The 569121-nt window shown below is 40.0% G+C and overlaps 8 protein-coding genes, 2 non-coding genes and 1 pseudogene across 30 annotated transcripts; 5 read left to right on the top strand and 6 right to left on the bottom strand.

Annotated features, from left to right (window-relative positions):
- Window positions 1-21451: 21451 nt before the first annotated feature.
- On the bottom strand, window positions 21452-21563 carry LOC136156470 (small nucleolar RNA SNORA26; annotated as a pseudogene).
- Window positions 21564-24839: 3276 nt separating this feature from the next.
- On the top strand, window positions 24840-37405 carry AKR1A1 (aldo-keto reductase family 1 member A1). Of its 3 annotated transcripts, none has more exons than XM_065914093.1 (9): window positions 24840-24990; window positions 31211-31299; window positions 34312-34431; window positions 34601-34752; window positions 35354-35549; window positions 35880-36079; window positions 36329-36401; window positions 36541-36627; window positions 37241-37405. In XM_065914093.1, exons 1-9 carry the CDS (start codon window positions 24900-24902, stop codon window positions 37304-37306), a joined length of 1074 nt encoding a protein of 357 aa, XP_065770165.1. In that variant the 5' UTR covers window positions 24840-24899; the 3' UTR covers window positions 37307-37405. The 3 variants fall into 3 exon arrangements, with proteins under 3 accessions (XP_065770165.1, XP_065770176.1, XP_065770185.1); XM_065914104.1 differs by lacking the exon at window positions 24840-24990 and adding an exon at window positions 25055-25212; XM_065914113.1 differs by lacking the exon at window positions 24840-24990 and adding an exon at window positions 25075-25212 and having other exon boundaries at window positions 31144-31299.
- A 7157-nt stretch (window positions 37406-44562) lies between these two features.
- On the bottom strand, window positions 44563-44669 carry LOC136156632 (U6 spliceosomal RNA). The gene has a single exon (XR_010661124.1). It is a non-coding gene; the product is annotated as a U6 spliceosomal RNA (small nuclear RNA).
- A 3477-nt stretch (window positions 44670-48146) lies between these two features.
- On the top strand, window positions 48147-48219 carry TRNAS-GCU (transfer RNA serine (anticodon GCU)). The gene has a single exon. It is a non-coding gene; the product is annotated as a tRNA-Ser (tRNA).
- A 1511-nt stretch (window positions 48220-49730) lies between these two features.
- NASP (nuclear autoantigenic sperm protein) lies at window positions 49731-78972 on the top strand. Of its 2 annotated transcripts, XM_065914072.1 has the most exons (15): window positions 49731-49912; window positions 64003-64053; window positions 66357-66467; window positions 68676-68756; window positions 69810-69916; window positions 70636-71616; window positions 74841-74920; window positions 75559-75644; window positions 75756-75829; window positions 76317-76505; window positions 76663-76829; window positions 77172-77228; window positions 77326-77403; window positions 78211-78339; window positions 78784-78972. In XM_065914072.1, exons 1-15 carry the CDS (start codon window positions 49854-49856, stop codon window positions 78862-78864), a joined length of 2331 nt encoding a protein of 776 aa, XP_065770144.1. In that variant the 5' UTR covers window positions 49731-49853; the 3' UTR covers window positions 78865-78972. The 2 variants fall into 2 exon arrangements, with proteins under 2 accessions (XP_065770144.1, XP_065770153.1); XM_065914081.1 differs by lacking the exon at window positions 70636-71616 and having other exon boundaries at window positions 49736-49912.
- Window positions 78973-80567: 1595 nt separating this feature from the next.
- CCDC17 (coiled-coil domain containing 17) lies at window positions 80568-84862 on the bottom strand. Its single transcript, XM_065911231.1, is given in 13 exon segments — window positions 80568-80747; window positions 81045-81155; window positions 81225-81435; window positions 81605-81808; window positions 81963-82060; window positions 82177-82307; window positions 82538-82654; window positions 82846-83015; window positions 83112-83195; window positions 83368-83530; window positions 83625-83847; window positions 83959-84033; window positions 84096-84862. Coding segments are annotated over 13 exon segments (1956 nt in total). The 5' UTR covers window positions 84285-84862.
- Window positions 84863-86237: 1375 nt separating this feature from the next.
- On the bottom strand, window positions 86238-147702 carry GPBP1L1 (GC-rich promoter binding protein 1 like 1). Of its 8 annotated transcripts, none has more exons than XM_065914012.1 (14): window positions 146952-147082; window positions 124625-124842; window positions 118983-119042; window positions 117243-118265; window positions 116295-116409; window positions 113702-113831; window positions 113027-113313; window positions 99440-99512; window positions 98142-98335; window positions 91155-91295; window positions 90552-90710; window positions 89500-89624; window positions 88022-88124; window positions 86238-87144 (listed from the first exon to the last, which is right to left on the bottom strand). In XM_065914012.1, exons 5-14 carry the CDS (start codon window positions 116352-116354, stop codon window positions 86992-86994), a joined length of 1425 nt encoding a protein of 474 aa, XP_065770084.1. In that variant the 5' UTR covers window positions 116355-116409; window positions 117243-118265; window positions 118983-119042; window positions 124625-124842; window positions 146952-147082; the 3' UTR covers window positions 86238-86991. The 8 variants fall into 8 exon arrangements, with proteins under 8 accessions (XP_065770084.1, XP_065770093.1, XP_065770103.1 ...); XM_065914021.1 differs by lacking the exon at window positions 146952-147082 and adding an exon at window positions 144213-144407; XM_065914031.1 differs by lacking the exon at window positions 118983-119042.
- A 1183-nt stretch (window positions 147703-148885) lies between these two features.
- TMEM69 (transmembrane protein 69) lies at window positions 148886-153277 on the top strand. 2 transcript variants are annotated; one of them, XM_065929354.1, is made up of 3 exons: window positions 148886-148978; window positions 150944-151080; window positions 152268-153277. In XM_065929354.1, exons 2-3 carry the CDS (start codon window positions 151027-151029, stop codon window positions 152979-152981), a joined length of 768 nt encoding a protein of 255 aa, XP_065785426.1. In that variant the 5' UTR covers window positions 148886-148978; window positions 150944-151026; the 3' UTR covers window positions 152982-153277. The 2 variants fall into 2 exon arrangements, with proteins under 2 accessions (XP_065785426.1, XP_065785418.1); XM_065929346.1 differs by having other exon boundaries at window positions 148900-148978; window positions 150941-151080.
- Window positions 153278-159429: 6152 nt separating this feature from the next.
- IPP (intracisternal A particle-promoted polypeptide) lies at window positions 159430-194298 on the bottom strand. Its single transcript, XM_065913978.1, has 9 exons — window positions 194238-194298; window positions 190743-191084; window positions 188420-188851; window positions 182128-182283; window positions 180494-180661; window positions 173442-173579; window positions 172741-172863; window positions 170643-170863; window positions 159430-161357 (listed from the first exon to the last, which is right to left on the bottom strand). Exons 2-9 carry the CDS (start codon window positions 191032-191034, stop codon window positions 161133-161135), a joined length of 1755 nt encoding a protein of 584 aa, XP_065770050.1. The 5' UTR covers window positions 191035-191084; window positions 194238-194298; the 3' UTR covers window positions 159430-161132.
- A 58521-nt stretch (window positions 194299-252819) lies between these two features.
- On the top strand, window positions 252820-458014 carry MAST2 (microtubule associated serine/threonine kinase 2). Of its 6 annotated transcripts, none has more exons than XM_065913930.1 (30): window positions 252820-253339; window positions 275049-275196; window positions 286793-286935; window positions 344570-344601; window positions 396650-396741; window positions 427396-427471; window positions 429912-429932; window positions 431732-431810; window positions 434056-434210; window positions 436112-436187; window positions 438576-438785; window positions 442981-443082; window positions 445359-445491; window positions 446286-446347; window positions 446602-446687; window positions 447126-447334; window positions 448323-448461; window positions 450381-450513; window positions 451260-451425; window positions 452008-452109; window positions 452352-452474; window positions 452646-452755; window positions 453104-453258; window positions 453460-453743; window positions 453857-454054; window positions 454677-454903; window positions 455116-455238; window positions 455659-455795; window positions 455931-456121; window positions 456424-458014. In XM_065913930.1, exons 1-30 carry the CDS (start codon window positions 253130-253132, stop codon window positions 457941-457943), a joined length of 5442 nt encoding a protein of 1813 aa, XP_065770002.1. In that variant the 5' UTR covers window positions 252820-253129; the 3' UTR covers window positions 457944-458014. The 6 variants fall into 6 exon arrangements, with proteins under 6 accessions (XP_065770002.1, XP_065769992.1, XP_065770021.1 ...); XM_065913920.1 differs by having other exon boundaries at window positions 455928-456121; XM_065913949.1 differs by lacking the exon at window positions 429912-429932.
- A 3987-nt stretch (window positions 458015-462001) lies between these two features.
- Window positions 462002-559979, bottom strand: PIK3R3 (phosphoinositide-3-kinase regulatory subunit 3). 5 transcript variants are annotated; one of them, XM_065913865.1, is made up of 11 exons: window positions 559181-559979; window positions 536732-536800; window positions 502094-502202; window positions 500090-500188; window positions 492235-492415; window positions 491548-491673; window positions 483508-483650; window positions 479177-479353; window positions 473320-473394; window positions 472677-472847; window positions 462002-465632 (listed from the first exon to the last, which is right to left on the bottom strand). In XM_065913865.1, the coding sequence occupies exons 1-11, from the start codon at window positions 559284-559286 to the stop codon at window positions 465434-465436; spliced, it is 1455 nt and encodes a 484-aa protein (XP_065769937.1). In that variant the 5' UTR covers window positions 559287-559979; the 3' UTR covers window positions 462002-465433. The 5 variants fall into 5 exon arrangements, with proteins under 5 accessions (XP_065769937.1, XP_065769940.1, XP_065769950.1 ...); XM_065913868.1 differs by lacking the exon at window positions 536732-536800 and adding an exon at window positions 502959-503021; XM_065913878.1 differs by lacking the exon at window positions 536732-536800 and having other exon boundaries at window positions 462003-465632.
- Window positions 559980-569121: the final 9142 nt, after the last annotated feature.

Below are 569121 nucleotides of genomic sequence, written 5' to 3'. Positions count from 1 at the left end.
GCTAAGAGTCAGACACAACTGAGCGACTTCACTTTCACGCATTGGAGAAGGAAATAGCAACTCCTTCCAGTGTTCTTGCCTGGAGAATCCCAGGGACGGGGGAACCTGATGGGCTGCCATCTATGGGGTCACACAGAGTCGGACTCGACTGAAGTGACTTAGCAGCAGCAGCATAAAGCAGATGTCCCAGAGCAATGATTATCTTAACCTTAGGACTTGCTAACCTATTAGCAACCTGTCATAAACTTATAAACCATTAAAGTTAAACCTGTAAACCATTAAAGTTAAACCTATAAACCATTAAGGTTAAACCTATAAACTATTAAAGTTAAATCAGTTCAATTCAGTTCAGTTGCTCAGTCCTGACTCTGTGACCCCATGAACTGCAGCACGCCAGGCCTCCCTGTCCATCACCAACTTCCAGAGTTTACTCAACTCATGTTCATTGAGTCGGTGATGCCATCCAACCGTCTCATCCTCTGTTGTCCCCTTCTCCTCTGGCCTTCAATCTTTCCCAGCATCAGGGTATTTTCAAATGAGTCAGCTCTTCGCGTCATGTGGCCAAAGTATTGGAGTTTCAGCTTCAACATTAGTCCTTCCTGCCGGGAGCCAACACATGAGACCCTACCCATGACAAAGCCATAAGGGAGAAAACCTGAAGGGCAAGGCGGATCAGGTTTTCAGGGGTTTCAAAAAGGTCAGCTCACGAGACCCTACCCCTAACAAGGCCATAAGGGAGAAAACCTGACGGGCAAGGCGGATCAGGTTTTCAGGGGTTTCGAAAAGGCCAGCTCACGAGATCCCACCCGTGACAAGGTCACGAGGAGAAAGCCTGACAGGCAAGGCAGATCAGGTTTTCAGGGATTTCGAAAAGCTGTCCCCGGCGCTCACCTTAAAGATGATATCTGTCTTTCTGATGCCTGCCTCAATGGACTACTCCCTAATTTCTGTGACACAGGCAGGAAGGCCTTCCCCGATCCCTTCCTAAATAAGAATCAATTTAGAACTTTAATCAGTAAGTTTCCCAGGTGGTGGTATTTTATGAGATTATCCTGGGTGAAAGGAGTGTTTTAATTTAAACCCCTTTGCTGGTAGTTTGTTAGCCAAATATATTTATGCCCTTGGTGCTAATATGCATGATTGCTTATAATAGCATATTATAAAATAGCAGATCATAAAATAGCATAAAGAACCTGATTATATAAAAGCCGTAATAGACAAAGAGCCTTTTTAAGAGGTAAAGGAGTCCTATTAGAAAACATAAGAAAAATTATTCTATAGGTGGTTATTGGGTTGAGATTTGCTTGTTGTGTTTTGCTTGCTGTGTTTTGCTTTTAATGTGCTAAGGTAGTGTTATAGAAACCATTGTTAATATAGTTTAAGATCTAGAAAAATAAGGACTTAGCCCTAGTGTGGTAACAATGAGATGGTTGTTAATTGTCAGCCAGGAGTGCTAGGCAGAGGCTGCCTCACTGAAGTCGCAGAGTCTGTATGGGGTAAACTTCTTAGATAAACGCAACTGACAACTTTTGCAGAAGGATTAATTTTGTATTAACAAGGATATAATTCTACTCTGTACTATTTCCCTATGAGACTGCTACCATTCAGTTAAGGTCACCATACCTGGATCCTGCTGAGGCAGTCCAAGGGACTCTCAGGAGTCGTCTTCAACACCACAGTTCAAAAGCATCAATTCTTCGGCGCTCAGCTTTCTTTATAGTCCAACTCTCACCTCCATACATGACCACTGGAAAAACCATAGCTTTGACTAGACTTTGTTAGCAAAGTAATGTCTCTGCTTTTTAATATGCTGTCTAGGTTGGTCATAACTTTCCTTCCAAGGAGTAAGCGTCTTTTAATTTCATAGCTGCAGTCACCAGCTGCACTGATTTTGGAGCCCCCAAAAGTAAATCTCTCACTGTTTCCACTGTTTCCCCATCTGTTTGCCATGAAGTGATGGGACCAGATGCCATGATCTTAGCTTTCTGAATGTTGAGCTTTAAGCCAACTTTTTCACCCTCCTCTTTCACTTTCATCAAGAGGCTCTTTAGTTCTTCTTCACTTTCTGCCATAAGGGTGGTGTCATCTGCATATCTGAGGTTATTGATATTTCTCCCAGCAATCTTGATTCTAGCTTGTGCTTCATCCAGCCCAGCGTTTCTCATGGTCTACTCTGCATATAAGTTAAATAAGTTAAACTAAAGTTAAATGCTTTAATGTAATTGTAACAACAATTGCAGTCATAGAAATAAAAACCCCAGGGTAGTGCTTAGTTATGAGTGCATCCAGATAATTTAAAATAGATTTATGTTAACTTTTTAAATTGTCATTGAAAGAAAAACATTACATTTAACAGCCCTCAAAGGACACTTGAATCCTTTAATTTACAAAATTATATTAGGGACACACGAAGGCCTACAAATCCCAACAGAAATACTGTTTTCAAGGATATGTTTGTTAGAATTGAATATAGTTGCAAGTAACAGACAACTCAAATAACAAGCTCAACCAAACAGAGGATTAATTTTTCCCATTTAATGAGTCATCAGTCCAAGGCTGCTCTCAGGAACCCTGAGTTTTCACTTTCTCTTCCCAAATCTCTAGCATGCAGCTTTTACTCTTACAATTACCTTATAGTCACAAAATGTCTGCTCTACCTCCAATCTTATACCTATACTCCAGGCAGGGAGAAGGGAAAAGGCAGCCAAAAGTAGATGTGAACTCTAAATGGGGAGGCAAAGCATTCCCAGAAAGCCTCAGTTTACACAGTATTTGCCTGAGTATGTGCATGACTGCTCCTAGCTATAAGGGAGTCTGGAAATTATGTCTATTAATTGGGCATACTGCCAATCCAAACACAATTGAGATTCTGTTAGGAAGGAAGGAAGGGAGGGAGGGAGGGAGGAAGCGTATTAGATAGGCAACTGACCTTGATGAATTGGACAATAGAAACAGGATTCTGACTGTAGCCATGTAACAATGTTGAAATGCTAGAAAAAGAGACTAAGGTTTATCTTTTTCCTACTCTTGCTACAGATGGCAATTTGTTTTATTAAATTGCCAAATTTCTACATTTTCAATCAGATTCCAAACCTTAAATTCATGTATGATTTGATATCTGTTATTCTTCCATGACTATCCTGTTTTATGTTAAGTTGTTGGTCATAATTAAATGAGGCATATGTTTAGAGTATCAAATTCTTGATTTTAGGCTCAAGTTTTCACCCCTCCATACCTAACTAAAAATCAGCATCAAAGTTGTTTCTTCTCTCTCTCTTTTAAATGTTTATTTTTTTGGCTGAAACAAATCTTAGCTTCCGCATGCAGGATCTTTAATTGTGGCATGTGAACTCTTAGTTGTGGTATATGGGCTCCAGTTCTCTGACTAGGAATTGAACCCAGGCCCCCTGCACTGGGAGAGCAGTCTTAGCCACTGGACCACCAGGAAAGTCCCTGATTTTCTTTCTCTTCCTCCATCATCCTTCTCTTCCAATTTTAGGAGAGCTGAATAAGCACACAGATACATCCAGACCAGAATGTAAAGCAGAAGGTAGTGCCTAAACTGAACCAACCATGGTGCAACTGTAAGTTAGACTTGTAGAGGACTTGCAACCTGTGTTCATAGAATTCAAATTGGTTTTCACCTCTAACTACCTCGTGCATCAGGAACTAATGCTCAAATCCTCATCCACTCCTGCTCCCAACCAAATCTTTATAAACATAAGTGCTTATCAGTTATTTCTCAACCTCAGTGCCATCAACATCCTGAGTCTGATAATTTTTTGTTGGAGGGAGGGGCTGTCCTACACATAATTAGATGTTTAGCAATATCCTATCCTCCAGATGCCAGTAGCACCCCTTCCAACACATTGCCAAATGTCTCCTCGGGACAGAACTGCCACAGGTTGAGACCCTCTCAGCTAGAGAAAGTCAATAAACAACTTGAAGACTCCTGGCCTATTTAAACTTCTGGTTCATTTGTCCTGGCTGGTCGGGTCTTCTGTGCCTGGAAGCAGGGAAAAATGCATTTTATTTCTTTTGTGTATTCATACTTTACCTCTAGGTATCTTGGCCAAAGCTTCCAGGAAAGAGTGCCTTGCTCATCAGAAGAACGGCAATTAGGAGGACGATGATGTTAAGACCAGAAAGACTCACACCCATTGAAATGACTCTTCGGGCTTTTTCTTCTGAGCACTTCTGTCAGTGACAGCTACGAAAGGGAAACAAAGGATTAAAGCATCTGAAAAAGCAGAGATGGAAAAGGAGAGCTCTACCTCTGGGCAAGGCTTCACTGATTCATTCCTAGCCTCAACCACACCTCTAACCACAAGCTGGGGTCACGCCTTTCCTAGAGTCCTTAGTCATGTTCCCCTGACCCTCTGCAAGCTATAATTCTGCAACTAAAGGCATGTCCACATTCTTTCCTACCACCTTCCCCCGAGGAACAGCAGGGCTGACAAGCAGACCCCAGTTGGAGAACTCATAAGACCAGAGCTGGATAGGAGGTAGGGCCATCTCAAATGGTTGAACAATTTGGGCCACTGACCTAAGAGTCTATCTAACCTGCCTATAGTGTGTAGTTTACCAAACCAGAATAAAAGTTGATCCTTTCTGGATTTCCCTGGTATTACAGTGGATAAGAATCTGCCTGCTAATGCAGGGGACATGAGTTCAATCCCTGGTCAGGGAAGATTCCACATACTGTGGAGCAACCAAGCCCATGCACAAGTAATGCCACAACTACCAAGCCAGTGTGCTGCAAATACTGAAGCCAATGCACCTACAGTCTCTGCTTTGCAACAAGAGAAGCCACTGCAATGAGAAGCCCGTGCACCACAATAAAGAATAGCCCCCACTCTCTATAACTAGAGAAAGCCCTCACACAGCAACGAAGATGTAGCTAAACCAAAAATTAAACTAATTAATTATTTTATAGCTCACCCTTTCTGATTCTGAAGTAACATAATGAACAGCTCTTAAAACATTTCTCTCTCCTGAGTCTTCTCGTCTTCAGTATAAGTAGCCCTATTTTCCTAACAACTCCTATGTGACTTGATTTCCAATCCCTTTGCTGATATCTCCTCACAGCTAAATGCTGTGAGCATAATGTTTCTTATCTTGACACACAGGCCCTCTACCATCTAATGTCTTGTCTCTCCTTCCTCACATACAGCACAAGCTGCTCTAACCATAAAGCACTGTGTGCAATCCTGGAGTATATCATGATGTTACACATCTCCCATATCCTGTTTGATGACTCTTCATTGCCTGCCTCCTGCTTATCTCTCAGAATTGGGTTAAAGTATCACCATTCAGGGATACCTTTCCTGACAAGCTCTTCATTCTCAAACTGATTCTCTGTGCTCCTCCCTCTTTATTTCCAGTATTCCTTGTGCTTATTTCTATCACAGCTAGCATTTATCACATCATTCTGTAATTATTGACTTTTTTTTCTCTACCCGCAGTGACCATGATCTTAGTGAGTTAAGGTTATGGGGTAGTAAGTACTTTATAACACTGAAGTGAAAACAGATTGAGAAGCATTGCATTGGATTGTTATTCCTTGAGGGCTGGGCCACATCTTCACCTTGCCCTCTGCAGCATCCAGCACATGACCTGGAAGTAACTGGTGCTCAGTGAATCTGGAGTATGCATGAATGCCTCAGACAGAGGGAACTGATCTCAGGTGGCTAACCACACATTTAGTGATCCTATCTTTGAGTGTCATGAGGATACTCATGACAGGTTTCTTATTCCTGTCAGGAGCAGAGAAAGTGCTCAGTGGGTGCTTGTTGAATTGATGTCTCAATTTCCCCATTTTCAAGAACTAAGGTTCCTGCTCCATTCTACCTTAGGCTAGCAAGATCAAATGCAAAATAAAAAACAGCCTTCCCAAGTACTTTCTGAATTCCCTGGGGTCAGAGTATTATGAGTCAGCTCCATTAAAACTGAGTCAACCATATCCACTCTGGTTTGAATGGTGCCCTGGAAAACTGACAGGATAGAGCTTCACTTTAAAAAAAAAATTGAAATAAACTTGATATACAATATTTTGTTAGTTTCAGGTGTGATATATAGTGATTTGACATTTGCACATATTATAAAATGGTCACCATGATATCTTATTACCATCTGTCCCTATACAAAATTATCACAAAATTATTATTGACCATATCACTTATGCTTCATATTACATCCCCATGGCTTATTTATTTTCCAACTGGAGCTTTGTATCTTTTAATCCTCCCCACCTATTTCATCCCCCACCTCCCTTCTGGAAGGCAATTATTTTCTCTACCTATGAGTCTGTTTTTATTTTGTTTATCTGTTTGCTTTATATTTTATTTTTTGGCAGGATCTTAGTTCCTTGACCAGGGATTGACTCCGAGCCCCCTGCAGTGGAAGCACAGAGTCCCAACCACTGGACCACCAGAGAAGTCCCTCTTTTTGTTTTTAGATTTCACATATAGGTGATGTCATACAGTATTTGTCTTTGTCTGATTTATTTCACTTTAGCATAATACCCTCTAGACCCATCTATGTTGTTGTAAATTGCAAAATTTCATTTTTATGACTGAGTAATATTTATATATATATATAATATATATCACTATATATATACCACATCTTCTTTATGCACTTATCTATCAATGGACACTTAGGTTACTTCTATATCTTGGCTATTTTAAATAATGTTGCAATGAATGTCGGTGTGCAGGTATCTTTTCAAATTAGTGTTTTTGTTTCCTTTGGGTAGATGGGAGCTTTACTTATATGGATTAACCTGGGCCTGAGAATTGGATTGTGACTTCTGTCTTCCTTTCCAGAAAAAAAAAAATGCAGGCATTTTTTTAAGTGTATAAGAATTGGGCCCCTAGTACCTTAGCTGGGAAAGGCCAATGTGGGGATTTTTGAGGGGGAGGGTGGCGGATTTTCACTGGAGACTTTTGTTGTTGTTGATGTTTTAATATTTATTTATATTTATTTGGCTTCATTGGATCTTAGTTGCCACATGTGGGATCTAGTTCTCTGACCAGGGATCAAACCTGGGTCACCTGTATGGGGAGCACAGAGTTTTAGCCACTAGACCACCAGGGAAGTCTCTCACTGGAGAATGTTTCGATCAGTGTTATAAACTGGATTTATTACCTCAGTGCCAAGAGGGTTTCCAGATGGGGCCTGGCCTGGGAGTTCCAGAGCTCTAATTAGCTACTAATTGGCCATTTAAGTATCAATAATAACAGCTTGGTTTGTCCAGTATTTAGATCCTAAAATATTTCATCTGATGAAGAAACTGTTTTCCTTCCTAGTATCTTATAGGAAGTCCAGGCTTATGTTGAAGCTTAATTAGTGTTTATTTACTCTTATTTCTGGAGACTTTGAAATCTTACGACCCTATCACCCCTCAGAAATGGACTTGAGTATCTCTCCTCTAATAGAACACAACCAAGCAGCTTAGGTACAGTCGGTCTATGACTAAAAGGACAGCCTTATCGCAAAGGCTTATCTGCTCAAATCCCTTAGAAAAAGGAAATCAGATTCCCGAAGTCCAGCACTAGCAGAGCCCAGGCAAGTAACCTTCATACCCTAATGAAGTGGGAAAGGCACCAGAATATACCCAAGGCTTTAATCCTCATCCTCTTTCTGCTGGTGAAGGAAATCCAGGCTCCAATGCAGGTATCTGTCATAGCTGTGGCAGAGCTGAAGGAGAAATGCCCATCCCATTCTGGACTCTGGGCTCAGGGCCAGCCTCCTCCTTCATCATACACAATCTTGATCCAGAAGCAGGAACTGGAACCTGGGCCTTCTGAGGCCCTAGGAGTTTGATCTTTGAATCCGAATGAACTGAACACAGCTAGTGCCAACCCTGCTTTTGGTGACCTCCTTTCTGTTCTTTGTTTTTTTCTCCACTTAATGACACATCCTGGACACTTTCCTACAACAACAGTTACAGATCTACTTTATCCTGTGGCTGTATTGCCTTTATTGTGTGGATGTACAGTAATTTATTTTACCAGTCCCCTTCTTATGAACACTTGGGTAAATTTTCTTTTCTCTAAACAATATATTAAACCACCTTGTCACTTTTATTATTATTATTTCCTTTGACTAAATTCCTTAAATTCCTGGATCAAAGGGTAAATCAGAAGGGATGCACATTAAAATCTTAATATAATTACCAAATTATAGGATTGTACTATTTTGCACTCCCATCGACAACAGTGTGTGAGTAGGTCCCTTTTTTCACACTGTCTCCAACACTGGGGCTGGCTTGATCTTTTTATTTATTTCTTTCACTTTTATTTTTTTTACTGGTTGCCCTGGGTCTTTGATGCTGCACAAGGGTTTTCTTTAGTTGTGGTGAGCAGAGGCTACTCTTTGTTGTGATGCACAAGCTTCTCGCTATGGCTTCTCTTGTTTGGAGCATAGGCTCTAGGCACATGGCCGTCAGTAGTTGTAGCACACAGGTGTTGCCCCGAGGCAGGTAGAATCTTCCCAGACCAGGGATCAAATCTGTGTTCCCCGCAATGGCAGGAGGATTCTTATCCACTGTGCCACCAGGGAAGTGCCAATCTTTTTAATTTTTTCAAACTGACAGGGAAAGTAATCTGTATTTCTTTCATTGTGAGTGTATTTGAATAACCTTTTTATAGCCATTTTTCTTTCTTCTATTGGGAACCACCCTGTTAAGAATATTGTCTATTTTTTATCAAAATATTCTTAATTTATTTTCCATCAGTTCTTTACAAAGTAATACTGAACCCTTCAACCATTAAATGGTGCAGATTCTTTTCTTACTGTCATTTGTCTTTTTGTTTATGCTGTCTTTCGCTGCAGTTTTCACTTTTATCTGTGAAAACTGTCAACATTTTTCTTTATACTTTCTAACTTTGGTTTTAAAGTTAAGGAAAGCCTTTCCCACCCCCAAGATAGTGCAAATATTCTATTTCTTTTTTTAGTATTTTAAAGATGTATTTATTTTATATTCAAGCCTTTTTTTGTTATTTATTTCTTTTTGGGTGTGCTGTGCGGCTTGAGGGATCTTAGTTCCCTGACCAGGGATCAAACCCTGGCCCCTGCATTGAAAGCCTGAAGATACCAAGTCCTAACCACTGGACCACCAGGGAATTCCCATATTCAAACTTTTAAACTTTCTGAAATTTAGTTTTGTGTCTAGTACAAGGTAAGAGTCTAAACTTTATCTTTTTTTCCAAATGGTTAGTCAGTTATCCCAGACATTTTAGTGTGATAATTAAGGCTCTTTATGAACTGGTCTCATCCTACCTCTCCAGTTTCATCTCCCACTTTTCTCCCTGGAACTCTGTGCTCTCTTTTTATCAAATCACATGTAGTTTGTGGAATTAACATTCTACTTCACCCCACCACAACTTAACACATGTTAGTTTCTCTGCCCAGACTGCCCTTCTCCAGCTCCCTTTAGCTCCCTAACAACTATTTCTTTAAAAATACTTTATTTATTTATATATCCATTTGGCTGCTCTGGATTTTTTAGTTGTGGCACATAGGATCTTTGATCTTCATTGCAGTATGCCTGCTCTTTAGTTGCAGCATGTGAACTCTCAGTTGCAGCATGTGGGATCTAGTTCCCTGACTAGGGATAGAACCCAGGCCCCCTACATTGGGAGCACAGAGTCTTAGCCACTGAATCACCAGGGAAGTCTCCCCAACCAACAAATATTCAATCTTCCAGAAAATTCCTGGCATATGGTAGGTATCATTAAGTGCTTGTCAATGAATAAATCAATCACTTCTACCCACTTGTAGCACGGAGTGGACTTTGTGGTAGACATGTGCAATGGAAGGATGTAAAATTGGGAAGTGAAATCGACAGGGGAAATCCAAACTGCCATATGACTTAGACCGTCTGCTTCCTGCCGTGGTTCTGCTCTTGCCTTGCCAGGCCTGCCCACAGGACTTACTCCTCTTCCCCACCCTTTTCCAGTCCCAGACCAATAGTTTCAGTTGGCCGCAGTCTCATTTCTGCAGCATTGATCTTTGTGCCTGTGTATCTCTGCCCTGATATAAGTACAGCTGGAACTCTACATAAACATGTGTGCACACAGGTGCGTGAGTGTGAGAGAGAGAGAAAGAGAGCGAGTGCAACCCTTTTTCAGAGTCTTTTTCCATTCAGGAGTCCTGCTGTCTTTCTCAGATCTGGGGAGGAGTTTCAGCATCTTCACTGTTGCAAACCACACCTGCCTAGCCTGCAAACAGTCTATTGTGAATACAAACAATAATCACAGCCGTTCACCAAATCCCTACTATGTACTATCAGACATTTTACAACCATTGTTTCATTTAATCCCAAAACATATCAGCAAGGTAGATAGTAAAATCTTTATTTCAGGACTTCTCTGGTAGTCCAGTGGCTAAGACTCAATGCAGGGGCCTGGGTTGGATTCATGGTCAGTGAAGTTCCACATGATGTGCAGCATGGCAAAAAAAAACAGTAACTCTATTTCATAAATAAGGAAATATGCCCAAGGTCACAGAGCTACTAAGGGGTACAGGAAGGATTTAAACACAACTGCATTTAAACAACACTTGTTCTGGTTAATTCACATCTCATCAAGTTGGGCAGCCTCAAGGTTGGAGCTTCAGGGCTGTCAGATTCCCAGTTCCCCAGCTGGACATTCCAGACACTCCACAGCTACTATCCAGCTTCTTCTGCTTTTTTTTTTTTTAACCATTTTAACTTTTTATATTGGAGTATAGCCGATTGACAATGTTGTGATAGTTTCATGTGAACAACAAAGGCATTCAGTCATACCTATGCAAACTCCCCTCCCATCCAGGCTGCCACATAACATTGAGCAGAGTTCCCTGTGCTATACTGTAGGTCCTTGTTGGTTATCCATTTTAAATATAGCAGTGTTTACACATCAGTCTCAAACTCCCTCACTATCTCTTCCTCCCATTCTTCCCCTTACTATCCAACTTCTTGAGTAGTACTTTCTGTGCACACTCTCATTCACTGATCAAACAACCTTTCTTGATCTTGGTGAAACAGGCACTCTCTTTGAAATTAGCTGCATTTTTTTTGGCCTCTCCACATGGCTCAAGGGATTTTAGTTCCCTGACCAGGCAAACCCAGGGCAATGGAAGCACAAAGTCCTAACCACGAAAATTCCCTGAAAGTGAAAATCACTCAGTAGTGTCCAATTCCTTGGAACCCCATACTATACAGTCCATGGAGTTCTCCAGGCCAGAATACTGGAGTGGGTAGCCTTTCCCTTCTCCAGGGGATCTTCCCAAACCAGGGATAGAACCGAGGTCTCCTGTATTGCAGGCGGATTCTTTACCAACTGAGCTATCAGGGAAGCCTGAGCCAACATCTTTAATCCTATCTTCACTATTTTGTTATTTTAAGCAAGTCACTAAGCCTCTCTAACACTCAACTTACCCCACTTTAAGAATAATAATACCAACATATTGGACTACCAAGAGGATTAAATGAGATACAGGGGATCAGGAGGCATCAATTACTTTAAAAGTATTTGTCAGGGAAATCCCCTGAGAGTCCAGTGGTTTGGACTCTGCTTTCACTTTTGAGGCCCTGGGTTCAATCCCTGGCCAGGGAATTAAGATCCCTCAAGCCATGTGGTGTAACCAAAAGAAAAAGTATTTATCAGTGTGCCCTCCAATCTGAGGCAGATGACCTATGCTCTCTTGCCTACTCAAAAATGTTGCTATTGCAATTATTTTCTCTTTCTCCTGAACTGTCAGTGTTTCTCACTCTGATGGATTAGCACATAACCTGCCATACTAGTGTGCCTGCCAATTCAGGCAGAAAAATATCTCACATTTGACTTCATTACACATCCAACTACCATCCCATTTTGCTATAGCAAAATTCCTAAAAGAGTTACTTATATACACTTTGTCCACTTCTTCACCTCCAGTTCTTTTCTTAAATTGCTGTAGATGAGCTTTGTCTATATTACTTCACTGAAACATCTATTGTTGAGACCACCAATGGCTGCCATTATGCCAAACCAGTAGTCAAGCCTCATTCCTCATCTTAAATGACATCTTGGCAGCATTTGTCCTGGTTGGTCATTCTCTCCCTGAAAAGCTTTCTTTACATGACTTCTGGGATTTTTCGTTCTCCTGATTTTTCTTTCATTTATTGGTTGCTTTCCTGGGTCCTTTTCCTGACTTCTAAATATTGCAGGACCATCCAGAAGAGTCTTTGGTTTTCACTTCTCTTATGTCTCATTCATTCCCTAGGTGAGTTCCTCCAGGTTCATGACCTCAGACATCATTTATACAGTCCAAACTTCATCCCTGGGCTCTGCACTCATATACCCGAGACCTCCTTGGTGCCCATCTTTTATGATATATAGACATTTTAAACTCAATTGTCCAGAAAGAACTCTTTTCTTCCTACCACTCGCATACTGCTTTTCCAGTTTTCCCCATTTAGGAAAAGACATCAACATTTGCCCAGTTGCTCAGGTCAAAACCCCAGGGTAATCCTTAATACCTCTCTCCCTCCTTATCTATCAATAATAATACATCCTAGGACTTCCCTGGTTGTCCAGTGGTTAAGACTTCAAGCTCCCAATGCAGGGGACCCGGGTTTGATCCCTGGTCAGGGAACTAGATCCTTCATGCTGAAACTAAAAGATGCATGCCACAACAAAGATCAAAGATCTTGCGTGCCACAACTAAAATCAGGCACGGCCAAATAAATCTAAAATAATAATAATAAAAACACACCCGGTCAGCTCTCTCTTCAAAATGTATGCCAAATCTGACCACTTCTCACCACCTTATTACCTCCACCCTTTTCTAAGTCATGATCATCTTGAGTATGATTTACTTTTAGAGCGTCCTAACTATTCCTCAAACAACAGTCAAGGATGCCAGCCTGATGCCTAGGCAAGACTTACTTGGCCACTGCAGCCCAGGGAATTTTTGTTAGGGAATCCTAGCTCAGGAGATCTTACCAGCATTTACAAACTCAGAAAGGAATGATATATAAATTAGAAAATCAATGTATTAATTCATCATGGAAATATTTCTTTTCAAGGATGCATATATGTTCCTCCTGGCTCCCCAGAACACTCTCTTCTTAGCATTAAGAAATATAGAGGGCTTTCCTGGTGGCACAGTGGATGGGAATCTGCCTGCCAATGCAGGGGACATGAGTTCAATCCCTGGCCCAGGAGGATTCCACATGCCCCAGAGCAACTAAGCCCATGCACCACAACCACTGAAGTCCAAGCATCTAGACCCTGTGCTCAGCAACAAGAAAAGCCACTGCAACAAGAAGTCGCAGCACTGCAATGAAGAGTAGCCCCCTCATGCCACAACTAGATAAAGCCCTAGTGCAGCAAAAAAAAAACCCACAAAATAAAAAGTTGTTTAAAATATATAAAGCAGAACATTACTAAGAACTTTGCTTTGATGTATGTGGAATTAGGGAAAAGGCCATGAAATGGTTCCAAGGACTAATCCCCTCCGAGTTAAGGAAAACCATATGGGCTCTCAAGTCCACCAAACCCCCAACAGAAGTGCCTTGCCCAATGACTCCCTCCCTTCCATAGTAATTTATAACATCTTGACTCCATTGTCGTTGTTGTTGAGTCACTAAGTCATGTCTGACTCTCTGTGATCCATGGACTATAGCCCGCCAGGCTCCTGTGTCCATGGGAATTCCCAGGCAAGAATACTGGCATGGGTTGCCCTTTCCTTCTCCACAACCCAGGGTTGGAACCTGACCCAGGGTTGGAACCTGCGTCTCCTGCTTGGCAGGCAGATTCTTCCCCAGTGAACCACCTGGGAAGTCCAGTTACTGACATTAGAATGGTGTTAATTAAGTTGGTCCTTAGGTACGCTATGACAGATTATAGTCTGTTAGAGTTTTAGCAGAAGTTTGCAATCCTGGTACTTTTTCCCTTTGACTTTGGAGGCAGACAAGGATTGTTCACTTTATTCTAGTAATGAAGTACCTCCCTAACTCAGACTCTTAACAACAAAGGCTTGGGCCTTGTGCTGTTTCTGATTTCTAACCAAAACTGCATCTACTTTTTGTTTTATCCAATTAATCCTCCCAACGTATTCCTCTAATTGGTTTTTGGGTTTTTTTTTCTCACTTAGAACCTTTACTATCTCTGCAAAGTCCAAACTTCTTGGCTAAGCAGTCAATGTTCTACATGAACCTACTCCCCAGCTGAAGTGGCCCTCTGGCTAAGCATATTTTGGTTCTTCTTGTCAACCTGACTTTGCTAATTAGTGTTCGAGAATATTCCCTTCCTCCATTTCTGCCTATTAAACTGATACAAACATCATGGGAAAATACAGTCTCTAAAGTTATAGCTTTCAATCCTTTTTCTAACATGTCCTATGACTCACTTTCCAGACACCCTTGATCCCACTATTACAGAATTTTTTTTAAAATTTATTTTCCCCAGGAACTTCACCAGAGGTCCAATGGTTAAGACTCCAAACTTTCAATGCAGGGGGCATGGGTTCCATGGCCAACAAACAAACAAAATCTATTTTTCTCACATTCACAAGCATCATGAGAATAAACAGAATTTCTATGATTAAATCACAAACAAATAAATAGAATAATTATTTTAGTAGTTTAGATTACAATACAATTCAAACCACAAACACACATAGAGGAAAACCTATAAACACAAAAGTAGGAAATAATTTCTCATATGCTATAATAGTGACTGTCATAAAGTAGTTGGATTGTTGTTTTTGTATTTTATGAAGTTGCAATAAGGGGCTTCACTGGTAGCTCAGTAATAAAGAATCCACCTGCTAATGCAAGAGACACAGGTTCAATCCCTGATCTGGGAAGATCCCACACGCTGCAGAGTAACTTAAGCTGTGTGCCACAACTATTGAGCCTGTGCTCCAGAGCCTGGAAGCCACAGCTACTGAAGCCTTCACACCCTGGAGCCAGTGCTCCACAACAAGAGAAGCCACCGCAATGAGAAACCGGCGCACCAGCTAGAGAGTAGTCCCCACTCCCTGCAACTAGAGAAAACCTGTGAAGCAAGGAAGACACAGTACAGCTAAAAATAAATAAATAAATAAAATTACTTAAAAAAAAAAGTTGCAATAAACATTGTAAATAAACGATACTCCAATACAAATTATTGGTTTTATAAAGGAAGCACACTATTTTTTTAAAGAAAAGAAATACCTAAGTATGATACCTTTTGTTTGTTTTTGTTTTTTTTTTCTTCAAGTATTATGTCTTAGTTGAGACCACTCGAAAGTCAGACACTGAGACTAGGACTTAAGTACAGGTCATTTATTTGGGAGACGACCCTAAGAATTAGAAGGAAGGGAGTGGGCACGTAAGACACAAAAGGGGAAAGGGTTAATACATCAACTACTTAAGACTATGGGCAGCTGGAATCAATCCATGTAGGATTCTTCTGAAAAACTCTGGAAAAAAGCATCTCAAAATTATCCCATTGAAGGCTGCTGGGAGGCTGAAGTATTACCCCCAGGTCCCTTTCTTTCCACTTTCTGAGGGTTTCCTCTGGAAACCATAACTCCCTCACACTTTCAGGTTGCAGCTGCACACAGCTGAGCTGCCTTCCACAGCATGGAGAAAGCCCCAGGGCAGCAAAGCCAAGAGACACCACGGTACACGGTTGACACTGTAAGTTACTGACCTCAGTCATGTTAGATCAGGCAGGTTGAGGCATCACACAAATCTCCTACAACAAGAAAGACAGAATAATCGTTTGAAAGTTCTGCGCCCAAGAACTCACTTCTATTTCCAGCTGATGGTAACCATACTAGTGCCTAGAAGTGTGTGCCTTCTGTCGGTGGTACTCTCGAGAACCACTGACCTACGCAGGCCTGACTCTAGTCACTGCTAATCCCTACTAGTTTGTTACTCCTTTGAGTGTGTGTTGGACCATATATCCAAACAATTTTCAGAAGTTTATTCACTGAGCCCTTAGTATGAACCAAACATCATGCTTAGCAGCAGGGTCACAGAGATCAACAACCCACTACGAGAGGCAAAGGAGTGTCCTGGAAAAAGTATCCTTGCCTTTGTGACTTTGGAGTCACAGATGAAGGTTGCAAGAGTTCCATTTATTGTGTGAGTTTCATAAATCATTTAGCCTCTTCTCAACTGCAAAAGGGGGATAATGGTCCCGACTTTCAGGGTTGTTGTGAAGATTAAGCAAGGTGATTTCTATGAAATATTCAGTATAGTGCCTGATACATATAGAAAGAGCCCAATAAATATTAGCTACTGTTTTGCTATTTAAAATAGTAGCTAGGAATTCCCTGGTGGTCCAGTGGTTAAGACTTCGTGCTTTCACTGCCAGGGCCCAATTTCAGTCCTTGCTCAAGAAATCAAAATCCTATATGCCTCACAGTTCAGCCAAGAAAATAAAAAATTAAAAAAAAAAAAATTTAATTAAAAAATAAAAAGATAGCTAAGGCAAGCTTCCTAAATCGATCTCTGGCCTCAAAGAGATGGCCCCAGTCCTGTGGGTAACATAGGATAGAGCACAGTCTTAGTTCACAGTGAAATATGGTACAGTGGAGTCATGCACAGGTGCAATGTCATGCTGGGGAAATGAGGGGATTAGAGCTTGAACCTAGATTAATGAGGAAAGAGTCTGCCTGGTATAGCTCTGAGGGCCTGATGCCAGCCTTGCTCCCTCAGCAGGCTCTTAAATTGGGTCACAGGCTCCAAGGAGCTGAGGAAGACAATGATCCCTCCAAATAGAAACCCAAGGACACACCCAGTAGTTACTGAGGCAGGGAGTCTCATTCTTAAGGAAAATTAGTCAAGTCTTGTCAAGCTGTATCATTCATTTGCTGGAAGTTTCTGCATCAAGGGCAGGTTTCTGAGCTGTCCACCATTTAGAAATGATCCTGCCCTTTAGGGACATTCATGGTTTGGAAAGAATTCAGATGTTCCCTAAATATACCCTGCCCTGTATTATTATATCACTAGAGGGTCAGCTCGAGAAGACAAGTTCTTATTTATGGTATCCCCAGCAACCTAGCAGAATATCTAGCACATGGTAGGGGCTCAATAAGTGTTAGTCGAATGACTGCTGAATGAAAAAGCAGTCAGCCATGAGCACCTGAAAGTGAGCCTAGATTTAAGGTCTCCCTCTCCTTCCAGGAATTCCGACATATAAGGGGTTCAGATCCAAGAGTTTGAGAGGCCCAGCTGAGGGGCAAGCCAGAGAGTATAAACCCCTTTCATGGTCTTGTCTCAGGTTCCTTTCATCTAGATAAAGTACTTAGGGCCCTGCTTCTCCTGGCTATGTTTCTGGAGTGGTCTTTTTATTGCCTTGATTTGCATAAGGCTCCTCAGTGAACTTGGACTTTGTTCTTGAATTCTCAGATAATCCATTCCAAAGTAAGCAGGAACTGCCAGCAAATAAACCACTGGTATAGACTCAGAAACCTGGAAAGAGGCCATTTCCTCATCCCTCTGACCTGACCACATTCCTCTCAGATTCTATTATAGACATTTCTGCCAAATGCTGAAATGCTCGGTGAAGCAGGGCTGAGAAATTGTCACTCCCACCTAGTAGTCCAGATTGGGGCACACTCTCCTCATTCCTAGGAAACCCCTTTTACTTTCCAACTCTTCATCTGTTTGAGCCTTATCTCCCCTGCATCCCATGACGCTGCCTCTGTGCACCCGTCTTGGGGTCTGCTTTCCACCTCTTTTACTTTAGCCCCTCTGAACTGTGAACCTTAAAGTCAGAGGACAAGTCTGATCCATTTTTGTGTCCCTCTTTGCACCTAGAAAAAGACTAGGTGCTATAGTCTGAATGTTTGGCTCTCTACCTCTCCACTCCCATTAATATGTTGAAATTCTAGTACCCAAGGTGACATGGTAATTCCCATAGGGTATCTGGGAAGTGTGTAAGTCATGTGAGTGGAATTCCTTATAAAAGAGGCTCTGGAGAGATCCCTTGCCTGTCTGCCATGTGAGACATACAATAAGTCTATGATCTAGAAGAGGGCCCTTACCTGATCCTGCTGGCCCCTGACCTTGGACTTCCATCCTCCATAATGGTTGGCAATAAATTTCTGCTGTTTGTAAATCACCCAGTCTGCAGTATCTGAAGCAGTCGGAAAACAAACTAAGATAGTAGTGCTTAGTAAATTCTCAGTAAATGTTAGCTAAAAGCATGATTCCTCCCATTATTCTCTCTCTTTTCATAGCTCCACTTTCTTCCACTGGACCCTTCCCTTAGCACATGTTCATATTCAAATTCCCCATATAGAGCAAAACTCTCCCTCTATCTGCTTTTCTCGCAAGTCACTAGTCCATCACTTTCCTTCCCTTCTTTATTTTCTTGAGAAGTCTGCCCTCTGATTTTCCGCATCTTAATCTCCTCTTCACCCCTAAACCCAAGCCATCTGGTTCAGGATTAACCAACCATTCCACTGAGTCAGCTCTCCACAAAGTCATCAGTGATCTTCATGCCAATTGAATTCAAAGTTTCTGCTGTGAAGATTAGAGAGCATAAACATAAAGAGTATGGCAGATAGTAGATGCTTAGTAAAATGGTAATTGTTCTTACCTGTCTTAGTTTCCCTAACATTACTCACTTCTGGTATCTCTTTTTAATCATTTTCCCCTCCTTCTCTCCACTCATTATAAAGGTATATAGTTTTATCCTAGCCTGTTGCCCTGGAAAACCAAAGCTCAGGGCAAAATTTACATGCTAAGGCTTTATTCTGATGTTCAATAAACAATATTCAGGGCAAGAATGAGAGGAAATCAGGAAGTAAGAGAAAGAAAAGTAAAGGTGGTGTGCTACAGAGCTACAGATTTATAAGATACAGCTAATTGCTTGGTTATATAGGACTGAGAGATTGTGTAAAATGACTATATGGTGTCTAGGAATCATTTCTCGGCAAGAGGAAGAGAAAACTGCTGACTCTTCCCTTCTATCTCGCATGAATCAACTTCCTTATACCATGTGTGGGTGCTAAGTCCCTTCAGTTATGTCCGACTCCACGTGACCCTGTGGACTGTAGCTGGCCAAGCTCTTCTTCTCTAGGCAAGAATACAGGAGTGGGTTATCATGCCCTCCTCCAGGGGATCTTCCCGACCCAGGATCAAAACCACGTCTCTCGCGTCTCCTGCGTTGGCCGTCAGCTTCTTTACCACTAACACCACCTGGGAAGCCCTGAATGAAACATCAACTCCCTTGTACTTCCAGATTATATCCTGGATCCTCGAGGGTGTCTTGGGAGATTGATCTCAATCCACAGCAAGTCATTCAGTTTATTTTGGAAGTGGTGTTGAGTGAGATTTTCTATGGATCTGGCTAAGTCAGACTTGATGTCATAGATGCTGCAGCTCCTGCTACAGCAGGTGCAATAAAGAAAGTACAGAAGTCTGGCCCACACACTTGGGGAAGCTGAAGCAGACTACTGCATCAGGAGATAGGCTCACTGTAATGACTAGCTCTTCACTGAGTGGAGAGGCAGGAAGCAGGTGGGTTCAAGTGAGTCTGGAGAGGTATTCAGCTGGACTCAATACAAGAGATATGTTTCAAAAACTTGATAAACACAGAAGAAAGACAAAATAACCTATTCATCCAGAAGTCAAAAGCAATGCTGCAGTTATTTTGGTATTGCAAAAGACTGGTATTTTCCAGTCTTTTTCCTTACACATATAGTTTTTTTTCTCCCCCCCGCCCCCAACCTTTTTTCTTTTTTTAATTTGAAAGGATTTTCTTACTTTCTGATTGGAGTGTAACATACGGAAAGTGTACAGATTAAGTGTATAACTTGATAAATTTTCACAAATTTAATGTTTCTTTTTAAATTAAATCAAGAAATAGATAATTACTATCACCCCACAAGTTTCCCTTCTTGCCCATTTCCAGTCACTACATCTCTAAGGGTAATCACTATCCTGACTTCTAACAAAATAGATTAGTTTTTACTGGTTTTATACTTTATAAAAATAAAATTATATAGTATATATACTCTTTCATGTCTGTTTTATTTCACTCAAAAGTAAGTTTGGCAAATTTATTCTTGTTGAGTGTAGAAGTAGTTAATTCCTTTCCAATGTTGTATAATATTCTACTTTCAGCATTTCTATTTAGCACTTTTTGGCTCTTTTTCTTTCATGCCATTGCATTCTTCTTTTTTACTTGTAATATTTTTATTAAATTCATATTAAATGAAAAAAGGTTGCTAACACCATTCATATAATATGCATTTTGAGAGTAAACTCACATAAAGGATTTTCTTTTTTAAATTAACTTATTTTTAATTGAAGGATAATTGCTTTACAGAATTTTGTTGTTTTCTGTCAAACCTCAACATGAATCAGCCATAGGTATACATATATCCTCTCCCTCTTGAACCTCCCTCCCGCCTCTCTCACCATCCCACCCCTCTAGGTTGATATAGAACCCCTGTTTGAGTCTCCTGAGATATACAGCAAATTTCCATTGGCTATCTAGTTTACATATGGTGATGTAAGTTTCCATGTTACTCTCTCCTTACATCTCACCCTCTCCTCCCCTCTCCCCATGTCCATAAGTCTGTTCTCTATTTCTGTTTCTCCATTGCTGCCCTGCAAATAAATTCTTCAATACCATCTTTCTAGATTCCATATATATGTATTCATATACAATATTTATCTTTCTCTTTCTGACTTACTTCACTCTGTAAAATAGGCTCTAGGTTCATCCACCTCTTCTGAGTCAGTTTGCGTTTATGGGAAGCTAAAGACTGTTTCTGATGGTCTTAGGGAAGGATTGTCCCTCACTCATTTGAGAGCTCTCAGAAGTTAGTTCTCCGAAAAAAAAAAAAAAAAAAAAAAGAAGTTAGTTCTCTAAAGAATGTGGTAGCTGAAATGAGGCTAGAAGTGTCATAATCATTTGTCACCATGAGGGGGTCAACTTCAGGATGAAGATGTGAGACTGAAAAGCAGAGAGAAGAAATGGAGAGAAAATGGGATCCTGATGACATTGTGGAGCTGCCAAATCAAACCAGGCTTGAAACCTGTCTATGTGAGTCCATAAATTTCCTTTTTGTTGAAGCCAATTTAAATTAGGTTTTCTGCTAAGGGCAACATAAAGTCTTAACTTATCTATGGGTCAGTGGAGGAAGCTTTGGAAACACAGAAGTGGGGCACATAACTCAGTCTGAGTCAATCAGGGTGAGAGAACTAATTCTTAGGTAGATTGATAAGGAGTCTGGGGCCCTCAAGGAGAAAGGGGTCCGGGGCCCTCAAAGAGGAGAAAGGGGTACAGGGTTCTTGAGGAAGAGAAAAAGGACAAACACTTTTTTCCTACATTCTTTTGTCTTTTTTTTTTTTTTTTAATTATCGCAGTAAGTTTATTTATTTATTGAAGGTCAAGTTTAAATTTAATGACTTTGGTATTAACTACAGACATACTAGTAAGTTCTAAGACTTAAAATCTTCTGGTTCAGTTGTGACTCCAGACAGGATCCAGAGAGGAGTTCTAAAAGTCTCTTCTCTGGGTTTTATGGAGACTTTCTTTACCCTCCTGTGTTAGCCTCTTAAAGCACTGGTCACATTCTTTTGTCTTAATCACAGAAAATGTTTTTTCTTTATGCCTAGAGCTAATGGCTCAATGGTATTTTTCCCTCAAGCTCTGTACTAATGATTATATAATAAAAATGTGTCTCGCTCAAGGACATGTTTCTCCTTCTTAACAAGAACCTTCTGACTAATCTTGTTATCTTCAGAATTATGTTGTGGGAGTGGGTCTGATAAGACCTTTCTATTGTTCTAATCTTGTTAATTTAAGATGTATGTTGTTGGAGTAGGTCTGGTAAAAGTATATAAGGCCTTGATAAGACTAGCAAGTGGGGCATTCTCCATCCCCCTTCTGATATCTATGTCGAAAACTTTTTCTGAAGAAAAAAGAAAACTTTTCTGTCCTTTTTCACTGTAATAAAACAAAAGCTCTGAGTAATCAAGCCTTGTCCCTGATCCTGAAGCTGAATCTTCTTCCGAGATCATGAATCCGAACCGTTTGCTGTAAGCTATCAAGGGGAGGCTTCCTCAGTAAAGATGTTTTGGAAGTAGGGGATATTTAAAAGAAAGTGTGTTGTCGGTAGGAAGAGCATATGCAAAGACCCAAAGGGAGAGAAAACATGGTGTGTTTGGGAAACCATTCACCATCCTCACCAGCCTCATATGTATTCAAGCTGGAAACCCAGGTGTCATTCCAGGGTTTTTGTTTTTATTAAAGTATGTTAATTTACAATGTTGTGCCAATCTATGCTGTATAGCAAAGTGATTCAGTTATACACATATGTACATTCTTTTTTATATTCTTTTCCATTATAGCTTATCATAGAATATTGAATATAGTTCCCTGTGTTATAATAGAAACTTGTTTTTGAATCCATTCTAAATGTAACAGTTTGCATCTACCAACCCCAAACTCCCAGTCCATCTCTCTCCCTTCCCCTCTTCTCCTTGGCAACTACAAGTCTGTTCTCTATGTTTTTTTTTAATCTCCTTCATCTAGTGGATCACATTACATCTAGTGCTGCCAATTCTACTCCTAAATATTTCTAAAATGTGTCTCTATTCCATGATGAGAGTGTGAGCTGCTGTCTTAAGACAGACTTTGGAAGAACACCCTCCACAGACAGAATTGTAGGCTATCTCAGAAGGTGAGGATGGTCCTGAAACATGGGAGTGATTAGTTTTTGTGGCTGGGTAATTTCATAGGCTAACAAGTGGGAGGGTTATTCCAACTATTTTGGGGGAGAGGGTGGAAATTTCCAGGAATTGGGCCATCGCCCACTTTCTGGCCTTTTATGGTCAGCCTTGAAACTGTCATGGTACCTGTGGGTGTGCTTTTAGCATATGTTAATGTATTATAATGAGTGTATAAAGAGGCTCAAGGTCTACAGGAAGTCGAATCTTCCACAGTCTTGGGGCTAATAGTTTCTAACCAGTTTTTGTTGCATCCTCAATGGCTATATCATTCTCCTAAAGGATATGCCTTGATCTCTTCCCTCTTATCTCAGTTCCTCTTACATTTTATGCAATACCTGAATCATCTCAAAAAGATATGAAAAAACATATTCACAGTTTAGTATACAATCCTAATTTGACATTTTCTCTTTCAGTTACCTATGATTTTTTTTGAGTTACCTATGATTTACTTCTTCTCCTTGTAGCCTCTGATACTATTTTTACTCTCTTGTGTCTGTTAGAGTTCTCTAGTTGTAAGCAGCAAACACTGACTTTATTTAACCAAAGAAAAAGAATTTTTTTGGAAGGCCATAGGAAAATTGCAGGATCAAAGGGAAGGCAGGGCATAGGATTGGCAGAAACCAGGTAACTTCAGGGAGGCTTCCCAGATGGCACTAGTGGTAAAGAACCTGCCTACCAATGCAGGAGACTTAAGAGATTGCTGGTTAGATCCTTGGGTGGGGAAGATCCCCTGGAGGAGGGCACAGTAACCTATTCCAGTATTCTTGCCTGGGAAATCCCACTGGCAGCAAAGCCTGGTGGGCTACAGTCCATAATGTCTTAAAGAGTCAGACATGACTGAAGCAACTTAGCACACACACAGGTGACTTAGAGTTCAGTTCAGTCTCTCAGTTGTGTCCAACTCTGCGGCCCCATGAACCGCAGCTCACCAGGCCTCCCTGGCCATCACCAACTCCCAGAGTTTACCCAAACTCATGTCCGTTGAATTGGTGATGCCATCCAACCATCTCATCCTCTGTCGTCCCCTTCTCCTGCCCTCAATCTTTCCCGGCATCAGGGTCTTTTCAAATGAGTCAGCTCTTTGCATCTGGTGGCCAAAATATTGGAGTTTCAGCTTCAACATCAGTCCTTCCAATGAACACCCAGGACTGATCTCCTTTAGGATGGACTGGTTGGATCTCCTTGCAGTCCAAGGGATTTTCAAGTCTTCTCCAACACCACAGTTCAAAAGCATCAGTTCTTTGGTGCTCAGCTTTCTTTATAGTCCAACTCTCACATCCATATATGACTACTGGAAAAACCATAGCTTTGACTAGACGGACCTTTGTTGGCAAAGTAATGTCTCCGTTTTTTATTTGTTTATTTATTTATTTTTTGTCTCTGCTTTTTAATATGCTGTCTAGGTTGGTCACAACTTTTCTTCCAAGGAGTAAGCGTCTTTTAATTTCATGGCTGTAGTCACCATCTGCAGTGATTTTGGAGCCCAAAAAGTGAAATGTTGGAGACTTAGTTCGTCAGGACACCACTTCTTTTTTTTTTTTTTTTTTGGACACCACTTCTACTGGAGAGACAATGGGGAGTAATCCGGGCTATAAACAAACGATGGGGAAGGGACTTCCCCTGCGGTCAGGTGGTTACGAATCTACCTTCCAATGCTGGGAGCCAAAATTGGATCCCTGGTTTGTTAACTAAGCTCACACATGCCTCACAGTGTGGCCTAGAAATAAATAAGCTTAAAAAATGGGAAGAGTCGCGCTGGCAGAGTACAGACTGCAAGTGCACTGGATGGTGATTACAACGAAAAAGAAAAAATCACAGTTGTATGTTTAAGATTTGTGCATTGTTCTGTATGTTTTAATGAATAAAAAACATATTGACAGTCTAAAAGTTGAATTATGTTTTATTCGGTGGAGCGACGGAAGAGCCCACTGCAGAAGAAGCCGCCATGAGGCCGCCGGATTCTCCCTCCCGCAGGGGAAAGAGCAGGGACCGCCCAGAGCCGCCTTACAGGCGGCGCGCGGTGCAGTGTGGGCCAGGCAGAGGCGCGGCCTGGTCCCGCCCTCGGGGCCGCCTACGTGACCCTAGGCGCGTGCCTTTCACGCGGGAGTTCGCCAAACCAGTGGTGTGCAGTGTCCAAGCTCCACAGTAGGACACGCTGTGTGGACCCACATTCCGCAGGATGCTCGTGGGCAATCCACTCATCACCATCCTGCGGAATGGATGGTGCAGCCTCCGAGCTCAGGCTTCCACTCCTCGGCTTCTTTCTGGAGGTAGGGGCGGGGCCCACCACGCGCGTGATGCTGAACGCCCGGCCCCGGCCACTCCTCTGGGAGGAGCTTCCGCATCGCCGCCAGCCTTAAGTACCTGCCTCCAAGCTCAGGCGGGTCTCTCCTGCTGCCCACCAGCCCCGGAAGCTGAGGCTTGCTTGGTGGCTAGCAGGGCACAGGACTGAGCTGAGAAGCCACACTACCCTGTTAACGCTCTGTGCCGAGGTGAGTATCTCCTCTGCTGCCCTGTTTCTTTGGCGCAGTGGAGATGGCCTCGAACCTTTACTCCAGATGTGTCCGCCCCCATGTTTCGAGCGAAGAGCAAATGCTCTGGAGGCGGCCAGACTTTGTTTCGGATTTGCACTTCCTCTTATTCTCTAAATGATGTTGGATAAGTCCTCAGTTTCTCTGGCCCTCAGTTTTCTCCGCGGTAAAATCAGTTTCTACATCAGAACTGTAGCAAGAGTTAAGTGAGATAAAGCTCTTAAAAGCTACACGCACCGATTGTCAGTTAGTTTTGGTTGCCATCTTCTTTTTTTGTTTGCCCACCAACATGGTTTTTCCAGGAAATCTGGCATTTATTAGTTATGAAGTTAATAAAGCCTGACGTGGCAAGAGTGGCGTGGGTTCGCTAGCTTTGGGACCTGCCTTGGGTTTGGGAAAGCCAGGGCATGTTTCTGTTTTGCCCGAGTGCTCTTTCAAACTGAAATCTGAACCTTCACCGGATGGGGTTATTATTAATTTAACTCTTTCCTTCTGCCTGTCCATACTCAGGGCTGCACGACCTCCCTTAGAAGAGTCTTGAGGGTTCTGATCAGTCTTGTTACTGTCCCCAAAGTCTCAGTTTTCTTACTTGTAATACAAGAGCAATACCTAATGGAATCACTGGGATTTTTTTTTTTTTTCTTAATCGGAGATGGTAAAGTGCTTTGTTATTTTCCAGAGATCGTTGTTTCCAGGTTGTCTAAGAAGTAAAGGAAGAAGGTGATGGAGGCAGTGACTTTCTCAGATGCACCTCCAGCTGTCAAGATCTCCCCTGTTTGCCTGTGTGTGGGGTAGGGGAAATGGGAAGCAGGTATTGTAGCAGCTACCAGATTAGACAAATGACAGGCCCTAACCTTGAGGAGTACTTAAATTTCTGAGGGAAAATGAGCACACAAATGCAGTGTTATGCACAGCTATCAGTACATGGGAGGAGCCAGAAATTTAAAGCTAGCTGAAGGGTGAGCTGCAGTTAGCCAGGCAAGGGTGGGACTTATGCAGAAGGGAAGTGTGCAGAGGCCTGGAATCAAGTATGGTGGCTGCTTCTGCAGAGTCTGGAATATGTTGTCTGAAGTGAAGAGGTGGAGAGATGGGGGAGGTGGGAGCCAGGTTATAAAGGGTATTACTAAGGAGTCTGGACTTTACCCGGGTGTTAGGAGAGAACTACTGGAAGAGAGCCTGGGAGTCACATGGTCAGATTTGGGGAATGCTTGGTCAGGGAGAGGGGCCTCACTGGATCAGAGCAATCCCTGGTTCTGGGAAGGGTGGTCACAGCTGGAGCAGTGGCCCTGGAGGTGGATATGGATGGGTTGGGTAAAGATTTAAAGAGTATATATTTTAAAATTCTTTTCACATACATCAAGAAGTCCAGAGAGTGGTATTGCAGTCTTTGGTGTTACATTACAGTTTAGAGCAAATATTATCTTTTAAAAAATATTTACAAGTATTTACAGGATTTTTAACCCAGCCAGATAGACCAAATCTTGGCCATTGTTTCATATTTAAGGTGGCTTTCCGTGTTGGCGTCTTCAAAGTTCAGGAGAAGCTATATTCCCCTTCCCACTACCTGTCAAAACCCTAATCTTATAATACTCAGAAATGCCTCAAACAAACTGAAATACTTTAGACGGCTTTCGTAAGATCCCTCTGGATTATACTGTGAACGTGCTGTCTGGTTTGCTTTCACACTTGTCATCCAGGGCCTTGAGTCCTGGGGAGACAGAGTATATAGAACAAAGAACATGGTCAGGCGCTGTGCAGAGGGCTTTAGGCATAATAGCTCTTCAAAATGGAGGAGCTGAGATTTAAGCCCAGGTCTGTGCAACTCCAGAACTTGAACTATTTCCTCTGTGCTCTGTTGTTGGGTTTGGTAAGTTTAGTTCTGGACATGTTGAGTCTCATACTTGTAGGATATACTGGTGGAAATGTCCAAAGGGAGGTGAATATATAGAACTGGGGTGGGAAGAATTAGTGATTAATGTCATCACTGAAGCTTGACTAGGGAGCGAGAAGGGATTGAGGACAGAACCGTGAGGGACACCAATATTTTTTGTGGGGGAAGGTGGCAGAGAGGGAAGGCCTATGCAGCCAGGGAACACTTATGTGAAGACTGCTTCTTCTTCCTGTGTTTTCAAGTTTCTTGTGTCCTGGCAGCAACTACAGAGCCCTTCTCTGAGAAGGGAAGACTAAGCCCCAGAGAGGAGGAACCTAGCCACTGATCTGGGATTAATAAAACCTGAATCCTGATACTGCCCTCACCCGGCCCCCTACACACTCAGCTTCTCTTTCTTTTCCACCTTGAACCTCTCCCAAGATAACATGGGGGTGTCTGAATGCTGCTAGAGGTCCAGCTAGGCAGATGCTGACAAGCTCAGAGCCTTTTAACACAGGGCTAGGCCGAAAGGCTGATGCACAGGCAGAAGATAAGGAAGTCAGGAGCTGGCAGAGGATGACTTCCTGTCCTCTGATAGAGAAAAACATCTGTCTTCTGCCTTCCATCTGTCCTTTGGAGCATTTGTTCTTTGAAGATCTGTGTTTAGTGTTTCTACCTCTGATCCCTGCCCCCCAAGCCTTAGCCTTTTTGGTTTTCAGTTTCACCAGCAAAAGAAAGGGGAGAGGCAAGCTTCAGGTTTCTTCTTCCTTTTCCCCCCAGGCCAGGTTTTTGTTCACACTCTTAGCCCAGGTGTAATTTCAGAGCCAACCCTTGTGTTCTGAGAAATCTGGCAGAGGCCAAGAGGTCATAGGTTGAAGATCAAACCCAGGAAACCAGCCGTAGTCCCTGGTAGCAGCCGGCAGGCTAGTTCCTCCTGTGAAGCACAGACATGTTTGCCTGATCCTGGACAGTTTGTGTCCCTGAGAAGTTTGGTAACAGAGTATTGCCCTCAGTGGTCCATGGTTTGCTGCCAATATTGAACTGTTTTCATTTTAGCACAAAGGGTGGTCTCCAAAAGGTTGTGTGTATGTGGGTGTGTACGTGCGTGCTCGGTCAGGTCCGACTCTTTGCCACTCCGTGGACTGTAGCCCACCAGGCTCCTCTTTCCATGGAATTTTCCAGGCAGGAATACTGGAATGGTTTGCCATTTCCTACTCCAGGGGATTTTCCCGACCCAGGGATCAAACCCGCAGTTGTGTTTCCTGCATTGGTAGGTGGCAGTTCTTTACCACTGAGCCTCCTGGGAAGCCCACTAGACTATAATAGTCTTTCTGGTGGTCCAGTGGTTAAGACTCTGCACTTCCACTGCAGAGGGTGCAGGGGGTGTGGGTTTGATCCCTTGTCAGAGAACAAAGATCCCACTTGCCACAAGGCAAAAATAAATAAATAAATAGTAAAGTAATAACCTTAAAAAAATTCTTCCTGAGTCAGAAATGTTAAGAAGGACAGTGTTGGTGTGTCAGTTATACTTGTAACTTCTCCAGTTACCTACTCTACCATAATATTCTTGATATCCTTTCTGAACTTGGAAACAAAGGTTATGATAATAAAGGTATTGACCAGCAATGAACTCAACCCTAAGAGAATGATATTTACAGTATTGATGAGAGCAAGGGAAAAGGTTGTTTCTATATTGATTCTTGGGGTGAGCCCTCTTTCTCCTTCCCCTTCTCTTGGATAAATCCTGTTCATCAAAGCTCGACTCACATGTCACCTCCAAGAAGCCATCCCAGCCAGGTCATTTTTTTCTTGTAGCCCTTGTGCAGATTTTGTCCCGTCTTAGTGTTGTGACATCCTCTGTCCTCTCCTGACCAGACCATGAACTCCAAGAGAGCAAGAACTATTTGAATATGTGTGTCTCTTGTGTCTAGCATAAGACCATTCATCATCTGCTGACTGAATGAGTATTCTTGGGCCACTGGAGACTTCTGATTTCCATAGCTCTCCAAATGGGGTTGTTGCAGTTACCCACGTGCTTTGTTCACTTGGAAATTTTTAGATACATGTGATTTACTGCTTTCCACTGCACTGAAGTTCTGTGTCTGGTTCCTCTTCCTGGAAAGACTCCTCTTTTACTCTTTTTTTAAAAAATTTGTTTATTTTTGGCTGCACTGGGTCTTTGATGCTTTGCGCAGGCTTTCTTTAGTTTAGGCTAGTGGAATCTACTCTTGGTTGCGGTACTCGGGCTTCCCATTGCGGTGGCTTCCCTTGTTGCAGGGCACAGGTTCTAGGCAGCAGAGCTTCAGTTGTTGAAGTATTTGGGCTCTGGATTTCAGGGTCAGTAGTTACTCTGGGGCATGTGAAATCTTCCCGGATCAGGGATTGAACCAGTGTCCCCTGCATTGGCAGGCGGATTCTCATCCATTGTGCCACCAGGGAAGTCCTTCCCTTTACTCTTGGGACAATCCAGCTCATCTTAAAAGCCAGTGTTGGGACTTCCCTAGTGCTCCAGTGGCTAAGACTCTGCACTCCCAATGCAGAGGGCCTGGGTTCAATCCCTGGTCAGGAAACTCGATCCCACATGCTACAAATAAGAGTTATGCTGGGGGGAGAAAAAAAAAGAGTTATGCTGCTACTAAAAGATCCTGCATGCCACAGCTAAAGATCTCGCATGCTGCAGTGAAGATTGAAGATCCTGTGTACTGCAACTAAGATCCGGTGCAGCTGAAGCTGAATAAATAAATATTAAAAAAAAAAAAGACGCTTTCGCATCTGCGGCGCTCTCTGTTCTTCGTCTTCTGCTCTCTGCTCCTCATCCGATGTCGTCTCAACCCTGGAATCAGAATTTACTACTGTATGTGATTTGCGTGATCAGACGCTACAGAATGAATCTTGGTGGAGGGGTCCCTGCTGGGGCTCCAAGAGAACCACGTGTCGACAGGCAAAATCTTCAGCTTCCTGACCTCTGGAGCTCACTGTTGGCAGCAAACAGGCATTGAATGGGCCATGATGGATCCAGGATTGGGAGAGAATTTGGCCAGAGCCCTGTGTTCATCAGGACCCTACGTAGGTTGATGGCGGCCTGATTTCAGTTTGTTTCAGTTTTGCAACAGGAATTTCAGCTGTGGAGTCATGCAAGGCCTCTTCAGAAAGATGTACGTTTACTTCTGAGAGCATAAAGAAAGGTTTGGGTTGTTGTGTAACCTGAGTGTCCAGAGGTGAAAAGCTTGTGGCTCTTTTGAAGAATGAAGTATTATATTAAATTTTGGTTATTAAGTTTAACTGTAGCCTTCCTGTCTGGAGAAATAAAATCCTTTAAATGAAAAAAAAAAAGACAATGTCATTATTCTCTTGTCCTTGCCCTACAGAAGTCACTTGTTTTTCTGTAATACAGTGTACACGAGTCTGCTGTGAGGCATAGCACATGTATTTTATTGGCTTGTGTTCACTTGCCTTTTCCTGCCTTTTCTATCAGCTCCATCTTGAATTGTTGGCTCTCTCTGTCACTTACCTGTTGATTTGGGGCAAATAACTTTATCTGTCTGGGCCTGTTTTTTTTTTTTTTTTAATTTAAAAAATAGGATACTTCCCTTGTAAGAGCCCACTCAGGCCTCGTAGCATGGCTGATCAGATCTCTGTGAGAGGGACTCAGTCTCTGTAATGCTAACAATCTCCTGGAACGTTCATCTCATCCTTTGATCCTGAGCCTGTCTGTCACCTGGTCTCCCTTTGTCTCATAAAGGCCTTTGCTTATCTTATACTGGCTTGAGACCTCATGTAGTCAAGGTTGAGTACTTCTGGGGAGCCACCTCACCTTTGTTTTTAGGTTTAAGAGCTCTTTAGCCAGACCCTTAGCCTGGTGAAAGGAAGGGCAGCCAGACTGGTGGTCCTGTTAGTGTTTGTCTGGGCCATGGTTGGTTCTGGGCACCCTCTCTCAGCCACCTTTGCTCCCAGGCATATACGCATGACCCAGTGTCTGTTTTCCTGTTACCTCTGTGCCCCTTTCCTCCCATGTTTTACAGGAGCCTTGACCAGTCGCCCCAAGAGCAGCACTGACCCTCGCACCACTCTCTTCCATCTGTGTTTCAGGGGCAATGGCGGCTTCCTGTATCATCCTACACACTGGGCAGAAGATGCCCCTGATTGGACTGGGCACCTGGAAGAGCGACCCTGGCCAGGTGAGGGGTTGGGGCAGAAGAACGGGGTTCTTGCCCCTCTTCTAGGGAAAAGGCACTATTTGGGAGAGGGTCCTTGTGTCTTCTCTATCACCCCCACCCCTATACTTCATGTCTGGTAGGGATAAACCTGGAGGGCGGTGGGAAGAAACAAGGGAAGAAGGGACCCATAGTGAGCTCTTGGCATCCCCAACTGATCCAGAGCAGTGGTTAAGGGGCCTCAAGCATAGGAAGGAGCCCATTCCCTGATGATCTGCACTGAGTGCTGTGGAGATGGGGGACTCCTTTGTGCCTGACCCTGGGCTGACCCCTAAGGTGCCATTTATCACCCTGCACTGTGATCGTGTTTTCTGTTCCACATTTGGTTCCTTATACACAGCAGGTTGTTGTTCAGTTGCTCAGTCCTGTCCGACTCTTTGCAACACCTTGGACTACAGCATACCAGGCTTTCCTGTCCTTCACCATCTCCTTGAGCTTGCTCAGACTCATGTCCATTGAATTGGTGATGTCATCCAACCATTTCATCCTCTGTCGTCACCTTCTCCTCCTGCCATTCCAGTATCAGGGTCTTTTCCAATGAGTTGGCTCTTTGTATCAGGTGGCCAAATTATTTGAACTTCAGCCTCAGCATCAGTCCGTCCAATGAATATTCAGGATTGATTTCCTTTAGAATTGACTAATTTGGTCTCCTTGCAGGCCAAGAGACTCTCAAGAGTCTTTTCCAACACCACAGTTCAAAAGCATCAATTCTTCAGTGTTCAGCCTTCTTTATGGTCCAACTCTCACATCCATATATGACTGCTGGAAAAGCCATAACTTTGACTAGATGGACCTTTGTTGGCAAAGTAATGTCTCTGCTTTTTAGTACACTATCTAGGTTGGTCATAGGTGTTCTTCCAAGGAGCAAGTGTCTTTTAATTTCATGGCTGCAGTCACCATCTGCAGTGATTTTAGAGCTCAAGAAAATAAAGTCTGTCACTGTTTCCATTGTTTCCCATCTATTTGCCATGAAGTGGTAAAACTGGATGCCATGATTCTTAGTCTTCTGAATGTTGAGTTTTAAGCCAACTTTTTCATTCTCCTCTTTCACCTTCATCAAGAGGCTCTTTAGTTCCTCTTCGCTTTCTGCCTTAAGGGTGGTGTCATCTGCATTATTGATATTTCTCCTGGCAATCTTGATTCCAGCTTGTGCTTCATCCAGCTGGGCATTTTGCGTGATGTACTCTATATATAAGTTAAATAAGCAGGGTGACAATATATAGCCTGATACCAGTGACAATATGCAGCCTGATACGGGGTGACAATATGTAGCCAGATACACACAGCATAAAGAATAGCTAAAGAATAACTCAGTCAACTGTTTTTACCAAAGGTCAGCAAACTGTTTCTTAAAGGACAAGGTGGTTAATAATTTAGATTTTGTCAGACAACTTGCAAAATGCAGGTGGTTATGTACTTATATAACTATTTAAAAATACAAAACTTGTTCTTAGCTCAAGGGCTGAAAAAAAACAAAAGGCATCTGCTAGCTGGAGTTTAGTAACCCCTGCTATAGACCTTCCAGCCCAGGGGAGCCTGGGAATGAAAACTTGCTTTCGTGGATGGACACAGGTAGAGACTCAGCTCCCACCTGGGGTGGAGCAGCTCCCACCTGGGTGTTCCTTGTTCTTGGAATCTGAGTCAGAGTTGATAGAAGTTTGGGAGGAACTCTGGCAGGGAGAACAGCCTCTTCTCTCTGGGATTTAGACTGGGATTGGTGGCGTGGTTGAACGAACTCTGTCTGCCTTTTCTCCTTTTGCTTTCCTTCCTACAGGTGCCCAGGGTCTGCTGCTGTAGGCAGGCACTGACACCGCCTGGGACAAGTCCAGGAGCTAGACGAAGGCCGGGGGTGGAGGCCAGAGCCAGGGCCAAGATGGGGTCAGGGATGGAGGGGTGGGAAATGGGATGGAGCAGGGTCGGTGAGAGGGGCACATGTCTGGATAGTAACAGCTGCACCTAAATGGGGATCTTGAGTGACAGGGGCCTTAACACCCTTGGATCTGCTCCTGATGCCATGTTTCTAGTCTGGTTTTTAACAAATTGACTGACCCATCATTCTCCTTGGTGCCTGCTTTATTCTCTTCTGGTGGGAGACTCTGGGCCCAGCTTCTACTTCACTTTTCCACCTTCCTTAGTTTTCCCTTCTCCCCCCTTCACCTCTTCTACTTGTCTGAGCCATAGTCTACATGGCTTCCCCATTGAATATATATATACATATATTTAAAATGGAATTTCAATTTATATGTATGTGTGATTTTTTATTTACATTTTTGGGCTGCACTGGGTCTTTGCTGTGCACAGACTGTCTCTAGTTGCAGTGCAGTGATCGGGGACTACTTTCTAGCTATGGTGCATGGGCTTCTCATTGCAGTGGCTTCTCTTATTGTGCAGCATGGGCTCTAGTCTCTGCAGCTCAATAGCTGCAATGCACAGGCTTAGTTGCTTCATGGCATGTAGAACCTTCCTGGACCAGGGGTGGAACCCATGTCCCCTGCTTTGGCAGGTGGATTCTTAACCACTGGACCACCAAGGAAGTCCCCACATGGCTTCCTAAGGATCTCTCTCCATGTGGCCTTGCTCTAGGAACTACTTACCTGTGTATCATGTTTCCCTAACCAGCTCCTCAGGGTTGGAACCTATCTCCATGACTATACTTCTGCTTTCTGTCCTATCGATGTATCCATCCATCTTCTGAGCATCTAGCAGGGAATGTATTGTTAGTTTTTGCTGGGCCCTGCTGAGATCACTTGGATAGGAAGGAACCTTGGAAGTTAGTGGCGGGGAGGAAAAAGGGTTTGGGGTCTCCACAGAGACTTCTGGTCCCCAAGACTGGAGCCATCTTCTATCTTCTCACTTCCACAGTGTGGATGACTACAGCGGTAAATTCCTGCCCCCTCCCCACATCAGTGACCCTCAGGAGGGCAGTTGCTGGTCCAGGCCAACAGAGTTAAAACTTTTGCTTTTCTTGCCTGGCAGGTTAAAGCTGCTATTAAGTATGCCCTGAGTGTAGGCTACCGCCACATTGACTGTGCTGCTATCTATGGCAATGAGACTGAAATCGGGGAAGCCCTGAAGGAGAATGTGGGACCTGGCAAGGTGAGGACGGGCTACAGAGGGGTGGGGTGAGAAGACTCAGAGGCTGGGGCTAAGGGCTGACTAGAGGGATCTGGCATCAGCTTCCTTCTGATTCTTCTCCCAAAGGTGAGGGTGGGCAAGACTGGGTGCCCTTGGCTCTTCTCACTGTGGACTCTGCCCCCTGTCCCAGTTGGTGCCTCGGGAGGAGCTCTTTGTGACCTCCAAGCTGTGGAACACAAAGCACCACCCCGAGGATGTGGAGCCTGCCCTCCGGAAGACACTTGCTGACCTGCAGCTGGAGTATCTGGACCTGTACCTGATGCACTGGCCTTACGCCTTTGAGTGAGCCTTGCCAGGGTCTTCATCTAGGGATCAGGGACTGGGGGAGTCATGTTAGTAACTTTTTGTAAGTTATAGGAGCCGAGCAAGAGAGGAGTACTCAGTCTTTTCTGCTACAGTCTAGCTACAGAAAAATGGAGTGCCGCTTCACATGGCATGTATCCTAGGGTGTATACGGATGAGTCCTCCTGCTGCCTTTATACACTGGGGAAATGTTCTAGCTTTTGCTGGGCTTGGCACTGGGGTTGCAGTAGAGTAAGCTCCCACAGAGGGCATGGGAGGAGACGACCATAGCTCCGTGCTCTGTACTTGAAGAAGGCTGTAGGAGCCTACAATGCAGTTTCCTGAGGCGGGGCAGAAGGAGTTAAGGATGACTTCCCAGAGGGGAGGGGATATAATCTGTGTCTAGGAAGAAGAGAAGGGGGGATGGTCATTCCATGTGGAGTTAACACTTGGATCATGACCTGGAAAGGTGAAAAACCATGCTTGTTTCTCATTCTTGGCCCTTTCTGGGCTTTGATTATGGGATGTAGAATGGCTGGACAGGCAGGTAGACAGGAGCCTGGCATGTGTGCCCACACCTGGGGGGCTGTCTTTCACTCAGGCGGGGAGACAGCCCCTTTCCTAAGAATGCTGATGGGACTATACGCTATGACTCCACCCACTACAAGGAGACCTGGAAGGCTCTGGAGGCACTGGTGGCTAAGGGGCTGGTGCGGGCTCTGGGTCTGTCCAACTTCAACAGTCGGCAGATTGACGATGTGCTCAGCATGGCCTCTGTGCGCCCAGCTGTCCTGCAGGTGAGCACAGCAAAGCAGATCAGTTGGTTTGGGGATGGTGTGCATGTATGTGTGTGTGTGCGTGCGTGTGTGTAAATGAACATGAGTGAGCAGATGATAAGTTTACTTCAGGAAATAGCTAGAAAGTTGTCAGAAGTGTTGGTGCAAAAATCCTCCGAAGTGTGGGAAAAGAATGAAATAGACATTGGAAAACTGTCTAGAGAGTGAGAAAAGCAGAGTGAGGGGAAGTGGGGGGTCAGCAATTCAGGGTTGGTCAGAACGTGCATGTCCAGGTGGGGCCAACAAGCCAGCTGTGGCCACCCCGTGCTGATAGGTTGTTTCTTGGCTTAGGTGGAATGCCACCCATACCTGGCTCAGAATGAGCTGATTGCCCACTGCCAAGCACGAGGCCTGGAGGTGACTGCTTATAGCCCTCTGGGCTCCTCTGATCGTGCATGGCGTGATCCTGAGGAGCCTGTCCTGCTTAAGGAGCCAGTGGTCCTGGCACTGGCTGAAAAGCATGGTCGGTCTCCAGCTCAGATCTTGCTCCGGTAAGAGCAGTCTTAGGGAAAGACAGTCAAGTTAGGAAGAGGGCTCCTGGACTGGGAGGCAAGGGTTGAGGGGTTCCCAGTGCCTGAATGAGCCTGAGAATCTTGCCGTGTTATCTCGGGAGAGGCCATTCTGAGGCTCGTTCCCTCTTCCAGTGGGGGTCGGAGGCTCTAAGAGCTCAGAGAAGCCTGCATGGAGGACAAAATGCTCATGAGTACTGACTGCTTCATTTACTTCCATCCCCTACTTAGGTGGCAGGTCCAGCGGAAAGTGATCTGCATCCCCAAGAGTGTCACGCCTTCCCGTATCCTTGAGAACATCCAGGTACTTGATGTGTCTGTCCTTTCTTCTTTAGCCCACTGGGACACAGTCTGACCCTGACTCTGGCTAAGAAGGCAGTGGTCTGGAACCCCAACTTCCACTCACAAAACTGATTTTCCTGACCCCCACCTTCCATTCCCAGGTGTTTGACTTCACCTTTAGCCCAGAGGAGATGAAGCAGCTGGATGCCCTGAATAAAAATTTGAGATTCATTGTGCCCATGCTTACGGTGAGTGTGTATCACCCCCCAGAATCAGGGAATGTGAGATTCGGGGCAGCATTCTGGCCTTCATATTGCTGATTAGAGGCTTGGGAGGATGGTATTCTTGGTAGGATTGCTGTCCTGGACACAGTGGGCTGTTTTTCTTTATTGAGCTCCCAGAAGTAATCTGGTTCAGGGATAAGGCATTTAGCCTGTGAGTTCCAGTCCTGACTCTCAATACCTTGTAACCTAGAGCAAGCGATTTAACTTGTCTAAGCTTTAGCTTCCTATGTGTAAAATGATCCCAGTTCCTGACACGAAATAATTTCTCAGTATAAATGGGGCATTCTCAACCTTGTTAGAAAGGGAAATAAATAGTTCCTTATCCCAGCTGAGACTGTAAACTCTTAGGGATAGAGTCAGCCATGTACCAGGCTGTGGGTTTGGTGTTGGAATGCTGTTGGTACCGTGGCATTCTCTGAGGCTAGGTCCCTGTCACTGACATCTGTCATAGTGCTGTACACAGGTGAGGCTGTTCAGGAAGATTCTTGGGGAAAGATGTCCTGGAATGTCTAACTAGGGGGACGGGCAGGGTGCGGGAATGACTCCTGCTAATGGCGTCATCTGTCTGTCTCTCCAGGTGGATGGGAAGAGGGTCCCAAGAGATGCAGGGCACCCTCTGTACCCCTTCAATGAACCATACTGAGATCACAGCTTCCTGGCTTCCTTTTCATCTCTCCGGCTGTAAGGTCCTGCTGTCCCCAGAAAGGAGTTAATAAAGCCCTTGGAGTATCCATCCATGCTACTTGCTTGTCTTATTTGTCTGGTCAGACTTGGTATGGAAATTGTTTCTCTTTGGGATGCTGAGTGTGACCTGTCTTGAGCCCAAACCCCCTTGTTTTCTTGGTTCTGGAGAAACAAGCATGTAGCTGAATTCCATTTCCTCTTTCATAAGTTAGATACATTAGTGGAGTATCGCCATCTAGTGGCATCTATTAGCACTGCATGCTGCCCCAGAGTAGTCTTTGTGAGAATAACAAAAATTGGTCACTTATGGACTGATATCAGAGTCCTGTGGTTTCTTGGCCCTGCTGGGCATGGGTCTTGAGTTCCCACACCCTGCCCCTCCTCCTAGTTAGTGCCTTGATTTAGGAATATGAAGAGCCAAAAAAACTTACATTCTGAAGTTTGGGAGTCCCAGCTTGGAGAATCAGGACAGAGGCTTTTTCTCTCAGACACTATAGTCAATGTGCATAGGCTACCTGAAGGAGGCAGAGTCAGCACCAAAACTTGTCACTGTACCTAAGGTCCTATCTTATATAATTTATGGTCCCACCAGAGACAACTGAGATTTTAGGAGGGTTTTTGGAAAAACCCTCTAAACTCCAGTCATACAAAACTCATTTTAGTTTCCTAGTTGAACAATTGCTCTTCATTCAGAAGATATTAATGGAGTCCTTATATGGGTTAGACACAAATGTTAGGCCCTGGGGATATAGCTATAACTAAGACACAGGTCCCTGCAGTTTACTTGAAACGGACTGAGTAATTGTATAATTAGTTTAATTACAGTTGGGAGAAGTGCTGTGAAAAAGCACAGAGCAAGAAGCCTACTGATTTAATTGGCTAAGATCTGAAGGATGAGTAGGAAATAATTTGTTAAAAGAGGTGAGAGTGGTAATAGTGTTCCATGCAAATTGGATAGCTTTGGGGGAAAACTTTGTAACTGGAAGAAGCTGTTGGAAAAACCTAAAGAACTCTTCTGTGACAAACTGGAAACGAGGTGGGGATAGTGGGGGTATGGAATGGCATGAAACAATGCTGGAATAAGATAGGGACCTGATGCTGGGAACCCTAGGAGACTGGGTTAAGATCTTAGGTTCTTTAATCCTGAATGCAGCAGGAAGCTATGGAAGAGTTTTGAGCAGGAATAACATGGCATGATTTGTATCTTAGAAATACAGCACAGCTGCTCTTGCCTTCTGAGATGGCCCATGCTCTGTGGAGTGTGTTTCTCTCTAAATATATCCACTTTTTAATCTATAAAAAAAAAAAAAAGAAGAAATAGCAGCACTAGAGCAGTGGGGAAAATGGATTAGTAGGATAGAAAGTGGTTGGAGGGAGGCATGTTGCAAGTTAGTCTTTTTTTATTTTATTAATAGTGTAGTCAAAGCTATGGTTTTTCCAGTAGTCATGTATGGATATGAGAGTTGGACCATAAAGAAGGCTGAGCACTGAAGAATTGATGCTTTCAAATGTGGTGCTAGAGACTTGAGAGTCCCTTGGACTGGAAGGAGATCCAAACCAGTCAATCCTAAAGGAAATCAACCCTGAATATTCATTGGAAGGACGGGTGCTGAGACTGAAGCTCCAAAATTTTGACCACCTGATGTGAAGAGCTGACTCATTGGAAAAGACCCTGATGCTGGGAAAGATTGAGGGCAAGAGGAGAAGGGGGCAATAGAGGATGCAGTGGTTGAATGGCATCACTGACTCAGTGGATATGAGTTTGAGCAAACTTCAGGGTATAGTGAAGGACAGGGAAGCCTGACATACTGCAATCTGTGGGGTCGCAGAGTTGGACATGGCTCAGCGACTGAACAATAGTTGATTTACAATGTTGTGTCAATCTCTGCAGTACTGCAAAGTGACTGTTAAATACATATGTACATTCTTAGGGCTTCCCAGGTGACACCAGTTGTAAAGAACCTGCCTGCCAATGCAGGAGACAAAAAAGAGACTTGGGTTCAGTCCCTGGGTTGGGAAGATTCCCCTGGAAGAGGGCATAGCAACCCACTTCAGTATTCTTGCCTGGAAAATCCCACAGACAGAGGGGCTTGGCAGGCTATAGTCCACAGAGTCACAAAGTCGGACACGACTGAAGTGACTTAGCATGCACATGTACATTCTTACTTTTTATGTTCTTTTCTGTCATGGTTTATAACAGAATATTGAATATAGTTTCCCATGCTATACATTGGGGCTTCCCTGGTGGCTTATACAGTAAAGAATCTGCCTGCAATGTGGGAGACCTGGATTTGATCCCTGGGTCAGAAAGAGCCCCTGGAGAAGGCAATGGCTACCCACTCCAGGATTCTTGCCTGGAGAATTCCATGGACAGAGGAGCCTGGTGAGTTACAGTCCATGGATACATTAAGACAGTCAATGGATACATCCATTCTAAATGTAATAGTTTACATCTAGCAACCTGAGAAGTTGGTCTTTCATCTCCAGTCCTTTCTACCTGGAACCTGTTACCCCACTGTTGGGTGAACATCTATTACTAAACATTCCATTTAGCTGTCACTTCTCTGGAACATTTTCCTGATCTCACTTTCCCTGGGTGGCTTGCTGTATGATTCCATAGCCTCCTTATACCCTTTCATGATCCAAGTTTCCACAGTTAGGAGATAGTGTGAGTTTGAAGTGTATTGGTTTGCTGGGACTGCCATGACAGTACCACATAATGGGTGATTTAAACAACAGAAATTTGTTTTCTTACAGTTTTGGAAATTTAGAAGTCTGAGATCAAAGCAGGATAGGTTCCCTCCGGTGTAAGAGAAGGGTTGTTCTAGGCCTCTCTCCCTGGCTTGTAGATGGACATCTCCCTGTGACTTTATATTGTCTGTCTTCTGTACACATCTGTGTCCAAATATCTTTTTTTGTTTAATTTTTTGGCCATGCTGCATGCTTTGTGAAATCTCTCTTCCCCTACCAGGGATTGAACCCAGGCCCCGCAGTGAAGACGTAGGGTCCTAACCACTGGACTGCCAGAAATTCCCTGTGCCCAAATTCCTTATAAGGCAGTCTACTGAATTAGGGCCCATCATAATGATCTCATTATAACTGAAGACCCTGTCTCCGTGTACAGTCACATTCTGAGGTATTAAGTGTTAGTACTTAAGCATAGGGGCTTCTCAGGTGGCTCAGAGGTAAAGAATCCACCTGCAATGTAGGAGGTGGCCTGCAGCGCAGGAGATGGGGGTTCGATCCCTGGGTAGGGAAGGTGCCCTGGGGGAGGAAATGGCAACCCACTCCAGTATCCCTGCCAGGATAATCCCATGATTATCCTGATGGACTGCAGTCTATGGGGTCGCAAGAGTCGACCCTACTTTGTGACTAAACCACCACCACCGTAAGAATTTGAGGGAGGAGGACACAATTCAGCTCATATCAGGAAGTGAAAGTTGTCATAACATCAAATTATTCATGAGTAAACTGACTATTTAGGAATCATTCTTGACTCAGACATCTCACCCTGCTGAATGTTAGCATTTCTCTATTGACATCTTTGTCTAAATCACTGAGCAGTACAGTTTATATCCACTGAAAAGTGAAATTGCACAGCTTGCAAAAGATAAGTCTTTATGAAGCAATGAAGTGATATTGGGAACTTAACACATCATACCCAAAGCAATAGAAAAGTGAGGATCTGACAGGTAATTGGGAAAGAAAATCAAAGATTAAAACACTAGACTTCAAAAGAAGATACGTGGCTTATCAAGGTATTAGGGACGGACTTTGAGAAAACCATGGCATCCTTGGGACTTCCCTGGTAGTCCAGTGGTTAAGACTCTGAACTTCCAATGTAGGGGATGTGGGTTTGACGCCTTGTCAGGGAACTAAGGTTCTGTGTACCCTTCAGTACAGCTCAAAATAACAACAAACTGTCAACAACAACAAACTATGAGGTCCTTAAGTAGTTTTGCAAAGAAGAATTCTTTATATGACTGTTTTGAGTAAAAGACCAGAGACTCATTTTAAAATGAGACTTGCCTTTATAAGACTACATTCTAGAAGGAAGGGGTTGCTCACCAGCCAGAGGCTAGCACCACCATATTCCAGTTCCTTATATCAGAATTCCTTATACACAAGTACAGTCTTAAACCCCTCTCAGAAACCGCTCTGTGGTCTGCAAGGGAGGAGGGCTGGGCTATCTCACACTCAAGTAGGAAAAATGAAACTTTGTGATGTTCTGTAGGAGAAGAAATGTGAACCTTGTAGTCAAAGTCAGGCAAACTGAAAGAGAATACTTGGAAAAATGGGACTAATAACATACATTTGAAAGAGATCACAATATTTGTCCAGGAAAATGTGATCTATGGAGTCCTTGCATTTGTCCAAAGCAGTAAAACGCTGAAAATCTCTTTATTTGTTTGAACTGTTTACTTCTAGAATGTTCATGACAAGTTCTGTTGATTTTCCTCTTTGAGGATCATCTGTACTCTGACATCTGTTTATTCATGAGGCTATAAATATGCCTGTACAGATGTATCTTTGTTTTATTTCACTGCCCCTTGGGCCTTTGGCTAATCAAGGTTTTAATAGGTTGTTTTATACAACATGACAAGTGAGCCTGAGCTAGTATAATGAGTACAGGAGAGCATTTTTTTTTTTTTCAGGATAATTAATACACTTTTGTTATTATTATTGTTTAGTTGCTAAGTTGTGTCTGACTCTTTTGCAGCCCCATGGACTGTAGCCTGCCAGGCTTCTCTCTCCATGGGATTTCCCAGACAAGAATACTGGAGTGGGTTGCCATTTCCTTCTCCAGGGGCTCTTCTCTACCCAGGGATCAAATCCACTTCTCAATTACATTTAAATCTCATTCTGTTTCATTTCCCTACATCCAGGATCTATCTGAATTAATTAAACAGCTCTCAATAGAGTGAAATACCAAGACTGTTTAATTTTAAAGATGTTTCTTTTGTTTTTCTTCTTTTTTTTTTCCTTTCTTGTGTGGGATCTTCCTGGACCAGGGATTGAACCCATGTCTCTTGCATTGGCAGGTGGATTCTTTACCACTGAGCCACCAGGGAAACCCTAGGGATGTTTCTTTCTAATTGACTATACACTTTAATAATTTGTGTTGACAACAGTGTAAACATCACCATGAGCTATGAACATGAGGTCAAGAGCCATTCAATTCTGCCACAACAGAGGTAGATGATACTTCTGTGTGTGGGGATCTGGGGTGTCACTTTTTGCATTAAAGCTTTGCTCTAGTATTCCAAAGATATTAAAATGACTTGTGCTGACCAATAAAAAGAAAAATTATGTGTTGGTTCCAAGTGAAGGCTTTAAGAGCAAGTATATGTTCCAACATATTCTCTCTTTCCATCTGAAATGGTGACAAGCAATACTCTACATTATAATTTATGGTCGCTGTTTCATCCGCTTGAGACCTAGAGTGAGGATGACACAAACAAAGGCTCCAGCTCACGTGAGATGAAAACATAGTGTGAGTGAAGACTGAACCTTATTGAATGAAGACATTGAAGTTTTGGGGTTACTTGCTACTACAGCAAAATTTACCCTGTCTTGATTAGTGCAGTTAGCTAATACTTTATTTAGGATATATGCAATGACATTCATAAGTGAAAGGGGCTTGCAACTCTGTTTTGTATATTTTTCTACTTTTAGAATCAAGAATACATTACCTTTTGGACTTCCCTGGCAAAAAGTGATTAAGTCTGTGATTCCCTGGTTTAAGGGAATTAAGACTGTGTTTCCACTGCAGGAGGCACAGGTTTGATTCCTGGTCCAGGAACTAAGATCCCATGTGGCCAGTGGAGTGCCCCCCCCGCTGCTATGTATGAATGCATGTGCTCAACCCACCATTTTAACTGGAAGTCTTCCCTAAATCTATTAATAAAAATCAGGGTTCTGAACTTCCCTGGTGGCACAGTGGATAAGAATCTGACTGCTAATGCAGGGGACCTGGGCTTGATCCCTGCTCTGGGAAGATCTCACATGCCTTGATGCAACTAAGCTCAAGCTCCACAAATACTGAGCCCCTGCTCTAGAGCCTGTGAGCCACAACTACTAAGCCTGAATACTGCAATCACTAAAGCCTCAGCGCCTAGAGCCTGTGCTCCACAATGAAGAGTAGCCCCCACTAGCCTGTGCAAAAAAACAAAGACCCAGCACTGCCAAAAAAAAAAAAAATCCTAGAAAACCTTTTTCCCCCCTACATATGGAAATGTTTCTTGAAAATATGCTGTGAGAGTGTCAGTCACTCAGTTGTGTCCGACTCTTTGCAATCCCATGGACTGTAGCTCACCACGCTCCTCTGTCCATGGAATGTGTTAACCTCACCTATAAAGCCATCCGGGCATTTGAGGGAAATGGTAATTCAACTACCATTTTCAAACGTGTATTATTTATTGATCTACTTAAAGTTACTGTTTCTTCTTGTGCCAGTTTTGGCACTTTTTTCTTAGGATTACTCCATTAGGTTTTCAAATTTATTAGCAAATAGTTATTATTAACATAATTATCTTTCCATTGTACTTATTTCTTCTGCACTTCCTTTTTTTTTTGTATTTGCCATCTTTATTTTTCTATTTTTTTATAATTTTTTTTCAAAGAACGAGTTTCTAGTTATGTTAATCTTTTATTTCTGTTGATTCCTGCCCTGTCTTTCTTATGTCCTTTCCTTCTTTTTTAAAATAATTAATTTTTGGTTGCACTAGGTCTTCATTGCTGCACCAGGGCTTTCCCTAGTTGGAGTGAATGGGGGCTGCCCTTCATTGCAGTGCTTCTCATTGTGGTGGCTTCTCTTGTGGTGGTGCACAGGCTTCAGTAGTTGTGGCACACGACTTAGTTGCTCAGAGGCATGTGGAATCTTCCCAGACCAGGGATTGAACCTGTGTCCCCTGCAGTGGTAGGCAGATCCTTATCCATTGTACAACCAGGGAAGTCTCCTTTGTGTTTTACAAGGGCTATTTATATTATTTGTACAGTATATAAATGTTAATTTGCAATGCAATAAAATTTTGTGGATAGAGAAGATTGTCTACATGATAATGATTCTTTAGAATGTCTGGGGCTTTCTTTGTGGCCTAATACACGGTCCATTTTTGTAAGTGACCTATGATTTTTTTGTTTGTTTGTTTTTTTAAATTTTTATTATTTATTTATTTTTTTCAGTGGGTTTTGTCATACATTGATATGAATCAGAAAATTATGGAACGCTTCACGAATTTGCGTATCATCCTTGCGCAGGGGCCATGCTAATCTTCTCTGTATCGTTCCAATTTTAGTATATGTGCTGCCGAAGCGAGCACTATGATGTTTGAATATAATGTGCATTTGCTGTTTTTAATATTTAGTTTTTGGCTGTGCTGGATCTTAGTTGCGGCATGCAGTATCGTTTTTTCTTTAGTTGTAGCATGCAGAGTCTTCAGTTGTAGCATGAGGGATCTAGTTCTCTGACCAAGGTTCCAGCCTAGGCCCCCTGCTTCAGGAGCATGGTGTCTTAGGTACTGGACCACCGGAAAGTCCCTGTATTTGCTGTTTTTTGAGTATAGATTTCTATATATGTTTAGTGACTGAGCACACACACAAACACACTAGAGCATATCAATAGTATTGGTCGTGTCTTCTCTATCTCTGTTTATTTTTTCGTCTACTTGTTTCTGAGTGACATGAGTTAAAAATTTTCAACTACAATTGATGATTTATCTCTATTTCTTTGGCAGTTCTTATAGTCTTGGCTTGATATATGATGGATATATCTAGGAAGTTTATTTTACTCTTATATAACACTTTTGGAGTAAGTAGTCTAGAGCTTGTACAGTGGTTCTGCGATGCTAGGAAATAGTCCCTGGTGTCGCAAAGAGTTGGCCACAGCTGAGCGACTTTCACTTTCACTTTCAAGCATCTTACTGATTTGTCATTCCTGGTGCATCACACTGATTGACTTTGTCCCAGTTGGTTCACCACCATGTTTTCTGGAAAGACAGGCCCCTTTCCTTTGATGTTGCTACATGGAAGTTGCACACATTACTTCTGTTCACTTTCCTTTCACCAAAATGTCATCATGTGAGCACTTCTAGTTCCAAGGGACATTGACAATTTTGGTTTTTGTTCTGGTGGCTATGCACTAAAATGAATGTATAAATAAATTAATAAAAATCAGGGTTCTATTTACTACTATAGGAGAGAAAAATAGATAGTGGAAGACAACTAGGAGTCTATGACAAGGTCTCAGTATTTTGTATGTGGTCATTCATTTAATCCCTTTCTTTTCTATATACTTCTTCTACCCTCAACTTTCACTTAGTTCAACCTCCTTGTTGTTTTACCCTCTCCATAAAATAAACTTCCAGTTTTCCATTGCCTTGGGGAAGACGATTTGTCAGCCTAAGCTGCTTTTTAAAGCCCTGGGAGACACAGGTTTGATCCCTGGGTCAGGAAGATCCCCTAAAGGATCTTCACAGCATCCTTGCCTGGAAAATCCTATGGACAGAAGAGCCTGGTCTGCTATAGTCCATGGGGTCACAGAGTTGGATACAATGAGTAACTGAGCACGATGCATGTACTTCTTCCCATACTCTTAAAAGAACCTGCTGCAACAAATTCATGAGCCTTTTGTGACTTCTCTGTTGTCAACCTAATTGCTTCTTGGCTTTCCCATTTGGATTCTCTCTCTCTCTCTCTCTTTAATGATTTTATTTATTTATCTATGGCTGTGCTGGGTCTTCATTGCTATGCAGGGGCTTTCCCTAATTGTGGTGAGCAGGGATTACTTTCTAGTGGAGGTGCACAGACTTCTCATTGTGGTAGTTTCTGTTGTGGCCCAGCATGAACTCAAGGGCATTCAGGTTTCAGTAGTTGTGGCTTGAGGGTTCTAGAACACAGGCTCAATAGCAGTGCCTACTTGGCTGCAGCAAGTGGGATCTTCTTGAACCAGGGATTGAACCCATGTCTCTCACATTGGCAGGCGGATTCTTTATCATTGAGCCACCAGGGAAGCCCGAATTCTCCTTTCTTGGGTGCTAGGTCAGTTACTACTTGTCCATCTCTTTTCCAGCTTTAAAAGTTTTGTTGCTATTGCTTCCTTTCCCATTCTCTGTGATCTTGCCAGTCTATCTTTAAAAAACAAATTAAAAGTTTCTTTATTGCTATGTAGACAGGTTTCAAAGGAATGGGTATAAATGTGTTCAACACACCATCTTTAACTGGAAGTCCTCCCTAAATCATGTTAAATATAATTTTAAAATTACTATGAAATCTTGTGGCTTCTTTTGTTTTTGGCCGCTGCTCTTGGGATCATATTTCCCCAACCTTGGTCCTTAACAGTGAAGCATGGAGTCAACCACTGGATTGCCAGGAAATTCTCCAAATCTTGGTTTCTATTTTAAGTAGATATATTTTAAGTGAAACTCTTTCCAGTTCTAATTATGATTATATTATGATTATTTTATTCATTCATTTGATAAGTTCATTTTGGACATCTAGTATGCATCAACCACTTGTAAATGCATTGGGCATTTAGCTGTAAATAAGACAGAAAAGGGCACATGAAGCATATATATTTAGAAGTGGTAAGAATAAAATAAAAATGAATAACTTTAGATTTTGATAAGTACAAAGGAAGAGATAAACACTAGGAAGCTAACTTTGATTGAGTGGCTAGGGAAGGTTTCTTTGGGGAAGTAATACTTGAGATGAGGCCTAAAGGAAGAAAAGCTGCTGCTAAGTCACGTCAGTCATGTCCGACTCTTTGTGACCCCATAGACGGACCCTGTCCCTGGGATAAAAGTGAAAGTGAAGTCGCTCAGTAGTGTCCTACCCTTCGCAACCCCATGGACTGCAGCCTACCAGTCTCCTCTGTCCATGGGATTTCCTAGGTGAGAGTACTGGAGTGGGGTGCCATTGCCTTCTCCAAAGGAAGAACAGGAGCTAGTTATTCAAAGTATTGGTAGAAGAGCTTTTTAGGTAGTAAGACAGCAAGTGCAAAGCCCCCTGCATATGAGAAAGGGCTTGTGCATTCAAAGGAACGGGGAGAAAGTGTGGTAGGAAAACCAGGTGAAGGAAGAGGAGTAGTATGAGATGAATTTTGGAAAGGTGAATTGAAGCCAGATCATGTAGGACTTGTAGATAATGATAAACAGCTCAAAATTTCTTCTAACAGCAATGGGAAGCTATTTCAGGAGAGTGACATGATCTGATTTACACTTTAAAAAGATTTTTTCTGGAGAGGGTTAAGTAGAGATCAGAAGGTATGCAGTAGTACAGGCAAGAGATGAGTGGTGGTAGTAAAAACTGAAGGTAGTGGATGGATTTAAAATCCATTTTTTATAAGACTGAGTTCCTCAGAGACCATGTATTTTGTCCTTAGGACTTAGAATAAAGCCTTGAGAAATTATAGCTGTTCAGTGAATATTAGTATAATGAGGGACTTCCGTAGTGATCCAGTGGTTGAGAATCCATCTGCCAATGCAGGGGACATGGATTCGATTCCTAGTCCAGGAAGAACCCACATGGCATGGGGCAATTAAGCCTGGATGTTGAAACTACTGAAGCCCACACACCCTAGATCCCGTGCTCAGCAACAAAAGAAGCCACCTCATTGAGAAGCCCAAACACCTCAACGAGAAATTAGCCCCTGCTGGCCACAACTAGGAAAAGCCCCTGCACAGCAATGAAGACCCTGCACAGCTAAAAACAAAATAAAAATATTTAAAAAATTTGTATAACAAATGAGTGGATCACACAAGTTTCTGGACTGGACTTGTCAGGCCCTACTCCTGGCTGCTTCCCTGATGGCTCAGATGGTAAAGCGTTTGCCTGCTATGCAGGAGACCCGGGTTCGATCCCTGGGTCAGGAAGATCCCCGGAGGAGGAAATGGCAACCCACTCTAGTACTCTTGCCTGGAAAATTCCAGGGATAAAGGAGCCTGGTAGGCTACAGTCCATGGGGTGCAAAGAGTCGGACACAACTGAGCAACTTTACTTCACTCACTCCTGGCTGCTAGGACTCTGAAGAGATCTCCCTGGAGCTCAATCCTCCAGTCACTGTGTTATCAGACTGTTGTAGCCATTTAGTAAATGGTTAGCATGACCCAGGCATAGTGCTGATTTTTGAAGCATCATCTCGAATTCTCACAATATTCTTAAAGGGTGGATACTGATATTGTCCTCATTTTACATTTAATCTTATATGGTTACTTGACTTGGCTCAGGTCACCCAGCTATAAAGGGAGAACCCACATCTGTTTGCTACAGGAATTGGCATTTACAGGAATTGGCTCTTTTCCCCTGAAAATTCCCAACTGCCTGAGTCTTGACAGGCTGGAATAAGAACACTCCCCAGGAATCTTTCGCAGTATGTCTGAACCTGGACGAAAATAAAATTACTGTTCTGATCACGGTAGGCAAGGCCATGGTGGAAGGCAATGGATGGTGCTCCAGGTGTGAGGAAGTGCAATCATTTCAGCCTGCCAGTTGCACTCAGCCAGCTGCAGGAAACGAGGCACACTACTTCCCATAAACGATTTGTCTTGCAACTTTCTGCGCTAGTCAAACCTTCTCTGAATTTTGGTTTCCATTTCTACCAAATGGGGCTGAGAACACCGTTGTCACTAGTAAGCTTTGGTGTAAAGTTAAGTAAGACAGTTAATAGCCTTAGATGTTTAATCACAGTGCCCCCGCATGTAGTGGAGAAACGATAAGATAAATCGAAGCTCGATAAATCGTAATCAGCTAGTCAGATTTGGAGTCTGGGGTCGGGTCTAAGAGGATGGCGTCAGCGGATTGGGCCAGTCGAAGCGGGGCGGGTCCAGAGGGAGGAGCCAGCTGCGTCCCGCCACAGCCCCGAGCTCTGAATCAAGCGCGGTAGTTTCAAGCGGTGACCAATCCTAGGACAGCACTGTTTTGCGTCAGTTGTTGCGGAGGTTCAGAGCCACGCGTCTCTCACCGATAACAGTTCTAGCCGTTGCAGGTATACCCGTGCTCGGCTCCTGCGTGTCCATCCGTTACGACTCAGAGGACAGAGAGAAAGTCACAGTTCCCCTCCTAAGTATCGGGCCTAGAAAGAGACTCCAGGCTACTCGCTCCAAACATGTAGAGCAGCACTAGCTTCTTTTCTGGAAGCCGCTGGCCAACGTCCAGTTAGGAGCTGTAGTGCCAAAATCCTAGTTCTTACGCGACTTGCTAGAGAAGCAAAAAATTGCTTTCTTCGAGGAAGGCAGACTAGGGAGGAAAGGTACCCGGCAGAACCAGATGGTGCGGGTGGGGGATATCCTTGGGTTGGTTTGGGGCTGGGTCCTGGCCCTTTAAACTCGAGGGGGAGGATCCGGAAGTGGATAGGCGGGGCGAAGGGCCCTGGTATATAAGAGGACCCAGCCGCGCGGGGTCTCCAATCTGCCATTTTCTGTCCCTGAACAAGTCTCTGGTGTCCCGAATTCCGTCTGTTTTTCTCACAGGCTGTGTCCCGTCCGTTGGCCCACCACCTCAGGGGAACGATGGCCGCAGAGTCCACAGCCACTGCCGCCATCACCGCAGAGCTGGTTTCCGCCGACAAGTAAGCCGGACTGTGGAGAGCTTGAGGCACTGGCCAGTCCTCAGGGAGGGGGTGGTGGACGGAGGCTCCCTGGGAGGGGCAGACCGGAGGGTTGGAGGACGTGCCTTCCAATGAACAACCGTCGCTATTCGGGAACGCTCGGACACTGGAGAAGCTCACCTCTGGTAGAGTCTCTCTCAATATCAGTAACGCCGTTCGGCTGGCGCCCCCTGCCCCGCTTTTCGCGGCCGCCATCTTGCCGGGGGCAGCGGTGGCTGTCTCCATTGCCTGCCCCTCTCTTTCCTCCCCCGGCCTGGGGCTATCGGTGGGGGGGCGGGGCCCAGGCGCCCCGGTGTGCCTTCATGCCCCTGCTATCCCCACACAACTGGTGTGCGCCTGCGGTCGTATTCTCAAACACCTCGGGAAAATAACCAACAGAGATTTGGCGCCAAAAAAAAAAAAAAAAAAAAAAACCTGCACGAGGAAGGAGGCTGGACTGGTGGCTCGGGGTGGGCGGGACCTCTAGGGGGCGGGGTCGTGCGCTGATGCGTTCGCTTCCCTCCGCGGGCTCTGGAGAAGGGGGCGGGGCCCCGAGGAGGCGGGAAAACTCCATTGTTTGGGGCTGTGCGGCTCGCGGTCCGCCTCGGACTTCCGTGGTGGGACACCGGGAAGCTTGTTCCCCGCGGTCTCCTTGCTCACCTGGTACCCTCCTACCCACAGCTAGGCCCATTTCTTTTTGTGGTGGAGAGCATCGTGGTTCTTTTTGATTTTAGCAATGTTGGCAGGGGACTTGATTGCTTGTAGGGGACTTGATCGGGTCGTGAAGCATCTTCAGCGCTGCGTTGAGGTCTCACTTCTAGCAGCGTTTGGTTGCTAGGAGAATGGGCAGTATTATGCGTGAAGTGCAGTAGAAGGGAAGACATGATTGCTGTAAAAGCGGCACAGTGCCACTCAGGTATTTTTTGAACAGTGAAGGGAAACGGGACGTTTAATCGAAGAAACATAATTTAAATTATTAAGTGTTAGATTCTGGTTAAGCCCTAGTATTTCACGTTTTTATTCCCTCATTTCTCATCCTTCCTCCATCCCCAAAGCTTACTTGAGAGGAAATTGCATGAAAATTTAATTAGCTAGTTGGAGAGAACAATAAAGGCAGCATTCCTCAGTTAAATTCTTGGAACAGTTCAGGGGTAAGGCGTTTATGGGGGAGGGTGAAGAAAATTAACATGAATTTAGACTCTATTAAGAATGCACATTATAATTCCAGTATAACCATTGAAAAAAATAAAAAACACATAACTTTCAAACCAGTAGAGAGAAAAAAATGGAATGAGAAATAAACCTTAATTCAGAGTTGACTTTGATACCACTTTCATTACTTAAGTAGTGAACGTAGGGCCACAGTTTTGTCATCTCTAAAAAGCTGCAGTTTGGCTTCTGTTCCCTTATGCCATTTAAACAGCATTGGTAAAGTTTATCAATGACTGTCTAAATGTTAAATCAGTCCTTGTCCTCACTAGCTTTCTGAATAGTTCTAACTAATTTTTAATGTTTTTATGTTACAATAGATACAGAATATAACAGTTTGTAATGTAGTGGTAAGGAGGAATGAGAAAACATAGGAAGTCTTATGTGGTGCACTGAATTTTAGTTTAGCTGTCTTATTGTTTCTGAGCTACATAATTGTACCTTTAGATGAGAGATGCCAAAGTAAAAATGAGTGGTTTAGCTCAATCCTTAAAGTTGTGGAGTTTGTTGTTTCTGTAAGTGTAAGTTTCATCTGTGTTGCTATGAGGCTTATTTTGGTGCTTAGTATTCAGCTGTTTAAAGTGAGATCAATAACTTCTTGTATTGGGTTGGCCAGAAAGTTTGTTTGGGTTTTTTCCATAAGCTCAATAACTAGGCTTTACCATGAGATGCATTCATGTCACGGTAATTAGAATATAAGATTTAGCCAAGGTAGCTGTGTTACTAATTTTTGGTGGATTGGAGATGTTAGGCCAGTATATTAGCTCAAATGTGTAAATGAGAAGAGTCTCGGTGGACCTGCAAAAAAAAATTCCTGTTCTTACAAGATTGTTTTATTTACTCATTAATTTTTTGTGGTGTGGCATGTGGGATCTTAGTTTCCCGACCAGGACCTTGAACCCAAGCCCCTTGCATTGAAAGCTCTCGGTCTTAACCATTGGACCATCAGGGAAGCCTCTTTAGAAGATTGTTTTAAATGAAATCTGATATTTGATAATCTCAGGATGGTTTTGAGGTGAAGGACAAGAACAGATCAGAAAAATAAATGGAATATTGAGATTATTTCTGAACAAGATGAATATGACTTGTACTCTTAGGACAAGCTTTTTCATCATGACATCCATTAACTTTGATAATCTATGTGTGTCCAAAAGAATTCTTCACTTACCACTTTAAAAGCTGGGGTTCAGAGAATTTCCTGGTGGTCCATTGGTTAGGACTCAGTGATGACACTGCAGAGGGCAAGATGTGCGGCCCATCCAAAAAAAAATAAATTGTTTTAAAAAAAGCCCTGAGGTTCACCCTTAAGATTCCACACACAAAAAAAAATGTCCTTTGTTCATGGACTGGAATGCTTGATACTGTCAAGATGTTCATACTACCCAAAGAGATCTGTAGATTCAACAGTCTGTCAAAACACCAGTTTTGTAGAAATAGGAAAATGCATCCTAAAACGCATAAGAAACCTCAAGGGATCCCAAATAGCCCAAACATTTTTTTTGTTGTTGTTTTTGGCTTTTCCTTGGCCTGGGTCCTTAAGCAGTGAGAATGTGGATCCACTGGGCCACCAAGGAATTCCCTGCCAAAGCAGTTTTGAAAAAGAACAGTGTGTAAGTCTCACTTCCTGATTTCAAAACATTGCAAAGCTATAATAATTAAAACAGGGTAGTACTGGCATGATGGAGCAATGGAATGTAATAGTCCAGAAATAAATCCTTGCATGTCGTCAAATGATTTTTGTTAAGGATGCCAAGATCACTTAGTGAGGATAGGACATTCTTTTCAACAAATCGTGTTGGGACAACAGGATGTACACATGCAGAAGAATGAAGTTAGACCCTTGTATACAAAAATGAGCTGAAAATGGATTAAAGTCCTAGATATAAGGCCTTAAACTATACATCTCCTAGGAGAAAGCATAAGTTGAAAGTTCCATGGGACTTCCCTGGTTGTCCAGTGGCTAAGACTCTGTGTTTCCAGTGCAAGGTGGATTCGATCCTTGGTCAGGGAACTAGATCTCCATATGCCTCAACTAAGAGTTCACCAAAAAATAAATAAAAACAAACATTAAAAGCCCGTTGGAAATTCCTTGGTGGTCCAGTGGTTAGGATTCAGTGGTTTGACTGCAGTGGCATGGGTTCAGTCCCTGCTTGGGGAACTGGGATCCCTCAAGCCATACTCCCACCAAGGGTAGTTCTTCTGACTTACAACATTACAGATTAGTTTTGTCTGTTTTTGAATGTTATATCTATGGTATGTTATTATATGACCTCTTATACACAAATTTATGTGAACCATCCACATTACATAGTTTAGTGATTCTTTTTGCTGTGTGGGGGCCTGCTTTTGAATAGCTTTATCTGTTCTATCGTAGGTGGGTGCTGAACATGTATTTATTTGTAAGGGTATCTTAAAACTTCATGGAGGGACTTCCCTGGTGGTCCAGTGGTTAAAACTGCAGGGGGCACAGATTTGATCCCTGGTCAGGGAACTAAGATCTTATATGCCAAGTGGTGCAGCCAGAAAAAAACAAAACAAAACTAGACAGGTGATGTCTTTGATGACTAGGAGTCAAGAAAACTGGATTCTATTTCTGGCTACCATGGTGGATAGTTTTCCCATTTGTAAAATAGTAGCAGTAATGGGGAAGATTCTTTTAGGAAATTTTCTTTTAGGAAAATTTTGTGAAGCAGTTTTTTTTTGTCCTACTTAAGGCATAGTGAAAGTGTTAGTCCCTTAGTCATGTCCGATTCTTTGTGACCCCATGGACTGCAGCCTGCCAAGCTCCTCTGCCAATGGAATTCTCCAGGCAAGAATACTGGAGTGGGTAACCATTCCCTTCTCCAGGGCATCTTCCTGACCCAGATAATCTAACCTAGGTCTTCTACACTGTAGGCAGATTCTTTACCATCGGAGCCACCAAGGATTCCCTGTATTTATTGAGCATTTGTTTTATATAATGAGACAGAAAAGATCTCTGCTCTTAAATGGAGACTACTTGGGATAGAGACCATAAATATGATGTAGATTAGAGAATATCAGTGATAAAGTGCTATGCAAATAATTGCTTTACCTTCCCCTAGTTTAAAGAGATGTGAGGTAACTGGGTGGTTATTTTAGATTGGGCAATCTGGGATGGCCACAAGGAGATGAATGACCAGGAGCCAGGTATCTGAAGTTTCCATTCATGAATAGGAGAGAGTGGATACAGATACAGGCAAGTCGATGGTTTTAGTGGTTGAGGGAGACTTTCTGTCTAATGGTGTCTATTTGCTCAATGAGGGGTGAAGCAAGACCTGCTTAGAAGTAAGGGAGAATGGAATACAGTGTAGGAGATTTGAGGAGAGAAATTGTTACTTTGGAGACTTGGAAGACATATTTTAGGGAATGTAGTAGGATTGCCAATTTTGTCCTTGTTTCAGATTTGGGGCCAAGAATTAAAAAAAAAAAAAAAAAGTGCTGTTTTTTTAAGTGCATTCAGCTGCTTTTTTGGAGCAGACACAGAATAGACAGCTAGAGGGTTGAAACCACCTCTTGTGGAACTTAAAAGTTCTCTAGAAGAAAGGCCTTCTTCACAGAGTGAGGGTTTACGTTAAGGAAAAAAATTTGAAGATAAGACAATTGGAGATTCTCCCCTCCCCTCCCCCCCCAGTCTAGCAACTACCTGTTTGGTCTCTTGGTGCTTGTATTCCTTAGATAGAGCACCATCTTCTCTGCATTCAAACTTCCCAAGGTGAAGTGAAGTGAAGTCGCTCAGTCGTGTCCGACTCTTTGCGACCCCATGGACTATAGCCTACCACGATCCTCTCTGTCCATGGGATTTTCCAGGCAAGAGTACTGGAGTGGGTTGCCATTTCCTTTTCCAGGGGATCTTCCTGACCCAGGGATCAAACCTGCGTCTCCTGCATTGTATGCAGATGCTTTACTCTCTGAGCCACCAGTTGCTTTCTTTGCTTCTTCCCTTTCATAGCCAGCTTCTTTAGATAAGATTCTGCATTTCTAGTCTCCCATTTTTTCCCCTTCTATTTGCTTATACATTTAACAGATATAGTCAATATATATTTTAATATGTTGGGTTTTAGAGATACAAATATGAAGAAGATACTAGTTTCTGGTCATCAGATCACAATCTAACTGGACAGCTGTGTTCTGAGAATATACACATGTGTCCATTCTGTCTCAATTGGGCTTCTTTCCTTCATGTCATTTAAACAACATTGCTAAAAATAATCATTGTCCAAATGCTGAAGTAGTCCTTATCATTTTTAGCTTCCTAATTAGTTCTTTTTAGTACCCTTTTGCTGCCTCTGATACCAGACACTCCCTCCTTAATTTTGTTTTCCTTTGATGCGGCCTCTAATTCTTCCTATCTTTTGGTTCTTTCATTGTTAATGATTGCTAGCATCTTTTGATTCCTTATGTGCGAAGCATTGAGCTAAGCACTGTGAACATTCTCATTTAATTTTCAAAACAAGTCTTGTGAGATGGTACTATTAATAGTTGAGGAAATTTAGGTACTTCACATGGTAAGTGGCAAAGTCACTTGTCCTTAATCCTACCCTTAGTGATTCAGAATTGTTCACTTACTTTAACAAATATTGATTAGATGCCAGGCTTTGTGGTTGATTGTAGAATACAGTTTAGGATAAGATAGACATCGTTTCTCAGATCATAATCTGGATGGGAAATACAGAAAGTCAGTAGGCAGTTAGAATATAGCATGAGTTATGATTGGTGTTATGTATAGATTAGTAAATCATTTGTGTAATTGGGTAAGTTACTACTCTGGAAAATAGGATATTGACCACAAGGGTTTTTTTTTTTTTTTGGTGAGAGGATTAAATGATAATGTAATAGGTACTGCTCTATGACATGTTTGCTCTGAATTGCCTATTGAATCTTACCCATTTAGGTGTTTTATAAGCACCTCAAAACCAACTCCGAGGGACTTCCCTCGTGTTCCAGTGGGTACGACTCCACTCTCCCAATGCAGGAGGCCTGGGTTCTATCTCTGGTCAGGGAACTAGATTCCACATGATGCAATTAAGAGTTTGCATGCTGCAACTAAAGATCCCTCTTGCTGCAATTAAGACAATTCAGCCAAATAAATACATACATATTTTTTTTAAAAAACCAACCAACCAACTCTTAATATGTACCCACAGTTTTCACTAATGAATCCTGTTCTTGTACCTTACTTTGCTCAGATAGTGCTCAGTTTCCCTATCCCAGAAATAAAAATTCCAGATTCACCCTCCCTCCTTTCCCAGTTTCTAAACAGTCACCAATATTTAGTAGTTTGGTGTTTTGTAGCAGGGCTTAGAAATGTAAAGCTTAGAGGGCCAGATAGGAAAAAGTGATGTGGTGGGGATTGAAGTGAATTCTCCCTTATTAGTGTTAGGTCACTGTTCAGCTTTGCTTGACTGGGGAGAATGTATGCCACAGTGGCAGATATTTTTGATATTTAAAATATTAATTCTTTGAATAGGACATACATTCCTAGTTCAAAATCCAGAAGAGGGAGTATACAGTGAAATGTTAATTAACCCTTATTAGCATTTTCTCCTTACAGTCCACCAGTGTTCATAATTTACCAGTGTTTGTAATTTATTATGTATCCCTCAGTGGTATCTTTTGGGCTTCCCTGGTGGCCCAGTGGTCATGAATCCGCCTGCCAATGCAGGAGATGCACGTTCAATCCCTGGGTGGAGAAGATCCCTGGAAATGGAAATGGCAACCCACGCCAGTGTTCTTGCCTGGGAAATACATGGACAGAGGAGCCTGGCAGGCTACAGTTCAGGGGGTTGCAAAGAGTTGGACACGACTTAGTGACTAAACAACAACAGCAATGATATCCAATCATATAAGAGCAGATTGTAGTTATTAATTCTACATTACCGTACAAATGGAAGCACACTTGATACATCTCTGACCACTTTATTAGCAATGTATCTTGAAGATGATTCCTCATCAGGATGTAATTTCCTCATTAAGGCATAGTTTTCCTTTTTTTTTTTTTTAATTTTTTTTTTTTCTTTTTTTACACGTTCTCTCACTGTTTCCTCACTGTTATAGGGGCAACCTCTCGATTCCACCCCCTCTTGTATTCAGTCTTCACTTCTACAGCTATCCTTTTCCCCTTCTGCATTTTCCCTCCCTACTAAATCATTCACATAGTTACACAAGTTGTAATTGGGCAAGGAGGCAGAATTTTCCCTTCCAGGAAGATTTAGGGAACGAATGAGAATACATTTTGACTGTCACAGTCACGGGGGAGCCCTAGTGGTACTTGGTAGGGGCTGGGGAAGCTAATTATGTTCTATCTTATTTAAACAGGAAAACGTCCTTAAAACTCCCAATTTCCATCAATTGTTACCAACCAAATCTCAAACCCTCCACAGAGAAACTTCTTGGTAGAGTTATCTATATACACTTCCTTTTTTTTTTTAAATGGCTGCATTTTATTCTATTCTGTGGCTGTCTCATAACAGTTTTCCTTTTGGTGGACATTTGAATTCTGTCCAGAATTTAATTACTACAAATAATGCTCTAGTGAATAATCTTGTAAACCATGGACTCATCTATAGGATAAATTTCTACAAGTGGAACTGCTGGATCAAAGAGTGTTCACTTGTTATTTTTGATAGATATTGCCAATTAGACCTGTGTAGAAGTTTTATAAATTTAAATTTCTATTAGCAATATATATTTAAACTTCTGTTAGCAGTTGGTTAGCGTGCAGTACTTACACAGCAGTCCATGCAGAGCATTGCTGAGGTTGTGAGTTGAAGCCTGACATGGAGCATGACTCTCTTGGATACGCTCATGTCCCTCCTTTTGATTCCCTGGTGGCTGAGACGGTAAAGTGTCTGCCTGCAATGCTGGATACCTGGGTTTGATCCCTGGGTCAGGAAGATTCCCTGGAGAAGGCAACCCACTCCAGTACTCTTGCCTGGAAAATCCCATGGACTGAGGAGCCTGGTAGGCTGTATGGTCCATGGGGTCGGAAAGAGTTGAACACGACTGAGTGACTTCACTTTTAGCAATATATGGGAACAGTTGTTTTTCTTACATTCTTGTCTTTGAATATTTGATGGGTAAAAAATGTTTTCTCATGGTAGTTTTGTGTTTCTCTGAAGAGTATGAGCACGTATTCAGACATTTGAGCTCTTTGTGTTTCCTTTTCTGTGAGTATGCTTATACCCTTTAATCTTTTCTTGTTGGACCTTCTTTCCTGTTGATTATAATACTCTATATTTGGTAAGTTAACCTTTTGTGAAATGAATTAGATGGAGTAGAATTTATCAATCTTCTATAATTTCTGAGTTTAAAAAGGCCTTCTCCAGACGAGTTACAAAGTAATTCTCCCATGGTTTTCTTTAATAATTTTTGGTTTTACAGTTTACATAACAATTTTTCAAGAGAAGCAGAAATACAGATTTTTTTATGTGATATCTTCATAGTTTTAAATGTAGTAGCTACTGTAATTAACATTAAAAAAACAGTTGTGGATAAACATGTCTGTGTCTCAGATAAGACATGAACATTAGTGTATAATTTTTTTCCTAATCTGGTGTTTGTTACATTGTGGTCCCCAAACCAGTAGTAGCATCACCAAAAAGTTGTTAGAAATGCAAATTCCTGGACCTCATAGTAGATCCACTGAACCAGAACTCTAGGGTTGGGACTCAGCAGTTTGTTTAATTCATGTAGACTGAAATTTGAAGAATCACTGCTTTAATTATGTCTTTTCTTATGACTGTACTAGTATGGCCTTGATTGGTTCATGCCCTTTTTGTCTAGGCTACTAAGTAATAGTAGAAGTAAGTTTATCACTGCTGAGTGCTTTACAGTGCTATTTAATAATATACTGAGCTATTTCAAATCCTGAAAGATGATGCTCTGAAACTACTGCACTCAATATGCCAGCAAGTTTGGAAAACTCAGCAGTGGCCACAGGACTGGAAAAGGTCAGTTTTCATTCCAATCCCTAAGAAAGGCAATCCGAAACAGTGCTCAAACTACCGCACAATTGCATTAATCTCACACGCTAGTAAAGTAATGCTCAAAAATTCTCCAAGCCAGGCCTCAGCAATACGTGAACCGTGAACTTCCAGATGTTCAAGCTGGTTTTAGGAAAGGCAGAGGAATCAGAGATCGAATTGCCAATATCCGCTGGATCATTGAAAAAGCAAGAGAGTCCCAGAAAAACATCTATTTCTGCTTTATTGGCTATGCCAAAGCCTTTGACTGTGTGGATCACAATAAACTGTGGAAAATTCTTCAAGAGATGGGAATACCAGACCACCTGACCTGCCTCTTGAGAAACCTGTATGCAGGTCAGGAAGCAACAGTTAGAACTGGATATGAAACAACAGACTGGTTCCAAATAGGGAAAGGGGTATATCAAGGCTGTATATTGTCACCCTGCTTATTTAACTTCTATGCAGAGTACATCATGAGAAATGCTGGGCTGGAGGAAAGCACGAGCTGGAATCAAGATTGCTGGGAGAAATATCAATAACCTCAGATATGCAGATGACACCACCCTTATGGCAGAAAGTGAAGAACTGCTAAAGGGCCTCTTGATGAAAGTGAAAGAGGAGAGTGAAAAAGTTGGCTTAAAGCTCAACATTCAGAAAACATTCAGAAAAAGATCATGGCATCCAGTCCCATCACTCCATGGCAAATAGATGGAGAAACAGTGGCTGACTTTATTTTTCTGGGCTCCAAAATCACTGCAGATGGTGACCGTAGCCGTGAAATTAAAAGACACTTACTCCTTGGAATGAAAGTTATGACCAACCTAGACAGCATGTTAAAAAACAGAGACACTACTTTGTCAACAAAGGTCTGTCTAGTCAACGCTATGGTTTTTCCAGTGGTCATGTATGGGTGTGAGAGCTGGACTATAAAGAAAGGTGAGCGCTGAAGAATTGATGCTTTTGAACTGTGGTGTTGGAGAAGACTCTTGAGAGTCCCTTGGGCTACAAGGAGATCAGTCCTGAATGTTCATTGGAAGGACTGATGTTGAAGCTGAAACTGCAGTACTTTGACCTCCTGATGCAAAGAGCTGACTCGTTTGAAAAGACCCTGATGCTGGGAAAGATTGAAGGCGGGAGGAGAAGGGGACGACAGGATGAGATGGTTGGATGGCATCACCGACTCAGTGGACATGGGTTTGGGTGGACTCTAGGAGTTGATGATGGACAGGGAGGCCTGGCGTGCTGCAGTTCATGGGGTCACAAAGAGTCGGACACGACTGAACAACTGAATTGATACCCATTTTTCCTAATTTTATCCACTTCATACTTTTGTACCACAGGGTATATAAGAAGTAAATTTGATGATATTACACGTTCAGTGCCTCAGCTTGATAAAAATGTAATGATTTAGGTTGGCATCAAAACTAAATGATCTGTTTCTAGCCTTGTTCCTAGGAAGTGGGGACATGGAAAGTAGGGTGAAGGACAGTTACAGAGGTGTAAAGTTCAGGTAATTCCCTGGCGGTTCAGTGCTTAGGACTCCACACTTTCACTGCCATGGTCCCTGGTTCAGTCTCTGGTCCAGGAACTAAAGTCCTGCAAGCTATGCTGTGCAGCCCGGTCGCCGCTCCCACCGCCCCCCCTCACCAAAAAAAAAAAAAAAAGATTTAAGTATAAAAACTGAGAGTAAACATTTGGAAATGAAGAAATTTGACATTACTCTGACATTTCTGTTTTATATTACAAAAACCCATCTCTTGCACATTGAAATTGAAAGTCCGGTCCTTCGGTCACAGGTAATTTGAGAAACTACTAGAATTAGTGAAAGAAGGTATTTGAAGGTAACTAGCTATGACAGGGGCTTCCCCTGGTGGCTCAGTGGTAAAGAATCCACCTGTCAATGCAGATTCAATTCCTGGATCTTGAAGATCCCCTGGAGAAGGAAATGGCAACCCACTCCAGTATTCTTGCTTGGGAAACTCCATTGACAGGGGAACCTGGCAGGCTATAGTCCATGAGGTCACAAAAGAGTCTGATACATCTTGGCAACTAAACAACAGCAAGCTATGACATGAAGTATTTGTAGATAAGGGTCCTGGGCCATCCAGGGTTCTGGTCAGATCATTTGCCGCTTACCGTGCAGCTGAACGCATTAGCTTTTAAATTGTGCTTTTTTTCTGTCACTGTGAAGTCTGCTTATTTTCAACCCCATTTCCCTGCCCACCTCCCCTCCCCAGGACTTTTCATCAGACTTGTAAACCAATGTAATATTTATAAAAGGTTTAGGAGTTTCTAGCAAGGATACTGGAGAAGGCAATGGCAACCCACTCCAATACTCTTGCCTGGAAAATCCCATGGACGGAGGAGCCTGGTGGGCTGCAATCCATGGGGTCACAGAGAGTAGGACATGACTGAGCGACTTCACTTTCACTTTTCACTTCCATGCTTTGGAGAAGGAAATGGCAACGCACTCCAGTGTTCTTGCCTGGAGAATTCCAAGGATGGGGGAGCCTGGTGGGCTGCCGTCTATGCATAGGGTCACACAGAGTCGGACACGACTGAAGCAACTTAGCAGCAGCAGCAGCAAAGATACTGGATCCTGTTGAAAGTAATTGACAACTTTTCATCTCTAAAGCATTTTCTAAGACTCAGATTCCAATATAGTTAGCCCCTGCTTGTCATTTAATCTCTTCTGCTTTCCCCAAATGTCCTCTCTGCTTTTTTTTCTGGGGTGGGGGAGCGTTGGCACCTGTGGCTTGTGGGATTTTAGTTCCCCCACTTGGGCCATTGGCAGTGATGGGGCGAATCCTAACCATTGAACAGCAGGGAATTACCCTGTGTCCTCTGCTTTAACTTTTGTTGGAGGCTGATTCCGATCCTTAGCATACAGTAGATAATAATAAAATGTCTATTGAATTTGATTTTTGAATTAATATATTTTTTGAATTGAGTAAGCTATTTTTTAATCATTCATTTATTTTGTCCATATTGTGTATATTACTCCGCTGTTTTCATAAATTTGGTATGCTAAATAAGAAAGTCCAAGTGTGAAAAATCAATTGACTCAGTTCTGTTTGTATGTATGTTTTAACCTTTGATGTTTTCAGTAGTTTATCTTCTGCAACTTTCTGTGTTCTCTCATACTCCTAGCTTTCTTGCTGCATGTACTTCAGTTCTAATGTATAGCTTCTGAGGTGTTTAGTAGTAAAGTTTTCTGTTTTCCCACTGTCCTTTTTCTCCATTTCATCACAGCTAACAGCATTCTCTGCTCTCATTTGAGATGTAACCGTCCTTGGTTTAAACTCTGGTGTGCTTTGGGGCCACAGTTAAAGATGATACATATCTTTAACTGAATATTTCCTTTGGGATATAGGTGAAAACTGGTGATTGAGTAGGTAACAAAGGCAAGGATTTAAGTTAATGCCAAGTGAATGGTGTCAGTGTATAGCATTCCTAAGTAATAACTCAGGTCAACCCTTTTCTTGAAACCTACCTAAAGTTTAACTGTATGGTAAAGAAAAGGTAAATTCTTTTCCTTTATTTATCAATTTTCAAAATAATGCAGTGGTCTCCCATCATTTTCCAGATGACTAATGAGTTTTTTTGGTTTTGTTTATATTATTGAGAACTCACTAATTTAAACATATTCGGAGTTTTCCTGTCAATTGCAGCTATAATCTTTTTAAAAATGTTTAAAATTTTATATTGCAATATAATTGATCAACAATGTGTTAGTTTCAGGTGTACAGCAAAGTGATTCAATTATACGTATATATGTATCTATTCTTTTTCAAGTCTTTTTCCCACTTAGGTTATTACAACATATTGAGCACATTTCCCTGTACTACACAGTAGGTCCTTTGTGATTATTCAGTTATTATCTGTGTGTGTGTGTTTTATATTTATTTATTTGGCTGCTTTGGATCTTAGTTGCAGCTCATGGGCTCTTATATCATCATTGCGGCGTGAGGGATCTTTCAGTTGTGACTTGTGAACTCCTAGTTGGAACATTCGGGATCTAGTTCCCTGACCAGGGATTGAACCCTGGCCCCTTATTGAAGCTTGGAGTCTTACCCACTGGGCCACCGGAGCAGTCCCTGTTATCTTTGTTGATGCTCACTCACATTGTCCCTCCTTTCGGTCAGTGAGATTTTGTTGAGGTTGGCTCCTAAGTGTGCTTTTGTAATATTTTTGTAAATATGAAACATCGAATTTATAGAGAAGTTGAAAAAGCACAAAGAACTCTTCTTGCTTTACCCTGGATTCCCCACCTTTCCTTTTAGCATGACTATTAGTAGATATGATCCTCAATAATGCCAGATATAGTTTTGTTGCCTTCTGGCATGATATTGCCCCAGATTCACTTATGTACTTCTCCAACCCTGTCTTAGGTCAGTTATTTCTCAATGGAGCCTTGGTTCCTTTTAGTGGGAAATGGATTTTTAGGAGCATAGTCTAGGTTCTAGGGGATACTCATTGCTGCTGAGTTGGTCATTATTTCTAGACTTTTTCAGTAAACACGACTATGAAATATTTTAAAGATATTTATTAGTACTTTCCCCCCCAAAAATGGAATGTTCTGGGAAACTTTGCTTTTTCCTTTTTTTAAAAAACAAACTTATTTTTAGTGAGCAATAAACTGAAATCTAGGATGTAACTGTCTTGTTCATTATATCAGTAGTATCATGTAGCAATAAGCATTCAACAGTTACTTGAATGAATAAGTGTTAAGTTTGATAATGTAAGTAAATGTTCTGTAAGATCTGAATATATTGGACATTTAATAAATAGCTCTTTTTATGGCTTTATATTTTTAAGTTTCTAGTCTTAAAATAGCCTTTCATTTTTACTTTTTTTCCCCTTAATTTTTCTTTACAGAATTGAAGAAGATGCCCCTGCTCCTTCTACTTCAGCAGATAAAGTGGAGAGGTATGATTATTTACAGTGGTGTGATTTGTGTCTATCTAGAACATAGACATAAGAGCTATGTAACTTGAGGGCAGTTTGTTTTATCATCTTTAATAGGTAACAAGTGAGAGTGAATATTAAAGTACTTGTTCATTAAAGTATGGAGTCCTGACAGTGACGTCATCAGGGTTTTTTGTATTTGATTAGAATATTTGAATTTTAAAAGTTGTTTAATTTTGCTCCTTACTTGGTACACAGCATGCCTGGCAAATGCTAGCTTATTCTTTGTTTGAATACGTCTACTGATTTAGATCTCAGTTTTGTAAGGTTGCTATTTTCAATTTTGTTAATTCTCGTTGAAAGTTGTAAATTTTATATTGTGCCCACATGTATTTCCATGTAACTTCTGCATCTTGATGTGACCATAGTTCTTAACCAGAGGAAACATAATAATTGGAAAGCTTATCCAAAAGGTAAATGCCTGGGTTGCGTTCGTGGAGATTTCATTTGTTAAGCTTTGAGTGTATGAGTGTTTTAGAAAAACTTCCTGGTAAATCTTAAACTCACTTGGGTTGAAAACTACTGTTCTAAATTCCGTCTAATCCTTCTGCAAAATATATGCACATCTTTTGGGGGTTTTTTGAGTCTCAGTTTTTCTTTTTTTTGGTTTTCATTATTTTATGTTTTTTTACATTGTGATCTTAAATTCCTTTGTTATCTTGGTTACTTAAACTATGTCTTCTACAAATACCATCTAATGATTTGTGAGTTAGTCTCGTTTTTGAGTGGAAGGAGTACTGCTCAGGATTGATCCTAAACACATTCACATAACTTTTAGAGGGTTAATCTTGGTATATACCATGATATTAAATTTCTGGACTGAGCATAAGGTATAAATATAGCTAGGCTATTTAATTAACCCCTGGGACACTGCTGATAGGTAATTATAAAATATAAAGTCTCATAAATTGGTAACAACTGACCTGAAATGGTTACTTAGTATTGCCCAGCAACTATAGCATGTTTCCCTGGCCAAGTTCTGTTCTGCTGAGCAACTTTTTCTTAACATCACCTGTCTTCTTGCTCTTGAAGATTTTACTTTTAAAAAAATTTTTTTGATTGTTCAGTGAATCAGCAATAGGCAGGGAATTTTTTTTTTAATTATTTTTTAGTTGAAGGGTAATTGCTTTACAGAATTTTGTTGGTTTCTGCCAAACATCAACATGAATCAGCCATACGTATACATGTGTCCCCTCCCTCTAGAACCTCCCTCCTATCTCCCTCCCCATCCCACCCTTCTAGGTTGTTACAGAGCCCCTGTTTGAGTTCAGTCACTTTATCTTAAATCTGTATCCATACATTCTTTTCTTTTGGATGTGGGTCCATGCTCTTATTCAGAGGTTCTCAAAGTATAGTATAGCTTGTATGCCCTTGGTGTCCCTAAGACCCTTTGAGAGATTCTTCAAGATCAAAACTTTTTGTAATTGGAAGAATATTTGCCTTTTTGACTGTGTTGACATTGATACTGATGGTAAAAAAGCAATGGTGGATAAACTTGCTGGCCCTTTATTTAACATAAGTCAAGGCAGTACAAGTAGTGCACTACCAGTTTCACTTAGGAATGTCCATTAGAAAACAATACCAGCTAATTTATTCTCAGTCCTTCACTAAATGATTTTATAATCTTGTGTGACAAAATGTGAAGTATGAATGCTACTTCTGCATACTAAAAGTAGGTAAGATGATTGTCTTTGGGAAAAGCACTGTGTGACCATTTGAATTAAGAATTAAATTTTTCTTTGTGGACATGGGGACAGAGGAGGAGAGAATGAGATGTATGGAAAGGGTAACATGGAAACTTAACATTACCATATGTGAAATAGATAGCCAACAGGAATTTGTTGTGTGGCTGAGGAAACTCAAACAGGGGCTCTGTATCAACCTAGAGGGGTGGGGAGGGACATGGGAGTGAGGTTCAAAAGAGAGGGGATATATATATATACCTGATTCATGTTGATTCATGATGAGGTTTGATAGAAAAACAATAAAATTCTGTAAAGCAATTATCCTTCAATGAAAAATAAATGCATTAAAAATAATTAAAATTTTCATGGAATTCTGGATTTGAAAGGATGACCAACAGACAAACTGATTACGCAGACTTTGTAGTGAGCTTTTGTAGTGATAGATAATGGGTTAGCTCAGCCTTGCCAGAGCAGTTGAGAGGTTTAAGGAAATAAAATACTATGGTTTAAATGTAGCAGGTATTCAAAAAATGTTGATTTTAAAAGTATATGACACCTGAAAAATCTTTTTTCTTGCAGTCTGGATGTGGATAGTGAAGCTAAGAAACTATTGGGATTAGGACAGAAACATCTGGTAATGGGTGATATTCCCGCAGCTGTCAATGCCTTCCAGGAAGCAGCTAGTCTTTTGTAAGTACTGTATTTTGGTATATTTTGTATTTTGATATAAGATTCCTAATAAACTTGAGTCATAAAAAGTTGTTTAATGGGAAGAAGAATGAAAAGCAAGAGTTTAAAAAGATTTTTCATGTATGAGTTTATTCCTATAAAACTTACATATAACTGAGCAGTTTCAGCCTTTGATTTTCTTGAGTTAATGAAATTTGTTTTCTGTTGATCACTAACTAATTTGTCCCAGTTCTGAGATTTGTTCCATTTTTAACAGTGGAAGTGTTTTTTTTTTTTTTTAACTTATTTTTTAATTGAAGTGGAATTGATTTACAATGTTATATTAATTTCTGCTATATATCAGAGTGACTCAGTTATACTCATATATACATTTTTTAAAATATTCTTTTCCCTTTAAGTATATATCCCAGGGTACTGAATATACCTGTATAGTAGGACTGTGTTTATTCTAACGCTTGAAGTTCTGTATCCAGGGAAGGTCCGTAATCCCAAGCAAGGCATGGTTAGTCACCCTCTCATTAATGCTGTTATTTGCACAGCATTTTTCATAGATTCTTAGCACCTTTGTTATCTGTACAATTTCTTAGGTATTGGTAGTTGATCACCAGGTGGCCGTGTATATCTGTATCTTGGGGGAACAGGTTAGTCTTAGTGCCTCAAGAGTGATTTAGTTTAGCCAAAGACTTTAATGTACTTTGTACACTGAGAGAAAATGTCTTTTAAGTGGTAGCCTTTCAGCCTGTGACTTGTTTTCTCAAAAATACCATTACCAATAGCAACTGAAGTCAGTCATGCATGCTCATTAGTTGATAACATTATATTCAGTGGAATTGAAGAAATCTTCCTTATGAAAGAGATGCTTAATAAACCTGGGTTTCAGGTTTGAAGCTTACTGATTAAGTCTTTGGCTTCTTCATTCCTTTTATTCAGTCAGTCAGAGTTATATTAGTGCATTTTTTTTCCTAACGCTTACTCCCTCTAGAACAGAATCTTATTCTTGGATGCCTGCAATAATCTCTTGTTGATTTATTGGCCTTTGGCCTCTCTGTCATCATCGGGGCCTGAAGAGCTGAGGTTCTGGTATTCAGTGTTGTGCTAAGGGTAGGGCCCAAGTTTCATCTGATGCTGAGTAATTAGGTGTTTTTATGTAAAAATCTTACATTGTAAAATGCTAAAATCTAAATTTTTAAGATCGAGCCCATAGACAAACTTCTTAGCTTATTCCTTCCAGATTCCTGAAAAGTTTAGTTTTCTCACTGTCCTGCCATTAAGGGTATTTGAGGAGAATTTGAGGTGCATTCTTCTAATCTAAGAGACTTCCCTTAAACATGACTTTCATCACTATAGCTTTTATGCTTAGTTGCTCTGGTTACTCTCACTAGACTCTTAGGCTATTAGTTGACCTGACTTAGCATGATTTCTGCAGATGCTTTACTACCATAAAAGCTAGTCTTTTTACTCCACATAAAGTATTTCCTCCTTCCTATTTATTATACTTGTGATTTTCCCTCTGCTTCATCCTAGGTATTAATAGCTAAACTTGGTATATATATTGCTATCTGTATTTCTAAGCATTATTTTGAATGATTTTATATACATGAACTTAATTAATTAGTTCTTGCAGTAGACCTAAGTGGTTCTTAACATTTCCATTTTATAAATGTGAAAACTAAGGCATTGTGAGATTAAGTTAACTACTAAAGTTTAAAGTTAGAGGCAGGATTTGAATCTAGGCAGTCAGGCTCTGAAGAACATTAACTCTTTATCATGATGCCTTTCTATGGACGTGATTCACGCCTTAGTCCCAGCCAAAGGCTGTCTTAACTCCTAACAATAATCTGGCTTATATCAACCCCTATCTTTTTTTAGGAGAAATACCTATTAATAGCTTGGATCTTAGATTATATATTGTAGTAAATAGATGCCTTTTTAGAATATATATTCTAATTATATAATGTATATTATATATCTAAGTACATAATTATGATATATACTATATAGATGAAGAACTGGCAACATTAACTTAATCATTGTTTCTTAAAGTCCCTTGAACCTTGAGTTCAAGAGGAGGGGAGAGTATTGGTTTCCTAGAAGGATGTATTACAGAAGAAATGTCATTTTATGGCTAAAGAACTAGGAAAAATAGAAGTTTAATTCAGATCCTAGCTGTTTATTCTCTTTTTTTTTTGTTTTGTTTATTCTCTTTAGAGGTAAGAAGTATGGAGAGACAGCTAATGAATGTGGAGAAGCCTTCTTTTTTTATGGGAAATCACTTTTGGAGTTGGCAAGGTATGTCTTTCAAGCTAAGTTTAAAGTAAGATGTTTGTATCATAATGATTTATTTAAAAACTTTTAAGTTTCTTTGTTAAGATTATTTACTAGCCTTGAGATTTCACAGGAACTGAGTGAGACTGGTTTTACTCAGATGGTTTTAGAAACGAGGATGAAAAATTGGTGGGTTGTTTTTGCTTCTCTTTTTCTTTTTTTGGTTGTGCTGCACAGTTTGTGGGATCTTAGTTCCCTGACCAGGGATTGAACCTTTGCCCCCAGCAGTGGAAGTGTGGCGTTTTAACCACTGAACCTCCAGGGAATTCCCTTGATGGGAGTTTTGAAAGTCACTTAAAAGAGTAAAGTTATACTTAAGTTTTGACTTTTGCAGTTATTAGAAGCAGAGATCTTTCCATTAGTGAATAATCAATAACTTACCAAAGTCTAGTTTAGAGAGGGAACCTTTAAAAACACTCTCAGCTAGCCCATAGTGATCATCCATAACAAGGATGGACTGAAGGACAATTTGAAAACACTTGGCATGTGAAAATGTCTTAAAATAAAAAAACAGAAGAAGAATCTCTGGATGAGGAGTCTTAACTGTTGGAAAGTTGTTGTGATATTCCACCAGAATTTATTAACCAGAATAAAATATATTGAGGGTACACAGAGTAGCAAATAATCTGTAATCTATTAAATCTCTCACTTTTGCTAAGTTTTCTAATTTTGTAGAGCAGTCTAAGGATTTGTCATGAAAATCTTGCCGGAATGTTTTTTGCTATCTAGTGACATAGGTGGATGAGAAGTTTGGGAAACATGGCCCTTTTGATAAGGGTCATCAGTGGTTTTTCTGATGGCTGGATAAAAGGGTATGTTTATTTTCTTCAGCTCCTAAAAACCTTAGTTTATATTCACTTTGATCATTGCTTTTCTTTCATGAGTGCTTATAGTTTATATTCCCTGTACTTACTTAACTTTTCTGTTGCTTTTGTAATACAGGACTAAGTTTCTTTCTTAAAAAGACTTAGGTTCTAGCCATCATACCTTTAGTGCTTTCTCCTTTTGTTTTGCTAGAATGGAGAATGGTGTTTTGGGAAATGCCCTGGAAGGTGTGCATGTGGAAGAGGAGGAAGGAGAAAAAACAGAAGAATCTCTGGTAGAAAATAATGATAACATAGATGGTATGTGGAGTTGCATGTGACATTCAAGAGATGCGACGTATATTTCTTGTGTATAAGCGATGGAAATAGGGCTTTCCTTATCTTGAATAGTCTCTCTTGGGGCTACACCTGCATCTGGTGGAGACTGCCGGGGAGGTCTCAGTAAAACTGATGATAGGCTTTTTTTTTTTTTTTTTTTATGATAGGCTTTTTTAAGGGGATAACTTAATTTCCTAAATAAATCTAGTTATTTTAATTGATACTCTGAGTATTAAAATAACCTAAAATACTTTTCTGATGTAAATTTTTAAAAGTTTGCAGCTCAGTTATTTTAATGGCTGGACTTTTGGGGCCCTTTTACATTTTTTGTGTCTAAGAAAATTAAATGTTAATTTCTAATCTGGGTTTTGCTGTTAGAGTTTTACATATCAGATCTACTATATATACATAGTGTTGAGAGGAGAATGTAAAGCTTGGCATCTCTTACCTAACTGATAATTAGAATGCTCAAGTAAAATAATACCTAATTTAAGGAGCTTGGGTTTCTTTTGCAGTAAGTTGCTCTGCTAGTTAGGATTTTCCCTTTGCTTTTCTGAAGGGGGCAGGTAATTTGTAGGCCATCTTAAAACATAAGCCAGGCTGTTTGAGGGTTTAAAGGGAATGTATTTTTAGTTTTCCATTTATGCCTTTATCATTAAACTCGAAGACATGTTTATGCTTCATGTTCTTTAACCATGTAGAGGAAGCAAGGGAAGAGTTGAGAGAACAGGTTTATGACGCCATGGGAGAAAAAGAAGCCCAAAAAACAGAAGACAAGTCTCTGGTAAAGCCTGAAACGAATAAAGAACAGGAAACTGAAATGGAGAAGGGTGGAAGAGAAGATATGGATATCGGTGAGCCTGCAGAGGAACTACAGGAAAAAGTTAAATCAACTCCAGATCAGTTAACTGAAACCACTGAAGAGGGAAAGGGAGCAGCAGCACCAGAAGGATTGAGTGAAGCTGAAGTCACTTCTAAGAAGCCAGATCAGGAAATACTGGGTGCTGAGGAAGGAAAATCAGTTTCTGGAACTGATGTCCAAGAAGAGTGCAGAGAAAAAGGGGGTCAGGGAGAAGTAATTGTGAGCATAGAGGAGAAACCAAAAGAAGCTTCAAAAGAACAACCTGTTGTGACTCTAGAAAAGCAGGGCACTCCAGTGGAGATAGAAGTAGTCAAGCCAGTGGATATGGGTGGGGATGAGCCAAAGGAGCAGATAGCTGCCTCTGAAAGTGAGCCAGGAAAGGCTATTCTTGAGCAGTTGGTAGGGCAAGAATTACCTTCTGCCGAAGAGTCACCAGAGGTGACAGCACAGGCTGCAGATGCTTCAGCTGCAGAAGCCGGATCAGAAGTCTCTGAGACGCCTGGAGGGCAGGACACAGTTCTCCCTCAGGATGGTGCAGTCAATGGACTGTCAGCTGCAGGGGATCATGCCTCCACTCAACCACAAACTAAGGCAGAAAGACTGATAGGAACAAAAGATGGCTCAGGACTAGAGAAGGTCAGGGAAGAGTTGGTTCCTAGTCAGGAGACTAAGCTGTCTGTAGAAGAGTCTGAGGCAGCTGGAGATGGGGTGGAGACTGAGGTGGCCCAGAGGGCTACTGAGAAATCTCCTGAAGACAAAGTTAAGATAGCTGCTAATGAAGAAGCACAAGACAAAGAAGAACAGATGAAAGAGGGTGAAGGTAACCGGGACATACAAGAGCTGCAGTGGGTGGAGTACATTCTGGATTTGACTCACTAATCATGGGTAAAAGTCAGCCTTCCATTCAGAATTTTCCGTCTGCCTTTGGATTAGGAAAGGGCTAAATGAAAATGGGAGTATTTTAAGAAGGTGGTGATAAGTTGAGCAAGTTAAAAGCAAGTCGTCTTTAGCTGGCTTGTAGACTAACGCTTTTACTAACTGCAAAATAGGCCTTTTTGAGATTTGGCTAGCTATCAGTAACTTGTTGCACTCTACTAGCCAACAAAAGTGGGTGGTGGGGTGGAGTAGGTAGGGAAATAGTGTGCTAGGCTGGCAGAGAATGCTGAATGGATGTTCACTTGCATGCCTCTGGATTTTTAAATTTACTGTTCACACGGTTCCTTTTTTTCTGCTTTAGGAAGCAGGATTAAAGCAGTAGAATCCACTGAATTGATGCACTTAAGCAGGCATGCCATTTAAGTGAAGGCAGTTTACCCTTGAATGTTTTATCACCAGAGTGAAAGAATTCTGGTAATCTTTACTTTCAGTCTTCAGGAAGTGTTTAGAGGCTTATTCACATTAGTTAAATTAGCCCCCTGCAAAAGATAATTGAAAACTGTGAAGCACTACAGCTTTCCCTCCTCATTTCATGCTTGCTTTGGCTGCTAAACTGACTGTTTTGTTACTTAGAATGTTACGAAGTGTGAATGCTTTGTATCATATCATTGGTCTAATTATGATTCCATTTCATCAAGATGTATAAGCCTCTAATTAGCAACTACATAATTGGCATGTCTGACTTGAGTTGTACTATCATTTGAGGATTCTGCTGTGTCTGTAAGATTCATCTAACGTTGGTATTAATAACCACAGGTATAGTCCAATTAATCGTTATTACTTATATATAGACTATACATAGACACACACATAATTACTTATATAATTGACTACTTTGAGTTTTCTTACGTTTGAGATGTTCAAAGGCCCATTATCAATATCTGTAGCTAGTTTTGGTTAACTTCCTTCTACCTATGTGCAGGTCCTTGTACTCCAGCCAGCACAAGCATGATAACGAGAAATGAATTGGCTAAAACGGTAGCACCATTGGGCTGCTCATTGGGCTTTAGGAGAATGTATGGAAAAAGCACAGAACTGAATTCCTCAGTTTTATAAAAAACCTCTCATGTCTTAATCTTTAGAGTTTTTCACATACATTACTTTACTTTTGATTCCAAAATACAGTACTGTGTAGTAGTTAGTATTACTCCAGTTATAGTGATGAGGAAATGGACGGTTAGGAGTCAATGGATTTGTTTGGAGTCAAACAGTAAATCATAGGACCAGAATATGACCCTAGATCTGATGTGAATGTGTTCTTCCCAGAATGCCTCACGCTGAGGAAGGCAACTTTCATCCCTTCCTTTAACCCACTTCTTGTCAGAAATTTATGTGGTAGCACTAGCCTGCAAAAATCTTGAAAGGTTTTCTCTTAAAACCCCTTGAAGAGGTATTTGTCATTCTTCTGCTTTGCACAGCTCTCTTGCCACATTGTTTAGAAGAGGCTGAAAGATTAGAGAAATGGTATCTATAAAACGTTTCTCTTTCTCTGAAGGATGACATACTACAAAAATGATTCTGCTTTCAAAGAACCTTAGAAAATAAACAGATCTCTTAACTGAGGCCTTCAGTGCATTTCTATTAATACCTGGGTACAGATTACCAGGTGGAAAAATAATGGCTTTCTCATTAACCTAGCTCCTCTCCACCACTCCATGAAGGTAATGCAGATTCCTCAAGAGAAACAAGTATTTTTCTCAGACCATTATAAGAATTTTAATTTAAAAATTTGATGTAAAACTCCAAATATCTAGACATTTTATGCCAAAATAGATGTCACTTTCTAGCATGCTGGTATGAGTTGAACAGATACCAGATAAATAAGAATATAGAACAGCAACATTTTGTCAAATTTTCCTGCAAGTTGGGAAGATAAAGTGTTTGGTTTTTTTAATATTGTGAGAAGTACACTCAATCTGTTTCACCTGTCATGTGTTCTAGTGGAGGATGGGCTTCATCATCACAGTCAATAAGACCGCCCATCTAGCCTAACATTAGGGAGCTAAGTACACAAACCACTTCGAAATTTGGACACGGAAAGGTACTGATATGTGGTGGTGAGTACTTATATTTCAGAAGCACCAAATTACATGGTCAACAGGAGAAAAGGGAGGTACCTGATAAAACAGTGTTTGCTGTAGAGGTTAACTTGTAACTTTAACTGGTTCTTAGGACTTTAGTTTGTCCTAATTTATATGACTTTTCTTTGCCTATTTCCATCCTAAAGAAATATTGGTAGACAGATAAAAGTTTTCTAACCTGACTTCATGACTCTAATGCCTAATTTTTAGTCAGGAGACAGTATTTGAGCTCTTCTGATGGTGTTAAATGCTTAATGAAAGATGGCAGAAATAGGCACATTATACCCATTTCATGAATTGTTTGAACCCAAATGTGTAGAGCTATTTATCAGCAGCCTGTCCTCGCAGGCAGTTAACTTATATTTGTCAGTATGGTGAAATATGGTGTTGGTATGGCTGCAGATTTTAACATGGTCCTGGAGAGTGAAATAACGTGGTACTGCTCACGCAGATTCCGTACATGCTGGAGCTGGCTGGAGTGTGGCATGCTCATTGGTGAGAGGTGGTGAGGGCCGTGCTTTTCTCTCCACAGCTGTGTTGTGGGAAAGCTAGTCTCTGGAGCATCTTTGCTTCAAATGGACTGGAGTAATTTAACTCTTGGTATTTTCTTGGCCTTATTAGTATTAACTGACAGTTGGCTTAAAGAACCCAGGAATACTGGCTGAGGCCTCCAACTGACTCTGGTTGAGCAGATGGGAGTTTCTAGCCAGTGAATCAAAGTCAGTAGTTAATTTCTTTTGATCTGAACTGTGCAGGTTGACTTTTAGAAGAGAAACACAGCCTGTTGGTCATTGAAGGTCTGAATTATTTAACATTATGCTAAGTCTGGAGTAGAGTCGAATTAGACTATTAACCACTGACTTTATTATTTATATCCAGTTCAAATGTTACCCAATTTGGCTTGGATCTAGCCTGTCCTACCCCAGAATATATGTCATTTGACATGTTTATTGGCATCTCTGACTTGTCTTGTCATCTTTGTCCATTACGCCTAGTATTCTCAATACTGAAGAATTTTTGCTTGCAGAAACCGAGGGCTCAGAAGAGGAGGATAAAGAAAATGACAAGGCTGAAGAAACACTAAATGATTCAGCTCTTGAAAACAAGGTGAATTATTATTTGCTGAGTATTATCTGCTTTCTGATTCTAGGACTATGGTTTACTAGTGTAGGCATGATTATTATAGTCATTTCTTCGTTAGAGATTGAGGACCCTTTTTTCATGCTGGAAATAGACAGATCCATTTGGTCCTAGGGGTCCTGTCAGTTAGGACAGGACCCAACATACCATTGTTAACTATCACTGATGGTGAAACTCCAGTACTTTGGCCACCTGATATAAAGAACCTACTCGTTGGGAAAGACCCCAATGCTGGGAAATATTGAGTATAGGAGGAAAAGGGGGCAACAGAGGATGAGATGGTTGAATAGCATCACGATCTCAGTGGACATGAGTTTGAGCAAGCTCTGGGAGATGGTGCAGGCTGGAGAAGCCTGGTGTGAAGTCCATGGGGTCGCATAGAGTCAGACATGACTTAAGTGACTGAACAATAACTGACATAAGGTGATACAGGGTAGACTTTGTAGGGGTCCACTGTGTAGGTTTAGAGAGAAAATTCTGAATTTTGAATCCTATACCAGTTCTGCTCCTTCACCTCAGCTGTACTAAATTACACATTTTGATTTGTAATCAAAGATGCCTGTCTTGTACTTCTGCCTAACACCAATGATTTGGATATACTTTAGTCCCTTCAAGAAAATGAAGAGGAGGAGATTGGGAACCTAGAGCTTGCCTGGGATATGCTGGATTTAGCAAAGATCATTTTTAAAAGGTAAAACTCTTGGTGCCTTTAGGCTTAGGTTGGGAGTTTGGCGGTTGAAAACAAAGCAGTTAGGCTTGGTCAGATGTTATTAAGGTTTCTAACTGTCTTTCCTTCTTTTAGGCAAGACACGAAGGAGGCTCAGCTTTATGCTGCACAGGCACATCTTAAACTTGGAGAAGTTAGTGTTGAATCTGGTAATACATTTTCTGTTTTACTCTCTAACATACTGTTTCCCCGCCTGCTTTACCCTTCCTCTAATTCCTTAAAATCCAGCTTACTTGAATTGTGGGCAGTTAGTTTTGAATGGACAGTAGATGTTTTAGATTCCTTATGGTTCCTAGAACAATGAATGGTCTTTTAAATGATACTCTAAATGAAAGTCTCTCGGTAGGTTTTTTTCTTTTGGCTGCACTGTGCAGCATACGGGATTTTAGTTCCCTGACTAGGGGTGAACCCATGGCCCCCTTGCATTGGGAGTGTAGAGTCCTAATCACTGGCTCGCCAAGGAACTCCCTCCCAATAGGTTTTTTAAGTTGTTTTGATGGATTTTAGTCAAGGGTCCTGGAGATACTACAAAAAAAGTGAAATATAACATGGGAAAACGTTTCTGCAGGATGGTCTGGAATTTTAGAAGTTCTGTATATTAAATGTATATTTGCTTGCTATTTTTCTCTTTAATAGAGAATTACCTCCAAGCTGTGGAGGAGTTCCAGGCTTGCCTAAACCTCCAGGAACAGTATCTGGAAGCCCATGATCGACTCCTTGCAGAGACTCACTACCAGCTGGGCTTGGCCTACGGGTACAACTCTCAGTATGATGAAGCAGTAGCACAGTTCAGCAAATCTATTGAGGTCATTGAGAAGAGAATGGGTGAGTGTGCATTAGCTGTTTCCACAATAATTATGATGGATCCAGTATTGACAGTTCTTTTTTTTTTTTTTTAAAGAAACTCATGTTTCTTTAAACTCAAACTCATGTCCATTGTGTCATCTATTACTTACTGATCACTTCAGCCTTTTCTTTCTAGCTGTACTAAATGAGCAGATGAAGGAGGCTGAAGGATCACCTACTGAATATGAGAAAGAAATTGAGGAGCTGAAGGAGCTGCTCCCTGAAATTAGAGAGAAGATAGAAGATGCAAAGGAGTCCCAGCGTAGTGGGAATGTAGCTGAACTGGCTCTGAAAGCAACTCTGGTTTGTTTGGTTTCCTTGTGGAGTTTTGGTAGTCACACATTGGATATTTTTGAAGGCCCTTTATCATGGTACTAGTGTTCCATTTGCTAGGAATCTTCCTCATGACTTGGTTTCCAGGGAGTCAGATGTCAGAATGTGAGAAGTCTATACAATTTCCTCTCAAATAGTAAATACAGTGCTTAAGACAGTATGCTCTGGAGCCAGACGGTGGGTTTGAATTCTTTTTCAGCTATTTAATGTGTGACCGTGGGTCTGAGTAGAGAGGGTGGGTGATGTTGCTTGTAGGTAGGTGACCTGCTGGGTTCTATCCTGGGACCCACTTGGGTTTGTCATTTCTCACAGGTGGAGAGCTCTACTTCAGGTTTCACCCCTAGTGGAGGAAGCTCTTCGGTTTCCATGGTGGGTATTCAGGTGATTTTTGTCAATTAATATTAGGCCTCAGTGTATATTTCATATATAGCAGTACATTGCTAACAAAGGTTTCTTTTTTGCCCAGATTGCCAGTAGAAAGCCAACAGATGGTGCTTCCTCATCAAATTGTGTTACTGATATTTCCCACCTTGTCAGAAAGAAGGTAAATCTACATGTGATCATTTCTTTTCTATATTCTTCCTACTCTGCATTTCCCTCCCTCCAAATGATACATGAGAATTACCTTTCACATAAACATCCCTAATACTTGGTACAATAAGACATCTGTTTTGGGACTTCCCTGGTGGTTCAGTGGGTAAGACTCCAAGCTCACATGGTAGGGGGCCTGAGTTCGATCCCTGGTCAGGGAACTGGATCCCATATGCCACAGCTAAAGCTCACAGATCCTGAGTGCCACAACTAGGACCTAGTGCAGCCAAAAGAAATATATAGAGTCATTTTTCAAAAGTGAGTGAGAATTGAAGCTAGTTCTCCATTAAATATGTCTTCTAGCAACACTCTTCTGTTCTATTTTAGTCCAGGGGAAAGCTGCTATTAGGGAAAGCTATTAGGAAAGCTGCTGAGGAGGACTGGTCAGATCAGCCCATCTTGGGAAACTGGCAGGTTTACAGTAGTCATTCAGCAGCAGACCTCCCTAAACTTGTGAGAGAGCCTCCACTCTTACTTTGCTTCCTGACTTACCAGTAGAAATTCAGATTTGTGGGTTGGTTACTGTTGTCTATTCCTCATCCCTGTCCTCACTCTTCATCCTTAGAGAGGCTGAACTGGTATGTTGGGGCATACCAGAGGACAGGCTGTGACTCGGGAGACCCCTAGAGCTGTGAATCCTGGTGTTCATGATCTTTGCACCATAGGGAAGAGGCATGTGTTACAAAATTGTTTTATAATTGTCCTTTTAAAGACAGTAAGCACATTTGTGAAGCTTTCACAATTAATTATATCTTTATAGAGGAAACCAGAGGAAGAGAGCCCCCGGAAAGATGATGCAAAGAAAGCCAAACAAGAGCCGGAGGTGAATGGAGGCAGTGGGGACACTGTTTCCAGTGGAACTGAAGTTTCCGAAAACATGGAGGAGGAGGTGGGCAGTTAAGCAGGGTTTGGACTCTTGCCTTATTTCCCTTGTTCTCAGGGCCTGGGGAAACCAATGCATGTTCCCCAACTTGATCTTTGGATTATTTGGTTACTTTTCATAAAAACAATATTGTACAGGAAACAGTTTGGTTATGAAATGTAAGATGTCTCATTGTCAAATACATAGCACAGGTCCCCCTCTAATGAATGTGTGAGAAGACACTTGATTGCCAAGACCATTCGGTCACTTTTGCTTGCTCCTCTTTAATACATGAACACTGACTCTATCAGCCCGATTAGAGAGGTTAGGAAGTGGCTGTATACTTGTGATCCCTTTTAGTGTAGAGAGCAAAGCAGAATTTAAGGGGCCTGTGTTGTTCCTCAGTCAAGCCTAAGAAAGAACGGCTTAAAGTAGGGTCACTTATGCCCAGGCTCCTTGTTTATCTTCCAGGCTGAGAATAAAGCTGAAAGCCGGGCAGCAGTGGAGGGGACAGTGGAGGCCGGAGCTACAGTTGAAAGCACTGCATGTTAAGAGAGGGAGCAGAGCCTTCCTCCCAATGGAAAGTGTTTTTGTATATAATGTATTTTTTCACTTTTCGGGGATTCTTTTTGTATAACTTCAATAAAGATTGTAAGCAAAGGTTGAGGCTTTGATGATTTTTTTTTCTTGGCTTAATCTGTGCCTCTTGGAGCACTCCGGGTTTTATACAGTGGCCAAAAGTTTTTGTGTTTTTTTCCTGTCTATTGTGGAGGTGATTAAATCAAGCATGGCTGCAGGCCCTTATCTTCCAATGGTGCTATATCTTTTCCATTATAAATACTCTGAACCCGGGCTGTCTTGCAAATTGAGTGGTGCTCTCCCTGGACAGGGGCTACAAAACAAGACTTAGTGAAGGTCTTGTTCTTTGGTGCTGATACTGTTTGATGGACTTTGTGAGCTAATAACAGCTATTCCAGACCTTGGGTGGCACCTTGGTATCCACCTGGTCTCCAAGTAGGGCCATAGTCCTGTCCTGGAAAAAGAACTGAAGAAAACTTGGGGCAGGGGAGCGGGCAGAGGGGAGTGATCTTTGAGGAAAACTGTTGTGCTAACTGTATAAAATTGAGCTTGCAAGTGGCTGAGTGACTGACTGGTCACTTTGGATGTGGCTGGAAGAATCTGTGGGGCGAACTGGCTGGTTGAGTTACATTGTTATATTTGAACCTTTCTGTACAGAAAATATCAACAATTGGAATTGTTACCTGTCCACAGTTTTGACTTCTTAAATAAAGATGCTAAAATGCTTCTGGCCTCTGGACTTGTGTTTAAAGATATTAAAGTGGGATCCTGGGCCGCCTGGAGCATTTCAGTGGGATGAGGGGCTGAAAGGTGGAAACTGGCTCAGCAATTCTGGCTGCCCAGGCCAAGGGTGCTGGTGCTTAGGCCACTGGTACTAACGCCATCCCATTGGGCACTTGCTCATGTCCAGGGTGCAGAGCCAGTGTAAGATCTGTGACTTGGCTGCCTCTGAGCTGACCTTTAAGAAAAGGCTTTATACCAGGCAGGATCTGAATTCCAAACAGTGCCAGCCCTCTACTACCTAATGGGGTTTGATAATTCCAACACTCACAGGGCTACTTTGCTGCACTGGGCAAGATAGCAGGTTAGAACCTGGAATTCGAACCATCAGTGTTGGAGGCAAAGGCAGCTCTTAATTATCAAGTCTTTGATTTTGCTGACACTGGGGTCTGGGGCCAGGCCCAATGTAATACCAGCTGGATTTCACCTCTGATGAGCCCCCCCTGCCAACTTGGGGGGAACATGACTGGGTTGTTTTAAGTAGATAGGCTACAGAAGCTCCCTGTTTTATGGAGACCTTGAGAATCTGGAAGGCTTCCTGGAGGATGTGAAGAAGCTGGGATAAATAAGTGGGCAGTAAGACTGGCTTTATTAAAAAAAAAAAAAAACATGGGGAGGAGCTCATAGAGTTCCTTTAGGTGAATGAAAGACTGTCTCCAAGTCATCTTTCAAAGAATTTATATGCTAGACAATACTGTAATACTGACAATACTGTTTAATCCTCACATCAGTCTTTTTTAACAAAAGGATAATAAGAAAGGCCAAGTGCTTGTTGAAGTTAGAGACGGGATTGGAGCACATGTTATGTGCTCACATCTATGTTTCCAGACTTCTCAGAACATGGAGTTGGTAAAGCTGCAGATCCCAGAAGAGGCCTCAGTCTTGTGCACATTAAGCTACTCATACCCCCATTCTTCTGGACTCAGAGCTAGTGGGGGTGGGTCAAAGTTGTGGGGAGGGCCCAAACCCTCTTTATGCCTGAGTCTGCTGGTTCAGGCATCTTTGGGAGGAGGGGGGTCAACAAAGACAGTTGCTGGGGCGAGGGGGCTGGCTTCCGGTGAAGATGAGTTGGGTACCTGTGGAACAAGAAGGAGATCTGTAGCAATCGGTTTGTATGGAGGTTAACAGCACGGCGTCTGGTGTCACACCACCTTATGGTTAACTGCTTACTGTGAACCAGGTTAACCTCATTGTGCTCTCATTTCCTTATCTGTTGACACAGTAGTATGGACCTAATAGGATATGTGAGTCATGTGAGTTCATTCACAGAAAACACTTAGTAATGGCTTGGTAAGTACATAGTAGTCAACAAAGGCTGGTTATTAACCACATCAGCCACACCTGTGGTGTCCCCACTCTAGTTGGGCCCTCACCAGAGGTGGGTGCTGGTACTCATGGGCATTTGCTGGATTGACCTCTGCCAGGGCCTGGACACCTGCATCTCTTGCATTCACCAGTCTCACAAAGAGCTCGGCCTGATTAACCTGGGGAAAGATGAAATGGTCTTGCATCTGTAACGTGGAGCAGACCCAGCCCCTATCCTCCACACTCACCTGGGGAATCCCGTTCAGCTGCCCAGGGCTAAGGCTGGGGTCCAGAGGGAGGGCCCGAAGTGGGAGACGCCAACAACCACTTAGCAACCTCTGATTCTGGTCAAATAGCACTAGTGAGGTCCAGGCCTTTGGCTGTGGTGCCTCAGCCCATGCTAGCCCCTGCCAGGCCTGGAGCTCACAGATCAAGGCTACTGATGGTGAGGGTGGTAGTCTAGAGCAAAACCAAAAACGTGTCAGGAGTCAGAAGTGGTTATGTTCCCTTCCTAGGACTTGGCCCTCAGAGCCAGAGTCCTTGTATACAGATGAGAAAATAGAGCAGAATGAGAGACAAGCCTCAACTGTGGCAAAAAGCACCAAGGAAATAATCCCCGTGGACTGACCTGGGTACAGGCTGCTTGCTGGCAAGGATGGCACAGTTGCCGGTGGGCCCAGGAGCTGGAGGTGGGGGCAAGCAAAGGGCTGGGGGCAGGGCAGTGGACCCTCCTGACTCCTGTCCATCTCGGGCCAAGCCAGTCATTAGTTGCACCCAAACCCAAGAAGCCTCAAGGCCCCGCAGGAAGTCATAGAAAATGACAAGGCCAGCCCTAGGAAACACAGGTCTCAAAAATGCACACCCCAGTCCTTCACCCTCCCACCCCCCCAGTGCAGTTCCCCCATCCTAGCTGGCCTGAGTGGGTCTCCTTAACTAGCAGCAGTGACCAAGTCACAGAGGATGTCGAAGGAGGGAGCAGGCCTCACCCGGGGTCGTAGGGTGCAGGGCCCAGGACGTCAGTAGAGGGCAGGAGGTAGTACGGATCCCTGGCCAGGTTTCTGGTCATGGCTCCAGGAAGCTGCGACTGCGCCGGGAGGAGAGTTAATTCCTCCAGAAAGCCTCCCAGGCAGACACTATGCTCCTTGGGCTCCCCCAGCTGCACAGGGCAGAACTGCCCCCATCCCAACCCCCGGTCCTCACAGCCTTCTCAGCGCCACCCAAGAACAGGACTCCGGTGGAGGGCGGCAGCCGGGGAGCCAGTGGAGGCGGGAGGCGATCTTCCCTCCTCAGGCGTGGGCTCGGATTGGCCGCAAGTCTCGGCTCCCCGCACCCTAGGTACAGGGAAGAGCCGGGGCCCTTGAGCAGGACGCAGCAAGTAGTTGCGCTGAGATACCTCATCCCCAAGAGCCAAACCCATGCGGACACCTGGAGATGCGCGTGGACACGGACTGATGGGGCGCAGACACGGGTCGCATTCCCTGTGCATGGTCCCTCTAACCCCTTTCTCTGAGCCTGGTCTGCTGGGGAGAGCTAGGCAGGGTGGAACTGGGTGCTCACTGACCCCAGGGCATCTGGCCTGCGCCCCTCTGCATTTGCAAAGCCAGGATTTCTGCCTCCAGTCGCCGGTTTTCAGCCTCCACTGCTAGAAGCTCCTTAAATGCAGCACCTGCCCGTCCTCCTGAGATTGAACAAATGTGACCTGTCACCTCTTATCTCTGGTGACCAGCTGCTCTGAGCAGCTCTCCAGCCTTGGTACTCTCTGAACACGGTCGACTTGTCGGCTAACAGTCTTACCACCACCACAAAGACAAGTGTTCTACTTCGGACTTTTACTTCAGTGGTTCTCAAGCTAAAGGCGTCCTCTCTTACCGCCCTTTCCTCTTTCCAGAGAGGTCTTCTGGCTGGCCCGCTCCTGTTCACCCCTGCCGGTCCGCGACCGCCGAAGCTCCAGAGCCGATGCCTCCGCTTGCAGTTGCCACATCCAGCCCAGAACGCCGGGGTCCCGGCCCCCGCCTCGAATATAGGCCTCACGCAGGGCCCTAGGGAGTACGGGACAAGAAGGCAGCAGCGTTTTACCAGAATTGATCACCCGTCCCGGGGCCCGGACCTCACCCGTCCCCAGGCCCGGACCTCACCCGATCTCCGCAGGCAGAGTCCCTGGGGTGGCCTGTAGCACCGGACCACAGAGTTCTGCTTCTCTCAAGGTGTTCAGCCGGGTGCTGAGGTGGGGGCCGGCGGCGCTGGGACCGCTTCAGAGATCAAGACGCGGGTCTCCGGTAGCCCCGCCCCTTCCCGACGGCTCCCGCGCGGCCTCCAGGCAGAGCCCCCTCCCCGCCCAAGCCCCGCCCCGCGCAGGCGCGGCTCTCCCGGGTTCCCACGCGCCCTGCTTACACCGGGTTGGCCAGGAGCTGCTGAACGTGCGCCCCTAGCTCCTCCACAGCTCCCCGCGTTCGCCCTGTCTCTGCCCGGAGTTCTCGAAGCTCCCGCTCCAGACTGAATATGCGTGATTTCCCGTCCCCGGTCCGGGCCAAACCTTGGAGGCGCCGGCTCAGTTCTGAGGGGGTAAGAGATCGAGTCAGGCGAGCTCCCGTCGGGCGACCTCAGGCCAAGGGGGAAAGGTGGACCCTAGCCCCCCTCTGTCCCCTCACCCTCGCCGCGTTGCTCTAGGGCCCAGCTCCGTGCCGCGGTCTCTGCCACGCGCCTTGCGTGAGTCCAGTGCAGCACCAGCAGCCGCTCGCCCAGGCTGCCAGCAGCCTTGGAGTAGGCGCTCCGAGTCGTCGCCTCTGAACACCTCCAGGGCCCCTGTGGCCCCCTGGGGACTTCTGTTATCCAGGGTCTCATTTCCTGCAGATACAGCCGCAGCCGCTGCACCTGGAGGTAACAGTTACCGGCAGCCTCTGTTGGAGTAATCTGACCCACGCGTGATCTCTAAGTTTGGGGGGGGGAATGCTGTTTTGAGCCCGTGGGGAAAGCCAGGTGTACCTCCTCTGTTAGCCTCTTCAGAGCCGACTTGCTGGCCTCCTGGTCCGGGAGGCACTGGTGTTCTTGTGGCACAACCTGTGGACGGGGTGTGGGGTGAGCAATGCTGAGAGTTAGCCACTTCAATACCCACTCATGACCATGGAGGCCCTTTCCCTGGGTACCCGTGGTTCAGTGGCTACTGGGGGCTGTGCTCCAACTGTCACCTCCCGGGTCTGACCGCCAATGCAGAAGCGCCGAGTGTGGGTGGCCAGCAGGGGCCAGGAGCGGAAAACCATGTCACAGGACCCGCAGGGCAGGAGCCCTGGCTCCCTGGAGTGGGAGGCCATGGGAGGGGACCCCTTTCCTGACACCAGCCAAGACCTGGAGAAAACAGGACAGAGGGGTAGAGGGAAAGGGAGAGGAGGATGAAATAGCCAAAGGCAGAGAGGAAAGACCACGTTTACCAGGTCAAGTTTGTTTGGGGAGAAGCTTTAGCTCTCTGGGCAACCACCTCAGGTGTGGGCAGGTCTGGACAATGAGTGGGAAGGCTTAGTCACCTTAGGGAGGAGTCCCTGGCTTGAGAAACACTGTTAAAACATTGTTGCACCTCATTGTATGCGTATAGGCAAGTCTCTTAACCACCACACCTTGGTTTTTCTGCCTACATTAATAAAGGGGAGCAAACAGCTGCCTCCTAGAATAGCTGAGTCCATATCATGTAACTCCATCTTGGTCGTTTAATAGCCTCTGGCAGAAAAGTGTCGTTTTCTTCTAGTTTTGCCCAAGTGGATGTATCCCAAGTTACATGTCATTGTCCATCCAGGGAATACTTGAGAAGGGATTGTGCCTGGAAACCATGATTTGATGGTTGAGTAACATGCATTTCCATCTACCATGCCTCTCTGGAGGTAACATCTTTTGTATAACCAAGTCACACCAAGGCTCCCCAACTCCCAGTTCCCGCCACCCACCCGCACCCCGGCCCCCATCAAGATAATCCGCACAGCCCAGAAAAGAAGGTTCTGGGAGAACATAATCCATCAGAAGAGGAAATCAAATATAGAAAGGTACCCCTTCACTCGAGACTGGGGCCCACACAGGCCCCATTCTTGCTGACCAGATCTCCCTGCCAGCTCCCCAAGTAGATAAATCCAACAGAAACAGGAGCTGTGACCTAGCTCCATGTTTCTAAACAAGCAGGTAGTGGTTACCCTGCCCCCAGGTGCTTAAGGCCAAGGTATGAGGAGCAGCAGGTTACAAAGTGTTTCAAAGTATGTAATTAAAGTCCAACTCAATTTCAAGTGAGAAAAGGGCTACATTTTAGAAATTTGTTCTGAGAGCGCTAGTTAAGTGGTAAAGCCCAAGACCAAATATACAGGATATGTCTAACGTACTTCTCATTTCCAATTTATAGTTCATTTAATAGTATTTCATTGATCCTAAGATGCACACTTTTTCATATTTTAATACTGAAATCAAGGTTCGCAATTAATATAGTGTCATAACTGTCAAGTTTTTTCTTTTCCTTCCTTCCTCTATTAATTTCTCTCTCTCAAACCCCCACATGGCACATGGGATCCTAGTTTCCCGATAAGGAGTTGAACCCTTGCCTTCTACACTGGAACCGTGGTGTCTTATCCACTAGATCATCAAGTAAGTCCCAAGTTTTCTTATCAGTACTCTGCCTTCCTCTCCTTTAGAATCTACCAAGCACCATGGTGGTTTCTCTTTCTCTAGTCTCTACCCCTTCTGAAATCTACACTGTAAGACAGTGATCCTAACTGGTGGTTGGGCCTGTTACCCCTTGGCTTGTTGTCTCCCATTAAGAGTATAATCTTGGGCTGCTATATCCACTAGGGACCACGTGATAGACAGCTAGTCAAAGAATGCCACTATCAGTGATCTGTTCACTTCTAATTGTCCATCAGATCTTGGCCTAAGATTCCATTTTTAATGTAACTGTTTCTTCTCTTCCCTATTGAGTTGGGTGCTCCTTGCATTCCCAGGGCCTTGCACAATGCCTGGGACACTCTCCCTATATTCTTAATATTTAGCAGGAATATTGAGGCACAGAGTTCCTTAAAATAGGCACACTGGCAAATACATGGGCAGTGAAAAACAGCGTCAGAAAGGAAATTTGGGTTTCTGGTTTTATTACTGGTAGTTTATTGCACAGGTTTTTCTGCATCAAAAATGTATCTGCTAAAAGGAGAAACAGGTGTGTCTGAATTTGGATTTTCCTCAGACCTCTAAATCCACTCATTTAATTTTAAAGAAAATATACTTCTTACACAAGACAATCCAAACTGATGCAAAATATTTATTCCAAGTTAGTTATTTTATGCAGTAGTTTTCCCCCTCAACAGACTTGTGATAACCACATCTTTTAAATCTGTAAATAATGTTATCAAAATAATCTTAATCTTTGAAATCTCACAAAAATTTATATTTTACAATCCACCCTGAATATCAAGGCTGCAAGAATAACACAACATTTCCTATATCCAAATATTTTACAGCTGTACCCAGAAAGAAAAAAAAAAAAAAGGGAAAAAACCACATATTGCTTGGTTAAGGGCTAATGTTACCCGAGCAGCCAGAAATAAAATAAAATATCCAAATTATTAGCATTAATTTAATACAATTATAACTTCAATAGTCACTTTGTCATTGACAATGATTGCTTGAGCACAGGGGTGAGTGCCCCAAGGGCTGGTAGTAGAAGCTGTTGCTGCAGACCAGTGTCTCCTCCTCTCTGCACTGCCAGCTCCCACCTGTGCATTGCCCCATATATACTGTGTGTATGTGTGTTTTAAAAATCTTTCCCACCACACAAAGTTCTCTCTATTAAGCAGATAACAGGGAAGAACAACAACAAAAGCTAAACAAGCCAATCGCTCGCTCTCTCTTTGGGATATGATTATTTCCCTTGTGCATGAAGTATTCAACAATAACATAAGAAAAGGAAAAGGAAAAGAACGATTTCTTCTGTATAACCCCTAAACACACAAGCTGAGTTTACTGGGTCAGATTTAACTGTTAGCATTTATACGCCTACTTCCAGGCATCGTCATCAGATGTCTCACTGCTACTTGTCTCCGTGTCTGAGTCCTCAAACTCTGCTCTGCAAGTGCTTCTCCAAGGGGAGAATAGGCTGGAACTTCGACTCTGCAAGAAGCCATTCTTTCCAAAGCCATTTCTTCTCAGCTGTGGTTGGCATGGGAAAAAAAGAAAAAGACAATCATCAGTCACTACACTGGCCCATGGGGCCTGGTAAAGGCCAGAAAGCCAAAGTGTTAGTTGCTCAGTCAACTCTGCAACCCCGTGGACTGTAGCCCAACTGGCTCCTCTGTTCATGGAATTTCCCAGGCAACAATACTGGAGTGGGTTGCCATTCCCTTCTCCAGGGGATCTTCCTGACCCAGGAATCAAAACCAGGTTTTCTGTATTCCCTGAGCCATCAGGGAAGTTGGGAAAGACCAGGCTTCAGCTCCATTTTAGCCAGAAAGTTCTAAGAATGTTCTTTCTTCTAAGAAACTGAAGATTTCTTATAGCAGTGCTTTTTGAACTGTAATGTGCAAATGAATCATCTATGCTTTAAATACATACCACCAGAACTTAAGTTCCATGAGGTTTGTAGGGATCTGGCAGTGTTTTATTCAGGGAAAGAATCTAGGCATTTGTTGAAGAAATTCAGAGAGACTATTTGGTTTCTTGGCTCTGGTTGCGGTACCAGAGGGAATCCACAGGGCTGCAAGCATAGCCTGCTTCCCCAGGGACCAAGGGCTCAGCCCATAACCTTGGAACATAGCCTTGTGATTCTGATGAGGAGTTAGAGCTGTCAGGATGAAATAACATATTGCTTTCTGTAATCTGCTAACCACTGACCTGGTTTCTATGTCCACCACTGGAGATCGTTATGGCCTGGTATGCTCCTCTGTATTTCTACAATGGCGACTTATTTACTGTTTTCTTTCTCAAGATTCTTCTCACACCCAAAACTGGGACTTCCCAAGGGCAGTGACTGTCCTAGCACTTTTTTCTCTTACTCATTAACTGGTCTCCAGCAAAGTTTACCACATACCTGCTCTGTCTTCATATGGAACTCTCTGAGCTCATCCTCTGTGAGGGGAAGACAATTCTCATCATTTTCAGGATACTCCTGCCATCCCATTGCTTTCAGTAACCTAGTAGAAGCAGGTCAGGCAAAGAAAATACAGCTTTAAGTGGGAGGGAAGCCCTTAACTTTCCACAGAAACTTTCCTGTCCAGGGACAATGGTATCTGCTTAGAGAAGAAACGTGGGTTTTATTCTTTATACCCAGTAAGATAATCTTTAATTATGACTACTTAGTTGCTTGGAATTGGATGGTGGATCTCCACAATTGCTCTTTCCAATCTCAATAGATGCAGAAGAGGCCTTTGACAAATTCAGCACCTATTTATGATTAAAACTCTTCAAAAAATGGGCATAGAAGGAACCTACCTCAATACAGTAAAGGCCATATAAGTTAAGCCTACAGCAAACATTCTCAATGGTGAAAAACTGAAAGCATTCCCCCTAAGCTCAGGAACAAGACAAGGATGTCCACTTTCACCACTATTATTCAACATAGTTTTGGAAGTCCTAGCTACAGCAATCAGAGAAGAAAAAGAAATAAAAGAAATTCAGATGGGAAAAGAAGAAGTAAAGCTTTCACTGTCTGCAGATGACATGATACTGTGTAATATCAGAAAATTACTAGAGATAATCTATGAATTTAGCAAAGCTGCAGGATACAAAATCAATACACAGTTGCTCTTTCCAGAGTCTAAGAGTTATAGAGAACTCTTATGTAGAAGCAGCAGAATAAAGAAAAGAGTCAAACTGTCCCATAGACAAAACCAAAGAAATCTCACTGTCTCCTGTGAGCAAATCAGCACATAGCCACATATACCTAAGTTTTTATTTATTTTTCTTGACTGCACAACACGGCATGTTGGATCTTACTTCCCTGACTAGGAATGGAAGCCATGCCCCTGCAGTGGAAGCATGGAGAATTAACCACTGGACCACCAGGCAAGACGCTCTGAGTGCTCTTAATTTCATGGCATTGTGAACCCTATAACCATGTGGTCTTGTTTACCCCTTTTTAAGTTCCTCTGGACAGCAGCTTAAAAGGACAGGAGCTCCTTTTCAGGAAGGTACCTGGCAGGTCCCATCTGCCATCCAGTTGGCCAGACACCTTGGCTCTGTGTTCAAGGCCCTCATTTAAAGAAGAGGCCTCATAAATCGAGAGAGAGGCCAAAGGGGCCACCATAACAGCTCTAGGAAACAGGTCTCACCCACTCCACCCCATCTGAAACTGAACTACAAGAAAGCCTTGGAGAGAAGCATGTGGAAAGCTGGTTGAATCTATAAAGGAATACACCCAGTGGGCAACAGGCCAACCTGTGGGCAGGTTGTGCTGAACAAGCTGTGCTGCTGTGGGCACTTCTCTCTATACTGGAAATGGAGCTGTCTTAAGTATGTTCAAACTCCTTGTAGGTCATACACAGCCTTGTGTATCTGATCTTCACTTACCTGTGCTCTGCTTCCAAAGAGTGAGAGAGGGCCTCCCCTTCCTCTTCTACAGGGAGAGCAAGACCATTCTGATGACAGCCTTCCTCTCCATTTTCCTTTGGTTCAGGTGTGCTGTTGTCCTCTGACTGGAGGACAGGAAGGAAAGGAAGGACATGTTTAGTTTAATAATCTATTGGAGCAAGATAAGTAATCTTAAGAGATTAAGGAGATGCTTTCTACATTGGCCCACAGGTTTTCCCCACTTAAAAATGAGAACTTGCTCATCTTGCCAAGATTTTCAAAGGATACCAACTGGCTACCATCTTACCTTCAGGCTAGGTCAACTGTGGCAGAAGTTACAAGCTGCCTATGCAGTATTGATTTTCTATTCTTCCTTACTGATTTGGACTAAGGAACCAATGTGCTAAGTTTTTAAAAAGCTCCCTTTTCTAAACTTCTTCGCAGCTAGGAGTGGCAATTTGACAGCTGCCCACTTAAAATTTGAGTGGAAATTGCAGGGGTGACTTTTAAGAAAGCATTTTAAAAAGGACATCCCTCTTCTGGTTTTTGGCTCTGCCCTTTCCATAACTAGAAAGTGGATGGGAACACAAGTACCCTAGTCCAAAGTAACCAAAAGTTAGAAGTTTCCTGATACTACAGATGCCATTACCTCTTGGACTAGGAACCTGCTGCAAGATACAAAAACAAAAACCCTTGTTTTATGGTTCTGTTTGTCAGATTTTCTTCCATTACAGTTAAATATAATCCTTAAAAAAAAAAAAAAAGCCTCTATAGTTTAACGAACTTCTTACAGCAATGACCAATTCAAGACTCAAGCAGTGCTGCCCTGTTTAAGAGCACCAAGTCCCAAGGCCACTATCATTGAAATGAGCCGTAATCTGAAATATGCTGAACAAAGAACTGAGCTCACTTTTATCACAAGCTGTTACTCCTATAAACAAATCTCTGTACTTAAAAAGAAAATGTGCCATATCTTTCTCTCTTAAAAACAAAAAGTACATATATAATGCAGAAAAACACTTATGTTGCCCTAGAAGAACCCACAGTCTTACATCTTCCAACTTCTCACACTCTCTGCTCTCTGAGAAGTCTCCATTCCGGTCATCCTTCAGAGTCTTCAGGAACTCGCTCTTCCTGTCAGTAGTTCGGCGGGTCAACTTGGTCAGACGAGAGGAGCTGATCTCAATTGGAGGAGTGGTGCTGGCGGGGCTCTGGGCAAATACCACAAACAGGTTGTTCCTGGCAGTAAACCTAAGTACTGGGATTCTCTAGGCCACTTCTACATGGCAATGCTTTCCTGACTCTGGCAGTCTGTTTATTACTGTCTTTTACCAAAAATAAACTATCCTTTTCATTTAAACAGAGTTCAGTTCTGCAGAGTTTTTACAGTTAAAACCAGATGGTTTAAATAGCACCTCTCTGATCTTTCTCCAGAGGCAAGCATAATGCCAGTCTGACACAGGCCAAAGACTCCACCCAGTTACCGCCTATCTTTGGATGCTAATGGGAATCACTAGTAAAGAAATGACTCTGAGCTAAGAATAGCTACAAAGGAAATGAAGTTAGAGCTATACATACCACAACAAGTCTCAGTTTAAGTAAATGGGGAACGGCAACTTCACAAAAAAAGGCTGCTTTCCTTTATCCTCACTCACCTCTTTGGGAGAGCTTAAAACTACACCACCAGCCAGTACTACTGGTTTGGTAACAGAGATTGGACTGGTAAAAGCAGACTCTCGGCTAGAGGAAAGGGGTCCTGATTTGTGTTCCATTCTGTTAGCTTTCCACGCACTGGCCTACATAGGAAGAAAGAACAATCAGTCAGAACAGCACACAGACAGAAGCTCAGCTTGTAAGATCACAAAGCAAAGAGTGAAATGCTGTGGGAACAGTATGTGGAATGTTATGTTGGGAATGTGAAAGCTTAACACATTTAGAAGGTATACAACCTTGAAGGGAAAAGGTAGATAGGAATCAGAAAAGCCATGGGATATTAAAAGGTATAGAGAGCTGAATATAGTTCCACAACAGGTTTCTTTTACTGTGCTATTTCACAAAGCATTTTCATGTATGTGAATTGAGAGGCAGATATAATCTACAGCATTTTCTAAACTCATTTGACCCCCCAGTTTTTTGTTTTTGTTTTTTAATGGTGTGTTGTATGTTAACCTTTGAAGTAATCCTGACAAACCCCCACCCTCAGAAAGCACATCAGAAAAAACGTTGTTTTCTAAGAACTCTGATGGCAGGAGGCTAAGTTACAGGGCAGAGTGTGCAATATAAATGGCTGGATGATCCTGGTTTAGTCCAGAAGCTCTTCCGTTGCTCTTCCTTGTGGGGTCTGGGCCCATTCTGTCACTCTGATCCTGGCCCCAACTCAAATGGCAACATAGTGTAGCTAGAATACTCATTTTCCCCTGAGTCACACAGCCCATGTGAGGCATATCACTGACGTCAGGCTGAAGAAAGTAAAAAAGCCTGTTTTTCCAAAATGAAACAATTAGGACCAAAAGACCTCTAGGACAAAAGAAGTGTCTGAGTGAAAAGAGCTTCATTCTTGTTATTAAAGAAGATACTGTAGGAAACTTAACAGAGTTCCATATACCAGATACTCGTTATAGTTTATTTAATCCTTAACCCAATCAGATATAATTATGATGTGGAATTTTTACTGAGAATTACACTGACATTGTGTGTCAGTTGCTCAGTCATGTTTGACTCTCTGAGACCCCATGGACTGTATCCCACCAGACTCCTCTGTCCACGGGATTCTCCAGGCAAGAATACTGGAGTGGGCTGCCATTCCCTTATCCAGGGATCTTCCTGACCCAGGGATCGAATCTGGGTCTCCTACGTTGAGGACGGATTCCCTGGAGCCACCAGGGAAGCCCATACTGACATTAAGGAAGTTACATAATTTGTCCAAGGTTACTCAACTGGTATGTAATACTGTTTTCCAAAGTACCTCCAAAAACAACATGCAAGTCAATAAAAGAAAGAGGCAATGACCCAACTAGAATGGAGATTATTTTTTTTTCTTTCACTGAAGAAAGTCTAAAGATGGCTGCTTATTCAGGCCAAATATCAAAGACACAGTTTCCCAGAGTTGTACAAGGTCACCAGATACCTTGACTCTGTTAATATTGTACATTATCCACACTTCAATCAACCAGTAAAATAAAGGGGAGGGGAAAAAAAACCCATTAAAATGAACCACGTATCAACCGTTTTCTTTTTAAAGTATCTTCTCCTTCCCTCCAAACCAATCTCAACTCTCCACCTCAAACGGTCATGCCTTTTCCTACTGGACAGAAGTCAGAAGTTACTAGAGCCAAACTCTCCCCAATTCCCTTCTTTGGACCTCAAGTTCCTTTAATAGCTCCACCCTACCTTTCTATCATTCTACATGTTTGTTCTCATTCCTTTGTGAATTTATCAATTATTTCTCCTTTGTATCTTTAACCTCCTTTCTATTAAGTTGAAGCTAGGGGGAAAAAGATTTTCCTTTTTACTACCATCCTTTTATTGCCAAACTTTTCTGCACAGGTCAGTATCTGCTTTCACTTGCTCATTATTACTATTTAATTCCCTGTAAGACACACTTCTATCCCCATTTTAATAAAACAGCTCTTTCAATGAGTAAGCAAAAATTTTGTCTTTATATTACATTCAAAAGTCAGCTTTAAAAAGTCTGTTTTTGTAGAAATGAGAGATTGCACTTTACCCATCTTTTCTGAACTCTTTTCCCTTTTTTGGGCTTCCCTGGTGGCTCAGATGGTAAAGAGTCTACCTGCAGTGTGGGAGACCCCAGTTCGATCCCTGGGTCGGGAAGATCCCCTGGAGAAGGAAATGGCTACCCACTCCAGTATTTCCTTTCTCAGTTCCCTGATCCTTCATTCTCTTCTCACTTCATAATTCCTTTCAGTCTTTTCAGTGGGTGTAGGCATACTCAGTACTCGCCAACTGGAATCTGTTCCCAGGTGAACTTAATTAGAAAACCTAGTTACTTGTAATTGTCTAATCATTTAAGTTGTTAAAATCATGTAGCTGATAATATGACCTCTAAACTCTCACTTGAGTTTTTATAAAGACCTCCATCACTTGGCTTTAGTGTCTTCAAGTCCCACCACTTCCTAACTACCTGCCATTCATACTTAACCACTTGTCTTTTTCCAAACATGGCATGTTTTGCTCCCCACCCACTTTTTTTGGGTAACACACAGTTCCTCTGCCTGCAGTGCCTCACCTACTTGCTCCCTGACAAACTCCTACTGTTTTAAAACTATAGTTTGTTGACTACTTAAGTCAACTACTGACTACTGCCTACAACTATTGACTACTGCCAATACTGTATCTCAAGTACTTAGAATGGCATGAAGTCTGACTCCAAAACCAGAATTCTCATCTTCCTCTTTCTTTTTTATCCTTCATCAAGATAGGAAGTATTCTGGGGCACTGTAAATAGCCCTAGCTGAAGCTAGACAAACCTAGTTGAAGAATCCTGACTCCATAATTTTTTTTAGGATTTGAAATAGCTCAACTGAAATTCCATCACCTCCACTAGCTTTGTTCATAGCGATGCTTCCTAAGGTCCACTTGACTTCACATTCCAGGATGTTTGGCTCTAGGTGAGTGATCACACCATCGTGGTTATCTGGGTCATGAAGATCTTTTTTGTATAGTTCTTCTGTGTATTCTTGCCACTCTTCTTAATATTTTCTGCTTCTGTTAGGTCCATACCATTTCTGTCCTTTATCATGCCCATCTTTGCATGAAGTGTTCCCTTGGCATTTCTAATTTTCTTGAAGAGATCCCTACTCTTTCTCATTCTATTGATTTCCTCTGTTTCTTTGTATTGATCGATGAGGAAGGCTTTCTTGTCTTTCCTTGCTATTCTTTGAAACTCTGCATTCAACCTCACATTACATAATTTTCTACATCCTAGGATTAAAGTAAATATTTTATGTAAAAGGCCTAGTGAATGTCCTGGAACATAGTAAGATGTCAACAAATGGTAGTTCTTCCTTTGTCACTTCAAAACCCATTTCAAATACGACCTCATCTGTAAAGACTCATGAGGACCCTCTCCAAGAAGGCAGTACAATTATTTTTCATATCTGTCTCTTCACTATATCTCAGAATAAACCCTTTGAGATTATTTTTGTGCCTCTAGTGCTTTTAAACTTAGCTTTTAAACATACAGATACTTAATGTTTAATAACTGTTAAACACAGAGAGAAAATGAATGAATGGATACATCCACATCTGCCTATTAACCATCTCCTCTCCCCATAGTATCCTACATTCAAGAGTCCCAGAACCACTCACATCAACTTTTTCCTGAAAACTCTGCGTTCTTTCTTCTCTAACTTCAGTGAAATGGTTCCACAATTATCCCAGTTTCTGGGGGAAGAATGCTGTGTCCTGTTTTCTTGCTTTTATTTGCTTCCCACTGTGTGCCATCACCACCCCTCTTCTCTGTTCACTTGCATCACATCCCTGTTCAGGCTTTACTACCTTTTGCAAAGGCAGTTAATAGCAGACTTTACACTGGTTTTCCCATCTTCATCTTTTCTCAACTCAATTCTCCACAACAGGGCGAAACTAATCTTAAGCTCTGTGTTATGACTTTTCTCCTTGTCACGTCTTCACCCACAGATTTGAGACCCTGAGGCTATGACTTTGTCTCACTTATTTTCTTTTCTTCTACAGTTTAACATAATGTTTGCAGATATTCCCAATGAAGTAACACTTATGAAAACTTTTTAAACTCTCAAAAACCCTTAAGAGACAGGCATTACTACCTTCATTTTATATGATGAAGTTGAGGTTCAGGACATTAGAAACTTGTTCAAGGTTGTAATATAAAGGACTTAAGTGTCATCTGCCTACTCACAAGTCCTGCTGTTAATTTCCATGCTAGGTTCGTTCTTTATAGGAGTTGCTCTCTTGACTGAATTCACATTCTTTCCCTTCTGTATCAAAGGAAATAAATATTCTAAACCCCTTTTAAAAATAACTCCACTTGTCAATCAGTGTATTCTTCTTGGGTCATGTTCCTTTAATGACCTTTCAAGTAAATTTAAAGTCCCCACAGGCTTCTTCCTACAGATTTTCTTCATCCTTTCACTTTGCTAGCACCTATACTGTTTCCTTTTACTGTCAAGTTTCAAACGTTCCACTGCCTTCACTTCCACTCACAAAACTATAGAATCCTCTGAAATCTTGTTTTTCAGCCTTACACTACTCTCCGAAAACCTCGACTCAGAGTCACCAAAAACTTTCTAACTGCTGAGGTCCAAACCCCCTCTTTTCAGTTATTGCTCTTCTCAGCAGCAACTGACAAATGCTGACAACCCTGGCTGCTATCTTAAACTCACCCTCGCAGATTTGTGATAGCTTCCCATTTTTTCTATGTCTGAGTACAATCTCTTAATCCTATGAACTATGTTGTTATTTTCCTAATATTTATTTATTTTTTCCACTAATATCTATTAAATAATAAGTATTTTCCCAAGTCTTATTTTCCTATTCTTTACTCTTGTATCCTCTTTCCCTTGGTGATCTTCTCTACCCTGAAAAGCTTCATTATCACTAGGATAATGACCATCAGTTTTGATATTTTTCCAGTACTACCAGGCAATTAGAATGGTTCATTCATTATCCCTCAAATGTGCCCACTGTTTTCTATTTTCAAAACATTTTACTTAACCACCTCTTCTAATCTGTAGTACTTTCCAGGCTTTTTCCTATCTAAATCTTGACTAGCCTCTAAAAATCTGTTCAAATTACATTTTTTTCAGTAAAACTTCCCTTGATGGTTGTAGTCTAAGCTGATCGTGCTCCTCTGAACAATGTAAAGAGTGTTTTAATTTAGTTGTTCCAAATATGTTTAAGATTTGTTTCTAGGATTTGTTATTTTATTTCATATACAATCATATGACCTTATACTGTTGTATCTTGTCATCCCAATTAAACTTTCAGCTCATGGAGGCTCAGGACCAATGATGTACTTCTTTGTGTTGCTCTTAAGCACAAAACAAGTGTTTTGAGTCTCAGTCGTGTCTGAGTTTGTGACACCCCATGGACTGTATCCCACCAGGCTCCTCTGTCCATGTAATTTCCCAGGCAAGAATACTGGAGGGGATTGCCATCTCCTCCTCCAGGGGATCTTCCGGACCCAGGGACTGAACCCACGTCTCTTGCACTGGCAGACAGATTTTTTTACCACCGAGCCACCAGGGAAGCCTAAACAAGTGTTGGTGCACAGAGAAAAGTGAATTAATGCTCACTAGTATTTTCTCTCAGTAACACAGTAAAAACTGTTTCCTTAACAGTGGCTAGAATTTATTCAAGCAATTATTGTGTGCTTTTGTGAGAATGCTAAGGATACAAACATGGAAAAGACCTGAAGCCTTTAATGAGATTACACCAAGTGAAGAAATAGATGCAATAAATATCATGATTAGAGATAAAATGCTATTCAATCAGCTACAACACTTAATTAGAGTTTTAGACATATGTGACAGAAAAGGATTCACAGAAAAGATGACATAAATGTGAAGGAAAATCTCCTACGTAAGAGAAAGAAAGGGCAGTAAAATATAAAAGACATGTTGGGCTTAGACTATATAGAATTATACATGCCAGTGCTAAGGAGTCTGGACATTGTATTATAACATCAGTGGTTGCTAAGCTATGACCCATGGGCCAAAACTGGCTTGAGGACTACTTTTATATGACCCATAAGCTAATAATGTTTTGTTTTGTTTTCTTCCCCCAATTTTTAAAGGGTTGGGGAAAAAAAAAAAAAGTATGTTACCAAAAGAATACTGGAGGGGATAGACATTTCCTCCTCCATATGTCATTATGTGACCAACAAAGCCTAAAGTATGAATTATCTGGCCCTTTACAGATAACCTTTAGCCTGCCAGGCTTCTCTGTCCATGGAATTCTCCAGGCAAAAATACTAGAGTGGGTTGCTATTCTCTTCTCCAGGGTATCTTCCCAACCAAGGAATCAAACCAGGGTCTCCTGCACAGCAGACAGATTCTTTACTGTCTGCCACCAGGGGAGCGCTAAGTTATCCAACAACCCCTGGTATACTGATGGTATGGATCACTAAAGGGACTTAATGGGAAAGGATGTAATATATTCAGACTGCTTAAGGATAACTATTCTGACAGTTCAGTGGAAGATAAACAGAGAGATGAGGCAGTAGAGGGGTACACTGAAATTGTGAGATGATGAAGACATAGGATATCATAGAGGGGAAAACTGACAGAGACTCTGTAACTGCTTGGTATAGGGGAATGAGTGAGGAGGAGGAATGAAGCAGCAGCCATGGTATTCAGCTCACTGATAGATAAATGTTGATATCATTAATGAAAACAGCAAATCAAGAGAAGCAGGTTTATAAGATGAAGCTAGAGTATGAGAGGCCTACTAAACATGTAGTTGGCAGCAGTAGAGAATTTGGAGACAGAGTAAAATACTATACATATAAAATACTATACATGTAAGTTAATGGTACCAAATGAATATCTGGTGAGTGACTCAACAGGAAAAAACAAATTTACTAAATTCTTTTTTATTCTCCCACCTCTGCTGTATAAGGTTCTGAAACTGATTCCAAATCATACCTTGGATGGAGGTGGTACAGGCTTAGGAACCAGGTTCTTATAGACACTTGGAACCATGGTTGACGATTTGTTTCCATTTGCATGGTGAGATCCTGGTGAGGTGAATGCAGCAGAGAAGGCAGCAGCAGGATCTTCTTTGGAAACTTTTTTGATGACTAGCATTTTGGAGGGTTGCTTGGCACTAGGTGGGTTTTCTGTGAAACACAACAGTGGAGAGCAAAAGAATGTCAAACCTTCTGGTTAACACACAGCATAGTTCAAATGAAGGCCTCACTTTCAACGAAGAGCTAAGAGTTGTGACTAAGTGACAAACATTTCCTGGTGTGCACTTCACAGATATTCTCAAAAGTGACACTACTCAGGAACCATAAGAAAAAAGGCAGTATGTCAAACACTTGATTCTGAATTCATACTCAACCAAAAAGCCCGAAGATGTCATCAATCTTTCAGGCGTGTAACATGTCTCACATGTGGTGTGATCACTCAGGCATATACCAAACAAGAATATATCCAAGGGTAGCAACTCCTGTCAGCATGAGAATAGAGAGAGTAGAGAAAACTGGAAAAAGGAGTCTGCTATGGGACCTTCTGATGAGGCGAACTGAAGCAAAGCTATTCATTAACAAAAGGGAAGTGGTACAACTGCCCTTAATCCTGCAACTCGGAATGCAAACCCAGTATTTAGATACACTAAAGCCTTCCTAATAAGATGCCTGGCTACTGAATAATATAGAAACCAGGAGAGTAAAATTTGTAAATGCCAAACATCCCAATGCCACAGGATCAGGTTTGGTTTGAAATACACTGATTTGTCTAATAACTTTTTATTAAGCTAGTTATTCCCAACATATACATATAAATGTGTGTATTTATAGGTTTTCCCCTACCTACACAACAATCATCATTTATAACTGCCAAAAACAAAGACATCACCACCACAGTCAGCAAACAGAACCTGGCTGAACAAAATGTTCTATAGGATGTGGTATTATATAGCCTATCAAAGAATACTTTAGAATCCATTTGCTTAAAATCTGCTTTCAAATTCAGGGTTCTACAAGCTCTCAATTGTCTTTACTCTGACTCCACTACCTTTACATCCCAAAGGAATTTTCGGGGGTGGGGGTGGGGGTGGGGGTGGGGGCAGAGTAACAGTTAATAGGTGTTAGTTACCATGTGCAAATGGATGAGATGAGAAACCAGAGATAAAGAAACAAAAAAAGAGATAAAGAAATTTTTCTCCTCTCCCTGCTAAGGTAAATTTAAAGTTTTGCCTTTAAAATGGCAAATCTACCTACCCCACACTCCAGAAGGGGTCCCAATAGGTCTGCATGGCTGATTCTGTTTGCCAGCTTCTGGATTCAAAGAAGGCTAGGAAAAAAGGGTATATTAATGGTTGATACAGAAAACTAATCATTTCAGCACTTTTTGCAAAGTAGCCTTCATCATGGAACCTATTAAATAACTATTTATCAGCAGCACTTATTTAACACTATATTCAGAATTAACAAACAAACAGATGATGTTGAAATGCCAATCAATAGGTCTTACATTGATCTCAGGCTCTTGTGGCTTTCATTTCCTTTAACATAAGAGGATCAAAAATTAAAAACAAAAAACAAAAACACACTGTGCAAATTCTCATCTTCCTATAGGATATATATGCCAACTAAGGAGAAAGCTGAATGAAAAAGAAAGTAGATCACTTTCCTCAGATTTAAAGAGCACAATCTGGTCAGTGAAATGTGTAATATCCATAGCATTTTTAATAAGACTGCTTTAGGGCAGAGGCACATCATGTGCTAGGGACTGTGTTAGGAATTTACAAAGGCAAATAAGAAGAATCCTAATCCCCACAAGGGACACAATCTTCCTACAAAGATAAACTTGCAGCCAAAAGTACAATAAAAGGTTATAGGTGCTATGATAAACGTTCACATTAGGGAAGGAGTACTAAGGAAGGAATACTCAATTCTTCTAGAAAGAGAAGTTCTATCGGAAAAAGTTTCATTACAGGAGTCCTTAATGATGAACTCCAAGGCTGGAAAATGGGTGATTCCAGGAACAGAATGCTCAATGAACACCAAGTCAGGAAAAACATAAAAAAGAATCATTCAGAGATCTGCACACAGCTCAACATCAGTGCTGGGAATGAGAGGCCCTTTCTTTGGGGAAAAAGATGTCTGGCAAAATAGGAAAATGCCAGATTGTGAAGCAGTTTTAAGGGAGGTTGAATCTTATTCTTTAGGAATGGGGATCCATCTCTCATGAAGAGTTAACGTGATCCGATCATTAGTTTACAAGTCTGGGAGTAGCTTGAAGGATGTATTTCATGGCTTTTAAGTATCAACTAGGAGAGTATTAGGAGACCAATTTCATTGTTCAGAAAACTATGAAGGTGACATGAGTACAGGAAGAGATGACAGGATCAAGAAGTGTTAAGAGCAACAGACTCAATAATGAACTGTATAGGGAGGATGACATTGGTGTCCAAACTTCAACTTTACAAACTGGTACAGAGTAGTAAATGGCCTTTGGGCACAAATGACCATGAGACATTAAACAAACAAACAAGAGAAACAGATGCTCAGACTTGACTACAGAGTCTGAATCAAAATCTCCAGGAGTGGGGCCCCAGCAGGTATGTTATTTTCAACCTGTCAAGAGGAGATGGACTAGCATAAAACAAGCACAGACACAATCTGAACTATTAACTCAGTATACAAATAGATCTGTGACAGAAAAAGGACAGGTAAATACACTCTGGATGGAACAGTATGGGCAGGAGGAATCTACATAGAAAAAGGATGTATATTCTTATTTGTTTTAAATAGGCCTGTATTCTTCATATTCTATCTAGGGGTATTGGAAACACTGACCTATTTAGTTGGTTATCTTTGATCCATTTCTACTAATTTTTTGAAATAGTAAAATATAACAGACCCAGAAGACTGCATAAAACAAGCGGGCAAAGAGTTCTTGTAATCACCACTCAGTTTAACAGAACATCACCAGCCAAACTAGAAACATTTTATAAGCCTCGTTAAATTGAAAACAAAACCAAAAAACACTTCTTCCCTTAGTTTCGTCTCCAAAAAACATCTCTTATATATATATTTCTCTAAGTTACTGAAAAATGTCTTACATCTCTGCTTTTCCAATAAATTGGTAGTCAGTTCTAGAGACTATAGGATCCCCTCGCCCTTTTTTATTTTGACAACTACTTGCTGGTTTTATGTTTCCTCCTTCAGTTCAGTTGCTCAGTCGTATCCGACTCCTGCAACCCCATGAATTGCAGCAGGTCAGGCCTCCCTGTCCATCACCAACTCCTGGAGTTTACTCAAACTCATGTCCATCGAGTTGGTGATGCCATCCAGCCATCTCATCCTCTCTATCGTCCCCTTCTCCTCCTGCCCCCAATCCCTCCCAGCATCAGGGTCTTCTCCAATGAGTCAACTCTTCACATGAGGTGGCCAAAGTATTGGAGTTTCTTTCAGCTTCAGCGTCAGTCCTTCCAATGAACACCCAGGACTGATCTCCTTCAGGATGAACTGGTTGGATCTCTTTGCACTCCAAGGGACTCTCAAGAGTCTTCTCCAACACCACAGTTCAAAAGCATCAATTTTTCGGCGCTCAGCTTTCTTCACAGTCCAGCTCTCACATCCATACATGACCACTGGAAAAACCATAGCCTTGACCAGACGGACCTCTGTTGGCAAAGTAATGTCTCTGCTTTTTAATATGCTATCTAGGTTAATCATAACTTTCCTTCCAAGGAGTAAGCGTCTTTTAATTTCATGGCTGCAATCACCATCTGCAGTGATTTTGGAGCCCCCAAAAATAAAGTCTGACACTGTTTCCACTGTTTCCCCATCTATTTGCCATGAAGTGATGGGACCAGATGCCATGATCTTAGTTTTCTGAATGTTGAGCTTTAAGCCAACTTTTTCGCTCTCCTCTTTCACTTTCATCAAGAGGCTTTTCAGTTCCTCTTCACTTTCTGCCATAAAGGGTAGTGTCATCTGCATATCTGAGGTTATTGATATTTCTCCCGGCAATCTTGATTCCAGCTTGTGCTTCCTCCAGCCCAGTGTTTCTCATGATGTACTCTGCATACAAGTTAACTAAGCAGGGTGACAATATACAGCCTTGACGTACTCCTTTTCCTATTTGGAACCAGTCTGTTGTTTCATGTCCAGTTCTAACTGCTGCTTCCTGACCTGCATATAGGTTTCTCAAGAGGCAGGTCAGGTGGTCTGGTATGCCCATCTCTTTCAGAATTTTCCACAGTTTATTGTGACCCACACAGTCAAAGGCTTTGGCATAGTCAATAAAGCAGAAATAGATGTTTTTCTGGAACTCTCTTACTTTTTCGATGATCCAGCGGATGTTGGCACTTTGATCTCTGGTTCCTCTGCCTTTTCTAAATCCAGTTTGAACATCTGGAAGTTCACGGTTCACGTATCACTGAAGCCTGGCTTGTAGAATTTTGAGCATTACTTTGCTAGTGTATGAGATGAGTGCAACTGTGTGGTAATTTGAGCATTCTTTGGGACTGCCTTTCTTAGGGGACACCTAATGTCTGGCTGTGCTTCTGTTTTTGTGATGTTGGCAGACACTGATGCGCATAACCTGAAACTATTAATTCACTACAAGCTGCAATACAATGATCTAATTTATCATCCTTTCCTTATAAGATATTATATGTACTTCCACAATTCAGTGGTAGAATTCATATGGAAAAGATCGAATACATGCTTATTTCTAGGGTGAGGTATCATTGTAAACTCACAGCTTTAATCATATTTAATGTTATTTAAGGGCTTCCCTGGTGGCTCAGTGGTAAAGAATCTGCCTGCCAATGCAGGAATTGTGGGTTTGATCCCTGGGTCCGGAAGATCCCCTGGAGAAGGAAATGGCAACCCATTCCAGTATTCTTGCCTGTGAAATCCCATGGACAGGGAAGTCTGGCAGGCTACAGTACATGGGGTTGCAAAAAAGAGCTGGATATGACTTAGTGACTAAACAACAATGTAAATCAAATACTTGAAACTACCCTTAATTGATGCATGAAACATCCCATGTTTGGCCAGTGGGAACCTCTTCAAGTTGGCCTCCGAAACCTTTTGATACAAGCCTAGTTGTCTTTCTTTCTTTGCTATATAGTATAACAAAACATTCTAAGCTTATCTGATAAATATCCTGTCCAGAAATGGCATTTTAAGACCATGATCTGGGCACTAGGGACATTGTTATGGGACTGGTAATTGTGTTCAGTAGCTTTTAGTGGACAGAGCCTGGTAATGCTCAAACATGTGCATATACACACATTTTGAAAGATTAAATACCTCATGGCTTAGTGATATTTCCAATTCAAATTGAGGGCCTTGGGCTTTTTACTAAACATCTTCTATTTTCTATCTGTATTTCCTTTCTTATACCTCTGATTTTCAAGAACACAAAATATAGAATATGCATTTACTTTATCCCATATTACAATAATCTCAGATAATAATATCAACATTACATCAACAATATGATTAATAAAACATTCTTACACACTGTTTATTTGTGACCTTTATAAATGAAGATAAGCGTGACAAGAGTATAAAATGCTTGGCTCACATTTTCTTTGATTGAGTATCCAGTTAATTCACTGACTTGGGTTATAAAGCTTTGTTGTCAAAGTGTATCTGATTTTTTTTTTCTTTTATAAGTCACTTGTTCTTTATGTCTTGATATACAAAGGATGACTGGTCTGGCTGTCCTTTCAATTTGTAGCTTCAAGTCTTACTGTATTTCATGAAATTATTTTTGAATTACAGTTTTTAGCACTTACGTTTTTGTTACTCTTTTTTTTGAAGGGAGAGCTTTTGGATTTTTTTGGTCAAATTACTGCATCTCTTTTTTTCAATTCTAAATTTCAATCTATTTGTTTCAACTTCATTTAAAGTTTCCTTTAATTTTTGAAAAACACTACTGGATTATTGTCTTGTGCTCCTTGTTTAGTCTTCATTTTTCTGAACTTTTACTGTTTCTTCCCGAAGTTCCAGCACTGTGAATTTTTCTGGTTACGTTTTTCTTGTACCATTTATTCAAGTTTTAAAATAGCAGGTTATGGTTCCTGTCTGTATTGTGTACATCTTGCAGGTGTACTTTGCATGATCTACAGAAATGATATTCTGTTCCTTATTATCTTCATCCTTTCATGTTGTTCCATTTTTATGTGATGAATTTTTGTGAATGTGGATCAAGATAGCTTTCTAATATCACTCTTTATAGCTCTCTCTTCTGTTGTTTTCATGGAGTGCTCAAAAGGACTATGGCATACTTTCTTTGATATCCTAGCTCACCACCCCCTCCCCAAGCCTTTTATATGAACCTTTTCTTCCCTTTGTCTCTATTGTCTGTCTCTGCAGCTCAGTCTGGATTCTATTTCCAATGGTTTTGTTCTCAGTGAGGGGCTTTGTTTTGGAAGGGAGCACTGGCTAGTTATGATTAAAAGGGATAGAACTTTGTACTGGTTATCATTTTACTGCCTCTTGGTTCCAGTCATCCTTTCTGCTGGCTCTATGTAAATTTATCTGGGCACTTAAAAAAAAAAAATTCCCTTTGTTAATTTGCTGGCATGGTAATTCTGTCAGTAGACAGCAAGGAGAGACTTTTGCTTCTTGTTCCTGTGTGCTTACTCAGCAGACTCCTGCAGTACCCTGCTCCTGCTCTAAGCCAGGTTCTAAAGTGCAAGTGAGTGCTGACTTGGGTGGTTTTATAGTATTGACATCTCCCACAAACAGCTTTATGAGGTACTCTAAAGGGGATATTTCCAGTATGTTCCCTAAAGCAGCACCTTACCAATTGCTTTGCCATTCAGTGAACCACAGCTAAGCCCTTCCACCAAGGTCTCAATCTCAATTTTGGGCGTGGTGATGGGGCAACAGAGCACTCTTGGGCACTCTGTCTTAGCCCTAGGGTGAGTGGCAGCTCCTTGGATCTGTTAACTCATTACAGAATTCCTTAGAATTCTATATATTTAAAAAAAATATTTATTTATTTGGCTGTATCAGGTCTTAGTTGTGGCATGCAGGATCTTCATTGTGTCATGCCAGATTTTTTGTTGCCTGCTATGCATGGACTTTAGTTGCAAGAGTATGGGCTGTCTAGTTGTGGCACACAGGCTTAGCTGCTCCACAGCATGCGGGATCTTAGTTCCCCAATCAGGGATCAAATTTGCATCCCCTGCACTGCAAAGCAAGACTCTTGACCACTGGACCACTAGGGAAATCCCAGAACTCTGTATTCTTTATATTATTTAAGAGTTCTCTTTACTTCTTGCTAGCCAATGACTCATTACCCCATCTTGTTACAGTTCTTTATATTAACTTTCCTTGTTCAAATTACTCAAAGATTTCTCTCTCCTAATTGATCCACCGAGACACTTCAAACCACATCCCAGAACAACTCTGTATTTACTAGTTTTGGGGATATGGAAAACCAACCTTAATTTCTAGCTGCTGTTCTCAAATGTTCTCTAAGCTTTCCAGAATAATTCCTGGCTCTTATGAAAATCCTGGGGTTGCTCGATGCCCTATTGTTTCCTTCAGTTTCTTCTGCACAAATGTTAATACCTAATTATCATTCAAGTTTTATAGCTTTTAGTGATTTGCCCCTATGCTGCAATACCTCACTTTATTTTGCTGTAGATGATGTCCATGTCATTTCTGGCTCTTCAATCCTATAATTTCAGACTTAGAAGTAATAAAAAAAAAAAAAAAAGAAGTAATACAAAGAATTCCTATATATCATGCCATACATTTAGAGTCTCATGTCTCCTGCTTGGCAGGCAGATTTTTTACTATTGACACACCTGGGAAGGCTGTTCTAGAATGTCATATAGATGGGATCATGCAGTATGTACTCTATTGTGTAAAGCTTCACTGAGACTCATCATGTTTTATCCAGTTATTCTTTATTACTGAATAAGTAGTCTATTAAGAATCCATCTGCTAGTGCAGAAGATGCAAAAGATTGGGTTGGGAAGATCCCTTGCAGTAGGAAATGGCAACCCACTGCAGTATTCTTGCCTGAAAAATTCCATGGACACAGGACCCTGGCAGGCTACAGTCCGTGGGGTTGCAAAGAGCACAGCATAGTATTAAGTATTTGCTGGGAATTCTCTGGGAGTCCAGTGGTTAGGACTCCATGCTTTCACTGCAGAGGGCCTGGGTTCAATCCCTGGTTGGGGAGTTAAGATCCTACGGGCCACATGGCATGGCCACCAAAAAAAAAAGAAGTTTCCAGTTTTGTGTTATTATGAAAAAAATTACAATAAATGTACATAGATTTCCATTTCTCTTTAGTAAATACATAGAAGTATAAGTACTGGGTCACCAGATTTATGTTTAGTTTTATAAGAAACTGCCAGATTTTCCTTTTCTCAAAATGGCAGCACTACTACACACACCTACATGAGAGCTCCAAGTACTCAAAAATATCACCAAATTTAGTGTCCTCAGACTTTTAAATATTAGCCAGTCTGTAGAGCAATATCTCATAGTGGTCTTAATTTAAATTTCCACACTTCCTTTATGACTAATGACACTGACCATTTTTCATGAGCCTATTGGCCATTCATATATCTTCCTTGTGAAACATTTGTTCAAATTTTGTTTATAATTTTAAAACACTGATTTGTAGGAGTTACTCATATTATGGGCACAGGTCCCTTTTCAAATCTATGTTCTGCAATCTGTGAGATAAGAGCAGAAGTCCCAAGTTTTGATAAAGCCCAATTTATCAATGTTTTCCTTTATGGTTACTGCTTCCTAGGTCCAAAGAAATCTTTTTAAAAAATCCCCTATGTGAGAAAGATATTCTCCTAAGTTCTCTTCACTTCAGGCCTTACCATAGGTCTATAATCCATCTCAAATTCATTTTGTGTATGCTAGGTGATAGGAGCAGAGAAGATATATACCCATACCTATGTGTGTGTGTGTGTTAGTCGCTAAGTTGTGTCCAACTCTTTGCGACCCCATGAACTGTAGCTCTCCAGGCTCCTCTGTTCATGGAATTCTCCAGGCAAGAATAGTGGAGTGGGTTGCCATTCCCTTTCTCCAGGGGATCTTCCCTACCCAGGGATCAAACCTGAGTCTCCTGCATGCAGGCAGATTCTTTACCACCTGAATCACCAGGGAAGCCCCATCTATATCTAAGAGAAAGTATAGGTGTAGATGGGGAAGCCATCAGGGAAGCTACCCTGGTAGCTCAGTTGGTAAAGAATCTGCCTACAATGCAGGAGACCTCAGTTTGAATCCTGCATGAGGAAGGTCCCCTGGAGAAGGGATAAGCTACCCACTCCAGTATTCCTGGATTTCCCTGGTGGCTCAGACGGTAGAGACTCCACCTACAACGTGGGAGACCTGGGTTTGATCCCTGGGTAAGGAAGATCCACTGGAGAAGGGCATGGCAACCCGATCCAGTATTCTTGCCTGGAGAATCCTATGGACGGAGGAGCCTGGCAGGCTACAGTCCACAGGATCTCAAAGAGTCGGATATGACTAAGTGAATAAGCACACACACTTGCAGCATCTATACCTATATATAGATAGATACACAGTTCCAGCACAATTTGTTAAAAACATTTCTTTCTCCACTGATTGGCTTACTCTGGTACCTCTGTTGAAAATCAGAGGAACATATTAATGAAGGTTTATTTCTGGGCTCTCTATTCTGCCCTACTATCAATCTATATATACAATAACGTCACATTATTTTGATTACTGTTGCGTTATACAAAGTCTTCACGTTAGCAAGTATAAATCCTCCGACTGTTCTTTTTCAAGATTGCTTTAGATATTCTAGGTCTTTTTATTTCAATATAAGAAAGCATGCTTGCTGGGGTTGTACAGTCCATAGAACTGATGTCCTAACCATTTTGAATCTTCTAATTCAAAGCCTTCCATTCAAAATGTATTGCTTATTTAGATCTTTACTTTCCCTTGGCAATATTCTGTGGTTCAATATTAACGTCTCTCACATCTTCTCTTAAATTTATTCCTAAGCAGTTTTCAAAGGTTTTTTAAAATTTTGTAACAAGCCCTCTGTATACATATAAGCTGTTGAGTTCTGATCTGTGGATTCAATCAATTGCATATCATATACTGCAACTGTAGTATATACTACTGAAAAAAATCTCCACACAAGTGGACATGCAAGGTCGAACTCTTGAACATCATGTTGTTCAAGAGTCAACTGTATATAAAAATACAACTGACTTAAAAAAAAAAAATTAATGCTGTAGCCTAAAACCTTGTTAATTCTCTATAGAGTCCTTAGGATTTATGTAAGCAATCATGTCACTTGTGAATAGAAACTTTTGTTTCTTTGTTAATTTATATGCATTTTATTTCTCTTTCTTGCCTTACTGCACTTGCTAGGATCTCCAGTACAATGCTAAATATAAGTAGTGAGAGTACACCTGCTAATACTGCTCCTGATATTAAAGGGAGCTCTGCTGTTTGGTAAGACTCAAAGCTATGGCTACACTGTTGTACCTTCTTAGAATCCCTTCTCTTGTCCACAAATTTCTTACTCTCCACGAATTTCTTATTTCCACACACATTAAAGCCCAAATCCTATAAGACTACCCTTACACCTGGCTCCTTCTGCTTCAAGGAACAGTGTACCATGCATCATCGATTCATTCTCTTATCCTTGGAAGGTAATATCAAACTGCCAGGAACAAAGTTCTCACTCACATTTACTAACAGCTATCATTTAAAAATATATGTGCTACACTTTTCTGGCAGTCCAGTGGTTAAGAGACATTTCTACTACAGGGGGCACAGGTTAGATCCCTGGTTTGGGAACTAGGATCCTGCATGCTGTACAGCATGGCCTTTTTAAAAAAAAAAGAAATTTTATTCTTTGATATATCCCATTCTTTTTCAACAAATCACTTCTTAATCCCCCTTACTGCTATTCCACACACCTCCTCTCTGAATATACTACTTTCCTTGGATGATTCTGTCTATTCATAAACCTCAACTACCACCTCTGTTTCCAAAAGCGTACCTCTAATTTACCTCACCCATCTCTTTGGTACTAAGACCTCTTTATCGTCTACCCTTCAATTCTGCTCCTCCTGTTTTTTCTTTTCAAACGAATGACTTATTATTCACTAATTCTCTCTGAATAGAAATCTTATTATTTTTTTTTTTTGTAGAAATCTTATTTTTCACTCTTTCTTCTCTAGTTACAATGCCATGGTTTCCATTCTTTAGATTTATCCTCCAAAACAAGATTTTTAACTAACTTAATGTCTGTTAACAGGAAAATGGAGAAACAAACCTAGTATATTCATACAATAGAATATTTCCTATACAGCAGTGAAAAAGATACACAGCAGAGTTTCTCAACCATGCCACTACTGACATTTGGGATTGGTCAATTCTTTGTTATAGGACTGTCCTGTGCATTGCAGGAAGTTCAGCAACATCTCTGATCTCTACATACTAGATGTCAGTAGGACTATCTCCAGTTGTGACAATCAACATTTCTCTGGATATTGTCAAATGTGCTCTGAAGGAGGCAGATCTGTTCCTGGGTTGAGAACCACTGATCTAGAGCCCTATGTATCAATATAGATAAATCTCAAACAATTTTAAGAAAATAAATATGTCAGACACAACTGAAGCAACTTAGCAGTAGCAGACGATGTGACAGTATTCAAATAAAATCAGAATCAGGCAAAATTGTATTACAGATTGTTTATGGATACATTCATATATGGCATTGGTGCAAAAGTACTTGTGATTTTGCACTACTGAACTTTGCTGTTTGATAATGGAATATTCTTAAATAAATGTGGTAATGTTATATACATCATTTTAATGTGCATATCTCACTTTATGGTTTTTTGCTAATGAGTTATTACCTGCTGTTTATATTTATTTTAGACTGGAAATGTGAAATGATGTTACCCAAAAAGCAAATGTGAGTGATTTTCTTATTCAAGTTCAAAATGGAGAGCAGTAAAACAGTGGAGACAACTCACAACACTAACAACACATCTGGCCCAGGAACTGCTAACAAACATATAGTGCAGTGGTTGTTCAAGAAGTTTTGTAAAGGAAATGAGAGCCTTGAAGATATATAGTATATATATATAGATAGATAGTGTATGTAGATATATAGAAGTATAGTGGGCAGCTGTAGTGGAAGTTGACAATGACCAATTCAGAGTAGTCATCGAAGCTGCTGCTCTTATGCGAGAAGTTGCTGAAGAACTCAACATTGACCATTCTACTGTCATTTGGCATTTGAAGCAAATTGGAAAGATGAAAAAGCTCAATAAGTGTGTGTCTCATGAGCTGACTGTAAGTTAAAAAACCTGTTTTGAAGTGTCATCTTTTATTCTAAATAAGGACAATGAATAATTTCTTGATCAGACTGTGATGTGTGACAAAAAGTGGATTTTATATTATAACTGGTAATGACCAGCTCTGTGGTTGGCCTGAGAAGCAGCTCCAAAGCACTTCCCAAAGCCAAGGTTACACACACACACAAAAAACGTCATGGTCACTGTTTGGTGGTCTGCTGCTGGTTGGATCCATTACAGCTTTCTGAATCCCAGCGAAACCACTGCATGTGAAAAGTATGCCCAGCAAATCACTGTGATGCACCGAAAACTGCAATACCTGCAGCAAGCACTGGTCAACAAAAAAGGCCCAATTCTGCATGACGATGCCCAACCACACATCGCACAACCAATGCTTCAAAAACTGAACGAATTGGTCTCTGAAATTTAACCTCATCCACCATATTCACCTGCTCTCTTGCCAACCACCTACCACTTCCTTCAAACATCTTGACAACTTTTTGCAAGGAAAATGCTTTCCACAACTAGTGGGAGGCAGAAAATACTTTCCAAGAGTCCGTCAAATCCCGAAGCCTGGATTTTTACGCTACAGGAATAAACAAACTTATTTCTCATTGGTAAAAATGTGTTCAATGTAATGGTTCCTATTTGGTTAACAAAATTGTAACAATTTAAAATTCAGTGTGAAACCACAATTACTTTTGCACCAACCTAACAGTAAAAAATCATATATGATGAGAAACACTGAAGTAAAAATGGTAATTACCTTTAGTGGAAAGAGGAGAATATGGTTAGGGAAGCTTTAACTGCACCTATGATATCTTGCCTCATTTGCAAAAGAATGGTCTGAAGCATAATGGGCAAAATGGCAATATTCACAAAGCTAGGTTATGAGTGTACTTGACCATTTTCTCCATACTTTAATGTACACTTAGAATATGCCATAAAAATGTAAACACAAAATAAACCTGCCCTTAATGACCTTGTTCAGCTATGATGTGACTTAGCAGGTGAAGATAACGCTGCCTTAAACATTTTCCGTTCTCAACTCATTTCTCACTGGAAAAGCCACAGAACTGATAACAGACCTTATCAAACTATGCCAATCAGTAGTACAGTACCAGTTTAAAAGGTACTCTAAGTAACTTCTACCTTACCCCACACCAATTCTCATTTCTCATTATCTTTTTTTTTAAAGTAACGCACACAAGAAACTTAAACTACTAAAAGAGATCTTGTTTTCCATGTGCTCAGCTGCCTGTGGTCATAATATGTATTTTAGATAAATGTTCAGGTAAGATAGAAATGACAACTACAGTAGGTTCATTTAATTGTGTGAAAATTACAACATGAAATTCATTTTATAATAGGAATACCATTCAACTTTTTTTGTTGTTGCTGCTGGTTTGATGAGGATTTCATCAAGTTCTCAAAGTGTGATGAGCAAGAGAGATTTTGTTTCCTAGTCACTACCACTGGTCTTATTTGAATTTGTTTATTGAATAAATAAAATTATAATTTACTGTAGTCATTTTGGACTATTGAGTACTTAAGACATTCTGGTCAAATACTTAATGTATTGGTATATTATAGACTTTTCCATGAATAAAGTATTAAAGGATGGGCACCTTGAAATAGGAATATCAATAAGTAACATTTAAATAAAGAGCCCCCAGATCATTTGCTGGACTTGGGAGAGTAGGGGCTGAATGCCTAAATTTTACTCTTTAGTTGGCTCTGATAACATGAAATGGGTGTCATAAAAGTGACTAGCTTATCTAATGTGCTACTTAAAATTACAACTGCACTAACAGGATTTTGCTACTAGTCATATATGGCTTCTGGGCACTTGGAATGTGTTATCTATATTAAGATATAGTACAATTATAAAACACATCAAGAATTTTGCAGACCTAGTATAAGAAAGAATGTAAATTATCTTGGTAATTTGAAAATAATGACTACAGGTTAAAATAATAATAATTTGGATATATCTGGTTAAATAAAAGATATTATTAAACTTTTTAAGGTGCACAAAAACTACTTTTGGCTTACAGGTCAAAAGGCATATAATTCAACACACAGTAGCATATATAGGCAACAGTTAAAATATTCCTAACTGCGTGTTTCTAAATTTATCACAACTTGGGAGCAGAATATAAGCAAGCAGAATCAGAGGAAAAAAAACCCCTCATGATAGTTGGAGAAAGACAATTTAGCAGTTTTCCATAAATATATTTGAATATTCAATCTTATAAAACTTAAAGAAAACTCAGAATTTCTTTCAAGTTCCAAAGGTGTAAAGATGAAAAAATATTAAAATTTGCTAAAAATTATACAGGAATTTTGGTCCTCATCTTCATATTAATCAACTCCTTCCTAAAAACAATAAAAGTCTAAATGTAGGACTCCCTTTTATGTATTTCCTCAAATGTTCTCATTATTAACAGGGTTTTATGTATAAGAATCATTTTAGATTTTAACTGCAGAACTAAACCTTTATACTTACAAAGTCTTCCTCTTCAAACTGCAACTTTTCCACCTTATCTTCTTTCTTCTCTTCCCTAATATCTGTAGTTGGCTTTTCCTGAAAGGCACAGCCTTTCCGGGAGTGGAAGCTGCCATTCCAATGGCGATGGATTCCTGTGCCACCCCCACTACGCTGGTTCATGCCATCATGACCTCGTGAAGAGCCATGCCAACCAGATAAGTTCCCTGTGATTCCAGCATATGCTCCCTTAGAGACACCAGAGTCCACAGAATCATGGCGGAACAGGGAGGGCTGGTGCCAAGAATCTGAAAGAGTAAGGAAAAGTAACACATTAGTGTGTTTGCTTTCTGGAAATTCAGAAACAAGTGGGTCATATGCTTCCTGATCTAATTTACGGTATTGCCAAAGCCTGTCAGGGGACCTTCTAAATAAAAAATTAAGTCCACACACACAAAAAATCACAAGATACATCCTTTTGTTTTAATGTAATTTCTGTAAGAGTTCTTTAACTGAATAAATGACTTAAGAGAACCTGAGAATGTTAGAAAGCCAATATAGCTGAGTAATGACTACTGGAGGATCTAATTGAGTATTATGTTTACAAAAGATCATTATTCCAAGGTTATGGACATGTACCCTCAGCCTGGGCTTCCTGAGTAGCTTAAATAGTCATGGAAGTTGGGCATGTCTTACCTCCTGTCGTTCTAAGAGGTCCATTGTTGAAAAAGCCATCAGAGGAATTATGTCTACGACGGCTTACTCCAAATCTACCATCTCCTCGGGGTAGGTGCTCTCCGTGTTTTTCGAAAGTCGCTGTAGGTGACTAAGATGATAATAAAGTATAGAGAAGCAAACTAAGTACGTATGAATCTCTTTCATTATCTTTGGTTTTGCATCAGGCTTCTAGAAAACAAGTAATATTGGTGGCAGAAATCTCCATTGTGAGCACATGGGACGTAGTTAAGGGCTATAGTTCTCTGAGTTAGAGAAGCCCTACATTGCCTATTTAATCACTGATTGAATTAATTAACAGGCTACTTCAATTACTTGCATTGCGGGGGGGGGCGCGCGGGGCGGCAGGCAGGGAATCAGTCAATATCCAGAACAAGAAGCTCCAAAACTTACATTTAAAAATGTTGTTAATCTTGAAAGGAAAAGAAAGATGCTTGCTTTCAAAATAATTCTAAATAGCTTATTTGTATAAATTACTCTCGAATTGGAGAGAAAGGAACAGTTTAAATACCACCTTGGCATGCCATTAACGACAACACAAAAGTTTTTATAGTTTTATAAAACATTTATTTCCATTGTTTAATACCCATAACAAGATTACAATTTGACATCATCCCCATTTTATTTACACATGAGGAAGGAGGTCAGAGAGAATAAGTCTCTGAGGTTACACAATTGAAATAAAGCATTTTGAGAAACACTGTATGTCCTTTCCTATCCCTAATAGCTGTATTCTGTGACAGTTTTTTTCTCAAATAATAGAAAACCAAAGTTTAAAAATCCATGAAATGTATGGTTTACAGGCCCACCACTCCCAACATTTGATAAGCGCTTAGAGAACTACAGGTTGTGTCAGAGACATCTTTACATCTATTTCCTTATTATTAATATCTTCACTTAACTTGGTACTGTCAGATTTTATTTTAGCCATTCTAGTGGGTTACAAGGGCTTCCCTAGTAGGTCAGCTGATAAAGAACCCGCCTGCAGTGCTGGAGACCCCAGTTCGATTCCTGGGTCAGGAAGACCTCCTAAAGAGGGAATAGGTTACCCACTCCAGTATTCTTGGGCTTCCCTGATGAATCAGCTGGTAAAGAATCCACCTGTAATGTGGGAGATCTGGGTTTGATCCCTGGGTTGGAAAGATGCCCTGGAGAAGGGAACAGCGATCCATTCCAGTATTCTGGCCTGGAGAATTCCATGGACTGTATAGTCCGTAGGGTTGCAAAGAGTCAGACATGACTGAGAGACTGTCACTTTCTTTCAGTGAGTTACAAAGATTTCTCCTTTCCTCCGAAAGTTTAAGGTTTTAATTCTTCAACTTAGGTTAGAATCCACTTGAAGTTAATTTTTATGTATGATATAAAGTCAAGGTTGAGGCTCTCCCTCCTACTCCCCCATAAATATCCAGTCCTAAAGCCATTTGTTAAAAAGGATTATCACTTCTGCATTGAATTACCTTGGTACTTTAGTCAAAAATCAACTGACTAAATATATAGGACTATTTTTGAATTTTCTATTCTATTTCATCACTTCACATGGCTATCTTTATGCTAATACCACAAATGTGCTTACTGTAGCCTTAATGGAAATATTTATTAATAAATTGTATTTTCTAATTTTTTTTTACCAAGTTCATGGTGCTAAATCAATTGTTTTTTGCAGGTATAAGATCTGCCTACTTTAAACACTTCCCTAGATACCATATCTAATCCCTTATCCCACCACCTCCAACCCTTGAGGTGGATTATGTCAATTATGAGATGGCTGGGAATTTCACAAGCACAATTCAAACTGAAGTTTAGAGCAAAGGGTTGTGGGTCTAGACAGACCAGGAACATCTTCCCCAAAATTCATGTTTAAAAAAATGTTTTTTTCCTGAGACCAGCTATTAACTTTGTCCCTCCTCTATTAGGTGGCAAAATGGGAAGTATTTTTATTAGCTTCCTGGAAGGTTTCCTTTACCAAGAATATATTCCATTTGTCTTTATCCTTAATGCAAACATTTTATCCAAAATCAGTAATCAGACCATTGTCTCTGAAATAGAATTTCAGATTTAATTAAATTAATTAAGATAAATTAATTAAATTTATTTTACTAATGAAATAAATTTAATTAATTAAAATTAATCAATTAATTTAATAGGATTTAATCTGAGAGTCATGTAGTAGTCAATCAATTACTGTCTATCCTTTTTCCTCATCAACTACTACTTTAGGCTATGTACATTCATTCTTAAGATCCAGTTCCCCCCAAACCAAAGTGTTCTGCAGCTAACATAGGAAGTCTTAAGTGTGCCACATGATGAGAAAAGCTTAACATGTAATGAAATAAACAGGACACTTGGGTACACATTGACTTGACCTGCCTAAGTATTTATACTCTATTTATATCCTAAAAGTAAGATAAAAGAAAGGTAAGTTTATGAAAATATATCTAAAATTCTAAGACTGAATATACACACAAAAAAACTAGATTATAAAACAGAGGCTATAAGACAAGACAAGGATGCAAAGAATTGGTATTGAGACAGTTACTAGAAGGGAGAATAGTACCTTAGCTGACTGTGGTGTTGAGAAATTTAGCCAAGCAGGAACAAAGTCATGCTGCGCCATTTAGGTCCAGTGTCTCTTTTCAACAAGGTGAGGCATCCAACCTCATGGCCAGGATCTAAAAATGAGAAAATTAAAATCATTTATTCTTGGAAGAACCTGGTATCAAATAAAGGAGTCTGCGATTACTTTAAGGTCCCCCTTTTATAGAAAGACTTGCTCTCTGAGCCTTTCTAGAGTACTCATCCGGCCTCAATACATCAGAGAAGTTCTAAACAAAAACAATAGTCTGTGAACATATAACCATGAATATGCAACACAAACAGAGAAAGTGGGACATAGTCCTGAAGGTTATATGACAGAAGCTAACGAATTCTTGGGTTATAGCAGAAGAACCTTAAGAATAAATAACTACTCATAACTACAGATATATGCTATGCCAGGTATATGCTAAGTTGCTTCAAACACTGCTGACACTTTGCGACCCCATGAACTACATACAGCCCACCAGGTTCATATAGGATTCTCCAGGCAAGAATACTGGAGTGGGTTGCCATTTCCTTTCCCAGGGGATCTTCCTGACCCAGGGATCAAACCCATGGTCTCTTATGTCTCCTGCATTGGCAGGCGGGTTCTTTACCACTAGCACCACCTGGGAAGCCCCAAACTATAGATATTTATTAAAAAAGATTAATCTGCTTCAGGTAACTTCAGGCAAAAGCAGTAGAAAAAAATCTTCCTAGAGAAGGAAGTTATAACTTCTCAAGTTTTTTTTTTTTCCTATTTAGTTCACATTAAATTCTCCTAATCAGAATCAATTTTCCTGAGAGATCCGTTGGTGTCTCCAAATCATTGATAGCCCCCAGAATACATCAGAAAAGAGTAGGTATTTTCCACGATACATACACATACACAGTCTTCTTCCAAAGTTAGACATAGGAGGATACTTACCCCAGAGTATAACCTCTGTGGTCCTGCTTCCTGAACTTCTTGAGTTGCCAGCTGGATTTCCACGAGGTTCTCTTGTTAAAAGGGTACTTAATTAGGCTGGCCAGCACAACGCCTTACGATGAAGCAAAAAGAATCCAGGCTCTGTGTGGATGAATCTATCAGTCCCCTCAATTGCTCATCTTAACTATCTAGTTCCTGACACGTTTCCCAAAGGGGAAGGGGAAAGGGGAAGGGGGAGGGGAACATAAAAAGTATTTGTTACATTTAAAAAATGGGGGGAAGGGGAAAGAGCTATACCAATGTTCACCTCATTCAACTTCCTTGAGTGATGGCACTATGATGTTGCTTAAATAGATAATACATGGACATTTGCACAGTGAATGCAAATACTGTTCATAACAAGGTCATAGCTTAGAAAGACAGAATGACTTTTGTTTGGTCAAATAATGTCATTGAAGTGATAGATCAAAAATAAAACACTGACGAGCTATAAAAGATCTTTTGAGTACTCAGTCAACTTTAGGAGCAAAACATCTACATTACAAAGCCCTTAATTTATAAATCTTATCATTCTTACACAGCTGGTAAAAATAGTCTGCAGGTATGAGTTTATATTTGTCTTATCCTTCAAAATCTAAGGACATAAGAAAGCTTGTTAAAAGAAAAAACAAAAAACAGACAGGAACTTGATATGCTTTTCCCTCCAAGAATAGCAGCTTTCAAGGCAAGTTTTCTTGGTATAAAGCTCTCAAATGTTTCTTCTATTTCTTTGGTCTTCACTATTTATAAATTCACAGCAAAATTAAAACAAGTAGAAAGGCAGGGCTTAAGAACAGTCACGGAGAAAGTTCCAAAGTGAGGTTTTCTTCTCTTCAGTTTTCTGTATTTCACTCGTTCTGCCCGTTCCCAAAGACTAAACTGAGTTAATGGAAGGTAATAAGAATCTTCTGCTTCAGTAGAGAAGTCACTTTGGATCCATTTTCATTGTTAGTCAATCATTTAAAAGGCCACAGGAATCTATCACTATAAATGAAAAAACAAAATAATGTATCACAAGAGGCAAAATTACTATATATAATTGCTAAAATGAGACATGGTGAAATGATGGACCTAGGAGACAAAGGTCTAGGAGACAAAATTCAAGTCCAATTTAAACATTAATTTAATGTAACACCACCTACAGCAACAACTGGCTAAAATTTTTTTAAGGATTTTAAAAGGATTTTAGAAAAGTGAGGTGAAAAAAAATCTACCTTTAAAATTACCATTTCTCCAATTAGCTATCAAATGCAATTCAGAAATGCAAATTAGAGTCCATTAGATTTAGACTTTCCCTCATACTTGGAACAGCTTGCCATAAGTGGTCAAAGAGGCATAACTAACTGGTTTATTAGACAGTCATCAACTATTTAATTATTTAGTACTAACCATGGTTAGATGCTTAAAAACAAGACAACTGTCACAGCATTCCTTATGTATTTACGTACTTTTAGATACCTACGTATCAATTAAGAGACTTAAGTGCTTATTCTCTGACGTAAGATATGCAGTAAGAGATGACATAAATATTTCTTTGGCATATTCCTAACATACTTCAAAGGGCTAGAGCATTTTCTGATATAAGAGAAGGCTTGCATCGGTGGACAATTCTGGTCTACACTGGCAAATACTAGTTTATAGAATATTTCTCATATAATCAATTCCTGTTTAAAGAAATACTAAATTCAGAACAGTAAATACCTCTGTGGGGAAACAATGGGAAAGGAATAAAAAAAAGGTTCCGGGGTGCTTCATCTGTATCTGTAATACATTATTAAATAGAATGATGGGTATTCACTTGTTCTCTACATTTTTTATAATACATATATGTGTAACATCAAACATGCACAGTACACACACGTAATAATTTTTAAAAGTGACCTTATTAATACGTAAAAGAGGTCTCAATAAGTTCCAAAGAATAAAAGTCTATGTTTTCTCACAATGTTAAAATCAGGAAACAATATTCTCTTCAGTTCCCACTCTCCTTCCCCTTCCTGAAGAAACACTGTACAAACCCATTAGGAGCGGTCAGGTGAAGTAAAAGCAGCAAAGGAGGAGCTCCAGAGGCCAGAGCAAGGTACTGGGGCATAATCAGGATGTGAGGGTGTCCACCGAGGGTGGAAGCATACTGAAATGTATGTACGGCAGCAGTCCTGCACAGGTTGTTGGACCTCATTAGGTGAGTGTCCCAGTACAGTCCAATGCAGAGTATGGGAACCCCGAGAGGAATAAGGAGGATTTCCTCGTTATTCAAGCGGGTTGCAGGCTTCCATACAGCAATGTGCCTTCCACAGTTATTACAACTCTGACGTGATTAGGGAGAAATACATATAAGGGAAGAGATGATAAATGCAGGTTGGTTACATACCAGGATTTGAACAAAAAGGAAAAAATATTAGGAAAAATGGGAGTCAGATTTCTTACTGTGAGAGAAGTGATACAAAGATAAACTTTCAAAATCTTTAAGTAGAAGAAAAACTACTATGAATAAATTTGCACTATAACAGCTAGAGCAGTACTTAATAAAAAATAAGCTTTAAAAACTTATTTTCTAAGAAGATTAAATCAAACTGAACTTTATTGCTCTTTTTTTTCATGACAGGTAATGAGCAATTAAAAAAACCCTAAAGAAACACAGAAAGATAAGGTCAGAAAAAATCAGAATGATTTTTTAAAACAATAATTCTTTTGAAACAGATTAATAATTTTTTAAGACAGCATGAAAAAGAGGAAATAAACACAACAGATAAATAAAGATCATGCATAGGGACTTCCCTGGTGGTCCAGTGGTTAAGAATCCACTTTGCACTGCAGGGGATGTGAATTCGATCCCTGGTTGGGGAACTAAAATTCCAGGAGCCGAGGAGCACTAAGCCCACACCACAAATACACTCCAGTATTCCTGCTTGGAAAATTCCACGGACAGAGGACAGAAATAGTTAGTTCAAGGATAATCTCTTGATATTGGTTCTGTAGTCCAGCCTAGAGATTTTGAAAATCAGAACTGACTGCAATTCACAACCTGGAGAAACTTGATTTTTTTTTGAAAACCAGTTTTTAATATAAACAAATTAAAAGCCAAGTCACAAAATACTTAGGAAAAAGTAAAATAAAATGAACTACATAATTGATGGGATACGGGAGTAAAAGAGAAATAAAAGTTCACACTCTGATTTCTAGTTTGGGTAACTTGGTAAATAACTACCACATCACTGACTGATACAGGGAGTAAAAGCTAACTGGCTACTGTTCCTCCAGTATAATTCAGGTGTTTTTAAAAAAATTAAATTTATTTATTTTTGACTGCACTGGGTCTTTGTTGCTGTGCACAGGCTTTCTCTATTTGTGGTTAACTGAGGCTATTGTCTCATGTGCACAGGTTTCTCTTGTTGTGGAGTACAGGATCTAGGTGCGTGGACTTAGCTGCCACTTAGTTGCCCCGCAGCATGTGGGATCTTCTTGGACCAGGAATTGAACTCGTGTCTCCTGTACTGACAGGCAGATTCTTCAGGATAGGACCACCAGGAAAGCCTCAGGATTGTTTTTACTTAGGTCTATCTATACCTGCAATGAAACAATCCTATGACAAACCTAGACAGTGTTTTAAAAAAACAGAGATATCACTTCGCTGACAAAGATCCATATAATCAGAGCTATGGTTTTCCAGTAGTCATGTATGGATGTGAGAGCTGGACCATTCAGAAGGCTGAGTGCCAAAGAATTGATGCTTTTGAACTGCTGGAGAAGACTCTTGACAGTTCCTTGAACAGCAAGGAGATCAAACCAGTCCATCCTAAAGGAAATCAGTCCTGAATATTCATTGGAAGGACTGATGCTGAAGCTGAAGCTCCAATACTTTGGCCACCTGATGCGAAAAAACCCTGATCTGAGAAAGACTGAGGGCAAGAGCAGAAGAGGGTGACAGAGGATGAGATAGCTGAACGGCATCACTAACTGAATGGATATGAGTCTGAGCAAACTCCTGGAGACAGTGATGGACAGGGAAGCCTGGTGTGCTGCAGGTCATGGGGTTGCAAAGACATGACTTAGTGACTGAACAACAACAATATCTATAATATCTAATACATGATGACAATGTCCCTGTAACAGTTTCTTATGCAAAAATATCAAATCAAGTTTCTATCTAAAATAACATAATTAACTATTTGTTGCACCCTTTCTGTTTTAAGAATTTTGTTTTAAACCACAGAGAACCAGAAATTCAAGGCAGGAAGATGGATCATCTATTAGGTTATAAAACTGATAGACATGAAGGAAAATACCTCAGTTTTATACACAAACATTTCCCTTTAACAAAGCACACTAGGCATATTCCAATTGACATATATTATCTTTTCAGTCAGTAGTTTAGTTTTAGTTTAAGTCGCTCAGTCGTGTCCGACTCTGCGACCCACGGACTGTAGCCTACCAGGCTCCTCAGTCCACGGGGTTTTCCAGGCAAGAACACTGGAGTGGGTTGCCATTTTCTTCTCCAGAGGATCTTCCCAAACCACGGATCAAACCCAGGTCTCCCACTTTGTAGGCAGACGCTTTACCGTCTGAGCTACCAGGGAAGCCCAGTCAGTATTCAATCCCAAATTACTCTAGTAGTTTGAGCTGAGGCAGTGACTGTAGAGGGAATATTAACTGGTGATGCTTTGCTGCTGGAGTGAAAGTTCCAAACTTGTTATATATCCCATAACTACTTACTGACCATCTTCAACATACTAGGCTGTCAAGCTTTTAAAGTGTGGTCTGTGCATGTACATGTACAGCATGTGGTGGTGAGGAGATGAATGACAAATGGGAAATGAATAAAGAGGACAGATAAAGGAAAAAGAAATTCCTGTTTTAGAAGCAAAAGACTAAAATGTCAATAATGGTTTTACTAGGATGGTGTAACTACAAGCATTCTGTTTCACCTTTGTAGTAAAATGTTTTTGTAATGAAATGTCTTTACTCTGGTTATGCCTTCTGCAGCTGTGGCTATTTTTACAGAACTAATTGAAGCAACTTTAGCCTAACTACTGAGAAATTCTGAGAAGGAAAAATACTTCACTCAAAACTCTTTCGCGGTGGTTATCAAGACTTAAAAAATTTAAATATGAAATGTCAAGTATGTAGTCTGGATCTCAGAGAGGTTTGTTCTGGAGAGAGAATTCCGGGAATTGTCAGCGTTTGGTGAAAGTGAAAGTTGCTCAGTCGTGTCCGACTCTTTGTGATCCCATGGATGATACAGTCCATGGAATTCTCCAGGCCAGAACACTGGAGTGGGTATCCTTTCCCTTCTCCGGGGGATTGTCCTAATCCAGGGATTGAACCCAGGTCTCCTGCATTGCAGGCAGATTCTTTACCAGCTGAGTCACAAGGGAAGCCCAGTGTTTGGCAGATGATGTTTAAAATCAGAAGAGATGAAATCTAAGGAGACTACAAGGATTTATATAAGAGTCTCCAAGTCCTATCTATTCCACTCCTTAGCTTCCATCTCTGTGTTACTCTTCAATTAAAAATCCAACTCCAAGGACTTCCTTTGGCAGTCACGTGGTTAAGACCCCACATTCCAATGCAGGGGACACGGGACTGATTCCTGGCTGTATGTCCCAGAGCACAGCCAAAACAAACAGACAAAACTGGGTTCACAGGCGCTACTAGACTCTTTCACCCTCTACCTCAGCCTCTACTCTTGGCTGCTAGATTTCTCTTCCAAAGTCCAGGTTCATTATATTACTACCCTGCTCAGAAGTTTTCTGGCTTCCTATCAACTACACAACAGGGTTGTGTATGTATGTACACATACATAACAGGGTTTAAGTTCCCCTGTCTGACAGTCGACAAATAAGCCTTTCAGGACTTACCTGGTGGCACAGTGGTTAAGAATCTGCCCGCCAACGCAGGGGACACGGGTTCCATCCCTGGTCTGGTAAGATTCCACATGCTGTGGAGCAACTAAGCCCCCTAGCCACAACCACTGAAGCCTGTACACTGCAATTACTAAAGCCCGCAAACTTATAAGCCTGTGCTCCTCAACAAAAGAAGCCACTGCAATGAGAAAAAGCCTATGTACTGGAAAGAAGAGTAGCCCCAGCTCACTGCAACTAGAGAAAATCTGGGCAAAGCAACAAAAGACCCAGGGTAGCCAAAAATAAATAAATATTTTTATGAGAAGAAGAAAAGAACTAAGCCTTTCCCCATTAGTAAACTCTCCGTCTAAAATCTTCAAGGTAAGTTAATTGTGCCTTCTAGGGCACTTAACACTTGCTCCTTCCAGGATAGTTATAAATGTTGACTCTAACTCCCAGAAGGCCAAAAAACTGTTGCTTCTACAAAGTCTTGTCCTGCCCTTCTTTGAAACTCACACAGCATCTAGCATGGTACCCTGCATGCATAAGGATTCAAAGGTTTAATAAACTAATTTTTACAGATTATGACAAAGCAAAATGCAGAGAAATTGGAACCCTCATACATTGCTGGTAGAAATATAAAATGGTGCAGGTGCTGTGGGAAACGGTGGTTCCTCAAAAGTTAAACACAGAGTTAGCATACAATCTATCATTTCTATTCCTAGGTACACAGCCAAGAGAAATGAAAACACGTGTCCAAACAAAAACTTGTAAGTGAATGTTCACCGCAGTTTTATTCACAAAAGCTACAAGAAGAAACTCAAATGCCCATCAGTAGACGGAGGAGAAAAATGTGGTATATTCATACAATAGACTATTCTTCAGCTATGAAAAGGAATGAATACATGCTCCAAGGATGAACTCTGAAAGCATTATGCTAAATGAAAGATACCAAATATGCAAAACAATACATTACATGACTCCATTTATATGAAATATCCAATCCAGAGAGACAGAGAACAATTAGTGGTTACCAGGGGTTGGAGGAGGGGATGTAACTGCTTAATGCATTTGAGGTTTATGTTTGGGATAATGAAAAAGCTCTGGAACCTGACAGTGATGACAGTTGGAAAACACTGTGAGTGTACTTGCTGCCATCAAACTGTACACTTTAAAATGGTTATAACAGTAAATCTTATATGTATTTTGCCACAGTTTAAAAAAATAGTATTATAGTGCAGTTAAGTCAATAGAAACCATAATATTAAATATAAACCATGTACTACATCATTCTTTTTAGGTTTTATCTAAATAATTTTTAGATAAAATGCTCTCTTCCTGCGCACGCATATCAGAACTGCCTATTTGAATACTTGATCCAACCATTCATTCACAAACATCTGTCAAATATTTTAGCTTTACAAATCCTCTGACTTTCTGGCTACTTCCCATATGCCCAGCAATCTACAAGATACTTCATAACACGATCTAATTTTATACCTTGTAATGAGTTGCTAGAGAGTTGCTAGAGTTGCAGCTGGACGACTGGCCCGCCCTCCACCAGTGGGCCCACTAGCCTCAGACAGAAGTCCAGCCGGATGGAGACACCCTTTAGGGGGGGTGCAGTACACCTCGGCTGACCAGGCCCTGAACAGCAAGTTTCCAGCAGAGTAAAGGTTTATAAACAACTGGACAAGCCTCTGCACGTTGCAGAACACCTGTGGAGAGAGGACATGTAGTCTAGAATAACACAAACAGAGTTATAATTTGAAGGGCTGGGATTCAGGGCCCTCCGTGGTTCACTGTGGGATCTCAAGCATGAGATTGATCATGGAAAGTCTCCCTTTCTTATTTCCATAGTCTCTTTCTTAGGAAGCAATATGTTGTGAAGATAAAGGATATCATTTATAAAGTGCAAATGAACTTTACAGAGTAAAAACTCATAATCAAAAGGAGAGACTGTTACATAAACCAATATGCCTTTACCATTGTGGTTACTGTGGATTTTGATGAACAATGTCCAACTACATCTTTAAGTATTTGGGGATGCTTGCTGATTTACGGAGCAAATGGACATCTCTTTGGGTCATGAATTCGGAATACATGCACTCTGCAAGACCCACTGGCTCTACTCTCCACAGTAGAGGGACCTTATCTCAATCTCCTTTAAGTTAAGTTCCCATTACCATTCCACATGTGTTCATGGCCTCACTAACTCTTATTTTCTCCACAGTCCGATATCCCTCTAGGTATTTAGGTTCATTTCCCTTCAGTCTTAACAAAACTTCCATAAAGAGCAGTGTACTGTCAGTATCTCCATTTTCTCACTCCCCATTTATTTTTCAATCCATTGCAAATTTAATTTCTTCCCACAACTCCAATGAACACTCATCTGTCCTCTTAATTCCAAAATTTGAAGAGTATCTCCTAGTTTCTTTACCACTAAAATGGAAGCTGTGCTTCTTACATGTTGAAGGCTAATAAGCCAACAAATATATAAAAACAGCACATTACTTTTTTATTGACTCTTAAAGGGCTTCCCAGGTGGCACTAGTGGTAAAGAACCTGCCTGCCAACACAGGAGACCTAAGAGACTTGGGTTTGATCCCTGGGTCAGGAAGATCCCCTGGAGGAGGGCATGGCAACCCAATCCAGTATTCTTGCCTGGAGAATCCCATGGACAGAGGAGCCTGGTGGGCTACAATCCAAGGGATGGCAAAGAGTCTGACATGACTGAGCACACAATCAAAGAGTGGATGAAAGGAAATATAAAGTCAGATGGTTTATTTAGTCATATTCTGGGAGAGTTTTTAACTAAAACACAAATCTGTGCAACTCCTAACATATACTTTATTCTTCCTTCCTTCCTAACACCAGGTTAGTCATCTACTCAGAGATTAACAAGAAAAAGCCAAAGTAAGCTCTAAAATGTTAAGGGACTTAACCAAGGTAACACATCTAATAAGTGACTGGGTTAGGTCTAGAACACTAATTTTCTAATTTCACTGCTTTCTGAATTATATACATTGTATTTGTTTCCAGTTATGAAATAATTCTAATACTTAGAAAAACAGAACAAATTCCTTAAAATCCTATGGAGCAAGAATCTAAAGAGGGATGTTAATTTATACACTTTTTTTTTTGCCTTCTTTATTTCTCTTATTATTTATCTCGGTTAGTCAAGAGTGGCTGGCTTCCAGGTAAAGTTGAATGATGAAAAATTAAACCTTTTGGTGCTAAGAAAAAAGCAGCACATAAAAAATGTGGCTTTAAAGTACATGGTTCCTGATCCTTTAAAAAAATAAACTTTATTTATTTATTATGGCTGCATGGGGTCTTCACTGCTGCGCGCAGGCTTTCTTTAGTTGCATCAAGCAGGGGCCACTCTCTAGTTGTGGTGTGTGGGCTTCTCTTGCTGTGGGGCATGGGCTCGAGGGCCTTTAGTTGCAGTGTGCAGGCTCAGTAGTCAAGGCCCATGAGGGCCTTGGGGCAAATAATGCCCCAAGGCACATGGAATCTTCCCAGACCAGGGATTGAACCACATTTCCTGCAATGGCAGGCAAGTTCTTAACCACTGAACCACCAGGGAAGTCCCATGGTCCTGATCTGAATAAAACTGCAATCTCATGTATTTAGCCATGCCAATACCTTAAAAGAACATGACCCATATATCCAACTCCATCACAGGCAGAAATGATTCAGAACATGTACTGCTGAGCCATGAAGTTCCAAAGACCTATCATATCCACAGCTAGCTAAGAGAAAGAGTGCAAAGAAGCCACAGGGGTTCTTTCTACAAAATGTAATCAGGCTTATACCAACTGATCTTGGCTAAAAGGGATAATTGGACATAGAGTTTGAAAGGAACTTCTCTACCTTCTACTTCTATATGTTCACTTCTCTGAAACTGCATATGAAGTTTCCGTATGAGGAAGCACCTGTGTGGGGCTTCCCTGGTGGCTCAGTGGTGAAGAATCTGCCACGGCAGGAGTCACAGGTTCAACCCCTGTGTTCAGGAATATCTCACATGCTGAAGAACAACTAAGCCCATGGGCCACAACTACTGAGCCTGTCCTCTAGAGCCTGGGAACTGCAACTACTGAAGCCCACACACACTAGAGTCTGTGCTCCAGAACAAGAGAAGTCAATGCAATGAGAAGCCCCGTGCACAACTGCAGAGTAGCCCTGGCTCTCCACAACTAGAGAAAAGCCCACACAGTAGTGAAGGCCTGACACAGACAGAAATAAACAAATAAAATTAAAAGAAAAGAAAAAAAAAAAAAGGCATCTGTGGTCAAGACCTCACGTTAATTCTTCTTTCCCAGGAATGTTTCACAAGTGCCCTTCTCCTCACCCATCTTACTATGGTGTGCTATTCCAACTGGATTAAGAAGAAAGTCTTTTGATTCAGGCTGGAGAGTTCTCATTGTAGAATGTGGTGACAGGAGTGATAACAATTTTTGTTTAATGATGTCACTTTTTGGTCCCCTTACTAGTATCAAAGAATGCTATTGTAAGCAAGTATGATGAGAGCACAGAGTTAGATAAGGGTAAGGCATAAAGCATTATTTCACCTAGGTGAAAGAATCCTAGCAATGCTCCTGAATTCTGGGAAGTATCAATCTACTGGGAAGCTCAGCAAGGACTCATTTACTTGTGTCTAAGACTGTGTCCTAGATGCATTAAAATGTGTTCCAATACATGCTTTGCATGATTCCAAGTTGTCGAGGTTGAAAAGATCCTAAAAATTTACTTTTACGAGACCAACATTACATATCTGAATAAAAGGAACTTACAAAGTTTGAAAACATGAAAAGGGAACATACTAGACATATGTTGGGGATTTGCATTACATTTTGTTGAATAGCTATTCAAGACATGAAGAAACATTTTAACTGACTTTTGCTGAAAGATTTGATACTATAAATCCATATTCATTTATGCACTATCATTTATCAGTATTTCACTGCACCTTTACTCATTCCTACCACATATTTGGGCTTTCCTGTTGGCTCAACAGTAAAGAATCCATCTGCCAATGCAGAAGACATGAGTTTGATCCCTGGGTTGGGAAGACCCCCTGGGGAAGGAAATGGCAACCCATTCCAGTATTCTTGCCTGGGAAATCCCAAGGACAGAGGAGCCTGGTGAGTTATGACATGCAGTCACAAAGAGTCAGACACAACTCAGTGACTACACAACCACCACCACAGACTAACAATTTACAAAGACTCTTAAAAGAGTTTTACTGCTTAAAAAAAGTTCCTAGCAAAATAAATTGATTAAAAACTACATCTGCATATTAGGTAATACAAATATTCCCAAAATGCAATCTAGGACATAATGGCCTGAACTTATAAAGAGCAAACAAAAAACCACAAAGCAAAAACAAAAAAACTTCTTTCAACTTAATCATTTCTTCCTCTCAGATGCTGACTTGTCATTTAAATTCATTTAATGAAAACATAACCTTTAACCATGAAATGAAATTTCTATTCTATCTATACTATATACGACAACTCCAAAGTTACTTCTACAATACCGCTGAGGTTTGGTTTTAATTTTTTTTTAATAATCTGTGAGAAAATTCCAAAATATGCAGTGTCTAATTTTTAGCCAATCTTGTTTTAATTTTGGCTCCATAAAAACTGCTTTTAAGTAAAAAAGTAATAGGTATACTTTATCTTTTAAATTTTTATTTATTTTTATTTTTGGCTCTGCTGAGTCTTCACTGCTACACAAGGGCTTTCTCTAGTTGTGATGAGTGGGGGCTACACTTTACTTGCAGTGTGTGGGCTTCTTATTGAGGTGTTATGGAACATGGGCTCTAGGGCACGCAGACTCCAGTAGTTGTGGCTCATGGGCTTAGCTGCCTTGCAGCAGGTGAGATCTTCCCAGACCAGAGACCAAACCTGTATCTCCCCTGCACTGGCAGGCAGATTCTTAACTGCTGCACCATATTAGGGAAGTTAAATAGTCTTATTTAGGCTTCAGAGACAAGGAAGAGCAGGCCTCTGACCTTGCTTCTAATCAGCCTGGACACTGCTCTGACTGTGGTCTGAGTGCAAGCCTTGCAGCAACACAGATAAGATACCAGATGAATCTTAAGACTGTTGAGTCCCTGGAGAGGGGCTGGTCAACGAACCCCTGGGCTTAACATCATTCCAAGTTTTGTCAGAGTTTTGACAAAACATGGTCCACTGGAGACGGGAATGGCAAACCACTTTAGTATTCTTGCCATGAGAACCACATGAACAGTATGAAAAGGCAAAAAGATACCACACTGAAAGATGAACTCCCCAGGCTGGTAGGTACCCAAAATGCTACTGGACAAGAGTGGAGAAATAACTCCAAAAAGAACAAAGAGACAGAGCCAAAGCGAAAACAACACCCAGTTGTGGATGTGACTGGTGATGGAAGTCAAGTCTGATGCCATAAAGAACAATATTCCATAGGAACCTGGAATGTTAGGTCCATGAATCAAGGTAAATTGGATGTGGTCAAATAGGAGATGGCAAAAGTGGACACTGTAGGAATCAATGAACTAAAACGGACCGTAATGGCTGAATTTAATTCAGATGACCATTATATCTACTACTGTGGGCAAGAATCCCTTAGAAGAAATGTAGTAGCCCTCATAGTCAACAAAAGAGTCTGAAATGCAGTACTTGGATGCAATATCAAATGACAGAATGATCTCTGTTCACTTCCAAAGCAGATCATTCAATATCACAGTAATCCAAGTCTATGCCCCAACCACTAATGTTGAAGAAGCTGAAGCTGAATGGCTCTATGAAGACCTACAAGACCTTCTAGAACTAACACCAAAAAAAGATACCCTTTTCATCACAGGGGACTGCAATGCAAAGGTAGGAAGCCAAGAGATCCCTGGAATAAGAGACAAATTTGGCCTTGGAGTACAAAATGAAGCAGGGCAAAGATTAACAGAATTTTGCCAAGAGAGTGCACTGATCATAGCAAACACCCTCTTCCAACAACACAAGAGACGACGCTACACAGGGACATCACCAGATGGTCAATACCGAAAGCAGATCGATTATATTTTTTGTAGCCAAAGATGGAGAAGCTCTATACAGTAAGCAAAAACAGGACTGGGAGCTGACTGTGGCTCAGATCACAAACTCCTTATTGCCAAATTCAGATTTAAACTGAAGAAAGTAGGAAAAGCCACTAGTCCATTCAGGTACGACCTAAATCAAATCCGTTACGTTTATACAGTGGAAGTGACAAATAGATTCAAGGGATTAGATCTGACAGACAGAGTGCCTGAAGAACTATGGACAGAGGTTCGTGACATTGTATAGGAGGCAGTGATCAAGAGCATCCCAAAGAAAGAGAACTGCAAAAAGGCAAAATGGTTGTCTGAGGAGGCCTTACAATTACCTGAGAAAAGAGAATCGAAAGGCAAAGGAGAAAAGGAAAGATACACCCATCTGAATGCAGAGTTCAGAAGAATAGTAAGGAAAGATAAGAAAGTCCTCCTCAGTTTTCAATACAAAGAAATAGGAAAACAATAGAATGGGAAAGACTAGAGATCTCTTCAAGAAAATTAGAGATACCAAAGGAACATTTCATGCAAAGATAGGCACAACAAAGGACAGAAATGGTATGGACCTAACAGAAGCAGACGATATATTAAGAAGAGGTGGCAAGAATACACAAAAGAACTGTACAAAAAAGATCTTCATGACCCAGATAACCACGATGGTGTTATCTGTCACCTAGAACCAGACATCCTGGAATGTCAAGTCAAGTGAACCTTAGGAAGCATCACTAACAAAGCCAGTGGAGGTAATGGAATTCCAGTTGAGCTATTTCAAATCCTAAAAGATGATGCTGTGAAAGTGCTGCACTCAATATGCCAGCAAATTTGGAGACATTACCAGTGGCCACAGGACTGGAAAAGGTCAGTTTTCATTCTAATCCTAAAGAAAGGCAATGCCAAAGAATGTTCAAACTACCACACAACTGCACCCATCTCACAAGCTAGCAAAGTTACGCTCAAAATCCTCTAAGCCAGGCTTCAACCAACAGTGAACTTCCAGATGTTCAAGCTGAATTTAGAAAAGGCAGAGGAACCAGAGATCAAATTGCCAACATATGCTGGATCATCGAAAAAGCAAGAGTTCCAGAAAAACACTTCTGCTTTATTGACTACTCCAAAGTCTTTGACTGTGTGGATCAAAACAAACTGTGGAAAATTCTTAAAGAGATGGGAATACCAGACCACTTTACTTGCCTCCTAAGAAATCTGTATGCAGGTCAAGAAGCAACAGTTAGAACTGGACATGGAACAACAGACTAGTTCCAAATTGGGAAAGGAGCACGTCAAGGCTGTATATTGTCACCCTGCTTATTTGACTTCTATGCAGAGTACATCATGCGAAATGCCAGGCTGAAAGACACACAAGCTGGAATCAAGATTGCCAGGAGAAATATCAATAACCTCAGAAACACAGATGATAACACCCTTATGACATAAAGTGAAGAAGAACTAAAGAGCCTCTTGATAAAAGTGAAAGAGGAGAGTGAAAAAGTTGGCTTAAAGTTCAAGATTCAGAAAAGTAAGATCATGGCATCCGGTCCCATCACTTCATGGCAAATAAATGGGGAAACAGTGGAACAGTGACAGACTATTTTCTCGGGCTCCAAAATCACTGCAGAGGGTGACTGCAGCCATGAAATTAAAAGACGCCTGCTCCTTGGAAGAAAAGTTATGAGCAACCGAGACAGCATATTAAAAAGCAGAGACATTACTCTGTCAACAACGGTCCATCTAGTCAAAGCTATGGTTTTTCCAGTAGTCATGCATGGATGTGAGTTGAACTATAAAGAAAGCTAAGTGCCAAAGAATTGATGCTTTTGAACTGCAGTGTTGTAGAAGACTCTTGAGAATCCCTTGGATTGCAAGGAGATCCAACCAGTCCATCCTGAAGGAAATCAGTCCTAAATATTCATTGGAAGGACTGATACTGAAGCTGAAATGTGAATACTTTGGCCATGTGATGCAAAGAACTGACTCACTGGAAAAGACCCTGATGCTGTGAAAGACTGAAGGCAGGAGGAAAAGACGACAGCTGATGAGATGGCTGGATGGTATCACCGACTCAATGGACTTGAGTTTGAGCAAGCTCCGGGAGTTGGTGATGGACAGGGAAGCCTGGCGTGCTGCAGTCCATAGCGTCGCAAAGAGTCAGACACAACTGTTCGACTGAATTGAAGTTTTACGCGTGAACATAAATCAGAGCTTCAGTTTGCTCACAGATTGATGATGCTATCAGTTTGCGTCCTAGGATTACCCTTGGGAATCATGAACTGCAATTTTGCAGTCACCCTCAGAACTGACTGGCTGCCTGGGACCTTTTCCCAGTTGGGTCTCCAGATGTGCTGTGACAAGGGACTTCTCAGCACTCTTTGAGTGTAGATGTTTGTCAAAACCCAATTTGAAATAAAAAGACCAATTTGGTGATGTATCTTCTGCTGTTTCTAGTTCTCTTTTCTTTTAATGTTAGTATATTGAAAGTAAGCTAGATAATGCTCTAATAAATATTGGTATCATGTATTTGTATATAATGACTGGCTTATTCTGTTAACAAATCCTTTGAACCTGAGGTGAAAGTTTTGGCAAAACAGACCACCGGGAAACTCAATAGATACAATTTAGTAATTGGACAAGCTTTTGGCATATTTCCTAGAATGCAACATCATCTCATAGACAGGATAGTTTACAATCTGCTTATACCACAGAACTGGAAACGGATGTAACCTATTTCTCAGCTAACATCATAAAAATTACTTCTGATGATGGACTGATGAATGATTTTTTTTATATCATTTAGGTAAATCTAGAAGAACTCAAAGAATGCAGTGGCACTGCTTAACAGACTATACATAATACTTTTAGAACTTTATCCAAAAAAGTGAAAAACAAGAAGTGACCTGATAGCAATTCTGTTTTTATTCTGTTAAGTAACATTTTTCTATAGGACTTATCACCTGTACATTTTTAACATCTTCCACTGAACCAAAGCACAAAGAACATTATCTTACATAGTAAGTACTCATTGCTGAATGCATACATAAATAAATGAAATTGCTGACTAACAGGTAGTACATCCTCAACTTCACAAGGTAATGCCATATTGCTTTTCAATCAGGTCACCAATTTACACCAGCAGAAGTGGTTATTTTTAGAGTTCCATCTGCTCCACACTCTCACAAAGCTAGGTATGGCTAGACTGACAGTTAATTTTCTGCTCTGCTGGTGGGTATAAAATGATGACCTACCACAGTCTTTGCATCATTTAATCTATTTATCATCTCTTTGTGTTTCATTTTTTGGTAAAATTATCTATTCTTATCATTTTACCATTCTTTCAGTAGCTGGTCTTTTTATCTGAAGTAAGAGACTACAATTAGACCCATCTTTTCCAACTTCATGTTTTTGTTTTTTTTTTGATGAATAAGTTCTTATTTTAAATGTAATCAACACACCCGAAAGTAACACAACATTGTGAATCAACTATATTCCAATAAAATTTTTAAATAAAAAGCTGAGAAAAAAATGTAGTCAAAATTGCTGATCAAGACATGATTATTTGGCAGGGCTGGGGGGGGGGGGGGGACCGCCATGCAGCATGTGGGATCTTAGTTTCCCAACCAGGGACTGAACTGGTGCCCTCTGTGCAGCAGTAGCACAGAGTCTTAACCACTGGACTGCTAGGGAAGTTCCTAAGATACATATTTTTAAAGTATAAAAGCCTTTCTTCCCTAAAGTTCAAAGAATTTACCTACATTATCTTCTTAGTTTTATAGTTCTGCCTTTCACATTTAAGATATCAATCAGTTGGAACTGATTTGTATCCAGTATGAGTCCAGGTTCAGTTTCTTTTTTTTTTTTTTTTTTAACTGCATGAGTAACTAGTCCCAAACCATTCTTTCTCCACTGATTTATAAAGCCAGCTCAGAGTTCTCTGGTGGCCTAGTGGTTAGGATTCCAGGCTTTCACTACCATGGCCCACGTTCAATCCCTGGTCAAGCAACTGAGATCCTATAAGCCGTGGGCTATTACCCCTAATTGAGGCCAGCTCAATTTTAAATTGTTTCTACATATGCATGGATCTGTTTCTAGACTTCTGTTCCACTTGTTCATTTGTCTATTCCTATACTACAACTCATTCATGTTAGGAAAGAAGGAAAGGAGACAGGAAAGTTGACACATCCACACTGAAAATATTCACAAAGGACTGGTGTAACTAACCTTTGTCAGGGAGCAGCATGAGTGGCAACCATCCATCGCATCAAGATATCCTGCTCTTCTCCCTACTCCGTGATTACTATTTTTCTTATTCTTTTTCTTTTGCTCTGTAAATATAACCACTACCTAAAAGCTCTGATGCAGCACATTTTGTTTCTTTGGAATCTCTTCACCATCTCATTCATTTTTAAGTCTTCAGTTCTCACCTCTAAGTGGGTGACTTAAATAAATCTCTACTTCATGAAGCATTAGATCATGCACATACCTATACTCAGGTATCCATCACCATGTATTATTTACCTGTTTATATACTTATTTCCCTATGCTTGATAGGGATTAAGAGCAAATGGGGTAATCTCTTAATACAGACAGGATGACCATTAAATAATCATTTCTTTAAGAAATCTTGATAACTTTATCCATTAGCATCTCCTTTAACCTTTCTTAAGACCTCTCTTTAAACATTCCTTATTCCTTAAACTGCAGAGTCCAAGACTATTGACTTTGCATATCTTCAGATATTCACTGGCCCTAAAATTTCCTTTCCAAATCTCATGATTTGAAAAAAATATTACTTAGATTTAAATGTCTACCACTTTCAATTCCTCTAAAGGACTGAGAAATCGTACAACAGTCTATACGCATTTGTTAACTGCAGATTAGTTTCCTTCCCAAGTCCTTAATAAGGAGAACTCCAGGGTTACTGGTGCCTTGCTTAATTTTTAACCTTCACATTATTATTTCATCAGAGGAAAGAGTCCAGGGTCATATTCTACTTTATTTTTTTTAATTTCAGGAGATTAACTCATACCTACAACTTCTAAGCCATGAAATTTGAGCACATCTTTCAATGAACCAAAAAGAGATATGATACACCTTTCTTTCAAATTAAGATTTCTTTCACTGCATTTCTGTCTGTTAAGATAACACTTACTAGCATGATTATTAATACTGATAAATAAGGTCTGCTATTACATGATAGGAGTCCAACAAACAAAAAAATTCTAGTACTAACTCAATGATGACCAAGCTATCTGTCAAAAAATATAAATGCATATTCAACATATTATCCTGCCCATAAGAGACATGCATGCGATAATTGAATGTTCTGAAATACAATAAAGCACTACATAATGTATTACTCAGAATTAGTCATAAACTCATACTTTCAAAACCTGAGTAAAATTATGAGGTACTATCTCACACTCTCCAAACTGGCAAAAACAAATCCCGAAACTATCAAGTGCTGATAAAAATATAAAGCAACAAGAAATTTTCACATATTGCTGGTTTGAGTGCAAACTCATACAACTACTTTCGAAAACAGTTTGACAAATACAAAATTGAAGCTGTGAAACATCTATGACCCACCCAATCTTAACCATACGTGAAAGTAAGACAAAATGCTTAAGAATATTTGCTACAGGATTGTATACAGTAGACAAAAAACTAAATTACCTAAATGTCCACCAGTAGACTGATTTAGAATTTCTCTGGTGCCTCAATGGTAAAGAATCTGCCTGCCAATGAGGAGATATAGGTTTGATCCCTGCATCGGGAAGATCCCCTGGAGAAGGAAACTGCAACCCACTCAAGTATTCTTGCCTGGGAAATCCCAGGTACAGAAGAGCCTGGCAGGCTACAGTCCATGGGGTTGCAAAAAAGTCTGGACACGACTTAGCAACTAAACAACAACACAAGACTGATTAAATTGTGGGCTTGTACAGTGCTGTACAGCAGGAAGTGATCACATTAGAGATGTGCACAAACAAAATGGATGACTCTCACAAAAGAGAATAAAAAAGTTGTTAAAAATAAAAAATTATGATACCATACAAAGTGTTAAAAAATGAGTACAAAAAATAAAAACAAAAAAGGAGTAACAGTATCAGATAGTTTTGGGAAATGCTTAGTTACTCAGTCGAGTCTGACTCTTTGTGACCCCATCGACTGTAGCCCACCAGACTCCTTTGTCCATGGGAATTTTCCAGGCCAGAATACTGGAGTGGGTTGCCATGCCCTCCTCCAGGATATCTTCACAACCCAGGGATTCAACTCAGGTCTCCCACATTGCAGGCAGATTCTTTACCATCTGAGCAATCAGGGAAGTCCGAGAATGCTGGAGTGGGTAGCCTATCCCTTCTCTAAAGGAACTTCCCAGAAATCAAACCGGGGTCTCTTGCATTGCAGGCAAATTCTTTATCAGCTAGGCTACTAGGGAAGCCTTAGTTTTGGGATATAGTCAAAGAAAGCAAAATTACTTAAAATTACAAGAGAATGACCAACACCAAATTCAGGATGAAAGACACAAAGATATATAATCAAAAAGGAACATATATAAGGGCTTCAATTCTGCCTATTGGCCTAAGGATAAACAGAGGTCAATGGAGCAGAACCAAGAAACCAGAAGTAAACCTAGTAAGTATGGCCAAATGATTTTTTAACAAAGAAGCCAAGATATATCAACGGGGGGAAATGGTCTTTCTTTTCAACAAATGGTGCAATGATCATTGGATGTCCACTACAACAACACAAAAATTAACTATAAGTGGGTCAAAAGCCTTAGTATAAGAGCTAAAAGTAAACAGAGGAGTGATTTTAAGTTAGGGAAAGATAAATTGAACTTTCTTAACAAAATTAAAAACATTTGTGCTTCAAAGGACACAGTCAAGAAAGTCAAAGGACAATGTAGAGAGAAAACATCTGCAAATCATGTATCATGTAAGGGACTTGTATTCCAAATAATATCATAATAAAATATCACCTTAAACCTATGAGAATAGTTATTGATGTTATAAAAAGGACAAGATACTGGCGAGGATGTAGAGAAAAGGGAACCCTTATGCACTGTTCATTGGAATGTAAACTAGTGCAGTCACTATGGAAAACAGTATGGAGGTTCTTCAAAAATTTAAAACAGAATTATCAAATGATCCACAATTCCGCTTCTGAGTGTTTTCCAAAGGAAAGGAAAGCACTAACTTGAAAAGCTATGCACCCCCATTCATGTTCACACACACACATCCTGAAACATTATTCAGCCATAAGAAAAAACGAATTCTTGCCATTTTCAACAATATGGATGAACTGTGAGGGTACAAGGCTAAGTGAAATAAGATAGAGACAAATACTTTATGATCGCATTCATATGTAGAATCTAAAAAAGCAGCACCAAGCTCATATACAGAGAACAGATTGGTAATTGCCAGAGGTGGGGTGGGGTGGGCCAAATGGTTAAAGGGGTCAAAGGGTACAAACTTCCAGTTACAAAATAAATAAAAGCTATGAGGATAAAAGGTATAGCATGGTGACTGTAGTTAATTATGCTGTTTAGCCACCAAGTCATGTCTGACTCTTTTGCTACCCCATGGACTATATTCTGCCAGGCTCCTCTGGTCATAGGACTTTCCAGGCAAGGATACTGGAGTGGTTTGCCATTTCCTTCTCCAGGGGATCTTCCCTATCCAGGGATAAAACCTGCATCTCCTGCACTGGCAGGTGGATTCTTTACTGCTGAGCCACCAGGGAAGTCCCACAGTTAATTATGTCGTTCAGTTGCCCAGTTGTAGCCAACTCTTTGTGACCCCATGGACCGCAGTATGCCAGGCTTCTCTGTTGATTATACTGCAGTGAATATTTAAAAGTTGCAAGTTCTCATTACAAGAAAAAAATTCTATATGGTGACAAATGTTAACTAGACTTACTGTGTAGCTTATCTTGTGATATCTGCTGTAATTATAAAATTATCATATACACCTGAAATAAAATGTCAAACTTCAATTAAAAAAGAATCCTACAACAGTAAAAAGACAACCCAATTATAAAGCGAGCAGAGGATATGAAGAGATATTTCTCTCAAGATGCCCAAGAGACCAAGGGGTCACTTCAGAAAAGAGTTTCTTAAAAAGTCAGTTACCATATGACCCAGCAATTTCAATTCTAGAAAGAGCCAAGAAAGATGTAAACATATACCCACACAAAAACTCAAGACATGAATGTTCATAACAGCATTACTAACAACTGCTAAGAGGTAAAAATGCAAATGCCCATCAACTGATGAGTAAAAAAACAAAATGTGGAATATTCATACAATAGATTATATGGCAAAAAAAAAAAAAAAAAGAAAAATACTGAAACATACTACAACATGTATGAAAATTAAAAACATTATGCTTAGTGAAGGAAGCCAGACACCAAAGACCACATACTGTATAATTCTATTTATATGTAATGTCCAAAATAGGCAATTCCACAGAGACAGAAAGGAGTCCTAGGGTTGAAGAGGTGAATGCTAATGGTCATGAGACTTCTTTCTGGGGTGATGAAAATGTTCTAAAATTAGATAGTAGCGATGGTTATACAATTGTGAATATAGTTAAAAAAACAAACAAAAGAAAACCCCCATTAAATTGTACATGTAAAGTGGGTAGTTTGTTATGTAAATTCTATCTCAATAAAGCTGTCTTTAAAAAATTAGGCCAATGACTAACAACAAACAATGAACTTGTATAAAGTAGCAACACTCAAATTAGTTTCTTGTTGCAAGCGGCAAGACGTACTATTTAATATATGGACACAACTATTTAATATATGGACAGAACTATTATCACCTTAATCCAAGAACCAACCTTAGCACTACTAAAAGTAGGTCAACCAGGTATTATGTGATTTATGACATGATGCAAAATGAGATAGAACTATGATGTATTCTCACCAAAATGTTTAGATATAAATCTGTCAAGCTTTTACCTGTAAACTTTAGAGAAAAATACAGGAACAAAAGGAACAAACTAAGTGATAGCATAAGAATGCAACTGTACAAAAGCACTCTCAGGACAACCAGTCCAGTCTCAAAGTCAGCATCACTGAAAAATAAGGATTAAGCTAGGTTAAGGGCTTCCTAGGTGGTGCAAGTGGTAAAGAATCCAACTGCCAATGCAGGAGACACAGATTCAATCCCTGGATTGGGAAGACCCCCGGCAAAGAAAATAGCAACCCATTCCAGTACGCTTGCCTGGGAAATCCCATGGACAGAGAAGGCTGGTGGGTTATAGCCCATGGGGTCACAAAAGAGTCAGACACAACTTAGCAACTCAACAACAAAGCTAGATTAAAGACAAAATAAACAAAGTGCATTTTAAATTACTTTTATTTTTACTTCATTTATTTATTTTTGGTCACGCTGCACAGCTTGTGGGATTTTAGTTCCCCAATCAGGGACTGAGTCCAGGCCATGGAAAGAAAGTGCTAAGCCCTAACCACTGGACTGTTAAGAAATTCCCTAAACAAAGGGTTACAATGGACAAGGTCCTGGTTCAGATATTAGTTTGAATAGACAGCAGTAGCAAACATTTTTTTTTTTTTTGGATCAGCTGGGGAAATTTGAATAGCACCTGCATACCAAAGGAAAGGAATATGGAGTGTGGGTATCACCCAGTTTAAAAAAAGGCCAAGCTGTAAACTGATCTCATTTTAGTAAAATAAAAGTAAAAACTTACATATATGTGCTTAGAGAAAGATCTGGAGGGGAAATGCACCAAAAGAAAACAGTAGTGATTTCTGAATGACAGGAATGTCAAGTTTTTATTTTCACATATCTGTATGCTCTAATATTCTATACAACACATTCACTGTTTTTTAAAAAAATAAAAGAACTAAACACAGAATCACATGGGGGGCTTTAATAAACTAATAGTGTCCAGGCCTTATCCCATATATATTTATAAACATTGAGAACGACTGCTCTTAAGAATTGGGAGAGGATAAAAGGGAAAATTCCTGCCTAGATTTATCTTTAAAAAAGACATTCATGGACTTTTTATTTATTGAGTTAGGACACCACTCTAAATAGAGGCAGTAACTGTATCTTTTAGAAGGGGCAAATTTTATTAGTCAAGTTTACAAATTAGGATCCTTGGTTGAAAAACAGAAATCCGGTTTTGGCATATTAGCAGAATAGGAAATTTATCAACAGGATATTAAGAGTTCCAAAAAAAAAGATGATTTGGCAAACCTGTAAAAATCAAGTCAAGTTAAGCAGTCAAAACCACCAACCAAAGTCACATCACAGGAAGAAGTCTCTCAGAAAACTGCCCACAAGCTAGTATGCCACTGCCACAAGTCAACAGAATTAATTCTAAACTGTCCTTGCTGTTTTGTATCTCTCTCACTGCAGATTCAAGTACCCAGTCAAGTGTACTTGATTGGCACAGCTGGGTCACAGCTACCAGAGGCCTGGGAAAGAAAGTACATGTGTATATGCCAACAAGTTACATGTCCTTCTCCAGCTTCCACTCCCACCAAGTTTCACAAAAAGGCAATATTGGAACAGGGTTAAATGGTAAACAGACAAAAGAAACAAAGAAAAACTTTAAAGTCCAATTACTAGAATGTCCAACATATAAATATTCCCAGTCTTCCCATTAGTAACAAATTTTAATCATTGTGCCTTCTGATTCATTTTCCAAAAAAACATTACCTGAAAGTAATTTCACAAAGTATAAAATTTTTAGACTAAAATTTGCAACCTTCCTCAGGTAGTTATCTCCTTTCCAACATTTTGCTATTAAAAGGTCACAAGCACCTGCTGCAAACATACCTATATACTATCCCACTAATAGAAATGTAATTTACTTAAATCACAACAGTTCCAAATAAACAAACATATTATGAAACATACTATGTTACAAATGTATATTTATCACCTGATGCAATCTGACACATTAAATTCCAGCTATAAGAGTCAGATAACTAAGTGGATTAGTTTTATGTACAAGCATATTTAAAAATCTCTTCTCAAGAATAAATTTTATGCTCAAAATCCAAACATTACTTTTAAGTTAGAAGAGCAGACTCTGGATCTGCTCTTCTAGACTCTGGATCTGCCATATACTAGCTGCATGACTTTGGACAAGTCACTTCACCTCCTTTTGCTTCAAATGCTTATCTGTAATTGGAGATTGTTGGAAAGTCAATGATTAAGTGAGTGAATATATGTAAAGTGTTAAGAACAGTGCCTGAATGCTTTTCTCAGGGAAATAAAAAAAGGGTTTTGTTTACAGTGAGTACTCCATAGGTGTAATGGTTAATAGTTAAGGACTAGGAGGGAAATGGGCTTCCCAGGTGGCACTAGTGGTAAAGAACCTGACTGCTAATGCAGGAGACATAAGAGACAGGATCCCTGGGTGGGGAAGATCCCCTGGAGGGCATGGCAACCCACTCCAGTATTCTTACCCTAAGAATTCCATGGACGGAGGAGCTTGGCAGGCTGGCTACAGTCCATTGGGTTACAGAGTCGGATGCGACTGAAGAGGCCTGGATCGCACACGCACACACAGGGCAGGGTGTAAACAATAGGAAAAAAATGCTGTTTTGAGAACAGAAATTTTAAGACCAAACAGGCTGAGGAAACTACTCACTAGTAGCCAAAAAAGAAGACAAAACCACTACAAACCCAGCATAATTAGCTCAATTTTATAATACAACAAATAAACACTAGGTAGGGAAAAAAAGGACAAGAAACAAACTACCTGGAAAAGTTAACACTGAATTGGGCACTGGACCAAAACAAACACTCCATTTTACAACCATGTTGAAGGAGGATTAATATCTCATACAATTACTCTATGCTGCTCAACAGAGAAATTGTGACAATGATATGAGAAACACCGAACAAACCAGGGGGAAAAAAAAAAGGCTACCAATTTACAGGAAAATCTAGAAAGGGGGAAACTGCAAGAGAAATAACCTGGTTTCTTCAACAAAGTACAAGGGAAAAAACCCAGAAGAAACATACAAACTAAGAGAGGCTTAAAAGAATATCAGTCAACTACAGTGTGTGGGACCTGGATACTGATTCAAATAAAGAGAAGTCAACAGAAAAGTAATAACTAGAAAAGGAAAAAAGGAATACCAAAAAGCCCATGTACTGTTCAGATTCCATACAATTTAATTCAATGAGATAAAGACAATTTTGAAAGATTTACTTCACAATCATGAAGTACTTACAATGGTCAGGCATTGTATTAGGAACTATACAAATGTTATTTCATTTATTTCCCACAAAAACTCTATGAGAAGGTATTATTACCCCCATTTAACAAAGAAGCAGGCAGAAATCATACCTAAAACTTTACCAAAATTTCAAAGTTTTAAGTGGTAATACAGAGATTCAAACCAAGGGCACTATGCCCATCATACCACCACACCATCTCTCTACATGATGTGGTGAAAATCCAGCTTCAGAATCAGACAGCTGTCTGAGTCCCCACCTTTCACTATGTTATGCAAACCACTAAACTGCTTGGATCCTCTGTACACTCACGTATAGAAGCATTAACATCACCTATTTAAACAAGTGTTTTAAGGAGTAACAATATATATATATATATAATGGACTCTGTTACACCCTCTAGCTTATGAAGCCTTCAATAAATGGTTCTCACTATCCTTCCACCATACCTGGTAAGACTAATTAGAAAGCAGAGCTAATAATTCATAAGCACATAGCTGGAACACTGGACAGTTCTACCTTTTAATTAACTAACTAAAGAACCCCCAAACCAACTTTTCAACATACTTGTAAACTTCAAGGACAGCAGTAATTCAGAAGAGAACTTTTTTATATAATGACATTTAAATATATAATCTTTGGTGGCTCAGACAGTAAAGAATCTGCCTGAAATGCAGGAGACCCACGTTCGATCCCTAGGTTGGGAAGATCCCCTAGAGAAGGGCATAACAACCCACTCCAGTGTTCTTTCCTGGAGAATTCCATGGACAGAGGAGCCTGGTGGGCTACAGTCCACGGGGTCGCAAAGAGTTGGGCATGACTGAGGGACTAACACTTTCAAACTTATAATCAGCAGAAATCAGAGTTTGCAATATAAAGTATAATCAAACTTAATTCTTATAAGACAAAAAACCAAAACCACAACCAACTTATTCCAACATACAGACCTGCTACTCAGATAAGTGCACTAAAACTTTGTTCATACTGATGATCCTCTTGTCTGACATCTGAATAGATGGCAAAGTAGTTTTATTATAGAAAAGGAAGGTAAGCTTAATGACTATGTTAAAAATTAACTCCTTTAAGAAAGGCAGCTTTCTGTGTTGTTATCCTGTGAATATTTTTGTGCTTATCTGCTAAACTACTAAGTTCCTGGGTGGCAGGAATGTTTTATAGTCACCTAGGCATTTCTAGACCTTAACAGGCTGAAACTGGAACCACAAAATAGCCTCCAGCATTTCTTAGTGTTTCTTAAAAGAATGATTGAACCATTTTGTTTGAAAAATAACATGTCCAACAGATTAGTTAAAGGTCGATTTTTTAAAAAATAATAAATAACTTTTATTATTAGTATTATTTTTTGTCATGCCATGCTGCACGCAGGATCTTACTTCTCCAGACACGTATCAAACCCAGGTTTCCTTGCAATGAAAGCGAAAGTCTTAATCACTGGATTGCCAGGGAAGTCTGACCAAAAGGCTGTTTATTTGCTTCAGGAAATAAAAATAACTATTCAGTTCAGTTCAGTTCAGTCGCTCAGTCGTGTCCAACTCTTTGCGACCCCACGAATCGCAGCACACCAGGCCTCCCTGTCCATCACCAACTCCCGGAGTTTACTCAAACTCATGTCCATCGAGTCAGTGATGCCATCCAGCCATCTCATCCTCTGTCATTCCCTTCTCCTCCTGCCCCCAATCCCTCCCAGCATCAGAAGCCTTTAAATATTTGTGGAGTATATTTGAAATCACCTGTAAAATTCATAACATGAGCAATATTTTACCTTATTAGTTAAGATATACCTGTGGACAAAAGAAGTTCTGCTCATCTCACTGAATTATTTTTCAAGGTTGATTGTAGCCAGTTTTGTTTTGAGCAGAAATCCAGTGGGTTTAAAAATCAGTCTGATTTTGAAGTGACTTGGGCAGCTACCTCTCAGCACAATCACATATCAAACTGCAGACAATGGCAACTATAGTCAGTTATGAAGTAGTATGTTTTCTATGTATGAAAGAAAAGAAAGAAACTGAAGTCGCTCAGTTGTGTCCGACTCTTTGCGACCCCTTTTTCTGCAGCCCACCAGGCCCCTCTGTCCATGGGATTTTCCAAGCAGGAATACTGGAGTGGGTTGCTATTTCCTCCTCCAGGGGATCTTCCCGACCCAGGGATCGAACCCAGGCCTCCCGCATTGTAGGCAGACGCTTTATGCCTGAGCCACCAGGGCAGTCCCTTTCTATGAATAGGGAAAGCCAAAAATTTCATTCAAGTTTTTCATCTTAGTATCACCTAGATTCCCTCCCCATTACAATTAGTTGAAAAATCATAAATACATAGCATAATTTGCCTTTTCCACAGACTACTTTTTCAGTTGGGATATTTTAAAAATTGCTTAGGTTTAAATACATACTAGTTGTATGAATATCTGAACTTATTTTCCTCAACTAAAACAATGGGAATAAAACAATATCTACCTCACAGGAATAAACTAATAAAAATATAAAGCAATTCAGGCAACTGTAAGCCAATGGCACATTAGTTACTCCTGTAACTAAGTGCATACACTTTATGTTCTAATCATAAAACAAAGATACGCAATTTGTTGGAAGTGTGATTCAAAATTGTTATGTTTTATCTAAGTATTTAAATATTAATTACAAACAGAAATATGTCCCAGATTTCTTGTCATTCCAAACTTATTAAAATGGCTGAAGGTGCTGTCCTCAACCAAGCTGAATTTACTCAAAATAATGGCTTCCTAACACCCACCACCACCAAATTTCAAGAGCTTTGATAAGATACTATTCAGAATCAATTGAAAGAATATTTGTATCAGTATGCACAAACTGAACCTTTAAAAAATTGAGTTCTTATCCAAGTTTATGGGTTCAGTAGTCAACAAAAGCAAAACACAAAGCAACTGACTTGCAATTTCTATAAAGCACTTTAAACGTTTTTTCTGTAAAACCACCAAAATAATTTAAGAACAACAACAACAAATCCTAGGGGAGTGGACAAAAGTAAACTTTTGTATTGAACCAATGTGAAAAGGTAAATTGAAATTGACTCCCTAGGGAAGGAAGATGAAGTAAAATAGTTTATTTTCCTATTAATTCCAAACTTCTCATTCAAAATTAGCACTTTATTATTTTATCTTTTAGACAGATTTCAACTTGAAACTGGAGCATCTTCCCAAATACTGAAGTTAACTGTTTTTTATTTCCATTCTATGCCCTTTTGTTTTCAGTTAAACCTCTGGATCTAATCGTTTTTTTTTAAGCAGCAAACAAAAAAACAGCCTTTTGTTTGAAAGGGCACAACAATCAGGCACTGCACTTAAAGTTTGTTTTCATTTGTCTTACATTCTTGAGACATGTCCCAACATAAAAGACCTTAGAAAAGGCCAGTAATCGACCAAACTGCAAATCTAAGTCTACTGAAGACCAATCACTATACTTTTTGGAAAGAATTACACAGAATGTGACTTATGTTACTAACCTAAAACATGAGCCATCATAAACTATTTTTCCCAGATAAGCAATAAACATTAAGAGCAAGTATTTTAACAAATATGACAAACCAACTTTAACAGCACAAAGTTGGCTGATAAAATTAACACCACAGCACAATTTCAAAACTATAAGCAACTACCAAAAAAACCGCACCCACTCTTATGTAAACTTTTGGAGTAAGCAAACTACTTTAGCCTCACCTTTGTTTTCACCTAGCAAAGACTCTTCAATATAAGACAACAGTAAGATCAAAAGACCCAGTTGTTGAAGAACAACTAAGGAAAAATAACTAAGAATTCGAGATTTGTTAACATATTTAAGTTAATAAGCTCGGGGCACTTCCCCAAGCTACAGCCATTTTAGATTCAGTCTTTCTTTTGAGTTTCACGGGGAGTAGGGAGAGGTAGATACAAAACAGAAAAAGTCCTCACTAAAACGCTTAAAGATCGACCAGCTTTTTTCTCCAGGTAAGGAGGAGTCGGTAGGGGCTGGACAGACAATCTAAATCAACAAAAACACCTCGCTACCAAGGGGAACCGGAACACTGGGGGCAGGGGTGCGGGGTTAAAGCTCTTCTTTTCCTCGTAGATACCCCACATTTGACTCACACGTTTTTTCCCCTTAGATTTTTCCATCACTGGAAAACAAAAGCCCTTGGCTCTAATTTAAGAAAGAGAAAGAAAAAGTAACCCGTAAACCAAGCTACTCAATCACCAACAAGCCGGAACGCCTGGAGAGGAGCCAGAGAGCCGCAGGTGAGTGTTCCGACCCGAAGAGCAAAGTTGAAGTAGGAGCGCTCTGGCAGTCTCGACGAAGGTCGTGTGCAAAGCTCCACGCGTGGGGGAAGGTGCCCCGTTCGAACCACACGGCCCGTGGGCTCTGCTCCCGGTCCCCGGACCGACCTACACCCAACCACCTGTGTGAGAGCCGCCTTCAACTTGTTTCAACAGCCGGTCAGTCAGGCACCGGGTGGAGCCCTGCGCCGGGTCACTCACGATCCCCTACTGCCCGTTGTCGGGAACTCTCACTCACCGGGCAGTGGAGGGGCTACAGTTAGGGACCAGTCGCGGCGTCTGAGGGTGCGTCCCCAGCTTCCTGATCCGGCAGAGGTGGAGAGCCCACAACCATAACAAAGGTCTTCCCAAAATGGCTGCCCGGCCCACACGGCCCAGGAGGGGCAGACCGGGTGGAGGGGGAGGAGCGACGACCAGCCTGGCCCTCCCCCAATCTGATCCCGCCTCACACACGCCCACCCGTTCGCACCGCCCACAAGGGCGCACGCGCATGCGCATGAGCCCAGTTCGGGTGACCCCCGCCGGCGCCCCAAGCAGCCAACGTTTAGCCGAGAGGACGGCGGTTATTCCTCGCCCCGCCCCCAGCTCCCTCCGCTGCGGCTCCTGGCGGCGCCTCCGCCCCTCTACAGAGTTGAACACTGTCTTTCCTAGCGCCGCCTCAGAGGCGGAGACCAGCTGGGTTTGGTACTCCCCTTCATATCTCCTCTCCAGGCACTAGGGCCTGGGCGCCGGTGAATGAGTGGGTGGGGGGTGTATATGTGCACCTATTTTTCCCCGCCCCTTCATTCTGCACCTTCCCACACCCCACCTCTCGGCAAGCGCACTTCTCCAAACTACCTTACAAGTACTAACAAACCGGTTTTGTAGGCGCGTGTGCTTTCCGACCCTTTCCCACCTTCGGCTCCTTCCTTCCTCCTTTCACGTGCGCGCGCCGTTAAGACTCCAGCCCCCAGCAGGCCACACGGCCGGGCTTTGGCGACCTGAGTGGCTGGTCCCGACGCACTACCCGCTGGGAGTGGTAGTTCCGCCCGACCGCTGGCGTCACGCCCCTGTCCCAGTATTGGGCGGTTTTCTGGCCAGAGCCTGCTCCAGTGCCAGGGCGGAGTAGCTGATTCTTCGGCTCTAAGCCTCATTGGGTATCGCATAACGGGAAGGGGCGGCGCAGTCATGGCCGAGAAGGAAATAAAAGTGAAAGCTTATGGCAACTGAAAAGTGTTACTATTACGAAGAATTCGCTGTGAACCTGTTCTGTACGACAGGCTAAACCAAGTGATAGCCGGCAACCAGGAAGCTAGACTACCAAGAATCGGGAGGAATGGAGGAACTGGCTAGCGTGGACTCCTGCAGCTCTCCTTTTGTTTTCAGATAAACAAAATTGCCTGATGGTGTTTCCTTTGATAGACTGTGAAATGGAGGCCCAGAGAAGGGAAGGGACTTGCTCAAGGTCACAAAGCCCACAAATAAAAGTTAGAGAGTGACAGGAGGAATAATCTAACTTACGGGTCACCCTAAAGGCTCTTATCACAGTTTTCATGAAAATAAGTCTTGCCCCTTGTTTTCTTTATTTCTTAACAAAATTTACAGGTACCAGCAAAGAGAATGAAGTGGAACTTTCCCCCCTTAAGTAGTATTAGTTCAGTACCTTAATGAGCTGTGAGATATGCCCAGGCTATCCTAGAAACCCCTTTAAATGCAAAGTAAAAAATGAGTTCCAGGGACTTCGCTGGTGAGCCAATGGTTAAGACTCCGCACTCTCAGTGCAGGGGGGTTCCAGTTCTATCCCTGGTCGGGGAACTAGATCCCACATGCTGCAACTAAGACCCCGGTGCAGCCAAATAAACAAATATTTTTTAAAAAGAAAAAACGAGATCCAGAGATGGCAAGCAATTTGGCCAAGTCATACTTGGCCTAGACTCCAAATCTCCTACCTTCCTTTACCACCATCACTCAGTAACTGCACTCTATCTTCCCGAACTCTGTGGGGCAGATTTTCTTGGCTGGGAAACCTGGACTAGAAAGGAAAGGACCGTTTATATACCCTACAGACTTCAAAAGCCAGTTTCTACTAGAACTAAGATTTTACAGAAAACCCAGGGTGGGAACTAGCTAGCGCTGGTCAAGTTTCCACCCGGACTCACTTTTTTTGCTCTCAGGAAGTGGGGGCGGGGGGGTGGCACTATTTATTCTCACTGGCCGGAAGACTTTTTTCCAAGAGTCCGAGCTCTTCTTGCAGTTCGGATTTCTACCTGTGTGCGACGCTGGCAAGTGAGTAGCAGGGCTGTAGCCACAGGTGCAGGTTGGGAAAAGTGGTGGGGCTCCAAGGCTTTGGTGTAAATTGAAGATGCGGGCACTGTTGAACAAAATTTCCCGGGGATTTCTGCGTCCAGAATTCATCCCTTTTCTACTGATGTCGGCTCTAAGAGTTGCATCAGTTTCTACTGATGTCGGCTCTAAGAGTTGCAGTTGCAGTTTGGCGCAGTGAAAGTATTGAGCATTTTCACCCAGATTGAGTGGATTAACTCTTGGGTCTTTGTCCTTAATCTCCTCACCCGTTGTCATCCCGGGCTTTAGGCTACCACATTTTTGCTTTAATACCCTTGAGTTGGAAAGCACTTGTCACAGAGCCTAGGGAGTTCGGAAGGTTGAGGGAGCATGTAGATTTTTGAAATCCCGTAAAAAGGTGATTTTGAACAAACGTGAGTAGGTCGGTCCTGCAAGTTATGTGTGTTTGGGAGTCAGGAAGTGTGTGTGTGTGTTTGTGCAGTCACTCAGTTGTGTCCGACTCTTTGTAATCCTATGCACTGTAGACATGGAATTCTCCAGGCAAGAATACTGGAGTGGGTTGCCATTCCCTTCCCCAGGGGATCTTCCTGACCTAGGAATCAAACCTGGGTCTCCTGCATTGCAGGCAGATTCTTTACCCTCTGAGCCACCAGGGAAGCCCATATTATCTAACTGACCCGGGATAACTTAACTCCCTACTTGCTTCCATATATGGAGAGAGAGCCATTGACAGTCTGGTATACAGAATTTCTTGACCCAGCCCTAATATCTGTGATCAAGAAATTAGTTCACTGTTTTTTTTTCCCCAATAGGCGAGAAATAGATTTATTAATAAAGGAATCTTCTGAGAGATGCAAGGGGGCTCTCCCAAGTTTTTTTTTTTTTTTAATCTGTGTTAGATCTTAGATGTGACTCCTTGTGGCTGGAGAGCCTAGTTGCTTTTGCATGTGGGATCTTAGTTCCTCCACAGGTCTCAAACCACATCCTCTGCATTGGGAGACTGCAGACTCTCAGCCACTGGACCACCAGATAAGTCCCCAAGTTTTTAAATTAAGCAGCAACTGTGGGTTTTGGATTTTAGACACTTCTGTTTTTCTTGTTAATACTGGGACTCATGTAAACATAACAGATCTGGGTTAATAGTATTCTCATTCAGCCACTTACTGGTTGCTTACATTTTGTAAGGTGGGAATAATAGCTAGTTTGGTTTTCTTTTTTTTTTTAGTGCCTGCTTTGTGTTAGGGACAGTGCTCAGTTTTTTACATCTATTAGCTTATTTAATTTTTACAGCGACCCTATGTAGTTATTAAAAGCCTTAGGTGAGTGAATTGCACTATAATCAGGTTAAATAATTTGTCCAAAATCACATAACTAATACATGGTAGAGCCAGAATTCCAGCCCAGGTCATTTGACTCCAAAATCTGCACTCTTAACAGGTTATTAATATCACTCAGCACCAAGTTGATGAGGTGATTGTATTAAATAAGTTAGTGCATATGAAACACATAGTTATAATGCCTGGTTCACAGCTGGTTGTATTGATTGCTACTGTCATTACTTTTAAGCTATAAACTCCTAAGCCCCCAAATAAATAACTAAAGGGAAAAAAGAAAGCAGACAAGCTATGACTTTCAGTGCTAAAGATAAGAAAGCTGGCACTTCAAGGAAGCAATTTATCCAAGGTCACACAATTGGGAAATGATAAAGGTATTTGTAAAAATCTAGATACATTGTCTCTGCATTACTCTTCTTTACACCCAGCAGCAAAAGCTAAAGTAAGGTTCAAAGAAAAGGATCTATTTACTACATGTTACAGACTTTTTAAAACATTAATGACTGTTTCCAAAGGAAACTATTATATGGAAGAAATTCCCCCAAATTCCTATTTTTAAAAATTATGTATGAAGTGAAGAACATTAAATGACATCTTATTTTGTACACAGCAGCATGCTTCTGATTCAGATCCTCCACTTAGCTGTAAAAATACATTAATCAGAACTGTGTGGCATCTTCCTAAGCAAGACTTTCAATGGGACCCAGTATGCTTCACTTCATCCAGAAGTTTTCCCAAGCATCTTCAAAGGTTGGTTTATTCAGCAAATATGTGAGCACTACTTTGCAAGCACTGCTTCGCTGGACAATAGTAGTAAAATAAAGAAGACAAAAATCCTTATGTTCATACTTTAGGTGATCTGGGTAAGAGTAAAATACAAATAAGTGAAATATTTAATATGTCAAAGTGAAATATTTAGTATGTCAAATGGTAAGTGCTGTGGAGAACTACAGAGCAGGGAAGGGGAATAGGGACAGTAGACTTTTAAGTACTGCATTTATAAATAGGGTGGTCAGAGTGAGGCAATGAGTATTGCAGATACCTCAGGGAAGAACATTCTAGACAAAAAAAAAAAAAAAACAGTTCTCAAGATGGAATCATTTCTAGCAATTTTGAGTAACTACCAAGATTCTTTAAATAGCTCTTTTGTTTTCTTTAATCCAGTAATTTCTGAGTTACAATTGATCTGTGTAACTACTGAAGTATGGCATCTACTCACTAAAGAACAGAATCAGCAGAAGAGGTTATTGCTTTGGCCATATGCCGTGAATAGCACTGGGGATTTTTTTTTTTAAGGCAAAGAAAAAAAAAATATGGCTCAAGCCCTCAGGTCTACTGAGACAGACAAGTGAACATGTGATCTTAATTCACTGTGAGAGTTATGATAGGAGTGTGCATAGGGTACTTACTTATAGCAGAATTAAATCAGATTGGAGAAAGTTTTCAGCTGAATTTTGAAAGGTAAGTTCCCTAGAGAGAAAAATGGTAATCTAAAATTCTAGGCAGAGACTTGTAGAAAGGCATGAAGCTATGAAAACTATGCGGTGTCTAAAGCTTAATTTTCTTTACATAAAACAGAATTGCCATAATAATTAGTGCAGCTTCTTTTTCAATTTATAAATAGAAGAAGCAGTTTAGAATGCCAAAAGCTAAAGGCCTAGTCTTTACCTGTTCCTCCAGATATTTCTTTCATGGAATAATATTGTGGTAGGCCAAAACATTATCACGGTTTCTATTCAGTAGTAGCTTCTTTTGCATGTTGTATAGCTATTTAATAGTCTTTGCAGCAATAACATCACCCTATACGCCAAACTTTAAGTTTGACATGCTAACAGAAAGCACATGGTTTTTATATTGTTTCATATTGTGACTAAAACATTTGGTGATTTTCTTTTTTAAGTCTGTTTTGTTGTCTTCTGGTTCTGTTTTCCCTGTAGATGCTGAAGTACACTTCCACAGTCAGACCAGGAGCCAGCAGGAGAATAGAAACACTTTCTCACAAGACACATCTTCTGCAGAACTTTCCTCCTTTGTTTCCAAGGCTTTGGCTTTTCTCATCCTTTCCAGCATGTGTAAGCAAGACACAGTATTATCATACTTCCCTATGCAGTTTTAAGAAGAAGCAAGAGCAAGCAGTGCTTCCAGCCAAGCCACCACGAACCATCAGTTTCCTGCCTGACAGCCCAAAGCCAGCATTATACATAACTCTGGCAGGACTAATCCCCTTCGTTGCTCCACCACTGGTCATGGTGATGACAAAGACTTATATTCCTATGTTAGCTTTTACTCAGATGGCTTATGGAGCCAGTTTCCTTTCTTTCTTGGGAGGAATCAGATGGGGTTTTGCTCTGCCAGAAGGTAGTCCAGCCAAACCAGACTTCCTCAATTTAGCTAATAGTATAGCTCCTGTTGTGTTTTCATGGTTTGCTTTCTTTATTTCTGAAAGACTCAGTGAAGCTATAGTCACAGTCATAATAGGTTTGGGGATAGCGTTACACACTGAACTTTTTCTCTTGCCCCATTATCCCAATTGGTTCAAAGCCCTAAGGATAGTAGTCACTTTAGTGGCCTTTTTTTCATTTGTAATCACTTTACTAGTGAAGGATTTTTATCCAGAGAAAGGACCCAAGAGACTTTGGCAAGTAAAATAAATATAAAACTACTCTATAGATAATGTTAGCATGTTGGTTAGAAGCCTTGTGTTTTGCAGTCATCTTTTCCTACCTCTCCTGTTTAGCTTTTTCCCAGGAAAGGTGATATTTTCTTTACAAACTGTTTTTCATTTGTAGAAATCTTTCTCTCATAGATATCACTGAGAAGCAGCTTGAAAACCCTTAAGTAAAATTTTCATTCAGTCTTTTTATGAGTTATAGGCATCCACTTAAAATTTTCAATGTTTTAATTGTTTTGAAAAATGTAAATAAAAAGATGAAAAACACTGTGCTAGAGCTTTACGGTCATTGAAAACATACACACATACACTCTCAGAGGAAAACTTTATGAGTGTCTGAAAATAATAGGTGGCTCTAGTGTGGAGTTTTCATTGCAGTTGACCCTGGAAATTGCATTTCCAAGCTCATTTTACCTGGCATAACCTAGTAATTTGAACTGAAAGGATTTGTGGCTTTAAAAGTCAGTAGGAAGCACTATCACAAGGGAAAGCTGTGTTCAAAGAAAAGCTGGACATATTTTCTGGTTTTATCAGGATATTTGGCAGAGTATAGACAGAACTTGATTTATGGACCTAACATTCCAGACTCCTATGTAATATTGTTCTTTATAGCATCGGACTTTACCTTCACCACCACAGACATCCACAACTGAGTGTTGTTTCGGCTTTGGCCCTGCTGCTTCATTCTTTCTGGAGCTATTAGCAGTTGCCTTCTGCTCTTCCCCAGTAGCATGCTGGCATATTGGACACCTTCCTACCTGGGAGACTCATCTTCCAGTGTCATATCTTTTTGCCTTTTCATACTGTTCACGGGGTTGTTAAAGTACCAGACCCACCTTACCTGTCTCCTGAGAAACCTGTGAGTCAGGACGCAACAGTTAGAACTGGACATGGAACAAATGACTGGTTCAAAATTGGGAAAGGAGTATGACAAGGCTGTATATTGTCACCCTGCTTATTTAACTTACATGCAGAGTATATCATGCAAATACTAGGCTAGATGAATCACATGCTGGAATCAAAGACTGCCAAGAGAAATATCATCAACCTAAGATATGCAGATGATGCCACTTTAATGGCAGAAAATGAAGAGGACCTAAAGAGCCTCTAGATGAGGGTCAAAGAGGAGAGTGAAAAAGCTGCCTTGAAGCTTTCAACATTCAAAAAACTAAGATCATGGCATTCAGTCCTATAACTTAATGACAAAAAGGGAAAAAAGTAGCAGTGAAAGATTTTATTTTCTTGGGCTCCAGAATCAATGTGGATGGTTACTGCAGGCAAACCCAGGTCTCCTGCATTGCAGGCAGATTCTTTACCAGCTGAGCTACAAGGGAAGCTCAGATGTGAGTTGGACCATAAAGAAGGCTGAATGCCAAAGCACTGATGCTTTTGAATTATGATGCTGGAGAAGGATCTTGAGAGTCCCTTGGACTATAAGGAGATCAAGCCATCAATAATAAAGGAAATCAATTTTGAATATTCATTGGAAGGACTGATGCTGAAACTCCAATACTTTGGTCACCTGATGCGAAGAGCAGACTCACTGGAGAAGACCCTGATGCTGGGAAAGATTGAAGGCTGAAGGAGAAGAGGCAGCAGAGGATGAGATAATTAGATAGCATCACCGACTCAATGGACATGAATTTGAGCAAACTCCAGGAGATGGTGGAGGACAGAGGAGCCTAGCTTACTGCAGTCCATGGGGTTGCAAAGAGTTGGACACAAGTTAGCAACTGAACAACAACAAGTAGATACAACTTGTCTCCAAACATAACACCAACCCGTAAAAAAAAATACTTAAAAGAATAAAGTGACTAGTAAAATCCCCTGGAGAAGGGCATGGCAATCCACTCCAGTATTCTTGCCTGGAAAAGCCCACAGACAGAGGAGCCTGGTTGGTTACAGTTCACTGGGTCACAGAGAATCAGACACTACTGACATGACTTAGCATGCACACATGTACAAGCTAGGAGAAGTCAATCTGGAGTCATTTTTAAATGTTCTATCTAGTTTTGCAAGTCAACTCATACAGAAGCTTTTTAAAACAGCGAAAACAATACCTTGGATTCTAACTTGAAAACCTAGTCTTTTCAGATGCTTAGTTGCATAAAAAGAAAAAAACATTTAAAGTGTAAATATAAATTAGGAAATGGATATGATATATATAACCTTTGTATCTCTCTCTCTATTAGTCACCCAGTCGTGTCCGACTCTTTGCGACCCCAGGGACTGTATGGACTGAAGCCTGCCAGGCTCTGTCCATGGGATTCCCTAGGCAAGAATACTACCTTTGTATAAATATTTAAATATTAGGTAAGAAATTTCATAAGTAAATTATATACATATAATTTCCACTTCAGTGATTCTGTAGAAAGATTATAATCTAGAGTAGTAACTTGTTTGGAGCCCAGAAAAATAAAGTCAGCCACTGTTTCCCCATCTATTTGCCATGAAGTGATGGGAATTAACTCAACCAACACCTTGATTTCAGATTTCGGGCATCCAAAAATGAGACAATAAATTTCTGCAGTACTTTGTTAAATGAAACAGTCCTAGCAAACACATATAATACTATGGAGCTAGAGCTTGTTCTGATCATTAGGAAGCTTACCAGTTAAAGCCTGTGCCTAAAATCACCAAACGATCCTTCTTTATTAATGTAGAGAAGAGTTTACGACAGCCTGATACTGAAGGAAAGAAAGCTCATACTCTTCAGAAGATCCTTTTCAGATTCTACTCAGATTGTTTCACTGAGGAAAATTACTTCTTTGCTTCTAAATTGCATAAGTACTACACAGACTTATAACTTTTCTCTGATCTCAATCTCTCATAATACAGGCAAGTCAGATGTTCAAGCTAACTGACCTCTTATTTTTTTTTTGGCCGCACCATAACTGCATGCAGATCTTAGCTCGCAGACAAGGGATCAAACCCATGCCCCCTGCAGTGGAAGTGTGGAATCCTAACCACTGGACCACGAGGGATTTCTCTACAGTGTATATGATTTTTAAGTACACTGGACACAATATTTAGAAGTGTATTGAATTGTTAAATATTTTGAGGGAAGACCATGTTAATCAGTTCAGTCGCTCAGTCGTGTCCAACTCTTTGAGACCCCATGAACTGCAGCACACCAGGCCTCCCTGTCCATCACCAACTCCCGGAGTTTACCCAAACTCATGTCCACTGAGTCAGTGATGCCATCCAACCATCTCATCCTCTGTCATCCCCTTCTCCTCCTGCCTTCAATCTTTCCCAGCATCAGGGTCTTGTCAAATGAATCAGCTCTTCCCATCAGGTGGCCAAAGTATTGGAGTTTCAGCTTCAACATCAGTCCTTCCAATGAATACCCAGGACTGATCTCCTTTAGGATGGACTGCTTGGATCTCCTTGCAGTCCAAGAGACTCTCAAGAGTCTTCTCCAACACCACAGTTCATAAGCATCAATTCTTCGGTGCTCAGCTTTCTTCATAGTCCAACTCTCACATCCATACATGACTACTGGAAAAACCATAGCCTTGACTAGATGGACCTTTGTTGACAAAGTAATGTCTCTGCTTTTTAATATGCTGTCTAGGTTGGTCATAACTGTCCTTCCAACGAGTAAGCGTCTTTTAATTTCATGGCTGTAATCACCATCTGCAGTGATTTTGGAGACCAGAAAAATAAAGTCTGACACTGTTTCCACTGTCTCATCTATTTCCCATGACATGATGGGACCAGATGCCATGATCTTAGTTTTCTGAATGTTGAGCTTTAAGCCAACTTTTTCACTCTCCTCTTTCACTTTCATCAAGAGGCCCTTTAGTTCTTCTTCACTTTCTGCCATAAGGGCAGTGTCATCTGCATATCTAAGGTTATTGATATTTCTCCCGGCAATCTTGATTCCAGCTTGTGCTCCCTCCAGTCCAGCGTTTCTCATGATGTACTCTGCATATAAGTTAAATAAGCAGTTTAAGCAGAGTGACAATATACAGCCTTGACATACTCCTTTTCCTATTTGGAACCAGTCTGTTGTTCCATGTCCAGTTCTAACTGTTGCTTCCTGACCTGCATACAGGTTTCTCAAGAGGCAGGTCAGGTGGTCTGGTATTCCCATCTCTTTTAGAATTTTCCACAGTTTATTGTGATCCACACAGTCAAAGGCTTTGGCATAGTCAATAAAGCAGAAATAGATGTTTTTCTGGAATTCTCTTGCTTTTTCAATGATCCAGTGGGTGTTGGCAATTTGATCTCTGGTTCCTCTGGCTTTTCTACAACCAGCTTGAACATCAGGAAGTTCACGGTTCATGTATTGCTGAAGCCTGGCTTGGAGAATTTTGAGCACTACTTTACTAGTGTGTGAGATGAGTGCAACTGTGTGGTAGTTTGAGCATTCTTTGGCATTGCCTTTCTTTGACCTTTTCCAGTCCTGTGGCCACTGCTGAGTTTTCCAAATTTGCTGACATATTGAGTGCAGCACTTTCACAGCATCATCTTTCAGGGTTTGAAACAGCTCAACTGTAATTCCATCACCTCCACTAGCTTTGTTCGTAGTTACGCTTCGTAAGGCCCACTTGACTTCACATTCCAGGATGTCTGGCTCTAGGTGAGTGATCACACCATTGTGATTATCTGAGTCATGAAGATCTTTTTTGTACAGTTCTGTGTATTCTTGCCACCTCTTCTTAATATCTTCTGCTTCTGTTAGGTCCATACCATTTCTGTCCTTTATTGAGACCATATGAAGTGTTGCCTGGTATCTCTAATTTTCTTGAAGAAATCTCTAGTCTTTCTGGTTCTATTGTTTTCCTCTATTTCTTTGCAGTGATTGCTGAGGAAGGCTTTGTTATCTCTCCTTGCTATTTCTTTGGAACTCTGCATTCAGATGCTTATATCTTTCCTATTCTCTTTGCTTTTCTCTTCTCTTCTTTTCACAGCTATGTATAAGGCTTCCTCAGACAGCCATTTTGCCTTTTTACATTTCTTTTTCTTGGGGATGGTCTTGCTCCCTGTCTCCTGTACAATGTCATGAACCTCCATCCATAGTTCATCAGGCACTCTGTCTATCAGATCTAGTCCCTTAAATCTATTTCTCACTTCCACTGTATAGTCATAAGGGATTTGATTTAGGTTATACCTGAATGGTCTAGTGGTTGACTGAAACCACTAGACCACTAGACTGAAACCACAATCACAGACAACTAGCCAATCTGATCACATGGACCACAGCCTTGTCTAACTCAGTGAAACTAAGCCATGCGTTGTGGGGCCACCCAAGACGAACTGGTCATGGTGGAGAGGTCTGACAGAATGTGGTCCACTGGAGAAGGGAATGGCAAACCACTTCAGTATTCTTGCCTTGAGAATCCCATGAACAGTATGAAAAAGCAAAAAGATAGGACACTGAAAGATGAACTCCCCAGGTCAGTAGGTACCCAATATGCTACTGGAGATCATTGGAGAAAAAACTCCAGAAAGAATGAAGGGATGGAGCCAAATCAAAAACAACACCCAGTTGTGGATGTGACTGGTGGTAAAGCGAGGTCCAATGCTGTAAAGAGCAATGTTGCATAGGAACCTGGAATGTTAGGTCCATGAATCAAGGTAAATTGGAAATGGTCAAACAGGAGATGGCAAGAGTGAACGTCGACATTCTAGGTATCAGTGAACTAAAATGGACTGGAATGGGTGAATTTAACTCACATAACCATTATATCTACTACTTTGGGCAGGAATCCCTTAGAAGAAATGGAGTAGTCGTCATAGTCAACAAAAGAGTCAGAAATGCAGTACTTGGATGCGATCTCAAAAACAACAGAATGATCTCTGTTCATTTCCAAGGCAAGCCATTCAATATCATGGTAATCCAAGTCTATGCCCCGACCAGTAATGCTGAAGAAGCTGAAGTTGAATGGTTCTATGAAGACCTACAAGACCTTTTAGAATTAACACCCAAAAAAGATGTCCTTTTCATTATAGGGACTGGAATGCAAAAGTAGGAAGTCAAGAAACACCTGGAGTAACTGGCAAATTTGGCCTTGGAGTACAGAATGAAACAGGGCAAAGGCTAATAGAATTTTGCCAAGAGAATGCACTGATCATAGCAAACACCCTCTTCCAACAACACAAGAGAAGATTCTACACATGGACATCACCAGAAGGTCAATACTGAAATCAGATTGATTATATTCTTTGCAGCCAAAGATGGAGAAACTCTATGCAGTCAGCATAAACAAGACCAGGAGATGACTGGAGTTCAGATTAGGAACTCCTTATTGCCAAATTCAGACTTATCATGTTAATAGTTGTTCAGAAAACAGTTAAATGTAAAAGTAAATGTGCAAATCCCTAAAGCTGAAACACTAAAATTCGTGGGCAATCCTTGTAATCCAAGAATGCTGGTAATAAACTAAGTTGATGAGTAATACAAGGAAAAGCAAAAAACAAAAAATTCAAGACACTTTATTAGTACATTCTTTTAAAACAATCTGTCATTTCCTAGGAAATAAGCATATTTACAATGACTCATTTTCAGGCATCGTCTGACTCTATTTAAGCCCACACACTGATTGTCTTGACTACATTTCCATCATAGCAGTACAAAATGCCTCCCTTCAAACTGCCATTTTAGGCTGGCACCAGGCAGTAATGAAAAGTAAATGATAGGAAAATTTGTAAATCTCTTTTGAACACATTCTCAACTAGAAATATTAAAGGCACATGAGTTACAGCTTAGTTTATACATTATCTTGATACTTCATTCCTTGACATTTTACACATCCCAGTCAGCCATCTGTGACCCTTCAGACTTTCAGGATACCCGAAAGAATGGAACACAGAGCTTTCTGTCTGCACTACATAAGCTTTTCTTAAAATATGCATATGGTTAAGTTGTGAAGGAAAGTATCCTTGTGGATCAATTCAAATATTTCGGACCTGAGTCTTTAATGCTTATCAAAGGTTTTCTATCTAAATAAGCCACTGATGCCTATAATATACTAAAGGACTTTCATAAAGAAAAAGGGAAATCGGGGATATAGAAATCAAATCCTGGAACAGATAAGTAAACCTAAATGTATAAGACCTTTAATGTATATGGCTCCAACTGACTAGTAGAAATAAAAGTGATGATCATATACACAAAATCTTTGTCTCAGAAATAGAGAACACTTCTTTAGAATGCTTCTTCGAGAAAGTAAGTTTTGAGAAGCAGTTTTGGATCAGAAACTTTTCCATTTATGAGTTAGTATATATAAAAAGTTGTACAGGGACCTACAATTCCATCTTCTCCAAGCCAGGCCTCGGCTTTGTACTAAGTTCATACTTAGGCTTGCCCAAGTATGAGTAAGCTTCATAAAGTTTGGTAATCTAATAAATTCCCTCTTCCCAAAGCTAAACATATTTTTGGGAAAAGGTGCATATAACCAGCTGGCTTCCATCACACATACATCATCTTATTGTAATAAAGGACTGTCACTAAGAACCTCCTATTAATTTCTCACTTGCATTCCAGCATCAAAACAAAAGCATAAGTGAACAAGAGCTTTTTTAATGCTGTTATCAACGGACAAAAATTTATATAAATAGCTAGATATTTCCAACATGTCCCTCCTAGTATACCTGCTGCCAATAAAAAGTTTGGGGTTAGTGAAAACTAGGAATAAAACAGAAGTTGGAAGTTGTCTCATTGGCTTTTCTCTATAAGTTAAACTATGGCCATGGAAAATTGTGCTTTTAGCTGAATCATGAATGTATAGACATCTTTAAACTGTCTCATTTGATATTCTTACATCACACAATGGTCATGTTATAGCTTAAACTGAACTGGAGAAGCCGCTAAAGGAACTATTTGCCAAGAAACTTCTGGAAAATTCTTTTTACAAATAGGACTCTACTCCTAACTGGACAATTCTAGAGCATAAACAGCATCTCTTGGTCAGCTTGGCAAATTTGTGAGAACTCTTTATTAATTTAGGATATATTTCACTATCACTTTTCACTCAAATTCTTTAAAAAAAAATTCTTTAGTCATTTTTCTACCAAATTCACAGAAAACAGAAAGGGTCCTATAACCAAATACAAGTGTGATTTGCAAAAGGTGAGATCCTGCATTTTCAAATGTTTCTTTTGCTGTCTTAATGCTTCTATTTCATAGTACAGCAACACCTCCTTCACAACGACTGGTAATCATGTTGCCAATTTCTGTCCATGTATCTGAATGAGGGTTATAAACTTCAACTGAGTCCAAGGTACCTGGAGCCAAGAAATCATGGCTGGAAGATCGACCTCCAGAAACATACAGAAGCCCGTTGACTGCCACAACACACATGCCTGCTCTAGGCACCTTCATTGAGGCAACTTCAACCCACTTTTCCTGGATAAAAGAAAAAAGAAGTTTGCAGTGTTATAACATGGTAACACAGAAAAGTGCTGAGAAATCAGATATTCTGGTTCTTTGTACATGTTTAAATTTCAAACTTACAACCTATTCTAGTCATATAAGTATACATTAAATTGAAATTTTTAGTAGGTGTAGACAAAGTAGTAAATTTAGAGAAAAAAAATGAAAAATATATCTGTGATTAATTATAAATGATGATCACCAGGAGATAATCTAGAAATTCTATACAGGCAAGAATTCAGAGAAACTAGTTCTATGAAATACAAGTAGGTAATTCAAATATACACCACACAAACCCACAAAGTTCAAAGGAGAAGAAAGCTTATAAAAGGGCTTTTTTGCATCTTTAATATAATAGGCCTCATAAATCTCCAAGAGAATAAGAAACAACACTGGCCAAATTTATTTTAACATGGAATCTTTTTTTTTTTTCAAGGACATCTAGTACAGTTAGTGAAATGTAAAACATATTTTCAGAAAGATAGTATAGATCAGGGATTGGAAATTAGGGCCTATTTTGGTAAGCCTACAAACTAAGAATGATCTTTCCATACTAAAAGGTTATTAAAAAATATATATATGCCAAAAGAAGAGGTTGCATGTAGCCCCCAAGGCCTAAAACATTTATTATCCAGTCTTTTAACAGAAAGTTTGCTAACTCTTGGCATACATTATTTATTGAAGAAATTTCAGTAAGCTGCTATAGACAAAGTCCAACTCCAGGGAAAATGTCTATACCCAGAAAACAGGAAAGCTAAAAAAAGGTCCTGAGAAATAATCAAGAGAGAAAAGAAAATGTTTCCAGATTAAAAAATAATAATAATTTGAAAATAAAGCATATGATGAACAAAATTTATAAAATCATAAAAAATGAAATTATTCATCAGTGCTAGAGAGTGAACTTCTTGAGGCAACTTGAGGAATCAGACACAAATGAGTGACTGAAAAACAACAAATTCATATTTCACAAAATATGTTCCCCAAAACACTTTTTCCCCCCAAGATGTTTCACAAACAAAAGTAAGGGCTGTGTGGTCACTTAAATGTCAGAAATTTAGCATAAAGATTCATGAAATACCATATTTTAATAAATTGTGTAAAGAAGTCCTATAGTAAAGAAATTATTTAACTTTATTTAATCCAACTTTCCCTAAGTATAGTTGACCAGGGAAACTTATGCTACCTACTTCCTATTATCAATGCAGGGATTTCCCTGGTGGTCCAGTGGTTAAGACTCTGTGCATCCACTGCAGGGGGCACAGGTTTGAACCCTCGTGGAGGAACTAAGGATCCTGCATGCCAGGTGGCAGTGGCCAAAAAAAGAAAAAAAAAGCAAAAAATAGTATTCCACAGAAATTAACTTGGAAAAAATTTTTCTAACCTATTAGTCTATAACATAACACACTTTGTGCGCACATTATTCCAGCACTTACAAATTGTAATGCAATTATTTGTCTATTTATTTCTTTATATTTCCCAATAGAATGTTGGTTTCTTGAGAGCTGGGGTGTTATATATTTAGGTTGCCATTGCTTCCCCAGGTCTTTACATATTTGTGAATGAATAAATGGACTAAAGAACAAATGCATGATAGAACAGTGATTCACATCCTACTCTTACCTACTTTCTCTTCTTTTCCCTTTGTAGCATAATTAAATCAAGCAAGTAACTGAGGGCATGAGAGAATATTGGGGTGCTCATATAGTCAGTAATAGGATAGGTAATGTACAGAGGTGTAAACGGAGAAGACAGTTGATTCACTGAACAGATAAGTAAATATATTGAGAAAAACAGGAGCCAAGTTTTAACTGATGTAATTATGATGTGATATGTGTGTATGCTCAGTCATGTCTAACTCTGCAACCCCATGGACTGTAGCCCACCAGGCTCTTCTCTCCATGGAATTTCCCAGGCAAGAATACTGGAGTATGTTGCTGTTTCCTTCTCCAGGGGATCTTCCCGACCCAGGGATCAAGCCCATGTGTCTTGCATCTCCTGCATTGGCAGGCAGATTCTTTACCACTGCACCCCCTGGGAGCCCTTTTAACTAATAGAAAAGGTATTTACAATCATGGAAAGGGGGAAGGCCCCTTTCTTTCATGGAAGGAATCTGAGGTATACTGAAGTTGGTGCCAACATTATGAACTCACGGTTTTATAACATATATGCAAAGATATGGAAATACCTATACACGAGTATTTGTGTGAATACATATACAGATACACACATATACATTTACTGTTTATGTTTAGCTGTTTACTGAGAATGCCTAAAAGCAGCAATACTCCAGTAGCAATGAATAATCTGAGAGCTAATCTTGGTTTCCAAATACTGTTCTTCACTAAGAGAAACTATAGGTTCTTGGAGAAATGACTGATTCCAGGATCAGAGAAGTATAATCTTTCTTATACTTGAAATATTTCAGTATGCCAGATAGTAAAGAAATGCTCAAAAGGACAGAATCAGAAGGGACCTCTACTTTCAGTCATGATAGAGTAACTGTTACCAAACGTGCCCTCCTACCATAAAGAATTAGAAAACTTGACAGACTATACTAAATAAAGTCCTCAGATGATGGATAATAGGCAATGAAAAACTGTGATTCAGAAAAAGGAAGAAACAAGGTGAGCTCCATAGCTGTCCAGGCTTTTTGCCTAGAGGGCTTTCTGGACAGTAGTACAGAGAAGGGAATCCCAAGCAGAGCATGACAGTCAGCTGATTTATGAGACAGAAATCAGAGTTTAGAGAGGCTGATGCAGTTGAGATTTGTAAGGAAGAGTGCCAGAGGACAGAGGTTCCCTTGAGTTTGGCTGAAAACTCCTAATCTTTGCATACATAAAATGAGATCCTATGAAAGAAAATAAAACAAAAAAGTAAAAATAAAAAATTTTCAAAAGAGAAGAAATCAAAGGGGAAAGAAAATTTAAAAATGAGACTCCATAAGAATAATCAAAGAACAACAAATGGGAAGATGTGACATAATGAGACATATATTTGGTCTCTGACCACAGTTCTTAACACAGAGCTCCTAAGTCCCTTGGAATTTCCTCGGTGACAGGAATGTCTTCCTCCCTAAAAAGACAACTATTGTAGGATCCTGTATAACATCAACAAAGGGGCCTCTTACCAGAAAGATCAAACCGAGATTAGAAGCTTGGAATTTAGTCCCATACCCTGTCATCCAGGGAATAGAGAAGGACTGGAGGCTGAAACTGATCATGCCTATATGATGAAGCCTCCATAAAAATCCCTAAACTATGAGGTTTGGAGCACTTCTGGTTTGGTGACCATATCCACATGCCAGGTAAGTGATACCCCCAAATCCCACTGGGGCAGAAACCTGTAAGACCCTCCTGGATCTTGCCCTACACTTCTTCATCTGGTTATTCATTTATATCCTTTATAATAATACAGAATATAAAAATTATATTCTATTCTATTGTTCTATACTTATAGTATTATAGAATATCCTTTATAATAAACTAGAAAACAGTTAAGTAAGGTGTTTTCCAGAATTCTGTGAGTCATTATAGCAAATTATTGAACCTGAGGAAGGGATCACAGGAACCCTCAATTTGTAACCAAGTCAGCGGTTAATATGAGGACATACTACTTGAGACTGGCGTCTAAAGTGAGGGCAGTCTTGTGGTACTGAACCTGTAACCTGTGGGATAGTTAGTGTCAGAACTGAATTGACTTTAGGACGCCAGTTGGTGTCCACAGAGAATCAGAGAAGAATTTTGTATGGAAAACCCACATGTCTGGTATAAAAATACAGAGAGCAAAGAAACAGTTTTCCTTTACAGGAACTCCTGTAAGCTTAACAATTCTCAGAGCTCACACAAGGCTGGATGATATTCTAGCTTGACCAGACAACATGAAGAAACCTTTTGGACAGCTAGGACAAACAGGAGAGAGTCAAGAAGAGCCATGCTATAGTGGTAAGGCTAAACTATTCCTAAAGGACCTAGACTTTCTAGACCTTCCCTACAAAGCTTTAAAACAAGATCAAAATATCAATCTGATTTGCAAATAACTGTCTATCAAAACTAAACAAAACACTTCTTATGGGAATAAAACAAAATGCAAATACTCAACTATATAACATTTACAATGTCCAACATTCAATCAGTTACTAGAAACGTGGAAAAGCAAAAAAAAAAAAAGAAAAAACAAAGTGACTGAAACCAGGAAGAAAAATTTCAACAGATGCAGGTTCAAAAATGTCAAATTAATAGAATTAGCAGATAGGTACTTCAACACAGACATTATAAATACATTCAAGGATATAAAAGAAAACATGAAAATGATGAGAAGAGAAATGGAAGACACTTTAAAAAAATAACCAAAATATCTTTTAGAGCTAAAAAATGCAATACCTGAAATGAAAATTTTCCTAAATAGAATTAGACACTGCAAATTAAAAGTTTATACATTGTAGGAAATTAACCGACTTGAAGACACAGCAAGAAAACTATCAAAACTGAAGCACAGAGAACAAAATTTCAATCACACAGGATGAATAAGTTCTAGAAATCTAATGTATATACCATGGTGACTATAGTTAATAATAGTATATCATATACTTCAAATTTACTAAAAAGGCATTGATCCCATGCCTCCTGAATTGGGAACATGGGGTCTTAACCACTGGACTACCAGGGAAGTCCCCAAGAAGGCAGATCTTTTTTTTTTTAAGAAGGCATATCTTAAGAGCTCCCATCACATACAGACACAAAAAAGGAAAAGCAATCTATGAGTTGATGGGTATGTTAATTGCCTGAACTGTGGTAATCATTTCACAAGTATACATATAGCAAAACATCACATGATATACCATAAAAAATACACTGTTTGCAAATTAACCTGAAAAATCTGGAAAATGAAAACCAAGAAAAACAAACTGAAATACAGAGAGAAAAAGGATGGGAAAAATTAACAGGCCTCAGCGACCTATGGGACAATATCAAATGGTTTTATATGGACATTACTTAAATCCCAGAAAGAGAGCAGAAGAATATCTAAAGAAATAAGGCTGATTTCAATTTGATGGAAGCTATAATTCTACAGATTCAAGAAGTTCAATGAATTTCAAGCAGGTTACACACCAAAATCTCATAAGATATATCAAATTACTGGAAATCTATAAGAAAGAGAAAAAATCAAAAACTATCAAAGAAAAAAGAGAACAAGATTGACTACTGACTTCCCATCAGAAACAATGCAAGAACACAGCACTGTAAATCAACTATACTCCAATAAAATTTTTTTTAAAAAGAAACCATGCAAGAAGATAAGTAAACAATATTAAATGATGAGGGTGAGGGGAAGAACAACCTACAATTCTATACTCAGCAAAATATCTCTCAAAAATGATGGTAGACAGTAAGACCCCTGGAGGAAGAAATGGCAACCTGCTCCAATATTCTTGCCTGGGAAATCCCATGGACAGACAAGCCTGACGGGCTACAGTCCATGGGGTTGTAAATAGTTAGACACGACTGAGCAACTGAGCAAATATTAATAGCTTCTGGAGCCCAGAACCACAACTTACAGAAGCCCCTGGCCCTAGAGTCCATGCTCCTCAACAAGAGAAATAACCTGAATGAAAAGCCCAGGCACTGCAACTGGAGAGTAACCTCCACTCGCTGTAATTGGAGGAAAGTCTGCAAAGCAACAAAGCCCGATACAGCCAATAAATAAATAAATAACTTAAAAAAATGGTGAAAAAATTTTGTAAAATGAAAGCTTAGAGAATCACTGCCAGCAGACCAGCACAAGAATAAATACTAAAGGAAGTTCTTCAGGCTAAGAGAAAAGGCTATAAGATAGAAACTTAATTCTATACAATGAACAGAACTACAAATGATAGTTATGAACGCATAATTATGAAATATTTTCTCATTAAAATTTATCTTAAATATAATTAACTGTTCAAATAAATATAACAACATACTGTGGCGTTTATTACATACATAGAAGTAAAATCAATACATCAATAGCACAAAGGATGGAAGAGGAAAATATAAGTATGTTTTTGTAAGTTTCTTACATTAAAAGTGAAGTGGCATGATATTATTTTAATGTAGATGTAATACATTAAAATGACTATTATATATAATGTAAACCCAAAAGCAACAATTAAGAAAAAGGTAAAAAAAAAAAGAAAAAAGTTGAAGATATAAAGTTAATTGGACTAAAGAGATAAAATGGAATACTAAAACAATCAACATAAAGACAGAAAAGAGAAAAAAAAAGGATGGATTGTACAAACAGAAAAACAGCAAAATAAGAGTCTAAAAACCAACCCACATATATAATTACATTATACATAAATAGTAAAAATTCTAAAGACCCTACTTAGAAGTCAGAGACTTTCAAACTGTACAGAAAAACAGACCACAGCTTTCTTACAAAGCATGCAGTTTTTAAAGAAACAGATTTAAAGTAGAAGGGAAAAAAAGATACACAATGCACATACTAATCAAAAGATAGCTTGGCTAAGAACAAAGCTAGTGGAGGTGATGGAATTACAGTTGAGCTGTTTCAAACCCTGAAAGATGATGCTGTGAAAGTGCTGCACTCAATATGCCAGCAAATTTGGAAAACTCAGCAGTGGCCACAGGACTGGAAGAGGTCAGTTTTCATTCCAATCCCAAAGAAAGGCAATGCCAAAGAATGCTCAAACTATTGCAGAATTGCAGTCATCTCACACACTAGTAAAGTAATGCTCAAAATTCTCCAAGCCAGGCTTCAGCAATTCGTGTACCGTGAACTTCCAGGTGTTCAAGCTGGTTGTAGAAAAGCCAGAGGAACCAGAGATCAAATTGCCAACATCCACTGGATCATTGAAAAAGCAAGAGAGTTCCAGAAAAACATCTATTTCTGCTTTATTGACTATGCCAAAGCCTTTGACTGTGTGGATCACAATAAACTGTGGAAAATTCTGAAAGAGATGGGAATACCAGACCACCTGACCTGCCTCTTGAGAAACCTGTATGCAGGTCAGGAAGCAACAGTTAGAACTGGACATGGAACAACAGACTGGTTCCAAATAGGAAAAGGAGTATGTCAAGGCTGTATACTGTCACTCTGCTTAAACTGCTTATTTAACTTATATGCAGAGTACATCATGAGAAACGCTGGACTGGAGGAAGCACAAGCTGGAATCAAGATTGCCGGGAGAAATATCAATAAACTCAGATATGCAGATGACACTGCCCTTATGGCAGAAAGTGAAGAAGAACTAAAGGGCCTCTTGATGAAAGTGGAAGAGGAGAGTGAAAAAGTTGGCTTAAAGCTCAACATTCAGAAAACTAAGATCATGGCATCTGGTCCCATCATGTCATGGGAAATAGATGAGACAGTGGAAACAGTGTCAGACTTAATTTTTCTGGTCTCCAAAATCACTGCAGATGGTGATTACAGCCATGAAATTAAAAGACGCTTACTCGTTGGAAGGACAGTTATGACCAACCTAGACAGCATATTAAAAAGCAGAGACATTACTTTGTCAACAAAGGTCCATCTAGTCAAGGCTATGGTTTTTCCAGTAGTCATGTATAGATGTGAGAGTTGGACTATGAAGAAAGCTGAGCACTGAAGAATTGATGCTTTTGAACTGTGGTGTTGGAGAAGACTCTTGAGAGTCCCTTGGACTGCAAGGAGATCCAAGCAGTTCATCCTAAAGAAGATCAGTCCTGGGTATTCATTGGAAGGACTGATGTTGAAGCTGAAACTCCAATACTTTGGCCACCTGATGGGAAGAGCTGATTCATTTGAAAAGACCCTGATGCTGGGAAAGATTGAAGGCAGGAGGAGAAGGGGATGACAGAAGATGAGACGGCTGGATAGCACCACCGACTCAATGGACATGAGTTTGGGTAAACTCCGGGAGTTGGTGATGGACAGGGAGGCCTGGTGTGCTGCGATTCATGGGGTCACAAGGAGTTGGACATGACTAAGCGACTGAACTGACTGAACTGACATTAGTATCAAGACAAAGTAGACTTCAGAGGAAAGGATATAATCATAGAGAAAGAGAAACATTTCAAGGCTTATAAGAAGATCAATTCTTCAAGAAAACGTAATAATAAATGTATACATACTTAATAACAGGGATTAAAAATATGAGAAGCAAAATCTGACAGGAATGGAAGGAGAACAGATAAATCCATAATTACAGATAGAGATTAAGTCACTTGCTCCTTGGAAGAAAAGCTGTGACAAACTTAGACAGTGTATTAAAAAGCAGAGACATCACTTTGCCAGCAAAGGTCCATCTAGTCAAAGCTGTTTTTTTCAGTAGTAGTATACAGATGTGTGCACTGGATCATAAAGAAGGCTGAGCACTGGAGTTGATGCTTTTGAACTGTGATGCTGGAGAAGACTCTTGGAGTCCCTTGGACAGCAGGAGATCAAACCAGTCAATCCTAAAGGAAATCAATCCTGAATATTAATTAGAAGGACTGATGTTGAAGCTGAAGCTCCAATATTTTGGCCACCTCATGTGAAGAGCTGACTCATTTGAAAAGACCCTGATGCTGGGAATTATTGCGGGCAGGAGGAGAAGGGGGCAACAGAGGATGAGATAGTTGGATGGCATCAGCAACTCAATGGATATGAGTTTGAGTAAACTCCAGGAAACGGTGAAAGATGGGGAAGCCTGGCATGCTACAGTCTGCTGCTGCTAAGTTGCGTCAGTCGTGTCCGACTCTGTGAGACCCCATGGATGGCAGCCCACCAGGCGCCCCCGTCCCTGGGATTCTCCAGGCAAGAACACTGGAGTGGGTTGCCATTTCCTTCTCCAATGCATGAAAGTGAAAAGTGAAAGTGAAGTCGCTCAGTCATGTCAGACTCGTATCGACCCCATGGACTGCAGCCCACCAAGCTTCTCCATCCATGGGATTTTCCAGGCGAGAGTACTGGAGTGGGGCGCCATTGCCTTCTCCAGTCTAATGGGGTCCCAAAAAGTCAGACATGATTTAGCAACTGAACAACAACACAGATCTTGTGCTAAGTCACTGAGTCATGTTCAACACTTTGTGACCCTAGGCTTCTCTGTCCATGAGACTCTCTAGGCAAGAATACTGGAGTGAGTTGCCATTTCCTTCTCCAAAGATTCTTCCTAACCCAGGGATCGAACCCAGGTCTCCCTCATTGCAAGTGGATTCTTTACCGTCTGAGTCACAAAGGAAGCCCACAGATCTTACAGACATGAATAACAGGATACCAAACAACTGAAATCATCCAACCTACCTCTTCAAAGGAATATTTTTCTACAGTGTGAAGAGCATCCTGTGTCTCATTCCACCCTCCAATAGCATAGATGCAATCATTGAGTGCAGCAACCCCAAGATATGCTCTTCTAGTTCCCATTGGAGGAAGTGGAGACCATCGCTTGGAAAGTGGATCATAAACTTCAAAAGAACGAAGCTCTATGCCTTCATTGCTGATGCCCCCAACCACATAAATTAAACCTGAAAATGGAATGTTTTTGCTTAGATGCTATAGAAAATAGGATACAAATAATTATAAAATGTGATAATTGTGATTTAAGTTTGTTATCTGATACTTTACTTAATGCAGGGCTTCAAGAGAGAACTGACTTCTGTCCAGTTTATCACAGCTCTCATTTAAGCACGTTACAAAGAATTAGCAGTACGAATTAAAAGTAGCACTGAATTTTCAAAGAACTTAATGATACTATAACAAAACAATCTGTCAGACAAGGATTTCCAATCTTATTGTTCACTTAATAATCTCAAGTTACACATCCACTGCTATCGTGTATAAGTAAAAAAGGAAGAGGAGAGGGATTTTTGCCCTCTTAAAAACAGTCATACACTTAAACTGGGAATGACATAACCCTGCTTGGTGACAACCTAATTTTTGCTCAAATGAACATAAAATAGAGAATTAAATTTAAAATAGAATAGTTCATGGCTAGATTAAGGTATTAGATACAGTACAGCAGACTGTAATTCAGAGTTTCTTATTAAATTTGATTTGCAACTAAAGATTCTGACAATCAACAATTACTTTTTGAGTGCTTACTATTGTTCCTAGAGTTCTAAAGTTGTAAGTTTTACAGAATGGCATTTTAGGAAACAAGCTAAATGTTAGTAAACTTGGGTTCAAGCTCCAACTTTACTAGAAACCAACTATGAAAAAAGACAACTCAGCCTCCTGATTTTCAGCTTCCTCAAATAAAAATAAAGGGGTCGAAATAGGTAATATTCAAGATGCCTCTCCAGCTCTATGATTTCAGATGAGAAGATAAAAATAAATATAAAACAACTAGAGAACACTATAATATTAAACAATAGAACATAGTCTACACCATGTAATTTGAGCATTTAGATGCCAGCAGAAATCTGAGAAGGTACTCAGGAGTCAGAAAGAACTTGAGCTAGGAATGGAGCACCTGAGTTGTCACATAACAATGGCAGACTGCTTCCTACTCTACAGCTACATATAAATGTGTTCCCCAGCTCTAAACAGAGAATCAGGTTTTATTTGAGAGTGCTTATTAATTACCTATCAGTGTATAGTAGACAATTAATAAATGTCTGTATACCATTTTAATATGTAGTACATTTTTCAAATTTGTGATAGCACTGTGTGTATACTGAATTACAATGTAGCCTATTTAAAAAAACACTGAAGAAGCCTATGAAGCCTATAAAGATTGTTTTTGATAATCTCTCCCTACTTAGAAATACTTGAAGGTAAAAGTGTTAGTTGCTCAGTCATGCCCAACTCTTTGCAGCCCCATGCCAGGCTCCTCTGTCCATGGAATACTCCAGGTAAGGATACTGGAGTGGGTTGCCATGCCCTTTTCCAGGGGATCTTCCTGACCCAGGGATCAAACCTGGGTCTCCTGCACTGCAGGCAGATTCTTTACCAATTGAGCCATCAGGGAAGCCCTAAGGCCTACAAGCAAGAGAAAATGACAATAACGGATAACAGTTCAAATGCTTATTTTGCTAATTAGGTATCTTTGCCCATCTGGAATTTTTAATTTTAGCTTTATTTTGGAAAAAAAGATTTTATTTTGGTAATACAGAAATAAAGATATAAGAGGTTTAAAAATATAAGAGATTAGAAGCAGAACCTCCACATTGTTAGTGTCAATTATTCAAAACTAACAGGCAAGAGTTTCAGCAAGCTCCAGGAGTTGGTGATGGACAAGGAAGCCTGGTGTGTTATAGTCCATGGGGTCGCAAACAGTCGGACACGACTGAGCACCTGAACTGAACAGGCATAAAATACACTTTTGTGAAAATAAAGCCTCAGGCTCAAACAGTTGTTTAAGAAATACATTTTCAGGAAAAAGATTTTATAAAGCAATTACCTTGCATTTCACAACACCCAAAGTAGTACCGTGACACAGCCATGTTGCCAACTACTTCCCATTTATTTTCATCAGGATCAAATCGTTCAACAGTGTTCCCTATCTCAGCTCCAACCCAACCACCTGAAACCAAATAAAAAATCTTATTTTATTCTGGAAATAATAAGGTGAAATAATAATAACGTGAAAAACACCTTAGAAAACATCTAATCTGACAGCTTTATATTATGGATGATTATCATATGCACCAGAGAGGTTATTTCTCCAAGATTACAAGAAAAGGTAGAATTTTATTGTAAGTAGAACTTGGAACTTTCAACACTCTGCCTGGGTTTCACAAGAGATTTTAACAAACAAAACAACCCCTCAAACTTCATTCTATTGCATAGGAAATACAATATTTTGCAAAACTATTTTTTAAAATAATATCTGCATATTCAGAACGGTCATCCTAATCATGACATTTAACAAGTCAACTAAAATGCTCCTTCAGACATCTCATCTGTATTTTATCCCCATCTCCTTCTAAGAGTTCCATACTTGACAGTATTTCCCAAGTAATATAATTTTGAGAATAAGAACTTTTAAAACTGAAGAAACACAAGATTCTTATGGGAAGGAAGGAAAATTTCTAAAGTAAGCAGAATTTGATTAAGAATTTAAATAATATTAGATATCTTTAAATTGGAGAGAATAATTACCCAAAGCATAGATAGCCCCATAACATACACACACTCCCAAGCCACAGCGGGGGTGATTCATTGAAGCTACAGTCGTCCACTGTTTAGTAACTGGATCATAACATTCAGTACAGTCAAAAATCATTGAATCCTTTTCACCTGAGTCAAATAAAAGACACATATGAGAAGAATTAATAATGTTAATAGCCTAAAACCACAGTACAATATTCAATGGCATTCTGTGTTGTCAGAATTCAAAAATTACGTCTGATTTTATATTCTTCATTAAAATTTACTTGCCCACCATGTGTTATTTTTTAATCATAGCACTGTCATTTATTAATGCCCACTTAATTAAGCAAAATAGACTATTACCTGTTTCTAATTCTACCACCCGAACAATCCATATAATTTTGGGGATAAAGTTTGCATTTTGAAACTTCTATATTTTCATAGTTTAGATAGCAGGCTCTGCTACAATTTGAGTTTTAATGCAATGCTTATCTAACAACAAACAGAAAATGAAAAAAAAATGTTAAATAGCACTTAAAAATAGAATTTTAAAATATAATATACTGAGAAGTTAATGCAATCAAAGACTGTATTTGGCTTGGCCCAAAAGTTTGTTCAGCTTTTTCTGTAAGAAGTTACGGAAAAGTTCAAATGAACTTTTGGCCAACCCAATATAAGACCTTTATGGATATAATTTATAAATTTTATTTAGATAAATTTTTAAATTAAGGAATATATAAATAAATGAAGAGGTGTATCGTGTTGATGAATTATAAGTGTCAATGTAAAGATGACTATTCCCAAAATGATTTACAGATTTAAAGAAATTCCAATTTTTAAGAAACCTCTTTCTTTTTATTGTATTAAAATACACATAACATAAAATTTATCATCTTAACCATTTTTAAGAATATGGTTCAGTGATGTTAAAGATATTCACATTGATATACAGCTATCACAACCAGCCATCCCCATAACTCTCTTCATCTTATAAAACTGAACTCTGTACCTACTGAACAGTGACTCCCCATTCTCTCCTCCCTTAGGCCCTGGCAAACACACTGTACTTTCTCTTTTACTGATTCTGACTACTCCAAGTATCTCATATAAGTGGAATCATACAGTATTATTTTAAAACATAGATTTGATGAACTAATTCTGAATTTTATATGGAAGTATAAAAGAGGTAGAATAGCAAAGCACTCCCAAAAAGAATACGAAGGAGAGAGAAAATTCCCTATTAAATAAGCCTATCAGACTTCAAGTACACCTATAACAAGACAGGAATAGACAGAGAGATCAATGGAATAGAAACGAAATTCGAGAATCAGATGCATACATATATGATTACCAGGTATATGAGATAGTTTGCACAGCAGAGGAACAGGTAAACAAAAATGCTGGGAATTGTTTTTATATATATATATGGGGAAAATGAAACTAGTTCCTCACTAATATGATCTATAAGATTCAGTTACAGGTGAATTACAGACCTAAATGTAAATGGAAAAACTATAAAATTTTTAAAAATTAATAAAGGTATATATTTCATGACTTTCAAGTAGACAAGGATTTCTTTAAAAAGATATAAGAAACACTAACCATAAAGGGAAAATTATAATAGAGTTGGCTACATTAAAATTAAAAACATTCATTTACCAAAAGATATCATAAAGGAGTAAAAGATGACGCAGAAGAGTAGGAAAAGGTATTTTCAGCACATATAATTTTATGAGGGCCTAGAATCTTGAATGTACACAAAACTTTCTGTACAGAAACCAGTTAACAGAGCAGGCCTAAAACTGCCTATTCTTAGAAAGACCTGCTTACAATGTTGACCTAGAGTCTGGAAACATGGCTAGTAAATACTTCCCTATACACGTATAAGATTTTCCTTAACTGATAAACAGTGGCTTTTGCAGTGGTGAAAATGTCCTGAAATTAGTGGTGTTCAGTTGAGTTGAGTTGAGTTGAGTTCAGTCTCTCAGTGTCCAACTCTTTGTGACCCCATAAACTGCAGCATGCCAGGCCTCCCTGTCCACCAACTCCCAGAGTCAACCCAAACCCATGTCCATAAAGTCGGTGATGCCATCCAACCACCTCATCCTCTGTCATCCCCTTATGCTGCCCTCAATCTTTCCCAGCATCAGGGTCTTTTCAAATGAGTCAGTTCTTCGCATCAGGTGGCCAAAGTATTGGAGTTTCAGCTTCAACATCAGTCCTTTCAATGAACACCCAGGACTCATCTCCTTTAGGATGGACTGATTGGATCTCCTTGCAGTCCAAGGGACTCTCAAGAGTCTTCTCCAACACCACAGTTCAAAAGCATCAATTCTTCAGCGCTCAGCTTTCTTTATAGTCCAACTCTCACATCCATACATGACCACTGGAAAAACCATAGACTTGACTAGACGGACCTTTGTTGGCAAAGTAACATCTCTGCTTTTTAATATGCTGTCTAGGTTGGTCATAACTCCTTCCAAGGAGTAAACGTCTTTTAATTGCATTGCTGTAATTAGTGGTGATGGTTGCACAATTTTGTGAATATGCCAAAACCACTGAACTTAACACTCTCAATGGTGAATTTTATATGTGAATTATATCTTAATTTTAAAATATAATACTTAGTAACCCAGATACGTATATATCTAGAAGGAAATAAACTGTTAACTGTGATTATCTCTTGGTGGTATGATTACACGATGGGTGATTTTTATTTTCTTTTTCATATGATTCAGTTTCAGCAAAATTTTCTATAGCAAACCTGAATTACTTTGATAACAAAAAATTATTTAAAAATTATATTTTAAGTAATATGTTAAGACAGTAATGTTGACAGTAATTATAGCCAGTAAAGTCATGGCAGTTTTGAAAGGCTCCCATTTATACTGTGTGGTATCAGGAAAGAGATACATATATATGGAAGTGTCACACAGGACACTGACCCTACATTAAACACAAGAGAGTTCATGCAACGCAACTGCCAAAATGTACATGAAACAACTATGAGAGTCACAGTCAAAGATTATATAGACTTATACTCTGTATACTGACAAGAAGTTATTGCTCAAAACTCTAATTTCTTTGTTAGAATTTTCAGATCTACCATGACATTTATTGATTTAATAAACAGTTTTTGATTGATGATTGCTTTCTCCAAAAATAATAATAAAATATTACTTAATATCTCTCATTTTAAACTGACAATGTCATAGTTGGAAAATAATAGTAAGATTTTTGATATACAACCTTCGGTATTTGAGAATGACCCATTGAAATAAGGGGGAAAACTGGCCGTAAGAGTTAGAGATGATCTAACAAGACTGGTCGCTATAAAAACAAATTACTTGAAAATAAACCTTGATATTCAAAGTGTTAGCATTTATTTCTCTTCAGATCCTTCTCTGATAACTGTTTCTTTCCCACATTTGAATTCTTTTTTATTTAATTTTATTCATTAATCATTTTAGAATTGATAACAGTTTTAGAAACACAGTGATTTTAATTAAGAATTAAGTACCAATGTCTAGCTGACATGGTTTTTACACATGGCACTGTCCAGAAAATTGGTTAATTAAAAATGATTCATAAGGGGATTTCCCAGGCAATAAAGTGATTAAGACTCTGCCTTGCAACACAGGGGGAGCAGGTTCAATCCCTGGTCGGAACTAAGGTTCCACATGCCATGGAGTGCAGCCAAAAAAAAAAGATTTGTAATTCAGCTTTCAGAATTAAAATTTTTTTTATCACAAACATTGACCTAAATTTTGATGCTACATTTTATGAATATTTTTTCATAAAACCAAACCTAAATCTTTTGCTTGGTAACAAATCACAGTGTCCCTCTGGTATGAAATATTCAATATCTTATGTTTCCTTTTTTTCTTTAAATTTTATTTATTTATGGCTGCGACTGATCTTTGTTGCTAGCTCAGTAGTTGTGGTGCATAGGCTTAGCCGCTCTGCAGCATGTGGGAGCTTCCTGGACCAGAGATTGAACTGACGTCCCATGAATTAACTAGCAGATTCTTAATCACTGGACTACCAGGCAAGTTCTGTTTCCTTTTTCTTTCATTCATTTATTTAACAAATGTTTATTCAATTCAATTCAGCTAAGTCGCTCAGTCGTGTCCGACTCTTTGCAACCCCATGGACTACAGCACACCAGGGTTCCCTATCCATCACCAACTCTGAGAGTTTACTCAAACTCTGTCCATCAAGTCGGTGATGACATCCAACCATTTCATCCTCTATTGTCCCCTTCTCCTCCTGCCCTCAATCTTTCCCAGCATCAGGATCTTTTCCAATGAGTCAGCTCTTCCCATCAGGTGGCCAAAGTATTGGAGTTTCAGCTTTAACATCAGTCCTTCCAATGAACACCCAAGACTAATCTCCTCTAGGATGGACTGGTTGGATCTTCTTGCAGTCCAAGGACTCTCAAGAGTCTTCTCCAACACCACAGTTCAAAAGCATCAACTCTTCGGTGCTCAGCTTTCATTATAGTCCAACTGTCACATCCATACACGACCACTGGAAAAACCTTAGCCATGACGAGACGGACCGTTGTTGACAAAAGAATGTCTCTGCTTCTTAATATGCTGTCTAGGTTGGTCATAAATTTCCTTCCAAGGAGTAAGCATCTTTTAACTTCATGGCTGCAGTCACCATCTGTAATGATTTTGGAGCCCCCAAAAATAAACTCAGCCACTGTTTCCACCGTTTCATCTATTTGCCATGAAGTGACGAGACCAGATACCATGATCTTAGTTTTCTGAATGTTGAGCTTTAAGCCAACTTTTTCACTCTCCTCTTTCACTTTCAACAAGAGGCTCTTTAGTTCTTTTTCACTTTCTGCCATAAGGGTGGTGTCATCTGCATATCTGAGATTATTGATATTTCTCCCAGTAATCTTGATTCCAGCTTGTGCTTCATCCAGCCTAGCATGTCTCATGATGTATTCTGCATATGAGTTAAATAAGCAAGGTGACAATATACAGCCTTGACGTACTCCTTTCCCAATTTGGAACCAGACTGTTGTTCCATGTGCAGGTCTAACTGTTGCTTCCTGACCTGCATACAGGTTTCTCAAGAGGCAGGTGAGGTGGTCTGGTATTCTCGTCTCTTTCGGAATTTTCCATAGTTTGTTGTGATCCACACAGTCAAAGTCTTTGGCATAGTCAATAAAGCAGAAATAGATGTTTTTCTGGAACTCTCTTGCTTTTCTGATGATCCAGCAGATGTTGGCAATTTGATCTCTGATTCCTCTGGCTTTTCTAAAACCAGCTTGAACACCTGGAAGTTCAGCTTCAGGTATTGCCGAAGCCTGGCTGGGAGAATTTTAAGCATCACTTTACCAGTGTGTGAGATGAGTGCAATTGTGCAGTAGTTTGAGCATTCTTTGGCATTGCCTTTCTTTGGAATTGGAATGAAAACTGACCTTTTCCAGTCCTGTGGCCACTGCTAATGTTTCCAAATTCGCTGACATATTGAGTGCAGCACTTTCACAGCATCATCTTTTAGGATTTGAAACAGCTCAACTGGAATTCCATTACCTCCACTAGCTTTGTTCATAGTTATGCTTCGTAAGGCCCACTTGACTTCACATTCCAGGATGTCTTCACACCATCGTGATTATCTGGGTCATGAAGATCTTATTTGTACAGTTCTTCTGTGTCTTCTTGCCACCTCTTCTTAATATCTTCTGCTTCTGTTAGGTCCATACCATTTCTGTCCTTTATTGAGTCCACCTTTGCATAAAGTGTTCCCTTAGTATCTCTGATTTTCTTGAAGAGATCTCTAGTCTTTCCCATTCAATTTTTTTCCTCTATTTCTTTGCACTGATCACTGAGGAAGGCTTTTGTATCTCTCCTTGCTATTCTTTGGAACTCTGCATTCAAATGGGTATATCTTTTCTTTTCTCCTTTGCTTTTGACTTCTCGTCTTTTCACAGCTATTTGTAAGGTCTCCTCAGACAGCCATTTTGCTTTTTTGCATTTCTTTTTCTTGGGGATAGTCTTGATCCCTGCCTCTTGTACAATGTCACAAACCTCTGTCCATAGTTCTTCAGGCACTCGTCTATCAGATTTAGTCACTTAAATCTATTTCTCACTTCCACTGTATAATCATAAGGGATTTGATTTTGGTCATACCTGAATGGTCTAGTGGTTTTCCCTACTCTCTTCAATTTAAGTCAGAATTTGGCAATAAGGAGTTCATGATCTGACCCACAGTCAGCTTCTGATCTTGTTTTTGCTGACTACATAGAGCTTCTCCATCTTTTGCTGCAAAGAATATAATCAATCTGATTTTGAATATTGACCATCTGGTAACGTCCATGTGTACAGTCTTCTCTTGTGTTGTTGGAAGTGGGTGTTTGCTATGACCAGTGTGTTCCCTTGGCAAAACTCTATCAGCCTTGCCCTGCTTCATTCTGTACTCCAAGGCTAAATTTGCCTGTTACTCCAGGTGTTTCTTGACTTCTTACTTTTGCATTGCAGTCCCCTATAATGAAAAGGACATCTTTTTTGGGTGTTAGTTCTAGAAGGTTTGTAGATCTTCACAGAACCGTTCAACTTCAGCTTCTTCAGCATTACTGGTCAGGGCATAGACTTAAATTACCGTGAAATTGAATGGCTTGCCTTGGAAATGAACAGAGATCATTCTGTCGTTTTTGAGATTGCATCCAAGTACTGCATTTCTGACTCTTTTGTTGACTATGATGGCTACTCCATTTCTTCCAAGGGATTCTTGCCCACCGCAGTAGATATAATGGTCAGTATTAGATTATAATGAGTTAAATTCACCCATTCCAGTCCATCCTAGTTTGCTAATTCCTAAAATGTTGACATTCACTCTTGCCATCTCCTCTTTGACCACTTCCAATTTGCCTTGATTCATGGACCTAACATTCCAGGTTTCTATGCAATATTGCTCTTTACAGCATAAGCACAACTATATCTATATATACTCCAGAGTATCCAGCAAAATATATAAAGCATTTAAGAATGTAGTCAACTTAAGAGTTATAGTCTAAAAATGGAAATAAGCATTTTCATTATTACCTCCAATTGCGTAGACCATTCCGCCCAGAACTGCTACACCAAGTCCACATCGAGCCTGATGAAGTGAAGACACAGTGGTCCAGTACTGGCTAAAGGTGTCAAAACGTTCTACACAACTGAGGGCTCTGCTATCACTCCAACGACCCCCCTGCAATCGAGTATATCCACCTGAATAAAGAAAGGAAAGCAGGTATACAGCAAATCCCTTACTGCTAAATATGGAAATGGTAGTAACAAGAAAAATCTAGCCCTCTACATCTAGATTTTCAATATAACTACTGCATAGTAAGGAATACATTAACTTTAGAGTCTGTCAGATGCACATCTATTATTCTTAAATGTACCAAGTCCTAAAAGATGATGGCTTAAATGCAATGAGTTCAACCGCAATATTCTACCACCTGGTCCTGGTCATAAGTAAATGTTAGATAAAACATAAATCTACAACTTTTTATCCATCTAGTTAGGAAGTTTCATTGTGATTTCTATTCATGCACTGAGTCTTAGTTATGTCACAAGAGATCTTTCATTGCAACACAGACTCTAGTTGTAGAGCCTGGGCTCAGTATTTGCAGCTTGAGAGCTCAGTGGTGGTGGCACATGGGCTCTGGAGCCTGTGGGCTAAGCAGTTGCAGTGTGCAGACTTAGCTGCTCTGCAGCATATGGGATCTTACTTCCCCACCCAGAGACCGAACTTGTGTTCCCTGTACTGCAACGTGGATTCTTAACCACTGGACCACCAGAGAAGTCCCTATTAATATCTTTTTCAATTAGAAAATAGTGAGGGTTAGAAAAAAAAAAAGAAAATAGTGAGGGTTGAAATCCTTGTTTAACTGTACATCCCATTATAAAAAAGGTTAATGAGCATTCAAAAAGTATACATTTATATGTTATAGTACATACAAAATTACACATGCAATGACATACATACTCTAAATTATGTTATACATAAAGTTCTTATACATAAATTATATTATGTCTATAAATCTGGATTTGTTGATATGTATCAATATTTTAAATTCTATTTTAAACATTTTTTTTAATAGAGGAAATTCCTGGGCAGTCCAGTGGTTCAGACTCTGTGCTTTCACTGAGGTGGCCCAGGTTAAATTCCTGGTCGGAGAACTAAGATCCCTCAAGCTGTACAGCATGGCCAAAAAACTACACTACACTACAATGCAATAAAATAAAATACAAAATGTCCATACAATATTCCTTTGGATTATCCTGCATTTCCACACTTTGGAGACCACTAGTTCCTGTTATCCCCAAAGACCATCTCAGACACTGTGAATAGTTAATACATTTGAGATTTATTTTCCTATTTCTCACTAGAATTCAAATAGTTAATTTTTAAAGCAGTATATCTTAGGCAGTTATTTGATAATAATTGGGTATCTAAGAACTCAAAAATTTAAATCACCAAATAATAGACATCAAATAAATATCTTTATTCTTAGATGTGTCCACTATACTATATAAATGCAATTTCTAAATCGGCAGCCTGTATGTGAAATTAAATATACCTATTTGACATACTTGCATATTCTCACATGTTTAATAACAACAAAAATTTTAAAGGTTTTGATCCTGAAAATAAAGATAATTTATATTACTTTTTAAAAGGTTCTCACCTACTGCATACAAGTACTTTCTTGCTTTCTTCCGAGGTCGAACCTTAGATGTCTGCAGAAAACTACAAAATTTGTTCTCTTTGGGAGATTTACACACCTCACAGTACTCTTTCAAAAGCGTTTGTAATGCAACACGAAGATTAAAATCAGATATTCCTAAAGCAATGTTGAAAAAGATGTTTTAATCAACTTTTAAACAATATCAAAAAGACATATTTCCATGAAAATGAAATACATTTAATAATCAAAAAATGAAAGCTCAACATCAAACATTGACATTTGTTTCCTATAATACCAAATATTTTTTACAGCATCGGCGTGCTGCAGTCCATGGGGTCTCAAACAGTTGGACGCAACTAAGCAACTGAACTGAACCAAAGAATATATACTTTCCTTAAATCAAAGATTGTTTTAAAGATATGCTTCATTAGATTCAATTTGAAAACACATGATGGAGAATCTCTTATTAAATAAAGATACCAGGGAAAACAGGATCACAATTATATAACAAAAGGAAAAAATAAAATTGCCCAAAGTTCTATACTTACAACCTAATAACAAAAGGATATAAAATAATGTCATACACTTTGAAAATGACAGTCAAAGCAAGAAACAGAAGATTCCAGTTGGATAAGGTCCTAAAAAAGACAACGAGCGTGAGTGGGCAGGTTATTCTGCTCAAGCTTGCTTAGCTGAAAAGATGAATTGGGAATGAAAGCCAACCTGTGTCCCACTTGGCAATAAGTACTGGCCTCCAGGAAAGGGCACTATTTTCTAATTTGCATAAAAGCATTATATATGCTAGCAAGGGACTGTCCCTAAGCCTTGTGTCTACATCCAAAAAACAATACTGAGGAAAGAAGGCTAACTAACAAAATCTTGAGAGGTCTCACTAATAACTTTAGAATTTGGAAACCAGAAAAATGAGCAAGTAACAAGCAGAACTGAAGTCAAAGAGCAAACCATTATAAGAAAAATTCTTTACAGGACCATCAGTAAAGGTAGAGAGGATCACCGGGGTTTGCCATCTAACAGAGCTCAGTGATAGCCAAAATCCGCAGTAGTGAGATATATCCTTGGCTGTGTAAGTAGGTCTTGATATCAGATCAATAATTGGACCTCACCAAGAAAGAAGTCAGAGTTCAGGCCCACAAGCAAGAACCTTAGCCTGAGCAGATATCTATTCTTTCACCACCCTCATGCCTCAAGCTAGAAAGAAGTGGTGAGAACACAATACACAGCAATCAAATTTTAGGTGGGAGAAACAGAGTGGTAATATCAAGATTGCCAGGAGAAATATCAATAACTTCAGATATGCAGATGTGCATGTGTGCATGCTAAGTCACTTCAGTCATGTCAACTGTGTGCGACCTTATGGACTGTAGCCCACCAGGCTCCTCTGTCTACGGGATTCTGCAGGCAAGAATACTGGAATGGATTGCCATGCCCTCTTTCAGGGGATCTTCCCGACCCAAGGATAGAACCATTGTCTCTTATATCTCCTTTGTAATTGGCAGGAGGATTCTTTACCACTAGTCGTGAAGCCCCCAGACATGCAAATGACACTACCCTTACGGCAGAAAGCAAAGAGGAACTAAAGAGCATCTTGATGAAGTGAAAGAGGAGAGTGAAAAAGCTGGCTTAAAACTCAACATTCAGAAAACTAAGATCATGGCATCCAGTCTTATCACTTTATGGCAAATAGATGAGGAAACAGTGGAAACAGTGACAGACTTTATTTTCTTGGGCTCCAAAATTGCTGCAGATGGTGACTGCAGTCATGAAATTAAAAGACGCTTGCTCCTTGGAAGAAAAGCTATGATAAACCTAGACAGCGTATTAAAAAGCAGAGACATTACTTTGCTGACAAAGGTCTGTATAGTCAAGGCTATGGTTTTTCCAGTAATCATGTACGGATGTGAGAGTTGGACCATACAGAAGGCTGAGTGCCAAAGAATTGATGCTTTTGAACTGTGGTGTTGGAGAAGACTCTTAAGAATCCCTTGGACAGCAAGAAGATTACACCAGTCAATCCTAAAGGAAATCAATTGTAAATATTCATTGGAGGGACTGATGCTGAGGCTGAAACTCCAATACTTTGCCCACCTGATGTGAAGAGTTGACTCATTGGAAAAGACCCTGATGCTGGGAAAGACTGAACGCTGGAGAAGAAGGGGACAACGGAGGAACAAGATGGTTGGATGGCATCACCAACTATTACCAACTCAATCGACATGAGTTTGAGTAAGCTCTGGGAGATGGTGAAGGACAGGGAAGCCTGGCATGCTGCAGTCCATGCGGTCTCAGAGTTGAACACAACTGAGCAACAACAACAAATACCAAGATAGAAAGTGTGTCACGGAGAATTACCAGAGCAAGAGATTTGAACAGAGTTGCCAAGTTAAGCATAAGCAGTATATCAAGAAATAGCAATACAACTGTTTAAGTATACCCCAGAAGAAAAAAAAGAGAAAGTGACTGAAGAATTCAATTTGGAAGAAAACATTAGCCACATAACAGAAACAGATTGTCTATATACAAGATAGATTTATTTTTAAGAATAAAGATCCTATAAGGAAAAAAAAAGGCTCAAAGACAAAATGAGATGCATTGCTAAGGAAATAAAGTGACAGTAGTGCAGACATAATAAATTAGAAGCAAGAAACTCATCAGACAAAAATCAAATTGGCAATTTGGAGTAAAGACTTAAGGAAACAAACGTGAGCACAGAGCAAAAGACAAAATATTTTAACATTCAGTTCAGTTCAGTTCAGTTGCTCAGTCGTGTCCGACTTTTTGCAACCCCATGAATTGCAGCATGCCAGACCTCCCTGTCTATTGCCAACTCCAGGAGTTTACTCAAAAACTCATGTCCATTGAGTCAGTGATGCCAGCTAACCATCTCATCCTCTGTCGTCCCCTTCTCCTCCCACCTTCAATTTTTCCCAGCAACAGGGTCTTTTCCTATTACTCAGTTTTTCACATCAGGTGGCCAAAGTATTGGAACTTCAGCTTCAACATCAGTCTCTCCAATGAATATTCAGGACTGATTTCCTACATTATAAGACAACAAATACGAAGGACAAAAAAGTTTTCAATACAAGGATGAAGACCACCAAAGGAAACATTAGAAATATTCAGGAATTTCACAGAGGAAAAAATTTTCCAAAATGAAGGAAAAATTGCTGCACACCACAGGGCATGACCAAAAAAAGGAAAAGGGTATATGATATAATTTAAGGAAAAATGGCAAACTTGAACACAAATCAAGAATAATGAAAGAGAAATCTTTAGGCATCCAAGCAGAAAAAACAAGTCATTGGGAAAAAAAACACAAAACACGCCTTACAAACTTGGGGTGGAGGTGGGGGGAATGCTCATAAATTAAGCATATTGTACCCACACAAATATCTGTTAAGTTTAAAAGGTAATAGAAATTTTCAGATATGAGGAAAAAAATCAGCAAATACGGTAACCATGAAACTTTCTTAGAAAAAAAAGAGAAATCTTGGTGATGAAATTTAACCAACCGAATGACAAATCAAAAAAGAAAGCTCAGAGAATTCCCTGGCTGTCCAGTAGTTTGGATTCCGTGCTTTCACTGTGATGACCTGGGTTCAATCCCTTGTGGAGGAACTAAAAGTAAGATCCTGCAAGCAGTGCTGCAGGGCCCAAAAATAAAAGAAAGTTCAGGAACAAAAAGACTATGGTTAAAAAACTCGTACAGAGCATTAAAACCACTTAAATATAGAATAAAAGCACAGAGCTAGGAGGATCATGATTTGAGACCTTGAGGCAGGTAAGGAGAAAAATAACAATACTAATTACCTCATTTTTCATAGCAGATAATCTAAACTTTAAAACAGAGACACAAAGTGAAACTATGGTTTCACCTTTTAATGAAGCTCATCTTTTTGTTTTTATCATGTAAAAACTTTTTAGGATGAATATTTCTTGGGATTAAACAAACATTTACCTAAAAATAATTATTAGTTTCTTCTTTGTTAACTTTTAGTGAGATTTAGGTTATCTTTTTTGTGTTATAAATAGTATGACAGAATGATTCTTATTCTTGTAAATTTTTTTTCTATCCACCCTTGCAACCATACACCCACCCATCATCCATCCTCCTATACAAAGACATCTAGAATGATGTTTAATGAATGTTAATTATAAGTGGCTATTTCTGTATGGTGAACTTTGGGTGATCTGTTGTTTTATTTTTTAATAATTTATTACCTAAAGTTTTTATAAGAGCATGTACCATTTTTAAAAAGTAAAATCGCTCTCCAAAATGCAAGGAAAAGATATGTTAGCATATACTAATAATATTAAATTACCTAAATTATACACCATAGGGGAAAATCTACACATTTCACATAACACAATTTAACCATTTCAATGAAATCTTTTGCTCCCTCACTGAATTTTGTGGTAGAGTCTCATTAGTTTTCTGTATAAATTGTCCATCTTTTCTCTAAAATGGTCAGAGATTAAGTTTCAGTATTAAAATATTGAAAAATACTAAGGTTGCCTTTGGAAAAAATCCTCCATTTATTTCTCCCTTGCTTCCCTGCAGTTTTATTTCAGTGAAATGTCCTTAGGTGATAACTATTGGGCAGTACAAGACTTTAATATTATAACACTAAAAAGCCATAGGAAAACATGCCCCAATTCCAGGGAACTTCCCTTCAGTACTTTGCATCTGCAGCACTTTGGAAAAGTCAACTCAACCATGAAAGCCTTTGTCCCACTCCTAACTTCTCAGATGATACACGCAAAAAACGTGTCTGGATAATTTTTCTCTTGCTTTAGCATTTAAATATAGCCAGTCTTTATTTTTTGTGGATTCTTTACTTATGAATACATCTACTCACTAACATGAATTTGCAACCCAAATCAAGACTCACAGTGCTTTCCTGGTGTTTCACAGACAAGCCATATAGTGGCAAAAAATTTGAATCACCTAACCTCCATGTTTCCAGGTGAGACTGAAAGAGGTGACATTCTGCCATCTTATTTCAGTTCTCACTATAAACAAGTGTCCCCTTCACATTTTATTTAGCATCATGGTTTTCACTTTGTATTTTCTGTTGGCCTTTTCACTGTTTAAAATAGTCCCTAAGCATAACTGCGAAAGTACCATGTCTAATGTTTGTAAGTGCAAGAAGGCTGTGATGTCTTACAGAAGACTAACATGTGTTAGGCTTCACTCAGCCTTGAGTTATAGTTTTGTTGGCCATGAGTTTAATGAATCAACAGTATACATTAAATGAGGGGGTTTTGACAGACACACACAAAAAAACAAGTTTATATATTGATCAGCTGACAAAAATTTTGTGACCAGAGACTTGTAAGAACTTACCTCATCATGCTTTTCTTAGGAACAATGGCTCAGTATTTGCTGATCACTATTCTTGGTAAATTTATAGAGTATAACTACCATGAATAGTAGTAGTTAGTGAGAACTAACTATATAGTAGTATTAGTCAGTGAGAAATGACTATATATATGAATAATGAGAATTAATGATATATACATTAATATAAGATATCACTGAGAAAAAATTACAAATTTCTGTTGACACTGTTAAGAGTGGAAAAACCTAAAAATCCACATTAAATATATCACATAATTACAGCTTTAATGCTAATACTATAATTAATTCATAATAAAATATTTGTAATTCAGTCACATCCTAAATGACAAGAGTTAAAGTTTCAAATCTTGAAACTGGTCCAAAGTAGTTTTTAAAAATAAATTTAAATATTATTTTTCTAATATAAAGATAAAATTTATTTTATACTATGGTGAAAAGTGTTTTCAAAGTTTAGAACTTAAATATATTCAAAGACTACATAGAAGCTGTATTATTATATCAATATACAATTAATTTTATAATGAGAGGACTTATAGGATTTATTGAGTTTTGGTTTTGTGTTCAGCATATATAATTTTCCTTAAATGTTTAGGTTTTCTGAATTTTTCGAAGTGGCAAGAGGAAATCTTACACTAAAATAATTAGTACTACTACCAAAAACTGCAGGAATCTTTTAGCTCTGTCAATAATTTTATCTCCCTTGGTAGTTAACCTCAAGATAAAGATCTGATTAACATAATGGGTAGAAATACTGAAACACTACTATAGCTACAAAATACAAAATTTGTATCTTACATATAATAATCATTCAATAAATGTTTGCTATTGAAGTGAAAAATGAAAACACTATCACATTTCAAACAGAGGAAAGGTCACTGGATAAAACTAATTTAACATGGAACAAAAAATTACCTTCTATGTACTTTAAAAGTCTCTGAGGAGGTAATAAAGGGAATCGAATTGGGTCCAGCACTTCCACCACATGTTTTCTTCTTTTTCCCAGATCTTTCAGTATCCACTGCATTGCAGCTAAGAAGACCTGGTATTCATCCTCAATGCTAAGCTCCTCACTTCGCAAAATTTTGATCAGCTGATCTTTTGTAAGTGCCAGGAACTCTTCCCCACTATGAACCTCCAAGAAATGGACATGAATGTAGTTTTCTGTAAATTCCAGAAGATCATGGCAGGCAATCTGCTCAGAGAACTGAAAGATCCCAATGCAGTTCAGTGGATCAATTTGTCCTTTCAGAAATTCACAGCAAAGATTAACAACTTCAGTCAACTGTAGCATGTCTGCTGCAACAATCAACTCCTGGACATTATTCACGCCTATGTTCACTATACCTAGGGAAGGAGGGAGACAAAATAACCAATAAAATAAAACAAACATTTGACTTATATTAAAAAAGCATTATACTTGATTCCACTGATAGCTCAGGCTTTGTGGGAGTAGATGGATACTAAGTAAAAGGCAACAAAGAACTTGTAGAAAGGTGCCAAACCTAAATGATAATAGTACTGCATATGCATGGAGCACTTAACAATGAACCAGGCACAGCATTAATTGCTCTATACATTCACTTAACCCTCCATACAACCCCATGTAGTAGGATTTTCCCCCTTATATTTATATTAAGAAAACAGAATTGAAAAAAAAAAGAAAAGAAAAGAAAACAGAATTGGAAAGTTAAAGTAATTCAACCCTATGTCACATGGTTAAGTGAGATGCAACGTAGGGAGTGACATCAAAGTTCATGCTTTTAACATAAGGCTATATGCATCTAACAAACATTTAACTGAGGCACAGGAGTAAGACATGGGCCATATTCTTCATTACAATAAAGTGCCATATAAATGCTAATTTTTAATGTGAGGTATAACCAAGAGTCCATAACATATGAGAAGTTTTAAACATTTAACATTTAAGTAACTATATATACCAATCTCTTTCCAGAGGACTTAACTTTCATATACTTATATGATGACTTTGGGAAGAGATCAAATACTCAATTATATTTAGAAAGAAAAGGATATCCACCTAATAAGGATAAACTCTCCATTCAATCTTTTTCTTTTTTTTTTAACCTAGCTGGGTATTAGTTGCAGCATAGGGAATCTTTGTTGCTGTGTGCAGGATCTAGTTCCCTGACCAGGGTTTGAAACTGGGCCCCCTGCATTGGTTGACTGGATTCTTAACCAATGAACCACCAGGGAAGTCCCTCCATTCAATCTCATAATTTCCGTTTACCCCTTTTAAAACATTCGATAAACTGAGTGTTTGTATTCTCAATTAGATTTATATAAAGTCTGTTAAGAAAAAGCCTGCCCTTTCTGTATTCCCAAACACTAGGTGCCCCAAAAATTTATTATATATGAATGAATGGCCAAAGACACTATGGTGAGAGGAAGAATACGGCTTGTTAAATGCAAATAGGGAATTTTCCAAAAGTGTAAGAAATGGATTCACCATGGGAATAAACAGTAGTGGCTGCAGAGAAATCTAAGATTTAATTGAATGAAAGGAGAGTTCATTACAAATTTGGAGAAGATAACATCATGGGTTGTGATGGAAGGCAACTTGAGGAATGGTACTGGATGAAGCCAAGTATTGCTTGAGATAACAAAAAGAGTGCCCTACAACTTAATAAGTCTTTACAGGTTAATAAAAGCAATTTTACAGCAGCAACAACAACAAAAAAAACCCAAAAAACTCAAATCAAAACATGGTCAGAAGACCTAAATAGATATTTCCCTAAAGAAGACATACAGATGGCCAACAGGCACATGAAAAGATGTAAGGCAGAAAAGTATAAAAATGAAAATCAAACGTTTTCCAAACACAGACATACACTATTTTTTTTTCCTGACTTGCCAGTAGTGTGGAGCCCTAACCCCTGATGCCTAGGAATTCCCTATATTAACACTTAAGTGTATCTCTTTTTTTTTTTTTTAGTGTATCTCTTTCAAAACTTTTTTTCCATATATATTTACACTACAAATAATACTTACATGGGCTTCCCTGGTGGCTCAGTGGTAAGGAATCTGCCTGCCAATGCAGGAGACACGGGTTCAATCCCTGGGTCAGGAAGATCCCCTGGAGAAGGAAATAGCAACCCACTCCAGTATTCTTGCCTGGGAAATTCCATCGACAGAGGCGCCTGGCAGGCTATAGTCCACAGGGTGGCAAAAGTCAGACAAAACTTAGCAACTAAACAACAACATAATACTTACATACCTGTGTAAATGAAATCTAAAAGTATTTGAAAGATTCCAGCTTCAATTCCTAGAATCTGTACAACATCTTTTGAGGACTCTTTCATTCCTCCAGTGAACAAAGCTGCAAAGTAAGGACTACTGGCAGCCAAAACCAGCCGATGAACTTTAAAAGTTTCCTTCCCAACTTGCAGCTCCACATCACAGAAATGCTGTCCATTCCTCATTTTATTGATCTGAGCCAAGATGAGTTGAGCATGTTTATCTAATGAAAAATGACTATCACCAGCCTTGGCACAGCCCTCATTAGCCATGATGATGACAGATCAATTAAAAGGACTGTTGCCCATAATCTTGTCCTACCCTGAAAAAAAGAAAGAGACCAAGCAACAAATTTTTGTGTTTAGCATGTCTTCTATTCATATACATATGAGACATTCCCTATCCTCAAGGAAATTAAAATCTATTTAGGGACATAAAACACACATGAAACTAGTAAGGACTAAACTGTGTGGTACTATTTCTAACAGGGTTTCAGAGAAGGGAATAAATAATGCGGTTTAAAATAACTGGACAATGTTTTGCAGCAGAAATGGAACCTGAACTGGATATTGAGTGACAGTGTGTTAAGGTATGAGGAGACAGTGAACTAAAGAAAATAAGGAAAGGCACAAAGGTAGAAGGATAGCCGTGTACACTGCAGTAAGGAAGCACACAGGGCAGTCAAAATGAACTTTCAAAAAGCAATTGTGGGGCTTCCCTGGTGGCTCAGTAGAAAAGAATCTGCCTGCCAACGCAAGAATCAGGAGTTTGACCCCTAGTTCAGGAAGATCTACATGCAGAGGAGCAACTACGCCCATGCACAACTATTGAGCCTGTGCTCTAGAGCCCAGGAATCACAATTACTGAGCCCAGATGCCCCAGAGCCCATCCTCTGCAAGAGAGAAGCCACCACAGTGAGAAGCCCAGGGACCACAACTGCAGAGTAGCTCCGGCTCGCCACAACTAGAGAAAAGCCAGTACAGCAATGAAGACCCAGCACAGCCAAAAATAAATAAATGAGTAATTTTTTTAAAAAAAGAACTTAAGTGTTCTCTTTTTAAAAAAAAAAGCAATTGTGATCAGGCCAACTGTCTGCTTAAAATCCTTCAATTTCTTCACTTCCTTTAGCAGAAAAAAAGACCTTCAAATTTCACCTCTGTCTACCCATCCAATCCTACCTCCTATAATCCTCTTTGAATACTTTTAATATCTCAATAAAATCTAACAATTTGCAGTTCTCTAAAGGCATCTCTTTCATGACACCCTTCCCCACCTTTTCTGTCTGGATCTTTGTTATAATTCAAGACTGTTCAAACTTAATATCCTCCAAGAAATCTCCCCTGTTCCTCTGTTCTCCAGGTTTGATGCTCACTCTAACCATACCTATTTTATAGCCCATTATCACAATCTGGGGGCTTCCCTGGTGGCTTAGTGGTAAAGAATCCACCTCTAGGAGATGCAGGTTTGATCCCTGGGTCAGGAATATCCCCTGGAGAAGGAAATGGCAACCCACTCCAGTTTGCCTGGAAAATCCCATGAACAGAGCCTGGCAGGCCATGGGGTTTCAAGAGAGTCAGACACAACTTAGCGACTAAACAACAATCACACTCTTCATTGTCACCCTACTCCCTATGAACACACATACTCTGAAAGTTCCCTGAAAGACAATTCTTTTGGAACTATCTTTCATAACTGTAGCACAGTGTCTAACATATATTGTTTTCAAATGATTGTGAAATAAATGGGCACTAAGAAATAACAATAGCTTAGGTTGTTTTTGTTTAATTCTGACAACTTTTTCACACATTATGCCAATTGTAATTCTCACAATAATTAGAGGCTGGAAGAAAAGATATTGTTATTCGAAATAAGAGAAGGAAACTGAAGCTCAGTTTCCCAAGGACACAGTGTTAGTACAATGATAGTCCTAGTATTTAAACCCAGGTCTGATTCTAAATACTGGGTTTTTCCCATAATATCATGTGCACAGAGAGAAAGAGCTTTGAAACCCAAGCAAATAAGTTTGAACATGAACCTTTACAGGTTTATTAAGAATAAACATGACAATAGTCATGTTTCAGACTTGTTTTTTGAGCTCTCAGGAGGATGTGCTAAGAGGTAGCAAAGTCTTAGAAAAGAGACTTCCAGCTTCAACAGTGAGAATCAAAGGGATAAATCCAAGTTACTTTTTGAAAAAAGAAACTATGATTCAGTAATATAAGATATATCGAGATGAAGCACAAGAGAAACCTAAGATGACAAAGGCATTTAGATATCAAGGAAAATTAGTGGACTAACGGAAATGGTGGGAGGGGCTAAGTTTTCAGCATTCAGTAAAACTTATCAAAGTAAAAACAACTAAGCTGATTATTATGATTACTTAGGAATTAACTTATTGAGAAACCTGACTGAAAAGTTCCAAGGTAGCTGCTAAAACTTCACATCAGCACCAACATAAACATATTACATTTAACTTGAATAGAAAAAGTGTATTTTGCTCTAGACAGAAATTTGATCTGCAGATATTATTAAACATGGCATGGCAGTCAGGCTTTTTCTGTTTTAGATTTCTTCCTGTCAGCAGATTTTGGACTCAGCGATTTGTTTAATTACAAGGTACCTCCTCTGCCCCCAACTTCAGGGCATCAAGCATAGCTTGAGATAAAACGCTGCCTCCTGGTACCAAAAAGTGACTGAATATCCATCCACTCTGGCAGCAGACAGCAGAAATCCTCCTTCACTACTATTACACTTCTTAGTAACTGCTGATACTATCCCACTGCCAGTGGAGTACTTCATTTCAAAAGGAGGTACGTGGTGTCACCCCATTTCCAAAAGGAAAGAGCTTAATTCAAGGCCATCGCATAGGAATGTAAGGGACGCGCCTCAACAGACACAAATTTGAAAGGTGGATTATTAAGGAAACGGTGGAGACGCTCAGAGGAAGCAGAGAGAATCTATGTTTAGTGGCTTCAAATTCACTGCCTCGAGCATCTGGAAGCTGCTTCCACTCAGCAGGGGTGTCAGAAAGAATCCCAGGACGAGTGAGCGTCCAAAAAAAAAGGAGTGGCGGGGGTGCTCTTTGTGCTTGATTTGGAGGCTGGACCCGGAGAGCTACTCCTAGGATGCAACGCCACTAAAGGCAGATTAAACGATCCGGCGCTACCTAAACAGCCAGGAAGGCATCTCAAATGGGTCTGGCGAGAGCAGAAGGTCTGACGACATCTGCTCGGCCTCGGATTCCCGGGCGGGGGGGGAGGGGGGGAGGGCTGGGCCGGGGAGACGAGAAGCAGGTGGAGACCGGACTAGACGACGCTCCGGTGAGGGCAAAAACACTTCGATTATTAGAGGCATGCCTGAAAAGCAGGAGGAAGCCGGTTCCGGAGGCTCCTCGCACGCTCCTCCACAAAGACAGAGGCGAGGAGGAAACTCCCAACCCAGTCACAGATGCCCCCGGGACGCGGGCCCTTCTTACCCGCCGCTTCCCCTTCCCGCCGGCGCCCGCTCAGGCTCTGCGCGCGCAGCCGCGATCTGCTAGCGCGCAGAATGGGCGGGGAAAGCCCGGCGGGGTGACTAGGCAGTGCGGTCCGCCGCCGGGTGCCCGAGGCAAGGCCGGGTCTGGGGAGCGCGCCTGTCCGCTTCGCTGGCCAGGCGGGTCTGCGCGTGCGCACTGCTGTTCAGCTCCCGGGGAGCCGCGCCTCCTGGTGCTGCTTTGCTGCGGCGCCCGGCTGGTGCTTGACTACTCGCAGGCAACGGTCCAGCGGCCAGCCTAACCTCCTGCCTGTGGAGGCTGGCGGGCTCGCCCTTTCCACGCCGCCTACCCTTTCTCGATTTTTGTGGCGTCCCAGACAACCAGCGAGCATCCGCGCTAATGAAAGAGTCGGGACCTAGTCTCCTCACGCAGCCTATGACGCTGATCCCAGAGAGTCCACAACCGTCTAAATGTGGCTCAGACGGTAAAGAACCTGCTCTCAATGAGAGAGACCCGGGTTCTACCCCTGGGTTGGGAAGATGCCTGTGGAGAAGGGAATGGCTACCTACTCCAGACGGGCCTCGTACAGTCCATAGGGTCGCAAAGAAACGGACACGATTGAGCGTGTCTCTTCACATAAAGGGCTTAAGAGTTTGCACCTCCAGGCCAATCGATCCCTCCAAAACTGTTGACTACTCCACAGAGAGAACATTCAGAGTAGAATTCAGTGTTACCCACACCCAAGACCTGGATAAAGTCATTTCTGCAGTGAAAGGAATTACAGGTTTATCTATCATTTCCTTTTCTGCTAGGTACAATGTTTTCCTCTTTTTTTGTTATGTATTTATTTGTAAGAATCTTTCTTACAAATTCTGTAGCCCTATTATTTAAGTTTGCAACAAATAATTTTCCTCAGGGAGGTTTACAAAGCAGCATATGTCTCATTTGCATGTGGGTCCCTGAAGAGGAGAACTATGGAATCTTTTTTTTTTCCCATTTATTTTTATTAGCTGGAGGCTAATTACTTTACAATATTGTAGTGGTTTTTGTCATACACTGACATGAATCAGCCATGGATTTACATGTATTCCCCATCCCGATCCCCCCTCCCACCTCCCTCTCTACCCGATCCCTCATGGAATCTTTTCAAAATGATATACACACACAAATACACACACACACACACACACAACACCCCAACATCCCCCGCGCCCCTCACTCACTACCCAACACTTTTCAATTCCTTGCCATTCACTCAGATGTTTTTCTGAGTCTCTGCACTGTGAGTGGATGGGACAAATTAAAACGTCCAGTTATTAAAACTGTTGAACCTCATAATTCAGCACATTTAAAAATGGCTTTCAAACCTTTTGACCCCAGCCCACAGTGAACAAAAACATTCTACAACAAATCCGATAACCACATGTGTAGCACATAGTTAGATTAAAAAAAAAATTCACAAAACTCAGTGTTGGAGAGGGAGAAATTTCCCCCTCTACACATCTTGATTTCTTGTGGCTGGACTGGTAATAAAATGACACAAGACAAAACTTAACAGGAGAAAAAGAAACAATTTTAATTGTTCACAAGGACCACTCATAGAAAGGGGCCTAAGAAGTGGCTAAAGCAGGTAGCTTTTATAATTTTAGACAGAGAAACAATAAATTTATGAGGAATTGACAGGACAAAGAAACTAGGTTTGGGGAGTTCAATTAGAGAAAAATCTAAACAGAGGTTGGGCTTGGGGTAGTAAATTAGAGGAAGTAACAAAGTTTGTTTATACAGGCTTGCTGGTCTGAATTCCCTATCTCTGAAGATAAGAGTGTCCTAGCTCCAGATGCAGGGAGTGCACCTGTCACATGAGAGATTTATTTCCTGCTTTCAGGGAGATAGGAAGAAGGGTCAGAGTGTCCCTCTTGTGTTGGCCATCTCTTAAGCTACTTTAATTCAAAATAATCAATATGCCACTGAGGTACATTTGGGTGCAGCTACCCGGGCCCCCAACATGTAATTATACTTACTACAAACAATGCACTAAACTTCTATTCCTTCTTTTTTATTTCATTACAAAAAAAAATTGCTGAAAAAGAATTGCTGTCAGGAAAAATTGTCAAAGATGGAAATGAACAAAAGATACTTTCCAGTGTAAGCCTGGGCATTGGGCATTTTTAAGTAGATACTGGAAGAATTCAAATCCATAGGGATGTCTTTCTGTCAACTAAAATAGTTTACAAGAAACTTATAGTATTTAAAATAATTCTTGTCCACCTTGAAGAAAAGATACTCCCAAGCATTCTATTTTATTGACCCATAGGATAGTAAACCACTTTTGCCTCTGTTGGTGAATTTATTTTAATATTCTTGTTTCTTTGCAAATTCATACAACATTCCTTTAACATTTTACTGGCTCCCTCTTTAATTAATGAGATAAATAGCATGTTTTTCCTTTTATTTTATATTTTTGTGAAAATCAACATTTTACCTTTCAGGGAATTATACCTCAGCACCACTAAAATTAATTCCACAGTTTACTATAGTATGGCAATCTGTATTGAATCACAATATAGAATCAAGATTGCTGGGAGAAATACGAATAACTTCAGATATGCAGATGATACCACCCTTATGGCAGAAAACAAAGAGGAACTAAAGAGCCTCTTGATGAAGGTAAGAGAAGAGAATGGAAAAGCTGGCTTAAAACTCAACATTCAAAAAACTAAGATCCTGGCTACTGTTCCCATCACTTCATGGCAAACAGAGGGGAAAAAAATGGAAAAAGTGACAGACTATTTTCTTGGGCTCCAAAATCACTGCAGATCGTGACCGCAGTCATGAAATTAAAAGACACTTACTCCTTGGAAGAAAAGCTATGACAAACCTAGACAGTACATTAAAAAGCAAAGACTTCGCTTTGCTGACAAAGGTGTGTATAGTCAAAGCCATAGTTTTTACAGTAGTCATGTACAGATGTGAGAATTGGTTGACCCCTGAAGAATTAATGCCTTTGTACTATGGTGCTGGAGAAGACTGTTGAGAGTCACTTGGATTGCAAGGAGATCAAACCAGGCAATCCTAAAGGAAATCAATCCTGAACATTCATTGTAAGGAATGATGCTGAAGCTGAAGTTCCAGTATTTTAGCCAGCTGATGCAAAGAGCCAACTCATTGGAAAAGACTCTGTTCTTGGGAAAGATTGAAAGCAGGAAAAGAAGGAGGCAACAGAGGATGAGATGGTTGGATGGCATCACCAACTCAATGGACATGAGTTTGAACAAACTCAGGGAGATGGTGAAGGACAGGGAAGCCTGGTGTGCTGCAGTCCATGGGATCATGAAGATTCAGATACGACTTAGAGACTGAACAACAACAACAACTATTGTACTGCACCCAGAAATTTGAAAACTGGTGCTTTAGAGCATATACCTAGTAGCAGAATTGCTGGAACATAGGCTATGTAGGATATATGCATCTTCGATTTCAGTAGAAAATATTTCCTTTCCAAACTCTTTTTTCCAATTTACATTTCCACCAGCAGTGAATGAGAGTTCCCTGGCTTCTCATCCTTGCTAATGCATAATATCATCAGATGTTTCAATTTTGTATAACCTGATGAGTGCAAAATTATTATTTTTATTTTAATTTACCTCACCTGATTATTGAGATTAGGCAGTAAAAAGATGTTTATAAGCTGCCAGGGGATGCTAGTGGTAAAAAAACTGGCTCTCAATGCAGGAGACATAAGAGACACAGGTTCTAAAGAAATAGAAGATCTTAACAGACCCATGACAAGCAAGGAAATCATAACAGTAATCAGAAATCTTCCAGCAAACAAAAGCCCAGGACCAGATGGCTTCACAGCTGAATTCTACCAAAAATTTAGAGAAGAGCTAACACCTAGCTTACTCAAACTCTTCCAGAAAATTGCAGAAGAAAGTAAACTTCCAAACTCATTCTATGAGGCCACCATCACCCTAATTCCAAAACCAGACAAAGATGCCACAAAAAAAGAAAACTACAGGCCAATATCACTGATGAACATAGATGCAAAAATCCTTAACAAAACTCTAGCAAACAGAACCCAACAACATATTAAAAAAATCATACACCATGACCAAGTGGGCTTTATCCCAGGAATGCAAGGATTCTTTCATATCTGCAAATCAATCAATGTAATACACCACATTAACAAATTGAAAGATAAAAACCATGTGATTATCTCAATAGATGCAGAGAAAGCCTTTGACAAAATTCAACACCCATTTATGATGAAAACTCTCCAGAAAGCAGGAATAGAAGGAACATACCTCAACATAATAAAAGCTATATATGAAAAACCCACAGCAAGCATTACCCTCAATGGTGAAGAATTGAAAGCATTTCCCCTAAAATCAGGAACAAGACAAGGGTGCCCACTCTCACCACTACTATTCAACATAGTTTTGGAAGTTCTGGCCACAGCAATCAGAGCAGAAAAAGAAGTAGAAGGAATCCAAATAGGTAAAGAAGGAGTGAAACTCTCACTGTTTGCAGATGACATGATCCTCTACATAGAAAACCCTAAAGACTCTACCAGAAAATTACTAGAGCTAATCAACAAATACAGTAAATTTGCAGGATATAAAATTAACACACAGAAATCCCTTGCATTCCTATACACTAACAATGAGAAAACAGAAAGAGAAATTAAGGAAACAATACCATTCACCATTGCAACAAAAAGAATAAAATACTTAGGAGTATATCTACCTAAAGAAACAAAAGACCTATACACAGGAAACTATAAAACACTGATGAAAGAAATCAAAGAGGACACAAACAGATGGAGAAATACACTGTGTTCATGGATTGGAAGAATCAATATTGTCAAAATGACTATACTACACAAAGCAATCTATAGATTCAATGCAATCCCTATCAAGCTACCAATGGTACTTTTCACAGAACTAGAACAAATAATTTCACAATTTGTATGGAAATACAAAAAACCTCAAATAGCCAAAGTAATCTTGAGAAAGAAGAATGGAACTGGAGGAATCAACCTGCCTGACTTCAGACTATACTACAAAGCCACAATCATCAAAACAGTATGATACTGGCACAAAGACAGAAATATAGATCAGTGGAACAGAATAGAAAGCCCAGAGATAAATCCACAAACCTATGGACACCTTATCTTTGACAAAGGAGGCAAGAATATACAATGGAAAAAAGACAACCTCTTTAACAAGTGGTGCTGGGAAAATTGATCAACCACTTGTAAAAGAATGAAACTAGAACACTTTCTAACACCATACACAAAAATAAACTCAAAATGGATTAAAGATCTAAATGTAAGACCAGAAACTATAAAACTCCTAGAGGAGAACATAGGCAAAACACTCTCCGACATAAATCACAGCAGGATCCTCTATGACCCACCTCCCAGAATATTGGAAATAAAAGCAAAAATAAACAAATGGGACCTAATGAAACTTAAAAACTTTTGCACAACAAAGGAAACTATAAGCAAGGTGAAAAGACAGCCCTCAGAATGGGAGAAAATAATAGCAAACAAAGCAACAGACAAAGGATTAATCTCAAAAATATACAAGCAACTCCTGCAGCTCAATTCCCGAAAAATAAATGACCCAATCAAAAAATGGGCCAAAGAACTAAACAGACATTTCTCCAAAGAAGACATACAGATGGCTAACAAACACGTGAAAGGATGCTCAACATCACTCATTATCAGAGAAATGCAAATCAAAACCACAACGAGGTACCATTACATGCCAGTCAGGATGGTTGCTATCCAAAAGTCTACAAGCAATAAATGCTGGAGAGGCTGTGGAGAAAAGGGAACCCTCTTACACTGTTGCTGGGAATGCAAACTAGTACAGCTGCTATGGGGAACAGTGTGGAGATTTCTTAAAAAACTGGAAATAGAACTGCCATATGACCCAGCAATACCACTTCTGGGCATACACACTGAGGAAACCAGATCTGAAAGAGACACGTGCATCCCAATGTTCATTGCAGCACTGTTTATAATAGCCAGGACATGGAAGCAACCTAGATGCCCATCAGCAGACGAATGGATAAGGAAGCTGTGGTACCATGGAATATTACTCAGCCATTAAAAAGAATTCATTTGAATCAGTTCTAATGAGATGGATGAAACTGGAGCCCATTATACAGAGTGAAGTAAGCCAGAGAGATAAAGACCAATACAGTATACTAATGCATATATATGGAATTTAGAAAGATGGTAACGATAACCCTATATGCAAAACAGAAAAAGAGACACAGATGTACAGAACAGACTTTTGTACTCTGTGGGAAAAAGTGAGGGTGGGATGGTTTGAGAGAACAACATCAAAACATGTATATTATCTATGGTGAAACAGATCACCAGCCCAGGTTGGATGCATGAGACAAGGGCTCGGGGCTGGTGCACTGGGAAGGCCCAGAGGAATCGGGTGGGGAGGGATGTGGGAGGGGGAATCAGGGTGGGGAATACATGTAAATCCATGGCTGATTCATATCAATGTATGGCAAAACCCACTACAATATTGTAAAGTAATTAGCCTCCAACTAATAAAAATAAATGGAAAAAAAAAGAGAGAGATTGAGAGAGAGACACAGGTTCTATCCCTGGGTGGGGGAGCTCCCCTGGAGGAGGGCATGGTAATCCTCTTGCCTGGAGAATCCCATGGACAGAGGAGCCTGGCAGGCTACTGTCCTTGGGATCAAAAGGAATCAGACATGACTGAAGTGACTTAGCTTGCACGTCTGGACTGAATTTGCCCCCTCAGAACTCATATGTTGAAGTCCTTACTCCCAGTGTGATGGTATTTGGAGAAGTAGCTTGGGGGTGTTAATTCGGATTAGATGAGGTCATGAGGATGGGGCCCTGGTAAAGGGATTAGTGCCCTTATAAGAAGAGATACCAGAGGGTGCTTGCTCTCCTTCATCGCACCCACACATGCACATGATAGAAGGCCATGTGACTATTTAGTGAGAAGGTGGCCAACTAACCCTGATTTGCACAAAGAAGCAGTTGTAAGAGTCTCTGGGGGAACTTTCTGACCCAGAGATGGAATCTGCATCTCCTGCATTGGCAGGCAGATTTTTTACCATTAGCACCACCTGGGAAGCCCATGGATTGGGATATGGACCCAATTTTTTTCCCATATGTACAACCAATTATCACTTTATTTGTTGAATATTTCATATTTCCTTACTAATCTTAAATGCTTGTTCTCTACCATATTATGTTTCCTTTGGAGCTGGAATCAATTCTCTATTCAGTTCCATTGGCCTATTCATATATACCCTCCTGCTTTAAATACTATAGTTTTATAAGTCTTGATTTCTGGTAGAAAAAGTTTTCCCATCTTGTTCTTCTTCAACGGTGTTTTGGCTATTCCTGTTTCTTCCAAACAGATTTTAGAACCAGCCTGTCAAGTTTCACCACACACAGATACAATGAAGGGAGGAGAGATTCTATCAGTATTTCAATAAGCCTATAGGACAATTTGGAGAGAATTAACATCTTTATAATATTGTAATTTTTATCCATTAATAAAATTAAATTTTAGAAAAATTTATAGTTTGTAATTTTATTCAAAAGGATCTTATATGTCTTTTATTAAATTTACTCCTGAATACTTTTTCTTTGTACTACTGTAAATTATATCTTTTTAGAAAATATTTGTTTATTTATGTGACTGTGCTGGATCTTAGTTGTGACATAGGGGACATTTGATTTTTAAAGTTGTAGCAAGAATTCATTTGAATCAGTTCTAATGAGATGGATGAAACTGGAGCCCATTATACAGAGTGAGGTGAGCCAGAAAGATAAAGAACATTACAGTATACTAACAGATATATACGGAATTTAGAAAGATGGTAACGATGGCCCTATATGCAGGGCAGAAGAAGAGATGCAGAAGTACAGAACAGACTTTTGAACTCTGTGGGAGAAGGGGAGGGTGGGATGTTTCGAAAGAACAGCATGTATATTATCTGTGGTGAAACAGACCACCAGCCCAGGTGGGAGGCATGAGTCAAGTGCTCGGGCCTGTTGGGCTGGGAAGATCCAGAGGAATCGGGTAGAGAGGGAGGTGGGATGGGAGACCGGGATGGGGAATTCGTGTAACTCTATGGCTGATTCATATCAATGTATGACAAAACCCACTGAAAAATAAAAATTAAAAAAAAAAAAAAAAAAAGTTGTAGCATGCAAACTCTTTTTTAAAATTTTTATTTATTTAACTAGTTAGTTACTTTTGACTGGGCTGGGTCTTCATTGCTATGAGTGGGCTTTCTCTAGTTGTAGCAAGTGGGAGCTACTCTTTTAGTTGCAATGCTCAGGCTTCTCATTGCTGTGACTTCTCTTGTTATGGAACATAGGTTACGGGGCTAACTCAGATTTCTTAGTTTAAACAGTGTCTAATTATTGTACTTCCTATAGTTGTTCTAAGGATTAAATTTAACACATGTAAAGTACTTAGTGCCTGGTAACTATTAACACTTTTAAACTATTAATAAAACAAAAATACTAATAATATCAAGTTCTGGTTTTAAATGATATTTTACCATTAAATACAATGTTTGCTGTAAATTTTTTAAGTTTTTGGGTAGACATCTTTTTATCAGGCAATGGAAGTTCCCTTCTAATCCATCTAAAACTATTATCATTAGTACTACTACAACAAATACTGTAGTGATGATAATAATACTTAACACATATGGTATTTGTTATGCTTTTAACCCCTAAATTTATTGCATTTTGTGAGTATTTCATCAATGAATATTGACTTTTAGCAAATGCTTTTTCTGTATTTTTTTTAATCTAAAGTATAGTTGATTTACAATATTTTGTTAGTTTCAGGTATAAAGCAAAGTGATTCTTTTCATATATATATATATATATATACATACATGTATTCTTTTTCAGTTTCTTTTCCACATAGGTTATTACAAGATATTGAATATACTTCCCTGTACTAAACAGTAGTTCCTTATTGTTTATCTATTTTATATATGGTAGTGTGTAATGGTTAATCCCTTGCTACTAATTTATCCCTACCCTCTTTCCCCTTTGCTAACCATAAGTTTATTTTCTATCTCTCTCATATCTACAAATTAGGCTACTTCATTGACTAACTCCCAGGGGTACCATGCATGCTTACATTATAAGCCATACTTAGAAATTCATAGCTTTTAACCTATATTTTAAAAGAATAAAATCTGAAAAGTCAGGAATGAAGTAACTGAAAACCTTAAGAAATTGATAAAAAGAAAATAGAATAAATTCAATGAAAGCTTAAAAAAAGAAATAATAAAATTTTAAAAAATTAATGAAGTAGGAAACAAAGATTTAGCGAAGAGGATGTGAAAATCACACAGTTTATGTCCAACTCTTTGCAATCCCATGGACTGTAGCCTGTCCGACTCCTCTGTCCATGGAATTCTCCAAGCAAGAGTACTGGAGTGGGTTGCCATTTCCTTCTCCAGGGGATCTTCAGGATCCAGGGATTGAACCTGGGTCTCCTGCATTGCAGGCAGATTCTTTACCAACTGAGCCACTAGGAAAGCCCCTAGTGAAGAGAATAAATGAAATCAAAAGTTAGGTCTTTTAAAAGAATAAGATTCATATATCTGTGGCAAGATTTATCAAGAAAAAAGGAGGATGACATAAATAAATAGTATTAAAACTAAAAAAGGAGCCATAACTATGTACATATATAGATAAAAATGAAGTCACTTAATTGTGTCCAACATTTTGGGACCCATGAACTGTAGCCTACCAGGCATCTCTGTCCATAGGATTTTCCAGGCAAGAGTACTGGAGTGGGTTGCCATTTCCTTCTCCAGGGGATTTTCCCGACCCAGGGATCAAACCTGAGTCTCCTGCATTGCAGGTAGTGGCTTTACCTCTGCCTGCAGAGGCTTTACCTCAGATAAAGGCTTTACCTTTATTTGAGCCACCAGGGAAGCTCTCTATATACACATAGTTATATATATTTATATTTAAGTATAATTTATGTTATACTATATTTATATTATATAATTATATATAATCAATATACCATATTATATAATTATATATAATAAATATATAATATATATAAATACATATAACTATAAATTACTATACTATATTTATATTATATAGTAAATATATGTGTATATATATATATATATATATATATATATATATATATATATATATATATATATATATATATACACCATCACTACCCCTACCATAGTTTGGCCTGAGGTATAACAACAGGGAGAGAACACAATCCTGCCCATCAATATAAAATTAGATTAAAGATTTACTGAGCATGGCCCCGCCCATCAGAACAAGACCCAGTTTCCCCTACAGTCAGTGTTTCCCATCAGGAAGCATCCATAAACTTCTTATCCTTATTCATCAGAAGGCAGACACAATGAAAACCAAAATCACAGAAAATTAACCAAGCTGATCAAATGGATCACAGTCTTGTCTAGCTCAAAGAAACTATGAGCCATGTCATGTAGGGCCACACAAGATGGACAGGTCATGGTGGAGAGTGCTAACAAAACATGGTCCATGGGAGAAGGGAATGGCAAACCACTTCAGTATTCTTGCGTTGAGAACCCCATGAACAGTATGAAAAGGCAAAAAGATATGACAATTAAAGATGAACTCCCCAGGTTTGTAGGTGCCCAATATGCTACTGGAGAAGAGTGGAAAAATAGCTCCAGAAAGAATGAAGAGACGGAGCCAAAGTGAAAACAATGCCCAGTTGTGGATGTGACTGCTGATGGAAGTAAAGTCTGATGCTGTAAAGAACAATATTGCATAGGAACCTGGAATGTGAGATCCATGCATCAAGGTAGTTTGGAAGTAGTCAAACAGGAGATGGCAAGAGTGAACATCAGCATTTTAGGAATCAGTGAACTAAAATGGACCAGAATGAGCAAATTTAATTCAGATGGCCATTATATCTACTACTGTGGGCAAGAATCCCTTAGAAGAAATGAAGTAGCCTTCACAGTCAACAAAAGAGTCCAAAATGGAGTACTTGGATCCAACCTCAAAAATGACAGAATGGTCTCTGTTCGTTTCCATGGCAAATCATTCAATATCACAGTAATCCAAGTCTATACCCCAACCACTCATGCTGAAGAAGCTGAAGTTCAACGGTTCTATGAAGACCTACAAGATCTCCTAGAACTAACACCCAAAAAAGATGTTCCTTTCATCAAAGAGGACTGAAATGCAAAAGTAGGAAGTCAAGAGACACTTGGAGTAACAGAAAAGTTTGGCCTTGGAGTACAAAATGAAGCAGGGGAAGGACTAGCAAAATTTTTCCAAGAGAACACACTGGTCATAGCAAACACCCTCTTCCCACAACACAAGAGAAGACTCTACACATGGACATCACCAGATAGTCAATACCAAAAGCAGATTGATTGTATTCTTTGCAGCAAAAGATGAAGAAACTCTATAAAGTCAGCAAAAACAAGACCAGGAGCTGACTGTGGCATCATGAACTCCTTATTGCAAAATTCAGACTTAAATTGATGAAAGTAGGGAAAACCACTAGACCATTCAGGTATGACCTAAATCAAATCCCTTACAATTATACAGTGGAAGTGACAAATAGATTCAAGGGATTAGATCTGAAAGACAGAGTGCCTGAAGAACTGTGGATGGAGGTTTGTGACATTGTACAGGAGGAAGAGATCAAGACCATCCCCAAGAAGAAGAGGCAAAGGCAAAAAGGCAAAATGGTAGTCTGAAGAGGCCCTACAAATAGCTGAGAAAAGAAGAGAAGCAAAAGGCAAAGGAGAAAAGGAAAGACACCCAACTGAATGTAGAATTCCAAAGATTTGAAAGGAGAGCCTTCCTCAGTGATCAATGCAAAGAAATAGAGGGAAACAATAGAATGGGAAAGACTAGAGATCTCTTCAAGAAAATTAGAGATAGCAAGGGAACACTTCATGCAAAGATGGGCACAATAAGGAAAGAAATGGTATGGACCTAACAGAAGCAGAGAATATTAAGAAGAGGTGGCAAGAAGACACAGAAGAACTGTACAAAAAAGATCTTCCTGACCCAGATAATCACGATGGTGTGATCACTCACCTAGAATAGAGCCAGACATCCTGGAAAGCGAAGTCAAATGGACCTTAGGAAGCATCGCTACAAACAAAGATAGTGGAGGTGATGGAATTCCAGTTGAGCTATTTCAAATCCTAAAAGATAATGCTGTGAAAGTGCTGCACTCAATATGCCAGTAAATTTGGAAAACTCAGCAGTGGCCACAGGACTGGAAAAGGTCTGTTTTCATTCCGATCCCAAAGAAGGGCAATGCCAAAGTATGTTCAAACTACTGCACAATTGCACCTATCTCACACCCTAGCAAAGTAATGCTCAAAATTCTCCAAGCAAGGCTTCAACAGTGCATGAACCATGAACTTCCAGATGTTCAAGCTGGATTTAGAACAGGCAGAGAAATCAGAGATCAAATTGCCAACATCCACTGGATCATCGAGAGAAACAAGAGGGTTCCAGAAAAACATCTATTTCTGCTTTATTGACTATGCCTAAGGCTTTTACTGTGTGGATCACAATAAACTGTGGAAAATTCTTAAAGAGATAATTTAAGATTTAAATTAAATTTAATTTTTACCTGCCTCCTGAGAAATATGTATGCAGGTCAAGAAACAACAGTTAGAACTAGACATGGAACAATGGACCTGGTTCCAAATTGGGAAAGGAGTATGTCAGGGTGGTATATTGTCACCCTGCTTATTTAGCTTATATGTAGAGTTGCTGCTAAGCTGCTTCATTCGTGTCTGACTTTGTGTGATCCCTTAGACAGCAGCCCACCAGGCTGCTCCGTCCCTGGGATTCTCCAGGCAAGAATACTGGAGTGGGTTGCCATTTCCTTCTCCAATGCATGCATGCATGCTAAGTCGCTTCAGTCGTGTCTGACTCTGTGCAACCCTATGGACAGCAGCCTACCAGGCTCCTCTGTCCACAGGATTCTCTAGGAATACTGGAATACTGGAGTGGGTTGCCATTTCCTTCTCCATATATGCAGAGTACATCATGTGAAATGCCAGGCTGGATGAAGCACAAGCTGGAATCAAGATTTCCAGGAGAAATACCAATAACCTCAGATATTCAGATGACACCACCCTTATGGCAGAAAGCAAAGAGGAACTGAGGAGCCTCTTGATGAAAGTGAAACAGGAGAGTGAAAAAGCTGGCTTAAAACTTAACATTCAAAAAACTAAGATCATGGCCTCTGGTCACATCACTTTATGGCAAAGAGATGGGGAAACAATGGAAACAATGAGACTCTTTGGGCTCCAAAATCACTGCAGATGGTGACTGCAGCCATGAAATTAAAAGATGCTTGCTCCTTGGAAGAAAAGCTATGATAAACCTAGACAGAATATTAAAAAGCAGAGACATTACTTAGCCAACAATAGCCTATCTAGTCAAAGCTATGGTTTTTCCACTACTCATGCATGGATGTACAGTTGAACCATAAAGAAGGTTGAGTGCTGAAGAACTGATGCTTTTGAACTGTGGTATTGGAGAAGACTCTTGAGAGTCCCTTGGACAGCAGGGAGATAAAACCAGTCCATCCTAAAGGAAATCGTCCTGAGTGTTCATTGGAAGGACTGATGCTGAAGCTGAAGCTCCAATACTTCGGTCACCTGATGCGAAGAACTGACTCATTGGAAAAGACCCTGAGAGTGGGAAAGATTGAAGGCAAAAGGAGAAGGGGATGACAGAGGATGAGATGGTCGCATGGCATCATCAACTTGATGGACTTGAGTTTGAGCACGCTCTAGTAGTTGATGATGGACAGGGAAGTCTGGCGTGCTGCAGTCCATGGGGTCCCAAAGAGTCAGACATGACTGAGCAACTGAACTCAACTGATATAAATGCATAACAAATATATGTAATGGGATTTTACTCAGCCCTAAAAGTAGTGAAATAATGCCATTTGCAGCAACATTAATTGACCTAGAAATTATCATATTAAAGTGAAGTAAGTCAAAGAAAGACAAATATCATATAACATCACTTATTTGTGGAATCTAAAAAAATGATACAAATGAACCTATTACAAAACAGCCCCACAGACAATAAAATAAATTATTTGCAGATTATTATTTACACAGAAGAATCCAAAAATTGCTATAGATAATTTTTTAATTAATAAGGGAATTAAGAAAAGTTTTTGTCTATAAGATCAATACACAGAAGGAGATAGAACTGACTAGGGAAATATAATTAACTTACCTGGCACTAATGGTTAAAACCTCAAGCTCTGAAACCAAATGCCTGAGTTGAAATATTTGACTCTGTCTCTTACTAGCTGTGTGACTTTTGGCTTGTTACTCTGTGTTTCAGCTTCATCATTAGTAACATGCATTGAGTATCTATCTACCTTATGGTGGTGTTATAAGTATCAAATGAGTTAATGCATACAAAGTATTTTTGCCATTTTCAGGAATAAATATTGGATATTATTTTTCTTACAGATCTTGTCTCTGTTGGCTGAAATGAGTGACCATGAATTTTTTTTGGGGGGGGACAAGAATTTATAGTGGTATCAATCTATCCGTTGAATAATTTTCCTTCAACAGTGTTTCACAGCCTGCCTGGGTGCAGAAAATCAACCATTTGAATTTATGTAAAGGTACCATGAAAAGAACACGGGTCAAGGACCTTGAGGATTTTAATGAAATAGTGGTTGAACGAACTAGAGGAGTCGTTCTAAGAAGCCCCAGGAAACTAGTTCAGTGGAGCATGTCAACATGCTCCAGGCCCTCAGATAAATCCTAGGTCTACTGTTTGCTGAGATTTTCCTTTTGGTAACTTTCTATTTTTGCTAGATGAACTGAGGAAGGGAGAGAAACGAATCAAGATAGTGAACTATATTTATTCATTTATTCAACTAATACATAATGAGAGTCCACAACGTGTCTGGCACTTTGGGTCGTGGCAATAAAGCAGTGAACAAAATAAAGTTGTTGCTTTTGTGGGATTACATTATAGCTGAGGAGGCAGAAAATAAATAAATGAAGAGTGTATGGTATGTCAGGGGATAATAAGTGCTATGAAAAACAAGGGAACAGAAGGTGACATATTGAGTTCTCTATTGTTGAAACTCTTTGAGGCACATTCATGTGTACATTACAATTATAAAGTCATGCAACATGCCACAATCAATATAGAAATTATTTCCATCACTCCATAAACTCAAATAATTTTCAAAGACTTGTTTTTCCTTATTTTCTAACCACAAATATTTTCATTATCTCTAAAGTCCTTCAGCAAATTGCTTGATGAACTTCTGGGACCAATTATCATAGTCAATTTCAACAGCTTAATATATGACTTCCATTAATAACTGAATTCATCATGCCAAAGAAGCAGCTTTTTCACTCCCACTGGGCAGTTCAAGGATCAGAATCTTTGTAATATATGATCCCTTTTGGTATGGTGAATAGACTTTTATACTTTCACACCAATTAGTCTTTGGCTTCCACAGGGATGGAATTCATTGAACCTTCCAGACCCCTCTGGATGACACAGCTAATGTCAGTTATCAAGAGAAGTGCAGATGTGAGCCATTATCAGCCAACAGTCACAGCAGCTGGGGGATGGTTGTACCAGCTTAATAAAGAAGATCTTCGACATCATCAGCTCTGCTTAATATCACATTCAATTGTCACAAGATTCTATCAATCCTATCCTCTTAATATCTCTTGCTATATTCTCATTACCATTGGGTTAGTTCCCATGCTCTATCATCATTTAAAAAAAATATTATTTATTTTTGGCTGTGCTGGATCTTTGTTACTGCACATGGGTTTTCTCTAGTTGCAGCAAGCAGGGGCTACTCATAACAGTGGCTTCTCTTGTTGCAAAGCACAGGCTCTAGGCAGGTGGGCTTCAGTAGTACAGCATGAGGATTCAGTAGCTGTGGCTTGCAGGCTCTCGGGCACAGGCTCAGTAGTTGTGGCGCACAGGCTTGGTTGCTCCAAGGCATGAGAATCTTCCCTGACCAAGGACTGAACCTGGCTCCTCTGCACTGGCAGGTGGGTTCCTAACCTATGGACCACCAGGGGAGTCCCATCATTTTTTGCCTGGAAAATGCATGCCATTATCATCTCTCGGATTATTACAATAGCATCCTAACCAATCTCCCTCTTTTAGACCTTAACTTCAATCTGTTCTCACAGAGCAAGCAAAATGATCCATTTAAAACATCTTTTAAGTGTTTTCATGACAAAAAACACACAACAAACTCATGATGACAAAAAAAAAACCCGCACACACAACAAACTAGGAGTAGGAGGGAACTCCACCTATTTGATAAAGAGGCTTTACCAAAAAAACCCATAGTTAACAGCATTAATAGTGAAAGATGACTTTCCTCTTGAGATCAGGAATAAGACAAGGATGTCTGCTCTCATCATTTCTATTCAACATTCTGCCAGAGGCTTAACCAGGGAAATTAAGAAAGAAAAATAAAAGGCATCCAAACTGGAAAAGAAGTAAATAGTTTCTATTTTCAGATGACATGATCTTATGTAGAAAATCCTATACAATCCCGCCCACACTACTAGAACTAATAATTGAATTTGGCAAGACTGATGTATACTAGATCAATGTGCAAAAATAATTTATATTTCCAAACACTAAAAATGAAAAAAATAACTCCATTATAACAGCATCAAAAATAATAAAATACTTAGGAGTAAATTTAACAAAAGAAGTATGAGTGTTACAAACTACAAAAATGATTGAAATAAATTGAAGGAGAGCTGAATAAATAGAAAGATATCTTGTATTCATGGATCAAAGAACAATTTGTTATAATAACGATACTCCCCAAACTGATCAGAGATTCAATGAAATCTCTATTTAAAACAAAAAACAAAAACAAAAAAACAGCTGGTTTCTTTGTAGAAATTGACAAGCTGATTTTGTAATTCATATGAATTAAAGGTATCAGACTAGCCAAACCAATTTCAAAAAAGAAAAACGATGTTGGAGGATTTACATTTTCCAATTTCAAAACCTGCTACAAAGCTATAGTAACTAAGATAGTGTGGAACTGGCATAGGATAGACATATAGATAAATGAATAAAATTGAGAGTTCATAAATAAATCCTTGTGTCTATAGTTAATTGATTTTCTTTTCTTCCATTTTTAATGACATTTGTCTTCTTTTTTGATTTTACAAGAAGATCTGTTCACTGCAAACAATTAGAGATACATAAAAGCATAAAGTAAAAAATAACAATCACCTATAATCCCCACTCTCCACTCCGCATTTTGATATATTCCTCTCAGTGTCCATGCATTTTAAAAAAATTTTATTTATTTATTTATTTTATTTTTTTCTGCGCTGGGTCTTCATTGTTTTGTGTGGGCTTTCTCTAACTGTAGTGAATGGAATCTGCTCTTTGTTGGAATGCGCCGGCTTCTCACTGTGGTGGCTTTCTCACCGAGGTGACTTCTCTTGTTTCAGAGCACAGGCTCTAGATTCTTGGGCTTTAGTAGTGGCGGCATGCAGGCTGTAGGGGGGGTGCAGGTTTCAGTATTTGTGGCATATAAGACTCAGTAGTTGTGGTGCTTGGGCTTAGTTGCTCTGTGGCATATGGAATCTTCTTACCGGACCACGTCCTCTGCGTTGGCAGGTGGATTCTTATCCGCGGTGCCACCAGGGAAGTCCCATGCATTGTATTTTTAATTGAAATATATTATGGTCAGTTGATTTTCAATAGAGGTGCCAGGACAATTCAAAGGGAAAAGGAGAGTCTCTTCAACAAATGATTCTGGGACAACTGGTTACTACATGCAAAAGAATGAAGGTGGACCTCTCCCTCATACCATATGCAAAATTCAGCTCAAAATGGAACAATGATATAAATATGAGAGCCACAACTCTCATATTTTTAAAAATTTTATTTTTGCCTGTGCAGGGCCTTTGTTGCTCTGACTAGGCTCTCTCTAGTTGCAGTGTGAGGGCTTCTCGTTGCAGTGGCTTCTCTTGTTGGGGAGCACAGGCTCTAGGCATCTGGGATTCAGTAGTTGTGGTGCATAGAATTAGTTGCCCTGCTGCATGTGGGATCTTCCTGGACCAGGGACTGAACTATAACATCTTAAAAGAAAAATAGGGAATTCTCTGGTGGTCCAGTGGTAGGGACTCAGTGCTTTCAATGTGGGGGCCCAGGTTCAATCCCTGATCCCTGGCCAGAGGGGAAACTAAGACCTTGCAAGCCACTTGGCCAAAAAAGAAAAAGAAAGAAAACATAGGCACACATTTTCATGACTTTGGGTTAGGTAGTAACGTTTTAGATACAACATCAAAAGCACAGGAGACAAAAAAAAAAAAAAAAAAAAATTAGATAAATTGGACTTCATACAAATTCAAAACTTTTGTGCTTCAAATGACACTAATAAGAAAGTGAAAATAATTAGGGATGAGATTTTCATATGCCTAATGACCATGTCAGAGAAAGCAATGGTAACCCACTCCGGTACTCTTGCCTGGAAAGTCCCTTGGACAGAGGAGCCTGGTAGGCTGCCGTCCATGGGGTCGCTAAGAGCCGGACATGACTGAAGCAACTTAGCAGCAGCAGCAGCAATGAACATGTGCATGCAAATAATATATTATGGACAGTTTATGTAATCTGATCTATGCAGCACTGTAATGGATCATGTGACCCCATATATGATCAAGAAGGAATGCTGTCTTTTAAGGAATTGTCTTGTTGATGTTAGGAGAATTTTTCTCTTCATGGTTGAGCAAGTATTCCTGCCACTGGGGGAGATTTGGTGATGCATAACACAGATACACAATGGACAGTGCAGGGAGAGAGGAGGCCAAAGTACAGAGAAGGTTTTTTTGTTTTTAAATTTCTCTTGTCATGTCATTAAAAAAAAAGACTTTTATATCATAGTACATGTTATATTACTATAAAATCAAAGATTTTTATATATTTGATTTGGCTGAACTCAGTGAAGTTATCATTCTTTCCAATACTCAAATGATGCCATTAGTTGGAATCCCTTTCTAATTCACTCCTGAATCATTTTGACATACCACCAGTAGTTTTTGATAATTTTCTTTCTTTGGGGCACAGCAAGATATTTCAGTCTCGACATTTCTTGTCCCAGGCCTGGAAACCAGCAACTTATCCAAGGGGCTCTAGATCCTTTCTTTTTGCTTATTTATTTTGGCTGTGTTGCATGGCTGTGGGATCCTAGTTCCCTGACAAGGGCTGAAACTGTAGTCAGTGAAAGAGTAGAGCCCTAACCACTGGACTGCCAGGGAATTCCCTCTAGTTTGTTTTTAATGAGAAATGGTATTTAGAGACTGCAGTCTGGGCATCAGGGGGAGCTAATCACTACTGTTGGCACACAGGTAGGTTTAGTCGCTCAGCCATGTACTACTCTTTGTGACCCCATGGACTGTAGCCTGCCATGCCCCTCTGTCCGTGGGATTCTCCAGGCAAGAACACTGGACTGGGTTGCCATACCCTCCTCCAGGGGTCTTCCCAACCCAGGGATCAAACTGGGATCTCCTGCATTGCAGGCAGACTCTTTACCGATCGAGCCGCCAGGGAAGCTGTTAGAACATACCTCATTTTAAAGAAGATCCTGAGTTGTTAGTACATGGTTTGGATAATATCACTGCTGTCCTCAGATGGTTATATTAAAGACTAGAGAATGGAGACTTTACAATTAAACAAACTATTTCATATAGAGAGAAGGAAATGGCAACCCACTCCAGCATCCTTGCCTGGAGAATCCCATGGACAGAGGAGCCTGTCAGGCTGCAGTCCATGGGGTTGCAAATTATTAATCAGAAGCTCCATGTTGTTTGTTTTTCTATTTTTCATTTCTCCTGAGAAATAAAAGATTGAGCTGGAAATGAAGAGTACAGAAGAAAAGTGCTTTTAGGTATGAACAGAAAGTTTGTTGTAGAATTACCAGAGACAGACAAAATGGAATTTCTTATATTAGACAAAGAAATATATAACCTTGAAATGCAGAGGAGATAGAAAACATCTCAGTGGTTCCTTCAGGAAGAAGGCTATGGAAGAGGCAAATTATAGGAAATACCTACTACCTCTTTTTGTTGCCTAGTCCAGAAGTGTTCAATTATTCTGCAGAGTCACTGTATATATTAATTTGGCAAGCAAATCAATAGAGAATAAAAGGTTAGGTAAATAGCTTATTTACAAATGAGAAGAGAACTGAATTCAAAGTTCACAGTCCACCAGTGTCTTTACTTCCCTCAAAACTTAAAGCATCCTAAGAACAAAACGTTTGTCTGTTTTGTCCATGACTGCATCATCAGTGTCTATTTATTTATTTTTTCCATTTATTTTTATTAGTTGGAGGCTAATTACTTAGGAATAAATTTCAAATAATAAAAGAATAAAGAATGTAAAAAAAAAAAAACCTTAAAGCATCTTAGATCTTGATTGAGGACTTCTGTTGCTGTTTAGTCATATCTGACTCATTTGCAGCCTTATGGATTCTATGTAGCCAGTCAGGTTCCTCTGTTCATGGGATTTCTCAGGCAAGAATACTGGAATGGGTTGCCATTTCCCACTCCAGGGGATCTTTGGGACCCAAGGATTAAACCAGATCTCCTACATCTGCAGGCGGATTCTTCACCGCAGAGCCGCCAGGGAAGACGTGGTTGAGGGCTGTGCTCAGCTGCTTCAGTGGTTTCTGACTCTTTGCTACCCTAAGGACAGTAGCCCGCCAGGCTCTTCTTCCATGGGATTTTCTAGGCAAGAATACTGAAGAGGGATTGCCATTTCCTCCTCCAGGGGATCTTCCCAACTCAGGGATCTAACCCGTGTCTCCTGTATTTCAGGCGGATTCTTTTACCGCTGAGCCACGGGGGGGTACCCTGATTGAGGGCTACTCTCCATCTAATTCATGTTTGGTTTTGACCTTTGTCTAATACTCGTGGTTTTATTTTGGTTATGAGAACAGAAGATGAATGCTGGCTGAACATTTTGTGATCTGGATATTTCCTCTAGGGGTCACTTTCAGGGCTTCCAAGGAGTTGGGTTTAGCCAGTGACGCACACCTCAAACAGGATGCTTTTCCAACTGGGCCTTTTTTCACAAAGTACTTTTCAAAGACAGTTGCTTATTTCAAGGCAGTAGTTCTCAACCTTGTCTGCTCATTAGAATAACATGTAGAGTTTCTATAATAATACTATGCCTAACCCCCAGAGATGCTGATTAAATTGGTTTCGGGTAGGGCACAGGCTTTTTAAGTTCTAAAAAGTCACAGGTGATTCTAACCGTGCAGCTAGAGTTGAGAATTGCCATACTAAGAGTAAAAAACCTAAAGAATTTTGGGTTAAAAAAAGGTAGCTTTGATAATAGGGCAAGAAAGATATGCATAGAGGACATTATATTCCAAACCATTTGATTATATACTCTATCAGTAAGATATTTTAAATGCCGTCCAAATATAGGTATATTTATTTTTGTGTAAATTATATTTGGCAAACATTATAAAATTAAATGATATAACGATGATAATGTTCCCCTTATTTGTTGGCCATGTTGCTTGGCATGCAGAATCTTAGTTCCCTGTCCAGGGATTGGACCTGTGCCCCCTGCAGTGGACTCTGTATCTTAACCACTGGACTGCCAGGGAAGTCCCTAAAATATGACATTTTTTTTTTTAAGTTTTCATTTCATTGTGAATGGTATTAAAAACTCTCTAGCTTCTTTCTATAGGAAGCAATAAAAGAGAGTAGGCTTAATCCTTCTTAAAAATCTTGATTAGTTACCTTGTGCAACAGTAACTTGAAGATCTAGTTCTAAGTGTAATTCATTTATATACTTGATTTTAATGGATATGGTAGTTTAAAAAGATCCTTAGGAAAAGGATCTATGAATCCTTTCAGTCTTGACACTAAACATGTGAATAACTGACTATATTAGCTATCTATTGCTATGTAATAATAATGTCATGAACTTAGTGGCTTAAGACAACACACATTTATCATCTCGTAGTCTCGAAGAATCAGGATCTGGGGCATGGTTTAGTGGGATCCTCTGTTTCAGAGTCTCACAAGTTATAATCAGCTGGTTTACCAGGCCTGCCATCTCATCTGAGGCTCAATTGGATGGAGACTCCCTTCCAAGCTCATGTGGTTGTTGGCTGCGTTCAGGTTTTTGCAGGCTGCTAGACTGAGGACCTCTGATTCTAGCCGGCTGTCAACAGGAGAACACCCTCGGCTCTTTGCCAAGTGTTCTTTTCCATATGGCAGCTTATTTCTGCCAAGCCAGCAAAGGAACTATACTCTCCAAGCAAGACAGTTACAGTCTTTTTTTTCTTTTTTTTTGACAGTTACAGTCTTATGTAATGTAGTCACATAAGATAGCCTTTGCTGTATTCTATTGGTTAGTAGCAAGACTCATGCACATCCAAAGGAAGGGGTCATATAAGATAGTGAATACCAGGAGGCAAGTACCATGGAGCCCACCACAGTCTGTCCACCACATTAAATAAATACCTAAATACAAAAGTGAAGGAGGGAAAAGGGAAAGCTATTTTTCATGGTAATAGGTGTTGACTGAAAAAAATGCACAATCGAAAACTTGAGAATTAGGTTTTATTCGGTGAATATCTGAGGGCCTCAAGCCTGGGAGGGAGTTTTTGAGATAGATCTGAGGGACTGTTCCCAAGGGGTAAGGAAGGAGACAGGTAGTACAGGAGTTTTTGCAAAGACCAGGTAGTGAAAACATCAAAGATTACTGCTAATAAAAGAAAACCAGATATTTCAAGTTAATGAATTTAATGCTTTCCTATGTATGGGAAGCTGCAAGAGGCTGAGCTCACTGAAATCATTCCTCTGATATGCACCTAACTCTCTAGAGAGACTATCCTCTTCTTTCTCATCCTAAGTCCCCTCAGGGTATACCACTGTGGTGGCTGCAGTGACTGAGGGCTTGTCAGCAGGCAGCCCATTTATCTCCATCCTGAGTTCTCACAGGGCTTACCTTCGGGGTTGGCTGCACTGATAGCTACAATATCGTTTGTTTACTGAGAGGGTGGGTGACATTTTTCATTCACACAGGCCAACTAATCAATGTAGAAGGAATAATAGACAGGAAATCATTGTTTTTCAATCATCATAGTAATAAATGATATAAATAAGAATAATCAATGGAATAAACACATAAAAAATGTTGGAGAAAAGGACATTTGCATAGTTTCAAAGTATCTCCTCACAGACTTCTGCTTCCAACCATAGTTTACCTTCTGGCACCAAAAAATCTAAAAATCTGAACAAAATATTTGAAACATTTTTCAGATGTTGGAAAACACGCAGAACAAGAGAGTTATCCTTGAGAGAAAGGAAAAAAACAAGATGAGCTCTAAAATAGCCCTGGGATTTCCATGGTGGTTCAGTGGCTAAGACTCTGTGCTTCCAAAGTAGAGAGCCAGGATTTATTTAATCCCTGGTCAAGGAACTAGAAACCACAGGCTGCAACTAAGAGTTTATATGCTGCAACTAAAGATCTTTTGTGCTGCAACTAAAACCCAGCACAGCCAAGTAAATAAATAAATAGTTTTTAAAGATAATAAAATAAAATAAAATAGTCCCAGCTTACTTCATGGAGTACATTTCCTGCCACACTTCACAGAGGGAAAATGCACAGTTCAGCATTCTTCCTGATTGCAGAGACACAGTTGAGAATTTGAGGAGGCCAAGGTGAACAGCATTTTCAGGATAAAGTAACAGAGAGGATAGAGCAGCAAAGAAAAGAGAGAGCCTGAAAAGGGTGAGCAATTTGGAGACCTTCAGAAGGTTCTCCTCACATCTTCATCTGGGTACTGATCACCACATGTATGTAAGAAAACTGTCTGAGTTGTGGAAAAGTCCTCATCTCACAGAGGCCAGAAACATTTTATGTCCCAAAGAGCCAGAAGATATCATCAGGTAGAGTACGTCAAGGCTGTATGTTGTCACCCTGCTTATTTAACTTCTATGCAGAGTACATCATGAAAAATGCCAGGCTGGATAAAGCTCAAGTTGTAATCAAGATTTCAGGAAGAAATATCAATAACCTCAGATATGCAGATGATACCATCCTTATGGCAGAAAGCGAAGAAGTAAAGACCCTTTGATGAAAGTGAAAGAGGAGAGTGAAAAAGTTGGCTTGAGGCTCAACATTCAGAAAATTAAAGATCATGGCATCTGGTCCCACCACTTCATGGCAAATAGATGGGGAGACAGTGGAAACAGTGAAAGACTTTATTTTGGGGGGCTCCAAAATCACTGCAGATAGTGACTGCAGTCATGAAATTAAAAGATGCTTACTCTTTGGAAGGAAAGTTATGGCCAACCTAGACAGCACAATAAAAAGAAGAGACATTACTTTGCCAACAAAGGTCCATCTAGTCAAAGCTACAGTTTTTCCAGTAGTCATGTATGAATGTGAGAGTTGGACTATAAAGATATCTGAGTGCTGAAGAATTGATGCTTTTGAACTGTGGTGTTGGAGAAGACTCTTGAGAGTCCCTTGGACTGCAAGGAGATCAAACCAGTCCATCCTAAAGGAAATCAGTCCTCAGTGTCCACTGGAAGGACTGATGGTGAAGTTGAAACTCCAATACTTTGGCCACCTGATGTGAAGAACTGACTCCTTGGAAAAGATCCTGATGCTTGCAAAGATTGAAAGTAGGAGGAGAAGGGAATGACAGAGGATGAGATGACTGAATGGCATCACTGACTCAATGGACATGAGTTTGAGTAAACTCTTAGAGTTGGCGATGGACAGGGAGGCCTGGTGTGCTGCAGTCCATGGGGTCCCAAAGAATTGGACACAACTGAGCAACTGAACTGAACTGAGAGTACTCAGATAATTGCTTCACTTGTGTGAAGCTTCACTCTATTAGCCCTAGAGTAAAAGTTGCTCTGGTCCCAAGTAAGAAAGCTTAAAAGGAAGCCTTGAAAGGAACAAACTATTTCTTCAAAAAAAGCTCAGGAATATTTATAGGAATACAAAAAATATCCAGCAGCCAATAATTGACGAAGTAAGGCATCCAACCAAAAATTACCAGTCATGTAAAGAAACAAAGAATATAACTTATAGCAAGGAGAAAAAGCAATCAGTAACCAACAGATCCAGAAATGACACAAATGATAGAATTAAATAGACAAGGATGTTAAAATTATTATAACTACACTTTGTTTCATATGTTCAAAAAAGTAGAAGGAAGCATGAGCATGTTAAACAGAAACATGGAAGATATAAAAAAGTCCCAATAAACTTCTAGAGGCAAAAAAAGAGTGAAATGGAAAAATACATTAGATAAGATTAACACCAGATGTTGAAAATTAGTTGACCTGAAGATATAGCAATAGGAACTAGCCAAAATGAAAGAAAGAGAGAAAAAAGACTGGAAAAATAATGGCCACAAGCACAAGCTGGAGCTTACAAGAATTCAGTGAAACCCATATCACTTCTCATTGTCTCTTACCTTGATGACATGTGTGCCCTGGAGAAACCTTGAACAACACTATTAAGACTTTACTTAATTGGCATTTATAAAATTATATACGCAACAGAATATAGATCAGCAGAATAGATATTGTTTTCAAGTGCACCAAGAACATTTACAAAGATAGACTATATTCTGGACTTTAAAACAAATCTCAGTAAATGTAAAATGATTCTTATCATTTAGAATATGTTCTCTGGCCATAAATAAAATTAAATTAGAAATCAATAGAAATAATCTAGAAAATTCTCTACTATTTGTTAACTGCTGCTGCTGCTGCTGCTAAGTCGCTTCAGTTGTGTCCGCCTCTGTGTGACCCCATAGACGGCAGCCCACCAGGCACCACCGTCCCTGGGATTCTTCAGGCAAGAACACTAGAGTGGGTTGCCATTTCCTTCTCCAATGCGTGAAAGTGAAAAGTGAAAGTGAAGTTGCTCAGTTGTATCCGACTCTTAGTGACCCCATGGACTGCAGCCTACCAGGCTCCTCTGTCATTGGGATTTTCCAGGCAAGAGTACTAACACACTTTTAATAACACATGGTTCAAAGAAGAACTCAAAAGGGAAATTGGAAAACAATTTGGACTTATGAAAATGAAAACACGCATATCAACATATGTGAGATACAGGTAAAGCAGTTAACATGGGGAAGTTTATAGCACTAAATGTTCGTATTAGAAAAGGGAAAAACTCTCAATGGCCCAGGCTTTCAGCTTAAGAAAGTAGAAAAAGATAAACAAATTAAACCCAAAGTAAGCACAAGTAAGGAAATAATTAAGAACATAAATCAATGATATAAAAAAGAGAAAAACAATATAGAAAATTGATGAAACTAGAACTGAGTATCTAAGATCAATAACATTAATATTACTTTATGCAAAGAGATCAGAAAAAAATGAGAAGACATAAATTACCAATATCAGAAATGAGAGAGAAGACATCAATCAGTTCTTATAGATATAATTTTAACACTGTATGGAGACAATATGAACAACTTTATGCAAAATTTTTGAAAACTTAGATGAAACGTATAAATTCTTTGAAATACATTAACTACCAAAAGTGAAAGTGAAAGTGTTAGTCGCTAGGTCGTGTTGACTCTTTGTGACCCCATGGACTGTAGCCCTCCAGGCTCCTCTGTCCATGGAATTCTTCAGGCAATGAATGCTGGAATGGGTTGCCATTCCCTTCTCCAGGAGATCTTCTGGACCCAGGGATCAAACCCAGTTCTCCTGTATTCCAGGTGGATTCTTTACCTCTGAGCCATCTAGGAAGAACAAAGGTCACTCAAAAAGAAATGTAACGGGACTTCCTTTGTGGTCCAGTGGTTAAAACTCCATGCTTCCACTGCAGGGGGCATAGGTTCAATCTCTGGTCGGGGAACTAAGATCCCGCATGCCCAGGTGGTGCAGTAAAAACAAACACACAGAAAAATCCATTATTTTATTGAAGCACAATTGATTTACAATGTTGTATTGATTTCTGCTATACAGCAAAGTGATTCAGTTTTACATATAATATTTTTCATATTCTTTTCCATTATGGTTTATTATAGGCTATTAAAATATAGTTCCCTGTGGACTATATAGATGACAAGTAGGACCTTGATGTTTCACAGCCTTTATTCATTTTGATTCTCAAATTATCCCAAAGTTGGTCAGTGAGAATTCCTTCAAACTGTCTCCTTGTGTTGGTGATAAGGAACTGTGGCTAATTTTAGTGAAAAGTAATAATTAGTGATCACAATTCAGGTTGTATTGATTACTATCAAGGTTTTTCTTCATTTTGATTCCCCTGAAAGCAGACCTTGAGACAAGGATTTGAAGTCAGATAGTTTCTTTGGATGATGATCATCAGAAATACAAATTAAGAAGTGGAGAAATGACCATGAAGATTGTCAGTACATGGTAGAGAGAATTAAAGCTTGTCTGGCCAGGAAGGGATCTTGGCCTAGAGGATTCCCAGATTCTGGGTTTAAGGTCTGGTCCCTGGCGGGAGTCTTACTCCATTCTGGGGCAGGGATCTTTGTTTGCTCTCCATTCTGGGTAGACCTCTTGCAGTCCTGGGCTTGACCATGGACCTGGGAAGGGTCTACTGTGTCTTGCATGAAGGCAGACACTAGACTCACGCCAAAGAGAAGCCCAGGAATATTGGATGTTGAGTTGGAGGAGCTGGGGTGAATGCAAAAGTTGTCTCATTCCATCCCCTTCTTCCGTTCAGTGGCCCCTACATGTAAAGGTCTGGAGAGGATTCCAGGGCCCGGCAAGGAGCTGGTCTGCACTCTCTTCCCTCCTGCTCAGCAATCTGTAATCACAGCAGTGCCTCTGCCCCTCAGGTGGCCAAGCCTGTCTCATCACCCTCCTCTCTGGTCTCCTCACTCTCTGGTTCCATCTCCAGAATGACCTCTGGAAGTGAAGAGCACCCAGCTCTCTCTCAGCTTCAGAGGCCCCTTCAGCGTCTGGCTGTGGGGTAACTTGGCCACAGGTGAGTAAGTTAGGGGGCTCTGGTCCAGTCAGCCGTGGGAGGCCTGCCTCGCCAACACTGCTGTGCCTTCAAGGACCCACATGTCATGTGGGGGCAGAGGTTGCCAGTCAGCCACTGTCCTCCCTTCTCCATCAGCCGATTTGTCATCATGTCCAGCAGCAGTACTTGCAAGGAGGCATGGTCCCTTGAAGTCCCTCCAGGCCTGGATTTTAATAATTAAAGAGGATGGAGGACCCCAAGCAGAGGCCCCCAGGGCCTGGGACTCCCTCTCTCACTTTGTCTAGCCTCCAAGCCTGTTGTCCTGATGAGCTGCTGGACCCTGGGTTCACGGGGAGAGAGGTCTGTATTCATATCAGTGAATACAGATATCTGGCCCAGCAAGCCAGATATCCATTTGTAGTTTTTTTTTTTTTTTTTTTTTTTGACAACTGAGCATTTCTCTTCTGTACAGAATCCAATAGAAACTTCCTATAATTTGAAGAAAAAAAAAAAAAGAAGTGGAGAAATGAATCAGGGAAGGGAGAAAAGCCAATAAAGGGGTGTATTCATGAACAAATTACTATTGTGAGCAAATGGGGCTCAATCCTGCTGAGGACTCTCTGAAAAACCACGTAGAATGTGCCCCAGAACTGTCCTACACAGGGATAGAAACGAGGGGGTGTTTACCCACCAACTCTCCTAGAACTACTCCTAAATTTTTAAATCCCAGCACTTCCATGAGCAGTTTGAGTTGATAAGAGGGCACTGAAACGATTTACTTCAGGTAAGCTCAGAGAAGGCGGAAGAGGTTGTGGGACAGGACACTCATAGAATGTACAACAGGTTATTGGTTGCAGGTGCTTTCAAAAGACAGCACTGGCAGGTACATTTTTTTAAAATGAATGTTAATATTTCCAATTCAAAGTGAACATTATATTTTTTTCTTCACCTTAGATTTTTGTATTTTATCTCCTTTCCCTTATACTGAAAACCTTAGTTCTTAGTAACATTAATACTTACTTGTTTTATTCTGTAATATACTTTATTAGATTCAAATGACAAATTATTGAATAGCATTTAAGATTTCTTTGCAGTCTCTTTTTAAAAATTATTATTACTATTATTTTGGCTGTGCTGGGTCTTCGTTGCTGTGTGGGCTTTTCTCTAGCTGTGACAAGCCGGGGTGGGCTGCAGGGTGGCGGGATGGGATGGTGAGGGGTATATGTGTGGCTGCTCTTCCTTGCTATGTGGGCTTCTCATTGCAGTGGCTTTTCCTATTGTGGAGCACAGGCTTAGTTGCTCCAAGGCAAGTGGGATCTTCCCAGATCAGGGATTGAAGCGGTGTCTCCTGCATTGACAGGCAGATTCTTCACCACTGAGACACCTGGTAAGCCCCTGCACTTTCTTTTTCTTTGGCCAGCCTTGCTACTTGTGGGATCCTAACTCTATGACCAGAGATCAAACCTGGGCTCCCTACGGCTTCCTTATAGAAAATCCAGAGTCCTAACCATTGGACCTCAAGGGAAGTCCCTCTGCGGTTTTTTTCATCCTTGGGATATGCTCTCCTTTTTTTAAGGTTTCAACTCTCAAAAGCTAAGAAACAACATTTTAACCTACTATGTCATTTCTTCCCTGAAGAAGTAAGTGAAGCAGTAAGCTTACTGAATGGTATGAGAACAAAAAGTATAAAAGAAAGGCAGAGGAACAGACTCAATTCATTTATTCTTCCACCGTGAGGATTAATCCTTTTAGTAATCCAAGAATCTTCTAGGAGAAAATTGTTATTTTCATAGCCAGGAATTAAGGGTATCCAAGTCTCTTTCTTTTTTATTTTTTAATTTTTTTTGGCTGCACTGGCTCTTGGTTATGTCACACAGTTTCAATAGTTGTGGCGTACGGGCTCTAGAACTCCAGGGCTCTCTAGCTGTTGGTGAGAGGGCTTACCCACCCCAGGCATGTGGGATCTTCATTCCTTGACCAGGGCTCAGACTTGGGTCTCTTACCTTGGAAGGCAGATTCTTAATCCCTGGACCACCAGGGAAGTCTCCAGGTCTCTTTCTGAGGCTGAAGGGCTTGTACTCTCATTCTAATGGAGGAGCCCAGAAGACATTTATGCCTTCCTTCTATATCTGAGCTGAATCAGGCCCAGATGCATCCTGGGCAAGATTTCTAACACATCTGGACACTTCCTGAGACATTCTGCTCCCAGGTCCCCTCTATCCCAGCTCACACAAGATTCTTTGGGTGGATTGGCAGGGAGAGCATCATGTGGCTGAGCTGAGGATCCTATCTGATTGAAAACAAGCTTCCCTGGTGGCTCAGAGGGTAAAGCATCTGCCTGCAATGCGGAGACCTGGGTTCGATTCCCTGGGTCGGGAAGATCCCCTGGTGGAGGAAATGGCAACCCACTCCAGCACTCTTGCCTGGAAAATCCCATGGATGGAGAAGCCTGGTGCAGGCTACAGTCCACGGGTCGCAAAGAGTTGGACACGACTGAACGACTTCACTTTCACTTTTTTTCACTTTCTTTCAGGTTCTTAGACTTTCTAAGGTCTGATAAAGTGGACTCTTGCTTTTTTAAGTATCTTTATATGTCTCTAGAAAGGGAGAACTGAGAAACAAATTTAGGAAAGGAAATGGAAGAGAGAGAGTTTTCTGGCTTTGGAGTCAGACAAACCTGAATTCCAGTCCCAGCTGTGTAACTAACCAGTTATATAACCATGGGAAAATCACTTAACATCTAAGCTTACATGGCTTCATCTACAAAATGGATATGACACTGTCTCCAAAGGTCCAAATGAGGCTCAAAAAAGATAATACAGTCAAAGGGCCTCATAAACTGTTTGTCCCTGTGCAAACACATGACATTGTTATTGTGAGGACGATTGCTTCCTGTATGGCCAAAGTGGCTAGTGAATTTCTGGCACATGAAACACGCATCTGCTCAGACTCCGGCTGCTGTGCTGGGACTCAGGGAAGCCAAACTGAGTTTCTGCCTTCATCCAATTTGTTTGCAACTTGACCCTGTTCCAGCTTGGACTGGCATTGAATACAAACCATGCAGGAAGTTCTGCCTGGCCAATCTGGACCTCCTGAGATAAGGGGTTAGAAAATCATTATCTGGATCCAGTACATCCTACAGAAGAGCTTCTTGGTTCTGGGCTCTTGGCTCCAGTTTTTGAGCTGCCACATCTCACTCCTGACCTCACTTCCCTCTGCTTTCTCCATTTCCTGTCTCTGCTTCCCATGTTCATGCTTACCAATGTATTCTGTAAGCTCTGCCTGAGCTGTTCCTGGCTGGACCATCAGTCATTTATTTAGCCTACCACTCAGTCTCTATAAGTCTGGCCCCAAGTCTATAAGGGCTGTCTGAAAAACTTGCTTCTCTAATTTCTCCCAGATCTAGGATCACAGGGCAGCTTTGAAGGAGAGACCATTGGACTTGGTACATGCTCACAGGTGTACACACAATAGCACTTGTCCATTTCATTCACATCATTTACATGCAGAGAGATATGCACATGGATGTGATCACATATATTCATAAACACATACTGACACAAATACCTTAGGTCAGAAAGTCTAGGTGGAGAAGGGAGAGTGATAGGTTCTGATTGCCTCTCACTCCCCAAAGTCTGAGGCAGATATATAGAAATTTATACAAAGAAGGACTTGTCATTATGAGGAATATGCCTTTTTGTCTTTGATGACCCCTTTCATTAACTGAGATCATAAAAGTAACAAAAGTTGCCTTTTATTGAAGGTACATCTGTGTTCAGTACTGCCTTAGCCCCCTTTCCTCTATTTCTTTGCATCAATCACTTAGGAAAGCTTTCTTATATCTTCTTGCTATTCTTTGGAACTCTGCATTCAGATGGACATATCTTTCCTTTTCTCCTTTGCCTTTCACTTCTCTTCTTTTCTCAGCTATTTGTAAGACCTCTTCAGACAACCATTTTGCCTATTTGTTTTTCTTCTTCTTTGGCATGGTTTTGTTCACTGCCTCCTGTACAATGTTACAAACCTCCATCCATAGTTCTTCAGGCACTCTGTCTATCAAATCTAATCCCTTGAATCTTTTTGTCACTTCCACTGTATAATCATGAGAGATTTGATTTAGGTCATACCTGAATGGCCAGTAGTGGTTTTCCGTACTTTCTTCAATTTAAGTCTGAATTTGGCAATATTCGGCAATAAAAATAAAGAGTTCCTGATCTGAGCCACAGTCAGCTTCTGGTCTTGTTTTTGCTGACTGTATAGCATTTCTCCATCTTTGACTGCAAAGAATATAATCAATCTGATTTCAGTATTGACCATCTGGTAATGTCCATGTGTATAGTTGTCTCTTGTGTTGTTGGAAGAGGGTGTTTGCTATGACCAGTGCGTTCTCTTCGCAAAATTCTGTTAGCCTTTGCCCTGCTTCATTTTGTACTCCAAGGCCAAACTTGCCTGTTACTCCAGGTATCTCTTGACTTCCTATTTTTGCATTCCAGTCCCCTGTGATGAAAAGGACATCTTTTTTGTGTGTTAGTTCTAGAAGGTCTTATAGGTCTAGTCAAGGCTATGGTTTTTCCAGTAGTCATGTAGGGATGTGAGAGTTGGACTATAAAGAAATCTAAGCACCAAAAAATTGATGCTTTGAACTGTGGTGTTGGAGAAGACTCTTGAGAGTCCCTTGGACTGCAAGGAGATCCAACCAGTCCATCCTAAAGGAAATCAGTACTGAATATTCATTGGAAGGACTGATGCCAAAACTGAAACTCCAATATTTTGGCCACCTGATGCGAAGAACTGACTCTTTTGAAAAGACCCTGATGCTGGGAAAGATTGAAGGCAGGAGGAGAAGGGGAAGACAGAGGATGAGATGGTTGGATGGCATCGCTGAATCAATGGACATGAGTTTGAGTCAACTCCGGGAGTTGGTGATGGACAGGGAGGCCTGGCATGCAGCAGTCCATGGGGTTGCAAAGAGTCAGACACGACTGAGCAACCAAACTGAATTGAACTGAGGCTCCAAAGCTTTCCTAAATGTACCCCATGTCTCACAAAGATCTGATGTACACCATGCTCCAGCCCTTTTGTGGCAGATGTTGTTGGTGCCCTGCCATTCACCTTTGGCCTTATCACTAAGCGCTCTCTAACAAACTTCCACTTGCCTGCACCTGCATCTCTGCTGAAGGTCACACAGCCCCTATGTCTGGCAGGCTGGAAATATAGTGGTAGGCATGTGTGGAGGGAATTAATATCTTCTGGAGTAGTCCTCAACCAATGACTGATGGAAATTGGTGTATATAAGCCCCATTTCCTCACCTTTAGCATCCAATTCCAAGGCCTGCCTTTGATAATTTCCCAGTTTCTGCATGGGGTTAAGCTCCAGTCACCTACAGTGATACTAGTTTGATCATTTGTTCATTGTAGACCTCCCTCCCTTCCCTTTCTCTCTCCTCACTTTACTACCAGTATTTCCTGCACCACCTACTAAACTACTTGCTCTTGAATTCTGTCTCAGTGTCTGTTTCTAGGGGAATTCAAATTAAGGCATCCACTCCAAGGAGATCAGTACCTATAGCATAGAAGGAACTGAGTCTGTGACAGTCCCTCCATTTATCTCCTCTTTCATTCCAGGCAACTCTTCATATGTGTTAACTCATGCACAAAGAGTACATACCAGCCCACTGATTCTACCACAATCCAGACTCTGAATTCAGTTTGGGTTTAGCTGGGATATCATTCTATACCTGTAATATGAGGCAACTGAGGGTCAGAGAAGGAAAGTGATATGCTTCCTTCTGGCTGTATTTGTGCTGAAGTTTGGTATATATGGGCTTAATAGTAGCTGAGGGCCTGTTGATAGTTGCTTCTGGGTGGAAGCTTTAAATGTAGAAACAGATGGATTGCTGTATCACATTGCTGCCCTTAATCCTAGCAGCATGGTGACCTGAGGCTGAAGTTTTCAAGAAGACTTTACTAACGGCTTGGAGTTCCCTGGTGCCCTAGGATTCCAGGTTTTCACTACTATGGCCCGGATTCAATCCCTGGTTGGGGAACTGAGATCCCACAAGCCATGTGGTACCACCAATAACCAAAAAACCCACTACATTATAAAAAAGAAAAAAGACTTTACTAAAGCCTATCAAGACTTTAATGACACAAGAAATAAACAGAGTAACATAATATTAGATCATCTATCTCACAAAAAGTAATTTGTTCTCTTAACCCAAAGATGTCCGTTCCCTTTCATACTCTGAGCTCCTTGCATGTAGTATTTGGGACGTAATCTATGCCCTCCTGACCTGCCTGAGGCTGGTCACAGAGTTTCCATCTCCTGGACACTAAAATCATCATGACTTTCCAACTGGGGTGACAGACTTGCAGCTTGTATCAAAATATATATTGACAATACAGGACATAATCACAATTCATCTATCGATGTCCCTGTGTTAATATAAGGTGAGACCTGAAGCAAGTGTCTGCTTTTTCCTTCTTGATTCAGCCTCTTTGCCAGCTCCGCATACAATGGCATTGGGTGTCTCAGAGGCTATTTGGCCCTTCATTTGTCTTGCCTGCAGGTTTGTCTGTTTCTCTTCTCCATCACCGACCAAATGCCCAGATTTTATAAGCAAAACTTTAATGGGCCCATCATTTCTGCCTATTCTACCTTTCGTTTATCCTGAGGCATTGAGGAAGATTTATCCTACCTTGTGGTGTGCAGACTTCTCTTGCTGAGAAGCACTGCCTCCAGGGTACACGGGCTCAGTACTTGTGGCCCAGGCCCAGGCCCAGGGCTACTTGCCCTGGGGCATGTGACATCTTCCCAGATCAGGAATTGAACCCATGGCCCCTGCATTGGCAGGCAGATTCTTTTTTTTTTTTTTTTTTTTAATTTTTTAATTTTTTTATTTTTCAGTGGGTTTTGTTATACATTGATGTGAATCAGCCATAGAGTTACACGAATTCCCCATCCCGGTCTCCCATTCCACCTCCCTCTCCACCCGATTCCTCTGGATCTTCCCAGCCCAACAGGCCCGAGCACTTGACTCATGCCTCCCACCTGGGCTGGTGGTCTGTTTCACCACAGAAAATATACATGCTGTTCTTTCGAAACATCCCACCCTCCCCTTCTCCCACAGAGTTCAAAAGTCTGTTCTGTACTTCTGCGTCTCTTCTTCTGCCCTGTATATAGGGCCATTGTTACCATCTTTCTAAATTCCGTATATATGTGTTAGTATACTGTAATGTTCTTTATCTTTCTGGCTCACCTCACTCTGTATAATGGGCTCCAGTTTCATCCATCTCATTAGAACTGATTCAAATGAATTCTTTTCAACGGCTGAGTAATATTCCATGGTGTATATGTACCATAGCTTCCTTATCCATTCATCTGCTGATGGGCATCTAGGTTGTTTCCATGTCCGGCAGGCAGATTCTTAACCACTGGACCACCAGGTAAATCCTGTTGATGGTGTTTAATAAAATTATTTTTGAAGGAATAGATGAATGAATTTCAATAGTAAATCTCTTTTAAAAAGCAAGTGGAGAAAATGACTAGAGGAGGAGTGAGTTTGAATGGTCATCATTTAGTGAAGGAGGACTGGGGAATGAGCGAGGTCAAACAAGTGGAGTGTGACAATGTTTTGGAAGCCCTGAAGACCTAGTAGTGGAAGCAGAGCCACTCAGATGTGCTGATTATCTAGTTCTCGGCATTATTTCAGAACAGGCCCAGTATTCGAAGCTTGGCTAGAAGTACACACTCTCTCTTAAGCAGAAATCTGAAAAGGACCCTGAAGATCTTTGAATCCACCTCATCAGGGCATAAGAAGGCCATTCTTAGAGAATAATGGTTAGAGTGTTAGAGAAGAGGTTCTGAAGGGAGACAATTGGCCCTGATACGCTTTAGCCCTGGTAACTAATGCTCTTGGCTGTCCAGCAAGCTTTCCTATCCCCTTTGCTCTTTTTGCCATAGGACACACAACTCAGCCATGGCCTGTCATAGTATTCCATCTCTCTGGGTCAGTGATTGGTGTACAGGGGACAGGTGATAAAGTAAAGCTAATCAGAGTCCTTTCTTGGCTTTACATATAGGAGAGAAGTCTTCTCCTTTTTTTGGTTGCAAGATCTTATCTGAGATAATGTTAAGCCTAGGGCTGCTAGCTACCAGGTTTCCTACAGTGCAGGGAGACTGACCGGGGTAGGAGAAAAACAAAGTGAGTGCAAGAGTTTCGAAAAATAAAAATGCCTAGCATGTAATAGGTACTTTAAAAATGCTAGTTGTTCTTCACCATATGCCTTGTAAATTAAGTCCTCAGTCAAAAACCTTTTAATCTTTTAGGTTTTGGAATAACACATGGTTCTTTTTGGGCCTCTACTTTGCCTACAGTCTCTATTTCTAAATTTTCCCACCCAGGGAGCTCTGAGGAAATATCAGGAGAGCAAATCTAGCAGGGAAGTTTCATAGAACTGAAGACACAGAGATAATAAACATAGGGACTTCCCTGGTGATCCAGTGGTCCAGTGGTTAAGACTCTACACTTCTAATGCATGGGGAATGGGTTTGATCCCTGGTAGTCAGAGAACTAAGATCCCACATGCTGTGCAGCCAAAAAATAAAAATAAATAAATACATTAAAAAAAAAAAAGACATAGACTATGTCCTCATGGAGATGGTACTTTAGGAAGGGAAAAAGTCATTAGCACAGATAATGGAGTGCATGCATACTTAGTTGTGTCCAACTCTCTATGGCTCTGTGGACTATAGCCCACCAGGCTCCTCTGTCCATGGGATTCTCCAGGCAAGAATACTGGAGTTTGTTGCCATGCCCTTCTCTAGGGCATCTTCCTGGCCCAGGAATCAAACCCACGTCTCCTGCATTGCAGGCAGATTCTTTACAGCTGAGTCACGGAGGAATAGTAGACCTCTTTGGGGGTGTATTTTCAACTCGCAGTGATTTACCTATCTCTGAGAACAGAGGGAATCTATTCATGTCATCACCCTCCTTAGTTTAGTCTCAGAAGAGGGACCTTGATTCGTTGGCCACTGTTCATTGGACCAGGGTAAACACCTGATCAAACTAGGTCAATTATATTGTCTTTCTTACGTAGGAATTCTGGTTTAGGCTGATACCTTAAATAGAAGGAGTGTGAAAATTCAGGAACTCTGTCAAGGCTCTTACCCTCCAGATGAACTGAAGAACAGGGAATACCAATCTGCAGAGAGAGGAGAATGAGGCTGAGTGGTGGAGAGAAGTAGAGATAAGAGACAGAGAACACATTCCTGAACCATTACATTGCACATTCTGGTTGCTTTCTGCATTCCTTTTTCTTTATTCTAAGAAACACAGTATTCTTATGACAGCTTATATATTTTTCTCAAGCTAAGTAGGTTTCAGTTACTTGCATTCAAAAGCTTACTGTAGCTTTACAGTTAAGGGGATGTTGCATAAATACACATTTTTTTGTATAATAGATTATCAAACTGCCATTAAAAATGTTTTAGAGGACTAGTTAATGACATGTAAAATGCTCAACAGACAATAACAAGTAAAAGTATCAGGATTTAAAATTTTCTGTGTGTAGAAAAAATTTTGCAAATACACAAAACTTTTAGCAATGGCTACCATGGAGTAAACTTTCATTTTTTACTTTATATACTTTGGTTTAATTTTAATTTACACTTGTAGCATTGTTTATATAATTAAGGTTATGCTAGAAGTATTTTCCACACTGCTATACAAATATTTTGTAAATGCTATTATTTTAATGGTTGCATAATATTGTGTTTTAAGAGGGTATCATACTTTATTAAATCAATCCTCACTATTTATTGTTTTTAATAATTTTTACTATTTTAAGCAGTGCTATGAAAAACATCTTCAATGCACAAAGGTGTTTTTTTTTTTTTTTTTCCCCTATATTTTGTGTTATTTGCCTAGGACTTTTTTCAGAAGTAGAGTCATTAGAGTGGAACATTTCTACGGTTCATGAATAATGTTGGTCATGAAGCTTACCCTGGAGGCTGTGTCTACTTCCTTGCCACCTGAAACACAGATGATAGCCCAGTTCTAACTAACAAATTGCCTTAGCAGCCAGCCTTCTTGTTAGTCTAATGTGTTAAAAAAAATACTAGTACATCTTTGTTTTGATTTGCATTTTGTTGTTGGGTAGTAAATTAGAACATTTTTTGTGTTTGTTAAACTCTTTAATTTCATCCTTTGTAAATTATCTGTTCCCTGTCCTCTGCTCTTTCATTCATTGGAAACATTGTGATTTTCATATAGATTTCCATGGAATCTGTGTGAAACTAAGAATCTATTGTTTAAAACTATGTGACAAAGTGTGCAGAGAAGAATCAACATTATTCAGGCCAAAGTTACTCTTTACAACCACAAATTCTTCTTTTCTATTCTTTTTTCTTTTTGATTAGAAGCAAGAAACTTTGAAGTCATTCTCAGCTTCTCCCTTTCTTTCATCATCCCAGTCCTTAAGGCGGTCAGCCCCCTGATTATTCCTTGAATCTCTCTTATCTCTAACTCTGGTACCATCACCCTAATTCAGTCTTTGTAGTAAACATCTCTTGTTTCATCTGTCTGACTTCTCCTTTCTTGTGGGGATTGCCTCTCTTCCAATTCTGTCTGCACAGTTCCTGCTGGAGATTGCATGTTTATATTTGAACTTGCTTACTGTTTGTGGTTGATTTGTCTAGGGGCAGCCATCCAGCCCAAACTGGGCCAATGAGTTTCTTCTTATCTTTTTATATTTAGGACCAAGAGATTGATGTTAATCTCTCTTCAGTGACTGTAGATATTTAATATTGTTGGCCATCTTTTCTGTCACATGAATTGGGGAATAGAGAAAGCCAGATCAGAGCAAGAAAAGAATATTAATTTAATACAGAGAAGAGTAATGAGATAAAGAAGGAGGATCTATGATACTACATACTACAATCTCTTTCAAGAGCAATTTGTTGAACTCTAATTCAGTTTGATAACCTGAGTTACTGTAAGACTCTTCCAATACATTCTCTTTATCAACTAGGAATGTATATGCAATTGCAAGCAATTAACATGACTTAACTATATACAAATTTAATTTCCTCCCATAAAAATGTTCATGGAGATAAGCAATCCAGGATAAGAGCAGCTGTTCCAGGTTACAAAATATCATAAAAAACTGGGCTTCTCTGTCTTCCTATTCCATTATCCTTAGTGTGAAGTGAGATAGTGACTGTACCTCCCAAGCAGAGTCTGCTTTCTTATCATGAAGAGAAGGAAAGACAAAGGACAAAGGCTGAAGGAATAAGCATACCTCTGGAAGCCGAACTCTAAAGCTTTCTTTTACTCTCTCATTGGCCAGAACTGGGTCATATGGCCACCTCTGAGTACATATTATCCCCACTTGCACTCTAGAAAGGTAAGAACTTGTAGCTACTTCTATGTACAATGCAGCCCCATACAAAACTGGGATTCTCTTAGTATGGAAGACAGAGGAGTGAATGTTGGATAGGTAACTAGCAGTGTGTCCCATATAACTTTTGCTTATCTGGTTGACATAGGTTTTGATCACATGCAATCAGATAAGTTTTTACTAATTCAGTGCTCATTGTCTCACTCCTAGATTTACTGTTTAGGGTCCCCACTAGTCTCCCTGTCACTAATTTCCACTTTGCTTGACAGGATAATGCTAATGTAGCCAGCCTTTCCAAAGCATGTCTCTGAACCTGGCTATTCCATTGCCTATCTGACTTACTACTCCAGGAACTTTCTAGCCTCAGTGTTCTCCTTTCCTGTTCTTTGCTATGTGATTCAGTGACATTAATTCTCATGCTTTATACACACTACTGATATTAATTGTATCTGTCAGGGTCCTGTCAGAGAAACAGAGCCCATGCCAACAGCTAAACAGAAGAAATTTACTATAGGTAGCTGGTTACAAAAGGGTCTGAAGTGAAACAGAGGATGGGTAAGCAACTCAGAAATTAGCAACAGCAGGAAACCTCTACCATTCCTAGGGCTGAAGGATCAGAAGAGGAGGTTGACAGAACCCATGAGCTAAGACCACTCAGTGGGAGCAGAAATCACAGAGGTAAGGACCCTCTGGAAGATGAGATAGGAAGGAAGGGACTCTGAAGAGATGTGACCATGGAAAAGACACGGTCAGTGTTGGAGATGCTGCCTGAAGCAAACATCCCTTCCACTAATGAAAAAAAGAAGACTAGGAAATTTTAGAAAGATAATTTGCATAAGCCAGTCCTCTGCAAGACAGAACAAAGTAGAGGAAGGCAAGAAATGAATTTGAGACTAGCAGTTACTAGTGGCTGAAATTTACAAAGATGTTTGTAAGTCTGTTAGGATTTTTTTAAAAATCTAACTTTCAAAGGATAAGACTTTAACAACAACAGCAACAACAACAACAAAACAGAAGCATCATGGCGAAGTAGATTTTCATATCATTCACTCAATTATTCACTGAAAGTCCATGGAATTCTCCAGGCCAGAATACTGGAGTGGGTAGCCATTCCCTTCTCCAGGGGATCTTCCCAACCCAGGGACCCAACCTGGGACTCCCACATTGCAGGCAGATTTTTTACCAGCTGAGCCACCAGGGAAGCCCAAGAATACTAGAGTGGGTAGCCTATCCCTTCTCCAGTGGATCTTCCCAACTCAGGAATTGAAACTGGGTCTCCTGCATTGCAGGCAGGTTCTTTACCAGCTGAGCTAACAGCTGCCATTACAAATATGGCCTATATTGCAGCAATTAATGGCAAACTGTTACAGTTTGCCATTAATTGCTGCAATATAGGCCATATTTGTAATTGCTTCATCTTTGGAACATAGCTTTATGTTCTTCTGGAGATTCTAATAGCCTTTCTTTTTTTCTTGTTGAATTAAGACACTAGCTTCCCTGTTACTTCAGGGAAGTTTCTTTACAATATCAATGGAATTTTTCATCTTCATGACCATGTAATCATTTTGTTAGGGGAAGCACACTGACTGAAACCACCCACCCTGGTCATGCACCATAGTAACCATTTGCATGAGTTGTTTTAGGACAGGAGGTCCTGGTAAGGAACATGGAACTAATAAGCCACCACGAACCGGAAGAGCTCAGGACAGGTCAAAAGGAGACACCACATGTCCTACCACGTCCCAGAATCCTTCTCTCTGGCACCCATCTTGGCTGAACAAGGTGTGCACCACTTGGAAGGACTCTGAGTCAGAATGATTGGCTAAAGACAACCCAGAAATGAATTCCATCACCATAAAACCTGAGACTGCTGAGCCACATGGCAGAGCTGTTCTTCTGGGTTCTGTTACCCTACTGCTCTCCGCCTGGGCGCCCTTTCCCAATAAAATCTCTTGCTTTGTCAGCACATGCATCTCCGCAGGCAATTCATTTCCAAGTGTTAGATAACAGCCCAGTTTTGGGCTCTGGGAGGGGTCCCCCTTCCTGCAACAATTTGAACAGAATTCATTCCATTTTAACTTTTGACTTCTCATTCTATTAATATTTTTAACAATTGCATTTTAGGCCTATTGTATAACTGAATCTTGATATTTATTTTCATTGTACTTTTATGTTAGTCATCTGTTTCTTCCCACATCCTCATCTTTTTGGGAGTATCCCTTTATTTCTTTTTGCTTTTTTGCTGGAATACACATTTGTACTAAGTTATATATATATTTTCAAGAAGAATAAGAAGAGAACTTTAAAAATTTCTGATTTATGACATATGTATAAATGTAGCTGATAAGTAGTTTTACATTTGAGCTTGTTTTCTGAGGAAAAAAGTATAATTAAAATGAGTAGGTGTTAGCTATCAAGACTTCCCCCACCCAAATACCAAAATAAGGAGTCTAGAGCATGAACTCTCCAAGGCAGATTCTTCTTTTATTCTCAGGATGTATTCTGAAGTAAAAGGGAAGCTAGTGGGTGCTTATGGAGAGAGAGAATGATGCTAAATAGTGCAGCTGTTCTCAGATAGTGTTTCAATTAATATTTTGATCTTTGCTTCCTTTCTCAGATGCTTTCTGCTCCTGGTTACTGCAGTTTAGAAATTTCCTCTCTTAGAAAGTCTATTTTCACCTCCGTTTTAGCCTTTTCTGTTCATATTCTGGACTGTGGCTTCCTCAATTCTAGTTTAATCTATCACTATGATTCTATATGTAAATAAAAGGATTTTTTTTTTTTTTTAATTATGTGTTATTAGGAGACTTTGCTGGTGGTCCAGTGGTTAAGAATCTGCCTGCCAATGAAGAAGACACAGGTTTGATCCCTGGTCAGGGAGGATTTCACATGCCAAGGAGCAACTAAACCCATGAGCTACAACTACTGAGCCTGTGCTCCAGAACCAGTGAACCACAACTACTGAACCCTTCTACTGCAGCTACTGAAGTCTGCAGGCCTAGAGTTTGTGCTCTGAAAGAAGAGAAGCCACTGCAATAAGAAACCCACACACCACAGTGAAGAGTAACCCCTACTTGCCGCAACTAGAGGGCCCACGCACAGCAAAGAAGGCCCAACACAGTTAAAATAAGTAAATAAATAAATAAAAATTATTTTAAAATTAAAAAAAATAAAAAAGAAATTATGATTAATTTTGTTATGCATGATAATGTGACTAAAGCTCTGTTTTTAAAGTTCTGTAGAAATATGTATTGAAATTACATGCTGTCTGGGATTGCCTTTAAATTCTCCAGGAAAAAGAAGAAGGTGTGGAGCAAAAACAAAACAAGAATAGTAAAATGTTGATAATTATACAAACTGGGTGGTAGCAATATGTGGGATTTCATTATATGATTTTCTCTAAAAATAAAAGTAGGAAGTAAGCAGATATATAATATGCAACTGAAATATCAAATAAGATGAGAATTGATCAATGGTAAATATTGGTAACAATATGGTAATGACATGGTAAATATTGATGATATGGACCAGTGAAGTTTTGGTGGAGTGGTGGTAGGAGGAGGCTTAATTGGAATGTGTTATTTAAGAGGGAATGGACAAGCTGACCATATAAACACATTCTGGAGACAATTTGAACAGTTTGGATGTAGCTCAGCTATCAGATAATTCTAAGGAATATTGTTTATTTTGTAAGAAGTGATAATGATAGTGTGGCTAAAAGATTTTCCTATCTTTTTAAGTAAAACATTGGAGTATTTAGAGTTGAAATGACATAACTACCAGGGATTTGCTCTGAAATACTACAACAACAAACAGGAAAAAGAGATAAGATGAAGCAAATAAATATGGCAAATGTTCATATCTATAGAATATTTTGACTGTCTACACAGAGATTTGTTATATTATTCTTTCAATTTTTGTGTATGTTTTTATAATTTTATAGTAAAAAGACTTAGGGACTTCTCTGGTGGTCCAGTGGTTAAGACTCTGTGATCCCATGCAGGGGTGAGTGGGTTCCATTCCTGGTAGGGGAACTGAGATCCCATGTGCCTGTAACCAGGCCAAAAAAAAGACTTGCAATTAAGACAGAGGAGAAAGACTGGAGAGAGTGTATATAGATAAATATTCTTAAATATTTAGCTACACAGAGAGCAAAAATTATTAAGAGTAGCTGGTGGCAGAAGTGAGGAGAAGAGAAACTTTAAGTATCTGTTGGAGTGGTCCAGGAAAGAGAGGGAAATTTATAATATAGGAGGGAGTGGGTAGCATTTCGGGAGTGCTTTTCTTGAGTAAATGGCAGAAAATGGAATTCTTGTACAAGTGGAGGGATTGGCTTTAGACAGGAACATGGATAATTCATCTATGATAACAGAAAGAAAAAGAAAATACGTGAGAGCAGGTGCTGGCAGGTGAGAAGATGTGATGATGGATTCTGTGAAACAGAAAACATGAGGATGGGAGAGAATTTGGGGTTTGGTAGGAAGTTATGAAATCATCCTCTAGGAGAGGGGAGAATGAATGAACTAGGGACATACAGTGTGATTGTTGGGAAACAGTAAGGCCCACTTGAAATTTATGGTTATGACTTTGCCTCATGGTCACATGTTTTCTCCAGCTTTGTTCAGCTGAAACAGTATGTACAAGGCAGAGGCACAGGATGGATTTAATCACAGTTTTGATTTTGCCAGATGAGTATACCAAAAAGAGAGGAACAGAAGAGTGAACGGTATCTGTGAGCAAGTAAATGTGAATGACTGTGAATGTCAAGCTGAATAAGAAGGGAGAAAAGCTCATTAAAGGCATATTTGTTAAACATTTTTCCATCCTTTCTACAGAGGTGTGGGGAATGAGTCCTCCACATGACCTCTTTGGTGCCTACAAGTCACAGCATGACTTGTCCTGCACTCTATATGAGGACACTGAGAAGCAGGATGCTAAAATCAGCATCGTGAACAGGTTGCTAAGCCAGACAGTGGCTCTGTCTCCAAACACTGGACCCAGCTTCCAGGGGTTCAAGTCTACTGGGAGTGGACTCTGACAAAGGCTGTCAGGGCAAGGACCTGTCACCTCCTTGTTGCCCCAACCTCTGCCATGGTGGGAGGTGGCATGAGAATCGAGGGTGTGTGAGTATAATAATGAACTTCTTTGAAGATGCAAAAAAAAATTAGGTAGAGGAGGAAATGTCATAAAGAGATGGAAAAGGAATGACCAGAGAAGTAGGAGGTAAACCCAGAATGTTAAAGCCAAAAGAAGAAAGTAACTTTTTATGAAAGGGACAGTCAACCATGTCAGCAGTTGCTGACTGCTCTAGCAAAATGTTTAGAAAACTAGAGCTAGAAAGACATAAAGTGACATTACTTTTGGGTAGAGATCTCTATCTAACTTGAAAAATTGTGAAGTGCAACAGTTGTCAAAACTGTCTAGTACTGGGTTACAAATTGAAGAATAGAAAGCAGAAATTAATAGACCCTCAAGACATAGACTTAAATCCCTATAAAAGTTGAAATCCTTCCTTGGACTACAAATTCACCAGCTCCAATGATCATGTTTATCTCAATTTGCTCAACAAAAGGTAAGTCCTGACAGGTAGTATGCACTCTGAATGTTTGTTGGATGAATGATTTCAGAAATAAATGAAGGTAACATAGTAAAATGTACAGAACATGAGCTCTGGAGTTATTTACCTGGCTAATGTCTACTCACCCATCAGACTAGCTTAAACATGATTTGTTCAGAGAATGTGACCTAGCACAATGCCTAAAATAAGAGAAATTCAATAAATTTGCATTGCTAACAAGTTCCCAGGTGATATTGTGGTTCCTGCTACTCTAGAGTAATGCTTCTCAACTCTCAGATTAAAAAAAATTTTTTTTATTGCATCAGTTCAGTTCAGTCGCTCAGTCATGTCTGACTCTTTGCGACCACATGGACTGCTGCATGCCAGGCTTCCCCTGTCTATCACCAACTCTGGAGCTTGCTCAAACTCATGTCCATCAAGTCAGGGATGCCATCCAAACATCTCATCCTCTGTTGTCCCCTTCTCCTCCTGTCTTCAATCTTTCCCAGCATCAGGGTCTTTTCCAATAAGTCAGTTTTTCACATCAGGTGGCCAAAGTACTGGAACTTCAGCTTCAGCATCAGTCCTTCCAATGAATATTCAATACTGATTTCCTTTTGAAATCAGTTTGGTTTGATCTCCTTGCAGTCCAAGGGACTCTCAAGAATCTTCTCCAACACAACAGTTCAAAAGCATCAATTGTTCAGCACTCAGCTTTCTTTATGGTCCAACTCTCATATCCATAATGACTACTGGAAAAACTATAGCTTTGATTCTGTGGGCAAAGTAATGTCTCTGTTTTTTAATATGATGTCTAGGTTGGTCATAGCTTTTCTTCCGAGGAAATGGAAGAAGTATTTAATTTCATGGCTTCAGTCACCATCTGCAGTGATTTTGGAACCCAAGAAAATAAAGTCTCTCTCTGTTTCCATTGTTTCCCCATCTATTTGCCATGAAGTGATGGGAGTGGATGCTGCGATGTTAGTTTTTTGAATGTTGAGTTTTTTCCAACTTTTTCCAGCTTTTTCACTCTCCTCTTTCACTTTCATAATAGAGGCTTTTCAGTTTCTCTTTGCTTTCTGCCATAAAGGTGGTATCATCTGCATATCTGAGGTTAATGATATTTTTCCTGGCAATCTTGATTTCAGCTTGTGCTTCATCCAGCCTGGCACTTTGCACGATGTACACTGCATATAAGTTAAATAAGCAGGATGATGATATACAGCCCTGACGTACTCCTTTCCCAGTTTGGAACCAGTCCATTGTTCCATGTCTGGTTCTAATTGTTGCTCCTTGACCTGCAAACAGATTTCTCAGGAGGCAGGTCTGGTGGTCTGGTATTCCCATCTCTTTAAGAATGTTCCACAGTTTGTTGTGATCCACACAGTCAAAGGCTTTGGCATAGTCAATAAAGCAGAAATAGATGTTCTTCTGGAACTCCCTTGCCCTTTTTCTATGATCCAATGGATGTTGGCAATTTGATCTCTGGTTTCTCTGCCTTTTCTAAATCCAGCTTGAACATCTGGAAGTTCTCGATACATGTACTGTTGAAGCCTGGCTTGGAGAATTTTGAGCATTACTTTGCTAGTGTGTGAGATGAGAGCAATTATGCAGTAGTTTGAACATTCTTTGACATTGCCTTTCTTTGGAATTGGAATGAAAACTGACCTTTTCCAGGCCTGTGGCCACTGCTGAGTTTTCCAAGTTTACTGGCATATTGATTGCAGCACTTTCACAGCATCATCTTTTAAGATTTGAAATAGCTCAACTGGAATTCCATCACCTCCACTAGCTTTGTTCATAGTGATGCTCCCTAAGGCCCACTTGACTTTGCATTTCAGGATGTCTGGCTCTAGGTGAGTCATCACACAATCGTCGTTATTTGGGTCATGAAGATATTTTTTGTATAGTTCTTCTGTGTATTCTTGCCACCTCTTCTTGATATCTTCTGCTTCTGTTAGGTCCATACCATTTCTGTCCTTTATCGTGCCCATCTTTGCATGAAATGTTCCCTTGGTATCTCTGATTTTCTTGAAGAGATCTCTAGTCTTTCCCATTCTATTGTTTTCCTCTATTTCTTCACATTGATCACTGAGGAAGGCTTTCTTATCTCTCCTTTCAACTCTTTGGAACTCTGCATTTAGTTGGGTATGTCTTTCCTTTTCTCCTTTGCCTTTTGCTTCTCTTCTCTTCTCAGCTATTTGTAAGGCCTCCTTAGACAACAATTTTGCCTTTTTGCATTTCTTTTCCTTGGGGATGGTCTTGATCAATGCCTCCTGTATAATGTCATGAACCTCTGTCCATAGTTCTTCAGGCACTCTGTATCAGATCTAATCCCTTGAATCTATTTGTCACATCCACTGTATAATCAAAAGGGATTTGATTTAAGTCATGCCTGAAATGGTCTAGTGGTTTTCCCTACTTCTTCAATTTCAGTCTGAATTTTGCAATAAGGAGTTCATGATCTGAGCCACAGTCAGCTCCCAGTCTTGTTTTTGCTGACTGTCTAGAGTGTCTTCATCTTCAGCTGCAGAGAATATAATCAATCTGATTTCAGGACTGAGTGTCTGGTGATGTCCGTGAGTGGAGTTGTTTCTTATGTTGTTGGAAGAGGGTGTTTGCTATGATCAGTGCATTCTCTTGGCTAAACTCTGTTAGCCTTTGCCCTGCTTTATTTTGTACTCCAGGGCCAAACTTGTCTGTTATTCCAGGTATCTCTTTTTTTTTTTAAATACTTTTTGGCTACATATCGGGGCATGTGGGATGTTAGTCCCCTGACCAGGGGTTGAACCTCCGCCCCTTGCATTGGAAGCACAGTCTCAACCACTGGGACACCAGGGAAGTCACTCCAGTTATCTCTTGACTTCCTACTTTTGCATTCCAGGCCCCTGTGATGAAAAGGGCATCTTTTTTTGGTGTTAGTTCTAGAAGGTCTTGTAGGTCCTCCTAAAACCATTCAATTTCAGCTTCTTCAGCATTAGTGGTTGGGTCATAGACTTGGATTACTATGATATTGAATTATTTGCCTTGAAAATGAACAGAGAACATTCTGTCATTTTTGAGATTGCACCCAAGTACTGCATTTTGGACTCTTTTGCTGACTATGAAGGCTACTCCATTTCTTTTGAGGGATTCTTGCCCACAATAGTAGATATAATGTTCATCTGAATTAAATTCGCCCATTAAGATTCATTTTAGTTCACTGATTCCTAAAATATCGACGTTCACTCTTGCCATCTCCTGTTTTACTACTTTCAATCTACCTTGATGCATGGACCTCACATTCCAGATTCCTATGCAATATTGTTCTTTACAGCATCAGACTTTACTTCCATCAGCAGTCACATCCACAACTGGGTGTTGTTTTTGTTTTGGCTCCGTCTCTTCATTCTTTCTGGAGCTATTTCTCCACTGATCTCCAGTAGCATGTTGGGCACCTACTGACCTGGGGAATTCATCTTTCACTGTCATACTTTTTTCCTTTTCATGCTGTTCATGGGGTTCTCAAGGCAAGAATGTTGAAGTGGTTTGCCATTCCCTTCTCCTGTGGACCATGTTTTGTCAGAAGTCTCTACTGTGACTTGGGTGGCTCTACGTGTCATGGCTCATACTTTCATTGAGTTAGACAAGGCTGTGGTCCATGTGAACAATTTGGTTAGTTTTCTGTAATCGGTTTTCATTCTGTCTACCCTCTGGTGAATAAGGATAAGAAGCTTATGGAACCTTCCTGATGGGAGAGACTGACTGTGGGGGAAACTGGGTCTTGTTCACATGGGCGGGGCTGTGCTCAGTAAATCTTTAATCTGTTATTTTAATCTGATATTCTGTTCATGGGTGGGGCTGTGTTCCCTCCCTGTTGTTTGGCTTGAGGCCAAACTGTTGACCCATGGCTCCACCAGAGACTCCTGGACACTCATAGACAAGTCTGACTCAGTCTCTTGTGGGAATACTGCTCCTTTCTCCTGGCTCCTGGTGCACATAAGGTTTTGTTTGTGCCCCTCAAGAGTCTATTTCCCAAGTCCTGTGGAAGTTCTGTAATCAAATCCCACTGGCCTCCAAATTCAAATTCCCTGGGGGCTTCCCTGATAGCTGGGGTGGTAAGGAATCTACCTGTAATGCAGGAGACCCCAGTTGGTTTCCTGGTTGGGGAAGATCTGCTAGAGAAGGGATAGACTACTCACTTCAGTATTCTTGGAATCCGCCTGCATTGTGGGAGACCTGGGTTTGATCCCTGGGTTGGGAGGATCCCTTGTAGAAGGGAAAGGCAACCCACTCCAGTATTCTGGCCTGGAGAAACCCATGGTCTGTATAGTCCAAGGGGGTCTCAAAGAGTTGGACACGACTGAGTGACTTTCACTTTCACTTTCACTCATTCCCTTTGCCAGATCCCTAGGTTAGTAAATCTGTTGTGGGTCCTGTTGTGGGTCTGTTACGTTTTATTGCACAGGTTGATATTTTTTGAAACACAGTAAAAACAGCTTAAAAATGAGATAACACAGACAAACACAATTTATTACTATTAGATTCACAGACATAAAATTACTCAGCTAAACTGCTCCAAATGTTTTTTAAGAGCTTGCTCTCAGTTTCTTTACTTACCACTTTATAGACCAATAACAGTCAACAAGCTCAGGTCTAAAGACCACACTTGCAGTAGCTCTGCTCCCAATAATCTCTAAGTTATTTCCATTCTGAAGACTCAGGAATGTATGTTTTTTCTTTTTTAAGATAACGACCTTTTTAAAAAAATACTTTACTATATGATTTACATTTGCTCTGTTGCAGGTACCTTCTGCTAACTTGGAAGTCTGTAGTTAGTTTTTAGTTCTTCCAGTGGTTACATTTATAACTGTAACATTTTCTTATATTTTTTGAGACTTTATCTATTAATTCTCTGCTCTCAGCAATGACAAAATTACTATTCTTCCACTTTTCATTTCCTTACCTTCTCCTTTAACATGTAATTTTAGCAACAAACATTATTTTAAAAGTTCTGAAGATTATCTATATACATGTAAAGAACCTTCAAATAAACTTGCGTCTCTCTTATTAGCTTTAAACTATCTCTTTTGCTCTCCTAATGGGAAAAGATGAGGAAATCCAATTTCTTTACCTATTTTTCAATATCTATTTTATGTATACAATAATAATAATATATTATTTCATGTTGCCACAGATTGTAATATTTGTGCTCTGAATTTTTAAGGCCCAGAGTTAGTCTGAAACTGCCATAGGTTTGCAATGATGGAGTTTAACATGTTTTAAAACCTGTAGGCTTTCTCGCTTTTCATTAACCAACTTTTCATTCATTCTCTGAACCTTAAATATTTGGCTCTATCCTAGAGTCTTTTTAATCTTTTTATTCAATCATATACTCTGAGCATTTATATATATCTCCACAACTTCAATTTCCATCTACTGCTCCCAAATTTTTAAGCAATTTTTAATAACTTTAAGTAATTTTAAAATTGTACAGAAATTAATATTTCTTCAGTCAGTCCCTTTCACTCTAGCCCTACTACTATAAAACTCTAACAAGTACCTGATCATGAATAAGAGAGGGCAACATACCTTGTATGGAATCGTATTTAGAGAAGTTCACAGTTCAGCAACCAAAAATAACTTCAAAATGATGCAAGTCCTTTGCAGGCATTGCTTGGGAACTGGGAAGAGGATTTGTAGCAATACTCATTACATCTTCTCTTCCTCTTCTATGCACTTCCCTTATACCCACAAAACTACTCCCACCTACCCACACAGCCTTGTTTTCTTCTGTCTGCTTCCCTACCTATCTTCCTTCTACTTTTCTCCTTTTCCTCCCCTTCTTCCCATGTAGATTGACTCAGTTTCTTGAACTAAGTTCTACTTCTTTTATCCCTTTAATTATTCTTCCTATTTATCATTCTCCTTATCCTGAATTCCCAAGCCCAAAGAAGCAGTCTGGCATCCAAAGAACTCTCTTGGCCAGGGGAAAACTCAGGGGCGGGAGAGAATGTTGTAAGAATTTGCCTGTTAGTAATTTTCATTCTGAAAATGAAATAAATAAATATATATATACACACATACATACATATATATATATACACATATATGTATATATACTGAGAGCATTCCCTGAACTTTAGATCCATAATTCACCTTGTTTATCTCATGTGTGCGTGCATGCATGCTCAGTTGTTCAATTGTGTCCAACTCTCTGCGACCCCATGGACTGTAGTCCGGCAGGCTTCTGAGTCCAGGCAAGAACACTGGAATGGTTTGCCATTTTGTTTTCCAGAGAATTTTCCTGATTCAGGGATCCAAACTGAATCTCCCACATCTCCTGCATTGCAGGTGGATTCTTTACCCATGAGCCACCAGAGAAGCCAGTTTATCTCATAGATACCACAAAATCAACATGTCCTCAAATTATACTTCTTTGTAAAGTTTATGAATTTATTTGTTCAATATTTCTCTTCCATGAAAGATTAAGCAAATATTTGTTGAATGTGTGAATTGATGTGTAAATAAAATTATGAAACTTGTTCATTCTTCAGTATTCTCTAGGACAGTGAAAGACACCACTATCCACCTCGTTATTTAAACCATAATCCTGAATATCATAACTGATTCATTCCATTTGCTTATTTTACCTCTCTGGCTATTCATCAAACCCTGTAAATTGTACAGAATTTCTTAAAATTTCTTCACTCTGTCCCTTTCTCTCTAGCTCTACTATTATAAAACTCTGACAATTACCTGATCACTTTTACCTGTTCCTTTGGAATAGACTCTTAGGGGCTTTCTGGTCTCCACTTTAATTCCCCTTCAATATACCCAATGAAGACATGTCACTCATAGTTCCTGACAAGTGTACCATCCTTGTTTATGGAAAATTCTCTCTCCCACACCTCTGTCAAGGGGTAGTCCTAAGCAATCATGTTCTATTCCATATGACACCATCTTCCCAATTCCTTGACTTTGTTAATTAAACCAGGAAGGTACTCCTAACTGGGGCTTCCAGGTGGTGCTAGTAGTAAAGAACCCACAAGAGACATGGGTTTGATCCCTGGAGATAGGGAAGATCCCCTGGAAGAAAGCATGGCAATCCACTCTAGTATTCTTACCTGGAGAATCCCATGGATAGAGGAGACTGGTGGGCTACAGTCTATATGGTTGCAAAGAGTCGGACATAATTGAAGTGACTTAGCGCAGCATACCCCTAACTAATATGTAGGTTACCCAGCAGCTATTAAAGTAACTTGACAGGTAAAGTTTGGCCACTTAGTTTCTCATCCTTAGACAATGAAATAGAAAACAGGGAATGAATCAGACATTAGAAGCAATAAAATTGCGTAGAGTCCAGGTAGCACAGAAGAGGCAATGACCAAGATAAAATTTTGCCTAAATAGAAAATATTGGTAGATAGAAGTGATGATATAAAGCAGTAATACATAACAGAGGATAAATAAGGTGGTTGCTTCTGGGAGGAAAAGCAAGAAGACACATGAATTAAAGAAGAGATCAAGAGAGAAACTTAGTCATGGTAATGACAGAGCATGGAGTAAAATGCCCTATATTCCTGTTGCTGAGGGTCCTAGAGATGCTTCCAGTTCCAAATTTCCTAAAAGTCCTGTTTCATTGCTGAGTATATTCTAATGTATTTAATATGGCTTCAGTTTCCATCTGTAGCTGGTGTCCTGCCTGAGGTTACATTTGGATCCATCAGCTCTAGCAAAACAGGTACTAGAAATCATCACATTAAGTGATGACAATGGAGGTTTAGTTACATGTAACAGACACCCCGAATTACAGTAACTTAAGATAGAGGTATATGTCTCGCTCACATAATGCTACAGGGGGCAAGAATGGCAGGTCTAATCCATTAGATTATCTTGGATCTTTCTACATTTGTTGCATTGCCCTCCCTTAGATGTTTTCTTATCTGTGTGGTCCAAGATAGGTTACTACCATGACCACTTTCCAAGCAACAACCTAGAAGAAAGGAGAAAAGGAGAAAGGAAAGACATGACTTTTCCCTTTAGAGTGTAATTCAAAGGTTACGCTCATGTTCACAGCTCGTTGGTCAGAGCTCAGTCACATGGTTACGTTCAGCCACAAAGAAGGCTGGAAATTTTCTTTATTCTAGGTGGCATGTGTCTACTGATATGAAAAGGGAAGAATGGATATTTGGCGACAAGTGTCTGTTTTTGCCATAATGTAATAAGGAATCTTTGTAGTTAACTCTTAGAAAGAGTAATGTGGCCCCTTTGAATCTCCTAGGAAGTCTTTCATATAAGAGTAGAGAATGTTAGTATCACTGAAGACAGCCTTTTCCAAGAGGGTATGTAATGATACCTTTGCCCCTAGAAACATAAGAGTATCCTCCCTTAGGAGGATTAGTAAGCAATCATTGCCTAGGAGCATAATTAGATACTCTCTCTTTTGAGTGTTTAAGAGGAAGAATTGCAGATCCCTAGGATGTGGGCTCCTTGGGAAACTTGTCCTGGGCCTGCTTGGTTCCCTGGCAATTGATTGTGCTGTGTATGGAAGTAGAAAACATATACCACTAAGAGCTTCAGTTGTGGGAACTGTGACCTGGGCATCTTTGGCTGAGCTGGGCACCAAGGAAATGGACTTGTCCACTCTCAGAAAACTTTGCTGAACTGGGTTCAACTGAACTGCTGAACCTTGTTATGTGGTCTGTATTAGCCTGCTTGAGCTGTCATGACAAGGTACCTTATGGAATTCTGTGGTGATCCAGTGGTTAGGACTCAACACTTTCACTGCCCTGGGTCAGGGTGGATCCCTGGTTGGGGAACTAGGATCCTGTAAGTTGCCAAGGAGCAGCCAAAAAGAAAACAAAACATTAGACTGGGTGGTGTAAACAACAGAAATTTATTTTCTCACAGTTCTGGAGGCTAAAAGTCCAAGATCAAGATTCTGACTGATTCTCTGGTGAAAGCTTTCTTCCTGGCTTGTAGTTACCCACCTCTTTGCTACACAGTCACATGTCCTGTTGTGTATATGTGCATGGGGTGGGGGTGAGCAAGCACCCTCTGGTGTCTCCTCTTACGAGGATAATACTCCTGTTGGATCCAGTCCCCAACCTTACGACTTTATTTAGCCTTGATTACTTCCTCAGGGGTCTGATCTCCAAGCATAGCCACTTTGGAAGGTAGGACTTTAACATACAAATTTTGGGAGGACACAGACATTCACATCATAACATGGTCCCAGGATACAATGATGCTACTGTGGAAACTGTACTGATCTTCCTGGAGTAGAATTTCAAAGATAGCTACACTCTTCTTCTCTTTGAATCCATTACCCCTTGTCGTGTAACTCTAGTCCCTTTCTACACTGACTTGCTTTGGCAACTTTCTTTGTGATTTATGACTTGCTTTGGCAATGGCACAATTGTCAATGCGACACCAAGGAAGACTTAAAAAGTGCTTTCACATTGAGGCTTGCTGATTTTTTTTCTGTTCTGGGACCCCTATACTGCTGCCATGTGAAGAAATTCAAGTTAGTCCGCTGGATGATGAGATATGTGACTTAGTTGGCTCCACTGCTATGGCCAACAGCCTGAAAACTGCCAGATGTCTGAGAAAGGCCATTCTAGATTATCTAGCCACCCATCAATACTCAGCTAACTGCAGATGCACTTGCAAGCCAAGCAGTGATCATCTAAACTGGTCCAGGCCATAAGAACCACCCAACTGATCTACAGAATTGTCAGCTAAATAAATGCCTGTTGTTTTAAGTCACACATTTTGAGATGGTTTATTATATAACAATAGACAACTACCATCCTTACCTTTTAGAATATGTAGGAACTTTGAAATTCTTAAATAATTAAGGAGGAGATACCAGACTTCCTGATAACTTGACATGAGGGGCCTGAGTGACTAATTAGAAAACAGCAAAGAATGTCATCACACGTATAACCCCAAGATTATTGAGCAGTTTGTATTTGTTATACATCTAAATACTGGTAGCTCTCACTTCTGGGCTCTAAACCAATTTAATCAATAGTTCACTGTACATACTCCCATAGATATCTCACTGGTACTTAACAGCAAATACATCTAAGTGATCAATCATAATCTCCTTCAAACTTCTTTACTGTTTCCTATATCAGTTGTCCAAGACAGAATCTTGGAAATTATTCTCAAATATTCTTTCTTTATCTCTACCCAGATGAATCAACAGTTCCTATTGTTTCTGCTTTCTGAGTCTCTCTAAAATTCATTCACTTTCTTTCATCAGGACTATCACTTTCTTAGTACTTGTCATCATCACCTCTCTCCCAGATAATTATAACATTATCTTAACTTGGCTAGCATAGAATTTGCTAGTGGAATGGATGTGAAATGTGTGAGAAAGAAAATATTCAAGTATCATTCTGAGGTTTTGGCCTGAGAAACTGAAAAAAATATTGGCTTATCATTTATTAAGCTGGGGAAGATAGGAATAAGAGTGGACTCAGGCCAGACTGTGCACATGGCCATCTCTGACAGGTAAGAGGCTGAGAAACTAAGTATCTGAGTGTATTAGCTTTCTATTACTGGGTAATAAATTACCATAAACTTATCAGTTTAAAATAATACACATTTATCTCACAATACCTGTGTACTGCGAGTCCAGATATGGCTGGGCTATGTTGCCATCTGGAGAAGTTTGCTTTCAAGCTCACTCAGGTTGTTGGTAGAATTAATGTCCTTGTGATTATAGGTTCCTTTGTTTTGTTTTTCTGCTGGCTCTTGGCCAGAGTTGCCCATAGCTTCTAGAGGTTGCCTGCAATTTCCTGCCACATGACTTTCTCTATAGGCAGTTCAGAACATAGTAGCTTGCTTCTTCAAGCCATTAGAATGAAAATGAGAGTGGGTCTGTTTGTAAGACAGAGTCTTATACAAAAATAGAAAAAAGAAAAAAAAAAGACAGAGTCTTATACAATGTAATATAATGTAATCACAAAAGTGATATCATACCATTTTTGCTATTTAAAAGCAAGTCACAGGTCTTACCCACCTCAAGGGAAGGTGATCACACAAAGGGTTAAACTGGAGAGGAGGTGGATCATGAGGGCAACCTTAGAGGGTATGTGTCACACTGATTTTCCCAGTCCTATAGTGGAAGGTAAGCGGTTGAAGTAGAGCTCTGGTCCCTAAGTTGCCAAGGCTGAGTCAGGGAATTCTCTTGCCAGAGATTGTGAATCTGGAATGATGATGCAATTAGAGAGAAGAGAAGGTTAGAATCCCTTTGTACAGGTATGTGGCCGCAGCATAGCACATTGGCTGGTGGTGGTACGGGAGCACTGGTGACAGTACTGTCCTAAAATTGTCTCTAGTGTGTTCTCTGGAGAGGCTCCTTGTTTCTTGCTAGTTTCATAAGCCTGATCCTCCAATCTCTGTTCTGTGAAGCCCTCTATATAGTCTTCTAATAATCCCCCCTTAGGGCAATCAGAGTTTGTTTCTGTAACCGAGAATGTGTCAGACTCTGTACATACAGGGAAATATAAACAGTTGGCATAGTGAAAGTGAAAGTTGCTCAGTCGTGTCTGACTCTTTGTGATCCCATGGACTATACAGTCCATGGAATTCTAGAGGCCAGAATATTGGAGTGGGTAGCCTTTCCCTTCTCCAGGGGATCTTCCCAAACCAGAGATCAAACCCAAGTCTCCCACATTGCAGGTGGATTCTTTACCAGCTGAGCTGCAAGGGAAGTCCAAACAGTTGGCATAACTGTAAATAATTGCAGGTGGCTTAATGATAAAGAATCTGCCTGATAATGCAGGAGATGCGGGTTCTATCCCTGGGTCAGGAAGATCCCCTGGAGGAAGAAATTGCAACCCATTCTGGTATTCCTGCCTGGAGAATCCCATGGATAGAGAAGTCCGGTGGGTTACAGTCTATGGGGTTGCAAAGAGTCTGACACGACTGAGCAATTAAGCACACATACACACAGGAATTAATAGGAGAAGGTGGCATAGACAGAGACCAGATTTCAGATGTCCTTGCCAATCATACTAAGTTCAGTGGTAGACTTCATCTTGAAGGTCATGGAAACATATTTAACTGTTTTAAGCCAGAAAGTAACATGTTTTTTGAAGATTCTTGTAAAGGTTTATTGGGGGACGGGTTTGAAGAGAAAGGGTCTGGATGTAGATGAATTAGTTAGAAAGTTTTCCTAGTCAAGTAGGTGAGAGAAGATAAGACTTGAAGTGAGGTAGTACTAGTAGGATGTAAAGAGGAGACAGATTGGAGAGATGGTAAGGTTACAGAAGAAGCAAGGCTTGTTCATTAATTGGATGTGGGGACAGGAGGGGGAGGAAAGAGGTACAGGATGACTTCTAGGTTTCTGGTTGAGGCAACGAGGGGTGGATGGTGGTGAGGAACTGAAATAGGGAATACAAGGAGCAGATTGACAATTGGCTGTAGAATACATTGGTTGTGTGTGCAGGCTCTGATATCTGATAGACCTTGGTCTGAGTCCTGGCTCTGCACTTATTAGCTGTGTCATATTGAACATTTTATGTAAGTTGAACCTCAGTTTCCTCAACTGTAAACTGGAAAAAATACAACTTACCTCTTGTTCACATATGTGTGAATTGAATGCACACTGTCTGGTATCCAGTAGTTTTGCTATAATGTTATTTATTATTACCTTTCAGAAAAGGTTCAGGGAAGAGGCTCAGGAAAAAAAGGGTGACCCCTTAAGGAAATGCTTCTGTGAAAGCATTCCTGTCAAGTCAAAAGAGGAAAAATACGGTGCTGTGGCAGATCAGCTGAAGCCAGAAGGAGGAGGCCAGACAGGGCTGAGCTATAGCCACGTTGCTGAGGAGATGAGTCACTGAAAGCGGCAGGCTGAGCTGCCCAGGCCATAGCTGGACTCGCAGTGGCCAGGCTGGACTGGGCTATAACGTGATTACTTTATTGTCAGTGGGGAATCATGGCGATGTTCTGGAAGCTTATCTTCCCTTTCCCCTTGAAGCAATCAATTGCTTTGTCCTCTTTTATAGGACTTTCCACATCCTGTCTTACTTTTTGGAAGCAGCAGGAAACCGTGGAAAGAGACAGAAAAGCGAGAATTTGAGTTCTGTCTAGCTTGCTCAGTGACCTGGTGCATGTCACTTCTCGTCGGTCTTCTTATCTGTAACAGGAGAATGAACAGACCTGCCTTCAAAAGTGTGATGTGACGATCAGATGACAGTTGGTTGGAAAGTGCTTAACAAAAAGGCACGCATTCGTGTTCTGTTCACTAGTTGTCTCCTTTATCTTCTTGCTGCTCCTGGTCCTTCTCCACCTACTTCCTTGAGGACGTTGATCAGTTCTAATTCAATTTAGATCCGCACCACTTAGCTTGGCCTGGCACACAATTTCATGAATGGACGAATGAAAGAATCAATGAACCGTCTGCTGCAACCACAGGCGCGTCGGGGCCCTGCCCCCTTCCGCTCTCCACTCCCTCCCTCACACACCACGCGGTGGGGCCAAGGGCGGGTCTCTCGCGACCGTTCGCTGGCGCGTGCGCGGGAGGCGGCGCGCGGCCGGAGGTGGCGGGCGGGCTCCCGGTGCGCGCGCGCGAGGGGAAAGGAGGGGCGGGGCCCGGCCAGAGGCAGGCGGGCGGGCGGCTGCCGTGGAGCCGGCGGCGGCGGCGGGTGACCAGCCGAGCGTGTGCCGGGTGGGACAGGACGAGGCTGCGGCGATGCTGCCGTCTGCGTAAGGAGCGCCGAGGAGGCCGCGGCCCTTGAGGCCCCAGAAAGCGCGGAGGAGCTGCGGGCTGGGGTCGGTGGCTTCGGGTGCCCGCCGGGCCATGGTGGCCACGGGAGGTGGTTGGCGCGGCAGCGCTGCGGCCCGGGGCGGTGCGGGGCCGGGACAGTCGCGGCGCTGACGCCCGCAGGGCCCAGCCGCAGATATGAAGCGGAGCCGCTGCCGGGATCGACCGCAGCCGCCGCCGCCGCCGCTGCCGCCGGCAGCCGGCCGGGAGGATGGGGCTCAGCGGACGGCGGAGCTGCCCCAGTCCCAGTCCCTGCCCCTGCCTCTGCCCCCGCGCCGGCGAGCGCCGCCCGGGAGGCAGCGACTGGAGGAGCGGACCGGGCCCGCGGGGCCCGAAGTCAGGGAGCAGGTAGGGCTCGCCGGGGTTTCGGAGGGAAAGGATGGGGAAGGGGAGCCTGAGTGGGACTGATGGGGGAGGGCTATCTCGGGCGGGAAGATTTGGGCTGGGGGAGTTGAAGGGGTGGGGACTGAATTGAAGTTGGGCAGGAGGAATGGGAGGTCTGGAGAGGCAGAAAATGCGGAGTGGAGAAATGGAAGTATTAGTTTGGGGTTGAATGGGAAATGAGAGAATAGGGATGAAAAATGGTCCTATGGGCGTTTGAGGTAAAGGGTTCTGGAGGAGAAGAAGGGACTCCGGAATGTGGGCTGGGAGTAAATGAAGTGCGAAGAATAGGCTTACTAAAGGGGTATGGAGGAATTATCCAGAGGGGCAAAAAGTGTAAGTAAGGTAGGGAGAGTCAGTTGATATAGTAAATGTTATCTTATTTTGTTGAGGTTGCCTTGACAGTTGTGAAAAAGATGTCATTCCTAAGCATTCTATAGTTTGGCCATCGTTATAGTCTTGTTGGAATGTTTCTAGCCATTGTTAAAGTTCTCTCCAGTAATGGTCCATTTCATGAGAAAGCACTTTTTAAAACATGTGCTTTGGGGATGCATGTGTGCAATCCCAAGGCAGTACTGTGAGCAGAGAATTCATAGATTTAGTCTCTGCCTTATAGGAGTTTACCACTGAAAATATCTTTGTGAAAAAACAGAAAGAAATGCAAAAAGTTCGTGGAGTTTCTGAATGGACAGGATGTGTTTATATATTAATTTATTAATCAAGTGTGGGTTATTTAGAAGTAGGGGATAAAGGTCAGTTTTATCAGGGAGAAGTTGTCATTAGTAGCTGTAGGAAGTTCAGTGAGTACGTGCATAGTCCTTGATCTTGTGGGATTTACAGAAAAATGTACTGTAGTAATGGACTCCAGTGACAGCTTCCCTTTTGCACATACTATTCAAGACCCTACTAACTTCATCTTTGGAGATTTGAAGGGTCCTGTTAGGTCTCCTGCCTAACAGGAGACCTTTCCCGTATGTTAAGTAAGTATTTTCCATAGACATCATTATTATATATATAGTTTCAGTGATGTACATGTTAGCACTTGGACTTTCCCCCACTGTTGGTTTTTTATCTTGTATTCTCCACCCAGTGCTGAGTAGACTGTACCATTGCTATCTTTGCCCTTACTTTCATGCAGCTGAGGATTGTCCTCTTACTGTAATTTTCTCTCTCAACCTTGTCTTTTATATTCTCTGCAGTTCCTATTCGAAACATTTTAAAATGTACTTAAAACCCAGATCCTTTCCTTAGTCAGTTTACCTGGTCCAATTTACCTTATCCAGTGCTTCACTGAAGAGTTCAAGGTTACTTGATTTCTTCCCCTTTATCTCAGGATTTATGTGTTCACTCATCCTTTTAAATCTCAAAGAAGGAAGTACTTATCCTCTTCCAGGCTAATTTCTCTATGTTTTTTATTTCATTCCCTCTTATCTTCTGTAGGCCCTTGTTGTATTATACCGCAAATAAAAGCAGGACAACAGGATTTCCCTGAGTTTTGTAACCTACTTAAGCTTTGTAATCTCATTTTTGCTAACCAGCAGCCTTCTTGAAAAATGAGTTTATATTCAGGAGTCTGAGAAAGCTCCAGGAGATGGTGAAGGATAGAGAAGCCTGGTGTGCTGCAGTCCATGGGGTTGCAAAGAGTTGGACACAACTGAGTGACTAAACAACAGTTCACTCTCTCAGCTTCTTCACCTTGTATACAGTCCTCGTATATTTGGCTTTTACACATAAACTCTCCCCAAACTGATGTCTTCAAGGTCATCAGTAACTTGTATGTTGTTTATTTACTTTTTAATTGTGATGTGACTACAGAGTGCAAATCAAAGGTTCATTGAGCCCATGAATTTTTTTTTTCATTTGTTTTTATTAGTTGGAGGCTAATTACTTTACAATATTGTAGTGGTTTTTGTCATACATTTACATGAATCAGCCATGGATTTACATATATTCCCCATCCCGATCCCCCCTCCCACCTCCCTCTCTACCCGATCCCTCTGGGTCTCCCCAGTGTACCAGGCCCAAGCACTTGTCTCATGCATCCAACCTGGAGCCCGTGAATTTTTACCGAATGAATACACCTATGTGACCACTCCTCAGATAAAGATGTAAAACATTTCCAGTACCCTAGAATGTGCCTTTGTGTTTTCTCCCAGGTATTACCCATCTTTAGAGGTAACCACTCACCCAGCCTCTATCACCATGGATTAGTGTTGCCTCTTCTGAACTTCATATAAATTAAATCATTCAGCTTAACTCTTTTATGACTGTGCTCTTTCATTCAGCTATGTCTGTAAGATTCATCTATGTTCTTTTAGAAAAAGCTTGTTCTTTTTCACTGCTGTATAGTTTTCCCTTGTGTAAATGTTCCATGATAGATGCTAAAACTTCCTTTTTTTAAGTTGAAAAATAATATGTGGCTATTTGTGAAAAGTTTTCATTGTGAAAGAATTACACAGAAAGATTTGCAGCAGTCCTGGGGACCTTAAAATGACTAAATCTGATAACCTCCCTCTTCTCTGACCTCTGTGAACTGTTGGCCACTCTTGACCATGTGTTTCTTTTGATGTTTTCTTCTCTTTTGTCATAATGTCTTTTCCACTCCTGTTTCTCTGACTGCTTCTTGGGTGTCTTTTTCTGTTTTCTGTTGCTGTCCCCAGTATGTTCCTTGAGGATGTGTTTCCTCTCTTGTCCTTAGCTTTTTTCTTTTTATTTTTTCTGGTCATGTTGAGACTTATAGGACCTTAGTTTCCCAACCGGGGAACCCAGGCCCCTGCGTGTGAAAGCACTGAGTCCTAACCACCGAACCAACAGAGAATTCCCAGCTTTTTTCTTTTCTTTTTTGTTTTTAAAATTCTATTTATTTATTTATTCACTTTTGGTTGTGCTGGGTCTTTGTTGCTGCTCAGGCTTTTCTCCAGTTGCCGGGAGTGGGGATTACTCTCTAGTTGCTGAGCATGGGCTTCTCCTTGCGGTGGTTTATCTTGTTGCTCCAGAGTACATGGACTTAGTAGTTGCAGCTTTTGGGCTCTAGAGCATGTGGGCTTCATTAGTTGTGACGTGAAGGCTCAGTAGTTGTGGCACACTGGCTTAGTTGCCCCTTGGCATGTGGAGTTTTCCCTGACCACGGATTGAATCCATGCCTCTTGCATTAGCAAGTGGATTCTTAACCACTGGACCACCAGGGAAGTCCACGGGTTTTTTTCTTAATTGTGTTTTGTTTTTTAACAGGCTTACCCTATTCATGGCAAGTACTTGGGATACGGAGTAGGGCCTATGTGCTGTGCTTAGTCGCTCAGTTGTGTCCGACTGTTTTGTACATGGGGATTCTCCAGGCAAGAATACTGGAGTGGGTTGCTATGCCCTCCTCCAAGGGATCTTCCCAACCCAAGAATCGAACCCAGTTCTTCGCATTGCAGGCAGATTCTTTACCCACTGAGCCAAAGGGTCTGTAGTTCTTTTTGTTCATGACATTGTGTCACAGAGCCTCCTTGTAGTCTCCAGGCCTGACCTCTTTTCTTAGTTCTATATTTCCATTTCTAGCCTTAACATTTCCACCTTAGACTGTCAGCATTTGTGATCTTAACATTTGTGGTTTTCATAATTTGATAGTGTCCTTGAAATTATTTGTTGAAAACTTAAAAAATTTAAATTTTGTGTGTTATGAGGTGGGATGGATTATTCCATTTATTCAGGGAGTAAAAACCTAGCTGATCACCAAGGTATCTACCTTTCAGAAATGACTTTGTTCTTCATTTCTCCTGACATGGAATAATGCTGTTATATGTTATACCATGCTGGTATTTAGGAATAATTTCTGAACAGGATGCAGAACTTGGATCTCTGGATTAGTGGCTTACTGTATCATTGAAATATTGATAGATTCCATTATTCTCTTTTGAAATGTGCTTCTCCCTGTGTCTTTCCTTTCTGTGGTCCTCAAACTTGAAATTATATCCATGGTCTTGTCTTTTTGCTCTCCCTTGACCCTCTTCTCCAGATTCTGCTGATTCGGTCTTCATGATCTCTTTCAAATTTTTGTGCTCACTGTCATCACCCTAATTTACACCATTTATAAACTTTTGTCTTGGTTGTTGTAATATCTTAACTGCATTTACTCTGCTTTTAGCCTTTTAGCCTCTAATTTATTCTATATTCTAATAAAGAAGATTGGAACTCCTTGCCTGTCTGAGTTGCAAATAAGTATTTTTAAATGATCAATTCATTGCTTTATCTTCAGAAACTTTCATTAGCTTTTTAATATCATAGAATAAAGTTTGAAGACCTTGGCATTCAAGGTCTACTTGAAACATCACTTTTTATTAGAATCAGTTAGAGGCCCCTTCTCTTGGTTCCCAATACTTTGCTTTGTATCCATTGTAGCATACATTTATTGAAATAGCTTATCTCTCTTGTTAGCAAGTTCTTTGAGGCCCAGACTCTTTCATTTACTATTGTATACACCTAGGGCCTAGTATGATATTTGAAACATAGTTATTAGTCTGAATACTTATTAGAAACATGTATGTGTGCTGGCACTTGAAATGTATCCTGAGCAATATCCTAATTGGTTGTCAGTCTCTCATCAGAGAAAAACTTCTCAGAGGCTGTCTTAATCATCACTGTACCAGCCTTTAGTGTTTTAACTGGTACATAATGGGCACTCAGTAAATATTTGTTTCCTCCTTAGGCAGTTTCATATTTTTATTTTAATTAGTTATCTATTTGAAAAACTTTCTTCGTAGTCTTTGTCCATTGAAATTCTACTCAAGCTTCCAGGCCTAACTCATGCCACAGAAACTGTTCTGTGAAGTTGCTTTTCTCTGATTGGGCTGTCATAAGTAGCACTTCTGTCCTTCTGTATTCATTTTATATTATTTCATATCTGCTTTTAAGTTGTAAATTATTGAGGGTGGGAACTATATCATCATTTTATATACCATAATACGTAATCAGGGCCTTTGTCACAATAGGCACAATAATTATTTACTAACTGAATGAATGAACAGGAAATGATTCAAATATTTTGAATTTGGATGAGTTGAGTAATAATGGTAGTAAGAGAGAAATAGGTAAGTAAAGAAAATGAGACATTTTTGAAGATGGAGGAAGATGGAATTCAATTTTACTTTCTAGAATTCTCTCAGCAGCATTAAGGGGTTTTCAAAATTTTTTTCATGAAAATCATTATTCGGCACTGTAATGTTATTGTATAGTCAAAGTGAAGTGAAAGTTGCTCAGTCGTGTCCGACTCTTTGCGACCTCATGAACTGTATACTGTACAGTCCATGGAATTCTCCAGGCCAGAATACTGGAGTGTGTAGCCTTTCCCTTCTCTGGGGGATTTTCCAAACCCAGGGATCAAATCCAGGTCTCCTGCATTGCAGGCAGATTCTTTACCAGCTGAGCCACCAGGGAAGCCCAAGAATACTGGAGTGGATAGCCTGTCCCTTCTCCAATGGATCTTCCTGAAACAGGGATCGAACTGGGATCTCCTGCATTGCAGACAAATTCTTTACCAACTGAGCTATCAGGGAGGCCCAAAAGCACAGGGCAGAAAACACACAGAGGGAAAACTGCGTATATTTTTAGGGAACTATAGTTGTTTGGTATTGTTGGAATTTGAACTTGGAGGCATAGATGATGAGTTTAGAGCCTAAAAGAGCCTCAATAGTAGAAGATCTTTACTACTATTTAAAAAGTAAAGTAGGGGAGTATGATGGTCTTACTTGTTTTTTAACTTGTTTTTTAACCTGGGTTACTCTGGCAGCTGTGTGGAGGATACAGTGTAGGACATGGTGATTAAGACATGGGCATTTGAGAATTTTTCTGAGTTTTCCCAGGGGCTTTACAGGTGGTACAGTAATAAACAATCTGCCTGCCAGTGCTCAAGATGCTGGTTCGATCCCTGGGTTGGGAAGATCCCTGAGAAGGAAATGGCAACTCACTCCAGTGTTCTTGTCTGGGAAATCCCATTGACAGAGGAGCCTTACAGGCTATATCAGACGCGATTGAGTAGGTACTCACACTAAGTTTTCAATAGAAGGTGTGTGCTTAATTGCTCAGTCATGTCCAACTCTTTGTGACCTTATGGACTATAGCCCGCTAGGCTCCTCTGTTCCTGCAGTTCTCCAGGCAAGAATACTGGAGTGGGTGACCATTCCCTTCTCCAGGGGATCTTCCTGACCCAGAGATCGAATCTGAGTCTCCTGCATTGCAGGTGGATCCTTTATCATTTGAGCCATTGGGATGCTAGTGATAAAGAACTCGCTTGCCAATGGAGGAGACATAAGAGACTCGGGTTTGGTTCCTGGGTCAGGAAGACCTCCTTGAGGAGGGCATGGCAACCCATTTTAGTATTCAGTATTCTTGCTTAGAGAATCCCGAGGACAGGGGAACCTGGGAAGCTACTGTCCTTAGGATTGCAAAGAGCTGGACACGACTGAAGCACTTAGCACGCGCCTACTCCAGTGTGACCTCTGCGATGACAATGAGTTTTCAATACAGTGTTGGTTAACTCTTTCTTCCCATCTTGTCTTGAAGTAATCTAAGTCAGGGCCAGCCCTGAAGACCTATTACCTTTGGAAGATTTTATTTCATCAAAGGTCCTGGGAGCAGAGAGCCTGGGATGGTTGAAGCAGGTTGGACAGTTTTCCCTGATGAGCTAGGATACATCTGCCTACAGATTTTTCCCATTTTTGTTTTACTGGATGCCTCTTAGCCTGCTGGTGCTGCTCCTAAGTCGCTTCAGCCGTGTCCGACTCTGCAACCCCATAGACGGCACCCCACCAGACTCCCCTGTCCCTGGGATTTTCCAGGCAAGAGTACTGGAGTGGGGTGCAATTGCCTCCAGCCTCTTAACCTAAGATCAGCCTAAAAGCTTTTTCCACCCCAGTTACTCATGGTGGCCTATGTTTAGGACTGTTAGAGGCAGCTTCATACTGCAATCATTATGCCTCTTTCATTGCTGGTCTTAGCTACTATATGGTTCTTTGCTAAATTTGCTATCTAGCTTTGTATTTTTTGGTAAAACCCCCATGGTACCTTGGTAATTATCTTTTTTATCAGCAGGTATTGGTTGTTTTTCTTCTCTTATATATGTACTTGGGGTTCCAAAGAGGTTTGAAAACCAGGTTATTGGGTCAAGGGCTAGCCCTGGGGGTGGAGGAAAAAGTCCTCAGGGGAGAGCAGAGACTAGGTGTCCCCGGGAGTCAGGACTTACACATGATGCACTGTTAGTCCAACATAGTTGACTGCCTTTTTGTTTCAATGTTGTACCTCATTGTCAACTCCCCAAACTTTTTTCTCTGCACTATAGCCATATATACAGTGGTGATGTAAAAGTGAAAGTCGCTCAATTGTGTCTGACTCTTTGCGACCCCATGGACTATACAGTCCATGGAATTCTCCAGGCCAGAATACTGGAGTGGATAGCCATTTACTTCTCCAGGGGATCTTCCCAACCCAGGGATTGATCCCAGGTCTCCCACATTGCAGGCAGATTCTTTACCAGCTGAGCCACCAGTGAAGACCCTATATAAAGTGGAAATATAGTAAATAATTGATGAGAAAAATTGATATCAACCTGAACTTTCTGCTTCCATGTTCATTGGGCATATTTCATCTTTACCAGTAATAGTTCCACTTCTAAAATCTTAGTTTAGAGCTTACCACACTCTGACCTTCACATCATGTTCTGTTTCTGTAGCTCGCATTCATTCATCTACAAAAATTGTTCAAACTCTTTGTAACCTCTGGTCTGTTGATTTTTGTTTTTCGTAAATCATCTTTTCATTGTTGGTCACCTCACGCCTCTACTTTCATCCTTGTCCAACTAAATATTTCATGGGCTATCATAATTATTCCTATGTGTGTACTTTCAGTACCTTCTGTCATACCTGTCATACTTGAGAAAATCCCAACTGTGATTAAACCAACTCTGTCTATGGTACACTTGTATCAGATAATAAAAGAAATAAGTAAAATATGTAGTGTGCTATAGGGTGATAAATACTATGAAGAAAATAAAGCAGAAAAGGGAGATATAGAGGGATAGGAGATGTTATGGCTTTAAATAGCATTATCATGAAAGACATCTCTTTGGAATGAGATGTTTGAGTAAAGACCTGAAGGATGTAAGAAACAGGCATTTCAATTCTGAGGGAAGCGTATACTTGGTAGAGGTAGAAAGCTCTTTAGGCTGGAAGCATACCTTTAGCTCTAAAATTTTGTTTGAGGAACACCAAGGAGCCCAAGTATGGCTAGAGTAGAGTGAGTAAGAGGAAGAGTAGTAGGTGAGGTCAAAGGGGAAAGATGGGGAGAGGAGGGCTGAATTGTGGAGAGGTTCAGATGGGTAAGTGTCTTACAGGGCAAGGTTTTTGACTTTTGTGCTGAATGAGATGAAAAGCCATTGGAGAATTTTGAGCAGAGGAATCACGTGATCTGACATTAATTTTAATCCCATCTGTTTGACTACCCTAAGGAGCACTGACTGAATGGGTATGTGGAAGCAGAGAGACCACTCGAGACTCTTGCAGTTATTCAGGCAAACAAGCAAGGGATATGAAATAATTGTCTGTAAATAAGAGAGTGCTTTTCTTTAGAACAAAACCACTTGAAAGAGTTATCTGTATCTTCTTTCATTTCTTCTGCTCTTACTCTTTTTTGAACCCATTCCAGTCAAATCAGGCTTTAGTCTCCTAATTCCACTGCAGCACTTATGTCAGGGTCATCATTGGTCAAATCCAGTGGCCAGTTTTCAGTCTTCATCTCACTCAACCTGTTGCTTTTGACATGGTTTTGACATGCTTTTGACATGATCATTCCATCATTTGGCTCCTGGGACCATGCTCTCTTGGTTTTCTTTCAGTCTCACCAGTGCTTCAGAGAGCTTAGTATTTAATCTGCTTCTACAATCTGTTCTCTCTCCTGCTGTAATCTCATTAGATTGTATTACTTTGCATTTCATCTGTATGCTGTTGATTCCCACCTTTTCAACCCTCTTGTCTTGACTTTCCTCTGAGCTCTAACTCCTTTTTTCAGTTGTGAGTGTAACATTTCTATTTGGGTAGCTAATAGATCTTTCAAGCTTAATGTGTCCAAAGTTGAACCCTGTTTTTATTTCCTATTCTGCTTCTCCCTCAGTCTTTCCCATGTCGATAAACAGCACTATCATTCAAGCTATGACAAACCTAGACAGAGTATTAAAAAGCAGAGACAACACTTTGCTGACAAAGGTACATATACTCAAAGCTATGGTTTTTCCATTAGTCACGAACAGATGTGAGAGTTGGGCCATAAAGAAGGCTGAGTGCAGAAGAATTGATACTTCCTAATTGTGGTGTTGGAGGACTCTTGAGAGACTGTTGGACTGCAAGAGATCAAACCAGTCCATCCGAAAGGAAATCAGTCCTGAATATTCACTGGAAAGACTGATGCTGAAGCTGAAGCTTCATTACTTTGGCCACCTGATGTGAAGAACTGACTCACTGGACAAGACCATGATGCTGGGAAAGATTGAGGGCAGGAGGAGGAGGGGTGACCAGAGGGTAAGATGGTTGGATGGCATCGTCAACTCAATGGACATGAGTTTAAGCAAACTCTGGGAGATGGTGATGGACAGGGAAGCCTGGTGTGCTGCAGTCCATGGGGTCGCAAAGAGTTGGACACGACTGAGTGACTAAACAACAAAATCATTCACTCAAAGCAAAATATGGAAGTTGTTTTTGATTCTTTTCTAAACCTCATATTCCACATTCAGCCCATCATTTCTGATTGGTGCAGTATTCAAACTGCATAAGACTTTTCCCCACTAGCTCCATCACTAGTCTAATTTTAGCCTCTTTCATCTTCCATCTGGGTTACTATAAAGGCTCCTAACCTGTCTTCCTGATTCTATTCTTCTACCCTCCCCCCCAACTATGATAATGATAATTTGCACACAGCAAGAGCAGTATCATCCTGTAAAAGCTAAAGTCAAAATTTGTCACCCTCTCTAGTCAAAAGTGGCTTTCCATCACAGTTAATCAAAGTTGAAGGTGCTTGCTTTGTCCTATTATAAGTGCCTATGTGATCTGCCTCTAGGCCTTCTCAAACCTCATTTCCTTCTCTTCCTCTTGTTACTGTGCTGTAGTCACAGTGGCTGCCTTGATGGTCTCCAGATATATTAAGCATGCTCCTGCCTGAGGACATTTTAAAAATTATTTGAGAAATTCTGTACTTGGTAGGAAAATTATGACCAACCTATATAGCATATTAAAAAGCAGAGACATTACTTTGCCAACAAAGGTCCGTCTAGTCAAGGCTATGGTTTTTCCAGTGGTCATGTATGGATGTGAGAGTTGTACTATGAAGAAAGCTGAGTGCTGAAGAATTGATGCTTTTGAACTGTGGTGTTGGAGAAGACTCTTGAGAGTCCCTTGGACTGCAAGGAGATCCAACCAGTCCATCCTAAAGGAGATCAGTCCTGGCTATTCATTGGAAGGACTGATGCTGAAGCTGAAACTCCAATACTTTGGTCACCTCATGCGAAGAGTTGACTCATTGGAAAAGACCCTGATGCTAGGAGGGATTGGGGGCAGGAGGAGAAGGGGATGACAGAGGATGAGATGGCTGGATGGCATCACTGACTCGATGGACATGAGTTTGGGTAGACTCCGGGAGTTGGTGATGGACAGGGAGGCCTGGTGTGCTGTGATTCATGGGGTCGCAAAGAGTCGGACACGACTGAGCAACTGAACTGAACTGAACTGATACTTGGTAGTTTTCTCTACCTGAGGTGTTCTTTCTCTGGATATGTTTATATGACGGCTTCCTTATTTCATTTAGGTCTCTGTTCATATATCACCTCTTCAGAGGCCTTCCTTGACCAGCTATTTTTTTTTTCCATTTATTTTTATTAGTTGGAGGCTAATTACTTTACAATATTGTCGTTGTTTTTGCCATACATTGACATGAATCAGCCATGGATTTACATGTGTTCCCCATCCCGATCCCCTCTGACCAGCTATTTTGAAGTAGCACTCTTAGTCACTTCGATCCCCTCTTTTTATTATGTCCTTTATTCACCTGTGACTGTCACATATTTATTCTCGTTCTCACACATTAGAATATATGCTTAATGAGGATATGAATTTGAATTGGTTTTTCCTTATTGCTGTATCTCCAATTTCTAGACATGTATATTGGAGATACTAAAGAAATACTTCTTGAGTGAATGTATAGTGATTAAGTCACTGTCTGACCTTAGAGTCCAACTCTGTGACCTGATACAAGTTACTTAAATTCTTTAAGCCATAATCACCCCATGTGTATGTAGTGGAGATAATTTCATTACCAATTTCATTGTTAGGATTTAATAAGTTAATCCATGTAAAACACTTACTACAAAGCCTAATACCAATGAGTGCTCAATAATGGTTAATTATTATATTTTTAGGATACATGCATAGAATGTGTGAATATAGGGTTCATATTTTTCAGTGTTCTTATCTGTTTTCAGAAAGAAATAGAAAAAGGTATGTCTTAACCTTTGATTTGTTGGCATTATTGAACTGTCCTTTTATTTTGTTCAGCTTGAAAAAGCAGCTTTAATTTGTATATTTTCCCTTTTAGCCCACCAGGCTCCTCTGTCTCTGGGGATTCTCGAGGTAAGAATACCGGAGGGGTAGCCTAGCCCTTCTCCAGGGGATCTTCCCCACCCAGAATCAAACCGGGGTCTCCTGCAGGTGGATACTTTACAACCTGAGCTACCAGGGAAGCCCTTAGGGAAACTTCTATGAATTTCTTTCTAAGTAACTGGTTTAGAATGTGTTGTAGTCTCCCTAGGCTCTAGAATGTATTTAATAGCAAATATGGACCAAGGAAACCACATTTTAAAATTCTGTGATATTGTTTTAGTTGTATACCAATTTTAATGTAATGTTCACCCTTCTTAAGGGTGAACCTGGTAGCAGAGGTACAAATCCTTTAACCTTCAGTTTGTTGGGAGATTAATAAGCCACATAACTTCTCTGCCTATGTTTCAGCAAAACAGGGGTAATATAGATGTAGGAATACTTGTTTTTTAATTTTATATAAATTATTTATTATATGTATACTTTTGCTGTCTAACCTTGTTCCACTCAGCATTGTTTTTGAGAATTATATGTCACAGATCAGCACACTTCTTCTGTTAAGAGCAATATAATAAATATTTTAGGCTTTGTCATACTGTTTGTTTCACAACTACATACTCAACTATACTGTTGTAGCATGGTAGCATCCCTAAGATAATATGCCAATGAATGAACTTATCTATATTTCAATAGACTTTATATAGAGACATTGAAATTAGAATTTTATGTAATTTCCATATTTGTCATATTGAGAATACTATTTTACAAAATCTTGTTCTATTGATTTGTTTTCCAACTATTTACAAATGTAAAAATTTCTTTTAGCTCCCTGGGTAGACATAAGCAGACTGTGGGTAGGACATGGCCTACCAGCTGAAGTTTACTTACCTTTATCTATGTTATCTTAACACATTTAGATTAATTTCATCAATTTTAAACTGCTATATAGCATTCTTTTGAAAGACTAATTTGTAATATGTAAACTTTTTTGAAAAAATTGGACTTCCCTGGTGGCTCAGATGATAAAGAATCTGTCTGCAATGCGGGAAATCTGGGTTTTATCACTGGGTTGGGAAGATCCCCTTAAGGAGGGTGTGTGGCAACCCACTCCAGTATGGAGAACCCCCATGGACAGAGGAGCCTGGCAGGCTACAGGACACGGGGTCACAAAGAGTCGGATACGACTGAGTGACTAAGCACAGCACAGCAAACATTTTGTTGTAATAGTGGACCATTAGGTGATTTCCATTTTCCAGTGCTACAGTAAATATTCTTGTACTTACCTCCTTGTGCACGTGTGCAGGAGTTTCTCTTACAGGATATAGTTGCCAGATTGCTTTTTTCAGTGTTTGTACCTGTATGTGCTTTGACCTCTGATGTTTTGCTGTGTCCTTGACAACTCTTGTTGTTATCACTTTTTGTTAATTTTCTAGATTTAGACGGCAGCTCAGTGCTTTAAATACATTTTCCTGATTATTAGCAAGGTTGAGAATCTCTTCACAGATTTAGTATTTACTTGGAAGTTTTGTTTTCTGTAACTTCCTTAGTTATATGAACTTTGTTTTTCTCATAAACTGTTTCTTTTTATTTTTCTTATTGATGTTGAGTTTTTTTTAATTGTCATTTAAAAATAGAATATGGTGAAGAAGTATTGTAGGGAAAGAGCAAATTAGCCAAGATAGCAGTGATGAGAATCTCTCGACCCACGGCCTCTTGCTCTCGCCCCACGTTTTGTAAATACATGATTATGTAACAGCTGAGGTCACTTATATCACTGCATATGCACTTCACAACATACCCCCTTGGCCACAGGCCACCTAAACATATATAAGCTCCACCTGAAAAGCCCTTGAGGCTGCCTTATGTCTGCATCTGCTGGGCCAACCACAAGAGAATACAGTGTGTCTGCCTTACGGCTGCTGCGCTAGCCCGGAGAGAATAAACGTGTCTGCAGTTCCTTGAGTTTTCTTTCAGCTTCCCCACTTGTGCCTTGCCTACCCTGGGTTCCGCAAACAGTCAGATACAGGGAGACAAATATACTTTAGGTTTGAATTCTCTTAATAGCTTAGTAGGTTTGAATTTGAAATGGGGATAGCAATGTCTATTTAACTGTGTTGTTCTTGTGGTTATAAATTGACTAGTTTGTATTGAAGCTCGCTAAATGTTTGTTTCTATGTTTTTTATTGTGTTTGTTCTTTGTCACTACTGTAACTTTGTGTGTAGCAAAATATTCCTTTTGTAGCAGACCACTGGTTTAATGAATTTTCTTTCTTTCCTCCTCCTTTTTTTCTTTTTTACTATTTAACTTGTTTATTGTCAAATATAACAAGTACAGAAAAGCAGTAAAAAACAGAAGGGTAATTTAGTGAATTATAAAATGAACACTATTAATCAAGCAGAATTTTACCAGCCATTCAAGAAACTCTTCTTGCTGTGCCCCTCCCAATCACAGTCCCTCTTTCTCTGCAAAAGTAGTCAGTATTCTGACTTAGGGCTTCCCTGGTAGTTCAGACAGTAAAGAATCTGCCTGCAATGCAGGAGACCTGGGTTCAGTCCCTGGGTTGGGAAGATCCCCTGGAGGAGGGCATGGCAAGCCACTCCAGTATTCTTGCCTGAAGAATCCCCGTGGACAGAGGAGCCTGGCGGGCTACAGTCCATAGGGTTACAAAGAGTCGGACACAACTGAGTGACTAAGCATAGGATAGCACATTCTGACTTGAGCATTTCTTTGTGTTTCTTTTTAATTTTGCATCTAAGACATTACAGTTTAGTCTTGCCCATTTAAAAAAAACTAGATGTGTTTGTCTCTTTTAATCTATATGTTTTCCTTTCATCTCTTTTTTAAAGTCTGTATGTTGAAAAACCTTGGAACATTTGACCTGTAGTTTCCCATAGTCTAGAGTCATAGTTATGGTGTATTTCAAAATGTTTCATGTCCTTTGTATTGCCTGCAAGTTACAGCTGGATAGAGAGGCTTAATCAGTCTCAGGTTCAATTCCTTTGGCAAGATTTTGGGTGGTAGTGTGTTCTTTCAGTAGAAGACACACGATGTCTGCTTTTTGCTCTTTGAATGGGGGTCCCCTGTACATAATGAATTGCATCTCTCTTACTGTTTTGAATATTTTCTCTTTGTTGTTGGCTTCAGCAGTTGGTAATGATATGTTTTGACTCAAATTCTGTTTGAGTTTAACCTACTTGAAGTTCATTGAGCTTCTGAACATGTAGGCTCATGTCTCTCATCACATTTGGGAAGTTTTTGGCAATTATTTCTTCAGGTATTCTCGCCATTTCTCTCTTCTTCTTCTTCTGGGATTCCCTTAATGCATATATTGTTTTTTTTTGAAGATGAACCCCTCATCTCTTAGGCTCTCTTCACTTTATTCTCTTTTTTTCTTTTTGTTGCTCAGACTAGATAGCTTTAATTGTCTTGTCCTTGAGATTGCGGATTATGTCTTTGCTTTCTCAAATTTGCCGTTGAACCCCCTACTGAATTTTTCGTTTATTTATTGGTTTTCTTATTCTAGAATTTCTATTTGATTCCCTTTTATTATTTGTCTTTTTGTCGATAGTCTTGTTTTGGTCATACATTGTTTTCCTGATTTTCTTTAATTCTTTGCAAATGTTTTCCTTTGGTGATAGGAGCATAATTAAGACATTAGATTTCAAGTTTACTACAAAGTGCAATACTGGGCTTCCTCAGGGATGTTTTCTGTTAATGTATTTTCACTCATTTGAGTGGACCATACTTTATACAACTTGTGATTTTAAAAATTTTTATTGTTGTTGAAAATTAGAGATTTGAATATTGGCAACTTGGGAATACAGTGTTTCCCCTTTCCCTATGGTTTGCTATTTTTTGACTATTGAAGGCTGTAGTTGTTCATTTGTCTAGTGAGTTTCCTCAGCCTTTTTTGTAGAAATTGTATTTCTTGCTGTGTGTGATACTGAAGTCTCTATTCCTTAGCTTGTATTTTGATAAAGATTTTCTGGATTGCCAGGAGCTAAGCAAACAAACAAACATACAATCAATATGTTTGTTTTACAAACATACAACAATCTGGTCTTTGCAGATTGACTTTTTGATTCCTTCAGCCCTTAGCCAGACTTGTGCTGACTCCAGGGATCAGCTTGAGATGAAAGCTTAAAATCTTCTCAGTGTTTCCTGAGCATGCATTTCACCCTGGGCTTTCTAAGTTACTTTATATACACAGGTGTTTGTGATTACCCTAATTTCCCAAAGAAACTCTCCCTTTTCCTGCCCAGATCTCAGGCAGTCAATTGTATGTCTCATTGTTAATCCTTTGCCCAGGTGGCTGTGGGTGTTTGGGTCACCTTATGGGGTTTTAAGCAGTGCCTGCTGCTTTTCCACTGAGAAGATTCCAAGTTAGGTGAAACAGAGAGGAGTTGCCTCGTGTCAGTCCTCCAGGCAGCCCCCAGGTAAGTTAGAACAGACGTAATAATTTACAAGTAAGGTCTACTCTAGTCCTTCTGGCACCAGGCGCCAGGGTCCCACTCTGGGATCCCAACTGATGTCTTCAAGATTGCCTCCACATCAAGGAATGAGTACGGTGAGGGCGAGTAAAAATGCCACAAAGCTTTCCTACCATTTTTAAGTTGACTTCTTGATTCAGTTCTCATGGTTGTTGTAAATTTTCTGTTTTCCAGAGTCTGACAAAAGTGGTTCTGACAGTTTCTGCCTGTTTTTCAGTGATTCTTTGGGGTAATTTTAGCTTGGGAGCTATCTACTCCACCATTTTCCTTATGTTGTCTTTCACTTGATTTTAATTTTTATCTTCCTAATGATGAATGATGTTGAGAATGGCTTCATTTTCCATATTTGCTTTTTCTTTGCTAAAATGTCTATTAGGTTTTTTGCTCATTTTTTTTTTATTGGCTTGTTACTGAATGCCTGTCTTTCTCAGATATGTTTTGCAAATATTTTTCCTCCTGTGTGATCTGTTTTCACTTTTCAAACAGTATCTTTGGAAGAGTAGTTTTTAAATTTGATGAAGTCTATAAATTTGTTCTTTTTTAAACTTATGCTTTGTTGTGTTATCTAAGAATGTTGTGTTATCTAACTCAAAGTATAAAAATTTTACTCTTGTATTTTTTGAAGTTTTATACTTTTAGATTTTATAGTTAGATTCATAATCCATTTAGAATTATTTTTCATACATTGCCTTTGATATGCCTGAGGTATGGGTCAAAGTACTTTTTTTGGGTTTTTGTTTTTTTTTTGTTTTTTTATTTTTCAGTGGGTTTTGTCATACATTGATATGAATCAGCCATAGAACTTTTTTTTTGTATATGCACATCAAGCAAAGGTTTTAATAGGGATAAAGAAAATATACTTTGATTAGTGTGACGCCTGGGTTTGACTCTTGGCAGGGTAGGTCAGGAAGAATCTATCACAGTATATAGACTTCTCTTCACCTATTAAATTACCATTCATATGGGATAAGACAACTTGTGTTGCAAGCCCAGGCTTTTAGCCTGATAGACAAGTTTTTAGTGTGTAGACTTCTGTTCTTTAGCTGTGAATCCTTTGATTATATCGAATCCTATCCTTGTGTGTGTCTGTTAGTCACTCAGTTCTGTTCGACTCTTTGCGACCTCACAGACTGTTGCCCACCAGACTTCTCTGTCCATGGAATTCTCCAGGCAAGAATACTGGGGTGGATTGTCATTCCCTTCTCCAGAAGATCTTCCCGACCCAGGGATTGAACCCTGATCTCCTGCATTACAGGCAGATTCTTTACTGTTTGAGCTACAGGGAAGTCAAGGAAGGAAGTCCTATCCTGAAAGCATAATATACTATAAACACAACACTAGCCTTGTGTATAAAGTTAGCCTGAGATTTGCTTTAGTACTGTGGGAGACCGAGAGAGTTCTGACCAAGAGAGGGAGGACTCTGTGAGGACTCAAGAGAAAGCAATAAGCTCTAGAGTTGGAAGGAGTATGTAGAGATTTTGTAGTCAGGCAATTTTAAACCTTTTATTTGATAGTTGAAATTTACATGTCATATAGTAGGTATGTTATTGTTCCATTGTTGCTATAATAGACAAATACAAATTATGTGTAATTTCTGGCATGCAAGCTGTAATTCTGCCTTTTAAACATTCTCACGTAAGAAACAACGTTGTAACATAAGTGAACAGACTTTATTGTAGTATTTACCAGGAACTTGCTTTCATTTAATTAAGAGTATACTGATTGAGTACTTTAAATCAATTTCAAGTAATTTATGACACAATTCTCACAGTTGATCAACATGTGTGTGTGTTGGTGGAATCAAACTGAAAGTTTTTGTTTAGTTTGGTGGTTCTCAAACTTTAGTGTGCTTCAAACTTACCTGTTAAGACAGATTGCTGGTCCCCTACCTGAGATTTTCCAATTTAGTAGATCTGGGGTGGGGCTGTAGAATCTGTATTTCTAACAAGTTCACAGGTGATGCTGATGTTCCTGGTCTGGGGACCACATTTTCAGGATCACAGCTTAGGCCAACTTTCACCGTACTATTTCAGTATTCTAGGGGCAGAGTTTGTCCTTTTTAACATAGCCTATTCACTGTTAGACAGTTCTTCCGACAATTAAACCTACTTCTCCTTCTGTTATTTTTGTCCAGTGTTTCTAGCTCTGGCCTGTGAAGTAAGAAGTTTACTCTTCCTATAACAGAGGAGAAAGCCCTCACGTAGTTGAACAAAGTTTTCATGTCTCCTTTATTTAATTTCACTCATGTTAAGCATTTATAGTTTCCTAATAGTTATTGGAAGAATACTGTAATTTGTAGTTATGTTAATACTCCCATAACAGTGTTTTATTTGTAACCTCGTTTCTCTTCCTATATTTTCTGGGATACTATCCAGGCCAGAATCCTGGAAGTCATCCTAGGTTCTTCCCCTCCTTAACTCCCTATTTTGCTGAAGAATCATTTGATTGTAGAAATGCTAGGAACCAGATAAAAATTTGATCCAGTTTAAGCAGAAGGGGGCAGCTTATTTTAAGGGTACAGTAATATGCTATTGAACCTGAAAACCATGTGATTTGGCTGGATCTCTCATAAGTGACTAGAAATGGGAACTAGAAAATTGGAAGAAGTAAGTTAGTTTGGAAGTTATACTATAGAAAGGAAGTTCCTCCTCCCATGCCCCTTTTCTTTCTCTCTTAGACTATGTGTTCTATTTGCTTCATTCCCTTTTCTTGTTTTTAATAAATTCTTCAGTAAATCCAATAATGTTCTACTGTTTTAAAAAGTCCAGTCTAACTAACATATGTACAATAGATAGCCAGTGGGAATTTGCTGTATGACCCAGGAAACTCATACCAGGGCTAACAGCCTAGAAAGGTGGGAAGGGTTTGGAGGTGGGAGGGAGGTTCAAGGAGGGGACATGTATACTTATGGCTGGTTCATGTTGTTGTATGGCAGAAACCAACACAATATTGTAAAGCAGTTATCCTTCAATTAAAAATAAATAAGTCCAGTCTAGCTAGCTAAGCAAGAGAAGCAAGGTACAGAATAGTTCATAAAGGGTGATCTATTTATGTACTCAACTCTGTCCGAAGCCTGGATAGTAATTATCCTGGGGAGATAGTGTAGTGACTGAGAGGGAGCACAGGGGGCTTTCTGGAAAGTGCTTGGTTATGTTTCTTTTTTTTTCTTTTTTTAAAATCTTGATGGTGGTTACATGGATATGTTTAACTTGCGAAAATTTTTTGTTGTATGCTTGGTTATATGTACTTTTCTGAAATGAGTAATATACTAAAGTTAAAAGGATGTCCTGCTTTAAAAGTTAAATTTCATTTCCCATTTAATTAACATTTCCTTCCCTTTGCAAAGTTTTGATAGGAGAGACTTGGAATGAGAAGGTGCATAATCTGCTTTCATTTTTCCTCTCCTCTGGCTTCTTTTCTTTGGTATGTTATGATAGGGAATAGAGAGATTGAAAAGGATATGACTTTCTTTTAACTGATGCTGATCTAGTCCTATTGGTTGTCAGTCCTTTTGTGCCTAAGACTAATTGTTCATCCATACGATGAAGCAGGCATCCAAGTGCTGGCTCTGTCATGTAGCTCATTTTAAGTTAGTTTGGGAGTGTTTTCCTTTCCATGTTGCCTTCATGTAGGATATTCCTTCGCCTTGGTATCTTGTCAGACCTCTTCACTTCCCTCCACCCACAGCTGCTTGTTGGAGTGTTGCCTCTGTGAATGGCCAGACCTTTTAGATGGGTTACCAGCTTTAGTGCCCAAACCCTGATTTCTTTATGGTTTCTACTTGATGCATAAGTACTGTTTCATCCTTGTCACACCACTTGGTGGTAACATAGGCTGCTGCCTTGATGCTTTCTCCTTTTATATTGACTTCTCCTTCCAATTCCCCTTTCTTCCTGCTCATTCCTGATGCAGTTGCCTGGACACATCAATTGCTTCAGTGGTTGTTGTTTAGTCGCTCATTTGCGTCCAACTCTTTGTGACCCCATGGACTACACACTCCAGGTCTCCCTGTCTCTCACCATCTCCTGGAGTTCACCCAAGTTCATGTCTGTCGAACTGGTGATGCTATCCCACCTTCTTATCCTCTGCTGCCCTCTTCTTTTGCCTTCCGTCTTTCCCAGCATCAGGGTCTTTTTCAATGCTACCAGTATTGATACAGTGCCTTACTATCCCCCATATTCTTTTATCCATTTACTACCAATTTTAAAAATACTTTCTCGGGACTTTCGTTGTGGTTCAGTGGTTGGGACTTCGCACTCTCACTGCTGAGGGCCCAGGTTCTATCCCTGGTCAGGGAACTAAAATCCCACAAGTGGCTCAGTGTAACAAAAAACAAAACAACAACCGAGAAAACAACTTTTCCCCCTTTCTCTTCAGCTGTTTTTCACCAACTTCACTCTTTTTGTGCTGGGGTATTTGTAAATTATATTCTGGATAGCCACTACCAACCAGTATTTGTGCTTTCCTATGTGTGAACCTACCTGTCACAGTATGTGAGACCAGAGGCTTTTAAAAAAATCTTTTCTCAAGGAGGTAGGCGTTTCTCCATTTATTTTCCATCCCCTATGGCTTTTAATATTGCTGTAGTACCAGTTACTTGTGTCTTGTTTTTCAAATGGCAGGTAATGTACATTTCATTTATTTCTCCTTATACTTCTCATTTCGTTTTTTTACTCTCCAGGTCAGATTGATGTGCTGCTTATCTCTGTTGTAGCTTCCTTCATTGAGATGTAAAAGATAGGCTTCATTTGCCTTTTTTTAAGAATATTTTCTCATTTAATGCTGCTAATTAGATGGGTCTTTGCTTTAGAATGTCTGCATCTTGATGACGCTTATTGGTGAGGAGGAAGTGGCATTGGGATGGAGTGGGATGGGCTAGACTAAAGGCAAAGGGAAGGCACTTCATGTTGTCTGTATTGCCTCCTTTGTACCATTATACTTTTTCATATATTTAGCTCCTATTATAGAAACATAAGATCTTCCCTGGTGACTCAGATGTGAAGAATCCTCCTGCAAAGTGGGAGACCTGGGTTCGATCCCTGGGTCAGGAAGATCCCCTGGGGGAGGGCCTGGCTACCCACTCCAATATTCTTGCCTGGAGAGTTATAGGCATATGTATTACAGAATATAAAGAAGGTTCTGAGTTTTACTTCAGCATTAATTGAATGTTAGGGGTATTTGTAACTTTGTGTGACAGGTATTTTATTATTTATGATTTTTTAAAAACTGAGATATGCTTTTCTTTACTGGATATAATGTGACTAAAAGAAAAGTAAATAAACATAAGTAGACATGTACTCGTTAGGAATAATGTATCCTGTCAAAGTGCCTTATTTGTATCACCTTGAAATCTCATCTCCTATTTTTCCTTTTGTAATGTCTCACATCATTCATGGCATACCGAAACCGTTGTCACTAAGAAATTTGTTTCTGGCTTCAACTATTCAATAGGAAATATGAAATGTTGGCACTTTTTAACTGTAATGAATGTTGTAGAGATGTTTAAAGTTCTTATGCTTTCAGAAAAGACATTAAAGATTTATGTATTTTACTTTTTTCTTCCTTTGAAGGATGTGATAACTGGACGTAGTCCCCTGCTCTTCAGGAAGCTTAGTAATCCTGACATATTTTCATCCACTGGAAAAGCTAAACTTCAACGACAACTTAGTCAGGATGACTGTAAGTTACGGAGAGGAAGTCTGGCCAGTTCTTTGTCAGGTAAGTATCTAGTTTTTTTTTTTTTTTTCCTTTTTAAGAGTTTTGGGACTGTGTTGTCAGTGTTTAAGGGTGTATTAACTTGGCATCTTGACACCTTCTTCTGTGGTAGTAGTCTTCTGTAGAACACTTGTGAGTAAGGCTGTCTTCCTTTCTTTGCTGTTTCCTCATGGCATCTCTGAATGCTAACCTCATGAACCTGCTAAATATTTCTTGACCATTATTACTGGTTATTCCCTTTCAATATGATTTTTGCTCTGTGTTTATTTCTTCAGACTTCACAAACTTTGCTGCTGCTTTTTCTTTTCTTTTTTTCTATTTCTGAAATCCATTCCAAAGGCCATAGTGTCTCCCTACCTCTTCCATAGAAAAGTCTTAAAAGATTCAAAAGGAAAAATTAATACAAGGAAGCCATGCCTAAATAGGAAGCAATTAAAACATGGCATGATTTTAAGCAGTCAATAGAGTATAAAAAAAGAATCTATTTGACTTTAGTTGAAGAAGGAAAAGTAGTCCTATTATGTTCCTTGGCCTATAGTGAACAGTATCAATTTCTTTTTACTTTTGTTCCTTTTCATGGCTATTCCTTTGGTTTTCTCTTCTCACTCTTCTATTGAAATTTTTATTTTGTCTGCCATGTTTTAATCACATAGAACTGTTTCTTTTTTTTTTTTTTTTCATTTATTTTTATTAGTTGGAGGCTAACCACTTTACAATATTGTAGTGGGTCCTGTCATACATTGACATGAATCAGCCATGGAGTTACATGTATTTCCCATCACGATCCCCCCTCCCACCTCCATCTCCACCCGATTCCTCTGGGTCTTCTCAGTGCCCCAGGCCCGAGCACTTGTCTCATGCATCCCACCTGGGCTGGTGATCGGTTTCACCATAGATAATATACATGTTTCAATGCTGTTCTCTCGAAACATCCCACCCTCGCCTTCTCCCACAGAGTCCAAAAGTCTGTTCTGTACATCTGTGTCTCTTTTTCTGTTTTGCATATAGGGTTATCATTACCATCTTTCTAAATTCCATATATATGTGTTAGTATGCTGTAATGGTCTTTATCTTTCTGGCTTACTTCACTCTGTATAATGGGCTCCAGTTTCATCCATCTCATTAGAACTGATTCAAATGTATTCTTTTTAATGGCTGCGTAATATTCCATGGTGTATATGTACTACAGTTTCCTTATCCATTCATCTGCTGATGGGCATCTAGGTTGCTTCCATGTCCTGGCTATTATAAACAGTGCTGTGATGAACATTGGGGTGCACGTGTCTCTTTCAAATCTGGTTTCCTCGGTGTGTATGCCCAGAAATGGGATTGCTGGGTCATATGGCAGTTCTGTTTGCAGTTTTTTAAGAAATCTCCACACTGTTCTCCATAGCAGCTGTACTAGTTTGCATTCCCACCAACAGTGTCAGAGGGTTCCCTTTTCTCCACACTCTCTCCAGCAATTATTGCTTGTAGACTTTTGGATAGCAGCCATCCTGACTGGCATGTAATGGTACCTCATTGTGGTTTTGATTTGCATTTCTCTGATAATGAGTGATGTTGAGCATCTTTTCATGTGTTTGTTAGCCATCTGTATGTCTTCTTTGGAGAAATGTCTGTTTAGTTCTTTGGCCCATTTTTTGATTGGGTCATTTATTTTTTTGGAATTGAGCTGCACGAGTTGCTTGTATATTTTTGAGATTAATCCTTTGTCTGTTGCTTCATTTGCTATTATTTTCTCCCAATCTGAGGGCTGTCTTTTCACCTTGCTTATAGTTTCCTTTGTTGTGCAAAAGTTTTTAAGTTTCACTAGGTCCCATTTGTTTATTTTTGCTTTTATTTCCAATATTCTGGGAGGCGGGTCATAGACGATCCTGCTGTGATTCATGTCGGAGAGTGTTTTGCCTATGTTTTCCTCTAGGAGTTTTATAGTTTCTGGTCTTACATTTAGATCTTTAATCCATTTTGAGTTTATCTTTGTGTATGGTGTTAGAAAGTGTTCTAGTTTCATTCTTTTACAAGTGGTTGACCAGTTTTCCCAGCACCACTTGTTAAAGAGGTTGTCTTTTTTCCATTGTATATTCTTGCCTCCTTTGTCAAAGATAAGGTGTCCATAGGTTCGTGGATTTATCTCTGGGCTTTCTATTCTGTTCCATTGATCTATATTTCTGTCTTTGTGCCAGTACCATACTGTCTTGATGACTGTGGCTTTGTAGTATAGTCTGAAGTCAGGCAGGTTGATTCCTCCAGTTCCATTCTTCTTTCTCAAGATTCCTTTGGCTATTCGAGGTTTTTTGTATTTCCATACAAATTGTGAAATTATTTGTTCTAGTTCTGTGAAAAATACTGTTGGTAGCTTAGTAGGAATTGCATTGAATCTATAGATTGCTTTGGGAAGTATAGCCATTTTAACAATATTGATTCTTCCAATCCATGAACACGGTATGTTTCTCCATCTGTTTGTGTCCTCTTTGATTTTTCATCAGTGTTTTATAGTTTCCTATGTATAGGTCTTTTGTTTCTTTAGGTAGATATACTCCTAAGTATTTTATTTCTTTTGTTGCAATGGTGAATGGTATTGTTTCCTTAATTTCTCTTTCTGTTTTCTCATTGTTAGTGTATAGGAATGCAAGGGATTTCTGTGTGTTAATTTTATATCCTGCAAATTTACTATATTTGTTGATTAGCTCTAGTAATTTTCTGGTAGAGTCTTTAGGGTTTTCTATGTAGAGGATCATGTCATCTGCAAACAGCAAGAGTTTCACTTCTTCTTTACCTATCTGGATTCCTTCTACTTCTTTTTCTGCTCTGATTGCTGTGGCCAGAACTTCCAAAACTATGTTGAATAGTAGTGGTGAGAGTGGGCACCCTTGTCTTGTTCCTAATTTCAGGGGAGATGCTTTCAATTCTTCACCATTGAGGGTGATGCTTGCTGTGGGTTTTTCATATATAGCTTTTATTATGTTGAGGTATGTTCCTTCTATTCCTGCTTTCTGGAGAGTTTTCATCATAAATGGGTGTTGAATTTTGCCAGAGGCTTTCTCTGCATCTATTGAGATAATCATATGGTTTTTATCTTTCAATTTGTTAATGTGGTGTATTACATTGATTGATTTGCAGATATGAAAGAATCCTTGCATTCCTGGGAGAAAGCCCACTTGGTCATGGTGTATGATTTTTTTAATATGTTGTTGGATTCTGTTTGCTAGAATTTTGTTAAGGATTTTTGCATCTATGTTCATCAGTGATATTGGCCTGTAGTTTTCTTTTTTTGTGGCATCTTTATCTGGTTTTGGAATTAGGGTGATGGCAGCCTCACAGAATGAGTTTGGAAGTTTACCTTCTTCTGCAATTTTCTGGAAGAGTTTGAGTAAGATAGGTGTTAGCTCTTCTCTAAATTTTTGGTAGAATTCAGCTGTGAAGCCATCTGGTCCTGGGCTTTTGTTTGCTGGAAGATTTCTGATTACAGTTTTGATTTCCTTGCTTGTGACAGGTCTGTTAAGATCTTCTATTTCTTCCTGGTTTAGTTTTGGAAAGTTATACTTTTCTTGGGAGGGGGGATCGGGATGGGGAATACATGTAACTCCATGGCTGATTCATGTCAATGTATGACATAACCCACTGAAATGTTGTGAAGTAATTAGCCTCCAACTAATAAAAAAAATTAAAAAAAAAAAAAAAAGAAAGTTATACTTTTCTAAGAATTTGTCCATTTCTTCCAAGTTGTCCATTTTATTGGCATAGAGCTGCTGGTAGTAGTCTCTTATGATCCTTTGTATTTCAGTGTTGTCTGTTGTGATCTCTCCATTTTCATTTCAAATTTTGTTAATTTGGTTCTTCTCTCTTTGTTTCTTAATGAGTCTGGGTAACAGTTTGTCAATTTTGTCTTTTTTTAAAAAACCAGCTTTTAGCTTTGTTGATTTTTGTTATGGTCTGTTTAGTTTCTTTTGCATTTATTTCTGCCCTAATTTTTAAGATTTCTTTCCTTCTACTAACCCTGGGGTTCTTCATTTCTCCCTTCTCTAGTTGCTTTAGGTGTAGAGTTAGGTTATTTCTTTTGACTTTTTTCTTGTTTCTTGAGGTAAGCCTGTAATGCTATGAACCTTCCCCTTAGCACTGCTTTTACAGTGTCCCATAGGTTTTGGGTTGTTGGGTTTTCATTTTAATTCATTTCTATGCATATTTTGATTTCTTTTTTGATTTCTTCTATGATTTGTTGGTTATTCAGAAGCGTGTTATTTAGCCTCCATATGTTTGAATTTTTAACAATTTTTTTTTCCTGTAATTGAGATCTAATCTTACTGCACTGTGGTCAGAAAAGATGACTGGAATGATTTCAACTTTTTTGAATTTTCCAAGACGAGATTTATGGCCCAGGATGTGATCTGTTCTAGAGAAGGTTCCGTGTGCACTTGAGAAAAAGGTGAAGTTGATTGTTTTGGGGTGAAATGTCCTATAGATATCAATTAGGTCTAGCTGGTCCATTGTGTCATTTAAAGTTTGTGTTTCCTTGTTAATTTTCTGTTTAGTTGATCTATCCATAGTTGTGAGTGGGGTATTAAAGTCTCCCACTATTATTGTGTTACTATTAATTTCCTCTTTCATACTCGTTAGTGTTTGCGGTACATATTGCGGTGCTCCTATGTTGGGTGCATATATATTTATAATTGTTATATCTTCTTCTTGGATTGATCCTTTGATCATTATGTAGTGTCCTTCTTTGTCCCTTTTCACATCCTTTATTTCAAAGTCTATTTTATCTGATATGAGTATTGCGACTCCTGCTTTCTTTTGGTCTCCGTTTGCGTGAAATATTTTTTTCCAGCCCTTCACTTTTTGTCTGTATGTGTCTCTTGTTTTGAGGTGGGTCTCTTGTAGACAGCATATATAGGGGTCTTGTTTTTGTATCCATTCAGCCAGTCTTTGTCTTTTGGTTGGGGCATTCAACCCATTTACATTTAAGGTAATTATTGATAGGTGTGGTCTTGTTACCATTTACTTTGTTGTTTTGGGTTCACGTTTATACAACCTTTCTGTGTTTCCTGTCTAGAGAAGATCCTTTAGCATTTTGTTGAAGAGCTGGTTTGGTGGTGGTGAATTCTCTCAGCTTTTGCTTGTCTGTACAGCTTTTGAATTCTCCTTCATATCTGAATGAGATCCTTGCTGGTTACAGTAATCTAGGTTGTAGGTTATTCTCTTTGATTACTTTAAGTATGTCCTGCCATTCCCTTCTGGCCTCCAGGGTTTCTATTGATAGATCAGCTGTTATCCTTATGGGAATCCCTTTGTGTGTTATTTGTTGTTTCTCCCTTGCTGCTTTTAATATTTGTTCTTTGTGTTTGATCTTTGTTAATTTGGTTAATATGTGTCTTGGGGTGTTTCACCTTGGGTTTATCCTGTTTGGGACTCTCTGGGTTTCTTGGACTTGGGTGGCTATTTCCTTCCCCATTTTAGGGAACTTTTCAGCTATTATCTCCTTGAGTATTTTCTCATGGCCTTTCTGTCTTCTTCTTCTGGGACTCCTATGATTCGAATGTTGGGGTGTTTCACATTGTCCCAGAGGTCCCTGATGTTGTCCTCATTTCTTTTGATTCTTTTTTTTTTTTTTCCTCTCTGCTTCATTTATTTCCACCATTTTATCTTCTACCTCACTTATCCTATCTTCTGTCTCTGTTATTCTACTCTTGGTTCCCTCCAGAGTGTTTTTGATCTCATTTATTGCATTATTCATTTTTAATTGACTCTTTTTTATTTCTTCTAGGTCTTTATTAAACATTTCTTGCATCTTCTCAATCTTTGTCTCCAGGCTATTTATCTGTAACTCCATTTTGTTTTCAAGATTTTGGATCATTTTTATTATCATTATTCTAAATTCTTTTTCAGGTAGATTCCCTATCTCCTCCTCTTTTGTTTGACTTGGTGGGCATTTTTCATGTTCCTTTACCTGTTGGGTTTTTCTCTGCCTTTTCATCTTGTTTGGATTGCTGTGTCTGGAGTGGACTTTATGTATTCTGGAGGTCTGTGGCTCCTTTTTATTGTGGAGGTTTCACCCAGTGGGTGGGGTTGGACGATTGGCTTGTCAAGGTTTCTTCGTTAGGGAAGCTTGCGTTGGTGTTCTGGTGCGTGGAACTAGATTTCTTCTCTCTGGAGTGCAATGGAGTGCCCAGTAATGAGTTTTGAGATGGGTCTATGTGTTAGGTGTGACTTTGGGCAGCCTGTATGTTGACGCTCAGGGCTATGTTCCTGCGTTGCTGGAGAATTTGCGTGGTATGTCTTGCTCTGAAACTTACTGGCTCTTGGGTGGTGGTTGGTTTCAGTGTACGTATGGAGGCTTTTGGATGGTCTGTTATTACTTAATGTTTCGTGTAGTCAGGAGTTTTCTGGTGTTCTCAGGTTTTGGGGCTTAAGTCTCCTGCCTCTGGATTTCAGTTTTATTCTTCCAGTAGTCTCAAGACTTCTCCAACTATACAGCACTGATAATAAAACTTCTAGGTTAATGGTGAATAGATTCTTCCCCGTGAGGGACACCCAGAGAGGTTCACAGAGTTACATGAAAAAGAGGAGAGGGAGGAGGGAGATAGAAATGAGCAGGAGGAGAAAAAGGGGGACTCGAGGAGAGAGACAGATCTACGCAGTTGTCTGTTCCCAGAGTGTTCTCCTTAGCCCAGACACCCACAAAGATTCACAGAATTTGATTGGGAAGAGAAGGGGAAAGGAGGAAATAGAGGTGTTCTGAGGTAGAAAACGGAGAGTCAAAAGTGGGAGAGAGTAATCAACACACTCCTGAATAAAAATGGGAACTGGATATTGGATTCTTAAATGTCCAAAATTTATATCACATACTGAAAAACAAAGATTAAAAATCTAGAGGAGAGGTTAGACTCTTAAAAATACAATATTAAAAACAAAAACAAAAAAATTTTAGAAATATATATGAAGTTTGGTTTAAAAATAGGGCTTCTGCCTGGTGGGCTGGGAAAACCCAGAGGAATTGGGTGGAGAGGGAGGTGGGATAGGGGACCGGGATGGGGAATACGTGTAACTCTATGGCTGATTCATATCAATGTATGACAAAACCCACTGAAAAATAAAAAATTAAAAAAATAAATTAAAAAAATAATAGGGCTTCTCTCTTTTTTTTTTTTGCAAGGTTATAGTGAAATGAAAATGAAAATGAAGGAGTAGTAGAGGAGTAATAGAGGACTTTAAAAGGAAATAAGAGAAAAAGAAAGAAAAAAAAAGAAAAAAGATAAAAAACAAGAAAGAAATTTTTTCCTAATTAAAAAAAATCATAAAAATCTATGAAAATGAAAGTTAAGGAGTAATGGGGGAGTAATAGGGAATTTTAAAAGAAAATAAAAGAGAAAAAATAAAAAAGAAAAGAAAAAAAATTTTTTTAATTAAAAAAAAAAAGGTAAAAACATATCTAGGAATTTCTCTGGAACTGTTGCGGTCAGTGTGGGTTCGGCTCAGTTTCAGATAGCTGCTCCTCGTTCCAGCTTACACTTCTCGATATCTACAGGCCCCTCCTGGTGTAGTCAGTGTTCTCTACAGGGATTTTAATCTGTTGCACCAGTCCCTTCTGAAGCGATTCCCTTTGTTTATTTGGCTTCTGCTTGCCGGTCTCTTCAGTGCCTAATTTCCGCCCTGACACAGGCGGGCGGAGGTGGTCTCTTATTCAGGTTGCTAGGCCCGTCGCGCTGCGGCGAGGGACGGGCGCTGCTTTCCCCCTCTACGCTGCTCAGGCTCCCGGCTGCTCTATATGGAGCGTGCCCTGCGCTGTGCGCGGTTCCAGCCCTCGGGTGTTCCACAAAAGCGCGGACTCGGCTGTGCCTAAGTTTTGTGCCTTCCCAGGCTCAAGCAGCTCAGGCAGCCAGGAGCTTGGCGGTCGCACTCACCCCGGGTGCGGCGCGCCTTCTCCCTTCCGCGGTCCCAGCCTCAGTTTCCACCCGCGCCAGTCGGGTGCGTGCGCCTTCTGCCCTCTGCGTCCCCAGCCCCAGTCCCCGCCCGCGCCAGTCGGGTGCCTGCGCCCTGTGTCTTGTCGTGACCCTCCCGGCGGATGTCGACCATCCAGAATCTCAGGAAGTCTTTGGTTAGAAACTGGAGGCCTGTTTGCAGTGTGGTAGGGGATGCGGTCCTTGGGGCCGAGCCTGCCCCCTTCCCCTCCCCCCTGCCTCCTTCCTCTGGCGGGGCTGGGCCGGTCCGCAGCCGGCTAGCTTCTCTGGACTTGCTCGGTCTCTTTGTTCTGCGAACGGCCTGCAGTGTGTTCGGGCCAGTTAATTTTCTCTCTCTCTTTTGCTATCCCACAGTTTAAGTTGGTAACTCACAAAAGCTCCCTCTGATTGCCCTCAGTGCCCTCAGGCCCGGTCCTTTACCCTAAGCAATGCCGCCTGCTCCTCTCCGTTCCGCCCCCACTTGCTGGTGGCGGATGCGGGCGTCTGGGGTACTTTTCTGCTGGGAGTTGCTTTTAGGCACGTAATCTGTGGGCCTTTTTTATCTTTCCTTCCCAGTTAGGATGCCCTCCGAGATTCAAAAACTTCCCCCAGACCTGCCAGTGCGAGGGTTTCCTGGTGTTTGGAAACCTCCTCTATCAAGACTCCCTTCCCTGGACAGATCTCTGTCCGTAGCTCTTTTGTCTCTCTTTTTATCTTTTATATTTTGTCCTACCTCCTTTCGAAGACAATGGGCTGCTTTTCTGGGCGCCTGATGTCCTCAGCTAGTGATCAGAAGTTGTTTTGTGAAGTTTGCTCTGCGTTCAATTGTTCTTTCGATGAATTTGTAGGGGAGAAAGTGGTCTCCCCGTCCTATTCCTCCACCATCTTGACTCCTCAGAATTGTTTCTTGTTTGTTTCTTTTTCCATAGTGTTTTGCTCTTCTTTCAAGGATGTGTTTTATCTTCTCATTCCCTATGAGTAAATGGATTTTTACTTTTTTAATTAAAATTTTCTTGACGTTTTCTTTTTCTTTTTTTTTTTTGCTCAGCTGGATCTTCATTGTGGCACACAGGGTCTTCTCTAGTTGCAGAGCACAGGCTCTACAGGGCGTGGGCTCTCTAGCTGTGGCATGGGCTTAATTACCCTGTGGCATGTGGGATCCTAGTTCCCTGACCAGGGATCGAACCCAGCCCCTTGTAGTGAGAGTGCTGAGTCCTAACCACTGGACTGCCAGGGAATTCCCTCTTTATTCTCATTTAATGGAGTTTCCAGGGGGACAAGATACAAATATGTGGTCATTCAACCATCTTTAACTGGGAATATTTCTTAAAAATAGGCTCTTGAAATCATTATAAGAATAATAATTAGAATTTTTAAGAAGTTTTTTCCCCTGAGTTATTTGTTTACTAAAGGGCTAGTTGCTCTATTTGTTCATGTTGTTCCTTTTGTTTTAAGCTATTCAGTGTTCCTCAAATTCTTGACATTTCTTGGTAAGCTTCAAGCCCTTACTAATATGTCCATATGGGTTTTGTCTACTGTCATGTAAATCTCTTTCCCCATTAGGCAGTTATTTTGAAGAGAGAATTGCGATACTAGCCTTTGGATATGTGGATGGGAAGTTAACAAGTTAACAAACTAATTTTCCTTTAGGTTATATAGCTCCTCATCTATAGGCAGATTGCCTGGAGAGCTTGGCAACATTTGCAGAAGGAAGAAAAGAAACTAGGCAGGCTCTACTCCAGGCTTGTGGAGGTTTTGAGTAGAGAAGCAGTATTATTTTTTTGTGGAGGGTTTTATGGAAAGATTTCTCATTAAAGCATGCATTTGAGAGCAAACTTAGGAGAGAGCTAGTTTTTTTTTTTTTTTTTTAATTTTGTTTCTGATGAAAAATGTAAAATATGCCAGTTATAAAAAATTTGAGTGCAGTAACATGCTTCATGTCAAAGTTGAAAATCTTACTTTCTTCTCTTTTCCCTCCCTCCAAACCACTTATATATACTCCATTATATTTAAATATACATTTAAAATCTTATGTAAGTATATAAACTTTATTTTAAAAATAAAAATTGAGATCTTATGCTATATACTTCCTTTCTGCTATTTTCACTCAATTGAAAACATTGAACATTTTCTCCTGACTGCAATGTTGAGCTGCCTCATTGTTTTTAATGGGTTCAGTATGTCATTATGTGGAGATATTATAATTTCTTTAATTTGTAGTGATCATTTTTTTTATTCCCCATTTTATTATAGTGAGAGCATTGCTAGGGTTAACTTTCTGGTCTACTTTTTTTTTTCCTTTGCATTCCTACAAATGAAATACTATGTCTAGGCTTACTCAAATTAAAATTATAATAGGTTTTGCTAAATTGCCCTCCAAATAAGTTCCATCACATTTTGTTTGCAGTAAAAGGGTATGTTACAGCAAAAACAAAACCCAAACCTACTTTTGCTCATACCTTTTTATAAGAGTGGTTATTTCTCTGATGAATAGAAATTTTGCAGGAAGAAGAAGAGTTTTTAAGTAAAATTGGTGATCAAGTTAAAGCCAGGGGAATATGCAGGGCAGAATATTGAAGTTGAATGAGTGAATGGGTTTGGAAAAAGTAGAAGGAGATGAGGCCAGGGAGATAATATGGATTTATGCAGGATCTTTTTAGAGTTTTAAAAGTGTAACTTAGGACTTTCCTGTCAGTCCAGTGGTTAAAACTCTTGTGCTTCCCCTGCAGGGGTTGTGGGTTCAGTCTCTGGTCAGGGAACTAAGATCTCGCTTACCACATGGTGCTGCCAAATAAAAACAAAAAAACCAAAAAAAGAAAAAAAAAAGAAAAACTAAAAAAAAAAAACCAAAAAGTGTGGCTTAATTCTTTAAACAGTAGAGAGTCATGAGAAGGGAACGACATGACCATATTTGTTTTGATTGGATCACTAGCACCAATGCGAAGAATGGTGTGAGGGAAGGGGTTGAAATGGAACTTGAACCTCAGCTAGAAAGTCATTGCAGTTCTAGGTGCTCCGTCTTTATAAATGAGTTTCTTGCAGTCTTTCAGTGGGATTAAGGCATTCAGTCAACCTGGACTGAACACATTGAATCTGGCAAGAGCAGCATAGATTCAGGGTTTGCCTTCTGGAAACCTAAGGGCCAAACTTGTCTAGGAGAAGCTTTCAGCTCCACTCTTAGCACATTGAGTTGATGAGAAACTAGGTAGGATGGAAGGGACTGGAAAACTCTAGGTTGGGTGTTAGGTTGGAACAAGCCTGTTTGGTTGAAAGTTGGACCCTGGCCTGGTGGTGAATATTACAGAGAATTTAAAATCATCGACTCAGTTCAGTATTCCACTTGTATTTCTCACTACCACCAACATAGGTGAAGTTTTTTAGAGGGCTACAGATCCTAAAATGGATGTTGGAGGGGCTTCACTTTGCTTTGGATCAATGTACTTGTTTTTTTTTTTTTTTTCTTTTTTCTGTATTTATGTATTTATTTATTTTCTTTTTTTTTTTTTTTCCCCATTTATTTTTATTAGTTGGAGGCTAATTACTTTACAGTATTGTAGCGGTTTTTGCCATACTGGATCAATGTACTTTTAATCCATGTGCTGTCATTATATTTTTTCATTTTACTAGTTAATAATTTGTTAATTTTCCAAACGTTGTGTTTGAAGGTAAGCAGCTGCTCCCCTTGTCCGGCAGTGCACACAGCAGTGTGGGACAGGTGACTTGGCAGTCTTCAGGAGAAGCGTCCAACCTGGTGCGGATGAGGAATCAGTCCCTCGGACAGTCTGCGCCTTCCCTTACTGCTGGCTTGGTAAGTGTTAGTACAGATGCTCCCTTGCTCTATGAACAAATCCTTGGTTGTCATTTGTCATTACCACAGCTATATTTTTCCTTTAGGGTTTGGCTAGATTAATTTCTCAAAGCAAACAATGGAAAAGAATGGAATTTAATAGACTGTATTCTGAATGCACTCTCATGCTGTCACTGGTACTGACTGTGTAATGAGAGTCAATAAAAAGATTCAGTATGATTTTAACTTTAATGAATAAATTTCCTGAGAAAGAGCTTTCTTACGGAAATGATTCTAAATCTTGTGAAGTTGTGTTGCTTCTGTATATAGCTCTGTGGTATACATATTTAGTACATAGGGAACATGTTTTACACAGAGTAGGCACTTCAGTATGTATCAGGTGAAAGAATGAGCCTCTTCTTTGTCTAGCTTTGTATAGTAGACAGGACCTAACAGGTTAAGCTGTACAGTCTGGGCAGGTTGTTCTCTGCCTGTCGTTGCGTCTTGTACCCTTTTATCCTCAATGGCCCTGCCTCTTTACTTGGGGAATCCATTAACTTTCTATTGATCTCAACCCTCTTCCCTCTATCTGTAAGACAAGGCAGACTAGTAATTTGCAGGATATGATAACAAGCTTGTTTCCGTTAAGATAAGTTCACCTACTCTTTGGGGCCATAAATCTTTTGGGTTGGCATATAGGGAGTAGAAAGCTTTGTCATTTGTTCATCCAAGAAAGTGGGGATAGGGGAAGAAGTCTTCTTATAGCAGGTGGGAAGTTAGTTTTTGGATCAAGATTTCCTTATATGACCTGAGGTTTGTGATTTTAGGCAACAGGGATAGTTGGCATCATTTGTGGAACTAACCCCAGCTTTTTATTTTGAAAATATCAAACTTACATAAAAATGGAAAAAATGGCAATTAAACTTAACTTAGATTGACCAATTTGGTTGTAACTTTATATTTTGTGACATTTGTTTTATCTGTGTGTATATGTATATATTTTTTCCCTGAAGATTTCGAAGCAAGTAACAAACATTATGCTGTCTCACCCTCAAGTATTTTTCCTAAGATCAAGAGACAGTCTCCTAAATAACCACAATATATAACAGACCCTTGAACAACAGGGATTTGAATTGAGTGGGCCTAATTAAATGTGGATTTTTTTCCCATTAATACTACCAGATCCATGGTTGGTTGAATCCTGGAATGCAGAACTGTAGATAGGGAGGACCAGCTGTAAATTTATACTTGGATTTTCCACTGCACGGGGATGGGGAGGGATTGGGAGATGCCAGCACCTCTAACGCTTGTGTTGTTCAAGAGTCATCTATATTACCAGATCCGAGAAGTTTAACATAAATTTAATTTTAAAAAATTCAGATTTTTCCACTTGTTTTCAACATGTCTATTAAAACCCCTTAACCTCTTTTAACCTCTGGAACTTAAAAAAAATCCATGCACCATCGTAGAGATTTTGATCCAATGGTTTGGAGTGGTCCCAGGCATCCGTATTTGCTTTAAATGCACTCTTTTGAGAACTGCTGCCATTAAAGTAAAGCTGAATGTTTCATTTTAAGGTGGTTTGTTACAGAGGAAATTACTGGACTGAGTTTGCTGAATTCCTAGCCTAACAATTGAAGGAGAATATTCCTGAATTAATTTTTTTTTAAAAAAAGCTTATTGAAATATAATTCACATATGATAAAATTACTCATTTAAATTGTACATTTCAGTGATTTTTAGTATATTCATAGATGCAGCAATCACTGGAGTCAGTCTTAGAATATTTTCATCATAATCAGGAAGAATTCTTAAACCCTTTAGCTATCACCTTATTTCCATATCTCTCTAGGCCTATGTAACTACTAATATACTTTCTGCCTCCACAGATTTACCTGTTCTGTTCATTTCATATAAATTGAATCCTATAATATGTGACCTTTTGTAATTGGCTTCTTCCACTTAAAATGATGTTTTTAAGGTTCCTCCATTGTGTAGCATGTATTAGTAAGTCATTCCTTTTTACTGCTAAATAATATTCCATTGTATGAATATGCCATATTTTATCTGTCAGTTGATTGACATTTGGGCTGTTTTTTCCTTTAGACTATTATGAATAATGAACATTTGTTTAGTGTTCATATGGACAGTTTTCATTTTTCTTGGAAGTGGAATTATTTGGTCTTATGATAACTGTTTAAATGCAGCAGTGATTGATAAACTGCAGTATATGATGATTTTGGTTTCTTTACCTCTTCATCAGCATTTGCCATTGTCTGTCTTGATTTTAGTCATCCTAGTGGTTCTGAAGTGATATCTGTGGTTTTGATTTGTGTTTTCCTAATGACAGTAAGCATCCTTTTATGTGATTATCGGCCGTTTGTATATATTCTTTGAAGAAATGTCTATTCACATTCTTTGCTCATTTAAAAAATTGGGTTATTTGTCTTTTTATGGGTGTGTAAAATAATTACTTCTCTAGAACTGAATCTAGTTATGTCTTTCCTCCCAGGGATCTGCCTTTTGTTTCCTCTTGTGCTTTTCTTCCTCAGCAATTTACTTACTTATGGTAACCTCAGGCAAGTTCCTCCTTTTCCATTCTCGTAATCAAGGATTTCCAGTTGAATATTTTATGTTTGATGACACATTTGATAGTTAGTGTTGAATACTTCCCTTGCTTTGACTTACTGTACACTGAATATACCTTCATGCCGCTCTAGCTTCTGTGGCATTTCTAAAAAAGTCTGTCCTATAATGTATTCTTGTTGTTAATAGAATTATGGCCATATACAGCCCACAGATCCATATATAGTCCGCAGACCCATATACAGCCCACAGACCCAGCCTCCAGAGAATTTTTGGGTCTACAAGATTCACATATAACAAAAAACCAATTTAAAAGTAATAAGACAACATTTAATAGAATAAGGAACTAAGGGGACAGGAATTGTCTTGGGTATAATGATTGGGGAGATAATTTGCAGGAGGTTAGATTTGACCAGAGTCTGGAGAATGATAAGTCAAAAACCTGAGTGTAGCAACTATTTTCAGTTTGAGGCCATCTTGGTGATTGTGTTTGTGAGGGTATTTTTGAACTTCTCCCTCATTTCCTAGTATCTATTGAGAGGATTTCTCTGAATGTCCATTTTCCCCATATATGTAGAAACTATGATTCCAATTAGTGATTTCCAGAGCATGTATAAAAAGAATCATCTAATCATATTACTGTATTTTATGTTCCTAGGGATAGGGAAAAACTTAGATGGCATCTTGTCCAAGATTAGTTATTCACTTTAAAATATATGTATGGTTCGATCCCTTGTTTGGGAAGATTCCTTAGAGAAGAAAATGGCAACTCACTCCAGTATTCTTGCCTGGAAAGTCCCACAGACAGAGGAACCTGATGGGCTACAGTCCATGGGTTGCAAAGAGTTGGACATGACTGAGTGTGGCACGTATTTGTTCAGGAACTGTTGACCAAAACCTCCCACCTAGGCCAGGTACAATGATATCTGCTTGCCTGAATTGTCTCACAACAGGAGGTTCCCATAAAGAACTCGGTGCTGCTCCCCAAAGCTAACCTGGAGAATTTGGGAGGGCCAACAGGAGGAGGGAGGAGATGGTGTGTCCTGCCAACTGTCCAGAGGCCCTCACACTGAAATACATCTTGTCTGAGAGATGCACAGGCCACCAGGAAGGACTCTGAGTCAGATGAAATTTAGGCCAAGCAAGGTGATTGGCCAGAGACAACCTGGAAACTAATCCTGTTGCTGTAAAACCTGAGACCGCGAGCTTTGTGGCAGAGCAGTTCTCCTGGGTTCCCTTACCCTGCTGCTCTCCACCTGGGTGTTCATTCCCAGTAAAGTTTTTGCTTTTTGTCAGCATGTGTCTCCTCAGACAGTTCATTTCCAAGTGTTGGACAAGAGCCCCACTCTTGAGCCCTGGAAGGGGTCTACCTTCCTACAATATATATACATATCTGTATATACTATAAATTATATGATATATATATGTATATGTGTCTTTAAGCCATATATATATAAGAATATATATATAATTTTTAAAGTAAGGTTAATTCCTGCTATGCTTTGTCATGAATATGCCAAGTAGTATCTGCAACTTTGATCTTTGTGTAAGACTCACTCATCTGTTTATTCTGCCTCTGTGTTCCCCTAAACCAATTCTTCAGTTGTTAACTAGAACCATGACCCTCTCCCTGCCCTGATAGCCCAAAACCAGAGACCTGGAAGTCTGTTTTGACTCCTCCTTTCCCTTACTCTCCCCCATCCAATCACCCGGTGAATCCTACCTCCAAACATTTCTAAGAGGTCTACCTTTCTTCACCTTAGACTTTTTTCACCAGTCTAAGCCACATTTGCAGTCACTTTGATCATTGCTGGGACCTCATTACTGTTAATTCACTCTTCTTCCTTTCTAACCCCTCTCCACTCTAAAGTCTATTCTTTCAAAAACAAAATCTGATTTTGTCTGTTCTTTTTTCTTTTAGTTTTATCTTCTAAATTTTCATTTGGTTAATATTTATCCAGCATCAATGTTTAAAATATTTCCATAGCTCCCTGTAACAATTATTATAAAATACAATAATCAGTAATTATTGAGTGGATGAATTTTCATTGGCATTAGCAAATTGTCAATGAGAAATTGAGACCACAGATGGAAAGATGAGGCTTGGATGATTTTTCTCTGAAATCAGTCTATTGGGTTCAAGTAATTTATACTGAGGTTGACCTAACCCATGAATTGTGCCAAACATTCATATTTTAATAGAAGGGCTGTACATACCAGGAATCTCTTAATTGATAGCATTTGACTAATTCTTTCTTTATTGGCAGACATGACCTTCACAGGACTGATGTATGCATGCCAAGTTGCTCAGTCATGTCTGACTCTTTGCAATCCCATGGACTGTAGCCCTTTAGGCTCCTTTTTCCATGGAATTCTCCAGGCAAGAATACTGCCATATCTTTCTCCAGGGAGTCTTCCCAACCCACAGATTGGACCCACAGATCGAACCCACGTCTCTTGCATCTCCTGCATTGGCAAGCAAATTCTTTACCAACTGTGGTTGTAGGGATTGTCATTTACAAAGAATGGCTGTTTCCATCATTGTGTTCCTAGTTGACATGTAACGTTGTACCTGGTACATAGTAGGCAATGTATAATTACTCACTGAAGGGGTGAAGGACTTTTGGAATACCTTTGCTAATGTTATTGCTGGTTGGATTAACACTTGTTTGAAATATAATGTCCAAAAAGAAGGTTAATTTAATGTGTTGTTACCAGCCTGAAATGATGTCACACAGACCTCTATTCTTGTCCTTCTCCTAACTGCCGTTTTAATCAATTTCTTGGATAAATACACTGAAAAAATTACTTGTTACATATGCTGATGGCACATTTCCATTGTTGAATGTTAAATTCACTCAGAGGCTCACAAACATGAGATTTAACAGAGAGAAAAGTAACCTTTGAAAAGCCAAGCTCAGCACTGGATTGAAGGACTTACCTCGTGGCACATTGACTAGGAATCTGCCTGCCAATGCAGGGAACATGGGTTCGATCTCTGGTCTGAGAAGATTCCACATGCCATGGGCAACTAAAGCCTGTGTGCCATAGTTACTGAGCCCGCGCACTGCAATTTCTGAACCCACACACTACAATTTCTGAGCCCACGCTCCAGCTGCAACTGCTGGAGTTTGTGTGTTCTAGAACCCATGAGCCACAACTAATGAGCCCCTGGTCGACAACTACTGAAGCCCACATGGCCTGGAACCCACAGACCACAACTGCTGAGCCCTTACAGTGGAAGCATGGAATCCTAACCATTGGACTGTCAGGGAATTCCCTATTATTGTTTTTATTTATTTATTCGCTTATTTATTTATTGGGTTTTAGTTGTGGTGTATGAGCTTGGTGGTTGCAGCCCAACTAAGCATGGGCTAGGTTGCCTCTTGGCACGTGGGATCTTTGTTCCCAACCCGTGATCAAAAGTGGGTCCCGTGACTTGGAAGGTGGATTCTTAACCACTGGGTCACCAGGAAAGTCCCTATTATTGTATTCTTAACTTAGTATTTCAGAACTTTTTTGAGGTGACATAATTGGGGTATGCTTTTGAAGAAATTGGGAATCCAAGGTGGTCCATGTGGTCCAGTGGTTAAGACTCTGGGCTTCCAGTGCAGGGTTCAGTCCCCTGTCAGGTAAGTAAAATCCCATATGCTTCATGGTGTGGCCAAAAAACGCAATCCAAGATACTCCTTACAACCTTTCTCCGTGTTTCTTAACTCGTATGATTATTCTTTAATTTTCACACATGACTTCAAAGAGAAACACCGTAGTTTTCAGAGCTGTATATGGTTGTGTCACCACCACCACCACAATCATGATATAGATAAAGAAAATCATGGTATGGAAATTTCTGTCACCCTGAAATGTTGCCTTGTGTCCCTTTACAATCGGTTCTTTCCCCTGCCAACCCTTGGCAAACACTGACCTGCTTTCTGTCACTGTGATTTTTTTTTTTTTGTCTTTTCCAGAATTTCTTGTAAATGGAATCATACAGCATGTGGTCTTTTGTGTTTGACATCTTTCGCTTAACATTATGGTTTTGAGATTCATCCACATTGTTTTTGAGCATTGGTAGTTCCTTTTTATTGATGAAAGTATTCCATGGTCTGGGTATATCAGACATTGTTTATTCATCAGTTGATGATCGTTTGGATTGTTTCTCATTTTTTGCCTGTTTTGGAGAAAACTGCTATGAAAGTTTGCGTACAAGTATTTGTGTGGACTCATGCTTTCATTTCTGCTGGATAAATACCTACGGATGAGATTCCTGGAATATGTGTCAAGTGTATGGTGTATGTTTATCTAGATGAGAAACTGGCATTTTTGTATTCCCACCAGCAGTTGTTCCACATCCTTTTCAGTACTGGGTATTGTCATTTTAATTTTAGCTGTTCTAATGAGTGTGTAGGGGTATCTCATTGTGGTTTTAATTTGCATATCCCTGATGACCAGTGAGGCTGAAAAACAATTCAGCCTCATTAGTCATCAGGGATACACACACACACACACACACACACACACACACACACACACACCACACACACCACACACACACACATGTATACACACACACACACACACACACACACACACACACACCACACACACCACACACACACACATGTATACACACACACACACACACACACACACACACCACACACACACACATGTATTTTTTAATGAATTAAGTTTTTATTCAAAGTTAAAAGAATTTTAAAGAAACTTTTATAAATTACATAAAAGAATGTTAAGAGGGACAGTCACAAGTCTGCAAAAATAATACAGAAGTATCTAAGGCAAAAAAAAAAGAATCAGTATCTAAGGCAGCAAGAATACAGACCATGTCACAGCATGGTGACCTAACTGTGATATAAATAAGACATAACTAACATTTGCATCAAGACCAGAATTTTTTAAAAAAGCAAAACATAACTTGAGAACCTTAATTCTGCATTGAGCTTCACTCAGATCCTTAATGGGTTTACACCATGTCATTGTTTTAAACAACTACATCATGTCAAACTATAAATTACATAGATGTGATTCTTTGAATTACTTGTTCAGATCTTCTGTCCTTTAAAATTTTTAGGTTGTTTGTCTTCTTATTATTGAATCTTATGAGTTCTTTGTATATTCTGGATACAAATTATATATCAGATATATGCTAAGTATTTCTCCCTGTCTGTGGCTTATGTTTTCATTTTCTTGTCACTGTTTTATACAAAAATCTATATATAAAAATAGGCAAAGATTTACTGTATTTCTCTTAACACAATGAAATTGAAATTGAAATTACTATTTATAATCGCTTACAAATGAAATAAAGATAAATTTTTAAAAGTTATTTGAAAGACCAGTACATTTTATTTTTTTTAAGACCAGTACATTTTAAAGTACAAAGCATTACTGAGAGAATTTAAAAAAGACTTAAATGATTGGAAAATATATGTTTATGGATTGGAAGACTCAGTGTCATTGAGATGTAAATTCTCCTATTGATCTATAAATTCAGTGCACTTCCAATCAAAACCCAAGCAACAACGTGATTTCAAATTTATATTGAAATGGAAAGAGCATAAAATAACCAAAACAATATTGAAAAAGATGACCAGAGTTGAAGGAATGATCCCACCTGATTTTATGAGTGTCTGTTAAAGGTACACTAATCAACATTGTGATATTGGTAGAAAGAGAAGCACACAAATCACTGAAACAGAATAGAAAATGTAGAAATAGACAAATATGCAAGGTAATTTAATGGTAAAAGAGTCATTCCAACAAATGGTGCTAGAACAGTTTACATGGGAAAAAAAAATGAACCTTGATCCTTACCCCATACTATATATAAAAATTAAGTTGAAGTGGGCAATTGACAGTTGTAAGAGCTGAAGTTATAAAACATATAAAGGAAAACAGGAGAAAGTCTTTGTGATTTGGGATGAGGCAAAGGTTTCTCAGGGCACAAAAAGCACAAGCCAAAGAAGGAAAAAGTTTGACTTGATCAAGTAGTATAAAATGTTGAAGTGTTCAGTGTATTAAGAATTATAGGAGTACAGGTTTTAAAAAGTGCATTCACTGCCTGTTAACTTAAGAATCGCTCTCCTTCCACTTTTGGTTTCTTTCTTTTTTATAAGAGGAATGTGTTTCTAATGCCACCTAGTGTCTTTTTAAATGTATGAGAATAATAAGGTTTCATCAGTTCAGTTCAGTCCTTCAGTCGCATTCCACGCTTTGTGACCCCATGAACTACAGCACGCCAAGCCTCGGTATTCATCACCAACTCCTGGAGTTTACCCAACCCATCAAGTCGGTGTTGCCATCCCACCATCTCATCCTCTGTCGTCCCCTTCTCCTGCCCTCAATCTTTTCCAGCATCAGGGTCTTTTCCAATGAGTCAGCTCTTCGCATCAGGTGGCCAAGTATTGGAGTTTCACCTTCAATATCAGTCCTTCCAGTGAACACCCAGGACTGATCTCCTTTAGGTTGGACCTCCATGCTGTTGCTGCTGCTAAGTCTCTTTAGTCGTGTCTGACTCTATGTGACCCCATAGACGGCAGCCCACCAGGCTCCCCTGTCCCTGGGATTCTCCAGGCAAGAACACTGGAGTGGGTTGCCATTTCCTTCTCCAATGCATGAAAGTGAAAAGTGAAAGTAAAGTCGCTCAGTTGTGTCCGACTCTTAGCGACCCCTGGACTGCAGCCCACCAGGCTCCTCCGTCCATGAGACTTTCCAGGCAAGAGTACTGGAGTGGGGTGCCATTGCCTTCTCCTTAAGAGCTTTTAAAGTAAAAGTTGGGAAACTTTCATGATATTTCAACAGGATATTAGCAGTCTGATTGCTTCTTCTCAAGAATATGTTTGAGAAGCAAAAGAATAGGTTAATTATCTTACCTGAACAAATTTGGTGAATTTTATAAACACTTTTATATCTTTGTGATAATTTGTAAAGAATATAAGTTGTACAACTTTAAAAATAGTGGCTTTCATATTTTAAAAAAGCATTTAAAATTTAAAAAATTTTAGATAAATTAATTGATTGATTAGGACTATTGGAAGACATCTTATTGAATTTATTAAGAGTTAGAGCAAATGACAGTGTTTATGCAAATATTTCATAAAGAAAAAGATTATTAAATCACCAGTTAAAAGTTATAGCTATATATTTTGTCTGTTTTGGTTTTGTTTAAAATTTTTTACAGAAAGTCTTTTAAATTGGACCATTAATGCTGTGTATTGCTGTGTGTAAGTATAATAGTGCTGAGGAAAGATTGAAAGGTGTTGATATTGGTACATTCTGTCATGTAAAGAAAGTAGAATTGCTGGAGATATTGAAGTTGAGGTGGGCTTCCCTGGTGGCTCAGACAGTAAAGAATCTGCCTACAACGTGGGGGACGTGGGTTCGATCCCTGGGTGTGGGGAGGATCCCTGGGTCGGGAATATCCCTTGGAGAAGGGAATAGGGAATGGCAACCCACTTCAGTATTCTTACCTGGAGAATTCTATGGAGAGAGGAGCTTGGCAAACTATAGTTCATGGGGTCTCAATGAGTTGGACGTGACTGAGCGACTAACACACACATACACACATTTGAGTTGGGGTAGAGAACTAATTTTTACTAGACCTTATACTTGGATTCTTTTACGTATATTCTCCTTTATTTTCTCTGGAACATAAACTTTCTTCTTGTGAGGTAGACATAGTTACCTTATTTTATAGGTGAGGAAATTCAGACCTGCAGAGATTATTCATTTGTCCATTCATTCCACAAATATTTATGAGGTACCCACTATGTATCACCACTGTACGGATGCTGGTAATACAACAGTGAACAATACAAAGTTAAGTACTTTGCTGTAGGATAGTGGGTGAATATTAGAATAGGGATTCAAAACCGGGTCTGACTCTGTTTCAAGACTTGTAGGTAAGTAAAGAGGAAAGTCTTCAGCAAGTTGGAGAATTTGAATTGCCTTTTTTTGCTTTGACTTGATACTCTATTTTCTCAACTATTCAGATACTGAAGATTTTGATCAGGATTACATACAGGTAAAATTTTACTTGATTTTGATTACATAAAAATTTCTTTTTTAAGTTAAAAAGACTTTCTCTTCTTTAGAGTATGCAAATGAAGTTGAAAATATATTTAATTTTATTCTACATAAAATGGTTCTGGCTGGAAAAAAAACAAATTACAATAAAGAGATACAGGCAAGATGTGAAATGGCAACATGTACATAGTACCTTTTCCTTAATAATAACCTGGTGCTGTTACCAACCCTAGACCTGAAAGGGTGAGGGGAGAAAGTGACCCTTGGAACTTGGAGACAGAGGAGGCTGTGTGTAGAAGGTGACCTGACAGCATGACTTGTCATTGTGTGGTATAGCCTAACACAGGAGGCTATATCCTGCGGTGACTAACCCAGGAGAAAAGTCTCTACTCTCTCCCTTACCATCTGTTCTTTCTCCCATCTCCTGCTGGTGCTACCTATTGGCTGAACCCATTTGAGTGAAGAGGGCAAGGGAACCTGTTGACGTGGTTCATAATGAGCCTGCATTTGGGATACAATGAATGATCTGGAGTGACAAATGGATGGTATCTTGTACATCTTGCAAATATTTTAAATGTTGAGCTTATTTATAATTTTGACTATGAATTATGTTAAGTTATATTACAGTTTTATTCAAAGCACTGCTAATTTTCTTTTTGGTAAACCTTTTTTTGAGTGTGTCTTCATCCCAGAAACCTCTTGTAGTTCAGAAATTCTGTCATTATACAGTTCTCTGGTTTGTTAAAATAAATGTAAATGTAGCATTTACTCTGCCTTAAATTTGTGTGTGTAAAAACTTAAGTTCTTTAAAAAAAAATAATGCATAGTAGCAAATAGCGGTTATTCTGTAAACTTTTCATAAATTCTGTTTTCAAATGGGAAATCAAAGTACTCGATATGTCTCTTGGACTCTTATTTGGAATACATTGTTCCCCTTGCTTAGATAGTTCAGTCAACTTCCGTGCATCTTTTAAGATTCAGTTCAATGATTTCCTCTATTGTGAAGACTTTTGTGACTCCCCCATCCTGAACAGAGTTTTTAAACTTTATTTTTAGCACAATTAAACCTTACACAACCTTTCTTTCTCTGTATAGGTGGTAGGCTCCAAGAATGTGAATGAAGATTGAGTGGTTAAACTAGTTGCCACCGATAGAAGATGCATTGTTTTGTACAAATTGCTTAACTTTCCTGTAATGCTTTTTCTTTGTAAAATGGGAATAAAAAATATCTGAAATAGTTATTATCTTTTTGTCTTAAATATTAAATGAATTTGTAGATGTAAAGTTTAGAACAATGCTTGGTAGATAGTAAACTCTAGGAGACATTAGATAATGATATGATTGTTGTTTAAATCTTCTCTCACCTGATAGTCTTTAAGTGCGTGTTTCTCTTTACACTTGGATTCCAGAGCATTGCACAGTGCATAGTATGTAGTAGGTTCCTGTACATTTGCACAGTGAATTGGTTTTGAGTATTTTGATAGTCTTATTGTCTTAACACTTAATTTCTAAAATTGTAAATAAACTCTAAACTCTGTAAATAGTTGTTTTACTGAAAGCGTAATGAAGATTGCTTTCAACATCCTTCTCTCCATGAACATGCCTCTTCATTTTTCTTTCCTCAGGGTTAACATTTGTAGATATTTGCTGGGAATCTTGGTAGAAGATTCCATCTATCACTAGATTTTATGTTTTTTTGAAATTTACTTATTTTTGGTTGTGCTGGGTCTTCATTGCTGTGCACAGGCTTTTCTCTAGTTGCAGCAAGTGGGAGCTACTGTCTAGTGGTGTTCAGGCTTCTCGTGGTGGTGGCTCCTCTTTGTTGCAAAATTCAGACTCTAGGGCATGCAGGCTTCAGTGGTTGTGGCACTCAGGCTTAGTTGTTCTGCAGCATGTGGGATCCTCCTGAACCAGGGATTGAACCTGTGTTTCCTGCATTGGCAGGCAGATTCTTAACCACTGGATCACCAGGGAAGTTCGATTATAAACTTTCTGATAGCAAGGTTTGTTTCTTATAAAAATTTCCTTCCATTCACTGCCTCTTGCAACAGCCATCTAACATAATATTTGCTGTTTACTTGTAGTAGTTGAGTCAACAAACATTAGGTGAAAATGAGTTTTTCTAAAAATTATCTGCTTATGGTATATAACTCAGGTCTTTTTATGGTGTATGACTCACAGCTTCCAAGTGAGTTGTCATTCTGCATTTTTGCAGTGTGTCTTTTCTCATCTATAGAGTATCTAGAGTGCAAAACTTGTTCAAGCATGTGCAGACTAGTAGCCTTGAAAGAGAGGAAAGTTAAGAAAGAGTAGTGTGCTGTGCAGAAGAGAGTTAATAAGGCCTGAGATTGCTGTCCTTAAAAAGTCATGTAAGATTGGCCCTTGGTTAGCATCTGGAAACACATGGTAAACTGCTTCTTACACTGATAAAGTTTTCCCAAAATGATGAGAGTGACTGACTGTGTCTGAACTGTCCAAAGATTATGAATATGTTTTCCCGGAGACCTGGAATTTTGGTATGCAGTAGGCAGAGTGTACCTACGTTACCAGCTCCAGTAAAAACTTAGAGCACTGAGTCTGATGAACTTCACTAGTAGGCAGTACTTAATGTGCATTGTCAAAATCTGATGCTGGAGGATTTAAATGGGCCTGTGTATCTTCACTGGGAGAGAACTCTTGAAAGCTTGCCTCCGTTTTCCTCCAGACTTTGTCATGTACCTTTTCTTTTTGCCAATTTTGTTTTGTTTCCTTTTTCTGTAGTAAGTTTTAGTCAGTACAAGTATATGCACAGTCCCCTTAGTCCTCCTAGAGAGTTGTTAAATCTAGGGGTGGCCTTGAGGGTCCCTGACAAAGGTAGCCTTTGAAGGGTTTGTGGAAATGGCCAAAGATAGCTCCCGAGGTTTACATTAATGGTTGGGGTCGAAGATTGTTTTAGGTGCAGTTAACTTTATTTTTTTTTCTTTATTTTTTTTTGTTTGCAGTTAACTTTAGATCATTGCATAGCACTCAAGATTGAGCCATCCTTTACCACTGCCCCAGAATTGTCATTATTTGCCTTTTACCTTGAGGATGACATTGCTTCTGCCATGTCCTCCTGTTTTTTTATGGCACATAAAACAGATGGAAAGAGCTGGACTTTATTTTCTTGATCTATTACCTCTTTGCAGCATATTTTATTTCTATTATTTTTATTCAGTTAATGTTTGATACATGGCCACTGTGTTGAAGTATTATGCTGGGAGCTGTGGGTGATTAAAAAATAAAAATAAGACACAACTCTTAAACTGCCTCTGTTTCTTTCTTTCTTTCCCTACCCCCTTGTACTTCTCCCAATTTTAATATAACCCTCTTCTGTTTTTCCTTTGTCTCAGGATTTCCTGATTAATATTTTCTCTTTGTGAATATATTTAACAGTTTTCTTGGGCAGTTAGAAAAAAAAACTGTTTTGGGTAGGATGAATTGAGAGAGTAGCATTGACATATATACACTACCATGTGTAAAATAGATAGCTAGGGGGATAGCCTGGCACTCTTTGGTGACCAGGAGCGGTGGAGCAGGGGACCGGTGGGAGGGAGGCTTAAGAGGGAGGATATAGATATAGATACACACACACACACACACACACACACACACACACACACTCTCTCTCTCTCTCTCTCTCTCTCTCTCTCTCTCTCTCTCTCTCTCTCTGTTATGGCTGATTCACATTGTATGACAGAAACCAGCACAACATTGTAAAGCTTTATTTAAGTATAACCTCCAATTAAAAAAAAAATTGTCTTGGAATATCCATCTCATATCCCCATACTTACAAAATTATTTTGTACCACATAAAATGACAACCAAATTTTGGAGCCCATGCTTGTGTGTGGGTGTGTAGAGTAAACATGAATTATTACTGTGCTAAGTGAGGAAGAATTGTAGGAAAAATTGTGACTTAAAATATTCCATCAGTGTTTAACATATGAAATGTATATATAATAAGCATCTTTATAGTAATGTAAACACTGATAAGGTGAACTTGTGGTAATCCAATTGTGATCTATGTGAAATAGATATCACAAGGTGAACTTGTGATAATCCAATCTGTGATCTATGTGAAACTAATATGCAGATTTCAGCCTAAGGTACTTATTACATAGAAGCATGTCTTCATCTGTTATAGAACCTGTGAAATAATCTTGCTGTATAGAATGTTGTAAAGCTAGAGGTAAATTGACCAAAGTACACATTCTCTGGGCAGAGAGCTACAAAACAGAGATAATATAATTTTGAGGTTATTATATACCTTTAAATCAGGGTAATGTATCTCTGGACTTTCAGGGTTCCTTCCTAAATCTCATCTGGTTTAGGTTAGAACTGAAGCGTGCTATATCTACTTATTGTCTGGATTTTTATTCAGCAAATAATGTTTTTTAGCATCCACATGGTGTCAGAATTTGGGATGAATGGGCTTCCCTGGTGACTCAGACAGTCAAGAATCCACCTGCAATACTGGAAACCTGGGTTAAATTCCTGGGTTGGGAAGATCCCCTGAAGGGATGCATGGCAATCCACTCCAGTATTCTTGCCTGGAGAATCCCCATGGACAGAAGAGCCTGGCAGGCTACAGTTCTTAGGGCCGCAAAGAGTCGGACATGACTGAGCAACTAGGCACAGCAATTACAGCTGAGAAAGTAAGATATATAAGACACTGTCCTTATTCTTAGAGAACTAAATAACAATTTCTGTATAATTGTTATAATAGAAAACTATGTGGGGCATAGTTTGGGCACAATAGGTAGTGATCAGTTCTGGATGTGGGTAGGAATTAAAAGCTTAATAATGATAATGCTTGAGTTGGATTTTAAAGGATGATTAGAAATAATCAAAGGATGGTAAGAGTTGGTAAGAGTTGCCTGTGGGGCAATAAATAACTTTTTCTAGGGAATGAGGGAAAACTTGATGGAAGAGGCCTGGAAGGGTAAGATTTAGACATGAAAAGCTTTGGACAGGGAGAAGGCCTTTTTGTAATAGGGAACATGAGATAAAGTTATGGTTGTCTAAAATCCTAGAAATAGCAAGTAGTTCATTTTGGCTGGAGCATAGAGTTTATGTATTCATATTGTATGGCAGTCACTGTGTTTAGTGCTGACTGTGTCTTACTGACTAAGACAGACATGATCCCTATATTCATGAAGTCTAAGGGAAGAAATGGAGTGGTAGATAAGGTTGTGAGCAGTAGATTGGTTAAATTAGATTAAAGAGCAAAGGAGGTTGGGTGTTAAAGGAGGCATTAGGACCCCATTTTTAGGTAGTGGAGAGCCCTTGAGGATGAACAGACTGAAAGTTTTGATTAGGGTACTGGGGAGTCATGGGGTGGAGGGAGTCTTTTGTGTAGAGGTGATAGCTGGAGTTGAGAGATTGCAGATACAAAAGTGATAGAGTGGTTGATGTTGGGGGGAGAAGGAGGGAGATAGTGTATTTTAAGTCTCAAGGGTGTTTCTTGACTGAATGAGGGTCTGACCATGTTCTTTACTCCCTGTGTGCATCTCTTGCCTTCCTCATCAGTTGTTTCTTTTACCTTTCCCCACTTTCATGACCGTTATTCTGACTCCTCTTCTTAATTAGCTTATTTATGAAATATATTTCAGATTTTTTCTGGAACTAGAGATCTAATAGTTATCCTCTGCTTAGAAGCCTCCAATGATTCTTCTTACAATTACAGAGTCTTGATAGATCTTACAGAGTGATTTCATTAATCAAAAAAGAAACAAACACCCCCCACTCTCCCCAAACACACACACAAGGTTATGTGGGCCGGAGCAGGTCTGGGTAGTGAAAAAAAGAACTCTGGTCATAAAGAGTTGTTTTTAAAGTTCAGGAAATGTGTGCTAGAGATAGAGCTTTAAGAGTCAAAGAATTGTCTGTATGAAAATGGTAGTTGAAGCTATGAATGTGGATCAGTTCACTTGAGAAGAACATCAAAGGATTAAAAAAGACAGACCTTTAGAGGAATCACACTTCTGTTAGATGATGGATTGGCTTTAGGACAGGGATTGTGTCTTTCTGAATTTAATCATTTTTGACTTCTGTGTGCCAGTTTGTTGTGCCAGGTGCTGGGTGCACAGAGAAGAATGAAATATAGTCTTTGTGCTTAGCAAGATCCCAGGCTTTCAGGACAAAGAGAGATGTGTAGTGAACAGTGCAGAGCAGAGGATGCTATTGGGGAGTGAGAGAAATTGCTGTTGAGCCTTGCATTTTCAGTAACTGTTCCATTATGTGTCACTCAGTGTGATTAGGAGGTTAAGGTTTTTGCTCTTTTTTCTTTTTAGGCAGTGTAATTGATTTGTGAATGTTTTATATTGCTGTGTTAAAGAAGAATACAACTATCCTTTCAAGAGATTAGTTGCATCTGTTATCCTTGATTATAGTTTTTGTATCAGTTCAGCTCAGTTGCTTAGTCATGTCCGACTCTTTGCGATCCCATGAATCGCAGCACGCCAGGCCTCCCTGTCTATCACCAATCCCGGAGTTTACTCAAACTCATGCCCATTGAGTTGGTGATGCCATCCAGCCATCTCATCCTCTGTTGTCCCCTTCTCCTCCTGCCCCCAATCCCTCCTAGCATCAGGGTCTTTTCCAATGAGTCAACTCTTCGCATGAGGTGGCCAAAGTATTGGAGTTTCAGCTTCAGCATCAGTGCTTCCAATGAACAGCCAGGACTGATCTCCTTTAGGATGGACTGGTTGGATCTCCTTGCAGTCCAAGGGACTCTCAAGAGTCTTCTCCAACACCACAGTTCAAAAGCATCAATAAGACAATTAGATATTTAAATAATAGTTTGGGTATAGAATGGATAGGCATCTGATCTAGCCTTGTAGATTCATGTGCTGTTATTTTACTTGGTACTTGCCTACTTATATAAACAGTCAGAGATTAGCTAAAGAATAATTATATCTTTCCCTTAGAAGTAATTTATTGGAGATATTAATTAGTATTTCCACATCAACTGACATTTTTTACAACAGGGCCAATTTTGAAGGGCTCATTTACCACATGATTAAAAATAATAACATTTGTTAAAAACATCCTATGTGCCAGGGAGTATGCTGAGTAATTGAAATGGATTAGCACTATTTAATCCTTATACCAGCCTTATGAGATAGGCATGATTACTCAATCAATGTATGAATTGAGGACATGGAGATTTAAAAGTGGGTAACTTGTCCAAGTTCACGCAGATGGTTCATGATAGAAATATGGTTTGAATGCTCACGTCTCTTTTTGTAGAATAAATGCTCTTAATCTCTGATAATATTTTTTATTATTTTGTGATCATCATATCTGGGAAACTTCTCTGTTGGTTTTATTTGAACCACTTTTACTGAGAAATTATATAGAAGCCTCTCCTTCAATGTTCTATAACAACTCCCTTTTCTCATCTATAACCAGACAGAAAAAAAGGTTAGGATAAATTTTTAACTGGACCTTCTGTATTTTTATTTGTTAAACCTAACAACCCTAAACAGGGAGGGACCTCAGAGCAGTAGACTTCTTTTTTAACGGATGTGGTATTGGTTTCCAAATTTTGCTGCACACTGAAATTATCTGGGAATCTTCAAAACACTGATGCCAGGCTCTTGATCTCAGATACTCAAATTTAACATGTGTGGGTGTGACTTGGAGATCAGAATTTTTTAAAGCTCAGGTTGACCGTAATGTGCAGCAAAGTTTGGGAACCACTGAGATGTGGGAAACTCAAGGTTTCTAGGAACTTCCAAAAATCCCTACACAATGTTTTTTTCATCTTTTCTTCTCTTAGCAGATATTAAACATGATGTAATAAATACCCATATTCATATATCCTTAAATATTGATGCTTCTCTCTCTCTAAAATAGATCCTTTAAAATGGGGTTGCTGGATCAAAGGTTATATACATGTTTTATTTTAATAGATATTGTTGTTTTTAATAGTTTACTTTCTACCAGCAATATCTGAATATACCTGTTTTCTTAAATTTCTCTGTTACTGGATATTAAAACTCTTGTAATTTTTGCCACACTATGTTATTTTTTAAAAATCTTTATTTCCCAGATTATCCATTTATCCATTCTGTCATCCAACTTGAGAATCTTTGTCCTAACTGGAGTATTTAGTCTGTTTTCTTTTATTGGGATTACTGATATATGGCCATTTATCTATTGCCTTATTTTGTGTTATTTGTCCGCCTTCTCTGTATTTCTTTTCTTCCTGTTTTCTTTTGTATGGATTGGTTAATTCTTTCTCTTTTTAGTCTTACCAACCCCAGCTAGTTTAGAAATTACGTACAATTTCATTTTTTAAATTGAAAAATAATTGTTTTACAGAATATAAAATTATTTATAGGGCAGCAATGTAGAGACACAGACACAGAGAATAGACTTATGGTCACGGTGAGGGTGGGGGAGGCAGGAAGGGGAGGGTTCAAGATAAAGACTGTTTTTTATATATCTGTATCTTCAGTATACTCTGATGTTAAGATTATTTGTATTGGTTTTAAGTGAGCAACACCAAATAAAACCATCCATCATATAATGTTTACTAGTAGCAACCATAGTAAATTAATTGCTGAGAAGGGAAAGTCACCCAGTCTTGTCTGACTCTTTGCAACCCCATGGACTGTACAGTTCATGGAATTCTCCAGGCCAGAATACTGGAGTGGGTAGCCTTTCCATTCTCCAGGGGATCTTCCCATCTAGAGCTCGAACCCAGGTCTCCCACATTGCAGGTGGATTCTTTACCAGCTAGCCACAAAGGAAGCCCGAGAAGGGGTAAGAGGAGATTCAAAGAATTATGTGTATCCTTTTGAGATTATAACTTCTAGCTGGGGGTATAAAATGAAGATACAGAGAAAGCTAATTAAATAATCCATGATAATAGAGATTCATATTCCCTTATCTGAAACCATTGAAAGTAGATATGTTTTAGAATTCAGATATTTTTCTTTGTACTTTAGAGATAATGAGGTGCATATACTATATATTAACACATCAGCAGGATCTGGGGCACTCAAGTCATCAAACACATTATATTTCTGTCTCAAAACATGAATATTTATATTGAGTGGGTGTAAATAACATTAAAGTTGCCTTAGTTCAGTTTTACTGCTAAATTATTTTTGGTATCAAAGTTGCTTTAAAAACACTTTAGATTTTAAAAGAACTTAGATTTTGGAATTCGAAATAAGGGATTGTGAACCTGCATATTGCCAATTGTTTACATATTTTAAGAGAAGTGGGAAATCTTTGGGGTTCAGGCGATAAGGAAGGAAAGACTCACAATGGTAATAATTTGAGCTTGATCTTGAGGAATAGCTAGAAAGAGTTTGAGAATACCTGTCTGTCTTACAAGAATAGTTAGGAAGAGAGCAGTGGGACTGTGGACTGATTAAGATATGTCTAGTTTTGAGTCCTGACTCTGTCCCTAATAATTTTGTGACATTAAGCACACAGACCTTTCCTTCCTTCCTCTTCTGCTCTTCCTTTCTTCCTTCAACTTCCATCCTGTCTTTTCTTTTTCCTCCCTCTCTTCTTGCTTTCATATTTTCCTCCTTTCTTACTTTTCTGCTTCATGTTATACATTTATAATATAGATGTTATTTATAAAGTACTTAGCACAGTATTAGGCACTTAGGTACCAGCAAATGGCAGTTATTACTTGGAAAGCATTTCACAAATTTAAAAATAGAGTTTTATTTAAATTTTATTGTTTGTTCTTCAAGACATCTTGCTGAAGAACATACTGTATTATTAGCTCTGGAAATTGTGACATAGTATGAATGTACTACTCAAGATGATTAATGCTAAATTTGTTTCTGATTCCACTGTTTTCTCTGTTAAATCACAAATGCCTATACAAAGTGTACTTTTTCCTGTTTCATCTGTTATTTCAAGGGAGTCTCAGACATTTCTTGGCTTCAGTTGGGCAGGGTTATGTGATTGTGATAATATTTTTTATTGACTGGAATTTTCTCATTAGTTTGCCTCTGAATAGGCAGCTTTTTTTGGTCTTAATGAATTTATTTTCAGTCCTTTTTGTTGTTTAGTTGCTAAGTCCTTCTGACTCTTTTGTGAACCTGTGGACTGTAGTCCGCTAGTCTCCTCTATCCATGGAATTTCCCAGGCAAGAATACTGGCATGAGTTGCCATTTCCTTCTCTAGTGGATCTTCCCAATCTTGGGATCAAACCTGCATCTCCTGCATCAGCAGGTGGATTCTTGATCACCGAACCACCATTTCAATCCTTTAAGGCAGCATTCAGAAGTTAGCAAATGAATCTAGGGAGGAGTCAAGACATCATGTCAAAATATACAAAGATAGATCTTTTCCCCTTTCAAAACCATTATTTCATGAGTAAAAATTCCAAATGATAGAATAAGTTTAAATAGGTTCTAAGTATTATATAAAATTCTAGTTATGCATGTTTTTCTACTCTTGCCATAGGCTTGAATCTTTGAAAGCAAGAAGGAAGATGACTTCATTTAGTAATGCAAAAGGCTGTACAGTTTATGTACGAGCTCACACTGTTATAAAGACCGTTTCTGTATGTTTTCACTCTGATGCTTAAGAAGCCCACAAAGTATTTCCCTCCTTTCCTCAGTCAGATGTACCTCACTCTGGCTTTGTCAGTCAGCTTTCTAGACTGTGGTTTTACATATGAAAGAGTTAGAAAATAATAGTCTTCTCAAGTAGAAAGTGGCTGTCAAGGTTTCCCATTTGAAGGTTGTTACTAGTGAGTGAACCCCACTCCAGTATTCCTGCCTGGAGAATCCCATGGACAGTGGAGCCTGGTGGGCTACAGTCCATAGGGTCACAAAGAGTGGGACACGACAGAAGGAACTTAGTATGCATGCACACATTAGTGAGGGTGGAATGTAGGCAACCATTTATAACTCTTAAGAAGCAAATTAGTTAGGAGAATGGAATTTTGACATATAAAATGATAGACTTGTTCCTTCTTTAATATTCTTCATCTTGTAAATGGTGCCACAATCTTGGTAAAAGATGACATCCTTGATTGTTCTATTTTTCCACCTCATGTTCAGTCCAAGAGCTAGTCTAGTTGATTCTCTGTATGGAATACACTCTGAATCTGTGTATCTCCCTTTTCCTCGTACTCTGCCAATTGCTGGAACCCTACTCCATGCCCCCATTTCTCTAGTCTAAACTGTTCCAGTAACTTATTGGATTTCTCTGCATTCTCTTGACATACTTACAAATCATTCTTCACAAAGTAGTCAGCACATTAAGATAAAATTTAAACGACTTTTAAAGAAAGCACGTTAAAAAAAAATGTATATCAGGGACTTCCCTGGTGGTCCAATGGTTAAGACTCAGCACTTCTGTTGCAGGGGATGCAGATTCGATCTCTTGTCGGGGAACTAAGATCCTGCATACTGTGTGGTGCAGCCAAAAAATAAAAATGTGTATCAGATTATGTCATTCTTTTGCTTAAAATTACCCAATAGCTTCCCTTTGTACAAACAATGAACTCTAAATTCCTTATCATGGTCTACCAAGTTACTATATGATCTGGTCCCTGCCTACTTCTCTGAACTCATCCAACAAGGTTCTTCTTGCTATATTCCATCTTAGTGTTCTTTCTGTGTAATGGACCTGTTCCCACCACAAAGCCTTTGCAATTTAAATTTTCGCTATAACTGATAGGCACTTTTGCCTAATCTTTTTATGACTGTGTCTTTCTTTCAAATTTTATCTCCAATGTCATTTCTCCCCCATCACATGTTGTTTTCTTCACAGCATTTAACAATGTGTATATAAGTATGTATTTATGTGTGTATTTATTTACCTGTTTTTATTTGAAAATATAAGTTTCCCTGGTGACTCAGGTGGTAAAGACTCTGCCTACGGTGCAGGAAACCTGGGTTTGATCCCTGGGTTGGGAGGATCCCCTGGAGAAGTAAATGGCAACCTACTCCAGTATTCTTGCCTGGAAATCCCATGACAGAGGAGCCTGGTGGGCTACAGTTCATGGGATGCATAAAGTTGGATAAAACTGAGTGACCAAAATGCAGACTATCATAGCATATTTGAGGATTTCTGATTTTTGCCTTGTTCACTAACATCTTGACTGCTCTGCTTGGTGGAAGGACAAATCAGAAATGATGGGAGATTTTGTTCTTTATAATGTCTAGTGCAAACTGTCTTTGCATGCGTGCTAAGTTGCTTGAGTCATGTCTGATTCTTTGCAACCCTGTGGACTCATGCCACCCATGAAGCTCCTCAGTCCATGGAATTATCCAGGCAAGAATGCTGGAGTGGGTTGCCATGCCCTCCTCCAGGGGATCTTCCAACACTAGGTGATCTTTGCAACACCAACTTATGGATGACACTTCTAAAGTAGTGTACCATTTTACATTTCCACCAACAGTGTATGAGAGTTGTAGTTGTTCCATGTCCTTGCCAGTGCTGACTGGTGTCAGTGTTTTTAACCTTAGCCATTCTAACAAGTTTAATTTGGGGTTTTAAAGTCTTAGAATCATTCTGTCAGATGAATATTTTAATAGGTATTTTAATTAATTGAACTAACTAATCAATGTTTCAGGGTAGTTTCTGCTTCTTATAAAAATTACTCATGTAGTAAGTAGTGTATCTTAAAATGAAGAGTGTAGTAATGGATGTCAGAAATGCCAGTGTTAGACAAAGGATTAACCTCAAAAATATATGAGCAACTTCTGCAGCTCAATTCCAGAAAAATAAATGACCCAATCAAAAAATGGGCCAAAGATCTAAACAGACATTTCTCCAAAGAAGACATACAGATGGCTAACAAGCACGTGAAAAGATGCTCAACATCACTCATTATCAGAGAAATGCAAATCAAAACCTCAATGAAGTACCATTACATGCCAGTCAGAATGGCTGCTATCCAAAAGTCTGCAAGCAATAAATGCTGGAGAGAGTGTGGAGAAAAGGGAACCCTCTTACACTGTTGGTGGGAATGCAAACTAGTATAGCCACTATGGAGAACAGTGTGGAGATTCCTTAAACAACTGGAAATAGAACTGCCACATAACCCAGCAATCCCACTCCTGGGCATACACACCAAGGAAACTAGATCTGAAAGAGACACGTGCACCCCAGTGTTCATCGCAGCACTGTTTATAATAGCCAGGACATGGAAGCAACCTAGATGCCCATCAGCAGATGAATGGATAAGAAAGCTGTGGTACATATACACAATAGAATATTACTCAAGCATTAAAAAGAATACATTTGAATCAGTTCTAATGAGATGGATAAAACTGGAGCCCATTATACAGAGTGAAGTAAGCCAGAAAGATAAACACCAATACAGTATACTAACGCATATATATGGAATTTAGAAAGATGGTAACGATAACCCCATATGCAAGACAGAAAAAGAGACACAGATGTATAGAATAGACTTTTGGACTCTATGGGAGAAGGCGAGGGTGGGATGATCTGAGAGAACAGCATCGAAACATGTATATTATCAAGTGTGAAACAGATCACCAGCCCAGGTTGGATGCATGAGACAAGTGCTCAGGGCTGGTGCACGGGGATGACCCAGAGGGATGGGATGGTGAGGGAGGTGGGAAGGGGGTTCAGGATGGGGAACACATGTAAATCCATGGCTGATTCATGTCAGTGCATGAGAAAAACCACTACCATATTGTAAAGTAATTAGCCTCCAACTAATAAAAATAATTGGGGGGGGGGGGAAGTCACCTACGGGTGAAAGTGAAAAAAAAAAAAAAGAAATGCTAGTGTTAAAGAATAGAGAACTTCTAGCAATATGGCAGAATAACCTAAAGGTCAAGAGTCCTTCTGGTCCAAATGCATAGAAATGCTGGATAAAATATACTTAAAAATAATAAATACCATAGAAAATCACAACTGAGCACAGTTAAAAGGAAAAGGAAAACTCCTATTTGCCAAGATCAGAAAAAATTAAAAGCCAGATTAATATTTCTTTAGTAGTTCATGGTGTGTTTGGACTTGTATATGAGCCTAAGAGTTTGGGGTTGGTTAAAACCATTTTTTTGTTGTTTTGGTTATTTTTACACAAAGTACATGCTTTAAAAATAATACTTTACTGTAGTATAATTGGCATACAATCGGTTATACATACTTAAAGTGTACAGTGTAAGTGTTAGTATATGTATGCATCTGTGAAACCACTATCCCAACCAAGATAATGAATATATCCATCACTTTCAAAAGTTTCCGATTGTTCAGATGTGAACCTACCCTCCTATACTTCTCTCTCCTGTTTCCATACCCAGGCTACTACTCTTTAGCTTTCTGTCACTGAAGATTAATTTGCACTTGCTAGGTTTTTGTGTAAGTAGAATTTTCCAGTATGTACTATTTTGTTTAATTTCTTTCACTTATTATAATTATTTTGAGCTTGATCCATGTTGTGGCATGTATCAATAGTTCTTTCCTTTTTATTGCCGAATGGTATTTCATTGTATAGCTATATGAGCTTTTTTAAAATCCTTTGACCTGATGAACATTTGGGCTTTGTTTCTGTTCCTTGGACAAACTATACTGTGAACATTTATGTAGTATTATTTGTGTAGACATATGATTTACTTTCTCTTAGATAAATTCATAGGAGTGGAGTGGCTGGATCTTATGGTAGTTGATTTGAAACTTTTAAATAACGGCTAAAATAAATAAATAAATAAATAACGGCTAAACTGTTCTAAAGTAGTATACCATTTTGCATTTCCACCAACAGTGTATTAGAGCTCCAGTTGTTCCTGTCCTAGTCAGTGCTGATTAATGTCAGTCTTTTTCACTTTAGCCATTCTGACAAGTGTGTAATAGTATCTCACTGTGCTTCTAATTTTCATTTTTCTAATGATTAATGATGTTGAGCGTCTTTTCATATACCTACTTGCCATCCAACTAACTTCTCTGGTGAAGTTTGTTGTAGCTGTTCTCCATCAGGTTGGGGAAGTTTCCTTCTTTCCCAGCTTATTGATAATTTTAACATGAATGGATGATGTATTTTGTCAACCGCTTTTTTGCATGTATTGAGATGATGAAATTTTTCTTTTTTTAGTCTGGTAATTGGTGAATTATATTGATTTTTTTTTTTTTTTTCATTGGCTGGCTTTGAAAAAAAATTTCTGGGAGTGGGGGAGGACACCGCGCTGCAATCAGGGATTGAACTAGGGTCCACAGCAGTGTAAGTGCTGAGTCCTAACCACCGGACTGCCAGGGAATTCCCTCATTGGTTGACTTTTAAATGTTAAGCCAACCTTGCATTCTTTGCATTAACCCCACTTGGTCATAATGTATTGTTTTTTAAATATATCATTGGGTTGGATTTGCTAAACTTATTACATTTATTTTCCTAAGGGAGATGTATGGTTTATAGTTTTCTTTTTTTGTAATGTTTTTTGCCTGGTTTTGGAGTCAGGATAGTGCTGACATTATAGAATGTGTTTGGAAAATATTCCCTCCTCTTTAGTATTTGGAAAGAGTTTTTGAAGAATTTGTTTTAATGCTTGGTAGAATTTAGTATAGTGAAGTCACTTGCATCTGTCATTTTATTTGTAGGAATATTTTTAAACTACAAATTCAATTGCTTTACTAGATATAGGGATATGTGTATTCATACTTTTTATATTTCTTGAGGGGGATTTGGTGTTTTATGTCTTTTAAGGAATTTATCCATTTCATCTAAATTGTGAAATTTATTGGTATCAAATTATAAATCTGTCATCCTGATCTTGGTAATTTTTTCCTTCTTTTTTTTCCTCATCAGTCTGAATAATGGTTTATTCATTTTCTCAAGATCTGGCTTTTGGTTTAATTGATTTCTCTTATAATAAGAGAAATTTATGTATGTATATCTATAAGTATGTTTTCTACTTCATTGATTTCTACTCTCATCTTTATTAATTGTTTTGTCTACTTACACTGGGTTTTATTTATTCTTTCTAGTTTCTTGAAGTGGAAGCTGAGGTAATTTCTTTTCTAATATAGGTGATTTAATAATAGTAAACATTTCTCTCCTTATACTAATGCTTTAGCTACATCCTACACATCTTTAACTTGAGTGGTTTTTAAATTTTCACTCAGTTTAAATTACTTTCCAATTTTCTTTTTAATTTCTCTGAATGATGAGTTAGTCATGGGTGTTCTCAAATACGAGATGATTTTAAAATATCTCTCGTTCTTTTCTAAGTTATTTCCATTGTGGTCAGCTACATATACGACTTGCCTTTTAAAATTTATTGGTTCATGTTTTACTGTGTTGAATATTGTCTACCTTAGTGAATGTTTGATGTGCACTTGAAAAGAATGTATATTCTGCCATTGCTGTGTGAGTCTTATACAAGTGTCATTTAAGTCATGTTGGTTAATAGTGTTTAGGTTTTTTTGTTTTTTTTTTTCGGTCCTTACTGCCTGCTATATCAGTTGTTAAAAGAGTATTTTGGAATCTCAAAAGGGGCAGGAGGTCAATGCATGTGCTATCTATGTTTTTATTTTTTAAGTCATTGATTTTCTAGCTTTGATTTTGTACTAAATTACTTTGGGCAGTTTTCACAGCAAAAATCATTTTAAGTAGTCTAATCCTTTAAGGCAAGGGAGATACATAATTTAGGAATTAGAATTTAGTGATAAGATTTCTAGTTTCTATAAAAGTTTTGATTTATTTATGTCAGTGTTTAGATTGAGAGACTGAATTTTTTGGCATACCTATTGGAATGTATGATTTTTAGTTTTATCCATTAAAAAAATGGGGAAAACAAAACCTCTAAAAACAGAATATAAAGCAATACAAAAGTGCTTTTCTGTTTTTGAAAGTTGCTGGAAAGTTTTCTGTTTTTGTTTTTAAGTTTTCTGTTTTGATAGTGCAAAATTTATATTGTAATAAGCAAAAGACATAAAAATGATACTGCTTTTCTATTCTGTGATTGCTTATAACTTTTGCCTGCCTTTTAAAAGATGACATTAATTTTTTCAGTTTCAACCCATTTTCCATTTTCCCCACCATTTGACCTCTGTTAATTTTCAGCCCCACATGAAATAAATTACCTGAGCTGAGGGACTGAGATTGCTTCTGGCAAACACAGTTAATGGGCTGTTTTTCAAAAGGGGGCACAAAACTTCAAACAAAAGATCCCTTAGATATATGGGCATCTTGGAAACAAAGTAAAGTGCGTTAATAGGATACAGTAAAATGGAAATGTAGAAATCAAGCAAGTTTCAGCTGGTTTATTTAACTTTCTATTTTGAAATAGTGACAGTGTTTCCTAAGGTTTCAATGGGGAGTCTTTTAACTGTAAACTCATGCATATTGTTAAATGGGAATATCAGTAAAATCACTGTCTTTTTACCTGAGGAACATATTTTTCCTCATTAAACAGGCCTATTTTGAAGGAATTTTACTTGGCTGGCTGAGTTTCCACTTAAACAACAAATTAAAAAGAATCCTTTGTTGAGGGCCTGTCATGAACAGTAGAGGTTCCAGGTTCTGTGCTTTGTACTGCGTGCAGTAGTACTGTGTGCCTGGAGAAGTCTCCTCCAAGACTGCCTTTAGGACTTGGGTCTTGCAACCAGAGTTAATTTTTTCATTGAGCTTACGTTCTCTTGTTTACCATACAAAGCTCCTTATAGCTTTCCACATAGGGTTAGTCATAAGATATTTTATTCATGTTCGGATAAATGAGAGGTTGATAGTTGTTGCAAAGTATATGGTTGCAACCTATTCTGAGAACTTATGTATGAAATTGTATTTATTTCTGTAGATGTTTTAGTTTTTAGTATTACCAAGTAGTCTTTTTAATACCATGATAATATATGGTAGAAAAGTTGATGAAATATTCTGTATATCCTTTCTAGGACAGGAATACCTCCTCCATTTGTTCTGTTTAGTTAAAGCTGCATGTTCTAGGCGAAACAGGGGTTCAAGTTACTACTGTGCATTTTCTGAGCAGGTTACATCACCTTCTTAGGTCCTAATCTATTGAAGTATAAAATAAGGGATTTTGGTTCAATCATGACAACTGTTTCTAAGTCAACTTTATTCAATATAAACTGTTAATTTTTCTTAGTCCCTAGGTCTAAACCCTTCCATTCCTGGCTGCTGTATTTATTAAGCTCCCAATTATTTCTCCCCTCTTTTGTTGGATACTGTCATCAGGTATATGTCTTCCTGTTCCTACTATTATCTTTATTATCTTTATCTTCAGTGACCATGTGGATCCTTCCACATGGAAGGATTCTGGCGTCACAGTTACTTGACTTCATCATTATCATCATTTCTAGCCCACTTATGCACCCTCTTCAGGACCATACTCTGTGGCTTGGAATTCTTCTGACATATTTTCCCACTAAAGTCATAATACTGGATAACCTGCTCACCATGACTGGATAGATTTTCAGCTCCCTCATTTAATTATTCTTAGAGTATAACAGTTCTTAGGCTTATCAGCGTCTCTATTAGACCTTTCTAATTTTTTCCTATTCTTTAATCTTTTTGTTTAGATTCCATTAACTCTTTAGTTAGTCTTTTGCCCGATTTTTTGTTGATCCATCTGGTAAATTTGTCAAATAGAACTTTTGCCTTTGTGTTACTGTAGTTTACTGAAGAAAACCTCACATGGATTAGATTGGTGGGTGGTCCTATAAAATTATGATGAATAATGTCTGTCAGTTCTCAACATTGCTTGCCAGTCCTTTTTCTTTTTTGGTGGGTTCCAGTGTCCTCCTGTCTATGGTTGTTCAGCAGCTAGTTGCAATTTTGGTGCTCTCACAGGAGAAGATGAGCACACTGCTAGTCCTTTTTCTTTAAGTCATCTTCTTATTCTCCACTTTATCTTTTTCGAGTTGTCTTTGCTCCTCTCTAATCTCTATTCTCTTTGCTGACTTCCTTCTTATTTCACAGGGAAAATAGCTTGAAAACTTTGTCAGCTTCTTTACCACTAATATTATAGATATTTAGTTACCTGTACCTGCTTTTTCTTGCGTTACAATGAAAGAAATATTCCTCCTCTGATCTCTGTAAATACTGCAAATCCCATCCATTCCTTTTCATGAATAACTTCTTAAAGAGAATTGGCTGTGAAGAATAGAGAAGTGTTAACTGGAAGGTAGAAGAGCTGTCAAGATCTGCCATCTTTATTTCCTCATTTCCTGCTCTCTCTGTATCACTTCATGGCAAGTAGATGAGGAAACAATGGAAACAGTGACAGACTTTATTTTCCTGGGCTCCAAAAATCACTGCAGATGGTTACTGCAGCCATGAAATTAAAAGAATCTTGCTCTTTGAAGCAAAAGCTATGACAAACCTAGGCAGCATATTGAAAAGCAGAGACATTACTCTGCCAACAAAGGTCCGTCTAGTCAAAGGTATGGTTTCCCAGTAGTCATGTATGGATGTGAGAGTTGGACCATAAAGAAAACTGAGCACCAAAGAACTGATGCTTCTGAACTGTGGTGTTGGAGAAGACTTTTGAGAGTCCCTTGGATAGCAAGGAGATCAAACCAATCAACCCTAAAGGAAATCAGTCCTGAATATTCATTGGAAGGACTGATGCTGAAGCTCCAATACTTTGGCCACCTGATGCAAAGAACTGACTCATTGGAAACATTGATGGTGGAAAAGATTAAACGCAGGAAGAGAAGGGGACGATAGAGGATGAGATGGTTGGATGTCATCGCTGACTCGATGTACATGAGTTTGAACAAGCTTCGATAGTTGGTGGTGGACAAAGAAGCCTGGTGTGCTGCAGTCCATGGGGTTGCAAAGAGTCAGACATGACTGAGCGACTGAAATGGATGAACTGTAACCCACTGCTGGTGGGCTTCTGCCCCTCTTACCCATCTGCCTCTGAAACTCTTCTTATAGAAGATACCAGTGACTTCTGAGTCAGAAAATTGAGGGGTGTTCTTTAGCTGTGGGTCTCTTGGCAGCATTTGTTACTGTTCACCCCTCCTTTAACAGTCTTTTCCTGGCTTCTTTAATAACATTAGCAGTCTTGACTTTCTTTCCATCTCTCTGTTTATTCCTTTTCAGTCTCCTTCAATTTAATCAGTATTTGTAAATATTATTTTAGTATTAAAAATGAAAGTTTAGGGCTTCCTGGTGGTCCAGTGGTTGAGAATCCAACTGCCATTGCAGAGAACCTTTCAGTTCTTGCCCCAGGAACATCCCACATTCCACGGAGCAACTAAGCCCATGCATTACAACTACTGAGCCTATGTGCCCTAGAGCCCATGCTCTGCCACAAGAGAAGCCACCACAATGGGAAACCTTTGCCCTGCAATTAGGGAGTATCCCCTGCTCTCCACAAAGCCCATGCACAGCAACAAAGACCCAGCACAGCCAAAAATAAATAAATGAATCTTTTTTTAAAAATGAGAGTTTATTAGATTAGGAGAAGAAAGCAAAATTGGCACGAATTTTGCCAAAACATGAGGCTTTCAAGAAGCCAGGTTGTGGCAGGAAATTTTAGGTAGAGTGTGTTCTATTTTGTCTTTAGAAATACTGAAAAAGGTTAAGAGGCGTCAGTATATGTTGCTTAAATTACTCAGCAATCCAATAAAGTATATGATTGTATTCCTGTTTAACTGCAAAGAATACAAGATGGAGAAGAAGGATGGATGTACTCAGGAAGCAATGCATTGTTCTTTCTCATTGGAAGACTAAGGTTGCAGCAGGGTAGTAGTGGAGATGAAATCTGTTGTTCCTGTGTTACAGAGAACATAAGAAGGGGTTTGTTACTGCATTTTTTGATTAGTGAGGACTGGTTGAAGATTTTTAAGGTGTGCATATTTTAGATAACTGAGACTGTCTTGGCCAACATCTGGTAATCCTATAACATTTGTTTCAGTGACCAGATGGCAATTGGCCCTGGAAGCCTTTTTTTGTGGATTTCCCACTGAAGTGAATTGAGTGCTCTTTGACACTCCTTTAGCGCTTTGTCATAATTCTCAGATCGTATTGTGATTACTTGTTTGTATTTGGCTTCCCTATTGGATCTGAGCTCTTCTGAAGTGGAATTATTAGTTTATGGGTAATGTTAATCTTGGTAATCTTTCCCCACCGCCCATCTCAATGCTTGACAATAATATATGATTCCTGAATTAGTAAATGAATGAAGAGTTTGAATTTTTAATCTCTGACCTGAACAGTTTATCAGAATATACTATTTCTACTTCTACAGGATTAGAGACTCATTCCTACTTCCTCTCTGCTGTTGTATATGATTTAGTTAATAAAATCTCTTTTGATTGAAAGGTTCTGTAGCTTTAAGAGACTGTGACTTTGCAGACACTCTTCCACTGGATAACACACCCTATGCAAATCAGCTGTCTGTTCAGGTCTTGTGTTTGTTTTCCCCATAGACATAATCCATCCATTAGTTGTTTAAAGCAGCAGATGGAAGGAGTCCATGGAGATGTGGATTTATTAGCTCTCACAATAGACCACACTGGTTGTGCTCAAGATTAGAAGGTTTTTGCTGAATGAAAGAGAAATGGATCCTGTTTTCTGTGCTATTTTCAGCAGTGTGGCTAGCTCTTATGACTGGAGTTAGTTGTAAGAAAGACCAGAAAAAGATTTTGTGAATATACCTTCCTTCAAGCCCCAGACTGTTTGGTGCAGCTACCATAATTATAGGAGGGGCAGCTTTTTCTCCTTGTTGGGTGCAGACTGAATCTGTCCTAGAGTTGTTGCTATATTTACTCCTTAGAGTGAAGGTATGTATAAAGCATCATGAGTCAGGGTGTATATACATACCTTTATTTGTCAAATTAGGGAATTTGGATTAATATCTTCTGAAATCCTTAGGGGAGGGAATAATTTGTGCATGTCCTATGAAGAATTGTGACTGTGAGTCGGCAGATTACCTATTTAACTGTCTTCCTAAGAATGTACTGCTCCCGTTGCTAACAGTTCTTTTGTGACTTATTAGAAAAATCATTCACTTGCCTTGCTTTTCCTTCCCCTGTGTTTACTAGGATTCTGGCAATTACTCTATAAAATTGGAAAGTTTAAAACATTGCTTATAGAGTGTTTAAGTGATAAAATCATATAATGAGAGCTAACCTTTCACTCCTGAACTCTCTTTATTTTATATGTATATAATATATATATATATTTACAATCTATATATGTTATAAATTAAGAGACTTGAATAATCTTTAAATTGGCTGAAGTCTTGCTTTGAAAATGACAACCAGTGACCCAAGAAACAATTCTGAGATTATTAAAGTCCGGGTGAAACTAGGTTTTTCTCATGCTGTGCCCTTTTAGAGGTCTGTTGGAATGGGGAGCTTTTCCTGTGACAATACTGTCAGCAATGAATAGATGAATGAATTTGTCCATGCTCAGAACTCACCACACGTGTACAAGCCCTCTCCAGGACATAAAAGAGCATGGAGACTGACCTTAGCAGTGATCTAAGCTCTGGAGGAAAGAGGCTTTCGTGACTGTCCAAGAAGTGAAGACCAGCGTATCTAGAGATAAAGAAACAAAAGAGCCTGTGACAGTATCGAAAGAATCTGACATTCGCTTTGTCTGTACAAAGGATGAAAAGAATTTTGCCGACTTAGTCAAAACAATAACTGGTTTTATAGCAGCCTGAGCTCAAAATAGAGCCTCAGAATAATATGTTTTTCTTTGTATTTCTGAAGAATTATCTTTTTAAAAATGTATGTGGCATGGTTTTGTTTTGGGAAAGGAAAACGTGACACGGATTTTATAAGCTTAGTAGCTGTAGGTGGAGACTCTCTTGTTTTGTGTGCCAAACCTTTTTAATAAGCAGTGAAGTCAGGATATTAAAGATTGGAATTTTTTTCAGGGAGCTTTGTCCTTTTCTTGGTACTTCAGATGTTTTCAACCAAAAGGGGTATGTATGGAAGAGAAAAACAAATAGGAAAAATTTCCCCCTTCTGTGGTGGTGATTCAGATGAGATTTGTCTGGACTGCTGTGAAGAAAGACGTGGCTGTGGTGTGAGGCAGTGATTGTGTACTCACGCTGGACTGAGAGAAACCTGGTTTAGTGGAGCGGTGGGCACAGCATGGGGAGAGCTTGATTGTACGTCGCTTTCCCCAGCTGTAAGCAAGTAGGCTCTAGTGGCTGACTGTCTGGAGAGTGGCTTTTGTTGGTCTGCTATCTATTATGGATGATTCCAGTATTCTACAAAGGAGAGGGTTACAGGTGAGTAACAGAAAGCTTTTTTTTTTTTTACTAACCTCCTTCCTCTTACTGTCTATTGAAAATATACTGAACAGATGGCTTCAATTTTATTTAATTCATTTGAGGCAGGGGAGAATGCTACTAAGTTCCTCTATATTCCGTTATGTGTAACTTTATAATTAAAGGAATCATCTAAGACCTTTCTACTTTAATAGAAAAATTTTGCTGCTTGGGTTTACTTACCCAAGTGGAGCAATTGAGTTAGACCCATGCACACCTAGTTTTGAGCACCAGACGTTTCTGACAGATTGTCTATCGTAAACATATTCTGTTCCTGACCACTGGGCCTGCCTCCCAGCCCGTCTTTCCCTTAATTAATTCAATTATATGTGTTAATATATGTTTAACCCTACACATAGCTTTAAGAACTTTTCTAAATTATCACTTTGCATACATAATGTAATGTAACCATATGTGATAACCATGTATCTGACACCTATTTTGGAAGCCTTCTCCTCCTAAGTTGTGGATAATTTTGGTACATGAAGAAGTAAGTAAAATATAACAATGAGGGGGAAATATATTGGTAGACAACCTTTAGCTGAGTTTTAATGAGTACCTTTAGAACTAAAAGAGTACATATTACAACTATTTCAGTTTTGATGATTAATTTTTTTATGCTTTGTAAAGTAGATCATCTTGGCTTAGTCTTGATGAAAAAAATGTGCTGCTTGGACTTACTTACACTATATTGAGTGGAGCAATTAAATCAGACCGACACACATCTAATTTTGGACACCAGACATTGCTGACAGATTGTTTACAGTTCATTTAGTTCATCATTGAATGTTTTAAAAGATTCACATAGTACAGGTCTCAGGATAAAACCTTAGTCAACCTATGAAGTTCTTGTCATGAAATGTAGCTATTTCTCTTGTTTTTATTTTGTGTTTTTTTTGACATCTGTAAAGCACTTTCCTTGACAAAGTACCGAGGGTCTTTTTACTTATTCTTAATTACCATTATTTTGGTTTCTTTAAAGTACTCAGAAGGAAAAGGTGTAAGATTGGTAAAATTTAAATAAGTAATGATATTTGTAGCTCATCTTATTTGTGCCTCTGGTTAATGGCATTGAAGGCTTTCAGAGCCTACTGGGAGCACCCACTGCACCTTCAGCAGCTGTTTAGTACCACCGAACTTTCATAGTCAAAGCCTTGTTTAATTTCTCCTTTTTAGTACAGTTGGTTCCATAAGATTTGGCATTTGATTTCTTGGGAGTATTTTGAGAAGTAGTTATAAAGTACTCAGAAGACCTTTGATAAATAGTGATGTGTGTTTAAGTAGCTGTTAATAAAAAAATGGCTGGTTTGTAAGTACATTTAATTGCATTACCTATTTATATCTTTATTTCTCTTTAGCTTCCAGGATTCAGAAAGGGAATTCTGTTTGTTGAATGGGGAATATTTTCAATTATTGTGCTTGTTTTGTGTTAAATCAATTATTTCCTTCCTAGTGACTGAGTGAGTCTCTAATATCTGCTGCCCTGTTTACTGATGCCCTTCCTCTCAGTTCTTTGTTTCTATCTAGTAGGAGTTTCAAATTGCCAGATTACAGAGCACTGTAAAGTGTTTTCTCTCTCCTTTTTTTTTTTTAAAGTTGCAAGTTTACTCTTTAGAAGGGACTTCCCTTGTCGCTCAGCTGGTTAAAAATCGACCTATAATGCAGGAGACCCCGGTTTGATTCCTGGGTTGGGAAGATCCACTGGAGAAGGGATAGGGTACTCACTCCAATATTCTTGGGCTTCCCTGGTGGCTCAGCTGGTAAAGAATCCGCCTGCAATGTGGGAGACCTGGGCTCAATCCCTGGGTTGGGAAGATCCCCTGGAGAGGGAAACAGCTATCTGTTATCCACTCCAATAGTCTGGCCTGGAGCATTCCATGGACTGTATAGTCCACGGGGTTGCAAAGAGTTGGACATGACTTAGCGGCTTTAACTTTCACTATACTCTCTAGAAGACTGCATTGGAACATTCTGAAATAGAAGTAATGCTTGAAAAGCAGTCGTTTAGATTATTTGTTTTAAACAGGTAAATTGTTAACATAAAACTTTAAAAGCTGATTTTAGATTTGTTTACATAAACACATAAAAGTGAAAGTGTACCCAGTGGTCCGGGCTTCACTGATAGCTCAGTTGGTAAAGAATCTGCCTGCAATGAAGGAGACCCAGGTTCTATTCCTGGATCGAGGTTCCCCTGGAGAAGGGATAGGCTACCAGTCCAGTATTCTTGGGCTTCCCTCGTGGCTCAGCTGGTAAAGGATTCCGCCTGCAATGTGTGAGACCTGGATTGGATCCCTGGGTTGGGAAGATTCCTTGGAGAAGGGAAAAGCTACCCACACCAGTATTCTGGCCTGGAGAATTCCATGGACAGTCCATGGAGTTGGAAAGAGTCGGATACGACTGAGCGGCGTTCACTTTACACAGTGATCCAGATATTCTACCGGGTAACCTCAGAGGAGAAGATGAAAATCCAAATGAATATCTGGGCCTTAATAACAGCTTATTGGTGAACAAGTTAGACTTCTTAAAACTTTTCCAGCAAATCAGTGAAGATGCAGTCTGCTTTGATCATCCAACTTTCTTTGCCAGGTTTCCTGAGAAATATCTTTGCAACCCCATGGACTGTAGCCCACCAAGCTCCTCTGTCCTTGGAATTTTCCAGGCAAGAATACTGAAGTGGGTTGCCATTCCCTCCTCCAGGTGATCTTCCCAACTCATGGATTGAACCTGTGTCTCTTGTGTCTCCTGTATTGGCAGGGGGATTCTTTACCCCTGTACCACCTGGAAGCCCTGAGAGATATCAGTATAGTAAATAGTGCATTCATTATGTGCCTGTTTTGTTTCCTACACTGTTAGGCTGTACATTACCTCAGTCAGTCATCATGATGTTGATGACAAATACATATTATCTGCATTTTCAGGTATAGATAATTTTAAAGAAGAAACAGAAAGTTGATTCAAATTACAGTTCTGCCCCATGCTAACCGTATAACTATAGTCAAATTTTGAAAAACTCTCAATGCCTCTCTTTGAAATTAAAAAATATTGAGTTAGCAATATGGGGAGAGGGGAGGAGAGGGTGAGATGTATGGAGAGAGTAACATGGAAACTTCCATTACCATATGTAAAATAGATAGCCAGCGGGAATTTGCTGTATGGCTCAGGAAACTCAAACTGGGGCTCTTGTATCAACCTAGAGGGGTGGGCTGGGGACGGAGATGGGAGGGAGGTTCAAAAGGGAGGGGATGTATGTATACCTGTGGCTGATTCATGTTGAGGTTTGACAGAAAACAGCAAAATTCTGTGAAGCAATTATCCTTCAATAAAAAATTAATTAAGAAATATTGAAGTATGTTTGATTTGTGGTATTGATATTAGTTTCAAGTGTATAGAATTCAGTATCTTTATAAATTATACTCCATTAAAAGTTACTCTAGAATGATGGCTATAATTCCTTGTGATTTACAATATATCCTTGTTACATATATAATTTATACATAGTAAGCTAGTATCTGTTAATCTCATACCCTAATTTGTCCTTCCCCACTTCCCTCTCCCCTTTGGTGACCACAGGTTTGTTTCTCCATTTCTGTTTTGTGTATACTTTCATTTGTATTATTTTTTAGATTCCACATATAAGTGATACCATACAGTATTTGTCTTTCTCTGTCTGACTTACTAAGCAAATGTACTTTGCTTAGTACGTTTGAGAGTAAAAGGCACGGGCTGCAGCAGGAAGACCAGTTAGGAGACTGTTGTGGTCCAAAAGGCAAGAATAATTAGTAGATTGGAAGAGCATGATAGCATTGGAGGCTTTCTGATTGGCCATTCTTGTCAAATATGTGAACCTCAGTAACTTCCTCAAGGACAGACAGCTTATAAAAGTGACTGGGCTATAGATATAGGCCAGAATAAGCTGAACTGAAAGTAACAGAAAACTTGACCCTGAGTGGTTGAAGTATTAAAGAAATATATTGACTCACAAGTATGGAAATCCATAGGTTGAATGGGTTTCACAGTTGGGTGGGTGATCTTGAGTTTTTTGCTCAGCTAGTGGCTGCTTTTTCAACTGGCTTCCTACTTATTAATAATAGAAAAAAGATCTATAGTGGTTTCAGCCCGCACATTGATACACTACAGCACCCCTGGGTCCTTTTAGACCTGTGGGAGATTATGTGTAAGAGTTTTTCTTTTAAACTGGAGGAGCCTCCATCCTGTGTAGGGACTGACATTTTACTTGAAGAGCAGTTGAGGTTTGGGTCTTCCATATGGTAAAAATTGGCTCTCATCTTACTGCTGTCTTTGGAGCAGCTGCAGTGTGAGAGATTTGAGATTGCAGTTCCTTGTGAATGGAAGAAAGTGCTGTTCTATTTGTGCTTTTTCCCAGTCAATTTTATGGAGGTTATTTTAACTTTGAAGAGTCACCTGACTAGCCACCATGTACAAACTTTTATTATCAACTCTCTTAGTGTCATCATTTCTATAACACAGTAAGTAAGTATTTGCCTGTAAGGCAAACAAAGTAATTGCCCATCATTGTATAGAGTCCAGATTCTCAATTGAGAATATGCTGTGCCTTCAGACAAAAATTGTGTAATGTTTCTTTCTTGATTTTCTACCTTTGATGTTCAAAAGTGCAAGTGCCAAAAAAAAAAGAAAAAGTGCAAGTGCCATCATTCAGGGGTACCTGACTGTTTTGGAAAACATGATAGCATAGTACATACTGGGAAGCATTATTGTTCACAAAGCTTTCTTGGGATTTTTAATTTTGAAAATTATGACTATCCTAATAAATTATGATCATCATACAAGATGCAATTCAGTTTAGATTTTAGTCTTAAAAACAAAAATCTTTAAGAACCAACTAGCTTTCAAACATTCTTTTTGAAAGTTATTTCTTTTTTAAAATGATAGCAACATATGAATAATCATGTAACCTAATAATTTCCTCCTGGTGTTCTAAATTTTGTTATTCTTTTTGTGGGAAGTTTGATAAAATAAGAAAAATTGCAGTTATACTCATCAATCCTTAGTACCATTAAATATTTTCATCATGTCAGTAAATTGGATGCCTTTAAAAATTGAGTGATTTATCTATATGCTTTTTTTTTTGCTCTGTGCTTTATAGTATACTCCTATGTTACAGTCAAAACAGACTTTTTTTTGGATTATTTTTTCCATATTCATTTATGTTCTCCAACAGTTTCTCATTCTTCAGTGTTGTTCTCTCCTTTCTCTACCTGTCAACCTCCTGGTCATCATCCCCGTGTAGCAACTAATATTGTGGATAATTTCAACATCTTTGCAGAAAATTGAGCGAGCTTCAGAACTTCAGAGTTCTCTTCTACTTCTTAGACTTTACTCTTTTAACAGCATACTTTCACTAACAGTGAATATTTTTATACATGGAGTTATTATGAATAGAGTATCTTATAATATTCTAAAATTACCACCCCTTATCATCTCTGAATTAAATTCTTGTATTCTGCTGTGTGAATCAGGATCACAGTTTGAAGGACTGCAGACCACTTCCTGTAGATATGTTTTATTTGACTACTTTTGTAGATTTTAAGAAAAATTGACCACCAAACGTTTCTCATTTTGTATTTTGTTGCTTCATACATTTACTGTATTTTATCATTTTAAGGCTCTCATCTTTTTAGTTTTTAACAGCTCTGAAATGGTAGTATGTTACTTTTGATGGTTTGCTATAGTTTAATTGACAGTGGTTATTTTGCTTTGCTTAATTTTTTTTTTTTGGCTGATACCTAGAATAATGGCATCTGTTGCAATTAGTAGTTTTTGAGATTTGATGAAATATGTTACCTTACTGGCCCCTGAAAGTATTTGAGTTTGCAATATTTGTATCTCAAAGACCACTGTTGTTCTTAAGTTCCTCTGTTTCTTTTTCTAGTATGTTGAAGATCTCTGTTTCTGTGATTCTTTGGTTTTCCTTTAATAAGCTGTTACTAGTTTGATGTGTTTCCTTTCTATATTATTTGAGATCTGTTTCACTAGTTTTTCTAAAACCAACTATCCCTTTACTTTAACCTTTCCAGTGTAATTTTGCTTTTGGTGTATCTGTTTCTAATGGCATGCAGTAGCTTCTCCCCCCCCCCCCCCCGTCTATACTGATAAACCTGTCCATTTGCATTTGTCATACATGGTTTCTGCCATACTGTTTCTTGCATTCCATGTCTTGCATGTCCATGCTTTACTGCTCTGATTCTTCTTTACCATTTAAAAATACTGATTAGTTTTTTGGCTTGTGTTTTTGTTTGATTTTTCTAACTCTACTGGTGAGTTAGAACAAATTCAGATTTTAACCCCCCTCCTGAAAAATAGTTTCCTCCTTTCTCATCAACCCCTCCAAAAGTACATGCTATTTTTTGTTTAGCATTTTAGTTCTTTTTTAAAAATTCTACAAGTTAGTTATTTCTATTTTTTGTTGTTATTTTATATAGTCAGTACTTATTGAAATTTATGTATCTTTGCTAGTTTTCTTATTCAGTATTTCTTTTTGGGTCTTAGGCTTCTTATTGGGGCTTCCCTGGTAGCTCGGACAGTAAAGAATCTGCCTGCAATGTGGAGACCTGGGCTCTATCCCTGGGTCAGGAAGATACCCTGGAGAAGGGAATGGCTACCCACTCCAGTATTCCTGCCTGGAGAATTCTATGGACAGAGGAGCCTGGTGGGCTACAGTCCATGGGGTCACAAAGAGTTAGACACGATTGAGTGACTGTGACACTTTAGCCATTGTCTCTTCAGATATTGTAACACTTGCATTTACTTGTTGCCTTCTGAGATTTGAATTGAACATATGTTGAACACAAGTGCTGGATACAGAAAAGGATATACTCTATATTCCATGTAAAGAAGATGTCTAAAAAGCAAAACTGACCTATAAAGTTGAGAAATCAAGATGGTGGTTTTCCTGGGGCGTATAGGTAGTGACTGGAAGAGGGGACATGAGGATGCTTCTAGACTGATTATAATTCATTTTTTAATAACCTGGCTGTTGGTTACACTAGTGTGTTCAGTTTGCAAAAATTTGAGTTGTATGCTTACATGCATTTTTTCTGTATTTAATAGTGTATTTCAAAAAATAATAAAATATTTTTTGTCTTCTTTCATCCAGCTGGTCACTGAAATGTAGGATGGTACTGTTATCAACAGTGGATTCTGAGGGGCCCCTTGATACGTTTTTCTCCACTCCTGCTGTCACTCCAAACAGTGTTATTTATGTGAGGCACACTATGTGAATTTACTTACAAGTTCTGTGAAGAGATATGTAGTCTTTTAGTTGTGGAGAATACCCTCTCCCCCCACCCCCACCCCCCTGTGCTTTTATATGTTAGCTGAAAAGTTGTCTCTAAAACCCAACCCTCTACCCTCTTCCAGTGGAGTGGAAAGTTGAATTATATTTCTTGAAAGTGAATTGAAAGTGAAAGTGAAAGTTGCTCATTGATGTCTGACTCTTTGCAACCCCATGGACCGTACAGGCCCCTATACTGGAGTGGGTAGCCGTTCCCTTCTCCAGGGGATCTTCCCAACCTAGGGATCCAACCCAGGTCTCCCACATTGCAGGTGGATTCTTTACCAGCTGAGCCAGTAGGGAACTATTAATTTCCTTTTCTGGGAAGAGGAATGAATGAATATAAGTGAGAATTCAAATAGAAAATGTGAAGGAGATTGTGACTGGGAGCTGCCTTGGGCAGAGATAGCTTTGATCACAGTCATCTTCATGCTGGTGGCTATTGATAGAAAAGACAAATGCCAGCCTTGTGACTCTTGGCTTGCATATTTACTTGTGGGGATAGTGGTTATTGCCTTTAGACACTTGGCTTTTGTCTTTTCTTTGGAAATACTTTATGGGTTTTGTCATTGTGAATAATGAGTAATGCATATAGACAGTGATTCCTCATGTAAGCAGCACCATCTTATTTTGTGTGTAATACCTTTAGAAGTTTGCTTTGTGGAAAAGTGAAAGGGAGTAAATGGTTATTTCTTTAGAATTTAGTATTACAGCTTTCTTTGCCACTTCAGAATATAGTTCAAGAAAAGAGAGATACATCATTTTTGGCAGGCAGTGTCAAAGTATGACAACTTGAGGGATCTAAAATGATAATAAAAATTGCAGAGACTCTAAACAATATATCCTTGAGTTTTGGGAGCAGAGTTAGTATTTGGAGAATAGATTAGAACAATGCAACTTATTACTAATGGTAATTCAGACTGTCAAACCCTATTTTTTTTTTTTTATTTGAGTGGGGAGGAGTTTTTGTAAGAATAATTTTAGGTTTACAGCAAAACTGAGAGGAAGGTCAGATATTTCTTACGTATTTTTTGCCCCCCACACATACATAACCTTCTCCATTACCAGTATCATTCACGAGAATGGTACTTTTTGTTTTGTTTTTTATCCAAGGCCGAACCTGCATTAATTCATCTTAATCACCCAAAGGCCTCAGTTTACTTTAGGATTCACTTTTGGTGTTATATATTCTGTGGGTTGGGACAAATGTATAATGACATATATATGTCATTATGATATACAGAATATTTTCACTGCCCCAAAAGTCCTTTGTGATCTGCCTGTTCATCTCCCCCTCCCCCAACTTCTGGCAACCACTGATCTTTTTACTGTGTCCATAGTTTTGCCTTTTCTAGAACATCATATAGTTGTAATCATACAGTATGTGGCCTTTTCAGGTTGATTTCTTTCACTTAGTAATATGCATTTAACTTTCCTTCATGCCATTTCATGGCTCAATAGTTCATTTCTTTTTAGTGCTGAATAATATTCCATTGTCTGGCTATACTGCAGTTTATTTATCTGTTTACCTACCGAAGCACATTTTGATTGTTTCCAGGTTTTAGCCATTATTAATAAAGCTGCTTTAAACATCTATGTGGAGGTTTTTATGTGGATATACGTTTTCAGCTCCTTCAGGTAAATATCAAGGAGTGCAGTTGCTGGGTTAAGAAATAAGAGTATTTTAGCTTTTTTTAAAAATCATTTATTTTTTAATCGAAGGATCATTACTTTGCAATATTGTATTGGCTTCTGCTATACATAACAGGGATCAGCCATAAGTATACATATGTCCCCTCCCTCTTGAACCTCCCACCCCATCCCACCCCTGTAGGTTGTCACAGAGCCCTGGTTTGAGTTTCCTGAGTCATCAGCAAATTCCCATTGGCTACCTGTTTTACAGGTTATACAGTTTATACACTACCTGTAGTGCATATCTTTCCATGTTACTGTCTCCATTCATTCCACCCTCTCCTTCCTCTGTCCACCCTGTGTCCATTTGCCTGTTCTCTATGTCTGCGTATCCATTGCTGCCCTGTAATGGGTTCATCAGTACCATCTTTCTATATTCCATATATATGTGCTAATATCTGATATTTGTTTTTCTCTTTCTGACCTACTTCACTCTGTATAATGGGCTCTAGGTTCATCCACCTCATTAGGACGGACTCAAATGCATTCCTTTTTATGGCTGAGCAATATTCCATTTTTATATGTACCACAGCTTCTTTATCAATTCATCTGTTGATGGACATCTAGGTTGCTTCTGTGTCCTAGCTGTTGTAAATAGTACTGCAGTTAACACTGGGGTACATGTGTCTTTTTCAGTTTTGGTTTCCTTAGGGTATATGCCTAGTAATGGGATTGCTGGGTCATATGGTAGTTTTATTCCTAGTTTTTAAGCAACCTCTGTACTATCTTCTGTAGTGTTTGTATCAATTTATATTCCTATCAACTTTGCAAGAGGATTCCCTTTTCTTCACACCCTCTCCAGCATTTATTGTTTGTAGATTTTTTTGATGATGGCCATTCTGATGGGTTTGAGTTGATACTTCAGTGTAGTTTTTGATTTGCATTTCTCTAATAATGAGCGATGTTGAGCATCTTTTCATGTATTTATTATCCATTGGTATGTCTTCTTTGGAGAAATGTCTGTTTAGGTCTTTTGCCCACTTTTTAATTAGGTTGTTTCTCTAGTATTGAGTTTGAATGAGCTGTTTTTATATTTTGGAAATTAATCCTTTGTCAGTTGTGTCGTTGCTATTATCTCCTCCCATTCTGAGGGTTGTCTTTTCACCTTGTTAATAGTTTCCTTTGCTATGCAAAAGCTTTTAAGTTTAATTAGGTCCCACTTGTTTATTTTTGTTTTTATTTTCATTTCTTTAGGAAGTGGATCATAGAGGATCTTGCTCTGATTTATGTCATACAGTGTTCTGCCTGTGTTTTCCTCTAAGAGTTTTATGGTTTCTGGTCTTACATTTAGGTCTTTAATCCATTTTGAGTTTATCTTTGTATATAGTGTTAGGAAGTATTCTAATTTCATTCTTCTACACATAGCTGTCCAGTTCTCCCAGCACCATTTGTTGAAGAGACTGTCTTTTTCCATTGTATATTCTTGCCTCCTTTGTCAAAGATAAGGTGCCCGTAGGTGCATGGATTTATCTCTGGGCTTTCCTTCTTGTTCCATTGGTCTGTATTTCTGTTTTTGTGCTGGTATCATACTGTTTTGATGACTGCAGCCTTGTTGTATCGTGAAGTCAGGAAGGTTGATTCCTCCAGTTCCGTTGTTCTTTCTCAAGATTGCTTTGACTGTTCAGTGTCTTTTGTGTTTCCATATGAATTGTGAAATTTTTGATTCTAGTTCTGTGGAAAATGCCATTGGTAATTTGATAGGGATCACATTGAATTCGTAGATTGCATTTGGTAGTATAGTCATTTTCACAATATTGATTCTTCCAATCCAGGAACATGGAATAGCTCTCCATTTGTTTATGTCATCCTTGATTTCTTCCATCAGTGTCTTAGTTGTTGCATGTGGAATCTTCGATTTTTGTTGTGACATGCAGGATCTTTAGTTGCGACATGAGAGCTCTTAGTTGCAGCATGTGGGATCTAGTTCCCTGACTAAGGGTTGAATCTGGGTCCCCTACAGTGGGATCATGGAGTCTTAGCCACTGGACCACCAGGGTATGACTATGTTTAGTTTCATAAGGAACTGCCAAACTGTCTTCCAAAGTGGCTGTACCAATTTGCATTCCCACCAGCAATAAATGAAAGTTCCTGTTGCTCCATATCCTCACCATCATTTGGTGTTGTCAGTGTTCCAGATTTTAGCCATTCTTATAGATGTGTAGTGATGTTGTTGTTCAGTTGCTAAGTCATGTCCTATCCTTTGTGACCCCATGAACTGCAGCATGCCAGGCTTTTCTGTCCTTCAGTATCTCTCAAATTTTGCTCAAATTCATGTCCATTGAGTTGGTGACGCTATCTAACCATCTCATCCTCTTTTGCTCCCTTTTCCTTTTTCCTTCAATCTTCCCCAGCACCAGGATCTTTTCCAGTGAGTTGGCTGTTTGTGTCAGGTGGCCAAAGTATTGGAGCTTCAGCATCTGCCCTTGGAATGGATATTCAGGGTTGATATCCTTTAGGATTGACTGGTTTGATCTCCTTGTAGTCCACAGGACTCTCAATAGTTTTCTCTAGCACCACAATTCGAAAACATTAATTCTTTGGCACTCAGCCTTCTTTATGGTCCATCTCTCACATCCATACATGACTAACAGAAAAGCAATGTTATTGTTGTTCATTCGCCAAGTTGTGTCTGACTCTATGTGACCTCGTGGACTGTAGCATGCCAGACTTCCCTGTCCCTTACCATCTCCCAGAATTTGCTCATGTTCATGTCCATTGCATTGATTTTTACCATCCAACCATCTCATCCTCTGTTGCTATCTTCTGCTTTCAATCCTTCCTAGCATCAGGGTCTTTTCCAGTGAGCTGGCTCTTTGTATCAGGTGGCCGGAATATTGGAGTTTCAGCTTCAGCAGCAGTCCTTCCATTGAGTATTCAGAGTTGATTTCCTTTAAGATTGACTGGTTTGATCTCCTTGCTGTCCAAGGGACTCTCAAGAGTCTTCTCCAGTACCATAGTTCAAAACCATCAATTCTTTGGCCCTCTGCCTTCTCTATGGTCCAGCTCCCACAACTGTACATGACTACTGGAAAAGCCATAGCTTTGACTATATGGACCTTTGTTGACAAGGTGGTATCTTTGCTTTTTAACACACTAGGTTTGTGTAGGTTTTTCATAACTTTTCTTCCAAGGAGCAAGTGTCTTTTAGGCTGCAGTCACTGTCTGCAGTGATTTTAGAGCCCAAGAGCAGGAAACCTGTTACTGTTTCCATTGTTTCCCTATCTGTTTGCCATGAAGTGATAGGACTGGATGCCATGATCTTAGTTTTTTCAGTGTTGATTAAGCCAGCCTTTTTACTCTCCTCTTTAACCTCGTCAAGAGGCACTTTAGTTCCTCTTCATTTTCTGCCATTAGGGTGGTGGTATCTGCATATCTGAGGTTAATATTTCTCCCAGCAGTCTTGATTCCAGCTTGTGATTCATGCAGCCTGGCATTTCACACAATGTATTCTGCATAGAAGTTAAATAAATAGGGTGACAGTATACACCCTTGTCGTACTTCTTTCCCAATTTTGAACCAGTGTCTTGTTCTGTGTGAGGTTCTAACTGTTGCTTCTTGACTCATACAGGTTTCTCAGGAGACAGGTAAGGTAGTTTGGTATTCCCATCCCGTTCTCTCTTTTTTTTTCTTTTTAAGAATTTTCCAATTTGTTGTGATCCACATAGTCAAAGGCTTTTGCGTTGTCAGTGAAGCAAAAGTAGATGCTTTTCTGGAATTCCCTTGTGTTCTCTGTGATCCAATGTATGTTGCAATTTGTTCTACATTTTCTAAACCTTGTACTTCTGGAAGTTCTCAGTTCACATACTGCTGAAGCCTAGCTTGATGGGTTTTGAGCATAAACTTTACTAGCATGCAAAATAAGCACAATTGTTCAGTAGTTTGAAAATTCACTATCATTATTATTTTGATTTGTATTTCCTTGATGACATATGATATGGAACATCTTTTTATATGAGAAAACCTTAAGCTTCTAATGTAGTTTCTTATTTAGCCTTGGAATAACTTTTATGAAATAGGCAAAATAGATATTTTTATCTCAGGTGTGCGCAGGTAAGAAAAATTAGATTTAGAAAGGTTTAATGACTGACCAGGATTTATGAGCAGAGTAAGTAGTAGAACTGTGTTAAAATATTTTTTTGACTCAGCCCTGAGTTCTTCATACCATGTGGAAATATCTTGTTAGGATCATCAAACTTTTTACTGTTCTTCAGATTCATATGAGAACAACATATATCATCTGTGTCAAAATTTATAGAATAAAATACTTTTGTATACCTTGTTTTATTTGACCTTTATAAGCATGAAATTTAGCCCTTGTTGTTTTTTAGTTGCTAAGTTGTATCCAGTTCTTTTGTAACCCCTTGGACTGTAACACTCCAGGCTCCTCTGTCCATGGGATTTCCCAGACAAAAATACTAGAGTGGGTTACCATTTCCTTCTCCATGGGATCTTTGCAACCCAGGGATCAAATCCACATCTCCTGCATTGGCAAGGCAGATTCTTTACCATTGAGCCACTAGGGAAGCTCATCTAGTCCTTAGAGGTAGGTAAAATTCCATGCACAAGTTATATATTATTGAGAATACAAACCTAATTTTCATAAATTCAAATTTTGTGCTCTTTTCCATGTTTCTTAATATTATTGCATAATAATGTAATATGTAAATATTCTGTCATTGGAATCTGTTCTCAGGATGAGGACATCTGAATTTAATAAAAAAAGAGGAGTGAAAAATTTAGAGTTTGATAGGCATAGCATATCTCCATATACACTCATTTCCCCCTTGGCTCCTGACCTCAGGATACACCCACACTCAAGTGTGAATAAGCGGAGCTAAAACACCATTATGCCCAGAGCAGTAGTAATGGTACATTTGCTATATAGGAAAGGAAAGTTTTTGTGCATCCCAGCAGAATGCTTGCTGCCAGAGGAAAAACCTTGTATTTGGGGATAATGGTCCTTTTAAGGCCACCTAATAAATGGTATAAAAGTGGATTTCCTTTGTAGGTAATGGCTTCCCCTCCTTCCCGTCCTGAAAACTTAAAGAAAGAAACAATAAAAATCAGTCAGTGGAATAGCTACCATCCTGAAGACAGTCAGTAAATAAGCGATAGCATATTTTTTTCCAGTAAAAAAAATTTTTTTTTCCATATCCTTTTTCCAGTAAAGCCTCTTTTGCTGACATAATTGCATTTGACAGTTTCCATCAATATAACTCCAATGAGCAAGACCCTATGTGAGCCTTATAATGATGATAGTGATAATAAAATAGTAAGTAGCATTCACTTACATTACTTGATTCAGATGTTCATTTGGTACCTACTAGACCAGGTTTGTGCTGGGTACTAGTAATATAATTGTGAGCAAGACTGATCTCTCCTTCTCCTGCTAACAGTCAGTCTGAGAAAACAGACAAACAACTACTTGCAGTAAAGAGTTGGAATTAAATAGAGGTAGGCTGAGGAACGGAGAAGCCAATGGCAACCCACTCCAGTACTTGCCTGGAAAATCCCACAGACAGAGGAGCCTGGTGGGCTGCAGTCCATGGGGTTGCTAAGAGTCGGACACGACTGAACAACTTCACTTTCACTTTTCACTCTCATGCATTGGAGAAGGAAATGGCAACCCACTCCAGTGTTTTCGCCTGGAGAATCCCAGGGATGGGGGAGCCTGGTGGGCTGCCGTCTATGGGGTCACACAGAGTCGGACATGACTGAGGCGACTTAGCAGCAGCAGGCTGACGAAACTGTGTGTAGGGAAATCTTCTCAGAAGAAATGCAGTTTAAGCTAAGGTCCAAGAATGTATAAAAAGACCAAAGGAAAAATCAGAACTATAGCTGTAAAGCCCTAAAGGTGTGTGTGAGAGAGAGTATGGCATATTTAACAGATCAAAACTCCACCAAGCCTGAGAATTGTGCCAAGATGATAGAAAGGAAGACAATAGCAGCTAGGTAGTGCCCTCTAGGCACTTTAGACTTTAGACTAAAGGGCTGTAGACTTTATCCATTGAAGGGTTTTAAGAAATCACCTAGTCATTTCTGCATTTTTAAAAGATCTTTCTGACTGCAGTATTTGTTTTGTTAAATTCATATACTGTCACTTACAAAATAGATACTTATTACATGATATTTGCATTAATAGGGCATTAGGAATCAAGGGGGACAGAACTACAGTGAGGTCATTTGGGAGGGTGTTACTGGATGACGCTGGCTTGAACTAGTGGACATAGCTGTGGAAGTAAAGTGAAACTGACAGACTAAAGATTGATATTTTAGAGGTAGAATTGGCAAGGCTCAATGAATAATTGGATGTATAGGTTCAGAGAAAGTGAAGAAGCAGGAATACCTCTGGGTTTGATGGTACCGTCACTGAAATGAAAAACAGAAAAAGGGCAAGACTGAATAGAAAGATAAGTTGAGCTATAGTTGTAAAACTATATACAACTATATAGTTGGAGAGAGATTTGGGATGAAGATACAAATCTGTAAACTATGTGTAGAGAGGAGTGTCCCCAGGGAGAGCTTTAAGGACCATCAGCATTTAAGCATCTAAGATATTAAAGAAAGAGGCTGCAGATGTTCAGAGGCAAAACAGGGGAATGTAGTTTAATGGATATAAAAATCACTCAAGACAGAAGAATGAATGATACCGTTAGATGCTACTAAGCAGTAAAGTCTGGAAAAGAAGTGGAGTGAGGGGGAAAAACAAAAAAGGGAGCTTTCTTGGTGACTCATATGGTAAAGAATCTGCCTGCAATGGAGGTAGACCCGAGTTCGACCCCTGGGTCCAGAACATTCCCTGGAGAAGGGAATGGCTAACCACGCCAGTATTCTTGCCTGGAGAATTCCATGGACAGAGGAGCAAAATGATGAAGAGGCTGCAAATGATAAGAGGTAAAACAGGGGAATGTAGTTTCATGGATAGAAAAGTCATTTAAGACAGAAGAATGAAAGATACTGTCAGATGCTACTGAATAGTCAAGCACAGAAAAGAAAAGGTACACTAAAAATGTGGTGAAGGTTTTACATGAAGACCATTGATAACCTGGCAAGAATGGCTTAAATGGGTGGTAAGGAGAGTGAAGGAAAAATGGGGTGCTACGGTCTTGGGATATCTGCATTGCGTTGAAGAAAATAGGAGGTGATATGTTGGAGACAGTGAATGTAGACAATTCATTCAAGAAATGTGACTGTGAAGGAGGAAAAAACATAAGCCTAAGTTGTTGAAGAGAGGTGTGTAGTGATTAAGGGAGATTATTTTCTTATATCAAGGTGGGATAGACTTGAATGTGTTCAGAATGCGCTAATCAAAAGATCAGGAAGGATACAGGGTCCAGAGATAACTACTAGTAGGTTCGAGAAGGCTGAATGGAATAGGCTTCACCAGAGGTTGTAATGTATTGTCAGTTATTACCTCGTGCTTTTTAAGAGTAAGTGATGAGTCAGAGAATTTATGGTTATTTGCCTAAATGAGTGCTTTTCTTGCCTTAGCCAGATTTCCTGATTAGGCAGCTTTCCTCCTCAGCCTGCTGTGAATATTCCCTGGGAAAGGGAGGTTAGGGAAATCATTGTTCCTTGGACTACCTTTATCTGATTGGAGACCTTACCTTGTTCACTTTGCCTTAGGCCTGTCTTTATGGACAGCTTGGCACCGAAAAGTACTGATCTGGAGCCCTGGGCATCCATCTTGCAAATGTAGGCTTTTGTGTAGGTGCAAGAATTGGTGAGGATTGGAGAAGGGATGGATTTCCATGGATTCATTTCCTTATCTAAAAGTGATTCAGAGAGGGGCACATAGGCATTTCATAGAATTTTTGTTTATTGTTTGTTATTCTGTAGTAGCTCAATCATGTCTGAATCTTGGCGACCCCATGGACTGAATCCCACCAGGCTCCTCTGTCCATGGGATTTCCCAGGCAAGAATACTGGAGTGGGGTTGCCATTTCCTTCTTCAAGGGATCTTTCTGACCCAGGGTTTGAACCTGCATCTTTGGTGTCTTCTGCATTGGTGGGCAGATTCTTTACCACTGAGCCACCAGGGAAGCTTGTTTACTGTTACTACCCCCAAATATATTAATAAACCCACCCCATGTCACCTATTTAAACTATTCAAAAAGCCAGAACTGTCAGGTAGATTCAAAGAATGATATTCCCAATTTTATATATATTGTTTCAGAAAATAGAAAGAGGACACTCTCCTAGCACATTTTATGAGGATAGTATAACCATGATGCCAAAACCAACAAGACAACTTGATAAGAAAAAGTACATAGCCTAGTTTTATTTGTTAATGTAGAAGCAAAAAGTCCTAAATAAAAGCCTCCAGACCCTAGATGGTTTTATTAGTAAAATAATACCAGTCTTAGACAGACTTGTTCAGAAAATAGAGGAGAGGCAGGAAGACTTCACAGTTGGTTTTAGGAGGCTGGCATAATTGTGATACCAAAATCTGACAAAGGCATTATAGTAAAAGAAAACTGGAGGCCATTATCCCTTATGAACATAGGTGTAAAAATCATTAATAAAATATTAGCAAAAATAATCTTATGGCATATTTGACAAAGTTCAGTTTAACCTAGAAGTGTAAGATTAGTATTACCCCAAATACTAACCTAATTAGTATTAGTAATACTAACCTAATACTAACCTAATCAAATATTACCCCCACATTGATTCAAAATGGATCATGAACCTAAACATAAAGGATAAAACCATAAAGCATTTGGAAATAAAATGTAGGAAAATATTTTCTGCCATGGCACAGGCACAGTTTTCTTAGACAAGATACTAAGCACTATTAAAAAAGAAAACTGGCAAGTTGACCTTCATCAAAATTAAAAACTTTTGCTCATAAAGGTACCACTTAAAGGAATTTCCTGACGGTCCATTGGTTAGGACACTACGTCTCCACTGCAGAGGGTGTGAGTTCGATCCCTGGTCAGGAAATTAAGATCCTGCAAACCACATGCTTCCCCCCACCCTCACCCAAGGGAACAAAAAGACACCAATTAATAACTTCAATAGGCCAGCCACAGGCTGGGAGAAAATATTCATCAAAATATCTAATAAGGACTTATATCTAGAATATGTGAAGACCTCTTCTACTCAATAATAAAAAGATAAACAGTTCACTTATAAAGAGGGCAATATATTTTATACAAGAATATGTACTAATGAAAAAAAAAAAAAAAGAATATGTACTAATGACTAATAAGCACGTATGCTCAACATTCATCAGGAAAATGTCAGTTAAACTCACAGTGAGATACCAATACACACTCACAAGAATGGTTAAAATATAAAATACTGATGTCATGTAAGTGGCATGAATGTAGAGCAATTCTTATGTTATTAGTGAGGGTAATCTATATTAGCTGGAATGTGAAGCAATAGAAACTCCCATACATTGTTAATACAAGTATTACATAGTATTAATACAATCACTTTAGGAAAAGATCTAGTAGTTTCTTATAAAACTAAACATACACCAATCCTATAACCCAGCAATCACACTTTTATTTACTCAAGACAAATGAGATACATGCCTGTTGAAAGACTTGTACAGGAGTGTTAATAGCTAAAACCTGAATAGCATCCAAATGTCCATTAGTAGGAGAAAGGATAAATAAAATATGTTCTATTAGTATGATTGGATATTGCTACTGTTACATGCAGGAACATGGATGTATTTGTGAACACTGTGCTGAATGAAATAAGCCTTATATAAAAGGGTTCATACTTGTGCAATTCCATTCATATGAAGCTCTGAAAAAAAAATCTATGGTGAAAATATGGGAATAGTATTTGCTTGGGGTGAGGGAATAGTGGTTTATTGGGGGTTTACTCAGAAAATATATGATAAAACTTTCTGGATTGATGGAATGTTCTATACTTTGGTAGGGATTTAGGTTACCTGAGTGTATACAGTATCATACTTACTGATTGGTATACCTAAGATTTGTGCAGTTTAGTGTTTGTAAGTTTACCTTAAGAAAAAAAAATCAACATCGTGAAACAGTTGTAAACAAATACTGGATTCTAGTTAATGATATACATGCTGAAGTATGTGCTAACGTCCATAGTCTACTTTGAGATGCATTAAAAAAAAAAAAAGGAACAAAAAAATACCGGTGGGTAGATGGCTAAATATGTGACAAAGAAAATAATCACAAAGTTTTAACAGTTGTACAGTTTGGATTGTGGGTGTGTATATGGATGTTCACTATACAAATTTTGAGAATTTTTATCTCCCTCCATATGTAAAAATAAGTTCCAGGTATATTCACAGACTTGGTGTAAAAAGTAAACCTATAATCTTTTAGAAGAAAATATAAGTAAATATATTCATGGCTCTGTGTGTCAGGGATATATTTCTTATATGTAAAAACATAACATAAAGGAGAATGATAAAATGGATGGTATAAAAATTAAATTCTTTGGTTACTCCATTAAAAAAATAAAAAGATTAAGAGGACATTTTCAATGAATATAATAAGGAGGTCAAACCAGTCATTCCTAAAGGAAAACAACCTTGAATATTCATTGTTAGGACTAATGCTGAAACTCCAATACTTTGGCCACCTGATGTGAAGAGCCAGCTCATTGGAAAAGAGCCTGATGTTGGGAAAGATTGAAGGCAAAACGAGAAGAGAGTGGCAGAGGATGAGATAGTTAGATAGCATCACTGACTCAATGGACATGAATTTGAGCAAACTCCAGGAGATAGTGAAGGACAGAGAAGCCTGGAGTGCTGCACTCGCAAAGAGTCAGACACGTCTTAGCTACTGAACAACAGTCCGCAAATAATTAGTATCCAGTATATGTCTGGTGAATGCCTATAACCTGATAAGAAAAAAGAAAATCTAATAGAAAAATAGACCGGGGATATAGACTTGGCCCTGTGTCTTGGTGGGTCCCGCAACCATAGATACAGATGGCTGACTATAATGTGTGGTGTCATTTTATCTAAGGAACTTGAACGTTCATCTGCAGGTTTTGGTTATCTGCTGGAAGTTCTGGAATCAATTCCCCACTGATACCAAGTGAACACTGTAAATAGGTAATTCACAGTTGAGGAAACCCTAATGACTTAACCATATAAAGCATTGTTTAGCTTCACTAGTAATTATGGGCAATGCAATTTAAAACCATATATGATAGGATCACAGCTATTAGATTAAACAAAATTAAACAGTCTAACAAATACCAGGTATTGGAGAGTATGTGAAATCGTTTGTTCGACAAATACTTTTTAAGCATCTATTATACTACTTGCCAATCACTGTCCTAAGTCATTGAGATGCGTTAGTAAATAAAACAGACTAAGATCCTTGTGCTCATGGAGCTTAGATTCTAGTGGGTAAAGGCAGAAAATGAACAATAAACATAATAAACAAGTAAATTATATAGTACGTTAGAAGTGATAGGTGTATTGAAGATGTGTAGGTTATAAAAGTAGAGTGGAGTAGGAGGGTGAGGGGGGTGGAAAACAAGTTGTAATATATAGAGCTATCAGGGTAGTAGGCTTCATTAAGAACTCAGGTGAAAATTGAGCCAAGAGATTTGAAGGCCATAGGGGTTAGCCAGGGAAATACTTTGGGAAGAGGAGCATTTTAGGCAGAGTGTGCAGATAAGCACAAGGCTTTAAGGCAGAAGAATACTTGATGTGTTTGGCAAACAGTAGAGTCCAGTGTGGCTGGATCAAGGTGTGCAAGTGTGCACTGGAGAGTGAAATTCAGAGAGATACTGGGGAGGGGAGGAGGGTCATCTAGCTAGCTCTTGACTTTTATTCATGAATGAAATGGGGAGCCACTCCAGGATTTTGAGCAGGAGTGTTGTGATCTTACTGACCTTTAAAAGGATCACTGTGTTATGTTGAGACTAGACCATGGAGGGGTAAGGATAGAAGCAGGAATGGGTTACCAGTTGGGAGACAGTTGTGAGGCTGGGGAGAGGACCATCAGTCCTTAGATCACAATGGCAAAACCCAGGAGATTCTGTAACTCATTTAACAGTAAAACATGACCTCATTTGAACTCTTCTGGTGACAAAACTGAATTGAGAGTTTTTAATCAAATTTATTGTTGTCCTCATATATTTAACTGGACAAATTTTGATGTGTCTGATGTGTTTTGTTGGTGACCTAGTCTTTGTTGAGGGTGTTTTATATTATACATGTGTGTGTGTGTGTATGTGTGTGTATGTGTCAGTGTGTATATGCTATTACCTGTTCCCAATTCTGATTTCTGAAACATGACTAAATCTAAGGTTTTTCTTTAAGAGATTGTAAGCATTTGTCTTTGGAGACAGAGAAAAATCATTTTATTCTGACTGTATTTTAAATTTAAAGCACTTAAGAATTCCTGTTGGATGAGATGTGGTGTGTGTTAAAAACAGGAGTCCAGATGCTCAGAGTTTTGGTCTGAACAGCAGAAGAAAAGAATTACCATCGTCTGAGATATGAACAGGCTGTGGTTGGAGCTCGTTTTGGTGGAGAGGACATGTTCAGTTTTGGACATACTGGATTTGAAATGTTGAGAAGGCAATTGATTATTATAAGTGTCAGGAGTTTGGGAGACAGGTTTGGAAAGGAGAACTCTTAGAAAGTGTTGGTTTGGTTCAGTTCAGTCGCTCAGTTGTGTCTGACTCTGCGACTCCATGAACTGCAGCACTCCATGCTTCCCTATCCATCAACTCCCAGAGCCTACTCAAATTCATGTCCGTCGCGTTGGTGATGCCATCCAACAATCTCATCCTCTGTCGTCCCCTTCTCCTCCTGCCTTCTATCTTTCCCAGCATGAGGGTCTTTTCCAGTGAGTCGGTTCTTCGCATTAGGTGGGCAAAGTATTGGAGTTTCAGCTTCAGCATCAGTCCTTCCAATGAACACCCAGGACTGATCTCCTTTAGGATGGACTGATTTGATCTCCTTGCAGTCCAAGGGACTCTCAAGAGTTTTCTCTAACACCACAGTTCAAAAGCATCAGTTCTTTGGTGCTCAGTTTTCTTTATAGTCCACCTCTCACATCCATACATGACTACTGGGAAGACCATAGCTTTGATTAGATGGACCTTTGTTGGCAAAATAATGTCTCTGCTTTTATACTGTCTAGGTTGCTCATAACTTCTTCCAAGGAGCAAACATCTTTTAATTTCATGGCTGCAGTCACCATCTGTGGTGATTTTGGAGCCCCCAAAAAATAAAGTCTCACTGTTTCCATAGATGTTCCCCATCTATTTGCCATGAAGTGATGAGACTGGATGCCATGCTCTTAGTTTTCTGAATGTTGAGCCTCAAGCCAACTTTTTCACTTTCACTTTCATCAAGAGGCTCTTTAGTTCTTCGCTTTCAGCCATAAGGGTGGTGTCATCTGCGTATCTGAGGTTATTGATATTTCTCCCGACAATCTGAATTCCAGCTTGTGCTTCATCCAGCCCAGTGTTCCTCATCATGTACTCTGCATGTAAGTTAAATAAGCAGGGTGACAATATACAGCCTTGTCGTACTCCTTTCCCAATTTGGAACTAGTCTGTTGTTGCATGTCCAGTTCTAACTGTTGCTTCTTGACCTGCATACAGATATCTCAGGAGGCAGGTAAGATGGTCTGGTGTTCCCATCTCTTTAAGAATTTTCCAGATTGTTGTGATCCACACAAAGGCTTTGGTGTAGTCAATAAAGCAAAAGTAGATATTTTTCTGGAACTCTCTTGTTTTTTTTGTGATCTGGCGGATGTTGGCAGTTTGATCTCTGGTTCCTCTGCCTTTTCTAAATCCAGCTTGAATATCTGGATTGGAGGGGAAGGTAAACTAGTATCATCATTTTGGGAGCAATTTCTAATGCAATTTCTGACTCAGTTCATGCCACATCTAAGTGTATACTACCAAGATACTTTTTATACTTGTGGATGACAAAACACATATAGTTTGTTTATAGGAGCATTGTCTTGCTGGAGAAGAAAAACATGGAAAGAAAATTAAGTTTCCATTTACTGGAGGAACAATAAATAAATATTATAAAAATTTATGGATTGGACCACTGTACTCTAGTTATATGAACTAAAGTGAAATATATTCACATGGGTGAGTCTCCTAATTATAGTGTAGATTGATGTTAGCTGATGAATATATGCAGTATTTTAAGTATATAATTAAAAAATATATAAAACAATGCTAGTAATTATTTAAGGATATATATATAATAAAAAATAAAGACATGTATGGAAAAGATAAACAAAAAATTAAGATAGTTGTTAAGTAGAGACTAATGAGAGGTAGGACTTGATAAATTTGGAAAGCATGTCACAGGGGCCCAACTTCTATTGTAGGGGTCATTTCTCATGCCAGTGGTGTGTATCATCATCTCTGTTGTATTATTTTCTATAATTTATTTGTATAAAATATTTTATAATTAAAGAAAATATTCCATTTCATTCCTTTCATGTCCATGACTAATGATATGAATCCTTCACAATTTATCAGCAGTTGATGGCTGGCCCAGTGAGTACCTGGAATCTACACTGGCCTGTTGGTTCCATCTAGTGGTGAGATTGCTGGAAGTGTTCTGTGAACATCAGCAAGTGAGAATGAGGAGATGATAGTTAGCCACACTGCTTAAATGTTATTATTTCACTAAAATTTAAGAGACAAAGGAAGAGGTTATTTTTTAGAGCTAGTGAGTTTTTGCCATTATTAAAATGGTGCTATATCTTCTAGGACGTAGAGCACAGACTTCTAGGACCGAGCTGGACTTTTCTTTCTCTCTAACCCGTGTTTGTGTTTTGTTTTTCAGAAGGAGCTGAGCCTTCCAAGAAGAGGCAGCTTGTAAGTAGATGATGATGATGATGATTGCGATTATGATCTCCTGCTTAGGAATCCTTCCTGGGGACTGTTTTCAGTATCACTCAGAGAACTCTTATTCATGAGTGTATTTTTCTGTGGCCTCTTTTCTGGGCCAGTGAAACCAGTGGGCCAGCCAACTTCTCTCACTAGGTCAGCTCTTCCACTCTTCCTCATCACTCCCTACTCCAAATCCTCTCCTCTATGTCATTTTTTGTCTAACATTTGAGGGAAAGCCACCAATTAAATACCCATCACAGTCTTATGTTTGTGTTGTGGAGTTTATTGAGTTTAGTTGTCATGCTTTTGAGAATTGTAAAATTGAAGCTCTTAACATCTGCTCTGTCCCATAACATAGTACTAGGGGGAGGTCAACAAGTTGAGGCAAACAAAAGCTAAGTTTGGGATCGTTGGAATAGGGCTATTGTTTACCTGTTTGTTCTATTCCGGCTTCTGGGCTCAGGGAAATTCATTAATGATCTTTGTCCCAAGATTTTAATTTCCAATATTTTCTTGGCCTGCTTTTTCTCTCAAGAATTCTTTTAGGGGTAGTACTGCAAATTTGGCTAATCAGGATCATTTAGAATGCTTATTATGCAGATTAGAAACATACATTTAAATGATAAAAAGCAGTTAGAATGCCGATTCTGAACTTATATAAATTAAAATCTCCATGTTGGGGCCTAAGAGCCTATATTCTTTTGTACCTGCACCCACACCTACTGTGATTTTGCTAAGAAACCAAATTTGAGAAACAATAAGGAAATAGGGCTATGTTAAAACAATGGCTTTGAAATTTTTCCTTACAGAAATACATGAGACATAATTATGGAGGAGGACACAATGGTATTCACATATATTTATTAAGTATACTTTATACATCGTACACGTTTAAAAATGTGTGAAACACATGGTTTTTCTGTTACTGTCATTCTGGACTTTTGCTTTGCAAAAATGCTCTAATGATTAAATTGTCCTCTGAGATTCTTATAAAGTCCTTTTGGCTGCTTTATGAAAGTTCACTGTGATTTGATATAAAGAGACTTGAGTTATGAGTCAGAAAACTCCTAGGGGTCAGTCTTGGCTATGTCACTTAATTAACTTTGTAATGTAGAGGAATCGCTTCATCTCCTCAGTTGCTTTATCTATAGAATGAACATTTTGATACCTGTTTTATTTCTTTTTTAATAGTTATTAGAAAGGCAATATATGTGATAGTGCTTCATTTTTTAGATTTAGTTTAAGTGTATGTTACTTTCAGAATTCTTATAAGTAGATTAAATTTGGATATATTTTATTGTTTAAGAGTCACCTTTCTGTCTTTATTTCTTGCAGTGAATCTCAGTTCTAGGTTCTCAGGTGTCCTGAGTCTTCTAAAAACTGGGCAAGAGTGCTGCCAGGACTCTTAACTTGATGCACTTACTGATGCACTGAGTGGGTACATATAACTGAAAGAGAGTGCCTTTTCAGCGTCACATTCAGCAAATATTTGTACTTGGCGACTTTCCTATTATTTCTGGTGTTTTTTTATCCTTTAGGTTCCTTTTCTTTGGAAATTCTCTGAGCTTTGCCTTTGCTTCAGGTTAGGTGAAATGAAAGGCCTGAGGTTGGTCACTTCTTTCAGGAATGTATACCTCTAATGAATAGTTTGCAGAGAAGGAAGGATATCCTGTGAAAGTGATTTTTGTTTGAAACTGGAGGAAATTTTGGATCAATTTAGCTTTAGAGACATTTCTTGCTTTTTTTAGTGGTATCTAAAGTTAGACCTATTCTAACTACCTTTAAATATTGCCGTGCCCAAGTGTCTTGGAGGATCTTAGTTCCCTGACCAGGGATTGAACTTGGGCTCTGACAGTGAAAGTACTGAGTCCTAACCACTGGATCGCCATGGAAATTATCCAGAAATACTTTTTAATACTCTAACTCACATTTAAACAGTGGTTCATTCAGTAAATTCATACTAATACCTGCTGTTTGTTGGGCACTGCTCTAAGCTCTGAGGTTATAAAATTCAATTAGATACATTTCTCTATTTTGGGAACTTAGAGTTAAGTTAACCAGAACAATAATTTTAAAAAAATCATTAGTATTAGAGGAGTAGAAAGAATTTTGCTCTGGAAGAAATGTTAGAAACTTGGATGCTAATCTACAGTTTGCCACTAACAAGTTATATATGGTTTTAACAGGAACTATCATTTCTAGGCTTGAAATGCTTCACTTGTAAATGAAATGACTGGTTTATCTGAACTCTGTACTTAGTCATCCTCCCAAATAATGGTAGCTCATGATACCTTTTCTGCAGAGAGCTGGGCCTGTCTTTGTACAGAGTGTGCAGTAGATGGCAGAGGATGACTTAGCATCTTCAATAGAGAAATCAGGAAAGTAAGGGTACCTTACTTTTTGTATGTGGTCCTGGTAAGGGTCTGATTTCATTCCTTTGAATGTACATAGCTGTTGTCCCAGCACCATTATTGAGTAGTTGTCTTAGGTTTTAACAAGATCAGTGGTTGCTCAGACTGTAGGGAGAGCAGGAGTGAAAGCTGGAAAATAAGTGAGGATACCATTACAAAATTCAGTCAAGATGATGACTACTTAGCCAGGCTGGTAGGAGCTTAGATGGTGAGAAGTGAATGGATTCTGGATATATAAAAGGAGAACTGACAATATTTGCTGATAGTTAATTTTGGTATATGAGAAAAAGAGAGAGATTGAGTTGATGGTGAGGTTTTAAGGCTGAGTAGGTAGATGCATATAGTTGCCATTTACTTTACAAGATTGAGAATATTGTGAGTGGAGCAGGGGTTTTTTGTTGTTGTTATTGTTGCTCTTGGGATGGGTAGGCTGGCGGTTTTTGGAGGAATCGCAACTTTGGTGCTTGCTTGACATTCAAGAAAGAGTGTTGATAAAGAGATTGCATATGTGAATCCTGGGGACCAAGGGTGAGATATGATCTGGAATTATACATTTAGGGATTGACAGCATATATTAATAGATGATAATTTAAGTTATGGGATTGAATGAGATAAGCTACTGAAATGCTACTTAAGTGTAGTCAGCTGACAGGTGATGATCAATGAACTGCTTTAGTAAGAAAGTTTAAACAATTTGACATTGTGGTGACCTTCAAGCGTTTGATCATTTTTCTGTTATTTTATATTTGGTGTGTTTTGCGATGATGGAAATTTCACTTGGTCCTTCATCACAGCTAGTTTGAGAAGCACTGACCTGTTGAGTGAATGAATCTAGTCAGAAAAGAGATCTAAGACTGAGCCCTGGGCCTCTTCGGCATTTACTTATTAGGAGACAAGGAGAATATGTCAATCAAGAAGCCTGAGAAAGAACATCCAAGTGAGGTTGCAATAAAACCAAGAGAGAGTGGTGTTTCCAAAGCCAGAAGAAAGTGTCAAGGCTATGTAAAATGACAACTAAGAATTGATTTTTGAGTTTAGTAATAGGGAAGACCCAATTAATGACCTTGGCAAGTGACATTGATCAGAGGTGAGTCCAAAGCTTGATTTGAATGGATTTTAGACAGAATAGGAGACAGTATAACCTCTGTACTATTTGTATTTTAAAAAATGTCTAATTAAAAAAAAAAAAGTCTAATTTCAATCTAATGTGTGAGGAAGCAATCAGAAAATCTCAAATTGAAGTGATGATCTGTAGAACTGCTGGCCTGAACTCTTCAAAAATGCTGAAGTTGTAAAAGACCACAAGCACTAAGGATATGTTCTAGATTGTTGGAGAAGAGAGGCCTGGTGAATAAATGTAGTCCTTGATTGATTTTTGGTTGGATCCTGGATTTTTAAAAATAGTTGAAGGATATTATTGGGACAATTAAGGAAATTTGAATGTGGACTTTTCTTTTGATGAAAAGGTGCCAATGTTAAACTTTGTTAGTGTGACAATTTTGTGGTTGTTCCTTGTTCTTACAGCAAGGACATTAATTGTGGAAGTACTTGAGAAAGGAATTATTATGATGTTTATAGCTGACTTTCAGATGAGTCAGTTATTTAACAAAAAGTGTGTGTGTGTATGTGTTAGCGCAAGAGAGGGAGTGAATGAGAGGAAAAGAGAATGGAGGAAAAAAAGCAATGTAGCAATATGTTAACAGTTGTTAAATGTAAGTGAAGCATATACACAGTTTCATTTAATTATTCTTATTTCTTTTCTGATATTTTGGAGAGGAGGTAGTCTATACTATTATTTCAAAGTGATTTGCTGAAAAGAGGATTTTAGAAATTAGGTGATACCTGGAAAGGTAATGGAGTTGAGTATTTTTCTCTCTTTTCAAAGTATAAATAGGAGATACATCTTGTTTGTACGTCAGTGAAATTATCCAGTAACCAAGGAGCTGTTGATGCAAGAGTAGAGAGAACAACTTCTGGATTATTCTTAAGTAAGCAAAAATGGAGGCCATCTAAATACATGTGGAAGTATTGGCCTTAGACAGGGGTGTTGACAATTTGTCCCTAGCAGCCTCAAATACCTCATTTTATTTGTAAAAGATTATGCATATAAAATGTATGGCATAGAACCTTCAATTTAGCATTCAACTATTTGTTATTGTTAAAGTGTTTAGTGCAATGCCTATTTAATTAGTAGACTTTGAAAGAGTGGTAGTTGTTTATTACTGTTTTTATTATTAGCAGGCTATAATTACCTGTTAAAAACTGTAAGTTCTTCAGAAAAACAAATTGGTAAGATCCTAAACAAAGTTAAATGAGCAATAGGGTGCCTTAGAAAAGTCACAGGCTATTCATGGTTGGTTTTGGTCACATTAGGAAGAGAATAGCTAAATCCCAAGATGAGGAATGAGAACATCCAGGCCTACAATGATACAGACTTTGTTGGGACAAGTTGGTTATGAAAGTTCTTTTTGCTTGGCTCATATCATTTATTTTAGATGTAGCTTCCTGAAGTAAAACTGTTTTCATTTTTGGAAAATTATGTCATATTTAAACCCATCGGGGTATTAAATTTTTTTTTATTGCATTAAAAAAATCTAGTCTAGAATATCAGACCTATAGAGCTGATAACTTTGTTGATAGTGTACATATCTGTGGCAAAATAATTGAAAGAAAATGAAGTTCTAAAGCTATTTCTACTTGTTTACCCAAGTCATAGGAATATTGCATTTTGCTTTTTTCTCATTTGAAACAGCTCTGAATGACTTCCCTTGCCTGGGTCTGTAACAGAACCCCCTCTTAACAGTTCCTATCAAATAGGATTTTTTTTGGTTTGTGAATCAGCACCAATATCTAGGCCCTATTCTTTTTTTTTTTTTAGGCCCTAGTCTTAGGAGCTCAGTGTCGGTAATGTTCTAGTCTTTAGTTACCCAGAAAGTTAAATTTTCTAATACATATTACAACTCAAGGTAATTGTCCTTATATTTCTTGAAATGTTTTTATTTCTTTGATGCTGTGAGCAATCAATAGAGATAAAGAACAAACTGTAGGGGTGAAAAGGTAGCTACAGCACCTGTCATAGTGTGTGTGTTGCTATTGGTAGCCTTTATTAAACTTGAGTCCTTGAGGATAGTTACCTTTGCAGTGTTGACTTACTCGTTTGATCAGTGGACTAGGACATCAGATACTGGATGAAAGTGGGAGAGTCAATTCTTAGGTAGGTTGATAAGAAGTCTGTGGTCTCCGAGGAGGAGAAAGGAGTCTGGGGCTCTTGAGGAAGAGATAGGGTTCTGAAGTTGTCAAGGAGGAGAAAAGGACAATCATTTTTTTCTTTAAGCCCAGAGCTGATGATTGCACAACAAAACAATTCATCTTGCTCAAGGATATGTTATCCCTTAAACTCTGTTCAATTCATTTCAATTCAGTCGCTCAGTCGTGTCCGACTCTTTGGGACCCCATGGACTGCTGCACACCAGGCTTCCCTGTCCATCACCACCTCTCAGAGCTTGCTCAAACTCATGTCCATCGAGTCGGTGATGCCATCCAACCATCTCATCCTCTGTTATCCCCTTCTCCTCCTGCCTTCTATCTTTCCCAGCATCAGGGTCTTTTCCAGTGAGTCAGTTTTTCTCATCAGGTGACCAAAGTATTGAAGTTTCAGCTTCAGCATCAGTCTTTCCAATGGATATTCAGTACTGATTTCCTTTAGGATGGACTGGTTGGATCTCCTTTCAGTCCAAGGGACTTTCAAGAGTCTTCTCCAACACCACAGTTGAAAAGCATCAATCCTTCGGGTCTCAGCTTTCTTTATAGGCCACCTCTCACATCCATACATGACTACTGGAAAAACCATAACTTTGACTAGACAGACCTTTGTTGGCAAAGTAATGTCTCCAGGTTTGTCATAGCTTTTCTTCCAAAGACCAAGCATCTTTTAATTTCATGGCTGCAGTCACCATCTGCAGTGATTTTGGAGCCCCCAAATATAAAGTCTCTCACTGTTTTCCCATCTATTTGCCATGAAGTGATGGGACCAGATGCCATGATCCTAGTTTTCTGAATGTTGAGCTTTAAGCCAGTTTTTCACTGTCCTCTTTCACTCTCATCAAGAGGCTCTTTAGTTCTTCTTCACTTTATGCCATAAGGGTGGTGTCATCAGCATATCTGAGGTTATTGATATTTCTCCCAGCAATCTTGATTCCAACTTGTGCTTCATCCAGTCCAGTGTTCCTCATCATGTACTCTGCATATAAGTTAAATAAGCAGGGTGACAATATACAGCCTTGATGTATTCCTTTCCCAATTTGGAACCAGTCTTTTGTTCCATGTCCAGTTCTAACTGTTGCTTCTGGATATGCACACAGATTTCTCAGGAGGCAAGTCAGGTGGTCTGGTATTCCCATCTGTTTGAGAATTTTCCACAGTTTGTTGTGATCCACACAGTCAAAGGCTTTGGCATAGTCAATAAAGCAGAAATAGATGTTTTTCAGGAACTCTCTTGTTTTTTTGATGATCCAGTGGATGTTGGCAATTTGATCTCTGGTTCCTCTGCCTTTTCTAAAACCAGCTTGAACATCCAGAAGTTCATGGTTCACATACTGCTGAAGCCTTGCTTGGAGAATTTTCAGCATTACTTTGCTAGCATGTGAGATGATTGCAATTGTGCAGTAGTTTGAGCATCCTTTGGCATTGCCTTTCTTTGGGATTGGAATGAAAACTGACCTTTTCCAATCCTGTGGCCACTGCTGAGCTTTCCAAATTTGCTGACATATTGAGTGCAGCACTTTCACAGCATCATCTTTTAGGATTTGAAACAGCTCAACTGGAATTCCATCACCTCCACCAGCTTTGTTTGTAGTGATGCTTCCTAAGGCCCACTTGACTTCGCATTACAGGGTGCCTAGCTCTAGGAGAGTGATCACAGCATCGTGGTTATCTGGGTCTTGACGATCTTTTTTGTATAGTTCTTCTGTGTATTCTTCCAATTTCTTAATATCTTCTGCTTCTGTTAGGTCCATACTTCTGTCCTTTATCGTGCCTATCTTCATATGAAATGTTCCCTTGGTATCTCTAAGTTTCTTGAAGAGATCTCTAATCTTTCCCATTCTGTTGTTTTCCTCTATTTCTTTGTATTGACACTGAGGAAGATTGTTTTTTAATCCTTGTTATTCTTTGGAACTTTTGTAAGTGACAAATAACAAATAGATTCAAGGGATTAGATCTGACTGACCGAGTGCCTGAAGAATTATGGAAAGAGGTTTGAGACATTGTACAGGAAGCAGTGATCAAGAAAAGTGACCATCAAGCAGTGACCATCCCCAAGAAAAAGAAATGCAAAAAGGCAAAATGGTTGTCTGAGGAGGGCTTACAAATAGCTGAGAAAAGAAGAGAAGTGAAAGGCAAAGGAGAAAAGGAAGAACCTTGCTATTCTTTGGAACTCTGCATTCAAATGGGTATATCTTTCCTTTTCTATTGTTAGTTCTAATCCTGTTATCTTAAAATATATATTGTGGGAGTGGGTCTGGTAAGACCCTTACAACCTTGAGACATTCTTTTGATTTACTGTAATAACCAATTGAAAAAGTATATAGCTCCCTTGCTAAGACTAGCGAGGGGGGGCACTCTCTGTCCCCCTTCTGATGTCTATGTCAGAAGCTTTCTCTTTCCCTTTTTATGCTTTAATAAAACTCTGCTACACAAAAGCTCTTGAGTGATCAAGCCTGGTCCCTGGCCCGAAGCTAAATCTTCTTCTTTGGAAATCCCGAATCCGACATCATTCACCATAAGCTATCAAAAGTAAATGCCAGGTGTCTGCAATGGTAGTCAGTGGGCAGGGAAGACTTCCTGAGGCTCAAGGATTGGATGTATCAAACTTTAGCCCTGACATGTGAAACAGTATCATGTACTTTCCCACTCTGATGCAACTTGATGGTATTTGTCTAGATGAATGCTTCAGGAGAATGTGCTAAAAAGAGGTACCACCTGCTACACATTGTAAATCCTTTGTGTGTGTCAATAGTGCCTGGTATAAGGCTTTAGTTTCTCTGTGGACTTTGCAAGTCAGGAAATTTTGATACCTGTAAGAACTTTGAAGGCCAGAGTGATAGCTTTGTGTTACATTTAATAGTCTATTTTTTAAAATTGAGCTTATACAGAAAATGGTCTTACATACGTTCTCTACCTCTCCAGTGGGAAGGCAGGGATTGACAGAGATTGGAAGGAATGGAGCAATTAGTAGTAGTAATTTCCCAGCAGGAGCTATTTTGTTGTTAAAATATGAACATGGTTTGTCAGTGAGCCATAAGTGTGTGGACATAAGACCTAAAAATGGAAAATTTGTGAGAACTTGTATGTTACTGTTATGTTGAAAGTAGTTATTCTGATCATTTGCACATTGCACATATATATCTCTTGACCTTGCAACTACTATAATGTATTTGAATATCTCAAAGTCTTCTTAGCATTAACATTTATAAAACCTAGGTCTTCTCAGAAACCTACTCCTCTCTCATTTTCTAGCTTACTAAATGGTACCACTTCCTCAAGATAGAAAACTTTGTTATCCTTGTTACCTTTCTCTGCCTTATTCCAGCTCCTTTGTATTATACTATACCTCTAAATAGCACCAATTCCTTGTTTCTACAAGCACTTGTATGCCTATATAGTCCAAGCTGTTGTAATCTGTTGGCTGTGCTATTCCTGTAACTTCTAACTCGTCTTTGTCTAGCATCGCTTACCCTCCAGTACATGCTCCCATCATAAAATAGGCAGAAAAAGCTTTTTAAAGTACAGATTTGATTATTTGATGTTTATTTAAATTCATTTAGTGTGTATTTGTATTACTCTTAGGAGTAATACTCTTAGGATCACATCTGAACCTCTTGACATGGCCCATGAATAGTTTTCCTGTTTTTGTCTCTGTATTTTTCACAGTGTGTTCTCTGTACCTGGAATGATCTTTTCTTCATCTATACCTCCTACTTAGTTTACATCTCACTTCCTTATGAAAGGCTTTTCTGATCTAATCCATACCTTGCTGTCCCTAAGTTGGGTTTTCCATGATGTACTTTGATTAAACCCTCTACTTTCCCTTCATCGTTCTCACAGAAATTGTAGATGAAGAATTATTTGTCTTTCATCTCTCAGTGGGTTATCTATTAGTCTGGTTGGGTTGCCATAACAAAATACCATAGGCTGAGGGCTTAAACAACGGAAATTTATTTTCTGATAGTTCTGGAGGCTAGATGTCCAGGATCACAGTGCCAGCCTGGTTGGTTTCTAAAGACAACTGTCAGAAGATAAAACTGGCTTGCAGATAAAAAGCCATTTTCTTACTGTTCTCACTGTGTGCTTACATGGCCTTTCCTCTATGTGTGTATGTGTGTAAGGGTGGGGAGTGTAGAGAAAGGATCAAGGATTGAGTTCTTCCTCTTCTTATAAGGTCTCCAGGCCTATTGGATTAGGCCCCCCCACCCATTTTGAGCTCATTTAACTGTAATTAGCTCCTGAAGATCTTATCTCCAAATACAGTCAGTCATTGGGGAATTAGAGCTTTAAAATAGGAATTTTGGGTGGGGGACACAATTCAGATCATAGCAGATGTAAGCTCCATGAGGTCAAGAACACATTTATATGACCTATGACAAGAATATAAATGAAGAGAGAAATGTGAAAGAGTTTTAAGTAAAGCTAATAAACTGTAAAATAAAACATGTTCTATCCTTCTATCTTGAGAAATACAGTTTCATAATAACAAATAACAAAAAAGTGTGAAACTATTTTTTAAGGTGTTAAATATTTTATTAATATTTAATTTAATATTATTATTATTATTCATAATGAGTATCAGGCACACGTTGTGGCCACTTCAGAAGAGAAATGAAAAAAAGGACAAATTTGTAGTAAAGAAATATTGAAATATTATAAGTGGTTACAAACCTGGATACTTCTATGGGGAGAAGGGAAGTCAGTTGAACCTATACTATACAGAGCTTATTTGCATTTCTATAGAAAGGAACTATTTTGTATTGCTGTCAGTTGTCTGTAATCTAGAGAGTTGTAAAATAGCACAAAGGCAATAAAAGGCTAGAATCAAATAATTTAATCTCTAAACAGTGCATAGTTTTCAATCTGAAGATTATTACTATTTTTTTTCTTTACTTACACCAAGTTTTCTCACTGTCTTTCTCTCACTCTTGATTAAATCAGTCTCAAATACTATTCCTGATCATAAAACAAGGTTGGTCTCATTAAATTTGGCCTAGTTTTTTATACAGGGATAGCAATAAGATTAATTTCCTGTTTGGCCTTCTTAAATTTGCTTTTCTGGGAATTTTATAAAGAATCTCAGATAGAACTTTTAAAAGCCACTGTTATTTGTATTTCGAGGCTAGAGAGCCAAGCTTAAGAAATTCTTTGTCAGACTTCATCTGTAATACCTATGAATTTGGGTGGATTCTTCTTTTTTTCAAGGTCCTTAAAAATGTCTTAAGGGTCTTGGGTCTGCCAGGAAGTGACCTGCTGGACCCTGTAAAGGTAGGTACCAGGCCCGTTTTCTTGAGAGCATTTTTTATGTATTGAGTCCAAAAATTCAACCATAATTCTTTAAAAGTGGCCTGTTTTACCTGATTAAATAAGTATCATTCTCAAATATGACATTTCAGATAAACTCTTAGTTGCATAACCATTTTTTACAATTATGTTTTAAGGGAATTCAGTAAGTAAATTTAGTGAGACTTTCTCAAATCTCATTGGAGTCAATGAGAATCAGATACAATTCAGAAATGTTTCCTTTTACAAATGCATATTATTAAGAATTTAGATAGCTTAAGAAGAAAGGGTAGGCTTCCTTATATACCCAGAAAATAGTCCTTAAGACAATATTCCAAACAAACTATGGTCATCCCTCCTTAGTTCATTCACCTTAGTGTAATTAATTTTCATTTCACTAGATCTTAGATTAGTAGTCTGCTTCTTGACTAAAAAGAGTTATGGAAATTCTGACTCAGTCCACTGCAGTGGTCTGAAAGTTTTCCGGTTGTCCAGGTGATGGCTTGAGAAACCTGTACCCAAAGAGTCTGCTCTTTGAAGTGTCGATAGTTTGAAATACTACTACAGTCCTTTTCCAAAGAACTCTGAAACAATTCTTTGTTGAAAACACAGACTTTGGCTTTTAGTTGATTGTAAAGCCTTGAACCTAGCATCAGTGTAAAAAAAAAAATCTCTTGGTCAATGACAGCTGTGGTCAGTTTATTATTGACAGTTTTTAAATGTGAATGGTGTGATGAGAGTTTATAACAAGAACAATCCAACTAACCAGGGAATTAAGTTGTGTCTGTAGCATACAAAATAAGAATCATAAAATCAACTCAAAAACATTTTTAGCAAAGTGTCTCTAGGGGTGGTTTTTTCAAAGAAGACAGTGAATGTTACATCTGATTTATAAAATGTGAATGAACATAGCTTTTACAGAGGAAAAATTTTTTATATATAATATGTAATAATCTTTTGACAGAAAACATGCCAGGACTAAACTACAGATATCAAGTAAAAAGATTTAGTAATACTGCAATAAATGGTAGGCATTTATCAGTATACATTTATAAAATTCCATTGGCCTAGAAGAAGCTAGATTTAGATTTTAAAAGTAATGCTTTTAGCAAGTAAGCATTTTAAGTGATAACTGAAATTAAGACTGAAAAAACTAAACTGTTATTTCCTAAAATCTAGCAAAACACTGTGAGGACTCATAAACAGGAATACATTATGGGATAAATGCATGCTCAGTCACTCAGTTGTGGCTGATTCTTTGTGACTGTAGCCCACCAGGCTTCTCTGTCCATGAGGTTTTCCAAGCAAGAATATTGGAGTGGGTTGCCATTTCTGACTCCAGGTTATGGGATAAAAGGGCATTGACAAATCTCTAGAAACTCCCCATAATTATAGTTTCTGGAATATTTATATTCATAGAATTTTAGCTGTATAAATTTAAACTAGGGAAAGCTGAGCATCTTTTCTGATTTGACAACTTTTTCCATGAAACTCATCAATAGTAAAATGTCAAATAAATAAAATAAATAAATAAAATAAAATAAAAAGTAACACGGTTTTGAATAACCTCAGCTTTTCCATGAAGAACCTTATTTTGTTTTCTTAAATAATTAAGGACATAATAAGTCAACATAAAGTGAAGGAAGTTATTTTATTAAGATATAAAATATTTGCTATCTGGGCACATTACACAGAAAAAAAGAATAAACTTTAATAGGGTAGGTGAAAGCAATAAACAGTAAGCCAAGGAAACTGGCCCATCAAAATTGGGTTAAAATTGCTAAAATTTTAACCAGTTCATAGCTTTTCAGATTCATGACATGGTATTTATAAGCCACAGCAAACAAAAATCACTTTTCCAATTTTGTTCTGCTTCATATTCTGGAACATACTCATACTTTACTTGGGGACAGTTCTTAGAGGGTTGTCAGATTTAATTTTATAGTAATACTAAAATGATACTAACATGTAATGTGTTTATCATTGCTGTCTTCAAATGAATCAATAAATAGCACATTATTAAAATGTCTGAGAAGTAATTAGATTTAGATGAAGTCCTGAGGGTGCCCTTATAAGGAACTGGTGTCCTTATAAGAAGAGTGAGAGAGACAGAGAGTACTTGTGGCTCTCCCTTTCCACTGCCAGCCCCCTCCTTCTTTCCCTTCTCTTGCTCTCTCCCTTGAGGACACAGTAAGAAGGTGACTGCTGGTTATAACTCAGGAAGTGAGCCCTACAAGGAACCAGATCTGATAGCATCTTTTTTATTTTTTTTTGTTTACTTTGGCTGCTCTGGGTCTTACTTGCTGCATAAAGGCTTTCTCTAGTTGTGGCAAGTGGGGGCTCTGGGGGCTGGCTTTTCATTGCAGTGGCTTCTCATTGCAGAGCACAGACTTTAGGGTGAGCAGGCTTCCATAGTTGTGACACATGGGCTTAGTTGCTCTGTGGTATGTAGAATCTTCCTGATTCAGGGATCAAACTCACATCCCCTGCATTAGATTCTTAAGTCTGCTAGCATCATGATCTTGGACTTCCCAGCCTCCAGACTGTGAGAAGTAAATGTCTGTTGTTTAAGCCAAACACACACGCATACAAACCCTTGCAGTTCCCATTTGTAGTACAGTTATTATTGATAGTTATAACTCATACAAATAAACTCTTTGGGTGTCCCCCAAAAGTTTTGCTTGATGAATTTTGAGAAATATATATGAAACCGTACAACTCAAATTGGGACTTGGTTGCATGGCCAGGACTCAAATCCAGCCACAACCTAGACTGGGACTTGAACCCACTGTCTTTTAGTTGAGATCACATGCTCACATACCAACTATCAGGACTTCATGAAGTTCAGGTTTTTTATGTCTCATTGTGAAAAGAATTTAGTGACAGACACAATGATAGGTAAGAAGTAGATTTATATGAGAGTATATGCATTTCATAGACAGAATATAGTCCATCTCTAAAGGTAAGAGCTAGTCCTAGGTCATGGGGTTGTCTTGGAAAATGAGAGTGGCCATGGGAGAAACACATTCCACACAGTGTGGGCCATCCCAGAAGGCAAGAGGCCCTGAAACATGGCAGAGTTAGTTTTATGGGCTGGGTAATTTCATAGGCTAACGAGTGGGAGGATTATTTCCACCATTTTGAAAAAGGGACAGAGATTTACAGGAATTGGACTCTGCCCACTTTTTGGCCTTTTTACTGTTGACCTTGAAACTGCCATGGTGCTGGCAGGTGTATCATTAAGCATATGTTAATGTATTATGATGAGCGTATAATGAAGCTACTGGAAGTTGAACTTCTGCCTTCTTTGACCTAATCAGTTCTAACCATTTTGTCCTGTCTTCAAGGGCTATGTTGTTCTTTTACAATAAGTCTGCGAAAAAAGAATGTAAAGTGTGTGTGTGTAGGGGGTAGAATGTAAAGTGTGTTTTTATTTTATGTTGATTACATATTGGATTGATATTGTGAATGTCAGTTCAGTTCAGTTGCTCAGTCATGTCCTACTCTTTGGGACCCCATGGACTACAGCATGCCAGGCTTCTCTGTTCATCACCAACTCCTGGAGCTTGCTCAAACTCATGTCCATCAAGTTGGTGATGCCATCCAACCATCTCATCCTCTGTCGTTCCCTTCTCCCACCTTCAGTCTTTCGCAGCATCAGGGTCTTTTCCAATGAGTCAGTTCTTACCATCAGGTGGCCAAAGTATTGGAGCTTCAGCTTCAGTATCAGTCCTTCCAATGAATATTCAGGATTGATTTCCCTCAGGATTGACTGATTTGATCTCCTTGAATTCCAAGGACTCTCAAGAGTCTTCTCCAACACTGCAGTTCAGAGCATCAATTTTTTGGCGCTCAGCTTTCTTTATGGTCCAACTGTCACATCCATACATGACTACTGGAAAGAACATAGCTTTGATTGACTGTATGGGCCTTTGTAAGCAAAGTAATGTTTCTGCTTTTTAATAAGCTGTTTAGGTTTGTCATAGCTTTTCTTCCAAGGAGCAGGTGTTTTTTATTGTGAATAATAAAAGACGCTTGCTATAGTATATTGTGAATATACTAAGTTAAATATATTAAAAATTGTGTTATTTTGACAATACCAGCTTCATAAACTTTCTTGAGTCATTTTGTTTTCAGATTAAAAAACTATTTTTTTATTTGACTGAACCAGGTCTTAGTGTGTAGCATGCAGGACCTTTGATCCTTTTTTTGTTGCATGCAGTATCTTTAGTTGTGGCATGAAAACTCTTAGTTGCAGCATGTAGGGTCTAGTTCCCTGGCCAGTAATCAAACCCAGGCCCCCTTATTGGGAGCTCAGAGTTTTAGCCACTGGACCACCAGGGAATTCCTTAGATTTTTTTTTTTCCCCTTAAATTAGAGGGTATTTGTTCTGCTACAGTAGTAAAAATTGGAATTGGTAAAAAAAAAAAAAAAAATTCTTAAAGCAGTACATGGATTTAGAAATGAACCATGAGCTCCACATGTCAAACTTTGTAATGGAGTCTCATGATAAATTATTCTTGTCACAGAAGATATTATACAATATTTTAATATCACCTTATAAATTGCTATCACTTACATTGCAGTTTCACCATCCCTTAAAACAATAGCTAGGCAGCCATAGAACATGTTTGGCTGCTGCTGCTGCTGCTACTGCTGAGTCACTTCAGTCGTGTCCGACTCTATGTGACCCCATAGACGGCAGCCCACCAGGCTCCCCCATCCCTGGGATTCTCCAGGCAAGAACACTGGAGTGGGTTGCCATTTCCTTCTCCAATGCATGAAAGTGAAAAGTGAAAGTGAAGTCGCTCAGTGGTGTCTGACTCTTCACGACTCCATGGACTGCAGCCTACCAGGCTCCTCTGTCCATGAGATTTTCCAGGCAAGAATACTGGAGTGGGGTGCCATTGCCTTCTCCAGAACATGTTTTAAATCTCCTTTAATGTTTTCAGTGCTGGGATATAGAGAAAACCAAAAATAGCAGTATCTTCAGACTAACTTTGATCTGTGGTGGTCCTAATAAAGTAGTCTATGGAAATTTGTTGGTGAATCTGCTTCATAGTCATGTGCGGTGAACAAACTCTAAGGTGACCCACATAGTCTCCTCTTCCTATTAATATTTTTGTGTAATCCTATTCCCTTTGAGTATGGCAGTACCTGAAACTAGCTTTTAACCAATCAAAGAGTAAAAGTGACAAGATGTCATATAGACTATATAGATATATAGACTATATTATGGTCTATAATATAGACTATATTATGGTCTATAAGACTTTGTCTAAGTTAGTAGACTCACCATAGAAACTGTCTTTCTGGCTTCTTGAAATAGGCAGCCATGTTGGGAAAACCCATGTGGCACAGAATGTTGGTAACTTTTAGGAGCTGAGGTTGGCTTTCAGTTGATATCGAATCGAGTAAGCAGCTCGGGCCTCAGTTCAGTAGCCACAAGGAAATAAATTTTGCTAACTACCTGATTGAACTTAGAAGTGGATTCTTCCTTAGCTAAGCCGCTGTATAAGAATGTGGGGGTGTCACAGATTATCTAGGTCCTCTGCTTAGGCATTGTGAGACCCTAAGCAGAGGACCTGGATAAGCTGTGCTTGAATTCTAGACTCATAAAAATTGAAATACTAAATGTGTGTTGTCTTTAAGTAGCTATGTTTGTGATAATTTCTTATGCAGTAGAAAAAGAATACATCATGTCAGCTTACTTTTTCCACTTTCTTGCTTTAATTTCCTTCTATTTTATTGCAGTGTTACTTTCATTGAATCTGCTATGTGGAAATTCTTTTGACTAAAATATGTATTTAAAAATTTCAAAAAATATTTATTTGGCTGCATTTTGGCTGCATTGGGTCTTAGATGCAGCACACAGGATTTTCCTTGCTTCATGTGAAATCTTCCCTTGTGGTGTGGGGGCTCAGTAGTTGCGAAGCCCCAGCTTAGTTGCTCCACAGCATGAGGGATCTTAGTTCCCCAACCAAGGACCAAACCCATGTCCTTAGCATTGCAAGGTGGATTTGATTCCAAGGCAAACCACTCAGTATCATGGTAATCCAAGTCTATGCCCCGACCAGTAACGCTGAAGAAGCTGAAGTTGAACGGTTCTATGAAGATCTAAGACCTTCTAGAACTAACGCCCAAAAAAGATGTACTTTTCATTACAGGGAACTGGAATGCAAAAGTAGGAAGTCAAGAAACACCTGGAGTAACAGGGAAATCTGGCCTTGGAGTACAGAATGAAGCAGGGAAAAGGCTAATAGAGTTTGCCAAGAGAACACACTGGTCATTGCAAATACTCTCTTCCAGCAACACAAGAGAAGGCTCTACACATGGACATCACCAGATGGTCAATACCGAAATCAGATTGATTATATTCTTTGCAGCTGAAGATGGAGAAGCTCTTTACAGTCAAGCAAAAACAAGACCAGGAGCTGACTGTGGCTCAGATCATGAACTCCTTATTGCCAAAATCAGACTTAAATTGAAGAAAGTAGGGAAAACCACTAGATCATTCAGGTATGACCTAAATCAAATCCCTTATGATTATACAGTGGAAGTGACAGAAAAATTCAAGGGATTAGATATGATAGAGTGCCTGATGAATATGGATGGAGGTTTGTGACATTGTACAGGAGGCAAGGATCAAAACCATCCTCAAGAAAAAGAAATGCAAAAAAGGAAAATGGCTGTCTGAGGAGGCCTTACAAATAGCTGTGAAAAGAAGAAGAAGCAAAAAGCAAAGGAGAAAAGGAAAGATATACCCATTTGAATGCAGAGTTCCAAAGTATAGCAAGGAGAGATAAGAAAGTCTTCCTCAAAACCAGATCTGAAAGAGACATGTGTACCCCAATGTTCATCGCAGCACTGTTTATAATAGCCAGGACATGGAAGCAACCTAGATGCCCATCAGCAGACGAATGGATAAGAAAGCTATGGTACATAAACACAATGGAATATTACTCAGCCATTAAAAAGAATACATTTGAATCAATTCTAATGAGATGGATAAAACTGGAGCCCATTATACAGAGTGAAGTAAGCCAGAAAGATAAACACCAATACAGTATACTAATGCATATATGTGGAATTTAGAAAGATGGTAATGATAACCCTATATGCAAGACAGAAAAAGAAGCACAGATGTATAGCACAGACTTTTGGACTCTATGGGAGAAGGCGAGGGTGGGATGATCTGAGAGAACAGCATCAAAACATGTATACTGTCAAGTGTGAAACAGATCACCAGTCCAGGCTGGATGCGTGAGACTAGTGCTCGGAGCTGGTGCACTGGGAGGACCCAGAGGGGTGGGATGGTGAGGGAGGTGGGAAGGGGGTTCAGGATGGGGAACACATGTAAATCCATGGCTGATTCATGTCAATGTATGGCAAAAACCACTACCATATTGTAAAGTAATTAGCCTCCAACTAATAAAAATAAATGGAAAAAAAAAGTTAGCCAAAAAGAAGAAAAGAAAGGCTTCCTCAGTGATCAGTGCAAAGAAATAAAGGAAAAAAATAGAGTGGGAAAGATTAGAGATCTCTTCGAGAAAATTAGAGATACCAAAGGAACATTTCATGCAAAGATGGGCTCAATAAAGGACAGAAATGGTATGGACCTAGCAGAAGATATTGAGAAGAAGTTGCAAGAATACACAGAAGAACTATACAAAAAAGATCTTCATGACCCAGATACTCACGATGGTGTGATCACTCACCTAGAGCTAGACATCCTGGAATGTGAAGTCAAGTGGGCCTTAGGAAGCATCACTACAAACAAAGCTGGTGGAGGTGATGGAATTCCAGTTGAGCTGTTTCAAATCCTAAAAGATGATGCTGTGAAAGTGCTGCACTCAATATGTCAGCAAATTTGGAAAGCTCAGCAGTGGCCACAGGATTGGAAAAGGTCAGTTTTCATTCCAATCCCAAAGAAAGGCAATGCCAAAGGATGCTCAAACTACTACACAATTGCAATCATCTCACATGCTAGCAAAGTAATGCTGAAAATTCTCCAAGCAAGGCTTCAACAGTATGTGAACCATGAACTTCTGGATGTTCAAGCTGGTTTTAGAAAAGGCAGAGGAACCAGAGATCAAATTGCCAACATCCACTGGATCATCAAAAAAACAAGAGAGTTCCTGAAAAACATCTATTTCTGCTTTATTGACTATGCCAAAGCTTTTGACTGTGTGGATCACAACAAACTGTGGAAAATTCTCAAACAGATGGGAATAAAAGACCACCTGACTTGCCTCCTGAGAAATCTGTGTGCATATCCAGAAGCAACAGTTAGAGCTGGACATGGAACAACAGACTGGTTCCAAATTGGGAAAGGAGTACATCAAGGCTGTATATTGTCACCCTGCTTATTTAACTTATATGCAGAGTACATGATGAGGAACACTGGGCTGAATGAAGCACAAGTTGGAATCAAGATTGCTGGGGGAAATATCAATAACCTCAAGTATGCAGGTGACACCACCATTTATGGCAGAAATCGAAGAAGAACTGAAGAGCCTCTTGATGAAAGTGAAAGAGGACAGTGAGAAAGTTAGCTGAAAACTCAACATTTAGAAAACTAGGATCATGGCATCTGGTCACATCACTTCATGGCAAATAGATGGGGAAACAGTGGAGACAGTGTCAGACTATTTTTTTGGGCTCCAAAATCACTGCAGATGGTGACTGCAGCTATGAAATTGAAAGACGCTTGCTCCTTGGAAGGAAATTAGGACCAACCTAGACAGCATGTTAAATAGCAGATACATTACTTTGCCAGCAAAGGTCTGTCTAGTGAAAGCTATTGTTTTTCCAGTAGTCATATATGGATGTAAGAGGTGGCCTATAAAGAAAGCTGAGAGCTGAAGGATTGATGCTTTTGAACTGTGTTGTTGGAGAAGACTCTTGAGAGTCCCTTGGACTGCAAGGAGATCCAACCAGTCCATCCTAAAGGAGGTCAGTCCTGAATATTCATTGGAAGGGCTGATGCTGAAGCTGAAATTCCAATACTTTGGTCACCTGATGGGAAGAACTGACTCATTTGAAAAGACCGTGCTGCTGGGAGGGATTGGGGGCAGGAGGAGAAGGGAACAAGAGAGGATGAGATGGTTGGATGGCATCACTGACTCGATGGACATGAGTTTGAGTAGACTCCAGAAGTTGGTGATGGACAGGGAGGCCTGGCGTGCTGCAGTCCATGGGGTTGGGAATTGGACACAACTGAGGTACTGAACTGAACTGAGCTGGACTACCAAGGCAGTCCCTGGCTACACTGTATTTAATGTTTTAACAAGTGAAAAAACCAAATAGCTAAACTTACTTTTTTTTTTTTTTTTTGGCCCTTTCCCCATCCTTTTCAAGTGATTAATGTAAGTTTGTAAAAACACTGCATAATTTTCTGCACTGTTTGTACCATTTTATACTTCTACTGCCAGTGATACTGAGAGTTCTAATTGTCCCACTTCTATACTAAGTCTTACTTGTTATAGTAAGACTTTAAATTTTAAGACCAGTCTAAGGGCGTGGGTAGTAATATCTCATTGTGATTTTAACTTGCATTTCTTGGATGAAAAATGATGTTAATAATAACATAAAGCAACCAACAATTGTAAGTAATTACTGGATTCTACTCTAAGCACTCTACATATAATCACCAACTAGTCCTCATCACAGCTCTATGATATGCATGCTATTATTCCATTATTATTGTTATTATTATTAAATAGCCTGGAGTTGTGTATTAGAGAATGGAGAATATTGAGTAGAACCTTAGAACCTCACCTTAACTGCATGGTCTCAGCTTGGGGTGGGGAGAGACAGGGGCTAGTTTCCTAGATGTGGGAGTGTGGACTTCTGTGACTGACCCTGATATCATCACGAGACTTTCCCAAAGTGAGACTCAGTACTTGTTGAGAGGTGGTAGATTTCTGAGAGTGTTTCCATTTTTGTAATAGAGAACAGGGGATTCTGGGAAGGAACTGTGAGAGACAAATGATTGGGCTGGTACATGGAGAGGGAAAGTGAGTGTCTGTAGCTGCCAGGTGGGGTGAGTTTGGTTGGATAATTAGAGCAGTGGCTTTCAAATTTTTTAGACTATGATCCTCAATAATAGATTTTACATTGTAACTCATGACACGTGTTTGCACTTATAAATAATACATATTTCAATAACAGATGTTACAAACACAAATTTCACTAAATAATTCTTCCCCTCACTTTGTGTGAAGCACTCTGATATTTTCTTTTCAGAAAATTCTATTTCCCTTTTAAGAAAATATTGGTCCCGACTTTCTAAGTTGATCTCATGACTCACTAGAGTTGTGACCTGCAGTTGAAAAAGCACTGGTTGGAGTATGAATTAATCTTTTGGATGTTATCCTAGAAGATTAGTTTGACATACTTTGTCATCCATATGAATGAGACGATGTCATCTGAGTTGGCAGGTGCTCTGAAGCAGGGGACCAAGATTTTGCTGAATTTCCACTTCCTTAGCTGACAGTGTTTAGCTCAATAATTTATTTGCTTTTGTCAGATGGTTTGTTATGTGTTTGCACTTACCTTCCACTTTAGATTGAGAGCTTGCCCTCTTGGGAAGGCAACACCTATGATAATAGCTAATAATTCTGTAGCACTTCCTTTGTGCTAGGCACTTTTCTGTTTTACATATAATAATCTTCACTACAACCCATCTATTAATCACCTTACCTATTTTCATTCTATGAGTGGGGAAATGTTCAGTGACTTACCCTTCTTTACAGTTCTTCTGCAGCTTACCTCATATAATATCTGGCATAGAAATTATTTCATTAATAATTTATGGATGAAATTAAACTAAGTAGTTTCTAGTCTTCTCTTAATTTGACTTATGGTGTTTCTTAGCAGAAGGTTATTTAAGTGATTGGAGAGTAATACAAATTGAGCTTAAAATGCTGCTGGATTTTGTCTGAAGAAATGCAGAGTTTACTTAAATTGGTTCCTGAGCCCTAACATTACAACTGTCTTGTCCTCCATCAGGTCTGGGCTTGAGAATGAATAATGTTGCAGAAATGCCCACGTATTCTTAGCTCATTATTTACTGATTTGGGATCCTTAACGTGCTTTGTTCCCGTCCGCTGCCCACTGCAGCAGCTGTTCTAGCCTGACCCACGCCTCCTGAGCTAATAGTATTTCTGTCACAGTGTGAGTTTTCCACTTGGTATGTGCAGTCTCTGCCAGAGTCCTCACTGTTGCCAGGCTTCAGGGCTGGAGGTTGTGACTGATGTGTGGGGGAGGGGATCTGATGCTTGTCACTGAGGAGGAACGAGGTGCTCCCTGGGACTCTGATTTGTTCCAGGCTGAGTGTGAATGATGTCAGGCAGACAGGACAGCTGATTCATTTGGGGTCTGGGACTCCTCACTCTGCCTCACTGCTGCCTTTTGTGCTCTTAGGTTTTTTTTTTAAGGGGGGGTGTTGTTGAAAATCATAATTTTGAAGAAAAGTACTTTAATTTTTCTCTTAAATTTGGGAAGCCTTTGTAAGTTTCCTTTGGCTTATGCCTGCATACCTCTTGTGTGAGAGAACTTCCTGCCAAGATCCCCAGTGGGAGAGGGCAAAATCTTGAGTAGCCAGGAAAATGATGAAACGGAGGCGAGAGAGACTGGGAGCACCATGCCTGCGGATCCAGTAAGGAGGCTGGGGTCTCTGAGTGGAAACTGGCAGGTGTCAGGAAAAGAACTAATGCCAACTAACACACCTTCATTTGCTTGGATAAAGACTCTGGTTTGGAGATGTCTGTCAGGAAGAGGGCTGGGCTGGCTTCATGAATTCAAGGTCAAAACAGTGGTCCCTGGCAGAGGTATATGGGGTTTCTAATTCTGAAAACTGAGTTAGATGTCTTTTAGAGATTCTTAGGTACTTGGGAAGCCGGACTAACAATGAAGATTTTTTTTTCCTGCCTTGCAAGCAAAAGTGTATTTAAAGTAAGTGTCAAAGCCCTAGTGGATATGAAAAACAAATGGAAAAGAAAATATCTCCTCTTTTGATTAGAGAGGGTATTGTATTTCTGCCCTTGGCCTGTCAGCTCAGGACCTCAGATCTGCCCTTGCAGATCCAAGCCTGAGTCTTTCAGGGCGGGAATTTTATTTCTATGTTAACCAATATAGAAATAATACTTAGGTAAGGATTTTGAAGCTGGGGAATGGAAGAAGAGTTGCTCTTCAGGGTAGCTTTCCCAAGAGATGCTCAGGCTTATTTAATGAAGAGGTATTGAGTAAATTGATCAGCAAATTAGGGAACCAGAGAAAGGAGTACCCTAGAGTTCATTCCGCCTCAGTGATCTGTCTTGAACGGCCTTTGCTGTAACAGGGCAGAGGGAATGCCTTTCAGATTTCCTTCTCCTGAAGGATAGTGGTTACGTGAAGACAGCATAGTTACTCAAGTAGGCGGACTTTGTCAGTGGGCTTCCTTTGGGTCATTGCCCTTCAGTGCTAGTGGATGCTCATTGATTGAACTGATGATTCTGCCAGACCTTGGGAAATCAGACTTGTTTGAAGTATAAAATCAGAAGGATTGGCACACTTTTTAAAAAAAATGGTTTATTTCCATATTAAACCTACAAAGTAAATGACCACAATAGGGAAACTTCATCAATTAAGAAAACATAGGGATTAAAAATCATCCTCTCCAAACATTAGTGTACCGGTAATTTTAATCATTGTATCTCTTTTAGTGACTTTGAATTTGGATTAGGAAGACGCTCCTTGAGGATCTAGGAAGTGGTTTATCAATCTCTTCCCTTTTTCAAACATTTTTTTCTAGGTTATAGCCCCAGTATAGTATAACCAGTTTGCAGAGTGGTAATTAAAAACAAAGAGAATGAAATTTGGTTTTCATAGATTTTTTTTATAATTTCTAATTATATGTTCATCAGATGGCTAAGTCTCATCTTATGTGATAAGATTTAAGACTCCAAAATTTTCTATAAGCAATGTTATTCAGGTTAACAAGTGTATGTTCTGATTAACTCTAGCTTATATGTATTGTTGACCCTTAAAACCACAGGTCCACTTACACCACAGGTTTTTTCAATAAGTATGTGCTACAGTACATACAATGTACAATTACTTGAACCTGCAGATGTAGAACCTCAGATACGGAGTGCTGACTATGAAGTTGGAGTGATAACTGTGAAGTTATAGACAGATTTTCAACTGCAAAGGGAGTCGACACCTGTGTTGTTCAAGTGTCGACTGTAGTCGGGAACTAATTTTTTAAATTTAGATGTCATTTAGAGTTCTTTAGAAAAGTGGAAATTCTTTTTGAAAGTGAAAAATTAATATTTTTGCTTATAATTTAAAAATATATTGAAAGATTTTACCATCCTATTATATCTTCATATTGTGTACTCATCTGAGAAATATGCTGAAGCCAGCTAGAGGGATAATATATAGGAAGGTGGAGATTTCTTTTGAATATGTGTAATTAAATACAAGTAGAATGTCATCAAATCCAAACAGGTAGCAAACAATGCAGGAGACTCACATCATTTTAAAACAGGTGCTTATGTGATACTTAAGTTTTTTTTTCCTATCTTGTAAATAAGATATTGTAGTTAAATATGGTATTTGTATAGAAAGCTATACCACTACTATACATATTAAATGCTATGCATCTGTCAATTATTTTTCATCATCCATGACATGTTTTTTATATATGATTAAAAAATAGAAATTTATATTTATCATCTGTCTGTTCAGTCTAATGATCTCACTTAGTCTTCTTTAGGATTTAACACATTAAGATGGTTAAATTGTTTTTTGGGGAAAAAAACCTGCAAAATGAAAATTAAATAGAAGCAAAATTTATTATATATAATGAAATAACATTATTTGGTATACTCAGGCTAAAGTTAGTTAACTTGGTATTTTAGATGTAATCTAACAATTTAAACTATTAAAAATGCTTTACTTTTATTGACATATATTTCTCTAGGAAATTTTAGTCATTGAACACAACATATTGTCTGTTGCTTGCTAATTGATGAATTGTAGTAAATTTACAACATTTTCACAGAAGCCAACCTAAAAACTTTGAATACCCAAAGCTTAACTTTTTGGTTTTAATTCTGTGGATTAAGTTTTAGTCTCCATGGTCATTCTGTGGCAACATTGGTACTGGTGTATTAATATCTGAGAGTGGGAGAATGGTTTTTGACCACTTACTTTTCTTGAGCCTCTTGCCTAAACTAACCCTCTTTGAATGTTTCTCTTTGGCTGAGAAATTACCACTGACTCTGTTTTTCTCTGCTGTGGTACGTTGTCAGAATCTCTGCTCTTTGCCGAGGATCTGAAGTAAACCGGCACGTACTTTCTCCCACGTCGGCTCCAGCCTGGTCCCTCTCTAAAGTCCCCTTTAGTGCCGACTGTGCTCTGGCTACTTCTCCTCTTGCCTTTTTCCTGAACACACACGCCCATAGCAGTCCTGGCAGTCCCTGTTCCAGCCGCTCACTGCAGTGGAGGTAAGGAAACCTACTGTGATGAACGTGGGCCTTAGCAATTGCTTCTGGTCTGCTAAGTAAAACCTAGACCTTTCTCCTTAATAATGGGGAGAAACTGTACAAAAGTGATGGCTTGTGTGAAAGGAATTTCACAGATCTCTGTTACACGCAAAATTAGGGGAAAAGTAGTGTAGCATATCAGTAGTTAGATAATTGTGTGTCCGTCTTAACCAATGGGCAGCCCCGTGACCACCCCATAGGAGAAACATAACATGATAGACTGCTTGAGTTCTCTGAGGGCTAAGTAGTCCAAACCCACATTATACACAGAAGGAAAATGAGTCCATACTATATACTGGACACTGTTTTTCTTACGAAGGACTGTGATCACAAAGGAGTAAAGTCCCTGCTCTCAGTGAGCTTAGATTCTAGTGGAAGGAGGCAAACAGATTAGTGAGTAAATATATAATAGATGGACATAAATGATACTGAGAAAATACAGTAGGATAAGGGGGGATGGGGACTGTGGGATCTGGGGGTTGACATTTCATATAAGATGGCCAGGGAGGTCCTCACCAATAAGTTGACATTTGAGGAAAGACCTGAAGTAAATCTCAGAGCCAGAATAGGGATATCTGAAGGAAGAGCATTTCAGACAGAGGCAGCAGAAAGTGCCTAAGACCTGATCTAAGAGCTTGCTCTGTGTGTTCTTTGTATAGCAGAGTCCATTGAAGCTCGTGTGGAATGAGTTAGGTGATGAGTGGGAAGAAATGAGGTCTGAGATTTAGTGGGGAGCCAGATAAAGTAGAGCTTTAAAACCATGATAAGGATTCTTATTCTTTTACTGAGTAAGTTGAGAAGCTATTGAATGGATTAAAGCAGAAGAATGTCATGATCCAACTTAGATGAAAAGAATCACCATGGCTGTAGTTAGAAGGCTACTGGTATATTCTAGGTGAGAGACAGTGGTTTGAACCCACGATGGTGCAGGTGGTAAGAAGTGTGGATTAGATACAGAATCTGAAAAAAAAAATAGATGCAGAATCTGAGAAAATGATGAGTTAAGGATAACTGAAGATTTGGGGCTGAAGAGCTAGAAAAGTTTAGTTATTGTTAACTGAGATTGGGGAACTGCAAGAGATAGCTAATTAGACATTCAGTTAGAGATATGTGAGGTCTGGGCTAAAGAGTAGAAATTGTCATCTTATAAATGAATGAATCATTAGGTTTATGAGATTATCCAGTGAGTAGAGGAGGAAATGTCAATGGATTGAGCCCTGGACTGGGGCAATCTGACTTTAAGAGATTGGGGAGACAAGGAACTAGCAAAGGAGAGACTAAAAAGGAACAGTTCTTCAGGAAGGACTAAGAAACCAATTGAAAAAATTTCTCAAGTTAAGAGGAAGATATGAGTGATCAATAGGTATTTGGTAAGCTTTAGGATTGACTGGTTTGATCTTCCTGCAGTCAAAGGAACTCTTAAGAATCTTCTCCAGCACCGCAGTTTGAAAGCATCAATTCTTCGGCACTCAGTCTTCTTTGTGGTCCAACTCTCACATCCATACATGACTACTGGAAACACCATAGCTTTGACTATACAAATCTTTGTTGGCAAAGTGATGTCTCTGCTCTTTAATATGCTGTCTAGGTTTATCAGAGCTTTTTATTTTGTGACTGCAGTCACCATCTACAGTGATTTTTGGAGCCCAAGAAAATAAAATCTGTTACTGCTTCCACTTTTCCCCCATCTATTTGCCATGAAGTGATGGGTCTGGATGCCATGATCTTAGTTTTTTGAATGTTGAGTTTTAAGCCAGCTTTTTCACTCTTCTCTTTCACTTTCATCAAGAGGCTCTTTAGTTCCTCTTTGCTTTCTGCCATTAGAGAGGTATCATCTGCATATCTTAGGTTGATATTTCTCCCAACAATCATGATTCCAACTTGTGATTCATCGAACCTGCATTTTGCATGATGTATTCTGCATATAAGTTAAATAAGCAGGGTGACAATATACAACCTTGATGTACTCCTCTCCCAATTTTGAAGCAGTCTGTTGTTCCTTATCTGGTTCTAACTGTTGCTTCTTAACCAGTACACAGGTTTCTCAGGAGGCAGGTAAGGTAATCTGGTATTCCCATCACTTTAAGAGTTCTCCACAGTTTGTTGTGATCCACATAGTCGAAGGTTTTTGCATAGTCAGCAAAGCAGAAGTAGATATTTTTCTGGAATTCCCTTGCTTTCTCTGTGATCCAACGGATGTTGGCAATTTGATCTCTGCTTCCTCTGCCTCTGCCTTTTCTAAATCCAGCTTGTACATCTGAAAGTTCTCAGTTCATGTAGGCAGTGGGAAGTTCTCAGGTCACGTAGGCAGTGGAAAATGGCATTCAGCCCCAAAGGATCTTGCTCTAGTATCTGTAGTCTTAACCCTGCTGTAATGTTTCTGATGAAATGTGCTATTGTGTGTTTAGTTAGTAAGTAAACAAATTCTTAGGACTTAATAGCGCCCCAGCTGAGTACCATTCTAACTATTTAAAAATCTGTAAATCATTCAGTCCATACACCAGGTTTGTGCAGTAGGGATTATTGTTATGCTTGTTTTGCAGATGAGAAAACAGATGTGCAGAGAGATTATAATAAATTACCTGAGATAAAACAGATGGTAAACGGCAAAAGTGGGATTAAAACCCAAGCCGTCTGGCTCCAGAAATCGTGTTCTCAACTATACTGTTCTGCTTCCCCATCTAAGATACTTCTTTCATATAGTGTGTTTTGAGCCTAAGTAACTTTGTGGACCCAGGTCTTCTCTTTTCCCAAGGTAACCTAGTCATGACATTCTTATACAAATCCACTCATACTCAGGGAGTTGGTGTTTCTAATCCATTTTCACTTTCAGGCCATTATCTTATTTCCTTTTAAAAACCTCTGTCCTTCTTTTAGGCATGTGTCATTCCATTTTTTTCTTTTACCCACGTTCATTGTTATTATCCACTAATTTAGTTTTGTTCTCTGAGTTCACATTCTGAGTCTAGGACAGAAAGACTTTAATGAACACAATGATGAACCTAAATTCTACAAAATTGTTACCATTTTTGCACATTAGTCCATGTGCCTAATGAACATGCTGTTATTTAGCAATTAAGCAAATATATATAAAGAGAAAAATGATTCTAATAAGCAATACAAATAAGTGAAGAAAATTCTAGAGCTACTGGCAGTGAATTTAACCTCTATTTAAAAATAGATGACCCAGGAGAGATCTAGGATCTGCATACTGCCACCATGCAGGGGCCATATTAGGATGTCTTTTATTTCTACAGAGTATACTATTTTTATGGGCTGAATTGTGTCCCCCTAAAATTCGTATGTTGAAGCTTTGAACCTCCAGTTCCTAGAAGGTGACTGTACTGGGGCATAGGATTTTCACAGAGATAATTAAGGTTAAATAAGGTCTTTGGGGTGGGCTGTAATTGGTGTACTTATAAGAAGGAGGCTTCCTTGGTGGCTTAGTGGTAAAGAATCCGCCTGCCAAGCAGGAGATCCCTGGGTCAGAAAGATCCCCTGGAGAAGGAAACGGCAACCCACTCCAGTATTCTTACCTGGGAAATTCCAGCGACAGAGGAGCCTAGAGGGCTACAGTCCATGGGATCTCAAAAGAGTCAGACACGACTTAGCGACTGAACAACAACAATAACTTAGAAGAAGGGGTTTAGACAGGACACAGACACAGAGGGAGAAGACAGCCATTTACAAGCCAAGGAGTAAGGCCTCAGAAGAAATAACCCTGCTGACACCTTCTAGCCCCTAGAACTGGAGGGAAATAAATGTCTCCTGCCACCCAGTCTGTGGTACTTTGATATGGCAGCCCTGGCAAACTGACACAGCTATTGAGGCTTTTGGTTGCATTGCCCAAAGGGGCTAGAAATAGTAGTTAGAACTGGCACTGCTCAGAATCTTAACCCTTTTTATTGAGTGGTGCATCTTAGTGATATATTTAAGATCTCACAGATTGTTGTCTATAGTAATTTGAAGGACAGTAAAGACACAACTTTAAAATAATGATCTTTCGGATTCTTATAGTATATTTCCATTTGTTCCTTGATGAGAAGGGATAGGTCTGTTACACACAGGTCTTGATGCTATCTTTCAAGTGTCCTCGATGGGTATGGTTAACCTTAAGAGGCATAATAAATGTGTGATTGGGTTGAATTAACCTCAAACCTTTAGTCAACTTGTACCTCTTCTAAGAATATGATTCTAGCCTGCTGATTGGCACTGAGACATGCGTATTGCATTGTTGATAAAACCCTATTTGAAGGAGTACTAGATATGGTCCTTGGTGTAATTGATGTCCCTAAGGACAGCAGGAAGCTGTGTCTTGGGCCATTCATTGGGATTTTAGACCTCCTGGGGATAGAAGCTTGGTGTTGGCAACTCCCTGGAACATAGAATGGCTTAGGTTTTGATTCAGTTTTGAGTTGCCATTATTATCGTCAGCCCTAAAGTGCAGCAAGAAGTCCTCATTAGAATGAACTTTGTATAGGAAGAGTTCTAGCTGTAGCTTACTTCCCACTGCATAGAAATTCTTTTCGTACAATCTCTAGTGAAAAAGTTATTCTTTGGTTGAACATCTTCAGCAACAAGAAGTTCACCATTGAAGTATGTAGCTAGTACTAATTCAGGCCTATGGCCCTTCCTGTGTCACATTTGTAAGAAGCTTTCTGTAGACTTTAATGGCAAAGGACAGGTGTTCCTTTGGGCGTCCTCCAAATCTGGGCAGCCTTTGAAACCCTTTTTTGGTAGTGTCAAGATTGTTTCCTGCCAAAGAGAAAGCACTATTTTCATTTACCAACACCTGCTTGTCTTATCTGTCTTTCTTTAAACAACTGCTTTTCAAAGTAACTCTAAAAGAGGAACGTCTCCAGAACTTGTTCTTATCCTGGCCCTGTTGTAGGCAAATCACTTCCCTTCTTTCTGTCTCAGTTTTTTATGTTATTAAACTGGGGATGGTAATGGACTTCAGGTATCACTGTCAGGATACATGTAAGATTGTTCAGAATAACAATTATTGTTGCTGTAACAGTTACTTTGCTCTCTTTGTTAGATAATTCACATATTGCTAATCCTCACTTTTTTTTTTTTTTTTTTTGCTTCTATTATTTTTCCTTTTGCTTTCTTTTAGTTTTCTCATATTCTGATTTTCCCTTGAGTAACTCTAGGTATCACTTATCATTATATTCTGCCCTTGGAAGTTTTGTTACTGGCTAAGATGAGGCAGTGGCAGCTGTGTTCTCTCTTGCCTTCTCACACAGGCTCACTAATTATTGCAGCTAAAACTGGCCCACTGGGGCACACCAGGACATGGAGTAAAATGAAGAACACCGAATTACATTCTCCTTTGGGCCATTTCTTGGCAGTGGGAAAAGTCCATTGAGACAGGCTTAAGGTGTTTCATTCCTATCCAGCACCCCCGCTCCTGTGTAAGGAAAAGAACAATTTGAGAATATACTCAAATGTGATTCTCCTGTTAGGGAAGGGGTAGTCCTTTTTAAAAAATATTTTATGGAAAGATAAAGTAATGAAGAATACTAGCTGTGATTTGACCTCAGGAAACTGTATGCCAGAGAATTGTAGATCCTGGCTTCAGTGACTCTGAATTAATATATAGTTCTATCAGGCAACATGCCAAAGGCTTGCTTTTGAATTAAGAGTAGGAAGCTGAAGGTTTCTAGGGTATTTCTATTTCTAAAAGTAGGAAAATTTTGTTTACTGGAAAACTTACTCTCTTTTAAAAATACTGTATTGTGGGAAATCGCCGTAATATTCCAAAGTAGAGAGAGTAGTCTTATATCCCCACTGTAAGTTGTGTTAACAACTCATGATCAGTATTATCTCATATATATCCCACCTATTCCCCCCCACACTCAGTTATTTTAAAGCAAATCTCATTTCATTTCATCTGTAAATATATCAGTTTGTATCTCTAAAGGTAAGAACTCTTACCTAGCAATATCATCAAATGTCTAGTCAGTGTTCAAATATTTTATGACAGTTGGTTTTTTTAAAAATCAGTATCCAAATATGCCAACACAGTTTGTTTGATTACTGTATCTCTTAGGGCTTCCCTGATAGCTCAGTTGGTAAAGAATCAGGAGACCCTGATTCGATTCCTGGGTTGGGAAATTCGCTGAAGAAGGGATAGGCTACCCACTCCAATATTCTTGGGCTTCTCTTGTGGCTCAGCTGGTAAAGAATCCACCTTCAATGTGAGAGACCTGGGTTCAATCCTTGGGTTGGAAAGATCCTCTGGAGAAGGGAAAGGCTACCCACTCCAGTATTCTGGCCTGGAGAATTTCATGGACTATATAGACCACAGGATTGCAAAGAGTCAGACATGACTGAGCAACTTTCACGTTCATCTTTTAGGTAGGGTGACCATATAATTTATTATCTAAACTAGGGAGCTTTTAATAATGAAAGAGGACTCTATTAACAGTTATACTGGAATATCAGGCATGAACCTAGGTTATAATGGACAAATTGGGGTGTCTGGTTACTCTACCTTTAAGTTTCTTTGGTTCTCCCGTCCTCTTTTTCATTTCCTTTTCTTCCTTGTATTTAATTTATTGAAGCAACTGAGTTGTTTATCCTTGTAGACTTTCCCACATTCTGTATTTTCCTGATTGCATCCCTGAGAAGTTATTTAACATGATCTTGTGACCTCTGTAAACTGTAAACTGTAGGTTAGATCTGATTCTGATTTGATTTGGGGGCCTGGGGAAGAATACTTAACAGAATTTGGTGCAGTGTACAGCTGTTAGGACTCAGGTCATGTCAGGTTTCTCCCTTGTTTTGATAGTAGTGGTCTTTGATAATTATTACTTACACCCATTATTTTATTATTTTGCAAAAAAGGTGATATTCCCATTCCTTTTCCATTTATTAGCTACAGTGTTTACATGAAAAGAATTTCCCCCTTTGTTATCTATTTGTTACCCTAAGGTACGAGCTTCCCAGGTGGTGCTAGTGGTAAAGAGTCCACCTGCCAATGCAGGAGATGTAAGAGACATTGGTTTGATCTCTGGTTTGGGAAGATCCCCTGGAGGAGGGCATGGTAACCCACTCTATTATTCTTGCCTGGGAATCCCATGGACAGAGGAGCCTGGTGGTCTACAGTCAGTCCTTAGGGTCTCAAAGAGTCAGATATAACTGAAGTGACTTAGCACACACACTACACCCTAAGGTACAGTTAGGTACTCTTATTCTTTTTTTAAAAGAAATTTTATTGGAGTGTGGTTGATTTACAATGTTGTGTTAGTTTCTGCTCTACAGCAAAGTGAATCAGTTATACATATACATATACCCACTGTTTTTTAGGTTCTTTTCCCATAAAGGTCATTACAGATTATTGTGTGGAGTTACCTGTGCTATGGGCTTCCCAGGTGGTGCCAGTGGTAAAGAACCTGCCTGCCAATGCAGGAGACTCAGAGACCTGGGTTCAATCCCTGAGTTGGGAAGGTCCCCTGGAGAAAGGCATAGCAACCCATTCCCATATTCTTGCCTGGAGAATCCCGTGGATAGAGGAGCCTGGTGGGCTATACTTGTGCTATACAGTAGGTTCTTATTTGTTATCTATTTTATATATGGTTGTTGTTGTTCAGTAGCTAAGTTGTGTCCGACTCGTTGGACCCCATGGACTGCAGCATGCCAGGCTTCTCTGCCCATCACTATCTCCCTGAGTTTCCTCAAACTCATGTCCATTGAGGCAGTGATGCCATCCAACCATCCTATCCTCTGTTGCCCTCTTCTCCTCAATTTTTCCTAGCATCAGGGTCTTTTCCAATGAGTCAGTTCTTCACATCAGGTGGCCAAAGTATTAGAGCTTTAGCATCAGTCCTTCCAATGAATATTCAGGGTTGATTTCCTTTAGGATTGACTGGTTGGCTCTCCTTGCAGTCCAAGAGACTCTCAAGAGTCTTCTCCAGCCCCACAGTTCCAAAGCGTCAATTTCTCAGTGCTCAGCCTTCTTTATAGTCCAACTTTCACATCCATACATGACTACTGGAAAAACCATAACTTTGACATTTTATGTATAGTAGTATGTATATGTCAATGCCTGTCTCCCAATTTATCCCTCTTTCTTCTTTACCCTGTAGTAAGCATAAGATTGTTTTCTATATCCGTGATCCTATTAGGTGCCCCTACTTTTTTTTTTTTTTGCCACACCGTGCAGCATGCAGGATCATAGTTTCCTGACCAGACACTGAGCCTGCTCTCCCTGCAGTAGAAGTGCAGAGTCTTAACCACTGGACTACCAGGGAAGTCTCTAGGTACCCTTACTCTTGAGTCAACTTGGACTCTCATGTGGACCTTAAACCTGATGCCCAAGTGTCACACACTTCCTTGGTCAGTGTTGTATAACTATTGCTCTGTAGTGAAGATTGTTTAGCCAGAAAAGTGCAACTGGAGACTTTTGTCTCTGTGATAGCCCTTGGGGCTTGTTGTTTTAGTAACTGTTGACTGAATGTTCAACTGATCAAAACCTTTGCTTGCTCTTTTGGCTCCTAGTAGTCATTCTTGGACAGGCGCCTTGTCATATAGACTCTGAAGTGGTAAAAACTGATGTAGGTGCTCTGAGAGGTAATGACTGATCCAGGTGGCAGGAACCCAGTAGCTGCACAACTGCAGAAGATAAACGTTATTTGTTAAGCTCCTGTAGGAGGGCCTCTTGGAGCAGCTTCACTTTCATGCCCCTGGATGCTACAGGAGGAGGGGCCCCTGCTTATCCTGATTGCCCCAGGGACTAGGATCCCTTTTCTGGTCTTGATAGATAGGATACTCAGTCGCTTCAGTTGTGTCCAACTCCCCACAATCCCATGGACTGCAGCCTGCCAGGCTCCTCTGTCAATGGATTTTCAAGGCGAGAACACTGGAATGGGTTGCCATTTCCTTCTTCAGATAAATAGGATAGGTTGGGGACTAGAGAGTCTTTCTACTGAGGAACTAGTATACTAGGGGAAGAGCTAGAGAACCCAAATAATTTTCATGATGATTCTAGGCACAGAAGAATTAATTTTCATGGTATATCTTCAGGATAAATTCCTAGAATTGGGCATGCTGAGTTGAAGAATAAATGCATATGTAGTTTTATAATTTTTAGACTTCATTCTTTTTAATTCAGCCATTAAACTAAATGGCTGAATTAAAAAGAATGTGTTGTGTGTTTATTTTCTCTTTATCCATTCATCCATTCATTATCTTATAATTTTATTTATAAAACATGTAAATTTTTCCCTATTCAACTATTTTTTACTTTTTCAAGTTTTGATTGATTAATTTTTTATGCTATTCATGTATATTTCTGATGATCTAAAACATTCTATATTTGGAAGTCTTTTTTAGATTTCTATTAATTGATTTTTAACCTGGAAATTCATCTTCCCATTTTTTATTTTATTGGTTGTCTTTCTTAGCATTAGATTTTTTCAAGTGTTTTGGTTATTATTGTGACTGGTAATTTATTTTCTTTGTAGTTATTGCTCACATATGCAAGTCTGACAGTTTCATGTATTTCTGTCTTATCCTCAGCTTTCTGAGTCTTCTTTTTTTTTTTAAACTTTCATTGGCCAGAGCTTCTGGTATTAGATTCAGGGGTAGCAAGGGTAATAGGCATCCTTTTGTTTTGTTTTTGTTTTTTCCTTTGACCTTAAAAGGAATGTATCTTAAGTTTCTCTCTTGAGTATAATAATTTTCTTTTAAATTTAGAGTAAAGATCCTTTATAAAATTAAGAAAATTTCTTAATTTTTCTTTAAAACTTTCTTTGAGTTTTTCTTTAAATCCTGTTAAACTTTATGAAATACCTTTTCTCTGTTTTTTCTCTCCAAAATGTTTCTGCATTTCAAATACACAACATTAAAAATCATATTTGCTAGTATTACTATCACTCATCAGAAAAGTCTAAATATTGGAAAGCTGTCAAACTCCTGACATAAGTTCAAAATTCTGATTTTTACTTAAAAAGTTGGATTTTATCATTGGCAATAAATACTGTCAGTTGTTTCTTAAAATAATAGGCTTATTTTGTTCATATCAAGAAACTCTTTGCAAAAACTCAAGTCTGAATTACTGTGAAATGATGTTCATGTAAAAAGTGGCTCACAACTGAACCAACAGCACAAGTATCTTCTTTAAGGCCTTCATTGTGCTTTGATAATTCAGTAGTAAGTAGTGTTTCATGCATACTTCTTATTGTATCACACAAAGTGATCACACAGACTATTAAGAAATAGTCAAGATTTAATAAAATTACTAATTTTTATTGTTTTGACAAGTACATTCTGAGTCAATCTAGTTTAAGATTTTTTTTTTTAACTGCAAGTGAGTGGTGGTGAAATATACTGAGAACATTTTAGTTCCATTTATGCTGAGGTGTCAGAAGTTTTACCCACTATTGGTGTTGTAGTATTACTTACAATTAAAGCATATATGCTTATAAAGGAAATGGGCCTATAATTTTCATAGGGTGTTGTTATTCCTCTCTGAATTAAAGTTATACTGATGTCATGAAACAACTTAGGCAACTTTCCAACTTATTCTGTTTTCTAGTACAAGTTTATAATAAGCCAAGGATTACTTGTTGCTTCTAAGTTTGTTAATTATCTCCTGTAGAGAGCTACTTGGCTTGTGATGGGAGTCATGTGGTGATGCACAATAAATTCTGTAATGGAAGGTTATATAAAAATCAGTGCCAGTGTATGGAAACCAGTCTTTAATTCTGCCCTGGAGAACTCAATAAGGGCTTAAGATAGAAGGAAGTTTCTTGAGTTGGGAAGAGAATAATTAACATATACTTGTCAGGTAGGCATTTGAAACAAGGGTAGAAGGAGAAGCAATAGATGTGCATGGGAGTGGAGACATAATGGCATGGGCTTGTTTAGTATTGTGGTGTAGACCATCTAGAGGGTGGATTTGTGGGAAGGTGATGATGAGTAGAACAGATTGGCAGGGGGCTGGCCATATCATGAAGGGCAGTGAATGGCATGCTAATCACTAATTTAGGTATTTATTTATTTAACTGTAACAGTTGTCAGAGAATTTTGAACAGAGGTGTGAGATGATCACTTGCTAGTTTCCTTTAAACTATGACGGCCTAGACTAGAACCATGGTTGTACCAATTAAAATGCAGTGTAATTATTGTGATTACATTACTGATTGCTGCAAATTCCTTTTCCTACCCCAACTATTCCTTTCTTCTTCACTTTACATGTGTGTAAACCACCATCATTTTAAATTTAATTTTTATTTTGTTGAAGTAATATATGGACCTAATTTCAAAAGCCATTGACTTCTTTAAGGTTTGTAAGAGAAAACTAGATATTCTCTTATCCCACTCTTACCATCCTTGATTTTTGCTTCTCAAAAGTAAGCAATTTAAATTATTTCATCTAAAAATAAAGAAAGAAAAAACCAAACAAAAAATAATTTCATCTATAATCAATTCAATTTTGACTTCATAACTGTTATCCTAGTTGAATCATTGTATGCTGTGATTATGTTTATTTTACAACTTTTTGGTTTCTTGAGGGTAATAATTACCTCACTTTTGCATTGCTTTATATTTTATGCAGAATTCATTTGCTCATCCCTGAATTTTCCATCAGAAGTGTAAAATGCAGTAGGTTACACTAGACGATCTAATCCTCCCTCTCACACTCCCCTCTGCATCATCACTCCTAGAAACCTCTCATCTTCTGCTCCAGTCTAGGCTGACTGTTCTCGAGTCTTCTTGCATAGTTGGCATCATGGTATTACCAGTACCTTTTTCCACTGTGGAGTCTAATACAGTCCCCTGATTTTCTGCCTTCCTCTTAATCACATCCTTCATTTTAGTAGAGCATAGACACCCAGATTCTTTTCTTTTAAAGATACCTCTTATAAGCGGTATCATAATTATCTTTGTCTAGGATGAAACCCATTCCTCTGTATCGCCAGGGGGATTCTTGTCCACTGTATCACAAGCGAAGTCCGAGATTCTTTTTTTTTAAAAGGCACCTATGTTCAGTAAATGTTGCCTGAGCTCTTTTCCTTCACATATCTAATTTTCTTCAGCTGCAAGCCTCTGAAGGCCAGTGTTTCATTACATTCATTCCAGCACTTGGCCCAGAACCTTGCAATTAATTATCACTAAAAACGACTGGGATATTGAGGTTTGATTACTGAAAGTTGGGGCTCGGCTCTAAGAGTGGCCACTGTATCCATGGCTGCCTCATAGAAACAGAACTGTGTTCCGATCTTCTCTGTTATGGAAACTTGGGTGCAGGCCAGACAGCTGGGCCATTTATTGAGGGAGGAGGCAGGAAAGAAGGGTTGTTACTAATTCAGGGTTTAACCTGGATATTGAACAAACATATGGAGTGACTGCAGGATATTTTGTGATTCCCTTTAACCACTAACTCTTAAAGAAACCAATCTGGAAATGTAACCTGGAAGTGGGCTTCTTATTTGGTACTTTCAAAGAAATCTGGGAGCTTGGGAACTAGTAAAAGCAAACCAAATATACCACAACTTCCCAGATACTGTGTAATCAGGGATAACACAAGACAATTTCATTTTACCAAGGCCCATATTTGTAGTAGAAGTGAACTCCATTCAAAGAAAAAATATCTCTAGTTTCATTGGCTACTTTCCTTTGATCACCAAGAAATGCACTGCTCTAAGAATGCATTACAGGACTGTTCTCTCCCATTCATTAGTCATCCAAACAATATTATCTCTGTGTTCCAGGTTCCTTATCTGTATAAATAGGGTTATAGTAGTATCTACTTCATGGGGTGTGAAATACTACATACAGTGCTTTCAACAGTGCCCAGTTAGCACTTAATAAATACTAGCTATTATGATTATTGTTTTAAATGCATAGCTAAATTCAGTAGAATGTGAGTAAAATCCCAAGAGACCTAAATCTAAGAGTGAAAACAACATCTAACAGTGGAAACCAATGTTGGAACTTCCAAGAAACAGGGCCAGGGAGGAAGCTATGTTGTATTATATTAGTTCTGGTGTCTTTTAGGGGAAAGTAGTTGAGGCCTTGGGCTTCTTTAGAATAGGGAGACCCTAAGTTAGGGTAGAATTAAGACCTCATATATAATTAGGACTCTTCAAAGGGCTTTACCCTCAGTGTAGGAATAGACTGGGAAAAATTTTGTCCACTGACATGGAGAGATGAAATGAAGTTCTTTAATATCATCTGGGTTTTAAATAGGTTCTTAATAAGAAAGAAGAAAAAGTCTCTTTGAGAATTTTAAACTATAAACCTTTATTTAACTGAATTTGGGACCTAGAGTTTATACCACATGTTTAGTTTTAAGAGCTGATTCTAGGTTGTAAAGAACTCTGACAGATTTGTCCAAAACAAATTCAAAGAGATTTTAAAGACATGACATGCCTTCAAATCAGGTAGCACAATATTCCTATGAAGCCACACTAGTGGGTAGTTTATAGTACAGAATGATAGACTATACATGGAAGCAGGCCACTGTAAATGAAAATCAATAGAAAAAAGGAACAGTAAGATTAGATCCCTATGAACTTAAAAGTAGCATTATGAATAAAAACCATAAAATGAGTATATTTAAAGTGAATAAAAATGTAAATGGAGATAAAAATGAGAGAACAGAAAATGTTTAATTTTAAAAGATCAGGCATATTTCCAAAAAATGCCAATTAGAATTTAAGGAATTAAATACATTGCAACATTGAATTTGAAAACTCAGTAGTCAGGTTATATAGTAGAGCTGTAGACAAAGCTAGAAAAATTTTATCTAAAGTGCAGCACAGAGATGGAAAAGGTGTAAAATATGAATGAGAACTGAGAAATACAGAGGATTCAATAACAGGGTCCAATATAGAAAATAGAGAAATGGGGAAAAGGCAGTATTTAGAGATAATGACTGAGACCAGAATTGATTAGAAACCAAAACAACATCATGGAGCACAAAAGGTAGAAATAAATCTCCATCTAGATACATTGCAGTAAAATTTCAGAACCAAAAGCAGACAGAGGTCTTAAAAGAACTAGAGAACCCTTAATAATTCACAAAAACTAAGGGAGCGCCTGTGAATGAGTTCAGCTAGGACATTTACCTAAGGAAATTGAAAACATAATGTACACACAAACACACAGCTATTCGTAACAATGTCATTTAAAATAGCTGAAAAGTAGAAACCACCCAAGTGTCCATCAGTTTATGAATGGATGAATAAAATGTTTGTATATTCTTCACACAATAGAGTATTATTCAGTCATAAAAAGAAATGAAGAACTGATAAATACTTCATTGTGGATGAAACGTGCTAAGTAGAAGAAGTCAGAGTCAAGGCCACATGACATATGATTCCATTCATGTGAAATATCTAGAACAGGTGGAATCCGTAGAGACAGAAGTTCTTTGGTGGTTGCCTGGGAAGAGGGGTAGGAAAGATGGGAGTGGAGAGTGACTGCTTTGGTACAGGGGTTCCTTTGGGGTAATGAGAATGTTCTGGAATTAGCAGTGGTGGTTGCACACTTACAAGTGTATTAAAAACCACTGACTTGTACACTTTCAAAGGTTGAATTCTGTAATATGTGTAAGTAAGTAAGTGAAAGTTGCTCAGTCATGTCTGACTTTGTGCGACCCTATGGACTATATAGTCCATGGAATTCTCCAGGCAAGAATACTGGAGTTGGTAGCTGTTCCCTTCTCCAAGGGATCTTCCCAACCCAGGGATCAAAACAGATCTCCTGCATTGCAGGCAGATTCCTTATCAGCTGAGCCAGCAGGGAAGCTGTGAGATGTGAATTATATCTTTAAAAAATTGTGGTTTAAAAGAAAAGCAGCCAGAGAGAAAAGAAAAATTAACTACGAAGGAACAACAATCTTGAGAGCAAGCTTCTTAGCAGCAATAACAGGAGCCATAAGACAATGGATTATCTTTAAGGTGTTGAGAAAAAAGATACTCTTGAGGTTGTAGAATTCCATACTTGTGGAAGTCATTGAGAAAACTAAAGCCATCTTCAGACACAATGAAATTGAGAAGGTTTACCAATATCAGATTTTCAGTGAAGTAATTGTGAAGAAAAGAAGAAAGTTGTGAGATCCAGGAGGGAATGCTGACCAAAGAAATTGGAAATAAGAGTAAATCAATGCAAGCAGTTACTGTATGAAGCAGTAATTACTAATTTGGTACTGTAAAAGCAAGATAGACCTGAAGTATTGGACCAAATAACATGTATATTAGAAGGGGCAAGGAGAACTGGAGTTAAGATCTAATTTTGTTCAGAAGGGAGGGTTGAGATGCCAGCTATCCTTAGACCTAAGACTTAGACTCCTGTTAAGACAAGAATGCCTATTAAAAGTTTAGTAACAATAACTGTGTTTAAAAAATATATAATTTCCAAACCAGTAGAGTAGAAGTTAAAAAGTACTTTATTAATCCAAGGAGAGCTGCCATCCCCGGAAAAGGCAGAACAAGGGGGATTCTTGGGGCAGGTCACAGTGTTGCACAGGGAAATGTGGAAGGTGACATTGGAGGAGGTAAGGAGTATTTGCCATCGTATAGGTGGAGGAAGGGCATTCCAAGTGGAGGGAACAGTTGATGCAGTGGTCCAAGTAGCTTGGTGTCTTCATGTGAAGTTAGCAGCCTTTGCGAGGTTTTGGGCAAATGAGTGAAATCATCTGATGTATGTTTTAAAAGGATCACAGTGGCTGCTTGTGTTGAGAACAGACTGGCAATAGGAGACAGGAGTAATTTAGAGAGACTAGTTAGGAGGCTGTTGAAATAATCCAGGCAGAAGACAAATAGTAGATTTATCTCCAAGCAGCACCCTTTGTTGACCAAGAGAACATGCATTTTCTCCCGCTCTAGCTTCTTGGGTCTTCCTTGGTAGCTCAGCTGGCAAAGAATCCACCTGCAGTGCAGGAGATCTGGGTTCAATCCCTGGGTTGGAAAGATCCCCCGGAGAAGGGAACACCTACCTAGTCTAGTATTCTGGCCTGGGGAATTCCATGGACTGTATAGTCCATGGGGTCACAAAGAGTCAGACACGACTGAGCGACTTTTACTTTACTAGCTTCTTAATCTGTACAGGGGCATCATCCTAGTTGTTATTATGAAATACCACCTGGAAGTGCATGACCTTAAATGATTCCAGATTCTTATCTATTTTATTGATCACAGTTAATGAAGCAGAAGTGGTCTTTTCCACACTCTTAATTCAGAAAGGAAATAGCCATGTAGTAGTCAATTCATTATCGAGTACTTAGATCCCTAACAGCAGCTGGACTTCTGGAACTGAGAGGCTGGAGATTAGAGGCACTGAGGGGTCTGCAACCATGTATCCTACTGTATATTCCTTCAAACTGGGAAACAGGCTTCCTAAATATTTGATTTGAGTACCTGCTAGTTGCTGAGGGAAGGGATTTTTGAAGGCTGGGAAGTCTCCAAATATGGGCACAGTTCAGCAGTTTCACAGAGCTTGCACAGCGTGCCTTAGTACTTGCTCCCACTGTCCATGGTGGGGTGACCATGGTGAAGCAAGTAGTAAGATAAAGTACCAGACTTGCTGTGAGTGACCAAGCGACTGGCATGGTAGCGGGCAGCAGTCTGGTTTAACCCAGTTCTTGCAATGGGCAGCAGAGCATCAGCTCAGGGGCTTCCAGGTTACCTTCCATCAGCTGAGAGTTGGTGTGGCTGACTCTGTAAACATCCGGTACCTTAATCTTCTGGAATGGAAAAATGAAGACCCGCCCTTTATCTTCTAGGATCCTGGGGAAGTGGCCACTGCTTGTTGAAATGGAAAAATTAGGCAGTTCTTGCTTTGGATCTCAGCTGAGTTATGACGTCTGTACCAGGGTGTCTGACCTTTTTTTTCTTCCCCTGGCAGCTGTTGCAGATTTGCCAAGTGAGATTATATGTACCTTCATAAAAAGGCGTGTGGCCTAGAAATGTGATCTTTAGTGTTTTGAATCTGATTCAGATTTTAATAAGACCATGACAAATGAAATGAGAATCAATTGTCTGTCCCTGCCATTTCAAGGGATGTTTGTTTTCATACAAGAGAAGTTTGGACATAGTGGTTGGATATACTTTACAAATGTCAGGTGTCCTCTTTTATTGTAATTCTTGTAACAAATTATACTCATCCCTCATCCACTTAACAGATTTATTGAGTCTGCCATGTGTCAGGCAGAGTTTTCAGCACTGCAGAATATAGCAATAAACAAAGTCTGTGCAGACCCCTGATCTCATAGAGCTTGAGATTCTAAAACAGCAAACAGAATGAATGTGAAATGCATAGCATGTTAGGTAACAGTGAGTGCTGTTGAGGAAAATATATCAGGAAAGGAGGATAAGAGTATTTGGGAGGGTGGATGTTACCATTTTAAATAGAATGGTCAAAGGAAAATCCTTTCAGAAGACTGTACTTGAGCAAAGACCTGAAAGAGGAGGGAGTTAAGTCATGAGGGAAAAGGGCAAAGGAAGCCTCCTTTGGGAAAGCCCTGAGGCAGTGGTGCACATGGCATGTTCTAAGAGAAGTGAGGAGGCCTGTATGGCTGGAGTGGAGTGAGCATGAGGGGCAGAGGTAATGGAGATCCAGGCCATGTACAGCTTGTCGGCCATTGTAAGAACATTGACTTTTACTCTCACTGAGACAGAGAGAATTTTAAGCAGAAAAGTGACTTTGATATTATTTACATTAAAAAATAAATAGCTTTATTAAAGTGTGGTTGAAATATAGGCTGTACATATTTAAAGTGTACAATTTGGAGCTTCCCTGCTGGACCACTGGTTGAGACTCCACCTTGTAGTGTAGGGGACATGGGTTTGACCCCTGGTCTGGGAACTAAGATCCCACATGCCATGGAGCAACTCAGCCCATGAACCACAACTACTGAGCTGCATGCCCTAGAACCTGTGTGCCACAGTTAGAGAGCCTGTGCACCTCAGTGAGAGATCCCACATAGTGTAAGTAAGATTCTGCTTGTCCCAACTAAGACCCGATGGAGCCAAATAAATAATAAACACAAATGAATGGTGCAGTTTGATGGATCTTGATATATGTATGCGTCTCTGAAACCATTTGTACAATAAACATTCAAGACAGTAAACGTATCTACAGCTCCCGGATGTCCTTATGCCTCATTATAATATGTCCCCTGCCTCTGGTCAGGAAGCCTGTTATCTGTTGTCTGTCCCTACAGGTTAATGTTTTCTTGAATTTTATGTAAATGGAATTGTTCATTATGTACTTTTTTATGTCTGGCTTCTTGATTTCAGCATAATTATTTTGAGATTCATTTATTGTGTGTATCTTAGCCCATACCTTTTTGTTGCTGAGTAGTAGTCCATTGTATGGCTATATTATGATTTGTTTATCTGTTAGTGAACATTTGAGGTGATTTCTAGGTTTTTGGCTATCACAGGTAATAAACAGCCTATGGTCGGGTCCTGCTCTTTTACCCAATCTATCAGTCTTTGTTTTAGCTGAATATATATTTAGAACATTTGCATTTTATGAGATTATTAATGTAACTGATGAAAGTGAAAGAGGAGAGTGAAAAAATTGACTTAAAGCTCAGCATTTAGAAAACTAAGATCATGACATCTGTTCCCATCACTTCATGGCAAATAGATGGGGAAGCAGTGGAAACAGTGGCTGACTTTATTTTTCTGGGCTCCAAAATCACTGCAGATGGTGATTGCACCCATGAAATTAAAAGACGCTTACTCCTTGGAAGGAAAGTTATGACCAACCTAGACAGCATATTAAAAAGCAGAGACATTACTTTGTCAACAAAGGTCTGTCTAATCAAGGCTATGGTTTTTCCAGTGGTCATGTATGGATGTGAGAGTTGGACTATAAAGAAAACTGAGCACCGGAATTGATGCTTTTGAACTGTGGTGTTGGAGAAGACTCTTGAGAGTCCCTTGGACAGCAAAGAGATCCAACCAGTCCATCCTAAAGGAAATCATTCCTGGATGTACATTGGTAGGACTGATGCTGAAGCTGAAATTCCAATACTTTGGCTACCTGATGCGAAGAGCTGACTCATTTGAAAAGACTCTGATGCTGGGAAAGATTGAGGGCAGGAGGAGAAGGGGACGACAGAGGATGAGATGGTTGGATGGCATCACCGACTCAATGGACATGGGTTTGGGTGAACTCCGGGAGTTGGTGATGGACAGGGAGGCCTGGTATGCTGCAGTTCATGGGGTCGCAAAGAGTCTGACATGGTTGAGCAACTGAATGTAACTGAATGTAATTGAACTGATCGAACTGACTGATTGAACTGAATGTAGTTGGATTGAAATCTGTCCTCTTGCTTATCGTTTTCTGTTTGGCCCAGCTATACTTGTTCTTTTTCTGCCTTCCTTTAAGTAAGTAAGTGTTAGTCTCTCAGTCGCATCCGACTCTTTGTGACCCCATGGACTGCAGCCCACCAGGCTCCTCTCTCCATGAGATTTTCCAGGCAAGGATACTGGAGTGAGTTGCCATTTCTTTCTCCAGAGGATCTCCCCAACCCAGGGATCGAACCCAGGTCTCCTGCACTGCAGGCAGATTCTTTACCTACTGAACTACTGTGAGTCCATTTTATTTCTTTTATTGGCTTATTAACTATCAGTTCAGTTCAGTTCAGTCGCTGAACTGAGTCAGTTCAGAGTCATGTCTGACTCTTTGCGACCTCATGGACTGCAGCTCTCCAGGCTTCCCTGTCCATCACCAACTCCTGGAGCTTGCTCAAACTCATGTTCATCAAGTCGGTGATGCCATCCTCTGTTGTCCCCTTCTCCTTCTACCTTCAATCTTCCCCTGTATCAGGGTCTTTTCCAATGAGTCAGTTTTTTACATCAGGTGACCAAAGTTTTGGAGCTTCAGCATCAGTCCTTCCAATGAATATTCAGGGTTGATTTCCTTTAGGATTGACTGGTTTGATCTCCTTGCAGTGAAAGGGACTCTCAAGAGTCTTCTCCAACACCACACTTCAAAAGCATTAATTTTTCGGTGCTCAGCTTTCTTTTTGATCCAACTCTCACATCCATACTTGGCTCCTGAAAAAAACGATAGCTTTGACTATATGAACCTTTGTTGGCTAAGTAATGTCTCTACTTTTTAACATGCTGTCTAGGTTTGTTTTTCTTTGAAGGAGCAAGCGTCTTTTAATTTCATACCTGCAGTCACCATCTGCAGTGATTTTGGAGCCCAAGAAATTTTAGGAGCCTGACTTCTATACTTTATTTTTCTTCTGCACTACTTGCGTTAGTGTTTAAAATGTAAAATTTTAACTTCTGGTTTATCTTAAGGTAGTATTATACCGCTTCATACTTAATGTAAGAGCCTCACTGTAGTATATTTCCATTCTCCCCTCCCAGCCTTGCTGTTATGGCTATCCTGCTTGCATTTTATATCTACATATGTTGTAACCTAGACAGCATATTAAAAAGCAGAGACATCACTTTGCTGACAAAGGTCCAAATACTTGAAGCTATGGTTTTTCCAGTAGTCATGTATGGATGTGAGAGTTGGACCGTAAAGAAGACTGAGCACTAAAGAACTGATGCTTTCAAATTGTGGTGCTGGAGAAGACTCTTGAGAGTCCCTTGGACTGCAAGGAGATCAAATCAGTCAATCCTAAAAGAAATCAACCCTGAATACTCATTTGAAGGACTGATGCTGAAGCTAAAGCCCTAATATTTTGGCCACCTGATGCGAAGAGCCAACTCATCGGAAAAGACCCTGACGCTGGGAAAGGTTGAAGGCAGGAGGAGAAAGGGGCGACAGAGAATGAGACGGTTGTATGGCCATCACTGACTCAATGGACATGAGTTTGAGCAACTCCAGGAGATAGTGAAGGATAGGGAAGCCTGGCGTGTTGTAGTCCATGAGGTCACAAAGAGTCAGACATAACTGAGCAACTGAACAACAGCAACAAACAACAGTGTTGTAAACCCCACAGTAAATTATTGTGTTTCCATTAAAATTCAAGAAGAGATTTGGGTTTTTTTGTTTGTTTTTTGGCTATGCCCAGAGGCTTTTGGGAAGTTTAGTTTCTCAATCAGGGCTTGAACCTGTGACTCTTGCAGTGGGAGCATAGCATCCTAACCACTGGACTGCTAGGGAAGTCTCAAGAAGAGATTTTAAAAATAAAAAAAGAAAAGTGGTTTATGTTTATCATTTTTGGTGCTTTTCTTTATGTAGATCCAGATTTCCATCTAGTATACTGCTCCTTCTGCTTACTATAGTGCAGATCTGTTGATAATGAGTTATTTCAGCTTTTGTGTGTCTGAAAAATCTTTATTTAGACTACCTTTTTTGAAAGATATTTTCACTTGGTATTGAATTCTAGGTTCAGTGCTTTAAGACATTTCTTCACTGTCTTCTGGCTTGCATCTTTTTCCAAGCAGAAGTTTGTTGTCATTGTTATCTTTATTCAAATATGTTATGTAATTTTTCTATCTGGCAGCTCTTAAGATTTTATCATCAGTTTTAAGTAATTTGATTGTGATATGCTTTGGATGCTTTTCTTCATGTTTCTTGTGCTTGGGGTTCATTGAGCCAGTTAGATCTGGGAGTTTATAATTGTCAAATTTGGAAAATTTTCAGCAGTTATTTCTGCAAATATTTTTTCTGTTTCTACTCCCCTCCCTTTCAGGGATTAATGACACAGTGGTTGGCAGAAGTTATTGCACAGCTCCCTGGTGCTCTTTCCATTTAAAAGTTCCCTTTTCTCTGGCACTGGAACATGTATATTACCATATGTAAAGTAGATGACCAGTGCAAGTTCAATGCATGAAACAGGGCACTCAAAGCTGGTGCTCTGGGACAACCCAGAGGGATGGGGTGGGGAGGAAGGTGGAAGCGGGGTTCAGGATGAGGGGGACACATGTATACCCATGACTGATTCATGTCGAGGTATGGCAAAAACCACCACAATATTGTAAAGTAACTAGCCTCCAATTAAAATAAATAAATTAATTTTTAAAAATAAAAAAAGTTCTTTTTTCTCTGTTTCATTATGCATAGTTTTTTTCTCACTGTATCTAGGATCACGAACCTTTCTTCTGTATGTATTTGACTTTGTATGACAGATTTTTTTTTTTTTTTTTTCAGATTTTTTTTTTTTTTTTGCTTCTTTCAGTATTATTTTTGAGCCTTATTCTGGGACACAATTAAATTACTTGGAAATAATTTGATCTTTTAAGGATTGCTTTTAAACTTTGTTAAGGTTTTCCTTGCTAATGTCCCGTGAATAACCAGGTTGTCCCCCCTTTCTTCTGCAGTGCTTTATCTCCTGTTAATGCCATCCTGTTTAATTTTCACCTGAGACTCTTAATCTCTGGAAGTCCTATTTGGATTTTTAAAAGTATCATCCATAATCTCTCCTTAATATACTTACACTTTCCTGTGCCTCACTGAAAATATAGAGGCTTCCCCGTTGGTCCAGTGGTTAAGAATCTGCCTCCAATACAAGGGATGTGGGTTCGATCCTTGGTCGGGAAACTAAGATCCCATTTGCTGCGTGGCAGCTAAACCCGCACATCACAGGTAGAGAATCCTGCGTGTCCCAATGAAGATCCACACAGCTAAAAATAAATAAATAAAATTTTTAAAAGGGGGAAAAAAGTATGTTTAGAAAATATGGAATATAGTTATAATGATTTTGTTATTTCTCTTCTGATTCTGTGTGTACCATCTCTGGGTTTGTTATTTCTACTCTCCCCCACCTCCTCCACACCACATAATGGGTCGTATTTCCCCCTTTTTCCCATGCCTAGTAATTTTTATTTTGTACCAATCACTGAATTTGACTTTGTATGACAGTTTTTTTTTTTTTTTTTGCTTCTTTCAGTATTATTTTTGAGCCTTATTCTGGGACACAATTAAATTACTTGGAAATAATTTGATCTTTTAAGGATTGCTTTTAAACTTTGTTAAGGTTTTCCTTGCTAACGTCCCATGAATAACCAGGTTTTCCCGCTCTGTTTGGTGGAAACACAAACTGTTCCCAACCCTGTTTGAGTACCAGGGAGTGGTTCCACCTGCTCTTTTTCTTAGGGAAGTTTCCTAACCTCCAGGTTCTGTGCAGGCCATCTTCTACCTGTGCTGTTGTGGGCGTGTCTTTCCAGGTAGTAAGCTCAGGCAGTTGTAGGACTGACCTTGTTTGTTTCCCTTCTCTTTAAGTGATCACTGCTTGTTGTCTAATGTCTGAAAGCTGTTTTATTTTTTCATCCTGCTTGGAAGAATAAAAGAGAATTCACACAAAACCACATTCGAGCTCATGGTTCTTATGGAATGGGTAGAATTGAGTAAGTTAAAGAGCGAGGACATACCTGTTGAATGAAGAAGGTAGTGTGAGCCCTAGTACAGGAGACCTTGGGTATCTTTCTGCTCAAGATCCCCTTGGTCTGAATAAGCTTTCTAAGGGTTAATGTGATTTCATATGTACCTTTCATAAAATATGACAAACCTAGACAGAGTATTAAAAACCAGAGACAACATTTTGCCAGCAAAGGTCCGTCTAGTCAAAGCTATGGTTGAACTGAACTGAACTGATAGTTACTAAGCCAGTAAAGGAAATAAAATGGACTCAGAGTAGAGTCCAAATAAAATGGACTCTGCTTTGACCAGAAGGGGCATTTGGGGACTTTCTCGGGTAATAGAATCACTGTCTTTTGTTTTGGATGTATTATATAAATGTGTACAGTTGTCAGGGCTCATTGAGCAGAACACCTAATTGAATATAAATTGAATCCCAGTTTGTTTTTTAGAAGAGGAAGTTATAACCGTTGAATGGTGTTGAGAGGTTACATAAGACAAGGACTGAGAATTGACTTTGTTAGTGATGACCTTGATAACAGACAAGAAGGATGTTGGTTGTCTAGTCTAGAGTGGGTTAAACAGAGAATAGGAGGGCCTTCCCTTGTGGCTCAGTGGTAAAGGAGTCACTTCCCAATATGGGAGATGAGTTCAATCCCTAATCAGGGAAGATCCCACGTGCCTCGGAGCAACTAAGACCATGCTGTGCTGCAAGAGAGGCCACCACAATGAGAAGCCCACCTACCACAGCTGGAGAGTGCCCCTCCTCCTCCTCCACAACTGGAGAAAAACCTGCGCAGCAACAAAGACCCAGCACAGCCAAAAATAATTTTTTTTTTTAAAGAGATAATAGGAAATGAGATATGAGGATAACAAGTACAGAATCCCTGCATGGACTTTTTCCCAAACAGGGGAGCAAAGTTGGGAGAGGTCTATGAAAGTTTTTATTCTAATTTTCTTGATGTGTAAGAAATGACAGCATGTTTTTATGATGATGAGAATGACCCAATAGGATGTAGAAATTCGTGTTACAGGAGAAGGAAGACAGTGGAGGTATAGACTTCTTGAATAGGGAGTCAGGGAATTGACTTTCATAGCAACATGGTCTTCTGCTGCTGTTGATGGGAAAGTCAGTATATGTATACAGATTTAGGCTGATAGATTTTTAAAAAATATTTATTATTTATTTTTGACTGAGTCAGATCTAAGTTGCGACATTCGGGATCTTTTGTTGTGACACACGGGCTCTAGCTGTGGCATGTGGGCTCCAGAGCACACAGGCTCAGTAGTTGTGGCACATGGGCTTAGTTGCCCCACGGCATGTGGGTCAGGGATCAAACTTGTGTCCCCTGCATTGGAAGGTGGATTCTTAACCACTGGACCACCAGGAAATTCTCCAGGCTAGTAAAATTTTTGGAGCAGAAATATATAGTACTTCTTTTTGTTTTGATTCTTTTTACCCCTAGTTGAATAAAAAGCCAAGTCAGCAGATGAGGATAGGATTTGGGGAAGGGAAGAAGTACTGGAGGTTTGGGGAGAAGATGTGAATTAGTCTTGAGATGTAAGTTGTCTTGGAGAGAAAGTGCGTTACCTAAGTAGATGTAGTATGGATCCACTTGATAGTTATCATCGTAAACATAAAGAAACACCAGCCAGCATGATTTTGGATTTTTCTTCATTCACCATCAGCCGCCCAAGTGCAGTTGCAAAATAGATAGAAAGTTGGGTTTAAAAGGATTGGAATTTTCACCAGGACTGTGGTGTCCTAGGGGATAGCACGGTTTCAGTTAGAGCCAGAATTGAAACTGAATGTTGAGAAAATAAGTTAAGGTTATAGTTTGCTGATGACAGACAGTTCCGGGAGGCATGGTGTAAGCTTTCTTTTTTTTTCTTTTTCTCTTTTTTTTAAGATCAAGGAGTAGAGGGAGACTGTCAAATTAGAGATGGAAGACTTGGGCCTTAGGTGGTAACAGGGGGTAATAAGGGCATGTGAGATGTGATCGGATGATTCCTGATGGGTTAATCACAATCTTGAGATTGATCACAATCCTTCCAGCGATTCCTTATCCCATTTCCAATAGTTCTTTACAGCAGTCTGGCAGCCCTACAGAGTCTGGCTGCAGTCTATACCCATAGCTTCTATAACCTACTTTTTTCCTTGTCATTTTCCCCTCCTGCCACCTACTTGAGTTCTTTGCTGTTTCTTAAAGATTCTCTCTCTTCATATCAGTGTTTACTGCCATTTGAGGATAGAGATTTTCTTTTGTTCTCTACAGCTTCCCTTGCACCTGGAATGGTGCCTGGTGTACAGTTGATGTTCAGTAAATATTTGTCTGAAAGAAAGTGAAAGTGAAGTCCCTCAGTCGTGTCCAACTCTTTGTGACCCCATGGACTGTAGCCTGCCAGGCTCCTCCGTCCATAGGATTTTCCAGGCAAGAGTACTGGAGTGGGTTGCCATTTCCTTCTCCAGGGCATCTTCCTGACCCAAGGATTGAACTCGGGTCTCCTGCATTGTGGGCAGACGCTTTACCACCTGAGCCACCAGGGAATCTCTAAATATTTGTTTCGATGAATATAAATGACCAGGCTTCTTTAATCCCTTTAAAAGATGGGCTAACTTTCAAATAAATTTACATATATTTTACAATAACAGGTTGAGCATGAAATGACTCTTCAACATGATTTGACTTTCTCCAAGCACAAGAAAAATTCTCAGGCATTAAAATGTAAAGGAAAGCCAACTTTATAGAAGGAACCCAGCCCTGCTCTGAAATTTATGGTGAAATGAGACTATTAATTAATTGATTAAGCAGTTTTTCAAAGATAGATTTAATAATTTCATTTTTATGGCAAGAACATTAATTTTTTTGAGAGATGAGAATATTTATAGCTTGTGTTTTTTGTTTTCTGAATCAAACTTGGAGTGGTCACTCTTCATTAGATACCATTTAGTGCATGGTTATGACATTTAGGGAACTCCTTGGATATTTGCTTGGGAAGTAAAACCTGCACATTGGAAAAGTGCAGTGGCAATACAAGATAAAAGTCAAGGCAGTGACAAAAGTTATTGCAAGATGGAACACAATAAATTATGAAATCTCACTGTGCAAACAGTAATTGCTAACCCAGTTCAAAGTATTATACTGCTCAGCTCATGAAATGATGTGACTTTGTCTCTCGATAGCCACTCAAGTTCTATGGGCCCATGATGCAACCCTGTTATAACTGACATCTGTGTTTTCGTTGCAGCTGTCGGACAAGTAACCGCAAGAGTTTGATTGTGACCTCTAGTACGTCACCTACACTACCACGGCCACACTCACCACTCCATGGCCACACAGGTGAGTGCTTAAAGATTAAGAAAGGTGGAATAAAAAAGTGGTCAAAAAGTGGTCACAGATGCCCAATTTCCTTCCTCTTCTCACTGCATGAGGTTCATCATGTTATAATATATTGTTTCTTCACTTGGCTGACTGAAGCAGACAGAACTCATGGGCATGCTTTCTATGGGAGAGTGTGTTCAGTCTGTTTTTGACTCTTAGTTATTTCTTGCCTTGACCTGTCAATATTACTTTTGGCTTGTGCATGTCTTGGGTCCACCACCCCTGTTCTGGTGTGTTGAGAGTGTGTTATGACTCTGGTCATCTGGGACCATGTGATGAAGGCTCCATTAACATTTTGTCCTACTTTGCCCAAGAATTAGGGCTCACACAGATGGTTTTCTGCCTTATAGGACTCTTTTTTTTTTCCATTTATTTTTATTGTTGGAGGCTAACCACTTTACAATTTTGTAGTGGTTTTTGTCATACATTGACATGAATCAGCCATGGATTTACATGTGTTCCCCATCCCGATCCCGCCTCCCACCTCCCTCTCTACCCGATCCCTCTGGGTCTTCCCAGTGCACCAGGCCCAAGCACTTGTCTCATGCATCCAACCTGGGCTGGTGATCTGTTTCACCATAAATAATATACATGTTTCGATGCTGTTCTCTCGAAACATCCCACCCTCGCCTTCTCCCACAGAGTCCAAAAGTCTGTTCTGTACATCTGTGTCTCTTTTTCTGTTTTGCATATAGGGTTATCATTACCATCTTTCTAAATTCCATATATATGTGTTAGTATGCTGTAATAGTCTTTATCTCTCTGGCTTACTTCACTCTGTATAATGGGCTCCAGTTTCATCCATCTCATTAGAACTGATTCAAATGAATTCTTTTTAATGGCTGAGTAATATTTTATGGTGTATATGTACCACAGCTTTCTTATCCATTCGTCTGCTGATGGGCATCTAGGTTGCTTCCATGTCCTGGCTTTTATAAACAGTGCTGCAATGAACATTGGGGTGCACAAATCTCTTTCAGATCTGGATTCCTCAGTGTGTATGCCCAGAAGTGGTATTGCTGGGTCATATGGCAGTTCTATTTCCAGTTTTTTTAAGAAATCTCCACACTGTTCTCCATAGCGGCTGTACTAGTTTGCATTCCCACCAACAGTGTAAGAGGGTTCCCTTTTCTCCACACCCTCTCCACATTTATTGCTTGTAGACTTTTGGATAGCAGTCATCCCTCTGGCGTGTAATGGTACCTCATTGTGGTTTTGATTTGCATTTCTCTGATAATGAGTGATGTTGAGCATCTTTTCATGTGTTTGTTAGCCATCTGTATGTCTTCTTTGGAGAAATGTTGTTTAGTTCTTTGGCCCATTTTTTGGGCCATTTATTTTTCTGGAATTGAGCTGCAGGAGTTGCTTGTTTATTTTTGAGATTAATCCTTTGTTGCTTCGTTTGCTATTATTTTCTCCCAATCGGAGGGCTGTCTTTTCACCTTGCTTATAGTTTCCTTTGTTGTGCAAAAGCTTTCAAGTTTCATTAGGTCCCATTTGTTAATTTTTGCTTTTATTTCCAATATTCTGGGAGGTGGGTCATAGAGGCTTCAGACTATACTACAAAGCCACAGTCATCAAGACAGTATGGTACTGGCACAAAGACAGAAATATAGATCAATGGAACAGAATAGAAAGCCCAGAGATAAATCCACGAACCTATGGACACCTTATCTTCAACAAAGGAGGCAAGGATATACAATGGGAAAAAGACAACCTCTTTAACAAGTGGTGCTGGGAAAACTGGTCAACCACTTGTAAAAGAATGAAACTAGAACACTTTCTAACACCATACACAAAAATAAACTCAAAATGGATTAAAGATCTAGATGTAAGACCAGAAACTATAAAACTCCTAGAGGAGAACATAGGCAAAACACTCTCTGACATAAATCGCAGCAGGATCCTCTATGACCCACCTCATAGGACTCTTAATAACTTTCCCTCTGTTAGAACAGGAGTCAACAGTAGTGAGAGAACTGTTTGTTTCATGTTGACATTTGCTTCAATTCCAGTATGTGGAATCACTGATCTCATGCATTCAAACTCAGCTTCATCTGGAGTATGGACTCTTCTAAGTAGTGTAAGGACTGATGTACTTGTGTCTGACTAAGGAATATATAAAAATTATGAGGCAGATGACCTCATTGGAGTTAGCTGTGTGTGTTTTAGTCTAGACATGTATTCTTAAATCACAGGGGAGTCAGACCAGGGAACTCAGCTTTGTGGAAGGAGTTGTTGCTCTGCTGCACTGTTCACTGCTATTCTGTTTACAGTGGAAGTTCTAGACCTTGGGATAATAGAAACAGAGCAGGCTTGGACCCATAGGAAGCCATTGCTGCCTGAATTTGATAATCTACAGGCCTTGTCTTTGGGCAATAAGAAGGTACCAAAGTAGTGAAACAGTATAGCATTAAACCAAACAAGACAGGTCTGTTCCACTTGAGTTTGTCTCCTTGCTGATAGTTTACTGTGTCTTTGGAGAGTGTGCAGATGAATGAGGAATAGTTGTTTGAGCACCCTAAGAATCAGGTGATTCTGAAACTGATCTGTGTCCTTGAGATAAGTGTCTCACTTTATCAGACTCACTCAGATCCATCAATTCAGTGTGCTCATGACCCTTTTCCAAGAATCAGTAGAATTCTCAATTACTATACTAACCCTAATATGAGAAGACTCCACCAAGAGCACAGGCAGACCCAGGGAACTAGACCTACTTGGCTTTTAAAGCAGATCTCTCATTGTGCTTAGGGACTTTTCCCTCAAAATGAACTGGGCTAGCTGTTAGCTCAGATAGTGCATTCTAACCATGAACTTTGTAAAAACTCAGCATATATCTGACTTGGACTTTTCTTCATGTAGAAATTAATTTAGCACTTCCAAACCTTGAACATAGTAACTTGAACATCACAACTGTAATGTGAATGCCAGGCAGTAATTGCTACTTGCAGCTTCTCTCTGATATGATTATCTCTTTATTTAGATTCCTGACAGAGTTTAGGACTAAATCTTCCCTACTCAGGGACTTTGATCGAGAACATCATCTGGCCTCTTCAGCATGCCTGGGTCTGCGGACTCTAGCTTTATGTTAATACATATAACATGCTTAGTACATGCTTAGTACTCCATAAATGTTAGCTATCATCATCATCTCTCTTAAATACTGCAGAAAATCTAGGTAGGCCTCAGATCCAGGGAGGAAGAACTGATGTAAAAGCCCAGTTCATGACTGTGGACTCTGTACTTAACCAAATGTTGAGAAAGCTCAAACTTCATATTGGGTTAATTCTAAAATCTTATACATCCTGATATTTGGATCCACAGAATATTCTAAGACTCTTTATTTTCACTTTGAAGTCTGGAATATGTTGAATAATATGGGGTCTATGGTTTTTAAAGTAGGTTCATTTCATACAGTTTAGTTCAGTATTAAATATTTACTAGGTGGCAGAGGATGAGATGGTTGGATGGCATCACTGACATGAGTTTGACCAAACTCAGGGACATAGTGAAGCTGGCTTGCTACAGTTCATGGGGTCACAAACAATTGGACACAACTTAGCAACTGAACAACAACAACATAACTAGATTATAACTGTAGTAAGGTCAATTAAGTAGGCACTTAGCCATTCTGGAAGTGGAACCTTTCTAGTTCATTGTTGTTGTTTTTTTTTTTTCTTTTAATTAATAAACTTTTTTTAGAGCAGTTTTAGATTCATGGTAAAACTGAGCAGATTGTACAGAGTTCCCATATACCCTGTCCCCACACATGTAACCACCTCCTGCACCATCAATATCCAGCACCAGAATAGTACATTTGTTACAACTGTTGAACCTGCATTGTCACATCATTATTACCCAAAACTCATAGTTTACATTAGGGTTCACTCTTCATGTGCATTATATGAGTTTTGACAAATGTATAGTGACATGTATCTACCATTGTAGTATGCAGAGTAGTTTTACTGCCCTAAAAGTCCTCTGTGTCCCATGTGTTCATCACTCTGTACCCCAACTCCTGACATTCACTAATCTTTTCACTGTCTCCATAGTTTTGCCTTTTCCAAAATGTCATGTAATTGGAATCATATAGTATGTAGCCTCTTCAGATTGGTTCATTTCTCTTAGTAATATGCATTTAGCTTTCTTCTATATCTTATCATAGCTTGACAGATCATTTCTTTTTAGTGCTGAATAATATTCTATTGTCTGGATATACCACTCTCACAGGTTTTCATGTGTACATAAATTTTCAGTTCATTTGCTTAAATACGAAGGAGGGTGATTGCTAGATTGTATGGTTAAGGGTAGTTTTATAAAGTGGCTGAACCATTTTGACATTCCCACCAGCAACAAATGAGAATTTCAGTTGCTCTACAGAAACTTTCCAACTTGTGGTGTTGTCAGTGTTTTGTAATTTGGCCATTCTAATACATTTATAATAGTACCTTGTTGTTTCAATTTGCTTATCCCTAGTGATACATGGTATCACATGATACATGGTATTTTCATATGCTTACTTGCCGTCTGTGTATCTTCATTGATGATGTGTCTTTTCACATCTTTTGCCTGCTTTTTAATCAGGTTGTTTATTTTCTTATTGTTGAGTTTTAAGTGGATTTTTGTATGTTTTGGATAACAGTCCTTTATCAGATGTCTCTTGCAAGTATTAATATTTGTGGCTTGCTTTATCCTCTTGCAGAGTAGAAGTTTTTCATTTTACTCTAGACCAGCTTATCAATTATTTATTTCATGGATTGTACATCTGGTGTTGCATCTAAAATGTCATTGTCCTGTCTCAGGTCATCAAGGTTTTGTCCTACGTTATATTCTAGGAGTGTGGTTTTGTGTTTTATGATTAGGTCTGTGATCCATTTTGAGTTAATTTTTATGAGGATTTGCATCTATTCTTTTTTTTCAGGTGGCTGTCCAGTCATTACAGCACTATTTGTTAGGAAGAATGTCTTTTTTCTATTGTATTACTTTTGCTCCTTTGTCAAGCATTAATTATATTATTCTGGGTCTGTTTCTGGCTCTATTCTACTCAATTAATCTATTTGTTCTTCCTCTAACATCACACAGTTTTGACCACTGTAGCTTTAGAGTAAGTCCTGAGTTTGGTAATATCAGTCTTCCAACTCTTGTTCTTCTTCTTCAGTATTGAGTTGGATATTCTGGATCTTTTGCCTCTGCTTATAAACTTTAGAATCAGTTTCTCCATCCATAAAGTAATTTGCTGAGACTTTGATTGTGTTTGTATTGAATCTACAGATCAAGTTGGGAAGAACTGACATCTTGACAGTGTTGAGTCTTCCTGTCCGTGAACGTGGAAACTCTACATTTAAGTAGTTCTTCTTTGATATCTTTCATCTGAGTTTTTAAATTTTCCTCATGTAGACCTTGTACATCTATAACTTGTTAGATTTATACCTAACTATTTCATTTTGGAGGTGCTAATGTGATTGGTAATATTTTTAATTTCAAATTCCACTTGTTCATTGATGGTATAAAGTGTTGACTTTTGTACATTAACCTTGTATCCTGCAACTTTGATACAATCACTTACTTGTTTCAGAAGGATTTTTGTTGATTTTTTCCCCCAGATTTTCTACAGAGGCCATTATGTCATCTGTGAACAAAGACAGTTTTTATACTTTCTTCCTTCCCAGTCTGTATACACTGTAACTCCTTTTTTTTAGCTTATTGTATTAGCTGGAACTTCCAGTATGATGTTGGAAAGCAGTGGTGAGAAGATATAGTCATGCCATTTTTCTGATTTTGGCAGAAAACCTTGAAGTTTATTATCAGTAAGTGTCAATGTTAGCTGTACATTTTTGTAGATGTTCTTCATCAAATTGAGGACCTTCCCTTCCATTCCTAATTTATTGAAAGATTTTTTTAATAGATGGATTGTAGACTTTGTCAAATGCTTTTTCTGATCTGTTGATGTGATCATTTGATTTTGCTCCTTTAGCTATTGGTATAATGGTTTACATTAATTGATTTTCAAATATTGAACTAGCTTTGCATACCTAGCGTTAAAACCCTCTTAGTTATGGTGTATAATTTTTTTATGCATTGTTGGATTGGATTTGTTAATATTTTGCAGAGGATTTTATTTCCATGTTCATGAGAGATACTGGTCTTTAGTTTTCTTTTCTTATAATGTCTTTGCCTGGTTTTGGTGTTTGGGTAATGATGGCCTCATAGAATAAGTTAGAAAGTATTCCCTCCACTTCTGTCTTCTTGAGAAGATTGTGGAGAATTGGTATAATTTCTTTTTGAATGTTTGATGGAATTCACAAGTGAACCTATCTGGGACCTGCTGCTTTCGGTTTTAGAAGATTATTAATTATTGATTAAATTTTTAATAGTTATAAGCCTATCCAGATTGTCTGTTTCTTCTTATGTGAGATTTGGCAGGTTTCGTGTTTAAGTAATTGGTGTATTTAAATCTGGGTATCAAATTTGTGGGCATAGAGTTGTGCATAATTTTCTTTTATTATCCTCTTAATGCCCGTGGAATCTGTAGTAATAAAGTATCTGTTCTGATGTTAGTGATGTGTGTCTTCTCTATTTTCTTCCTTAGTTAGCCTGGCTAGATGCCTGTCCATTTTGTGAATCTTATCAAAGAACCAGTTTTTTGTTTTGTTGATTTTCTCTATTGATTTCCTGTTTCCAATTTCATTGATTTCTGCTCCAGTATTTTTTCTTTTCATCTGCTTATGTTAATTTTAATTTGCTCTTTTTCTGGCTTCTTAAGGTGGAGGCTTAGGTGATTAATCTTAAATCTTCCTTAATTAATTAATCAAGATTCAATTTTTATTTTTATTTTTTTGGCTACAGCATGCAACTTGGGCATGTAGGATTTTAGTTCTCTGACCAGAGATTGAATGCACGCTCCCTGCATTGGAAGCATGGAATCTTAATCTCTGGACTGCCAGAGAAGTCCCAAGATTCAATTTTTAAAGGTTATACTCCATTTACAATTACTGTGAAGTATTGTCTATATTCCCCCATGTTGTACAATACATCCTTGTAGCATATCTTTTTTTATTCGGCCACATCATGCATCATAAGGGTCTTAGTTCCCCTACCAGGGATCAAACCCATGTTCCCTGCAGTGGAAGCCCAGAGTCTTAACCACAGATTGTCAGGGAAATCCCTCTTGTAGCCTGTCTTATTTCCAGTAGTGTGTACCTCACACTCCCTCACCCCAATTGCACAAACTTGGTAAGTTGTAGTTTCATTTTTATTTACTTAAAAATACTTTAAAATTTTTGTTGAGATTTCTTCTTTGACCTGTGTGTTATTTTGAACTGTGTTGTTTAATCTTCAAATATTTGGAGGTTTTCCCAGTTGTCTTTCTGTTTACTGATTACTAGTTTAATTCTACTGTGATCTGAAAGCAGATGGGTGAATTCTTTTCAATTAAATCTGTTGTTGTTGTTGTTCAGTCGATAAGTTGTGTCTGACTCTTTGCACCTCATAGACTGCAGCACACCAGGCCTCCCTGTCCCTCACCATCTCCTGAAATTTGCCCAAGTTCATGTCCATTGAGTCAGTGATGCTGTCCAACCATCTCATACTCTGCTGTCTTCTTCTCCTTTTGCCTTCAATCTTTTCCAGCATCAGGGTCTTTTCCAGTGAGTTTACTCTTTGCATCAGGTGGCCAAATAATTGTAGCTTCAGCTTTAACATCAGTCCTTCCAATGAATACTCAGGGTTGATTTCATTTAGGATTGACTGGTTTGATCTTGTTGTCCAAGGAACACTGAAGAGTCTTCTCCATAATTCAAAAGCATCAATTCTTCAGTGCTCATTCTTTTTTATGGTCCAATTCTCATATCCGTACATGACTACTGGAAAAACCATAGCTTTGACTAGACAGACCTTTGTTGGCAAAGTGTTGTCTCTGCTTTTTAATACACTGTCTAGGTTTGCCATCGCTTTCCTTCCAAGAAACAAGTGTCTTCTAATTTCATGGCTACAGTCACCATCTCAGTGATGTTGGATCCCAAGAAGAGAAAATCTGTCACTGCTTCCACTTTTCCCCCTTCTATTTGCCATGAATAATGGGACTGGATGCCATGATCTTAGTTTTTTAATGTTGAGTTTTAAGCCAGCTTTATCATTCTCCTCTTTCACCCTCATCAAGAATCTCTTATAGTTCCTCTTTGCCTTCTGCCATTTCAGTGGTATCATCTGCATATCTGAGGTTGCTGATATTTCTCCCGGCAATCTTGATTCCAGCTTGTAAGTCATCCAGCCTGGCATTTTGCATGGTGTACTCTGCATATAAGTTAAAATAAACAGGGTAACAATAGACAGCCTTGCCGTACTCCTTTCCCAATTTTGAATCAGTCACTTGTTTCATGTAAGGTTCTAACTGTTGCTTCTTGACCCACATACAGGTTTCTCAGGAGACAGGTTAGATGGTCTGCTATTCCCATCTCTTTAAGAATTGTCTACAGTTTGTTGTGATCCACACAGTCAAAGGCTTTAGCATAGTCAATGAAGCAGAAGTAGATGTTTTTCTGCAGTTCCCTTGCTTTCTCTATGATCCAACAAATGTTGGCAATTTGATCTCTGGTTCCTCTGCCTTTTCTAAATCCAGCTTGTACATCTGGAAGTTCTTGATTCAAATACTGTTGAAACCTAATTTGAAGGATTTTGAGTATTACCTTGCTAGCCTGTGAAATGAGTGCAATTGTCTTGTAGTTTGATAATTCTTTAGCACTGCTTTTGCTTGGGGTTGGGTTTCCCCAAACTGTCTGGAATGTACTTACTTCCACATTCTTTTGATTAGTGTTAGCAGGTCTCTTCTTACTCTATCCATTTGCTTTTAATTTATATGTGCCTTTATATATTTTTTTTTAAATTTTATTTTATTAGTTGGAGGCCAATTACTTCACATTTCAGTGGGTTTTGTCATACATTGACACGAATCAGCCATTGAGTTACACGTATTCCCCATCCCGATCCCCCCTCCCACCTCCTTTATATTTTAAAAGGCTTCCTTGTAAAACTACACTTAGTTGGGCCTTGTTTTTATTTTTTTTAATCTATGTGAGAGTCTCAATCTTTTTAATTTAGACTATAAACATTTAAGGTGATTATTGATATAGTTGGGCTTCCCAGGTGGTGCTAGTGGTGCAGAACCTGCCTGCCATTGCAGAAGGTGTAAGAGATGTGGGTTTGATCCCTGGGTTGGGAAAATCCCCTGGAGGAGGGCATGGCAACCCACTCCAGTATTCCTGCCTGGAGAATCCCATGGACAGAGTAGCCTGGTGGGCTACAGTCCATATGGTCGCAAAGAGTCAGAAAGCAACTTAGCACGCTCGCGTTGATATAGTTGTTGTTCAGTCGCTCAGTCGTGTCCAATTCTTTGTGACCCCATGGACTGCAGCAATGCCAGGTTTCCCTGTCCTTCATCTCCTGGAGCTTGATCAAACTCATGTCCATTGAGTTGGTGATGCCATCTTACCCTCTGTTGTCTTTTATGTAGGTCCAAGTTTCTGATCTATATCATTTTACTTCTCTTAGAACTTTTTCTTTCCTACCACGCTGCACAGCTTACAGGATCTTAGTTCCTTGACCAGGGATTGAACCTGGGCCAGGGCAGTGAAAGCTCCAAGTCCCAACCACTGGTCTACCAGGGAATTCTCTTAGAACTTTCAACATTCCTTGTAAGGCAGATCTGTTGGCAACAAATTCCCTCAATATTTGATTATCTAAGAAAGTCTTAGTTTCTCTTTTACTTATGAAGAATAATATTGTAGAGTACAGAATATTAGGTTGGTGGGATTTTTTCCCTCTTAACTCCCTTGTGTGGAAGATGTCTGAGAAGTAGAATATAATTCTTTTCTTCTCTGTAGATAAGATCTTTTTACCATCTGGTTTGTTTCAAGCTTTTTTTCATTGTCTTTGATTTTTTTTCTAAGTTTGAATATAGTATGCTAGGTGTAGGGGGATTTTTTTTGGCATTTAATCCTGCTTTGTGTTCTCTGAGTTTCCTGGATCTGTGGTTGGGTGTCTGACATTGACTGGGGTAAATTCTCAGTCATTATTGTTTCAAATATTTCTTCTGTTTCTTCCTGTGTCATTTCCATTACACAAGTCTTACACCTTTTGTAGTTGTCCCACAGTTCTTGGATATTCTGTTCTATTAATTTCAGTCTTTTCTCTCTCTCTTTTTAGTTTTAGAAATTTCTAGTATCATTCCTCAAGGTCAGAGATTATTTTCTCAACTGTGTCCGTTCCACTAATGAGCCTTTCAGAGACATTCTTACTAATTTTCTTATTGATGGACATTATAGCAGTCTGGGTCTAATTAGGAGACAGAAACCACACAGTGATTTAAACAGATGAAGTTTAATAGAATTATAAACTGTGACAATAAAAGAAGACCAGAACCGGCCCACAGCCACTGGGCAATCAGCATGGCAGCTCTCCAGAACACTGGCATAGCAGCCAGTATCCAGGCCTGCACAGAGGGTGGCATGGAGTATGTTATATCCCTCAGGAACAACGTGGAAGACAAACCCTAGAGTACAAGGGGTGAACCAGCGAGCAGAGGGCATCAGGGTACCAGTATGGGCATGCCTGGAGCATACAGTGTCATTTCAGGGAGGGCTATGGAAAGGTGATCACCAGGTCAGGTTTGGGATGCAAGGTTGACAGCATGTGGCTTGGTCAGAGCACCCCTGCCTGTCCTCACTGCCACACTGACAGGGCGGTGTAGTTGCTGGGACTGCACCCTGAGCCTCTTCCTTGTACAGTGTCCCTCCAGCGCCCTCTACTGGGAAAGTTTAATGTGTTTACTATAAATGAAATGCCTAAACAAGCAGAAGATGTTAAGAAGAGATGGTAAGAATACACAGAAGAACTATACAAAAAGGGTCTTCACGACCCAGATAATCACAATGGTGTGATCACTCACCTAGAGCCAGACATCCTGGAATGTGAAGTCAAGTGGGCCTTAGGAAGCATCACTACAAACAAAGCTGGTGGAGGTGATAGAATTCCAGTTGAGCTATTTCAAATCCTAAAAGATGATGCTGTGAAAGTGCTGCACTCAATATGTCAGCAAATTTGGAAAGCTCAGCAGTGGCCACAGGACTGGAAAAGGTCAGTTTTCATTCCAATCCCTAAGAAAAGCAATGCCAAAGGATGTTCAAAATACCACACAATTCCACTCATCTCACCCGCTACCAAAGTAATGCTCAAAATGCGTCAACAGTACGTGAACCGAGAACTTCCAGATGTTCAGGCTGGATTTAGAAAAGGCAGAGAAATCAGAGATCAAACTGCCAACATCCATTGGCTCACAGAAAAAAAAAAAGAGAGTTCCAGGAAAACATCTACTTGTGCTTCATTGACCACACCAAAGCCTTTGACTGTGTGGATCACAACAAACTGTGGGAAATTCTTAAAGAGATAATTTAAGATTTAAATTAAATTTAAGTTTTACCTGCCTCCTGAGAAATCTGTATGTAGGTCAAGAAGCAACAGTTAGAACCGGACATGGAACAATGGACCTGGTTCCAAATCGGGAAAGGAGTACATCAAGGCTGTATTTTGTCATCCTGCTTATTTAGCTTATATGCAGAGCACATCATGTGAAATGCTGGACTGAATGAAGCACAAGCTAGAATCAAGATTGTTGGGAGAAATATCAATAACCTCAGATATGCAAATGACACCACCCTTATGGCAGAAAGCGAAGAGAAACTGAGGAGCCTCTTGATGAAAGTGAAAGAGGAGAGTGAAAAAGCTGGCTTAAAACTCAACATTCAAAAAACTAAGATCATGGCCTCTGGGCCCATCACTTTATGCAAGGAGATGGGGAAACAATGAAAACAGTGAAATACTTTATTTTCTTGGGCTCCAAAATCACTGCAGATGGTGACTGCACCCATGAAATTAAAAGACACTTGCTCCTTGGAAGAAAAGCTATGATAAACCTAGACAGTATATTAAAAAGCAGAGACATTACTTTGCCAACAAAGGTTTGTATAGTCAAAGCTATGGTTCTTCCAGTAGTCATGTATGGATGTGAGAGTTGGACTATAAAGAAAACTGAGCACTGAAGAATTGATGCTTTTGAACTGTAGTGTTGAAGAAGACTCTTGAGAGTCCCTTGGACAGCAGGGAGATTCACCAGTCCATCCTAAAGGAAATCAGTACTGAATATTCATTGGAAGGACTGATGCTGAAGCTGAAACTCCAATACTTTGGCTACCTGATGGAAAGAAGTGACTCATTGGAAAAGACCCTGATGCTGGGAAAGATTGAAGGCAGGGGGAGAAGGGGACGACAGAGGATGAGATGGTTGGATGGCATTACCGAGTCAATGGACGTGAGTTTGAGTATGCTCTGGGAGTTGGTGATGGACAGGGAGGCCTGGCGTGCTGCAGTCCATGGGGTTACAAAGAATCGGACACTACTGAGCGGCTGAACTGAACTGAAAGGAATTCTCTCCTCTGTGGCAGAGAAGGTATTAAATGATGAATTTTAGAAATATCTGATTGATAACTAGCACAAATATTTAAATTGTTTTCAGTTCTTCACTATTTTAGCTAGTGTTGCAACAAACATCCTTCTTCATATTCTTTTTGTATATATGCATCAGTCAGTCTGTTCAGTCACTCAGTCATGTCTGACTCTTTGCAACCCCATGGACTGCAGCATGCCAGTATATATATGCATAAAGACTGTCTGAGAAAAAAAGACTGTCTAAAAATGTGTAGACATGAACTTGCTGAATCGTATTTTCAGAGTAAACTTAACAGGTCAGTGAGTGTATTTATATGATGTTTGTTCCATGTCATCTGATTCTAAACTGGTATAATGGGACTAAAAGTGTGTCTTCCTTAAGCCTTCAGCCCCTGTCATGCAGGGTCAAGAGCAATCTCCAGTAATCCACTCCTCTTTACTCCCTAACTCTTGCAGTCTTCCCATCTCTTACCTGTCTTGAATCCACTATGGGCTAATTTCATTATCCCTGACTGATCGGAACCCCCAGATATTTGAGCCTTCTATCTCCTATATTCCTAGTTCCTGTAAACCTCTGAACATTTCCTGTTCTGACTTTTTTTCTCATCTCTCTCTGACTCTGAGGACTTCCAGTGTACCATTTGGACTCAGTCCTTCAGTCTAGTTCTAATGAAATCCTGGGGAGGAGGGAAGGGTTAGAATACTGGCTCTCTGCTACCCTCTTACCGCCTCCCTGACCTCTGATCACTGGGCCTGAAAGGGAGAGTAGATGTTCTTGTCTTTTCAGTATTTTCCCTCTCTTCTTCTTAGTGCCCCAAAACTTTGAATCTCATACCATTAAATACTATCACTTATCATTAAATACCATTATTGCCACTGTAAATATCTTAGTTCTTGACTCACTTTTACTCTTCAGTTCTAACTCTTCTGTTATTCTTGGTAGTTTGAATACATGTATGTTGAGGTTCTTTTCAGTTCTTAGAACTTTTAGTTCTTTGAACCTATCTTCCAATGAGTTTCTCCTCCAAACTTCCTTGGTCACATATGCCCTGTACTATATATTTAGACTTTGTTTCCATAATTTCCTTCTTCCTTCTCTCCAAATACTAACACAGTCTTTCTCCTGTGCCATCTAGAAATATCCCCCCAAATCAGCCATTTGATTCCAGGACCTCTGGTCCTTGGAACCCTTAAAGATGTTACGTTTGAGATGCCTTTTAGGCACAGGCATGGGCACATCAATATATTAATCTTGACTTCAAGAGAGAAGTAGGGCTGGAGAGTGCCTGCCTGAGAATATGAGGAGCCAGCAGGGTACTATCCCATGTTTAAGGCCTGGTGGTACAAAGGGGAGGGTGAAAGCAAGCAGTCATTACTTGAGAAAGCTGCAAGGAAAGCTGTGTCCACAGGGACAGTGAAGTTTCACCTAATTTGTTAAGAGCTATACTAAATGTATGTCCAGGATGTATGGAAATACAAAAGTAAAGATATGCTGGCATTTTTAAAAGACCAGTTAGAGGCCCTGGCCATTGTCAAGATGTAAGCAAGGGAGTACTAGAAACGTAGAAAATATATAAATATGGGAAAAGTTATGCGGTCAGATCAGCAGGGATTAAAACTAATTGTCTCCAGATTTCCTGTTCAGATGATTAATGAGTGATGATACTCTTAAATGAAATTGAAGAGAACAAATTTAGGGAAAGAAGAAAGAAGATCACAGAAACAAATCCATATATATGTGGTCACTTGATTTATGACAGTGGCAACATTGGGACAATTGGACATTCATATGGGGAAATTGAAAGACTTAGCTCTTACTTCACAAAAATCAATTTCAGGTGAATGGTAAATTTTTTTTCAGCTTCTGTTAGATATAATTAATAAATAAAACTTTGGCCACCTGATGCGAAGACCTGACTCATTTGAAAAGACCCTGATGCTGGGAAAGATTGAGGGCAGGAGGAGAAGGGGACGACAGAGGATGAGATGGTTGGATGGCATCACCGACTCAATGGACATGGGTTTGGGTGGACTCCGGGAGTTGGTGATGGACAGGGAGGCCTGGTGTGCTGTGGTTCATGGGGTCGCAAAGAGTCGGACACGACTGAGCGACTGAACTGAACTGAACTGAAGATATTTAAAGTACACATGTGAAAATTTGATATATATGAATTGTGGATTTAAATTGGAAAACCAAAACACTAAACATTTAGAAGATATACAGTAGAACATATTTATTTTTTAAAAAGGACAGAAAGAGAATTGGTAATACGTAAAGGGATTTTTTTGTAAAGGACACATAAAGATAGTGTGATTGAAAAATGGCCGAGGGACTTGAACAGGTGGTTCACAAAAGCAATCTAAATGGCCAATAAATATGTGAAAAGATACTTTAATCTCATTGGTTATTATGGAAATGCAAAATAAAATCACAATGACATACCATTCTGTTACCATCAGACATAGCTTAAATTAAAATGACAGAACCAAGTGTAGATAAGTATATGAAACAATGGGAACTCTTAAGCATTACTGGTGGAACCATGCATTGGTAATCCATTTTGCAAAAACAGTTTGGCATTTTCTTAGGTGAAGTTTAAAAACAGATTAGAGCACAAAAGGTCACATATTGTATGATTCCATTTCTATGAAATGTCCAGAATGGATGATGCCATAGAAACAGAAAGTAGATTAGTGATTGCCAGTCTTAGGAAACAGGTGCAGTTTCTTTTTTGAGTGATAAAAATGTTCTGGAAGTAGATAGTCCCGTGATGTTTGCACAACTTTGAGAATGTACTAAAACTGCTACACTGTGCAGTTTAAAAGGAATTTTATTACATGTGAATTGTATCTTCTCTTTTTTTTTTTTTTTGGCCACACCACGCAACTTGTGGGATTTTAATTCCTCAACCAGGGATCGAATCTGGGCTGGCAGTGGAAGAACAGAGTCCTAATCACTGGACCACCAGGGAATTCCCTATATCTCAACGTTTTTAATTGAGAAAAACTAAACTCAGGTATTAAGGATGCCTATTTAGTTGGTAAAGCTGTAAAGAAATGATTGCCCTAAAAGTCAGGGTAATGTTTACCTTTAATGGGAAAGGGGAGGTGTTTTGACTGGAAAGGTTTGACTAGAAGAAGGCATTTTGGAAGATGGCATCGTTAACCTGGATGGTATTTATATAGGTGCTTGCTATATAGTTATATTACTTTATTACTAGTTAAACTGTGTAAATGAAGCAACTGGTTCAGGGTCAGCTGATTGCTCTGTCAACTGAAAAAATTGCACAACGTGAGAGTTGTGAGTTAAGTTTTATTTGGGGCAAAATGAGGACTGTAGCCCAGGAAATATCATCTCAGCTTGGAGAAACTGCTCCAAAGAGATGGGGGGAAAGGTCAGTATATATGTGATTTTGGTGAACCAAGGAATACATGCAATCAAGCACATATTTTTGCAGAAGTTTTCTGCTAGTCTTGTGAAGGTTACTGCTGATCACGAGGAACAGTCATCACCGTGAAGGATTTTAGTGCTTTTCTAGATATGAGGAGATGCATGAACTGGGCTCATAAAATTTTCTCTTCAAAATACCTAACAATATGAAGACCTGTTCTGCCAGTTTTTCTCAGAACACAGATTGCCTCATTTCTGATCTCCACCCTGAATTTCTTTCAGGGGTTGTTGATGATCAGCTGCAGTGGCTCATAATTTGATCCTTGTAGAGGTAGATGGCAAGTGCCAATTTGTAGCTGACAGCTCCCAGGTCTATTTATCTTTTATTGTAACTTGTTTCTCTGGGATGGATGATTGCTTGTCTTTGAACTATTTCTTCCAACTGCTTGGTGAAGTTGAAAAAACCTGCTTCTTGGGCTGCTGGGTTTTCTATCAGATTTTTTGTCCTTCTTGAGCGATTTCTGGCTGTTTTCAAGGACAAGTTCCTCTCAATGATGTAATTTTTTTCCCCCTAGAGCCAGAACTGTAGATGTAAGTCAATAAGAAGGATCAATTTAATTATTTTCTTCAAAATGTTAGCATCTTTATCTTCCCTCAAAAGAAGACCAATTCAAATTATATTGATTCTATTCTGTCATAGTCTTCATATTAGTGATTTTTGGTCTCTTGGTAAAATGAATTTTGGAAAGTATAGAAAAAGGCACAAACATTTTAGACCTTAGCTTCTGTATAATAAATAATTTCTATGGTATTTATCCCAGGTTCCTGGCACAGGGCTTCTAAAAACCTTGGAATTTTCTGAGAAAGTCTTATGCCAGTGAAGTAACTCAAGGAGGCCCCCTAGATAGCTCCAGGATGGAGTCTTGTCACCAGGAAAATCAACCACATAAATAGAGAGTTGAAACTCTGGTTCAACCCAACCTCATGGGGAGGGGAAGGAGCTGGAGATTGAGTTCATTGTTTAGCCAGTGATGGAATCAATTGTTCTTACGTAGTGAAACTCCAATGAAAACTGTAGACACCAAAGCTTATAGTAGCGCTTCCCGGTTGGTGAACACATTTATTGTGCCAGGAAGCAGGACGCACCCAGATTCCATGAGGAGGGTGCACAGGAGCTCTACGTTCCTTTCCTGACTTCACCTATGTACATACTTTCTAATAAACTGTAATAATGAATATGATACTTTCTGAGTTCTGTGAGTTGTTCTAGTGAATTATTGTAGCTGGAAGGAAGGCAGGCATGGAAACCTCCAGATTTATAATCAGTAGGTCAGAAGTACAGGTACCTCCCTCCTCCCAAGATAAATGGTTGATGTAGAAAATGAGGCAGTCTTATTAAGGACTTTGCCCTTAACCTGTTGGGTCTGTACTAACTCTTTGAGGTTGGTGTCAGAATTGAACTACACTCAGTTAGTGTCAGAATAGTATATTTTTTGAAAAGTATGTTGGAGCCTGGGCATTTGGGAGGAATACATGTTATAATGAGTTTATTATTTCATCAACTTCCAGGTGGTAGGAATCCATTGTTAATTACCCCCGAAACAGGGATGCTTTTTGCCAAAGATTACAGTCTCACACCTAGAGACCTGATTTTGGATATGTCCTGGTGACTACTCCCATAACTTGCAAGCCATTTCCATTCTGTGATGTTGGCAATGTTTGGTATATAAGACATTGAATTGCGAACCAACTCTAAAATGTTCTAATGAACAAATGTGTAAACCTTGGTGGTGGTGGTGGTGGTGGTGGATAGTTGCCAAGTCGTGTCTGACTCTTGTGACCCCATGGAATGTAGCCCACCAGGCTCCTCTGTCCATGGGATTTTCCAGGCAAGAATACTAGAGTGGATTGCCATTTCCTTCTCCAGGGGATCTTCCCGACTCAGGAGTTGAACCTGGGTCTCCTGCATTGCAGGCAGATTCTTTACTGACTGAGCTATGAGAGAATGATAAATTAATAAGTACTTACCTCATTGACACTGAAACAAAGATGTTTACCATATGGTGCCCTTAATTCTGGTAAATGCCATCAAGTGTTCAAACAGAGGCAAGCAGAGGAGAAAAAGGACATTCATAGTTCGGGTTAAATAGGTTTTCTTTGTTTTTTAATTGATTTCTTCAGTTATCTTTGTGATTTCCTTTATTCTGGGTTTCATTTGCTCTTCTTTTTCTAATTTCTTAAGGTAAAAACTGAGGTCATTGAACTGAATTTTCTTTTTCTAAAAATATTTATTTACTTGTCTGTGTCTGATCTTCATTCCATCGTGCAGGATCTTTCCTTGCAGCTAATGGACTCTCTAATTGTGGCATGGGCTCAGTAGTTGTGGCATTATAGGCTTGGTTGCTCCATGGCGTGTGGGATCTTAGTTCTCCGACCAGGGATCGAACCCGCATCCCCTGCATTGCAAGGCAGATTCTTAACCTCTGGACCACCAGGGAAGGCCCTCATTCTTTTCTAGTACAGGTATTTATTTAGTGATACGTTTTTCTTGCTATCGAACTGCTTTAACTGATATATTTTCATTTTTATTTAGTTTAAAATACTTTTCTAATTTCCCTTTGCATTTCTGCTTTGATCCACAAGTTATTCTGAAGTATGTTGTTTAGTTTCCAAATATTTGGAGATTCTCCAGAGGTCTTTCTGTTATTGATTTCTAATTAAATTTCATTATGCTCACAGAACATACTTTGTATGTCTTGAATTCTTTAAAATTTATTGGATCTTCTTGTTTTATGGACCAGAATATGATCTTAGTAAATGTTCTTGTTTACTTGAAAAGAATGTGTTTGGTAGTGTTCTTTAAGTGTCAGTTAGGTCAAATTGGTTGATGTGTGCTCAGGTGCTCAGTCGTACCTGAGTCTTTGCAGCCCCATGGACTATAGCCCACCAGGCTTCTCTGGTCATGAAATTTTCCAGGCAAGAATACTGGAGTGGGGTGCCATTTCCTATTCCAGGAGATCTTCCTGACCCAGGGATAGAACCCATGTCTCTTGCATCTCCTGCATTGGCAGGAAGATTCCTTACTACCACCCCTTGCTGATCTATAAGCTTCCACTCAAATGATGAAAAACTTGGCTCCAACCACCCATTATCCATATATATTTAGTTTTTCAATTCCACTGTACATAGTAGCAGTGTCAAAATTGTTTTCCCCATACTCCCATGGGAAGCATCTTTATAGACGAGAGTTGAGTATATATATGTAGTTCCTTTTGCCTTTAGACTCCATTCATTTTCCATTTTTTTATGACTTGATAACTGATTTGTTTTTAGTGCTGAATAATTTCATTGTCTAGATGTACCACAGTTATATTCACCCACCTACTAAAGGGTTCATCGGCTGTTCCAAGTTTTGGCATTTATCAATAAAGCTGCTATCAGCTTCTATGTACAAGTTTTTATGTGGACAGAAAGTTTTCTACTCAACTGAGTAATTACTTAGGAATACAGTTGCTGGATTATACAATAAGACTGTGTTTAGCATTGTAAGAAATTGCCAAACTATCTTCTAAAGTGGCTATACCATTTTTCATTCCTACTAACAGTGAATAAGTTCCTGTTATTCTACATCCTTATTAGTATTAGATATTGTCAGGTTTTTAGCCATTCTAATAGATGTGTATGAGTATCCCTTTATGGTTTAATTTATGATTCCCTATGACAAATGATGTTGAGCAACTTTTCATGTGCTCATTTGCCATCTGTGTATCTTCATTGGTAAGATGTCTGTTCAGATCTTTTTCACCTTGTAAAACTGGTTTGTTTCTTATTGTTGAGCTTAAAAGTTCTTCGTTTATTTTGGATACAAGTCTTTTGTATCCAAAATACAACATGTTTTGCAAATATTTTCTCCCAGTCTATGGCTTGTCTTTTTTATTCTCTTAACAGTGTGTTTTGCAGAGCAGCTTTTTATTTTAATGCAGTCCAATTTATTAATTTTTTCATTGATCATGCTTTTGGTTTCACATCTTAAGAATTCATCACCGAAGTCAGGATCACTTCCTTTTCCCCTATGTATCTTCTAAAAGTTTGATAGTTTTGTGCTTTATATTTAGGCAGATGTTACATTAGGATCATTTATGTGATCCATGTTGAATTAGTTTTTGTGAAAGGTTGTGTCTAGATGATTCTTCTGTGGGGTTTTGTTTTGGTTTTTTTTGCATACAGACATCTGGTTGTTTTAGCACTATTCCTGGAAAAACCTATCTTTTCTCCGTTGAATTGCCTAAGCTCCCTTGTCATAGATGAGTTGAATATAGTTGCATTTCTTTATCTCTGGGTGCTCTGTTCTGTTCCATTATCTATGTGTCTGTTCTTTCACCAATACCACACTATCATTTTTTTTTTGGAAAACACAGATTTCTTTCATTGCACTTTTTGGTCTTTTTTACAGAAAAAAGTTATATGTAGTTCCACTATATATTGCAGTTATTTTTTAAGTAATAAATTAAGACTTTTAGTTGGAGTTTCAATGTCAAACTCTCAAAAATTAATGGAATGTATGTCTTCTTTGGAGAAATGTCTGTTTAGTTCTTTGGCCCATTTTTTGATTGGGTCGTTTATTTTTCTGGAATTGAGCTTCAGGAGTTGCTTGTATATTTTTGAGATTAATCCTTTGTCTGTTTCCTCATTTGTTATTATTTTCTCCCAATCTGAGGGCTGTCTTTTCACCTTACTTATAGTTTCCTTTGTTGAAACTGGAGCCCATTATACAGAGTGAAGTAAGTCAGAAAGATAAAGAACATTACAGTATACTAACACATATATACGGAATTTAGATAGATGGTGGCGATAACCCTATATGCAAAACAGAAAAAGAGACACAGAAATACAGAACAGACTTTTGAACTCTGGGGGAGAACGTGAGGGTGGGATGTTTTGAAAGAACAGCATGTATATTATCTATGGTGAAACGGACCACCAGCCCAGGTGGGATACATGAGTCAGGTGCTCGGGCCTGGTGCACTGGGAGGACCCTGAGGAGTCGGGTGGGGAGGGAGGTGGGAGGGGGGATCGGGATGGGGAATACATGTAACTATATGGCTGATTCATGTCAATGTATGACAAAACCCACTGAAATGTTGTAAAGTGATTGGCCTCCAACTAATAAAATAATATTAAAAAAAAAAAAAAAAAATTAATGGAATGAATATACAGAGAAGTAGAAGGATATGGTAGACCTGAAAAGCACTATTAACCAATTCAACATAATTAAGACTTACACAATTTTCACACAACAGTAGGATACAAATTCTATTCAGGTTCCCATAGACTGTGAACTAGGAGACATTGGAACATATTCAGGGGTATGAAACAAGGTGCAGACATATCATAGTCTAAAAGTATTGAAATCATAGAATCTGTTCTCTCATCACTATGGGATAATGTTAGAAGTCAATATCTAAAGATATTTGAAAATAATCAACATATTTTCAAGTGCAATGTGACATTTACCAAGAGAAATCTTTGACTTAGCCGTTGAAAGCCTCAATGAAGTTAGAAGACTGATAAAACACAGAGGGTGATTGCAAAGAAAGCATTTAATGAGAGATTAATATCAATGTGAGAAATTAATATTAAAGATTCTCTAAAAAATCCCATGCATTTGGAAGTAAATGTCCACTTTTAAATAATGAGTGTATCTAAGAAGTCATAATAAGGAAAATTAGAAAATACTTGTAATAGAATAATAATCAAAAGAGAATTTACTAGAATTTGTTGCATACAGCTGGAACTGCTCAGTGCAATTAAATATAATGTGGGCTCTTAAATAACGTATGAAAACAAATAATGGACACTAGCATAAAGTTTTGTGAAATTTGAACAAAATCTGGACTTCTGTTAATTTCCTGCATTTTTTTTTTACATAGTATTTCTTTATATTCTCAGAATTGAATTAGAAGTGTCAAGCTTCATTCAAATTCTTTTAATCACTAAGACCATAAATTTTCCAGATTTTTAACAGTAATACTGGATGCCAAAATACATGGATCTATATCAAAGTTTTGAGTGAATAAAAATTAAAAATTTAGCATTCTATTTATACTAAGTCAAACAAATGGAATCAAAACGTCATACAGTTTTTAGCCATGCAAAAACTCATAAATTTTCTAAAATATATATATTATACATACTCTCTATATATTTATGTATGCAAGAACTTTCCTGCTATATTTGATAAAGACTTGAGAAACAACAAAAGAGATGGAGAAATTGGAAAACATAAACTAAATGGGAGTACTGAATATGAAGTAGAAAAAGTGAAGCAAACTAGATAAAAGTAAAAGATCATCATATAATCCAGTTGTTTTTAAACATGGCTGCTCATTAGAAACACATCTGGAGCTATGGAGAGAAAAAGTAATACCTGGGCATTTGTATTTTTCAAAAAAGTCCAAGATAATTCTGATATGTATCTGGATTTTATAACTTGATTACAGGTTTTTCTATTAAATGGTAGTTTTAGTAATAAAGAATTCTGTTATTTTCTGTTGGCTAATAATGATGCAATGGTATTAAGCAAATAATAGTTACATAACCACAAGAATAAAAAATGTTTATCAGTTTTCACAATCAATAGCCAGATGAAAAAATAAAAAGATAATTACAATTGCAAGCTATAATGGAAACATGATTAACTTAACCATATCAAATAATTACATACAGTTTGAGGGGTTAAATAGAGTCATGTGGTAAGTGGAAGTGCATACATGCACATGTTTTCATCCACCCAGCAAGTTTTCATCTTTTGGTTGATGCATTTAATCCATTTACATTTAAGAATTATCAATATGAATGATCCTATTACCATTTTCTTAATTGTTTTGAATTTATTATGTGTAGGTCTTGTCCTTCTCTTGTGTCTCCTGCCTGGAGATGTTCTTTAGCATTTGTTGTAAAACTGGTTTGGTGGTGCTGAGTTCTTTTAACTTTTGCCTTGTCTGGAACGCTTTTGATTTCTCCATCAAATCTGAATGAGAATCTTGCTAGGTTCTTCCCTTTCATCATTTTAAATATATCGTGCCATTCCCTTCTGGCTTGTAGTGTTTCTGTTGAGAAATCAGCTGATAACCTTTTGGGAGTTCCTTTGTATGTTATTTGTTGTTTTTCCCTAGTTCCTTTTAATATTTCATCTTTGTCTTTGGTTTTCTTCAGTTTGATTACTATATGTCTCAGTATGTTCCTCCTTGAGTTTATCCTGCCTGGAATTCTCTGTGCTTCTTGGACTCAGTTGACTTACTTCCTTTCCCATGTTAGGTACATTTTCAGCTGTTATCTCTTCATATATCTTCTCTCTTCTCCTTCAGGGACCCATACATATAATGTGAATGTTGGTGTGTTTAATGTTGTCCCAGAGGTCTCTTAGGCTATCTTCATTTTTTTTCATTCTTTTTTCTATATTCTGTTCTGAGGTAATGATTTCCACCATTCCATCCTCCAGATTATCCATTCTTCTGCCTCCATTGCTGCTGCTGCTGCTAAGTCACGTCAGTCATGTCTGACTCTGTGCGACCCCATAGACGGCAGCCCACCAGGCTCCCGTCCCTGGGATTCTCCAGGCAAGAACACTGGAGTGGGTTGCCATTGCCTTCTCCAGTGCATGAAAGTGAAAAGTGAAAGTGAAGTTGCTCAGTTGTGTCCGACTCTTAGCGACCCCATGAACTGTAGCCTACCAGGCTCCTCCATCCATGGGATTTTCCAGGCAAGAGTACTGGAGTGGGATACCATTGCCTTCTCCGTCTGCCTCCATTATTCTGCTATTGATTCCTTCTAGTGTATTGTTTATTTCTATTTGATTGTTCTTTAGATCTTCTAGGACTTTGCTAAGCATTTCTTGCATCTTCTCCATTGTGTTTCTGAGATCCTGGATCATCTTCACTGTGATTTTCCTGAATTCTTTTTCTGGAAAGTTGCCTGTGTCCACTTCATTTAGTTGTTTTTCTGAGGTTTATCTTATCCCTTCATCTTAGACATCACCCTCTGCTTTTTCATCCTGGTTAACTTTCTGTAATGTGATTTTCATTCTAGCCACTGCAAGATTGTAATACCACACTGTCTTGATCTCTATAGCTTTATAGTGAATCTTGAAATCAAGTAATATCAGTCCTCTAACTTTACTGTTTATTTATTTATTTTTAGTATTGTGTTGACTTTCTGGTTACTTTGCCTTCCCAGGTAAGCTTTAGAATCCTTTTGTTAATATTCGCAAACTAGTTTGGTGGGATTTTGATTAAAATTGACTCCATAGATCTGGGTGGGAAAAACTGACTCCTTTTTTAAAAAAATAATTTTATTTATTTATTTATGACTGTGCTGGGTCTTCATTGCTGTGCAGGCTTTTCTCTAGTTGTGGTGAGCTGGGCCTCCTCTCTAGTTGTGGGGTGCAGGCTTCTCATTGCTGTGGCTTCTCTTGTTGTGGAGCACTGGCTCTAGTGCTCAGGCTTCAGTGGGCTCAATAGTTGTAGCTCCTGGGCTCTAGAGCGCAGGCTCAATGCACAGTTGTGCATGGGCCTAGTTACTCCGTGGTATGTGGGATCCTCCTGAACCAGGGATTGAACCCATGTCTCCTGTACTGGCAAGTGGATTCTTTACCACTGTGCCACTAGAGAAGCCTTGAACTGACATCTTAACAATATTACATCTTTCAATCCATGAGCATGCAATATCACTTCAATAATTTAGATCTTTGACTTCTTTAATCAGTTTTATACATATAAATTGTATACATACTATATTAGATTTATATGTAAGCATTTCATTTTTGTGTTAATTGTATAATTGTGTTTTTAATTTCAGCTACTAATTCTTCATTGCTGGTTATAAAGGAAAGCAATTGACTTGTACTGTATATTAGCCATGTATCTTATATCCTATGACTTTGCTATAATTGCTTCTTAGTTCCAAGAGTAATTTTTTGGTTCTTATTGATTCTTTAATCTCTACACAGACAATCATCTCATCTACAGTTTTATATCTTACTTCCCGATCTATTTACCTTTTATATCATTTTCTTGTCTTGTTGAACTAGCTAGCACTTCTGCTATGATGTTGAATAGGAGTGGTAAGAGGGGGCACCTTTGCCTTGTTCTCAGTCTGAGAAGGAAATCATCTACTTTCTCACAGTGAAGTCTGATTTTAGCAGCATAGCTTCTATAGATATTATCAATTTGGGGAAGTTCCCCCCTATTTTTAGTTTGCTACGAGTTTTTATCAGGAATGGGGGTTAGATTTTGTCAAATGCTTTTTCTGTATCAGTTGATGCAATTATGTGTTTTTATCTCTTTAGTCTGTTGTTGTAGGTTATATTAATTGACTTTCAAATGTTGGACCAGACTTGCATACCTGGAGTAAATTCCAGTTGGTCATGGTATATAATATTTTGTACATTGTTGGATTTTATGTTTCTAATGTCTTGTTGAAGATTTTTACATCTGTATTCATAAGAGATACTGGTCTATAGTTTTCCTTTCTTGTAATGTCTTTTCTGGTTTTAGTATTGAGGTAATACTGGTCTCATACAATGAGTTAGGAAATATTCTTTCTGCTTCTGTTGAAAGAGATTGTAGGTAGTTGGTATTACTTTTTTCTTAAATGTTTGGTAGAATTTATCAGTGAAATATCTGAGATCAATCTTTTCTTTTTTGCAATATTATGAATATTGATACTTTTTTTAAGAAGTTCTTTCTTTTTTATCTAGTCTTACAATCTCTATCTTTTAATTGGTGCCTTGTAACTGAGTTGGTAAAGAATCTGCCTGCAATGCAGGAGACCTGGGTTTGATTCTGGGTCAGGAAGATTCCCTGGAGAAGGAAATGGTAATCCACTCCAGTATTCTGGAGAATCCCATGGACAGAGGAGCCTAGCAGGCTATAGTCCATGGGGTCACGAGAGTTGGACACGACTTAGTGACTAAACCACCACCACCACCACCATGCTATTTCATTTGCTATTGTTGTTGATAATGTTTTGGTTTAAATCTGTCATCTTCCTATTTATTTTCTTATTATACCATCTGTTTTTTTCTTTATTTGCTCTTTTATTTGGGACTGAGTGTTTTTTAATTTTATTTTATGTCCTCTATTGGCTTATGAGCTGTAACTCTTTGTTACTTAGTAGTTGGATTAGCATGTATAATATACATTTTTATCACCATATTAAACCACTTCACATGTAGCATAAAAATAATATATTCTGTTTCTACCATCCCAGCCTTTATATTGTCTTCAACCTTTTTGTTTTCATATATAATATAAAGTTCACATTACCTTGTTATTTTTGTTTAAACATTATTTTTTAAAGACATTTAAATAATAAGAAAAAAATCTTAGATATTTTCCCATGTAGTTAACATTTCCAGTGTTCTTCATTCTTTTGTGTAGATCCATATTTCCATCTGGTATTATTTTCCTTGTGCCTAAAGGACATTTTAAAACTATTTCTTGTAGTGTGGTCTTCTGTTGAGAATTTTGTTTGGCTTTTTTATCTGAAAATATCTTTATTTCACTTTCTTTTTTAAGAATATTTTCACTGGTGCAGTGACTTTTGACACTAACTGCCCAGAATTGGGCAGAACTTAGGTTATGGCCACAATCCTCCACAAAACTATCGTTACTTTAGACATCACTTGCATGATTGGCAGTTCCCAGGCCACTCATAATTCTCACCAACTGGATACAAGTTCGGGGTTCCCACTGCCTTCTCAGATTTAATAATTTGCTAGAATGACTTGCAGAAATCATAAAAGAACTATATTTACAAATACAGTTTTATTAAAGCAAAAAAAGATATATTAAGAACCAGCCAAAAGTAGAGATACTTAAGGTGAAGTCTGGGAGGTTGTGTGTGAAGTTTCTGGTGCCTTCTCTCCATGAAGTCTAGATGCTTCACTCTCCTGGCACACTGATGTGTAACAATATGCAGAGTATTATTAACTAGGAATGCTCATCAGAGCTTTGGTGTCCATAGTGCTTACTGAAGTTTCATTATGTAGGCATGATTGATTAATTCATCAGCTATGTGATTGAACTCAGTCTCTGGCACCCCTGGAGGCCAGAGTAATATCAGATGGCTTAAAGCTTCTCTCTTGGTTCCTTATCTTATTTGCATAAACTGTCTGGCCCCACCATGAATAACAAAGACACTCCTATCACTTGGGAAATTGCAAAGATTTAGAGGCACATTCCTAGGTACTGGGACAAATGCCACCAGGTTCTTTATTACACAGTAGCTGGACATAGAATTCTAGGTTGGTAGGATTTGTGTTTTTTCCTGTTAATTTAAAGATGTTATTTCATTATCCTTTTGCATTATTTTCAGTGAGAAGTCTACTATAATCCTTACATTTATTCCTGTCTGAACATGTCTTTCCTATCCCCCTCAATCTGCCTCCCAACTACTTTTAAGATTTTTCTTTTTATCATGAGTTTTGAGCAATATGATTGTAATGTGCTTTGGTATATATTTCTTCCTCTTTCTCTTAGAGATTCTTAGATAAAGTGGGTTTATAGTTTTTTCCATCAAATTTAGAAAACCATCAGCCATTATTTCTTCAAATATGTTTTCTACATCCTCTACTGTCTTATCCTTTAAGGATTATTATTCTGCTTGAACGTGTCACACACCTCAGTGATGTGCTGGTTTTTATTATTGTTGTTATTTGCAACTTTTTTCTTCTTAGTGTTAGTTGTTTCTGACATGTGTGTGTTCTGTGAATCCCTAGCTTTGCTGTGAGCTCCTGGAAGATCCTTCATGTTCTTTTCAGTAACCATCACCATACCTGGTCCTTGGAAGACTGGTCATTGTTTGTAGGATACTCATGTTCAGGGCCTTGAGGCTTTAGATTGGTGGTTTTGGGAACCAACAAAGGGCATCTAACTTTACATGTCATGGATCAAACTGAGGGTACTTGTTAATCTCTGAGATGACACTATTTAAAAAGAATTTTATATATATAGTTTTCTCAGTTCAGTACAGTTCAGTTGCTCAGTCGTATCCGACTCTTTGCAACCCCATGAATTGCAGCACACCAGGCCTCCCTGTACATCACCAACTCCCGGAGTTTACTCAAACTCATGCCCATCAAGTCGGTGATACCATCCAGCCATCTCATCCTCTGTCGTCCCCTTCTCCTCCTGCCCCCAATCCCTCCCAGCATCAGGGTCTTTTCCAATGAGTCCACTCTTTGCATGAGGTGGCCAAAGTATTAGAGTTTCAGCTTCAGCATCAGTCCTTCCAATGAACACCCAGGGCTGATCTCCTTTAGGATGGACTGGTTGGATCTCCTTGCAGTCCAAGGGACTCTCAAGAGTCTTCTCCAACACCACAGTTCAAAAGCATCAATTTTTCGGTGCTCAGCTTTCCTCACAGTCCAACTCTCACATCCATACATGACCATTGGAAAAACCATAGCCTTGACCAGATAGACCTTTGTTGGCAAAGTAATGTCTCTGCTTTTTTAGACCTTGATAATTCTTTTAAGTCCTACCTAAGGAAACAGCTATTCTAAATCACTTTTCTCACACCCTGGTGACATGTGCTAGCCAGGAGGTAGGATAAACCATAAGAGGTAGCCCTCAACACACAGGAAACCCAGAGTTGGTACTGAGTTGAGAGCAGATCTACTGCATAAGGTTGTGCATCTCACTGGAGCTCCCTGGCAAGGGGATGAGTAGAAGCTGAAACTGCCTCTTCTTCATTACTTCTCCTAAAGAGAGTGCCTTTATATAATTGATACAGAGTTACTGCACAGGATAGGGAGCCGTTGTTTGAGAGACTGATTTTTCTAAGATCAGTACTGTGCTTAGTCACTCAGTTGTGTCTGACTCTTTGCGACCCCATGAACTGTAGCCTACCAGACTCCTCTGTCCTTGGGGATTCTCCAGACAAGAATACTGGAGTGGGTTGCCATGCCCTCCTCCAGGGGATCTTCCCAATCTTGCAGGCCTTCCACATTGCAGGTGGATTCTTTACTGTCTGAGCCACCCAGAAGATCAGTACAGAAAAACATTGAGTGCTATCCACACCTGTTGAATGGAGATAATGAGAAATTCATGGGCAGCTTCATGGCACTTTGGAACATCATACCCTATACAAAAAATAAATTGTCCAAGAAGAAACCAGGACCTGCTGAACTATCAGGTCCCTGGGTAGCTGCTGTTTCTCATAGCTAGTGTGGGTTCATAGAGGTGAGCACAGAAGGAGGGTGGTGGGCAGGGACTGGCTGAGTGATCAGCACATCATGGACTGTGGTGCTTACTTCAACATGGTTTTTTGGGTAGAGACATTTTGACAGTTTCTCCTAAATACCAGCCCCCAGCTGACAATTGGACCACAGAAGTGTGGCAGGCTTAGATTTGGCAATTGTGGTCCTTAGCACTAAGGTAAGCACACAGTTGTTTGTTTGTTTTTTTTTCTTCAATTTATTATAATTGAAGGCTAATTGCTTTACAATATTGTGGTGGTTTTTGCCATACATTCACATGAATCAGCCATGGGTATACATATGTTCCCCATGCTGACCCTCCCTCCCACCTCCCTTCCCATCCCATCCCATCCCTCAGGATCATCCTAGTGCACCAGCCCTGAGCACCCTGTCTCATGCATCGAACCTGGACTGGCGATCTATTTCACATATGATAATATACATGTTTCAATGCTATTCTCTCAGATCATCCCACCCTCACCTTCTCCCACAGAGTCCAAAAGTCTGTTCTTTATATCTATGTCTCTTTTGCTGTCTCCATATAGGGTCATCGTTACCGTCTTTCTAAATTCCGTATATATATGCGTTAATATACTATATTGGTGTTTTTCTTTCTGACTTACTTCGCTCTGTATAATAGGCTCCAGTTTCATCCACCTCATTAGAATGGATTCAAATGTGTTCTTTTTAATAGCTGAGTAACATTCCATTGTGTATATGTACCACAGCTTTCTTATCCATTCATCTGCCAATGGATATCTAGGTTGCTTCCATGTCCTGGCTATTGTAAACAGAAGCATACAGTTTTGTTCAAAGCTTCTGAACTATAAGTTTACAAGTTATAGGGGACATGTGAAAACTAACAAAGAGATGGAGATAATTCCAACCCTGTGAAGGGGTTGGGCATGCTTTGCAGACTTGGGGACCTTGTGTATGGACTGATTAAGGAACACCACTCTCCTAAGTTCCCACCTGAGAACTTTATTTTCCCCTAGGCACACATATTTCTGGATTATATCCCCTTGGATACAGTGTGCAGAATATATGTGCAAGTGCCTTTCAGACCAGCAATCCTGTTGCCCTTTGAGAAGTGTTTGAGTGTTTGGCTGTGCGCTCTGCCCTGAATGAGTTCAAGCTTTTGCAAAGCTGGGTTAACTTGACTAGGCAGATTGGAACCTGAGGTGTTACAAAGAGGATAGGAAATTGTCAAGTTGCTGCTAGATCTAGAACAGATGTCTGAGAAACATAGATAGGTTATAGGCAACTTGGGAACAAGGGAAAACCCTCTGGGCTGCCAAACTTTTGCAAAGAGAGAATCATTAAACTAATGGTGGGCCTGGAAAAATAATCATATGTGCCCACTGCCAATGCTAGGAGATGATTTCTTTTCTAAAGGTTATCATCTCAGCCTTCCCCAGAAGGAGACCTCACAGAGGATTTCTTTTACTTTCCCTGTCCACAGGTAACAGTCCTTTGGATAGTCCCCGGAATTTCTCTCCAAATGCACCTGCTCACTTTTCCTTTGTTCCTGCTCGTAGGTAAGTTGGTAGACTCTTCTGTGACTAACATGTGTGGTATTTGCATGAATGTCAGTTAAATGTCAGCTTCCTCCTTTGAGACATTGCCCTTCGAAGTCTGTTACTTTGGGTCTGCCAGCCATCAAAATTCTTTTCCTGCTTTCCTCGCCCAGGTTATAATTATCTTGTTCAACCCTTGTTTTCCAAACACCATAGGTGTTTGCATTTGAGTATTTGAATGGGCAAGCAGATGTTAGAAGTGGGTTTATTTTACAATCTTAAACAGAAATCTTTGGTTTCCTGAGGGTATGTTCTGAAACGTTGTACTCTCGATTGAGAGCTATGCTAATGAGAAGATGGGCTCTCCTCCCAGGAGGACCTGAAGTTACACTTTTCCTCCTCTAACTCAGCTAGTTCCAGGTAGCTGGAAGGAGCCATTTATGCCTCTCTCCTTGAGGATAAAGAAACTACCAGGTCTTCACTTACACTCCCATGAACTTAGAAAGATTTGGTGTGATGAAAAGCCATGTTTGTATTCCTCACATTTCACTCATTTCCGGAAGTGATATGAACTTGATATGACTGCACATGGGAGCAGTCTTGACAGTTCAGCCCACTGCCAGGCTGTCACCTGGCCTCTGGAGAAGTACCTGAGCTGACTCACATGAGTCCATCCAATCCATGCATCAAGGCTTCCTATACAAATTATTTACTTTTCAGAACATCTCTAAAATTCTTCCTTGGCAGAGTTCATGTTCTTTGATTTTATTTTTAAAGCTATTCTTGGTTAGAGCCAGTCTTTGTCATTAAGACCTCCAGAAAAGAAATGCTTTCAGTATAGGAAAATGCTGGATGGATGTATCTGTTTTTCCAGCCCAGCTGAAAGTCTCATTTGTCCCGGAATTGCTGCCTCAATTGTGTGTGAACTCTTGCCTCAGAGCTCGGACAGCAGGACCTAGGACTGTCCTCTATACTGAGTCATTTCCCATTCATTCAGTAAATGTTTACTGAGCACGCAGTAAGCCCAGGCACAGGCTGGGTACTTAGTCGGAACCAGACAGACAGAGCCCTCATTTTCTAGAAACTTAGTGGAGTTAGTAGAGTCTGTGCACTTGTTCCCTTTGAGAGAATACTGTTCCCTCAGGTCTTTGCTTAGTTAACATTGGCTCTCCAGAGAGGCCTTCCCTCACCATACAGTATAAAGAAGTCCCTCATCATTCTCCAGCAGAGCATCCAGTTTGATGTTCAAAGTAGTACTTTTCAGTGCCTGATACAGTCACCCCTGGGTATCCAGAGGGAACTGGTTCCAGGACCCCAGTGGATACCAAAATCCACAGATGTTTAAGTCTCATAGTATTTGCATATAACCTATGTACATCCTCTTCTGTACTTTAAATCACCTCTAGATTACTTATAATACCCAATACAATGTAAATGCTATGTAAATAGTTTTAAATACAATGTGAATAGTGGCTGGCACCAGAAAATTCAGGTTTGGCTCTGTGGAACTTTCTGGATTATTTTTTTCCTGAATATTTTTGATTCACTGTTGGTTGAATCTGCAGATGCAGAACTACGGATAAGGGGGGCTGACTGTATTTTCTTATTTGCTTTCCATTTCCTCTTAACCAGAATCAAAGCACCTTTAATAGAGATGCCTTAATATGTTGCAAATATGTCTGCTGGTATATAATAAGCACTAAGTCGGTGCTTACTGATTGAATGAGTGGTGGGGAAGAATAATGAACAAGCAAATGAACAAGTATATAGTTATAACCTGTGATAAGCACTGTAAAGGGAAAGAATATGCTGCCTAAAAGAGTACGAGGGGAATGAGGCTGGAGAGTCTATACTGGGTGGTCATGTTAGGCCTCTAAGAAGGACTGACCTTTAAGCCAGCCTGAAGGATAAGAAGGAGCCTGCCTTGTTGAAAGTGAGGACACAGGTGTGTAGACCAATCCAGGCAGAGGGAAGAGCATGTTCCATTGGTGCTCTGTGCCTGCGTCATTGCATGGGCTTTAGGAATAGATCAGCTAGGAACTTTGAGGCTTGGTATTACCACTGAGATCCACACAGATCTGTGCTAGGTGGCCTGAAGTTTGAGTCAAAGACAGAAACCTAGGCTGTCCTCTTACCAGACAGAGTCAGGAAAGCAGTTAGGTATTGATAGGGGAGGGGAGGAAGACGTCAATCCTGCCAGAGTCCTCAGGAATTGTGTTTCCTGTCACTGAAGTCGAGCATGGGCTTTATAACATTGCATTAGTTTGGAATTTCACACAAAAGACAGATGTAATGAAACCCTAGGGGTATACCTGTTAGTCATACAATTCCATTTCTAACTTTTGCACATTCCTAAACAAAAGGTTTGCCTCTACCAGCTAGACCAAATGCCAGGGGTCAGACAGATCAATCTCCCTGGTTCCCTTTGGTTCTCACTTTAATGTATGTCTTTCCACTACAGCCATGGCCACAGAGCAGACAGGTAATAGCGGACTTGACGGGGAGGGGCTGGGAAACTGCTATGCATGGCCAGACATGTGGTTTGTGGTTTTGTGCTTGGTGAGAACTGGGTGTGATGAGTCTTCTCTGACTGTGGGTTTGGACATTTGGCCTTTCATTTCTAGCAAAGAGGCCCTAAGGGAGCCCCCTCTGCCTGCTGGAACCAAGGCTCCATGCTCATATGCTTAGAGGCAGGATTTGATAAATAGTTCCAAGCTTCTGAGCAAAGAGACAAGTCACCCTCATTCCCACAGCTTTGCTTGGTCACCCGGTGGATGACACAGCAGAGGACACAGAGGCCTCCTTATAGTGGCGTTTCTGACTCTGGTGGTCCCTGCTCCTCAGTTTGTAGGAAAATGGCTGCCATGCAATTGGTTTCCATTTCCGTGTGAAGGAGGAAAAGTCACCTGTGGAGAAGTGTATCTGACAAGAGTTTGGGAAATGCCTCCCTGAGCTAGACTAGTTCCATTTTCACTGAGCTCTGTTTTCCAGGAATTGGCTTGCTTTCTTGTGTAGAGCTCTCAGGGTCACGCAGAGGTTAGAGAGAACATCATGTTTGAGCAGGCTCTTTGACATTTTGTGTCTCAGAGACTAGGTTCCAGCAGGACTGGCTGCCTGGGTGGCATGCATTTTGAGTTGTGTGCATGTGGCATGGAACCCCCGGCTGTCCCCTAACAGAACCTAGTAGGAAAAGCTGCTCAGTGTTGCTGGGGGTGGAGAGGAGTGCTTCCAAAAGAAAAGCCCTGGCAAGATTGATTCCTTTTTTGCTTCTTCCTCTCCATGCCTCACCCTACCCACTGTTAACTGTGAAGCCTGGAACAAAACAATCCACTCTCATCTCTGGGTCTTAATGTTTTCTCTGAAGATTGAGAGTATTGAACTTAACTTCTAAAGGTCCTCCATTGCTAATGTTCAAAGCAGTATTCCTCTAACTTCAACCAGAGCAGGCTACACCCCCAAGCCCCACAAGAAAGAACATTTGTTACAATACATCCTGTAATCCAGGAAAGAATCACTTGTCCATGTTATAAAAGCTTCAAGCCAAATATTTGCTTGATCTTTCTTCCACCCAGCAAAGCAGGTAACTGTGGTTCTCTGTAATGAGAGCTTCAGGCACATCCTCTAAAGAGCAGCTAGAAGCCTGCCCCAGAGTCTCATATACAGCCAAGGCTATACCAACTCACTCCTCATTCATCAGGGTGCTGTCACTCTTTGGCAAACATTCTCAAAGATTGGATTTATCAATCCTAATGGGTCCTGGGTAGCCTTTGACTATTTGCCTTCTGTTGATTCATACTCAGACCCAAGTGGTAGTTTCATTTCTTCCTGGTTATCAACCCAGTGGCCTGGGGCACCCCAAAGGGCCCTTCATGTGGAGCCTTTAGGAAAGGAACTAGCATTTCAGTGGCAGTTCTCTCCTTGTGTTGTAGCCTTTAGCTGGGATCTTCTGTCATCGCTAGAAGTGAATAAGTTGAGAGTGTAAAGATGTTTATTCCAAAACCATAGTATTGCATAACAGATGTTCTTATTTAAAGAACATATTTAAAGTTATAGACTCCTTTATAGTTAGAGATGTCTGTCTTTCAGTGGAAAATACACAACAGTAGGCCCCATGTAGGAGAGAGATATGAAAGCATGTGCTGGACCAAGCAGTACTGTCTTGAGACAAGAAAGAGCCAACCAGTGAATTAGCTGCCCCCCAAAAACTGATCAAAAGACAGGCAAGTCCTGGGCTCAGGGTGGGGTCTGGTAGAAACTGCCTAACGTTCGTTTCTTACATAGGACTGATGGGCGGCGCTGGTCTTTGGCCTCATTGCCTTCTTCAGGCTATGGAACCAACACCCCTAGCTCTACCGTCTCAGTAAGTAGCCAAATCTGTGGCTGTTCTTCCTTCACCCCGAGGAAATACTTCCCTTCAAGTTATTGCTCCCTGTCCCTACAGTGTTGTGAAAGGGTTCTCAACTTTTTCTCCAAAGCCCAGCTCAGAGAGGTTGCTTGGGATGAGGCTGAGTGGGGCAGAGGTCTGGTGGCCCTTAATAGCCATAGTCAGATCCTTTAGTCATAGTCATGCCTTTGGAAGGAATTAACCAACTTGTTTCTGAGCATCAGTTATTCCTAGTGGAGTCCGAGAGGAACTTGAGGATGGACTTTTTCTTTGCCCATGAGGCTGGGCACAGGGACTCCTAAGCACAGTTCCCTTGTTCCCCTATTTTATTTCCAGAACTGCAGTCAAGAGCAGATAACCCCTCCCATGTCCCAAAGGACATGTATCCTCCAACTTTTTCACTTTTCCTTTCAAAAACTTCTAAGAGTTCTTAGAGAAGATTTTAGCCTAAAACACAACAGATGTCCTATTGCCGCTGTGCACAATTGATGCTGAAATGAGGCTTCCTTAGTGAGCAACTTTTAATTGAAGGCAGGATAACACATTGGCAAACACTTTCTGTAAAGGACCGTATTTCAGGCTTTGCAAGTCACAGACTGGATGACCCATTTCCCTTGTATTCCACCATTCTTCAGGTCTTCTCAGTTCAATTTGTCTATATTCATAAATCCAAAGCAGGTAAAAGGAGTTACTCTTTTTTTTTGGTTGCACCTCACAGCCTGTGGGATCTTAGTTCCCCTACCAGGGATCCAACCCATGCCTTCTGCAGTGGAAGTGCAGAGTCTTAACCACCCCTGACCCGCAGGAGAGTCCTAAATATTACTCTTAAATTAATCCAGAGATCTCATTGGTCTTTTGGCAGTTGTTTAGTTTCAGATCTTTCCCGAGTAAATATTGCTTCCCATAATCCTTTACTCAACCATCATTCTTTTAAGATCCAAGTTAAGTGTCATATATTTATTATGTATATATATTCCTGTTCAAAAAGTTTTAATCGACTCAACCCATTGCTTCAGCTTATTTTATTGAAATACCTTAAAATACCAACTTTGCCTCACTGTTAGTTGCAGTTGAGTGAGGATACTTTTAAACAGTTTCTGTCTAAACCGTTTATAAAAAACGTGACCAAAAAAAAAAAAAAAAAACAAAAAACCGTGACCAAGACAGAGCCCTGTGAAAACCTCCCACCAGCTGTTTACAATTTTATTTATTATAGCATTCCATGAGAGAAGTGTGCACTGTTAGTCAAAGAAAAAAAAAGAAATTCTGGTTTCTCACTTAGCATTAAGGCTTATGTGTGGCCACAGAGTTCTCTCAGTGTGGTGCGGCAGGTTTGAGTGTAAATGGATTTAGACATTTAACTCCAGTTACTTCATCAGTCGGTGAGCAGAGTTGAGCCAAGAGTGTTGGATTGGCTGCTTTTGTAGCCAGTCTGGTCGGGTAAGGGGGGGTTCACTGACCAGAGCTGCCACAGCAATGGCTGTACTGTGGGCTGCCTCTAATAGCACAGCTCACTCCTTCTCATAGTCTCCTGTGACTCCAGTGGGATCTTAGCTTTAATCTCAGTCATCTGGCCATGTTTAGAACTCTTTAACTATTTTCAGGTCAAGTCTAATCTTTGGGTTGCAGATCTAAAAATAATTTTCTCCCCTTCTTGCCTATTGGTATCTCTAGAGCCTGGGCCAAGTGGTCACAGCCTCAGCAAAGCCAGTTGCCCTCTGGGTAACAGCCTGATGGAAGCATTGCTGAGCCACCCTGGGGCTCTCCAAGGTGTTGTAGGAGGGAAAACTTTCGAGGATGTCATTTGTAGGCTGAGCATTCCTAGGACATTTCCAAAGAAGCCAGGAAGCATGACTTATTAATTACTTGCCATTCCAACTAGCCAAAAGCTTCACTGAAAGTAAGGGGTCCTTGCAGTAGAATCTGCTTTTTGCCACCTAAAGAGGACTCCTAGGGAGTCAGGGAGCTCTCACACCTTAAGAATGTCTGGGTCTGACCCTGTGCAAAACTCAGAAAGGATGAGAGTATCTCGGCTCCATCAGGACTGAGAGCCCTGAAGGGTAGAGATGGACAGGATGGTGCCCAGTGGAGGGGAAGCCTGCCGCTGTGGGCTGACTCCAGGTTTACATTGACTGGGGGCCCCTCACCATTCTCAGTGGCCTCCACTCCTGGACTACCTCAAACTTGTCTCTAAAGCTTTTTTTTTAAATGTCCCCTCTAGTCATCGTGCTCCTCCCAGGAGAAGCTGCACCAGTTGCCTTTCCAGCCCACAGCTGATGAGCTGCACTTCTTGACGAAGCATTTCAGCACAGAGAGTGTGCCCGATGAGGAGGGACGGCAGTCTCCCGCCCTGCGGCCCCGCTCCCGCAGCCTCAGGTGAGGGGTCCTTTGCCCGGTGCCCTAGAGCTCAGCTTGTCCTCAGAGCCTAGGAGTTGGCACACTTGCTCCATAAAGGGCAAGACAGTAAATAGTTCACACTTTGTAGGCCATACCACCTCTGGCAGCTACTTACTCTGCTGTGTGTGGACTCATCCACAGACATTATGTGAACTTTATTTATAAAAGCAGGCAGCTGGCCAGATATGGTCTGCGGGCTGTAATTTGCCAACCCCTGGCCTAGCACATGGGCACAGCTCGAATGAGTCAAGTCCAGGGAGGCTCAAGCCCTTTGGCTTTGGGTACAGTTCAGCTTACCTCCCCACCCCCTGCCATTGAGAGGAGCCTAACGATGCTGTCAGGGGGGTCCCTCTTCTTCCCTTTAAAAGTAGTTGGCAGTATAAATGTACTGTGGACTCTTTTCAGTTATGGGAGAGTAATGGTATCATCCTTTCTGATGGTTACCTGGCTAACAACCCAGAGGCCCAGAATATATAACTCAGCCAACTGAAAACATTGGTTCTGAGAACACTTGTAGCTGATTGGGGAGAAGCCCATCGCAGAAGAAGAACTAAATGGCCATCTCAGTCGATCTCACCTCCCTGAATCACTGGGGATCATCAAACCAAGCAGTCCTCAACCCCTGATTTCTCTGTATATTGCATGGAATCAGTCAGCTGTTCTCTTTGGCATTAGGTGGTAAATCTGTGCCAAAATTCCAGTTCAGAAATAAGGTGGAAACTGCAATGAGCAGGGCTTTCAGAGATGGAGCTCAGCTTTCCAGGGTCCCTGAGAAACACTGAATTGGCCAACATGTTGAGGGTGGGGACCAAGGAGTAATGCCTCCCAGGAAGAGTCCCCTCAAGTAATGTTGGCACTACAAATGTCAGGGAGTGAGCTGAGCCAGACCACAAAGACTGGTTCAAATTTAGGTTGATGACAGTAATGACTGGGACTATAGTGCACAGGGCCAGACATTCAGACAAGGGAGCACGGAGCCCAGTGCTTGCTCCCGAGCAACGGGAACAACAGAGGAACGCCCGAATCTTGGTGCTCTTCACAGTCCACATCAAAACAGGGGCACCTGTTAGACCATCTGAGATTAAGAGGACTGTAGTATCTCTGGGAATCCCTGAGGATTACTCTTAAAATGTTTGGTAATGTGCATTAGTGCAGCAGGCGGACCAGGGCCACTGCAGGGAGGAAAGGCAGAATAGAGCAGCTCTGGACTCAACTGGGATCACATGTCGGGGGCATCAAACTGGGCAGGACCCAAGTAGCCATTCAGTTGTGTGGCTCAGACTTTGAAATCCTTTACGAGGATATAACCACACGTGGGCCAAAGTGGAAGATTTAGATGGCCCAGGTTTATAGTTCTCTACAGGCTGGCGGGACTGGCCTCATTCATCCCCCAGGTAGAGCTAGATCAGCCCACTGGCTGCAGCTTTTTTGGAAAAGATGCAGGTATACACTGTCTTCCTCTAGTTGTTTTGATGGTTGCTGGTTTGATTTGATTTGATTCCTGGAACATGCTGGGGGTGGGCCCAACCCCACTGGCCAAAGCAAGGAAGACCCAGAGAGTCCTATTCTAGGGGTGGGGATCCTAGAAGAAATACCTGTGGCTTCAAAAGTGGTCTCCTCCTGTTTAGGCCTTTTCAGAGGTCTTTGTGAAGGCCAGGCCTCTTACAGGAAGATAGTCTAGCCCCAAGTGACACCATTTTGAGCTGAAGAAAGTGTACTGGCAGCTCCAGGAATAAGGAGGCTCTGGAACTCAGCACTCCTGAAGGTGGGAGTGTATGGGTGCTGCAGACAGTGGGCGGGAATGGGCTCTGGGGACGGGCATCTTTCTCCTCAGTGGTTCCCTGGCACTAACGTAACACAGTTGTTTCTTTCTTATTTAGTCCTGGACGGTCACCAGTTTCCTTTGACAGTGAAATAATAATGATGAATCATGTATACAAGGAAAGATTCCCCAAGGTAAGGATCCAGATTAAAGGAAATGGTAATATCTCTGAGGATGCAGCCTCCAGCAAGCCCCAGTGCAAAGACCAGAGGTAGGAGGTAGCACTCTGTCTCTGGAGGCAGCCAGAATAGCAGGACACAGCATGGGGACTTCAGACTGCCAGAGAAGAGGAGGGGCAGAGGACTTGGGAGTTTGGGGATTGTACTTGCAAACCTCTGTTTCCCCACTTCCCACAGAAAAGGGGTGTCTAGAGAGAAATGTCAAAACTGTATACTACCATATTTTAGTGGGGAAGGAAAGAGCAGAGATCTTGGTTCTAATCTGCCCGTGAGAATCCATGAGTTGGGGTCCCCCAGAAGGAGATTTGCCCTCTGAGAGCACCTTCATTTAAGGCAGATTTCTAAATTTCTTCTGCCAGGAAATTGGCCAGAGGGAGCAGTAAGGTGGGAGACAGAGCTCAGAGTTGCTATTCACAATTGGACTTGTGTTTTCAAGTGGGGAAATGCTAAGGCGGGAGGCAGGTTACTGTCCTGAGATAGTTGAGAAGTGGTCTTCATAGCTGCAGTTTGATGGTGAGCCTCTTCATATGTAGAATGAGAATCTTGTTTCCCATTTGCATTTCCTTTTGAAGACCACATGCCTAAACCCTGTGATGTGGCTGTCTAATGATAGGCTCTGCTCCTGCAGAACAAACCAGCTCTGGAGAGAGCGAACCAGGGCCAGGTGGACCCCTCTTCATGACAGCAGCAAGCGTGAGGTCTTCAGGCCTCTTTCTTCATTCTCTGTCCAGACCCCTGGCTCTGCCTGTTCATCTGTATTAGGGTTGGCAATGTGTGGTTTCCTGCTTCTCCAAGCATGTCCTTTCTCTAGCCTCGGGAAGTCTCCAGGCACACATGGCAGGCTGAGGGAAAGGTGTGCCATCCTTGTGCTTTCCTTCTTCACAGGGAAGTGGAGCAGTGAGGAAGAGCAGATTCTGGGAGCAGACGGACTGGGTTCAAGTCTGCTTCCACTGTGTATTAGTCTCGTGACCCTGGGCAGATGATTAACTTCTCTGAACTTCATTTGCCTCATCTGTAATTTGGGATAAGAAGAGAATCTATCTCCTAGGGAGCTTGTGAAGATTAATGAACATTAAACTTTTCTAACTGTGCCCAGGACACAGTAAGCACTCAGAAGTGTTAGCTGTTATTTCTCTGCTGCTCTGTGGTCTGCACTTTCTAGCCTTTGAGTGGGCACTGGAGAACAAGAGCAAAGCAGAGGGGTAGAGTGATGGTGTGGAAATCATTCTGTTGTGCTTGTTTCTTTATAAAAAAAAAATTGGGGGTATGTATAGTGTTTGGAAATGCATCCTGTTTCCTCCTCCTCCTTATGTATTAGGTGTTGTGTTGTTATTCTAGCACTGCATGTTTGTATGTCCCCAAGTCATTCATGTCGGATAAACTGATGGTAGAGAAAATATGTCGATTCCTTCCACTCCCTCCCACCTCCTCTCCCCTCCCACCACCATATATATATGTGTCTAGATGCATAAACAAAAAATGTGTGTATACATTCACACACATACACAAATACTCACTTAAACACACTGAAAATCAGAAATTGCTACTTGGTGGGCAAAGAAGAGAAAGCCAAGCCCCAGATAGGCAGGAACTTGTTAGCTCACATATATTTGTTCTTTCGACATTTGTGTGCAGTTAGGTCCCCAAGAGGCTTCTGAGCCAAACCCCATGCTGCTCTGCTGGGGATCCGGGTTCATGAGCAGGCAGGTTCACAACTTCAGTAAATACTCTCTGAACATCTGCTTAGCTCACTTGGGTCCTAGGGTGAAGTAAGAGCATCCTGAGATAATCAGACTCCCTCTGACTTGAAGAAGTTCCCAGTTTGGAGACAGATTTAGAAACCAGCAGTGTCCACACACCAAGTTTGTATAGTTGGGGGGGTCCAGTGGAAGCACAGAGGAGAAGAAGCCCTAGTTTGCCTGGAGGAATCAGAGACTTCCCAGAGGAAATGATGCTTGAACTGAGATTAGAAGGAGTAGTAGGAGTTTGCCAGGGAGGCTTGGCAGGTGAAAAAGCCACACACAAGCAACAGCATCAGTGGACAGAGGCGTGAGACAGCATAATGAAGGAGGGAAACAACAGAATCCTAGTGTCCTTAGAGTAAGAGAGCATGCCTTTTAAGGAGTGGAGAGATGGACAAGGCCAGATGGGAGAGGGCCTCAACTGAATGCTTTGACTTGACTTGAAGGCGACCTTTCATGTGTCTAGTTGTCAGGTTCCCCAAGTGCAACATCAGGAAAGCAGGATCACAGAGCCTGTCCTCAGGCTATGACCAGGCCCTTGAGGCTTAGCTCCAGGCGACCTGGCAGGAGGAGAGAGTCACTTGTCTTCTTTGATTTGTAGGCCACTGCACAAATGGAAGAGCGTCTAGCCGAATTCATCTCCTCCAACACTCCAAACAATGTGCTGCCCTTGGCTGATGGAACCTTGAGCTTTATTCATCATCAGGTGATAGAGATGGCCCGAGACTGCCTGGACAAATCTCGGAGTGGCCTCATTACCTCACACTACTTCTACGAACTTCAAGAGAATTTAGAGAAACTTCTGCAAGATGTGAGTGTCCTTGTGCCAGAACTCTGGTGAATGCTCCCTGTGGCAGTTGTTATTAGTCCTGAGCTAAGATTAAAGTGGTCATGGTGTTCCCAGCCTGCTTGCCACCTCTTGCTGGTGTGTGGGGCCCACCTCACGTGTCCTGCTGCTGCTGCTGGACTTTGGTTCCTCCTCAGTCCCCTGCATTTCTGAGGGAAGCCTGTTTAGTAGCAGAACTCAGTGCTATGAGTCTTTTCCTTTTCTAATTCCAGTTACCCTGCCCAAGGTTCCAACACTGGTAGTGTTCATAAATATTTCCCTAGGAGACTTGTAACCCAAAGCCAGAAAGAGGCCCCAGTGGCTGTCGTGGGCTCTCGTTTTGTAGACACACTGGTGTAAGCAGAGCCTTGAGACCGCTTCTTCTCAGCTGAGATAAAGCAGTCCTGAGGACTGTTTATCTGTCCCCTGATACTCCCTGTGCATAGTGAGAAGTTGTCTAGTGGGGACAGATAGTTTAGAGACCTGGTGCTCCTGAGTGTGAGAAGTCTCTGGGTGAAGTAATCCAACAAACACTGAGTCCTCGCTGCTTCGTGCTCCGCTGTTGGCTTCCTCTCCACCTCTCCACTTGGATGATGGGTGCTTCTCCGCAGACCACAGCTGTTCATATCACACCATTAGCACAATTTAGGGGAGAGGAGATGTGCTATCTCCCTGGGGCTAGGCTCTTCAGGTCACTAGAGTGTTTCCCAGTCTAGACCCAGTTACCTCCAGACCCATGCCTTCTCACCAACTGAGCTGAGAGCCGAGGCTGATAATCAAATGGACTCCAGTGTGTTAGTCTAGAAGTTAGGAGCAGAAAGTTTTTTGTTTTTTTAATTTAGGAAAAAGTTCAGTCTAGAGAAAGGATCACGATCATTGCTGTCAGATACTGGAAGACTTCTCATATGCATAGCTTTTCTTTCTCCTACCCTAAAAGGTAGACAAGCCCAGTGGACAAGAGTTACTGTGAGAAAGGTTTTGATTTTAATAGAAGAAGAAGTTCTTCCTTCTATTAAAGTGTCTTTTTTATTTTAAAAGTAATACTTGCATTCAGACACTGCAGAAATAGAGTTTAAAAAAGCTAAAGTCCCATGAAACATCACTGGCAGCTGTTTGTTTCTGTTCAAGAATAACTTTCTAATAGTTCTGTAACAATAGATAGGAATCGGGGACTGAGATATCAGGTAAATCAACCAGACTTCCAAGGTTGCTTGTACATCTAAGATTGATCTTCTGAAATGCTAAAGTCAGAGCCCTGCCCAGAACCTGCAGGCATTTTTCAGACTCATTGCCCCTGGAAGTAGGAAGAATACTAGACAGGGAGCCAGTGCAGTCATATGTTCTGTCATTTGCTAGGCCCTAGGAATGCAGAAAAGAAGTTCAATGCAAGTCTGACTCAAGGAATTTGCCTTTGACTTGGGTATACAGACCCATCAATAAAAATTACAGTAAAAATAACAGCTATTATTTATTGAAGTGTCCTGTGTGCCAGACACCACACTGAGTGCTCTATGAATTACCTCACTTTTGTTTATTGTAGTAAGTGTGACCGATGAGCACCAGCTAGAGATGAGTTCTGAGCACAGAGGAGGATATACTGACTCTGTGTGGAGAATTCAGGAAAAGTTAGATCTTGATGAGGAGGTAGGAGTTCACTGGACTTAGGAAGGAGTACAAACAACCTCTCAGAGGTGTGGAGGAACTTGGTACATTCTGGACATTACAGGTAAAGTAGTTTGACATGACTAGAATGAAAGATGCCTGCAGGGAAACCTTGGTAGATGAATATGTTAGTTACTGCACTAATTTAACTTCACAACAGCACTATATGGAAGGTGCTATTATTATTCTCTAAATAAACAGATGAGAAAACCAAAACTTAAAGGGGCCAAGCTAGCCCAAGGTAACTTGTTTCTTGCATAACAGAGTTGGAACCCAAACCCAGGTTATTCATTCCAGAGCCTAAGATCTTACACTTTGAAACAGTTAGTCAGCAAGCATTGACATCTGCTATATAAGAAGCCCCTATGCTAGGCTTAGCATGTGAGGGAAAAAGAAAGACACAGGCTGTCTATTCACAAGGCTCAGCAGCATAGCTGTAGAGACAGTTAATTATAAGACAACATGCTAGTACCATGTGCTATGAGCAAACAGCTAAGAGAACATAGAAAACGGAGCTGTTGCTTCTTGTTCTTCGTGTGTGTGTGTGTGTGATGGATCAGGGGTCTTAGGTGAGCCTTCACACAGTTGATATTTGGGCTGCACCTTAGAAGAGTGAACACAGTTTCATCAAGTGCCCAGCCTCTCTTCTCATTTAATAACCTTTTTTTTTTTTTTTAATTGTCTTCATTTGCTATATTTCTTTTCTTGCAACCTATTCACTATTCAGTGTCCTGCCTTCCACTTTCCCTTCCCATATTCCACTAGAACTGTTTCAGGCAAAAGTCCTGGAAGAACTAACTGGCCAGTTGCCAAATCCTGTGACTTCTCTCAGCCCTCATCTTTGTTTGCCTCTCTGCAGAAGTTTGCACAGTGAAGAAACCTCTCCTTGATCTCCCCTCCCCCTGGTTGTCGTGACACTCTTCTCTCCCGTCTTGCTGCTCCTTCACAAGTTCTCTTAAATACTGGTGTTCCGAGGGACACCCTCCTGAGCATCCATGCTCCCATTCTCCTTCTTCACTCTGATCAGTCCTGTAAGCTCCCATGTCTTCAGTTGTCATCCATTCACTAAGGGTCCCTGCCCGCCTCCATTCTCTTGAGCTGCAGATCCTTCACTTTCCTTCCCACATCAGCTGGTATTCTTTATTGCAAGTAGTAGAGCCACCTCAGAACAGTTTATTATATAAAGTCTGAAAGGGCAGGTCTTAGAGAATTGAAGACAGCAGTGCATCCAGGCTTTCAGAAGGGACCAGAGCTAGAAATGAGAACCTGTGGAAAGCCAGGAAGTGTTCATCTTCCTCTGGTCCACTCTGTTCTCTCTTTGGTAGGTATGCTCATCCTTTTCCCCAAGAACAGATTATACAGTTCTGTCACCCTGATATTAACCGTTGTTGTTCCATCCATCCTTCAGCACCTACATCTCCTCTGGTCAGCTGTTGGGAGTGGGAGAGAAAGTGCAGCCACACAACACGGACTCTAGAAGTCAGAGCAGTTTCCAGAAAAAAGCTCTCCTGGGCTGAGCAGATACCTCAGAAAGTAGCTAGTGTAGTACTTCAGACTCTCCAGGTCCAAAACAGAACTCTTTTCCATCTACTTGCTTTGTCTTTAAAGCTAAAGGAAATATGTTTTCTAGCTATCCCTGGGGCTTCCCTTGTAGCTCAGTTGGTAAAGAATCTGCCTATAATGCAGGAGACCTGGGTTCTATCCCTGGGTCAGGAAGATCCCCTGGAGAAGGAAATGGCAATCCACTCTGGTATTCCTGCCTGGAGAATCCCATGGACAGAGGAGCCTGGTGGCTACAGTCCGTGGGATTGCAAGAGTCACGACTTAGCAACTAAACTACTACTAATGACTACTACCTATCCTTACCTAAACTGCATATCTCTTTATATTATCTATTTCATTTAGGGGTTCACTGAAATTTCCTTAAAATTGGAGCTGCAGTTACCATCTATTCCTGCCTCTCGCACCCCTCAGGGAGGCTCCTAGGTGACTCGGTCTGTCCATTTCCCTCCATTCTTACTTCCTTGACTTATGCCTTTTTCATCTGCACTATTGCCACAGCCTGCTGGTGGGTTTTCTTCCTTTTAGATTTGCCCTCTTTCATGCACCATCCCCACTATAGCCAGAGAGGTCTCTCTGAAGTCCCTGCTGCTCGCATCACTCTCCTGCTTTGAGGTCTTTCTGTTCCTTACAGTCTGTCTGTGGTGGAGCGTGAGCATCAGTGAAGGCTCCAATGAGAGCTGCCTCTTGAGCTGGGGCCTGGTGGGTAAGTGAAGCCTGCTGGATGGAGAAGCAGGTAAAGCGGTGTGTCCGTGTGACATTCCTGTGTCATACAGTGTTCACCAGCTCACATGGCTCCTGCTCATGGCCCACTGACACCCTCTAAGGTCTCTGCTTTGCAGAGCTCTCTGTACTACAAAGCACTTCTCCCCAGAGTCGGCTCTGTTCAGGCCAGTCCTGCTTCGCTCCGCCACGCTGGGCTGGCAGATCACTCAAGCTACCTTTGTCTTCTCTACAGGCTCATGAGCGCTCAGAGAGTTCAGAAGTGGCTTTTGTGATGCAGCTGGTGAAAAAGCTGATGATTGTCATTGCCCGCCCAGCTCGTCTCCTGGAATGCCTGGTGAGTGGGCTTTGGGAAGGTTGGTGGGGGGTGGTGGCTGGAGGGGAGGGAATAGGGACTGCAGAGGAAGTATTCTGCTAACAGCAGAACTGTGGGGGCACCTACTGCCATTTCTGCTGCTGAAGTCCTTATTTAAATATGCCGTACAAGCACTGGGGGACCAAATGAGTCCCTAAGGAAACGCGGACACCCCTGAGGAGAGTGGCAGGGAGAGGTTTCATCTGCCCACCCCACACTGAGCAAGCCCAGGTTAGTGGGGTCCCAGGGCTGAGAAGCACAGGCCAGTTTTGTTTGCACAAGTTGAGTCCACCCTTCATTTGATCATTCAGTGACACTTTACTGAATGCCTTCTTCATTCTAGACGCTGGAGATACAGGTATAAATAAAGCAGAGTCCTGATCCCATAATGCCTCCTCTGCAGCAGGATTAAAATTCATCTTGAATGACTTAGGTATGAGGCCTGAAGATGTGCCAATAATAGTTATGATATTGGCAGAAGTGTTGTAAAGGGGGAAAATCCAAGGTACAGTGGGAACATGGGGAAGGACGTGCTCTGGTCCTTCTCAGGATGGACAGTAATGAATGTTCAGTGAAGGCCCCCTGGGGAACATGAAGCTTAGTCAGCGATTTTGAAGGATAACTGTGAGTTTGCCAGGGGAGAGCCATCAGAAAGGGCATTTGATGGAGTATGGGTGTGTCTGAAGAGCTGATGAGGGACAGACTTGGGAGGTGGATCATGACAGGACCATGAAGGGTGCGGGTTCTTGGCTCAGGAGTTTTTGCTTATCCGTAAGGCCACTGGGAGCCATCAGGAAGTTTAGGTAAGAATGTGATGTGGTTAGATTTACTTTTTAAAACTAAATTTGTAAAGGTATAATTTACATACAGTAAAATATTTGGTTTGGTTATACCATTTGGATATACAGTTCAGTGAGTTTTAACAAATCTACATCTGTCTAGTCACTGCCACAGTTGAGATGGAAGATATTTCTCTCACCTCAGAAAATTTCCTTGTGCCCCTTTGCAGTCAGCCCCTTTCCCCACCCCCACCTTGCCTCCCACTCCAAACAGCCACCTATCTGCTCTTTCACTGTGGTTAAGTTTGCCTTTTATACAGTTTAATATAAATTAAATCATATAGTAAGTTCTGACTTCTTGAACTCAGCATAATTTTGTAGAGGTTCATACATGTTATTGCATGCAGCAGTAATTGGTTACTTTTTATTTCTGAGTAATACTCCATGAGATTTACTCCTGAGAAAGATAACTATGGCTACAACATGGATAGTGAATTGGGGGCAAAGGCAGAATGAGCCAGGGACAGAGGGACAGAGGCCCTTAACGCAGTTCATGTGAGAGAGGGGCACCACGAACTCAGACGGTGGTAGAGAACAGATGAGGAGAGTTGGGTAGAGGGGGTTTATGAAGTAACATTCTGACTAGACAGGGACGGAGGAGGAAGGTAATAGAAGGTAAAGTCTAAGCAATAAGTGGTGATGGTATTTTCTAAACCCTTGCGACCAGAGGTAAAGAAAAGCAGTGGAGGCTGGGATTGTGGTGACCAGAGGGCTGCTCCCACAACAACATGAAGTCTGTGATTAAACAGGCTGGCAGTTAAGTCTGGGCTTGTGCAGTGGTTTTCTGTTTCTCCCTACCTCTGTGGCCATGGTCAAATCCATGCATCTCTGTGAGACTTGACATCCTCCCCAAGATCATAGAGGTATCATCAGGGCATAGCGCCATGTGACACTTAGTAGGCACTCAGTCAGTGAGGCCCTCGTTACTCTGTGCTCTGGACAGACAAGGACTTCTGTGCTGTGTCCATATGGCTCTCTAGACCCCAGGACACAGGGGTTGCTCAGTAGATGCCTGACAGCATGGGTGTGTACCAGCAGGGCTGTGAAGTGTGATTGAAGGTGGGCCGGGACTCCCCCTCTGCACTAGGTGTGGGAACACACCAGACAGTGCTGTGTCTGGCTGGCACAAGACTTTGGACCAGGCAGATAGGCAGAGCTCTCTAGAAACCCAAAGCTCTGAGTTTTCTTGCTGTAGAAGACAGCAGATATCTAGGATGTCTGATTTGGAGATGACCTTTAAGACAGCTTTGTCCCCGTTGGTCCCTGACTCATGATGTTTCTGGGGATTCTGGGGTAGGGGTGTCCATCACAAAGAGGAAGTCTTCCTATTCCTCCTGCTCTGGGTAAATGTCTTAAAACTATAAAGGCAGTAAGTTCGCTTGTAGCTCTCACCACTGACTACCTCTCTCCCCGGTACAGGAGTTTGACCCTGAAGAGTTCTACCACCTGTTAGAAGCAGCTGAGGGCCACGCCAAAGAGGGACAAGGGATTAAATGTGACATTCCCCGCTACATCGTTAGCCAACTGGGCCTCACACGGGATCCCCTAGAGGGTGAGCATGCAGCCTCGTGGCTGCAAAGAGGCCCCACAGCCTACAAGCTCTAACAGCAGGGAAGCCACTGGGGGAAGAGGGATAGTTGAACAGGGACACAACACAGCCTCAGGGGCCCGAGGGCTGTAGGTAGACCCTGTGTTCTGTGTCATAAAAAAGCCACTCCTTCGAGATCCTCCACATCTGCCTTCTGACACCCAAGCGGGGTTGTCTTGGGTGCATCTGGGTTGGATTTAGATCCTAAAGGTCAAAAGAGGTCAACACAAGGACCACAATCACATTTTCAAAAATGGTCACCTAGTCTGCATGCTTGCCTCTCCTGTTGCCACCTTACAGGTCCCCGTGTGTCTTTGGGGTGGTCCTGACTCGGGCTTCACACTGAATCCCTCGTGAAGATGGGCGTCTGAGTCCCTTGTCTCTAGTCGCCCTGCCCCTGCCTTTCCTACTTCCTGGCCTCATCCAGCAGAGCAGAGTCTTGGCCAGCAGGACAGGGGCCGGCTACCAGCTTCAGGCCTGTTTTCAGCCAATGTCCCAAGTTTGAGGGAAGCTTTATAGAATTTCCCAGGCCTTTTGAATGGCACTGGACTTAGAGAGATACGAGTGGCAATGTTATTTGGCAAACAAGTCCAAAAGCTGTGAATCCGCTAAAGTCGGAGCCGCAAGACCGCCTCCCAGACTGGTGCAGGAAGCATTTGTGCTCCCCTCCATGCGTCTGTCCTGTGACGTGAGCGGACGGCTGAGAGGTCTGATGTTGCCGCGCACACTTTTGTCTTGTGTCCTTGCTTTGTTTCTAGAAATGGCCCAGTTGAGCAGCTATGACAGTCCTGACACTCCGGAGACAGATGATTCAGTCGAGGTAAAGACTCTGAGCTCTTGCCTCAACCCTGGAGCCTGGGCCCTGTGAAGTACAGGCTGTGGATTCTCTCAGAGACTGTGCGCAGGAGGGCCAGGGAGAGGGTGGTTGCTGCACTGTCTGAGAGGCTGTTCTGCTCTGGGGAGAGCAGGGAGGCTCTGGCAGGGCTGAGCTGGGCAGACACTGGAGCACTGCCTCCTCGGGTGTGTGCGCTCTGACGAGCATGCCTGCCCCCTGCCTTTTCCCTTGTCTTCCAGGGCCGTGGGGCATCTCTGACATCGAAAAAGACACCCTCTGAGGAGGACTTTGAAACAATTAAGCTCATCAGCAATGGCGCCTATGGGTAAAGGCAGGGGTCAGGGTGTGGCCGGGACTGCAACTCAGTTGGCCTGTGGGCTCTTCCTTCTGGAAGTGAGTGGTACCTGGTCCTCTGGGCAGCAGTACTGTCCCTCAGGATGGCCCTTCTGCCTCCCTGAAGCCTCCTGGAGAGGCGAGAGTGCAGTTCCCTCTGACATCTGAGCATGGTGCCTTTCCTGGGCAAGAGCCCCTCTTCCCTTGGGGGCACTCGTCCTCTCGTGAGCTCTGAGGAGTGGGTGAGTTGTGTCCTCAGGAACTTGACGAGCTCCCGGGGCAGGCCCTTGGGTCCTTCTCACTGTTGAGCACTGCCTGCCCCTCTGTTCCATACACTGATTAGGTGTGAGAGGAGTCAGTTTGACCCCCAGGCTGGCAGTGGGGAGGGCATGGCCAAGGGCCGTGGAAAGCAGACGGGCTTTGCTTCCAGGGCCGTGTTCCTGGTGCGGCACAAGTCCACCCGGCAGCGCTTTGCCATGAAGAAGATCAACAAGCAGAACCTGATCCTAAGGAACCAGATCCAGCAGGCCTTCGTGGAGCGGGACATACTGACTTTTGCCGAGAACCCCTTTGTGGTCAGCATGTTCTGCTCCTTTGAAACCAAGCGCCACCTGTGCATGGTGATGGAGTATGTGGAAGGTACTGGGGGACAGGTGGCCTGCCTTGGGGGCCAAGGCACAGTCAGAGACAGCCCTGATCAGGGACCAGCAGCTTTGCGTGGGCGTGACGTTTCAGGGCCCAGCTTCCCCACCTGTTCTTGGCCCTGGTTTCTGCTTTAGGATTGTAGAGACCATTTGGCCATGGCGGGCACCACGTGCCGTGCCTCTCCCAGGGAGAGGCTTCTGGAGCAGTAGCTGCCATGAGGCTGCCCACGTCAGGCACAGAGAGAGACACTCTGGGACGGGATGTATCTGCCCCTCAGCTGTAAAATCTGTGCCCAAAGCCTGCACAGCCCACAGCCTGCTGGCGCCACACAGGACCGAGGAGGCAGTAGAGCCACCCATGCCCAGGGTCAGTCGCTGGGAGGATTGCATCTGGGCCCTTGGGAGAAAGGCAGGCTGCCACCCCAACAGATGGGCTTTAGAGGGGCACCCCTTAAAGAGCACACAGCATGCTCGGGACGGCACAGAAGAGCAGAGTGGAGCACAGCTTCTCCGGTGGCCTTCCCTCTCCCTTCGTCAGGGCTGTGTACAGCTTCCAAAGATATTTTGCCTAAGTCTTGAAGCTGAACAACACTCCCCTTTTAATTCCTTGGGTATGTGCTGGGAGTTTACAATGTTACTGTACTCAAAACTAAAGGACAGCCAACAGGAAGGAAATAACTTACATGCTGAAATCTCAGCCAGACGTGTTTACAATAAACAGGATTCCCACCCAAAAATAACTTAGTCCTGTCCCAACAAGTCAACTTACAGGCATAGAGGCCTGGGTTCCTTCCTTTTTTGGCCTTGACAGTCCCTGGCCGATTCCTCTTACTCCTGCTCCTGTCCACAGTCTGTCTCAGGGGTGCTAGAGTCACCGTCTCTGGCACCGGGGAGTTTGGTGATGCCATCTCCCCTGGGGCCTCTGAGACCATCGGGAGCAGGGCGCTGGCCCCCTCCCTCATGGCAGCCCGGGCTCGTTGCAGGAGGAGACTGCGCCACGCTGCTGAAGAACATCGGGGCTCTGCCTGTGGACATGGTGCGCCTGTACTTTGCAGAAACCGTGCTAGCCCTGGAGTACTTACACAATTATGGCATCGTGCACCGTGACCTCAAGCCTGACAAGTATGCCCACTCTCCGAGTCCCTTGTCTAGGGTCTCAAGATAAATGAAGGCAGACACAGCATGTTTGAATCTATCCCAAATGGCTACTCATGTGGGTGTGCACCTGGGCTTGGTACTCTAACCCCTGACTATCCTCAGATGCAAAGAACATTGACAGCAAGGTCCAGCAGGGGCACTGTAAGGCTTTGGTGACATCAAATAATCAGTGAGGAGCTCTACCCAAGAACCCAAGCAGGAGCAAAAGAATCCACACATCTAGTAGATGGCAGAGCAAGTGGCCTGACATTTACTGACATGTGCTCCGTGCCAAGCACTGTATTCTCGTCCCTGCTCTATAGAGCTTAAGTCAGTGTGGGTGACTCTGTCATGCTGAGGAGCAGGATATGCAAAGGCACAGACAGGTATGAGGAACTACAAATAGTACAGTATGGCTGAAGCTGAGATTGTTAGAGTAGTGATTGAGGGGCAGGGTTGGACCATCAACGGACCTTTTATTTAGTTTGTGTTGAGTTTTAAAGGGTCCTAGAGAATCTGTGACCCAGGGCTTCCCTGGTGGCTCAGACAGCAAAGAATCCCCCTGTGTTGCAGGAGACCTGGGTTCGATTCCTGGGTTGGGAAGATCCCCTGAAGGAGGGCATGGCAACCCATTCCAATATTCTTGCCTGGAAAATTCCCATGGACAGAGAGGAGCCTGGCGGGCTACAGTCCATGGGGTTGCAAAGAGTCGGACACAACTGAGCGACTAAGCGCAGAATACACACAGAGTCTCTGAAGGGTCTGTTAACCACAGGGTGACACACTCAGACTTTGATTTAGGTTTAGGAGGATCACTGCCCATGGAAAGAGGTGGTGAGACCACAGCGGTAGACTAGGCCCCAAACAGCATTGCCTGCCCTGGAGCAGAGTCAGGCGGGAGAAGAGAGGAGCAGAGTCAGGCGGGAGAAGAGAGGGATGGGGAAGTGGGAAGGAAATGGTAAGGCTGGGGTGAGAGAGCAGGCTGGGACATCTTCCACGTTTCCGTCTTGAGGCCGGAGTGATAAACCTCTGTGATGGAAAGCCGCTTTGACATTAGACAGACTGCATTCATAGAGCTCGTTAACCCTCTGAGCTCGGGTTGGTGAAAATTAAACCTCTTTGAGCTTTGTGTTCCTCCTCTTGGGGATGATAATACCTGCTTTGGTTGTGTTATTCCTCTATAAGACCTTTCATGAGCCAGAATATTTTTATAAGCAATCACTAAAGCACTTACCAAAGAGCTCAGTAGGTAAGAGAAACACTGCTTTTCACTGAGAAGAGGACCCATTTGGAGGCATGAGCTTGTTTGGACAGGTTGAGTTCATGGTGCCTGTAGGGCTTCTGGCAGTGAGTAGGTGTGGAGCTCATGAAAGAAGTCAGAGCCGGAGATACTAGGGAATACAGGGGTAGCAGGGCTGAAGCCTTTGGCACAAAATGAAATGGCTCAGGCAGAGTGTGTGAAGGGGAAAAGACAGTTCCCTGTGAGATCTTAGAGCCCTCCCAAGTCCAGCTGTAGATGTGGGATGAGATCATTGTGCCCCTTTCCCCCTCTCCCTGATTTGGGGTGTTGCGAGCCCCCCAGGTCAGGAGAGGGGACCGGACATGGCTGGAGCCTAAGGACAGGGCTGACCACTTGCAGAAGAAAGCTTGTTGCTCAGCCGGCTGATACTTTCCCTTAGTAAAGAGTGCAGTCAAGGGCAGTAAACAAAGGTGACTTGGCGGGCTGGTGGGCAAAAGGCAGGTTAGTTGCTCATGCAGAGTGCAGTTCTTACACAGCTAGAGCTGTTTGTTCTCTCACAGCTGCCTGTCCCCCTGCCTGAGTGGGGAGAGGGGGAGTATACTAAAGTCAGCACTCTTGGAAGACCAGGAAATAAATCCAGACATTTGTTTCTCTGGTTTCCCAGCCTGCTGATTACATCCATGGGTCACATCAAGCTCACAGATTTTGGCCTTTCCAAAATCGGCCTCATGAGTCTGACCACAAACTTGTACGAAGGCCACATTGAAAAGGATGCGCGGGAGTTCCTGGACAAGCAGGTAAGAAGAACGGTTGAGACTTTGGGGGTTGAATTCCAGGCTGCAGAGTAAGGGCTGGGGGCCACATGCTTCCCCTGCAGCTCAGTGTTAAGACTGAGGGCGCCTGTCTTTTCCTGTATGTGGTTCCAGGGAGGTGCCGAGGGAGGGAGCACCTTTGGAAACAGGGTGGCCTATGAGAATCAGATGGATAGGAAATCCGAAATCATCTTCCTCCTGGGGCTTCAGAGAAGACCGGTCACAGGACCATTGACACTCTCAGAGCCAACACGAGGTCGATCCTGAGCCTCCTGGCCTCAGTGAAGGGCAGAGCTCCCCCGGCGCCTATGTCCTGGGAACACAGTTCCAAGTCTCCACTAGGCTGCATCTGGAGAGTAGCCTCTGGGCATTTCCTGATTTGATATTTCGGGTTGTGACTGTTCATAAGTAGTAGTAGTCAAGTGGCCACAGGATCTGTTCTTTGGGAGGCTGGAGGGCAGAGACCAGTTGTGGGCACCACATGTCAAGAGGGATAGAACTAGACGTTTCAGTTAGTTAGGAAATACGTAGACTCACCCCACCGATAGTGCCAGCTCTGGTAGCCTGGGGCTCCTGTCACTCCTGCTCATTAACCAGAGTGCACTGAGTCTTCCTTCAGAGACTTTCTGCTCCAGAAGCGGAAGCACCCCCACCCACCCAGCCACCCATCCTGTCACCCATGCCAGGTGACCGTCTCAGGATGCTGAGCCCCCCAACTTCTCTGTGCCCAGGTATGTGGGACCCCAGAGTACATTGCGCCTGAGGTGATCCTGCGGCAGGGCTATGGGAAGCCAGTGGACTGGTGGGCTATGGGCATCATCCTGTACGAGTTCCTGGTGGGCTGCGTCCCTTTCTTTGGAGACACTCCGGAGGAGCTCTTTGGGCAAGTGATCAGTGGTAGGTACTATCTCTCCAGCCCACTGCGGGGACAGAATCCAGATCCACAAATATGATTTACACAAGCATCTGTGAGGCTTACGAGTTCTTGCTCTGAATTCTTATGTGTGTGTTTGGTGTGCTTGCTTCAGATGTGCACGTGCACACCCTGTGTGTCACCTAGCACTTGTTCTGATTGTTTGTGATCCCGCATATGTGCATGGGTGTACTTGTGCCATGAGTGTGAGTTCTGTGTGTGTGTGTGTGTGTGTGTGTGTGTGTGAGTGTACATGTGTCAGGAGTATAAAGGCAGGGTGAGCTAGAGATCAGAAGAGGGGACGCCACTGCTTTTCAGTGGCCGCTCTGGATCAAAGAGCCAGCCGTGGTCAAGGATGTGGGAGATTCCCCCAGAGAGAGAGGAACTTGTGCAACTTAAAGGAAATGTGTCCCAGGCAAGGCTTTCAGGGCTCTGGACTGGGCCCTTTATACCTCCCCATGGCATATCCTATCCTAGGACCCTCTTCTCCAGCTCCCCACTCTGCCCGCGACTTCTAAGACCTTCTCTAACCTACTCCTTCCCTTGTCACCCCGATAACTCTTCAGATGAGATTGTGTGGCCTGAGGGGGACGATGCACTGCCGCCGGACGCCCAAGATCTCACCTCCAAACTGCTCCACCAGAACCCACTGGAGAGACTGGGCACAGGTGGGACAGGCCCCAGTAAGCTGTCTCAGCACTTGCAAGAGGGAGGGGCGGGGCTGTCCATGTAACTGGGAGGTTCAGGCTTCAGGTGTGGGCAGCACCCCTGGTTCCTGACTGCCATGCTCCCTGTGGGCTGAAGAAGATGCTGTTGGAGCTGAGGCCTCCAGGCCCAGCCTCTTGGGAACTAGGTTCTCACTGGATGTGCTGACCTGGACTCCACCTGCCCAAACCATCCCTGTCCACAGGCAGTGCCTATGAGGTGAAGCAGCACCCATTCTTCACTGGTCTGGACTGGACAGGACTTCTTCGCCAGAAGGCTGAATTTATCCCTCAGCTGGAGTCAGAGGACGATACCAGCTACTTTGACAGTAAGGCCACTGGTGGGACAGGGAGGAGTGGGAATCCTACCTGCACCCAGAGACACTTGTGTGCCCTGAGCTTGGTATTGGGAGTCACTTCTCCAGGCCTTCCTGAGGTCTGATGGGGTTGAAAGAGGCCAACACCAGGGCCTCTGAAAGGCACTGTTGTGTGTGTCCCAGCCCGCTCAGAGCGATACCACCACGTGGACTCGGAGGACGAGGAGGAAGTGAGTGAGGATGGCTGCCTTGAGATTCGCCAGTTCTCGTCCTGTTCTCCAAGGTTCAGCAAGGTGCGACCGGTGCAGCCCCAGCTGGAGAATTGGGAGGAGCAGAGCTGTTGAGGGGTGTGCTGGGCACACCTAAGGGGGCCCGGCTAGCGCTCTCTCCAGGAAAAGAGGGGAGAGGGCCGCACCTGTGCGGGGTGAATGCTTCCAGGTCTACTCAGGGCCCTGAGGTATGAGATGCTGGGTGGGGCCAGGTCAGACCAGTGGAATGGCTGTTTCCTTGAATGTCCATCAGCTGTGTACAGGGGAGGAAAGGGGAGAATCAGCTCCAGTTCCTGGGCTCCAGGCGCCGGGGATCCTTTGTGGCCCGTGGTGTGGTGGTTGGGCATCCCGGCAGGCGTCCTGTGCCCTCAGGTGTACAGCAGCATGGAGCGGCTCTCGCTGCTCGAGGAGCGCCGGACGCCACCCCCCACCAAGCGCAGCCTGAGTGAGGAGAAGGAGGACCGCACGGACGGCCTGGCAGAGCTGAGGGGCCGAGAGCGGAGCTGGGTGATCGGCTCCCCTGAGATGTGAGCGCTCAGAGCTCGGCCAGGGTGGGCGGCACGGCCATCCGTGGGGCGGTCACCGATGATGGGGAGGGATGTGATGCCGTGAGGGGGCTTCGCGCGTTCGGCTCCCGGAGGGAGGGTCTGTGAGCCGAGCCCCCGAAGAAGCCTGAGCTGGAGGAGGGAGGCCGCCAGGCCCTCCACCCTCGGCCTCGTGTCTCCCAGATTACGGAAGCGGCTGTCGGTGTCCGAGTCGTCTCACACGGAGAGCGATTCCAGCCCTCCACTCACAGTGCGGCGCCACTGCTCGGGCCTCCTGGACGTGCCTCGCTTCCCGGAGGGCACTGAGGAGGCTGTTGGCGCCTCCAGGAGGCAGCAGCAGGAGGGTTCATGGCTTCTGACTCCGCTGTCTGGAGAAGGAATGTCTGGGCCTGCCCTGGAAAGGCCGGCAGAGCGACGACTGAAGCTGGAGGAGGAGCCTGCAGGCCAGAGCAGCGCCCCCAACCCAGGTGCGGCACCGCGAGTGGAGGGCCTGGCTGGGGTGCTGCGGGGGCAGGCGGGGGGATGTTGCGGAGGGGGGGATCAGCTGCACAGTGGGCCTCATTGCTCGCTTGGTCCACAGCCATGGAGACCCGAGGAGGCCGCGGAACCCCACAGCTAGCGGAGGGAGCCACAGCCAAGGCCATCAGCGACCTGGCAGTGCGCAGGGCCCGCCACCGGCTGCTCTCTGGGGACTCCATAGAAAAGCGCACCGCTCGCCCCATCAACAAAGTGATCAAGTCCGCCTCAGCCACAGCCCTGTCCCTCCTCATTCCTGCCGGTGAGCCCCCTCGGGAGTGAAGATCAGGATTCATAGCAAGGGGCTTGGCCTCTCTGTGGGCCTGTGGCCAGGGGTCTCCCCCCAGCAGGTGTGTCTGTGTGTTGTGTTGAGGAGCAGATGTCCGAAAGACTGCGTGTCACTGCTGTCCGTTTGTTATGGGAGTGTCAGTCTCAGGGGGTGTATGTGTGTGCACCCGAAGACAGATAGCACTGTGTGGCAAGTGCAGGCTCCAAGGCAGAGAGCTTACATTCAGATCCTGGCTCCATCTCTAAAGGGCCCTTGTTCTTGAGGAAGTTGCTTAACTGCTTTGAACTTCAAATTCCTCATCAAAAAATGTGAATATCCATAATGGTAGCTCATAGGATAATTGTGACATTCAAATATGAAGCGCTCTTATGGTCCTTAGTACATATAAGTAAGCACTCAGCAAATGCTCACTGCCATTTTCCATCACCTCCTGGGTCTGTGAGGGTCTGGGCGCATGAAGGGGCTTTACTGCCCGGAGGCTGTGGGGAAAACAGGGCTGGAGGCAGGCTCTGTGCCTAGAGCTATGTGGGAGCAACAGCCCAAATGGGCCAGGCTCGAGCGTGGACCCGCTAAGTCCCAGCTTCTCTTTCTCCAGAGCACCACTCCTGCTCTCCACTGGCCAGCCCCATGTCCCCACATTCCCAGTCATCCAACCCATCATCCAGGGACTCTTCTCCAAGCAGGGACTTCCTGCCAGCCCTCAGCAGCTTACGGCCCCCCATTGTCATTCACCGAGCCGGCAAGAAGTATGGCTTCACCCTACGGGCCATCCGTGTCTACATGGGTGACTCAGATGTCTACACCGTGCACCACATGGTGTGGGTATGTTGGGCCGTCCAGACCTGTTGTCCCCCAGCTTCATCACTCCTCTTCCTGCCTCTTACTAGGGCCTGTCTGTCCCTGTTTCTGTCCCTGCCCACACCACCCTCCAGGGTCAAAGGGTGGGGCAGAGGGGATCACAGCTCGATGAGCAGAAGTAGGCCCACGCTTCATGCTCAGGCTCCAGACTGAGGACTGTTCTCTCCCCGGCACAGCATGTGGAGGACGGAGGTCCAGCCAGTGAGGCAGGGCTGCGTCAGGGGGACCTCATCACGCACGTCAATGGGGAGCCCGTGCATGGGCTGGTGCACACAGAGGTGGTGGAGCTGATCCTGAAGGTCAGTGCTGGGTGTGCCGCCTGCAACCCCTGAGTGACCCCAGCCTAGAGTCTGTGACTGGCCATGGGGGAGTGGGGGCACACGCACAGTTGGCCCTTAAGATAGGTGTGCATACACATGGGGGTGGCTGGAACCGAGAGTTTTCACTGGAAGGTGACACCCTCCTTGACCAAGGCAGGGATCCTGCCAAGCTGTGGAATGGAGGATAGGCCTGTGAGCCACTTCTCTCTCTTCCCAACCCTGAGCCACTCGGGCTCCAGTGGAGCTGTTTCCTGCTCTGTGAAGAGGGGAGGCGGTCCCTGTTTCAGACCTGGTGCTGCAGAGGCAGAAGCTCATGCTGTGCACAGCCATGCCGGGAGCAAGGGACCGGGGCAGGAACATGGCCGCGGCCTGAGCCTGGGCACATGTTCTGTTCCCCAGAGTGGAAACAAGGTGTCTATTTCAACAACTCCCCTGGAGAACACGTCCATTAAGGTGGGGCCCGCTCGGAAGGGCAGCTACAAGGCCAAGATGGCCCGAAGGAGCAAGCGGAGCCGGGGCAAGGATGGACAAGAAAGGTGAGCCAGACTCAGTCACAGGGGTCTGCTCTCAGCCATGCCAGGGCCAGTGTGTGCTGGGGACCCCAGCCCCGGGCCCGTGTGTGCTGTGCCCCGGTCAGAGCTCAGACCACCTCTGACCTCATTCTGCAGCAGAAAAAGGAGCTCCCTGTTCCGGAAGATCACCAAGCAGGCATCCCTGCTCCACACCAGCCGCAGCCTGTCCTCCCTTAACCGCTCCCTATCATCCGGTGAGAGTGGGCCAGGCTCGCCCACACACAGCCACAGCCTTTCTCCCCGCTCTCCCACGCAGGGCTACCGAGTGACCCCTGAAGCTGTGCACTCAGGTATGGAGGGTTCCCCGCAGGTTGCAGAGCAGCCCCCTGGAGGTGGCGGAGTCCTGGGCCCTCTGTGCATCTCACCCCGTCCCTCTCCAAGGCTCTTGCTCAGCCCACCCCCAGCAGATCCAGCAGTCCTGGGGAGGAGGTGACAGGTGGGGGATGACCTCATGTCTGTAGCCCGAGCTCTGGTTTCCTGGTGGGGTCACCTTGATGATCTGGGACATTCCAGGGCTAAGCCCTGTTTTTCCCCTCAGTCAGTTCTAAGAGCTAACTCCTCTACCTCTGTGTGTGTGTCTGTCTGTGCAAAGTGGGGGGGAATTCATCACAGAGCAGCTCCCCCAGCTCCAGCGTGCCCAGCTCTCCTGCCGGCTCTGGGCACACACGACCGAGCTCCCTCCACGGTCTGGCGCCCAAGCTCCAACGTCAGTACCGCTCTCCAAGGCGCAAGTCAGCAGGCAGCATCCCGCTGTCACCACTGGCCCACACCCCTTCACCACCGCCAGCTGCTTCGCCTCAGCGTTCCCCATCACCCCTGTCCGGCCACGGGGCCCAGGCCTTCCCCAAGCTCCACTTGTCGCCTCCCCTAGGCCGGCAGCTCTCACGGCCCAAGAGCGCGGAGCCGCCCCGCTCACCACTACTTAAGAGGGTGCAGTCGGCTGAAAAACTGGCGGCTGCTCTGGCTGCTTCTGAGAAGAAGCTCGCCACTTCTCGAAAACAGAGCCTTGACCTGCCCCACCCCGAGCTAAAGAAGGAATTGCCGCCCAGGGAAGTCAGCCCTCTGGAGGTAGTTGGGACCAGGAGTGTGCTGTCTGGAAAGGGGGCGCTGCCAGGGAAAGGGGTGTTGCAGGCTGCTCCCTCACGGGCCCTAGGGACCCTCCGCCAGGACCGGGCTGAGCGGCGAGAGTCGCTGCAGAAGCAGGAAGCCATCCGGGAAGTTGACTCTTCGGAAGATGACACTGATGAGGGGCCTGAGAACGGCCAAGGTGTTCAGGAGCCAAGCTTGGTACCCCACCAAGAAGCGGGCCAGGATCCACCCCTCAGAGGAGCAGGAGAGGGTGAAGAAGAGGATGCCTTCTTGCCCAGGGATCCCAGGGGCCAGGGCCCAGTGGTCCCAGGCCTCCTGACCGGGGTCACACTGGGATCTCCCAGAATGGAAGGCCCTGGTGTCCCCCAGAAGAAGCTTGGGATGATACAGGCCTTTGAAGAGGCTTCCAGCTCCTTGTCCTCAACCCCCAATCTGGGGAAGGCTGGCCCCACAGACCCCGTCCCTGCTGAAGGCTGCTGGAAGGCCCAGCACCTCCACACCCAGGCACTGACAGCACTTTGTCCGAGCTCTTCAGGACTCACCCCTGCCAGCTGTTCCGCTGCCTCCACCCCTGGAGAGCTGGACCCATGGTCCTGGAAATTCCTCTTCAAGGGTCCTGACAGGCCATCCCCGACCGGAAAGGCAGCAATGGAAGATGGGCCAGCCAACTCTCAAGATTTGGAAACTACAACTCCAGGCCACCCTGCAAACCTGTCCCCCAGACAGGAGGGGAAGTCATGGCCACCCAGTGCCCCTGGGCTGGCCCATCCGCCTTGTGAGGTTCCCAGCCAGAGCTGGCTATGGGAGTCTGAGTGTGCACAGAGAGAGAAAGAGGAGCCAGCGCAGGGCACCACCAAAGTGCCTGATGCCTCAGGTGACAGGAGGCAGGACGTTCCATGCAAGAGCTGCCCTTTCACCCCAGAGCCTGGGCCCAGCCTGCTCCAGAAGGGCCAAGACCCAGGGAGCCCTCAGAAGCATCAGGACTCGGCATTGGCACCTGATGAGCTTTTAAAGCAAACATAGAACTTGTTTGCCATTTCTTGCACTCGGTCCTGTGTAATACACACTCTTGGAAACTATGTCTTTTGCTTGCTTCTTTCCTTCAGTTAATACAAATGTAACGTAAGGTCCTGTGATACTGAGAATATGATGGTGAATGAGACAGCTCCCACTATCCTGGGAGGGGAGCCTAAGCCAGCGAGGCTTCCCAGACACTGTGGTGTCTAAGCTCAAACCTGAAGGATAGATGATAGGTAGTAACTTGCTAGAAGAGTGAGGATTTAGTGTGAGAAAGAATGTCCAGAGAAAGCACACAGCATTTGCTATATACCTGGTATGTTCGAAGAACTAAAAATAACTCAAACTGGTATTTGAGTCTAGTGAGTTAGGCTAGGGCCATATCTAAGAGTCTTCTAGTTTAGACTTTCTCTAGGTGATGGGGAACCAGTAGCCATAAATATTCCTGCTTTCTACAGAAGGGAACTCAGGTTTTTCAGACATTAACATGGGCAAGATAATATGGCTTGGGCAGAGCTAAGATTAGAATCTAGGTCCTCTTGACTCTAGAACCCATATTTATCTCATTTGGAGTGCCTCTTAGCTAGTAAATGAGAAAAAAAAAGAGGTAGAGGGAGGTGAAGAGTTGAACTTGGGATATCTTTAATTTGAGGTACTTGTGGGTCATTCAGAAGGTTGAGTGCATGGGTCTGGAGTTCAGTAGGGAAACCTAGACTGAAGATAGAAATCTGAGCACCATCAGTGTATCATTGGTAGTGTACCAGCATTTAAGGCAAAGAAAGGAGACTTAGAGGAAGCAGCCAGAAGAGTCATAAATTCCAAAAGTAAAGAGTTTTTAAATGGAAGGAGAAGTTATCTGGTAAAATGCTGACAGAACTGCCTTTGGATTAAGTCACAAACCCTTAATGTTTGTCACCAGTGAGCCCTTCATGGGCTCTCAGCAGGTGGGCCTCAGGGCTGGAGACGGACACTGCTGATGTGGGCAGCTGCCTTGGGTAGAATTCACTTGGGGAGTGGGGAATGTGGAAGGGAGGAGGATGGAGTCGGGAGATGGCATCATAGGAGCAGGGTAGGGCCGTGGGGGAGTGGCCTCCATAGTGACACAGGACTTGCCAGACTGCTGTCTGTCCCTAACTGTTCCATAATCCAATACCTAGGTCTGAAGAAGAGGCCTAGAGGCAGGAAAATGCCTCTGTGCTGGCTGGGCGTCACCCTTTCTACAGGTCTTTGTCTCCCAGCATGGGGAAGGCTGTGGTCACCAGAGGGCGCACTCTGCCCATGGTGGCAGATATTTGGTCCCTCAGCCTTCCAGGCCCCTCGCACTCCCTCCTTCCTTCAGTCATGCATTGATGACAGATCCTTGGCCAGCCAGTCTAGGACACTGGGAACACAGGAAACTAGTTGCCTGTGGCAGCCCCCGTGTATGTCAGGATCTGGTTAGAAGCACCATACCATGGGTGGAGAAGGAGGGGCAGCACATCTTGCAGCAGTTCATGGGAGAGAACTGCCCCCCACCCAGGAGGCTGGAAATGGGGTAAAGGAAGGGGTTTGGGAGGAGTGGGCACAGAGGTGCTAAGCATCCTGTAACGCTTAGGGCAACTGCCCCAAGTACCAGTGCTTCCCTTGAGAAACACTTCCAGATTAGCCTGACAGAAATGAGGAGCTCTGGAAGGTAGTTGCAGGGAAGTGGTAGAGTCATATTTAGGTTTTAGGAATCGCTGGCTGCAGTGCAGAGGTTCGGGGAGGGTAAACCGATCAGGGAGAAAATCATGTAGTAACCCCTTCCAGTGTTCTGGACTAGGATGGCAACAGTGAGGAAGGTCCCCAGAGGGAAGGGGCGTGTAAGGAGCCAGGCGCATAGACAGACCTGGCAGCCATCAGCCAGATGATAAATCCACAAGAATAGAAGGGGACTGTACAGAAGACCTGTGCAAAAAGAAGAGGTCCAAGCCCTTTCGGTTAGCTGAAGAGGGAGCTAAATGAACAGAGACCCAGAACTTAGGAGAAGTCAGGCCATTTTAAGAATTTTGTGATTTACCAAAAGAGCAACTGAAAGTTATTTAATGGTTTTACACAAGTTCAGATTTGGATATCTGGGGCATGGGGGCTGGGTGGGGGGTGGTTGGTTTTTTGTAACTCCCTGGCCAGAGATTGAATCTGGGCCCCAGCAGTGGAAGTCTAAGTCCTAGTCCCTGGTCTGCCAGGGAACTCCCCAGATTTGTATTTTGAAAAGATGAATCTGGTTGCTATGATGAGAATGAATTTGAGGAAGCAATAATGAAAGAAGGGAAGCCTTCCAGTATTAAGGCTAGAGATAGCGAAACAGTGAAGTTGGAGAGAAGTGATGCCTTTGATATTTAGAAAGTAAAACTGATACAGGTTGGTGGTGGGTTTTATGTAGACACAAAGCAAAAGTATCAGAGATGACTACAATCCTGATCTACATAACCAGATGAAATTACGTACTTCCATTCACTGAAATATGAAATAAAGAGAACCAGGCCTCAATGGTGACCCTGCATTCAGTATTCTGAGTATCCGCAACATAGTCTAGACAGGAGAAACGAAGAAGGATGTGATTGGCCGAGAGATGGTAGGTGACTTCATGGATATGGATAAAACTGCCAAGAAAAAAGCGTAAGTGAGAAGGTGGTCAGAGGAGTACAGTGAACTTCCTTGGTGGTCCAGTGATTGACTCCACGCTTCCAATGCAGGGGGTGCAGGTTCAATCCTTGGTTGGGGAACTAAGATGTCATATGCTGTGTGGTGTAGTCAAAAATTTTATTTTAAAAAGGAGCAGTCAGAGATGCAGAGGAAAACCAGATAAATGATCATGGAGTCAGTGGCAGAGTTTTTCATGGAGAATGGTCATCACAAATGCTGGTTACCAAGGACATCAAGGAGAGCAGTTTCAGATAGTGGTGGGACCTGGACTGAAAACCTTGAGGAGATGAGGAAATAAAGACAAACTTAAATGTTTTTAAAACGGTTTCCCCTGAAGAGTGAAAGGATTGAGTAGTGATTGAGCAAGTAGAGTGAGAGATACCCAACCAGCTGAGAGGAAACAATAGATAAACTCATGGGAGATTCCTCAGAAGATAGGAGAAAAGAGGATCCAAAATACAGCTGGAGGGACTGGCTTTCAATAGGAAGAGGAGGGCTACCGTTTGTAATTTAACAGCTGAGAGGGAGAGGAGTTATGTGGCTGTAGACCAGGTGTGGTGGTAGAAAGGTAAGGGAATTCATAGCCAAGCATATGTTTCTTCTGTGAACAAACTCCTGTGGGACATCCAAGGGGCCAGTGGCAGCAGGTGGAGTTCAGGAGAGGACTGGGCTGGAGATAGGAGTCTGAGTATCCCATGCTGACAGTGGGGAAGAACTCTTGCAATTAGGGGAAATTATCCATAGTTTCTAGCCCTGGCCTTGAGGGTGCTCTGTAGCTAAGTATGGCAGGGAGGAAGAATATAGGCAAGGTCATTCAGAACAGATTTATCACCTTTCAGTCTGATCTGCAGTTCAGTACGTGTGGGTGGCGCCTGTTGCCCAGGGTGGTGGTCATGTTTGCTGATTATGCTCCCAACACGTAGGGACCTCAACAAAGTGTTGTGGTAGGAGGGTGACAGGGCCTGGGGCACAAGAGGACACACTGTAAGTCAGCCCACATCCTCTACCCCCACAGCAGAATGTGCAAACAGATTTCTGGGCAAAGAGATGTGATGAGAATCAACTCAGTGGGCTTTCTAATAGGAATGGGGTGGCAATGAAAGAGCTCCAATGTTAAACTTTCTCAGGGTTAGTTTCTGAGTCCCCCAGTGTTGGTGGAAGCATTTTTGTAGCCCCGGTTCAGCCCCAGGACCGATCTGGTGCTCATGGGAGAGAAGGTTTGGCAGCTTCAGGACTTTTCAATACCCCAGTCCTCTCCCTTTTGCCCCCAACCCCAGCCCACTTCTCCACAGCATGAGAACCAAAGGTGCTTTATTGCAATGTCTTTATTGCATTACTGGAGCAAGTTGGCCAGACTGTCCCCTCTTGGGGAAGGTAAAAAACAAAAAGACCAAAAGGATCTCCCCTCACCTCCCCCACCCTCCCCCACAACTGCACAGCAATGTCTGAACACATCTGGTGACAAGAACAACTTGCAAAAGTGGTCTAGGAACTACATTATGAACTGTCCCAGCACAAGACATATAGTTGGCTTCCTTGTGAATCAGATATTTTTACGTAACTACATGAATTTTTTTGACTACATCAAAGACAACAGAAGAATAGGTTTTTCACGAGTAACAACAGGGCACCAAAGTCACATGCTGCAATTTGTAAGGAAACAAGGTTGTTTTTCGTCACAAGTGGCTGGAGCTAGAGCAAGGCTGAGCAGTTGACAGCAGAGGGCCCAGCTAGGCCCCCATCTGGACCCTCTGCTTTGAGGCCACTGAAGCCTCACAGAGAGCTAGCTAATAAAGAGTCTTAACTGGCAACAGAAAATACCTTGAAAAAACAGTAATTTGCCCAGATGCAGTTCTTGGCCCAAGAGGACCCATGAGACTCATTTCTTGCTGCAAGGAGACCCATGGAAGACACCACACTGGTTCTCAGAGCTTCTGCAAAGCCTGTGAGGGTCTCATCGAGGCTTAGAGACAGAGTAGGGGCGGTATCAGAAGTCTTGGCCAAATTAGGGGTAAGGACACTGCTAGTCTATACAAGCCTGAGCTATGGTCGAGGCTTGGTTAGCATCTGTGGCCAGGTGGAGACAAAGCATTGTTCTGTGACGAAAGCTCCACCCAGAATAGACAGGCCTCTGACCAGTGTCCAGCCAGCCTGGAGCTGCTTCCACGTTGCTGGCCAGCTTCCCTAGCCAGGAAGACAGTGAGTCCCTCTGGTCTTGGTCTGTTTCTTTACCCTCTGCCTCAGTGAGACTGCACTGAAGATGCCAAGCGAGAATCCCAGGGCCCAGATCACGGGGTAAGACATGGAGCTAAGCTCTGATGAAGGGGGCCAGGACCACAGAATAAAGGAGCTGCATACTACCCCTCCCAGTGGTTAGTAGACTGGTCCCTCTGCTATTTCCACTGGTCAAGATCAAGCAAATCATGTGGCAACTAGTCAGAAAAGATACTTTCCAACTTCTCAAATGATCCCTATGTCTTAGTTCCCATGAAGCAACAAATTCAAGAATGAAAAACAGGAAAGCAACAAACAGGTGAAGGAATGTAGGACTTAAAAATGAGTGGCCCTCCTCCACAAGCCAGCCCAAGTGTGGGCGATAGACTGCACTTGCTCGCTCCCTACATGCCCTTAATTGATGCTGCCTGACAAGCAACACAGCATGGTTCAACATTACAGCATGTATCCTGGTTTTCATTTAAGAGATAACCAGAACACACTAAATTTTAATACCAGAAAGAAGGGATTCCTGGCACCCCATCTTGAGCATCTAGCTGTTTAAGGCACAAAGCCATCAGGCAGGCATGCCTCGCAGTAGTTGGTCTGGCCTTATTTCTCAGTAAAACTCTTAGCAAGATTTCAATCTGGCCATCTGGGGAAGGAATGTCCAGGTGGCTGGTATCAGTTAAGGGCTCAGGTTAGAACAGCGACACTGGAGGAGGTTTCATTTGTCTGCCTCATCCAATCCTGAAACTGCAACGTAACCAAGGAAAAGCCAAAGATATGCCCCCTTTCCTTTCTGTCTTCATTGTTAGTAACTGGAGGTTCTCTCCCAAATTTTAATCTATTTCTATGTCGTGGCACATTCTAGATCCTGTCACCAAGATAAATGCTCAGGGAAAGCAAAATTTCTTTCTCTCATCCCCCAAACTAGAGCTTCCCTAGGTGTAAACCTGATTCAATAAGACTCAGATATTGGCTTCCCTACTCAGCCAGGAAGTCTGACTGCACAGTTTTGGGCTCAAACAGCTGACTCATTCAAGCCGATTACAGCTCTCGGATTGGCTCAGAGGCAGCTGGACTCTTTTGTTTGTCAAATGAGTGTTGACTGATGGGGGTGGAACACGATGGAGGTAGGAGTAGATGCTGCCCCAACTCCATTTGCCCAGCTTCACTCAGCTGGAAGGCTTAAGCCACATGAAGCAGAAGGTTCCTGGCCTAAAATCAGGGCCACTGGAGCATGAGGACAGTCTGTGCACATCATCTTAATGGCAGGATCACAAAAAAGGCAAAGAACAGCTTCCAGATGATTTCAGCTAACAGTCTGAATGCCAAGCCATCCTTTCCTCTCCTTGCAGAAGTTTCAGCAACCACTATCTGGAAGCACAAGGGTGACGTACAGCCCTTGCCTGGGACACCAAAGCCCCGGGCCTGTGACCTCCTAAAGTCCCTGACCACACCTGGCTCCCTTCCAGCCACAGCCTTAGCCATCTATGGCTCCCCTGGCCCTGCCCAGAAAAGGACAGGAGATGACAGGAAATTAAACACATTGACTGTTTCTGCAGGACCTTTCAACTTGTGGAAGCACATAGAAGAATGTTGTTCTAGATCATTATTTGGTATATCAAGCCATCTAAAAAGCACTGGATTGCACCTTTTCTTTACTCATACACACAAGTTACAAAGATCAAACAACAGATCATTCTTTAGGCTAAGAAAACACCACCACACAAGCACCAACTTCATTTTATAATTCAAAGCTCACCAGCCCACAAAAAGAACACTATTCCTCATCTCTGAGAAACAAGGGCAGGGCAAAAGGAATTACACTGACCAATTTTAGTGTCTGCTAAAACTAACAGTCTCTAGTTTTCCTTTTATTTTCAAGTTTTGGTTCAGAAGTGTGCATTCAGATACTAGTGCCACCATCTTCCATCACACCCTAGTCTGGCAGCAAGCATTGTTTTGCTGGGACCAATGTGGTTTCGAAACATAATGCTTCTTTAGAGAGAGGAGCTACTGAGATGCTGACACTAAACTATACTGGTTAGGTACCTTCAGTTGAAAGTTTTTTTACCCACAGATTACAATTCTTTAAATGAAATCCCAAGCCTCCCCATTTTCCTTTGGTTGTCTTTTTCACCAAATGCCATTCTACCACTGAACCAAAACCACCTTCTTTTTGGGAGGAAGAGAGACCGCCAGACCAAAACAGACTCCCAACAGGGCCAAGCCCCACCACGGTCTTAAAGCACCTTGGCCTCTCAGAAGAGGACAGGGACTCCTCAGAGGCTTCCAGATACAACCCCCACCCCAATCAGACCTAGCATGTTCTCTTGAGGGTGCCTGGCTAAGTAAAACAAAAACCCCAATGAAAGACTTTCCCAAAAACCAGCATCTGCTCCCAGCTTCCTATGTCAGTGCAGTGGCACGGCTGAGTCCCCGAGAACCCCAGGCCCCGTACGTCCCCATCCTGGCCGGCTGCTGCTCGGCCTCTCCACTTCACATTCACAGAATCACTTCTTGTGCAAAACAAGCAGTCTACGTAGAAAGAATGCCCTCATAGTCTAATAAAAACTGTAGAAAAGTGTTGCTAGAGAGCCACTGCTCCCTCTTTATCTGCAGAGCGAGGGCATCTGTGCGTGGACAGGGTAGGCGAGCCTGACGTTGAGAGAGTCGTTGTGCTGCACCAGGGACGTCTGCTGGTAGTGCAGCACCAGCTCCTTCAGGGAGCTGTACAGGTTGTAGGGCTCTGCGAAGCCGTAGCCCCGAGCAGTGCTGTAGATCACGCAGTGCTTCACCTCTCCATCGGCGCTGCAACGACAACACACAGACACCGCTGGCGTTACAGCAGGTGGCAACATACAGGGGCCCTAAAGACCAGAAGTCTGACAGCAACTGTTCTGCAAAGGAGAAGCAGCAGCCTTTCGTCCATCAGAGCTTGCATGACATCACACCCTTGTGTCCCCCCAGCTCCTTCCACACTGGTCACAGAGACACCCTTCATTTCCCAAGGCTTGGTGGGGCTCAAATGGGTGGCTGCATTCAGTCACTTAGCTCGGGACCTTAATTAGGTAAGAATGCACTGGAAGGGGCAAACCAAACCAAACAACAAAAAAAATTTAACGTACGAATCAGTTGTTTTTAAAATAGGCACAAGATTGTGCAACAATAACTAATTCCAGAATATTTTCATCACCCTAAAAAGAAACCATGTAACCATCAACGTTCACTGTATTCCTCCCTCCCCTTAGACCCTGGTGACCAATAATCTACTTCCTGTCACTATGGCTTTGCCTATTCCGGACATTTTATATAAATGGAATCATACAATATTACTCAATCTTTTGTCTGGCTACTTTCACTTGGAGCACCATTTTCAAAGTTCTTTTATGTGGTATCATGTATTGAGACTTCATTTCTCCTCAGAGTTGAGTAATATTCTATTGTATAGATACACTACAATTTGGTTATCCATTCATCAATTTATGGGTCACTTGGATTGTTAACATTTTGGGGCTATAATGAATATTTATGTACAAGTTTTTGTATGGACACCTGTTTTCAGTCGTCTTAGATGTATATGTAAGAGGGCAACTGTTGAATCATAAGTAAAACAAACTTTTTGGGAATTCCCCAGCAGTCCAGTGGCAAGGACTCTGTGCTTTCACTGCTATGGCCCTGGGTTCAATCCCTCATGGGAGAACTAAGATCCCACAAGCCACATGGCATGCGCCCCACCCTGCCTGCCAAAGAAAGTTAAACCTTTTGAGGAACTGCCAAACTGTTTTCTGAAGTGTTGCACCACTTTAAATTCCTGCCAGCAGCTTTCTCCACATCCCTGTCAAGACTTGTTATTGTCCATCTTTTTAGTATCTCCTTGTAGTTTTGATTTACAGCTCCCTAATGACTAATAATGTTGAGCATCTTTTCACATGTTTATCGACCATCTTTATATCTTCTTTAAAGAAATGTCTATTTGCCATTGCCCATTTTTAAATTGGGGCAGTTGTCTTTTTATTAAGAGTTCTTTATGTATTAGACACTAGTTGATTAGATGTATGATTTGCAAATATTTTCTCCCATTCTGTGGGTTGTCTTTCCACTTTCCCGATAGTGTCCTTTGATGCAGACAGTCTTTAATTGTGGAGAAGTCCAATTCATCTTTTTGTCATTCGTGCTTTTGATATGTAAGAGACCACTGGTCATTCCAAAGTAACAAAGATTTATGCCTACCTTTTCTCCTAAGTGTTTTATCTTTTAGCCCTTACATTTAGTTATATGACACATTTTGAGTTCAATTTTGTATGTGGCATGAAGTGGGGGTACAAATTCATTCTTTTGCATGTGGCTCACTAGCTGTCCCAGCACTGTGTTGAAATGACTGTTTTTTCCCCTTTGGTCTTGAGAACCTTGTTGAAAACCAACTGGTCGTAAATGTAGGGGGTTATCTCGTGGCTGTCATTTCTATTCATTGATTCATGTTTAGTCTTCTGTTGCGCTTACTCAGTCGTGTCCAACTCTTTGCAACCCCATGGACTGTAGCCCACCAAGGCTCCCCTGTCCATGAAATTCTCCAGGCAAGAGTACTGGAGTCGGTTGCCACTTTCTTCTCCAGGGAATCTTCCCGACTCAGGGATCGAACCTGGGTCTCCTGCATTGCAGGATTCTTTACCAGTAGAGCTACCAGGGAAGCCCTCAGAGTTCAGTTCAGTCGCTCAGTCATGTCTGATTCCTTGTGACCCCACGGACTGCAGCACGCCAGGCCTCCCTGTCCATCACCAACTCCCGGAGTTTACTCAAACTCATATCCATTGAGTCGGTGATGCCATCCAACCATCTCATCCTCTGTCGTCCCGTTCTCCTCCCTTCAATCTTTCCCAGCATCAGGGTCTTTTCAAATGAGTCAGTTCTTTGCATCAGGTAGCCAAAGTATTGAGTTTCAGCTTCAACATCAGTCCTTCCAATGAACATTCAGGACTGATTTCCTTTAGGATGGACTGGTTGGATCTCCTTGCAGTCCAAGGGACTCTCAAGAGTCTTCTCCAACACCACAGTTCAAAAGCATCAATTCTTCAGTGCTCAGTTTTCTATATAGTCCAACTCTCACATCCATCCATGACTACTGGAAAAACTACAGCCTTGACTAGATGGACCTTTGTTATTTGCTAACAAAGTAATGTCTCTGCTATTTAACATGCTGTCTAGGTTGGTCATAACTTTTATCTTACATTAGTACTTCACAATTTTAATTACTACAACTTTGTAGTAAGTTTTCAAATTGGGAAATATACTTCAACTCTTTCCTATCCCTTCAGGATTATTTTAACTGTTCTGGATCCCTTGTATTATCATATCAATTTTAAGATCAGCTTGTCATTTCTGTACAAAGTCAGCTGGTACTATTTATGGGGATTATACCAAACACACAAATCAATGTGGAAAGTCCTGCCATCTATGAATACAGGATGTTTTCCCACTTATTTAGATTTTAAGTTCTTTCAGTGATGTTTCATAGTTTTCACTGTACAGTTCTTGCAACTTTAAACCTAGGCATTTTATAATTTTTATGCTATTACACATTTTCAGGTTGTTCACTTCTAGTATACAGAAATACAACTGATTTTTGTTTTCTAATCTTTTAACCTACACCCTGCTGAATGCATTTATTAGTTCTAATAGTTTACTTCTTCCTTTCTAATCTGGAAGCCTTTTCTTTTTCTTGCATAAATGCCCCAGCTAGAATTTTCTGTACAATGATTAGAAGTGATGAGAAAAGACATCCTTAGTCTCTTCCAGCTCTTAAAGAAAAGTACTCAGTTTTTTACCACTAAGTATGATGTCAGCTGTGGGTTTTTCATGTTCTTTATCAGGTTGGGAAGTACCCGCCTATCTCTAGTTTTTTCAGTGTGTTTTAACAAATAAGAGTGTAAAAATACTTCTTCTGAATCTACTGAAATAATGAGTAGATTTTTGTCAGTTGATTTTTGTCCTTAATCTATTTATATGGTTTATTTACACTGATTTTTAATCCTACTTAGTTATGGTTTATAATCCTTCTTATATGCTGCTGGAGTTGCTTTGCTAGTGTTTTGTTAAAGATTTTTATGTCTATATTCATAAGGAATATACCCTCATTAAACAAACTGGGAAGTATTTGCTCCAATTTTTTGGAAAGTCTATGAAGGAACTGTGTTAATTCTTTTCATAATGTTTGGTAGAATTCACCAATAAAACTAACTAGGCCTGGGGTTTTCTTTGTGGATAGTTTTTTAAATTAGTGATTCAATTTCTATACTTATTATAGTTCTATTCAGATTTTCTGCTTCCTGTTAAGTCAGTTTTGGTAGTTTGTGTGCTTCAGGCATTTGTCTATTTCCTCTAGGTTGTTTAATTTGTTAGCATATAATTATTTATAGTATTCCATCATTATTTTTTTTAAATCTCTGTAAGGGCTACAACTAGTGTCCCCTCTTTCACCCTGATTTTAGGAATTTGTGTCTTCTCTCTCCAGGTGTGTGCGTGCGTGTGAGTTTAGCTTTGTTGTTGTTGTTCAGTGATTAAGTCATGTCCAACTCTTTGCGACCCTTTGGAATGCAGCATGCCAGGTTCCTCTGTCCTTCACTATCTCCTGGAGTTTGCTCAAATTCATGTGCATTGAATTGGTTTACTCAAAGTCGTGTCTACGGAGTCAGTTCATCTCATCCTCTGCCACCCTCTTCTTTTGCCTTCAATCTTGCCCAACATCAGCGTCTTTTCCAGTGAGTTAGCTCTTTGCATCAGGTGACCAAAGTATTAGAGCTTCAGCTTCAGCATCAGTCCTTCCAATGAATATTCAGGACTGATTTCCTTTAGGATTAACTGGTTTGATCTCCTTGCTATCCAAGGGACTCTAGAGAGTCTTTTTCTGGCACCACAATTCAAAAGCATCAATTCTTTGGTGCTCAGCCTTCTTTATAGTCCAGCTCTCACATCTGTACATGACTACTAGAAAAGAGGTTATCAATTTTATTCATCCCATCATCCCATCTTTCAGCTTCATTGATTTCCTTAATTATTTTCTATTCTCCATTTTATTTACTTCTATTCTAATCTTTATTATTCCCTTCTTTCTGCTTGTTTGGGTTTAGTTAGCTCTTTTTTTTTTCAGTTTCTTAAGGTGGAAGAAAGTAGGTTATTGATTTGAGAGCTTCAATTATCAATTTCCCTCTTAGCAATGCTTTAGCTACATTAGATAAGTTTCGCTATTCTGTGTTTCTCTTTTAACCCAAAGTATTTTCTAATTTCCCTTGTTTTCTTTTTTTAATCTATTGGTAATTTAGGAATATGTTACTTATTGTCCATTCTGTGAATTTCCCAAATTTCCTTATTTTTTATTTCTAATTTCTTTCCATTGTGGTTATAGACAACATATTTTGTATGATCTCAACCCTATTTATTGAGACTTGTGGCCTAAAGTGCGGTCTAGCCTGGATGATGTTTCATGTATGCTTGAGAAGAATGTGTGTTCTGCTGTTGTTAGGTGGAGTGTGCTAAAGATGTCTCTGTGTGTGTGTGGGTGAGTTCAGTCATGCCCAGCTCTTCGTGACCCCACGGACTGTAGTCCTCCAGGCTCCTCTGTCCATGGAATTTCCCAGGCAAGAATACTGGAGCAGGTTGCCATTTCTTTCTCCAGGGGAGATCTTCCCGACCCAGGCATCAAATCCACATCTCTTACATCTCCTGCATTAGCAGGCTGGTTCTTTACCACTAGCACCACCAGCTAGGTCTAGTTGTTTTATAGAGTTGTTCAAGTCTTCTGTTTCCTTGTTGACCTATATGTTCTATCCCTAATCAAATTTCTTAAGCCAAATGGCAATAACAATGTAAGGATCACAACTGCTCACTACCTAACATAAATACATCCATTGTTGGCTACAGGTCTCTAGCCTGAGAAGGCTGTAGAGTTAAGCAAGTCCTTAACTTAGTCCTAAGTAAATTGAAAAATCACTGTAAGCAGGCTTTCTACAGCTGTAGTGGCTGGCAAACAAGTAGAAGTCTGTGATGCCAGACTCTTGCTTCCAATGTCCCCCAAGGTGAACCCCAATATGATACATGACTGAAGCTGGTTTTCATAGGCAACAGAAATCCACACTACTGGTCAAGTCTATGGCTAAAGAGAAGGGGAAAAGAATACAGCTCCCCAAGATGCTAAAGCTGCTCCCTGGTCTCTCAGGAACTACCTGAGCAGCTGAGCAGCACCTTCCACCAGCCAAGTCCTTAACCCACAAGGCTGCCACACAGGGACCTGGATAAGGGTGAGGGGCTAATGCACTGGGCTTACTGTCTTCTTTTTATTGCTCTTAACGATCCCAGATCCCACAAGAGCCATCTTCTCCTGCCATTTCCACTCAGAAAACTTGAGGATCTGAGCCCAGGTCACAAAGAAATGAAATGTTTCAAGTAGCTCTATCCAGGGATAACACTAATCCAATACCTCCCTTACATTTTGCCCACAGACACCCCATTATTCATCCTTTCCAAGTCCAGCTCAACACCACCTCTTACACAAAATCTCCCAACCCTTTCTCCACCAGACTCAGTTCTTCATGCACACAGCCTACTGGTGATACCTATGTCACGGTGATTTCATTTATCTTGGATATTTTACTGTGAAATGAAGAGAGCGTGGTGCCAAAAAAAAAAAAAAAGTGGGTTTTGAAACCAGGTAAAGCTGGATTCAAACTCTGCATGACAGAGATAGATCGCTAAGGATAAGTAAAAGCACTCTGTTAATACAAGTGTCTTTTGTCTAGCCTCACCACTTTGTCCTCAAATCATCTGTGATCCTTGCTTGCTTTCTGGCATGTCCAGCAGCAGCATCATTATCATAATAATATTAGTAAACAACATTTACTTATTATGTTCCAGCACTGATCAAAGCATATTATATCACATATATTAACTCATGTAGTACTGTAAAAACCCTTAAGTAGATATTATTCTTATGCTTCTTTTATAGATAAAGAAACTAGGAAAAGAAAAGTTAAGTAATTTACCCTAGGTCACACATATGGTTAAGTAGTAGGTCAGGATTTGAATCCTGTATATCTGATCCCAAAGCTTCTCTCATGACCATCATACTATACGTCCTCTCTAGGTATGGTCATTGTCAATGAAAACATACTAATAGCAAATATATATATATATTCCTTAAAAAGGCAACTGTTTTATATATATATATATATATATAAAACAGCAAAATCTGACTGAGGCATAATTAGTTGTCCCTAGAAATTCAGTTTCCATTAAAAGGAAAATAAGCTTTTCCAAACAGTTGTAAGAAAACATCCAAAATAAAAAAATAAATAAATAAATAAAATTAAAAGAGAAAAAAAGAAAACATCCAACATTTTCTATCACTAACTCAACACAATACTATTTAAGTACAAAACTTAGTTTTTCTTCTGAAGTAAAAACAGTTCTATTTAATCAAGTCTTCATAATCCGACAATGAAAGCCAAGTTAGGCATGCAGGAGACTACTAAAGAATTAAGTGAGAAAAAAAAAAAAAGAAAAGAATTAAGTGATCTTATCAATTGAAAAATCTCCAATTATTTTTCACAGATACCTGAAATCCAACAACAAACAACTGCAGGGCCTAGCCTGCTTACCATTTAAATTAAAATCCCCAAAATAACTTCAGATTATATATCTCCTAAAGCAACTAACTTTTCTTTGTAGAAATATTAAAGGTCTAAGGCATGGTTACTTGTTTTACCATATTTCAAATAATTTGATCTGAACTTTATGAGTGGTTGATTTTCTATTAATCAATGTAGAAGTTTTCAAAAGGTTATATCCGCAGAGAAGACTTACACCACAGAGCAAGCATAACATCCTTTCTTGCTACTCTCACGGATTAAGAATGCACCGTCAGGTTTCCCATAAAGCAAGTCCTCAGCTTGTACTCGGTTGATATCCTCAACAAACCAGGTTTTCTCATCATAATGGGGCAGGTTTTCATCTTCCTCATTGATAAAATAGGTCCTAAAAATCAAATGTTAAAATATTATTCTAACAATCAGTTTACTTACATCTAAAAGCAAATTCACGAATAAAACTCTCTTCTAAATCTTAACCACAAAATAACAAAGTAGAATTGCAAGTAGTTGCATTTTTTAAAAAATAATTCCAAAAAATAAGATAAAAAAAATTTCATTATTTGCTATCATGCAGAAACCACAAGATTCAGGTGTCTCATCCAAGACTCTGACTCCTGACTGTCTAAATAAGCAATGCTTAAGTATCCAGGTTTCATATGGTTTGGCAGGTCTGTGAACTCAAGTGCCTATGGCATACTCTTGAAGCACTTCAATTTAAAGAGGTGCAAAGTCCTTGATTCAAATGTCCTCAAATAACAGAGAGGACATTTGCTCAAGTATCTCAGCAAGCATTAAGAAGGCCCATGTCTTACACTGGCAACAAAGCCCTGTGACGGAAAGGTACAGTGAGAACTCACTCATCAGCATCCTCATTCTTGATCCCCAGCCAGGCATTCAGGCGCTTCTGTCTCACTCCTTTGTGATTGAGCCACCTGCCAGCAGAAAGACACCAGTGTCAGCATCGGTGCAAAGTAGACACGCCCAAGCCAACCAGACATCCAGGCCCAGGAGCTTCTTTTCCCCAGTCCCACTAAGAATGGCCAGAGATTTCCCTAAATTTAATAGCTTCTATATTACTTTTCCTTCAACTTTCAGCCAAAGGCAGAAACACAAAGCTTTCCTTTCTGTTTTTCACTTTCCTTTTCTAGAAGATTATATCACCACAAGCGCACACATCCTTGCACTCAAACACCATGGGACAGTTGTTTCTGAAATCGTTAGTTAGGTGAGCATGTGTCACATTTGCAATCTCCACTGAGCCACAGGATGCAATTCCTCCATAGCCTACTATTAATACATTGAGTTTAAAATTCTAAAACAGAATTTCAAGGTCTATTTTTACACCCAAAGCAAGCCACAAGAAATTGAGGGTAGCAATCTGAGTAATTAATGCAAATTTACTTCATCACCAGGAAAATCACAGTATTTTTAAATATACCAACATTTAAGATGTATAATGATATAAACCATTTCATTTAGCATCACTGAGATGGATGATGGCCTAAAACTTGAGTATAAATACTCTTTCATTCATCATCATCCCCCAACCAAGCCCCTGTTCATTCAGATCTCATCATAAACATCTCCTCGGAGGACTACCCTAATTGTCCCAACTAAGGCAGTCCACCAGTCACTCTTTACACTTTTCCTTATTTTCCTTATCACGTATAAAACAATACATTCTAGAGACAAAACCTGAACAAAGCATCAAAGACCTAACATCCAATTAGCATTCTGTTACTAATTGTATGGTCTTTTTTTTGTTTGTTTATTCTAAAAAAGATATAAAGTTGAAGTTATAACATAAATTCAGGGCACATAAGATGAACTTATTCTCTTTATGTTCAGTTTCATTTTCAACTTAAAATCTCTAATCAAACTATAATTTTGTTTACTATGTACTATGACATCTCACTTAGTTTGTATCAGTTAGGGTCTTAGCTAGATGGAAAAGGAACAGTCAAACTGGTAGCTGAGTCGAGTTCACTATTTACAAAGGTTTGGAGATGTTTTAGAGAAACTCCCTGGGGCGAGCAATAGTGTGAAGCCAAGATATCCTAGAATTGAAGAATCAGCTGTAGAGAGCAGTGACTTGAACCCAGAGAGTACCATTTGGGGAGTGCCACCTTTGGTAGACAATGAGGACACAGCCAACTCACAGGGATCACAAGGGGAAGAAGTTAGAAAATAAAATATTCTTACTTTACTTTCCTTCTGCCCTCTCATCTCCTGCCAGTGCCTTCAAATGGCCAAAGCTAATGAGAAGCCAGAAGGCAAAGAGACCCGTTTTCTTAGGCACAGAGCAGGGTAGAAAAAGAAGAGTAGAAATTGTGAAGGCAAATGGAAAATTCCAGCACACCCAATGAAATGGATTAACTTTAAGTGGACTTTTTTTCCAGGACCTATGATCCTCTGATAAAGAGATGGCTTCCTGTACTCAAGGACTGTTTGCACATAATAAGAGAATGGCTTATTTAGGATACATTTTAAGGTAAGATTAAACTAACTTTTGTAGTCACAATCTGTCCCTTTACTGAACAATTACTGGCATGGTAATATCCTTCAGAATTCCTTATACACACTGCTGCCCCATCTCGCCTCTCTAATTTCATATTTGGGAAGTTGACTTTTGGAGCTATGTGTAAGATGATATTTGTTCAAATTAAGTTTTATTATATTCAATCCGGATCATAGTTTCAGTCTCCTGAAATCTTTCTAGTCTCTAATATCTTATCATCTATCTGATCAGCTGTTTCTCCCAGCTTTTAAAAATATGATCAGCTGCTAATGACCATCTAATTTTTTATAACAATGTTACTTAGGGCATTGCTGTGGATGGACTGACACAGACTACACAAAGCCTACTCTAGGATGGCAGTAAGTCACAGTTTATTAGTCAAGTTAGACTAAGTTGTATTACGGCAAATTATTCTTTATTTTGAATTTATGAATTTATGTTTATGAAAACCAGGAAAAGTAAGCAATAATCATGAAAACTAACTCCTAATGGAAAAGAATTGCAAATTCCTTTTATAAAAAAGGAATTTTAAAGGTTTTTAGGAAATTCCCTGGTGGTTCACTGGTTAGGACTTGGTGCGTTCACTGCCGTGGGCCGGGCTTCAATCCCTGGTTGGGGAACCAAGATCCTGCAAGCCACGGATGGCACAGCCAAGAATAAAATTAAAATAAATAAAGGCTTTTATATTTAAGAAATATTTTATTCTAAAGAATAGCAAGGAGAGATAAAAGCCTTCCTCAGCAATGCAAAGAAATAGAGGAAAACAATAGAATGGAAAAGACTAGAGATCTCTTCAAGAAAATTAGAGATACCAAGGGAACATTTCATGCATAGATGGGCTCAAAAAACGGACAGAAATGGTATGGACCTGACAGAAGCAGAAGATATTAAGAAAGGTGGCAAGAATACACAGAACTACACAAAAAACATCTTCATGACCCAGATAATCACGATGGTGTGATCACTCACCTAGAGCCAGACATCCTGCAATGTGAAGTCAAGTGGGCCTTAGGAAACATCACTATGAACAAAGCTAGTGGAGGTGACGGAATTCCAGTTGAGCTATTTCAAATCCTAAAAGATGATGCTGTGAAAGTGCTACACTCAATACGTCAGCAAATTTGGAAAACTCAGCTGCGGTCACAGGACTGGAAAAGGTCAGTTTTCATTCCAATCCCAAAGAAAGGAAATGCCATAGAATGCTCAACCTACTGCACTCATCTCACATGCTAGTAAAGTAATGCTCAAAATTCTCCAAGCCAGGCTTCAGCAATACATGAACCTCCAGATGTTCAAGCTGGATTTAGAAAAGTCAGAGGAACCAGAGATCAAACTGCCAACATCCGTTGGATCATTGAAAAAGCAAGAGTTCCAGAAAAATATCTACTTCTGCTTTATTGACTATGCCAAAGCCTCTGACTGTGTGGATCACAATAAACTGTGGAAAATTAACAAAGAGATGGAAATAACAGACCACCTGACCTGCCTCTTGAGAAATCTGTATGCAAGTCAGGAAGCAACAGTTAGAACTGGACATGCAACAACAGACTGGTTCCAAATAGGAAAAGGAGTACATCAAGGCTGTACATTGTCACACTGCTTATTTAACTTATATGCATAGTACATCATGAGATATGTTGGGCTGGAAGAAGCACAAGCTACAATCAAGATTGCAGGGAGAAATATCAATAACCTCAGATACGCAGGTGATACCACCCTTATGGCAGAAAGTGAAGAAGAACTAAAAAGCCTCTTGATGAAAGTGACAAGAGGAGAGTGAAAAAGTTAGCTTAAAGCTCAACATTCAGAAAACTAAGATCATGGCATTCGGTCCCATCACTTCATGGCAAATAGATGGGGAAGCAGTGGAAATAGTGACAGACTTTATTTTGGGGGCTCCAAAATCACTGCAGATGGTGACTGTGGCCATGAAATTAAAAGACGCTTACTCCTTGGAAGAAAAGTTATGACCAACCTAGACTGAATATTAAAAAGCAGAGACATTACTTTGCCAACAAAGGTCCGTCTAGTCAAGGCTGTAGTTTTTCCAGTAGTCATGGATGGATGTGAAAGTTGGACTGTAAAGAAAGCTGAGCATCGAAGAATTGATCTTCTGAACTGTGGTGTTGCAGAAGACTCTTGAGAGTCCCTTGAACTGCAAGGAGATCCAACCAGTCCATCCTAAAGGAAATCAGTCCTGGGTGTTCATTAGAAGGACTGATGTTGAAGCTGAAACTCCCAATACTTTGGCCACCTGATGCAAAGAGCTAACTCATTTGAAAAGACCCTGATGCTGGGAAAGATTGAGGGCAGGAGAAGAGGACGACAGAGGATGAGATGGTTGGATGGCATCACTGACTCAATGGACATGAGTTTGTGTAGGCTCTGGGAGTTAGTGATGGACAGGGAGGCCTGGTGTGCTGCAGTTCATGGGGTCACAAAGAGTCAGACATGACAGAGTGACTGAACTGAACTGACTTATTCTATATTTAAGAAATGAAATCCTGATTTAGGCATTCAAGAACATTCTAGAAACAGTACATTGGCATCTCAGGAGAAAAAAAAAAATCTCAAAAAGTCCTTATGGGCTGTATATATAGCAAGAAGTCAGAAAAACGGCCACACGAAAAGGGGACTTGATGAACTAACGACAATCTCTTCTTGGGTGCTACAGAATTCCAACCTATTCCAACTTCAAAACAGAGCCAAAGAGAGGTTGTATTCAGAATCATGTAGCAGTACAACCAGTCTCTTCCAGGACTGACTATACAGTTTCAGTGCTAGAGCAGATCAGGCCCATCAATCCTAGTGTTGTCTTTGGTAGAAACGTCGAAGCATGGAGTATGGACACTGGACTGTTCTCCCTGAAGCAATGGTTCCAAAAGAGGTAAGGGTTTCTGTGTCTCCCTAAACATTTTAGCAGGGTACCAGCAGGTCATGGCTTATCACCCATGATGGTACCTAAATTCTGTTTTATATTTAGCTTACAGAACTCATTAAAGGAATTTTCAAGGTCAGTTTGCCATACTTAGTCATGCACCTAGAAATGGTAGGTTTCTCAGTATCTCATCACTTTCCAGGGCAAAGAAATGCTTCCATTCATTCCTTTGGTCTATGGCACAGTCTTCTGGGGCTTTTATTTAGCTTCATCATGTGACCAGAACCATATAAGTATTCCAAGAGCAGACACACCCTGCTTGTATACAAAACCACCTCCTGGCCTTGCTTTCAAAGCTCTTCTATGTACTTCCTCGGCTCTTTTTGGCCACAGTAGCAAACTGAAAGATCTCTAGAGAGGAGTATTATTAAAAACTACTTAGTAATTGTTTGCTTCTGAAACAATCACCTTAAATTCTCCTCTCCTGAAACTCAACAGCCAATGTTCCAACCTCTAAGTTTGTATTTTATCCCCTCCCTCCTTCTCACACAAAGAAACCCTGAAGTCTATAGAAAACCTAGTCAGAGGTCTTTACTTTGCCTCCTCCTGCCAAGGAGTTTGAACTGTGTTACATGAGTGAAAGTCACCCATAAACATATTACGAAACAGTCTATTCATTACCTAGAACTAAACCTAATACATTTTCCTTTCTCACTGATTATCTCCTTCTATGAAGCAGTCATCTGGCCTAAAAATCTAATCCATATATCTTGTTCTGATAACATATCTTTTCATCTATATTTAGATAATATCCCTATATCTAGCTAAATCATATAATATTCCATTACTCCTCAGGTGTGCCATTTTTTGTAAGTGTCTTCAACACATTTCTATTACTTAAATATAGAAGTTTTTCCTTAAAAATAAAAACTCTTTAATGGACTATTCTGTATACTTATTTGTAGGTCCCCACTTTTAGTTTCCTTGCCTGTCAGGGGTAATTTCTATTTCTATGGTTTTTCTAGGTAACCAAAGATTCTGGGTTTTGTGTTTTAGGCAAACATTAATTAACCTGCACTTTTAAAAGCTCCATCACTGTGTTCATTTGTATGGATTACAGCCCTACCTCCTGATTGGTCCCACACACTTGACTTTAGTAGGCTATAACACCCTACTACTAACAGGACCACTCTCCTAAATTCTTACAGTCCCTCTGGCCAGGTCTCAATTACGAATCTCTTCTTCTACCTCTAATGTCTCTAGTGCAGCAGGATTGGGTGTCGCCGGGGTGTCCTCCCCACAGGCCCAGAATACTCACACAAGGTGCTGATCTCGGATCTTGCGCAGCTGGATCAGGTCAGGTTTGATACTATTCATTTTTTTATCTATTTCTCGGTTATCCAAAGCTTGTTTCTTCAAATCCTGTTCAAGACGCATTTTGCTATCATGAATCTCACCCAGACGTGATTTCAACTTGTCATAATTCATCATAATTCTGTGAAAATATTTGACATATTAAGGCTAAAACAAACCAAGCAGAAGCATTCTACAGTGTGCACATGGTCCTAACACCTTCAATGTGGTGGACATTGGCTGTTTTTGCCTAGCACATATTCATTCTCACCCCTCTGGGAAGAGCACCCTCATGTTCCCTGTAGGGAAAGGCTCCTGTTCCCATTGTTCCCACCTGTTCAGATTCACAGGTGAACATCCACACAACCCCACCTGGCCAAGAAGTGTGTTTCGTTCCATCCTATCCCTGCCTCAGGCCACAGTGACTTGCTCAGAAATCAAAATAATACCCAAACTGACCCAATGACAGTCAAATCTAGGACTATTGCTAGAAATATTGTAGACAGATTCTCTCTTTCTACTGAGATTGTTAAGTTGCTAACATGTGATTCTAGGCCTCCCAACAGTTTATACTACTGCCTTGAAGGGAAAGCCTGCCTGAGGATGAAGCCAACACAGAGGAAAATTGAGCCAACAGACAGAGAATAAGGAGAATTCTGATGATATTGTTTGGGCCCTGGACCCAGCCATGACTGAACAAGTAAAGCTGGGTTACTGTGTGAACTAAATGTTAATAACATGTAAAAGGACCAATCAATGTCTGGGACATCTTGGTAAGCACTCAGGAGATGATGGTCCTAAGCTTTTCCAGCATACAAAGTTTTGCTGTGCTCTGAACCCTAAGGCAACAACTGTCCACATGACTCACTTGTCACTCAATAATAAACAGTTTTATATTACCATTAAAACTTCATCATGATATTTTAACTCCCTATGCAAATAAACTACAAGTTCTTTTCCATTTCTTCATTATTAATAATGGTCAATTATTGGTACTGTAATGTCAAGATACTCATACACTCACACATATACACGCCTTTCTCTACCACAAAGTGTATGTGTGTGTGTTACTTAGTCCTCAGAGCATTTCAACAAGATTTTATCCACAGTTTTATGGAGAAAGAAACAAGACCAAAGTTAAGTAACTCACTGAAGGCAACACAGCCAGGTGGCGCTAGTGGTAAAGAACACGTCTGTCAATGCAGGAGACACAGGCTCCATCTCTGGATCAGGAAGAACCCTGAAGAAGGGCATTGGCAACCCACTCCAGTATTCTTGCCTGGAGAATCCCATGGTCATAGGAGCCTGGCAGGCTACAGTCCATGGGGTCGCAAAGAGTTGGACACAACTGAAGTGACTTAGCAAGCATGCACAGAATTTAAGCCCATGTATAAGCCATTAAAAGCAAAAAGAAATCTAAAAAGGCAAAATGGTTGTCTGAGGAAGTCTTACAAATAACTGTGAAAAGAAAAGAAGCAGAAGGCAAAGAAGAAAAGGAAAAAGATACATCCATTTGAACACAGAGTTCCAAAGAACAGCAAGGAGAGATAAGAAAGCCTTCCTCAGTGATCAATGTAAAGAAATGGAGAAAAATAATAGAATGGAAAAGACTAGCGATCTCTTCAAGAAAATTAGAGATACCAAGGGAACATTTCATGCAGAGATGGGCTCAAAAAAAGGACAGAAATGGTATGGACCTGACAGAAACAGAAGATATTAAGAAAGGTGGCATGAATACACAGAACTACACAAAAAAGATCTTCACGACCCAAGTAATCACGATGGTGTGATCACTCGCCTAGAGCCAGACATCCTGGAGTGCAAAGTACAGTGGGTCTTAGGAAGCATCACTATGAACAAAGTTAATGGGGTGATGGAATTCCAGTTGAGCTATTTCAAATCCTAAAAGATGATGCTGTGAAAGTGCTGCACTCAATATGTCAGCAAATTTGGAAAACTCAGCTGCGGCCACAGGACTGGAAAAAGGCAGTTTTCATTCCAGTCCCAAAGAAAGCCAATGCCAAAGAATGCTTAAACTACCACACAATTTGCACTCATCTCACACACTAGCAAAGTAACGTTCAAAAATCTCCAAAGCAGGCTTCAACAGTACATGAATCATGAACTTCCAGATGTTCAAGCTGGATCTAGAAAAGACAGAGGAACCAGAGATCAAATTACCAACATCTGTTGGATCTTGAAAAAGCAAGAGAGTTCCAGAAAAACATCTACTTCTGCTTTATTGACTATGCCAAAGCCTTCCACTGTATGGATCATAACAAACTGTGGAAAATTCTTCAAGAGATGGGAATATCATCACCTCCTGACCTCCCTCTTGAGAAATTTGTATGGAGGTCAAGAAGCAACAAGCAGAACTGGACATGGAACAATAAACTGGTTCCAAATCGGGAAAGAAGTATGTCAAGGCTGTATATTGTCACCCTGCTTATTTAACTTACATGCAGAGTACATCATGAAAAATGCTGGGCTGGATGAAGCACAAGCTGGGATCAAGATTGCTGGGAGAAATATCAATAACCTCAGATATGCAGATGACACCACCCTTATAGCAGAAAGCAAAGAACTAAAGAGCCTCTTGATGAAAGTGAAAGAGGAGAGTGAAAAAGTTGGCTTAAAACTCAACATTCAGAAACTAAGATCATGGCATCTGGTCCCATTCCTTCATGGCAAATAGATGGGCAAACAGCAGAAACAGTGACAGACTTTATTTTTTTAGGCTCCAAAATCACTGCAGATGGTGACTGTAGCCATGAAATTAGAAGACGTTTGCTCCTTGGAAGAAAAGTTATGACCAACCTACACTGCATATTAAAAAGCAGAGACATTACTTTGCAAGCAAAGGTACATCTAGTCAAAGCTATGGTTTTTCCAGTAGTCATGTATGGATGTGAGAGCTGGACTATAAAGAAAGCTGAGCGCCGAAGAACTGATGCTTTTGAACTGTGGTGTTGGAGAAGACTCTTGAGAGTCCCTTGGACTGCAAGGAGATCCAACCAGTCCATCCTAAAGGAAATCAGTCCTGAATATTCATTGGGAGGACAGATGCTGAAGCTGAAACTCCCTTTGGCCACCTGATGCAAAGAACTGACTCCTTTGAAAAGATCCTGATGCTGGCAAAGATTGAAGGCAGGAGAAGGAGATGACAGAGGATGAGACGGTTGGATGGCATCACCAACTCAATGGACATGAGTTTGAGTAAACTCTGGGAGTTGGTGATGGACAGGGAGGCCTGGCGTGCTGCAGTCCATGGGGTTGCAAAGAGTTGGACAGGACTGAGCGACTGAACTGAACTGAACTTAAGCCATTAAGCTATACTGCCTCACAGCACTTAGTACTATTCTTAGGCACAAAAGTTCACCAACACTTTGGTGCTAACACGAGTAATAATTTTGCTTTTCCCTTCATGTGATTCAGTTTTATTATCTACTTTTGCACCGCTCAACCCACTGTTACTTGGCTCATTTTCTAACACTCCACTAAATTTGCTTTGATAAAGGTTCCCAGTATTCTTTTAGTTGCCAGATTCAATACTTCTCATGTTTCTCATTCTCTGTGTAATCTCAACCTTATTATCTACCATAACATACACACTTTTGCCGCTCAAATCCTTTCTGTAGAGTTCCAAATCCAAATAATCAACTGCCTACCACTCAGACAATTCCATTTGGGTTCTCATAGGAACCTCAAAACTCACTGGTTCCCACTCCAAACTCCCCTCATGTACTTCCCATTTTGGTGAATTACACTATCCCTTAGTCACTAGTATCAGAAATCTAGGAATAATCTTTGGCTTCTCCCACACCTGCCATATCTGGTCAAGCATACAGTCCTCAGCATTTCTATTAGCTCTATTCACCACTATGTACTCTCAAACACTGTAACACATTCTGAAGCTATGAAGGAAAATAAGTCACCACCCTTACTCTCAACAAGCTCACAGTTCTGTTAGTGTGACTTTCAGTAAATGTTACAGTAAGGATCAGGATCAGATGCTATAGAAATGGGAACAAAAGCCCCTAAACAGCCTAGGGAATCAGAGGAAATTTTCTAGAAAGTCATGTCTAAGCTGAGTGCTAAAGGAGTCAACAATTTAGGAGGATGGAGAAAGAATGCAGAAGAGAGAAGGTTCAGCTTGGTACCATTAGTGTGAACAGCAAGTAATTCCATATGGCAGGACTGTCAAGTCTGAGGTAAAAGCAGACATGAGAGAGATGATTAAAGAAGAAAAAACGTCTTGGCTCACTGACGCACTTGGGAGATATTAGGTAGATTTACCGTTCAATTTCCTTTTCATTCCCTTCTTTTCGAAATCGCTCAATATATTCTTTGCTATGCTGTTCTTGTGTATGACACTGCTCTTCAAATATTTTAATTGTTTCATTAAAAGCTTCAATTGCAGTCCTCTTCATCTGTATTTCCTATAGGATTAAAAAAAAGATAAACATACTTCATTATCTTTTTATTTCTTTTTGTAACCTTAGTCTTAACACAAATCTTATAATTCTAGTTATGATTCCACATGAGATCAAATTAAGGGGGCCAAAACAAGACCCTTCTACCATTATTTATGTATGAAATATATCATTAAAACCCTAAAATAAAAGAAAAATAACTATTACCTGAAATATAGCTGAGAACCACAGAAAGGCCTCTGAGCTGCTAAGAGATTAACCCTGTATACCCTGAAGACAAGATAAAGTTCCTCCTTTGTAACTACTGCAGGTCTGACCCCCAAAAGGTGCTGATGGAGTGAAGAGACAGAACAGAGTTCATGCACCAGCATGCAAAACCTTATTTTCCAGAAAAGCCCTACAGAGTCTATTTAGTCTTACTTCATTTCTAAAGCATGTCATTTTCGAAATAGATTCATTAGTAGATTCATCTCATTAGAAACAGAAAATGAGGAAGGGGAAGAAAGTTGCTGAAATCAGATGCAAAATAAGATGAAAAACTAAAACCACCACAAAACAGAAGCCCAGGAGGCTAAGCCACTCACACTAGGGTAAGTGGTCCTCCACGTTCCAATGAGCTCTGAGGGTATCTGTACACTTTAGCATCTGAATCATGACTCCCCTAAAATTTTCAAAGAGGGTTAAATTTTGTTTACTTCAGAAAGTCAAGAAAATATGTATAAAGGTCTACAAAGACTGCAATCCTGAAAGTTTACAATTTTAAAAGTTTCAGTGTTGATGGGACAATTCATCAGCTATTTAGCACTGATTAATTTCTTATTAATTTTTTATTATTAATTTTATTATTAATTTCTAATTAATTTTAATAATCTTATTTGTTTTACTTATTATTTAGTTAGTTTTGGCTATGCTGGGTCTTTTACTGCTGCTTGGGCTTTTCTCTAGTTGTGGCAAGAGTGGGCTACTCTCTAGTTGCAGTGCGCGGGCTTCCCATTATGGTGGCTTCTCTTATTGCAGACCACAGGCTCAAGGGCACGCAGGCTTCAGAAGCTGTGGCAAATGGGCACAGCAGTTGCAGTTGCTGGGCTCTAGAGCACAGGCTCAATAGTTGAGATGCATGGGCTTAGTCGCTCTGCGGCATGTGGAATCTTCCCAGACCAGGGAGCAAACCCATGTGTCCTGTATTGGCAGGAGGATTCTTTACCACTCAGCCACCAGGAAAGCCCTGATTAATTTCACTGATTATTTTCAACAAATTATTAATTGATTAATTTGACTGATTAATTTCAACAAATGATTATTGAGAATCCATTACACAGAAAGTACCATCTGGTGTTAAAGAGAGTCACAAAAGGGGTCTGCCCTCCAGGATTCAGAATACACAGGCAAAATAGATTTCTGAACTCTAATAAGGTTTTGTTTCATGTCATGTTAGAGGAAATAAAGTGGGGTGAATTAGTTACTTATTGCTTTACAGAGACTTCATGGAGGAGGCAACATCTGAGTTAGGTCTTAAAGAATTGGGGTAGGAGAAGAAAATTCAGCATTGCACACAGATGGTATGGCATGACTTATACAAAATAAAGGTAGATCTGCAATTGCTCAGTAGAACTGAAACATACGGGAATTCGCAGATGAGGGACACTAGAACCTTGTGATGTTTCATATAGCTGAGGATATATCATACATATTTCAAGTAGTACTGTAAATGTATTGGAATCCCTGAATCTAAATATTTAGCTATAAATTCTACAATTCTCAAATATGGGGGAGGGTTTTGGCTTCCTTGCAAGGTTAAGAAAAGGTGACAAGAATACACAGAAGAACTATACAAAAAAGATCTTCACGACCCAGATAATCATGATGGTGTGATCATTCACCTAGAGCCAGACATCCTGAGGTGCAAAGTAGAGTGGGCCTTAGGAGGCGTCACTATGAACAAAGCTAGTAGGGTGAAGGAATTCCAGCTGAGCTATTTCAAATCCTAAAAGATGATGCTGTGAAAGTGCTGCACTCAATATGTCAGCAAATTTGGAAAACTCAGCAGTGGTCACAGGACTGGAAAAGGGCAGTTTTCATTCCAGTCCCAAAGAAAGCCAATGCCAAAGAATGCTTAAACTACCACACAATTTGCACTCATCTCACACACTAGCAAAGTAATGTTCAAAAATCTCCAAGGCAGGCTTCAACGCTATATGAACCGTGAACTTCCAGATGTTCAAGCTTGATTTAGAACAGGCAGAGAAATCAGAAATCAAATTGCCAACATCCACTGGATCACTGAAAAAGCAAGAGAGTTCCAGAAAAACATCTACCTCTGCTTTATTGACTATGCCAAAGCTTTTGACTGGGTTGGTTACAACAAACTGTGGAAAATTCTTCAAGAGATGGGAATATCAGACCACCTGACTTGCCTCCTGAGAAATCTGTATGCAGGTCAAGAAGCAACAGTTAGAACTGGACATGGAACACCAGACTGGTTCCAAATTGGGAGAGAAGTATGTCAAGGCTGTGTGTTGTCACCCGGCTTATATAACTTATATGCAGAGTACATCATGAGAAATGCTGGACTGGATGAAGCACAAGCTGGGATCAAGATTTCTGGGAAAAATATCAATAACCTCAGATATGCAAATGGCATCACCCTTATGGCAGAAAGCGAAGAACTAAAGAGCCTCTTGATGAAAGTGAAAGAGGAGAGGGAAAAAGTTGGCTTAAAACTCAACATTCAGAAAACTAAGATCATGGCATCTGGTCCCATCACTTCATGGCAAATAGATGGGGAAACAGTGGAAACAGTGACAGACTTTATTTTGGGGGGCTCCAAAATCACTGCAGATGGTGACTGCACCCATGAAATTAAAAGACGCTTGCTCCTTGGAATAAAAGCTGTAACAAACCTGGACAGCATATTAAAAAGCAGAGACATTACTTTGCCAACAAAGGTCCATCTAGTCAAGGCTATGATTTTTCCAGTAGTCATGGATGGATGTGAGAATTGGACTTTAAAGAAAGCTGAGCACCAAAGAATTGAAACTTTTGAACTGTGGTGTTGGAGAAGACTCTTAAAGAGTCCCTTGGACTGCAAGGATATCTGACCAGTCCATCCTAAAGGAAATCAGTCCTGAATGTTCATTGGAAGAACTGATGCTGAAGCTGAAGTTCCAATACTTTGGCCACCTGATGAGAAGAACTGACTCTTTTGTACAGACCCTGATACTGGGAAAGATTGAAGGCAGGAAGAGAAGGTGACGACAGAGGATGAGATGGTTGGACGGCATCACCGACTCAATGGACATGAGTTTGAGTAAACTCTGGGTGTTGGTGATGGACAGGGAGGCCTGGAGTGCTGCAGTCCATGGAGTGCAAAAAATCGAACATGACTGAACAACTGAACTGAACTGATTAAATTTCTGGCCCTATATCCTCAAAGAAAACACCAACAGTCTGACTGTTGTGTGTGTTGGCAGGCAGAGCAGCAAAGGAAATAATATTTGCTGTCACTGCCAAAGCAGCAGCGCCGCCACAAACAATGCCACTATGCCTACCATGAAAACTGTAACCCACCTTACCCCTTCTTCTCTTCTCTGGGTCTTACCTCCTGTCCCTTCCTCTGGTACTTCATATCATATCAACTACCCCTCTCACAACATTCACTCTCCCAGTCTAAGGTTCCTTCTCACACAGGTTCTAATTTAACACCATTTTGAAAAAAAATAAAGTTCCTTAACCCTGATTTCTCTTTTCAGCTTCTTAAAAGAATTGTTTATATGGGCTCTCTCTCTCCTCATCTCTCATTCATTCTCCAGCTAACTCTATTCTGGCTTCTGCACTCACCCTTCCATAGACACTACCCTTTCCAAGATCACCAATGATCTCATGGCTGAATTCCGGTGTCTAATCCCAAACCGTCACTAAATCCTATCACTTTGCCTCATAATTATATGTAATCCAGATGTAAATATCCCCACAAACAGCTTGTTCTCACCCTATGCCAACTCTGACTCTGGGTATACCATCTCTTCCCATTCTCTGGGAAGAATTTGATTACACCATAGCAAACTAGATTTTATCCAAAATGAAATCTTTCCTTTTATAGAAGCAGCAAACATGGAGAAGGTCTACAACATTTAGAAACACTGTAACACAAATGGAGGAGGTCAGTTCTTTAATCTCCCTTTAACACTCATTGTCTCTCCTAAACTGCTAATCACTGGGTCCCTCTGTATCCCTCCCTCTCTTCTCCTACCTCCCAAAGCTTTAAGCCTCCAAGGCTCTTCTCTGCTTGGCCCATCTCAGGTCGTGCTCTGAATTCTCACACAGAGAAATTAGCCGTCTTCTAGTTTTGGCCTTCTGGCTTTTTTGATTGCCTCCATCCAGCCTCATTCCCAGCTCCCTAAGCATGGATTACACTTCCAGAACCCAGTCTCATGTCAGCTGCTCAGCACTCATATTCTGCTATGAGGATATTACTGGGCATGTGTGCAACATGTGGAGTTTTCTCAGTTTTCTCCAGTCATGATAAGAAAGAAATACAACTCTACACAAGCCAAAGCCATATGCAATGGTGGCTATTTTTTTCTAACCTCCATTCACAGAGGTGTTAACCTTCCCCAAGACTCTAGTCCACACTGAGATCTGATTTCAGGCTCTTGACAAGGGTGGAATGCTTTGGTTCATTATCTTACATAAATTCATTCAACAAATAATTGAATGGTGGCTCAGTGGTGAATCTGCCTGCCAATGCAAGAGACATGGGTTCGATCCCTGGGCTGGCAAGATCCCCTGGAGAAAGAAATGGCAACCCACTCTAGAATTCTTGCCTGGAAAATCCCATGGACAGAGGAGCCTGGTGGGCTACAGTCCATGGGTTCTCAAAAAGTCAGAAACAACTTAGCGAATAAACAACAACAACTATATGCCAGGCATTATTTGAAGCATTTGGGATATGTAAGTGAACAAATTTGAAAACTTCTGCTCTCCTGGAACCTTACCATTTTATGTTCCTAGTCAAAATGAAAATGTTAACATTTGCTTGGTTTTGTACCTTATAGAATATACTCATATATCTTTTGAATCTTTTACTTAATATTTTTGTGAGATTAAATATAGTGTTATGCATTGCCCTTTAAATAAATTCACCCACACGATTATAGTAACCCATCATTGCTTTATCTGATGCAGAGGAACGGGATTAAAATTAAAGCATGCTATTTTGACTAATGCACATCAGAGTTAACAAATATGTCAGAGGACCTTGCACTTCTGCAAAATCAGGCCTCACTTCTCCCTCTGTATAGTGAGAGTCAAATACAGTTTCATACCTAGACTAGGTATTCAATACATATGTTTGGATGGTTGTACTAATCTTTCATACCTGATTCTCCCTCTCTCCTTCTCTCTCTCTCACTCACACACACACACAAACACACAGATTACCTTTCTTAAAAATATAAAATGAACTAAATTGGAAATTAGGAGAATCATTTTCTAAAACTGGTTATGTTAAAAACTACTGATGTCCTATGACAGAGTATGTCTATGCTTAAGTTCCCATCCTTTACCTGAAGCTACATCATTAGCATTTCTGAGGTCATGAGGAATTCCTAAGAAGCATTTAATAACAGAAGTTGCCTCTGGGGAATGAGGACTTTCATGCTGTGTGATATAATTCATAGAATTCAGCAATATTTATATTTAACATACATATTTATATAACTTTTGCACATTTTAAAAATCAAGTTTTAAAGTATTTCTGAAAACTCTTCTAATAGCTATATATATGTATATGTATGATAATTTCACCATCCCCTAATGTTGACCACTTATGTTGATTCAGTCTGAAGAAACCTCAGTAACTTTTTCTCCATTCTAAATCAAATACTAGTCTCATCACAGATAATTCACTTAGAAGAGGCAAAGGAACACAGAAACCCTGAAATCTGCAGTGTAAAAAACAGCATACACATATAGTCACACCACAGACAAAGCACAAGTATCAGATAGGAAGGGGAAAAAAGGTTGTTAAAGTCATTCTGAATAACTACTTAGCTAATAAAAGAAAACCTGAAAAAAGTGAAATCAAACACCTCACAAAGAAAAACCGACCATCACAGTAACTCTGACCACTGTAACCCCACACCTTCCCCCAGTCAGCGCTGTATCGCACACCCAACCTGCAATTCTCACAGGCCAGTATCTCCTAATAAGCACCTCCAGTCCGAGACTCCTGGTGCAGTCTCTGCATTTATACTGCACACCACAGATACTAGCTTAGAAACAAGGTCAAGGGCTTTGGGGCTGAGAATCAAGAACATTAATTCTAGGGAGAAAACAAGGCACCATGAAACACAGTAATACTGGAAGAGCTCACAGCTGACTAAACCTTAACAGTTAACAAACTATAGACAAAGATATTTTTAAAAAACTAAATATTTCACAACTGTAATCAAACTGTCAAAACACAGAGAGAATCTTAAAGCCAGCATAAAAGAAGTGACTTATCATATACAAATGGCCTTGAATAAAAATAATAGCTGATTTGCCATACAAAATATTTAGGCCATAAGGCAGCAGGTGGGCAATATTTAAAGCCCTGGAAGAAAAAAATTGTCAGTCAAGACTTCTGTAACTAGAAGTATTGTCCTTCAAGAATGAAGGAAGAGAAATTATATAAGATTAGCCCAGATAGACAAAAGAAAGGGAGTCTGTTACCCCAAGACTTGCCCTACAAGAAATGCTCAAGAGATTCCTTTGGGATGAAATGAAAGGACACTAGACAATAACTCAAAGCTACATGAATAAATAAAGAACACTGGTAAAAGCAACTGCATAAGCAAATATAAAAGCCAGTAGTTTTGTACTTTTGGTTGCGTGCATGCTAAGTAGCTTCAGTCATGTCTGACTCTTTCCGACCCTATGACTACAGCCTGCAGGCTCCTCTGTTCATGTTCTATATGTTTTAAAGAACAAATGCATAAAACTATAATTATAAATCTATGCGAATGGGCAGACAATGTATAAAAAAGTAATCAGTAGTGATAACAATATAACGGGGAAGGAATAAAGATGTATAGGAGCATATACAGAGTGTTTAAACCCTACTAAAAACTTTGCAGTACTAAGTTGGTACTGGACTTCCCTGGTGGTCCAGTGGTTGGGAGTTCGCCTGACAAGTCAGGGGACACAGATTAGATCCCTGGTTTGGAAAGATTCCACATGGTGCAAGGCAACTAAGCCTGTAAGCCACAACTGCTGAGCCCATGCACCTAGAACCTGTATTCTGCAACAACAGATGGTCCTGCTCACCACAGTCAGAGAAAGCCCAAGTGCAGCAATAAAGACCCAGCACAATCAATCAATAATTAATTAATTAAATTTAGTTTAATTTTTAAAAAGAGATACTAAGATAGCTTAAACAAAAGAGTGAAAGTGAAGTCGCTCAGTCATGTCCGATTCTTTGCGACCCCATGGGTTGTAGTCTACCGTGGCTCCTCTGTCCATGGGATTTTCCAAGCAAGAGTACTGGAGTGGGTTGCCATTTCCTTCTCCAGGGGATCTTCCCAACCCAGGGATCAAACCCAGGTCTCCTGCATTGCAGGCAGACTCTTTATCTTCTGAGCCACCAGGGAAGCCTAAAACAAGGCCTCACTGTATAACACAAGGAACTAGATTCAATATCTTGAAACAAGCTATAATAGAAAAGAATCTGAAAAAGAATTTATACATAAAAATCTTTATATACATAAGAATTTATATATGTAAATCAACTATACTTCAATAAACTTTTTTAGTTTAGAAAAGATATCAAGGCAGATAAAGACTGTCAAGTATTATAGAAAATCCAAGATAACTATAAGCCTTACTGCCTACTTACTGGCCTAAACAACAAAAATATACTAACCTGGGATGTTCTGGTATATTCTTCATATAGTCTGTCATATTCTTTACTCTTTTCCTGATACTGAGAGTGATACTCCTGCAGTTTTTTACCGACGGCATCAATATTATCTTCTTTTACCAACTGATCCTATATAGGTAAACAAAAGAAATGAACAATGTCAATATTTCTAAAACATGGGTTTTTCCACAACTATTTAAATTGTATTTCTGCTGTAAGTGTAAGCTACTGTATTAGTATCAAGTATGGGAAATCACTAAATCTTTTTGTTAACATTAAGCTCACTCTTTAGATCACCTCAAAATAGGTAATACTTAAAATTTTTTAATGAAATATAAACAGGAAACACTAACACAAATATTTTTATATAAAGTTAACAAACACATGCAACAAGATATTAAGGAATAGTAGTTCAAAATAAGTTCTAAAAGTACCTTAAATCAACCATTTAGCATTTCTACTTTTTTTTCCTGATAAACCTGGTAAGTTAGATTCAAATGATGTTGCCAAATAATGATTTGCTGATCAGCTATTAAGAGCCTGTGTAACCACAGGACTTCCCTGGTGCTCCAGTGGTTGTTTGCGCTTCCACTGCAGCAGTATGGGTTCAATTCATGGTCAGGGAAATAAGATCCCGCATGCCACAGAGCATAGCCAAAAAAAATCCCAAACTTATGTAATCATACCTACCTGTTGGTATCTGGACACTGGGTACATCAGTTTCACATCAAGTTTGGGATTGTACTGGGCAAGAGATTCATGATGATAGTGGCTAATGAGCTCCACCACAGAATTAAATGTCAGAGGATCAGAAAAGCCATATTTACCATCTCGATGATAGATCTTTATTAGCTTATTATTGCCTCCCTTCCTGTGAACAACAAGACATAACTGTAGATTTTTTTCCCCAAAAAATTCTGTTGAAGTACTCTTTCACTTGGAGATATGAAAGCTTGGTGTCACATTATAAACAAATTTTACTATGTTAACAGATTGGAATGGGTGAAAAGGCATATATTATATGTGTAGAAGTATACATAATATTATATTATATTTACAATTATTTCTTCTGTCTGTAAAGTATCTTGGTTACTAAAGGTCAACATACCCAACTTTCAGTATCAACAAATTTAACAAAAATAATCACTAAAAAAAACTAAAACAAAAGTAAATTGTATCTTTTGTTTTTTTTCTGAACAAATTTTCTTAATGTAAATTCTGTATCAAGAAGAACAGAGACAACCTCTTCAGGATCTAAAGATATGTGGTTGTGTGTCTCTGGAGGGACACAGAAGCAAGCTCTATATGAAGAGGGTGATAACCATTTGTCACACATACACCAACACAATACTCAAGGTTTTATTGTTAATGCACAAATATAATTAAGCTCCTTGAATGATTTATAACTGAGTAATTAATCCAGCACCCTACATTACTTTGCCTTTTAGATTCGCTTATAATACTTGGAAAGACTATTTATTTAGGCTATCACAATATGTAAATGATTCAACTGTCATCCAACTGTTTTACAAAGTATAGCTTTTGAAGAGCCATTTATATTAGATGCTTGAATAGTTCAGACCACTTTTGTTTACTGAGATATATCCAATGGTCCCTTAAAAGATAATTTATAACCAAAGCTTAAAATGGCCATGTTTTGCAAGTCCCCTAAGGTATAATCTAAAACCAGAGTAGACTGATTCATTACATCATAGCAAAATACCACACAATTCTCACTCAACTGTTCTTACAGCAGCATGCAGATTTAATGGGGGAAAAATATGCTTCTTTATCTCTTTATGCCATGCCATTACACATGATAAATGAAGCACTGGGATTTGTAAAAGGTCAAACATAATAGGTTTGAATCTGTGGACAATTTAAATTTAATGCTTAAATGGTCAGTTTAGATGGATGAAGAACTATCCTATAAAAGGTTACATTAGAAGGACCACCTAATCATAAGCAGTTTCTATAGGTGTGTATTTCCATGCATATACCCATAATAAATGCAAGTTGCTCTTCCTGCTAGAGGAAAACTAGAAGGTACTTATTCATTCAAAAACACTTTTTGCACATCTATTATATGTCCAGACTGTATGAGGCACAGTGGACACAGTGATAAACAAGCCAGATACAGTACATGCTCTCACAGAACTTCCAGTTTAGGAGCAGGTGGAACATATCCCCATTTTTTTTTTCCATATCCCCATTTTTATAAAGAGGATAAAGAATTTTTCATTAAGATAGAACATAAAAATAAACAACTAGATCTATCAACTGGCAATAGGTCCTTTAGGGAAAAAAAAGCACAGCAAAGGAAAGAGATTATTCTGGGGGTGGAGAAATGGCTACTTCATATATGTTGCACAAGGAAAACCACTCTGTTCAGGCGACATTTAGCAGAGTCCTAAATGATGTGAGCAATCTGGCACAGCAGATATCTGGGGGAGAAGTTTTCCAGACAGGGAATAGCAAGTGCAGAGCCTCTGAGGTAGAAGCAAGCTTAGCATGTTCCAGGAACAGCAATGAGGTCAGCAGTGGTGGAGCTAATAAAAGCAAAAAGGAGAGTAGTAGGAGACGAAGTAAAAGGAACCTGGACCCTATAATAGCCCGTAGAGCTCTGTAATGGCTTTTGCTTTTGCTGACTAAGATGGGGAACACAAGAAAGTCTGAGCAGAATGATATCATCTATTTTGTGTTTTACAAGGCTCATTCTAGCTGCTAAGTTGATAAGACCATTCAAAGTGGGCAGGGGTAGAAGTAGAAAGGTCAGCTGGGAGACTTGTAAAATAATCTAGGTAAGACAAGATGGTGTCTTGGACAAGGGTAGTAGCTGTGGAGATACTGAGAAATGGTAGATTGAATATATGCTGAAGAGAGAGTTGACAGAAGGTGCTGTGGCCTAGATATAGGCATGAAAGGAGACAAAAGTAAAGATGATCTCACGGTTTTTATCTTAAGCAGTCAGAATGGAATTGTCATTTATCAGAAAGAAGAAGGATATATATATATAAAAGGAACATGTTTAAAGAGGAAAAAAGCATTAACTTTAGATTTGTTAACGTTTGAAATGCCCAGTGAACATCCAAGAGCAGAGGATCCTGCAGCCTATGTAAAGAATCTAAAGTTCAGGAGCAAGTTCTGGGCCAGATGTATAAAATCAGGAGTTGTCAGCCTATAGATGTTATTTGAAGATGAACATAGTTGAATAAGAGAAAAGGTCCGAGGTCTAAGTCCTGGGGTACACCAATGTTTAGTGGTCAGGGAGATGAGGAAAGAAACCAAGATAGAGCAATTAATGAAGTATAAGGAGAATTACTGAGCAATTACAATAGAGCAATTACTGAAGTAAACAGTATCCTAAAAACCTGTTTTTTAAAAAAGCATTTTGTCAAAGAGGATATGATCAACTGGGTAAATGATCTTGGGGTCTGGCAAAGTAGAGATCACTAAGGGGTCTTGACAAAATGGTTTCAATAGAATAATAAGGATGGAAGACCGATTGGAATGGATTAAAGAGAATGAAAGAAGAAGAAGAAGAAATGCCTACAGACAACTGTCTTGATATAAATGGAAGCAGAGAAATAGGGAAACAGTTGAGAAAGTCAAACGAATTTTCTTTATTATTCTTAAGTGAGAGATTGTAAAGCATATTTATATACTTATGGGAATGGCTCAGTAGAGACCAAAACTTGATCCAAAAGAAAGAACAAGATAATGCCTAGGGTGATTCCTTGAGTAGCTTAGAGGGATGGGATGGGGTCTCATCCACAACGGGATCCTGGACAAGGACATGAACAGTCATCACTGGAACAGGAGAAAGGCAGAGTATTCACACTCATGTTGACGGCTGCAGCAACAGGAGCATGAAGGAATTAGATCTCTTCTAACTGCTTCCATATCCTCAGAGAAACAGGAAGCAACTTCTTTAATTAAAAGGGAGGAAAGTGGGTTGTTGATCTGAAGAGAAAAAAAAGAACACGTGAAATTATCATCTAGGAAAAGTAAGAGAGCAAATGGATCGTGAAAATGTAAATTCAGCGTGGCAGTACTAAATGCCCACTTAAGATTGGCAGTCACAAGCCAACTCATTGGAAAAGACCCTGACACTGGGAAAGACTGAAGACAAAAGGAGAAGGAGGCAGCAGGGGATGAGATGGTTAGATAGCATCACCAACTCAATGGATATGAATTTTCACAAACTCTGGGAGATAGTGGAGGACAGACGATACTGGTATGCTGCAGTTCATAGGGTGGTAAAGAGCTGGATCTCTAGAGTAGAAAATGGCAACCCACTCCAGTATTCTTGCCTGGAAAATTCCATAGACAGAGGAGTCTGGTGGATTGCAGTCCATAGGGTCACAAAGAGTTGGACATGACTGAGCACATACACCCTCATAAAGAGTTGGACAGGACTTAGTGACTGCACAACAGCCTGCATGATGTATTTTTCTCCACATTCAGCTGCCCCGGTATAGGCAAAAAACAGATGGAGAGTTGAATTTAACAAGTGTTGGAATATATCAATATTTAGACGACTACTATAAGGGAGAGAGGCACAAGTCTGGAGAACAAGGTTATTTTAATATTAGACTGTTAACTCTAAAGAGAGAAGGAAGTAAAGACATGAAGGAACTGAGGAAGAGTGGGTTTTTAATTATGTCTCTCCCATGCTGTAACCTTCTTAACAGAAGAACATTGCTACTCCTCCTTATATCCTAGCACCTGGTCCAATGCTGGCATATATCAGATTCCTAAAGATTTGTTAACTATCCAGATTTTCTACTATAAATACCATTTGCTGACTTTTTTAAATGGTAACTGAATTGAAAAAGCTCTACTTCCTCTCACCTATTGTCTGCAGTCTGATCTCACGCTCTTTTCTCTTCTCTGAGGGTCACCAGTGACTTTTTACCAAATTCGGACTCTGCTCTCCCCATCTATCCCAGGCTCAGATTCTTTGCAGTGACTGAAATTTCCACACTCCCTTTCTTTCCTCCACTCCCATTCCTTCTTAGTATTTCATACTTCTATGACTTCTGTGACATTATTCTTTTCTTTCAACCTCTTAATTGCTCTTTCTTTGCCTCCATGCTGCTGCTACACAGTTTATTCCCTAAAAAAATTTGCCTTCAGTCCTCCACCCTTTTTTTCCTATATAAATCCTTTCCTTAAAATTCCAATTAATCTATGTAGATATGTACCTGAATCTTTTTCTGGCCCTATATTCTCCCCTAAGCATTAAACCTAAATTTCTAGCTGTACTCTAGTTATATTTTTACCTGGAAGTTCTGAAGCAGCTAAAAATCAACTGCTCCTGACTCTCCTATTTCTATAAATGGCACATTCATTCTAAGCCCAGCAGGCTCAAACCACAGTCACTTTTAACTCCTCCTTAACCTCATACCTTTTCTATTATCAAATCCCTTTAGCTCTCAGCTCAACATTGCCTCTTACTTTGATTCTCAACTCCTTTCCTAGAGCCACAATCCGAGGTAATAGTGTATTCAATCTTTTGATCATGTCACTGCCCTGCTTAAAACCCTTTATTATATATATATATTTTTTGCACTTAGAAATAAAGTTCAAATTCCTTACCATGGCTCATTAGGCTCTTCGCATCTGGCTCTTTCCCACTTTCAACTTCATCTCCCACTACTCTGATTCACACTGAAAGCCAGGAACATCGGTGTCTCCATTCATTGGATTCATCAGATCGTTCCAAAATCAGTGTCTTTGCATTTTCTGTTCCCTCTCCTTGGAACACTTTTCTGGCCAGCTTTTTCTAATACTTCAGTTTTCAAAGCTCATATCCTCAGAGAGGCTCTCCTCAAAACTTTGTGAAATTTCCTTTCCTCATATTCTGTTAGCATATAACCTTATGTATTCCCTACACAGTCCTTCATATACTGTGAAATTACTTCATTTCTTTTTTTTTTTAAATTGAACTATAGCCAATTTACAATATTGTGTTAGTTTCAGTTGTACAACAAAGTGGTTTGGTCTCATTTCTTTTCTTTTTTGGCTGTGCCACATGGCTTGCAGGATCTTATTTCCCAACCCCACAGTGAAAGCATAGAGTCCTAACCACTGGACCACCAGGGAACTGTTTCATTTTTTTTTAATGTGTTTCTTTTGTCTCCCTCTCCCTGACTATTACCAACCCCCAAATATAAACACTATAGACAAGAAACCATTTTTGGCTTGTCCATTATTTTCTTTTCCTGGAACACTGTGGGCACTTAATAATATTAAATGATTAAAGAATAAACCTAATTCTAGAACATCATTCCCTCTCAATTCATTACAGCCATCTAACTCCTTACTATCTCTATCCTCTTTTATTCTTTCTATTCAAACACAGTCTAACTGTAAAACATCTCCATTGAAAAATGAAATGGTTCCCCCTGCCTCCATACAATATTAAACACAAATCCCTAAGTTTAGAATTCAAGACCCTCTTCAACATGACCCTTTCCAACTTTCTAACCCCTACACTTTTTCTCTTCAAATGTTACTCTCTAGCCAAATGGAATTGCATCTCACAGAACAGAGCTCTACAGTTTCTCACCTCCATATCTTTGTTTCTGTTGCTACCTAATCCTGCAACCTCCTCTCCAACTTTCTGCATATCCAAACCTGTTAGGAGGTAACTATGAAATATCAAGCAAGAAAATGGTGGTTTAGATTTGGATGGTAGACAAGTGTAAAGAGATTATGGATATAGATTTGGAGGTAGAGTTGGCAGGGCTTGTTTAATGACAGATTGGATGTGAGGAAAAAAAAGATTCTGTGACTCAAGTAGCACAAAATAGTGGTAGTAATGGAGATGGTGGTTCTATTTCTGAAAAAAAAAAAAAAAAAAAAGGGAACACTAGAAGAGAAACAGTTTGGGTAGGGGGAGCTGCATTAGAAATCAAGAATTCTGCTTTGACTATATTAAAATTAGTATGTGCTCTAGTTATCTGAGTGGCAACTGGATATAGGCATCTGGAATTCAGAAGGTCAGAGCTAGAGATAAGGTTTATCAATTATCGCTATGAAGATGTACATTAAAGCCATGGGACAGGACAAGCTCACCTTGGGAGAATGAATACAGAGAAGAGAATGAGGCCCAGTTCTGAGCCCTGGAATAATCTCAAATGAGTTAGGAAGAACATTAGGAGAGTGTGATGTCAGAACAGCCAAGACAACAAACCGTTTCTAAGAAGACGTGTCTATGACTAATGCTGCTAAGAGGTCAGAACGGTAAGAGAGAAGTGGCCATTGGTCTAGCAGTCCGTGAACAGCAGTAGAGACAGCAGCCGGACTGAAATGGGAAAAAATGTTGAATGAATCACTGCAGAACATGGATTATTCCTCAGTACAGCTGAAGTCCTAGCTTCATTAACTTCTTAATGTCTTTACCAGAAGCTGATATATAGTAATTCCAAATTTCTAGGATAAAATATGGGATTATTTTTCCTAAAGATGCTAGGCTAGAAAGGCAGCAAAGAGACAAATAAGTCTGAGTTTGAACCTGTCCTCTGACACTTACAAGCTAAGTGTCTTTAGGACAAGTTTCTTAACCAAGTTAAGCTTCAGTTGCTTCATCTATAAAATGAAAATATTAATGTTATTAATGATACCTACCTCATAAGGTTGTTTTGATATAGATACTGCATGTAAAATGCTTAGTACAAGGAAGTTGTTATTGTTGCCATTATTCTTTAGACAGTCCCTTTTTAAAAAAAACAAAACAGAACGCAAGACCTTACTGTCCTTGTTGTTGTTTAGTCGCTAAGTGGTTTCCAACTCTTTCGGGACCCCGTGGACTGTAGCCCGCCAACCTCCTCTGTCCATGGGATTTCCCAGGCAAGAATACTGGAGTGGGTTGCTATTTCCTTCTCCAGGGGATCTTCCCAGTCTAGGGATCAAATCCACAACTCCTGCATTGGCAGGCAGATTCTTTAATTGTCCTTAGGCTATGTTAACTGTTAAAACTAAATGTAGAAATATCTAATACAGTTTCCCTAATCTATTTAATTATACATCCCATCTTTGTAAATATAGAGACTGATATATCCACCTTATGAGATTCTAATATGCCCACACAGATGGCATGAAAATTGTTTTATCCTCTACCTATCCTCATCAACCTAAATTATGTTGAGTTTTACTCTCTGAAGTCTAGATTGAGGAAATCAATAGAGTTATTGGAGGGGTGGATTCCCAGCATATCATTAATAACTTTAGGCTGTGCCCATGACTTCTACTTCACACATAAGGTCAACAGTATACATCTTACTTCATCATATTTAGGGATTTTAAGGCTTTTTGTTTTACTGCTACATAAAAATAAAAATTGTTGCCTTTTTAGCATTAATTATTTAAATTTGTAGGAAAAGGATGGCTAGCCAAACAACTAAAATTATGTATCTAAATTAAATAAAAACATGAAAAAATTTGTATATAAAGATTTAAATAAAATGCAGGAATCTTTGTATACTCAAAAATAAATCATGCTAGTAGAACACTAGACAAAATGCTGAAAAATACTCACCGCAAGGTCAAAGTGTAATCTCCCTGCATTTTGGTTGAGGCATCTCTGACCAAGAAGGTACCATCTGGCATGTCCCGTAATTTGTCATTTACCTCCTCCCTGAAGAAAAGAATTATAGGAAAAAAAATTTTTTTTAATCTAAATGTTGGTTGTTTTCTTCACATATTATCACTAAGACTAATTGGGAGGTGGGGTCTAAGATTATAGAATCATGGGGGCTGTCAGAGGTCATTTAGTTCCTCCCCCAGATATGCTTTTGTTTTGATTTTTGGTGTTACGCAATCCCAGGATAAGTATTTGATTTTTAAACTCTTCCAGGTTTCAATTGTCTGTAGGGAATACCTGTTTCCATTAAGCCTTTAGGGCTTCCTTAGGCAGGTATGAACTTGCAGAGTGTCAGAAAAAAACAGCAGCTGTTTAGAAAGAAGATTAAGTTTAAGCAACAGTGGCAGCTGGGTCAGATCAGAATGGGGATAATTTACTCAGTTCACAACCTTTCAATAATATTCTCCAATTTGAATTTATACTGACAACAAATTCCTTCTGCAGAGATGGTTTAGGACTTTAAGGAACAACACTAGAAGACTCAAAGAAAATGGCAGGACATAAAAGAACCTTGAGTTATAGAACCACATGGTCTTAAAATATAAATTAAGTAGTATGTAAATATAATAGATCCTTTTTTTGTACATTGCTAAAATTTAAATTTTATGTTTAATATCAAAGATATTAAGTCTTCTTCAAAAAATTAAATATAGAATTACTGTCTGACCCAGAAATTCCACTTCTGGGTATATGCCCAAAGAACTGAAAGCAGAATGTTGAACATTTATACACCAATGTTCATAGCAGCATTATTCACAATAGCCAAAAGCTGGAAATAACCCAAGTATTCATCAAAGCCAAATGTCCATAAGAATGAATAAATTAAAATGTGGTATGTATATGTAATGGAATATTATTCAGCCTTAAAAATGAAATTCTGGAAAAAAAAAAAAAGAAATTCTGACACATGCTACAACATGTATTAACCTTGAAGACATTGTGCTAAGTGAAACAAGTCAAACACAAAGAACAAATGTTACATGATTCCACTTATATGAGGTACCTAGAAAAGTCAAATTCACAGAAAGAGAAGGCAGGTGCTGGGGAAAACAGAAGGAAAAGTGAGTTAGTGTTTAATGGGTACAGAGCTTCACTTTGGGAAGATGACACTGAGGGTGGTAATGGATGAACAATAATGTGACTGTACTTTATGCCACTGAGCTGTACATCTTTAGATGGTTAAAATGATATGGAAAAAAAAAAATGAGTGCTACTTTGACAATGGGAAAGGACAGACAAGAGAAAGAGGACAAGCGTATTGAGGAAGACAGAAGCAACCTGAAATCTGATTTGGCAAAAGTGGGTATAACTTTTAAAAAACAAGAAAATACAATGTTTGAATTTAAAAATATATATTTATCTATAAAATATAGATTTATCTTTTTTTCTCTACATTCAGAGTTTTCCAAAACCACATTTTACCCAAAAAGCAAATCTGTCCTAGAGTCCTGCTTCTCAAAAGGAGGTGAAGAGACATAAAAATCAACTGGGGAGGTTATAAATGCAGATTCCTAAACCCTACTCCACTGATTTTTATGTGTGCGAACACTGAGGAACCATTACCTTAGAAACGGAAACATAAGGAAAATTAAACATAGATAAATATTTTATCCCAAAACACACACATCTATACTAAATGTATAAGTTTCACTTATTCAAAACTCTATCCTCAACACAGTATTAAAAGTAATAATCATACCTATAATTTAAAGATTATCTTGTCTTTTTTTTTGTGTGGGAAGAAAACCATTTAGAAAATTTTAAAGGTTCTCCTACACAGTTTTTAAAATGGTAATCTTTAAATGACAACTTGTGGGGCATTAAAAATATTCTTAAAAACTACTAATCTCAAGAATTATTTTTTAAACTCCATTCAACTATAATACTTAGTCTAATTACCTTGAAATATCCCCCCAGTACCATTCTGCATCCTGAAGAGAAACAGAACTGTCCTTTATTCCATTTGTAATGGCTGAAGTCATTGGCTTAGGTGGCTTTGGTGGAAGAGCTAGAAGAGAAATTTATATTGTTATTTTGTAATGTAAATTATTATTTGCTTTCTAATTTCCTCAAATACAGTTCATTAACCAATGTACATTAAGATCCCGGATAATTATAAATCAAAATAAGGATTATTTTTATGTTGCATGTTAAACATTAGCCAATGAAAGAATCCTTCTAGAACTCTACCAATAAGTGCCTGAAAAAATGAAATATTCAAGCTATCTGCATTTTTTTTCCTTCTTATAAAACACTAACTTTTTGTTGGATGCCTTTCTTCTAGACCAGGGTGGGTAATAGAGAACATCTGTGCAACCCTTCTTTCAAGGTGGCATTGTGAATGAGTGGCACTCCTTTCTTCTGTGCCATCGATTGAACCCATGCTCCCTTCAGTGGAAACATGGAATCTTAACGACTGAACTCCAGGGGAGTCCCCTCAAAATCTGTATCATTAATGCTTCCAGGTACCCATTATCAGTGCATCAGAGTGAGATGAAGCCTGTCACCCTTGCCTTAGGTAGAGGAGTGAATGAACTGCATGAGCAGACATTATCGAAATGGCTCTGAAAGCAGTGAGCTGGTTCAGCTCAGTTTCCTGGTCCCCAAAAATATGTATTAAAAATCTACCATATCCAAGAATGTGTTAAATAGTGGGGATACAGACGTAAGGAGGCCATGCACCTGGCCTTGAAGAGCTCACAGCATTGTGAAGATGTTCACTGTAACAGATGTAAGTAAGACTCTCCATCTGGAGGATACCCACCTTTGTCAGGCACAATGGGGCTCCTTGGCCCTCTTGTTTCTTCAGTCCTGGCCAATCTGTCCCCTATTTTATGATTTACCAATAATCATCATGAACCATCTCAACTCTAAATTTGAACATTACATCCTACGGCTTTTGTATTTCACAGTTTGCTCTTTCTCACTACTTTCCACAGTGTTCTCTGTACTTCGTTTTTCAGTGTTTTATTTAAAAACACTGGCTAGGCACCACAGCCTACGCAGCTGAGGGCTCAGCAGCTTGGTCAACAGGAAAAGGAGTAGCAAGGCCAGGGAAGCAGGTATTTAGCAAGTTATTCAAGTGTGCCTCTATGCCTATGTCTTTAACATAAAAATAAATAAATCAACAGCGTGTGAACCGTGAACTTCCAGATGTTCAAGTTGGATCTAGAAAAGACAGAGGAACCAGAGATCAAATTGCCAACATCCACTGGATCATCGAAAAAGACAGACAGTTCCAGAAAAACATCTACTTTTGCTTTATTGACTATCCCAAAGCCTTTGGCTGTGTGGATCACAATAACCTGTGGAAAATTCTTCAAGAGATGGGAATACCAGACCACCTGACCTGCCTCTTGATAAACCTGTATGCAGGTCAGGAAGGAACAGTTAGAACTGGACATGGAACAACACACTGGTTCCAAATAGGAAAAGGAGTACATCAAGGCTGTATATCATCACCCTGCTTATTTAACTTATATGCAGAGTACATCATGAGAAACACTGGGCTGGAGGAAGCACAAGCTCGAATCAAGATTGCTGGGAGGAATATCAATAACCTCAGATATGCAGATGACACCACCCTTCTGGCATAAAGCGAAGAAGAACTAAAGAGCCTCTTGATGAAAGTGAAAGAGGAGAGTGAAAAAGTTGGCTTAAAACTTAACATTCAGAAAACTAAGATCATGGCATCTGGTTCCATCACTTCATGGCAAATAGATGGGAAAACAGTGGAAACAGACTTTATTTTGGGGGGCTCCAAAATCACTGCAGATGGTGACTGCAGCCATGAAATTAAAAGACATTTGCTCCTTGGAAGAAAAGTTATGACCAACCTAGAGAGCCTATTAAAAAGCAGAGACATTACTTTGCCAACAAAGGTCCATCTAGTCAAAGCTATGGTTTTTCCAGTAGTCACATATGGATGTGAGAGTTGGACTATAAAGAAAGCTGAGCACCGAAGAACTGATGCTTTTGAACTGTGGTGTTGAAGAAGACTCTTGAGAGTCCCTTGGACTGCAAGGAGATCCAACCAGTCCTGGGTGTTCACTGGAAGGACTGATGCTGAAGCAGAAACTTCAATCCTTTGGCCACCTGATGCAAAGAACTGACTCATTTGAAAAGACCCTGATACTGGGAAAGATTGAAGGCAGGAGGAAAAGAGGACGACAGAGGATGAGATGGTTGGATGGCATCACCAATTCAATGGACATGAATTTGAGTCAATTCTGGGAGTTGGCGATGGACAGGGAGGCCTGACATGCTGCAGTCCATGGGGTCACAGAGTCGGACACGATTGAACTGAACTGGACATGAGACACTAGTCCTGACTGAAAGTCAGTTGATTTTGCCTTTATAATAACTATCAAGGGTATGTTTCATTCACATAAGAGTACTTGTTTTTCAATTTCTGGTGTTACCACAATGTAAACACACACCAGTTGACACAGGCTGACTTCTGCACTTGATACACTATTTTTTCCTTTCCCTACAGGATACAGAGTAAGTGTAAACGATGGTCAATTTTGATTTGCAAATGATGCTGAAATAACTTTGGTAGGGCTGGATGGTATTTTGTCAAATGGATGTCACAGTTAAGGAAAAGGTATTTTGCACTATGGTGCCATTTTCTCTAAATAAAAAAAAAAAGCAGCTCTTTAGGTATCTCCACAATGTTTTCATATTTAGTGGTCATATTAGGAAAAATGATAATCTACTGATCATTAGTAGTTATGTTTTGTTATGACTGATACTTTCTTTGGGAAAAACACTGTATTGAGTCTTTGATTTCAGGTGTAGCTGAAGATGTAAACATATCACATGATTCATTTAAATACAATGATGCCTCTGAAGCACTCAAACAACATTTGTTCTGTGTTTACAACTAGAACTACAGAAGAATATCTCTTCAAGTAAAATAGTTCTAAATTAGAAAAAAATAAAATACTAACTGAATTCTAACAGATGTACAAAAAACTTCTCTCTCAAAAGACAACATGAAGCCCCTTCACAAACAATTCAGTCCAAAAGCCATTAAGAAGGGGACTGGTCATGATAGCCAAGAGCTGGTGTCAGAGCCCAAAGCAGGTGAGGGAGGACTACGTCCTTGTACGAGGGCAGCAGCACAGCAAGGATATCAGAGGTCCGGCGGGGTGAGGAGGTAATCCTCACAAGGGCAGAGTGGCATAGTGTTGATGCTGAGTGACGGGCAATGGTCGGGGCCTGGAGGCACAGAGTGTTGGAGACCAAGCCAATTAAGGACACAGGCCTAGGAGGCAGGCATCCCAACACAGTGGACCAAAGCCAGATTAGGATGAAAGAGTTTCTAATTGGGTAGGGGAAGAGAGGTAGCAGGGGGAATGCAGCAATAGCCATGCAAGACTGGGTAAATACAGAGAAATGGGCCAGATATTAGGAAGCAAAACTACTAAAGATAATAGTCTAAAAAGGAAATTACAAATACAGAAAGGCAGGAAAAAAGAATGAACCCTCTGGTTAGGACTGCAATTTCAGCTATTGATGTGAACTCACGGAATTCAATACACAGACAGATGCATGTAAACGTCTATACTTACAGAAAATACAACTATTTCCTAGCTCTGTTCCCTAAGAGGTCCTGGGACCGGCAAAGTCCTAATATGCACACCCAACACCCAGCTCTTGGGTTCTAATGCCATTATCTACTAAAAGGAACCAGGGCTCTGTGGAGAAACGGCTGGGGTGGGGTAAACCAAGTACCAAATGAACCTGGAACATCATGTTGTGACAAAAAGTAACCAAATATTCAAAGAATGAGGGGCAATGACAAAACAACAAAGTAACCAGCTTGAAGGGGCTCCTACTACCCAATCTGGAATGATTGGAGCATCAATACAAAGAACAGTAGTAAGGGAATATAAACCAGTAAACAAAATAGGAATCCATGTGTCCACACAGATGTAAGCAAATAAATGAAAAAGCATAAAGATTAACACAGAAGCCTTATATAATTTTGAAGGCCTTCCCACAAATGCTTATTAATCAGGAAAGTAAAAAGATTAATATATATCCAACCTGGGCTGGTGATCTGTTTCCCTTGGTAGTATACTTGTTTCAATGCTATTCTCTCAGAACATCCCACCCTCGCCTTCTCCCACAGAGTCCCAAAGCCCAGGTTGGATGCATGAGACAAGTGCTCAGGGCTGGTGCACTGGGAAGACCCAAAGGGATCGGATGGGAAGGGAGGTAGGAGGGGGGATTGGGATGGGGAATACATGTAAAATCATGGCTGATTCATGTCAATGTATGGCAAAAACCACTACAATATTGTAAAGTAATTAGCCTTCAACTAATAAAAATAAATGGAAAAAAAAGATTAATATAATAGTGGAGAAACTTGGGAAACAAATCTTATTCAAGCAATCAAGGTAACTACCAACAGTAATGGTGAGATCACGCTACCAACAGGATGCACCAAGGACACAACAAATACACATAACTGAATCGAGTCCTAAGGAAACATCAGACGAACCAACCACACTTGAAAGATATTCTACAAAATAACTGGCTTGGAATCTTCAAAAACATCAAGGTCGTGAAACTCAAGAAAGACTGAGGGACTGTTCCAGATTGGGAAAAACCAAAGAATCATGCCAATTAAATACAATATGTGAGTCTGGATTGAATCTTTTTGTTATAAAGGACATTACTGGGACAATGGAAAAACCTGAATGGAATCTGAGGATGAGACGGTAATAATGCAGCAATGTTCATTTTCTGATTTCGATAGCTGTATTGTGGTTATGTTGCAGAAAGTTCTTATTTGTGGGAAATACAAACATGGACATCATAGACTATCATGTCAGCAACCTACTCTGAATGGTTTTAGAAAGCAAGTTATTTCTACTGTACATTCAACTTTTCTGTAAGTTTTAGATTGCTCAAAAACGTTTTTTAATGAACAAAAAAGTTAAAGATAATATTGTGGGGAAAGGGAAACAACACAAATATAAGAATGCAGTTGGTCCCCTTTCTCATACCATATTCAAATATTAACTCAAAACGGATCAAAAACCAAATATTAAGAGCCAAAACTACAAAACTTTTAGAAGAAAACAAGCTTAAGTATTCATGACCTTGGATTAGACAACAGTTTCTTAGATATGACACCAAAAGCACAAACAAGAAAAAATAAAGAAAACTGAATTTCATCAAAATTTAAAATTCTGTGCTTCAAAGGTCACCATCGAGAAAGTGAAAAGACAACCCACAGAATGGGAGAAAATCTTCACAAATGATATATCTGATAAAAATTGTATCTAGAACACATAAAGAACCCTTGCAACTTAATAACAAAAAATGACTAAAATTAAACATGGGCAAAGCATCTGAACAGACATCTCTCCAAAGAAGATATACAAATGGCTCACGAGCACATGAAAAGATATTCAACAGTATTAGCCATCAGGGAAATGAAAATGAAGCCAATGAAATACCACCTCATACCTACTTGGATGATTATAATCAAACAAACAGATAACAACAAATGTTGGTGAGGATGTAGAGAAATTGGAACTCTCAATACACTGCTGATGGAAATGTAAAATGATTCAACTGGCTGGAAAACAGTCTAGCAGGTCCTGAAAAGGTTAAATGAAGAGTCACCACATAACCCAGCAATTTCAATCCTAGCTACATATTTTAAATGAAAGAAAGCATAAAACCATACAAAAAACTGTATATAGATGTTCACAGCTGTATTATTTACAGTAGCCAAAAACTGGAAACAACCCAAATATTCATCAAAGGTAAATGAATATATAAAATGTAGTGTGTGTGTATGTGTGTATACATGTACATACAAGTAAATATTATTAGGCAGTAAGATGGTATAAAAACATGTTGTAACGTGGATGAACCATGAAAACGTTAGACTAAATGGAACAAAAAGCAATCATGAAAGCCATATATTGTATAATTCCATTGTCCAGAACATGAAAATATACAGCGACAAAGTACATGGTTGTGTAGTGTTCGACTAAAGCGGGAAAGGGAATGACAGCTAATGTATGCACGTTTCTTTGAGGGGTAATGAAAATGTTCCAATTGCTTGCAGTGATGGCTGCACAACTCTGTGAATATACTAAACACTACTGAATTATATACTTTTTAAGAGGATGAACTGAATGGTATGTGAATCACATTTCAAAAAAGCTGTTATTTAAAAAACAAACATCAGACTTCTAAAATGACTAGGTGGGGAGAGCTTGCTATAATCCATTCTTTTTTTCTAAGTAGCTACTTATTTATACCTATCTTCTTTGAAAGGAGTGTGGCATATAAAGGTAGATACAGTTGGAAATATAATTTTACAGAATTTAAAATTCTTCTACTTATAAGGATTAATAGTTTAAACCTGTGCTATACAAAAGCACTGCGCTATTACTATGAAAGGTACAAAGACAAGACACTCAAAAGAAATCTAGAGGCAATGACACTTAGAAACACATGACCATAATTCTCAGCAGAACAAGGCGAATACTGTATAAAAGGAAAAGTAAGGTGCAATGGAAACCCAGTAAAAGCAACTGAAACCAGCAAAAAGAACAAGTGAGTCTCTCCTGGGAAAAGTTCAAACACTGGGCTTGTCAAACCAAGTCCTCACTGAACTGAATGCCGTGACCAGCAGGGCCCAACAAGAACCAGTTTGGCCCAACAAGAACCAAATCACGAAAGGAACCACAAAGACTTGCTGCTGTCTGTATTCCTTCTCTGGGGGAGCTCTATACAGAACTGACTTGACCAGAAGCACAGGGAAGCTCCTACTTACAGACAATGAAAGTTCTGTGATAGTTCCACTACCAACAAACAGATAATGACCACGTCACATCTATTATAGATGGCTGCCCACAGCCTCCTTGAATCTTTTTCTCATCTGCAGAAATATAAGTAGAATGAAAAGATTACAAAGCTGTTTCTACATAAAGTTGCTAAAAGAACACAATAAGAAGGAATGAAATGCTGGGTATTTTTACAATCTATCAACCTTCCATACATATATAACAAGTATTTATTGAATACCTCCTATGTTCTAAGAGCTGGGAATATGGCAATGAACTAGATAGACACAGTCTTTATACTTATGGACTTTGTAATCCAAAAGGATAAACTTCAAGATAATTCATCACTACACCATCTTCTCACTGCTGATCATTCCATTATGTCCTCTGGAGCATCCTCCTGGATTATTCTCCCCATATTCTAATTAAATAAACTATTCTGTAACTTGAATGTCTTCCCAGAAAGTGTTTTTTCCCAATTCTTAGCCATCTCTGAAGTTTTGTACTCCCTAAAGACACTTCTAACCTTGCAGCTCATTCTTGTGGAAGGTTGCTCATTTTCCCACATCTTGTATACTCAAGCCCTCTGTTCTTTAGCGCTCAGTTTTCCCAGAAAGCCCTCTCTTCCTTCATCCATACAACTGACTTTTCCTTCACCTTCTTTTAATCTATACTCTCATCTACTCCCATAGCTTCTATAAATAATACCTATATGCTGATCCCAAAACAGTATTTCTAACTATAGCATCTTTTCTAAATTTCTAATTATCCGACAGAAGACACCTAACATGTGTCAAGCACTGTAGCAGGCACAGTGAATCAGAATAGTACTTTTCACACTTAAATGTGCTTATAAATCACCCAGGGATGCTGTAAAATATAGAACACTGATTGCTAGATATGGGTTGGAGCCTGGAATTCTGCATTTCTAGCAAGTTCCCAGGTAATGCCAATGCTGCTAGTCCAAGCTCTTCAGTAATAAGTAGCTTATAGATTCTCTTCGAAAGGTTTTTATGGAGCTAAAAAAAAAAAAGAAATTAGGCAAGTATAGAACAGTAGATAAAACACAGTAGATTAAATACATGTGATTCTTCAGTCCCTCTATTAATCATTTCAAATTGGCAATAAAATACATATTTTAAAGGTATAAGCACTCAATAGCAAAAGTGATCAGAGGAAACAACATCAGATGATAGCAACAACTTTTAACACATGAAGAGCAACCAAATGAATTTGACTTGGTAGATTGCAAAAAGCTGAAACCTAAGCCTGAAAAGAGAAAATCCAGTAAAAAAGGAATCACACCACTGTACTCTGTAAAGACCAGGACTTGGAGGCACACTGTATCTCTAAAGGGAAAATTGAGACAAGGGGCCAAAAATAGGAGAACTGACTGAAAGTGTACACAAAGAGCAGCTAGATCCCCAGTTTTCCTCCCCAGCCCCCATGCAATCAGACCCTCTCCCTCCTCCTACACAAAGGCTACCTGTCACTCATCAGTTCACAGAAACAGTTATAGAGGCTCTGGACTCAGGGAACACCAAGTGCAACTGGGTCAAGAGATAAGTCCTTTACTGAAAACAGCAAAGTTAAAGAAAAGTCTATCAAGTAGGTAGATTTCCCAAATCCCTTCCCCACCTCAGTTCTCTAGAACATTAGCCACAAAGCTTCTACCCCAAGGTATGAGTCAGGGAGATTTTTCTCTGGAGAAACTGACAAGACCTCAGCTGTGAAGCCCATGCTAGAGCCTCATGCTCCAGAACAAGAGAAGCCACCACAGTAAGAGAAGAGCCACAACTATTCTCACCACAACTAGAGAAGAGCCCCCATGCAGCAAGATCCAGTGCAGCCAAAAATAAATATAGATAAAATAAAATTTTAAAAATAAATAACTAAAATAAGATGCTCTTAAAAAAAAAAAAAAAAAGATATTAATCATCTTAACACCTTTCAGTGAAGGCCTCCAGTTACTATGTCCTTCCTATTTACATGGAGCTTCAATACAGCTATTCAGTATCTCATTCTTAAATAAGAACAAACTCTTTAGGGACTTCCCTGGCAGACCAGTGGTTAAGACTCTACACTTCCACTGCACAAGTTCAATCCCTGGTAGTGGAACTAAGATCCCACATGCCACATGGCACAATCCCCCCAAAAAAGAGAGAGCGAGAGAGAGAACAAAGTCTTTAAAAATCTAACATGCTATACAAGGACAAATCTTGAAGACACATCTTCATGAAGATATGAAGAACCCTGAAGAAATAAGCCAGTCACAAAAGCACAAACATTGTATGATTCCTCTTATATGTGGTGCCTTGAGTAGTCATATTCACAGAGACAGAAAGTAGAATACTGCTTGCCTAGGCTGATAGGGCGGAGAAGGCAATGGCACCCCACTCCAGGACTCTTGCCTGGAAAATCCCATGGATGGAGGAGCCTGGTAGGCTGTGGTCCATGGGGTCGCTAAGAATCGGACATGACTGAGCGACTTCTCTTTCACTTTTCACTTTCACACACTGGAGAAGGAAATGGCAATCCACTCCAGTGTTCTTGCCTGGAGAATCCCAGGGACGGGGGAGCCTGGTGGGCTGCCGTCTATGGGATCACACAGAGTCGGACACGACTGAAATGACTTAGCAGCAGCAGCAGCAGGCTGACAGGGAGGGGGAATGGGGAGCCAGTGTTCAATGGGTACAAAATTTCACTCAGGTAAGACGAAAAAGTGCTGGAGGTGGATGACAGTGATGGCCGCACAACAATGTCAATGTACTTAATGCCACAGAACTGCACACTTAAAAACTGTTAAAATAATAAATTTTACATTATGCATATCTACCTCAGGGTTTTTTTAAAAAAAAATAAAAAACCATGAGACATATAAGAAAAGTCACCAACATTAAAGAAGACCATAAATAAATAAATAAAGGAACTTAAGTGTAAACCAAAAATTCAAGAATAAAATTTCTACAGACCAAAAAAGTATATCAGGAATACAAAAGGAAATACTGCATCTATGAAATACAAACAAGATCTATAACAAAGTAACATTAAAGAACAAGAGCCCTAACATACTAAAATGATAAGAATTTTTTAAAAAAAACTTTAATTGACAAGCTAGCAAATAAAGTTAAGAAAATGTCCCAAGAAGCAGAACAGAAAGAGAAAGTAATGAAAAATAGGAGAAAAGGCAAGAGAATTAGAGAATAAACTAAAGACCCAAAACGGAATTAAAAGAAGTTCCAAAAAACAGAAACATTTAAAATAAGTAAGAAAAAAACATTCTTAGAAATGAAGGACATACACTTCCAAAGGGAAAGTGCCAAGAATGCCAAAAAATGAATGAAAAAGATCCACATCAAGGTACAACTCAGTGAATTTCACTTAAGCAATAAAGAGAAGATCTTAAAAAAAGAAAAAAAGAGAAGATCTTAAAATCTATCATAGCAGGGTGGGGTGGGGGTAGGGGGAAGGCAGATCACAAGGAACTAAAGCCTGGAATGTCTTTGGATTCCTCAACAGCAATATTGCAAATTAACAATACTGGAAGGAAAACCTTCAAGTTCTAAAGGAAAATGGTTTTTCAACCAAGAATTATATATCCTGCCAAATTATCAACTACACATGAGGGTAGAATTGTCATTTTCAGATATACAAAGTCTCAGGAAACTTCTCTTAGCACCTTTCTTAAGAAGCTCCTTTACAATGTCCTCTACCAAAATGAAGAAATGAGCCTAGAAGAAAATGGTGTAGGATTCAGGAAAATGGACACCAACACGTGAGAGAAGCAAAAGTAATCACTAGGATAACAAGAGTATCAGGATGATAGCTGAAAACAATAACTGGGATTCTAGCAAGAGAACAATGGGGGACTAAGGAGGCGTATTGAAGGAAAAAATTAAAATAACAGATTAACCCATGTTTAACCCACTGTGATGAGTTTTATAGTTCTGTCATGGAATACGAGAATAACACTGTCATAAGCACATAAAAAGAATCCAGCAAATGTTTAAAAACTAAGGCAATAATTAATTCCAAAAAACATATAATAAAATATAATCGTAACATACAAATGACTTGAACACTACTTAGTGTTCAAGTTCATAGTCATAATAGTGTAAACACTAAAAGATAATTTAAGAAACAATTATAACTGTGATATAACTATACTGGAAAACGGGTAAAGGGAAAATGTGTGTATGGTGTTTGTTGTTGTTCAGTCGCTCAGCCATGTCAGACTCTCTGTAACCCCATGGACTGCAGCATACCAGGTTTCCCTGTCCCTCAGCGTCTCCCAGAGTTTGCTCAAGTTCATGTCCATTACACTGGTGATGCCATCCAACCATCTCATCCTCTGTCACCCTCTTTCTCCTTCTGCCTTCAATCTTTCCCAGCATCAGTGTCTTTTCCAATGAGTCAGCTGTTCGCATCAGGCGGCCAAAGTGCTGGAGCTTCAGCTTCAGCTACTATATTTTATCAACTATGCATTCAAAATAATTTACATCTGCTTTATTTATACAGCAGAAATACTTTGTGCTCCTGCACATCTCTTTCAAACTCTGCATTCAGTATATCACATTGGTAGCTTGAAATCAGCCCCAGGAGTATCTATTCTAGAATCAACAAATACTATAAATCAGAGCTTGATTTACTGTTGTACTGATTGTCTACCAGTGGTCAGTACATTATGGCCCTTTGCAAATTTTTGTACAGTGCAAAGAATGGATTTTTATATATTTTTAACAGTTGGGAACACACACACACACACACACACACACACACACACACACACAAAACAACCAGGCAACAGAGACCATAAGTGGCCTACAATGCCTAAGGGCTTCTCCAATGGCTCAGTGGGTAAAGAATCCACCTGCAAGGCAGGAGACACAGTAGCCACGGGTTCAATCCCTGGGTCAGAAAAATCCCTTGGAGTAACCCACTCCAGTATTCATGCCTGCAGAATCCCATGAACAGAGGAGCCTGGCAGGTTACAGTCCAAAGGGTCTCAAAGAATTAAACATGACTGAGCAACTAAGCATACACAATGCCTAAAGCATTTACTACCTGGCTCTGAAAAAGTATGCCCATCCCTGATCTAGACTTAAGAAAGTGATAAAAAAAAATGTTATTTCAGTGTAATAATCTTAACTCCATGGGTTGCATCTTCAGTGTAACAAGAAATCAGATATTCAAAAACAAATGTACCTTCCTCACCATACCTGCTCCTCCTACCTACTCTATGCATTTGTCAAAACTCAGAACTGTACACCAAAAAAAGTAAATTTTACTATATGCAAACTTTAAAAAATTTTCCTTAAATCATAGAACTTTTAAAATGAAGATGCCTTGGTCCAACTCCCTAGAGATTCTGAATCTGTTGATCCAGAATGAGACCTGGGCATCTGTGTTTTTTAAACACAACTGGCAATTCTGATTAAAGAACCAAAAAAAAAAAAACCAAACAAACAAACCAGAAACAAACTAGGAAGAGAACCCCAGTCCTAATCTCATAAATGCACTGACTTCTATTCTCTACAGTTTTCTTACTTGTAAAGTCCAGTTCTCCCCGTTCTTCCACTTCTATGAGATTTCCAATTCCTTGAACTCATTACTTTTGATACAATGCTGGTATTCACTCCCTCTTGATCTCAACTAATACTCTCATCTCTTTTATTCCTCCTATTCTCCTAAATGCACCTGCCTGGCAAGACCCCTATCATAGCTCAATCCACTTTCGTGCTTTTTCTGCTCTCTCCTTAGGCTGCAAGACAGGGAAAATGGTGACACATTTTCTATTTGGTTTTACTAGTAATGATCTCCAATCACACACAGAACCCCTCAATGCAATCCAAAAGACTTTCCCTAGATTTGCCTCTTTCTCACTCTTCACTATGGGTATTTTAAACCTCCACCTTCCTCAAACATCATATTCCACCTCTCTTCACTCATTTTTTGGTAGACCTATATAACAGAAACAATAAACATATACTATAAATATATGTTATATATTAACATATATGTTGTATATTATATATTACAATATGTTGTATATTAAAAATATACTATATAACAGAAAAAATAAACATTGTGAACTGAGCTACTTCAGTTTCCTGCCATTTACCTATAAATATATATGCATCTATACCCATTCTTTATCTAAATTAGTCCTTCTACCTAATACTCCAGATCTCATCTCCTTTTACCACCAGAGGGACAACAGTTCTCCCACATCCTCCCACACCCTATTCCTACTCTCTAGTCTCTCATGCTTTACTGGCTCCTTTCCTACAAGCTCATAAATACACCCAAATCTCTCAGCTACAGGCCTCCTGACACAACTGGTTCTTCTGAGGTTATAAACTCTTTTGAAAAGCTGATGAAACCTTTAAGACTTCTGTCCAGAAGAAAATAACACACATACGCAGTGTACATATAATATTGATGGAGGGGGATCCATAAATCCCAGATTAAGGATTGATACCCTACAACTTCTCTTTCTACCCAACTCTTATCAAAGACCTGCATAGTACCTATGTCTCCATTTAAATTTCCTCTTGAATGCATCGCAATCCTGCCTCCCAACCTCCCAACTCCACTGAAACATTTTTGCCCAAGGCAGTGACCTGATTGCTAAATGTGACAGACAGTTTTCATTCCTTATCTGCAGCATCTGATACTGCTAATAATTCCCTCCTCTTTGAAATACCCTCTTTACTCAGCATTAGAGACCCTATACTGGCACGCTTTTTCTATCTCTCTGGTCATTCTTTCTAAACCTGTTACTGGCTCCTTTGCCCAGGCTAGCTGCCTCATCCATCCCACCACTCTAGACCAAGACATCACAAACTGGCGATCCACAAGGCTGACTTTAGTGGTCAGAACTGTATTGTTTTGACCTTACAATTAGTATTTCCCTCCCAACTCTACTCCCAGAGTGTTTTGATTTCCCAACACTTAAAAGTTAGGGAATTCTGCATCAAAATCTGAGCCACAGTCAGTTCCCGGTCTTGTTTTTGCTGAATGTATAGAGCTTCTCCATCCCTGGCTGAAAGAATATAATCAATCTGACTTCAGTATTGAATATCTGGTGATGCAAAGAAATAGAGGAAAATAATAGAATGGGAAAGACTAGAGATCTCTTCAAGAAAATCAGAAATACCAAGGGAACATTTCATGCAAAGATGGGCTCAAGAAAGGGCAGAAATGGTATGGACCTAATAGAAGAAGATATTAAGAAGAGGTGGCTAGAATACACAGAAGAACTATACAAAAATGATCTTCACGACCCAGATAACCACAATGCTGTGATCACTGGACTAGAGCCAGACTGGAATGTGAAGTCAAGTGGGCCTTAAGAAGCATCACTACAAACAAAGCTAGTGGATGTGATGAAATGCCAGTTGAGCTATCTCAAATCCTGAAAGATGATGCTGTGAAAGCACTGCACTCAGTATGTCAGCAAATTTGGAAAACTCAGCAGTGGCCACAGGACTGGAAAAGGGCAGTTTTCATTCCAATCCCTAAGAAAGGCAATGCCAAAGAATGTTCACACTACCACACAACTGCACTCATCTCACATGCTAGCAAGGTAATGTTCAAAATTCTCCAAGGCAGACTTCAGCAGTACATGAACCATGAACTTCCAGATGTTCAAGCTGGATTTAGAAAAGGCAGAGGAACCAGAGATTAAATTGCCGACATCCACTGGTTCATAGCAAAAACAAGAGAATTCCAGAAAAACATCTACTTCTGCTTTATTGACTGTGCCAAAGCCTTTGACTGTGTGGATCACAACAAACTGTGGAAAATTCTTCAAGAGATGGGAATACCAGACCACCTGACCTGCCTCCTGAGAAACCTGTATACAGGTCAAGAAGCAACAGTTAGAACCAGACATGGAACAACGAATTGGGAAAGGAGTACATCAAGGCTGTATATTGTCACCCTGCTTATTTAACTTCTATGCAGAGTACATCATGAGAAACGCTGGGCTGGAGGAAGCACAAGCTGGAATCAAGATTGCTGGGAGAAATATCAATAACCTCAGATACACAGATAACACCACCCTTATGACAGAAAGCGAAGAAGAACTAAAGAGCCTCTTGATGAAAGTGAAAGAGGAGAGTAAAAAAGTTGGCTTAAAACTCAACATTTAGAAAACTAACATCACGGCATCTGGTCCCATCAGTTCATGGGAAATAGATGGAGAAACAGCGGAAATAGTGACAGACTATTTTTGGGGGCTCCAAAATCACTGCAGATGGTGACTTTGGGCATGAAATTAGAAGACACTTGCTCCTTGGAAGAAAAGTTATGACCAACCTAGACAGCATATTAAAAAGCAGAGACATTACTTTGCCAACAAAGGTCCATCTAGTCAAAGCTATAGTTTTTCCAGTAGTCATGGATGGATGTGAGAGTTGGATTATAAAGAAAGTTGAGTGCCGAAGAATTGATGCTTTTGAATTGTGGTGTTGGAGAAGACTCCTGAGGGTTCTTTGGACGGCAAGGCGATCAAACCAGTCAATCCTAGAGGAAATAAGTCCTGAATATTCATTGAAAGGACTAATGCTGAAGCTGAAGCTCCAATTCACTGGACACCCGACACAAAGAACTGACTCATCAGGAAAGACTCTGATGCTGGGAAAGATTGAGAACAGGAGAAGGGGATGACAGAGAATGAGATGGTTGCATGGCATCACCGATTCAATGGACATGAGTTTAAGCAAGCTCCGGGAGTTGGTGATGGACAGGGAAGCCTGGCGTGCTGCAGTCCATGGGTCGCAAAGAGTCGGACATGATTGAGCGACTGAACTGAACAGAAATGACATCAAAATCTTAATCTCAGGCTTCTCTTAAAAAACTGAAGGTCTGAAAATCGTAAACCCATATTGCCACAAAGCAAAAATTACTCCCTAGGGTCTCCCAAGATACCTAAGGCTAAGTATCAGCTATCATTTTGATTTTGCCAGTGTAGCACATGTTTAAAATATATAGTCTGCTGCACTCATAGCTACCTGTATACAGTCCAGGGACTGAACCCAGGACTCCCACATTGCAGGTGAATTCTTTACCATCTGAGCCACCAGGGAAGCCCTCCTGGTATACTAATTCACCCTAAGTCTATCAAAGCAAACAAACACTACAAATCTTGCTGTACAGAGCTTAATGAAAAATATTGGGACCAAAATGCCTCTCCAGTGGGGACATATGCCAATATTCACTGTTTACTTACTATATGACAAGCATTGTTCTAAGTGCTTTACATATACTAGCTAATCTGACCCTCACAATAATCTTATAAAGGAGATACTATTATTATACCCCACCTCGTTACAAATACAAAACTGAAGCACAAAAAGATTAGATAGCCCATGCCCAACTAATAAGGGTTGGAAGTGAAGTGAAAGTCACTCAGTCGTATCCAACTCTTTGCAACCCCATGGACTATACAGTCCATGGAATTCTCCAGGCCAGAATACTGGAGTGGGTAGCCTTTTCCTTCTCCAGGGGATCAAACTCAGGTCTCCAACCCAGGGATCAAACCCAGGTCTCCTGCATTGCAGGCAGATTCTGTACCAGCTGAGCCACTAGGGAAGCCCTAATAAGGGTTGGAACTACATTTTAACCACTTCAAAGACTACCTCTTTCTTATACAGGAAGGAATGATCCTTTCTTAAGAAAATAATCTGCAACATGCTTTGGGAGATGATTTTGAATGAAAGTGGTCATCCCTTCATAAATCAACATACTAAATAAATAAAATAGAAAAATGTTTAAATGCAAATGCCAAAATGAAGTTTTGATACTATAAGCATGCCATGAGCAATTCTTACTGGACAGAGAATAAAAACTTAACATGAAATGGCATATACACATATTGAACATAAACTTTTAGATTAACATAAGGACATTTAAAAGAATTCGATATTATCCAACAAATTTCTTTCTGTGTAACAGAAAATGCTGCTTGAAAGCCTTACTAAATTGTGGCAACTGGTAACAAAGAACATTCAAACCAAGTGAACTGAGCATTCTAAGAAAATTAATTCATGGTTAATGTATAACAAAGAACTGCTAGAATATAGAACAAAGCTACTGGCCTATGAATCAAAGGACTTGGGTTCTAATCCAGGATTTGCCACAATCGTGACCAAAAAGGGCCTTAGAGCCAATGGCAGTTTGTTTTTGGCTGTTGGGCAGTCATCTGCCCTCCCTTGGTAACAGTACTGCATTTTCACCTGGTAGAATGACTCCTTCCCTGTACATGTCTTGGTAAGTCAAGGCTTCCTGTTATCCCCAGGGCTAAGGGATTCAGGGATGGACACATAATCTGAATAAAGCAAACTGAATCTCTTCTCACAGGATTTTGAAACCTGAGTAAAATGACATAAAAGCTGTATGGGACTGGAGGTTCTAGCCAGAAATTAGGCAAGAAAAAGAAATAAAAGGCATCCAAGTTGGAAATTAAAAAGCAAGAGAATACCATGGTGGTCCAGTGGTTAAGATTTGGTGTATTCACTGAGATGGCCTGGGTTCAATCCCTAATCAGGGAACTAAGATCCTGCAAGTCAGGCAGCACAGAAGAAAAAAAGGCAAAACTACCTCTATTTGCAGATGACATATTCTAAATATAGAAAATCTCAATCAAAAATAAAACAGAAAACTACTAGAGCTAATAAACAAACAACTCAATCTGAAAAATAGGCAAAGGACATGAATAGATATTTCTCCAAAGAAGATATACAAAAGACCAATAAGCACATGAAAATATTATTATTCATTATTAGGGAACTAAAAATCAAAACCACAATGAATTATTACTTATCCATTAGGATGGCTATTTTCAAAATAACAAAACAGCAAGTGATGGCAAAAACCTGAAGAAGTTGGAACCCTGGTACACTGCTGGTGGGAATGTAAAAATGGTACAGATGCCGTGGTTCCTTAAAAAGTTAAACATATAAAATTACCAGATTATCCAGCAATTTCACTTCTAGTTATATACTCAAAATAATTCAAAGCAAGGGCTCAAACAGATACTTGCACACCAATGTTCATAGTAGCATTATTCACAATAGCCAAAGACAGAAACATCCTGACTCCATCAACAGAAGAACAGACCAACAACGTGTGGTATACAAATAAAAGGAATATTATTCAGCCTTTAAAAAGAATGCAATTCTGATGCAAGCGACAACATGAACAAATCCTGAACACATAATGCTAAGTGAAATAAACCAGACAAAAAAAGATAAATACTATTAACTCAGCTTAAATGATGTACCCAGCAGAGGTAAATTAATAGAGACAAAAAGTAGAATAGAAGTTAGCAGGAGCTGTGGGATAGGGAGAATGGAGGAATTACTGTCTAAAAGGTACTGAGTTCCTGTTAGAGATGATGACAAATTCTGGAAATGGATAGTGGTATTGGTTGCACAACATCAAGAATTTACTTATGCCACTGAACTGCATACTTAAAATGGTTAAAATTATAAATCTTATATTTTGTATATATTAGAACAATTTTGTTACCTGCACAATCATCATCTTTTCCTTTTGTGTTTTCCTACGCAGTACCAAATAAATGGCTAAGGTGATTCCTACTAAAATCGTCATGACATAGAAAAAGCACTCTTCTCCTGATGGATATTGCAACAGTTTTCAAAGTGTGTTCCACAAACTCTCAAGAGCCCCTGAGACTTTTTTCAGGGAACATAAAAATCAAGACTATTCTCATATTAGTATTTCCTTTTTTACTTAGTTATGGTTCACTGAAGAGTGTATAAGTACACTCAATAAAGGATAAATAAAAGCAGTGGAATCAAACTGTACTATTTTATCAGTCTAGTCACTCAATTCTTTACTATCACACATCTGAGTTTTAAAAAAAAGTCAGTTGGACTCAAAAATGTCCAACATAAAGTAGTAAAATATTTTATTACATCTCTATATTTATTTTATTAAAATATATATACTTAAAATTTTATAAACCATGACCTTAATATCTTTTTAATATTCTGGGTGACAAAATGAAAAATACATATAAAGCAGTTCTGCACAATGTAATATGACAGTTATGTTGAAGAAAAACACTTAAGTGATTGACTTGCAAGCTATTTTCTCCACAGAATTCTGTTTTTAACTTTTTTTTTTTCTTATTATTTTTAACTTTGAAAATGTCTAACAAACTATAATTATTAAGATGGGTATTTGGCAAACATTTTTCTTAAAAATAAAGGCTCTCACTTTACAGACAACTATGGATAGTACTTGCTGCCAATATAACAAAATTGAACTTTCAAAAGAATATTACAACTTCTGAAAAAGTTGAAAGCTTCCCAATACTTTAAAACTTTGCTACTGAGGTCAACAGTGGTATTAATATGATTACTTAATATTGCAGAATTAAATGTGAAAACATGTGGAAGACCTACATAATTAAGTCAACCAGTAGTCTCAAAAAGACCACTACAGGTTAATTGTCTGTATTGTGTACGACCAGGCCATCCAGTCCCTGCTTCACCTACACCTTATTCACATGACTGATTTTCTGTGTTAATCATAGAATCTAATCAATAACCTGCTCCAAACCAGCTACTGATTTTTTCAATCTTTAAATCAGAATTATCTTCACCGTGATAGCTTATCAAAGGCATATGCCCCTCTGTTAGTTTCCCCAGTAACCAATGAGCCAACATGATGTGAATCACCCCCTCCCCTTCCTCCAGTAGCCATCTGCTGTCTATGTAAGATTCACCCACCTATGAAACTATTGATATCTCTGTCGCTGACTCCGAGCTCTTTCTTCAGTCTTTAAGCAGGGCAAGAACAGGCAGGGCTTGCAGGCCTGCAGGGTATAGCCTAACATATGCCCACACAATTCATATATTAAACCCTAACTCCCAATATGATGTTATTTGGAGGTGAGGGTCTCTGGGAGGTGATTACGTCATGAGGATGTAGGCTTCATTAATGGGATCATGATCCTTATAAAAGAAGACCCCAAAGACCTCCCTTAGCAGTCTAGACTCCACTTCTACCACATAAGGACACAGAGAGTATAGCCACCTATGAATGTGAAGGTGAGTTCTCACCAGATACCAAATCTGATGGCACCTTGATTATAGATTTCTCAGCCTCCAGAACCACGAACAATAAATTTCTGCTGTTGATAAGCTACCTTGTCTAAAATATTTTTCTTATGGTAACCCAAATGGACTACAACAATTAATGACGTTTTAAAATCATGCATGGCTAAGAAATCCACTAAAGTACAAGACAGACCAACGGACTATAATATAATAAGAGTCTGAAAAGTTGTTTGGTAAGTTTTGTTGTTGTTTTTTTCTCATTTTTCAGGTGTGCTATGCAGCATGGGGGATTTTATTCCTAGCCCAGGGATCAAACCCACTCCCCCTGCATTGGAAGCGCAGTCTTAACCACTGTACCACTGGGAAATTCCCTTTAAGATTTATTTAGTTATTTGGCTGTGGAAGGTCTTGCACATGGGCTTTCTCTGTTTGTGGCGAGCAAGGACAAGTCTTCATTGTAGTGCATGGGCTTCTCGTTGTGGTGGCTTCTCTTGTTGCAGATCATTGGCTCTAGCCACAAAGGCTACAGTAGTTGCAGCACATGGGCTTAGTTGCGCCATGGCATGTAGGATCTTCCTGGACAGGGATGGAACTAGTGTCCCTTGCACTGCAAAGTGAATTCTTAACCACTGGACCACAAAGGAAGCTGGATATGGTTTTTGATTCCACATTTCAACTAACCTTTAAGAAACTATTAAAGTTTTGCTGTAGTGTCAAGGAAGGGCTTAAACACTAATATTAATTATGTTAAAATATTCCTCCCTTTTGTAACTACGTATCTGTGTGAGACTAGATTTTTCTTCATAGACTTCAACCAAAACAACATATCACAACATATGAAAGAAGTAGATATAAGAATCCATCTGCCCTTTATTAACCAGAGATTAAAGAGATGTGAAAAAAAAGAAAACCAATGCCATTCTTCTAAATTTGATTTAGAAATTTTTCATTTAAAATATGTCATTTATGTTACATTAATAGTTTCATTAATGTTATTTTTAAATGAATAAGGTAAGGTAATCATTTTCAAACGTTCCCAGTTTTAGTTTCTAATATAGTAACAATAGATATAACTTCCATAAACAAAAACTCTTTAGGGTCTTCAATAATGTTTAAGGGTGTCAAGGTTCCAAACCAAAAAGCTTAAGAACTGCTAATTTAATCAGGCCTGTGTTTAAAAGGGGAATATTTTTTCTTGTCGCCACTTTTTGTTCATATACAAAAGGTTTATATATAACTGAATTGTTAAACCAAAAAAAAAAAAAAAAAAAGAGCTAGGATAAAGAAGAGGCTCAGATTCTGATCTGACACCCTATTCAGAAGGCCAGATGTATTATAGAACAAAACATGCCTCAGTGAAGGGGATCAAAATATGCCACTTTGGCATGAGCATTATTTTGAGCTAAGGCAATTAAGAAACAGCAGAGGGACTTCCCTGGTGGTTCAGTGGCCAAGACACCATGCTACCAATCATTGCAGGGGCCCTGGGTTCAATCCCTGGTCAGGGAACCGGAGCCTACATGTTAAAACTGAGTTCACATGCCACAACTAAAGATCCTGCATGCTGCAACTAAGACCCAGTACGGCCAAATAAATAAACATTTTAAGTGGATTAAACAATCACACATAAGAGCTGAAACCATAAAATTCCCAGAAGAAAACAGAAGGTAAGCTCCTTGACATAAGTCTTGGCAATGGTTTTTTGGATTTGACACCAAAACCAAAGACAACAAAAGCAAAAATCAACAACTGGGACTACATCAAACTAAAAAGCTTCTGTACAGCAAAGAAAGCTATCAACAAAATGAAAAAACAACCGACTGAATGGGAGAAAATAGCTGAAAGTCATATCTCTGATAAGAGATTAATATCTAAAATATATTAAAAAGTTATGCAACTCAATAGCAAAAAATCTGATAAAAAATGGGCAGAGGATCTGAACAGCCACTTTTCCAAAAAGACATACAGATAGCTGTTACATGAAAAGGTGCTCAACATCACTAATTATCAAGGAAATCCAAATAAAACTACAATAGATATCACATCACATCTGTTAAAATAGCTATTATGAAAAAGACAAAACAGCTTCCCTGGTAGCTTAGTGGTAAACAATCCACCTGCCAATGCAGTAGACATGGGTTCAATCCCTGATCTGGGAAGATCCCACATATGCTACAGAGCAACTAAGCCCATGAGCCACACCACTGAGCCTGTGTTACAGAGCCAGGAGCCACAGCTACTGAAGCCCAAACACCCTAGAGCCTGTGCTCACAAGAGAGGCAACTGTAGTAAGCAGCCCACATACCACAACTAGAGAGAAAGCCCACGCAGCAACAAAGACCCAGAACAGCCACATATAAATAAACAAAAAGACAAGAAATAACAAGTGTTGACAAGGATGTGGAGAAAAGAAAGCCCTCATGAATTGTCAGTAGGAATGTAAATTGGTACAGCAACTATAGATTCCTTAAAAAATGAAAACTAGAATTGATGTACAAACCAGCATCTCCACTTTTGGGTATTTATCCAAAAACAAAGAGAATATTCACTCAAAAAGAGAGACGGACCCCCATGTACACTGCAGCATTATTTACAATGGCCAAGATACAGAAACAATCTAAATGTCCACAGATGGATGCATAGATAAAGGAAACATATACAATGGAGGGAATTCCCTGGAGGTCCAGTGGTTAGGACTCAGTGCTTTCAGGCTTTCACTGCTGTGGCCTGGGTTTGATCCCTGGTCAGGAAGCTAAGATCCCACAAGCCACATTGGCACAGTCAATGTGTATATACATATATACACACATATATAATAGAATATTATTCAGTCATAAAAAGAAAATAATCATGCCATTTGTGGCAACATGGATGGACCTCGAAGGCTTATGCTGAGTGAAATAAGACAGATAAATACTGTATGATCTCACTTGTATGTAGAATCTGAAAGAAAAAGAAAAAAACATAACTCATAGATAGAACAGATTGGTGACTGCCAGAGGCAAGGAATGAGAGACATGGGTGAAGGTGGTGAAAAGATACAAATTTCCAGGTATAAAATAAATAAGTCCTGGGAATGTAATGTACAGCATGATGACCACAGTCAAAAATACTATATATTATGTTCGAAAGTTACTAAGAGAATAATAAGTCTTAAAAGTTCTCATCAGAAAAAAATCTGTACCTATACGTGGTGATAGAGGTTAACTAGACTTACTGTGATCACTTCACAATATATACATATATCAAATCATTATACTGCATACCTGAAACTAACATAATGTTATGTATCAATTATAGTCCAATTTAAAAGAAAAAATATGACATACAAGCTCTTAAGCCTAACTGCTTCTTTGGGTTTTCACTTCTTTTCTGCGACACTCCTGTGCACGAGGGATAAACCTTTTCCTTTGTTAATCTGGCAATTATGAATTTAACTTGAAATCCCCAGTAACTGAACATATAAAGGTAGAGAAAAGGTTTTTTTTGTTACCTAGAGGTGACACAGTGGACACCAAAAATATTTATTAGGCATTAACAGGATATTTAAGTTACCACTAAACCACACCTAAGCATCATATGCAGAACCAAAAGGCAAACATAAAAGCAGTCACCTCTGTATTAGGAAAAAAGTCCCTAGGACCTTTGGCTTAGTCAACTGTTACTGGCAGTTGAGTACAACTCGAGACGGCAAACTAGTAGATCAGAAACTTTTTAATTTAATAAAGGCAAAGAAGAAATAAACCACTACTATTTCATGTTTCCTTTTTACAGTTAACTCATTTAAGCTATATTTAGATATTGATTCTGATCAATCACCCAAAAGTAAAAAAGGAACTTGCAATGCTTTCTTTAAATTGTTCTGTATCAACCTCTTACATTTGGTTTTTTTTTTAATTCTATCTTCTACAAATATCCCTGACCTAAAAATTCTCAGTTTAAGAAAAATGTTTCATTTATAAACCTTTACCAAATGTTTTTGAGAGTACTGTGTAAATAATACTAAGTAAATAAAGAAATTATCTTGTGAAGTATTGTCAAAGGCTTCCCTTGTAGCTCAGTTGGGAATCTGCCAGCAATGCAGGAGACCTGGGTTTGATTCCTGGGTTGGGAAGATCCACTGGAGAAGGAAACGGCAACCCACTCCAGTATTCTTGTCTGGAAAATCTCATGGACAGAGGAGCCTGGCAGGCTACAGTCCATGGGGTCACAAAAGTCAGACACAACTTAGTGACTAAACCACCACCTCCATTGTCAAAGGCAAACGATGTTATCAAGTACACATAACAGATCTGAAATATTTCATCACTTGATAAATTCTGACTACCTGAATAAAGTTTTAACCATGGTACTTTAGATGACCATTTTATTAAAAAATTCCTCTGAATTTCTGGAAACATGAAAGCAGTAGTTACTAACCACTGCGAAGGAACCAGGGAACAAGAGAAAACTTCCCAGTACATGTATCTGTGAATAGTCTGAAATTACACACGGTTTTAAACACAAAAGTAACAAAACTAAATAATTCTATTAAAATTCAGTTCCTAGGGACTTCCCTGGTGATCTAGTGTTTAAGAATCCGCCTTCCAATGCAGGGGACATGGTCAGGGAACTAAGATCCCACACGCCAAGGGGCAACTAAGCCCATGCACCACAAACTGCAGAGTCCACAAATGACAACTACTGTGAAGCCCTTGCACCACAACAAAGATTCTGTGTGCCGCAACTAAGATCCGATGCAGTCAAAAATATATAAATAAATATTAAATAATAATAAATAAAATACAGTTCCTAAACTGATGAACCTATTTCATTTTAGAGAACTTTTAAAAAAGAACCAGAAATACTGTGGATGCTGATATAATCTTAGATATAGAAAAATGCTTAGAAAAGAATAACTGGTGGATCAGGCTACCCAGAGGAAAAAAACAGCTATTCAGAAGGAAGAAAAAATTTTTACTTGAATCCTCAGTTTTTTGAAAATCTAAAAATAAAATTATGAAAACAGGAGATAAAGAAACAAAAACATTTCATCTTTCTAAAAGAAAACAATTGACACCTTTAACCAACTTCTTTTTCAAAGATAATGATTAAATACCATCCCCCATCCCAAGCTGCCACACTCCAATCCAGACTTCACAGGCTATTTGGCATACAACATTGAACTACAGCACAATTTTGTTCATGCATGAACAAATGCTATTTTTCTCCACTGAAATTTTCTCTCCGTAGCATGCTCATTAGTAACACTGACCCTTTCCTATGTCCCAAAAACCAACCTGCTTTGTGAGATAAATTCCGATCCCAAATCAGATATTGCTGGCAAAACTAATCTCTGAATGAAAACAGTACATAAGCCAATCACAACACAGAATTTCATTTGTACATTATTGACACTGAGACAGAAAACTGCAATTTCCAGCAAGTACTTCTAGTTCATCTTCTTGGCTCAGTAAAATTGAAGTTATGATTTTATCTTTAGAAACATATATGTTATTTTCTTAAAATTATATTGCTTATTTTTTTCTTTGAAAATGCATTTTTCTGAAAGATTGTCTCATAAGCAAAAAAAAAATATATTTAACAGTTAATAGAAGTAACATTTAATTAATAATTAAAAGTTACAAAATTTAGTCTGTGGAGAAGGAAATGGCAATCCACTCCAGTATTCTTGCCTGGAAAATCCCATGGACAGAGAAGCCTGGCGGGCTACAGTCCATGAGGTCGCAAAGAGTCAGGCTTAGTGACTAAATAGCAGCAGCAGAGACTCTTCTGCCTAGAAAAGCTTTCTGTACTACTTGTTCTGTCCAAAGTTCCAGGTCAGAATTGGGAAAAACAGCTGAACAATGGGTGTTGGGAGTCTTCAGATTGGGAAGATTTTGCAGATATTCAGACTATCCCCTTTGGACAGGAAATCCTTACAGTATTTTTTGTGTGTTGTAAACATAAGGCATTTTTCATACTTTCAAAATTGTTAGTCTGAGTGCTTGCACTACCGCAAGGCCCCTTAAAATTGAATGTGGGATTGATCTTCATGTTCTTTTACTCTCATTAGCACCTCAGATAAAATGCTAAATAAACCTCAGACTTTTTTAATATTTAAAAAAAACCATTCAGGTTGAAATAGTAATGTGATTTCTGTTCCCTTTGTTTCTTTTCCCAACCTAGAGACAAGAGTTCCTTCAGATTTCAATGTATTTTGACACTGACTTTATTTTTTTGTCCACTCACATGATATAATTTAGGTAAATAGCAGTTCCTTCAGTTAAAATTAACTGCTTTGAAGGTTCCAATAATATCTTCCTGATAGCAATGAATTCATTATAGTTCTAAGGACTTCTCTATTGGAAAATATGATGATTATAACATGATAAGTTTTAGACATATTCATTCAACTAAACAGAATACTATTTCTTAGTATTGCTCACAAACACATAGAAAGCTACAGGTCTAAAACAAAATCTCCAAGCTTGGCCATTATCTAGTAATGTAACCTTAAGAATCCTCTTAAACTCTCTTGTCTTACCTATAAAATGTTTGATTACACCTAAATAGCTCCTCCTATCCTTGTGCTTGACTGTCCAAGAAAGACAGTATCTTAGGTTGATTTCATTTAAGGTTTGCTGTGTACCATGAATCACACTCCCAATTGGTACACTAAATGCAATTATGAAGACCATAAAGTATTTTTAGGTATTTGTTAAAAAAAAAAAAAAAAGAATCAGAAAAATAGCACTAAAATTTTTGAAGTAACAACAGAACTGAAGAAAACTAGGATTGGACATTAGGGGGAAAAGAGGAATTAGCAAAACAGAGGAGGCAACTCCTTCCAACTCATTGCATGAGGCCAGTATAACTCTGACACCAATACCAGAAAAAGACAACACAAGAGAAGAAAACTTTGGACCCAATATCCCAATAGGAACAAAGATACAAAAATCCACAATTAAATACTAGCAAACTAACAACTCCAACAAAACATAAAAAGGATCATACACTATGACTAGGTGAGATTTGGTCCAGGAATGCAAGGTTGGTTCAACAAACAGAAATCAATGACATACCTTATTAACAGAATAAAAGAATAAGGTTTAGCCATCACAATAGATGCAGAAAAAGCACTTGACAAAAAATCAATCTTTCAACATAAAAACACTCAACAAACTAGGAGCAGAAGCGATTTTCCTCAACCTGATAATGCAGCGGTCCCCAACCCTTTTGGCACCAGGGACCAGTTTCATGGAAGACGATTTTTCTATGGAAGGGAGGGAGGCCAGGGAAATATGTTTTAGGCAGTAATACAAGCAGTGGGGAATTATGGGGAGCTGCAGATAAAGCTTGGCTTGCTCATCTGCTGCTCACTTCCTGCTGTGCGGCCTAGTTCCTAACAGGAACTTAAAAAAAAAAAGTGCAAACCTCCTATAATCATATCCCAAAAGAAACCATTATTAACAATTTAGTTAGTAAAGAAAAAGTCAATTGAATTCCTATACACTAGCAATTAATAATCAAAACCAACATTAAGAAAACAATTCTCTGGTGGCTCAGTGGTGACCAGTCTGCCTACCAAGGCAGTTGACATGGGTTCGATCCCTGATCTGGGAAGATCCCACATGCTGTGGAACAACTAGGCCTGTGTGCCACAACAACTGAGCCTGTATTCTACAGCCTGGGAGCCATACCACTGAGCCCACATGCCACAACTACTAAAGCCCACACTCCCTGGAACCCGTGCCCCATAATAAGAGAGGCCACTGCAATGAGAAGCCTGTACACCGCAACTAGAGAATAGTCCCCACTCACTGCAACTACAGCAGACCCTGCTTACTGCAACTAGAAAAAAAGTCTGTAGCAATGAAGACCCAGCACAGTCAAAAGTAAATAAGTAAATAAAAAATTAAAAAAAGAAAACAATTCTACCTAGAATAGCCCCCACAGGGAATAAAATATTGAACAGACATTGCAGCAAAGAAGATATACAAATGTCCAATATGCACATGAAAAATGCTCAACTTCACTAGTCATCAAGGAAATGTAAATCAAAACCACAATGAGATACCACTTTACATCTGCTAGAATGTCTACAATAAAAATGACAGATAACAGTGTTGATGAAGATGCAGAAGAAATGGAACTGTCACACGTTGCTGGCAAGTATGTAAGATCATGCAGCAGCCACTGTGGAAAACAGTTTGGCAGTTCCTCAAAAACTTAAACATAAAGTTACCATATGACTCAGCAATTTCACTCCAAGGTATTTACCCAAGAAAACGGAAAATTAAAAATTCTGCACATGAATGTTCATAGCGGCATTCTTCATAATAGCTGAAAAGTAGAAACAACCCAAATATCTATCAACTGATGAAGGAAAACCAAATGTGTGTTCAGTCACTCAGTCATGTCTGACTCTTTGCAATCCCATGAACTGTAGCCCACCAGGCTTCTCTGTCCATGGAATTTTCCAGGCAAGAATACTGGAGTGGGTTGCCACTTCCTTATCCAGGATCTTTCCAACCCAGGGACCAAACCTGCATCTCTTGTGTCTCCTGTATTGGCAGGTGGATTCTTTACCAATTAAACAAATGTGGTAGATACATAAAGTGGAATATTACTCAGCCACAAAAAGAAATGAAGCACTGATGTATGCTACAAATAGATGAACCATTTTGCTATCTGAAAGAAGTCAAATACAAATGGCTATATACTGTATCATTCCATTTATATGAAATGTCCAGAACAGGCAAATCCATAAAGACAGGAGTAGGTCAGTAGTTGCTATGGGCTTGGGTAAGCAGAATAGGGAGTAACTGCTAAGGCTACAAGGTTTACAACATTTTATGGGGGTGCTCTGTGCTACATGCAGCATGTGGGATCTTAGTTCCCATGTCCCCTGCAGTAGAAATGCAGAGTCTTAACCACTGGACCACCAGGGAAATTCCTACATGTTTTAGTGTTCTGGAATTAGTTGGCTGCACAACTTTGTGAATATACTAAAAGCTACTGAATTGTATATTTTAAAATGGTGAATATAACAGCATATGAATTATATCTCAATAATAGAAAAGAAGGCAAACAAAGTTACTTTTTTTTACAAAGTTACTTTTAAAATTCCAATTTAAAACAGACTTTTATCAGGCCTTTTTAAGAGACCTTCTTTAACCTCATAACAAAGAAAATATAAAAATACACACACATAAAGACCAATCACAGAAAGAGTGATGTGTTTCAAATCAAGCCTTACCTTCAACCCAGTACTACAACTTTATATATGACAGAAAAACTACCTGGTCTTGATCCTTCTCAGTTATACTTCATTGTATGTCCGACTGTTCCTTTTCAGACTCCTTGCCAAACTTTCCTTCCTCTGCCACTGCTTTTTAAATCTCCCAAATTCCCTTATTATTTTCCCCCAGGGGCTCCATCTCCTAAAATATTTTGTCTCTTTATAACTTTCAGAAGGAAGAATCATTCCATAGCATTTCACTCTGTACATGTCTTTAAGATTCGTTTATATTGATAGATGTGTTGTTGTTCAGTTGCTCAATCGTGTCTGACTCTTTACAACCCCACGGACTATAGCACGCCAGGCTTCCCTGTCCTTCACCATCTCCTGGAGCTTGTTCAAACCCATGTCCATTGAGTCGGTGATGCCATCCCACCATCTTGTCTTCTGTCATCCCCTTCTCCTCCTGCCTTCAGTCTTTCTAACATAGTCTTTTTTCTAACATAGTCTTTTCTAATGAGTCAGCTCTTTGCACGAGGTTTTCACCAAAGTATTAGACCTTCAGCTTCAGCATCAGTCCTTCCAATGAATACTCAGGACTGATTTCCTTTAGGATTGACTGACTTGATCTTCTTGCAGTCCAAAGGACTCTGAAGAGTCTTCTCCAACACCACAGTTCAAAAGCATCAATTCTTCGGCATTCAGCCTTCTTCATGGTCCAACTCTCACAACCATGCATGACTACTGGAAAAACCACAGTTTTGACTACATGGACCTTTGTCGGCAAAGTAATGTCTCTGCTTTTTAATATGCTGACTAGGTTTGTCATAAGTTTTCTTCCAAGGAGCAAACATCTTTTAATTTCATGGCTACAGTCACCATCTGCAGTGATTTTGGAGCCCAAGAAAATAAAGTCCGTCACTGTTTCCATTGTTTCCCCATCTACTTGCCATGAAGTGATGGGACTGGATGCCATGATCTTCGTTTTTTGAATGTTGAGTTTTAAGCCAATTTTTTCACTCTCCTCTTTCACCTTCATCAAGAGGCTCTTTAATTCCTCTTTGCTTTCCGCCATAAGGGCGGTGTCATCTGCATCTCTGAGGTTATTGGTATTTTTTCCAGCAATCTTGATTCTAGTTTGTGATTCATGCAGCCCGGAACTTTGCATGATGTATTCTACATATAAGTTAAATAAGCCAGGCAACAATATACAGCCTTAACGTACTCCCTTCCCAATTTGGAACCAGTTCATTGTTCCATGTCTGGTTCTAACAGTTGCTTCTTGACCTGCATACAGGTTTCTCAGGAGGCAGGTAAGGTGGTCTGGTATTCCCATCTCTTTTAAGAATTTTTTCCACAGTTTGTTGTGATCCACATAGTCAAAGGCTTTAGCATAGTCAATGAAGCATATGTTTTTCTGGAATTCTCTTGCTTTTTCTATGCTCCAATGGATGTTGGCAATCACATGTAGCTGTGGTTATTTTCACTGTTCCCTACTACTACATAAATATTCTACAATTCCTTCACTCTATTATTGATGCCTTTTGAGCAGTGTGAGGTTTTTTGTTTTAACAAATAATATTGCTATGAACTTTCTCATATTGTTACACATACAAACTCTTGCCCACCTTCTCAAGTTTCCCTAGGGTATACACTATGTCAGATACTTCTAAACTATCTTCTAAAGTGGAGTTTCAAGTGATACTCCACTCCCCACAGCAGTACATGAGAGTTCCCATTATTCCACCTCCTTACCAAAATGACAAGTATGATGTATTATTTGAGGTTTTAATTTGCATTTCCATGACTAAGATTAAAGACTTCTTCATGTTTATAGTTCATTTGCATTTCTTCTATGAATTTCCAGTCCACTATCATTATTACTGGTTTATAAAATATTCTTTGTATATCTGTATTATTAATTATTTAAAAAATATATTTATTTATTTTTGGCTGCGCCAGGTCTTAACTGTGGCAAGAGGGCTCAGTAGTTGCCCCGAGGCATGTGGGATCTTAGTTCCCCCACAGAGATTGAATCTGCATTCCCTGCATCACATGGCAGATTCTTAACCACTGGACCACCAGGGAAGTCCCTATTCTTTTTAGTTCAGTGCTTTACAAACATTTTCTCCTAGATGATAGGGTATATTTCATTTCATGTTTTCTTTTGACAACTGCAATTTTTTTATTTTGATAATAGATATATTTGTTAGTATTTTCCTTTGTCATTCAAATTACAAATTATTTCTAAAAGTTTTTCATATTTACATCTTTAATTACTACAGAGCAACTAACACTTTCACTTTCTTACTTGTATATATGCTGTGAATAGAAATTCCATTATTTCCATATAGATATCCCATTGTTTCATTACCAGTTAAACTGTTTAGTCAGTCCATTATTTCCTCACTCATCTGCAAAACTCTGTCATATACTAAATTTCCTTACATGAAGAGGTTCTGTTTCTGGCCTCTATTCTGCTCCATTGTGGTCTATCCTGTGCCAATATTACAGTGTTCAGATAGTATGGCTTTAGAAGTCATACTATCTAAAAAAGTATCCAAATATTTATTGGTAGTTTGCTCTCCTATGTAAATTTTGGATAGAGGTTGTCAAGTTAAACGAAATACCCTATTATTAAATAGAATTGTATTGAACTTATAAATTAATTTGGAAAGAACTAATGTTTTTTATGATACTGAGTCTTCCTGTTCATTAATATGGTATCCCAATTTATTTAGATCTCCTCTAATGTCTTTCAAAAATATTTTATAATCTTCTCCATAAAAGGTCATGAATATCTTGTGTTGATTTTGTTCCCAGGTATTTTTTAAATTGCTGTTGCTGCTGTTGCTGCTATAATAAACTGTATCTTTTAAAAATTATATTTGTTGGGAAAACAAGTGTCCACCAACAAATTGATAGATATACAGAAAGTAATATATACATATAAAGGAACAGTATTCAGCCACAAAAAGGAATGAAGTTCTGATACATGCTACAAAATGGATAAATCTTGGAAACATCATGCCAAATGAAATAAACCAGACATAAAAGGACAAAAATTTATGATTCCATTTATACAAAATACTCAGAACAGTCAAATGCATAGTTATTTTTCTAGACTCTAGAAGAATTTATCTAAAGTTATAATTATCCATGAATGTTTGATAGAACTAACTTGTAAAGTCTGAACTCATAAGTCTGATAAGGGTGGCTACTATTAAAAAAAAAAAACACAAAACAGAAAATAAGACAAGTGTTGGTGAAGATCTAGAGAAGCTGGAACCTTCTGTTGGTAGGATTGTAAAATGGTCCAACCACTAGGGAAAACAGTATGGAGGTATCTCAAAAAATTAAAAATAGAAATACCATTTGAGGGACTTCTCTGGAGATATAGTAGTTAAGACTCTTCACATCCACTGCCAGGGTCACGGGTCAATTCCTAGTCAGGGGACCAAGATCCCACATGATGTGCAGTACAGCACCCGAAAATTAAAAAATTAAAAGAAAAAAATAAATAAGCAAAAAAGAATTTAAAAAGAAATACCTTACTTCAGTTGAATATCTTTTTATGTGTTTGTTTGCTGTCCATATATCTCATTTACTTAAGTGTCCATTTAAATCTTCTGCCCAATTTTATTGGGTTATTTATTTTCATATTATTGAGTTTTTATTATTTTCCAGAGTTCTTTCTATAAACTTTATACATGTCCTTTATCAGATATGTAATTTTCAACTATTTTCTTCCAATCCATGACTCAGCTTTCATTCTTCTAACAGTATATTCCAAAAACACAAGTTTTTAATTTTTCTAGAGCCCAACTTATTTTTTTTTCATGTGATCATGATTTTGGTGTTTTAGCTAAGAAATTTTTACCTAACCCAAGATCATAAAGATGTTCTCATATATTTTCTTTCTCCCATTTTAGAATGCTGGGAATAATTTTAAATTCTATGAGTTCTCTTTAGGCCAAACAAACACATCTATGGACCCATGTAATGTGTGGATCACCTGTTTATAATCTGTTATTTATAACATGATCCCTCAGATCCCAATTTTTTATCTAAATATAAATATATTTTTAAATCCTAAAATCCCAAATTTTATATCATGTGACCCTAATGAGTCCCTTGCTGAAATTTTTCACAGCACGTCATCTCTCACAAGTAACTGTGATAAGTCTCACTCAGGCTCATCTTTTCCTTACACAGATTAATGCTTTCTTTTTAAAAAGTATTGAATGTGGGACTTCCCTGGCAGTCCAGTGTTTAAGACTCCACACTTGCAATGCAGGGGTTGCAGGTTCCATCCCTGGTCGGAAAACTAAGATCCCACATCATGCTCTGTGGTGTGGTCAAAAGTAAAGAAATAAATAAACACGGAGAGAAGTTTTAAAAAAAAAAAAATAAAAAAAAATAAATAAATAAAAAGAAATACCATTTGATCCAACAATTCCAATCTGAGTATATATCCAAAAGAATTGGAAGCAAGGTCTCAAAAGAGATATTGGATACCTACCTTCACAACAGCACTATTCACAATGGCCACCAGTGAAAACAACCCTAAGGTCCCCTGAGAGATGAATGGATAAAGAAAACGTGGCATATACATACAATGAAATATTAGCATTAAAAAGGAAGGAAAACATGTCACAGTCTACAAAATAGATGAATCTTAAGGATATGATATGAAGTGAACAGCACTCACAAATAGACACTGTATGATTCTTCTTATATGAGGCATCTAAAGTAGTCAAATTCATAGTAACACGAAGTAGAATCATGGTTACCAGGTGCCAAGGTGAGGCAGAAAAGGGAGTTGTTTAATGGCTATAGCATTTCAGATCTGCAAGATGACAAAGTGCTGGAGATATGCTCTATAATAATGTGAATATGCTTAACTCTACTGAACTACACACTTAAAAATGGTTAAGCTGGTAAATTTCTGAAGTTTTTTTTTTTAATCATGATTTTAAAAATATATGGACCTGGAATTGTTTCTAGTAGGGTACATTTCCTTAATCACAAATTCAATTTCTTTTATGGTTAAAAGACTAAAGATTTTTAATTTCTTCTCAAATCAGTAATAGTAAGTTTTTCATAGTTGTTTTCAAAATGTGCTTTCCCTATGGAAGCTACCTTTACACAGCTCATTAAATTGTTTTATCTTTACTTCTTTGCAGTTACCAAATGAGTCCTATATTACAAAGTATCAAGTACTCATTTGAAGCCACAATCTATTACATACTGACTTGATCTAAAAATGAGACAGACTGCAATGGTGACTACTTTGCAGAAATTTACAGAGAGCAATTATAGGCATCTCCAAATATAAAACCTGATAAATAATAAATCCACAGAGCAACTCCTACTATGAGTAATGTGAGATCATACTTACTAAATCCTTTCTGATGTGTTCTTGAAGATTCCTTAATGTAAAATATTCTATATTCAAATGTTTCTTCCACTAAAACAATAGAAGGAAAGTGTCAAGACTGGGAGAAAGGAAATTTAAACCTACTTTAAGGTTTACGGAATTTTAAACCTTAAAAAGTCCTTATTTTTCACCATTTCAATTCAGCATGAAAAAAACTAATTTTCGGTGGCCTTTTCATTGTTGTTTTAAATGAAGTGTTTTCTACTAACCAATGTAAAAATAATACCCAGATAAAAATTACTGTGTAAGGAGAAAAATAACCTAAGATTAATATGTAGATAAATAGGCTGATTTATATTTATATTTGAAACCTGTCCTAGAAGACCTACTAAGGAGTTCATGAGTCAACTAGCAAAGCTGATTGGAAGCAAATTTCTTCCATTCCTTCTAAAGCAGTCTTGAACGCAATACACTTAAGATCTGGAAATTATGTTGAGTCCTTACAACATCTATAGATAGCCTTGGTCTTTTTACTAAAAATAAGCAAAAATAATTTTTTTTTTTATCTGAGCAAAACACCCCAGGAACATGAATGCTGCTGTTGTTGCTGCTAAGTTGCTTCAGTCATTTCCAACTCTGTGTGACCCCATAGATGGCAGCCCACCAGGCTCCCCCGTCCCTGGGATTCTCCAGGCAAGAACACTGGAGTGGGTTGCCATTTCCTTCTCCAATGCATGAAAGCGGAAAGTGAAAGTGAAGTTGCTCAGTCGTGTCAGACTCTCAGCCACACCATGGACCACAGCCTACCAGGCTCCTCTGTCCGTGGGATTTTCCAGGCAAAAGTACTGGAGTGAGTTGCCATTGCCTTCTCCCAAAACATGATATACTAGACTATTATAGAAAACCTTTTCTTAATGCGGAAAATGTAAATCAAAGAAACTCCCCCGGCGGCCCCAAAAAAGACTATCCTACCTATCCTTCTTGGGCTTCCCAGGTGGCTCAGTGATAAAGAATCTGCCTGTCAGTGTAGGAGACATGGGTTCAGTCCCTGGGTTGGAAAGATTCCCTGAAGAAGGAAATGTCAACTCACTCCAAGAATACTTGCCCAGGAAACCCAATGAACAGAGGAATCTGGTGGGCTACAGCCCATGGTGTCACAAAAGAGTTGGACACAATTCAGCAACTAAAACAACAACTTGAACTTCATAGTCCAAGTTCAAATATCATCTCCAAAGTCCTTCATCCACCCACGATCTCCCTCTTCTCTTGAACTTCTAAGAGCACTTGTTGGTATATTTTGATAGTTATCTATTGCTTATATTATTACTCTCCTGAGTCTGTTTTTTTAACTGAGAAATGAAAATTCAAGCAACATGTGAGGAAACTATTAAATAAGACTATTTAAATAAAATAATGCCTGACACAGTAACTACTCAATAAGTACTATAATAGTTGTTACTCTGCCATTCACCAAATTTATAACTCTGAACAGTCACCTTTGCTAAATCTCATTTTCTTCACCTGTAAAGCAGAGATAATAATCCCTGTCAAATGACTGTCTATGTGTTAACAGGGGCAACCAAGACTCTTGGTTTTGAGAGGTTTTTTTCCTCATTATGCCTAAGATAACCCCTAGAGTACTACAGTTGATTATTTCTAAATCTTTGTACAACCTACAGCACTTTTATTACTTTAATACTATAAAAAAAAAGCACTTTATAAACATAAATTTTAACAACTGTAAGAATTTTTTATGAATATGTCATAATTCACTTAACTTATGTCCTCAGTGTTGAGCATCAACCACTTTCTTACCAATATCTCTTCCCAGTTCCTTGCTGGTTCTTCTACCACACTAGCTCAGTACATCTCTTCAACCATGGAAAGTCATCCAACCATCTGCTTCCTCTGTTCCTATACCACAACTGCTGAGTGCTGCTAAAGAAAATTACAACGAGCTGGGAATCTGTGCCGCTGCAAATCAGTTAAGTCTCTAACCTTCACTGACATTAACTATGTTATTAGTAAATCATTTATATGCCTCTGATCAGTGGCCCTTCCCATTCCACACAGTGATCACTCTACACACCTCTTCTATTACAACTGCCTTCTACCAGAGAAAAAGAAGTCTGATCTCACCCAATTTTCCAACCTACATTGTTCTTCAAACTCATCTTCTTTCTTCTAAGTGTTAGACAAAGGTTGGGTTCACAGTTCCTCTCACCTACAAACACATTACTTTCCTGTTCCATCAAATCACACCCTCCCATATATTCAGTCTTATCTCTGCTTTATCATCTTCACTAAAATATCAGTGTCCTCAAGGAGTTCCATTTTCAGTGCAAAGAGAGGTTAACAGCTGCACTGTAATGAATAAGCTTTATGTTAAAAGGTTCAGCAGAGCTCCGTGGAATCAGAAGATTCTGCTCTTTTGCTTTTATGATTTTTAAAATATTTACTTATTTATTTGACTGCCAGGTCTTAGTTGTGGCATGCAGGATCTCTAGTTGGGGCATGTGACACCTAGTTCCCTGATAAGGGATCAAACTTAGGTCCCCTGCATTGGAAGAACAGAGTCTTAGCCACTGGACCACCACAAAAGTTCCAGATTCCTCTGTCTTTAAAAATATATATATATATATGTTTCTCAGATCTATGTCTCTCTCTTTTGCTACCTCTCACTTTTCCCTCACAGCAAATGTTCTAAGAGTGGTCTATATTTGTAGTCTCTACACTCTCACCTTTCAGCCACTCTTCAACCTACTGTAATCTGATTTCCAACCCATTCACTAAAGATATGTCTTGTTAAACTCTTCTCAATAGCAAAGTCCAGCAGAAACTTTTTTATCTTCATGTCATAAACTCACCTTAGGTTTTACATGCTAAGTCATTTTTTTCTTCCTAAAAATTTCCCCAGAGATCAATCTTCTTTTCCTACCTTTCCTGCTGCTTTGAGTCTTTAATCTAATCATACTGCTTTAGCATAGTATGTTTCAGGAGTTCTATACTACCTATAAGATAAAGTCCAAATTCTTTGGTATGGAATATAAGGCCCTTCAAAGTGTGGCCCTGCTTACTTTTCTAAGCTCATTTTCCTGTGACTTTCCCACAGGCACCTTTCACCCTAGCCACACCTGAATATCCACAGCTCATCCAACACCCTCTCACGCCTCTGTACATATGGTTCCCTGTTCCACAGGGAATGCCTGTTCCTCTGTTTCTCCTTCTCTTTCTTCCTCTCTCCCGCTTCTCTCCCCTCCCTCATTCTCCCTCACCCTTTCTCCTCCATCTCCTCTCTTTCCCTCTCCTTTCCATTTCCCACCACGCTCTCCTACCCAGCTACTTTTAAGACTCAGGTCTTATACAATTTTATCAATGAAACTTTCCCTTACACTTTTTAGACCGAGGTAAACACTACCTCCTCTTTGATTCCACAGAGCTCTGCTGAACCTTTTAACATAAAACTTATTCATTACAGTGCAGCTGTTGACCTGTCTGCACTGAAATTGGAGCTCCTAGAAGACACACCTTTTCTTATTTATCTCTGTGTCTCCAGTGCTGAGTCTCCACTGATACAAGGCATTAGGTAAGTATTTGTTGAATGAATGCATGAGATGGGCAGCATTTAGGCTAACCATGAAGAAAAAGGGAAGATTCAGGAACAATTATGCTGAAAAAACAGCAATAGACTTTTCTTAAGGCAGAAAAAGAAGAAAAGGTCAGTCTGGTAAAGCCAAGCACACACTAGAGTTAGACAGCTTCTAACAAGTAAGACATGCAGCTGCCTCTGGCAAAGCCTCCAGCACAAGTCCCTCACCTTAACTTTGCTAACACTTCCCTACCACTGTGTCACAAAAGCACTGAACTGCAAGAAGAGTGCCTACTATATGCCAGATACTAAGCATCAGTTTGTTATATGTGTATATATATGTGTATTTGTGTATATATATTACATTTTATAATTCTTATAAAAATCTTTGTGAACTAAGTGCTACTACTCCTGACAGACTTTATTTTCTTGGGCTCCAAAATCACTGCAGATGGTGACTGCAAGCCACGAAATTAAAAGACAACTGCTCCTTGGAAGAAAAGCTATGACAAACCTAGACAGCATATTAAAAAGCAAAGACGTTATTTTGCCAACAAAGATCTATACAGTCAAACTTATGGTTTTTCCAGCAGTCATGTATGGATGTGAGAGTTGAATCGTAAAGAAGGCTGAACACTGAAGAACTGATGCTTCTGAGCTGTGGTATTGGAGAAGACTCTTGAGAGTCTCTTGGACTGCAAGGAGATCAAACTAGTCAATCCTAAGGGAAATCAATCCTGAATATTCATTAGAAGGATTGATGCTGAAGCTCCAACACTTTGGTCACCTGATACAAAGAGCCGACTCATTAAAGACCCTAACACTGTGGAAGATTGAAGGCATGAGGAGAAGGGGATGACAGAGAACAAGACGGTTGGATGGCATCACTACCTCAATGGACCCGAGTTTGAGCAAGCTCCGGGAGATGGTGAAGGACAAGGAAACCTGGTGTGCTGCAGTCCATGGGGTCACAGACAGTGGGACACGACTGAGTGACTAAACAACAATTCCCATTTCACAGATGAAGATCGTTCAAAGTCATTCAGTTGTTAAGCAGACAAAATTCAAACCGGTCTTCTAAAAAAGCACAATCCTCTTTCTCAAGCCATCAACTACATGAAATAGGACTTAAAAGTTTCTAGTGAAAAAAAAAAAAAAGTTTCTAGTGATCTTTCATATCATGTTTAAGGCTACCTTTAAGATGTCCCTCTATGGCAGATGTTGTAGAATATTCAAAATTAAGATAAGACATTCACCAAGCTTCTTCTCTGCTAGTAAGGGTTCTCTCTATCTGTACTTATAATTCCTCATTCATCAAACCCTAAGAAACACAGATAGTGAAATTTTTATTCTCCAGTTTCAAGTCTACAGTAGATAGAATAGGGCCCTCTGAGGATGTCGACATCCCTAGAATGTCCCTGCAACCTGTGAATATGTTACATTACATGCCAAAAGGGACTTTTTGTAGATTGATTAAGTCAAGAATATTGAGATGGGAAGATCATCCTGGATTATCCAAGTGGGCTAGAGAAATCAGAAAGGTGCTCATAAAAGGAAGGCAAGAATATCAGAGTTAGAGAAGGCGATACGACAACAGAAGCAGAGGTCAGAGAGAGAGAGTTTTGAAGATGCAATGCTACTGACTTTGAAACAGAGTAAAGGGACCAGGAGTCAAGAACACAGACAGCTTCTAGAAAGTGGGAAAAGCAAGAAAATGAATTCTTCTCCAGTGCTTCCAAAAGGAATATGCCCTGCCAACACCTTGATTTTAGAATTCTGACCTCTAGAACTGCAAGATAACAATGTTTTAAGCCACTAATTTTAAGGTAACTGGTTATGGTAGCAATAGGAGACTAATACAGAGTTTCTACATAACAATGCCTGAGAGTAAGAGCCAGCTTCAAGATTATCTTTCGGAAGATTAATTTTTTTTAACTTAACTGTAGTATCTACTCATAAATCTTTTCTTTTTTTAAATATACTTTTAGGAAAAAAAAATATATATATATATATATATACTTTTAGGGACTTCCCAGGTGGCTCAGAAAGAATCCGCCTGCCAACACAGGAGACACGGGTTCAATCCCTGGTCTGGGAAGATCCCACATAACATGGGACAGCTAAGCTAGCATGCAACAACTATTGAGCCTGTGCTCTAGAGGCCAGGAGCTGCAACTACTAAAGTCCAAGTGCTCTAGAGCCTGTGTTTCACAACAAGAGAAGCCACAAGAACTGTAACTAGAGAGTAGCCCCCGCTCACCACAAGCAGAGAAAAGCCTGTGCAGCAACAAAGACCCAGCACAGCCAAAAATGAGTAAAAAAAAATTAAATGTACTTTTAACATTGTTTTTGATACCATAACAAATGTAGGACAAAATTATCCACAATCATATTATTACTCTTTTCATTTGATCATATTCTAGTTCTTTTCCTTCACTGTATTCCATTTTTACATATTGGTAGCAATAGCAAGGAATGGATATTATAGCCTACACTTTAATAATATTCCATGAGGGTTTTTTTTTTTTCATTTTGCTTCATTTTTTCCCTGTGATCCTTCTACCCCTCTCCTTTCCAATCTCACATAAGCTTCCTTTGTTGCTCCTACAACATTTCAAAAATACTCCTAGCTCAAGGTCTTTGTATGTTATTGCTGTTCATTCGGCCTGTAATACCCTTCATTCAACTATCCCCACGGCTCACCCCATTTCCTTTAGGTCTCTGCCCAAAATGGCACCTTAAAATATTTGCATACATATAATAAACAAGAACTGAGACTCATATTTATAATTCCTACAAACCTAAGAAAAACTAAACAATCCCATAGAAAAATGGGCAAAAGACATGAAAAGGTATTTTACAAGAGGATAAACAAATGGCTATAAAAGATTGTAAACCTGATTAAGAATAAGAAAAATGCAAATGAATCTAAACCACAAGGAGGGATTTCCCTGGTGGTCCAGTGGTTAGGAATTCACCTTTCAATGCTTAGGATGTGGCTTGACGCTGGTTGGGGGAACTAACGTCCCCCCAGCATCATGGATCCCACATGCCGTGGGGCAACTAAGAGCCCACACACCACAACTAACAGCTGGTGCCACCAAAAATAAATAGATAAACAAATATTTTTAAAATAAATGAACTACAATGAGATACTACTATACACTTGTGAGATTTCCAAAAATTTAAGGGTCTGACAATACCAAGGGTTACTGGAGACGTAGAACAACATATATTGTTACAGAAGGCAATAATTTGGCATTCTCTACATATATTCTATAAACCAGAATTCTGAATCCAAGAAAAACAAGGAAGTAACTGTATTACAAAGTCAAGTCAAGCCAACAGAAATTTAATGTATGGCTCAGGAAACTCAAACAGGGGCTCTGTATCAACCTAGAGGGGTGAGACGGGGAGGAAGATGGGAGGGAGGTTCAAAAGAGAGGGGATATATGTATACCTGCGGCTGATTCATGTTGGGGTTTGACAGAAAACAACAAGATTATGTAAAGCAATTATCCTTCAACAAAAAAAAAAAGTTAAAAAAAAAAAAAGCCAAGTCAATGGTTACCTCTGGTAGGGAGAAGAGAAGGGGGTATATAATTGGAAAGGGGTATGCTTTTGGCTTCTGGGAAGTTATCTTCACCATCTTTATCTAAGTGGAGGTTATAAAGTTTCTCACTATATGAAGTCAGTAATCTGTACATTTATGTTGATATACTTACACATTTTATATATTCAAAGACATACCTTTTCATGTCTTTTGCCCATTTTTATGTGGGATTGTGTATTTTACTTCACAATACAAAGGTTAAATCACCATATCGGTGAGGCCTTCTCTTGACTACCCAAAATAAAACAGTAATTCCTTCTCTGATTTCCATCTCCCTAAGCCTGTAGCCATTTTGTTTTGTTTCTCTTTCTCTTTATTTTTTTTTAGCTACCCTGAGCTGTCTGTGGGATTTTAGTTCCCTGACCAGGGACTGAACCCAGGCCCTCTGCAAGTGAGAGTATGGAGTCCTAAACACTGGACTGCCAGGAAATTTCTGAGCCAGTAGATTTTTTTCTTCTTTTTCTTATTTCTTTGTTGTAACCTAACATAACCTATGTATTTATTTAATTTACTGTCATATTTCCTCCTGTATAAAGCAAGGACTTTGTTTTGTTCATTGCTATACTCCCAGCCATTAGAAGAGTACCTAGAAAAAAATTCACCTTTACACTGGGTTGCCATTCCATTCTCCAGGGGATCTTCCCAACCCAGGGATCAAATCTGGGTCTCCTGCACTGCAGGCAGATTCTTTAACATCTGACCCACTAGAGTAAAGCCCATTTTTCACATATGCTCCTAGCCATTAGAAAAGGACCTAGAATAAAATATACCTTTACACTTTTATCCATATGATCCAAGCCTAACCTTCATCTTTATTTATTTCAAATAAATAAATTTTTGGCTGTTTTGGGTCTTCATTGCTACACGGGCTTTCTTTAGTTGCAGCGAACTGGGGCTACTCTTTGTGGCGTACATGAACTTCTCACAGAGATGGTTTATCTTGGGGAGCATGGCCGCTAGGACACTTGGGCTTCTGTAGTTGCAGCACCCAGGTTCAATTGCTCCATGGCATGTGAGATCTTGCTAGATCAGGGATCAAACCTGCATCTCCTGAATTGGCAGGCGGATTCTTAACCACTGGACCACCAGGGAAGTCCCTGTCCTTCCTCTTTAAATTGGGTCTCTTAGTTTATGGTACCACCATCTCCCAAGCCAGAAAACTAAGTCTTTGATTTTTGAGAGTCTTTGATTTTTCCCAAGACAGTCTCTAAGTCCCATTATTCTACTTCTTAAACAACTCTTCCTCTTCATTCTCTCTGCTACTATCTTCCCTTAGGCTTTTTTTGGGGGTGGGGGTGGGGAGGAATTATCACATAATTTACAGTTATTTGTTTTTAATAATCAGAAGATAAAACAGAAGCACAATCTCTGGTTATAAATCTAGCATGGGTGTAGCTGTAGAACTGTATGGGTTGGTAGTCAAGATTAGTGAGTCCACATGAACTGTTGTGCACAAGGTCTCCCCACCTCCCTGCTGTTCTTTTTTTTTTCCCCCTTTACCTTAGGCTTTCATAACATCTTTCACCTGTACTGAAATAGCCTCCTGAAGAGTTTACCTCCTTCAATTTGGCTTTCCTCCAATCTATTTTTTACTTTGCAGCCAATATATTCTTTTCCCTACTTGAAACCAATTAGTCAGTAGCTCCCCAACTGCCCACAGGAAAAAGATCCAACCTCTAAGTATAGCATTCAGGGCCTTTCATGAATCGGCCCTCACCTATATCTCCAGACGCATTTACCACCACTTCCCACTTCATACTTGTTTCAGCAAAACTGAATTAGTTACAGTTCCCAAAACATATCAAGTTGTGTCTATTCATCCAGGGTGTTACCTCTCTACTACCTGACCAGTAAACCACTCCCTGTTTATACTTTTTTATTACTATACGTAAAATATTCATTTAACCAATATTTACTGAACACCTCTATGTACCAGAGACAGTGCTATGTATAGGAGACCCAGCAGTTAATTATGGACTCAGTCCTTATCCTGAGGAAATTTATCATCTAATGAGGACTAAAGACACTCAACAATTAATAGTAAGTGTGGTTAAAGATTATAAAGTGGGTAATATAGTATATAATGCAAATGTATGTTAGCTGATAGGCATGAGAAATGGAGGAAGTAATAAAGAGAAGTCTACATACATTTGTTTACAGGTGGGTATTCCTTAATTACAGTCTGAGCTCCTTAAGGATAGGGATTATGCCATCTTTATATCGCTAGCTAGGACAGTAAATAGTAATGTATAGTAATGTGCATTGTATACTACAAAGAACACTGACCTATTAACTCTCAGACTAATCCCTTTGGCCAGGTGAATGCAGTGTTCTTATTGACCAGGCCTGGGTCATGTGCCCACCCCTTAAAGCCAATGGATTAGATCAACCCTACCTAAGCCACACTGACTGCAAATGGGGTAATAATGGTTCCAAAACAAAAATCAGGAAGCTTGTTACCCAAATAAGAGGGAAGGTTAGTTGGACAGGCAAAAACAGCAAGCAGTTCTCTCTTTAGGGGACACTGTAATTATCTCAAAACGTACCTTATTTCTTCCCCACACTGGTAAGGAGTTTATATGGGACTGACCCCTTCCCCAGCTCCAGGAGTAGGCCCTGATTCCACACAACAGTGGTTCTCAAAGTGTGGTGTGCAGACCAGTCAAAGCAGTAACATCTGGAAACTTGCTACAAATTTTTAGAACCCAATCCCAAACCTAGTGAATCAAAAACTCTGGAGGTAAGCCCTAGTATTCTATTTTTTTTTTTTTTTTTTACAAGTCCTCCAGGTGGTTCTGATGCACTCTCAAGTTTACAAGACAGAGAAAGCTACAATTAGTAATTCAAGGAATCCTGATTTTAAGACAGTGATCCTTTGGGACACAGGACAGTCTAATTAGTGACAAACTCAGGATCTTTGTGTTATATTTGTGGGAAGCATCCTCCCTACCCTCCACCCCACACCTAGAACTGAGGAAACATGCAATCCCAGGAGCCAAAGGCAGTCATCTTATACTACCAGAGAAGCCAGCCTGAGAAAAAAGCCGATATAAGGGAAAGCCAAAACAAATGCAGAAAAACTGGGCCAAAGTCTGACAGTCTTGATCAAACTTAGCCAGGGGCCCTCATTCCCTTTTTTAAATTGAAGTATAGTTGATTTACAATGTTGTGCTAATTTCTGCTGAGCAGCAAAGTGACTCAGTTATATACATCTATACATTCTTCTTTTATATACTTTTCCAGGGGGTTTATCCCAGGAGAGTAGATATAGTTCCCTGTACTATCCAGTAGGACCTTGTTTATTCCCTCATTCCCTTTAAACTTTTCAATTACACAAACCCATAAATTCTCTTTGTTTAAACCAACTTGAATTGAACTTTTTGCTACTGAATCTGAAAAGTATTTTGATACTAGTTACAACAAGTTACACGTCTATTCCTACGCATCTCTCTCCATGGGGAGACTGTACTAGGAAATAGTGTTTATTCAACTGCCTAGCCTCTCTCTAAATGAGCCTTGGCAAATTTAGCAAATAAAAATACAAGACACCCGGTTACATTTGAATTTCAGATAAACAATGAATAACTTTTCAGTATAAATATGTCTCAAATATTTCATGGGGACGTACTGCATATATTTTATCTGGTAATGCTACCCTAAATGCCCACTGTTGATGCCTAGGAATCAAAAAGAGAGGCCCAGGTCCATTTCAGTCAGACAGCAGTGATATCGGCTCTTACACAGTTCAGAAACAACAGCAAACTCCAAGTACTGAACTACATCCTACTATAGGTCTGAATCACCAGATTGTCTTAAACTTCTTCCTAAAAGTCAAACATGTCAAACTCTCTGGCAGGTAAGTGTGAAAAAATCAAATATGTTCCTATATGAGTATTCATAGCTTCTTTTCTTTACTCCCCTGGCCCTTATTATACAGATCACAGTAAGGAAACAGGCAAAGGAGAGAGCTAAAGGGAAACCGGTACTCCTGGAAGAGAAACTAGTAAGTTTGAGAAAGGCAGGAAAGAAGCAAAAACAATGACTGTTCAAGTTGCTATAAACTGTTTAAGCTGCTCTCCAGGGGTCACAAACTAGAAGTAGACAGGGATAGAACTGGAAATCGAAACACTCTGAATCCAGAACCCCTACACACTGAGCAACACTTCAGCAATGTCTATCCTCAAGCACTTAATCATTCCACTAACACGTAAACACACAAATATATTTTCATTATTCTAAAACACCAACAACTCTAGCACATAAAGTAAAATTATACATATGTGGCATGGCTTCCTTCTCTTTAATTTCTCCTCCCCTTCATAGACCACCACAGAAACTTGGAATTTCAAGATAATTTCCTTTTCAAAGTTACTTTTGAAAGTAAATTATAGTATAGTCTAGATTTATTCAGTAATGTTTATCAAAGTAACTCATGAGTAAGCCTTCATCAAATAACGAAGGCCACATATTATGCTGCTTTGCACTCAGATGTCAGAGATTAGAAATCATGACACTTCAAAGATAGAAAAATCTATCCAAAAATATATAGATTGACCTCATTTTAAAAGCAAAATCTTTTAATTACTAAAGCATACCTAAAGCTAAAAATTAGAAAATAACTAAGTCAGTTTAGAAATGACAAATTACATAACTAGTCATACTATTCAGAATCCAACTACTTTTTACAATCTCCACAGCATCCACCCATGTCCAAGTCACTACCATCCCTCAGCCTGTTTATTGCAGTAGCCTCCTAACAGTTTCTCCACTTCCATCAGCAGCCAGAACTGTCCTTTTAAGCCAGGAATCATAACACATCCTTCTTCAACACACTTGGGTGGCTTCTCATCACAGTCAAGTCTTTTTCTTTATTAAAGCATATTTGAAATACAATATTATATGTTACAGATGTACAGAAGAGTAAGTCACAACTTTTAAAGGTTATGCTCCATTTATATTTCTCAGTCAAGTTTTAAAAGCCAAAGTTCTTACAATGTCCTACATAGTCTTCCCCACCACCCACATCATTACTTGTCTTTTAAACCTTCCTATATAATACTTTCCCCTCACTCCACTTCAGCCACACCGGCCTCCTAAGTGACCCCTGAATGCCTGACACACGTGCTCCTGCCTCAGAATAAGTCGTCTGGGATTCCCTCTACCAGGCATACTCCCTCACCCTCTTACCTCCATGTATCTACCCGACTAGCACCCTCACTTCCTTCACGTCAGGCCCTCCCTGTCCTAGTATTTAAAATAGTTTCCGAGGGAAATCCATGGTGGTCCAGTGGTCAGAACTCCACTCTTCCACTGCAGGAGAGCATGGATTTGATCCCTGGTTGGGGAACTAAGATCCCACATGCTACGTGCCCTGAAAGAATGAGTAAATAAATAAATAATACTGAAAACAGCAGTTCCCTCACCCAGCACTCATATTTTTGTTCTCTGCTTTTTCTTCATAACATTTATCACCATCATTATGTATTCCACTTATGATTTTGTTTGTTCTTTGTTCTCTCCCCTCCCTTAAAAATGTATAGTCCATGAATAAAGGGAGTTTTGCTGTTCTATTGAATGCTATACCTGCCTAGCAATGAATATTTGCTGAAAAACATGAATTAATTAATACACATGAACAAAAACATTTTTGGATGCTTAATATGGTCTGGGCATCATGTCAGCTGCTTTATAGCTGTTAATTCACTGGATTCTCAAAACAATCTTATTGAAGTAGAGACAACCATCATTGCCATTTTTAGGCAAGGAAACCAAAATACAGAAAACCTAAGTTAATTGTCCAATGCATAAGTAAATTGCCCAATGATATATACTAGGAAGTGGCAGAAGCCAACATGAACTCTGGCAATCTGATTCCAGAACCCTCTCTCTTAACAGCCCCACTATACTGCCTCTGAATGTCTAACTAGTTAATACAATCCAATTAAAAGATATGATTTATGAGTTACTTTAAGTGTCCTAATTTTTAAGGTCAGTCATTTAAAACATAAATCATTCTACAAGTCTTAGGCTTAATTTACCAAACTTAATTTACTAAACTTTGAAATATGCAATGTATAATTTTACAAATGCTTTCTCACACTCATTTACCAGATGTACTAATTTACTCTACTCCAACACCTACAAGCCTCAAATAAGGAAACTGTCAACCAGAGATGTTAGCTTCCTCATCTTCTAGAAAGCAACTGGTAAGCCAGGAAATGGCCTGTCATATTTAACTCTCAACACTATGTAACCCTGTGAATTCCAATTTATAAAATGAAAGTGGGCTTCATAATACATCACTGTACTAACTAGATTTTAGTTTTGAAAAAGAAAAAAAATTAACTCGCTAATTATCTTTATTTCCAAACACAGAGACAAGAACTTTGAAAACAGCTATGGTTCTCCAAATTACTTTTTAGAGTGGCCACTGTTGTTTGCCAACCTAGAATTCATCCCCTCCTCTTCCTTCCTAACAGAATCCTTCCCCTGATAATGCCTCAGAGGAAGTCAACACCACTCCAGATTCCACAAATACGGTTATTTCAGTAGTAATCACTATTGAACCACTCATGACTGGTTCAGGAATGGACATATGACCCAATTCTGGCCAAAAAGCTGTGAAAGAAGCCTGCCAAAGGCTTTTCGAGAAAGTTTCCTCTCTCTGAATACAGTGGCACAGGAAGAGACCTCTTCCTTCTTTCAGAAGTTTTGTGTATGGAGACAGCAGCCAGTTCCAGGGAGGGCAGCAGAACTGGGCAAGGCAAAGAATATGGGTTTTTACTGACATTGCTGAATTTCTGTAATCAACCAAAACTGAAGCTTATTACTTGAGAAGATAAAATTTCTTATTTCTTAAGCCATGTTGAATGAGGTTCTGCTGCTTACAGCTGAAAATATACTAACTATATACTTTTTATGAAACATATCCCAGGATGAATCTCAGGAAAAGAAGTTTGTAGTTCATTTTACAAATCCTTGTTAGAAGTTCAATATAAATTATACCCTACTGAGTGACTCTACCAGAGAAGGCAATGGCACCCCACTCCAGTGTTCTTGCCTGGAGAATCCCAGGGACGGCGGAGCCTGATGGGCTGCTGTCTATGGGGTCGCACAGAGTCAGACACGACTGAAGCGACTTAGCAGCAGCAGCAGAGTGACTCTACTGTACAGTTAGAAAGCTAAGAAGGATACATGTGAAAAAATGAACTCTAAAGCAATATTCCTCTAACACAATCATTTTGATACGGCCTTCTCCAAAATAATTTATACACAACTTTTAAATTTTGATTCATGATTTATATTTTCCTAAGTTAAAGAAAAAGAAACTAGGGAATTCCCTGGTCCAGTGGTTAGGCCTCAGCGCTTTCAATTCTGTGGCCTGGGTTCAATCCCTGGTCAGGGAACTGAGTAATATCTGCAAGCCACCTGGCATAGACAAAAAGAAAGAAAGAAACTACAATAAGTACCTAAGATCACATAGCCTGGATTTGTTGCCCTATACCCTTACACACAGGTAGACAACTAAACTGGCCCACAAACAGGACATCAGACAGGAAATCCAAGGCAGGATAATGGTGGATGGTATGACATCATGGTTTTGTGTTGGCTTATAGTCACAGCGCAGTTTTTGCACTGATGTGGGACATGCAAAATGGTATGATCTAGCAGGCTAAACCAAGTCTACTGCCTCTTTTATTAAAAAAATAAGATAACCCTCTCACTTCATATGAACTTACAAATAATGCACAAGGAACCAAAAAATATACCATGGATGAACAATTTTAAAATTGATCTTATAAGGCTCTACGGTTGACCTTACCTTGTTACCCCAAGTCAAGTTCTACACAATCTAAATTTAATTGGTATAGTAACACATTAAACAACTACATTTAACCCAAACTTTCAAAAACTTACTACTCACTTTTACTACTTCAAAATTTCAAATATGACTTTTATGCAAAACCATAACACATATGCTGATAACACTATGTATTGCATTTTTTCATTATTCCTTTTGTTACAATAAATTATCTTTATAAGTTTAAAGGTCACATGTTGATAATAAATAATACCAACATTTTGAAATGAGTCACAAAATAAAGCTGGTTGGGTCCACAGGACTAAGATTTAATAAAATATTTAGACACTGGGTGTTTATAGAGGGTAGAAAAAAAGGTACAAAAGAAATATGACAGCTTGACTTCAAGAAGCTTATCTTATTGGGGAAATAAATTACATTTGCGAAATAATTAATGCCATAACACAGAATGTGATTTTGTGTCAAAATAACAGACCACAGCCCTAGATAATTAAGGGGTTCAGTGCTGGAATATTTAGAGGAAGAAAAGGAGGAAGAAGGACTTACAAAGGATCCTGATTTAAAGATGGGGTAGGATGGGCATAATCTAACTTTAAGAAGCAGCATAAGCAAAAGGCTGGAGATGGAAATAGGCAAGGTATAGTGAAGTGATAAGCAAGAAATTGGGCAAGAAAAAAAATGGGAATAGAGGATTAGTAATTAAGATGAAAATGTAAATTGGTACCATATTACTAAAGATTACATATGTCAAGTTTAAGAGTATGGCCTCTGCTTAAAAGAAATGGAGAGTTGCTAATAATTTCTAAATAGAGCAGTTGAAACAATGAAAATAACATTTCAGTAGGATTAATCTGGCTGATGAATTCAGGATGAATTTATAGGGGAGGGGAAAAAGAAATTAGAAACAAAGAACCAGTTAGGAGGTACCAGTTAAGAACCTGGGCGTTAGTTAAGCAGACAGACCTGCTCTGCTACTTGCTGACTATGAGGAAATGAATAAGTTAGTAAACACATTTATGTCTCAGTTTCCCATCTGCAAAGTGGGATAATCATCGTGCCTATTTTATAAGGTTGTTGTGTGGCTAAAAGAAATAATACATATGAAAGCATTTAACATAGTGCCAGGTCTACAATATCTACTCAACAAATGCTGGCAACTATTATTACCTTATTACAAATCATTTCAAATGTGAGGTGATGAGGAACAAAGGCAACAGAAACTAAAAAGAAAGGATGATTTGAGTGATACTTCCATAGACTCATGAGAGAGACCCTAGGGAATTCTTCCAAAAACAAAATGGCTCAGGTTAAACGTCAAGGATGAAGAAAAGCATGCAGCAAGATATCTCAAAAGGTTTTGACTGCAAAAGTATGCAAAGAGAAAGAGTTAACTGAATATTAGCAATATGCCAGGATATAAGCTACAATGAATTGAGTACATAACATGTGCCAAAGGGCTTCCCAGGTGGCTCAGTGGTAAGGAATCTACCTGCCAACGCAGGAGCTGCAGGAGATGTGGGTTCAATCCCTGGGTCAGGAAGATTCCCTGGAGGAGGAAATGGCAATCCACCCCAGTATTCTTGCCTAGAACTCATGGACAAAGGAGCCTAGCTGGCCACAGTCCATGGGGTCACAAAGTGTCGGACACAACTGAGCAGGCACACGTGCAGCACACAACATAGGCCAAACACTATAGGAGATATTGATACAGTACTTCTAATCTCCAGAACAACTGGTAACAGTGTGTATTAATTCAATTCCACAGAAGAGAAAATGGATGCTCACAGAGGTTACAAACACCAGCAAAGTAAGAAGCAAAGCTAGGTATGGGACCCATACCATCTGTTTCCAAAGCCTGTGTTCTTTCTACTACATTCAGGCTGCATCCTCCTTTAATATCAATAAAAATTATAACATGTAGACCTAGTTGTAATTATTTTTCTATATACTTTGTTAAATATGGTGACCATAAAGATGTCCAATATTTTCTATATTCTAAGAAAAATATAAAGCATGAAAAAAACAATGAGAATAAACTTTAAAAGCATTATCAAGTGAAGACTTACCATACTTCTAATGAAACATACTTGGATATACTATAAACTATAATATATTAAAATGAAAGCAATGACTAATCTTTTTCAATAAGAAGATGCAGAAAAAGTTGGCATGGCTTTTTTACATCATTTGATTATATAAACATTCGTTCCATACTACAATATCATTAAAAAGTGACACCTAGCTCATAAAAGAAATATCTTACAATACACACAGGAGACGCATTTTATATAAGATGAATCCATCAAATGATCAGAGTTATAGAGAAAAATTCAACCACAGAAGCAGGATGCCCAATTTGCTAACAGTAAGGACCACATGGTGGCAGGTGACCTATTTCTCCAGTGTTGTTTCTCAGCAGATATTTTCTTCAACCACAGGGCCAGTATGTTAGTTCTCCACCAGAATGTTACTTAATCTAAAATTTTACCAGGATGAAAATACCAAGAATGCCAAAAAAAGTAAGTTTCCTGAAACAACCTTTTCATCTGGCTCCAAAAATACTTTGCTAGGTTGGCCATCAAACTATGTAGTCAAGTAACTACTAAACCAGTATTTCTAAGAGTGTAATCCAGAGACCACTGAGGGTCCCCAAGACCTTTCAGAGGGCCCAAGAGGGTCCAATTTTCACACTATTTTCAGAGTGTTACTAAGACATTATTTGCCTTCTCTGCTCTCATTCTTTCACAACCATGTAGTGGAGTTTTCCAGAGGCTATGACTTGTGATATCTCAACAGACTGAATGCAGGAGCAGACATGGGAATTTATATGCCTTCTATTAAGACATACATTAAAGATTAAAAGGCCTGACATTAAAAGTTATTTGCAAAAACATAAAATGATGCCACTCTTCTCACTTTTTTTGTTTGTTTTGGGGGAAATACAGCTATTTTCTCACTTTAAAGTTATGTTAACATGTAATGCTTTATTATTTCTAAATGAATTAACTACTTTTTAACTTCTCAGTTTTATTCTAATATACAGCAAATTTCAATAGATACAACCCACTTAAACACAAACTCTTTGGGATCCTCAATAATTTTAAGAGTATAAAAGGGGTTGTTGTTCTTTAATCATTAAGTTGTGTCCAACTCGTTGCGACCCCATGAACTGCAGCCCTCCAGGCTCCTCTGCCCATGGGATTTCCCAGGCAAGAACACTGGAGTGGGTTGCCATTTTCTTCTTCGGGAGATCTTCCCAACCCAGGGATCAAACCCGGGTCTCGTGCATTAGCAAGTGGATTCTTTACCACCGAGTCACCCAGGAAGCCCATAAAAGGGGTACTGTGATTTAAAAAAATGAGAACCACTTTTCCAGACCTTTCTATATTTATGTTTTGCCAAACAATTAAATTTTTTTAATTTTCTAGTTATCCCTGAAGAGACTGCTGCTGCCCTACAGATTCAGAAATTTGTTAATAAGAAAAAGATAAGAACAAAAAAGTCTACAATCTTAAAAAGAATTGTATGTTAGTCTAAAAAAGAAATGATTTATTACATCTTCTTAAAATAAACATAATAACAAAGTCAAAACTGAAGTACACTCTAACAGACCACTACCTGTAAGCTTTGGGGATGCGTTTATGATCAGTTGCGTACTGGTAATCTTCCAATAGCTCTTATCCTCTGGTGGGCCACTGGTTAAGAATACGCCTTGCAATGCAGGGGTTAATCAGTTCAATTCCTAGTCTGGGAGGATCCCACATGCCACTGAGCAACTAAGCCCAAGCCCCCAAGTGCCGTGGTATCAAAACTACTGAAGCCCCACATGCCTAGAAGAGCAACAAGAGAAGCCACTGCAACAAGAAACCAGAGCACCACAACAAAGAGTAGCCCCTACTTGCCATAACTAGAGTAAGCCTGCGCACAGCAACGAAGACCCATCACAGCCAAAAAATAAATAAATAAATAAATAAACAAACAGGGCTCTTGGAAAGGACTATCCAGAAACTGTCCTGTCATGGAATAATCCTGATTTCCAAATCACATGAGGACTAACCAAGATGCTTATGAGCATTTCTCTGTACCATAATATTAACATTTCTGAAATTAAAACGTTTCATACTCCATCTAAACAGTTTGGTATTTCCCAGTATTTCTGGGAAACACATAAAGATTAAGACATCAAAGTTTCATTTGGACCCAACCCTTACATTGTCAGTAAATTATAATAGATGTAGCAATCCAGCCAGTTATTAAAATCTTCAGGATACATGGTAATGGTAGTTTTTGAAAATACAGGTTGGAAAGAAAGACCTTTGAAAACTAGTTTTTGAGGCTGCTGAGAGCAATAATAGACAAAAATTTCACATTTACACTTCAGACTAAAATTAAAATGAAAGTCATATTTTAAAAACTGTAATATTAATATTACAGTTAAGGACCCTAAGTCAATAACTGTAATTTGAAAGTTACTTAAACCAAGGCTACTGCAATAGCCAAGAAATGAAGTGACTGAAGACCTTAAGGAGAAAAGCAGGTAAAGGCTGCTTTTAAGAAACAACACTCCTTAGGCATTCGTTAATTCAACACATATTTATTAAATTGTCTACTACTTACAAGACTTTGACAAGCTAAGAAGCTAATAGACTGGTGGGAAGATAATTCCAAAGAGGGAAGTATACATAAATAAATGCAGAAGCTACTCTAGGCAGAATGAAAGAAGTTCTATCTGAGAAGTGCTAGAAGAGGGAGGGAAAGAAAGGAAGGCTATCTCCAAACAGTAGGGATCAGGGAACACACATTCTGGCAAAGAAGTCATCTAACCAGGACCCTTAACTGTATGAGATTTCAACCCAAAGTGAAAGGTACTCCAAGAAGAGGGAAAAGCACACAGTCAAGGAACAGCAAGTATAAAACAGCTTCCGCAGAACTTGTGATGGACTCCAGGAGGGGAAAAGACTGGAAAATTAGGCTGGAAGCAAAAATAAAGGGACTTATATGACAGGATAAGGAAGATGCAGCTTTTTTCAGTAGGCAAAGGAAAACCGCTGGAAGGTTTTTAAATCACTGGAAGGTTTACCATTGGAAGATAAATCATTAAATGATACTTTAAGAATACTGTGGATTGGACAGAGTAGAAACAGGGGGAAAACATTAGTGCACTATCACACCAGTCCAGGAGCTTGATTTGGATCCTAGGATAGGAACTAGGAACTACGAAAGGATAGATACAACACATGCTGCAACCTCGTCACTAAAAATTTACTTAGTTTTAAACATCTCAAAACTTAATTTATCACACAAAACAAGGTTGTTCACATTATTTACATTAAAAACCATTCACTTCATAGGCAATATTTTAGCATACTCAAGTATGTTTCCTTTTCAAAAAGCTGTTAGAAATAACTAACTGTATTCTACTAATACATTAAGTCTACAAATGTGTAATGAAGAGCAGTATACGCATACTTTTAATATTCTGACGAGAATCTCAGTATGCAAAATTTCATTTAGGAATAAACATTCTAAACTCAAAAGTTCATTTCCATGGGAATGTACAAAGTTTGGATCAGAATACTCTAAACAACCTTTCAAGACCCACAGCACTGCATAATGAAAACAGCTGACTTTTCTGGAAATCATTTTTGGACAATTCAACTCAACTCAGTCTATATTTCTACTAGGCCCATGTTTTTCAAATTTTAGTGCCTTCTTCATTTTCTCCCCTCCTCCCCACTCACCTCTCCGCCCAACAAATTCCCTTTGTATGTCTGCAAGGCCAGATATTAAATGAACACAGTATGATTCTAAGGCAGTTTGAATATATAATTCTCACAGTAACAGAAATCTAGAATTATTAACCTTACTTTTTACAGGAGAGGAACTAATGATGTACTAAATTTCCATTTATGTGAATGACAAATGCATCTAATAGAAATGATGCTTTACCATTAAGGGGAAACAAAGAGGGAAATACACACAATAGATGGGTGGCAAATCTTACAAACTTTGCAAAATACAAAAAAAAAGCTGTATCTGGATTGCAGGCATAATTATAAAAGCAAATAAAGAAGGCTCCAAAATGAAGGGAAAAGAAAAAAATTCTAAGTGATCATTAAGAGTGAAAAAGGTTGATTCAATATTAGTACTGGCTCTTAATATAACATCATTTAACACTATCACTCGATGACTAATTGAAAAAAAAAACACAAAGAGGAGAATTCACTGTTCACAAGGACACAGGAAATAATTTCTACATACATCCTGTAAGACAGTTATACTTCATTACACTTTCATGGGCTCAGATCTTTTCAAAGGTTTCCAAAAACATACAGTCTTATGATAACTGAGATTCCCCAATGACACAATTTATTCTGTAGGCTTAGCTATAACACATTTTTAAAAGACATAACGAATTCATCCTCAACAAAAATAGTCACAAAGGCCCTCTACTTATTCAAAATCATTACATAAAGCACTGTCTATAATTGCAAACAGGATTTGAAAATCTGACAGCTGATAATCAGGACATAGACTTAAAAGAAAAAAAATTACCCAACTTTTCCATTTTTCCTTCCTTTTCTTTTTCTACCATATACACAAAATGTCTGTAAGGATCTCAGACAAAGCTCTAAAGTAAAAATACAGTGTATGTATACTTTACATTATGGGCACTCAAACCTATCACATGTATGTACACATCACATATATTCACACAAAAAAGGTTCTTCCTCTTTTTATGCTAAGAACCGAAGTTACATTAAATACTATCCCATAAATTAAGTTAAATTACCATAAATTAAAGAGTAATAAAACAGTGCACGCTAATCTCTCTGAGCGACTATATTCTGAAAAGAAAAACCTCAGACTAAGGCCATGACTGAATAAAAAGCCCAGCCCCTGAAAATCACTAACCGGCATTCGGTTTCCACGAGAGAAAAGGGGGTCTTTAAAACGAATAATCACATAGGCAAGCCCAGTTTCAGAAGTTAACGAAGGTAAAACACAGCGAACCAAACGTACTAAATGACAAGCTTTAAAGAATTCCCCTAAAGGGAAAGACTGACTTTAAGACTGGGATATAAAGCATCCTTTGCAGGTAGAATCTTTAATTGAAACAGGGGGGGGAAAGGGGGGGTGGAGTGGAGGGTACGACGAAAACCTGAACGACAAGCAAAGGCAAAGTAAAAGAAACGGGTCCTTCCTCCCACCCCCACCACCCCAGCCCCCACCCGCACTCTCGAGAACAGGACAATAGGATCGGGGTCCTAACTGCAAACTTTAAACGTGTAAACCAGAAGCAGTTTTTACTGCAGCTCTAACTGCAAATCAGCTCCTCATCCCGAACCTAGAGCACCCAAGAATACTTCTGCCCGGAAAACATCAGCAAGGTCTTGTTAAACACAGATCAGACCCATCACAAGATTCTTTTTTTCTCCCAAGTACCTGGAGGATCCATTTCAATATAAAATATCAGTTCTGTCGAATAGGGCATCATCACCTCCCTCCAGTCTGCGTCATCGCGGTCCATACTCCACACCGTATTGTACATCGCGCTGTCAGGGGCAGGTCGTCAGAAAATATATAGAAAGCATATATATTCTTTATCTGCTATTTAAAAATCTAAAAATATATATCTGTAAAAGTCCCACTGGAAAATGTACTTCGGGGTTTCCAACGGCCGGTACAAGTCCAGCCAACTACTAGGATGAGGACGGGGTCCTTCTGCCCTCTCCTCCGGCATCAAACAAAATGCCCCCGGAATGTTCAATCTACGGGCTTTTCTCCTCGAAGGGATACAGAGAGGCTTGGGGCGGGGGTAGGGTGGGGGTGGGGGGGGCGAGGGCAGAGGTGTAAAAAGCGGCTTTCCAAAAATCCCTTCTACACAGTCGTTCTGCAAAGAGAAAAGCTCCTATCGCCTTCAAATCTTTCCGCGGAAGCCACTTTCGTGTCCTTCGAGAGGGAGAATGGAGAGGGGGGGAAAAAAGAACGCGTTGCAAGAAAGGTGGGGAAGTGACAAAGGAAAGAATAAAAAGGGGGTTGGGTATTGCGTTCAAGTTTCGGGGTCCCACTGGTCTGCGAGGAGAGATCCCCTCAGGGGCCGGGGCCCGGGCTTCGTTCCGTTCGGACTCGGAACCGAAGCTGCTGCAGCTTCGGGATGGGGTCCTGTTCCAGAGTCCAGTTAGCTCTGCCTGGCCGGACGCTCCCGCCGGGCTGTAAGCGAGCCCGCCAGCGCCTGATCCCCTCACGCTCTGCCCTGACTCCAGCCACTAGAGTTTCATTTTAACGGCGCGGAGGGGGACACTCTCCCCCGCCCCCAAGCTCCCCCGCTGAGGCGCCACCCAACCAGGCCGAGCAGGGGGGACGGCCAGCATCGCCAGTGCCCCTTCCACTCTATCCCGCCTCGAAGTGTTGGGGTTTCTGTCAGCTGCCTGAGACGGTGTGAGTAAAACTGTCCTCTGCCTCAGCTATCAATTTTCCCTATCGCACCCTAGGCCTCGGCTCCTTAACCCACCAACCTCTCTCCCCCCCTCAGCCTCAATCAGAATGGTAGGGCCCGGGCGCTGGCTGCTCGCCAGGAGTCAGTGCCTGGAGCACGCGAGCCGGGCCGGGAGGGAGAGGCGAGCAGGGAGGAGAGGAGGGGGAAGAGAGAGTGAAGTGGATGGTGATTGGCTGAGTCGGGTTGCCGGAGCCCGGAGCCTGCGTCTTTTGTCTGCCTTGCTCCAGCCAAGGAGCGGGAGACGACTGCGCGCCCCAAGTGGGCCAATCAGGAGCCAGCCGGCGCCGGCCGGTGTGGCGGCGATTGGTCGGAGCCTAGTTACTAAGCGGGACAAAGGCAGAAGGGGGAAAGAAAAGAGGAGGAAAAAAAAAAAAGAAAGAAAGAAAGCGCAAACGGCGGTTACTGACAGGCTGGGCGAGCGCTCGGGGGCTCAAGCTGCCCGGAGACAGGCGGGGCTCCCGCTGAGGCTCGGTCCGCTCGGACGAGTAGAAGAGGGGGAGGACGGGCTGGCGCGAGACACCTCTGCCCGGAGACTGGCCGCGGGGGAGGGGAGCGGACCGAGAGGGGAGCGTGCTGTCACTTGGCGGGACGCGCGGTCTTCTGGCCCTTAGGGTGTCCCCGGGCATAGTTCTTCCCCCACGGACCTCTTCCCCTTGCCGGGACAGCCCGCCCCACCTCACCCACCCCCCATGATAAGTTGTCAGATAAAGCAAAGGTCTCTAAAGCCAGTTGCTGGACCGTTATTGCTCAGCGGGAGGACAAGCCCGTGGGCCCCGTGCAGCAGTCCCGGCCGCTACCTGAGCTCTGCCTCGATTTCTTCCCTTGAGCAGTGAGGCACTTTTTAAGGAGGCATTTCGCAGTTCCTCTGTGCTTTCCACATCAGGACTTTTGAACCCAGGGGGAACTCGCCACACCTGAAATAAATAGTGGAGCGCCACAGCAGGCCCCTCAACTCGAGTGCTCGAGCCAGGGGGGAAAAAAAAAGCATTGCAATTACAGCGCGTGTGTGAGTTTCGAAATAAATCACAGGTGGAATCTCTCGCCAAAAGGGCTCTATTCTGTTCCCCCCTAACAGACCCTCTTCCACGTATACCCAGTCCCTCCCCCATTCTTAAAGTATGAAATGCTGAATATTTTACGCATTTCAGAAACTGCTAATTAACTTGCTGGGGATAGGGGGTACAGTAGCATCTCTTGAAGGTTGGGCCTGGAATTGCCGTTCTTCATACTCTGCAATACAGTCAGGAGGCCAAAAACTGCTCCATTTCCTCTTTACACAGGAATAACAAAGCGCATTGTGTTTGGGTTGACAACCTGATTTAAGCCCTAGCAAAAACTACCGTGAGTGGCTCTGCTATATTGACATGCCTGTGGGAAAGTTGCCACGTTTCACCCTCAACCTCCTCAAGTGGTTCTGCCTTCCTTAAAGTTGCTCTGACTGTGAGTTGAGACAGTTCCTGGGAGCAGACAGTCAAAATGTGTATGGACTGTGTATAAAGTCACTGGTTGAAAAGAGTCAGAAAGAAGGAATGGACCGGACTGTGCTGAAAAAACACATCAGGATTCTTAGTAGACTTACTTTCTTACATTTCTGAAATTCAAATGTGATTCAGGAGGCAAATCTACCTGGGACAGGGCACATTAATTTGAATGTTCTGGACCATTTATCAGATAGAAGATGCTGGAAGATCAACTCCCAATTTGTGGCTGGCTTCCCAGCAGACTCTTTACTTCACGGTATCTGGGAGCCAGAAGTACTCACATTTGATAACTCAAAAAGCAGAGCAATCAGTCAGGGCAAGCTGGTTTATTTTTGTTCAGGGGTGTCCCTGTGCATTCCCAAACAAAATGAAGGTGAAGTGTGGAAAAGATAATGTCTTTCAGATTTCCGTAATCGCTTTTGCATGAACCACTTCTCATGGTTTGGTGGTGGGGGTTCAATTTCCAATACACAGAACAATCACCCAGGCCCTCCCCCCAACTAAGGCTTTGGCAGATGTAGTAAAGAAGCAGGAAAGTGTATAATGTGTGCTGCAAACTGACACACACAGTAAAGCTGTGTGATTCAACCTTGCCACCTAAGATCATATGACCCAGCTGTCCAACAAATAAACCTTTGAATAGGAGGCCTCTGAAGAATAACAGTGATGCAAGAGGTAAGGATGAATCAAGGGGAAGCACACTTCTTTCAGATGGACTTGAACCAGTGCCCTGCCATGGTGGGACGTGCCTGTCATATGATGCTGGCTTTACTTTCCTTCAGTTGAGAAATAGAAGTGAGGTTCTGACTACTTGTCACCAAACTGCCTCAGGCTTTTTGGCAAATGTTAGCTCTGGTGCCCTGGACCATTTCCATCCTGGAGAATTATATTTGGCCTGGGTGTGGATTAAATTCAGCTCTAAGAGCTCAAACTCCTGGGTCACCACTGGCTACTTTGAAAACTGATTTTTTCCCCTTTGCCTCCCTCCTTTCTCTTTTAAATTTAAAGTAATCTTAGGTAAATCACAAAATCTGCCTTGGAGATTACCTTCAGATTTATGCAAGCTACTTAGTTTATTGTGAAACACTATGAAAATGAAAAAAAAAAAAAAAAGCCACTTACATACTTAGAGTTAATAGTACCTTTCTGTGATTCCAAATGAACCAGGTGTCCTTCACGTTTCACCCTGGTCTGGTCTTGCTGTGAAACAGTTCTAATATGCACCGTTTCCCCTCTGTATTTCAGAGATGGATGAAATATGTCTTCTGTGCACTGAATATAGGCTATGATCTCAGAGCTCTCTGTGCCAGCAGAATCAGCCTGGAACTCAGCCAAAAGTTCTTCGTGATTAAAGGTGCCATCTGAGCACACAATATTTTTTTTTTAAGTCTTGCAAAATGGAAACATACTTCTATTATTTTTTTAAGGTCACTGGCTTTAACACAGAACTGGCTTTAGCCTTTGGGGAAGGATCACTGGACTCAATTCCCCTCTTTTTCTTCCTTTCTTATTATCTTCCCTTGACCACGTGTCTTCTGATAAGGCCAAGTCCATGCAGCTAAATAAACTCAATAAATGGAATTCCAAGAAAACTCTACAAATTATCAGTTGCAGATTTCAGGACCTCCCCAGCCACATGCCTTGTAAGTTAGGGATATATCATGTTTTTGTGGAAAATTTTGCCTTTAAAATGTAAAAAAAAAAAGCAGTACTAGTGGATCTTCTAGAAGGACATCTTCACTGGGGATTGATCTTTATCTCTTAAGTGCCTAACATCTTGTCTTTCCTTTTTTTTTTTTTTTTTCTCAGAATGATACTCCTTTTATTTGGCATCTGTAATTTTTTATCTCTCCTCTACATCTTTCTTGAAACTTGGGGAAAGGGTTAATCCTATCAACCCAAGGCAGTGAGAAATTATGACATGAGATGAATGAGTGATTTTCATAGAAGTGGCATTTCTCCAGATGCTGCTCAATTCCTGGGTTTATAGGTCTCTATTTGAGGGCTTCTTCAAACTCAACATAGGATATAGATCTTCTCCCCACTTTGGGTTCTTTATCAGCTTTGGGGATCATCAAAAACAGCAGGTCTCTCTCTAGCCTAACATGCTTGCCTCTTTTTGGTGTCTACCCTACTAGCAACACAATGTCCACCTGGATGGTGTGTTATGCTGCTGCTGCAAACTTCCCCTCCATCAAGGCAACAGCTTTCAGCTCAGCTCTCACCAGGAGAGAGACAGCAAATGAAATCCAAATGACAAGAACAATAGTCCAGGCTGTTTCACCAGGGCAGGGCACAAACAGGGCAGGCAGCTGGTAAGCTGTGTTATCTCATTTAATCTCCATAACCTTGAGAAGGGCTGTATTTTTATTTTCATTGTGTGTGTGTGTGTGTCTGTGTTAGTTGCTCAGTTGTGACCGACTCTTTGCGACCCCATGGACTGTAGCCCGCCAGGCTCCTCTGTTCTTGGGGATTCTCTAGGCAGGAATACTGGAGTGGGTTGCCATTCCCTTCTCCAAGGGATCTTCCCAACTAAGGGATCAAACCTGAGTCTCTCCCATGGCAGGCAGATTCTTTACTACCTGTGCTACGAGGGAAGCCCCAGTTTCATTTTACAGATGAGGAAATTGAGACCCAGAGCAGTAAGGAGACTGGTTCAAAGTCACACAGCCAGTAGCAGACTGAGGATTAGAGCCACAGGTCCCGACAACCAGCTCAATGCCTTTCTCACTACATCACACAGCTTCTCTCTCCCCTTCATTCACTTAGCAAATGTTTACTGGTGCTTCTAAACACTGGGGATAAAAAAATGAATAATACAAAGTGTCTAACATTGAGTTCAGATTCCTCAGAGGAGAAGTCCAGTTATATACCAGTAATTATAGAATTACACTATAATACAGAAACTGACAAAGTATTCTATGAGCCCCCAAAACAATGATGATCTCTGCCCACATGCAGCTGAGTAAAGGCTTCCTAGAGGAGGTGAAATTTAGCCTGCTCTAAACTTACAAGGCGGAGAAGGCAATGGCACCCCACTCCAGTACTCTTGCCTGGAAAATCCCATTGGCAGAGGAGTCTGGTGGGCTGCAGTCCATTGGGTCGCGAAGAGTCGGACACGACTGAAGCGACTTTGCAGCAGCAGCAGCAACAAACTTACATGGTCTCTTTACTTCTCAGTTTGTCAGATCCATTTGATTAGCTCAAAACCTGAAAAAGTTTCATTGAAATCTGACCCAAAGATCAGATCACCAGTCTCTCATTATTTTTAATTGGACTGCAATAGCCCTCATAATCTCCCTGCCATGCTTCTTCTGATTCATATTCTACAAAGTTAGAATGATGGCTCTAGATAAAAAATCTGGACATGTCACTCACTTGCAAAAACTGCCCAGTGCCCTCAGGATAAAGTTTCGGTTTCTTAGCCTGGCATTGAAGGCTTTGGTGGTCTAACACCTGCCTACCCCTCCAGTCTTCTCATACATTTCTTCCCGTCCCTCCTAAGAACTAGCTATATTGAAATACTGCGGTTCTCAGAACAGTAGGAAATTTCTCCTCCATATAACACCCTCCACTTCAAAGTGGCCAACTCCCACTTCTGTGCATCTGATCTCAAAGATTGTGCTCACTCAGTCCCCTGCATTGGCCGCGGTGCAGCCCTTAGCAGACCACATTCAGGGTGCCTGTTTCCATGTCTAACTCTCCCCTCCGGCTCTTGGAGTTCCTCAGGGATGGAGAGCGTGTCCTCAAACCATCAGTGCCCTGCATCTGGCCTGGTGCACAGTGGGTAACCAGTGAATGCTCTTTGAGTGAATAAACGAAAATCACAAGAAGAAACGAAACCCTCCAAGAAGGTTCTGGGGCAGTCTAAGTTCAAGTTAGCCTCATAATCTTTTCTGTAGTTCCTCAATTGATTCTCATTTATTTAAAAGGACAAAAAGAAAAATTTTAAATTGTACAGTTTTTGGTTACAGAAGTGCAAGGGGCAGACGGTGACGCCCTGCTGGGTGCCTCTAGGGTCTTCACTGCAGACACTCCGTTCCACTGCCTTTTTATTTTATCAGCTGTGAATTGTTTGCAAAATTCCAAGCAGCTTGTAGGAAATTCAGAAAAACTCAGCAGCAAAAAGAGAAGCTGGTTTCATTTTCCAGTCCAGCTCATTTCTGAAATGTAACACCATATAGGACTTTAAATACACTCACTTTCTGTGGTCATTATTTCAATAGTTTGAAACAATTTGTAGTTCATGTCTGCTTTCTGGAATGTGCAATAATCTCCCTGTAATTCTAGGGTCTCAATCTAAAAACTGTCAGATATTTCACTATTAGAGGGCAAAATCAGTCCAGTTCCCATATTGGATAATTTTGTTTTAAAAACAAAACACTAATAGCGTTTTTCACTGATTCTATGAATCACCTCACCTCTATGAACAATAAAATCACCAACAGCCTTTAGAAATATTTTATAAAATATATGTATTCAAAGAAAAAGTCTTTTTGCAGCCTCCCCAGGCACCTCTAGGGCTTCTCTGGTGGCTCAGATGGTTAAGAATCTGCCCACAATGCGGGAGACCCGGGTTCGATCCCTGGGTTGGGATGATACCCTGGAGAAGGAAATGGCAAACCAATCCAGTATTCTTGCCTGGAGAATCCCATTGACAGAGGTCGCAAAAAGTCGGACTTGATTGAGTAACTAACACATACACACACAGACATTTCTGCATGGGCATCTTGGGAAACCTGGGGAAATGATGCAACCTCTAGAGCTTAAAGATCATTATTTGAGTAAGAAAAATACAAGCATGAAATGTAAAAGGCCTGGTCATATGTGTGTTCAGATCTAAGAATTTTATTTAAATATGATATACTCATAATGACTTTTTTTAAATTCAGGGGTAGAAACTACCTTGTATTCTGCTTATTTTATGCTTCTTGCAAAGGAATTAGTCTACACAGATCACTATTATTTCCCAAGCTTCATCCAGGATCCTGTTTCTCCCTCTCTCAGTACCAGTGTGTGAAATTCTAAATTATGCAGTCTTGTTCAGTCACTAAGTTGTGTGCAACTCTTTGTGACCTCATGGACTGCAGCATGTCAGGCTTTCCTGTCCTTCACCATCTCCCCAAGTTTATTCGAACTCATGTCCATTGAGTTGGTGCTGCCATCCAACCATCTCATCCTCTGTCATCCCCTCCTCCTCCTGCCTTCAGTCTTTCCCAGAATCAGGGTCTTTTCCAATGAGTCAGTTCTTTGCATTAGGTGGCCAAAGTACTGCAGCTTCAGCATCTGTCCTTACAATGAATATTCAGGACTGGTTTCCTTTAGGATGGACTGGTTGAATCTCCTTGCTGTCCAAGAGTCTTCTCCAACACCACACTTCAAAAGCAACAATTCTTCAGCCCTCAGCCTTCTTTATGGTCCAACTCTCATTTCCCTACATGACTACTGGAAAAACCATAGCTTTGACTAGAGGGACTTTTGTTTGCAAAGTGATGTCTCTGCTTTTCAATATACTGTCTAGTTTTGTCATAGCTTTTCTTCCAAGGAGCAAGCATCTTTTAATTTCATGGCTGCAGTCACCATCTGCAGTGATTTTGGAGTCCAGGAAAAAAAAGTCTGCCACTGTTTTCTTTGTTTCCCCATCTATTTGCCATGAAGTAATGGGACTGGATGCCATTATCTGATTTTTCTGAATGTTGGGTTTTAAGCCAGCTTTTTCACCTTCATCAAGAGGCTCTTAAAAAAAAAAAGGCTCTTTAATTCCTCTTTGCTTTCTGCCATAAGGGTGGTGTCATCTGTGTATCTGAGGTTATTGATATTTCTCCCTGCAATCTTGATTCCAGCTTGTGCTTCATCCAGCCCAACAATTCACATGATGTACTCTGCATATAAGTTAAATAAGCTGGGTGACAATATACAGCCTTGATGTACTCTTACCTAGTTTTGAACCAATCTGTTGTTCCATGTCTGGTTCTAACTTGCTTCTTGACCTGCATAAAGGTTTCACAGGAGGCAGCTAAGGTGGTCTGTTATTACCATCTCCTTAAGAATGTTCCAGTTTGTTGTGATCCACACAGTCAAAGGCTTAAGTGTAGTCAATGAAGCAGAAATAGATGTTTTTCTGGAATTCTCTTGCTTTTTCTATGATCTAATGTATGTTGGCAATTTGATCTCTGGTTCCTCTGCCTTTTCTAAATCCAGTTTGTACATCTGGAAGTTCTCAGTTCACCTATGGTTGAAGTCTAGCTTGAAGGATTTTGAGCATGTGAATTTGCTAGCAGGTGAACTGATTGCAATTGTGTGTTTGAATATTCTTTAGCATTGTCCTTCTTTGGGATTGGAATGAAAACCGACCTTTTCCAGTCCTGTGGCACCTGCTTAGTTTTCCAAATTTGCTAGCATATTGAGTGCAGCACTTTAACAGGATTTGAAATAGCTCAGCTGAAATTCCATTGCTTCCACTAGCTTTCTTAATAGTAATGTTTCTTGAGGCCCACTTGACTTCACACTCTGGGATGTCTGGCTCTAGGTTAGTGAACAAACCATCATGGTTATCCAGGTCATTAAGACCTTAGAGTTAAGTGTGTGGGCTAAGTCACTTCAGTCATGTTCTGACTCTTTGCAACTCTATGGACTGGGGCCCACCAGGCTCCTCTGTCCATGGGATACTTCAGGTAAAAGTACTGGAATGGTTGCCATGCCCTCCTCCGGGGATTTTCCCAACTCAGGGATTGAACACCTATCTGTTACAGCTCTTGCATTGGCAGATGAGTTCTTTACCACTAGGACCACCTGGGAAGTAAAGGCACCTAAGGTCCTGGGAATAGAAGTAAAAGCATCTTAGATATTCCCAGTATAAGGAACTGGGAGTTCAAAAGCAATATATTCTCACATATGAGCAAGAAAAAAAAAGAAAACATAATCATGAAGCCATTTGGATGTTGTTTTAGAGGCTGTGAAGAGCTCCAGTACTATAGTCCTTCATTGTTCGGTGCAGAAAAGAAGTCAGAGAGAGGCAAAGTGACAGATAAGAAGTGATTTATTAGAACAGGATGCTTGTGAGGCTTGTAAGTAGACAGGCATTTGGGTGCCATGCCCCCCAAACTTACTGGGCTATAGTTTTATAATCAAAGGAGCAGCGGGGAGAAAGAGAAGAACTCCATTGTCTTTCTTGAGTAGACATCATGCTTTCATCATCAGCTTCTCCTCCAGGTTGGGCAGGGGAGTTTTTTTGTCCATATGTGGTCAAGCTAGGTCCACAAATTGTTGTTTTTCATGTGTGCAGAGAGCATATCCTAGGGATCATTAACTTACTGAGCTCACTGGGCAAGATGTAAGGCTCATGCCACCATTGTTTTATTGTTTGGGAGTGTTCTTGTGCTTCTGTTGGATGGTTGGTGCTTCTG

Source organism: Muntiacus reevesi, chromosome 1, assembly GCF_963930625.1.
Source record: "Muntiacus reevesi chromosome 1, mMunRee1.1, whole genome shotgun sequence".
In the NCBI taxonomy this organism is placed as follows: Eukaryota; Metazoa; Chordata; class Mammalia; order Artiodactyla; family Cervidae; genus Muntiacus; species Muntiacus reevesi.
Note: the sequence above shows the minus strand (reverse complement) of the source record. Positions and strands in the feature narration are given on the sequence as shown.

Coding starts and splice junctions, on each gene's coding strand:
- AKR1A1 (XM_065914093.1), top strand. CDS start 24,900: ATGCTCGTGGGCAATCCACTCATCACCATCCTGCGGAATGGATGGTGC. Junction 34,432..34,600: donor AGAATGTGGGACCTGGCAAG/GTGAGGACGGGC, acceptor CCCCTGTCCCAG/TTGGTGCCTCGGGAGGAGCT. Junction 36,628..37,240: donor TCATTGTGCCCATGCTTACG/GTGAGTGTGTAT, acceptor CTGTCTCTCCAG/GTGGATGGGAAGAGGGTCCC.
- NASP (XM_065914072.1), top strand. CDS start 49,854: ATGGCCGCAGAGTCCACAGCCACTGCCGCCATCACCGCAGAGCTGGTT. Junction 66,468..68,675: donor CAGGAAGCAGCTAGTCTTTT/GTAAGTACTGTA, acceptor TATTCTCTTTAG/AGGTAAGAAGTATGGAGAGA. Junction 78,340..78,783: donor CCGAAAACATGGAGGAGGAG/GTGGGCAGTTAA, acceptor TTTATCTTCCAG/GCTGAGAATAAAGCTGAAAG.
- GPBP1L1 (XM_065914056.1), bottom strand. CDS start 116,354: ATGGCGCAGCATGACTTTGTTCCTGCTTGGCTAAATTTCTCAACACCA. Junction 98,336..99,439: donor GACCCCTTCTGGAGTGTGGG/GTAGGTAGATTT, acceptor TGTGTTTCACAG/AAAACCCACCTAGTGCCAAG. Junction 91,296..98,141: donor CTGTACCACCTCCATCCAAG/GTATGATTTGGA, acceptor CTTCCTATGTAG/GCCAGTGCGTGGAAAGCTAA.
- TMEM69 (XM_065929354.1), top strand. CDS start 151,027: ATGGGACCCAGTATGCTTCACTTCATCCAGAAGTTTTCCCAAGCATCT. Junction 151,081..152,267: donor TTTCCCAAGCATCTTCAAAG/GTTGGTTTATTC, acceptor TTTTCCCTGTAG/ATGCTGAAGTACACTTCCAC.
- IPP (XM_065913978.1), bottom strand. CDS start 191,034: ATGGCTAATGAGGGCTGTGCCAAGGCTGGTGATAGTCATTTTTCATTA. Junction 188,852..190,742: donor TTTAGATTTCATTTACACAG/GTATGTAAGTAT, acceptor CTCCTTCCCTAG/GTATAGTGAACATAGGCGTG. Junction 173,580..180,493: donor AATGGTCTACGCAATTGGAG/GTAATAATGAAA, acceptor TATTTGACTCAG/GTGAAAAGGATTCAATGATT.
- MAST2 (XM_065913920.1), top strand. CDS start 253,130: ATGAAGCGGAGCCGCTGCCGGGATCGACCGCAGCCGCCGCCGCCGCCG. Junction 429,933..431,731: donor CATGGCCACAGAGCAGACAG/GTAATAGCGGAC, acceptor TTTCTTACATAG/GACTGATGGGCGGCGCTGGT. Junction 453,744..453,856: donor GAGCAGCGCCCCCAACCCAG/GTGCGGCACCGC, acceptor CTTGGTCCACAG/CCATGGAGACCCGAGGAGGC.
- PIK3R3 (XM_065913865.1), bottom strand. CDS start 559,286: ATGTACAATACGGTGTGGAGTATGGACCGCGATGACGCAGACTGGAGG. Junction 500,189..502,093: donor TACTGGGGGGATATTTCAAG/GTAATTAGACTA, acceptor TCTTTTCTTCAG/GGAGGAGGTAAATGACAAAT. Junction 492,416..500,089: donor GATTACACTTTGACCTTGCG/GTGAGTATTTTT, acceptor TGTTGTTCACAG/GAAGGGAGGCAATAATAAGC.